Source organism: Rhineura floridana, chromosome 7, assembly GCF_030035675.1.
Source record: "Rhineura floridana isolate rRhiFlo1 chromosome 7, rRhiFlo1.hap2, whole genome shotgun sequence".
In the NCBI taxonomy this organism is placed as follows: Eukaryota; Metazoa; Chordata; class Lepidosauria; order Squamata; family Rhineuridae; genus Rhineura; species Rhineura floridana.
The window spans coordinates 30,308,941-30,885,656 of NC_084486.1; the positions used below are offsets into that span (position 1 = coordinate 30,308,941).

A 576,716-nucleotide genomic window follows, 5' to 3' on the forward strand; every position below is an offset into this window, starting at 1 on the left:
GTGTTAATCAATTAATTAGCTCCAGGTATTACTGCAAAGTCAGAGAAAGCTATAGCAATTCCAGAAGGGCAGAAGAACCCATGCTGATAGTATGAGTGGTTATAAACGATGGCAACAACAATATCCGTGGCCAAGCCAAATAGGAGATTTAGAGGAGGGGGATTTTTGTTATGTCTGCAGTGCACTGCAGTAATCTCCCTCCCTGTGCGCCATGTTCCCAATCCTAATCCCCCACCCCCTGACCTGTGACTGCTATTTTAAAAGTTTTAAAAAACCCAATCGTGCAAGGCCAAACTATGTGTGTTAACATAACAAGACAATATTGAAGAGGACCATAGTGAGGCCTTGAGCCTGTAGTGGGTTTTGAACTGGTGACCAGGAATTCATCCTGTGAACCAGGTCTAGCTTAAGTCTGCATCTGTATTGGAATTGTTGTTGAGGTGTTTTAAAGATGTTTCTATAGTTTCAGTGCTTCTTGTTTGCTGCCCTGGTCTCTTTTGGAAGGAAGGGCAGGATATAGATTTAAATGATGATTATGATGATGGTGGTGGTGGTGGTGATGGGGCTTGGTGGGAGTTAGAGGGAGACCAGCCAAGGAAGGTGTCTTGAATTAGTAAGCCGCAGCTGGCCAGGAAACACCCCCTGACCCCTGTAAAAACGTCTAGGTGAAGCTTCTTTGCTGGTCTGAGTAAGGAGGAGACCTACTGTTCTTGGATGCAGACAGCCTTTTAGCTTCCTTTTCCCACACCTTGGCCTTGCTCCGCCATATCCACAGCAACAGATATGTTTTCCCCTCCCCCCCTCCAGATGACTTCTCTAAAATCGCTGTTTCAGTCTTCATCAATCAACCATGCCTCTCTCTGTACAACATTCCCCTGTGAAACAGAAGATCTTAAAAAAAATCCCTATTTCTGGTTTTTGAAATGTTATCACCTGACCCAGTGGCAAGGGATACATTTGGATGGAAGACATTGTCTGGCCCCTCTCAGTTCTGGAGACCACAGCATATTACGACCACCTGTACTCTACCGCCACCCAAGGCCAAACTAGACATGTAGGGCAAACATGGATATGTTAAACACATATTTGCTCTGTTCACATAAACTATGTATGTGTGTGTGTGTGGTTACTCTTTACGTAACATGGAGCATATCTGAAAGGGCAGCAAAACCCATCTATATTTCACTGGAGTTTTTAAGCATTAAAAGTCAGCTGGACATGGAGAGAATTGTTTAAAGCTCTGGAGCGTAGCAAGGAAAGACAGGCCAGGGCCACTCTCCTCCCCTGTGTGCTCCATTTTTTATAAAGAGTAGACACCCTGCTCTATATATGAATGGGGAAGACGTATGTATAGCATACACAATTGCCCCAAACATTGAGTTTGGCTTTCAGCATAAATTAGAAAGAAAAGCAACATTGCTTTTTTCTAATATCTTGGGCTCTTTTCTACTCTCCCTAAAGCTAAATTGCTTTGGAATGTCTCTTGGTTCATAGGCCTGTTAACACATACTTTTCTGAATGGAATTCTAAAGCAGGTTATGTCAGCCTAGGGATAGGCAAGAAATTCAGTTCAGTTTGCATTTGAAGCCGAATCTATCAAATGTGTTTCCGAAACAATATGAGAACTGAAATAAAGCCATCCTTCGAATTTCATACTTCATTGAATTTTGCAAACAGTATTTCCAAAAATGCATATGTAAGGCAAAAGTGTGCATATAAATGTATGAGTGAAAATAACATACAAAAATGCATTATATGTTTTTAAATTGTTTTTTAATTTTTTTTTAAGTTTTTTAAAAATTTGTATATTTGTATATTTGTTTTTAATGTTTTTAATTGTTGTAAACTGTCCAGAGAGCTTCGGCTATGGGGCAGTATACATATGTTGTTGTTGATGTTAATAATAATAATAATAATAACAATAATATGACAAAAATTGCTTGCAAATATGTGTACATTAGTCAAAACTGCCTATAAAAATGTGTTTATTAAGAGAAAATTGCAATAAAATGCTGATGAATTTCCATGAAGATTTTTTTTAAAATCACAAATTGCTGCACAAATGTAGAAAACTGAATTTAAGATTGGAAAAACAAGAACCAGAACCAGAATTGACACATTTTTCCATTCAGCCAATCCAGAGCTACTGGCAGAAAAACAGAAACCCCTGACATCTCCAGTTAGAGCTGGGAAAGACCTGAGCCTGAAACCCTGGAGAGCCACTACCAATCAGTGTGGACTATACTGAGCTAGATGGACCAATGGACTAACTCCGTAGAAGGCAGCTTCCTCTGTGGCTAAAATACTGCCCAGGGGAAAACTACATGACAACAAACACTATACCTGCAGAAAATGGCAGCCCTGCGTTGAGTTCTCCCCTTCCCCCAGCCCTCTGTAACATGTAGCATAATTTACCCATGATGTCAGGACATGAGGTAAGTGATGTTTCCCCACCTGCCCCGGCCAGTCCATAGAGAGCCATGGATAGAAAAAAACACAGCAGAAAGACAACAACTTTGTCCTAAGTTCAACTGCATAGTAAGGGGGGGTTGATGTGGGGCTGCTGCTGTTAGCTGCAGTCCCGTGTTTCTTATAATGTGTGCTTGTTTTGATGAATCAAGTCATGCACTGTGAGTCCCTTTTTAAAAATAAAATAAAAAGTGTGTTCATTTGTTTTAATTTGAGATTTAGAGAGGCATGCATAAAACATTTGCTATTCCACCTAAAACAAAACACACACGCAAAATGATCCATTAACTCTGACAATCTTCCTGGTACATATTTTGTTACAAAGGCATTAAGATATGGCATGAATCATTCTGGCATTATGTGAGCTAACCGTATACTTCATATTTTTCAAGATTATTAATATTTAGTGTCTTTCAGCAAATTAAGGCTCAAACTTAACTAAGGTTAAAATATCTGATGATACAATACACAGAAGACTGTAAATGTATATTAATGAAGCTCGGTAGAATTGGCTTCAGTTCTCCCCTCCCCCCCTTAGTCATCACTCACAGAACTATGCCAAACATATATCAAGCTCTCAGCTTCTTTTTCACCCAGCCTTCCGACATTTCATTAATAAGGTTACTTGATTAATGGCTGCAATAATATATGTGGCGTATGATATGATATGTTCACATTAAATTTTAATCAAAAATTACTAAATTCAGAAAACATTAAGTAAATCATGACTGATGAGGTAATATTGCCATGCGGTTGTATTGATGGTTTGAGAAGAAAACTCACCAGGGAGCGTTACAGATGGAGGAAGAGCACTACCAGGGAAAAAGAACTCTCTCAACTTCAGCTGTTTGGTCGTCTTTCCAGCCCAAAGCTGAATGGCAGATCCATCAGATGTGTTGTGCCGACGCTAATTGTTAGAACAGGTTTTCTTCATTTCATGTCATCTCCTGTTTTCAAACTGCAGGGCGGGGGGGAGGACAAAAGACATTACAAGGGCTTCTGTCATGAGCATTCTGTCTACCATTACCACCTACCCCCCCCCACCATTTATTAAGCATTGACATTGTGCTTGGTGCTGTGCGAATAAACACATTTTTTTTCCTGAGATTAGAAGTGTAATCGGTTAGGCTGTAATCTTACACATGCTCATCCTGGGAGGAATTCCTACTGAACTCACTAGAACCTACTTCTGTGTAGCCATTTGCAGAGTACTGCTATACTGTAAAGCCTCTCATCGCTACGTCTCAGGCTGACATTATATTGGCTGCCTGCCAATCATAGAACCAGCTTCAGGAAGGAGTGTTGTCTTCCCAGAGCAAATCTGTCACTAGTGGCCATTAAGTGGCTGATCAGCACTGATGTTAACTACAGGTAAGGCTAACCATGGTCTCCTTTATCACAAGATCTAGAATTTATTTAATACACAGCTTCAGAACTTGGTTTAACGGAAACCCAGTTAGGCCTTAATCGCTATTAACAGTTGAACTGCTGAACCATGGTAAACAAGTGACGGGAGTGCATTGGAAAGAGCACACTGTCCCAAGGCTGGTTCTGATTTATTTATTTATTTATTGCACTTGTATACTGCCCCATAGCTGAAGCTCTCTTGGTTAGCAGGGATCTATTGTTATATCCCTAGCGGCTTATGGACTAGGAGTTTAAACACACCCACAAACACACACCATGAAGTGTGAGCTTCCAGGATTCCTCCCAAGAATCTCTGTGCTCTCCTAGACATAATTTTATAACAAGTGGGACTTCTACATAAACAGCTACAATATATTCCCAAATTTAAGGGCAGCTGATTTGCATATGTATTTCAAGGTTTTTCCTCTAAGTAATTTAGAACTCACATTCATGCTGTTTCTTTTTGTAAGTTATTTCAAGCTTGTCTCCCAACTTAGTACTGGTTTTAACACACTCCTAGGAAAACGACTGCAGGGAGAACTGTAACTTTTAAAAGAATTAAACATGCAAGTTCTACTCTCTGTTTTGCATTTTAAATTTGTGAACTTTCAAACATCATTATGAAATCAGTCCTAAACTGGCCAGCAACAAAGACCCCAAGAGCTAGTTTTGTAGGACAGGAACTTAGTGAACATGGAGTCAGACAGTAAGTCAGTGGATACAGAATAACTGGCTTCTATTTGGGGTAAAGCTGAAACAGATTTTTCTGAATACTCTGATTTTGACTAGCTGCTGAGGACTAGGTTAGATGTAAAGGGGCTGACAGATATATATATTCAAATGTCTGCCCCACTCAAATATAAAGCAAAAGATGGGTTGCTGATGTTTTACACTTTCACAGCTAGTGGAGCTCGTGGGTAGAAGGAGAAACTCTCACACCCTTATCTCGCTGCCCTCTTATTGCATCAAGTAATTTTCTCTTGGCACAGTTAACTTCTAGCATCATACAAATAAAATGCATATGGCCGCCCTATAATGTCTAATTTGGCCTAGAGTCATTAAGCAACAAGGCAAAACACTCACAAAAAAGATCTTGGATGGAACAAAAATTCTAAGAGCATCTGTATACCACAGATTTAAACAACTTTAACAGTCGTTCTCTCTCTACAGGGAACTGTGAGAAGAGCTTGGGAATCCCTTAACAAATGAGTCTCAACTCCTAGGATATTTTGGCGCCTTGACAGTTGAAGTGGTATTAAAAAAAAGGTTAGGTGTGTGGATATATCTAAAGACAGTGGCTTCCAAACTTTTTTCCCCACAGACCACTAGAAAATTGCTGATAGTCTTGGCGGACCGCTTAATTATTGTTTTTACCTGTTGTAGCAATTGTAATGCACTATACTAGATGCCGTATGATTTTTAATTGTACTTTTATTGCTTATATTGTATATTAATGTATTACAATTTGTGTGCCATAGAATTCAAACTGTAATACAATAAGATGCAATTTAAGAAATAAAAGAAGCAATAAAAATACAATTAAAAATCACAATAAATATTTAATGTGGACATAGCATGGACCACCTGAATGAAGCCCATGGACCACATTTCCACTTATTTATATAAATGTTATATATTCCATTTATGAATCTCTCCCCCACCTTGGGTCTCTTTTTAGGGTACTTCTAGACTGCCACTATTTTGCAGGAGGGATTCAAGCACACATGGGACTTTAGGTTTGCATAGTGTTTAAGTAGACTAAAGGGCTTTTAGAAAGCACTAGCCTTTTTGCAATTGGAAAGTGATGGGGAAATGCATTGAAAGGTGTGGGATGAATAAATGACTAAGGGAAACACTATATACACCCTGCAAGCAAATCAGGATGAATACTCAATATAATCTAACTCCACATATGCTTTTTGCAAGCAAATCAGGATAGATAATTTCATAAACAAATCATCTGGAGGGGCCCTTACAGAACATTTTTTTACTTTACTCCCAAAAGATAAAGGGCATAATTAATATATGTTTAGTGATTGGCTCTGTAGGATAGTCTCAAAGGCCCCTTTTAAATATAGACTGGAGTCCTGAAATTTGGTCACCCTGAAGACTTTCAAAATCCAGCTGGACACACCAGCATGATAGCTGCCCGTGTGTGGCAAGAAAGACGAGGAGTTCCATCAGCACATAGGGAAATCCCTTTTGTTTGAAAAGTACTTCTTCAAAGAAAAAGGCATCCCCATTTGCTCTTTCAGGAAGACACTGTGTGGGAGGTTATGTGGGCTTTTCTACAATGCCACAACTGAGGAGCTTGCCTTCAGCTGGTGCTTAACAGAAAATGCACAGTCCAGGCAAAATTGAAAGGCACAAAGAGTCAATAAAGAAGTAGTCAACGCCAGGCAAAGTGTGGGCTGAAGAATTCTGATTCTTAAGGAGGCAACAGTCAAATGGAGCTGGCTCATCATGTATGTCAAAAGATGCTTTCGACAGGTAAAATAGCAGCTAAACACTTTCCTCCTACTCAAAAATTCCACCCTGACAGCACTGGGGATGCAGGAAGTTCCTAAATGACAGAGACTGCTGGTCAATGATTGGCCTTTAATAGGCCAGTTTGAGGAAAACTGACACTTTTTACTAACATGGTTATGAAGCTTTCAATAGAACTCTTGTGAAGAGTAACAAATCTGAAGTGAACAAATATTTCCTTGTTTTTAAAAGGCCTATCAGCAAATTAAAGAATGCCTGTTGATTAACCATCTGCCTTTGAACTGATGGATCAATTGAATTTAAATAATTGTGCATGTACTCAAAATCGAATATGTGTCTTTTTGAGATACTGCAAAAAGTGTGAGATTAACTTGCAATTTAATAAACAAAAGCTTTCATCCATTGTTAGGATAGCTCTCATCACCAGTGTTTTCTTTTCATTTTCTTTTATGGAAATCTAAATTGAAATGGTCTGCAAAATATTTTTAGTAAGCCTGCCTTTACCATGCAGCCCTAAAAATTATTTTTTTTCTAATAGTCTAAAATTAGCATACCGCTAGCTTACAACCCTATTTCTTTTATTTGTCATATAACTAAAAAGGACTTCATAGGACAGTCTTGTATATGTCTACTTAGAAGTAAGTCGCATTAAATTCAGTGGTGCTTACTTCCAGGTAAGTGGGTACAGAATTACCTCTCAGAATTTATATAAATTCTCAAGTGAGAAACACCTGCAATTGTGTCTGCTATATTTTTATTTTCTCTGCATTGCACATTTAAAGTCCCCCCCCCATTTAGGAAGGTGGCACACTGTATTAAATCAACTCCAACTTCATCATTGAATGGACACACCATTCCCACACATCTAAAAGTTAACCCTTGGGTCTCTCTACTAAAATCTTGTTTCAAACTTCCTGTTTCGGAAATAAAAATGTAACAGTTCTCTACAGGCAAAGTATGTAAATAAAGAGTATTTGATATCATAGCAAGATCCATAAGCTGGATCTGCCATTGGGGTTGGGCTCAGGCCAGAGAGGGTGCCCTTGAGCTCCTGGGCCCTTGGCCAGTGCTGGAGCCAGGCCTGTTTCTGCCTGGCTGGAATGTGTTCTTGAACTCTGATAGTGGCTCTTACTTGCCAAGACTTAGGATACAGGGGAGTGTGTGACAGTATGTTTGAACTAAAGACCAGCCTACTGCACAAAGGTAAATATTTAAATTCATTGCTCTGACCACTTTTGCCTGTGGCCACACACATCACTGGCATGTGTCCCCTGGAAGGTTGCCCAGATGGAAATGCTGCCCCTTGTACCCCACCCTGCGATCATCTCATAGGAAAATTCATACTGAGGGTACTTCCAGACTGATATTATTATTGCGTGGGATTCAATCACCTACCAGCAAATTCAGGTTGCACAATTATAGTTGTTTTTGTAGGTCTTGCGCAACAAACTGACTTCTCCAAAAGACTGGAACTTTTTGTGGCAGGGAAATGCACTGGAAAGTGTGGAATAACACTTTGACACAATGCAACTGAATCTCCCCACAAGCAAACAAATCATGACTACTCATTGCATATCCAACTTTGCCTATCTCCCTGCAAACAAATCAGGATGAGTGCCCTGAGAGCAGTCCAATATGTGTTTGATTCTTGGGCCTACATACCCAGCAAGCCTAAAAGAGGACTTGCCAAGAGTACAATGGTAGAGGGGCCCAAGTAACAGTCATAGAATCATAGAGCTGGAATGCACCTATAAGGCCATCAAGTCCAACCCCCTGCTCAATGCAGGAATCCAAATTAAAGTATTCCCGACAGATGGCTGTCCAGCTGCCTCTTGAATGCCTCCAGTGTTCGAGAGTCCACCACCTCCCAAGGTAATTGGTTCCATTGTCATACCGCTCTAACAGTTAGGAAGTTTTTCCTGATGTTCAGTTGAAATCCGGCTTCCTACAACTTGAGCTCATAATTCCATGTTCTGCACTCTGGGAGAATTGAGAAGTGATCCTGGCCCTCCTCTGTGTGGCAACCTTTCAAGAAGAGTGCTATCATATCTCCACTCAGTCTTCTCTTCTCAAGAATAAACATGCCCAGTTGTTTCAATCTCTCCTCATAGGGCTTTGATAACAGTCCCCTGAACATCCTTATTGCCCTCCTCTGAACCTGTTCCAGTTTTTCTGCATCCTTCTTAAAGTGTGGTGTCCAGAACTAGACACAGTTCTCAAGTTGAGGCCTAACCAGCGCCGAATAGAGGGGAACTATTACTTCACATGATTTGGAAACTATACTTCTGTTAATGCAGCTTGAAAAAGCATTTGCCTTTTTTTCAGCCACATTGCCCTACTGGTTCACATTCAGCTTGTCATCAACAATTCCAAGATCCTTCTTGAATGTAGTATTGCTGTGCCAAGTATCTCCCATTTTATAACTGTGCATTTGGTTTCTTTTTCCTAGGTATAGAATGTGGTAGGCCCCTATAAATAAGTATATCCTATATGTCTACATAATTATATAAGTTAGAGTATGCTAGAGTGTGTTGTTGAAGTTGCCCCCCCCCCCAGAATGTAATGAAATGTTTTGTGTTTTAAAAGGCAAGTGGCTTGTCTATCCACTCTCCCCCTCTGGGAAATCTGGGAGATCAGCTAGACTGTAGCTCATCCTGTCAACAAGCCAGAGCCAAAAAGTCAGAGCCACTATATGTAGCTGATCTGGGTGAAGGAGTTCCAGGATGGAGATATGATCATGTGCACTTATCCTTGTTAAATCTCATTGTGTTGTTTTGAGCCCAATGCCCAAACCTATCGAGATCCCTTTCATTTTGTTTGTCTTCCAGGGTATTAGCTATCCCTCCCAATTTTGTATCTGAAAATTTGATAAGCATTCCCCGTACCTCCTCATCCAAAAATGTCCTCATTAATAAAAATGTTGAAGAGCACTGGTCCCAGAACCAAGCCCTTCAGTACCCCACTTGTTACCTCCCCCCATTTTGAGAAGGAACCACTGAGAAGCACTCTTTGAATATGATTCTGTACCCAGCTGTGGATCTACCTGATAGCAGTTCCATCCAGCCCACATTCAGTTAGCTTGCTAATCAGAATATCATGGGGCACTTTGTCAAAAGCTTTGCTGAAGTCAAGATATATTATGTCCACAGCATTCCCACAGTCTACCAGAGAGGTTACCCAATCAAAAAATGAGATAAAGTTAGTCTGGCAGGACTTGGCTTCTAGTAATCACTACATTTTTTAAAGGGGTTACAGGCTGATCACTTTATAATCTGCTCCAGAATTTTCACAGTGATTGATGTCAGGCTGATTGGTCTGTAGTTCCCAGGTTCCTCCCCTTTGCCCTTTTTGAAGGTAGGGACAATATTAGCCCTCCTCCAGTCATCTGGCACTTTACCCATCCTCCACGATTTTGCAAATAGACAGGGGTTCCGAGAGATCTTTAGCCAGTTTCTTCAATACTCTAGGATGCAGTTCATTGGGCCCTGCAGATTTGAACTCATTCAAAGTGATTAGGTATTCCTTGAGCATTCCTGCAATCCTGCCCCTTGAATTTCACATTTCCCAGGAGGTCACAAACCCTCTTTTGTGAGAAGATTGAGCCAAAGTAGGAATTGAGCACTTCTGCCTTTTCTTTGTCATCTGTTATCATTTTGCCATCCTCATTGAGTAGCTGTAACACCATTTCTTTTCTCTGTTTTTTACTATGGATGTACCTGACGAAAGCTTTTTTGTTGCTTTTGGCATCTCTCGCTAACCTCAGCTCATTCTCAGCTTCAGCCTTCCTGACGCCATCCCTGCAATTCTGTGCTACCTGTCTGTACTCTTCCTTTGTGGCCTGGCCTTCCTTTCACTTACTGTATGTGTCTTTTTTGTTGTCAGGTCGTCTTTAAGCTTTTTGTGAAACCACATTGTCTTCTTCTGCTGTCTTCCCTCTTTTTTCCTTGATGGAATTGTTTGCCATTGTGCCTTTAGAATTTCCTTTTTTAGAAACTCCAACCCATCTTAGACTCTTTTTCTCATTTGAGTTGCTTGCCATGGAACCAGAGCTTGGAAGGTTACTTTTAAAAAGTAATAAGTTACAGTTACAGTTACATGGCCCCAAAAAGTAGTAATTACCGTTACAATTACAATTGCTCTGAAAGTAACTGATTACTTTACTTTTCCTCCAAAGTAATCACTACAATTACATTTCAGTTACTTTTTAAAAAGCCTACAATGTGCTGGCCTTGGCTGCTGCACATCTAAGTAGCCTAAAACAACAGTAAAAATAAACACACTCATACAGAGGTAGTAGAATAATTATTTTTATTCATAAGATAGCAATGGTGGTCTCTCCGCTCGTAAGGGTGGTGGGGAGGGAGGCTGAGGCCACTACTCAGATCTTTGCACGCCAAACCAAGTGCAATCCCCCCCCACTCAGCCAGCCAGCATAATCTCTCTCACTTAACCACCTCCCAGACCCTGCCCTGCCACCAACTAAGGAACACTCACTCAAGCAAATATTTTCCCCTGAGATGCAAAAAAGTTAAAATACTGCAAATGCAGCACAGTAGCCAGAGAGGGTGGTGGAGGCCAGTTTGTGTGCCAAGTGCAAACACAGTATTCTCTCTCTCTCTCTCTCTCTCTCTCTCTCTCTCTCTCTCACACACACACACACACACACACACACACACACACACACACACACACACTATCATCTTTCACCTCCACAGTTCTTTATCTCCATTCTGCTGCTGCCTCCTCCTCCTCCTTTATCCATGTTCTTGACCTCCGGATCCTTTTTCCCTCCACTCCATTCTTCACCACCACTATCAATTTTGTAAAATAATTGTTTTCTCCACTCCACCCCGTCTCACTCTCCGCCGCCTCCTGCATCGCCTCCTACTCATCCACAGAGCATGAGGAAAGAGCAATACTGCACAGAAGCCCAATTTGAGACACATGATTTTCATCCACAAATCAGAGGGGCAGAAGACTTCCCCTGCCCCCCCCTCAAGTAATGCCCAAAAGTAATTCTGGAAACGTTACAATTACTCCACAAAAGTAGTAAAATTACTCCTAGTTCTATTACAATCAAAATGTAAAGGAATTACCCACTCGTTACTCAAAAATGTAATGAATTACAAGTAATTCGTTACTTGTAACTAGTTACTTCCAAGCTCTGCATGGAACCCTGCCACTGAGCAGGGTTTGCTTCTCTCCCGATTAGAAGTGGCTATTTTAATACATGAGGATTTTAAAATGTCTCACCATGCATGTCCCTATGCATGTCTACTCAGAGGCAAGAGCTACTGGCTTCGATGGGACTGACTCCTAGGCCTGATGAAGGTGTCAGGAGCAACAGCAGCCCCAGTTCAGCCACGGCCAGTTCGGGTGGGAGCACTGGCGGCACTGGAGGGGGGCTGGTGGCAGGCAGGAAGATGGAGACAGTGCTCGAGGGCTCTCTGCGCAAATACACCAACCTCATCCAAGACTGGCAACGCAGGTACTTCATACTGCTTGAAGAGGAAAACAAAAGGTCTCTTGTCTCTAAGTTACAAAATGGAGGACGGCGTTTTTGGGAGTCACAAAGATCAGGTCTTGAAAAAGCTGAAGAGCCAATTTGTGTCCTTTCAAATTGAGAGCAGAGCATATCTAGTATAAAAAACCTTGCTCAATGCTGTTCTCTTATCGTGACACATTTAAATGTTTTTTCTTTTCTTTTAATAATGTTATTTAATTTTGAGAATTGCATTATTGTATTGATGTATTATGATGTGTTGTTATATTCATGTTTTTGTAAGCTGCTTTGAGGGCCTTTTGGCCATAAGGCGGGGTATAAATTTAATAAATAAATAAATAATAAATAACCGTACTTACCATTGTTGTGAGTTTATTAAAATCATTGGACCTAAACCTTATTGTTCTCCAGAAAAAATAACTGTAGCCACTATAGAAGGGTTTCAGAGACTCTGGATTAAACCAGCTGAACCAGCAAAAATGATTATTGTGACTTTTGAGAATGCTGGTCTGTTTTCATCACTTTTCAATAAATTTGAAAAATTGAAGCCTCGGAGCCACTTCACACAGCATATATCTGAGGAGTGCAGCTAAGATGTTTGAAATGTACACATAAAAATGTTAAGTATGAATGCAGCCATCAGTAAATGTTCCTCAGGGAGCCACAACTGGCTATAACTTGAGTCCACAATAAGCACACATACTGTGGCAAACCTGGATATCCTTCTGTGTAATATCCAAGATGGCCCCTGCAAAAGTGTGTACCATGGTCAAAACTGCATACAAAAATGTGTTTATTAGGAGAAATTTGCAATAAAATGTTGAAGAATTTTCAAGAGGATTTTTAAAAGAAAAATTCACAAATTTCTTCAGAAATGTGGAGAGCTGAATTTAAGATTGGAAAAATTAAAAGAACCAAACTTGACAGATTCTTCCACCCCTATTTCTAGTGCACCCCTCAGCATATATGGAATGTGCTGTGTGTGTCACTTATCCAAAACTTCCACATACACATGGATCAGACTATAAGTTTTCAAAATCACTTAAAATGTAGTGGGCTCTAGTCCACATATTTATGTCGCATTAAACTGTCTTTAAAATGCTGCAAGTCGCTGTTGTTCTTGATGCAACAGGTTACCTCTCTGAAATTTCTTAGATCTACTGTCTACCCCCAATTCTTGTACAAGTTAAAGAAGAACAGGAAAAATCCAAAAGGGCATATGTGTAATTTCTATAAAATTTACCCCTATTAATATAGTAACTTGTTTTCAGATGTACTGTTTTGTCTATTGCAAACCCAGCTACATCTTGTCATCAATCAATATACTTTTGGACTGCAACAAGGTCATCCGTTTATTCTAGAACAAACTCAGATCTGTAGTACAGTCAGCAAAGACTGGAAGGGAGCTAATAAAGCTGACAGAAATGTAAGCAGCTTGATAGTAGCAATTTGACTGCCATTGTATCTAACAGCCCAACCTACGTAGGATTTAACTCGAATTCATCAGTCTGCAGCTGGATGAGTAAATGCATCATGGCTATGGATAATCAAAATATTCTGCTTAATTAGTAGAGTGGGTCAGATCTCAAGCCATAAAATATATGGCAGCAGCGGCGTCACTAGCGGGAGTGCTGGGGTGTGTGGACCTTTGGCGCACGCGTGCACGCACACACTCCAGGATGGTGGTGGAAGGCCTGTCCCGGCTTCACCGCCAGCGAGCAGGCACCTGCTTTCCGTATTGCCTGCCTCCGAGGAGGAGGAGTTGGCTGCGCCGACCCGGAGTGCTTCTCGGCTCCTTTGCTGGGCAACGGCGCAGGGCGGGGCGGCTCTGGGTGTCACCCCCCTCAGGGTGTCACCCGGGTGCGGTCCGCACCCTCCACACCCTGGTAGTGATGCCCCTGTATGGCAGTATTAGTAAAATGCAGCTGTTTAGCAAAGAATACCCCCGGTCAATGCACCTTAGGAAACACTGACGAACATCACCATGTTAAGAAAACAATATGCAGAGGCCAATATAGGCTTCAAGTTATATGCTGAAGATAACACAGAAAAATATGTAATAACTTGTTAGGAGTTTGTAGAGGAAACGCAGGAGGGCTTCAAGCAAGGAAATTACATGGGCTGTGTGATGTCCCTGTATATATATGGCTGTAAATATGGTAAGTGTGGGTTTATTAGAGTGTATATGGTAAGTGGACTGAGTGAGAGGGGGGAGTACATGGGCTGGAATGCTGGAGAATGTTGTATTATGATTGGCTGAGCGTTTGAGTGTCTGAAGGTATAAATGAGAGGATGACAGTTGAGAGTGAGTTCTGTCGGTGGGAGTTCTGAGGGATGCTGTTGGTTGGTTTTGTGGGTTGGATTGGATTAGGCTGGTAGTGAGGCAGGTTTTTGACGACTAGTATCATAAAGAGTAACGCATCTGATGAAACCATACACTTCTTAAACTATATCTTTAAGTAATCTTGTTATTCCTGTGTATATAAATAAATATTTCTTGGTTTACCTAACGCCTGATCCTTGGCTGGGTTTACACAGACCAGAAGGGTGGGCAGGGCATATACCAAGGTTGGGAAACAGTATCAGTGGTGGCAGCGGTGAAGAGATAGTGTAACGTCATCAGGTATCCAGAGCAACCCAGGGCTGTATGCTTTATAGGCACAAAGATACAGGGGGGTTGTTGCCTGCAAGTGCACCCAGACACAAAGTATCAATAGGCCTGGAGGAGACTAAGGCACAGTCTCAAGGCAATATTGAATTACTGGGAGTGACTGATGGTGCTGCCTAGCAGTGGGATCTTGAGAGATCTTTGCTAGAGCCTGTGAGAGAACCATTTAAAAACCAGGAACTTGAGGTGGGACCGTTACAAGGCGGTAGCCACAGGCGGGATCCTAGCAGGTGGTGGCCTGAGGTGGGATCCTGACAGGAAGGGACCTGACAGGCTGCAATACACACACACACACACTTTATTTAAAGTGCTGAGGCTTTCACTGAGGGATGAAATAAATTCTGGTGAGAATTTAAAATTCAGCAGATTTCTCACATTCACAAGAATCAATTTTTGTTTTGAATGTTTGCAAGCAACCAGAAATCTCGTAAGACTCAAGTTCTGGGTGCAAAAACAAATTCTAAGACTTCAAACCCATTGTTCACTTCAAAATTTGAATGTGGGCATGAATTTTTTTTCCAGGCACACAATATCTTACATGCACACATAATATCTTACACACAGGGCCAACAGAAGCCATCTGTCGTGTGGGAAGGAAGAAGAACAGGAGGGAGGGAGGCAAAGACAACATCAGGGTCTCCCCCATTTAGACTCCTCCACCACATATAAAACTTTACATTTTATTTCATTTATCATCATCATTTGTTAAGATATACTAGCTGCTTGTTACCAAGGTCTCCAAGTGACTTACAACACTGTTAAAAACAAAAAACATCATACTGTAAGAACCAAACAATAAAACAACAACACCCCCATACAGCCACAGGACGCTTTGGCAGCATACTAATAACAGACAACATCATCTCAGTGTATTAAAGCCTGGGGGGAAAGGTAAGTGTTTACCTTGTGCTGGAAAGTTGTCAAGGAAGGCGCCAGGCTGACCTCACAAATAGGGAGCCATAGCTGAAAAGGCCCTCTTTCTTGCCACCACTGTCCAAGCCAACCTCAGACGGGGGACCTGGAGAAGGGCCTCTGAAGAAGGGTCCAGGTAGGTTCATACTGGAAGACGCGTTCCAGAAGATATTGGGGCCCTGAGCCATAAAGAGTTTTATAGGTCAAAACCAGCACTTTGAACAGGGCTTGGAAGCATACTGACAGCCAGTATAACTGGAACAGGATTGGTGTTATATGTTCGCTTTGAACCCAACAGCAATTGGGCAGCCTCATTCTGCGCATTGCAATAGTACAACCTTGAGGTTACCAGAGCATAGATTACGGTAGCCAGGGTATCCCTGTCCAGAGATGGTTGTAATTGGGCCACCAGCCTAAGCTGATGGAAGGCACACCATGCCACTGAGGCCGTTTGAGCCTCAAGCAACAGCAGTGGATCCAGGAGAACCCCCAAACTATGAACCCGCTCTTCAGAGGGAGTGTGACCGCATCTAAAGCAGGCCACACACCACTCAGCTGGTCAGAGGAACCACCCGCCATCATTTCAGTCTTGTCTGGATTAAGCTTCAGTTTGTTGGCCTTTATCCAGTCCATTAGCGCAACGAAGCCCTGATTCAGCACATCCATTGCCTCACCTACAGAAGATGAAAAGGAGAAATAGAGCTGTGTGTCATCAGCATACTGATGACAACACACTTCAACACTCTATGGCCCCATTCAGCAGTTTCATAGAATCATAGAATCATAGAATAGTAGAGTTGGAAGGGGCCTATAAGGCCATCAAGTCCAACCCCCTGCTCAATGCAGGAATCCAAATCAAAGCATTCCCAAGATGGCTGTCCAGCTGCCTATTGAATGCCTCCAGTGTCGGAGAGCTCACTATCTCTCTAGGTAATTGGTTCCATTGTTGTATGGCTCTAACAGTTAGGAAGTTTTTCCTGATGTCCAGTAGAAATCTGGCTTCCTGCAACTGGAGCCCATTATTCCGTGTCCACTCTGGGACAATCAAGAAGAGATCCCAGCCCTCCTCTGTGTGACAACCTTTCATGTACTTGAAGAGTGCTATCATATCTCCCCTCAGTCTTCTCTTCTCCAGGCTAAACATGCCCAGATCTTTCAGTCTCTCCTCATAGGACTTTGTTTCCAGTCCCCTGATCATCCTTGTTGCCCTCCTCTGAACCTGTTCCAGTTTGTCTGCATCCTTCTTAAAGTGCGGTGACCAGAACTGGACGTAGTACTCAAGATGAGGCCTAACCAGTGCTGAATAGAGGGGAACTAATACTTCATGCGATTTGGAAACTATCCTTCTGTTAATGCAGCCTAATATAGCATTTGTCTTTTGTGCAGCCATATCACACTGTTGGCTCATATTCAGCTTGTGATCAACGACAATTCCAAGATCCTTCTCACATGTTGTACTGCTGAGCCAAGTATCCCCCATCTTATAACTGTGCATTGGGTTTCTTTTTCCTAAGTGTAGAACTTTGCATTTATCCCTGTTGAATTTCATTCTGTTGTTTTCAGCCCAATGCTCCAGCCTATCAAGGTCCCTACGAATTTTGTTTCTGTCTCCCATGGTATTAGCTATGCCCCCCAATTTTGTATCATCTGCAAATTTGATAAGCATGCTCTGCACCTCCTCATCCAAGTCGTTAATAAAAATGTTGAAGAGCACTGGGCCCAGGACTGAGCCCTGTGGTACCCCACTTGTTACTTCTGCCCAGTTTGAGAAGGAACCATTGATAAGCACTCTTTGAGTATGATTCTGGAGCCAACTGTGGATCCACCTGATAGTTGTTCCATCCAGCCCACATTTAGCTAGCTTGCTAATCAGGATATCATGGGGCACTTTGTCAAAAGCTTTGCTGAAGTCGAGATATATTATGTCCACAGCATTCCCACAGTCTACCAAGGAGGTTACCCGATCAAAAAATGAGATGATTAGTTTGGCAGGATTTGTTCTTCATAAATCCATGTTGCCTCCTAGTAATCACTGCATTGTTTTCAAGGTGCTTACAGATTGACTGCTTCATAATCTGCTCCAGAGTTTTTCCAGGGATTGATGTTAGGCTGACTGGTCTGTAGTTCCCCGGTTCCTCCTTTTTCCCTTTTTTGAAGATAGGGACAACATTAGTGTTGGAATTTCTCTATTGAGATGCGTAGCAGAGTTGCGTAGTGCTGCGGAACGGAGAGTATTGAGCGAGCTTAGTGTGTGTGTGTTTGAATCTTTCCTAAGATTCTACCTTCCCTGCAAATTAGTCAGACAGAGACTTTAAGCTTTAAAATAAGAAACAACTACTTTATTCTGGAACTACATGCTTGATAGGAAAGAGTTCTATATCTAGCTAACTGGCTATGCTGGAGCAGCCTGCACTGGTCCCAGTGCTGGCCCTCATCCTGGTTGAGAGGAGAGACAAAGAGAAGATGACTGCACCCCTCTTGAGAGAAAAAGAACACAGAGAGAGGCGGGAAGGAACTGGGATCAAACATCCTGTTGCTTATCAGTCTAGCAGGAAGGGAAGAGACAGCAGGATCAGGTATAGCCTCAACCAACAAGAGGTCTAGTTCTCTAGCTACCCTTATTAACCCCATGCAGCCTCAACCCACCAAGTTGGAGTTGAACCTCATACATTCCAACAATTAGCTCTCCTCTAGTCATCCGGCACTTCACCAGTCCTCCATGATTTCGCAAAGATAATAGACAGCGGTTCTGAGACTTCTTCAGCCAGTTCCTTCAATACTCTAGGATACAGTTTATCGGGCCCTGCTGATTTGAACTCATTCAAAGTGATTAGGTATTCCTTGACCATTTGTCTATAACATGTAGATGTTAAAACAATATGGGGACAGAACTGACCCCTGCAGGACCCCATACTGGAGAACCAATGAAGCCAAGCAATAGTCCGCAAGCACCACCTTCTGAAGCCATCCATCCAAGTAAGAATGGAACCACTGCAATGTGGGGCCCTCAACATTCCACTCAGACAGTCACCCCAGTGTCAGTCTCTGCCAGCTGCACCGAGGTGATATATGGTACTGCAAAACAATTAGCCGGCAGCTGCCTATGCAGGGGCTTGGTTGTAAAGCAGATAAGCATGGGAGAGGGTCAAGGGGTCTTCCAAAAGGCAAAGTCAGTGAACAAAGCAAGGTTCGATATTCTAACGAAGGTAACCCGGGTTTCAAGGCACGGCTGGCTAGAGTCTGATGCTGGCATCTTGACAATGCTTCTAGCAAAGGGCAAATGGTGTCTTACTGCCTTTTAAGCTCCCCTCCCTGGTTCAGGTGCTAGCAATCAGCCCTCCAGGAGCTTGTAGCCTTAAATGACCAGAATGTCTGTGTTGCTCTGCTACTCACAGGCATCTTCGCTCTGCAGGGAGCGGAGAGGCCTCCTGTTCACTCCCTGAGTCTGACTTAAGGGCCCCCACTGTATCCTGAACATCTTCCAGTGGTGGTGGGTCTGAGCTGCTTCTGGGATGGGCCTGCTTGTTCCCTCTCCTGGTCTGCTGTGCCAATCCCCTGCTCCTCATCCTCCACTGTAGACTCATCCGATGGAGGCATGACACTCAGAAGGATACCATGGTCAATGGAATCGCTCATAAAAGATCAAGGATATCTGTCAGGTATGTTTTAAGTTGGATTCCTGCATACAGCAGGGGGTTAGACTTGATGGCCTTATAGGCTCCTTCCAACTCTACTATTCTGCAGAGTCACACTCCTCATGTCATCGTATAGGACAACCAAGGCAGTTTCTGTAGCAAATCCAGGCCTGAATCCCTATTGAAACGGATCTAGAAAATCTGTCTCTTACAAGAATACCTGGATCTGGTTAGCAACCATCATCTCAAGAACCTTGCCCAGAAAGGGGAAATTTACCTCTGCTCTAAATTTATTAGGATCTTCCAGGCCCAGGGAAGGTTTCTTCACCAATAATCTTACTATCCTCTCCTTCAGGCAGTCTGGGACCATTCCATCTTTGAGAGAAGCATTAATAATTTCCCTGGCCCATTTATATGTTCCCTCCCTACCATATTTTATTAGCCATGAAGGGCAAGGGTCCACGACACAAGTGGTTGCACAAACATGACCAGTGCCTTGTCCACATCCTCAGGTTGTAGCAACTGAAACTCATCCAACAACATCAGACAGAAAAGCACTCTAGACACCTCGATCATCAGCATCAACAATGGAATCAAGATCCAGGCATATGAAAGTGATTTGATGCTTAAAATGTTTAGCAAACATTTCACAGCAGGCTTTAGATGGCTCTAGAACTATATAAAAGAGATGCAAGGATGACAGATTCATTCACGGAGGAACCGTATGATGAAGAACCAGAAATTTTAGAATGCGAGGTGGAAGCTGCTCTTAAATACTTGGAAGAAACAAAGCACCAGGACGAGATGGCATACCAACAAAGTTGCTACAAACTACTGAGACTGAATCTGTCCACATTTTGACAAAAAAATTGTCAACAAATATGGAAAATAAAACAATGGCCCACAGACTTGAAGAGTTTAATATACATCCCAATTCCAAAGAAAGGGGATCCCAGGGAATGCAGTAATTATCAAACTATTGCCTTAATATCCCATGCAAACAAAGTAATGCTCAAGATTCTACAACAAAGGCTCTTACCGTATATGGAACGAGAAATGCCAGATGTCCAAGCTGGATTTAGAAAGGGAAGAGGTACCAGAGATCATATCACAAACATAAGTTGGATAATGGAACGGACCAAGGAATTTCAGAAGGAAATCACCCTGTGCTTTATAGATCACAGCAAAGCCTTTGACTGTGTAGATCATGAAAAACTATGGAATGCTTTAAAAGAAATGGGGGTGCCACAGCATCTGAATGTTCCGATGCGCAACCTATACTCTGGACGAGAGGCTACTGTAAGGACAGAATATGGAGAAACTGATTGGTTTCCCATCGGAAAGGATGTGAGACAGGGGTGTATTTTATCACCCTATTTGTTTAATCTATATGCAGAATTATACAGCCACAAGAGTGGCTGTATGCTATAGCCAGCATGGATTTTTCACATTCCGCAGTGTTAAATTGAAAATATCCCCCATGCCATTCTGATGCTTCCCATAAGCTCATTTCAAAACAAAACCTTACAAAACGTATAGTCCTGAACTCAGAAATGCTTGCTTAACAACCCTGTAAATTTTCATGGTGATACAATCAATCAATTTTATTGCGTTTAGCCATAGGCCATTGCAAGGTACAAAGTTTAACAATTAAAACATCAAACAGATTAAAATAGACCAAGATGCAATAGATAAGGAAAAACATTCAAGAGATATTGTAGTTTTGAATGTGGGTCACACGCAGCTTCTTAGCGGCCAGCGCAAAGTTGGCTACAGATATTGTCACGTTTAAAATTATCGCTTAATAGCTCCACTATCAGCTCCTGAGAGCATTTGTCTGGAGAAGAGTAAATATATTGGGCCAGGAATTTCCTTCTGGGATCTTCATACAATGGGCAATATAACAGATAGTGAGTAATATCTTCTATGGAATTGCACCCAAAGATACATCTCCGTTTTTCCAATGGGATTCCCAGATATCTCCCATCTAAGAAGGCAGAGGGCATCAATTGGAACCTGAGTTCCGAGAAAGCTCTGCAAAGAAGGGCATGTGTCAGGACCTCAAAATACTCTGGTTTGGCGTGGTTAGCTTTAAATTGGGGATACCAGGTGGAAAAAGGAGCTATTATGATGTATATCCGGTCTTGACACGCATCGTGGTCAAAGACCCAGTTCTTAAGGGCTTGTGAGCTTGAGCTTAGATATTCCCCCATGGGGAGATTGTACAACTCTAGCTTTACTTGGCATCTGTGGGCCCATTCCCCGTTCGTAAGCTGCTCCGACCAGCAAAGTTTAGTGAGGGAGTGGTCAGCCATCCTATATAGTCTACGCCAATATCTGAGGTAGGCTAGGCCGATTCTGGCTGCAAGTGAGGGTAGACCAAGCTCCGCTCTGAGGTGGGCTGCTGGGGTTCCAGGAGGGAGCCCTAGAGTCTGCCTCATAAACTTGTTTTGCAGGACTTCTATCTCCCGCTTTGCAGTTTCTCCCCATAGTTCTGCCCCATAGAGTGTAGGGGCTAAGGTTTTGGCAGTGAAGACCTTAAGCATGGGGTTGACTAGTTGGCCCCCTCTGGCATAAAAGAACCTTCTAAGATGTGCTGTGGATCTAGCACTTGCAAGTTTAGTTGTCTTTATGTGAGGCTTCCATGTAAAGTTCTCACTAAAACAAATGCCCAGATATTTAAATAGATGAACCTGTTCCAGAGGGTGTCTGTTGAGGACCCAGTTTGAATTTGCCCTCTTCTTTCCGAAGATCATGATCTTAGTTTTGGCATAATTAATTGCCAAGTGGTGCTCCGTGCAGTAAGTGCCAAGGTGGGTTAACATCCTTTTGAGGCCGATTTTATTTAAGGATAACAGGACCAGATCATTGGCGTAAAGCAGTAGTAGAGTCTTACGATTACTGACTGAAGGGGGGGGAAGGAAGGGGAGGCCATTGCAGGGATAATATCATTAATAAAGAAGTTGAATAAGAAGGGGGCCAAGATACAGCCCTGCTTCACTCCTCTTTCGATCCGAATCGCTCGGGAGAGAGTGCCTTGCAGGCCCAAGAGCACCTGTAAAGTATTGACCTGGTGGAGGGACCGAATGAGGCAGAGCAGTCTCTTGTCGATATTGGTCTGGGCCAATTTTTGCCATAATAGGTCCCTATCTATAAGGTTGAAAGCAGAAGTGAAATCTACAAAGGCCACGTACAAAGATTTATTTGGGCCCCTGGTAGTTTTATATATTAAATGCTGCAAAATGAACGCCTGGTTGACAGTACTCCTACCCTTTCTAAACCCTGCTTGCTGCTTGTGGAGGATAGAGTTGCTAGTCTCCCATGCGAGGAGCTTGTTTAGGAGGTAGAGTTTGGAGGTTATATCTAAAAGACTGATGGGTCTATAGTTCCGCGGATCTGAGGCGTCACCTTTCTTAAAGATAGGTACGATGATACTAGACCACCAACCTGAGGGGATATCACCAGTTAAGTTGATATGCATAAAAAGAGTACCTAATACTGGTGCCCACCAGTTGGCATCTAAAATGAAGACCTCTGGGGGAATCATGTCTTCTCCTGGGGCCTTACCGGGGTGAAGCAGTGAAATTAAATCCAGTATTTCCGAGGTGGTTACGGGTGGCCAGGATGGAAGGATAGAGATATTCTCAGTTGAAACAGGAGGTGGGCTTACATAACCTCCAAAAATATTAGAAAAGTGAGAGACCCAGGTTTCCAGGGAAATTGGTGGAGCTACCTGAAAGTCGTTGTGTGAGAGCCCTCCCTGGATCAATTCCCAGAATTTGGGCTCGTTCCTTTCGCTTAGGGCAAGGCCCAGGGCTTTCCAATTTTCAACATAAAAGGCCCTTTTTTCCGTTTGAGTATAATTTTATACTCTCTCCGGCAATGTTGTAAGAGGGAGGTGACCTCCTCAGAACCATCACGCAATGACACTCTAGTTAGTTGACGGAGTTCCTTTTTCTTGTCTCTACATTCCAAACGTAATTGTGGAATAATGACACTGACTTCTGCAGAATAGTCTCCAGTGGACTGCAGAAGTGTCTCAATTTGCACAAGATAAAACAGTGGGAGGTGAAATATATTCTAGCAAAATTCTAGGTGTGCTCTATGTTTTTAACTGACCGTGCCCACCTTGCCTTAAATGAAGTGGTTTAAACATAGCAGGCTCAAAAGATGCATCCTCTTTTTTCCAACAGCTAGAGTCATTGCTGAAGTAGCAACATATTGTAATCAGTCTGATTTTACATCAAACTGCAGTTTCAGATTCAACTGTTAATGCACCCAAGATAGAAATAGAACATAACCTTCAATTTGAAACACAAAAGGCTGCCTTCACCATCATATGACACTGACCAATAAAAAGGCTTTGAAATTAATATAAATAAATTTGACACAGATTTCTAGGATGAATAATGAGGGAAATAAAATTTTCTAGTTTAGATTCTCTGTAGAAACGTTAGTAACACAGGAAAGAAGCAAAGTAAGAAGAACACCAACAAACAAACAAAAATATAATTCTCCATCTTTGGAGATTGATATTTCAATTATCAATATTTCCTTTCAAAATATCAACATTTCCCTTTAAATTATTGATATTTCCTTTCAAAATATCGATATCAACATGAATGTTTTTCGAAGGAAAAAACCGATCAGTAAAACCAACAGCTAGTGGACAAAGAACAAACTTGAATTGATATCAGCCTGTTAGGAATGGAATGCTTTTGAACCAGCACTAGTCAACAGACTCCATCCCTACTATCATCTGATTTTTGTTGGATGAGAACAAGGGGGAAATTGAAATATTTGCAGGATGAATCACAAATGTATATCATAATGCTGTTGGAACAAGATTTAGGAGCTGATGACTAGGAAGAAATGCCCCTCCATTTCAGAAAAACTGGACTGATTTTACCAGTAAGGTATCAGTTTATTATACAGCCACGAGAGTGGCTATGTACTGTAGTCAACATGGATTTTTTGCATTCTGCAATGTTAAATTGAAAATACCCCCATGCCATTCTGATCCTCCCCATAAGCTCATTTCAAAACAAAACCTTACAAATCTTAGTCCTGAACTCAGAAACACTTGCTTAACAACCCTCTCAGTTTTCATGGCGATACACAAAACAGTCAGAGAGAATCGAGAGTTCAAAGAGTAAAAAGAGGGGGGGGGGAAACAGACCCCTTTGGGAGTTTTTTCTGTCAGAGTTCTCATAATCTCTTGAAATTAATTAAAAATCAGCCATGTTCACAGAGTACCTGTAATCCTATTACCAACTTTGCCCCATACCCTGACCTTCATCTTCTTCAGTTTAAAAGTTAAAAAAATGTCTGGCTGATCTTTAATTAAGAAATTTAGCATTGAACTCAATGATGTCAGGCATGCTCAGTAAGAACCAACTGTCAGTGTTCTAAAAGACAGACTCACAGCTGCTGGACTTGCCTAATCAGGTGGCCACACCCACACCAGATGTTTACTTCACTTGAGACAGTCATGGCTTCCCCCAGGGAATCCTGGGAAGTGTAGTTTGTGAATGGTGCTGAGAGGAGACTCCTATTCCCCTGACAGAGCTCCACTGGCCAGAGTGGTTTAACAGTCAGCCGCTCTGATTGAAGCTCTGTGAGTAGAACAGGGCATCTCCTAGCAACTCTCAGAACCCTTCACTAACTACACTTCCCAGAATTCTTTGGGAGAAGCCATGACTGCCTAAAGTGAAATAACAGTCTCATATGGATGTGGCCAGGGACAGCTTTGGTTTAAATTTGGGTGGGAGGCTTCATGTGCCTGCTGTAGAATAAAAAGGTGGGGAAACAGTGAAAAAGAATGATACTGTTCACAATATTTTCCTTTTGGAAAGGAAAGGGGCTTCCTCTCTGCCCAGTGCCCACCCACCTAATCTCCTCCCCTCCCCCTCCCTGCCCTTCTCCTCCCCCTCCACCAGTTCAGTTTCACTTATCCTAAGCATGATTGCACAGGAGTAAATCCCACTGAACTCAAAAAGTATGCAAATGATCAAACCTGCCCTCCCCTCCTCCTCCCTCTTGCCCCCTTCCCCTTCCAATTCCCTCCTTCCCTCCCCTTCCCCCGCTCTCCCCCTCCTCCATGTTCAGTTTTACCTATTCTAGGACTACGACCTGGGAGACCACGGTTCAAATCTCCACACAGCCATGAAGCTCACTGAGTGACCTTGGGCCAGTCATTGCCTCTCAGCCTCAGAGGAAGGCAATGGTAAACCACCTCTGAATACCACTTACCATGAAAACCCTATTCATAGGGTCGCCATAAGTCGGAATCGACTTGAAGGCAGTCCATTTCATTTTCAAGCATGATTGCATGGGAGTAAATCCCATCGAACTCAATGAGTATGCAAATGATGAAACCTGTCCTCTCCTCCTCCTTCCTCCCATCACCTCCCTTTTGCCCCTTCCCTCACCGTCCTTCACCCCTCTCTCCTCCCCTTCCAATCCTATCCTTCTCCCTCCCCCTCCTTCTGCTCCTCTCTTCCCCTTCTTCCTTCTACTCTCCCCTCCCCCTCTACTTCCCCTATGGTCAGTTTTACCTATCCTAGCCAAGATTGCACAGGAGTAAATCCCACTGAACTCAATAAGCATGCAAATTATCAGACCTGCCTTTCCTGTCCTTCCCCAATCTTCTCCCTTCTTCCACTCCTCCCCTTTTCATTCTTCCTCCTCCCCTGCCCACTCCAGGCTTCCCTCCCTCCCCTCAATCAGTTTTACCCATCCTAAGCATGCTTGCACAGGAGTAAATCCCACTGAACTCAATAAACATGCAAAGGATCAAACCTACCCTCCCCCTCCCCCCTGCTCCCCTCCCCTCCCCCTCCTCCCCTCCCCATCCCTGTGGTCAGTTTCACGTATCCTAAACATGATTGCAGCGGAATAAATCCCACTGAACTCAATAAGCATGCAAATGATCAATCCATTCTCAGCAAACTTGCACAGGATCTAATTTCTTACCCCCCGGACTAAAAAGCGGGGAAATTCACTAAAAGGGGAAAAAAACCTTGCGGCTTAAGAATGTACCTATAGCCAACAGATATTTCTATCAAACTTTAAAAAGCAGGGAAAATGGGCAGCTATAGTGAATGCACCAGGGGAGGAGACCTGACCTCCTCTCTGAGGTATTTAGAAATGCAACTAAATAAATAAATAAATAAATTGTACTGACCGACACAGTTGTAAAAATGCAAACAAAATTTGGCTTGGTCTTTCACAGTCCAATCCACTTCCTGTGTAACTTGGAGGAATTTGGTAACATTTGGTTTAATGCTTTGTACACTAGTCTATCCATGCATTTAAATAAATAAATTGAGAGTAAGTACTATCCCAACTACAATAGTGTGTACTCTACTAAGCTGGGAATCATTCCAATGAGCTCCTTACTGAAAAAAAGTGATTGCAAGTAACTCAATTAGCATTTATATATGGAAGCTCTTAATTCATCTGCATTGTTGTGGTCTCAGTTTTAGAGCTTTTAACCAGAAAACTTTTTTCATGCCAATAGCATTATAGCAGTTACGGTAGAGTCATTCTTTCATGAAATCCTTTTCTCTTCTAAGGAATGCTGGTCCCTGAAGACACCTAGAGGATAAGATTACAAACTACACAAGTTGAAACACCAGTGATAACGTCAACACTAAACACAACACTTAATTGGGAATTCCCAAACACTTCTTAGGTTATCACCTTCCTGCTTCTCCCATGTGTATGCAATAGAGGATGGCAAAAAAGATGTGTCCTATTATCAAAATGGTTAAGGCAAAGTGGTTAAGGCAATTATTTATTGGTTGAACCTGTCTGTAAGAAGATGCTGTCACAGAACCTGTACCTTTTCTGCCCATTGGGAGAAAAGTAGTTCAGGAACTGTTTGCTTTTTAGAGGGGAAAATAATAGACCTTCCAGCTCCTTTTGGGTAAAAGATAAAACAAAACATGGGGAAAGCTGCGTACAATTGCATGTCACATGCAGTTTACTGATTAGATCTGCCCCAATCTTTCCTATTCTCTGTGGCATATACAGAATACAGTCCCAGAGTATTTTTCTTGCATATTTTAAAACTAACTCTTGACAACCTCATTCAAGAGGCAGCTGGACAGCCATCTGTCGGGAATGCTTTGATTTGGATTCCTGCAATGAGCAGGGGGTTGGACTCAATGGCCTTATAGGCCCCTTCCAACTCTACTGTTCTGTGATTCTATGAACCTATTAAAGAATGTTTTGCTGACTAGTCATCTATCTTGAAACCAACTGGCCAGTTTAACAGATTTGCATTTATTTACCAGTCCAGTATTTTTTTTTAAAAAAAGGAGAAAAGAAGTATAACATATGGTAATTTCCAGAGGGGTCACCATGTTGGTTTGGCTTTTTACACAATTTGGTTATTTTACATGGGTGGTATTCAACACCAGTCCTAATCAATGTAGATTCATTGAAGTTAATAGACATGACTAACATGTTCATTAATTTTAATGGGTCTACCCAGAGTAGGAGTTGAATACAACCCCATATCTTTTTTTGTCACAGACAGTATTTTGTGTATTCCATTTCCATCTGACCTCACAGTTTAAATGTATTACCCCATTCCCATATTTGTGTGTATGACATAAGAGCCTGCTGGATCAGACCAGTGGCCCATCTAGTCCAGCAACCTGTTCTCACAGTGGTCAACCAGAAGCCTATAGGAAGCCCACAAACAGAACCTGAGTGAAACAGCACTCTCCCCCCCTGTGGTTTCCAGCAACTTATATTCAGAAGCATACTGCTTCCAGTAGTGGAAGCGTGTATCTCACACACATAGACCTGTCAGCTGAGATGTCATGCATCCCATAAGTGGAATCTAGCTTATAAAGGTTTATACCATAATAAATTTGTTTGTCTTTAAGGTTCCATTGGACTCTTTGTTGATATAATTTATGATGCAACAATCAAGTTACCAGCCGCTGTCTAAAGGAAAGGCTATATATTGCCTTTGTTCAATTTCATTCATGTTGCAACACCAGAAACAAAACAGCCTCATAATCAGCTCACTGCCTAAACCTGTAGTCAATGAACAGCCCAAGCACGGGTAAGCAAGCTGTGATCCTTCAGATGGTGCTGGACTCCAAGTCCTATCAGCCCCAATCACCGTGACTGGAATGATGGGAGTTGTAGTCCAATAACATCTGGAGAGCTACCGGTTCCCACCACCTCTGACACAGAGCAAAATAATTGTTACCCCAGTGAACTCACAAGTTTTAATGCAAAGCACTGTTATCTCAAAAAGTGACTATGAGTTGCATGTCCATGTGTACATATTGCTTGAAGATCTTTAAAAACTCATCAAAGCCAACCACAGTTCTTGCTTCATAGGAGCATAGGAAGCTGCCTTATACATCTTCAGACCATTGGTCCATCTAGCTCAGTGTTGACTAAACTGACTGGCAGCGGCTCTTCAGGATTTTAGGCTGACCTTAAAATCTGTTCCTCTAAGGCAGCTTTTCCCAACCAGTGTGCCTCCAGATGTTGTTGGACCACAACTCCCATCAGCCTCAGCCAGCATTGCCAATGGTCAGGAAAGATGGGAATTATGGTCAAACAAGATCTGGAGACACACTGGTTGGGAAAGGCTGCTCTAAGGCATGGGGCCCTGGCAACCAGATGAAAAGGAGACAAGTGGTAAACTACATTAAAGAATTTGCTCCACTCTAACAAAGTTGGTTTGGGCAACACTTTTTAGCTCTAGGCACATCAAAGGCCTGGGGAGTGGCAATAATTTCCTCAGCCTCTTCCTTTAAATGTGCTAAATTAAAAAGGGACATGAAAGGGAAGTAGCTATTCTTAATTGGGACTTTGGAGGGAACAGAGTATACCATCGGTACAGTGTATGCTCCTAACAATAACCAAGAAGATTTTGTGCAAACAAAGAAAAGAAAAAAAGAGTAAACTACATAGAGAAAATTATCCTTGGGTGAGACTTTAATTGGCTTCCAAATGAAAGATGGGACAAACAGGCAAGTATAAGGAACCAAAGGAATTCCTTTTACCAAAAGGTTAGGAGACAAGGGCAGTTAGACTAGCAGGCGAACATGGGCAAAATATCATTGATGGGCGTCTGAAGAACTTTGAATGGAAAAAACAAAATTCAGATAGGCGCTGTATTTATACCCACATAGATCATTTTTTAAGATCTGACTCTGTTGTCTCAGTAAGGTGAGGTTTGGCATAATACGGGAGTCTCATTACACACCAGTCTTCTTCTTCTTCTTACCAAATGTAACTCAACCACATACAAAGCGATGGAGGTTAGATCTTCTCATTCTTCATAGACAGATTAGCAATGACCAATTACAGGATGCTCTAATTAATTATTTTAATGAAAATCAAGACCCAGCTATTGCGTTACCAATGCAATAAAGGCAATTTTCCAAAGTTTCATTATCTGGCTACGGTTTTTCAGAATGGAATTTATCATGAATAAAACAACCAGAAGTGTAGCAGGCAAAATGACTCAGAATTTCTCTATTCCCCCCACCCCCCACAAACTTCAGTTAAAGACTAAGAAAATCAACAATGACCCTTTTTTATCGTGATAGTTTTACTTGCTCATGTAGTAACCTAAGAAGAAACTTTATATTAGGAACAGAATCAGATTAGCTGAGGACAATGTTGGATGAATGTTGGTCACAAAAACACATACTCCAGCCCCCCCCCCATTAAAAGAAAAATCTTTAATTTTTAACTTTGTTCTCTACTGTGAGGTTGCTAGCACTAAGAAAATGTGATGAGATATTACCTGAAGTGTGTTTTACATGCAACAGTTCTTGTAACAAACATAATACCCCAATGTGCAAATTACATAGCATAAATGTGTTGCCATGTATGTCATTAATATCCCTTTTTAGGATTGTCATAATTCTTTCCCTGAGAATGTATATTATTAGGTCTGTTATTTGTATTATACCGTCAATAAAGGGCATCTTACAGAATTTTATAGAAAGAGAAAGGCCCCTGCCCTCAAGAAGCTTACAATCTGAAAGAAGTCAGATAAGGTTTTTACATTAATTATCAGTAAACTTCAACCTGGTTGTGAAGTAGAAAAGTGTAGAATTGATATTTACTAGGCTCCCATCCCATTTATTGAAGCATGTATGATTTCCTACCAGCTTTCCCTCAGATGTATCAAGGAGGCAGGCCCATCCTGACCCTGTTGTTGTTGTTATGTACCTTCAAGTTGACTATGACTTATGGCGACCCTATGAATCAGCAACCTCCAAGAGCATCTGTCGTGAACCACCCTGTTCAGATCTTGTAAGGCTAAATAGGTGGGGTCATCCAGAGATGCAATAATTCACCTCAGGAAGTGAAGATCTCTTGCCTTGTGTCAGGGAACTGTACAACCCTGTAAAAAATTGAAAGCAGTCTTGAACACAAATTAATTTTTCATATAATTTAAAATAAACACCATAAATACAGAGAATAATGCCCTTATGGGAAATGTGATTATCCTGAAAGCACAGAAGTGGAAACATCCACTGAAGTACTGACGTCAGTTGGCAACTTTATTATTGTGGAGCTGGAGACAGGGAAATTGAAAATGTATTCATGAAAATTTGTCATGCAAGTTTGTTTGATGATCATTAATACTAAATCCTCTTCTTAAAATGTACAGGATGCCATTCTAATATGTTCATTTTTATACACATTTCCCCATGGCATTTGTCTTCCCTGCAAATGGTGATAAAATGTTTGGTTGAAAAGAAACAAATCATTAGTGTGTTGTCATGTCTAAGTGCAAATTCCCATGGGCATTACAATTTCACATGCCTGATGCTGACTTGCAACCTGTGAATGCATAGTAATGTGTCATATGCACAGGGTCTTTGGAGGCAATTCTTTGTGGGTGTCTGTCAATGAATTGTCACGTGTTATGTTGGTCACAGGTCATTTGGCAGAAACCCTTTTTTCTACAGTTTCCAACACTTGTCCGTGACACATTAGTTCTTTACATATACTGCTGTAGCTGGATATTTTTTTCATTCATACTTTTAGAGAATATAATAATCCAAGTTACAGATAAATTATTGAAGTTGCAAAACTGTTATGTTGGCCACATCTTTAAAACCACAATAAAAAGAAAGCATTTCAACTACCTCTGGCATACTTCTTGATTATTTTTGTAGGAAGATCAATCCAGTTAACAAATAGTGTAATTTTAACTAGTTCAAATATTAGCTAAAACACAAAATATTATTATGTAAAGAAGCTTACAAATATTATGTTGGTCACTACGGAATCACCCAATTATATCCCTCTAATGTTTTGTTTTTAAGGTGTTTTTAGTACTTTATCATCTGTTTGAACTTAGAAGATCTGAACACGGCAGTTCACGACAGATGCTGTTGGAAGTTGCTGATTCATAGGGTTGCCATTAGTTGTAATCAATCTGAAGGCACATAACAACAACAAATCATCTGTTTGCCACCCTGGGCTCCCTTTGGAAGGAAAGGCAGGTTATAAATTTAATTAACTGATAACAGCAATAATAAAGAATATGTGGAAGGACATTATGGGCTGGAAGAATTTAAATTTATCAGCCTTGGGCACACAGACAACTTTGAAATGCGCTTCTTCAAGAGGAAGAACAAACAAACAAATAAAATGTGTAGGCTGCCAAGGCTGCTGTTCTTTTCCCAGGTTTTACCTATCCATGTTCCAAAGAACACTTTGCAGCTTTGGCATACTAAATTTGAAGCTTTTATTTTTAATGCTAAGAAAAATTTTATATGTATAGACTGGTCTGTAGGGGTGGTTGAGTACCCAGTCTAAATTTATTTTGAAGCTAGCCAATTATCCCATGTTTTACCAAAAAAAAGTCTCAAAACCATGTCCCCAGATTGAAAACACTTCCTTTCAAGGTATACCATCAGATATCTTCCTGAATAAGTGTCTTTAAAGTCTGGGTTGGATAGTTAAGAATTTGTAAAGACCAGAAACAATCTTTAGCTCTTGCTCAATCCCTTCTCGCTCCCCCACTTTTCCACCCTCAATTTTATAATAAAAATCGGCTGTGATACTTTAACGGCTGGGAGGGGAGGAGGTTGTACAGTCTCATTTATACAAAGGTTCGTCAAAAAAAGGCTTGTTTTAACTAATTAGCCAACTGCAGCGCCGCCTGGGTTACAGCACGTCGCCCGACCACAGCTAACTTCATAATGAAACATAAAACAGCGATAGAACCACGTCACACAGGTATCACAACCAAGGAAATAGCTGCTGACTGCAGACAAGCGTAACTCCACCTATACTAGTAACCGGAGGGGCGGGTTCGGAAAAATAAGGGACACCACCCCTTCACATAAAGGACAAAAGGACGGGGGTTGTAACGAGACGGACAAGTAAAGCCTCCTATTAGAAGGAGCGGGCGGACTCAACTGCTTAGCGACACGAACAATTCTTCGCTTTACGACTGTTGCTGTGGGAACTGCCTTTATACCCCCGCGGTTACCAAGGAGACACAAGTGTTCTCGCGGGGTGTGGCGATGTGAACTTCTAGTTATAGGGAGAAGGCGAAGGCGGAAGTGGTGGTGGTGCGTGGAAAACTGTGGCTCCGCCTCGCCTGTCGGCGTGGAGCGGGATGACGTCACTAAGGGAGTGCGCGCGCAGGGCGGAAGCGCCTTGGTGTTGTGGTGTTTACAGCAGCTGTTGGGGCCAGGCTGAGCTAAGAGGGCTCGGGCCAGAGCGGCGAAGAGGCCGCCCCAGCGCCCATGTGCCCTCAGCCGCCCATGGAGGTGATGGAGGGACCGCTCAACCTGGTAAGTTGCGAGTAGAAGAGTTGGGCTCCGCGTTTACGAGGTGACGTGGCCGCCCGGATTCCTTCTGGCAGGCCTGATAGCCAAGCGATAGATAAGGAGGGGGGCTGGAGGAAGATTGGACAATAATTTATGTATATTATCTTGTTGGAAAACTCGCCACAATCTTGTTTGTTAGACTATTAATGCCCCCTTCCCCAAGGAAAAATATTTCGGCCACCTAATGAGGTTCTGACAAGCGAGCCTGACGCTGAGGGCTTCGTGATACGTAGTTCAGCCCGCTAGCCGTTGTATGCGTAAAACCACTCCCGAGAGGTCCCAGAGTGTATCCAGCGGGACTTTCACTTGTTTCTGCCTTCCCAGCCTCACATCTCTTTGCTTCAAAGTTAATTTGTTCTTCTAAACAGGTGGCTGATTCATAGGGTCGCCATAACAGGAGATAGGGAACTTGTGGCCCTTCAGATACTGGTGGACTGTATCACCAGTCCCAGCTAACATGGCCAGTGGTCAGGGATTAATGGAGTCCAACAACATCTGGAGAGCAGGGATGTAGTTGTACAGGTTTCTCAGGGGGTCTTAGATCCTTTACTTTTTTGGGATCATGGTCCCTATGTCTCCAGCATCCTACAAGCCAATCAGCATGAAAGGGAAGTGTGTTAGCCACAGAGGAGAGTTTTCTAACATGCTTCCTTGTCCTTTCCTGCGGATTGGAGCCAATGGAAGGAGGTGAGTCAACCACTGAGAACACTCTTCTCAGTAACTAACTGCCCTCTTTCATGCTTATTGATTCTTGGGCATTATCGAGGATCTCATTCTCAACCCCACAGCAAAAAAGGGAGGGGGAAGGGGCATGGCTGTGATTAACATGAAGGGACCCTTCACTTCTGAATTTGCCACTACACTACTGCTGGAGAGCCACAGGTTCCTATCCCTCCTCTATATTAACATTGAGTTGTAGGAAAACTAGATTTCTTTTGGTCAGTGAGCTAATTTAGCCTTCACAGTTACACCTCTGAATACTACTAGATGGTGTGAGCAAATTGTGGGGAAGTGTTCGTTGTCCTGCTTGTTGGTTTTCTGGAGCCAACTGCTACATTAGAGGCACTCTTCCTCTGATCCAGCTGGGCCAGATTATTTTCCAGCTTTGTTCCAATTTTACTAGAGGACCAGATTAAGAAGGATATATAATAGGCCAAAATCCTATCTCTCCACCTCCCAAGGTTGCCTGCCAATGGGTTTTACTGCCACATACACTATTGCTGCCACATCACACTTCCTTGTTGGTTGGAAACTGGGTGGAGGCAATACTTTCAGAGGCCCAGATTTGGCTCAGGGGCATCTTAGCATACACCATCTGTCGATTATTGCATGTATATGCAAATACTTAAGTGGTGTTTTTGTACATTCAAAGTGCCCTACGTATATTATCTTGGCAGTCTTTGCAACAACCCTTTAAGGTAGGTCAATGCAATGTAGTGGTTACAGTGTCGGACTGTGACCGAGACCAGGGTTCAAATCCCTGCTCAGGCATGAATCTCACTATCTCTTAGCCTAATCTCCCTCACAGGGTTGTTGTGAGGATAAAGTTGGGAGGGGGAGAACCATGTTTGTATGCCACCTTGAGCTCCTTGGAGGAAAGGTGGGATATAATAATAATAATAATTTTGTCATCCCCATATTGTAGAGGTGAAGAGATAGTCAGCATTATTTATTATTTATAAACCACTTTGTGCGCACTACACAAATAGAATAGAAATAGAAAACATTATTACAAGACAGAAAGGTTTGTTTTTAAATCCACTGCTTAATTGGACCCTAGTGTATGTATCACACAGCAATATAGGTATGATTCATGTGGCAGAAGTATATGCTGATATATTCCCTGTGTAAAAAACAAAATAGATGTGAATGAACTCTTGAGTTTGAGCAGTTTGCTATGTGGTTGGTATTTGATCAGCCTTGATGAAAAGGCAGTGTAGTCTGTTTGGATATTCTGTACCATGTCCATTTTCGAATCTGCATGATTTTTATGGAGCAGGCATGGTAGTGGCTATAAGTGAAAAGTTTCTAGTTCAAATCGTGTCTTGCCCACATACCAATTCACAGGGCTTAAGTAAGCTGTTATGTCTTGTGGTTAAATAGATGTGTACAATCTTCACACATTATGTACATACACATGTTTTTCTTGCATTAGTATAAATGTGTGTAATGCAGCCCTTGGGGTCAGTGCCCAGGGAAAACAACTAGAAGTAACAGAATATCTGGATACTAGATGCCCACTGGTACTGAGTAGTTTTGTTTGACCTACAGCAAAATGCTCATGGCTTGGAGAGTCGTTAAACTGTCAGCAGATCTGAATGTATGGCTAGGAATGTAAAGCACGATTACTTTATAGGTGAACCTGCTGTGATAGATGGAGCCAGTTACCATCTAGAGCCAATCTGAGTATGCTTGCTTCAGAAGCTTCACAAAATACTTGGGCTTCAGGCCAGCTACAACTTTGGCTGTATACTAGCAAAGCAATGCATAATTTGCAGAGTTCACTTTCTCTTCCTAGGTTTAAGAAGATAAGAACTATGCAGTAATTTGCCAAAGAAAAGTAGTGATAATGTACAAGGGCAGTAGAACTGCTTCGCTCCATCCAGTTTCATGATAATCAAAACAAGTACAGTAGGGCCCCGCTTTACAGTGATTCGCTAATACAGCGGTCTCAGTTAGATGCAATTAGACTAAAGCCCCACTCATACAGAGCTTGTTCCGCTTTTATGGCGGTTTTCGGGAACGTAACCCGCTGTATGAGTGGGGCCCTACTGTACTGGTATTTCTCTTTGTTTTCCAAGATTAAAGAGAAGCATAAATATTTAACCAGGGTCTGTATGGATAATCAGAATAGTGGGAGTTACAGAAAAACTGCATGATCACAAGTTTTGAATCATGCAGAATGAGGGAATCTATCTAAGGGCAAAATCAAGAGGCAGGTTAAAGTGCAAACCATTGTCCAAATCATGAGGAGTTTGCGATCTAAACAAAATCAAGAAATGATTGTGGAATGAGGGCAACAGTACATGATACATGGAAAGAAGCATGTAATAACACACAAACAAGTTGGCAAAAACAAAGCATAAGTGGCTCACCTGCTAAGCAGGTGGCAAAAGTAGCAAAGGCAGAGTTTGTAGTTTACCTGGATAAGTTTGGGAGTCAGCAGGTAGGACACAGTTTTAAGCCAGCCTGCCTATCTAGCTTGGTGGACTGGAGGCAGAATCACTGCATGCTTCCCAATATTGATTCAAACAAATCCCCTATTTGATTCTGGGCCTAAATGCTTTAAGAAGGCATAAAAAGACAAGCATGTGCAAAAATAGGCAATAGGGATCTCAATTGCTAAAACTGGAATTGAACAGAAGATGTAATCAACAGAGTGAGACATGTTGCATCTCATGGAAGTTATCAAATAAAAGTACTTCAGTAGGAAGCAGTCCTGTGAACATATGAAACTACCTTATACTGAATTGGATCATTTAGCCCAGTATAGTTAGATAGTATTGTAGTAGATCTCCAAGGCTGAGTTAACCTTAACTGTTGAGGTTTTCTCCAGTTCTGCTACTTGAATGCTGGTGGTGAGACCTGGATGCAAAGCCTGTGCTCTACTCGGTTGTGATCTCTCCTGTATGACATACTGCAGTCTTGAATGGAAATATTGCACCTGGATAGATTTGGTAGTATCCAACATAGCGCAATATGAACATTCCATCAGCTCAAGGATTTCTGCTTGTGCAGTGGAACCTTTTCTCCCTTTCCTTCTCCTGGCAATGTGATGAATCTGTTCTAGGTGCTCCCCCAACCCTCTGGAGCAAATTTGGGGAGGGTGCAGAAGGAGGAGGGGTAAGTTCCATTGGGAAATCCTTGCGTTGATGGGATGCGTTAGTTAAATACTGCCTTTTGTAGTGGGATTGCTGAAGGGGATTACATTAAATTACACCTGTATAATATTGTTATTGTTATGAGCATGGGGGGTTGGAATGGATGATTTCTATGGGTCACCTTTCCAGCCGAAGCTCTGCTCACGCCCAGAGTTCGATTCCAACAGAAGGAGGAAGTCGAATCTCCGGTAAAAGGGGTCGAGGTCTACTCAGCCTTCCATCCATCCACGGTTGGTAAAATGAGTACCCGGCATACGCTGGGGGGTAAAGAAAGGCCGGGGAAGGAACTGGCAAAAACACCCCATATATACAGTCTGCCTAGTAAACATCGCAAGATGTCACCCTAGGAGTCGGAAACGACTCGCACTATAAGTGGGGGGACACCTTTACCTTTTTACCTTGGAATGAGGAACTGGCTCGATGAGTCCTTTGTTTTGATAATAAGAGTGGCCAGGTAGTTAATGGGCCTATTTAGTTGCCCCAGCAACTGGTGAAATGGGCCAGGAAGATCCTTTTGTTATTGAAACTCTTCAGGAGAGCATCCCCCCCCCTTCCTGGAGCCAAGGAGAGTTTTGTGCTGGTAGTTTTGGAGTGTGTTCTGGAGAATGGCTGGGGCTGCAGGCACGCAGAGAGGCTATCCCCTTGCATCATGGCTATAGGATGCCCCTGCACCCAGATGGAAAGCTGAATATTGGACTGCTGATGCATTGAACCCCTCCATCCCTGAGCTCAGGTTGGAATGTGTGGACCAGTTGAGGTTTCCAAGTCGTCTTCAAGGGTAGCCCCACATAGAGTGCATTGCAGTAATCCAATGTGGAAGTTGTCGGAGCATGGAGTACTGTGGCCATGTTATCTCTGCCCAAAAGGAGGTGAAGGTTTGAGTTTATTATCTGTTTGCTGCCCTGTACTCCCTTTAGGAGGAAGATAGGACTATACATTGTTGTTAATAATAATTGCTCATAAAAGGGGAAGTATAAGTTTCTCTCTTGCTGCTTCTTTTGTTACATGCATGTAAACCATGGAGAACTACCTGTACATCTTACCTTTTAACTACAGCTCTTATCTGCCCAGACTAAAGATGTTCCTAAAGGTAACTGCTGGCCATCTCTTTAAATTAGTAATCTGTATCCAAGTTGCACACCAATTATTTCTGTTACGTTTGTGTGCTTGTTAGCTAGTATTCAATAAGTAAGGAAGCTGTCAGTAAAGTTTTTGCTTCCTTTGGAGAAGGCTCAAGTCCTGATACAACATGGTATGTCTGTACTGCTTATTTTAGGTATTTTCTGAATAGGAGTGAATACTGTACACTTGGATGAGGATTATGTGATCACTTGGCCTCTACATTTGATGTAGGTGTCACGTTTTCTACAAAGGGAAAAAATATAATTATTAAAAATATACTACTGTTGGCCTATTTCAAATGAACTCTATATTGTTAGTCTATCTGTTAACTAAGGAAATCGCCATGGTCTCTCTTGGGTATGTGTATTTTTCATCTACAGTTGCATACTGGTACTAAATAGTGCCCAGTATCTCACATTCATTTTATCTCTGTTATAAATCTGTCTTCTTGCCTCCCCCTCTCAAACTGTGCAGTTCTTATCAGTGTAGTGTTTCAAAGGAAATCATCGGGGTTTTTTCTTAACAAGATGTCTGTCAGTTCCCTTGCTAGTCTCTTCTTTAGGTCCACTTATTCCTGTTGCAGGGCAGCTGTCTTTGACTAGGAGGGCTGCTTGGTTGTGAAGGAGAACCAGGTAACTTCTGCTACTGGAATCTGCCAACATCCCTGTGTTTGCTGCCAGGAATTCCCTAACTCCCTATGTGGCAAAGATGAGGACAAAATAGCTGCACAAATTGGATTCATGACTTGCCTTTCAAAAACAAAACTAAACTAAACTGCTTAAGAAAAAAGTTTCTCTTCTGACAAAAGTTATATGCTGATGGTTTTCTGTTCCTGTAGCAGTCTGTCTTTCTTGGGACCCAAATTGATCTTTTTAGCTGCTGTAACATTAGGAGGGGCATCTTGCAAAAGTTCTTAGCATTAGCTCATGGACAAATGTGTCCAGTTGTATTGCACCATTTTTTCCCACAGGACAGGGAAAGGCTGTAGTAACAATGAAGGGGTTTTTTTGTTATTAAAGTATGTTTATGACTGATTCTGCACACTTTTTGTAATTTTCACAAGCAGAAATGGATGTTATGATTAAATCTACCTTCAGTTTGAATTGGCTGTAAAGAGGTCAGTGGAAGGCGTTTTTCCTTTATAACTGCGCTATTTGGTTGCTACTGGAGAAACAGATGGTGTACGAATGGTCAGGGAGCTGCATTCCTCAGAGTTGCTCAGTACGCTTCCCTTTCCAATCAACGTGGTGCCTTTTATTTTACCCACTGGGGGATTATTAATTCTTAGTTTAGAAATGTGAAAGAGGAAGAATCAGATGGAGGAAGAACAAGCTCCAGCATCAGACAGTTGCTAATAAATCATTTCCAGGGCTCAAATGGCATGTGACAGTCAGATGTAAAAAAAACCCATTTCTGAACAGAGCTGGAGTCGCCAGGCAGCAGAAGCTGAAGGAAGCACCACTTTCCTTTGTCCACTGTCTTCCTTTTTTTAAATAAATGCATTGCAGTCCAAAGTATGCGTGAGTGTGCACGCTATTGCTGTTTTACTTCACATATGAAAATACCGAAGGCCTAGTGTAGCTCCTAAAGATTTGTGCTTTAGAAGGCTTTACTGTTTTCCAGGGGGAAAGAGTAGCTGGGCTAATTCACCACAAAGGAAGATGTCTGGTGGCACAGAATGTTTATGCCATATGATCTGGGAAGTAGGGCAATTGTGATTCACTGATTGGGGGTAGATGGGAATAAAAGGAAATTAGATGAAAAATTAATGTGAGGCTATGCTCTAAGCCCATTGTAAGTAAAAAAGTTCTTTTGGCAAAAACAAGAGGGAGATCAGCTATCTTGGAGGCAAACTTGCCCTAAGCAATCAGCTTTATAATTCTGTATTGAGGTGCCAAACTATCTGACGCACAACCTGAAATAGCTGTAGTTTCTGTTGCATTGTGTGCCTTTTGCATATCTGCATGTCAGTTTCATGTAAAAGTTTGAAGTAACCAGAGATGCTTAAATAATAACAAAGCATTCCAATAAGAAAAAAGTTTGGTTTTCTTTTTGAAGGCTCATCAGCAGAGCAGAAAAGCTGACCGTTTGCTGACAGCGGGGAAGTATGAAGAAGCAATTTCTTGTCACAAAAAGGCAGCAGGTGCGTAGTTAACGAGACCATTATATGGCTTGTGTGAGAACACTAGTCTCCAAGTATGTCTGAGTAGTAATCATCTATTCAGAGGCAAAAGTATGTTAACCAACTTTTGCGCCAGCCCTAGTTTATCTTAGGTGTTAAAATAAGCCTTCCATAGAAGAAAAGTTATTTACCAGTCTGTATCTGGGGAAGTAAAATACATAAAAGATCAAGGTGGTTGTCGAGAATCAGTAGCCAAAGATAAATACAATTATAACTCCTGAAGATCCCACATGGGAGCAGTGAGGCCCTCTTACAAGGTGGCTGAGTGGCTGCCAAACTGGTCCTTGGTTACCAAACTCCAGTTCAGTGTCAGGTTGAAGAGGCCTGTTTGCAAGAAAGTGCTTCTCCAGTCACTTAGCCGAAACTCTTGGAGAGTGGGGGCTCTCTAACCTCTTTAAAGTGAAAAAACCCTGTCTTCATCAGTATTGCAGTAGATTCGCAAGAGATTGCAGTGTGCCTATCTGGATTAGGTCTGTGAATTCATCACTGTATGTATAGAATTCCAGCCAAATTCAGTGAGGCTTTTCTGTGGCCTAAACATTTCTCATTTTGTGTTTTTCAGCATATCTTTTGGAGGCCATGAGGCTGACACAATCGAATCAGGTGAGATTACTCTTTAAATTTCAGTGAGTGAGTCATCTCTAGAAGCAAAAAATCAATTGGGGTGAGATAAAGAAGCCAGCACATAGAGATGTGCCATATGAGGATGGAGGTGTTTCACTTCTGAAATCTTTACTGGCCAAGTTTCCAGAAAGTAGATGGGAAATGGGGGGCATTGCTTAGTGTTAAAAATGATTTCTGGATTTTTTTCTTCTGTTTAAAAGTCAAATTTAGTAAAATATTTTTAAAAAATAAGGGCAACTGCTATCAGGCTGTAATCGCTTAGCCTTTAATAAACATACTGTATGTGTTGGGGAAAATAGTTGATTGCATTATGTGTCTATCTTCAAGAATCTGAATCTATATACAGGCGGGCCTTGCTTATACGGCAGGTTCTGTTCTGGACTGCTGCCGTAAAGCGGAAATCACTGTAAAGCGGAACCCATTGAGTATATTGGAGCGCGTTGAGTGAAAATGCCGCAAAAGCACAAAAACGGCTTTAAAACGGGAAATTTCCCCTAATTGAGTCGCCATGTTAGCGGAACGCTGGAATGTGAAGCGCCGGTAAGCGGGGCCCTACTGTAATGCCAAAATTTAACTTTTTTTTTTTAAAAAAAGTTTTTATTTGTATTTCCAAGACAGACAATATATGACAAAAATACGAACAAACAACAACTGTAGCAAACATAATTTGTCTGGTAGGACAACTGGAATTTCTTTTCCTTGACATGGGCTGCATGAAGCTTACCACCACCTCCTCTTTAATCCATCCAGTAACTGGGTCAGCAGATCAAAACGGCTTTGTACCAAAGCTGTTCTTATTTCTCCACTGGAAGATCCTAGCCACTGATCCCACATCAAAAGACTTTTTCAGGAGAAGATAAACTTGCTCCTTCCATTGAGGATAGCTTCTTTTTGCAAATCTGTTTGCCAAATCTCTTTTCTTAAATGAGTCAAGTACTGATTTTCAGGTGAAACTTCAAACTTTAGTCCAGAGGTTAAATGATTTGGAATGGAGAACTTAGTTAGAAACTATTCGTCCTGGACATCAAACAGTAGTTGTTGCAGAAGTAACAAAATTAAACAGCAGTGGTAACAGTAGATTGCAGTTACCAACATGCTCATTGTAGAAAATGCCAAGCTTCAGAATAGGCTTATGTGTTCTTTTGCTTTACGCAAGATGGGAATATCTTGTGGGGAGAAAAAAAATGTTGAGAGGTATAACAGTAGTCTCCACCACAAAAAGATATGCAAATTGCGTCCAAATAGTGCTTGTGTTGTACTAATATAAGTTTTCAGCCATATACAAAAATAACAGTAAATACTATGGATCACCAGTAAAACATCTGTTTCAAGAAATCTTTTATCTGTTGGTATTAGAAAAAGGACATTCCTTCGGGGTGGGGGAAAGATTAATCAGATTACAGCTTGAGTGGTGAAATGCACAAGTCTTTCTAGAATAGTTGTGCATTGTAATTCTTCCAGTTTGATTAATCTGTTTATTTGAAAAATACTTCCTACAAGATACACTTTTTTGCTATATACTATATGACGTTAAAATCCCAAAACATAGTTGTACATATACTGGCTTCCAACTGTCCTTTAGTATACAAGAAATGCTGGAAGTGATAGAACAATACCATGGACCCAAGAAAAGAATCGCACCAAAGATTTTTCTGCAATTTAAATTGGCAACCTTCACCCTCCCCCTTAAAGGGACAATGTCAAATTTGTGCCATGCAAGTTTTAAATAACAAATACCCATCAAAATATATCCAAAGTGGAAACAAGCATTGTAAAATTAACATTACTATCAAAATGCTGTGAAATCAAAGCTCTCATTTAAACCATTGGGAGTGACTAATGCATACATCCAGTATACTTCCCACTGAGAAAGTAAAATATAACAATCCTGCCCTTTCTGAGTTGTATAATTGTATTCCAAGAAATACGAAGTTAATGGAGTTTCAAGTGTTCTAGTTATGATCTTACTCTTTTATTCACAGATAAGTGGTTTTAAAGCTCTACTTGTTTGCTCAATGTATACATATGGACAAGGACATAAAGTCACATAAACTACATTTGTTGGACTAGCATGTAGGGAAATAATTTAAAACAAAACTTTTATCGTCCTTAGGATTAGTACATCATTTTGTTTGTAAAGAATGTGTAAATGTTCCTGTTTACATTTAAAATGTCTTAGTAAATGGGGCTCTCCTCTTGTAAGCTATATCTGAATGTACTATTTTGTCCTTCATATTAGAAGATGTCCAGTATCCCATAAAATGGGTGGGAAACATCAGGCCTGGGAGCCAAATGTAGCCCACTGGGCCTGTCTCTTTGGTTCTTGGGACTTCCCCACAGGCCACACCCTCCTTAAGTGCTTTTGCCTGACTGGAATGTGTCCTTGAACTGTAAATGCCTCTTGTTAGCCTGAAAGGAGGTTGGAGGGATGTCTCCATGTTGGAATATAACCAGCCATACAAAGGTTAGATCCATTCCTCTGCCCACTTTGACTGATGGCTACACCCCCTTTTCATTGCCTTTGGACCTTCTCTGAAGCCATTTATATACCCAGTCGATCACTACCCTCTGCAGATACCATCTTATCAGAAGGTCCGTTCCGCACAACATAGGAAGCGGACCTTTAGTATAGTGGTACCTACCCTTTGGAATTCCCTCCCCTTAAATATTAAACAGGCATCATTTCTGTTATCTTTTTGGCACCTACTGAATACCTTCTTTCAACAAGCCTTTTAAGTAGAGACCTTATCCAAGTCTGCATTTGTGTTGGAATTGCTTTTTAAGGTGTTTTTAAAGCTTTTTCAAAGCATAATTATAGGCTTTAGACTAGAGTATATGCCGAGGAGATGAACTGTTTAGTGAACTTAATGTTGATAGAAACCTTACTTGACACTTAAATTCTATAATATTTATAGTCATTAAGCTTTTTTAAAAATAGTTTAATTATTTAACTGATTTGTTTTTGTAATTAGCAAAAGCATCTGCTCTTGATTATTAATATCTCAGAAAGTTATAACTACTATAAATGAAGTTGTTTCTCTAATGAAGTTAATGCTTTAAAAATACTTTATAATTATTGGGAAATAGTTGACCAAATTTATTTCTCTGTTGCATCTAAAACTAACAAAGGGTGGCTCTAATATTGTGAAATATGCAAGAGAAATTCAGCCCATTTTCATCTTTGCACAGGCCCAGTTATCATTGGAATTACAAAAGGAGAGTCATCTGAAACAGATGCTCCTTATTCAGGAGCGGTGGAAAAGAGCAAAAAGAGAAGAGCGGCTAAAAACACAGCAGGCTGTGGACAAGGATGGTGCTTCGTCTAAATCATCCGCAGAGGAATTTGATGACCAAAATGTGACAGCTCCTGCTAGTTTGAAGTACAGCCCCTCTTCAGAGAAGGACATGCAGGCAATCCACGGTGTCTTGGACAGGGACCCAGATACTCTGCTGTTTCTGTTTCAGAAAAGGAAGGAGCCATTGGAAGTTTGTGTCGGAAGCAAAACTCCAAAGGATGACAAGACAAAAATAGAGGAGCAAGCCACCAAAATTGCAGTTCTAGAACGGCATGTGGACATTCTGTTAGCTGAAAATGAGAGATTAAGGCAAGAGAACAAGCAGCTAAAAGCTGAGAGGGCCAGACTCCTAAAATCTCCCCTAGAAAAGGAGCTAGATGTTGATGCTGACTTTGTAGAGAAGTCAGAGTTGTGGGGTCTGCAGCAGCATTCAGAAACTGCTGCTACATCAGCCTCAACTTGGCAGAAATTTACAACAACTGCTGGGAAGGCCAAGGACATTCCAATACCCAGCCTTCCCCCTCTGGACATTCCATCCCCTGAGCTCCCTCTCTTGGAGCTCTCAGAAGATATACTGAAGGGACTCATGAATAGCTAAGTGAAGACCACAGTGTATGCGCATATGTAGTTCAGCAAAATCCAAAAAGGGAAACCCACCAGTATAGCTGTGATTCATGGGCAGAAACATCAACTACAACCCTAGTAAGGGAGAATATCTTAGTGATTTTGTCACTGTGAAAAATATGCATGATATTGGATTGGTTGACCAGAGCTTACAATTTACCATCGTTGGTAAAAGCTAAGCACTCTTTTGTTTCTTTCCTTGAAGCCAAATGACTGACAGGAAGCTTTCAAGTAACACAATCCTGCAGGGGTCTTGGGTATGCTATATGTAACAGGTCTCCCTAATGTCATAAAATAATGCAAAACCTAAGTGGTGTGGGCAAGAGGGTGACAAGTTTGGCACTGGAAGATGTTTATCATGCATTTGATTATTATTTGATTTAATTATGCACAAACCAGGTCAATAGATTAGATGTTGCTTCTGTTCCTCCACAGTAAGGATCTACGTGCCACACTTCTGCACTCCTGACTTTGAAAATGTAATGTTGGCCAATCAGGAGAGATGCTAAATTTCCAATTTTTTTAAGGAACCAAATTTAGTTTTATTGAAATGTTAATTTGTTTACGTAATCAGGGTGCTTCATAATGTTTGTGTTCTGTATATGAAACCAGAAGGCATTGTTTAAAAAAATACATAAGAACAATCCTTGGTGTATGAATGGAAGTAATAACAATTGCCAGAACTTGACTGAAAATAAAAGTTTTGGGTCTGTTTAAAACCTTTTACTTGTTCGTTTGAACATACCAAGCTGACAAATACTGAGTTGGAACACTGGTCCTGGTCTATTTAACCAAGTATGACTGGAAGTAGAGGTCCAAGGCCTTGGGCAGAAATCTCTTGGTCCTGCTGTTTGATTTCCTTTTAATCAAAGATGCTAGGGAATGAACTGGTGACTGTCTATTTTCCCTTTGAGATTTGGTCCCTTTTCCAACACCAACTCTTGACAGTATTAAGTCCAGAAGGGGGGCGCCTGTGACTCTCCAGCTGGTGATGGACCCTCCCCCACATCAGCATGGCCACTGGTCAGGCATGATGGGAATTTTAGTCCAGGAACATTTGATGGACTTTCGGTTTCACATCTCTGCATTAAGTAGGGAAGAGCATCACTGTTACAGTTGCTCTCCTTGAGTAAGGGAAGCAATTTGTGTGTATTTCTTGTGTGCTTATTCTTTCATTTCTTTTCAGCTACAGTTGTTGTTGTTGTTATGTGCCTTCAAGTCGATTACGACTTATGGCGACCCTATGAATCAGCGACCTCCAAGAGCATCTGTCATGAACCACCCTGCTCAGATCTTGTAAGTTCAGGTCTGTGGCTTCCTTTATGGAATCAATCCATCTCTTGTTTGGCCTTCCTCTTTTTCTACTCCCTGCTGTTTTTCCCAGCTACAGTAACTAAGATCTATTTCCTATAATTCTTCAGTGATGGTTTGGCTGAGGGAGGCAGTTAGTGTGTGTATCCTCTACTATATAACTAAAGGAATGTGACATGCTGTGCAATGGTCTCAGTATGCCATGAATGGAGGGGCTAAACCTATGAGGTAGGTGCTCTGTAGCAAGGTCAATATGTTCTCTTTGGTATGGTACAAAGGAAGACAGCATACCTATTCTACCCTGTGACCTGCATCTCTGCCCAGCGGAACTATGCATTGGCTTTTAGTATTGTTGATTGTTCTCAGAATTGGTTAAGAATACATAGTGCTCTAGCAAATGAGATATCCTGGCTCACTTTCAGTGGTAGCTGCAAAGCAATTCAAAGGCAGACCATCATGGAGAAAAACACCAATGCTTTTTGGCCTCAGCTAGGAATCCAGCTGTCTTGAATGATTGGGTTTACGAGCCATTGCTAGACCTATAAAAATTCTCATTCTGTACCAAGACCCCAGCTAGAGTTCAGCATTCTGCCTTCAACAGGGACCAGCCAGTATCTCTTAAGCAATGCTAGAGAGCTCTCCTGTTATTATTTTGCTCCCAGCATCTGGTTACTCAAGGTATGCTCTCCTTGAAGGTAGAGGTTCCATTTTTAATTATCCTAGCTAATAACTACTGACAAATCTTAACATGACTTTTATAGCCCAGTCATTTAAGCTAGTGGTAATAAATGCCTCTTGTTCACTTTGCTCCTGAAACGCACTAGTCAGCTTCTCTCCACCCAGAGTTCAGCATTTTAAGTTCTTGGCTAAAGTTACTTAAGTAGACAATTATCCTGTTTCTTACAGTAATGAATCCCATGTGTTTTGCCCAATTGAATCTAAATACTTTTCATTGGATCAGTTTTTATAAGTCTCATCTCTTTTTCTGGCTCACTTATAAAACTAATCTCTAGCTTTAGTGGAATATCTGTTTAATTGTGCAAAACTAAATGAAGCTACAGGTATAACTTCTAGCCCTACACAACTCTGTTTTTCTTAGCAGTTAGGCCCTCCTGCAACTAATTGTTGATACTCTTCCTTTTCTCATCAGTTATTTTGACAGTTCAGGTTACTCAATATGCAATACTTGTAACTGTAGTTATTGTTACCATTCTTTTTTATATACTTTCCCACTTCATGGTTGCATTTAGAGGTATATATGTAAGATGAGTTTCTAAATCGCTGAAAGCAATAGTCTAATCAGTTTCTAAATGTGATAAAGACGAGAACCACCACCAAATATGTGAAAGGTACTGGGGAATGAATTGCAAGCCAGGGGCCTTAGATCAGCTCAATCCTATTCCACATCACCCCAATTATCTTTTAAGTCTGAAGCTCAAAAGAAGCAGAGGGAAAGGGAACTTCCAGTCTTAGTTGGCTGAAGGTTCATATTTAGGTACGCTTGTCAGGGATATTGCCTTTTTGGCAGGGGTGTATGCATGTGCACACATGCATGTGTTAACAACACATCACTTCCTTGCTCCAAGGGTAGAGAATAAAGATTCTTTAGACACGGCCACACCAATTCAATACATAGCAAACAATGCTTTCAAGCTATATGTTCAGGTTGCGCAAAGAGAGACTTAAGATCCTGGCAAATGTAGAAATACATGTTTTAATGTCTAGGCTGGAGGACTGCCCAATTACCTTGGATGTTGGCACATATCCAGCTATTTGGTATTTTTATAGAAAGAGTGCCATCTGCTGGACAATGCTCTTTTCTAGAACACTTACAAAAGTGTTCAAGAAAAATGCCGGGAGCAGAATCGACCTTTATATATGGCGTTTATTGATCTGACTAAGGCCTTTGATACGGTGAATCAAACCGCTTTCTGCACCATCGTTCTGAAAACTGGATGCCCTGATAAATTTGTGAATATTTTGCGATTCCTTCATGACAACATGACAGCGACAATTTTGGATAACAATGGCTTTCAGAGTGGTCCATTCAGTCAGATCAGGTGTAAAACAGGGATGTGTCATTGCTCCTACCTTATTTGCTATTGTTATTGCTATGATTCTACACCTTACTGAGGGGAAACTTCCTACTGGTGAAGAAATCCTATATCGAATGCTCTTTAATCTCAGTAGGCTGAAAACAAAAAGTAAGGTAATGTCAACCTCTGTTGTAGAACTTCAATATGCCAATGATAATGTAGTCTCTGCACATTCAGAGAAAGATCTTCAAACTATCCTAAACGTCTTTGCAGAAGCATATGGAAAACTTGGGCTCTCACTTAATATTAAAAAACCCAAAGTGCTTCATCAATAGGTGTGAACTAGTCCTTCTGTAGCACCATGAATCTAGCTTAATGGTGTGACGTTGGAGAACGTTGATCACTTCCCCTATCGCTGCAGCCATCTCTCTGTAAAAGCTGACATCGATGCTGAAATTCAACATCGTCTGAGCTCTGCGAGTGCCGCATTCTCCCGAATGAAGCTTAAGAGTGTTCGAGGATCGGGATATTTGCAGGGAGACCGAAATACCTATTTACAAAGCCATTGTACTACCGACTGTACTGTATGCCTGTGAAACATGGACCATTTATAAACACCACTCCCAACTTCTTGAAAGACTCCACCAACGCTGCCTCTGGAAAATTCTGCAAATTACTTGGGAAGACAGATGGAGTAATGTTAGCGTTTTGTTGGGAGTACAATCCCTATCATCCCTCACCATGGTCCTTGGCTAGGGCTGATGGGAGTCTAACAACATGGGGGAGCCACAGGGTCCCTATCCCTGTACTAGAGTAATGCATCTCAAGTGGGAACAACTGCATTCCCATTAAACTAAACAATTGAACATCCATCCTTGCTGCTATTGGCTTGGGGTGGGAAGGACACACCCAGTCAGTACACAAAAACCACAGATTTCTTCACTTTTATTGATGGGCAGCTCTTCCTTCTGCCCAGGTGGTATGTGTGTGCAAGAGGGAGGGAGGAGGTCATCTTGTCCAGGACTCGTTTGTCTAGGTCTAACACCTGGGCAGCGGCAGCATGGCCGGATGAGGAGTTGACCCAGGTGGTTGCGATTGGGGGCTGGTCAGTGTCAGTGCAGAAGACTGGAAAGGGCGGTACATTAAGGCAATTGGAGTGTGACCATGTATACCACACCCTGGATGGAGGAACCGAGACATCTCACCACAGAAGCCCAGGGAGCAGACAGTTTTTGGACCTCATTTTCCCTGATCGCATTAGCGCTGTTGATGGGTGTTAAATCCCCATCGCCTGGTTTATCAGAGCTCAGAGTATCATTTGCAAAAACATTCTTCCTGAGGCCTATGCAAGGAATTCCAGTGTTTGAATTTTTTGCGCTTGGGTCCCTTGTGGCTATTGTATATGGACATTATTCATGTATTTTGCTTTGTAAATTGATATTTTTATTGTACTTTGTGTATTCTGTTGTAAACTGCTTTGAGATCTGTCAGATAATAAGCAGTCTATAAATGGAAATATAAATAAATAAACCAGCCTGCCCCAACCTGGTGCCCTCCAGCTGATGTTGGACTCTTACTTTCATTACCTCTTACAAATGCTTAGGGATTATAGAAGTTGTAGTCCAGCACATCTGGTGGGCCACAGGTTCCCCACCTCTGTCCTGTGTAATTCTAGAAAAGGATATTTGTTGTGTCCCTTCAAGTTATGGCGACACTATGAATCAGTGACCTCTAATAGTATTTGTTATAAACTACCCTGTTCAGTTCTTGTTAAGTTCATGTCTGTGGCTTCCTTTATGGAATCAGTCACTTGTTTGGCCTTCCTCTTTTTCTACTCCCTTCTGTTTTCCCCAGTATTATTGTCTTTTCTAGTGAATCAGGTCTTCTCATGATGTGTCCAAAGTATGATAACCTCAGTTTTATCATTTTAGCTTCTAGCTGAGACACCAGACTAAGATGCATCCAAACTCAGAGGAAGGCAATGGTAAACCACCTCTGAATAGCTCTTACCATGAACACCCTATGAACAGAAAAGCATGTAGTTAACAGCAGTTGAGCTGAATTTGAGTTTGCAGTAGATTATAGCTCCTGACGATGAACACTAGGAGTGGCCTGATGAATGCCATGAAGTTAGCCCCCCCCAAACTTGCCTTGCAGTGCTATCCTCCACACTACCGCTGCCCCAACATAGCAATTACAACTCAGATTTGGGACTGGCAGCCAACTCTTACCCTTTAACAAGGGAAGGCCCCAAGATTCAGAGTGGAGCAAATAAAAACATCTAGAAGCCCCTAGGTGCTAGGGATACATTGCAACATTTTGTTGGAGGGCCTTGTGTGTACGTTGATAGTATCTTGGATGTACCCAGTTTGTTGCATGACTGGATATAGTGAAAGGCAGCCTGTACCTTTATCAACATTCAGTTCTGTGTTTTCCCTTATTTCTATCTTGAGGAAGTCCTGCAGTCTGCTGAGTTAAAGTACATTATAGGACCCAAGCCCAGTTCATAAAGGGGCCCCTACTCGGGCCTCTTGGCTCTCAAGGTCATTCTGTGAGAACCGAGTGTGCTTCCTAATAACTATACAGTAGATGTACATAGTAGAATGTTTCATCATGCTCTCTCAGGGAAGTTGTTCTTCAATCACTAATCTGCCTAAGGTGAATCTAAGGAAGCCCATGGTTCCCTGGAACAATTTAAAAAATAGGGCTGTTTTCTTTGTTCTCAGCTCACCAGATTAAATACATACTCCAAACACAAGACACATTTCAGTGTTGGGGAAGTGATATGGCTGCAGTAATTATTACTTGTTTCTCAAATGTATTACACACACCCTATGGAAGAGTTTCAAGGCAGTTAATAAAATGCCAAACATACCGAGATGCAGCCCAACATAACAACATAGTCACAACAGCCATTAATCTATAGACAGCTGCTGCCTCTAAGTTTGAAACAGGTAAAAACCCTCTGGGACAAGACCTTTAAAAAACACACCCAAAAACATTTTCTTAAAAAGAACTGGCTAGATGAAAATTTAAACAAATTTCTGTCTCGGGATTTGGAGCTGGGAGTTGATTCCATGTTTAAAAACTACCAAACATATAAACTCGGGGTTAGATCTTATTTTGCTGCTTTTGAGTTGCAAATCTATATGGAGGACCAATGTATGATTTTAAAGTCTCTGCAACTATCCAATTTAAATGGGACCAGACATTCATTTCTGTTCAGACTGTTTGCTTCACCACAGCAGCCATTTGTCTCATTTGAGTCACAGGAATAACTTCTATGAGTGTAGTAAACATACTTTGCCAAAATATGAGTCATGGTATCCAAGCAAACAGGAAACAAAATTGATGGTACCTGTACTTCCTTGGGAAATGAACAAATACATGTTCACGGGAACAAATTTGGTTTCAATCTAATAACTGCAACACAATCTACATCATTATAATGCAGAAACAGCCTTGAACTATTTCTGTTCCTTCTGAAACATGAGGATTTGAAAAGAGATTGCTAAGAGTGAAGTGTGTTTTGTTTAAAGGATATGGGAGATGTGGTTTACTAAGTCCATGTGCCACATGTCTGCACTACACCCGTTTTACTCCAGCTGGAAAGTCACAGAATTGACTGGCTAGACCTCTTATGCCTTAAATTCAACAGAAGCAACTGGCATAGTCTGCTAGTGCTCATTTCACCATGAGTGTGCTGCCACAGTTTTTCATTACTATCACCTGGCTTTAAAGAAGAAATAGAAAGAAGTTGATCACAGCCCAAGAAATGGAATGCTGGTGAAGTCCAAGAATACTTTGAATAAGAGGATATGGAAACCCATAGTATTATCTTCCTCTCCTGATAAATTTACAGAACACTCACTTTTCTTTTAGCCCAAAGTCCAGAATTAGCTAGTGACTGGATTCCACACTGTCCAACTAATATCCATGCTTATTCATAAAATAATCACTACCAATATTTGTATGAAGGACTCAAAATGCAACCCCCACGACGACGACCCATTTTATGTTGATCCAGTCCTATGCAACTCAGGATTGATACCTGAAATTCACAGCAAATTAATCCCCCTCCCGTCAGTCACACCTTCCCATTGCAAAGGGTGCAACCGGTGGAAGGGATCCCAGCTTACTAGCTGACAGCCTGGTATGCCTGCTGGTTGAAATGTTTCTGGGTGTTTTCTTCCATCATTGGCTACCTTCTTTCACTTGTGAAGGTAAGGTTTTCTTTGTTAAGAAAGGAGGAGAAGTAGCAGGAAGGAGAGGTTAGCAAAACCATCTAGGTTTTGTTAGCATTCCTTGCAAATTCTTTGTATTGGCAAGGAATGATCACAAAATCCAAGTGGTTTTCAAGTGATGTTTGGGCAGCTTTAATAATTGCTTTGTTAGTCCAGTCCTTGGAGGAATTTGCAACATCCTGCAAAGATATGCCTGTTAATAAACCAGGAGATCGTTAAAAACAACAGCGACAAAAATAATCCTTTTAAACATACTATATGATCATCAATAGGCCAAGAAGTTATTTTCAGGCACAGGATGCAATTGAGCAAAAGCCAGGTGCTTTTATAAATCCCTTTGATTTCAATAGAAGAGTGCTGTAAGGTGCTTAAATGGTCTTTAAATCATCTCAGATACAGATGTGCCAATACTTTATATGAGGCCTGGGCTGACTACAGAATCATGGGATCTATGTTTGAGGTTTTTTTGCTACAAGCTGGAGGACCACCAACTGGAGTCTGGTGCAAGTATGGCACAGGAGCTACAGATCAGGGATTCCAGTAGCATATATTTGGGGACGGGAGAGTTGACCCTTTTTAGTGTTAGAACTCCTTGGAGACAGAATCCCATACTGATACCACAAATTGTCCAGTAATTTAGTAATGGATCACAGTCTGTCATCTGCTCACCTTTTACATTAGGGCTGGCTAACCAGTTGCCTTCAGATGTTGTAGGACTACTCCCATTATCCTTAACCATTGATGCCATGCTGGCTGGGAATGTTGGAGCTGGGAGTCTAACATCTGGAGGGCCACAGGTCAGTGTTTGTGTGGTTTTTCACCTAGTGACCTTCATTTTTTAAAATTATATCCCGCACTTCCTCCTAGAAGGAGGCCTTTGCAACTGCCTAGGTAACTAACACATCTGCAAAAACAGGAGCAATGCAACCACCAGCAGGGAAATTTCTAGCATCTGGTTCTATCATGTAATGATATTTGCCATATTATGTTCATTTGTGGTTGTACTTTTCTAGTTAAAATGCATTAGTTACTATGGAAACATTGGCATTGCTAATAGGATGAGCATAGTGACATGGTTAACAAACTATAAATGCATGAGCTCAGTGCAATGTCTACACAAATATATTAACCACATCCTGGAGTGCATCACTGCACAAAAAACTTCAATTTACAGCAACAATGACTCACATGGTTTCATTCTGTGCACTCCTTCCACTAGCAAAGTGTGTGTCCAGTGTGTACACACACTGGGCATCCAAATGGCAGGAGGGAGAGAGTGAGCCCTGTCTAAATGAGCCTCACCCCTAGGATCAAAAGCTGTAGCCTGTGTCCTACATACTGAAAATTAAAGACGTAGGATTCCAGGGTAGATGGTATCTGCTCTTTTCAGAAAACAGATCATCCTTAAGCATAGTCCCTTCTTTGTCAGGTACTTCCTTTGCACTCTAACTGAAGTGCCCAAAGATGAAGATGGGACACCCATGGCTGAACCAGTCAGTGGAAAGAGTTTCAACCCATCCAACACACACCAACATCTTACGTGTATTATTGCGGACTTCTGACATCCCTAGGGATGTGCGGTGGAAGAGGTAAATTTCCTCGAGTCTCATCTTCCATACCCTTCTAAAAATGGTAATCTTCTCATTTTTTTAAAGGCACTGTATGCCAAGGTAAGATTTTGCTGCCTGCAAAGGAACAGCAGATCTAACAAGAAAGGCACAAGAATTCCTTGGTAGCTGAAGGAACAAATGTCATAACTATCAGCCAAGTGGAAGGCATTTGCAGTCTCTCTCCACTTTCTACCCTTCCCCCCGCAAAACTATAAATCTAAAGTGAAGATTCTCATTCCTTTCGCTATTGACTATAAGGGCTGAAGTACATGTTGTGTGTATCATCATGGATTACCCACATAATGTATGTTTAGCTGCTAAGTAACTACAACATATTTTATGCAGGAAATGAGAAATTAAGAAGAAATGGGGTTGCTTTAATAGTGAGAAGTGATGTAGCAAAAGCAATTAGGAACTACAACGCAAGGTCTGAGCGAGTTATATCAATAAGATTAAATGGGAAACCTATCAACATAACCATCATCCAAGTCTATGCTCCAACAGCAAACGCAGAAGAGGAATTGGAGATTTTACGCAGAAGTATAGGAAGAAATTGATCGCACACCGAAACAAGATGTGCTGATAATCATGGGGAATTGGAATGCAAAAGTAGGGAAGAAAGAAGAATTAGCAATTGTGGGGAAATGGGGCCTAGGAGACAGAAATGAAGCAGGAGAAAGACTTATTAAATTCTGTGAAGCCAATAATTTGTTTCTTGCAAACACATTTTTTGAGCAACCGAAAAGACTACTGTACACGTAGACATCACCAAATGGTCAATATAGGAATCAAATTGATTATATAATTGGTAGCAGAAGATGGAGAAGTTCCATACTTTCTGAGAAAACAAGACCAGGAGCAGATTGTGGTACAGACCATGAACTGGTTGTATCGAAAATCACAGTAAAGCTAAAGAAGACCAACAAAGCAATCGTAATGCCAAAATACAATTTAAATAACATCCCAGAAGCATATAAAGATCAAATAAGGAACAGGTTTGAGGCTTTAAAATTAGTTGACAGAGAACCAGAAGAACTATGAAGTCAGAGACGTTATCAGGGAAGAATGCAAAAAGACAATACCTCTCAAAAAGAAAGACCTCAATGGATGACTGAAGAAACTCTTAAAATCGTTAAAAAGAAAGCAAAAGCAAATGGAAATTGAAACAGTCAGAACCCTACATGCAACAATACGGCGACTAGTACGTAGGGACAAAGAGAACTATTACAATAGTTACTGTGTAGAAATAGAAGAGGACAACAAAAAGGGTAGAACAAGAGCCCTGTTCCAAAAGATTAGAGAAATGAAAGGGAAATTTAAACCAAGAGTAGGGATGTTCACACTGACTGACCGAGATGAAATAAAAGGAAGATGGAAGCAATACACTGAAGAACTCTATAGAAAAGATGCCCGGCTGACAGATTCATTCACGGAGGAACCGTATGATGTAGAACCAGAAATTTTAGAATGCGAGGTGGAAGCTGCTCTTAAAATACTTGGAAGAAACAAATCACCAGGAGTAGATGGCATACCAACAGAGTTGCTACAAGCTACTGAGACTGAATCTCTCCAAATTTTGACAAAAATCTGTCAAGAAATATGGAAAAGAAAACAATGGCCCACAGACTGGAAGTGTTCCATATACATCCCAATTCCAAAGAAAGGGGATCCCAGGGAATGCAGTAATTATTGAACTATTGCCTTAATATCCCATGCAAGTAAAGTAATGCTCAAGAATCTACAACAAAGGCTCTTACCATATATGGAGCGAGAAATGCCAGACGTCAAAGCTGGATTTAGAAAGGGAAGAGGCACCAGAGATCATATCGCAAACATACATCGGATAATGGAATGGAGCAAGGAATTTCAGAAGAAAATCACCCTGTGCTTTATAGATTACAGCAAAGCTTTTGACTGTGTAGATCATGAAAAACTGTGGAATGCTTTAAAAGAAATGGGGGTGCCCCAGCATCTGATTGTCCTGATGTGCAACCTATACTCTGCACAACAGGCTACTGTAAGGACAGAATATGGAGAAACCGATTGGTTCCCCATCGGAAAGGGTGTGAGACAGGGGTGTATTTTATCACCCTATTTATTTAATCTATATGCAGAACATATCATACGGAAAGCAGGATTGGACCAAGATGAAGGAGGTGTGAAAACTGGAGGGAGAAATATCAATAATTTAAGATATGCAGACGATACCATACTACTAGCAGAAACCAGTAATGATTTGAAACGAATGCTGATGAAAGTGAAAGAGGAAAGCACAAAAGCAGGACTACAGCTGAATGTCAAAAAGACGAAAGTAATGACAACAGAATATTTATGTAACTTTACAGTTGACAATGAGGACATTGAACTTGTCAAGGATTATCGGCACAGTCATTAACCCAAATAGAGACAACAGTCAAGAAATGAGAAGAAGGCTAGGACTGGGGAGGGCAGATATGAGAGAACTAGAAAAGGTCCTCAAATGCAAAGATGTATCACTGAACATTAAAGTCAGGATCATTCAGATCATGGTATTTCTGATCTCTATGTATGGATGTGAAAGTTGGACAATGAAAAAAGCTGGTAAGAGAAAAATCAACATTTGAAATGTGGTGTTGGAGGAGAGCTTTGAGGATACCATGGACTGCAAAAAAGACCAATAATTGGGTGCGAGGACAAATTAAACCAGAACGATCACTAGAAGCTAAAATGATGAAACTGAGGTTATCATACTTTGGACACATAATGAGAAGACATGATTCATTAGAAAAGATAATAATGCTGGGAAGAACAGAAGGGAGTAGAAAAAGACGACTTGGAGGCACATAACAACAAACTGATGCAATTATCCAAGAAAAGTAAAATCTTATCCAAAGCTTAGTTAAAAGAAGTCATGTCACATTTACAGATCAGGTTTAAAGAACATCATTTAAAAGTAATTAGATAACAAATATTAATACAGATTGAGATTCCAATTATGTTGAATATACATCATGTGGGTACTTAGAGCCCAAACGTTATAGTATGTGTTGTACTTCTACAGCACAGTATCCCAATGACTGTATTTGGAAGTTGATAGTAACAGTCTTACTCTATCATCGGCAGGGGAAAAAAGCACATGAAGACTTCAACTTAAATTGTATTTGCAAATGTGAGCTTCCATAAAACTATAATTTTGTAGCACAAAAGGTTATAATTTATCATTTTATTGTGACTGCCAAATGCAATCTTCCTGATTATAAAAAGTCCAGACTTTTTTATCATAATTTGGTCATGTTTTTAAGAACTGTAATTAAAGACAATACATAACAAGCAATGATTTAATTTTTTTATTCTTCATTAGATAAACTTTCTTTGGCTCAGCCAGTTGAACTGTGCTCTAGCACAAGTGAGCAGTTTCATATGAAACCTGGAGAGGGCAGAAAGATCCACACTAATTAAACACACATCAATTTTGTCTTTTACAATAGTCAACATTACAGAGACATCTGCAACCACTGTGAATGAATGAATGACTCAGACATGTGCATCTTAAACAAATGTGCTACAAAACATGAAAAACACACACAATGAGACATTTGATAAAGTCCTTTTAATGGAAAATGTAAAACCCCTTTCAACTTTTAATGTACAAAGCATGTTTAACACTTGCACTTTTAACAAATTAAAGCAAGCCAATGTTTTAAAAAAATACATCATTGAATGTATATATGTATATATTTACATAGCATATTAAGTTTAATATTTAGCTTTAAAAGTTCACATAAATTTTACCAAAATGAGACAATTTTAAATAAATTACACCTTTTTGAAAATGTTTTAATTGTACACTGAATAGCTTCAATAAAATACTGAAGTGTCTGTAATAGCTATTTTATACACTTTATATTGTACAAAGTTTACAGTTATTTGGCAGTAATTTTCAGATCATGACATGACTGCTGTGCGGATTCAGCAACATCCCAAATGCAGGCAATAGCTGGTGTTTGTGTCCTACTCTCACAGTAACTGTCTCCATGTAGTGAAAAATATCCAAGTTATTTTAGCCAAACTGTACAAAATCACATTTACATTTGATCAACAATAGAGCATAGAATTCTGTGTTTTTTCCCAAAAAAATAAATACATCTTAAATCTTTGACATTTTGAAAATTTCATTTACATTATAGTACACAACAGCAGAGTGCTGCTTAGGTTTCTCATTTCTTAAAAAAACTCTCAAGTTTAAATCACAACAGCTGTAATGAGAAGCTATTCTGTTGCAGTGTCAGTAGCAAGTAAAATACAACAAACATATTTTCTTGGCACTGATGGTTCGTGCAGCTTAGATATGTGAGTAGATTCTTTACCGTAAAGAAAAATATGATAGAATATGTTCTTCTGACCCAAAAAGGAGAGAGCGCGTGTACACTTAATTTTCTTCCATATCTTCTATTTCATGTTCATGAATCTTCAAAGCTCTCACCATTTCCTTAACTGTATGATATAAGATATTTTTAATCTGTAAAAATAAATTCAGGGAGATTGGTGATGAGCAGAGAACATGACAATGTAAAGGAAGGCATAAGAAGGAAAAACACTGAAGAAGAAAAAGACATTGGCATGAATTTTTTTTTTTTAACCACAAAGAGGTTATATTTACAGTCAAGTAGGATATAAACTCTGTGAAATAAATACAGTATGAGCACATCTATAACTGGAATAAGATGCATTTAGGCCTTGGACTCATATGCGATCTATGCCTGTTTTTTTTAAAGAACAGAGTAATATATGAACACAATAATGGGGTTTATCTCTACTGAAAGGGTGTGGGGGACACAGCAAGTTCAGGAGATTCCACTAGGTTGGCTTATATAAGACTTTCTTCCCTGGGGAAAGTGGGACAGGAAAAGGAGGAAGAGCACATACAAACCCAAGATGTGCACCTCTCATATAAAATATAGAAATACTCAGACAAGCCAATGTGAAACAATCACAACTGAAAGTAATACTACTGTCACATATTCAATGCACTCATTCCAAGTGAACTTTAGAGAGGGATGTTGTTTCATCAGAAATGGAATCATGACAAGAACTCATTTGTTACCTGCAGCTTATCATCATAATTGATTTCCTCCTTTGACAGCCTCAGTTCTTGTGTTAAGTGAAATGACTGTATAAGGTGTTCTGGAGACGCAAAGTCTTCAGTTACTTGAATACAGCTATGAAAATTCTGTACCTGAGCAAAACAAAACCAAAGAAATGCAAAACCATTCTGAATTGTTCTTGGACAGATGAGGAAAATGTTAAGCAAAAGCCAGTGTGATCACAGTCCTTCAAGTCACTGAAACACACTGGTATGTAGACAGAAACCTGCAGAGCTACATACAGACTTGCCAGCTGACTGGATAGGGCAATGCAATTTGAACAACACAGACAAACAGATTTGTGGAAGTACAAGCTTTAAATTTATGCCACAATAAATCTCTTACTCTTTTCCAGTACCACAAGGAGTATTCCACAAGACTATTGTTTTTGCTACAAAGAGTAACATGACCAACTCTCTGGAAGTTGTTGCCTTGGAAGGCAACCAAAATTGGTATCTAAAATCTGTGCTCATTGATGTGTCCAAAATTCAGAGTTCAGTTTTATTTGAGAGCATTCCTGCCCATCAATTCTCAGAAAACACCACATAATGAGAAAATAATCATAAATCAAAAGAGCAAGTAATCCTTGGCTCTAATAATTTTTTTCTTGTTTTTGGTCACAGACTCACCTCCTGTATTGCTCAAACTCTATAAAGATAACTTGCCTCAAGGTGAGATCATATCCTATTGTGTGGTGGTGGTAATTTTTATCAGCTTGAGGGCTGAGGGTCACGTGCCAGCAATGGCTGTGGCCAAGGTGAAAGTAGCTACAATCACTCTCTCTTTCATCTGTGTATGTGTGCGCGCATGTGTATGCACTCTACTACCTTCACACATCCTCCTTGGGCTGCTCCACTTCAGGACACCAAATATTACAAGAGCCTGTTTGTCCTTTGTTTTTTCTACAATCAGTAGATAATCACTCAATGTCAGTGACCACATCAACTTTTCTTTTTTAAATAAGTGGTAAACAACTGTGACTATAAGGATGACAGATTCATTCATGGAGGAATCACATGATGAAGAACCAGAAATTTTAGAATGTGAGCTGAAAGCTGCTCTTAAAATACTTGGAAGAAACAAATCACCAATAGATGACATACCAACAGAGTTGCTACAAGCTACTGAATCTCTCCAAATGTTGAAAAAAATCTGTCTAGAAATATAGAAATCTAAACAATGGCCCACAGACTGGAAGTGTTCCATATACATCCCAATTCCAAAGAAAGGGGATCCCAGGGAATGCAGTAATTATTGAACTATTGCCTTAATTAATTAATTAATTAATTATACTTGTATACCGCCCCATAGCCGAAGCTCTCTGGGCGGTTTGCAGTAACTAAAAACAAATACAATTTAAGATACATCTTTTAAAAAACAATTTAAAACACAATTTAAAAATTTAAAACAATATAAAACACATGCTAAAATGCCTGGGAGAAGAGGAAAGTCTTGACCTGGCGCTGAAAAGATAACAGTGTTGGCGCCAGGCGCACCTCGTCAAGAACATCATTCCATAATTTGGGGGCCACCACTGAGAAGGCCCTCTCCCTTGTTGCCATTCTCCGAGCTTCCCTCCGAGTAGGCACCCGGAGGAGGGCCTTTGATCTTGAACGTAGTGTACAGGTGGGTTCGTATAGGGAGAGGCGTTCCATCAGGTATTGTGGTCCCAAGCCGTTTAAGGCTTTATAGGTCAAAACCAGCACCTTGAATTGAGCTCGGAAACATAAAGGCAGCCAGTGCAAGTGGGCCAGAATCGGTTTTATATGTTTGGACCATCTGGTCCCTGTTACCAATCTGGCCGCTGAATTTTGCACAAGCTCCAGTTTCTGAACCGTCTTCAAAGGCAGTCCCACGTAGAGTGCATTGCAGTAATCTAATTTAGAGGTTACCAGAGCATGGACAACTGAAGCCAGGTTATCCCTGTCTGAAGTTGGTAGAAGGCACTCCGTGCCACTGAGGCTACCTGAGCCTCAAGTGACAGAGATGATTCTAGGAGAACCCCCAAGCTACGAACCTGCTCCTTCAGGGGGAGTGCAACCCCATCCAGGACAGGTTGGACATCCACCATCCGGTCAGAAGAACCACCCACTAGCAGCATCTCAGTGTTGTCTGGATTGAGCCTCAGTTTATTAGCCCTCATCCAGTCCATTGTTGCAGCCAGGCACCAGGTCAGCACATTGACAGCCTCACCTGAAGAAGATGAAAAGGAGAAATAGAGCTGCGTGCCATCAGCATACTGATGGCAACACACTCCAAAGCTCCGGATGACCACACCCAACGGTTTCATGTAGATGTTGAACAGCATGTGGGACAGAACTGACCCCTGCGGAACCCCATACTGGAGAGTCCACGGTGCCGAGCAATGTTCCCCAAGCACCACCTTCTGGAGGCGACCTGCCTAGTAGGAGTGGAACCACTGCAATGCAGTACCTCCCACTCTCCAATAAAAGTAAAGTAATGTTCAAGATTCTACAACAAAGGCTCTTACCATATATGGAGTGAGAAATGCCAGACGTCAAAGCTGGATTTAGAAAGGGAAGAGGCACCAGAGATCATATCGCAAACATACATTGGATAATGGAACGGACCCAGGATTTTCAGAAGAAAATCACCCTGTGCTTTATAGATTACAGCAAAGCCTTTGACTGTGCAGATCATGAAAAACTATGCAATGCTTTAAAAGAAATGGGGGTGCCCCAGCATCTGATTGTCCTGATGCGCAACCTATACTCTGCACAAGAGGCTACTGTAAGGACAGAATATGGAGAAACCGATTGGTTCCCCATCCGACAGGGTGTGAGACAGGGGTGTATTTTATCACCCTATTTATTTAATCTATACACAGAACATATCATACGGAAAGCAGGATTGGACCAAGATGAAGGAGGTGTGAAATTGGAGGGAGAAATATCAATAATTTAAGATATGCAGACGATACCATACTACTAGCAGAAACCAGTAATGATTTGAAACAAATGCTGATGAAAGTGAAAGAGGAAAGCACAAAAGCAGGACTACAGCTGAATGTCAAAAAGATGAAAGTAATGACAACAGATTTATGTAACTTTACAGTTGACAATGAGGACATTGAACTTGTCAAGGATTATCAATACTTTGGCACAGTTATTTTAACCAAAGTGGAGACAATAGTCAAGAAATCAGAAGAAGGTGAGGACTGGGGAGGGCAGCTGTGAGAGAACTTGAAAAGTTCCTCAAATGCAAAGATGTATCACTGAACACTAAAGTCAGGATCATTCAGACCATGGTATTCCTGATCTCTATGTATGGATTTGAAAGCTGGACAGTGAAAAAGGCGGTAAGAGAAAAATCAACTCATTTGAAATGTGGTGCTGGAGGAGAGCTTTGTGCATACCGTGGACTGCGAAAGAGACAAATAATTGGGTGTTAGAACAAATTAATCCAGAACCATCACTAGAAGCTAAAATGATGAAACTGAGGTTATCTTTCTTTGGACACATAATGAGAAGATATGATTCATTAGAAAAGATAATAATGCTGGGAAAAACAGCAGGGAGTAAAAAAAGAGGAAGGCCAAACAAGAGATGGATTGATTCCATAAAGGAAGCCACAGATCTGAACTTACAAGATCTGAACAAGGTGGTTCATGACAGATGCTCTTGGAGGTCACTGATTCAGAGGGTCGTCATAAGTCGTGGTCGACTTGGAGGCACATAATAACAATATAAACAACTTTCATTTGTCCAAAAATATGCTCCACTGCACAAAAGGATGAAGACACCATATAGCAAGAGTGGCTCTCCTGATGTTGTTGGCTTCCAATGGATAGGGATTAAAGGACCTGGAAGCTAATAACATCTGAAGGGTTTACCATCCCTACTCTGGGGGGGTTGAGTGGAGGGGCAAGACTATGAAACCATGTATATGACTTCTGAACATATTGAGGAGTCTCTGGGTCACATTTTTTATCAGTAAAGGAATGAAGTACAGGAAGACATGATTCATGAGGTTTTTTTAAAAAAAACTTTTTTGATAGAGGTTTAGTAGACATTCAACATCAAAGAAACTTGCATATCTGAGAGTGAAGAGTACTGTTTGCTCTCAAAGGCCATTGTACTGATTTTTAGCCCATTAAACCAGCTTTGCCATTTATTCAGAGCAAGTAACAATTCTTTTTCAGGCAAGTTGCTTGCTGCAACCATGTTTTAAATAATCAGACACAGAAGTTATATTGTTGTTATTGTTGATGTTACTAGCAGCAGCAAAAAATTCTTTACCACCAATATTAAGAAAACATCATACTTGTGAACAGCATATGATCAACAATAAAATTACATTCATAAAACAAACACAATATACATCACAAGTCAACTTAATACATCAAACATAGCCGGATCACTCCTCAGAGAAAGCCTGGGTGAACAGAATAGTTATAGGTAGATGTCTAAATAGCAATACTGCAAGTATCTGCCAGATATGGAGAATAGTTTGTTTGCTGAGGAACCTCAACCCTGGGAGCTAAATGCAGTCTGCCAGGCATCTCTGTCCAGTGTTTGAGACTCTCTGTAGGTCCTGCCCCTTTCTTAGGCCACACCCCTCATTGGCCCTGCCCTGTCCCCTTCTCAAGTGCTTTTGCCTGGCTGGAAAGAATTCTTGAGGTGTACTGCTTCTTGCTTGCCTGAGAGAGGATGGAGAAATGTGTAGTCAGGTATATATAAATCTCTGACCTTTGTATGGCTAGGAATGTGATCTACTGTACACAGGCAAGAGACGGTTATTGGCCACATCCACTTTTGGTCTCTGGCCCTGCCCTCTACTGGCACGTGACCCCTGGAAGGTTCCACATAAAAGAATGGTCCTCAGACTGAAAAAAGTTTCCCACCCTGGTTCTAAAAGGTAAAGATGTCCCCGCACTTATAGTGCAAGTCGTTTCCGACTCTTAGGGTGATGTCTTGCGACGTTTACTAGGCAGACCATATATATGGGGTGGGATTGCCAGTTCCGTCCCCGGCCTTTCTTTACCCCCCAGCATATGCCGGGTACTCATTTTACCGGCCACGGATGGATGGAAGGCTGAGTGGACCTCGACCCCTTTTACTGGAGATTCCACTTCCTCCTTCCATTGCAATCGAACTCCGGCCGTGAGCAGAGCTTCGGCTGCATTACCGCCGCTTACCACTCTGTGCCACGGAGAGTGCACCCTGGTTCTACTCTATACTAAATTATATATTTTATATAAAAATGGGGTTTAGGACTACCTCTGTAATATTACTTTTACAGCTGAGTTGTCCATTACAAGACAGGTACGTGTTACACAGGGCTGTGGAGTCGGAGTCGTGAGCAATTTTGGGTGGAGTCTGAGTCGGTAGAAATGTTCCGACGCCTTCATAAATGGCAACTGTATATTAACTAGTAATAACAAATTTACTGTAGTAAAATGGTAGCACAAGGCATTTCATCACCACCACGTGAATCCAGAGCTTGGAAAAGTTACTTTTTTAAACTATAACTCCCATCAGCCCCAGGGATTGGGCTCGTGGGAGTTGTAGTTCAAAAAAGTAAGTTTTCCAAGCTCTGGATTCACGTGGTGGTGATGAAATGCCTGTGCTACCATTTTACTACAGTAAATTTGTTATTACTAGTTAATATACAGTTGCCATTTATGAAGGAGTCGGACAGTAGAAAAATAGAGGAGTCGGAGTCGAAGGTCTGGTGTACTGACTCCACAGCCTTGGTGTTACAACATTAATTAGTAAAAAAAGCCTTGCTGAAACATTCATTTATATACATCTTTCAGAAAGATGTTTTTTTACCTGGTGAAGTGCTCCTCCTGGTAAAACAATGGCATCACCAAGGAACTGGATCAAAGTACAGGCTTTTACTCCATATTCTTCAAAAAGTCTTTGACGGAGTTTTTTGTTTACATACCAACTCTGGTCACGTATTGGATCATGTTCTGGTAAAACATCTAAACCTTGTTCTTTTGCTATCTGTAATATGTTAAATAATAATAATAATAATAAATTTAATTTTTGAGTCGCCTATCTGGCCGAAACCACTCTAGGCGACGTACAACATTAAATTCAACAATACATAATAATACAATACATAATAAAATACAGCGCAGTCAACAAATGTAAAAGGAAACAATGTGTGGCTAGTTATAAGTACTATCTATGTGCACAAATCCTTTGATTTTAACATTCTATTTTACACAAATATCATTAAAATTCAGAACTCTCATATGCAGCTTCAAAAGCTTCAGGAAAAAGTAAAAAATGACTACCTCCCCCGACTGGTACAGACAAGACTGCTTGGGCCCTATCTCAGGGACCTTATTAAAATATTTATATCCTAACTTCCTACAAGCTGGCTCACAAACTAAAATAACTTTACTTATAGACATAAAGCAAAAAAGAAATAGGAAAAGCAAAAAAGAAAAAAATAGAGCTGGAAAAATAACGGTATAAATGGAGTTCCACAGCTTTGCTGCTTCTCAGACAAAGAAGCTCTGTCTCAAGTAGTTCTCCACCAGATTACCCTTGGTAGAGGAATTAGAGCAAAGCTTCCAAGGAAAATCTTAAGGCACACTTTTGCAACCTTGTGCTCTTCAGAGGTTTGGGACTACAATTCCAACCTTACCTTACATTAGTCATGCTGGTTTGGGCTAATGAGAATTGTAATCCCAAACATCTGGAGAGTGATGTGGGGTAGTTTCATATGGAAGAAGGTGATCCTTAAGGTATCCTGGGCTCAGACCATTCAGGGCTTCAAAGGTTATCACCAGCATTTTTAATTAGGTCCAGAAACCAACTAGGAAACAAATGTAGTTGTTTCAAAAGAGGCACCATATTTTCTCTGGCAGCTTCATTCTGAATAAACTGCAGTTTTCAGTAATTCTTCAAAAGGCAGCCACTCAGAGTATGTTACATTAATTTAATATGAATGTCACAAAGGCATGAATTGCTGTGGCTATATCACTTAGTTCATATTATATGCCCCAGAGTAAAGGAACAATGTTTCCCATCCAGTATACAACCTATACAAAGTTACTTTGCTAAGCTTTTGGAATGTAGCAGGAACACTAGCATATAAAAAGTGAATAAATTCTCCCAACTATAACCAGATTAAATAGACTATCATGGGACAAGAAATTTGGATGCAAGAAACATTTATTACCCGCCCTTCACCCAAAGGTCCCAGGGATGGGTCTATTTATTTATTTATTACATTTATATACCGCCCCATAGCTGAAGCTCTCTGGGTGGGTTACAACAATTTAAAAATAAATAATTAAAAACAACCTAAAATGACAAAATAAGGTGGCTCTTAAAATATGTACATCTCTGGTGTCAAAGGCCAAGTTAAAGAGGTACATTTTCAGCATTTGCCTAAAACTATATAGCGATGTTGCCAGACACACCTTGGTGAGGAGTTCCACAATCTGGGGCCACCAGAGAGAATGCCCTCTCCCGTGCCACCCCCCAAAGCTTCTGAGGGTGGTAGAACAACCAAAAGGGACCCCTCTGCTGATCTTAACACTCAAGAGTGTCTGTAGGGAAGGTGACGGTCTTTCAGATATTTGGAACGTAAGTCATTTAGGGTTTTAAACACCAGAGTGAACATCTTCAATTCAGCCTGAAAACGAACTGGTAACTAATGCAGCTATTTTAAAATGGGTTATATGAAATCTAAAGGGAACCCCAGCCAGTCATCTGATTACTGTATTTTGGACCAGTTGAAGTTTCCGAGTAGTCTTCAAGGGCAGCTTCACGTAGAGCGCATTGCAATCATCTAATCCAGCCTTTCCCAACTGGTGTGCCTCCAGATGTTGGACCACAACTCCCATCAGCCTCAGCCATTGGCAATGCTGGCTGAAGCTGATGGGAGTTGTGGTCCAACAAAATTTGGAGGCACACTGGTTGGGAAAGGCTGATCTAATCTGTAAATTACCAGAGCAGAGAGTACTGTGGCAAATCATCTCTGTCCAAAAGAGGCCAAAGCTGGTGAACCAGCTGGAGCTGGAAAAATGCACTCCTAGCCACTGAGGCCACCTGTTGGATCCAGGAGTACCCCCAAGCAGTGGACCTGTTCCATCCAGAACAGGCCGTTTCCTCACCTCCTGGACATGAGAAATCTGGACAAACGAAAATTTAAGACAAAATGTTGGATGTATTCTAGGCCACACACTTAATTCAAGCAGGAACACTAAGGCATAAAATATTTGGTCTGTGTCTCATGCAAACTGACTTACAGGGGTTCTCCAGTGAGTGGTTTGGAAAAGGCTTCCTGGAAGGTGTAAATTTGAAAAACACTGTTATCCTCTGATATAATTCTTCTCCTAGTGAGATCCTGCACACTTAATATTCCTCAGGTCACTTGTGTGAATTTTTCAATGACTTCATCTGAAAACTGGAAGGGGGGGGAGGAATTCCCACAAATAAACCTGAGAACAAAAGGTGCTTGTTCGTACGTTTCCAGAATCTGTTTCCCTAAATATAACTTCACATTCAACTGACTATGAGAAGCACCAAAACTGAGGCATCCAGCCAAATGTATATGCGGCAAAATATGTAAATATATGACTACTGATATATATCTATATCTATATATGATAGGGCATACACAGTTTCCTAGAAGGGACCAATTTCTATAGCATTGTCATTTTTGGTTTACAGTTATTACCTAGATCTTGAGTTTTGAAGTAAAATGCACACTTAAGAAGATGAGTTCTAGAAATCAAACCATTCAGTTTTAAATGAATGGTTCAAGTCTTCCATGCTTACATAGCCAAAACTGCACTACTGCTGCAGAGGGGAGAATTATTGACAGACTGGGGGTGACCCTGGGTATGCACAAGTATAAAAAAATGAGGTAGGGGGCACAAAACAGCTCCATAATAACTCAGTGGCACAGAATGCTAAGACATGGGTGTGCGTATGGACAACTGTGTGGGAAGGAGGAATAGAATGGAGAGACTTGAACAATGTAACTAAAAGAAAGAAATATCTCATTGTCTGAACAAGCCACTTCCTGGGAGTGGGCACAAGTGTATTCATCCTACCCACCTCCCAAAAAACCAAAATGGAAGGACCCCTACCCCAGTAACCTAATGGGGACTGAGCATACTCGGTGGTCACAGAATACTGACTGACTGTTAGGGGGAAGGAAGGAAATCCAGGGGGGAAGGGTGGTGGAATGGCGTGGTTGGAACCCTGAACAGAAGCACTCATCCATTACAGATATAACATGTAATAATATAAATATACATTCATTATAAGTCTAACCTTCTGTAGAAACTCCCTTATCTTGTCAGCATCCTTACTGGCATAAATGTGCCACAAAGCACCAGGCAATTCACTCGAATCCTTCAGTCTTTTTCTTAGAAGATCATCTAAATCTTCTTCTTCAAACTTCTTTAATACCACTAAGAATTCAGAAATGCAATTACTTTCCAGAGCTGGAGACGTCTTGCTTTATATATAACATTATACCATAACCCCCCCTGTCCCTGTTTTGTGTTTAACCAAAAGAGGTAGGGTGCAGTTAATCTGTATTCACTGAAGAAAAAGATTAAAATGGAACACATCTAAGACATTTAAGCTGGAACATCTGAGTACCAGGGAAAGGTTCCTAAACACCTTTGCTACATACAGTGCCTCCTGCATCTGCATGGAAAGTGCCTAAATTTTGGGCGATTCACTCTCCCCCAGTGCCACAGCCCAACCTATTCAGGAGGAGAGTCAACCTTGAGGAGGGGGGCTTTGGGAGCATCTCAGGAGGTGCAGAGAGGAAAAGGTTCTCTTTTGTCAACCCCTCTCCAGGAGCACTTCTTAAAATTCAAGCCATTAAGCCCAACAATTCTGTGAAAATTGGAAAGATGCACATTAATGTTGGTAAGCACAAAGGGATGGTTAAAATTTCAAGTGGGATTGATTTAGGTTTCATTTACAAGGTCTACTACAACTGTTAATAAAGTTGTCTCAATTTTTCTCTGTTTAATGAAGATTTTAGTATTTTTTACCTGATTTTGAAGGAACTCCATTCCCTTTTGCTATGCCAACACTGACAAGGATGTTCACAACATCAGATACTTCGATATGAAGATTTGTAGTTCCTATATCATGATCTTTAGCAGCAACTACACCTTTTGCAAAGATAATACATAGAATATATTAAAGGGCATTTAAGGTATTCACAAATTTTCATAAATAGACCTGTAAAATGTTTTCTTGTTAAATTGTTCTCTTTAAAAATATTGCTTTTATATAAACACAACATTAGGACAAACAGTCACTGAAATCACCCACTTTTATATCAGATAAAATAAAAATGATACAAGACACACAACACACTTATTTGGGAACAAAACATGCAAAAAGGGTTAAGTAGTAATTTTCTGTAAACTGGATTGAGTTGTTTTCACAATTAACCTGCAATTTAACTGCTGAAAAGATTCATGAGAGACAACTTTGCCCCGAAATATAACCACCACCAATTAAGTTTTTAAAAACTGAATTTCAGCAAGTGCTTATTAGTAACAGCTAAAATTTAAGTACCTAGGCTGCAATCCTATACACAGTTACCTGGGACTAAATCCCATTGAACTCAGAGAGATTTACTTCTGAGTATACATGTGCTTTTATGTCTGTGGTTCTTTTAACTACTTAAAGGCTAGAAGGTGTTTTATAACGAGGACACAATCCCTTAGCTTGATAAAAGCATTACTGTCAGTTACTTACCGTATGCACTGCATAATCTGGGCCCTAAATCTGGGCGTACAAAAAAACCTGGCAAGTATGAAGCCAAATTAAGTTTTCCTTCTGGGTTGCAATACTCAGGCAGTGGTAAATTTTTTAATAAGTCTTCGTATCTGACAAAATAAGGGTGAAAGTAACAATGTAAATAATTTTTGAATGAATTTAAAAAATCCCAAGCCCATGAATTGATGATCTTAACAAAAATATATACCTTGCAGGCATCATAGTCTTGAAATCTTCACCTGAAGGCAAGTCTTTCAACTTAAGTATAACTGTTTCTCCATTTTTATATTTTTGCCGCTCTACAAACACAGAGATCAATGAATGTGCTAAGTAATAAATATTACCAGGTGGAAAAAAATCCAGGTATTTTTATAATGGCTTCAACAACGATGTAGACGATATTTCATCTTTTTGATCCTGTTATACCAGGGTTGATAAGATAACCAGCCCCGGGGGGAAAACTGATGCTCCAAATTTTTGGGTCTAATATCTGATTTTAAAACTGTCCTACCAGTTAATAAACATACTGCAGTTTTGTTCAGTTTTATGTTCAGATTGTGAATGCATAACACATACACTTTTTTAGAGGTGTACAGAATATAAAGCAGAATAGAAGAAATTCTAATGTATATATTTTACTCTTAAATGCTTTGCAAGTCTGTCAATTTGGATTTAAAACCAACATTAAAATATATTGTGATACAGCAAAATTCAAGCTATTGTTGCCACCGGAAGTCATTGGTGGCTCTGATATCAATTTTTTGTCAAGGCAGCAGCAGACAGGTTCAAGTTGAGTTTTTTTAATCAAAATAAACAACATATAAACTTATTCCTGAGGGTTATTTGGAATTAGTGTATTATTTAGAGGCATGATCCAGCCAATCTAAGCACTTTTAAAATGAATTCAATGGGAAAGAATTAAGCACATAATCAATTCTTGCACAATTACCAGCATCCTGTCTATCACTAAATTTTCTGGGGAAGTTGCTGACCTTGGCAAATAATGAAATATGAAGGGTCCACACGTTGATATCCCATTTTTCAAGATTACAATATATATAGGTGTTTTATTGGGGACTGTGACAGTCCTATACAAAGTACAACATACTTGAAACTTCTTCAAAACCATCCCAGAATTCCTTGACATTGCCACTTGAAGTAATGCTGTCTTTGCAATTCAAGAGATCAGCTTTGAGGTCACAAAAATCTGAACTAATAAAGTCTGCCTTCCATAAGTTGGCATTCAGTTTCTTGTGAATTCCAGACACTAATACAGGCTGAAAAACAAAATAAAAAAGTGAAAATAAGCAACTTAAAAAAAATACACTCAGGCATATTTACATATTTACACTCAGGCATATTTGAAATGATTTAATGTCTTGACTGTACAGGCGTTTACAATATGAATACACATTATGACATCTTCATTTAGATATGTGAACTGTCTTGAACCAAGCATGGTTTTCACAGCCTGAATGCTTAATTTGTCTCACAAGTTCTTTCTACTATTTATCTTCTCATTTTATTAAAAGCTGATTTGCAAGATTGCAAGATTGTACTACCAAGAGCTTAAATTTAGCCTAAATATTAGTAGTATGCTCTTCCCTAAGAAGGGTTCTTAAGCAATTCAAATCTAAGCCATAAAAACAAAAAGGGGAAATGCTTAAGACTAAAAGAAAAAAAAAACTTTACCTGCAATAAACTGCATAACTAGACCTCGTACAAAAACAATTGCTAGGAGTGGAAATATATGGCGAGACCCAATGTAGCATGCACTGGTATCATGTTGCGCAATGGAGCTTTCTTCCCCTTCCCCCCCCTGCAGATCCCCTAAATCTGCTCAAGAGGGTTGGTGTACCCTCCAGAGCAGTTTTTTGGGGGGCAGGGGGAGAAGAGAAACTAGAAGTCCTGTTGTACCAGTGGGAAAACATTATTGGTTGTCATCTGCTGATTGACCTCAACAGAATTTGACTAAAACTTAAGGATCTTGAGTATTTTTTTCCTAACTGGGATTGCAAAAGCAGTTGTTAGGTTGATCTCTGTTAGGTTGATCTCTGTACATATGTACAGGGATAAAATTGCATAATAAAACATTTTAATAGTGATCACTTTAATTGCTCCATAATTCTTACTATTTGATATGTTCTCAGTCTTAACTCGTGTTTAAATTTTTATTAATGAAACAGATTTTGATTTTAACTTCGAGATGTTAATTGCTTCTATGTGGAGCTGTGACTGGTCACTATTGTCAATGCAAACCAAGGTCTCACTCCGATAGTAATTCCCTGTTACTATTGTTGGTATAATTTCCCCCCTCTCCAACATAGCTAAAACACTGATCTGAAGACTATTTCATGCTAAGGAAGTAATACGTTGCAAAATTTACATGAGCTGCTGTGTAGGTGACATTGTGTAATCCTGATTTCCTTCCTTTACCCCTTTCAAGACAAAAATGGAACTTCTGTGTTTCAAGTCATACGTAATGATGCAAGTGGCAGCTAGTGGGGGACCCTGCACAGAGTGTCAGGAAATGGTAATCTTTATACAGTACCACATTTGGCTGTTGGCTTGCCATCCACTGATAAATTGATTCCCTTCATTTAAACACAACAACATATCTGAAAGTAAGGTGCAAGCAGGGAACATAAGAAGCTGCCTTATACTGAGTTAGATCCCTGGTCCATGTCGCTCAGTATTGTCTACATGGCCTGGCAGGGTTTCAGGCAGGAGTCTCTCCCAGCTCTACCTGGAGATGCCAGGAATAGAACCTGGGACCTTCTGCATGCAAGGCAGATGCTCTACCACTGAGCTATGGCCCTTCCCCATCCACGCTGTCTCATCAGCCTCTTTTAAGAATCTGGAGGGCATTTTAATACATACCTTTCCTTGCTTCCAACAATCTTTGAAAAGTTTCCAGTTGTTGCTGTTTTTATGATCACTGAGCCACAAAACACATTTATCACAGATCCATGAATGTGGAACATCACTGAACAATGTGCTGCAATTATCTGTAGTAAATTTTCTGTCATCCTTTGACTCATCCTTCAGTTCAGATTTTACATTTATCTTTGCTGTTTTATTTGGTGGAATCTTGTTTTCTACAACTGAAGCAATTATGTCATCAAGAATGTTTGGCATAGTCCTTCCACCTTTGCTACTCTATTGGAAAAATAAAATGAGGACTTAAGCAAGTTTTTAATTTTTCAGTAGGAAATTCATTATCAAACCACAGAAGAGATATTACACTAATAATCAACAGTGCAATCAAACTGACAACTACAATACTGCAATATCACATTCTCAGTAATTAAACAAATGATTTGCTGATCACTTAAACTGCTATAACCCCTCTGATTTCTATACAAACAATAAAGGACAATGAAATCACGAGAATTTAACTCTCCAGTGAACCACCCATGTAATATTTACATGGATACAGCTTCTTAAAATTCTGTTAGTAAGTTGGAACTGTAACTAGATCATAACAGTTAAACCTTTTCTAGGAAATCACTGTTCTCTGCATTATATATTTAGACCAAGATCCAGAGAACCGCTTAACTCACTCCACACGTACATATTGGACTCATGTTACTTGAACAGCAGCCTTCTTGTGCTGAACTGAAGAAAATTTCAAGAACGCTTAGTGATAATTCCAAAAAAATCCACTGGGCATGCTCAAGCCCTTGGGTGCACAATCTTTTTCTATGACAAATATCAAACTATGAAAGTTGTTACACTGAGTCACTGCTCTCTAAAGTATGGAGTTATCAGGCCCTTTTCACTCAAGTACATTTGGAGCAAGGCATCTAACATACTCACTGCAGTTCCTGAAGAATAAACTGGAGCAAAAGCAATGCCAGCATCTGTAGAGCCCAAACGTAGCTTGCCAGCAGTAGTGGTCAGCAAGTCTCGTAATGTTGAGCCCTGCTCATTATTTTGAGACAAAGGAGTTGACATCTTATAGTTCAGAGATTCTGAACTGTCTTGGTCCTGCTCTTCCTTTGTATGCTTCCCAAGAGGACAGTCCTTGTTTTCTAGAATGAAAGGGGTTAATCTTACATAACTGTGCATGATACAACATGAATAACTAGCTGCCTGCAATGAGTAATGGTAACTATCTACTTTTAGTGCTTATTGCTTTATTTCCCTGAATACACACCAGAGGATGAATTAGATCATTCAAGTTAGACCCTATGTGACCATGGAAAGGGCATTCTCAATACATCAGACATGGATCTGAATGTCTTGTCATAAATGAGATGTGCTAGCCGAGAGACTAGAAAAGGGTAAATTTTATTTACCCTGAATTGCTATGTGCAGACTGCAGTGGAGGACATGCAGTTGACAGGGATGATCCTCCCTCTGGGAGTGACAAGCAATCTTCTGCCTCCTCTCCAGGGGCAGAGCCATCTCTCTCACCAGACCAACTGGCAGAGTGAGATGACTCCTCAAAGCCTACCAAGCAACACAAGGCACACAGGGAACCCAATAACAAAACCAAGAACCAAGCCTAAGCAGAACTCAGAAGCAGACCAGCCACAAACCAGTCCAACATTGTGGAACTACACAGCACACCACCCACTAAGCAGAGGAAGTGAGAGGCTGGTTCAAGTGTCCTCCATTCCAGTATGTAAATAACAACTCACAGTAAGTAACATTTCCATTTTTGCCAGACTGGAATGGAGGACACTCTGCTGACAGGGATGTAACAGAGCAGTCCCATCTAAGGGCGGGCTTCCTCTGCAACATGCCCAATGGGGAACAACCCTTTGCAACACCCTCCTTCCAAAAGCAGTATTGAAAAAAAAAAACATCCACGTGTTTATGAATGTGTGCACAGAGGCCTGGGTAGCCACCCCACAGATGGCTATGATGGGAGACCCTTCTTAGTATGTGGCCACTCCCCTCAGCAAGTCAGCTTGTACCCCTGCTGAAGATTGCTTACTTAGGGCCTCGTAAGCCATCCAAATAACCTCTTTCAGCCACCTAGCAATACAAGAGGTGGAAACTTTACTGTCAGCTGAAAACCCTGCAAAAGAGATGAACGGGAATTCTGATTTACAGATTTCCTGTGTTTTATCCACTTCCTTTCCTGCAGACAGGAAGGATTAGGACAGAAAGAGGGCATGCCACCTCCTGGGAACAGTGGAAGACAGCATCACCTTATTGGAATGAAAAATGCAGGTGAGCACTAGAAGACAGGGCACCCAGTTCTAAAACACACCTAGCCAAGGCCATAGCCATCAGAAACACCATCTTGAGACTCAGCAACTTAAGACAGCAGATTGCAAAAGATGGACCCATAAGAGCAGCAAGAACTGAGGAGCCTTTTGGACCAGGACACCTTCCGTGTGTCCACCCCCCCCCCAAGTGCCACTGCACAGAAACTAGGAGATGAATATCACTTGTGTATTTTCTGCAGTGGTGGACAGGTTTATAACTGGGTGCCCCAACTGGTCTGTCACCTGGGCAAAGACCTGAGGGTGCAACTGCCACTCTGACACCCTGATGGAGATCTTGTTGAGCCAGTCCGCCATCAGGTTGTTCAGCCCAGCGAGATGTTCAGCTCGGAGAGACAGGAGGCAGCATTTGGCTCAACGCAGAAGTCTGTTGGCCTCTGAAATAAGAGTCCTTGATCAAGTCCCTCCCTCCAGTTCACATAGGCTTTGACCAAAGGATTGCTGGTGTGAACCAAGAGGTGGTCCCTTGGACATCTACCTGAAAAGACTTCAGTCCAAGCTGAATGGCCCTCAACTCCAGGCAGTTGATACTCATTTGCACCTCCTGGATGTTCCAAACACCCTTCACCACCTTGTTTCTCAGATGTGCACTCCAGCTATATAGATTGGCATCAGTACTCAGTAACAACCGCTGAAGATCCTCCAGACCCATGCCGTCAAGATGACATGGGGTCTGCCACCACTGCAGTTCCCTCTGCAGCCTGGAAGACTGCTTTCAACTTCGTTTTTTCCATGATTTAGTTCTGAAAGAGCAGAAGCTGCTGAAGTAACTGAGAACGATAGAGCCCACCTCATACTGGACCGTAACAGGACACCTTCATACTCTGAAGCTGTGCCATGGTCATGAGATCCAATGACTGTGACACAACCACCAGCTCCACCCAGACCAGAATGTCACCCAGACAGAGATAACGCCAGATTCTTCTGATGTGCTGGTGAGAAACAAAGGCTATCAACACTTTGGTGAACACCCTTGGAGCTGAGGACAGGCTGAATGCAAGGGCCCGATACTGGAAGTGTGTTTTGTCATTCAAGAATAAAAGAAATTTGTGGTGACTTAGCCAAATTGGAATGTGCAGGTATGCCTTGGAAAGATCTGAGGAGGTTGTCCAATCCCCCCTAGTGCCATATCATTGACCAAAGGGTTTCCATCTTGAATCTCTTTTTGGCCACACTTTTGCTGAGCAACTTGAGGTCCAAGACGGCCTTGATGTTGCCATTATTCTTGGGCACAAAGAAAAATATTGAATAAACTCCACATCTCTCCTGTGATACAGGCACCAGTACTATTGTACAATTGGTTGAGAGATGGTCATTGGCCTTCCTGTAGTTCCTGTGCTTGTTGCATTTCCAGGATCTTTGGGTGGTAAGTATCCTGTCATGCAAAGTCTGGGAGAATTCCGTTCTGGTCGCCTCATCTCAGAAAGGATATTATAGAGTTGGAAAAGGTTCAGAAGAGGGCAACCAGAATGATCAAGGGGATGGAGCGACTCCTTTACGAGGAAAGGTTGCAGCATTTGGGGCTTTTTAGTTTAGAGAAAAGGCGGGTCAGAGGAGACATGATAGAAGTGTATAAAATTATGCATGGCATTGAGAAAGTGGATAGAGAAAAGTTCTTCTCCCTCTCTCATAATACTAGAACTCGTGGACATTCAAAGAAGCTGAATGTTGGAAGATTCAGGACAGACAAAAGGAAGTACTTCTTTACTCAGCGCATAGTTAAACTATGGAATTTGCTCCCACAAGATGCAGTAATGGCCACCAGCTTGGATGGCTTTAAAAGAAGATTAGACAAATTCATGGAGGACAGGGCTATCAATGGCTACTAGCCATGATGGCTGTGCTGTGCCACCCTAGTCAGAGGCAGCATGCTTCTGAAAACCAGTTGCCGGAAGCCTCAGGAGGGGAGAGTGTTCTTGCACTTGGGTCCTGCTTGTGGGCTTCCCCCAGGCACCTGGTTGGCCACTGTGAGAACAGGATGCTGGACTAGATGGGCCACTGGCCTGATCCAGCAGGCTCTTCTTATGTTCTTAGATCTTCCTCTGAGGCCCTTCTCCAGCTCCCTCCTCTGAGAGAGGCTCAGAGGCTGGTGACAAGGGAGATGGCCTTTTCAGTTGTGGCTCCCCATCTTTGGAATATACTCCCCAGTAAGATCTGCCTGGCACCTTCATTGTCATATTTTCGACGCCACGTAAAGACATTACCTTTTCTTCCAGACATTTGATAAGAGATATTTTGTTTTAATATGCTGCCAAACCTTCCTGTGGATGTGTGGGGGTGGTATTGCTATTATTTTATTTTTTATTGTTATGTTTTATAGTGTTTTATTTGTTTGTGTTGGATGTCAAGTGACTAATAAATCTAATAAATAATAATAGCTGGCTGTGATGGTGTTCAGCACCAACCTGTCCAAGGAGATGTTGTGCCACTCGCCTGCAAAGTGCAGAATCCGAGCCCCCACCAGAAGCTGACCCAGACTCCTGGTCGTGTCAAGTGGAAGCAGGCTTCTTTGCACTCTTGGAGAAGCTGGAAGAAGAGGAGGAGGGGCCACCAGCCTGTTCAGAAGTGACTGTCCTCCTCTTCCACCAGATCTCCCACAGCAGGCTTTGGAGTGAGTATACCCTCTGGGCTTCACAAAAAGTTTGGTATTACGGAAGGAACTATCCTGATGCCCCTTCTGGTCATCCCTTTTGATGGAAGGGAGTGTGTCTTTCTTGTCCTTTGTCTCAACCAAATGCTTTTTCAGACTCTCCCAAAAGCAGAGAGCCAGAGAATGGGAGAGTGACCAACCAACTTCTTTTGAGAGGCCTGATCTACCTCCCACTGCCAAGCCCAATGTTTCTCCTGACTACCCTGGTGTTTGCCATCGACCATGCAGAAAACTAAAGTGCATTCAGTGAAGCATCCGCAGAGAGGGATGAAGCAGGAGAAATATTCAAGGCATCCTTAAGAGACTTGGGAACGTCCTCCAACACTTCCAACTCTTCAGCCCACATGAAAAGTGCCCTAGCAAAGATAGAGGAAGTTGTTGCTGCCCTGAAAGCCACATGGTCTGCCTCAAAGCTATGCTAAAGGGCCTTCTCCACATGCTTATCACAAGGGTCTTTTGTTCCCCCTTCCCCTTCAGAGGAAATGTCAGTATTAGATGCCAAAGCAACCACGGGCTGATCTACTGAAGGAAATTTGAGGTGCTGCATTACCTTCTCAGAAAGGGAATAACGCTTATGCTTAAACTTGTTGGGATACACCCATTCCACATCCTGTTAATCTGGTCTGTATATGGTCTACATATGGCAGTCTGATTAAAATGGATTGCACAGACTAGAGCAATGGTGAAGCCATGATGAACCAAGATAACACTTTTGTGCTATGCATTTCACTTTTGTTAGAAAACTGCTTGGATGTTTGCAAAGCATTGTCACTTTCTGCTGCTGTCTTGAAGAACCTTCTGATAAGAAGCTGGTACAGAGCTGCCTGATAGACAAAACAATAACTGCAAGAATCAACATAGATGTGGGCTGACATGACATTATACAAAAGGGCCTTGCATGGAAAATCACTAATGCAGGGGTCTCAGATGCTCTTCTTTGTCCCCCTCCAATATGGATTACGATAATTTAGTCTATGAATGGACTATGTATTATGAGGGTCCATCCATAATTATTAATATTAAATTTATTGGATAATTCCAAATTCCTGATCCAGTTTGCTGGTTAGTATAAAAGATATATTCAGATATTGGTGAGGCAGAAGTTCTTTGGGAGGCTCGCCTTTGGATTACTTTTTCTTCTTTTCTTGCTGCTATCTCCTCTGCCCTGCCTTCACATGATTTGCCCAAGCTGAAGGCTTCAGGCTTACCCACTTGTAGGTAACAATGACTTTCTTTAATCTAATATTCTAGGAAACTTAGAGCTAAAATATATAGATAGTCAGGGTGGAGGGAGTTCGGAGGAAAATATATTATTTATTCTGTTACTTCATATTTTTATTGTTTTAATTAATAGCTCATGCTAATTAATATACATATTGCTTTAAGATATTTTCCAAGTTATTTTAAATTGCCGTAATGTCAAAGTAGTATGTTTGTTTTATTATTTATCAACCACATAATACAGTTAAGCTTTGTACATCAATATAACTGTATTTGTTTCAGTTACATTTCTGAGTTTGTGGTTTTGAGTCATGGAATGTTTTCTTCCCTGGGTTGCTGCTGAGCAAATTGAACCATGGCAAAGAATCCAATGAAGGTTGAAACACAGGCCAAAGTTTTGGCAGGTTATGCATGGGCCCTGATTGGACCCACTAATTAACATTTAGCAGCAAATTAACACATCCCAGCATCCTGAAATGACTGGTAGAAGGACACCATGGCTGGCTTTGTGGCTGGAAGGGAAGATCCTGCTGGCCCCCGAGACCAGAGTAGTCTTGGCACCATCAGTTGAGGCCTCCTCCTCAGAAAGTTGCAGGACCCTGTGTGCCTTCTCCAAAAGAGGCAAGAAAACGTCAGAGAGTGCTGCTATGGGGTGACCGCCTCAAGTTCTTCATCAGAAGGAGCCTCCCTCACCCACCCCTCTATCCTTATGAGCAAACTCTTGACACCTAGGGAGCCTCCTTCCCTGGCACAGATTGCTCCCTCCAGAAAAAGTGTCTACCACCTGCCCCAGTTCATCATGGGTCTTCATGGCCCTGGCCCTCTTCCAGGGGGAGGGGGGAATAAGAGGAAGATGAGGATGAGGACAGGGTGGAAGAAGACCTCCTTGAGCCCCCCGAGAACTAGGACCACAGGATCTCTTCTACTTGTGGGACATGGATCTGTGTTTTTTATGTTTCCTGTGCTTTTGACGAGAGGAGGAGTGCCCCCTCTCAACAGTCACATGGGATGGAGCAGGAAGTGGTATGGACTCCCTGAGTTCCTGAGATATGCAGTTGCATGGCTACGAAAAAACAATAACTGGGGAACTCTCCAGCAGGTGGAAGCCTCCCCTTTTGGTCATCAGAAACCACAACCCTGACAGACCTTGGATAGGCAGCCATAACCTAGCAGCATCTGAGGTGCTATACCTTGAACCAGACTCATTAGAATCTGACATTCCGTCCACCCCCAGCAGCAAGGCTTGAGGATCCCATTGCCCCACGCCAAAAAACCACAAGGGGTAGGAAAAGGGCCCAAGTAATGGAGCAACACAGATAAAAACACCCTCATACAACCCCTATAGGAGGACAGGGGCAAATGAAAGCAGGCAGCCACTGAGAATGAACATCCTTGGGAACAAGAAGGCCAATCAACCCTAAGAGGTAATCACTGCACCCAGCAGAGACAGAGGGAGAGTTGTTCCTGTCTATTAGCCTCTTGACAGGATGCAGTCCCTAATAGCCAATCTCTCCACAGCAGCAAACAGGCCAACCCCTCCTATCAGCCTATTGGCTGGTATTGCCTGCTGCTGCTTAACTGCTCCAATACACCTCAAAGGAAGGGGGGAGAAAGGTGTGATCAGACCGGAACCCCCCCCCCTAAAATCCATGCCCCCCAGGCAACTGCATGCAGTGGGTCTGCTCCTGGAGGAGGAGAAAACAAGTACCCTGCGATGAAGCCTTTCCAAAGACTCAAAACCCCAGGGGAAAGGGAAAACTTCAACTTAAATAGGAAACATCTTCCCAAAATGATGCTCCAACTCAAATACGTCAGTCTAGGTCAAGGAGGAGTAAAAAACAAAATGGCGCTCCTGCCCAAAAGGCCCAGAGCAGGAAGCACAGTCCCACAATGGTGCTACCACCAAAACTGCAGCAGCAGCAATGAGGTCAAAGAGAATGGTGGGGAGCAAGAGAGCTCTCAACCGGTCAGCACTGCCCCTTACCACAATCTACTTGGTCTCATTGGCAGTGAAGAAAAAAACATACAAAAAACTCCCCCCAACAACTGCCCTCACCCCCTTCCTCCCCAGCTCCAGAAAAAGAAAGGGGACAAAAAGGGATGGATGGATCAGAGTAAACCCCAGGAGACGCAGACACACAAAGGAAAGGGGGAAAGGCTCACACTCACATGCTGACAAACAGGAGAGGAGGACTCACAAAGTCAAACTGCACTACACAGGGGAAAGGGCTGCAGAGCAAGCCTAAACCAGAACCTGTCTTACGAACAGACAGGATCAATCTGGTGAGAGGGATGACTTCTTCCCCTGGAGAGGAGGCAGAAGATTGGAAACGACTCTGCCTGTCACTCCCAGAGGGAGGATCATCCCAGTCAATAGAGTATCTGGAGTCTCTACTCAAGTCTGGCAAACACTAATGCATTACACATGCCTTCTGCACGTAGTTTCTCTTTCATATACAAGAAATTACTTCTTAATAATTTGATGCCACCAGAACAAGATGCCAACACAGGCTATGGTCTGAAGTCACATGAGGCCAGTACCCTGCTGAAGCTACGCAGGGTCAGGTCTAGTCAGTGCCTGGATAGGAGACAGCCTGGGAACCATAAGTAAGCCGCCTTGGGTTTCTATCATGAAAAGAAAGGCAGGGTACAAATGTAATAAATAAATAAGAAATAAGAAATTTCCATTGCTGTATATTTTATGGGAAACGGTAAACTGTGAATGATGCTGTGAATGATGCAATATATCAATCAGTCCCAGGACCAGTTCAGATATAATAGGAACCCAAGGTTTCCTGCAATGTGAATCAGTTGTGGCAAGCTTTGGTCTCATGCACCTTCCCCTCCCTTCTCCTTTATGCATGTCAGAGCAGATGGCCAGAAACACTCACTTCTGGTTTTAAACTAATTACAGTCCCCCATGATGTTTGAACTCAGAAAATTGTGGTATGCTTAACTATAATATGAGAACAAGCCAGTGTCTGAAACCACAGGATGATCCTAGCCTATTCTCACTAACCAATTTTGCAAACAGTTCCCTGAGTTCATACATCATAAGGAACTGTGGTTAGTTTAAAATTGGAAGTGAAAATTCCCAGTCTCCTCCTCACATGTATGAAAATGGAAGGAGCCATTTACAGTGGGAAAACATGGTTTCTGTGACATACAAACCTGGCCCGAGTAGCCAGTAGGAAATATGGACAATTTCTCCCCCTGAATTTTCATGGTTCATTAGAAAAATTATATGGTCTGGTAAATGCGAAAAACCATTAAAGAAATAATTTTTTCTGTAATTTTCTGGTAAACTGTTTGGTCCAATCTCTTAGCATGAAAATAATATTGAACCTCATGACCATAATACAACCCAGAGTTGAGGACTCTTCCAACCACTGATTTCAATGGATGTAAATGTGCCTCTGTGGTGATTGCAGCTCAAGTATATAAAAATGTGCTGAAAGAATTGAATGAACTTTGATTTCTCTTTGTATTCACCACAGCCCCTTCTCATGCCCCTAGGCATCCTTTTGTATTTAACATTTTCTGGTTACAAATGGCATCTCCTGCTCACAGATCAGAACACAGAGTGCACTGAACTAGCACTGAAAAAAAGAGGCATATGATGTGGCTAGGTTTTCCTGGGACAGTCTTGCACAGGGGATTATCCACTACCCATTTTTGTTTGAAAAGCAGCATGAGATATTTTGAAGGGAGCACTGACAATCTATTGCTGTAATCCCTTCCTCCCCCAGGTCTCTGTACTGAGAAAACAGCTCCTACTGGCTTTGATAAGAAATAGCATTGTGTTACTATTGCTAATATTTATTTATTTAATTAATTAAACAATATGTATTGATTTAAACAGAACCTTTAAGCAGTTTACATGTTACAGCCTCTTTAAGCAACAAGCAGTAAAGAGAGATATAAAAAGGTGACTGAAGCTGGATGCCTGTTTAGGCCTTTGCAGATCTATATAGTAAATACTTTGGGTGGTATTCAACTAAATAATCATTTATCTGCACATGAGTTAGCACCAGTGCAACAGGACATCCCCCCTCCTTCTCCAATCAACAGAATTCTCTGGAAGAGGGGATGACTGCTAAACCACTCTGAACACTGGAGCTCTGTCAGGGGAATAGGAGTCTCCTAACAGCTCTCAGCACCCTTCACAAACTACACTTCCCAGGATTCCTTGGGAGAAACCACGACTGTTTAAAGTGGAATAAATGCCTGGCATGGGTGTGGCCCCGATTAGCCAAGCCAAACAGCTGTTAGTCTAGCTTTTAGAACACTGACAGATGGTTCTTACTGAGCATGCCTGTGTCTATCATAGACTCCAATTTTAATTTTCTTAAATTAATTAAAAATTAGCCATGCATTTTTTTTAACTTTTAAACTGCAGAAGATGAAGGTCAAAGTACAGGCAAGGTCAGTAATAGGATTACAGGTACTCTGTGAACATGGCTGATTTTAATTAATTTCCACAAAGTATGAGACCACAGACAGAAAAATGTCCAACAGGGGGTCTGGATTTTTTTACTCTTTTCTGACTTTAAACTCTGGTTCTCTCTGAGTGTTTTGTGTATCACCATGAAAACATAAGAGGGTTGTTAAGCAAGCATTTCTGAGTTCAGGACTACAAGTTTTGTAAGATTTTGTTTTGAAATGAGCTTATGGGAAGCAGCAGAATGGCACGGGGATATTTTCAATTTAGCACGGCGGAATGTGAAAAATACATGTTGGCTATAGTATACAGCCACTCTTGTGGCTGCATAAACTGAGTAATTCTGCAGAACACTTCTGTTTGTGAAATTAATGAATAAAGGAATAATCTTCTGTGGCAGCCTGCTCATGCAACAGTCATTCTTCTAGCATAGCAATGGGGAATCTTTGGCCCTACAGATGTTTTTGAAGTACAGCTCTCATAATCCCTGATCACTGGCCACACTTGTTGGGGTTGATGGGAACTGGAGTCCAACAACATCTGGAGGGCCATAGGTTCTCCACTCCTATGCTAACAGGAGCTTTGCTCTTAGGGCAGTGCAACAGTAGAATCCAATGGGGGTGTCTTATGCTTGTGATGTTACAAAAGCCCTATTATTGTTATAGTTGTTGAAAGTTAAGCTTGTGCACTATTGCTTGTGCAACATTAACTTTCAAACTTTTTGTGCTAATGTTACGTTGGATCTCATCTGCAATTTGCTTTCTAACCAACATATCCCATTTACCTTTTTTTTCTTCTCTGGCCTTTTGTTCTGCTAGATCTGCCAACCAATGCAGTGGCGATTGGGATTCAGGTGGAGTTAACTTTCCGTCTGTGCTTACATCACTCTCTGGGCTTGTATTACCATTTGTTTCAGATTTCTGAGATGTCTTCTGCTGTTGCAACTCAGATATGCACAGAGAAATTTTATTACTGTGATTAAGGACATTCTGCAAAATCTGTAGGGCACAACAATTCAATTAATCAGTCTGCATATGATAAAAACAGTATTTATTTATTAAATTTATATCCTGCCCTTCTTTCCAGAAGGAGCCCAGGGTGGCAAACAAGTGACAAAACACTAAAAACATTGTTAAAAACACTAAAAACATCGTTAAAAAACTTAAAAACAAAACATCTTTAAAATATTTTAAATCACATCTTAAAAAACAATTCTAATAAAGATGCTGACTGGGAGAAGGTGTCTACTTAAAAGGCTTGTTGAAGGAAGAAGGCATTCAGTAGGTGCCAAAATGAAAACACCTTTCTAATATTTAAGGGCAGTGAAGTCTAAACGGTAAATGCCACAACACTAAAGGCCCGCTTCCTATGTTGTGTGGGATGGACCTCCTGATGACGTGGTATCTGCAGGAGGCCCTCACCTACAAAGCGCAGTGATCAATGAGTATATAATTACTTTGAGACGAAGTCAGCATCTGTAAACTATGTTTCAGTAATGCATATTAAGCACACCTATGCAGCACTGAAAATCAACACTATATAAAAGTGTGCACCATACTGTGTCATAAAATATATTAACAAAATTGTATTTGATCACTAAGTTCTGGCCTTACCTGAGACACCCCATTCATTGAAGCGAACTTGCCAGCCTGTAAATTCTGTTTGCTGGCACACTGGCAATGTGATTGAATCTCATGTTTCTCTCTAAGAGTATGCATTGCTTCAAGAAGTTCCATTAAAACTATAAAATATATATAAAAAATGAATCATTTTTCCATGCGCAGTGCAAACACATTGTACAAACGTGAAGCTAACTACCTGAAATTATATCTACCTTAATACATCAAATAAAATTAATACTAAATCCTTAGGATCAGTTTCACTTTTGCCAACACATTTTTGAATTTCCCCATTAAATATAGAGTAAAATTCTGACATAAGCTATGTTCAATGTGAATTTGTCAGAGATGTCAATCCATGAGGTTTATCCGGATCCCCCAGTTTCCAGTTACATGGTCAGATGCCACTTTAATTATACAGGTCTGGGTACAGAATTTGAGGAACTCAACTAAAAGGTCACATAACAGGGAAAGGCAGAGAAGAATAGGACATATGAATTGACAGACAGCAGATGCAAGACCATCATTAAAATAACATTTCCTCTACACTGTTTTCAAACTTTAAAAACAATGGCGACCTGCTCCTTCATGTTTTTTCTGTGCTCCTTTCCCACTCTAGCAGGCCTAGATTTTGTGGCAAGCCAGAGGGCAGCTACACAGTTTACACAGCAAAGACAACTGCAGCAGGTACATTGCTGGCTTGCATAAATAATCAATTTAAACACACAATAAAATTAAAATGCCTTCAAAATTGCACTAAGAACCACCGGCTAATCAAAACAGTCAAAACCAGGTACTGGTACAAATTTCCAGTTAGACACATTAAAAAAAGAAGTACTCTAAGTGTTTGGACTATGCCATAAACTCTGATGAAATGACATGTCTCTATCCCTTTTCTAAAAGGCTACGAAGAGTTTTGAAATATATCCATATTTTACACATTTGCCATGTGGAACACTGAACACTGGTGTAAAAGCAGCAACCATTTGCTGCATATGCAATGGAGCTACCCAGTCCTGTGGTTCCCTTTGTTACTATTCAGTTAACTAGTTGGTCACCTGATAACACAGTACATATATATGCATTAATCCAAGTGTCCTAAATATTGCAGAATTTCTGCTATCTTCTATTATACATTGCTGTTCACAATTACAGCTGTATCTAAAACTGTTGTTTTTGCTTTACGTTGTGTTCTGTATATGGTTTATTTCATCCCTCAGCTCAGACACAGTGAAATATCTTATCTCTGAAGAGAGAGAACACAAGTGCCTCTGAGTCTGTAGGTCTAGCTAGGAATCCTCAAATGTCATTTTGAAGTCTGCAATACCAATATTAATTGATGCAAAAGTTAAAAATTTGTGAGTTTTACTTTAAAAGGTAAATAAACTACATCTTTGACCTTTATCGGAATCTTACCAGATCCAGGAATAATTTGGGTTGGCATTAAATGTTTGTGATCATGAGGCTGTCCTTTCACACATTTCATCCAAGCATACAGTTCTTTGTCTGTGAAGATATTAAGAATCCACATCACTTGTGATTTTATAAACTTCAATTATATATAGTAATTTTAGGTAAGCTTTCCAAAAGTACAGCCTACAGGCATACTTCTGAGGTTTTTTATATTTATTGTAACACACATTTTGTTTTCATATTAAATACAAGCGTAAGAGAATTAGAGTTTGTTTAACAGGACAAAGCTGAATAAAGTTGCAATTTTAGTTTGTATCTAGTTTTTGTAATTTGAATAGAAACCAACCTAAACCTTGAAGTAAGCAGTTCTAAAATGTTAACTATTATCTTGGTTCTTAATAAAGTGCACTGACCTCTAGAACTCTTCCTTTCCTTAGCCTTATAGCAATCTAAGCAGACCACAAATCCACATTTTTGGCAGACCCAGTGAATGTTAAACAGGGTGGCTTCACATGCGTCACACATTTCACGGACTCCTCTGACTGCTCTCTTCCAAGCTATTTTGGCTGAAATACAAAGACCAAGTTCTGAAATTTAAAGGCAAACATCTGGAAAATTATAGCACACAAATGAAATTTCAACTGAACAGACAAGTCATTATTTCCTTTTAAGAAACTGGAAAAAATCTGACAAACGTGAGGTTTTTTTTTAATGTCACAGGCGAATTATCAAGTATCTAACCAATCCTACAGACTATTAGAAAGTCTGAAACCACAGAGGGTAATAGAGCTTATTTCTAAGATTTAGTTTTATCATACTATGGAACAACCTCCATTTCTCCAGCTTTGTGCATACATGGGCAGCTCTTCCCTTGGTTCAGAATGTCTGAGCAGAGTTTATTAATTTTATTATTATTATATTTTAATTTAAAAGTAATGACACATATCTGGTATTACTTTTGTAGGAGATTTTTAAAACTCCAAATCTAAACTTGACATGGCAAGTCACTGTTGTCCCCTAAGAGAATTTCACCATTTTTTTCTAGTAACTACTGTTATAATGATTGCATGAAAATAGAACCTGTCAACATTTCCCTCCCTTGTCATTCAAAGACATGGGCTAACATCTTAAATGGAGAAACTTGCTCACCAAACTCCACAAGGAAGGCCAACAAATTTTTTTTTAAAGAAATTAGTTGCCCTTTTTGACACATACTGAATGGACTCCAATCACATTAGGCCTGACATATTTGAAATATGACTTATGTACTAGTCTGATTCAATTTTAAGTCAGGATACTTTCCTATTTACCGGTATATCTCACTGTAAACAGATTATGAGCGACTTACTAAAATAACAAGACTATTTTGCATACTGAGAGGTACACAAAAGTTTTGCATTGCATTTCTTTTACTGCCTTTTTGCTTTGGACCTTTTAAACTTGTACTACAACTCCCACCATCCATGGCCATTGACCATGCTGGCTGGGATTGATGGGAGTTGGGGGTCCAAAACATCTGGAGGCTACCAGGTTGGGGAAGACTGATTTAGAAAGTATATTTGCCCTACACTTTCTTTTTGTATAGTTTTGTATTTTTAAATAAAAACATGCTGATTCTCAAAGATCCAATAACTTATGTTGTTGTTATATGCCTTCAAGTTGATTACGACTTATGGCGACCCTATGAATCAGTGACCTCCATTACCATCTGTTATAAACCACCCTGTTCAGATCTGTGGCTTCCTTTATGGAATCAATCCATCTCTTGTTTGGCCCTCCTCTTTTTCTACTCCCTTCTGTTTTTCCCAGCATTATTGTCTTTTCGAGTGAATCATGTCTTCTCATTATGTGTCCAAAGTATAACCTCAGTTTCATCATTTTAGCTTCTAATAATAGTTCTAGTTTAAGTTGTTCTAAAACCCAATTATTTGTCTTTTTCACGGTCCATGGTATGTGCAAAGCTCTCATCCAACACCACATTTCAAATGAGTTGATTTTTCTCTTATCCGCTTTTTTCACTGTCCAACTTTCACATCCATACATAGAGATAGGGAATACCATGGTCTGAATGATCCTGCCTTTGGTGTTCAGTGATACATCTTTGCATATGAGTATCTTTTCTAGTTCTCTCATAGCTGCCCTCACCAGTCCTAGCCTTCTTCTGATTTCTTGACGATTGTCTCCATTTTGGTTAATGACTGTGCCAAGGAATTGATAATCCTTGACAAGTTCAATGTCCTCGTTGTCATCTTTAAAGTCACATAATTTTTCTGTTATTACTTTAGTCTTCTTGACTTTCAGCTATAGTCCTGCTTATTTATTTATTTATTTATTATTTGATTTATATCCCGCCCTTCCTCCCAGCAGGAGCCCAGGGGGCTTTCCTCTTTTTTTGTGTGCTTTCCTCTTTAACTTTCAACAGCATTCGTTTCAAATCATTACTTGTTTCTGCTAGTAGCATTGTATCATCTGCATATCTTAAATTATTGATATTTCTCCCGCCAATTTTCGCACCTTCTTCATCTTGGTCCAATCCCCCTTCCTATGATATGTTCTGCATATAGATTAAACAAATAAGGCGATAAAATACACCCGTTTCACACCCTTTCCGATGGGGAACCAGTTGGTTCCTCCATATTCTGTCCTTACAGTAGCCTCTTGTCAAGAGTATAGGTTGCCATCAGGATAATCAGATGCTGTGGCACCCCCATGTCTTTTAAAGCATTCCATAGTTTTTCATGATCTACACAATCAAAGGCTTTGCTGTAATCTATAAAGCACAGGGTGATTTCCTTCAGAAATTCCTTGGTCCGTACCATTATCAAACATACGTTTGCAATATGATCTCTGGTATCTCCTTCCTTTCTAAATCCAGCTTCGACGTCTGGCATTTCTCGCTCCATATTTATTTATTTATTTGATTTATATCCCTTCCCCCCAGCAGGAGCCCAGGGTAGCATATACGGTAAGAGTCGATGATGTAGAATCTTGAGCATTACTTTACTTTCATGGGATATTAAGGCAATAATTCGATAATTACTACATTCTCTGGGATCCCCTTTTGTTGGAATTGGGATATATATTGAATGCTTCCAGTCTGTGGGCCATTTTTTTATTTTCCATATTTATTGACAATTTTTTTTCCAAAATTTGGAGAGATTCAGTCTTAGTAACTTGTAACAACTCTACTGGTATGCCATCAGTTCCTGGTGATTTGTTTCTTCCAAGTATTTTAAGAGCAACTTTCACCTCACATTCTAAAATTTCTGGTTCTTCATCATACGGTTCCTCCATGAATGAATCTGTCATCCTGGCATCTCTTTTATAGAGTTCTTCAGTCTTCCATCTTCCTTTTATTTAATCCCAGTCAGTCAGTGTGTTCCCCTGTTGATTATTCAACATCCCTACTCTTGGTTTAAATTTCCCTTTCATTTCTCTTGTTCTTCCCTTTTTGTTGTCCTCTTCTATTTCCATACAATAACTACTGTAATAGTTCTCTTTGTCCCTAGGTACTAGTCGCTGTATTGTTGCATTTAGGGTTCTGATGGTGTTTCTATCTCCTTTTGCTTTTGCTTCCCTTCTCGCTTTAACCATTTTAAGAGTTTTGTCAGTCATCCATTGAGGTCTTTCTCTCTTTTTAACGAGAGGTATTGTCTTTTTTGCATTCTTCCCTAATAACATCTGACTTTACTCCACAGATCTGGTTCTCTGTCAATTAAGTTTAAAGCCTCAAATCTGTTCCTTATTTCATCTTTATATTCTTCTGGGATGTTATTTAAATTATATTTTGGCATGATGATTGCTTTCTTGGTCTTCTTTAACTTTACTCTGATTTTCAATACAACCAGTTCATGATCTGTACCACAGTCTGCTCTTGGTCTTGTTTTCTCAGAAAGTATGGAACTTCTCCATCTTCTGCTACCAATTACACAATCAATTTCATTCTTATATTGATGATTTGGTGATGTACATGTGTACAGTCTTTTTGGTTGCTCAAAAATGTGTTTGCAAGAAACAAATGATTGGCTTCACAGAATTCAATAAGTCTTTCTCCTACTTCATTTTTATCTCCTAAGCCCCATTTTCCCACAATTGCTAGTTCTCCTCTGTTCCCTACTTTTGCATTCCAGTCCCCCATAATTATCAGCACATCTTGTTTTGGTGTGTGATCAATTTATTTCTGTACTTCTATGTAAAATCTTTCCAATTTCTCTTCTTTTGTGTTTGCCGTTGGAGCATAGACTTGGATGATGGTTATGTTAATTCGTTTCCCGTTAAATCTCATTGATATAACTCGCTCAGACCGTGCGTTACAGCTCCTAATTGCTTTTGCTACATCACTTCTCGCGATTAAAGCAACCCTGTTTCTTCTTAATTTCTCATTTCCTGCATAAAATATTTTGTAGTTGGCAGATTGAAAATGTCCCATTCCTGTTCATTTTAATTCACTCACGCCAGTTATTGTAATGTTGATACATTCCATTTCTTGTTTGACAATTTCAATAATTTAAGACAACCTATAATTACAACCTATAATTACCAAATATTATTTTAAATAATTTTAACAAAAATGTTGTGACCAAACAAAACATGCTAGTAAGAGACTGTTGCTGTTGTATTAGAGGAGAATGCAAACTAATTTAATTGCTCATGCCTTCTACAGTTTATTCCAGTGCATTCTTGTATCCACATTTGTGACTCAAAAGTGCAATGAAATAACATTTCAATGCAATATGGAGATTCCCAAGGAAGAACATGAAACCTGAGCCATATTAAAAAGCATCAGTTAACTTTTGAACAGAGTTATTCAAAAAAAACTTACCATCCTTTTTGACCCAGGACATGGCTGTTTTCTCAGATGTCACTAACTGACAAAATTTGTCACCTATGTGGTCTAAGATGTATTTACATGTTTCTAAGTCCATTTCATCATCATCGTAATTTTCATGTGTCCATAAACTCATTGCTTCATCATCGTACTGATCAGGAGAAGAAAAGCCATCAATCCTAACCACTCCATTCTTACTAAAAGAAAGCCTGCAACACAAAACACACAGATAAGTGCCAAAATAATAATTAAGCTGCATTTCACTGTTAACTCTGTGCTCATTGTTATGCTTATCTAACGTCCAATGTTTCTGAAAAGCAGCATGAGAATGTGTCTGTCGAGGTTCTCTTCTTGAGCCACTTTGTTGGCACAGATAGAAAAGGTAATGTTGGAAAGCTAAGAGGAACAAGGTGGTATTAGGGTACAGCTGGGGAATCTATAGCTGAAATTTAGATGTATCAGTTCTTGGGGACAGGTAACTTTCACTTTTGCTTATGTTACTTCGTAAAGCATAACACATGGGGATGCCACTATATAAAACAATAATAATTTCGTAGAACTGTTTTATTAACTATCATCCTAATTTGAACCATGAGAGTTTTTTATACTTTGCTTAGCTCACTGGGTGACCTTGGGCCAGTCAGTGCCTCTCAGCCTCAGAGGAAGGCAATGGTAAACCCCCTCTGAATACAGCTTACCATGAAAACCCTATTCATAGGGTTGCCACAAGTCGGAATTGACTTGAAGGCAGTCCATTTCCATTTTTCCATAATAGCACAGGAAAACAGGAGCAACTCATACTCATGTTGTCCTATATCACTTCAAAAGGTGTGATGTAAATATGATATAGATTTTCCAGCTCATGACACTGAATGAGCGAACACATCTTTACTCAATCACATCTATTTTGGTTTTTCTGGAAACGTAAGGTTCCTGTATAATTGCCAAGAATTTCTAGAGGTAAAAGGGCATTAATACAAATTCAGGATAGATAGCAGCAAAATGCAACAATGTCTAACTGGTATCATGTCCTTTTGTCAACACAGAACTACTTTGTATTTTGCCTCTCCAGGCATATTGAAGCATCTTCTGTGCATCAAGATATATACAAAGAAATGGCACTTGAACCAAACCAATATATTAATAACATGTACGCAGACTATAATACAGCAGTTACAATAAAACCCAAGTATAAAGGAGAAGACACTTCTGAAGTGCTTTACTTAAATCATTTATAACTAGGGCTGAACTGAAGATGCCCCCAAAATTAGGTGTCCCATTCAAAGTACATGAATTTTGAAGACATTTTGGCAATTCAGAGGTGTGGTTGAAATTTGGAAGGACTTACCTTTGTGGCAGCAGAATAGGTTCTTTCCCAATTTTTTTTACAATAAAAGCTTTAAAATAAGTGACTGGTGGCAGTGGAGGTCTCCTTGCCAGCTGCCTTGTGCAGCCACCAGTTTTCCCTCAGAATGCCCAATTGTAGCACTGTTCCACTTCAATTTGAAAACAAATAGGCAGCCCCCACTAGCATGCATTAATTATTAAAATAAAAATCTGAGGTCTGATTATATCAGGGGCACATTTTTTAACAATTCTTTTTATAAGAATTCTTTTTTTAAAAAAGGAATTGATTAATCAATTAAAAGTTACAGCCCAAAAAACATGTAGGAGAATAACCAATCCTGAAGGCTCAGAATAATTACAATACCACAATGTAACCAAAACAAAAACTAATCTCCTCCCTACTTTATATCAAGCTCTTTATATCAATACTCTTTCATTATTTAATTTGCTGTGTCAGCATGAATGCACATAATCAGCATGGTATGACTGCTAAAAAGAGCACAAAGAAAAACTTTTATACATTTCTATTAGCTGGGTCCTCCTCTAGGATGCACACCTTAACGTGGTGAGCAGGTTTGAGAGTGTCAAAGAAGCTGAGAGCAATGCCATCAGGAGTCTAGGCCAAGAGGCTAGACTCCTAGCAGGGTCACCCAAGGCGGATAGGGTTGCCATAACTCGAAATCAACTTGAAGGCACATAACAACAACAATTAGTTGGGTATGTCTTAGACATAGAAAGAAAGAATATAAATACCAAAATAAACTCTGCAGGGATTGATGTACTAGTTGCTTCCCATCCTGCTGTTCTTCTCATCATTTGGTACCACAGTCCCTGGCCACTACCTTATATCCACTCTTAGCTCAGACTACTGCCTCCTTCTTCTCTTCCCTTCAGTTCTAGCTCATCCCTGTTGCTGTGATAAGTAGTGCCTTTATGACATCAGAAGCCATTATTGCAGTCCCTATCCATATCTCAGACCTCTTTGCCTCTTTCCTCAGGTGTAGTTGCTGGGCAAGCATATCTGTTCTGGAGATTGGCTGCAGGTGTCACAAAGGCCTTGCTTTTTTCCCTAGAGCAGGGCGAATCAGTCCTATTCCTCTTTGTAGTTCCTACTGAGAAATTTACTTTTCAAAGGTTCTTGCCAAGGTGAAAAGCTGCAAGTTTTCCAGAGTCTCTTACCTTCCCCCTTATACAGTATTACTCCCACCTCCACTAGCAAAACATCTGACTTTTATGTGGCTGGAATGTAGCCTACTGCACAAAGGTAAGAGTCTTATCATTGCTCCATCCATTTTTGCACCTGGCTCCAACCACGGTTTTTGCTTCTGGCCACACCTACTACTGGCATGTGGTCCTTGGAAAAGTTGACCATGAAGAAATGCGGCCCTGAAGATGAAAAATGCCCCCCCCATACAGATATCCATATATTCTTAAAAAAATAAAAGGTCTGAGAAATGAAGTGAGTTACATAACTCAAAATCACAAACCAGTTAAGCCAAATAACTTAGGCCTAAGGACTCAAGAAAAAAAAAACACCACATCAAAACTGCTCTTTTGTGCAGAAGTCCTGAGTTTACACAAACTACTCTTTACCTCAAAAGAGAAATGGGGAGCCAATATGGTGTCCTCCAGATGCTGTTGGACTCCAACTCCCATCAGCCTTAACTGTTGACTATGTGGCTGGGGCTGATAGGAACTGGAGTCTAACAACATCTGGAGCCATGTTGGTTGGCTACACCTGCTTTATACAAATGTGCAAGAGAGTCAAGAGGCACTGCTTTGAGAATCTAACAGCTCTGTAACACCAGGCTTTGGTGAAAGAAGAAATGAGGAAGCAGAGCCCACTTCATCAGTTTGGCTGAGGGATCAACTCCATTTGGTTCCTGCTCTCCCTGAGCTATCTCCAGTCAAGCAGGCCATTGTTAAGAACATTCAAACTTTTAAGAACTGGTGCCTGAGTCCCTTTCCCCCATTCCCTCCTCTTCTTTGTGTCATCTATTTTAGATTGCAATCCTGTGGGCAGGTACTGTCTTGTTTGTAATTGATCTTATGTAAGCTACTTTGCAAGCTTTTTGGCTGAAGAATGGGGTAAAAAAAGTCCAAAAAGTGACTATCCACAATTTCAAAAACGTCCTAGCTTGTAAGTAAGTATCATTATAAATAACGTGCTTCAAACTGCACCTCTTCAAATCATAAGGCATTGCTATGATAAAGATGTAGGAATAAAACTTGGCTTCTAAAAAAAAGTTTCACTTACCGGCGAAAGTAGTAGAATCTACAAAACACTGGTGAGTGAGCTGATTCTTCACCTTTCTTACTTCTTACAAGTCTACATTCTCTGCATTTTTGCAAATTTGGCCCTATTTCATAGCAAGAGTCATCCTGCAGAAAGGATTCTCCAGTCTGCTTCAACTTCTTTACTTTACGCCAGTCTTTTAATACTGAACGAGGTATGCCAGCTGCAAAAACGACAATGTTTTTAAGCAAGAGCATGAAAATATAAAATGTATACAATATCTAGACCTCAGCAGAAACTGTAGTGGGAGCTAGCAATTTTGAAAGTAAACTTAAATTATACATAAGCGTTTGAATAAAACAACACTTGAAAACTGGAGAGGGGGGGTCCCATTTTTTAATTTAAAACATTTTTGTTTTGTTATCAACTTGCCCTGTGATTTACAGGAGAAAGGATGATAGCCCAAGTTCATTTTGTCAACGACAACCATTCTCCCAGGCATTTTAGCATGTGTTTTTAATTTTTTTATATATAAAAAATGTGTTTTTAAATTTGCATATTTGTTTTTAATGTTTTTAATTGCTGTAACCGCCCAGAGAGCTTCAGCTATGGGGCAGTATATAAATGTAATAAATAAATAAATAAATATAAAAGCAGAATAATTCCAAGCACATCTTACCAGTGACTCTGCCTCTATGACCTATTATGGTTAACTACACAATGAATTTACATACTGAAGGTAGAGACTGACACTGATTTTATGCCTTCTACGTTAAATTTTACCTTTGTAGTCCCTTTAGTACCACCCCCTATATATATATGTATGTGTGTGTGTGTACATATATATATAGTATTTTATGTATTTTAATTTATTGCAATGTTTTTGTGATTTTACTGTTTACAATTTTATTAAGTACGTGTTTGATTTTATTTTTGTAAGCTGCCCTGAGTACCCTATTATAGGGTAGAAGGGTGGGATAGAAATATTTTAAATAAATAAATTAAATAATAAATATGTACAGTATCTCACTGTAAGTACAAGAGAAAAAAACAGCAATCAAAAAAGTGAAAGTATTTGCAAAAGAACAAAGTAAATCTTTTACATTAAACCTTTGGAGAGAGGATTCAGACAAAATGGGATTGTAGACATTTAATACATTTATTGGCCTCAATGCAGCAATATTTCCTATGGATTGCATATGGACAGTAATGCACAATTCAAATGAAACATTTTAATATATTTTATTTATTTTCTTAAATTTATATCCCTTCTTTCTTCCATCATGGAACTCAAGGTGGTCTACCTGTGGTTCTGAGGCAGTCACCCATCCAGGCAAAAGGCCAGATTCAGAACCAGTTTAGCTTCAAACAAGGTAGTGGTCTTATTTATTTATTTATAATTTGATTTATATCCTGCCCTTCCTCCCAGCAGGAGCCCAGAGCAGCATATAAGCCCAGTCTTATGTGCCTTATACCCCAGCTACAATTTCAGTCCACTAAAACAGAGCCCACAAAAGACTTGTCACAATCATCCTAAAAAAAAAAAAAAAAAAAGTTAGAGCCCAGCAGCAAGCACAGTTTATAGAATCTTGATACACTTTACATTTTCAAGTGTATATGGCCTGGTTTGCACTAATGGAAAGCCATGGTTGGTTTAGCCGAAGTATGGTTTGTCAGAACATCTGAATCAAGCCCAGCAGATGCCAAAGCGATCTGCAAAGGCAGTCTACAGAGGAAAAATGTCCGTTTGCAGGTGTGGTTTGAATCCAAACCACGTTTGCAAATGGACAACTTCAAAGGGGCTTACTGTCAGCACTGATCAATGAGCCCCGCATGCCAAGGAACAATCAGGTGCGCACTTTAAGTTCCTGATTGCTTCCTTGCAGCTGCATCTTTCCTGTCCCACACTTGTAGTAACATATGACACTAGGTGTTGGGCAGGTGGGTATGGTTTTGGGGAAAACAGGTGAGCCAAATTGGGCTCCATGCCAGCCTAATTAGACCCACAGGCCAGAGGTTTCCCACCACTGCCTTAACACTAACACATATAGTGATCATTACAATTATATTTGTCCAGTTCACGTTGTGATTTGTGTCAATGAGTTTTCTTCACATGATTGTATTCAGAAACAACCTTGCCTGACTTTGGATATAGAAAGTTCTATGCAGAGTAGTGCCTCATGGTTATACATTGCAGTGATTTCTGTTGCCGAGCCAGAACTTTATGAAGTTGCTGTGATTATAAATTCCTGCAATGTGTAACCTGTTTTCTACTGGTATAGTTTCCTGGTGTAATTATGTATCAGAGGGAAATTTGTATGAAAATACGGTTTAGGATTACCATGTGAACCAGCTCACAGACACAAGTGGAAGCATGCATTTGTTCATCTGATGACACCTAAAAGCAAGGGTACAGTGCAAAATATTCTTTCTAGAATTGCGACAGAAACAGTGTGGTCCATATCACACACCCAATCCAAAATTCTTACTGACTGAAATAATCAATGATAACCAGTTTGACTGAAGTGTAGGTGCACAATCCACAGAGTGAGAAGGAAAAACACAGGAGGGATAGCTTGTTATGGCAATAGGAATGGCACAAGGAGATGGAAAGGCTTTAGATGGGGAAACAATTGGCAGCAATAAGGATAGGAAGAGCAGAGAGATACAGTATGTGAGCTTCTGGAAGTATTAAATTGGGCATAAACATTCAAAAAGTAGCTTCAGAGAGTGGAACTGTGTAGCAAATACTGATCAGCAAAAAAGAATAAATATTTTAAAATGACAGTTCTGAGCACGGGAGAATATACAACAGCTTACAAAAACAGTTGTATAATTTGCATAATTGTCTTACAAGGAATGCTCAGCTGACACTCAGGGACAAAGAATGTGAGGCAAACTGAAGTGTCTTTTTTATAGCAGTTATACAATTTGAGAACTTTTTTGTTGCAGTTCTAAAATTACTTTAGAATGAATATCTGAAGGCAGCTTTAAAAAGTAGGTATGTGCAACATGCGCCTGAAGACTTTACATAGGTCCCAGAATCTAGCTTTTTCTGATACGCTTTAAGGTTAAAAAAAGGGGGGGTGTAGAGAAGAGACACAACCCTGACAACAACAACAAAAAATATGTTCTAATTTGTATGTTAACTTAATACTTACAATTACTACTTGTGTTCTGTAACTTCAGCTTGCTCTTTTCTTTGGCACTTCTGCTAAGAACACCATTTGGTTTTATTTCTTCCTCTGCATCACCCTTTTTCTTTTGCAAATCATTCTGTTTCTTTTTGTAAGTTGGCTTAGGCTGCCGTTTAGTCCTTTGCTCCGATTTGCTCTCACTTTCATCAGAATCTCCACTTTCGGAACCAGATTCAAATGTTCTTTTTGCTTTTCTTGTTGCATGTTTCTCTTCCTTCACAAGCTTTCCCCCCAGCATTTTACAATCTATGTTATTTTGGAAATCATTTGATGTAGAAGCTATTAAATTAACAGTACATGGCTTAATAATTTCTGATACACTGTTCCCTGAATTCTCTTTTTTATTAGTGTTTTTATCTTCTTCCGAATGTCTCGTGAGCCAAGCTTTTTTCAGCTTTGTGTGGTAGTTTGCTTGACTTGTCTGGGATACTTGCCCACTGCCTACAGTATTTGCTTTGTTTATTGTACTAGAGATGACAGTACCGTCTAGGGAAATGGAGGGTGGAAATATTGGATTTTTCACAGCAGTCAACTCTGTATCACTGGCACTGCTACTTTTAAACTGAGCAGCAGCCAGTGCTGCCTTGTGCTTTTTCAAATGAATAAAATCAGATGGTCCAGAGAATCCAGAGCTACCCTGAAGAATACTTTCTGTTTTGCCACAAGCTAATGTAACTGGAGCTGTGGTGCTGACACCACATTCTTGTATGTGTGCCACTCCCTGGTTTATGGCTGTAGAAGCAGTACTCTCTATTGATGTGCAGGCTAAGGCTGCATTTGACAAACAGTAAGTCATTTCTGAACTGCCCATGCTTGGAACGCCAGTAGTAGCCACAGATGTGGTTACATCCATTTTGGTGCTGCATAGCATAGTTGTAGTAGGCATGACAGAACTGGGAACACTGCCCTGGGAAGCAGCTGGAAAGTTCTTTTCATACTGTGTATGAATCGTGTCCGAGTTCAAACTTGACAGAACTATTCTTCCAGTCTCTCTGACTTCCGATGGTTTCAGACAATCTGTTTGGTTTATCCCTATCAGTGATCTTTCAATAACTCGTTCTTTTGGAGTTGACTGCACAACAGATACAGTATCATACTTTGTACTTGAAGGTGGACGTACAATGACAGAAGCTGTGGCAGAAGGCAGTTTTACAGTAGTTCTCTCAAAGTGCCATTCCATTTTATCATTATTCGAAATATTATTACTTTTCCACATATCTGAAAATTTTTGCTCTAAAGCGCTCTTGTAAATATTTTGTGCTTCCTTTGGCTCAGGTACTAAAGTTGGTGGCTTTTGTAATTCATGGATTTTGCTACCAGCACTAACAGGTTGCACTGGGGTTAGTGTTGGAGGAGAAAGACTATTGTAGCTTCCCTCTTTTCTCTCCAGACTATGATGGACTGGAGGGTGAAAGACCGGTGCTCTGTGTAAAGCAGGCATTGTTCGGAGTGTACTTGAGGATGAAACCGACAACTGAGTAGGACTTTTAGAGTCGTTTCTAAAAGAACTTACTGAATGAGAAGTCACTTGCTGTGAAAACTGATCTGTTATCTTGCCTATTGAGCTTTCAGCCTCTGGTGGGTGCTTAATCAAAGGTGGTGGTTTTGAAAGAGATGAAGTGAAAGAAGTGAGTGACTGAGGAGAAGCTGTTGAAGGACAACTACTCTGTTTATCAGCACACATACCTGAAACGTCTTTGGATGAGTATGTTCGTGGTGGTTCATTGACTACACTGTTAGACAAAGTGGTAAAATAGTTACTTTGTGGCAAACTCTGTGGTACTGAATGCTTCATTTTGTAGAGTTCTGAATCCTTGTCATGTTTTACTCCATGGCTTTTGGGGCTAGATGATGATAATGGCATTATTCTGGAATAAGTCTCCCTTTCACCCTCTAGTGCCTTGATTTTAGCTGTAAAAGGAGCAACCTCAATACTTTCTTGAAGTATCCGCCTGTGCTCTTCTTTATACTTGCTTAGCCTCTCTCCTGTCTCTTGAAGTGACCTTTGCAGTGGGTCTACAAAATGTCTTTGCAAATGGCCCTCTTTTGCAGTCTGTGATCTGTTATGCTCTATGTCTGACTTTGCTGGAGTAGCTGCAGCTGAACGTAAAGATTCAAAAATTCCTTTCCTTTCCAATTCTCTGCACAAAGACATAAAAAACAGCACTGTATTAATTTTGTTTTAAATTAATGAAATTACACACTATGTTAAGAAACATACCCTACAAACGTTAACATGAAATATATAGTACCAGTATCTTCATTAATATGCTTTTCATATTCCTGTCGGCCATATATTGTGTGTGGTATGTGATGCACTGATTCCAGTGACTTAAAAGTAAAATACAAAATAGTTAGTTTTCTAACCTCAACCTTCCAGTATGATCTTACCTCTTTGTATTTGTAGATTAAAACAATGGAAACTTACTCTTTATGATGATCCACTATATTTTTTGTCAATGGAGGACTAGAGTGTGTCGTCAGTTTAAGTGGCCGATGCGGCTCTGCACTGGATGGTCTTACAGGTATGTGACTCAGTAACCCAAGACTGTCAGCTGAGGTCACAGGGGTAGGCTGGTGTAACCAAGGACTAGGAGTATTCTGTTAACGGCAACAAAATCAGACTTTATAGTTATTACTGCAACCTAAACATAAAACCTTTTAAGCAAAACCCTAGGATGGCAAACTGTTTTTTGTTCTTGTATTGATTAAGATATAAGTGACACAATTAAATTCCGGCAGCTCATAATAAGGATTAAAAATAAATATATGAAAAAATAAGCAGTTTATTCTGAAGCAAGGTAATGTTACATTTAACCAAACAGAAAACATACAAAGTCTGCATAAGTGTCTTTAAAAGTAAACTGGTATTTCAACCCTAGCCCCATTTTTGGAACACAATTCCCAGCCAAAGTTAAATATTCTTACATGTCACACATACCATAAGATACAGTATGAAACCACTTCAGTAGCAATAAGTTCTATAATGAGTTAGTTAAATTGCTAGTCAGGGCTGGTGCAGATGCAATGTTAGTGATCTCGTGATCGTGATTAGGAGACTGGAAGCTTGCCATGTTCTCTCCCAGTCCCCTTTCTTTGGTCAGTGGTAGTACAGTGCAGCATTTAGTTTGCACTGGTGCTAAGAAGGGTCTGAAAACAAACATCCGACCCTGGTTTAAAAACCAATCATTAGTTACTTCTGGTACAAATGTAACACTGCACCGTAGTTAACACTAAAAAGGGAAAGGAGGAAGAATACATGAACCTGCGTCATGCTCCCCATCTCCTAATCATGGTTAGAAGACTGCCAGTATTGCATCTGTATTGGACCTCCAACCTGTTATAGAATATTGCATTCTACTGCTACAATACTTCAGTAACTGCTGAAAGAAATCTTTCTACAAAGCTAAGGGCATTTGAGTTGTTGAATTTCAGTTTTAAAATATTCAGCATTCTGTACGCTTCTGCCATAATGGTCAAACCTTTGTGTTTAAAAAGAAAAGTGAAAACTTTATAAATCCATATATTTCTTTAAAAAATCAACTCATGGAATACCTCTCAACCACTTACCTGTAAGCTAAATTTAAGCTTAAATATGAAGTATTGCACTCAGCCACACCACTCTGTTAATGCACAAGTAATAACACAATGCTGTGACGTGCGTTCAGCTCCCCACTCCCCCAAGAAGAACCTGATTATACATCTACCATTATTTAAATTTGCTTAGCTGGGTGAATTACTGTCATATAACTTTGCTAAAAGTAATTTTAAAGCACTATAAACAGATTGCATCCCCGTCAAGCTAATAATATAATATTATCTCAATGTAAAATAAATTGGGGATTCAGCATGACTTACTCTTCTCAGAGGAGTCTCAGTATTAACAGAAGCTTCAGAATGGACCCATTTAGATGAAGGTATTCCAAGTCCTGAGTATGCATGTGTTCCATTTGGATACTGCCAAATAATTGGATAAAGTCCTAGGTGATTATATGAAGCAGAAGGATGAGCTTGCCCAAGAAGATGTGGTGACTGGTGCTGTAGCATCTGTTGCTGTTGCTGGTGTGCTAATGCCAAATGGCTTAAGCTGCTAGCATGAGCAGTCTCTAGTCGTGGGTGGCCTCCCAACAAAGAGGCTGTAGGCACTCCAGGTAACACTGCAGGAAGTAGATGTGGGTGATGAACAGAATGGTGAGATGTACTACTAAGAGGATGAGTATTAATAGCAGACAAAGGAGTTTGGTTTGAGGATCCGGCTAATAAATGTGATGCACCAGTTAATGCAGAATGATGGGTGTTTGGATTTAAACAAGTTCTATGGGAAGTGGAATGAGGAGGATAGTTATGCTGATGTAAATATGGTGATAAATGGTTAGTTCCCGTTTCTTGTCCAATAAGAGCGGGATCTCTGTAAACTGTGAAATGTTCATTTTTGTCAATGATAAGAGGACTTTTAGTAGCTTCTAATGAACTAATTCTAGCTGGAACTGGATGAAAGCTAGACCTAGGCAAATCATGCTCAGTTTTAATTGCTGACCTTGTTACTGCAGTAACATGGCTGTTCTGGTAATTAATCTTAGACTTCACAGTATCAGGAGATTGGGCGTGTTTATATTTAACTTCAGGTGAAGAATTTGACTTGATTTTAGGAGTTTCAATGAGTGGTCCAGGTTTAGGCTTCATCACATCAGGGACTGGACTTTGTTTACGTACTCTGCCCTCTTCTGCTATAGAAATTACAGTTAAAGATGAGACAGAGCCAAATAGCATTTTTTCAGTGTTAAGATGCTCATTTGCTGACGAACTTTTCACAACTTTTGGTTGTATCAAATCCATTTTGCTGACATTGTTAATCCAGTTTTCCTCAGTTTCCAATTTTCTTACTTCCACAAAGGTTGAATTTGTAAACTGATGTTTTGTATCACTACCCGGAGGCTCCATTTTCTGACAGGTTTGCAAACCAAAAGCATTTGAGATATTTTCCTGGCTCTCATTAACTGAACTGTTTTCAGTATTAATATCAATACAACCTTTTGGTGTAGGACAGTTGGGCACAAACTGCTCATTCCGTAAGAGCTCCCTGGGCTGCTGCTTTTCTATACTGCATACATCATTGGCATTCCGATCATAAACTGTTGGCTGTTCAGCACGATGGAGCAAAATTTCTTGCAGCTCCAAGTCAGCTGACTCTGTTCTATCTGCTTCTTGATGTATTTTATGTTCCTGTATTTCATGCCAGGGAGACTGGCTGTCTATTAGCGTTTGCTCCTCTATACCACCACTCCTCTGGGATTTTCCTTCCTTCCCATTTATCTTTGAAATGTTCTTGCTTTTCAATTCATTCTCTGAGTTTTGCTCCGATGAAGAATCTGTCGATCTTTTGTTTGAAGTTTCTGAGTCACTGCACTCAGAATAGTCTGAGCTGTTGTCTGTCCTCTGCCTCTTCAAATTCAGTTTCTTTTCATCATCATCAGGTTTTCTTCTTTTAGAAATAAACTGTTTGTTTTTATTTTTGGAATTTTCTGCAAAGAAAAAGTATTTTTATTTTAGTACAATTCTGAAGGAGAAGAATTGTCCCACCCCTTTTAACAATGCTTATACCTCCTCCTTGAGCAACATAGTCATATTTTTCTTCTTTCATCTTTTCTTCATCAGGCACACTGCTATCAGAGCCTTTTCTTTTATTGGGACGAGCATTCCGTTGCTGCTGGTGTGAATTTTGTTTTGGTGCTGCACTCTGGGAATTCATTGATGGCCTGGGACTATTTGCCTGAGCCCGAGTATAGTGGCCCTAAATAAAAACATTAATACATTTATAATCTATCGATACAATGCAATTAACAGAGTAAATGGCAATATAATGTATAATCAAAATATATCTACGTGGGCTGTGTTGCTGTTCTGGCTGGAACGAGACCTGCGCCGTGATGTAATACCAATATTTTCACCTTTCAGCAAAGAGTGAACAACATCATCTAGAAAGGTCATCTGAACCATAGAGGGATCGACATTTTGTGGTTCTAAAACCTGTTTTATTAGAAAAAAGTAAATCAGTAATCAATTCCCACTTATATTTTCCATATGAATGCCAATTGTCAACAGAATTTATGTTCCAACTTAAAAGGACAGTTTGACAAAAGACTTTTCAAAGGAATGCAAAAATGGCATCCTTTCATTTTCAAACCAACGTGTTGACATGGTTTATCAGAACACTACCAGGGTTCTATCTTTTGTCCCAAATTGAAAACCCTTCAATATTTGTTAAACTGGCCAAACAAGAATAAGGTGTACTGAACGTGGGATTTTAAAAATCTTTAGAGTGCAAGGAGGTGTGATTAATGATACCTATACACCAACGATAAATGGATATAATACAATGAAATCTTATGTTGGCCTTTACTTCTAGCCCAACATTTAATTATTTTGGGGGGGGGGCTCAAGTAATAGATCTAGAAAATACCTAGAGTTAGAGCTATTTTAATAATTATTAATTTCTGCAGTATTGTTATATGTTTATACTCCTGAATTATTATTATTTTTGGACTTATTATTTCAATACGTCTCCTGCGTTTCTCTCTTTTGGTGTGCATTCAAAAAGCCTGGCTGGCTGTTGCATAATAAACTGAACTGATCTAAAAAACATATCTTCTGAATATTGAGCAAAGGCCTCAAAATCCCCCCCCATTTTATTTCTCCATGTATGTCATGAAAATATTAAGGAACACTGTAATATGCATTCACGTTTCCTTTGTTGAAAGTAGGAATTTATTAGCCACCTAATCACTTGATTGCTAAAGTTCTATCAGTAGTACATTTTTTTTTTAAAAAAAAACAATCCTTACAGACAGGATTCCCTTCAGGTTTACTCATTTTACTGGTCAGATTACAACCAAATAAGTACATTTAAGTTTTAAAAACTGGAAACAAATGCTTAAGCATAAGCTATTAAATATTAAGATTAAGTAATATTTTAAAAGCTAAAATGTATATATGCAAATAATTTTAGGTCAATTGTATCAAAGTCATGATAAAAGTTTTAACACATACTTATCTTTAAGACAAAAATAGAAGAAGCAGTTACCTGATCATTCATAACAATCATAGTGCGAGTGAATAGATCATGATGAGTTATTATACCAGTGAACCACTGGGTGGCAGAGTCCTGTCTGTATACTCTCACCCTATAGCCATTTAAGGAATATGGACCTTTAAAAAAAAAAAAGCTTTTGAGGATTATTGCAAAAATATTTCAATCCATGGCTTGGTTTTGAATATGCATGCAGCACATATGTTATACTACATTGTAAAAACACACACAGAAAGACCAAAAATCCAATATCCATTATGCTTTAATACTGCATATTTTTATTTGGATTCACCACGGCATTTTTATAGTACAAGGGTATTATCTGATAGAGTTTGACAGGTAGGTAAGACTAGAATTTTCAAAAGAATGTTTAATATTTGCATTCTACAATGCTAAAGGGTGGGGTAAAAAAAGTCAAACTATAAAACACTACACTGAAAAGGAAGTCAAATTCCTTCAACAGAACCTCTCCAGCAGCTGTTTGCATGCCCAGATGCTTTTGCAGTAGAAACAATTTACTTCTTGAAGTTTTGGGTTTCACAGCTGCCCAGAGTTTTCCACAACTGACCACAGAACTCTGCAACCTCTGCAGTAACTTCAAGAAAATCAAAATAATTCAGGAGCCTTTTTTCTCCTTCCCACTGCTACTGTGTAATAGCAAGAAATCATTTACAAAACGAAGCAGATGTAGTGTATATTTTATATCACATATTCACCACAAAATAGCCATTTTGTATTTTAAAATGTTATGTAGAAAATGGGGGCTTTCAAAATAAATTAATTTAGTCTGGAAGGAGATTTAAATTCATGCATTACATTGAATAATAAATTACGCTTTTTATTATGTAGAACTATTCTCACTTATTTTTCTTCTGTAAGGGCCTGATTTGAGTCGTCAGGATTGCTTTTCAGTGTGCAATTGCTTGCCCAAATTATTTTTTACTTCAGTTTCTTATCTTGATATTTTTATATATTCCTGTGGAACACTAATCTTCATAGCTTTGGGCAAATAAGGAGCTGAGAAGAAGTTTGAAACCCAAGATGTTGGTTTTGAAAATATAGGATCATATGTCTCAGGGACACTTTCACATGAATAAAAATGACAATTTCTCCCACATCAAGCATCTCCCTTCCTTAGCTGTTTTATGAAATACAATCTGTTCTTCCCCTAGCTTTGTCATTCAAACACTACTTATTCACACCTTTCTGACTTGCACCTTGCTTCAACTCTAGTTTGAATTAATCTGTCCAAGAATGCAGAAATAACCAGTGCTTCAGATCCAGTTATAATCAAGTACAATTTAAGTTACAACTATTTTATTGGTATCTGCCACATATTGTATAAGGAGACTTTAATCAGTGTACTGAATTGCATGTACTATATCTTGGCAAACATTTCTGATCTGTGCATTGTGATTGTCTTATATAGGTAACAGAGAGTACTATTCCAGAGTACTCAATGGGTACTTCCAGATGTCTGCTTCCTGCTGCTCCTGCAACTGTAGTGCTTTTTCAGGAGATCAACATGATATGCTGGCAGCTTATTAGATACCTAGGGTATTAACTGTGACAATCTGTTACCAACAATCTCTTACTGACCATTGCTAGTGCAAACATTAGCAGGATCAGCATCAGAAAGAAGACAGAGAACCTACAAAATCACTAGCTCCAAATCCCTCTGTTGTCAAGTGCCTCCTCTTGAAATACTTCAATTCACTTCATGTTACCATTACTGAGGGACCTGATGTCTGGAGGTTCATTTAGAGTAAGTAAAAACAGAAAGAGGGATAGCACAACAGCAGATGGAAAACAATTACCACCATACCCTACAGGCATAATCTAGTCAAAGGTAAACTCCCACACTAGAGTCCTTCAGAGCTGCTGAAGCACTGCTTTCCTGTAGTTACCTGGAGATGGATTTAAAATAGAGGTTCCAGACATATAACACTATATTAGCTATCTGTGCCCTTCCTTAGGATAAAAGTTCTTCTATAATTTCTATTCACAAATACCCATTCTTTGGAAAGGTCCCTGCCAACTTCAAATAAAAGTTTATTGCTTGCAGATTCAGCTTGTTGCATATCTTCCTATATCTATATTTGTATAAGACTGTCATCACACTGCAGTTTGCTTGGCCACTGACAGATGGTGCTGCGAACTACAGCATGACAGATTTCTGAGAGCTGGTGGTTCATCACTGGAGAGCGAGGAGGAAGGAGTGAAGAGAAACTATACACTCCCATGTGACAGGGGACAATGGTTGGTAGACAGAAGACAAAATGAAAGAATAGGAATTCTGATTATTTAAAAACAAACTTGTTAAAAATTAAGCTATCACTACATTTCCGTGAGCTACATAAAAATAATAATCCTAAAACTGCATATTGGTTATAATGAAAACTGGTTGGGAAAAACCATGGATATTACAACCAAGGCATAATTCATCAATTCCTTTTTTGAAGGAAATCTAAATCTGTTATATATAAGACTTTAGAAATTTCTCCATGAGTTTCATTCCCATGCTTCCAGTTTACGGTTTTGGTATAGACCTATAAGTCTGGGAGAAGTCCTGTGGAAAAAACCTACCATACTGACATTGCATCTCAGGTGGCAGGAACAAACTAGGGGGAAAAAAGATCAGTGCAGAGCCAGTATGGGTGCACTGTGAATTGCAGCTAGAATGACACTGCCTTCATGCCTCACTTGTGGGCTTTTGAGAAGCATATGGCTAACCACTGTGGGAAACAGGATGGACTAGATAGATGTTGGATCTGATCCAGCAGGGCTCCTTCTTATATTCTTATTGTGGGAATCAGATCTACTGAAAAAGCATTTCCAGCCCCTACAGAATATCCCTTGCTGACACCCTTTGTTTGCTTGGAAACTGTGCAGTCACTTAAAATATAAAATATTGCATGTATTTATATGTGTAAAATATTACATGTAAAATATTACACTTATTTATACATAAACCTCATCAATCATTCAAAGGTAGTCAGTATTTTTCTTTTTCATCATGTCAGCTCCAAGCACTGCAAACTCACTACTCATAAGTGGTTCAAGTGACAGGCAATAATTCATAATCCATGCAATTACACCTAATATTTGAAAGTATTGCTTCTAAACTAAAAAACACTGTCAATGGAACTGCTGAACTATTGATCTATTCACCATCTACTAAACCACATTCAGAAATATGAACATACTTCCATTTAATAGATTTGGAAAACAAATCCACATTTCTACTTACAGTATAATCTTACATTCAATCATTCTTTAGTATTAATTTTCATGGGACCTAATTAGATGAAAGCAAGAAATATTTCTCAAAATTACCTTGCATAAAAATCTCTTGCACCTTTTGTTCCTTTACCCAGATTTTTACTTCCTCCTGAAGCTGTGGGTTGTCCCTGAGAACTGGGCTTAAACTGTCTACGTCGTCCTAAACAGAAATTAAGAAGAACCCTGTTATTCACATTTAGAATGAAGTTTATTTCCTCAAATTCAACAATTTGTTGAATACTATAATCTGAAAAACACAATTTCAGACAAGTGACATTCCAAATATTTGATTCCCCCTCTCCTTAAGCATGAAGTATCCAGACCCAATATGTTGCCAAATAAATGCATGGGCTCAACTACTTCTCTATTCTATGCATCTTTCCAATAGCACCAAATCACTCTACTTCAGAATAGCAAGATGCTTTTTAAATCCAAGAGCCTCTAGATTAAGACTACTGTAAAATACCACCTCTATAAAACTAATGCCAAAATCTGTATTAGGACAAGCTTTTGCGTTCTCCAGAACTCTTCATCAGGCTACAGGGTTAACAGAGCAAGGGGGGGAGGGGAGAGAGACTGCCATTGAAGTTGAAGCCATGGAGCCTACAGTCTTGAGACAGAATGGGGGACAAGGTAGCAGACATTCAAATGAGACTCTCTTAAGTACCATGCAGGTACTGAATTGTACCAAGGGCTGATCAGAGCAAGAAGCATAACAATGGCTGTTTTGCTGTCTCTGAAAACACATGCACTGGATGTTACCAAAAGAACTCTCTCCATTCTTACATGAAACACGTAGGTTTCCACACCTAAAGATGAATGTCTTTCAGAGATGGGGAATCAGCCATTATTATGTTTCTTATTCCCAGCAGACTTTGGAGCAACTGAATATCTGCATAGCACTTAAACAACCTCATTTGAATGTTGGCTATCACCTCCCCCATTCTGTTTTAAGACTGTGACCAGATGCAGACTCTGTGGTTTCAACATCAGCAAAATAATGAATAAGTATCTCATTTCCTCCACCTGCCCCCCAATGCTGCTAGCTTTCTAGCCAGATGAATAATTCTTGAGAAATCAAAAGCTTGCACACCATTTTGTGATATTTTGGTTGATTTAATAAAGGTATTGCCCTAATATGGACTTTGCAATTCTTGTGTGCCAATATGGCTGCCTTTCCTTATTGTGTGACTAATAAAACTCATGCTGCATTATAAACTAGCATATTGAACTATTTGCTTCTGCAAAATTATGAAATGTATTAGAATCCCAGAATTTCTAATACATTTTTGTTTACACACCACAGGACAAGGAATGTTCTAAAATCCCAAATTCCATTACCCCCCCAAATAATAATAAAAAATTCAAATCCAATATTGTCCAATCTGAACAATTACATTCATATGTTGTGCAATATATATTGTGTGGGTAAACTGAGGGTTTTTTTGTTTGTTTGTAAGTCTGTGTCATAGATTGGAAAAGAGGGGCTGGGTGTCTGATTTTTAGAATTTACAGACAGGTTTTGTTGGTTTTCAAATCAGGATTTAGGAACACCCTTAACCATAATAACTATGGTCAAATGCAATGCTGAACCATAGTGAAGTAGAAACGAATTTGAGCATGAGAAGAAAAGAACAGGGAAGAGAGCACAAGATCCAGGATACCCACTCCCAGTCGCCAAACCATGGTTAGCATTTGTGGAACATTATGTCTGCACCGGACCTTAGAAGAAAAACTGTGAGCACTGCATGTTTTCAAGTATTTTATATTCACAATTTAATTTTAAAAATGTATAAAATAAATATCAGTGTATACAAATGTCTATATGGATATCCACTCTATGAGGATATGTTCATTTCATATTTGTCTATACTCTATATTATTGTCTGCCCTATCCCACAACTCAAGGTGCATAATTATACATTAAGAAGTCTAATCCCTGCCACTATAAGGTTCATGGTCTAATTTGCAATCAACAAGAGGGAGGGACTGTAACATTATGACAGGGAGTCAGTCGTCGCATGTTAAAACATTTAAAAATCACAAGGGATACGGATGTGTCTGGTTAAGCTATTTAATACTAAGACAAACTCGCTGATTGCTTCTGTCACTTTTTAAATTTAGATTTTCTTTTAAAGAATTGACATAACGAGATTTATTATCTTAAACCACAATTAAATAATGTTGTTCTCATCTGCAAATTTCAAATACAATTAAAAATCTATACTGGGTGAGCAATGCCAATGATTAGGATGCATTATAGTCAGGAAACAAAGAAAAAATAAATATGGCAGTTTATTGCATACAAGAAAACTCTTTATTGAAGTAAAACAAAGTATCATTGCCATGAAGGACAATGATGGACCTGTTAGCTAATTTCTCAGGGGTCACCAACTTGGCACCCGTGAAGGCCTTCCCTGGTGCCTCCAGGATTAACTGTAACCCCCAGATCCCCACCTTTCTTTCTTTTTAAAAAATCTATAGCATTTTTAGAACCTATGAGGCAACACCCTTTACTTTGCCCTCTCATCAGAAAAATTCCTGTGGCCACCCGTGTGTGAGAGAAAGGGAGGAAGGGAGAGTGTGTGTATGTACGTATGCATGTATGTATAGTCTGTGAGAGAGCAGGAGGAAGGCACTTGGGAGAGACAGAGGGAGAGATGTATGTGTGAACTGTGTGTATATGAGTAAAAGAGAGATGTATGTGTTTCTGTGGTCTCTGTGTGTGGCGAGTGTGTGCAAGTGTGTGAGTATGGTGTGGTCACCTTGCATATTTTTTCCTGGTACTGAGGAATGCTTCCTATTGTTATTAGGCATGGCAGCCATGTTGTGACTGTTGCCCAGAGCACTTCTTCAAAATGCAAAATGTACCCCTGATCCAAAAAAGTTGGTGACTCCTGCTCTATCAACTTGCATTATAGATTAAAAGACACTATAGTCAAATAAATTCTTTTCTGATCTGCTACTCAGCCATATTTTCCTAGAAAAAACACAATATCTCTTAAAGGCATTCTAGACAACAGAGAAATCAAATATTTATTCTTGTCCAAGTCAGTGAAGTGGAAGGTCAAACTAAACATTGTGGGCTGCTATATAAATTAACACTACATGGCTGCACTGTCCACTTATAAAGTTATGTGGGTGTTTTGTGTTTATTCTCTTAAGAAAACATGCAGGGGAGGGAAGTACTGTAACATCCTACTTTTCTGTGCTCTACTTCAATACTGCAAATAAGCCTGGTCGCGAGAACATTGCTTACAGCAATGGAGCACAATGAGATCAGGCAGAGAGGGATTTCTTATAAAGAAAAGAGATCTGCCCTTATTTTATGTGAATGGAGCACATATGCAGACATGTGCCCCATCAAATCTAGTTTGGCTCTCAGATGGAAAACAAACCTGTTCCCATTTGATTTCAGTTCTGCAGCTTCAAACAAAAATGTGTCTGCCATGCTACTGACACTCTTTATTAAGCTCTAGAGTTCAAATAAATAGGTATGTCTGTCTGAGCCAATCACAAAAAGCATGTGGGATTATCCTGTGCCCGACAGAGGCTGCTGAAACATTTTCTACATCAAGGAGTAATATTCAATAAACATGCCAAAAAAGGTGTTTTTAAAATTATGTGCTGAGAAAATAAAGCAATAGAACTTAAATAAATGAAAAAACCCCACCTCTCTTTGCCTTTTGAAAGTATGGAAGATTTACCCTCCTGGCAAATATCAACAAAAATTATGGAAAGAGGTAGTGTCAGGGATTTATGGGCTTCATAATGCTTTCATCCAGATGATCCATAGTATCTCGTCTGCCTTCACTGAGGATTAGAAGAGGCGAACAGCCTACTCCACTAAGCTGCCAATTAAATTTGGGTGCTCTCAGATTCTGTGTACCAACTGGATGCTAGAATTGAAAATTTACTGACCATATTCCATTTCTTAAATGTTTAATACATACAAACACACAAAACCAGACAAAGCAAGTTAAAATATCCATAGCTTTCCTATAGAAAGAAACAGTGAATCTCTTTGTAACTACAAAATGAAATTACCATGCAATGCCAATGATCAAACAGAGAAGAAAATGCACACAAAACTGAAAAGGAAGCCATGGTACGTACACAATTTAAGTTTAAACCTGCTCTGTTAAATTTATCAAATGGCAGGAAAACCTTTAGGTCTGTTTATGTTTGTTGACGGTAGCATCCAAATGAGGAAACTGGAAAGAAGTCATAAGTGACAAAATACTAAAATGTCATTCAAGAAGAATTCCTCTAGTTAAGCACCTCCAGGAGGATGAAGGAAGATGACTGCTTTAAGGAACGTATTTATACAAGCTGACCTGTCTCAAATTATCAAAAGTGTTCAGATGGAGGATCAAACTACAGGTGATACCAAACATCTCTCAACTTTTTTGGGCGAGGTAGGAAGGGAGGAATTGGCTTGGGGCAGTAACACTGAAGAAGGGGTGTTTAAGTCTTTCCCATACTGTTCACCCTTAGCTTTTAATAGTTTAGCTGAGGGAAAAACAGACACATTCACCCTCTTCCTCCTTGGGGTAATAGCAATTTGAGGAGATGATTTTAGTCAAGGCAATAGGATGGAGATTAGGGTTAAGCACCACCTGCCCAAGCAATTTTGGGGTAGAGGTGTCCATACGAATCTTCTGGGTCACATGTTGCTTGTCCTCGATAACCCACTATCGTTTGCCCATATTTCTTTATTAATTTACTAATACATATACCCCTTTCATACAAATCAAAGCGGCTAACAATAAAAATAAATCTTTAGAACAAACACACCACAAATGATAAAAGAAAAGCAAAATCAGCAGCAACAAAAATATCCATAGCAGGTTCTGCTGTGATTTTTAAAAAAGGCACAAACCGTCATAACAGCAAGAAAGCAGAGGGAAACATGTCTACATTCAGCCACCATCAAAGGCTAAAAAGTCACATTTTAAAGAGGTGACTGAAATGAGACCTGAGAGACTTCATTCAATAGGGCACTGTAAAGGATGGGTGCCACAACTGAAAAGGTCATCTCGCATGATCACAAGCTGCATTCTATTGGCAGGACAGCATGCAGCAGGATCTTAAATGCTGAGCAGAGTACAGGGAGGGATATAAAGGATGAGGTACCCAAGTCATTTACAACTTTAAAGCACCACCCTTGCTATACAGACAAGAACCAGAACTTTGAATTGAGCCTGGAAACAAACAGGTTCCCAGTGCAGATCCAACACACCCAGAGTTGGATGCTCCATCCGACCCATCCCAGATAACATTTTAGTGGTGACATTTTATGCTAAATGAAATGTCCAGCTGCCTTTCAACGGAAGCTCCAAGTAGGATGAATTACAGAATTTGGAAGTTAATAAAGCATAAACGGTCATGGGCAGGTCCTTCTCTTCCAAGAAAGAGCAGCCCTCCATACCAGCCACAGCTACTAAAGACATTCTTAAATCAACATAAGCGGTGTGAAGGAGCACCTGAAAGCCACAAGCCTGGCTCTTCAGAGGACTGCAACTCCATATGGTGCAAACTATACACCTATAATTGGATTAACTGATTCCTCTACAAACAGTATTTGCGTCTTATCTGGTATTCCCTCCTTATCATGAGCAACTTTGGCTGTGAAAACACTCTTCCCACATACTCCATGCACCACAGTGCTTATGGTAACTAGACGTCAGTTAATGAACTCATGAGGAAAGACAGTCCTAAGGTATAAAGATTCCAGGTTATATTTATAACTATGGTTACTAATTACAATGATCCAAAGAACTGTCAATCTGGTTCTATGAGCCCAAGGGTCTTTAGGACTTGTGGTTCTTAAACAGTAGCTCCTCATGCTACATAGAAAACTGCTTTTGAAACCAAAGAGAATTTCAAGAGTACCTTGTGATATGTTATGGAGGTCACCTGTTTAAAGGAATCAAAAATTCTACTAGCACAAAGCATGAGCCTAAACAGCTCTTTGGATCCCAGTCAATGTCCCTTTGGTATGTGGATGCACCTGAAATAGGTTGAACACTAGTAGTAAACTACAACGGTTGCAATTACTGTATATACATTCGAGTATAATGTCTACACTATTTAAGAGGCTGCTATGAAAGTAGAGAACTTAATGAGAGCTTGGAACACAGAGTTTTGTCTAGGACAAGGGTCAGGCTCATTGTAAAGATGCCAAATTATGGATGAGTCACTTTAGACATATGTCATTGTCTTATTTGGATGCAGTTTAAAACCTGAACCCTACTAAATAGCAAGTATTAAAACTGATGAGACCATAATATTTTCCCCAGCTCCACAAACTTGAGAATACAAAACAAACTGCTCTTCAGTTAAGTTCTGCAGTCTTCTGGAAGGTCAGGCTCCTACTTTGACTTTACTGAAATGTATACTCCTTTTAGAAGTTTTTAGTGTCTTGACACTCTCAATCAGAAATATAAAGCAGTAATTAAAACTACAAGTACTTGAAGTAAATAAATTCAAACAGAATACATACGAGAGTGGCAGTATACTATAGCGAGCATGGATTTCTGCAATGTTAAATTGAAAATACCCCCATGCCATTCTGATCTTTCCCATAACCACATCTTAAAACAAAACGTTACAAAACCTATAGTCCTGCACTCAGAAACGCTTGCTTAACAACCCTTTACATTTTCATGGCGATACACACAACAGTCAGAGAGAATCAAGTTCAAAGTGTAAAAAGAGAGAGAGAGAAACCAGACCCCTTTTGGACTTTTTTTCTGTTAGAGTTCTCATAATTTGTTGAAATTAATTAAAAATCAGCCATGTTCACAGAGTACCTGTAATCCTATTACTGACCTTGCTCCATACTCTGACTTTCATCTTCTGCAGTTTAAAAGTTTAAAAAATGCCCAGCTAAGTTTTAATTTTTTAGTGTTTCGCATGCTACAGCTGGTGCCGCTGTATTAGCAGAACACAGAAAGCGAAGCCCTACTGTAATCAGTCTGATTTTACATCAAACTGCAGTTTCAGATTCAACTGTTAATGCACCCAAAATAGAAACAGACCTCCAGTTTGAAACACAAAAGGCTGTCTTCACTATCATATGACAATGATCAATAAAAAGGCTTTGAAATTAATAAAAAATAAATTTGACAGATTTCTAGGATAAATGAGAGAAATAGAATTTTCTAGGTTAGATTTTCTGTAGAAACACAGGAAAGAAGCAAAGAAAGAACACTACCAACAAACATACAAAAATGTAATTCTCCATCTTTGGAGACTGCAGGTGTTGCCACCACTTACCATATGCTCAGAGGCACGTTACCAAATTCTTCCAAGCTACACAGCAAGTGGACTGGACTGTGAAAGACCAACCCAAATTGTGTTTGCATTTTGACGAATTTGTAGGGCAGTACAATATCTCAGAGAGGAGGTCAGGTCTCCTGCTCCCCTGGTGCATTCACTAGAGCTGCCCAATTTCCCTCCTTTTTAAAGTTTGATAGAAATATCTGTGGGCTATAGGTACATTCTTAAACCGCAAGGTTTTCTACCTATTAGAGAATTTTGTTTTATGTTCTATATTGACCAATTACATTGTTTAAAAAAAATAAGGAAGCAACACACAATGTTCTGAGATAAAGAGATCAGTTTAATATCATAACCCATCCATTATATTTTAGCTTTGCTGCAATTATATATATATAAAAAGAACACAGGAAATGTATCTTGAAACCCATGTATTTTAGTTGAAGCCCACTAAGACTAGTACTAGCATTATTTGATAAACTCTTAACTCAGTCCCAAGGAATTCAACGGGGCTATGTCATGTTACAATAGTCTATAACATCAATACATAAACATGGAATCTATTTTCTGGCACTGAATGTGTGTAACTGACTAGTTGGTGAAGGCTGCAATAAAAGGTTGTGGCTAAATATCTCACTCTTTCAAATATGTTGGCCATAAAACCTTATACTGTCACAACATTTCCTCTCTTCTCTACAGATTTCCTTGTTATGTGTACATTTGAAGTTCTTTGAAAACCTAAATCTTAGATGCACATATACACCAAATAAATGAAAAATAAATGGACAAAATTTATTCTAGAACAAATGTTGATTTGTTTTGTGCAGTATACATACAGACTACATGCCAGCAAACTAACTTATGTGAAACAGAATTAAGAGTTGGGATTCAAACAAAGTATTAAAAAAATGAGATACAGGCCAGCCACATATTTTTATAAACCCCATAAACTGCTAGCTTATAGCTATGCAATTGGTTTCAATGCATACAGGATATGCATTTTAAGCATTAATTTGAGCTGCATTTTTTTCTGAAAAATAAAGATAAGAACATTTCACACTTCTCATGGAGGTCAGCAACACTTGCCCTTGCCATCTGTGGCCTAATCAGCTACTGTACAGCTTCTACTAGATACTTAAAGATGGATGATCTAAAATAAGTAATGAAATGTGAACTACTACAAATGATAAAATTCCTTAAAATGCCTCCAAATTCTACTGGAACTGCTTCTTTAACATATAACAGCTGAGGCATACAAGTTAGATATAAAAAAACGACAACAAGCTATAACAACCTAAATTCACCAATTCAGCCCTAATTTTAATAGCAATATATTAAATATTTCAAATCAGAGATGGTTTTGTGCCACTATTTGAGACATTTGATACAACTGATCTCAGACTGACTCTCAATCAACATATTTGTTAAGCTTTCATGATGCAATCTTCACAACACAGCACAAAATTAAAGCAAAAACCTAGAATGATTTGAAGAAAATGTCCCTATCTGGGAGCATGCCATACTACCAGTCACTCCACTGTCTTCAAACAGTCCAAGAACCCAGATTATTTAGGAATGTGTGTATGTCTTTGGGGTGGGTGGGGTGGAGGGAGAGATAATTATGATTTGTGGAGCAGAGCAAATCCTGCAGACATGCTGCATTTTCAGGGGGATTCCGGCTCTTGGGCATATTAATCAGTTTGCCTGAGAGTTTGATGGTTAAGTAGTGGCTTAGTCTTCTTGTATGCTATATAAAAGAAAAAAAAAGTGTTATTTCTGTTCTTGGGAAGTATTCGGTATAGTGGGATGGGAGCAAGGAACCATTCTGTTTTACCCATGCTACTGTATGTAGATCTGCCCTACGTAAATATTTAAATCTCCCAATTTTTGGTTTTTGAAGATATGGTTGTGCCATGTATATAGGAACAATTTATTATTTCCCCCACTATTTAAATACATTATTTAGGACTTTCTTCAACAACAACAACAAAATGAGAACAAAATGTCAGTCTCTTTGAAAATGCTCTTCCTTCAAACTAACTATTCCAGCCTCACATTTTTTCCAACAGAAATTCTGGACAGTGGATGAGAAAGGAGAAGAATGAACAAGATTAAAGATGATATGATCTGAAGCAGAGTCTATACTGCAAATGGCATCTAGCAACTCCAGGCTCACTAAGGTCAGGATAGAAAACAGTTAACTGAGATGCACTTGCTTACAAAATTTCTAAAGTTACTTTACTTCTTTTCTTTTTTTGCATGGAAAGATAAATGGGTAACCAAAACTCATTCTGCGCTTCTCTGAGCATATCTTCAATATTCTTTTAGCTTCTAATGTCTGTCTTTCTGTCTGCCTATTTATCTATCTCCATTTAACATGCAGTTTTGTCTATTCATAAATCACCTTTTATACCACTTTCATTGTTTGCTGGGGTTCCTGTGAACTCGCCTGTTGTTCTGATACTTTTGGAGACCTTCTCCTTTGTTTTGGTTGGTTTCAGAGAAGGCAGCATGCAAAATGCTTCCACGTGTCTGGGATAAAGGGCAAGACCACCAATCTTCATGAGAGTTGCCGCTAGAAGAGGGAAGTTTCTGTAGGTCAAAGGTTGCCAACTCAGTCTTGCATGCTAGCCACAAATTGCACAATCACCTCCTGCCCAGAACTGCTGAATCAGCATCATCACATGGTTCCCTACTGAGAAATATTCTAAGCCCACTATAGTTTTACATTTTTGAGTTTTCAGCTTTTCAAATCTTCAAAATAAAAAACAGAGGATAGACTTAAGAATATGTGGACTTGATATGTAAGCTGCTGTGAGAAAAATGCAAATTGCCCAGGTATTTTGTATAAAGACTTCTCAAACTCTATTTACCAGGGTCTCCAAGCTATCTCCATTTTCAACTTTCAAGCTCAAGTCCTTAAACCAGGAGTAGGGAATCTTTTTCAGCCAGAGGGCCGCATTACCATCATTGACTGATGATGTCTGTGGGCCGCATGCCAGTAGAGCCACATGCAAAAATGGGTAGAGTAATGGATGTGATCTTATCTTTGTGCAGTAACTACATTCCATCCTGAAGGTTTCTACATTTTATTTAACAAAATTTATATACTGCTTGAATGTAAAGAACTCTAAGCGACTTACAAAAAACATTAAAATTCTCAACAAAAGTAATTAAAACCACATTTACAACAAAACAACTAGTAACTAAAAAGATTAAAACACATCAATATCTATGTGTCTTGAAAGGCTTGCCTAAACACAAAAGTTTAAGTAGGTGCTGAAAGGAATACTTTCACACACATCTCTCCATTCCCTGTCTAAGCAAGCAAGTCAAGGGCCTGTCCAAACTCACCCGGATAATCCACATTTTCCCTATTCGCTTTGTGCTTGGATAGTCCGCACTTCGGCTGTTTGTTCGCTTTTTTTTCAAGGTAAAGAAATCCGCTGTTTTTGCACCCACACATTAAAGACATCATTTTCGGTTTTCCCCAAAGCCCCACCCCACTCCACCCGTGAGGCAATTGGTCCGCAAAATATGACGTGCTCTCCCCCCCCCCTTGCACCAAAGCACACTAACGTGCAGGCGCTTGGATGCAAGAGCGCAACATTTTGCTGTTGGTTGCAGTTGGGGCAGACTGACACGCAGCAAGCCCATGCTCATGTTGCCCACCCCGGCAGGGCTGCGGATGGAGCGGGCCACCAGCAGGTTGCCCTGGACTGCTGGGGAATGCAGATGCCTCTCACACCATCCAACACCACGATTTCCCACCCATTGAGCCTCCAGCAAAGCCCAGGGCATCCCCGTGGAAGCTGCTGACAGCGTGTGCAGCTCGCGCCTTCCTTGCCGCTCGCCACTCCGGAGCGGGCCAGCTCGGGAAGGGGGGATCTCCAGGTGCCCCTGACCATCCAGGGAGATTGTGGGCGGTGCAAGGGATCAGCACTTGTAATCACCAGGCGAATCCCCCCCATATTCCCTGTGCTCATTCACTGTAGGGTTCAGCCCCAGAGCATAGTGTGGCTTGGCTGCAGGAATGCTGCCCCCGAGGGAAGCAAACAGTCCTCCGGCGGGTGGCTCTGGGCTCGGGCAGGGAATGCTGGCAAACAGCCACGCGCTGCTGTGTCAATCTGCGCTGAAGTGCCAGCACAGGCTTTGCAGTGTTCCCTCTGATAAAAGAAACATGCCAACAGTTCCTGTATTTTTGTTTGCTTGTATTTGCAATATTTTGCAAAAGCGAATGTATGTGGTTTTGCCTTTATGCATATTCAACTTTCTGGAGATACACACGGCTGGCAATTCCACTTATTTCTCCAGAACTGCAAGTAAGGACATGTCATGTCTATGGAGGTAGACCACCAGTCTCTATGGTTGTGGGTGGCCGAGACGCTCTAGCAAACCACTTATATGCCAATTAATTCCTGTATTGTTGTTTGCTTGTATTTGTGATATTTCGCTAAACCAAATATATGTGTTTTTGCCTTTATGCATATTATACTTTCTGGAGATACACACAGCTGGCAATTCCAAATATTTCTCCAGAACTGGACGTGTCATATCTAGGAAGGTAGACCACCAGTCTCTATGGTTGTGGGTGGCTGAGACGCTGTAGCAAAAAACGTGCGGTTTGTCAATAGGACGCCGAGCACTTCTCCCTCCCAGCAAGAGAGGAAAACCGTCCCAAAATTGTTCTTGGTGAAGCTGCACCAGCAACAAAAATAGTTGCTGGCTCTGGCAAGGAGCTTCCTTTCTCTGAAGAAGAGGGATGTGCCTGAACAGGGACTTTGGTGCGTTTAATTCTGGGCTGTTTGCTAAAGAGGGAAACAATGCCTTACAGTGGCGTGCGTAAGGGGAGGCATTGGCACACTGAGGAGCTGCTACTACTTGCTTCTTTTGTGAAGAATGGCAGGAAAGCTGAGCATTTAATGGGGAGCACCCCCCTTCTTACAGCACCAACTTTTCCTGGGGTGGCACGGCAGCTTTGTGACTCTGGGTATTTGCACACACCAGCCCGGGTGCGTTCTCGATTCAAACGACTAAAAGCTGATTTCTTCTAAGCTATCCTTGTACCTTTGATTCCTCCCCCCCAACATGTCCAATACATCGAATACCACACAGGAATGCCAGCTAGGACCTCTGGCTCCACTGCAAGGTTCCTGACCCCCAACATCCGGAGAGACAAGCCCCTGCTGTTCCATCCTCTGTTTCTTGAATTGGCTTTCCCCGTCTCTCTGTCCCGAAGGAGGCTCACCGGGGTGGACACAAGGCTGGTTGCCGCTCTCCCACTTGCCATCAATGGCAGAGGGTAAATGCTGAGCTTTTCTCTCTCGCTCTCGCTCTGCCTGCCTCTTGCTCTCCGCGTATCGTGCACAGGCGGCTCTGCTGCAGGAGCAGTGGCGGTGGCAGCGGCACCATCAAGGAAGAGCCGCACTCCCCAGCAGCTTCCCAATCACTTCGGGCAAAACTTGATGCTCCGTTGCCTTCACCCCCTCCTTCTCCCTTTCCTTCCCGTGGCCCTTTGCAAAGCGCCAGGCTCTCACTTTTCTCCACCGTGTGTGCCTGTGTGTGTCTGTCTGTCTCCGAGTGAGAAGGAAAGAGCAAAGCGAGCTCCCTGCACCAACCAGCCGCACTTGAGCGAGACCAGTCAGGAAAAGGGGGGCTTCACAAACAACCACAATTGCAGATCTCACCTGGAGCTGCCGTCCACAGTTCGCAGGCTGGCTAAAAATAAACAGCTGTAGCTGCTTCTATGCAAATGCACATGTTTGCATCTGTGCAGTAGAAGTTACACAGCCCCCCCCCAACACCACCCCATTGCTCTGATTGGTTCAGTTTTCCCGGGCTTTCCCCGGACATTCGCACACATGCGCAAAAGTGGAAATACATGATTGGCTGGGAACGAGGGAAGGGGTATGGGGAAACGCCCATTGACTGTCCACAGCATTAAAGTCCGCTGTATTGCATCTGAGCACCTTAAGGTACAGTGGATGATTCCCGATTTAAAAAAGCATATCACATTTTTCACGGTACTGCAACTGCAGATTTAACTGCGCAAAAATGTGCAAAAATGGACGACGTTGTATGGACCACCGAAAATTAATGAATACACAAAGTGATCATATCACACATTATGCAGTTGTTTGGACGAGCCCCAAATCATCACAGTTCAAGGAAACATTCCAGCCAGACAAAAGCACTTCAGGAGGGCATGGAGCAGTGCCAGTGAGGCGTGTGGCTGAGGGAAAGGGATGGGGCATAAACACTGAGCCCTGGACAGAGAAACCTGGAGGGCTGCATTTTACCCCGAGACCTGAGGTTCCCCTCCCTTATCTAAACTAGCACTCTTCGAGTAAGCCTTCAAATGCCCCGGCTAAAAACTCTCGCTTCCAGACATTTTCAATAAAATTACTTGTCTTGTACAATGAGAAGCAGTTGTTTTGCCGAACAATTCCCAAACACAAATATTAAAGATGAATAAATGCAGAATGCTTGTACTAACTATTAAGATGCACTTCCTCCTCTTTCCTCTCTGCCATGTACCTTTTGCTTTGTACAACTTGAATGGCAAGCAGTGGTCCAAGTCTGTCATCACCTCTTTGATTATGAGAAAGTGCATAATTCAATCCTGTACATGTTTTGGAGCCACACTTGTGTACCACATAAAATATACAATGTTCTGGAATCTCAACAAAAGGTGTGGATGCATCCTGAGATGCCAGTAATGCAACAGATATTTGGCAGAAATGTCTGCATGACTCACTCCCCTTCTTCCAAACACTTGCCTCTCCCGACACTGACCTCATTACCTTAAACTAAGATATTAACATAAAAATGCTGTTTGAATTTAGTCATCTATATCCTACTTTAACACCTTTCATTATTTCTATTTTAAAAGCATTCAAAATTATTAAGAGTCAAGCGTTCAAATGCTTTAACAATTCCAGAATCAATTATGACACATCCTACATAATGTTGGTAAGCATGACTAACTGATGTAACAGGCAGTGTGGAAACATAACTGAAGTTCAGACTTCAAACATACTTGACTTTTTTTCTTGCTGAAACACACACATCTTGTATCAATCAAATAGTCTATTATTCTATTGTATGGCCAGAGACTTACTGGAACTGACCTGACAAATTTCTACGCCAAATACGCTGGCAGCCTGGGGGGGGGGGGGAGTAGAGTCAGATCTCAGCTTTGCTGGTAACTATTTTCATCTGTGTTTTTGCAGTCTTTTTGTGATTTCATAGAAACCAAATGTTAATATTCTTCCAGATCCAGATAATACAGATTATGTCCTGCTGCTATATAGCAAATCAAAGCTTTATTCTCAGTGGTACTAGCACCTACAGGCCTGGGGATGGGGGGTGGGAGTCATAACAAGTTTATCATCATTTGAAATAATATTATTAAAGAAAGACGTGATTGTGAATATTTATTGGTCAAAAGGGATGGAGTTATTTAGGGTGTCCCCTTCCATAATTAATGTCAGGAATAAATTAATGGTGCCTTGAGGGTTATCCAGTATTATTTTATTTAGAGTACTGTGATTTTACTGTTTTATTATCTTAACTTGTATACTGCCTTGAGACAGATTGTAATTGGTGGTATATAAATACTTTTTTATATTATTAATTTATTTTATTTGGCATATTATATTTTTGTAAGCATCACTCTACCTGTGAATGCTTCTGTGCAGGCGAGTACCTGTGTTGAAGCGTTCACAGGTAGCATGACACTTACAGGCAAGGAGAGGTAAACCTTGGCTGTGATGGCAGTGATGAGGAGGAGAAGCCAGCGACAATGTCAAGAGGGGCAGTGGGGGGGCCTAGTGGGTGAAGCCTAGCAAGCGAGCGAGGCAGCAGCAAGGCCATAAGGTAAGTGAGGAGTGGGGGGGTGAAGGTTTGAAGTTCTGTCCTTGGAGGGAAAGGGGGAGGAGGTTTGGAGACCTTTGGAGGGGGAGAAGGCCTGGAGACCCTCAGAAGGGAAGGGGGAGGAGGCCTGGAGACCCCCAGAGGTGGAGAAAGAGCTTCTTTAAATAAAAAAAAAAGCTTTAAAAACATCTTAAAAAGCAATTCCAACACAGACACAGACTGGGATAAGGTCTTTACTTAAAAGGTTTGTTGAGAGTAGGCAGACTTCAGTAGGTGCCAAAAAAAAATAGCGGAGATGGTGCCTGTCTAATATTTAAGGGGAGGGGATTCCAAAGGGTAGGTGCAACAACACTAAAGGTCCGCTTCCTATGTTGTGCAGAATGGACCTCCTGATAAGATGGTATCTGCAGGAGGCCCTCGCCTACTGAGCACAGTGATTGACTGGGTATGTAAAGGATAAGATGTTTTTTCACATATCCTGGTTCCAAGCTGTATAGGGCTTTGTACAGAATCTTGAACATGGGCTGGTACCTTATGGGCAGCCAGTGCAATTCTTTCAGCAGCAGGTTGACATGTTGGCAACACTCTAACCCAGTGAGCAGTCATGCCACCACTTTTTGCACCAGCTGCAGCATCTGGATCAACCTCAAGGGCAGCCCAACATACAGCGAACCTGGAGGTTACCAGTGCATGGACAACAGTGGTCAGGCTATTCCAGTCCGGAAACGGCCACAGCTATCTTACCAGCTGAATCTGGTAAAAGGCACTCCTAGCCACGGAGGTCACCTGGGCCTCTAGCAACAAAGATGGATCTAGGAGCACCCCTAGACTATGAACCTGCTCTTTTAGAGGGAGTACAGCCCCATCCAAAGCAGGCAACTGACCAATTACCCAAATTCAGGAACCACCAACCCACAGCATCTCCATCATGCTAGGATCAGACTCAGTTTATTGGCCGTCATCGAGTCCAGGCATTGGGTCCAGGGCTTGCACGGCCGCTCCCAATTCAGATGTTCTAGAGAAATAGAGCTGGGTATTGTCAGCGTACTGCTGACATTTTGCCCCAAAGCTCCTGATGACTGCTCCCAAGGGCTTCATATAGATGTTAAACAGCATTGGGAACAAGATGGTACCCTGTGGCATCCCACAGCACAACTGCCAGGGGGCTGAAAGACAATCACCCAATGCCATTCTCTGAAAACGTCCCTGGAGGTAAGATCAGAAGCACTGTAAAATAGTACCTCTGATACCCATCTCACCAAGTCAGCTCAGAAGGATACAATGTTCAATAGTACCGAAAGCCACTAAGAGATCAAGTAAGAATAACAGGGTCACACTCCCTATATGTCTTTCTACCAATAAATATCATCCTATAGGGTGACCAAGCCCAATTGAGTCCCATAACAAGTCTGAACCCAGACTGGAATGGGTCAAGATAACTGTTTCATCCTAGAATATTTGCAATTGTGACCGAGTTGTAGTTGTCACAAACCAACGGGTCCAGGGTGGGCTTTTTCCGGAGCAGTCAGACCACCACCTCTTTCAGGGCAGCTGGAACCACTCCCTCCTGCAAAGATGCACTGACCACATCCTGGATCCACTCAGGCATATCCCCTCAGCAAGTTTTAATAAGCTAAGAAGGACAAGGGTTGAGACAACATGTTGCTGGGTGTATTGTCACAAGCACCTTGACCACATCATCAGGCTGCATCAGGCTACATTATCAGACTACAACAATCATGAACCCCAGCCAGTTTAGCCAACGGCCAAGGATGATGAGAGTTGTAGTCCAACATCATCTGGGGACCCAAGGTTGAAGAACAGTGTATTACAATAATCCAAATTGATGTTACCAAGGCATGGTTTTGTTTTATGGGAAGCTATGCCATTTCAATACTTCTTTATGCTCCCCCAGGTTCTAACAACTTGAGCAGTATTATGTATTCCACAAGTTTGAGCTTGGAGGAGGGGGAAGACTTGATAAACGTTCACATTACAATGGTGGAAAAATCACACCTCTACAGTTAGTCCTGCTGGAAATTTTTCAGTTAGAGATTATGCAATAGTCTTCAACCATACAAGATAAAAAGAGTAACTATCCTTGCCTGCTTCCTTCTACACCCAAGTCCCAACTATTTTAAACAGTGGAAATAGTATCAATGTCACAGAAATGCTTTTACCAAGTTAACAGTGAATATAGTAACAGAAGAAATAACCAACTGTGTATATCCCTGGTCAGCAACTACTTTTACTGGAGGCTTTTTGTTGTTGTTCACTGAAAGATTTTTGAGATTTTTACAGTGAAAAAAATCCCCACACCAAGTTATATAGCTGGCGATACAGGGCATTTATTGATAAACCTCCATTTCCTATGGTTTCCTCTCCTCCTTTGTAAAGCTACATACTGAAAAATTCACAGTGGTAGTTTATAGTGACGTATATGTATTATGGTAATATATGAAAAAATGAAGCAACGTGGAAAAGGAAAAAAGGAGAAAGTAAATCAAAACACCAGAAGACATCTAAGTAACAGAGGTGGAGAGGGCTGAATGGTGAAAAGTGAAGGAATCCATCTTCTACTCCACAGCCTGTTTAGCATGAGTGGAGAATCTTTCTGGCTCCACAGGCCAGATCCTTAACAGGATTGGCCTTGTGGGCCAAATGTAATAAGTGGGTGGGGCTGCCCACCTGTCAAAATCCCTCACACAGTTCCCAAATGCTGGCAGCCAGCTAGCTTGGGAATGCAGAGTACAAGGGGCACAGTTGCAGGTAGCACAAGAAAGAAGCATGCATTTTCAAATGCAGGATTATCTCTTGTGCATTCTGCAGTAGCAGTGGGGGGATTGATGGGAGAAAGAAGCTTATTTCTTCCCTCTCTCCACTGCTGCAGGAGCACAAGAAAGAAGCCTAGATTTTACAGGCTCTCTTTGGCTCTGCACCTTTTCCCTGAGCAGAATTTAACCCCCATTTATCAGCTGGCAAACAGGAGGTAAATTCTGTTATGTTGGTTGCAGGTACCTGTTCCATCATGGGAACAGGAAGCCATAGCCAATGCAGAATTGAAATCTGCTTTCCCACCAATCAGCTGACATCACAAGTAATGTCAGCTGATTGATAGGTATGTATAGTTTGCAGAAAATGGTCTCATGGGCCAAATTGGACCCCCTGGTAGGCCAAGACTGGCCCACAATCTGGAGGTTCTTACCCTTGCTGCCTCCCTCTTTTTATGTAAAGCAGCAGTGGGGAAGGTCTGGCCCATAGGCCTATTTACTTATTTATAAAGTTTTCTTGCCCTCCCTTCACCATAGGGTCCCAGGGAGACTTGCAGCAATAAAAACAAGTAAAACAATTCCAAGCAAAAGCAGCACAGTATAGATTAAACACAAAAGAGGTGGAGCCCACAAAAAAACCCTTAACTGTCGAAGATTGAAATGTCTGCAAGCCATTTAAATGTGCACAACAAACTGTACATAATGCTATGTTCCTCTGAGTTAGTCCAAAAGTAATGGAATTTAAGTAAAAACTGTACAATCAATATAAGTGTGTTTCCTCAAACATCCCAGTCATGAACATTACGTGAACCAGGTGGAAATAACTGTTCCCCAAGAATATCCTAGCTCCCCAGTCCACCCTTTCTAATCTCTTTCACAACTACTTTAAACTCTAAATTTAAGAAAAACAGTAGCTCTTGCCAGTAGAACACTCCCGTCTCCAACCCAAAGTATTGCTTTAGCAAATGTTAAAGAAAGCACATCAGCTTCACAGAATATATCTCCAAACACTGTGGAAGACATGAAGAATGGGGAGGGGGGAAATTCTCAAACATAAAAAGCAACTGGCCCACAACATTAAATTGAAACCCAACTTTTTTCTCCACCATCTTCTTGTTGGAAGAGACTCCTGATGAATACAGCAAAAAGATCCAGGAAGTTCACAGCAAAGGTAGGACAATGAATGTATGTATGTATGTATGTATGTATGTATGTATGTATGTATGTATGTATGTATGTATTTAATTTGTATCCCGCCCTTCCTCCCAGCAGTATGTAAATACCAAAATGCAAGGAAGCAATGGTAGATGGCTGCAGCAGAGGGAGAGATGGTAAAGTAGCATTTGGTTCTTTTCCCTCAACCGGTGTCTAGTAGCAATTATTCTACTCTTGCTTCTGTGTCACTGTTTTTAATCCTGCTTCCCCTTTTTTATTTATTAAAATTCATACTCCTTCTTTCAAGCACATTATTGAGGCAACTTACAATAAAACATTGAATCCACATCAAAATCCATAAATATCTGTCATCTGTCCCACATGCTCTTCTCCTTCCTGTTAGAGGCAAATCCTCTCGAGTTCACTGAGACCTAGTCTCACATGCACAGCAGTTCCACTCTTAATTTTATGCTTCTTGTTCTGTATTTTCCTCACTTCCCCAAACCAATCAAATTTAATGAGTTTTCTTCTCAGAGTTTTGCTCCTAGTGTAATGTTATTTTCTTTCACCACTCAATAAGCAGATATTGCGCCCAGACAAGGATTCTTTTTGTTATGGCCATCAAATGCTGAGGGAAAGGGAGTCTGTATTTGCTTAGGTGTAATGCCGCGTGCTTATTTGTATGCAAAATATAATGTTCTCTGATACAGCAATCTTATGCATGTCTACTTGGAAGTAAGTCCTACTGAGTTCAGAGGGGATTACGTGAATTTACAGGATTGGGAAACATTGGCCTATACCAGTAACAGGATTCAACGGTATTCAGGGAATCGGGAACAGAGTTCAAAAATCATCTCCTGTGGACCGCTCAAAGCAGATGAACACATCAGATGTTGGAAGCACCTTTTAGATCATGAAATATAAATTGGGCTAATACCCTGATACAGTCATTTAATGGGTTCTTGATAGTATCTTACTTCTGTGTTTAAGTCAGATGTAATTTGATCTTTCAAATCTTATGTGCAGGCTCTGACCTCACTAAGTGAATTCTGGCTTATCTGTAGACATGAAATATTTCCTTCCAAGAAACTATGGCTATCACCACCTTTTGAGTATCTTGATTAATACAAAAACACAGCTTTTGCCATAGTAAACACCAAAGAATTGCTAGAAAGTGGTTTTGAACATCATAGACATCATTGATTGTGATTCAGAAAGACACAAAAACCTTTTTGAAAGTTAAGACAACCTCATTTCCCAAGGTTTAGAGACAGAACAGTGTTTTTAGTGCTTTTGTTTGCCGCCCTGGGCTCCTAAAGGCAGGAAGGGTAGGATATAAATCAAATAACACACAAGCAAACAGATATACACACTTACACACACACTTAAATGTATTCTATTTCACATCACATCAAAATAAGAAGACTTTCTAGAATACAAGTGGTGTTCCTAATACAAACGCCAAATAAATTGTAGCATAGATCTTCATTATACATTTAAAATAAAAAACCTTTATATAAATATAGCATAGATCTTTTTAGGTGCTTTTTCACACAACAAATTAATTTGTGCTGTAATACTGCTTGCTCCTGCCGATGATTTATCATCATCATCACCACCACCACCACCACCACTACTGTAGACGTTGCTCTGGAGGAAAACTTAGAGAGGAAGGCTGCTCTGGCACCTGCCCTGCTATGAATCTGCTTTTTTTAAAAAAACTGAAGTGTGAGCACAGCAGTACTCAGGCAGCAATGAGTCTTCATGGCTAGGCTCTTTGCTCTTCACACTATCCTCTGGCAGCACGTTGAAGATTTAGAGGGCCAAAAGCAGTAAAGTCAGCAGGCAAAAGTGGTTCAAGATAGGCTTGAGGTGGGTGGGAGAATGTGAATTTCATTAGCAATGATTTAGCAATGATACACTGAAGCAAAGAACAAAAAACAATGGTATGCAGGTAGATCTGAAGCTGCAAGCCTGCTTCACCACTTTGTCCAAAAAGGCAAGGTTGAAATGGAGCAGGAGCAGTTTGGGAAATAAATATCACCAACATCAATTTTTACTTTTTCTAGATAGAAATCATGGGTGCATAAACTAGGCCATTTGGCACCCTACCACCCCTGCTCCAGTATATTGATTACCCCCTCAGCAAAGAGCTAAGTTTTATCAACTGACTTTCATCAGCTAGCATGGGCATACATCCAGCTTGTAATTTGCCACCACAGGTTACAAACATATTGAAGCTGTTAAAGAAACCAGAATAAGACTGAGCAAGCATTGTAAGATAGGGCTTCCCAGTAAAACAAAACACGAGCCACTTTGTCTGTAATATAGTTGGTAAATTGATCACAGCAGGCAAAATATGACACAATCTTTATTTTGGTAAATCCTTGCCAGACCATTCACCGTCTGGAACAGCTCTGTTAGTTGACACTATGCTGATGCATTGGCTGCTCAGGGAGCATAACTCCCACTACCATGATGTAATGTTGTAAGAGCTTTTTAACGTAATCATTTTGGGCACTTCAGGTGTTGCAAAGGATGTTGTCCATTCTCCATCCTTCCCCCATGTTCACATCATTTTGTGAACCTCTTAAAAACAACCACAATAAATTATCGGCAGCCATGTTGACTGGAAGCTCTTGGTGGTAACTACAAGTTCAGGCATACCAGGCAACTACTTTTAAAGACAAGGAGAAAGGATGAGGGCTTGCTGTTGGTGGATGACATGAATAGTACTGCACTGATCTCTGATCAACAGCATTACTCACTGGCACAGAGGCACTCACCATCTCTTTTCCCCAAATTTATCCAATCTATGAAATACTTTTGTGGGGGATCATCCAAACACAGCCACCATCTACAAAGCCAGCAATATGTATGGCAGGGATTATCTTCATACGCTGCCACACTACTAACTTGCTTCCTCAAATTAATGCTCCAAGGCTTTCTTGTAAGGCCTTCCTTAACAACTACCCATAAAACTGATGAAACCATATAATGCTCAAGTGACTGCCAAACTGCTTGCAGAATGTTGCAGCAAATGCTACAAATTCTCTCATATATGCACTTCTGAATTTCCAGGAATATTTGTTTTTGTTTTTCCAAAATCAAGTAAGTAGGAGGAAAGTTTTCTTCTTCTAGACCAACAAGCATTGAAATGGTGAGAAATTACACATATCTCATACAAAGATTTAACCCCATTCAAATATGCAAGCAACTGAGTGAATGGCCACTTGAAACACAGCCAAATGAAGATTGTTGCACATGGCAAAGTATTTGTGGAGTCTCCTAAGCAGTTCCAGCCAGTTTCACCCCACAGTCTTTTTTTTCCCTCCAAAAAGGAATTTTGTGCTAACACAGTGAAAATTCCAGTACTGCATGCGAAGTTGCAACCTGGATGTCTAGTCATGCGCAGTAACTCCATGAAGCTGCATTTCAACCACTCACTGTTCTGTACATAAATGGGTACCAAGGCACTGGAAGAATATGCTGTCTCATATTAACATTCTAGATTAAAGTATCAACTCTAACAAACGTCAAGGAGCTGAGCTTAAGTAACTCTTTCAGTAAACAATTGTCCAATATAAAATCTGAAGGCAATTTTTTAAAATAGGAATGATACATCAATCTCACAGAAATCATGTATCACCATGAAATGACTTACAATTCACAAATGCAGTTCAAAATACTTTTATAGGACTCTGCTTGGGGAAGATTGCACTCACACACAAGCATATGTTTGAGTTTTTACTTTAAAAAAACATTTCCTGTGAAAGTGGGGGATTGACATCTTAGCACTAACCCTGCAGAGCAGATAACCAGCAGCATGTACTCTGCCTCGTTTCAACTGCCATCACTCACTCCTGGTCAACTTAAGCAAGTCAGCTTCCCATGGCTTACTTTAACCAAAGTAAGGTGGTCTGCAGTGTGTCTGAACTCAGGAGGTGGCACATCCATTGCATTAAATATTCATATTGATTTTTAATTGTATTTTTATTGCTTACATTATATTTCTATTATATTACAGTTTCTATGGATTCTAAGGAACAAAAGAAGCAATAAAAAAGCAATTAAAAACCATACAGCATCTAGCACAGTGCATTACAATGTCTACAACAGGCAGAAAAATAATGTAAGTGGTCTGCCAAGACCCTCAGCAATTTTCAAGTGCTCCATGGGGGAAAAAATTGGGAACTACTGTTCTAGAGTATCTAATTAGGAGGGTCATAAGCGACAACTGGGCCCTGTGTGAAAAAGTTTGAATGGGTATGACTGTTCCCAATTCTTGCAGAGGCCTTCTGGGATAATTGGTTCCAGTAGGCTTTGTTGGTGGGCTCGTGTTGGGTCCATATCAGGTGTTTAGGAGGAATCTTACTATGGAGGAACATGGGTGATGCCACCCCAATTTCAGTGATCACGGGTAGAGGGAAATATAGCCATAGGAATGTGGTGAATTACCATAGAAGACGAGGGCAAGGCTATCTGCGCCTTGTTCCTTGCTGCCACTCCTCTCATGGATGGGTTCCTCGTTGCTTATCTGCTCTGCCCACTGGCCTGTGTGTGTTGTTGCTTAACGCCAGATCAGTATACAGTAAGACCACTCTCATCCATGACTTGATTGTGGATGAAGGTGCCAATTTCGTGTGCATTACTCAGACCTGGATGGATGAGCTGGGAGGAGTTGATCTGACCCAGCTTTGCCCACCTGGATACTCGGTGCAACACCAGCACAGGTTGCAGAGATGGGGAGGAGGAGTTGCTGTGGTCTACAGAACTTCCATCTCTGTCACCAGGAAACCACTCTGTCTTGGAGCTGGCTGTGAGGGCCTGTACCTGGTGTTGGGCTGAAGAGACAGTAAGCTAGGGTTGCTGATGGTGTATTATCCACCCTGCTGCCCGGCAGCTTCTCTGACTGAGGAGGCGGAGGCCATCTTGGCTGTCGTGTTGGAGGAGCCCAGAATGATAGTGCTGGGTGATTTCAATGTCCATGCTGAGGCTGCCTCTAGTGTCCCGGCCCAGGACTTCATGGGCTCCATGATGACCATGAGGTTGTCTCAAGTTGTCAATGGCCTGACGCACAGGGCAGGGCACACCCTTAACTTGGTTTTTGCTCCATATGGAGGAAGGGGTGGTCTGGAGATGGGGGGATGTCACCCCACTGTCATAGTCAGACCACTTCTTGGTGAAGTTTAGACTTATGGCTCTGACCCTTCAATGCAGAGGTGGTGGACAGATTAAGATGGTCCACCCCTGGAGCCTAATGGAATCCACTGGATTCCTGAATGCCCTGGGGGAGTTCCCAGTAGATAGAGCAGGTGACACTGTTGAAGCCCTTGTCACGCTGTGGAACAGCAAGGTTCATTGGGCTTTTGACATGGTTGCCCCCGAGCGCCCTCTCCGGACTTGTGGAGCCTGGTTTGCACCTTGGCACACCAGTGAGCTAAGGGCAATGAAACAGGCTGGACGACAGCTAGAGCGCAAGTGGTGAAAGACGTGCTGTGAGGCTGATCGGGAGCGACTAAATCATCATTACTGTGCCTACTGTGTGGTGGTGAGGGCGGAGAAGGTCCACTTCTCTGCCTCCATCACATCCTCAAGTAGCCATCCAGTGGAGCTTTTCTGCATTGTCAGGGGTCTGTTGCCATCAACGCCAGGAAATGGAGTTTTAGACCCTTCGGAGGCCCACTGTGAATTGTTTGCAAGGCACTTTGAGGGTAAAGTTGCTCGCCTCCGTAGCAGTCTTGATGCCCCATCCGCAAGTACTGTAGTCCCCAGTGAGGTGTCCAGTGCAACGTCTGCTACAATGTCTTGGGAACGATTTCAGTTGATGCGGCCTGATGACGTAGACAAGGTGCTTGCAATGATGCAGCCAGCAATGTGTCCTCTCGACCCTTGCCCTTCTTGGCTTCTTAAAGGGTGTGGTCGATGCATCATGGCGGGAGGGAGTAGTTCCAGCCGCCTTGAAAGAGGCGGTGATCCAACCACTCCCGAAAAAGCCCACCCTGGACCCATTGGTTTGTGACAACTACCGACCGGTTGCAAGCACCCTCTTTTTAGGGAAGGTGATTGAGAGGGTTGTGGCACAACAGTTGCAGGTACTCTTGGATGAAACAGATTATCTTGACCCATCCCAGTCTGGGTTCAGGCCTGGTTATGGGACTGAATCGGCCTTGGTTGCCCTGATGGACGACCTTTATCGGGAGAAGGACAGGGGGAGTGCGACCTTGTTATTCTTACTTGATCTCTCAGCGGCTTTTGATACCATTGACCATGGTATCCTTCTGGGCCGACTTGGTGAGATGGGTATTGGAGGAACTGTTTTACAGTGGTCCCAATCATATCTCCAAGGTCGCTCTCTGAGAATAGCATGTCTTTCGGCCCCCTGGTAGTTGTGCTATGGTGTGCCACAGGGTACCATCTTGTTCCCAATGCTGTTTAACATCTATATGAAGCCCTTGGGAGCGGTCATTAGGAGATTTGGGGCAAAATGTCAGCAGTATGCTGATGATACCCAGCTCTATTTCTCTGTAACATCTGCATCGGGAGAGGCCGTGCAAATTCTGGACCAGTGCCTAGACTCGGTGGTGGGCTGGATGAGGGCAAATAAACTGAGTCTGAATCCTAGCAAGACGAAGGCACTGTGGGTTGGTGGTTCCCGAGTTCGGATGATTGGTCGGTTGCCTGCTTTGGATGGGGTTGTGCTTCCTCTGAAAGAGCAGGTTTGCAGTCTGGGGGTGCTTCTGAATCTATCTTTGTCACTAGAGGCCCAAGTGACCTCCGTGGCAAGGAGTGCCTTTTACCAGCTTCGGCTGATAAGACAGCTGCAGCAGTTTCTGGACCGGGATAGCCTGACCACTGTTGTCCATGCACTTGGAATCTCCAGGCTGGATTACTGTAATGCGGTCTATGTGGGGCAGCCCTGGAGGTTGGTCTGGAAGTTGCAGCTGGTGCAAAATGCAGCAGCGAGACTGCTCACTGGGGCAGGGTATCGCCAACATGTCACCCCACTGCTGAAAGAATTGCACTGGCTGCCCATTTGCTACCAGGCCAAGTTCAAGATTCTGTACAAAGCCCGATACACCTTGGGACCAGGATACCTGAAAGACCATCTTACCCCTTATACACCCAGTTGATCACTGCGCTCTGCAGGTGAGGGCCTCCTGCAGATACCATCATATCAGGAGGTCCGTTCTGCACAACATGGGAAATGGACATTTAGTGTGGTGGCACCTACACTGTGGAATTCACTCCCTTTAAATATTGGGCAGGCACCATCTCTGTTATCTTTTTGGCGTCTATTGAAGACTTTCCTCTTTCAACAAGCCTTTTAAGTTAAGACGTATCCCAGTTTGCTCCTGTGTTGGAATTTTAATATTTTTTTAAAAAAACTTTTTTTCTCTCTAAACAATATGTTTTTTAACCCTTTTTATTTAAGATGTTTTTAAAGCTTTTTTAAAGAATGTTTTTAAAGTTGTTTTGTTTTAATGTATTTTAGGTCTGTTTTTATAATGTTTTAAAATGTTTTTTTACTGCTTTTGTTTGCCACCCTGGGCTCCTGCTGGGAGGAAGGGAGGGATATAAATTAAATAATAAACTAACTAACTAACTAACTAGCAATGGAGGTTGGCTGTCTGGAGCTAGGTGTAGTGTGCAAATAGGTAAGTGAAGGCTAAGAAAAAAGCTGATTAACACCAGGAATCACTCTGAGAAGAAGACATGTAGTTAATCTTTCCCTATGAGGCAAGCATGTGGATTTAAAAGAGGCTTCTTAGTATGTGCCATGGAGAGTTTCACAAGTTTGATTTAGTTTTTTTAAAACACTTGTAAGTTGCTTTTCTTAGGAAAACTCTTATGGCAACTTATATAATAACAACTTAAAATTATAGTTTCAACAATAATAGAATAAAAATACAATATAATTTCTACTAAACACCCACATTAAGAAGCTAGCAATACTAAAAAACAAAACCACTACATCAATCCCACAAGACACAATTTCGGCAAAGCCATCAGCTAAAAGCACAACCATAACAAAAATAAATGATCTTAGTGTCTTATTTAGATGAAAAGATCACCTGAAAACAAATAGGTCTTTAAAGCCATGCTAAAGGACCAGAGTGTGGTACCTTCCTGGAGCCATGGGGTTAACCAATAAAATTATTCTCCTTCATGCCCACCAATTTCACTGACTGTGGCAGTGAGCAAATGAGGAGGACCTCCTCATAGATCTTAATTTGCAGGCAGGTTGATATTGGGGTATGGTCAAATAACTCAGACCCAAACCATTCAAGGCTTTAAAGTTCAAAACAAGCACTTTAAATTGGGCTCAAAAGCCCACCAGTAACCAGCATAGCTGGTATAATAGTTGTGTCACATGAAGTGGCCTTGTGAGCTTCATCTGAACCAGCTGAAGGTTCCAAGCATCTAAATGTATCTATTTATCTATTTATTTATTTAATTAATATCCCACCCTTTCTCCCAGAAGGAGTCAAAGGCGGCAGCCACACATAATGTGCATTACAGTAATCAAGTCTAGATGTGACTAGAGCATAAATTATTGTGGGCTAGAGCAGGCCAGATAGGGCCACAGTTGGCACACCAGCTGAAGCTGGTAAAACATACTCATTGCAACTGCCATCATCTGTGCCTCCCCAGTTGGTGCAGGGTTCAAGAGACCAAGTCTTTCAGGGGCAGTGTAACCCCACCTCAGAGCTTGGAAAAGTTACTTTTTTGAACTACAACTCCCATCAGCCCCAGCCAGTATGGCCACTGGATTGGGCTGATGGGAGTTGTAGTTCAAAAAAAGTAACTTTTCCAAGCTCTGCCCCACCTAAGACCAACTGAAAACCACTTTCCAGAAGAGGCTTCTAGCAATTTCAGCCAGGCTTTCTAGATTTATGTCACAATTCCTCTTAAATTCCCTAAGGATTCTTTCACCAAAAATCTGGTCGTTTTGCTTTCAAGTAGACAAAAATCGCAGGTAATTAGTGTAATGATTAATACAACTGGAATACTGCAGTTGCAAAAGAATCAGAAATCCACATCACCCATTCTGCTGTCCTTAAATCTTGGGCAAGGTGATTGAGCGAGTGGTGGCCAAACAGTTACAGACACACTGGGATGAAGCAGATTATTTAGATCCATTCCAATCGGGTTTCAGGACTGGACATGGAACTGAAACAGCCTTGGTCGCTCTGGTGGATGATATGAGGAGGGCATTGGATAGGGGAGTAGTAGTAGTAATTTTATTAACGACCCAAAGATCCATAACGGATAGGGGAGAATATACCTTCCTTGTCCTCCTGGATCTCTCAGCGGCTTTCGATACCATTGACCACGGTATCCTCTTAAATCGCCTGGAGGGATTAGGAATAGGGGGCACTGTTTTACGGTGGTTCCGTTCCTATCTCTCAGACAGGCATCAACGGGTGGCATTGGGGGATGAGGTTTCAGACCCTTGGCCTCTCAATTGCGGAGTGCCACAGGGTTCTATCCTCTCCCCCATGCTATTCAACATCTATGTGAAACCGCTGGGAGCCATCATCAGGAGTTTTGGGCTGCAGTGTCACCAATATGCGGATGACACTCAGCTCTATCTCTCATTTAAGTCCTCACCAGAGTTGGCTGTGAATACCTTGTTCAAGTGCCTGGAGTCCGTAAGTGGATGGATGGGAGAGAACAGGCTGAAGCTAAACCCCGACAAGACCGAGGTGTTGCTTGTGGGTGACAAGAGAAGGTTGGGAGATATAGACTTGGTGCTTAATGGGGTGAGATTACCCCTGAAGGACCAGGTCCGCAGCCTAGGGGTCATTCTTGACTCCCAGCTGTCCATGGAGGCTCAGGTCTCGGCAGTGAGCCGGGCAGCTTGGTATCAATTACATCTGATACAGAGGCTGCGACCCTACCTTCCTGTGCATCTGCTCCCACGAGTGATACATGCCCTGGTCTCCTCTCGCTTAGACTACTGTAATGCGCTCTACGTGGGGTTACCCTTGAAAACGGTCCAGAAATTGCAACTGGTACAGAATGCGGCGGCACGCTTGATTAAGCATAGCCGCCGCCGGGATCATATTACTCCAGTGTTGGTAGACCTACACTGGTTACCAGTTGTTTACCGGGCCCAATTCAAGGTGTTGGTGTTGACCTTTAAAACCCTATATGGTTTCGGCCCAGTTTATCTGAAGGAACGCCTCCAGTATCACCAATTATGCCTCCAGACAAGATCAGCCTCACAAGACCTTCTCTCGGTCCCACCAGTCAAAACAGCTAGGCTGGTGAGGACCAGAGAGAGGGCATTTTCGATTGTGGCCCCCACCCTCTGGAACTTGCTTCCTTTTGATCTTCGACATGCCTCCTCCCTGATGGGTTTTCGCCAAGCCTTAAAGACCTGGCTATTCAGGCAGGCCTACAGGATTTCTGGGGGGGATTAGTTTTTATGATTTATTAATTGAAGGATGTTTTAGATGAATGGATGATTGTGGTTTTTAACTTGTATATGTATTTTATATTGTTGTACGTCGCCTAGAGTGTCCGTTAGCTCGGACAGATAGGCGACTCAGAAATAAAATTTATTATTATTATTATATTATTATTATTAAATGGGGTAATTCTAAAATAGTTTCTAGACTGCAGTCTCAGTCAACTGACATCACTGTGATTTACAGAGATAATAAGTTTAATTTATTCCGAAGAATGATCACAGATAAAGTCAAATGTATCTTATAAAGTTAAGACTCTGTGACCAAAATATAGCTATAGAATACTAAACCAAATTATTCCAAATACAGTTGACTAAACTACTGACTGCTTTTCAGGACATCACTGAAATATTTCCCAGATGTGCCATCAGCTCCTAAGAGAAGATACTTCTGCTCTCTCTGAATGATCACAGATAGCTGCTCTTCATCAAACCAGAAGATAAACTATATGCATTTCAATTTATGCAGGTACATTAGATTGAGTAACATCTGTATTTCTTACCTGATAGGGCTGAAAGGCACTATCTTCTGTTACAAAATCCAGCTGTTTGTCCACAAGAAATTCAACTGCAGTGATAGAATCGTACAAACTTTTCCCAACCAAAGGTTTGAAAGTCTGAGGACAAAATAAAAGTATTTAATCATTATGCTTTCTAAAGATCAGAGCATTTTTATATATTCTGTTCAATATAAAAGTAATATTAGCTTTAGGATACCACTTCATATCTGAATAATGTCTTGTTTAGATCAATAATTACATACCCCATTTTTTTAAAAAAGGAAGCAGAGTAATATATTAATTCATTCTTTATTTTGAAAGGATAAGTTCAATCTCTTCCCAAAAACGGGATAAATTAACATACCAGAATGATATCGCTAATGACAGGCAATGGTAATAATTGAAGACAAGCCTCTGCTCCCCCTATCAGTGCTTTTCCCACCATATAATTTCTTTCCCTCCCCTCAAGATGTGCTTCTACTACTACTTCTACCAACATGCCCTCTCCAAAATTCGGTGCCACAGTACATTGTCCCTATGCCAACAAATAGCTAGATTTGATAAGTTCTGAATTTTAGGTACATAGAAACAGTGAAAACAAACCAAAAAGAGAACACATGCACAAGAGGCTGAAGTAATACAAATAAGCTTTTCCTGCCAAAATAAATTCCTTCATCTGCCAACAATAGATGGGACACACTAACTACATTTAGGACAGGATGAATAGGAAGGCAGCAATTTCTTAATGACAAAACAGGAACCAAGACTAACTACTGTGAAATATGCTGGACCAAAGTTTGTGGAATGATAAAGAAATAAATAATGATTTTCATTAGTCACGATGAGAAACTTGAGGCATGGGCACATCAGCCCTTTGAAATTCACTCAGCATCTCAATGGCCCCATCCTGATTTTGATTTAGCACAGGGTTTTTTTTTCTGGCTGGGGGGTGAAGGGTCATGTTTCTAAAAAAAAAAAAACCAATAGACAGTGTCTCCCAAATGGGTTTCCCAGGAAGGAGCATAGTGATAAACTGAGCTTGGCTACAGAGGTAAACACAGATTGCTTTTGGACTGGTGCCACCTACAGATGGTTCACTAATAGGCAAAAAACCTTGTGGTTTAAGAACGTATCTATAGCCAACAGATATTTCAATCAAACTTTAAAAATCAGGGAAATTGGACAGCTATAGTGAATGCACCAGGGGAGCAGGAGATCTGACCTCCTCTCTGAGATATTGGACTGCCCTACAAATATGTCAAAATGCAAACACAATTTGGGTTGGTCTTTCACAGTCCAATCCACTTCCTGTGTAGCTTGGGAGAATTTGGTAACATGTGCCTCTGAGCATATGGTGAGTGGTGGCAACACCTGCAATCAGCCCAAATAACAGAAAGAAGACGTACTGCGCTGATCTTATTTTAGCAGGGAGGAAGCAACATTATTAAGACAGTTGATATAGTTCAGATGGTCACTTTAAATATGTCTGATCTACTTTGCAATTTTAGTGAAGTTTCCTATAGGAAATCATTTTCTTCTGTTTCTGTTTCTGTGAGTATGTGAAGTACAGCAACACTGCAAAATTTACACTAAAAAAACTCCAAACGTAATTGTGGAATAATGACACTGACTTCTGCAGAATAGTCTCCAGTGGACCTCAGAAGTGTCTCAATTTGCACAAGATAAAACAGTGGGAGGCGAAATATATTCTAGCAATATTCTAGGTGTGCTCTATGTTTTTAATTGACCATGCCCACCTTGCCTTAAATAAAGTGGTTTAAACATAGCTGGCTCAAAACATGCATCCTCTTTTTTGCAACAACTAGAGTCATTGCTAAAGTAGCAGCATATTGTAATCAGTCTGATTTTACATTAAACTGCAGTTTCAGATTCAACTGTTAACATAACTTCCAATTTGAACCACAAAAGGCTGTCTTCACCATCATATGGCATTGACCAATAAAAAGGCGTGGAAATTAATAAAAATAAATTTGACACAGATTTCTAGGATGAATAATGAGGGAAATAAAATTTTCTAGTTTAGATTCTCTGTAGAAACATTAGTAACACAGGTAAGAAGCAAAGTAAGAAGAACACCAACACACGCACACACAAATGTAATTCTCTATCTGTGGAGATGTTTTTTTAATCCGGGAGGTAAGAAATGGGATCCTGTCCAAGTTTGCTGAGAATGGATTGATCATTTGCATGCTTATTGAGTTCAGTGGAATTTACTCCCCTGCAATCATGCTTAGGATAGGGGAAACTGACCACGGGGGATGAGGAGAGGAGGAGGAGAGGAAATGCAGAGCGGGGGACTGGGATGGGAGCAGGCTGGATGGGGAGGGGAGGAGAAGGACAGGTTTGATCATTTGCATGTTCATTGAATTCAGTGCGATTTACTCCCGTGCAATCATGCTTAGGATAGGTAAAACTGACTGGGGGGAGGGGGGAGGGCTGGAGTGGGCAAGGGAGGAGAAAGAAGGAAGAGGGGAGGAGAGAGGAAGAGGGGAGGGGAAGGGGGAGGAGAGGGGAGGGGAAGGGGGAGGAGAGGGGAGGGGAAGGGGGAGGAGAGGGGAGGGGAAGGGGGAGGAGAGGGGAAGGAGGGGAAAAGCAGGTCTGATCATTTACATGCTTATTGAGTTCAATGGGATTTACTCCTATGCAATCATGCTTAGGATAGGAAAAACTGACCATGGGGGAGGGAAGGACAGGTTTGATCATTTGCATGCTTACAGAGTTCAGTGGTATTTACTTCCATGCAATCATGCTTAAGATAGGTAAAACTGACCATGGGGAGGAGGAAGTGGAGGGGGAAGGAGGATATTGGAAAGGGATGGGGAGGGAGGGGCAAAAGAATGGGGAGGGAGGGGGCAAGAGGGAGGGGGATAGGAGGGAGGAGAAGGGAGGATGGGTTTGATTGTTTGAATACTTTTTGAGTTCAATGAGATTTATTTCTGTGCAATCATGTTTGAAAATGGAAATGGACTGCCTTCAAGTCGATTCCGACTTATATTGACCCTATGAATAGGGTTTTCATGGTAAACAGTATTCAGAGGTGGTTTTACCATTGCCTTCCTCTGAGGCTGAGAGGCAGTGACTGGCCCAAGGTCACCCAGGGAGCTTCATGGCCGTGTGGGGATTCCCAGGTCATAGTCCAACACTGACCCAGGGGAGGGGCAGGGAGGGGAGGGGAGACAATTGGGTGGGTGGGCACTGGGCAGAAGGGAAGCCTCTTTACTTTCCAAAAGGAAAACATTGTGAACAGTATCATTGCTTTTCAGCGTTTCCCCAACCTTTTTTTTTCTACAGCAGGCACATGTAGCTTCCCACCCAAATTTAAACCAAAGCTGTCCCTGGGCACATCCACACCTGTCCTTTATTTCACTTTGGACAGTCATGGCTTCTCTCAAAGATCCTGGGAAGTGTAGTTAGTGAAGGGTGCTGAGAGTTGCTAGGAGACGCCTTGTTCCCCTCACAGACCTTCAGTCAAACTACACTTCCCAGGATTCTCTGAGGGAAGCCATGACTGTCTAAAGTGAAATCAAAGTCTGGTGTGGGTGTGGCCCCGATTAGGCAAGCCCAGCAGCTGTGAGGCTTTTAGAACACTGACAGTTGGTTCTTACTGAACATGCCCCGCGTTATCATAGGTTGCCAGCCAAAATTTCTTAAATTAATTAAAAATGAGCCAGGCATTTTTTTAACTTTTAAACTGCAGAAGATGAAGGTCAGAGTATGGGGCAAGGTCAGTATTAGGATTACAGGTACTCTGTGAACATGGCTGATTTTTAATGAATTTTAACAGATTATGAGAACTCAGAGAGAAACACATCCCAAAGGGCTCTGGGTTTTTTTCCTCTCTTTTTAGACTTTGAACTCTTGATTCTCTCTGTTTTATGTATCGCCATGAAAATTGAGAGTGTTGTTAAGCAAGCGTTTCTGAGTTCAGGACTATAAGATTTGTAAGGTTTTGTTTTGAAATGAGCTTATAGGAATCATCAAAATGGCTTGGGGGTATTTTCAATTTAACATTGTGGAATGTGAAAAATCCACGTTGGCAATAGTATACAGCCACTCTCGTGGCTGTATAATAGAGTGTTCTAAGCAACAGGAGATGTTGAAGCTAATACAAGACAGTAAGCAAACAAATAGAGATGATTTGGTGGATGAAGTGGCAGTTACGGGAACTCTGGGGGAAAGTGACCACACCATACCTGAATTGTTGATTTTAACAGAAGCAAAAGCTGAGAGTGGCCATAAGCGCACCCTGGACTTCAGGAAAGTTGATTTTAATAAACACAGAACAATTGTAAGTACAGTTCCATGGCAAGAGACCCTAATTTATTTATTTATTTATTATACTTGTATACCGCCCCACAGCCGAAGCTCTCTGGGCAGTTTACAGTAACTAAAAACATATACAATTTAAAAATACATCTTTTAAAAAAACAATTTAAAACACAATTTTATTTAAATGAGAAAAGGAGTCCAAGATGGGTGGGAGTTTCTAAAAAAGGAAATTCTAAAAGCTTAATGGCAAGCAATTCCAACAAGGAAAAAAAAAGGGGGGGGGACAACAGAAGAAGCCAATGTGGCTTCACAAAAAGCTTAGAGATGACCTGAAAACAAAAAAGGAAACAAACAGGAAGTGGAAAGAAGGCCAGGCCACAAAGGAAGAGTACAGGCAGGTATCACAGAATTGCAGGGATGGTGTCAGGAAGGCTAAAGCTGAGGATAGCGAGGGATGCTAAAAGCAACAAAAAAGCTTTCTTCAGGTATGTCCATAGTAAAAGACAGAGAAAAGTAATGGTGGCACAGCTACTCAATGAGGATGGCAAAATGATAACAGATGACAAAGAAAAGGCAGAAGTGCTCAATTCCTACTTTGGCTCATGTTTCCTCCCAGGAAACATAATGTAGAAGGGGCAGGATTGGAGCTTGAGACTGATAGACAAATGGTCAAGGAATACCTAATCACTTTGAACGAGTTCAAATCTCCAGGGCCCGATAAACTGCATCCTAGAGTATTGAAGGAACTGGCTGAATAACTCTCAGAACCGCTGTCTATTATCTTTGCAAAATCATGGAGGACTGGTGAAGTGCCGGATGACTGGAGGAGAGCTAATGTTGTCCCTATCTTCAAAAAGGGCAAGAAGGAGGAACCGGGGAACTACAGACCAGTCAGCCTAACATCAATCCCTGGAAAAATTCTGGAGCACCTTGAAAGCAATGCAGTGATTACTAGGAGCCAACATGGAGTAAGCTAGTAAATGTGGGCTGGATGAAACAACTATCAGATGGATCCACAGTTGGCTCCAGAATCGTACTCTAAGTGCTTATCAATGGATCCTTCTCAAACTGGGTGGAAGTAATGAGTGGGGTACCACAGGGCTCAGTCTTGGGCCCAGTGCTCTTTAACATTTTTATTAACGACTTGGATGAGGAGGTACAAAGCATGCTTATCAAATTTGCAGATGATACAAAACTGGGGGGCATAGCTAATACCATGGAAGACAGAAAGAAAATTCAAAGGGACCCTGATAGGCTGGAGCATTGGGCTGAAAACAACAGAATGAAATTCAACAGGGAGAAATGCAAAGTTCTACACTTAGGAAAAAGAAACCAAATGCACAGTTATAAGATGAGGGATACTTGGCTCAGCAGTACGACATGTGAGAAGGATCTTGGAATTGTTGTTGATCACAAGCTGAATATGAGCCAACAGTGTGATGTGGCTGCAAAAAAGACAAATGCTATATTAGGCTGCATTAACAGAAGTATATTTTCCAAACTGCGTGAAGTATTAGTTCCCCTCTATTCAGCACTGGTTAGGCCTCATCTTGAATACTGCGTCCAGTTCTGGTCTCCGCACTTCAAGAAGGATGCAGACAAACTGGAATGGGTTCAGAGGAGGGCAACAAAGATGATAAGGGGACTGGAAATAAAGCCATATGAGGAGAGACTGAAAGAACTGGGCAGAAGACTGAGGGGAGATATGACAGCACTCTTCAAGTACATGAAAGGTTGTCACATAGAGATCTCTGCTCGATCGTCCTAGAGTGCAGGACGCAGAATAATGGGCTCAAGGTGCAGGAAGCCAGATTTCGACTGGACATCAGGAAAAACTTCCTAACTGTTAGTGCCATACAACAATGGAACCAATTACCTAGAGAGGTAGTGGGCTCTCCGACACTGGAGGCATTCAAGGGGCAGCTGGACAGCCATCTGTCATGAATGCTTTGATTTGGATTCCTGCATTGAGCAGGGGGTTGGACTCGATGGCCTTATAGGCCCCTTCCAACTCTACTATTCTGTGAGAAGCAGCAAGAGAAGGTCTTTCTTGTTTTCCATGGTGTTTTTCCTGCCTGAGGCAAGGAATAAAAAATTTCATTGCTGCCTAGGTTTCCCCCCTTGGCTTCAAATAGTACTAGCTAGATAAAGCTTTGAAGATAATGCACAAACCTCCCATCAGCTCCCAACTTTCATTAAAAAAAGAAAGCCTATAAGAGATACACATGTACATGTACTGGAAATGTAAGGGATGTGAGATGTACAAAAGCTAGCAACAAAGGAAGTAAAAATAAAAGGACTAGAACAAGGGGATCTGATTCCCCATAATGTTCAAGATAACATATACAATTGGCTTATGATATATTTACACTGTGGCCTTCAAAAGTCGATCACTGCGCTCTGCAGGTGAGGGCTGTGATGTTCCTGTATGTGAATGTAATGTAAATATGGTAAGTGCAGGTTTATTATAGGAAATATGGTAAGTGGAGTGAGTGAGAAGGGGGAGTACATGGGCTGTAGAATGCTGGATGAAGATTGGCTGTGTGTTTGAATGGCTGAAGGTATAAATGAGAGGATGACAGTTGAGTCGGGGTGGGGGTTGGACAGGGTGGTTGTGGACAGGGAGGCTGATGTGGAGAGTAAGAGGTGGCTGTTGAGATATTGGATTGGGAGTTCTGAGGCAAATAGTAGGAATTAGGAACATAAGAGGAACATATATGAAACCATATGCTTGTCAATGAAATCTGTAAGTAATCTTGTTATTCTTAGTGTTATCAATAAATATTTTCTTGGTTTACTTAAAGCCTGATTCCTCAGCTGGGGGAGCACAGACCAGGGGGGAGGCAGAGTAACCAAGGCTGAAGAAGAAATAGTATCAAATGGTGGCAGCGGTGAAGGAAGAGATATTGTATCAACATCCAGTACCACAGAGCAACCCAGAGCTGTGAGCTTCATAGGCAAGAGGCTTCAGGGGGGTTGGGAATTACCTATACACACAGACACAAGGTATCAACATAACCAGGAAGAGACTAAGGCACAGTCTTGAGGTTATATTGGATACACAGAGTGTTGGGTAGTGTGGCCTAGCAGGGAGATCTTTTGAGATCTGTGTTAGAGCGCAGAGAGGTAAAAATAAACACGACGATCCTGACTGCTGGTAGCCACGAGTGAGAGCGACACAGGTGGTGCCAGGGAAGGACATCACAAGGGCCTCCTGCAGATACCAACTTATCAGGAGGTTCGTTCTGCACAATATAGGAAATGGACCTTTAGTGTGGTGGCACCTACCCTGGGGAATTCCCTCCCCTTGAATATTAGGTAGGCTATCTTTTCAGTGCCTTTTGAAGACTTATTCCAGTTTGCGTCTGTGTAAGAATTGCTTGTTAATATGTTTTTAATAATGTTTTAACCCCTTTTTAAAAGATGTTTTTAAAGCTTTTTACAAAAATGTTTTTAACATTGTTTGCTTTAATGTATTTTAAGGTCTGTTTTTATGGTGTTTTAAAGTGTTTTTAGCACTTCTGTTTGCCACCCTGGGCTCCTGCTGGGAGGAAGGGTGGGATATAAACCAAATAAATAAATAAATAAATAAATAAACAAATAAATGCTCCCCATTTCAGCCAATGTATCATTTCTTTGTTAATGTAAGAGGATTTCTGTTTTAGAAAGAAAGAAAAAACATACTGATTTTGAGTAACAAAAGAGAGACAAAAGGTCTGTCATCAGTAAGAGACAAACTAAAATAGACTTTGGGAGCGTATTTGCTTCATCAGTTTATTTTCCAGGTTTCCCACTGTGCCACCTTGAGTAAGGCTATGTACACATCATGCATTTAAAGCACATTCAAAACACATTATTTTCCCCAAAGAATACTGGGCACTGCAGTTTGTTAAGGGTGTTGGGAATTGTAGCTCTGTGAAAGGTAAACTACAGTTCCCAGGATTCTTTGGGGCAAATAAGTGCCCTAATTGCATGGTGTGTATGCAGCCTAATTGTATGCAGAATCACTAGCCCTTACTAGGTACATGTACAACTGCTTTCCAGAAACATTGTCAGCCTTTAGCAGTATGCACCACCCATTTTGCACAATACTATGTCATAATTATGTTACATATCACTACATCACACCAAATGGCTCCAAGTGTAAAATGGTGTGAGTGATGAGAAGATAATGTAGACTTACAGGAACACAACAGCAAGCTGCACATGACTTGACAAGTGCAGGTATTTCTTGCAGGCCAGTGAGTTAAAAAAAAGACTTTCCAGGCAGCATGGAGGCACTATACAACACCCCCCAATAAACACAGCCTTTTGTTAACCTTGTACAGTGCTACATGGAAGATCCCAAGTAATGGACCAACTGTATGAACATGCCAATCATGCTGCATATGCATTTTTAAATATGTGTTTTTCCATAGAACAGTAATGTTGTTATGTGCCTTTAAGTCGATTATGACTTATGGCGACCCTATGAATCAGTGACCTCCAAGAGCATTTGTCATGAACCACCCTGTTCAGATCTTGTAAGTTCAGGTCTGTGGCTTCCTTTATGGAATCAATCCATCTCGTTTGGCCTTCCTCTTTTTCTACTCCCTTCGAACAGTAATCTAGTAGCGGCTAATTTGATTACCTTTAGTTGGCATCTGCCAGCAGACTGCCAATGTATAAATATTCTAACAACAAAGGAAGGTTGTAAGCATTTGTCTTAATTTCTTAGTGGGCTTTATGTACTTACTTTAAGATACAGCAAGCAGTTTCAAACGACAACACTTCTTTAAACAACACACACACAACATCAATCAATATTATATTAATTTAAGGAGTGAGAGCAGGACTCCAGTTTGGCAAGTAAATTGTCAGAAATAAAGTAACTAGCAGTGCCAATGAACCTGGTAGGTAAAAATATCCCCCTGCTCAGCTGTTTTTCCCCAGCTCAAACACCACAACAATTTACATTCAGCTTCAGAGACAGAGAATGGATGCAAAGATAAACAACAGTAACAATTTAGAAATGTTACCATGGAAACCACCACAAGGACACAAATTCTGCAGGCTGCAAGCCAAACAAACTTAATGCTGCTCTTGGTAAGACATTCCACTCTCAGTAGATGGCCCTATAAAGGTAGAACAGTCCAGCCTGATGCAAACAAAGCAGGAAAGAACAAACATTTCCAGCTAACAAGTCCTTGTTACAACACTATTACAAGGACTTCCATTCCTACAATATTAAACAGTAGCCTGACCCCAACTTTTCACTTAATTGTTTACTGAACTGGTATCCAGATACTGGAACGGAAGGATGCTGAGAAGAAATAGGCACATTAAACAACATTTTCGTTCATTCTAGCACATTTGTTGTTAAAAAAAAAGACTCGTCGATTATGGACTATTAGGTGAAAGCTTTTCAATTAGACACTCGAGAACTTAGCCATTTCCCTTGGCTGACTGGGGAAATAGGCAACTCTCCGGAAGTAATTTCAACATAAATGTCAAATATAAGATTTTGGTTAGTATGCGGCACGTGATAAATAAAATCTGTACTACCACTATTTTATCTTACTTTAAGTACATACTGAACTCAATTTCCTGAGACTGACTTCATTTCAAAGGTATTTGCCTTATATGGTGTACTTGCTTTATTCATATACCCTTTTTGCCTGGAATAACTTGGCAACCTTCTTAAAACATTTTATTAATGGAAAGTTTGTGTGCCAATTAAAAAACTAGAAGCCCAGCAAAAAAGATCCAGCTAGTTAATTCAAGTCAGTATGCAATATTCAAGCCACCTCCAATACCAGTACAGCCTGAGGACATGGACAAGGTGCTTGGATCAATGAGGGTGACTACATGTGTTCTGGACACCTGCTTCTTGTGGCTTATTAAAACTAGCAAGAAGAGGATAGCCAGCTGAGCCAGGGAGATGATTAATGCCTCTTTATGAGAGGGAGTGGTCCCTGCATGCCTAAAGATAGCACTGTTAAGGCCATTCCCTAAGAAATCCTCCCTGGATCCAGAAAATTTAAAATAACTATTGTTCGTTCAAGGATATCCCTTCCCTGGGCAAGGCTCTTGAGCAGGGCTGTGGAGTCAGTACATCAAACCTTCGACTCTGACTCCTTTATTTTTCTACTGTCTGACTCCGACTCCTCTATTTTTCTACTATCTGACGCCTTCATAAATGGCAAATGTATCATTTATATTAAAATATTAATATTAAAATATTAATTTTATTTTGAAGCTGGAGTCAGTACATTTCTACCGACTCCGACTCAAAATTGCTTATGACTCCAACTCCACGACTCCGACTCCACAGCCCTGCTCTTGAGTGGGTGATCACTAACCAGCTCTAGGCTCTCTTGGACAAGTCTGATTTTTCTAGATTTTTTTTTTTATTTCATTTTTAAACCGCCCATAGCTAGTAGCTCGCTGGGCGGTGTACAAAACAGAGTTAAAATACCATGTCACAATAAAATCCGATTCAAATAACAGGAAAATTTAAAACATTAAGATGAACAATTAACATTAAACATTAAAACATTAAAATGCCTGGGAGTATAGCCAGGTCTTAACCTGGCGCCTAAAAGAAAATAACGTAAGCACCAGGCGTATTTCCTCTGGTAAGCTGTTCCACAATTCGGGGGCCACCACAGAAAAGGCCCTAGATCTACTAGTAATCCTCCGGGCATCTTGATGAGTTGGTACCCGGAGGAGGGCCTTAGATACTGAACGAAGTGGACGGGTAGGTTCATAGCAGGAGAGGCGTTCCACAAGGTACTGCGGTCCCACACCGTGTAAGGCTTTATAGGTCAAAACCAGCACCTTGAATCTGGCTCGGAAACAAATAGGGAGCCAGTGCAAACGGGCCAGGACAGGTGTTATATGCGCGGACCGATTGGTCCTTGTCAACAGCCTGGCTGCCGCGTTTTGCACTAGCTGTAGTTTCTGAACTGTCTTCAAGGGCAGCCCTACGTAGAGCGCATTACAGTAATCCAGTCTAGAGGTTACCAGAGCGTGAACAACTGAGGCGAAATCGTCGCTGTCCAGGTAGGGGCATAGTTGGGCGACTAAGCGAAGATGGTAAAACGCATTCCGTGCCAACGAGGCCACTAGAGCCTCCAGTGACAAGGAAGGGTCAAAAAGGACACCCAAACTACGAACCTGTTCCTTCAAGGGGAGTGTAACCCCATCTAGAACAGGTCGAACATCCACCATCTGGGCAGAGAAAGAGTTCACCAACAGTGTCTCGGTCTTGTCTGGATTGAGTTTCATTGAGATCCATTTCAACTGGAGTTTTGGCCTGGTTTTGGCATAGAAACTACCTCGGTTGCCTGTGTGATGTACTCTGCTGGGAGAGAGATGGGAGAATGCCCTGTTGATTCTCCTTGATCTCTCAGCAGCTTTCAATACCATCACCCATGGTATCCTGCTGGAGTGGCTGTCTGAATTTGAACTGGGTGGCACAGCTTTGTGGTGGATCCAGTCTTATTTGGAAGGTCATCTCCAGAAAATGGTGCTTGGGAGAATGCTGCTCAACTCTATGCAGCCTTCAACATAGGGTTCCACAAGGGTCGATCTTATCCCCTATGCTGATTATGATTATGCTATGGTTATTTAGCAATTTGGAGTGCTCTGTCATCTGTTGATGAAGCGAAGCGCTATTTCTCCTGTATGCCTGCAGGTATGGCAGTAGATGTGCTGGATTGGTGTCTGGTTTTGGTAATGGACTGGATGAGAGCCAATACACTAAGCTCAGTCCACATAAGACTTTGGCACCGTTAATGGATGATTCTCTAGACCAGGTGGGTGGGGGTTCAACTTGTTCTGTGAGGAACTGCACTGCCTTTAAAGAGTACTTTTGGATCCACTTCTGTTGTTGGAGGACAAGTGGCCTTGGTGGCACCAAGTGCCTTCCATCAGCTGGTGGCCCAACTGCAACTTATCTGGACAGGGATAACATAGCTTCAGTTGTTAATGCTCTGGTAACCATTAGGTTAAGTTACTGCAATACATTTTTTTGGGGGGGGCTGCCTTTGAAGACAGTTTGGAAGCTACAGCTAGTGCAAAATTCAGCAGCCAGATTATTGACTGGGACCAGAAAGTCTGAGCATATTACACTGATTCTAGCCCGATTACACTGACTGCTGATTAGTTTCTGGACTCAATTCTAAGTGCTGGTGTTGACCTATAAAGCCTTATGATGCTCAGGACCACCATACCTCAAAGACTGCCTTTCCCCAAATGAACCAACACAGACCCTGTAGGCCCTCCATATACACCACCCAAAGAAGTGTGCTTTCCCTGGGGGAAATGAACCTGGCATCAGACCTTTCAGACATCAGGCTAAGACCTTTTTATTTACTCAGGTCTTTGGTAATTAAGTTGGCCCCTACAGCAGTGCTCATCTTTCAGTGGGGTTAATAGGACTTGTCCTTATTAATGTTACTGGATGAACATTTCATGTATTTGTGTCTTTATTGTTTTAATTTTTTTGGTTTTAATTATTTTATCTTTGGTATTTTCTCTTGTTAAGTTGCTTTGAGACTTTTTCTTTTGTATAAAGCAACTAATCAATGTTAATAATAAAAATACCACCACCACCTAACCTATCTGGCCTCCCTTTCCTAGATTCCAGGCCTTAATGTCCCACAGCCTCCGAAGTTACTTTGCCTGTCCATTCCCTTTCTATCAACTCCTATCCCTAGAACATGTTTAAGATTTTCCTCACAAACTGACCATTCACAATCACAATCCTCACAAAATTTCATTGTCTTTCAATGCTCTGTTCCAACTTCTCCCCCCCCCCCACTCAGCTATTTCATGACATCAAAGATGCTCAACCAATTATGGGAGGGAGTGTTTCTTCATTTACATGTAAACATTAGAGTTTAAAAAATATGTCATTTGGAAGATGTTTAAATTCTTGTTATTTGTTATAGTTTTTAAAATATTTCAGGTGAGGTGCCTCAAATATCCTATAATTAATAATTAAACCTTTAAGTAGTATTTTTAGGGGTATTTACCCTTATCCTGGAAATAGGAGGTGAACAAGGAATAAAACTGAAAGGAAATTCATTCAGTTCATTTTAATAACATAATATTATTCAAGCAAAATCAAGTGGTTTGTGTTTCCCATGAGAGTTAAGTCATTTTCTAATGTGAAAAACACATTCTTTTGGAGACATGACCTCCCTCACCCTTATTTCTCTGCACAGGTCAAAGGGTTCTGAGAGTAATGTTAAACAACTGGTAGTGCTGGGTAAAGTAGAAATTAAAATTATGGGATGTTTAGACATACTTAGGAAAATTATTATGCAAAAATCTGTTCCCTATTGCACTAGTTTTTAAGACATGTTTCAGAAATTGTCCATAACTAGAAACTAGAACAGAACAGTTCACCAATAAATTCAGCAGCTACAAAATAACAATTTGAAAACATATGTGGGGAACTGTAGTTTTTAATGCACAGGTTTAAACATAAAAAATATAAATCAATTAAACATATATATTACTTTGTATAATATGTTATGACATACTATTAATAACATGGATTTTATGCAGTATCTGCACCCAGCAAGATTTCCCCCCTTCGATTTAGGAACATCATAATTAGCAACAATCAAAGTTACATGTTTTAAGAAGCACTAAATGCTACATTAAATGAAGCAGAGCCCTTTCAATGCCTATAAGTTTTTAAATATTGGCCTATAATTTTTTTAATATTGGGCAAAAGCCACCATAGGTTTATATTTTGGCTTCTTCTGTCCCTGGATTTTAATCAATACAATGATATTAATAAAGACTACATACCTATAATTCTGCAAGTTACTTCTATGGCCTTACAAAGCTGTTGTCAAAGTTACTGCAAGCCAGAATGGGCTGCAGATTAATTTTAGTCCTACAGCAAAATGCCATGTTAAAATCAAAGGATAATTTAGAATCAACAATCGATTAAAAAAAACAGACAGGGAGGAAAAATTCTGCACACCAATCACACAGATTCAAACAAATGCTAGGAGGATGAAGATGTCTACATTACTATTATGGCCTTCTGTTTATACTAATACTCAGAACTGTGTCTTCTTTGGGTCGCCATGCACCACTAAATTCCATTCACATGAGGAAAAAAAAACCCCAGACTAGACCAGATGATCGTTCCCTGAAAGGCTCAGAAAAATAGCAAGAGTTCCTATTCCTAACACAGAGTTCAGCTGCTCAATCCCTATGCCCCCCATTACACACACAATGCCAGCAATATACCATCTCAATTTCCTGTCTGTAACAGGAAATATATTTACTTTATTGAAGGAGGCATCATATCATTCCAAGTTGCTTACCAATCCTTTCAGTAATATCATTAGAACTATCATTAATTTTTTGTGATGTATTTTGTAAGTCAAGTAGATATTTAATACAGAGTTTGTATAAATTCTTTACTTGTTCAAAATGGCTAGAGTCCAATATAAGAATCATTTAGGAACTTGAGAAAGCTAGTAAACAGGATTTAGATCTTAGATGTGTATGCTATCAAACATTGAAGCCAACAGAAACACATTACAAGCTTTTCAAAAATTAGGAAATAACTCCAATTACTCAAAGGGAAACAAGGTCTGACATGTTCTTACTATATTCTACTTTAAATGTCCAATCAAAGGCATTTAAACAGAATGCATACTGCTGCATTGACAACAGAACTTTTAAGTAGCTTTTCTCAATACAACGCATATATTTTTCTTAATATTATTTTACTTCAAAGTGCCTTCCATTAATTTTTAAAATTTTCACAAGCCAGTAATACATTTCTAATTTTCCTTCCAGCTACATTTCCAAACACAAAGATATGCATAGGGAACAAAATCTAGCCTTTAACCTAACGATTACACAAATCAGAGTCTCCCTCCCTCCCTCTCGCACCCCCCCCAAACAACCCAGACTCTGCTGAGCACATTACAGCTCTCTTTGTGATCAGCAAGGACTATGAAATCCTGCAACTGAAGCACTTACTGCGGTTCCCAGATCTGGGTCATGATAATTTCTGCCAAGGTCGCTTACATAACAAAGCAGTCTTCAAAAATACAAAGGAGCCATCAGCTAGCAGTCCTTACGAGTGAAAATGTCTGGAACAATACTTTTTGTCCACACATATACTGCTTTACAGCACAGCAGATACCAAAATGAGAAGCTATCCCTCAGCTTACGACATGTTGAAAGAAGGGAAGAGGCGGTGCTCTGTGAACGGTAACTAATCCCCCGTCACAGGTGGTGATGGAGTCACTTCCAGCACGAGTCACATTACTGATTACTCATTTGGCTGGGCTGGCCAGAGAGCATGGGTAATAACTTTAACTACAGACAAAGGCAGACTAAAGGAGAGACTGGCAGCTCAGTTTTAATACCCTTGTACAGAAAATGCAGGTATCAGGTTTCCACTTTCCTAAATTACTTACAGATGATTCTCTGTCTGTTTACTCAGAAGTAAGTCCCATGGATTTTCATGACACTTATTCAGAGGAATATTCACAAGGGATTGCACCTATTCCTCACAATACATGAAAATAGAAATTCTAAAACCCAAATAATATTTCCACAAAGCTTGAGCTCCTGTTGTTGTTATCTGCCTCCAAGTCGACTACGACTTATGGCGACCCTATGAATCAGTGACCTCCAAGAGCATCTGTCATGAACCACCCTGTTCAGATCTTGTAAGTTCAGGTCTGTGGCTTCCTTTATGGAATCAATCCATCTCTTGTTTGGCCCTCCTCTTTTTCTACTTCCTTCTGTTCTTCCCAGCATTATTATCTTTTCTAATGAATCATGTCTTCTCATTATGTGTCCAAAGTATGATAACCTCAGTTTCATCATTTTAGCTTCTAGTGATGGTTCTGGTTTAATTTGTTCTAACACCCAGTTATTGGTCTTTTTTGCAGCAGTCCATGGTATATGCAAAGCTCTCCTCCAACACCACATTTCAAATGAGTTAATTTTTCTCTTATCAGCTTTTTTCACTGTCTAACTTTCACATACATACATAGAGATCGGAAATACCATGGTCTGAATGATCCTGACTTTAGTGTTCAGTGATACATCTTTGCATTTGAGGACCTTTTCTAGTTCTCTCACAGCTGCCCTCCCCAGTCCTAGCCTTCTTCTAATTTCTTGACTATTGTCTCCATTTTGGTTAATGATTGTGCCAAGGTATTGATAATCCTTGACAAGTTCAACGTTCTCATTGTCAACTGTAAAGTTGCATAAATCTTCTGTTGTCATTACTTTGGTCTTTTTGATGTTCAGCTGTAGTCCTGCTTTTGTGATTTCTTCTTTAACTTTCATCAGCATTCGTTTTAAATCATTACTGGTTTCTGCTAGTATTATGGTATCATCTGCGTATCTTAAATTACTGATATTTCTCCCTCCAATTTTCACACCTCCTTCATCTTGGTCCAATCCTGCTTTCTGTATGATATATTCTGCGTACAGATTAAATAAACAGGGTGATAAAATACAGCCCTGTCTCACACCCTTTCCGATTGGAAACCAATTGGTTTCTCCATATTCTGTCCTTACAATAGCCTCTTGCGCAGAGTATAGGTTGCACATTAGGACAATCAGATGCTGTGGCACCCCCATTTCTTTTAAAGCATTCCATAGTTTTTCATGATCTACACAGTCAAAGGCTTTGCTGTAATCTATAAAGCACAGGGTGATTTTCTTCTGAAATTCCTTGGTCCGTTCCATTATCCAACGTATGTTTGCGATATGATCTCTGGTACCTCTTCCCTTTCTAAATCCAGCTTGGACGTCTGGCATTTCTCGCTCCATATATGGCAAGAGCCTTTGCTGAGCTCCTAGTAGAGTGTAATTTGCTAAACTGTGTGATCTGTCAACCCCTTCATGTCTCATTATGAGCAGCCAAATTCCATTTTACACCACATTACAGCCAACTGGTGATCTGAATTCCTTGAAGGGAAAGGATATAATTTTGAGAAATAATTGGACTGGATTATTATGCAGCTGTTCTACCTACAACTAGGTAATGGTCTGTTTAAATATAGCTTAGTAGGAACTAGCAGATACCACGGAGCCAAGGATGACAAAGTCAATTATTCAACTCGTGTGTGTGAGTGAGAGAGACAGAGAGAGAGAGAAAGAGAAAAAGAAAGACATTTTCAATTATATAGACAATTTTAAATTTATCTCCTGAAATACTGCAAGTTTTTTTCGTCTTTATAATGTAATGTTGGTATTGGGGGAGGGGTAATATAAAATAAATTGTTAAATACAAGCACAACATTCCCAAATAGCCAGTGACTGGCCCAAGGTCACCCAGTGAGCTTCATGGCTATGTGGGGATTCGAACCCTGGTCTCCCAGGTCATAGCCCAACACCTTAACCACTACACCACACTGGCTCTCTCCCAAATAGTAGAGTATTCTTTATCCCAGAAAAACAAGACTTGTCATTGGTCAAACTGATTTTGCCTTGTTTTCATTTATCTATTTGCAAATTTAACAAAGGACAAAAAAAGAAAAAGAAAATGATTAAAAGAAGAAATACCTATAATGCTGATGATAAAAATCACCATCAGCTCACAATAACCATTATTACATCCTTCTAAGGTTAAACATATAAGTTAATATAAGCCTTCCAGATGTCTATATAGGTATTTGCATGAAACTGATGTCTATATATGTTTAAACGTTGCCAGGACAGTGAGATCTTCAGACCACTGTGTGATAGTGGGTGATTATCCTTCCAGGATGAAACTATAACTCTCTCAACAACTATGGTTTTTTGCATTCTGCAACGTCAAATCCAAAATGTCATTCCAGTGCTTGCCCATGCAATTTCCTCCCCTCCCCTCCCCTCCCCTCCGCCTTCCTACCTACCCCTCCTCTTCCCCCTCCTCCACCAGGTCAGTTTCACCTATCTTAAGCATATGATAGCACAGGAGTAAATCCCACTGACTAAAAAAGCATGCAAACCTGCCCTTCTCTCCTCCCTCCTATCCCCTCCCTTTTGCCCCTTCCCACCCCTCCTTCGCCCCTCCCACCTCTCCCCTTCCAATCCCCTCCTCCTCACTTCCTCCTTCCCTCTCCTGCCCCCTCCCTCCTCCTCCTACATGGTCAGCTTTCCTTATTCTAAGCATGATTTCATGGGAGTAAATCCCATTGAACTCAATAGGCATGCAAATGATCAGACTTGCCTTTCCCTTCCCCGTCTCCTCTCCCTTCCTCCTCCCTTATTCCTCCCTCCCCACTTCAGCCCCCCCCTTCTCCATGGTCAGTTACCTATCCAAAGCATGATTGCATGGGAGTCCCACTGAACTCAGTAAGCATGCAAGTTATCAAACTTGCCCTCCCCCTCCTGCCTGCTCCCATCCCCCTCATCCTGCCTGCCCTTCCTCTTCCTTCCCTCCCCATCACCCCATGGTCAGTTTCACTTATCCTAAGCATGATTGCAGGGGAGTAAATCTCATTGAACTCAGTAAGGATGCAAATGATCAATCCATTCTCAGCAAACTTGGACAGGAACCCATTTCTTACCTCCAGGGTTAAAAAGCAGAGAAATTCACTAATAGGCAAAAAACCTTGCCGTTTAAGAACGTATCTATAGCCAACAGATATTTCATTCGAACTTTAAAAAGCAGGAAAATTGGGCAGCTACAGTGAATATAAACTAATGTCTGGAAAATTAAAACCTCCTTCTGATATTGGCAGCTGTATCCTTGTAAGTGAAAAATGAGGTAGAGAATTATCCCAAATAAACTTCCTAACTATGCCATTCATCTTTTGAAAATACAGTGAATGCACCAGGGGAGCAGGAGACCTGACCTCCTCTCTGCCTTACAAATTGGTCAAAATGCAAACACAATTTGGGTTGGTCTTTCACAGTCCAATCCACTTGCTGTGCAGCTTGGAAGAATTTTGTAACATGTGCCTCTCAGCATAGGGTGAGTGGTGAAAACACCTTCAATCAGCCTAAATAACAGAAACATGACATGTGCTGTGCTGATCTTGTTTTAGCAGGGAAGAAGCAACAATATTAACGCAGTTGGTATTGTTCAGATAATCACTTTAAATATGTTGGATTTACTTTGCAATTTTAGTGAAGTTTCCTATAGTAAATCATTTTCTTTTGCTTCTGTTTCCATGAATATGTGAAGTATATTAATAAATAAATTAATAAAAATAAATTTGACACAGATTTCTAGGATGAATAATGAGAGAAATATAATCTTCTAGGTTAGATTCTCTGTAGAAACAGTCGTAACACAGGAAAGAAGAAAAATAAGAACACCAACAAACATACAAAAATGTAATTCTCCATCTTTGGAGATGGCAGGTGTTGCCATCACATTATATACTCAGAGGTGTATGTTACCAAATTCTTTCAAGCTACACAGGAAGTGGATTGGACTGTGAAAGAACAACCCAAATTGTGTTTGCATTTTGACAAATTTGTAGGGCAGTACAATATCTCAGAGAGAAGGTGAGGTTTCCTGCTCCCCGGGTGCATTCACTATACCTGCCCAATTTCCCTGCTTTTAAAGTTTGATAGAAATATCAGTTGGCTATAACAGATTAAACAGATTTACGTTCCTAAACTGCAAGGGTTTTTTTGCCTATTAGTGAACATAATTTAAAATACTCAAGCATATGCAAATATCAAGGATTTTACCAATGCAAAATTGATTCAGATACCATCTTCAGATCAAAAGCAATATATCACTGAACAAGACCACATCATATGTTTCAATAAGGCATTTTCAGCATTACCTCTCCAACATCTATTGGTACTGGACGATGCAGTCCAATATACCCGTTGTGGAGTCCAATATACCTCAAATATTAATTTTTGCTGGATCAGTCTCAATTTCAAATCAAGAGAAATGTTCTGTATAGTTTCTGAAGTGCAGGCAGGCCCCGCTTGTACAGCAGGTTCCATTCCGGACTGCCGCTGTAAAGCGGAAATTGCTGTAAAGCGGAACCCATTGAGTATAATGGGGCGCGTCACGCGAAAATGCTGCAAAAGTGCAAAATCGGCTTTAAAATGGGGAATTTCCCCTAATTGAAAGCCGCTGCATTAGCGGAACACCAGAAAGCGAAGCGCCCGTAAGTGGGGCCCTACTGTAGTTTTCCATTGTTTTGGCTCTATGATACATTCTAAATCCCTCTTCCATACCTCTCTAAGTTCATTAACTTCTACCTTAGAAAAATCTATTTCGCATTTATAAATAAGAGTTATGAATTTAAGTTTCTGTAAGGATCCAACAATTCCCTCTAAGAATTTAGGAGATGCCGAAGCACTCAAAGCAAATGGACCATAAATAGACACCAACAAGTGTTGTAATTGAAGATATTGTCATTCAGCACTCACTGGTAAATTATCTTTAAATTGTAAAATAAGAAATGACAAAAATTTTCCATCTGAACCTATCAGCTGACCTAATGTATATATCCTGTATTCAAACTCATTTCTACCACAAAAAAGCTGCCTCTCTATCTTCAAGTCTGGATGATCCCATAAAATCAATTTAGCATGAGCATATGGGTCAAATTGTAACTGATGAGCCCACATAATCCTTGTCTCTAGTTGCTAAAACTGAAGGTGGTATATATTTTTATTATATGTAGACACCAATACTAGCCATCCAAAGAGAGCCATCTCTAAAATTACCCATGCTAGCATATTCATAGATGGGGAAATGTGCCAATCATGTTTACGTGCTAAAAGATATGCCATGATATAAACTAATGTCTGGAAAATTAAAACCTCCTTCTGATATTGGCAGCTGTATCCTTGTAAGTGAAAAATGAGGTGGAGAATTATCCCAAATAAACTTCCTAACTATGCCATTCATCTTTTGAAAATACACTTGAGAAATAAATAGTGAAATACAATTAAGTAAGTATAGCATCTGTTGCAGAATATTTGATTTGTATTATCTTCAAGATAAGCACTGTGCTGTGATACTCTAGGGCTCCAAAATCCATGCGGTCTAAGAGTCATTGCGACATTATCAAATGTTGCAAATCAACAAAATCAAAAGGATGTCATATGTTGGTTAGCATTTTATCTGCCAATTTTTTTTAAAAAAAGTTTTTAAGGATACTGGATTACTGCTACTCTCCCTTTTGTAACTATGAATGCACATTTTGAGGAGCATACAGCTGCACAGGGTTATTATTAGACCACAGTACATTTATTCTTTTTGTATTGGTACACAAATATTTAAAATAGCATGGAAAATAAACAGGGTCAATTGGCTATCTTGGTACACAGTGAGAATTATGGCCTAAGATATGGTAGGACATGGGTAGAACACATCTCGAAATATACAGGCTGCGCGCTGCCAAAAAGAAAGTGAAAATTGCTATATATACACCTCTGCCAAAGATATTTGCAAGTAGTTCAAAGTCAGGAGAGATCAGGAGATGATTCTGTTGAATTTATCTCCATTCAGACTAAATACAAGGCGATATAATAGTGGGTGTCTGCTGTTAGCCTCCACATTGGGAGCAGGAGAAGAGATACTGGTAAAGCCTTATTTTACCCTTTTCCAGTAAACTGTCCTCCATATGTTGTTGGACTACTGACTACTGGCCAGGCTGGCTAAGCCTGATGGAAGATTGACTCCAAAACATCTGGAAGGCACCACTAGTTAGGGAAGGCTGCCTTATCTGTTCAATCTGAGGAGACACACAAAAAATAAGATATGGCGATTTTTCAGTTACCAAAGTATCTGCTCAGAAAACACTAAGGCTAAACAAAAATTGATAGGCGCATTCCTAGCATATTTTAGAGGATAATTCGTTGAACCAAGCAGTGGCAACTAACTGTAAAGGAAGCTATTTTAGACGTGGTTTTCAAACAGCTAAGGAAAATAGTGCAAAAATGGAAGGACACCAAAGTGAAAGCAATCATGTCATGACAAAGTCAAGAATAGTCTAAAAGAATGGACAATGGACTAAAAGTTTGTAAACCCTGGAAACCAGTAAGGAAGATCCAAAGGGAACCTTGAACAAAAGGTCCAGGGAGAGTTGCCTTTTCTAAACAGACTATTTAACACACTGGAGAGTAGCTATTACAAAAAGCAGGAAGCTCAAGGAAACCAAAGTGGTTCACATCAAGACATGTTAATAATAATAATAATAATAATAATAATAATTTAATTTATGTGTCGCCTGTCTGGCCAATGGCCACTCTAGGCGACGTACAAATCAGTTGCAGTAAATGCAGCACAATAAAATACACATAAAATACAATATAACAAGGAAACTATAAATAGGAATGATAACAGTTCAGAGTAATAGGCAGTTAGTCCTGAAAATTAACCCTCCCCGGAAGTCCCAAAGGCCTGTCTGAAAAGCCAGGTCTTCAAGGCTTTGCGGAATACATTCAGGGAAGGGGCATGCCGAAGATCGTACGGGAGGGAGTTCCAGAGAGTGGGGGCCGCCACTGAAAATGCCCTCTCTCTAGTCCCCACCAACCTAGCTGTTTTAGTTGGTGGGACTGAGAGAAGGCCCTGAGTGGCTGATCTTGTTGGGCGGCATAATTGGTGACGCTGGAGGCGCTCCATCAGGTAAACTGGTCCGAAACCATGTAGGGATTTAAAGGTTAGTACCAACACCTTGAATTGAGCCCGGAAAATAACTGGAAGCCAGTGTAGATCGAATAACACTGGAGTGATGTGTTCCCGGCGGCAACAATTTGTAAGTAGTCGAGCCGCAGCATTTTGTATAAGTTGTAATTTCCGTACCGTTTTCAAGGGTAACCCCACGTAGAGCACATTGCAGTAGTCTAAACGAGAGGTGACCAGGGCATGTACTACCAGTGGGAGCTGATGAACAGGGAGGTAGGGTTGCAGCCTACGAATGAGGTGTAATTGATACCAGGCTGCCCGGCTCACTGCCGAAATCTGAGCCTCCATGGACAGCCTGGAATCAAGAACAACCCCAAGGCTGCGGACCTGGTCCTTTACGGGCAATTTTACCCCACTGAACATCAGGTCAACATCTCCCAACCTTCCCTTGTCTCCCACAAGCAGCACCTCAGTCTTATCGGGATTCAACTTCAACCTGTTCCTTCCCATCCATCCACTCACGGATTCCAGGCACTTGGACATGGTCTCCACAGCCAACTCTGGCGAAGATTTAAACGAGAGATAGAGCTGAGTGTCATCCGCATATTGGTGACACTGCAGCCCAAATCTCCTAATGATTGTCCCCAGCGGCTTCATATAGATATTAAATAGCATGGGAGAGAGGATAGAGCTGTATGCAAAATACAGTTTGGATGTGGTATACCCCAGGTAATCCTATCCTGTGCAGAATGATCCTACTTTATTCGTAGCTTAGGAGTGGGGAACCTCTGGCTTGCATGCCAAATTTGTTTCAGCACAGATTCCAATTTGGCCCACAAGACCATTTCTCCTGAGCCAAGCCTACCTGCCCCAGACCTGATGTCATATGTCAGGCTGGATCAGCTGCGTGGCTGACTTTTCCAAAGGCACTCATTCGCACAGCAGAACCCTGCAGAAAGCAGCTCTGCCAGCCCTATGCTTGGTGCTTCCTAAGCGGAAGCATGGGGGTGGTAAAGCCCCTTACACTGCAGTTCTCAACAACCATTTGGAAGTAAGGGGCTGAAAACAATGTCTAGGATTATTGCTTAAGACTTATTTTCAAGAGTTTCACCCTGTAAGATATTATGACATTTTAGATGTCGATATTCCATTTTTGCATTCATCACTCTGCACTCAGATATAACTTGTATATTTTGTAATAGAAGGAATTACTGAGCTGGTATATTTTTTTTATTCTAATAACATCAGGAAGCAAATGCATGGATTAGCTTTGAAGTGTATGTGTATATCAAATGAGCAAGTACAGTAGGGCCCTGCTTATACGGCAGGTTAGGGACCAGACCCCCACCGTAAAGCGAAAATCGCCGTAAAGCGGAACATTGATCAGCTGTAGTGCGGAGAGCTCCCCCCACAACAGCTGATCAATGTCCCGCTTTTCTCCGCCGCCTCCCTCACTTGCCTGTTTGCCGCCTGATCGATGAACAACTCGCTAGCCCTCCGCCGCCTCCCTTGCTTGTACCCCCCACCAATCACCCTCCCTCCTGCCCGTTCGCTCGCTTTTCTCCACCACCTCTCTCACTTGTCCCCTGTGATGTTCCTCTATTAGTGTATATATGGTAAGTGCTGTTTGTATAGGAGATACATGGTAAGTGGAATGAAAGAGGAAGGGGGAGTGAATGGGCAGTAGAATGCTGGATGATTGGCTGAATGTTTAAAATGGCTGACAGTATAAATGGAAGAATGACAGGTAAATCTGGGTGGTGGTGAATGTTAGTGGGTTGTTTTGGTGGGTTTTGAGAGGAGATTGTGTGGAGAGTTGGTGGATGTGAGGAGAGGGTGGAGTTCGGATTAATACTAAGACCAGTACCTCAGGAATAGATGTAACCATATGCTTAAGTGCCTTTTAAAGAAATCTTGTTATCTTTGTTATATTTAATAAATACTTTTGGTTTACCAAAGGCCTGATCCTTGGCTGGGATTTCACAGACCAGAAGCGAGGGTAAGGTAAATACCAAGGCTGAACTGTAGCAAATGGTGGCAGCGGGTGAAGGGAAGAATATAACACCACAAGTATTCAGAGCAAACCAGAATTATAAGCAGTCTGAGTAAATCAAAGGGATTGGGACAGCTTAAGCACACAGTCACAGAGGTAACCTAATTGAGGGAGACTCAGGCAGAGTCTCTGGGAATACTGGTTATAGGACATGACTGGTGGTGCTGCCTAGCAGGGGGATCTGTTGAGATCTATGCTAGAGCGGAGAGGGAAACCATAAAAAAGGACAGCCCGGACTGGTGGAGTCCCTGGTGGTGCCTAGTGACAGGCAGTAGCCACGAGCAGGTAGGAACCTGACAGGGAGAGCCAGGGAAGGGCGTCACATCCCCCCCTCCCACCCATCGCACTTACACCCCACTGTAATATAATACAGTACAGTACGTATAGTACTGTAATCTTAACCTTTGAATGTTTGGGAAATTGCCAGAACAGAGATGTTGAATCCGCAAATGCTGAATCAGAGTGCACCGACAATATTGTATACAAAATAGTGCCCGACACTCAGAGCTTGGAAACATTCCTTGCTTCAACTACAACTCCCATCAGCCCAACTGTGGGAGGAACATTTTCAAGCTCTGATGACGTGCTCAGAGCGTCGGGCGCCATCAATTGCGTCTTTGCGGTATGACAGAAAATTGCCACAAAAATGAAACAAGCGCCACAAATATGGGACAGGGTCATAATTCAAAACCGCCGCATAAATGAAGTGCTGTAAAGCGAATCGCCGTAAAGCGGGGCCCTACTGTATAGTAATAGGCTACTCCCAAAGTTACAAAATATACAGCATGTATACAGTATATACTTGTTCTGAACCATATACAGGAAAATGATACAATTCATTCATAATCTTTCAAGTGAGTAGGCTCAGCAATGTTCACACTCTAAACATACCCCTTGTCTCTGAGCAGGTTTTCTTTGTCTTTCATTGCTCTCTAGTTTACTGTAACAAAATTTAAACATTGCTGAGCCTGCTCACCTTACCTCACCAACTTCATTCATCTTTTGCTTTGAGGTTAGATTCCATGAGGTTAAACTTTTATTTTGTTAGAATCACCATTGTGCATGACTTTAAAATACATAAAATAGCAACTGTTGTAACCCAGGGGTTAAAAAGCACAGCTGTAAGTCCCAAACTCAGTCATGATTTCACTGGGTAGCCCCACACTCTTAGCTCCTCATCTGGAATATAGAAACAGAATTTGCCTACCTTACAAGGCTGATGCAAATGTAACACATTCCAATCACTTTAAAAAGTTTTATATAAATACGAATTGATAAGGAAAAACAATCCTACTACTTTAAATATGTTTATTAATTTCTTTCCCTGCTCAGCACATCTAAACTGGGCTGCTAATACAGTTCTTTTAAATAACCATAATAAGCCACTCTATGTTGGCACTTCAACCTTACCACTTCACAAAATGCCTGTGTACAACGTTTGATCTCTTTAATGCCAAGACAAATTCATGTTAAAATGTTAATAATCAAGACTGATGGGAGAACAGGCAGTCTGTGTATACAGAGTGCTTTATTAACAGCATTCAGCCAAAAAATATCACTAGGTGTTGCAATAGTAGTTCTGTTAAAAATATAGGTCTTGTTTAGAGCTTGAGGGACTTGTTCATGTGATTAAAGCCAGAGAGTCATTTTTTCCCTTTGAATCGAACATCCAAGCAGGAAATTCTCAGACATCTTAGCCACATTCCCTTTCTTACAACCTCAAAACAATTTCATCACTGTTTGTGGCAGTTAGCCTTGAATTCCATCCACTGCCCATACTCAGAAAGAAACTCAAGAGCCCCTCATCATCCATAGGATTTTCTTCATTTTTGTTTACTACTAATACTGATTAACTGCTTGGTTTGTAACCTACAGTGACTTTACAGGTTGCAACAGATTAATTACCTGAACAGGCAACAGCCCTTCAGTAATTCAAATATTTTAATTCTTGGAGAAAAACTATGATACAAGGCTTGTGCAGATGAAAGACTGCTTGCCTCTTAACTATGATTAAGGGATTGGGGCAGGCTGCTGGGTTGTGCTCTCTTCTCATGTGCAAAATTTCTTTGCTGCCCAAATGATGGTTAAAAGGTTATATCCCCACTAATCAGGATTCTTTCATAGCCAGGATATGAAACAAGGGGTATGTTAGTTTTCACCGATAGGCATTAAACAAACAAACAAGGAAAAGCATGGTTCTCCCTACCTTCAGCCTGAAGTTAATACAGTACATTATTACATTCTACCACACAGGATTCTATCATCTCATTCTGTTGCATATGTAGATCAGACCTAAGAAAATACCAGATCTGTTTGAATATAAACACAAAGCTAGCTTACCTAGTTAAAACCCAAAGATGTATGCTACTGAAACAGAACTGAATTATGGCAGTTGCATTCTAATACCTCACAGCTACAGTTATACAGTTTTTTAAAAAACTGATTATAGCAAGAAAATACAAGCAAAACTGAGCAATTATTTAAAGGTAGAGTGAGACTTGCTGCATAAGGTACACCTCTGACTTATTCCTGAAAGTAGCATTACAAAGTATTGAGGAATACAAAGTTCATACTTGACAAATTTCATTTACACTTACAGAATTTATTAAGCCACCATTTGTTTCATCTCACAATCAGGCATTAACTGTCAAGGAATCCATACCATAACCGTTTTAAAAAATACAGACAAGAACTCTCTTTGTTTCTTAGCACTGCCAGTTCCCCCTATGGACCAAAACAGCACACAGAACTGCACTTAGCAAACAATCCATGACCTTCAATTACTGTCTTGGCTTATAGCCATGGTACTAGTGTATTTCTAACAGTGTGCCCTACTTAAGAGAAAAATTATTCAGTATGGCTCAAACACAAGCCCAGCTTTCATTTATGAAAGAAAAAAAAAAGACCTAACAATTTGTGACCTCAACATATCAAAGAAAGGTTAGTGGCTGTTGTACATGCATGTTAAGATCCTCACATCTGAGTATGCAGAACAATGGTCAAAGTCCTCAAGTGAGAGTATAAATCATCAGGCAAGATGATAAAAAAGGGTTTTTTGTTTGGTAAGCATTAATAGTTCCTAAGATCGGAGAAAGGCTGAGTAAGATGGAAACATTTGTCCTGTCTCATAGAACTCTTATGAACTTTATCAAGAAATGTTACTTGCATTTGCTATCATTTGTTCATTAGCCTCTACAGAAATTGTGAAAAATATTTATATATAACTCTGCTAGAGGAGCTGCTCTGTACTGCCAACAGCAATGCTTCACTGCAGCTCCTTTGCTGAAGTGCAGAGCAAGATGGATAGCCAGCTGGAGGGCTTTTATCTGCAAGTTGGATGATAGCCAGCACTGAAAATGTGAGTCACTTCTGGAAGGCTAATAGCATAACAGATCCAGAGAACACCAGGAGAAAGGGAAAATTAAGAAGGCACACTTCCTTCCAAAATGTATTCTAGTCCAGCATTACTTTTATTTATTTAAAAGTTAAGGATATCAACACCTATAAACACCAAACCTTTTGTAAAAATCTAGTCAATTATTAATATTATTAAAATTCTCCTGAAAGAGGCCCCAAATATCTGAAAGACCACCTCTTTCCCTAAAGACCCTCTTGGTAGTTCTGTCATCCTCAGACGCTCCGAAGTGGTGGTGGCCCAGGAGAGGGCATTCTCTGTGACAGCCCCTATGTTGTGGAATTTCCTCCCCACAGAGATGCATCTGACACCTTCATGATACAATTTTTACTGTATGCTGAATATGCACCTTTTTACCCTGGCCTTTGACACTTGAGAAATATATTTTTTGCACTGTGATTGTAATTTGTTTTAAACTGTTTTAAAGTTATATTTTAAATTGTGATCTGCACTTGGAACCTCATGGCATAGCATGGATAAAAAAATCATTTTTTTATTATTATTATCATTAGTAGTAGTAGTAATTTTAAGTTAATTCAGGAAAAAGTATACTTTAGGGCAGTGATTCCCAAACGTTCCCCCCCATGGACCACTTGAAAATTGTTGATGGTCTTTGCAGACCACTTAACGACTTTTCTGCCTGTTGTAGCAATTGTAATGCACTATGCTAGATGATGTACGATTTTTATTTCTATTTGTATCGCTTCTTTTATTTCAAATAACACATTTTATTGTACTACAATTTCTATTTCATAGAATTCACATTTAATACAATATAGTACAATATAAGAAATAAAATAATAACAATACAATTAAAAATCAGTATGAATATTTAACGTGACATGCCTCACACAACCTGAATGAATGAAGCTCATAGACCACTGGTGGTCCAGAGACCACAGTTTGGGAATCCCTGCCTTATGGAAACTAGTCTTGCATGTAATTTGTTCACTCAGTTTCCATTATTGCTAGAGTAAACATTTATAGCAATATATCAAAGAGATGATAGGTCAAATTCCCCTACATGATAGCTACGAAAAACTGAGACTGCTCAGCTATAGTTGACTGTATTTCTTAGCAGTTGTACACGAAAAAACAAGCCGGCTGGTGACTTTATGAGAAGCAGAGCAGGCCAAATCAGAATGTAAAAATTGTTTGACAGAGAAGTCTCTGAGCAAAACCTCTGCCAATAATTTCCTTTATTGGGCTAAGCTACACTATCCTCTGCAAAAGACTGTTGTAATGTCTCAATTTAAGAGATGGCCAAAAGATTGGAAAATCAGCTATACACACAGTATTTTCCAGCTCAGGTCTTGCTGATGCTATAAAGTTCATTACAGCTCCTGGTTTGTCTGAGCAGAGCTTAATCATGAGACCAGATTTGGATGACAGGCTAAATCAAAACATGGCTTAGTTTAGCACTGCTCCAAAAGGAACCAGGGAGGAGCAAAGTACTTTTGAGCAACTCTCAGGGAGTCCATACAGTCATACTAAGTCAAGATTTGGCTAAAATGACATGTGAACCAGGCCAATCTTAGGAAATATTTGTACTTTTGGTTTTTGCAGTTAGCCTATGATCCACAGAACTGGTTGAAAGGAACAAAAATATTAATCCCAGGCATTTGAGAGAATAGGATCATCATGCTCACTGCTCTGTGTTGTACTGGGGGGGCGGACTGTTTTATTGTTAAACTTGATGGCTTTTTAAAAAAATGTGTATGTTAGCATCCCTAACCATTGACCATGCTGTCTGGGGATAACGGGAGTTGTAGTCCAACAACATCTGCAGACTCAAGGTTGAAGTACACGTATCTAGAGACATTTTGTCTTAGGTGAGAAATCAATCAAATAGTAAATTTTGCAAATATTAATTGGTCTGCCTCCTATAACATTGAGAACAACATGATTTGTTCATCAGCTAGTGGCTCCTGCCATTTATGCCGTTGCACTGAGATACAGTCAGGGAAGGGGACCATTTAAATGATCTAAATGTCCTTTTACAAGCTACAGCATGTGCATTCTCCTGTGTGGCCAAGTAGAACCACTCAAAAGAGATGCACATACTGCTTTAACCTTATACCACCCCATAAAGTGTTCCTACACGTTTTGGGGAAATAGTACTTTTCTTCAGATAAAACTGTACATTTAAAAAAGGGAGGACAATGAGAATTCTATTAGTTTTTCCAAAGGGTACATATTATTGATTCAACATCACATATTAGTGCTTTCTGTGACATTTAAACTACAATATATCTTCTGCTTTATATAAGCCAAAGAAAAGTGTTATACTTCCAGACAATTAGCAATAAATCAATGAAGAGATTACAAAGTGAAAACAGTCACTTTGTTTACAAGATTTGATTAAGAAAGCTTATCAGGCTAGACCGATAAAATTAAAGGCCTTTTCATATGAGAAAACAAGAGGGTAGCAGTAGTGGTGAGGGAAATGCTATATTAGCACTAATCTTAATTCAATAATAGAATCACAAATACATAATCCTCAAACAATGGCTATGGACTGATAAAGCCTTTTAACAGGGAGAATAGCCCTGCTGCAATGTCTCAATGTCTGCAATTTTCTGATGCCCTAGAGAGTGATCTAATTTAGTATGTTTATTTTACTGAATTTAGTTAACAAAGTTAAAAACCTTGAAACTACCAGGCTTGCCTAATATTGTTCTTGCACTTGGCATCAGTTCATTGTTATTTATGAACTTATGGAATATTTTTTTTTCTTCTTTAAAATAAAGAACTGGAAAAGTTTTGGACTCACACCATTGCTACCAAACAATTTCTCCTTCAAAGATAATGAATGTCCTGGGCTCAAACAGCTGCATAAGCCTGACCCCTTCCCTATATGCCCATTCTTGTACTTATATAAACTTGCTTTTCCCACTGCCATTTCCTGCACTTGCACACTTTATATACCTTGTTCCTGCCACCCTCTTTCACCATTAACTCTTTCCTTTACCCTCAGTACCACCAACTCTCCTACCTACTCCTTCCCACCTATTCTGCTTTGATTGCTTTTCTGGAAATGATCTCAGCTTGGCTTCTTTACTATAGAACCATTTTGCTCTAAGTCAGTGGTTTCCAACCTGGGGGCTGTGACCCCAAGGGGGGTCGCAAAGTAATGGAGAGGGGGCCAAAAACAGTTAAGAAATGAATAATTTATTACTTCCCTGGACACTGTCTGCTCCCCATTGCCGCTGCAGACGACATCTCCCCCTTGCTCCAAATAAGAGGGGAGGACTTTGCTGAAGTGCGAGAGCATCTTTCAGGTGCGCTGAGGGCAGGCAACTGCCTATACCGCATATGGCAGATGCCAAAGGAGGCTAAAGGAGTGTCCCGTCCAGAGCTGGAACCACGAGACAGAAACGCGGGTGCAATTAAATCTTAATTTATTAGAGTAATGGACACATCTAGGACATTGCGCTTCCTATAGAAACCTGCCTTACTCACTAGAAACCCCTAACTACACTCTAGAAATGCTCTGCGGCGCGTGAAGGAAGTTGACTCAGCGAGTCCCCTCTTTGAGAGGCCAGCTTATGTAGGGAACGTTTTCGATCGTAATCTCTGACTCCTTCATAAGTCCTGTTTCTGCCCTGTCCGTTTCTCACGGCGGTGGGTGCAAAGCGAGGGGGGGCGTATTTCCAACGGCTCGTCGGAAGACACCTGCTCTTGGGCTGCAGGCTCGAGGTCAGGAGGTGGCGTCACGCTGGAAGCGTCCTGGGAACTGCTTGGCAAGGGAGGAGTTGGTACAACCTCTGGGGCGTCCCCTGACGGGCCCTCGGGAAAGACTGGGGGTGGCACACTCTCCTCTACGGAGCTCACGCCACCCGTGGGAATTGGCTGGAGTTCAAGTTCACTGCCCCCCCCCCGAGCAGACTCAACAACTCCTGGGTTTTCCGTGCCTTCTGGCAGCTGAGGCGCCTGAAACTCATGCCTCTCCCCTCCCTGCTCCTTCAGGGAGAGCCGAGGCTCAACAAGGAGGTGCTACCAGAAAGAAGAGGGGGTTACTATTCCAACTCCCATCTCCTTGCACTGCCACTGCTGACAATGCCCTTAGTCAGAATAAGAGGAGAGGTCTTTTCGTGAAGCAAAAAGAAGCAAGGCTGCAAAGAAAGGCTGCTTTCCCCCTTCCCTCCTGGCAGCCAGCCTGCCTGGCTTTCTTGACTTCTGCTTTGCTGCCACCTCCTTAACAAAAATATTTTTGTTTGCAAGGCTGCAAAGAACTCAAATGTGAAATTGCTGATCTGCTAACTAAAATATGTAACTTGTGCCTCGGGTCCTCCTCCGTGCCTGAGGACTGGAAAGTGGCAAATGTAACACCAATCTTCAAAAAGGGATCCAGGGGGGATCCCGGATATTACAGGCCAGTTAGCTTAACTTCTGTCCCTGGAAAACTGGTAGAAAGTATTATTAAAGCTAGATTAACTAAGCACATAGAAGAACAAGCCTTGCTGAAGCACAGCCAGCATGGCTTCTGCAAGGGAAAGTCCTGTCTCAGTAACCTATTAGAACTCTTTGAGAGTGTCAACAAGCATATAGATAGAGGTGATCTAGTGGACATAGTGTACTTAGACTTTCAAAAAGCGTTTGACAAGGTACCTCACCAAAGACTTCTGAGGAAGCTTAGCAGTCATGGAATAAGAGGAGAGGTCTTCTTGTGGATAAGGAATTGGTTAAGAAGCAGAAAGCAGAGAGTAGGAATAAACGGACAGTTCTCCCAATGGAGGGCTGTAGAAAGTGGAGTCCCTCAAGGATCGGTAATGGGACCTGTACTTTTCAACTTGTTCATTAATGACCTAGAATTAGGAGTGAGCAGCTAAGTGGCCAAGTTTGCTGACGACACTAAATTGTTCAGGGTTGTTAAAACAAAAAGGGATTGCGAAGAGCTCCAAAAAGACCTCTCCAAACTGAGTGAATGGGCGGAAAAATGGCAAATGCAATTCAATATAAACAAGTGTAAAATTATGCATATTGGAGCAAAAAATCTTAATTTCACATATATGATCATGGGGTCTGAACTGGCGGTGACCAACCAGGAGAGAGACCTCGGGGTTGTAGTGTACAGCACAATGAAAATGTCGACCCGGTGTGCGGCAGCTGTGAAAAAGGCAAATTCCATGCTAGGGATAATTAGGAAAGGTATTGAAAATAAAACAGCCAATATCATAACGCCGTTGTATAAATCTATGGTGTGGCTGCATTTGGAATACTGTGAACAGTACTGGTCGCCTCATCTCAAAAAGGATATTATAGAGTTGGAAAGGTTCAGAAGAGGGCAACCAGAATGATCAAGGGGATGGAGCAACTCCTTTACGAGGAAAGGTTGCAGCATTTGGGGCTTTTTAGTTCAGAGAAAAGGCGGGTCAGAGGAGACAAGATAGAAGTGTATAAAATTATGCATGGCATTGAGAAAGTGGATAGAGAAAAGTTCTTCTCCCTCTCTCATAATACTAGAACTTGTGGACATTTACTCAGCGCATAGTTAAACTGTAGAATTTGCTCCCACAAGATGCAGTAATGGCCACCAGCTTGGATGGCTTTTAAAGAAGATTAGACAAATTCATGGAGGGCTATCAATGGCTACTAGCCATGATGGCTGTGCTGTGCCACCGTAGTCAGAGGCAGCATGCTTCTGAAAACCAGTTGCCGGAAGCCTCACGAGGGGAGAGTGTTCTTGCACTCGGGTCCTGCTTGCGGGCATCCCCCAGGCATCTGGTTGCCCACTGTGAGAACAGGATGCTGGACTAGATGGGCCACTGGCCTGATCCAGCAGGCTGTTTGTATGTTCTTATCTTGCCTTCAGCACAGATGGAGCCAAGGAGCAATGAGGAACCTCAGGACCTCCCTGCCCCCATCTCTGAGGCTGTGTGTGTGTGTGTGTGTGTGTCAGTGCCCACCTCTTTATTCTACCTACATTCAGTCCCCCCAATCTGTCTCTCCAAGATACTGCAGCAGTTGAGGGTTTACCCCTCCCTCGTGCCTGAATGTATGCACGCTTGCAGATGCTTGTAGGAGGGGCAGGTGTGTTTGTGTGCGTGCGTGCATGAGTGCGTTGATCTGTCTTCTGCTCCCCAAGTGCACGTTCACCAAGTCATCAGTTCTGATGATCATCCCAAGGCCTAAAAGCACTAACCTCCCTCCTCAATCTAGCCACACTTTTGTCTTCACTATCTAGCATCCCCACCACTACCACATTGCTGCTTCTTGATGAGGATGATTGTTTTTAAAAAAGCTCAGAAGGTTGGCGGAGGCTGGGGGTCCACATAATGCAGCTGAAATGTATTTATTTATTTAATTATTATTGCATTTATATCCCACCTTTTCTCCAAGTTGGTTAAGGTGGTGCACATGGCTTCCCACCCCTTTCCATTTTATCCTTACACCAACCCTATACTGTGTCGGGTCCAAGGTCACCCAGTGGGTTTCATGGCTGGGTGAGGATTTGAACATGGTTCTTAGTCCCTGTAACCCACTGGTGTTGGGAGACAGGAATGTACATCTTCAGACTGTGTGTGTGTGTGGAGGGGACAGGAATACCAATTTGATGAACCTTTGCATTAAGAAAAGAAAGCAACACCTCCCTGTCTGCAGGGAACTTTTTATGGAAAGGGATATTTGGAGATGTGATTTTGCCATGCACCATTTTTTTCAATTAACAGGGGCTAAAATTACAATTAGTGTGGGGGGTGGGTGTCATGAAATTTTTTGAGCTTACAAAGGGGATCCCATACTCATAAAGGTTGGGAACCACCGTGTTAAGTTAAGCACCTTGGCTTAGCACTCTTACTTGGGAACTGCTTGATCATGCAAAAACCCTAATTTTGCAAGGAGACACCAGCCCTCTCCACAGAAAGGCAGTGGAGACAGAGACTTCTTTACTTCAGTAAGCAATGTGACAGTGCAATGCAAAGAGTGAAAACAGCAGTAGATTCAGAGTATGGCTGATGCTGAGCCCAGTTAGGGTAGAACAGATGGCATCCAGTGGCGTGTGATTGCATTGTTATTCCTACCTTTCATCCCATTAGCCCCTAGAGCTTTTGAACACCTAGCTGGCCTCCTGCTTTGGACATATTTATGGTGAGGGCTCTCACAGCACCACTATTCCAGGGTTAACAGTTCACCTATTCTTCTCCCCTCATGGGTTGGATGTAACTCTAGCTGCTGGAGACACTGCTGTTATTGCTGCTGCCCAGCATAAAAGGAAAGGAGAGAAACGCCACTCTGAGGTGGCTATTCTATTGTTTGTTCTCTGTGGTAGCTGTAGACTACCCACTGAATTTGTTATTTAACCAATAATGTCCCTGCCAGACAGACCCAGTATACAACACTGTGTCAACTATGCATTTTTAAAAAGGAGAACACAAGTGCAAGGAGTTCTGGTTTCTCATTAGTGGTATCATAGGCACTAGTCAATTGTGGTATGATATTCACATGGACACATTGCATATTGTACACACTACAGATGTGCTAGCTTTGAAGGCAAAGCATCTTAATTTTCCTACAACAGAAGTACCACTTTTGAAAAGACTCCCTTTGACAACTCCACATTCCCAAGTGCAAAAAGAAAAAGACCACACATACCCAACATGGAAAGAAGGATGTCTGCTCACACAACAAGACTTACATCCCCAATATTTGATCTGGAACAGACTTTGAGAGTGCATAGGGGGCTGCAGAGGGGAGAGAGGAAAGTGAGGTGGTGATATGGTGCTAGCAGAAGTCCAGTCACATAAATCTGAGTTTATGTATGGCCTTTTTTTTCCTAAAAGAGAGACAGCAGGGAAAATATATTTGCAGACTATTATATAAAATAGCTCACATACTTGTATTATAGCACAGTACTGGGGGCCAGGACTAGGAAGTCATCACAAGTGCTAAAATCCATATGGTGCCATCCTGTACCTCAACAAGTCTATATGGATGTTATGGCACTCCTATTTTATGTTCAAGTAACCTGAACTCCACAATGTGTTCCATTCTGAAATTATTAAAATTTATGACTCTGCCAAACTGATGGTATAGGGTTTACTGACCTTTTTGGGCCCACAGGCACATCTGCAAACTGGAGAAACTGTCATGGGCACCACACACACCTCGGTCAAGCACCACCACAGCTTATTCAAGTGGCTACAGCATTCATTTCAAATCATTACTGGTTTCCATACTACTAGCAAAAACCAGTACAGTAGGGCCCGCTTTCTGGCACTTCGCTTCTTGGCGCTTCGCTAATTTGGCAGTTTTGAATTGTATCCATGTTCCATACGTTCAGCGCTTGCTCCGTTTCTGCGGCAGAAAATTGCCAGAATACAGAGAGACAGTGAGTGCACAAATTGATGGCGCCTGACACCCTTCAGACTCAGCTACTGAGTGCGTCGTCAGAACTTGGAAACATTCCTTTTTTAAACTACAGTTGGGCTGGTGGGAGTTGTAGTTCAAAAAAGCTCTAACGATGCGCTCAGCAGCTGAGTCCGAGAAGGGCATCCAGCGCCATCTTATTGTTGAGGGAGGTGGCGGAGGGCGAGCGTGTAAGCGAACAGGCAGGGGGGAGAGAGAGCGGGCAAGGGGGGACGAGCGAGGGGGTGGCAGAGGGCAAGTGAGCATGTGAGTGAACAGGTAGAGGGAGAGTGAGTGGGCAAGGGGGGACAAGCAAGGGAGGTGGCGGAGGGTGAGTGAACAAGTGAACAGGCAGGGAGGAGGGCGAACAGGCAACGGGGGATGAGCGAGGGAGGCAGCAGAGGTCGAGCAAGTAAGCGAACAGGCAGGGGGGAGGGTGAATGGGAAATGGGGGGACGTGTGAGGGAGGCAGCAGAGGTTGAGCGAGCGAGTGAACAGGCAGGGGAAAGGCAAGCGGGCAGGGGGGATGAGTGAGGGAAGCAGCAGAGGTCAAGTGAGCGAACAGGCAGGGGGAACAGGCAGGGGGGATGAGCGAGGGAGGTGGTGGTCGAGCGAGCGAACAGGAGGGGGGAGAGTGAGTGAACAGGTGGGGGAGGGAGAGCGGGCAAGGGGGGATGAGTGAGGGAGGTGGGGGAGGGAGAGCGGGCAAGCGAACAGGCAGGGGGAGGGGGAGCGGGCAATGGGGGACATGTGAGGGAGGCAGCGGAGGTCGAGTGAGTGAACAGGCAGGGGGAAGGCGAGCGGGCAGGGGGGATGAGCGAGGGAGGCGGTGGAGGTCAAGCAAGTGAACAGGCGGGGGAGGGAGAGCAGGCAAGGGGGGATGAGCGAGGGAGGCGGGGGAGGGCAAGTGAGCATGTGAGTGAACAGGTAAGCGGAGGGCGAGCAGGGAAGGGGGGATGAGCGAGGGAGGCAGCAGAGGGCGAGTGAGCGAGCGAGGGAGGCAGCAGAGGGCGAGTGAGCGAGCGAGGGAGGCAGCAGAGGGCGAGTGAGCGAGCGAGGGAGGCAGCAGAGGGCGAGTGAGCGAGCGAGGGAGGCAGCAGAGGGCGAGTGAGCGAGCGAGGGAGGCAGCAGAGGGCGAGTGAGCGAGCGAGGGAGGCAGCAGAGGGCGAGTGAGCGAGCGAGGGAGGCAGCAGAGGGCGAGTGAGCGAGCGAGGGAGGCAGCAGAGGGCGAGTGAGCGAGTGAACAGGCAGGGGGGAGGGTGAGCAGGCAATGGGGGGACCTGTGAGGGAGGCAGTGGAGGGTGAGCGAGCGAACAGGCAGGGGGAGATGAGCGGACAGGGGGGACGAGCAAGGGAGGCAGTGGAGGTCAAGCGAGCGCACAGGCAGGGGGAGGCGAGCGCACAGGCAGGGGGAGGCGAGCGCACAGGGGGGACGAGCAAGGGAGGCAGTGGAGGTCAAGCGAGCGCACAGGCAGGGGGAGCGGGCGGGCGATGAGTGAGGGAGGCAGTGGAGGTCGAGGCAGCGAACAAGCGGGGGAGGGAGAGTGGGCAAGGGGGGAGAGTGGGCAAGGGGGGGAGAGTGGGCAAGGGGGGGAGAGTGGGCAAGGGGGGGAGAGTGGGCAAGGGGGGGAGAGTGGGCAAGGGGGGGAGAGTGGGCAAGGGGGGGAGAGTGGGCAAGGGGGGGAGAGTGGGCAAGGGGGGGAGAGTGAGAGAGGCGGCGGAGGGCAAATGAGCATACGAGTGAACAGGTAGGGGGAGAGCAAGCAGGCAAGGGGGGACAAGCAAGGGAGGTGGTGGAGGATGAGTGAGCAAGTGAACAGGCAGGGGAGGGCGAGCAGGCAAGGGGGGATGAGTGAAGGAGGCAGCAGAGGGCGAGCGATTGAGCGAACAGGCAGGGGGGAGGGTGAGCAGGCAATGGGGGAACGTGTGAGGGAGGCAGTGGAGGTCGAGTGAGCAAGCAAACAGGCAGGGGGAGGGCGAGCCGGCAGGGAGGACGAGTGAGGGAGGCGGCGGAGGTCGAGCGAGCGAGCAGATGGGGGAGGGAGAGCGGGCAAAGGGGGGATGAGGGAGGGAGGCGGCGGAGGGCAAGAGAGCAGGCTGGCAGCTCCCTCCCTGCGATCCATGGCAGGGAGCCTGACGCAGAAGGGGAGCACTACTCCCCCATCATAATGAGGGCAAGTGAGTGAGCGAGCGGGGGAGAGAGGGCGATGCACGTAAAAGCGGAACATCGATCAGCTGTTGCACGGGGAGCTTCAGGGGCCAAGCGCTGTCAGCTGGAGCTCCCTGCACTACAGCTGATCGATGTTCCGCGTTTTGTCGAGGAACCTGCCGTATAAATGGGGCCCTACTGTAATGATTTGAAACAAATGCTGTTGAAAATTAAAGGGGGAAGCACAAAAGCAGGACTACAGCTGAACATCAAGAAAACTAAAGTAATGTCAACAGAAGATTTATGCAATTTTAAAGTTGACAATGAGGACACTGAACTTGTCAAAGATTATGAATACCTTGGCACAGTTATTAACCAAAATGGAGACAATAGTCAAGAAATCAGAAGAAGGCTAGGACTGGGGAGGGCAGCTATGAGAGAACTAGAAAAGGTCCTCAAATGCAAAGATGTATCACTGAACACTAAAGTCAGGATCATTCAGACCATCGGCATTCCCGATCTCTAGGTATGGATGTGAAAGTTGGACAGTGAAAAAAGCAGATAAGAGAAAAATCAACTGTTCTTTAATGTGGTGTTGGAGGAGAGCTTTGCAGATACCATGGACTGCGAAAACTACAAATAATTGGATGTTAGAACAAATTAAACCAGAACTATTACTAGAAGCTAAAATGATGAAACTGAGGTTATCATACTTTGGACACATTATGTGAAGACGTGATTCACTAGAAAAGACAATAATGCTGGGAAAAACAGAAGGGAGTAGAAAAAGAGGAAGACCAAACAAGAGATGGATTGATTCCATAAAGGAAGCCACAGACCTGAACTTACAAGATCTGAACAGGGTGGTTCATGACAGATGCTCTTGGAGGTCACTGATTCATAGGGTCACCATAAGTCATAATTGACTTGAAGGTACATAACAAACAACAGAATACTTCTCTCAAGCCTACTTTCAGCAGGTGGTGGAGGGGACCCTATAGGCGCCAGAGAAGGCCTTTGCTATTGCATGTGCACCTGCATATTCACATTTCTCTTCTATAAGTAATTCTTATTTTTGCCCAGTAACTGCCATCCCTTGCTTCTCAAAAATTTTGGACACATGCTACAACCCATTATACATGTTTACTCAAAAGTAAGTTCTGCTTCACTCAATGAGTCTTGTTTCCAACAAGTGTGCATGGGACTGAAGCCTTAGCTGCAAGTAATTATCTTACTAAGCATCCTTGCATATGAACATACCCATCAATCCCATCAACAGAAAAGTTCTACACCTAAATCTACACCAGCTAAACCTCCAATAGCTTTCCATTTACTTATGTCCACAACACTGCTAATCCTAAACAGTGGGATCCACAGTGAAAACATCCACAACCTCATTGGGACTTGGTGAGGGAGGAAGAGAGAGTTCATCAGCATATTGATGACACTGTAACCCACATTTCTAGATGATCTCACCCAGTTATTTTCATATCAATGTTAAATCGCTCAGAAGATGAACCCCACAGGCCATGAAGCAGGGACCATGAAGGACTATAACTGCCACAACACAGTCTGCTTCAGCAAGAGACAATGATTGATTGTACTGAATGCTGCCAAGAGGTCTAGGCGAATCAATACAGTTGCACTCTCCATTTTTATCTCCTTATGCAGGTCATATACAAGGGTGACCAAGGTAGTCCATTCTCAAAAATAGATTGGAAACCAGATTTAAGGATCCAGAAAATCAGTTTCCTCCAGGAATCCCTGAGCTGGACAGCATCTTGTCTGGGAATGGCAGTTTCAAGATTGGCCGATAGCTGCTTAAGTAAGTGTGATTTAATACAACCCCTCCCAAACTGTCTTAAAACAGCCTCTTTCAACACAGCAGGTACCACCCTCTCCCTCAAAGAGGCATATATCACCTCTCCTATTCAACGTATCAGTCTCAACAATTTTATCATGCAACATAGGTATAACTTCACACACAAAAAAACAAGGGCTGCTACTGCTGCTGCTACTAAATTTGTTAGTTGCTTGTCACCCAAAGGCCTCCAAGTGACTTATAACACATTAACAACATATATATGAATACATAATAGCATAAAACCATAAAAAAGAACTAACAATCCCCATATCAGCCACAGGAAACTTGGTAGTACACTAACATCTTCATCAACATCATCATCAAAAATAAGCCACAACTGACAAGGCCGGGGGGGGGGGGGCTGGAGAAGGGCCTCAGAAGAAGATGTAAGGGTCTGCGTATGTCCAGATTGGGAGAGGCATTCTAGAAGACTCTAAATTAAATGTAAATGTTCAACATTTAGCTATTACTAATCCACTGGTCTTCAAGTGGTGAATTGCACCCTGATCTTATGGGAAGTCAGCAAAGTTTCATAGCAGTTGCACAATAAATAGTCTGTTAAGGCCACTGGTGAAGGTGAGAAAGATAAACATTTGTTTACTTCTAGCATACAAAGATATCTCTGAGTGGGAACTCAGGATGCCAAGTCCTTAAACATGAACGGAGAACAAAGGGGAGAGCGATCTGGTGAAGAAGGAGGAAGAGGTGGAAAAAAAAAAAGCAAGGTAGCTTCCTAAGCTGTTAAAGAGTGAGGCAGTAAGAGATAAACAATAATTACTTTTTCTGTCTACCACCCCCCACTGGTTTCAGTAACTAACTGCAAGTGTTGTTGTCTGCCATTCCAACAGATCTAAGGTGGGCCACAGCAGCGGTGCCCAGTATTGAAAAATAAGTTATAAAATAATTTTGCAACGAGAGCAAAAAGGAGAAAAACAGAGCACCAAGTGCTAACCTTCCCCTCGTCAACTGATTCACTGTTTATATAGCTGTGAAGAAGGAACTTCAACAACTGTTCTACAAATAATACTGCATTTCTGTCTGGTCATTCTAGTTTTTAATTAAGGTGAAAGATCAATCTGTATAGTGAAAAAAATAAAAGTGGTTCTCATGTTGTAGACTGAGGTTAAGCATGTGTCTGAAAGAGCTGGACACAAATGTACTCATCAACTGACAATCAGTAACAATGAAATTGTAATACCTTTCTTTTCAATATATTCTCCCAAGGTAAATATTATACTCCTTATATACCAAGATGTGATGAGGAAGTTAAAAAGTCAGTGAGCCATCATGGCCCTCTTATATGACTTTTAGTGTTTGCTGGGACTACTGAAATGCAGACTGCTCACTCAACCACTCATTTCCATTTAAACAAACAGCATTTCCTCTCTAGCATTACATCTAGGCCAACTGCAGTAAGCTGTCAGAATCTACACAGGAGACAAACCCAGAAGGGATCCCATGCCTTATTTCTTGAATGCCAAGGTCAAGCTGTTTTGTATACAGCAAACATGCTCAACAGCAGTGAAAATGTTTTTAATGTTTCATGAAGTTTAGCAAATTCTGTGCTTTCTATAAAACTTACAACAGAAGAACCTTTTTTGACAATGTGCTTCAAGGCAACTTTCAGATATCGCAGTAAAATACTCTTCAGTGTGGCAGTGAACATGTAGAGTTCTTTGTGGCAATGAATTTCACAGAAAACCTTTAGTGTGTGAAATCCATCCTGTCTTTATAATGGGGAAATACGTCAACTGCATCACGTCTGACAAAAATGTCACAGCAATATTTTATTCTCCCTCTGACAGTAAAACAGTAACGTAATATCAGCCTTGTTAATAAGCTTGAGGAAACATGACAGCACACACACACACACACACACACACACACACACACACACACACACACACACACACAAGCAATAGCAAACATAATGACACAGCACAGAAAACCCTATGATAAGATGATGTTTAAGGCAATTATATTTATGAGTGGTTTTCCCAATTCCTATATCTGTGTTTTTAATCTATTCCAACCGTGTATAAGCATATGTCAGTAAGCACACAATATAAATTAACCTAACATTCTGAAAATGTAATTCAACCAAAGCAATGTTCCTCACAAGAGTGATACAGAAGGCTGCAAACCTCAAATGAAAATCACTCTTCGTTTGCTATAGAAATCAGATGTGCCTGCCAGGATGCACTGTATCAAGAGGTGGTGCCTTTTCTGCAGCTTAAACTAGCAACACTAACTTGTAGGCACCTGTTGTCTTTGTAATTAGAATATGAATGTTTCAATCTACATTTATGAAGGTAATGTTTTAATGTTGCAAGATGGGATTCACATCTTATATTGGGAGTAGACAAGGTTCCTAAAACTCAAATCAAAATCTTAATATAAGACACAGGCCCCTCCTAGTTGATATGCTTAAAATCATGGCTTCTTTTCTTTCTCATCACCATCCATAAAGCAAACCTCCTGAGAGCAGCAACTCCCACTCTTTGTCCCTTAACATATACTTTAATTCTACCCCAGATATATTGCTCATCTTTCTTACTAAAACTGTTCGATGAGACCTAAGAAAATTCAAACTGGAGGCCCAGAGCAGCACAGAACAGCAGTGCACAACAATTCTGGAAGGGGGAATATATCCACTCAACCAAAGGCTGGGGTAAAGAAGTGTACCTTGACCAATCACAAAAAAGCACTGGTTATACTTGTTGTACCTTACCTAAAGATATTATAGTCTCAGATTTAATCTTCCGAGACCTTCAAGCCTTTCACTTAAGAAGCTTAAGCTTTACAAGAATTCTTTTTTTTAAAGTAATCATTGGATTCCAGTCTAATTTCCTCTTCAATTTAATGTGTGCAACAGATAAATTATCTTTGTTCTGATAAAATTAAACTGCTTAAATATAAAAATACCTCCAGTCCAATAAAAAGAAGGAATCTATAAAACTGCAAAACATTAAGGCTGCAATCCAATGCACATGTATCTGGGAGTAAGTCCTATAGAATCCAGTGGAGTTTCTGAGTAGACATGTATTGGATTGCAGCCTAAGTCTATAATTAATATTACTCTGTATTAAGGAAGCTGAACAAGTTGTGCTAGCATGATCTGGGAGGAAATATGCTAAACATGTATGATGGTGGTCCAGCTCATACAGGAATGAGATGTGTGCTTCTCTCGTTTGCTTGGCATAAACCAACCTTTCTTGGTTTCCAAAAACACTGTTTCCTATAATATCAAAACTGCTAAGGACTCTACAAATCATGAGAAAAACATGATTTGATAACCTGATTTATAGGAAGCCCTTACACCACAGCTTCCTGGCTTGGATGCCACATGAGACTAGTTGAAGAAACCAAAAAAGGCTCATCAAAACAAGAGACAAGGAGAGCACACAGGCATACAACTTGTTCCTGATCCAAGCCAAGTGTTATTGAACAGGGATCACCACATTTGATCTGGCCCAATGAGTAACCATATTGTTTCAGAAGAGACCTACCTTCCCCAATACAGTAAGATCATATTGAACTGGCCAAGTTCAAGGCGTTACACTACTGATATATCAATCCCTTAACAGCCTGGGATGAGTTTACTTGAAAAATTGTCTTCACCACATATGCCCATTTAACCATTTTGATCTATGAACTAGAATTTTACAAGTGCCACATGATGTTTGTAGTGCACTAGAAAGGAACTGTTAGCAGTACTGACATCCTTCATCTCCCAACCCATTGATATTAGGCATGTGCCTTTGCTGTATTTGCTTTTGCCATCTGCTAAAAACTTTTTGTTTAGGCAATACTGCCCAGATTTGTAATTTTGGCATGTATTTTAACAGGTATAATTTTTAATGGCTTTTATATTTTGACAAATTTGAGATCAATTTGTTTAACATCTGATTTTTCAATATTTTTAATTTATATTATATGTAAACTGCTTAGATTTTGATGATTAAGCCATATATAAAATAAACACACCTTAAACTGCTGCTCGAGCCAATAGGATATCCCAAAGTATACAGGTTGTAGACTGCACTTACTCTTTTTGCTGCTATAGAGCAACATAGTTACCAAGACATTTTCATGTGTCTCAATTTTTAGGAACAAAACTGTCAATTTAAACATCTACTGTCATGAAATAAACAGTTTGTGTTCTCAATGCTAATAAACTGTGTACATATGAGTTAATTTAAGGTGGTAAAGAAAAACCCACTTGAAGAAGCAAAATGTGATATCTGTACTGAGGCTACCAATTCCAGAACAGCAAAGGTAACAGTCTTTGTGGCAATTTTAGCATAAGCTTCATTACCTATAAAGGCAAACTGTCTTCATCTTTTTCCAATTATTATAGTGGATTTAATCCATGTATTTTATGGAAGAAACACAGACAGCCAGTTACTTGGCAGACTTATGAGTACATGATTTATTTTACCTACGTAACCAGGACATTTGTTAAAGTTGTAAGAATCCCATCCTTCTTTTAAATACATAAAAAATGGACAACACACACGTTTGAATTCTTATGGCTGAAGACATAAAAATGTGAGATTGTCTCTTCAGGCTAAAAAATATTTTGCAGACATTATGGACCACATCACATTAGCTTTAACTTAAATAACTTTGAATTATTGTGCTTTAAAAAACCCCAAACACACATAACATAGGCACGCAAACCAGCTTTTAGACCATGTGCAACTACCAAGGGACTATTTTTAAGAAAGGCTTGTATTCTCCCAGTTGAATTTGTTAGGACAAAGCAGAGCCAGAGCATGAGAGGGATTTTCCTCCTAGGTCGAGAGGAGGACATGCTAGACTCGCCTCAGGCACCTAAGAAGTCAGGTAAGCAAATAAAAAGCCCTGCACCCCACTAATGAGAACTTCACTGAATTTTTCTCTCCCCATTTCAAATACAATTTCTTTTTTCATTAACTGAAGTAGAATTGTTGGGGGGGAAATCAGGAGAATTTTTCAGCACAGCACTATTAAAAACTGGATGAACATGATCACTAACCCAGCCATACAGGTAGTGAAGACTCTGGCATCTTGTTCCATCATTTTCTGCCATTCTAACCACACACTCTCCACCCAGTTCTCCTATAATTCCTTACTCTTCTATTACCCGTAGGGGTGTCCCCCCATTCTGGAAAGATCACTGTAGGAATCCTGACACATTGCTGTTCTTCTGGAAGAAATTGGTGATTCTTCTTGGGCTGCCCAGCAGGTGACACATCCTTGTTTGCTGGGAAATTCCCATCTTTCCTGGGGAAATTCCCATCATTTATACTAACAATTCCTTGCTCTGGCTATGTCAGCACACACCTAGGGTACTTTGGAGAAGTCATGTTAATAGAGTCCCTTTACAGATCTTGTTGCTGCATGCCATATGTGACATCTCCATGCCACACTGCTACTTAGCATCTCTGCCATTCATGCATTTGTATGCTCATCCTATGCCTCTTCAACAATCTTCTTGTCTTCCTGGCATTTTTTCTACATTTCACCAATGGCCTGCACCGTGCTGCCTTCCCGGGTGCCCAAACTACAAAGGGAAGACATAATGAAGTGTTGTCATGGAACATTTTCAGATTAGGAAGTGTGGGCAGTCAGGTAAACTGCAAAGTGCTGAAGAAGTGAATACTTGAAAGAAAAATACACATAGCACCCTCAAGCCACCTTGCAATGATAAGATAAACTCAAAACCCACACGCACTAGGCTTCTAAAGATATTCTACAGTGCCGCAAGGAAGAGGCAGAAAAAATGGAAGCCTTCTTCACAGGGTAAGAAAACCTTTGAGAAACTGGACAATGTATTTTGGTGCAGAACTAGTTGGCATGGCTCTTTTAAAAGGACACACAGAGCAATTACGTATACTTTTACCAAATGAAATAAAGTAAACTCTAAACTCTTACTTTTCCTTTCATAATATTGTATTCAAGATTAAAAGTAACTTTTGCCCTCTTCTGACAGATATGGTTCCCTACTTAAAATCTGGATGGTTGAATATAATATCAAATATTTCTCTGTAAACAAGGTATCTTCGTTTGGTGTTTTATGCAATATATGAACCTTTTGGACTTGCAATGTATTTTTATATTTATTTATGATATACGTAGATGTACGCAATATTTATTATTAGCACTATTATTATGTATAATTTTTATATAATAAATATCCATGAGTTGGGGGAATTTGTTCTAAAGGCTGGCCACTGTACAACACAACTGTTCAAGTCGCTCTCCATCATTGAGGCCAATTATGCAATGGACCAAGAAGGGCCAGGCAAGCTTTTCTAGATCCAATCCTACCTACTGAAAATCTGTGATGGTCAAGAATATGAAAATAAGTTGAGGGGTGAACTCAGGGAGGTAGGATAAGCAATGACAAAAGAACAGTGGTAGCTTCATGCCAAAAAATACATGTGCGTGCGTGCATGCATGCACGCACTCTCAGACATCATATATATATATATGCCAGTTACTGAGTTTTGTCTCTCTGGCTTCAGAGAGGAGCTATGTATAGGTCTAGGAAGCACAGGTCTCTTACTGCACACCTGAGCAACCCATGGAGGTAACCCAAGTAACAGCCCAAGGGTCAGGATGGTCCCCTACCAGGCAGGAAGGGCAGCAGTAGTATGTAGTGAAACTGAGATACTCCAAACACCCCAGATTGAGCTGGCTCATCTTTCTCTCTACATGGCAAATAAAAGCAGTCTACTAAAAACTATGCTTTTGGCCAGCTCTTCCTTTTCTTGAACAAAGTGGACCTGGTCATAGTCAATCATGCTGTAGTAGCTTCCATGCTGATCTAGTAGCATTTATTCCACTTGGGGCTGCATTTGAAAAGCATGCAAGAACTTCAGTTGGTGCAAAATGTCTGGAAAATCCACCAAGAACCATTGTTAAGAGCCTTCCTGCCTGGACAAAACAAACAGGACTTTTAGTGAAATCAGTGTTTGAGGAGTGTGTTAATTAGCTGGGATACAAATTATTAATGGAAAAGGAGTTGCCAACATACTCAAACCTCTGATAATCCTAAGGCAGAAATAAAATATGCCATTTACAAAAAAGGAAGTAGAGACCCAAAACAACAAAAACCCTATTATTATTCTTATTAGTAACTACTACTGCTACTATTTTTACCGTACTGCTTTGCTGGAGATCTGGAAAAAAATACAAACACCATTTTATACACTACAAACTATAAAAGCACTGTAAAATTATATTCACCCTCAAGATGGTTACAGATGGTACGGGAATTCCACTCCATATCTGTGTTTGCTAAGCAGGAAACCGAAGCTGCTAGTCTAAACATGTTTATTTGGGACTCACTTCCAAGTAAAGATAGTTAAATCTGAATTGCAAAGAATCTGTCCTAGTTCACCAGAATGGCAATTCTGAGATTTGTGTTGGGTTCTGTAAATGGAATGGAGCAGAAGTGGCATTAGGGTGGAATTCTAACTCAAGAGGGTAGGAACACTGTGCCTCCCACAGGTGATATGAGACTGCACTATCAATCTACCATAATCCATAGTACTATTTTCCACAAACACAAAAACAGAACTAGAAATATGTGCACAGTCAATAACTCACATGGTCTCATCCACAGACTACACATCAACTCAGAAAACAAATAACGTGCACATGTAACATTATAATGTGTTGAGCCAAGCAGAGCTGTGGAGTCAGTAAGCCAAACCTTCGACTCCAACTCCTATTTTTCTACTGTCTGATTCCGACTCCGACTCCTTCATAAATGGCAAATGTATATTAACTAGTAATAACAAATTTACTGCAGTAAAATGGTAGCACAAGGCATTTCATCACTACCACATGAATAATCAGGCTAGATTGATAGAACATAAAATATATTTATTTGATTGAACAAAAAAACTTTCCTAAATTCCTATGAATAATTTTATTTTGAAGCCAGAGTCGGTACATTTCTACCGACTCCACCCAAAATTGCTTCCGACTCCAACACCACGACTCCGACACCACAACTCCGACTCCACAGCCCTGGAGCCAAGGAGCTACAAGCCACACATCAACTTCACACATGTCAAGGAATTAAGCAAATAAATTCAGAGGCAGAATTGTTACAGCTTAGTGAACATGTGAATGCTTTTCATTTCATTGCCTAAATGTATTAACTGATGCTCCACTCACTAATTTTGCCTCCCTTTTAGAAAAACTAGCACTGAACTGCAATACTTACGTAACAATAATGTAGCCATGAGTGATTTAAAATGCAAACAAGTGATTTATGAAGGAAATAATGAGGAAGATCCACACGAACTAGGGAAGCAAAAGTTAATGTTTTTAAAACTATCTGATATGATTCTAAATCTGTCCTGATGCTGTTAGTTTAGTAGAGCAGGTGGACTTCCTGCCCTCTGCCCCATTGGCCCTCCACACCTTGGTGATTTTACAAAAAGGAATAAGCCTACCTGGGATCAAAGTTTCAAACTTTCAATCCAGGCTTTTAAAGCTGTAACTAGAGAGTCCAAATGAGCTATAGACTTCCATGAGTCAAAGCCTTCTTCCATCTAGGCCCTTGGCCCTCTATTTTGTTCTCCAGCCAATCTTCCAACCCCAAGGCAGAACAGCCCAGCAAGGGCAATGATGGGAAATTGACTTCTTCGCTCACCATTCTCTTACATTTCCCTTCTAACCTCTAGACAATTATTATTGTAAAAATACTCAAAAATCATATTCTCCCTCCCCCCAAGTATTCCCTGCTCATCCAACACATAAAGTGCATTTGAAAAGAATTTCTCCCAGGGAAGAGGGAATCCATAGACAGAGAAGGGAATAGACTTTGCCCCCAGAGTCAGGCCTTTATTTATTTATTTGATTTATATCCCACCCTTCCTCCCAGTAGAAGCCCAAGTCTATGTACTGAGCATGGTCATCTACCTCGTAATCTCATCCCTCTGGGCTAGGCCAGCCTGCAAAGAGCTCGGAACAGAACTTACCTCAGCCAAGTAACTTCTAAGCCAGGTGTTTTACAATCTAAGAATTGGCTGGCATATCTTTTGATTAAAAGAAAATAAATAAAATTTAATCTACTAAAATTTTATATTGTTTTCTGCTAACCAAAGGGATAAATACTGCAAGATTGTTGAGACTCCAAGGTAACAATGAAGTAGGCTGCTTCCTTGAGCCTTCCCCCACCCCAAATGGAATAGCTTAGCCATGCATGCATGCTGATGTCACTTCCCTAACCATGCTAGGAATGGTTAGGTCACTTTTCACTTATTTGGTTTGGGGACTAAGGAAGAGCAGTAAGATTTCAGGGCACAATAAGGCAGAGAGCGGGGGGGGGCAAGACTCACTAAACTTAGGTAATATAAACCCTCAAGCCCTCAGCCATGCAGGAGCCCAGGGCAGTTTGCCCCCTTTGTACCACAGTTAAAAATAATTTAATATCTTACCAATGCAGGCCACTGAATATGTTTGGTCTTTGAACCCTGAGTCTGGCTAGGATCCTTTCTTTTTGCCCAGACCAGCTGGTACTCCACCAGGAAGGCTGCAAAATCTTCATAAACTTTAACCCATTCTCGTTTTTCCCATTCAAGGTCATCAAATTCCACATACACCTGTGGAAAGAAATTAGTTGGATAAATATTATTGCAATGATACGTATACCTTATCAGCAAGACTAGTAGACCATTTTATTTCATTGATTTTAGATTGCTACCAAGCAAAATAATAATCCTAGTGAAGTAATACCCCATTTTATTGATGAATCCATCAAATCAGTTTACAAATAGTATGAAGTACTATGAAATTCAACACAAATATATTCTTTTTAAAAAATCACAACTTGATAAAACAGGAACATACCAAAAAACTATACCAAAAAGGACAGACGATTAAATCCCCCTTCCAGTCCAGCAAACACTTTCGTGAAAAATCTTTACCAGGCATTTGAGACTATAACAGGGCTTGTTTGACACACCTTTCTGAGATCTACCACATTAGTAGCATCACTACTCACAAAAGGCCCTCATTTTTGTGCCTTCTCACACAGAGTAATTACTGTTTATTAAAAAATGTGTAATTTCATGCATTCACATTAATCTGAGCAGCTTTACAATGACTAAAACACCACAATCCATAATAAAACATCACTAAAACAACCTCAGCAGATAAAAAGTCCTAAACAGTTTCACCATATAAAACCCATCTAACTGGCACAACAAAAGCTTACCAGAACAGGAAGGTTTTCACAAATGATGATCAAACACACACCATGGCATTCTATAACCTTGGTGCAGTGACTGAGAAAGTCCCTTCTCTCATCACAGCTGTGCCTCCACCACAGTGGAAAACAAAGAAGGGCCTCCTCACCAGATCCTCGGGATTGGGCAGGCTGGTCAATTAAAGATGGTCAACAACCTTTTGAATTGTTCTGAGAAACTAACTGGTAGCCAGTGATATGGTCCCCATGGGTGAGTGCCCACTAATATACCTGCTGCCATGTTCTGGATCCACTGAAACTTCCAAGTTTCTTCCAAGATAGCCCCATGTAGAGTGCATTGAAATAATCAAACTGAATATAACCAAGGTGTGTGTTACCATGGCCAAGTATAATCTTCTCAAGACTGAGCATAGCTGGTGCACCAGCATAAGCTGGGAAAAGGCACTCCTTGCCATAGTTGCCAACTCAGCATCCAGATGCAAAGACGAATACAGGACAACCCCTAAACTGAGAACCTGGTTCTTCAAAAGGACTGCTACCCCATCCAAAACAGGTTGTATTCCTATTCTAGAGTATCTCCTTACCAGGAGCAGTTCTATCTTGTCTAGGTTAAGTTACACTTTATTAGCCCTCATGCAGACCATCAACAGCCTCCCAGTACTAGATCAATGAAAGTAAGATAGCTGTATATTATCTACATATTAGTGGCAATGAATCCAAAATCCCTAGACAACCTACTCCCAGAGGTCCATGTAGATGGGGGACAAAACTTATCATTCTTATGTAAAAACACATTATAAGTGACACTACACACCAGGATCCTCCATGGCGCAGAGTGGTAAGCAGCGGTAATGCAGCCGAAGCTCTGCTCACAGCCGGAGTTTGATTCCAACGGAAGGAGGAAGTCAAATCTCCGGTAAAAGGGGTCGAGGTCCACTCAGCCTTCCATCCATCCGTGGTCGGTAAAATCAGTACCCGGCATACGCTGGGGGGTAAAGAAAGGCCGGGGAAGGAACTGGCAATCCCACCCCATATATACGGTCTGCCTTGTAAGCGTCGCAAGATGTTACCCTAAGAGTCGGAAATGACTGGCACTATAAGTGCGGGGACACCTTTACCTTTACACACCAAGAATTGCCAACATGGCAGGCTCCACTTGTCTGCAAGCACTCCCTTTGGCACTTGCAAAACTACCCATTTACCACCTTTGAAGGTCTCCAATAACCACCTTTGAAAACCTGGCTAGAAACCTGGCTTGAGCCACATGTGGGCTGAGCACTTCCCCTCTCCATGTGTGATGTGCAAATGCAGCCACTGGCCCAGTCTACACACAACACTAACCTAAACTATCATTTAGTGAGAATGAACAAGCATGTGGGAACCTAGAGTGAAGCATGTCCACTTCACTTTTCCCCTGATCCTGCTGCTACCACACTACCCAGAGTGAAGCCATAGTTTGGCTTAGCATTACCTACGGACCAGGACTCATGGTTTGTCTCACTCCCAACAAGCCATGAGCTGTAAACCAAGGTTTGTTCTTTGTTTAGCACTTGTGGATTAAGTATAGAGGGAGGCAAACCATGAGTGCAGGTTCACTCACAATGCTAAGCCAAACATGGCTTAGCTCTGAACAGGGCAGCAAGACTTGGCGAGGAGCAGAGCAGCTATGATTTTCACTCTAGGTACCTGTATGATTACTTGCTCTCACTAAGCCATGATTTCACTTAGTGTTGGGTGCAAATGAGGCCATTGATAGAAGGAAACTAGTGCCTCCACACAAATGGATATAAGTATTTATGATTTTAACCCTTTTTTCACAGCAAGAGGATGAAAATTAAAAATGTGAAAGTAATCTTAACAGCTTACAATTGCAGCTTTACAAAAATGAGAATAAATGTTGCACATGAAAGGGGAATTTTTCACACTATCAAAATTCCAAAGTTCAATAATTAGCAAAATGCTAAAGAAAATATCAGGGTGGTATCATCTCAGGTAAAAAGAACTACTGCTCAGCTCCCATAGTAACCTGGAAAGAAAAGCCCATGAAGAGCTCCTGCTTTGTTCCAATTATGTTTTGACTGAGAGATGTTTGAATGGACTGGGATATTAATCCAACTCTGGCTTTTAAAGAGTAATAGATCAACTCTTTAAAAGCCAGAATTGGATTAATATCTCAGTCCACAAATTCTGGCATGCAGCAGTAGGCCAGAAAGATACATAACTGTGTGCATGTAAGGATCTCCACATACTTGTCCATAGAAAAGATGGTCAGTGCTGCATTGGGAGGCCCAAATCTTATAGTGAGTTTTTATATAATGTTGTTCAGTATTGCCCTTTCAACACTTCTGCATGTACAGTTTATACAACAGCCTACACATAAAACTGCGTACTGGTAGCTATAACTAAGCATTTTAAATACAGTTAAAATGTATCTTATGACAGCTTTTCTGTGTGTACTTGGCCAGAGAATCTCATACCCTATTGCAAATGGATTAAATCTTCTGCGCTCACAGTTTGGAATTTTTTCTTGCTTCCTATGCACTCTCCCATCTGGCTTAGTTCACATTTGCCACTCCCTTTTGCAGTTCCTTCACATTCACAGAACTTCTCTGGCTGTATCATCCATGCCACATCGTTACCAGTCTAAGGTAACAGTGCTACTAAGGGATTTGAAATCACATTCCTCCCTTTCAGCAATCCCTTTCCACTCATTTCACAATACAGAAGCAAATCCCAACTGTTTCTAGTTCAGTAAACTCACAAGGCTGGTTGCCCCATTCTCCAGTTTGAAAAACCCTCAAAACTCTATGCACTACCCTACAGTGGCAATTTTAAACACTCATGAACTGGCACATATGCACATATCAGCAACTAAGGTTTACAGTAAAAATACCTGATTCCCAACTGAGGAGTTAGATCTTTGCAAAAATGAACTGGTTAAAATAGAGTACGGGGGGGGGGAGTTCGAGCACAAGGCTCATTGTCTAGCATTACATGAAAACCAACTCAGATCTCAAGCAGGCTTCTCTCCTAAACCCATCCTGGACAACTGCTTTCCTTGACAGCCAGCTTCTTGGCACTTTTGGAATGCCACTACAACCTGAAAAACCAGACGCCAGACCCCACAGTAGAGAAAAGGGGTTCCTTCTGCCTTTCTTTCACATTATCGTTGATCCAGCAACAAACTTTGCCCTTGGATTGAGATCCATCAACCCAGCATAATTCCATTTACTTCAACAGCAGCACATATTTGGAGCCTGTCATCACCTCAAATCTGGCCACAATACATAATGTTGTGTAGAACTTTTTAAAAAAGGATTCTTAAATTTGTATTCTACATGAAATGAAGAAGAAAGCTTCAAGTGTTAGTCAATATGAAGAGCTGTAAAGCCATCATTGTCACTGGCCCCAAGGACAATGCTTAGCAGGATTGGGAGAATGGAGAGGGTTTATAAATGTTACAGACAGCGCTGTGGAAATCATGGGGAAGTGCTTCCAGAAACCTCTGGCAGCTCTGTGCCTAGTGAGTCTACTAATGTCAGCAACCTCCCCCACTTCGCCTGTGACAAAGCGAGAGGAATCCTCACTGATACCTAACCCAGACTTAGATAGACTCTAATGAACTGACCGAACTCTTCCAGATATATAAATCTGGTATATAAATTAAATTCAATTAAATAAATAAAAATAAATAAATAAGATATATAAAGAATGAGGATTGTTTGTCAGAGCCTAAACTAACAATTTCTCCAAGATTGTACAAACTGGAGAAAAGACTGCTTCTACTAAAACAATTCACATCTCTTCCCAGGATTAGTCTCTGCCTCACTTCTAAGACTGGAAAGTGCCAAATTTACCTTGGGCAAGTAAACGTCCGCCCACCTCTCTTTTATTTAGTGTCTGGGCATGCTTCCATGCCTAGTTTGCACCTGTTCTACAGCCTGATATGCCTCATATGTTTTGATGCTTCACCCCTGTGCTGACTTTCTGGAATAAAATCTTATGCAAAACCCAGTCTTCAAGTCCTGAGTCTGCTTCTCTTGGCCGGGAGCCAAGACAACCATGCTTTTTTTCTTTTTAAGAACGTATATCTAATAAAAGATCACAAATAGGACAGGAAATAGGGAGTTGGAAGTATCTGGAGTCAATTGTATATCACAATTAGCAAGTGGGAGCCGCATTAAGGCATGGGCAGGTGTCTGTCTCCACCAAACAACTGCAAGAAACCTTCATCCAGCATTACAATTTTTTAATCTAAGGGTATCAGTCTTCAGCAACTAGACCTGAACAGCAGAGTCTTAGTCCATAAAGATACCATGTATTGAAACAGAGATAAACTAATGTCATTCAGCTGCATGAGTAGGTCAGAACCAGTGTTCATGGATTGGGATAGTTTTCAACTATTGTTCCATACAGGAACTCTACTGTTATAAGAACCTAGAGTCAAAGTAAACTCAATTACATGCATGTATTTATCTACTTATTTATAACGTAACAAAGTTATGTTACCCATAACAAAGTTTTGTGGGTAGCTTTCAAAATAAGTGTAAAAACAATTGAAACACAAAATAAAACATAACTAAAAAATCAAAAACAGCATAAATACAAGAAAACAAAACTTACTGCAACCCCAAAGGTTAAAACATGTGTTTAAAACAAAGAGACCCAGATTACATGAGTTATTTAAAAGGCCTGGGTGATCAAAAGGTTTTCATTTGGTGCTAAAAAGATATAAGGATGGTGCTAGGCAATATGTATGCATATAAAACAAATCCTATGAAGCTCAGATTTTAGGGAGGGGAGAGTTGTCAGCAATTCTAAGAAAGATTCTCTAAACTGCTCATGGAAATAAAGCTGTGTCTTGAGTATTCAGAACCCACAGAATCAGAAAATTATCAAGATTATATTCTAGGGCAGTCAACCTTGGGTGGTATTCAATCCTAGTCCTATTTAGAATAGACCTACTGCAATTAATAGATACAACTATTTTAGGGTCATTAATTTCAATGGGTCTACTCTGAGTAGTACCCAGCTGAATACCACCTCAAAATAAATTTTAACAATCTTTTCCTAACCAATTCATCAAATATAATTTTGTGCATTTTAAAAACCTCAGTGTAAGAGCCTTTCTGAAATATTTAAAGTGTGAGATCTTACAATTTAACTAACACCACTGGTCAACATTAGAATTTTATTTATTTAACAAAACTCATATACTGCTTAACTGTAAAAACCTTTAAGCAGTTTACAAAAGACATTTTATAATTTAGTACTCCAGTCTCTAATTCTGACTCCTAAAGAGTTTAACGGTTCACTTTTGGTCACTTGATCAAGTCAAATGGCACTAAAGTATTATAAGTTAAGCTGGATAAAGCCCCTTAAAATCAAAGCATAGTTTCAGACTCAGTAGATTTTGAAATAAAATCTATTCTATATAGCCTGCAAAAATTTTCTTGAAGTGGGTAATTGTCTAAGTCTTTTCTATATAGAAAAACTGGGGTTCAAATTAAAGCAACTAGCTTGAACAATAGGCTGTGAAAACTTAGACAAGGTTTCTCAGTGGTAAGCTACCTCCATGGGTATAATGAAGGTTTATAAAACCATGGTTAGAGCACCCTAAAATTTAAGTGTGAGTGATGAATTGTGTCATGGCAACCACATATAGAACACTGCCAGACTTCTCCCAGCAGCATGATACTCTAATTTGGGTTGATTCACAGGAGTGTATAGATAGATGAAGGGTGGCCAAATGGATTCTCCTTTGACATTTAATGTCATGAAACAGCAATTAGGAGCAGAATGTATCTATGTGACACCTGGTCTCTTGTTAAAGGAGTCAAGTCAAGTCAGTGGTGGCCAGTTTAAGAAATATTTACACAATCCACATTAACACTAGCATTACAATACACTTTACCTCCCATATGCCCCTTTGAACCCCATCAGAGGTTTTTGTTTCAAACAACAAAAAAGAAAAAAAAAGCAGTACAATGCTTTATATGTATTTGGTGGTATCAACTGCATGTCAGAGAGTAGACTCAATGAAATTGTTTAAGTCCACTGATTTCAATGGGTCTACTCAGAGTATGACTAATGTTGGATATCACCCATTGTACATCTGAGACAGAAATATTATCATTGTAATTCCATTTTAATGTTAATGTTTTTTTAAAAAAAACAAATTCTGTACACTCAAAACCATTTGTAAAGCTCTCAGGAATATGAGCACCTGCAGCAAAAGATCCAGTCTAGGAGATGGTGGTATTGTCAAAGTATTCATCTGATAAGTCACATTTTCCTGAAGCCTAACTGGTAGAATTTAAAATGAACAATGTGAGCTCTGTTTTCTTAAACTCGCACAGCTAAGCAGCTGCATCTTCCTCTTAAATACTGATAGAAAAGCTGCCTTCATAGAGAGCCATACAACATCCTGTTCTTAGCCAATAGCTCCAGATGGGCTGTGTTTTGATTTGTAAAAAAAAAGGCATTTCATACACACACGCTCAACCTCCAGAAAAGATATATCAAAATTCTATAATTGTCAAAGAGAGTAACAAATCCAAACATTTGAATTTCATTTTTTGTCTTTTACTACGAAATGTACTTATTTCACAACATGTGCTAAAAAGGTGCATACAAGAGAGATGTTAATACAGCAACTGTAAATATTTTTAAACAGTACTGAAAATAAGTTCACACTATCTTGTAAACATTAAAACACTTATATCTTGCAGTTTCTAGAAGTACCTAGAAACTAGGAGCATTTATAAAACAAAACAAAAACCTTTGAAATTGCAATGCTACTAATATAATGTAGGTTTTTTGCCAACGTGAGAGGGGGAAAAACTGTCTAGTCTACTGATCACACTGAGTACTGGCAGTTTCTCAAACATCTGCTAAAGGTCAGGTTTCTCCTGCATGGAGCCAATCAATAGAGCTACACAACTCTTAACACTGAAAGAAAGATAATTTCTTTACATAACAACCTCCCTACATTATTAATTATTAACACCATCTCTCACCACCGTTATAAAACACCTACATACTTGGCAATTCAGAATTATTTTAGCCTCATTTTTACTGTACGTCGTATTGTTGTGAATATTTGACACTGCTCCAACTGTAAATTGCCACCTCGTCAGTTGGCTCAATTCTAATATGAAGACAAACTCTTTAACAAGAACACATTTCTAAATTGTCATCTTTTTACTTAAATAAACACAAGTTTTACTTTATAGTATACACGAAACCATTATGGAAAACAGTTTGGACAGTAATGTTACTGTAGTTCAACAACAGATTACTGCCAACTTTCCAAAACAATCTCAACAAATATCTTGAGAAATGTCATTTAAATTGTAAAACTCCCCTTGGATTTGTGTGCACCAGTGAAATTGTTTTGCTTCTACGTCAGAGGCTGGAAATAAAAGATGGGTCCAAAACCACAGAAAGATTTCACTGGTAACTCCCATTGGCGCTTAAAAAAATTTATCAGGATTTGTATACCACTTACTCAAACCTTCTAAGTGGTTTACTTAAAATATACATTAAAATACAATTCAGATTAATCAGATATTAAAAACAAGATGACCAAAATATAAATAAAATCAGCTGTTTTACATTTTACTACAAGAGATTATAAAACTACTTCAAAATACTTTCTGGGAAAAACAAGTGCTTTGATTCTCTTCTTGTGACTGTTCTCTCTTCAGAAAAGGTGCTAGGCACTTGCTTCCATAAAATATTTTCCAGTACTTCTGCAAACAAATAGGACCAATATCTACAAAGAATCCCAACAGAGATCACATTTACAACACTTATTTTTCCTTTCTGGTTTGTCATTCACTGCAAACAGCTTATAGTTAGATTTTTGCCATGCTAGTAAAAGGTACCAAAGATGTAGACTAATTGGATATAAACCACTGTCTTTATTAGTTAACATTTTTATCTGTGCTACATTAGAAATGTTCTGTTTTAGGTCAGCATCATTACTATTTCCACTAAGTAGAAAAAATCCATTACTAGTTCTATTTATACAAAGACAACACTAGAGAAGGCAATTGTCATGGACATACAGACCTCAAAATGCTTCCAAAAATTTAGCATTGCAACACAGATTGCTTTCCAATGCTTACAACACAACACGCATTACAACAGGGATTGCCAAACTTTTGGGGCCCATGGGCACATTTGCAAACAGGGAAAACATTAGTGGGCACCTCATATACACTGCATCTCTCCCCATAATGCCCCCCTACAACTGTGGTCAATTAGGCTTGGGACAAAGCCTGCTATTGGTTTAAGAAGGGTTCTTTCAGTGGATGGAGTGGAAGGGAGATGGGACCTTGCAGGTGCCAGGGAAGTCCTCTGTTATTGAATGTGCAGCTGCAGACGCCATGCTGGCGATTCATGATTTCAACAATGCCTGAAAAGCAAAACGTATTTCAATGAAAATAGCTTTTTAAGACTAGGTGAATCCCTTCACTTTTCATAAACTCAGTTATTTGGTTTAAAAATGTGTACATTACTATTTGAAAGCATGTTATAAAATACATACTGTACTATAAAAAAAGGACACTATGTGAACACTGCAAAATCATGATTATAATCAAGTTCCTACTTACACAGGTATATATCAAAGAAGCAACTCAACATTTCTTTAAAAGTAGGCAGGTTGGCCAAACCCATGGCACTACTACAGTGAGCGTATGATACACCAGTGAAATGTAAGTGTGATATTATGCTCTTCTAGCAGCAAAGTAAAAAGCACATGAATAGCAGTAGAAACAACAGCTAAGGCAAACCAATGCCATTCCCACAACATAACCGTCAATGCCATCAGTCAACAATGACAACAGTACTTGCCAACAATACCCATACATTAGCAACACATAAAAGGTATCAAATAAGCTCATGGCAACAGTCAGAATACCAGGATGATGTAAGGAACTCATTTCATACTCCTCCCACACATAACATGTAAGTGAACTACCTGGAACAGTCTATGAGAATATCCCATGGCCCACTTGGCAGAAGACCTGCTTATAGAACCCACTGGTGATAGGCCCTCAAGGAGAAAGACTTGGATCTTGCTATACTACAAACAAATCCACACAGACAATGTTTAGAATGTGGCACACAGCACATATGTATTGGGGTTTGTGTGAGGGGAACAAGAGAAGGTGAAGGAGGAGGTAGGCAAAGAAGGTATCATATGCCTACTCCTGGTCTACCTGTGCTCATTTTGCTTTGTTGTAAGTGCATGGGTCTAAATGTATATGCTGCGTTTTATCAATATTGTGTGCTTCTTTAAGGACTTCAGTCAAAAAGCAGGATACCACTAAATAAATAAAATTTAAAAAAGCTTTTTGCTAGAGAGAGAAACTGGGTGTATGGACCAGGAAGAATACATACTACAAGAACAAAGGCACAAAACAATGAGATCTGATTGCAAATCATTGAGAAAGAAGACATGGAGAATCAAGTCCCATGCCTGGGACTTGTACATCTTACCACCACTAGGAGAAGTCTATATTTGGGGTGTTGTACCAGCAACACTTTTGGGTGCAAGAAGTGAAAGTAGTGGGGCTAGAACTCAAAACTTAATAAATTAATTTAAATTAATAAATTAAAAAATTAAAAAATCAATAAATCGAATAAATAAAACTTCCACTCCAAGGAGCGACACCTATGTCACACAGCTAGAGGAGCAAACAACAGACTCATGGTGGGACCTTGGTAGTTTCCAAGGAGGTAAGATTTTTCCACACTTCTTCATGTGCATAGAACTTAGATCTCCCAGTTATATAAAACAGTATGAAAGGACCCTAAGTGGAGTCATAACCCAAAAGAACACAAATGCTTTGACATATAAGAGGTCCCAGTTTTGATCTCCAAGTAAGGAGAGAAGGGCTGGAAAGAGCCAGTTGCATACAACTAAGACAGTGCAGTCAATCTAAACCGGTCTAGCAGTTAATTGCCATACCAACTAGCTATGCTTCCCTCACTTTCATTTATTTGAATAATGTCTTCTGAGAAAAAGACCAGCAGATACTACCCAGCAGTAATTGGGTGGGGGGAACAGGACAGGAGAACTTTTAGCTGTTGTGAGATGGCCCTAAGTAAGTTATGGGTAACATGCACCCCTCAATTCTCTTGAGATGTGATAGAAAACCCACTGTCCCCTCCATTTTGAAGATAAGTGAAGTAATTTACACAGGGAGAGTCTGTCTGATAGCCAGTATCAGAACAGACACACAAAATCAATGATGGAGTGAGTTCTGATAGCATCATACCGGAATGCAGCTTGCTAGTTTCTTGGTCTGTGGAGCCCTTGGGCTTTTAAGTCCCACCTGAGATAGAAAAGTAACAAGTGCAGCTTTCCCCTTCATGGCATCTTTATGCTGAATACAGCTACCCCTGTTACATTATCATCTGTCAAATAATTTCTAAAGCTACAGATGTCCAGTGGCTGGGAATGACGACAACTCATGAAAAACAGTTCATCTTCCATTGGTCACTACTGTTCCTAGTCCTGCTTTTGGTCTGCATGACACAGTGTTGGGGAACAGCCTTGCCTCTATGCTTGGAGGATGGCAGACTATGTAGAGAAACAGAGATAATGTCATAATGGATAGCAGTTGCAACAGATAACATCCTTGTTTGGACATGACACTAAATCAACTTCAAACTTAGTTTATAATCCTGCCTTGTTCAGAAAAAACACAGATGAAGCTGGCTGCAGTTTCCAGTTCAGTTATAATGATAAACAATGGTTACCTTAAAACGGGAAGCTAACACTTCTGATCTCTTCCTTGCACGGGAAAACATACGAGCCCAAGCTTTGACCAAGTGCTAAGTAACAGTTTGTAGTTATGTCCAAAAGAGGCTATTATGTGTCTGGGCATCCACTGAAAAAGGGTGCTTCCAGCTACAACCTTTTCAATACTGCATGCCCAATTAGGGTCCTCGTTTCTTACTAGATGAGTAACACTTGTTCTACATTCAGGGATACACTAGTTCAGGGAACTTTGTATTGACATTAAGGCTACGCATCATCCATCCAATGTATGCCAATTTTTTATTACATTCTATTTATGAATTGCTTCCTATGAAAAGTTAACAATAAAAATATCAATATATTTCCACCCACCCACCCATTGTCATATATAAAAAACCCTTCAAATCAGAGTATTTTAGTTAAACCACCATATTTGGAGATACTATTTTACATTATATGGACTGATTTCTCAGCAAGCGGAAGATAGAAGTTCTACTCCTCTCCTCCAGCCTTCCAACTCTGTCTATTTTCACCCGCTGTGTTGGCAGTGTCTTATGTACCAGCACAACCTGAGGATAGGATTATGCCGAATTAGAATTTTAAAAGGAAATAATTCCCATCTGAAAAGACTAAAGATAGGACTATGCATTGTCTTTCATCTCAGAGCTTGGTGGTTCCAACTCCCTTTGATTCATTTTCCTGATTGTGTGTCACAGCTTGAACAGATATTGTGCTCTGTGATATAAATGCTGGCTCCAAAACAAAAGGTTACAGAAGATGACTTACCAATTCAAATCTCTGTTTTAATAGGCCACTTTACATACAAAGCACTACTGTAAACAGGTTGAAGAACCCACCCAGCCCCACCACAATCACTTAAAGACTTGTCAGTCAGCCTATAACCACTGTATCCTCACTTTGAGAAAGCACTACAGTGTTAAAAATAAATTAACTTCTACACAGCTTTCCCCCTCCAGTTTCCACCTCTGTCAAGCTATTACATTAACACTCCACCACTTCCCAGCCCAGTACTAACAAGAGCACAAATGCTTTGAGATATAAAATAAAACAAATTGGCCCTGTGACATTATCAAAGTACTTACTGCTATAATTCACTAATAGGCAAAAAAACCTTGCGGTTTAAGAATGTACCTATAGACAACAGATATTTCTATCAAACTTTAAAAAGCAGGGAAATTGGGCAGCTACAGTGAATGCACCAAGGAAGCAGAAGACCTGACCTCTTCTCTGAGATATTGTACTGTCCTACAAATCCACTTCCTGTGTAGCTTGGAAGAATTTGGTAACATACGCCTCTGAGTATATGGTGAGTGGTGGCATCTCCAAAGATGGAGAATTACATTTTTGTATGTTTGTTGGTGTTCTTACTTTGCTTCTTTCCTATGTTATGACTGTTTCTACCGAGAATCTAATCTAGAAGATTATATTTCATTATTCATCCTAGAAATCTGTATCAAATTTATTTTTATTAATTTCAAAGCCTTTTTATTGGTCAATGTCATATAATGGTGAAGACAGCCTTTTGCGTTTCAAACTAGAGGTTATGCTTTATTTCTATTTTGGGTGCATTAATGGTTCAATCTGAAACTGCAGTTTGATGTAAAATCAGACTGAGTACAATATGTTGCTAATTAAGCAATACTTTAGCTGTTGGAAAAAACAAACTTGACCTGCCCAAGATGCCTGTTTTCAGCCTGCTATGCTTAAACCACTCCACTTAAGGAAAGGTAGACATGGTCAATTAAAAACATAGAGCACATCTAGCATTTTGCTAGAATATATTTCACCTCGCACTGTTTTATTTTGTGTAAACTGAGACACTCCTCATGTCCACTGGAAACTATTCTGCAGAACAGTCAGTGCCAATATTCCTCAATTGTTTTTGGAGCTTTTTTTACTGTTGCAAAGTGTTGCTGTAGTTCACATGTTCACAGAAACAGAAGCAAAAGAAAATGATTTACTGTAGGAAACTTCACTAAAATTGCAAAATAAATCAAACATATTTAAAGTGACTGTCTGAACTATATCAACTGTTTTAATATTGTTGCTTCCTCCCTGGTAAAACAAGATCAGCACAGCACATGTCATGTTTCTGTTATTTGGGCTGATTGCAGGTGTTGCCACCACTCACCATATGCTCAGAGGCACATGTCACCAAATTCTTCCAAGCTACACAGCAAGTGGATTGGACTGTGAATGACCAACCCAAATTGTGTTTGCAGATTTACAAATTTGTAGGGCAGAACAGTATCTCAGAGAGGAGGGTGAGGTCTCCTGCTCCCCTGGTGCATTCACTATAGCTTCCCAATTTCCCCGTTTTTAAAAGTTTGATAGAAATATCTGTTGGCTTAGAGGTACGTTCTTAAACAGCAAGGGTTTTTTTGCCTATTAGTGAATTTATCTGCTTTTTAATTCTGGAGGTAAGAAATGGGATCCTGTGCAAGTTTGCTGTGAATGGATTGATCATTTTTATGCTTATTGAGTTCAGTGGGATTTACTCCCCTACCATCATTCTTAGGATAGGTAAATCTGACCACAGGGGGATGGGGAGAGGAATGGAAGCAGGCAGGAGGGGGGCAGGTTTGATCATTTGCATGTTTATTGAGTTCTGTGGCACTTACTCCCATGCAATCATGCTTAGGATAGTTAAAACTGATCATGGGGGGAGGAGAGAAGGAGGGCTGAAGGGGAGGGGAAAGGCAGGTCTGATCATTTGCATGCTTATTGAGTTCAAAACTCCTGTGCAATCATGATTAGGATAGGTAAACTGATCATGGGAGAGGAAGAGGGAAGAGGGGAGAGGGGAGAGGAGAGAGGAAGAAGGGAGAGGAGAGAGGAGAGAGGAAGAGGGGGAGGGGAGAGGAGAGAGGAAGAGGGGGAGGGGAGAGGAGAGAGGAAGAGGGGGAGGGGAGAGGAGAGAGGAAGAGGGGGAGGGGAGAGGAGAGAGGAAGAGGGGGAGGGGAGAGGAGAGAGGAAGAGGGGGAGGGGAGAGGAGAGAGGAAGAGGGGGAGGGGAGAGGAGAGAGGAAGAGGGGGAGGGGAGAGGAGAGAGGAAGAGGAAGAGGGGGAGGGGAGAGGAGAGAGGAAGAGGAAGAGGGGGAGGGGAGAGGAGAGAGGAAGAGGAAGAGGAAGAGGGGGAGGGGAGAGGAGAGAGGAAGAGGAAGAGGGGGAGGGGAGAGGAAGAGGGGGAGGGGAGAGGAAGAGGGGAGAGGAGAGAGGAAGAGGGGAGAGGAGAGAGGAAGAGGGGAGAGGAGAGAGGAAGAGGGGAGAGGAGAGAGGAAGAGGGGAGAGGAGAGAGGAAAGGAAGACGGGAGAGGAGAGAGGAGAGAGGAAGAGGGGAGAGGAGAGAGGAAGAGGGGGAGGGGAGAGGAGAGAGGAAGAGGGGGAGGGGGAGGGGAGAGGAGAGAGGAAGAGGGGGAGGGGAGAGGAGAGGGAAAGAGGACTGGAGAGGAAAGGGAAGGAGGGGATTGGAAGGGAAGGGGGAGGGATAAAGGAAGGGGGAGGGAAGGGGCAACAGGGATGGGATAGGGAGGAGGGGTGGGCAGGTTTGATCATTTGCATGCTTATTGAGTTCAGTGGGATTTACTCCCGTGCTTAATGTTTTCTAATAATGTTTTTAACCCTTTTAAAAAGGTTTTTAAAATGTATTTAACACTGTTTTGTCTTAATATATTTTAAGATTTGTTTTTATGATGTTTTAAAATGTTTTTAGTGCCTTGTTTGCCGCCCTGGGCTCCTGTTGGGAGAAGGGCGGGACACAAATTAAATAAATAATAATAATCATGCTTAAGATAGGTGAAACTTACCTGGGGGACAGGCAGGAGGACAGGAAGGAGAGGGGAGGGAGAGGAGGAGATTGGGTGGATGGGGACTGGGTAGAGGGGAAGCCCCTTTCCTTTCCAAAAGGAAAACACTGAATAGTATAATTGTTTTTCAGCGTTTCCCTCACCTTTTTATTCTAGTCTCCCATTCAAATTTAAACCAAAGTTGTCACTGGCCACATCTACACCAGACCTTTATTTCACTTTAGACAGTCTTGGCTTCCCCCAAAGAATCCTGGAAACTATAGTCAGTAAAGGGTGCTGAGAGTAACTAGGAGACGTCATGTTCCCTGCACAGAGCTTCAATCAGAGTGACTGACTGTTGAACCACTCTGGCCACTGGAGCTCTGTCAGGGGAATAGGAGTCTCCTCTCAGCACCCTTCACAAACTACACTTCCCAGGTTTCTTTGGGGGAAGCCACAACTGTCTAAAGTGAAATAAAGGTCTGTGAGTCTGGCTTTTAGAGCACTGACAGTTTGTTCTTACTGAGCATGCCCAGGCTTATCATTGAGTTTGTTAATTTTTTAAAATTACATTTAAGAATCAGCTACGCATTTTTTTAATTTTTAAACTACAGAAGATGAAGATCAGAGTATGGGGCAAGGTCAGTAATAGGATTATAGGTACTCTGTGAACATGGCTGGTTTTTAATTAATTTCAACAAATTATGGGACCACTGTCAAAAAAAAGTCCAAAAGGGGTCTGGTTTTCCCCCCTCTCTTTTTACACTTTGAACTCTTGATTCTCTCTGTTTTGTGTATCACCATGAAAATTTAGAGGGTTGTTAAGTAAGCATTTCTGAGTTCAGGAATATACGTTTTGTAAGGTTTTGTTTTGAAATGATCTTATGGGAAGCATCAGAATGGCATGGGGGTATTTATCATTTCAGAATGTGAAAATCCATGCTGGCTATAGTATACAGCCACTTTTGTGGCTGTATAATGAGTTCAACTGTCACATTTTTATGACATTGAGTCTCTTAAACCATTGAAACTACAAAACATTCTCATTTTGAAGTCACAAAACCAAAAGCACAAACCAATGTCTTTCATGCAACACCTCCCCCATACACATTCAGAATACACAAATTTCCCACTCAAGATCATTGAATGCATTGTAGAAATTAGGTATTTTATAGCATACTTAATGTACCCACCAAGGTCTTCATCAAATGTCAGTCATACTGATAATTTTTTTGACTGCATGTCCATCCTGTGGGGAACCAAGACCAAGTGCAGCTCTCCATAGTATGGACACACAACATACATGTGGTTAAAGATGTAAGATAATGGCTCTTGTACATTGTGGAAACATTACAAACATATGCAGATTCACATAACATGTGAAGGTAGCCTCAAAATTGTAGTAACATTAAAACACTGTCTATGCAATCTCTCTTCATGGCTTTATATTTTAAAACAGCTACAGTAGCAGAATGAAAACATTCTGAAAGAAGATATTCCAATTTCTTAGATAGTAGGATGCTTCCTGTTCTCTAACAAGACTTAAATAATTTACTTCTTTGCTGTTATTAGTTTGGAATTCTATAGAAAAATATGTTTTATATATTATATTTAACAAAGAAAATCCATAGTGTGCTATGACTAAAATACTTGCATGATACGCAAGGTAGATGCAGTTTTAAAAGAGAAGAATTATTGATATAACTGCCAAAAATCAGCTGTGAACCAGGAAGCCCTTGGATCAAACTTCACAGGATGCCATTAAGAAGCAAACTACTGTCTTGGCCTTAATCTCCTCTACTACCATTTCAAATACAGGGAATACTACTGAAGCACACACAAGACACTGCTATACAAACTGGTGTTTTTTTATAGTATTGTTAGTGAATGAAAGTTTTCATCTGTAAAAACAATCAAAACAAAACTTTACGTAATATTTGAATTTACATGGAAATATTGTATCATTAACATGGTATCATTAATGAGCTAAAAACATTAACATACTGCAGTAAGACAGATTACAAAAACAGTCACCTTTACATGGTAGTAACCTCCTGGGACACCTGCCTCTCATTTAATCAAATGATAGGATTCCAGCTGTTACTTCTATATGAAAAGTTAACCAGGGATACATCCTGTTAAAACTCACATATAGTTAAACAACAGAAACTGCTATAATCTATATAAATGTTGTTACCAATTTAAACCTTACAATATCAAAACTATTAAACACAGCAATCTTTTCTGAGCAAACATACCTAAATTATAAAGGCACCCCAATACTCTACTGGTGACCTGCTTTGCAGTTATTTTAAGTGTTAATGAGAATGTATATGACATGCTTTGAGCATTCATGAAGTACTATAAAATGTAAATGTACTGCCTTCAAGTCAATTCCGACTTATGGTGACCCTATAAATAGGGTTTTCATGAGACTAAGAGGCGGTGACTGGCCCAAGGTCACCCAGTGAGCTTCATGGCTATGTGGGAATTCAAACCCTGGTCTCCCAGGTCGTAGTCCAACACCTTAACCACTACACCACACTGTACTATAGTTCTGCCATTAAATTAATCAAACCATCTGCAGTACTCATTTTTCATTGTCATAAATTTACACTAGCTATGGAATTTCTTTAATGATTCTAGTACTGACTAGCTCTGGGTATAGTAAGTATCTACATGGTATATCAGTTTTTCCTTTATTCTTGGTGGGCTATTGCAGCTTTAAGGTATGATGAGTTATTTCTACTGCTGCAGTTCTAAGATCTCTGCATACTTCTATACACAAGTTAGAAATCTTAAGGTACATAGCTACAGAGAAAGGTGCTTCTATATAAAAATGATGTAACAATGTGATGAACAAGATTGTGAATGATGAAAATGTAGGCAATACTTTTATCATAGTTACACAATCTCAAAGATTAAAAAGCATATGAAGAAATGTCTAGCCTCCCTCTGAGGCTAGTCCTCCCCAGCTGGCTAGGGTCTACTCAATTTGCCACAGCTGCACTAGTCAGCCCCTTCCTTGTCTGCAACTGCCCGCTGGGGGGTGGCTCCTTGGGACTATGCAGCTTGCCCACGGCTGCACAGGTGGCAGGGCACATAACCCCTGAGCCACTCACTGTGGGGGTGATCCTTAGCTGATCCTTTACACCCAGGAGACATGAGTGGGGATTTGAACTCAGACTCTGGACTCCCAGCCAGGCTCCCCACTGTGCTATACCAGCTGTCATTACTTTGACCTTTATTAATTGTCATCTACTACGAGATAACTATTTTGGTCAAATATGCTATCTTGAAGGGTACAAAGTTTCATTCTACATAACTCTCCTCATTCTACATAACTCAACAAGGATGATCCAAGCAAAACTCCCAAGATTTCTAGAAGATCTTTCTCTAAATAAATATTGCTTGTCAGATCACAGGCATTCCCTGACTTATTACGGCCTGAAAATGCTGCAAAAGAATAATTATCCTCAGGTGTAAATGTCACACAGTATATATCAGCTGCCATGCACTGTGAATTTCAGAAACATTGATGCAAATATGCAATTTATTTATTTATTTATTATATTTCTATACCGCCCAATAGCCGTAGCTCTCTGGGCGGTGCACAACATAAAAACATCCAATATACAAGTAAAAACATATATCAACAACTTAAAAACAATATACCAAAAGTAGTAGAACATAATTAAACATATAAACAACTACAACACAAGCCTAAAAATATTAAAAACGTATTAAATCAGTTAAAAGTATTAAGATGTTAAGATGTTAAGTAATTAAAATTGCTAAAATATTAAGAGTGTAAGTGCAAATGTAGGTATTACAATAGATGTTAAAAATGTTGTTAAAATGTTATTAAAAAGCCTGGGAGAACAAAAAGGTTTTTACCTGGCGCCGGAAGGACAGCAATGTTGGCGCCAGGCGTACCTCATCAGGGAGAGAATTCCATAATTCGGGGGCCACCACAGAGAAAGCCCGTTTTCTTGTTGTCACCTTTCGGGCTTCTCTCTGGGTGGGCCCCCAAAGGAGGCCCTTCGATGTTGAACGCAGAGTACAGGTAGGTTCATATCGGGAGAGGCGTTCCACCAGGTATTGTGGTCCCAAGCCATGTAAGGCTTTATAAGTCAAAACCAGCACTTTGAATTGAGCCCGGAAGCATATAGGCAGCCAGTGCAAGCGAGCCAGAATCGGAGTTATATGTTCACATCTCCGAGTCCCTGTTAGCAATCGGGCCGCTGCGTTTTGCACGAGCTGCAGCTTCCAAACTGTCTTCAAAGGCAGCCCCACGTAGAGTGCTTTGCAGTAGTCCAATTTTGAGGTTACCACTGCATGGACAACTGAAGCAAGGTTTCCCTATCCAGATAGGGGCGTAGTTGGGCCACCAACCGAAGTTGATAGAAATCATTCCGTGCCACCGAGGCTACTTGTGCCTCCAGTGACAGGGAGGGTTCTAAAAGAACTCCCAAACTACGAACCTGCTCCTTCAGGAGGAGTGCAACCCCGTCCAGAGCAGGTTGAGCCTCTCCCATCTGGTCAGGGGAACCACCCACTAACAGCATCTCAGTCTTATCTGGATTGAGCTTCAATTTATTCGCTCTCATCCAGTCCATCACCGCAGCCAGGCATCGGTTCAGCACCATGACAGCCTCACCTGAAAAGGATGAACAGGAGAAGTAGAGCTGCGTGTCATCAGCATACTGGTGGCAACGCACTCCAAAACTCCTGATGACCGCACCCAGCGGCTTCATGTAGATGTTAAAAAGCATGGGGAATAGTACTGACCCCTGTGGAACTCCGTATTGGAGGACCCAGGGTGCCGAGCAAGACTCCCCCAGCACTACCTTCTGGAGACGACCCGCTAAATAGGAGCAGAACCACTGCCATACAGTACCTCCAACTCCCAAATCAGCGAGTCTCCCCAGAAGGATACCATGGTCGATGGTATCAAAAGCCGCTGAGAGATCAAGGAGAATCAACAAGGTTACACTCCCCGTCTTTCTCCCGACAGAGGTCATCATACAGGGCGACCAAGGCCGTCTCAGTGCCAAAACCGGGCCTGAACCCCGATTGAAATGGATCTAGATAATCGGTCTCATCCAAGAATGCCTGGAGCTGGTCCGCGACCACTCTTTCTAGAACCTTGCCCAGGAATGGAACGTTTGCTACCGGCCTGTAATTGTTAAAAATTACTGGGTCCAAGGAAGATTTTCTCAGAAGTGGTCTCACCACCGCCTCCTTCATGCAACCAGGGACCACTCCCTCTCGTAATGAGGCATTAATCACCTCCGTGGCCCAGCCGGCGGTTCCAACCCTGCTAGCTTTTATCAGCCAAGAGGGGCAAGGATCCAGTATAGAAGTGGTCGCATGCACCTGTCCAAGCACCTTGTCAATGTCCTCGAGCTGTACCAATTGAAACTCATCCAACAAAACATGACCAGACTGTGTTCCGGATGCAATGGTGTAATCATGTTATTATTTACCTGAGAATTATTATTATCATTATTATTTAAGCCATTTCTATACCGCTTAATATATATAAAAATCTCTAAGTGGTGTACAGAAGATAAAACAGCAAATATAAAAATATACAATAAAACCACAATACAAATGCACACAATACAAATTAACAAATAAATATTAAAACAATTGCCTTGCACTTCTCCACTCAACATCTCTCAACCTCCTGGCTCTCACCCAGGACTCGACCCATCCACCTTGGCCCTCACCTACTAGGGTCCAACACACAAAAATTGCCCCCAAAGTCTCACAAGCTTCCCAGGGGATCCCCAAAATTGTGAACTGAAGGATGCAGGGGCAGCTGGAGGCCCTACGCTGGAATAATAATAATAATAATAATTTAATTTGTGGGTCGCCTATCTGGCCAATGGCCACTCTAGGCGACGTACAATTTAACAACAATACATTACATCATAATAAAATACATCATAAAATACAATATAACAATAAAACAATAAAACAGTTCCAGTACAGAGTAGTAGGCTATTCGTCGTAAAAATTTAACCCTCCCCGTAAGTCCCAAAGGCCTGTCTGAAGAGCCAGGTCTTCACAGCTTGGCGGAATACATTCAGGGAAGGGGCATGTCGAAGGTCATACGGGAGGGAGTTCCAGAGAGTGGGGGCCGCCACTGAAAATGCCCTCTCTCTTGTCCCCGCCAACCTAGCTGTTTTAGTTGGCGGGATTGAGAGAAGGTCCTGTGTGGCTGATCTTGTTGGGCGGCATGGTTGGTGGCGCTGGAGGCGCTCCATTAGATAAACTGGGCCGAGACCGTATAGGGATTTAAAGGTTAATACCAACACCTTGAATTGGGCCCGGAAAATAACTGGAAGCCAGTGTAGGTAGAACAACACTGGGGTGATGTGTTCCCGGCAGCGACAGTTTGTAAGTAGTCGAGCCGCAGCATTTTGTATAAGTTGTAATTTCCGGACCGTTTTCAAGGGTAACCCCAAGTACAGCGCATTACAGTAATCCAACCGAGAGGTGACCAGGGCATGTACCTCCAGTGGGAGCTGATGAGCAGGAAGGTAGGGCTGCAGTCTACGAATGAGCTGTAATTGATACCAAGCTGCCCGGCTCACTGCTGAAATCTGAGCCTCCATGGACAGCTTGGAATCAAGAACAACCCCAAGGCTGCGGACCTGGTCCTTCAGGGGCAATTTCACCCCGTCGAACACCAGGTCAACATCTCCCAGCCTTCCCTTGTCTCCCACGAGTAGCACCTCAGTCTTATCAGGATTCAACTTCAGCCTGTTCCTTCCCATCCATCCACTCACGGATTCCAGGCACTTGGACATGGTCTCCACAGCAGACTCTGGTGAAGATTTAAACGAGAGATAGAGCTGAGTGTCATCCGCATATTGGTGACACTGCAGCCCAAATCTCCTGATGATTGTCCCCAGCGGCTTCATATAGATATTAAATAGCATGGGAGAGAGGACAGAGCCCTGTGGCACACCACAATTGAGAGGCCAAGGGTCTGAAACCTCCTCCCCCAATGCTACCTGTTGATGCCTGTCGGAAAGAAAGGAATGGAACCACCGTAGTACAGTGCCTCCTATTCCCGATTCCTCCAGGCGATGTAAAAGGATACTGTGGTCGACAGTATCAAAAGCCGCTGAGAGATCGAGGAGGACAAGAAAGGTGAATTCTCCCCTATCTAATGCCCTCCTCATATCATCAACCAGAGCGACCAATGCTGTTTCAGTTCCATGTCCAGTCCTGAAACCCGATTGGTATGGATCCAAATAATCCGTTTCATCCAAGTGTGTCGACAACTGATTAGCCACCACTCGCTGTCAACAAGGATGCCGTTCTTGTCGAGGCAGCGTAGGTAGAAGTGTGGGGCGCGGAAGCCGAACTCCAGGTGGTGGCACAAGATGAAGCTGTAGTAGCCCATGTTGAAGTCCACCGAGTCCTGCAACATCACCACATCTGTCCTGTACTTCTTCATCTGAGTGGCTCCTACTCAGGCTACTTCTTCCCTCAAGAACATAGCATATTATGATGGATAGTAGAAGTAAATGAGTAATATGCAATGAAAGATAGAGCGAATGCAATGCTGAAAGCTGTATTAGCCTTGCTATTAGTCAATCCCATATGGAGGTGGGGGTGGTAAAGAGTAAATGATTGTTGAGGCCGGAATTGGATATATTATTGATATGTTTGTTTTTTGATATTCAATAAAGATAATTAAAAATAAATAAATAAAAGTCCATTGAGCACCCACAGATCAACAACCACAAACTAAAAGCTCATCTACAAAGTCCCCTCGCAAACAGAATTAAGATTGTATGCATTATAAGGGAATCAAACCCAATTTGGGCTAGAGAACTCTTCTTACCTTATTCAGGTCACAACATGACTGAACAAATGAATAAAACTCAAACAAGCAAAAAGGTATACCATATTAAATTACTTTAACACAGATAATATATGAAGATGGCCAGGTATGTGGATGGGGTGAAGCTATTTGTTTGTGTGTAAGAGAGAGATCTATAAATAAGGAAAATGATGCAGTACCAAAGTTGGGCCTCCTGCATTTTTTTTTATCTTCATCTACACATTACGCCTGTTTTCCTGTTGCATGCTTGGGTCGTGGCTAGCAATGTCACCAACAAGACAGATCCATGTGCCCTGAACTTCTTCACTGGAAACCTCAACATGCTAATGATGATGAAGTCAGATGTAGAGGCCATGTTCCCTAAGCAAGGAAGGATTATTGGCTGATCCACGCATGAGAGCTTTGTCTTCATGCAGTACATATATCAGCTCAAAGCTTGTGCTGCTATGGCGGGAAAGGGTGGTTGAAGTAGGATAAAACTGGAATGAAGAGTTCAGTCACAGAGATGTATGGGTCAGCAGCCACACTATCATATCCAGTGTGCCACCTCCCATTGCCAGGGCCATGTTACCCTTGAAATGCCATGGAGTTTCTGGCAATACCTCCCATGGGGCAGCAGGGATTATTCCTAAGTTTGGAAAGTTGATAGGAGATGATCTACAGAGCATTAAGAAGGAGCTGACCCAGGCTAAGCAAAATGTGGATTCCTGCTAGAAAGCCTAGAGAAGAATTAAAAAACTGAAGAACAACAAGGTGGAGGAGCAAAGCAGCAGCTATGCAAAGAAAGAAGAGAGCAATGCCAAGCTGGATGCTGAGGCAGCCAACTCTGCTGAGGAAGGGGACCTGCTGGACACTGACAGCAATGAAGATTGGGGAGACAACCAGTTGGAGTCCATCAAAAGTGACAAGGTGCCTGAAGAAGGCAATGTCTCTTTTTCCTTCACCAAAGAAGGACTCCTAACAGTCCAACACACTTCTCCTATCTTCCCTGGCAAATATGACGTTTTTCTGATACTAAGCCTCTCACCAGTCCCTTGTTGGTTGCTTCCTCACTACCTCCCTCTGCCCTGTGTTCATGAGCTTATATTGGTTAGATCCCCTCCTTTCTACATCTCTTCCAATAGTTCAGTTCTGTATGATTTCCTTTTAATTTTGATATCTCTTTATTGATTTAATTAAACAAGGGCATACTGTTTGTTAAATAAAAATTCCACAGAGATTCTACTAGGCAGAGTCACGCTATATTTATTATCTGTATTACAGTGTAGCTGTAAAGGAATAGGTGTTATATGATCAGTTTGCATTGCACTTGTCAACAGTTGGACAGCCACATTCTGCACTAATTGAAGCTTCTGAACTTTTCAAAGGCAGCCCCAAGTAAAGTGCACTGCAGTGTTAATATTGAGCTTACCTGACTTAGATTACTGTAGCCAAGTTATCGCTGTCTAGATAGGATTGTAGTTGAGCCATCAACCTAAGCTGGTGGAAGGTACACTGCACAACCAAGGCTATCTGCATCTCAAGTGACAGCAATGGATCCAGGAGAACTCCTGAACTATGAGCCCACTCCTTAAGTGGGTAGAAGATGGGTTTAGGAAGGGTTAAAAGCAATTTCAACTGAAACTCTGCACGTCTAATTAAAAAAACCGCAGCAAAATCTAGAGTTCTAGGTAGCCTAGTTCACTGCAGTACAATGGTTCACAGTTTGGGCTTTAAGATATTCTTCATAATCAAGGAAAGATGAAGAAGCACTTCAGAGACAAAACAATTACAGATGGCATTCCCAGGATTTATCACATATTGTTCCCAACACTTCCCATTAAGATGGCCTAGAACACTCACTTCCAAAACAAATTCAGTCTTCCTTCTTCCTCAACCAAAATTTCAATCCAATACATCCCATTACATCCCTGCAGTAAACTTGCTTGTTGCTACAAAAACAGTCGTAACTAGACAGAGGATATCTGCATGTGTGCCAATGATAATAGGATGGTTAAGGAATTGGTTTCACATTCCTGAAATGGAAAAGTTAATAGAAGTGGTAAGAAAGAAATTCTCTCTCTCTAATTACTATGTAAACAAAACTGTCCTCCTTTATTGATACTGGAATTGTCAATGTAAAGAAATGCCTTTGGAAAGACCCCTTTGTAAACATTTGAAGAAAACTAATAAATAGCTATGACATCTCTCCAAAAAGAATATTTGACTTGAAAAATTACTCTACCTTCTATCTAATGACATGCTACATACTTCCTCATATTCACTTCTTAGCATCATACTGTTTCCTGTAGTTTCACTGTAACTTTATAAATACAAAAAAGCAAACCATTCAAAGTGAAGGTCTCCGTATACTAGAAACTCTTTTAAGATGAATTCCAATTAATACACATATAGCAGTGTGTCAAGGCGGTTCATGACAGATGCTATTGGAGGTCACTGATTCATAAGGTCATCATAAGTCGTAATCGACTTGAAGGCACATAACAGCAGCAGCAATGTGTGCAGTTCTGTGGTATAAAATATTTACAATTACTGCATTAAACACTATTACTACTAAACTTTTAGCTCTACACTCTAGGTGGAAGTATAACTTTATTCATTCATTTGTCCTTAAATCAAAATGTTGTAACAAACCCACAAAAGTAAAATGCTAAATAGGTACACATGAAGGTTATGTGACTTTATTGCAAGATCTCCCAAGACGCTTTCTTCTATTTTAGACACGCTTGCATTGCCTGAGTAAGTGAAAAAGATCAGAAAGGATGCTACAGAAGAGAGAGATAAGAGGCAATGGTTTCCAGTTCCTTTTTAGCAAAGTCAGAGCTTGAGGGCCTTTATCAGGCTCCTGTGGAATCACCAATAACACAGTCAACAACAACAACAAAAAATATCCCCAGATCTAAGAAGCAAGGAGAGAGAAGGCGGCAGGCAAATACACCATTACATACCTGTTCTGGCATCAGTCGGACGGTCTCTTTCACAACCAGAGTGGCACATGAAGAGAGAAAGAAGACAGGCAATGGTACTGTCACACACATGCTTCCTGGTCCTAAGTAGCCTCTCCCAGTATTCCTCTCCCCCATAGTTAGAAGAACTAATTGGTCACCATCATTCTTTTTAAATTACTGCCAAGTAATTTAAGTAAGTAATTCTTGTACTGCCAAGAATTGTGGTGAAGTGGGGTAAAGCACAGTAGAATGTAGGCTTTAGTATGACTCTCCAGATTAGGAAAGAAGGATGTCCATGTATGGGCATTCAAATAGCCTAAAGCAGGGATGAGGAAATGGAGTTGGCTGGCAGGCCAGATCATTATTTCCCTACTCCCTGTGGGCCAAGTTTGACAGGCAAGTGGGGCTTCCCATCTGTCGATGTCACAATTATATCAGGTGACCCAGTTTTGCCTTCATGGTCTGACACTTAAATATGCAGACAAAGGCACAACCTGCAAAAATACTGATCAGCTGATGATCAGGTCTTGCTAAGCACTCTGCACTGGGCTTTGAAAGACCCAACCATCAGCTGATCATCTGAGCTTGAAAAGTCCCTTGCATAGCACTCTGCAAGATCCTACTATTACATGATCATAAGTGGTTAAGCCATGTGCACAGGGTTTTGCAGGCAAATCCTACAAACTCTTTCACTGGAGTCAGGCTTTATAATGTCCACACGGTTTGTAGGGCAGGTGGGTGTGGCTTGGCAGAAATGGCATTGCAGAACTTGGGAGGCCAGGTGGGCCTAATCAGGCTGGAAGTTCTCCACCACTGGCCTAAAGGGAAAGGAGAGAAGATGATCACTTCCAAAAGTAAAAAAAATAACAGGGGGTTGGACAACCTTCCATTTCTTCCCAAACGCACAAAATTGGATCTAGCTACAGGTTCTGCATGCATATGTCCCTCACACCATGCAGAAGCACCCATAGCAGAATTTGGCAACACACAAAAAAAATGGTTTGACTGTGGGGAGACAATACAACTCACTTCCCGCTCAGTCAATACAATGTAGTCAAGCAAGAAGACCCTGTACAGTAGGGCCCCACTCATACGGCGGGTTACGTTCCAGAACCCTGCCAAAAAGCAAAATCCGCCAAGAAGCGGAACTCATTCAATAGAATGGTGCCCAACACCTGAAAAACACTGTAAAAGCAGAACAAGCGCCATATGAGTGGGGCCTTACTCTAATTGAAAGCCACCATATTAGTGGAATGCCGAAAAGCGGGCCGCCGAAAAGCAGGGCCCTACTGTAAATGCAAAATTCTTTGAATGGATTAAACTTAACTGAATCGCCAGGAATGATCTTGAATTTTCAGATCCCCATTTGTTTACCTGTATCTGAAGCCCAGGGAAAAAGTTGTGGAATGGGCACTGGTGGTGTTAAGGGCTAAGACTTGGGACACAAAAAGGTGTGCTGGCAGGAATAGCAAGGGGAAGGTTTTCAAATAAGTCAGACATTTTGAGAACTGTTAAAGAGTTGGGAGTTGCAGGAGTATTAAATCAGCCATCACAAACTCATTTTCCTGGGAGTGGTATAGTACAGAAAGAGTTCCTGTCATAATTTTAAAATCACAGTTAAAAGAATTCTTGCACTATTCAGGACCAGCATTGTAAAGCCAAGTTTTGGAAGAATAAAAAGAATACGAATCATCTACTGAATATTCTAAAGGAAAAACTGAAAAGTTACCTTTCTAGTTTCTTCTCTGCAAAACCACTCCCAAATGCCTTCTTGCAAATTTCACAAAGATATTTCAACAATGGTAAAAAATTGTGGATATACAATTTTTGTACTAGGAGAAAAACTGATTTGTTTTCCCATTAGACAGTATTTGGCTTTGCTCTTCAATCTTATTTCAAAACCTCAATGGGATTCTTACTTACATAACATGTTACCCAGGAAAAGCATAACATTGTTTCAAACAGCACATTATTAGGGTTTGTTAACCTACAATCACATCTTTGGAGGCAAGTACTCATATGACATCTACTTATTTTATGCTGCAAGATCAATTGTAAATGGCAATACCTTGCAGAAATTGAACCTGACCAAATTAGGCAGTCACCTCCCATCATTCAGGATAATTTAAACACTATGCAAAATAGAGTTTTCCAAGGCATACTACCATACAACAAAGTACCCCAAGGCAGTTTTTATTCATGAATGCAAGTTTCTCTCAAAATATAGAGGATGCATGATATATATATTTTATTAAGTTAATATTCTGTAAGCATGAGGTAATATTACAAAATGTTATGCAGAAAGGATGCTGAATGAGGATTGTTTCACAATATGTTCTATCTTTATATGCTAATTTCTTCCCCTGCCCAAAAAATGCATAGAACCAGTTGACATCAGAACAAACTGACAGTTATCCATGGAAACCCCGTCCCAAACGAATTTATTTTTTATACTATAAAAAATTCAATTTAGATTTCTCTAGTGTTTTTGATTTATTACCCACAAATAATCCTTCCAATTTCAACCTAAAGGGTACCAGCTGAATCATGCATATCTATATGCAAACAACCCCATCATGCACTTGACTCTAAATCTTAAATGTGACCATTTATTTCTCTAATAATTTGAAAATGAAAACCCACTGGATGCCAGGGGATGTGCCTTTTTAGCATGATGTACCCCATTCTGAAAAGGAATACCATTCTGAAAAGGAATACCATATATACCATTCAACACTTATTTCTCCAAAATTGTATTCAAAGTCCATTCTCAAGTGACATTGTCCTCCTCCAGTATTGTGCTACACTTGCACACAAACATACTTTTTAAAACAAGAAATGGAAAAAAATTAAGTTGCCTGTAGTGGAAAAAAATCACTATGGCAGTTAGCTCATGTACCTGACTTTCTGAATACACAAAATTCCCCAAATAAATGAATAGAAAAAAGAAATCAATCACATTGTTTAAAACCAGAGATGAAAACTGGCCAATGGGCATCTTTGGAATGGGAATGGCCTAGATGGTGGACACGGTTGTTCCTGGGCAGTTCTTTTACTGAGTAGATCCAAGTCCGTCCCCTAGTATACCAAAGAGATTAGATCAATGAAACAGCAGAGCTAACAACACCAGTGGAGAAAGACTTGGAAAGTATAGACTAAAACCCACTGCAGAGCCTACTGCAAGGTTGTGATGGCCAAGAAATTTTATTTTTTCACTACTATTACATCTGACCAATTCCAGGAGGCAGGGGATCTGCTTTATGTACGTCTCTAGGATGGTAAGAATAAATCCTTGGCATCCTGCTAAGCCTTGTTTGCGAAGTGCTTCGCAGAAATATTACTTACATCTGCTCCAACCTGGATGCCACTTTGGACACAGTAAAAATTGGCAGATACACCCAGGTACTTGTCTTGCCACAATTGCTGTGATTAGTTCTAAACAGGTACGTGCAACCTGAGAATGCTGACAGGGTGCCTGGAAATGGGGACAACCACTGGCTTTCTTGGTGTATCATTAGCTTATAATGTATTGCTGAAGGAGAATGGACAATTGGGTCAAAAAGGAAATAGATGCCTCATTGAAATAAGGGGGAAATTGTAGCCCGCTTGAACTAGGCAGAGATAGACAGATTCTAAAGAAACCTTTGGATCCATATGATTGTGCCAGCCTTTCTGGTAAAGATGCTTGAGCACATGATAGTGGTTGAATTCAACATTACTGAATGTCACTTATTATGGTTCTACAAAGAGGATCAACAGGATTGCATTCCCATTATCTTTCTAACAATGTAACTCTCCCACCAATGCAACCAAGGCGGTTTCAACTCCAAAATCAGGCCAGAAGCCAGGTAGACAGGAATAGATTTTTCAGTCTTGCTTCTGGCCTTGTTTTAGAATGGAGACTGCCTTAGTTGCAGTCACAGATGATCTGTGTTGGTAGAAATACAAAGGAAGCACAAACCCCAGCAGCTTTCAACAGTATCAGCCATGATACCCTTCTGGACTGCTTGTATGGAATGCAACAGGCACCACACCCCAGTGGGTCAAACCATACCTGATAGGCAAGTTGCAGAAGGTAGTGCTAGGGACTTTTTGCTCTGTTCCATGAGTGTTGTCATCTGGAGATTTGGGATGAGGTGACATCAACCATATCCATTTCTCCATTCATCCAAATTAGATGTGATATTGGATATTCTCTGAAGTTTTACTCGCTTTCAGAAATATTTAATCTTAGAACCCCTCCCCCCATTCATGAGGTGGAAGGGATCCTGGACCTGGTTTTATACAGTAAATTGAACAACGTACTGGATGAGGTTATAGACTCGGGGTTATGAGACCACTTTTTGGTGTCTTGCTAAGGTGAAGGTAGCATTCCCTCCCTCCCCCTCCCACACCTGATTTGAGGCAATGCTGGAATTTGCCAGGGGTCTCTTTGGATTCTTTTCCCCAAGCTCTTAGTTCAGTATTAGACCATTCTTCAAGAAAGGCATCAGGCCCAAGGATGGTTGAATTGGGGGATAGGCCACGGATTAATGAGAGGGAGATTGCAGGTAAGTAAGAGAGCCAGAATTCGGTGGACAGTGTATTAGATTCTGACAGCTGGGTTTGTCAGTTTAACACCATAACTACAGCTGCCTTGGAAATGGTGGCACCTTCTAGGACCTGACTGGTATTAAATCATCATCATCATCATCATCATTATTATTATTATTATTACTATTATACTATTTACATTTGTATACCGCCCCATAGCCGAAGCTCTCTGGGCGGTTTACAATTAAAAACATTAAAAACAAATATACAAATATAAAAACACTTTTAAAAAACAATTTAAAAACACATTCCAAAGTGCCTGGGAGAAGAGGAAAGTCTTGACCTGGTGCTGAAAAGATAACAGTGTTGGCGCCAGGCGCACCTTGTCACTAACATAATTCCATAATTTGGGGGCCACCACTGAGAAAGCCCTCTCCCTTGTTGCCAGCTTCCCAGCTTCCCTCGAAGTAAGCACCCAGGGGAGGACCTTTGATGTTGAGCATAGTGTATGGGTGGGTTCGTGTCGGGAGAGGCGTTTCATCAGGTATTGTGGTCCCAAGCCGTGTAAGGCTTTATACGTTAAAACCAGTACCTTGAATCGAGCTCGGAAACATACAGGCAGCCAATGCAAGCGGGCCAGAATTGGTTTTAGATGTTTGAACCATCTGGTCCCTGTTACCAATCTGGCCGCTGCATTTTGCACAAGCTGCATTTTCCGAACCATCTTCAAAGGCAGCCCCACGTAGAGTGCATTGCAGTAACTTGGAGGTTACCAGAGCATGGACAACTGCAGCAAAGTTATCTCTGTCCAGACAGGAGTGCAGCTGGGCCACCAACCGAAGTTGGTAGAAGGCACTCCATGCCACCGAGGCTACCTGAGCCTCAAGTGACAGAAATGGTTCTAGGAGAACCCCCAAGCTACGAACCTGCTCCTTCAAGGGGAGTGCAACCCTATCCAGGACAGGTTGGACATCCACCATCTGGTCAGAACAACCACCCACTAGCAGCATCTCAGTGTTGTCTGGATTGAGCCTCAGTTTATTCGCCCTCATCCTTGGCTGCAGAGTTGTGTCTGGAATGGACCGCTGTACACCAGTTGGAGAGGTGGTGGAAGCAGAATCCATCACCCAAATTGCATCAGTCCCTGAGGGCTGCTCTTAATAGGCTTATTACCATCATTTGGGCATATCTTAGCAGTCCTGTTTGCAGAAGATTCAGTTTCAAGTTCATATGCCATGTCAGTTATTTGTCACCTTTAAGATCTTATTGAGTCCAGTGGCTGATCAGGATGAGAGCCCTTTAGCTCAAAGCCTTTCAGCAAGTAACCTGGCTTCTTTTTTCTCCCAGAAGATGACCGCTATTGTTAATTCATTTTTGGTGGAAGGGTCTTTGCCACCACTACCACCAGTCAACTTGCCAGGTCCACTGGCCCAGGCTATGAATTTGTTGCCATGGATAGGGTTTGACTTCTCTCCTCTTACTGATGACTGTGGGACAGACTATTCTGTCTTCTTCTCCTACCTCCTGTCCTGACGATCCTTTCCCCTCATTACTGTACTCATCTTTTTTGCCCCTTTTCCTGTCCTATATAAGTTATTTGGTGAATTGTTCATTCTCCACTGGTGTTTTCCCAGACTGTTTTAAGCATGCCCTTCTTTGTCCTCTACTAAAGAAATCCTCCTTGGATCCCTCAGTGTGTGCTAGTTACCGTCCTGTGTCTATTCTCCTATTTCTTTCTAAAGTTTTGGAGAGAGTAGCCCTCTCTCAATTGATGCCTTATTTAACTGCCCATGATCTCTTTGATTCATTTAAATTTGGATTTTGGCCAAGTCACTCTACGGAGATGGCTCTGGTGCATGTTATGAATGATATTTTGGTGGCTAAAGCTCAGCGACAGACATCTGTATTGATTTTATTGCATTCATCCGCAGCATTCAATACCCTTGACAATCAATTATTGCTGCTGTGGTTGGAATCTTTGGGAATTGGGGCGATGCTTTCTCTTTATATGGTTCTTTATCTAATTGGTTCCTTTTCTGTTTCACTTCAGGGCTCAATTTCCAAGGCTTTTCCACTGATAACAGGTGTTCTGCAAGATTCAGTTTTGGGTCCTCTGCTGTTCTCTCTATATACCCTCCCTCTTGGTTTTCAATGCATTTATGCAGATAACAATTAGATTTTCCGAGGTTTTAAATTTATTAATGCTGATGTGTGGAAATCCATGACAGACTGCCTCTTAGATGTTTCCTTGTGGATGACTGCACACCATCTGAAATTCAACATAGAAAAAACTGAGATTCTTGTGTTTCAAACCAATCATCCTTCTGTTTCTCTTCCTTGTCCGTTGTGTCTCCAGGGCTGTACGGTGGCCCCTGTCCTGGCTGCCAGGCACCTTGGAGTTCTGCTGGATGATCGTTTGTCTCTACACAACTTTATTGGGGTTACAGCGGAGGCATGCAATTTTCACCTCTTGAATATACACAGGTTCCTGACTACCGAGACTACACATTTCCTTGTTCGAGCTTTGGTTACCTCATGTGTAGATTATTGTAATAGTCTTTCAGCGGGTTTGTCCTCTTCCTCTCTCTGTCCTTTGGCTTTGATCCAGAACAGCTCTGTTCGGGTTGTCCTGGACCTTCCCCGCTATTCCCATACCACATTTTCTTGCAGGGCCCTTCACTGGCTGCCCGTCCAGGCTAGGACCAGGTACAAACTTCTGGTCCTTGCCTTTAGGGTCCTGCGTTCCAATCCCCTCCATTATCTGCGGGCCAGGGCTTACTTGTTGTTCCGCTGATGTGAACTGCCCTGTTAAAGTTGAAAACCTTTCAGGATTTGGTTCCATGTCTGTGAAATAGCCTTCCTGTGGTGCTTCAGGTGGAGGAGGATTTCACCCATTTCCGGAAGGGTTTGAAAACCTTCCTTTTTTATTTGTCGGAGTAAACGAATGGGCTAATTAATTGTGCTTGAGGGGGCTTGGGGTGGGGACTTGGTTTGTAGGAGAATACATGATTTGGTTTTGATGGTGTTATGTGCCTTTTACGATGACTGATATTAGGAGTTATGTTAATTTATGTATTATTGTTGTTTTAATTGTATATGTTTGGTGTGCTGCCCTTTGGTGGAAGGGGCGTTATAAACGTGATGATGATGCCTGGAGTCAGTATTAGGCTGAAAAAAAACTAAAGTTCTATTAAGAAAAAGGAGGTGCTGTTGGTATGTAATTTATCTAACCTGGATGTCAGGCCTATTCTGGATGGGACATTTCCTTTTAAAGAAAAGGCTTACAGTGCCAGGATGCTATTAGATCTAGTACTGCCTGGTTCAGAATACAGCAGGCAGAACGAACATATCTCAGCAGTGTTATGAGATTTTTACTAGTTCCTAGTTTGCTTCTGGGGTGCAATTCAAAGTGCTGGTTTTGACCTATAAAATTCTAAATGGTTTGAAACGACAATATTCAAAGTCCACCTTCTCTCATATGAATTTGCCCATTCACTGAGATCACTGCCCAATGTCTGCTTTTGTATTACAATAGGGCCCCACTCATACAGCGGGGTTACATTCCAGACCCCCGCCAAACAGCGGAACTCCTTCAATAAAATGGCACCCGATGCCCGAAAAACGCCATAAAAGTGGAACAAGCACTGTATGAGTGGGGCCTTACTCTCATTTTAGCCGCCAGATTAGCAGGCCACCGAAAAGCGGGGCCCTACTGTACTGCATTTGGAGGTTAGGTTGAAGGTAACAGAGGACCTCTTCTTCTCTGTGGTGGTGTCTAATACTATTTCTCAGAAATATTCTTTTGGTATCCATTCTTATCTTTTAGGTGCTGGGTAAGAATTGTTTTGGTTTTCTCAACAATACTGTGATTTATTTTATTTTACTAGTGCTGCTGATAATGGCTGTTTTAGTTTGCATTGGATGATTTTAGATTAATTGTTTTTAAGAGTGTATTTCAGTTTAGATTATTAACCACCCTGGAGGCCTTGTTGTAGAAAGGTGGGATACAAAATGTTTTACATACAGTAGGGCCCCACTCATACAGCAGGTTGCGTTCCAGATCCCCGCCTAAAAGTGAAACCTGCTGAAAAGCGGAACTCCGTCAATAAAATGGTGTCCGATACCCAAAAAACACCATAAAAGTGGAACAAGCGCCATATGAGTGGGGCCTTACTCTAACTGAAAGCCGCTGTATTAGCGGGCCGCTGAAAAGCGGGGCCCTACTGTATATGAATAAATATCTGAACCACATGCACTTTAGTTATGTCTCATTACAATACATGGAGAAGCATTTCTTCCTCAGTCAAGTTTATCTTTTTAAGAGACATGCAGCACACATTTGTATTCTGACAACATACCAGACAACAAAACCAAACTCGAATTTGAATATCCTACTGATAAAGCAAGAAGCTGTGGTATTCTTTTTTCAACTCAAAGTCTCTGGTCATCATTAGAATTTGTAAATTAATTCCAAAATGTTACCTTAAAATAAAAATATAAGACGATGCTACAAGTTTAACGCTAAGAAATAAACAGATCTGTCCATTCTTCCTGCATTGGTAGGCAAGCATGAAATCATAGGCAAAACTTTAACACAGCTAGTCCCTCCCACATTAATAGCTACCAAGACATGTATTAAGTCTGAGATAAAAGACTGTTCTTTTTATAAGGTGTTGCTTCTTATCACATTTTTTGCTCCAAAACGTAAATGGGGTTTATTTACTTCTTTTCTGAAAATTACTCTTAAAATACACCTGCATTTCTTCTAAACTGCTTTAACTTTGCTCTTTTCAGTATAATTGTTACTGCTCATCTGATTAGAAGAATTGGAAGGGGGAGTGATATAGGGAGCTATTTCCCAGGGGTATTAATAATTGCAGCAGATGAGAAGAGCAATCCACCAAATACTGTTTGTGTAGAAGCCCCACTCATATTAAAAAGAGTAGTGCTTCATAAGATGGGCCACTATCTATTTGAATTAAGGCCTCCAGCTCTTCTCACACAGTGGTTGTGTTTGCACATAACGTTACATTAAGGGTGAGTAACTTGAACTCTCCAGATTTTGTTGGACAACTCCTATAATTCCTCACCATTGGCCATATTGGCTTTGTCTGATGGGAGACATCCCATCTGAAGAACCACAGGCTAGCCACCCTGAGCTAAGCAATGGTTTATTTTAACCACAGTTTGTTCAACAACCCACATGTTGTCTCATGGACAGGCATACAAGATACTGCTTGTTTCTCCAAAACTTGGTATGTTTTCCAAATGCTCTTGACTCATGCCTATAGCTTGATGAGCATCCTAGGTGGGATGACCAAACAAACCATGGTAAAAACAAGGTGGTGGCATTTAAACATAATACCAAACCATAATTAAAACAAGACATGGTTCACAGGATGGTTTTACGTTGTAGTTTGTACCACAAACACTTCAGATCAAAAGGGATACGGACTATTGCCATGAACATATTTCCTTCTCAACAGAGAAAGAATGATGCTACAAACTTTTAATCACATTAACCTCCACAGTATCCATGTGAAATCCAGGCTCTTCCACTCCAGACTGCCTCTTCAGCACTTCTAACCTACAGTTCTCTAGCCTCCAAAGTTCCCTTAATATTCCTCCTGCCAACAGTACCGCATTTCCATTCTTAAAATTTTGTCCCTAGTCCTTTCTCTATTCTATATCTTTTTCACTTCTCTTCCCCTCAGGAATCTGTTTTCAACAGTCCTTTGTTTATTACAATTGCGTTGCATATTACAAGAATAGCAAGTACATGTCTGTATTATGTATGCCCGAAGTATTCCCTGCAATTTTCTGGAACTACGCATACACACCAAGGACCCAAGACCAATTATGGTTTTAGGTCCAATAATTTCAATAGCCATTATTCCATTATCCCTATTAGTTCCATCATTCCATCTTCAATAGTCCTGTTAAGTCCAGTAATTTCAGTGTCCAATCTTCCATTATCAGTATTCCATAATAATCTTGCTGTTGTAGCCATAGTCATATAATAAGAGTCTGATGGGAATTTCCTCTATCCCAAATATTTTCTTGCCATCCATTCTGAATAAGTTGCTGAAATACTGTTGTAAAGTCATATCTGTGTTCTTCTTTTTTACAAAATGCACTGGCTCATCTCTTAAGAGTTTTTCCATTGTCACATGGCTGCAGTTAATTCCATAGATTTTCTCTATATCAAGCTCCATCACATCATTCCAGTCCAGAAGATTATCCAAGCCATTGATAACTTTATCTCTAATATCTTCATTAATTTCTTCAGAGATAACGTTAAATTCCAAACAGTAGATTTTATTTCTAAAATCCATAAACTCCAGATCTTTTTCCAATTCCACATTTGTTCCAATCTCCAGGGCTTGTATCTTCCCTTTATTTTTTCTTTTCTCATCTCTGATCTCATTCTCCTCTCTCACAGGATCCCCTATTTCTTTAAGCTCCTGCGTCATTTTGCTCAGTTCAATTTTCAGCTCCTTACTACCCTGTCGCAGGGTTTGTTTCGTTATCTCAATCTCATCCATTATTTTCTGACACATAGTTACTTCCAGATTCTCAGCCACTTTCTTGATTGCCATTTTTAAAACCACGAAAACAAAGCAAAACAAAAATAAAGAAGAACCACTTCTTATTTCAGCAACAATTGGGTTAATATTCCAGGCTTGATGACATCACAGTATAAACAGAGCAACCTGCCTTATCTCTCTATGTTCAAGAATGCAAAACAAATGTAGTTCCCAGCATCAAAACAGTTAGTGGCGTCGTGAAGAAGCAGATTCGTCAAAATAAAATAGACCAAAAAGAGAATAGTCCCAGACAATATAATATTCCTCGGAATAGAAATCAGGAATAGAAATCCCTCTTCTGTTTATATCTTTAGAATGCACTTCCAGGACAGCTTTTTGCGACAGAAACAGAGATAAGCTGTTAATTTCGTGAATAACAGAGAAGAGTTATAGCTCACCCAGAAGTTGTCCAAAGCCGATCAATCTGACAAATCTCCTTTTGCTGCAACAATTTAAACCAAATAAAAAAAATAATAGAAAGAAGGGTGCTTGCCTGTTAGTCCGTTCTCTCTTTAAAGAAAAGATAAACGTATCGCTTAAACAGATAGAGCTTGTTCGGAAGTCCGCCTGGCATTGTTGGCTGGACCTTATCTCATAAATTAATGAAATCCAGTCCTCCCAACAAAAACAGGCTTTTGAGGTTGATCTCTACGTTTCTCCCTGCCCGGGAGAAATTTCATCAGTCAAAAAAAAAAATGTTCTGACTGATTTATATCTGAATAAGCTTCTTTTGAGGCAGGAGCCCGTCCCAAAAGCAGGCACAAGCGAAGTCACCCTTCCCGGAAGTCCCAAAACTTGGTATGTTTTCCAAATGCTCTTGACTCACGCCTATAGCTTGATGAGCATCCTAGGTGGGATGACCAAACAAACCATGGTAAAAACAAGGTGGTGGCATTTAAACATAATACCAAACCATAATTAAAACAAGACATGGTTCACAGGATGGTTTTACGTTGTAGTTTGTACCACAAAACAAAACACGGTTAGTCTGCTGGGCTGAGTTCAGATGTCCAGACACATCACTTGAACAAACATAGTTAAACCACAGCTTAGCATTATGTGCATACCAAGACAGTAGGTCAATAAGCATATCCACCCAAGGATATTACACTCCTGTTTGTTTGCTTTTAAATGCAATGTTGCTATCTGGGATGTATTTATAGTCCAATCAGAAAAAATATATTCTAGCAGGGAACCACCAATAGGGTCTGAAAAGTATAAAAGTCAAAGCAAATCTAAAAAACATTTTTCACTATTTACTACCACTGGACTTGTGAAGCCTTTCCTTTCTTATCAGATTTACCACAGCCCTGATCCTGAACAACAGGCTCTACTCTCTGGCCTGCCTGTCTGGCCCTGCTCAGCAAGACAGCGGTTTGCTGTTTTTTTAAAAAAAATTAACAACCTATTGAATATTACAAGTAACACTAGCAGCATTACCACCTGGATGGCGACAGCTACAAAATTGGAAAGTACTGAGGCACCTTCCTTGTACTTTCCAAGTTGAGATTCCTACTAAAAATACCTACCTCGCCTAATACAAATGAGAGACAGATAGCCATATATCAAAATGCTGAAAGGGCACATTATTCACCTCATTTCACTGATACTCTTTGATTCACAAAGTGGTCAAAATACTCCAAAAATATGAGACAACTTCTTCTATTCAAGATCATACAATGGGATGGTTCAGACCTGTGTCACATCTGAAAGATCCCAAAACTGTGGACTGCAGCAGCATCTTTATCTCAGGCTTGCATGTTTATCAACTGCTTTAGAAAATCAACTATCACAGTGGCTTTCAAACTGTGTTCCAGGGAATCCCAGGATAGTTCTTTATTGTAGAATCTTCTATAATGCTGAATGGAAGGCATTTCCTGCAGATAAATGTGCAATTGAAAACTCTATTCATGCTCTGCTTTATAGTCCTTCAGTCCTACTTTAGTCAATATCATCTGGAATAAAATATAAACAATACTTTGTGATGGCAAATATATGAAGAGTAAATTTGGAGGGCTATTGCCGTCTTGAGCTTCTATTGGAAGGAAGGGCAGGATATAAATTATTATTATTATTATTATACATTATACATAACATTAGACTTAACATTTACCACCATAGAAATAACTGCCAATGACAGAGTGATCTCAGCAATATATTCCAACAGTTACTCGTAAAAAACATACATCTTCAGAAAACATTATTATATATAATGAAAATATGCTTCAACCTCAGTTGATTTGGTCATGGGAGCAATGAAGTCATTTGAGTTATTTCCTCACAAGTTAGAGCTCTGAAATGTGTTATATACCTGGTCCAAAGCACACTGAGATTATTAGAAAAATCTGATGGGGAGACATTTGTATATGTCCCCTCAAAACAGGTGATGCAAAGTATGTCTAATTCCTAATGTGCAGGTCTCACACACTAGCTAAATAGCTGAAATATGGCACTGGGAAAGTCTGAAAATAGGATACATCTCTACCTCAAATGACAGGCATTTTATCCTGAATTGTTTAGGACATGTCAACATCACCAACAAATCTGAAATTTTGCATACAAAATATCCCTAGCTCAGTGGGGAACTTTTGTAAAGTTTTCTATAGAAACAACAGCAAAAAACCCTTAAAAGATTATGTACTTCCAGGACAACCCAAAATGTGGTACACACATAATCCACAATATATGATTAATTGATAGGTGTATAAATGTTCCATTTCTCACGTAACAGTAAAGACCTAGGATAGGTTTACTGCATAATAAAGGCCAACATTCCAGCAAAAAAACAAGGTAAGCCAAGCTGGGGTGGTGGCAAGAGTTCTATGGGCATGCTTGAATTTATTTATGATTGATAACCTGCTTTTCAATACACAAAGCCTATCAGGGTGGCTTACAAGTACCATTACATTTATAAAAGCTACAATAATATCAACATATACAATATCAACAGGATCCTTCTGGTGGGTTGACCTGGGGGCGGGAGACGAAAAGTTTAGTTGGCCCAGGCTTCAAGATGGTCTTCACGTACATCCCTCTGTCTCCTAGTATCCTTCCTACACGATAGTGGATGGCAGATAGCCATATAGAAGGGAAGGGGAGGCCAGCTGGATCAAGCTGTGAGAAAGTCAGCAATACTGGTAAGTTAAATAGCTGATGTATTTGAGTGGGGTGGCACGTCCAGTAGCAGTCAGGAACGTGGATCTATGCTGACAGAATACATTCCTCATTTACTAGTATTAAATATTTTTCTCTGATGGTTAATGTGTTGAATGTATTTTTCCAGAAAATAGAAAATAAAATGTTAAAGAAATATATTTATCTCCAAGCCTTTTTACCTTAAAGAAACACTGGGTTGGTATCTGATTGACAGCTGTCAGCCAAGATGACAAGACTTTCTACCTTGCAGAATATACAAAATGCAATTCTTACAAAAACTAGTAAACATAATATATTTAATTCAAAGCAATCTTTACACATTACCCCAGACTGCAGGTATTTTATGGGAGGGACTCGTGCATACTGGAAATTTAGGTTTGCGCATTTAAAGTGGATTGAAGTGCAGTGGCGTACCAAGGGCGGCACGGTGGGAGCAGTCCGCCCCGGTTGCAGGCAATAAGGGGGTGCATTGTCTGCCCCCGCGATGACCTTGGCAGGATGAAGCCCTTCTCCACCTGCACCGGTTTTCCATCCAGCCTTCTGGGGCTGAGTGCCGCTGTGTGCCCCTCTCTAGCCTCACGCCCCAGAGGCGCACCTTGAGGCTCGTGGCTGCCTCTCACCCACCCAGGTGCCTTCTCGAACTTGGTGCCTTGCAAAGGCAGACAATTTGCCCCCCCCCACCTCTCCCTGGGAGAAATGGTCCCCTTGTGTCTCCTCTTGGGGACCGTGGGGGGGGAGGATAATGCACACTGGGGCTGCTGCCGCCTTCCCCAGCCGGCCTTTCCTCCAACCCCCACCCTCACTTGAGCATCTCTGCTGTGCAATGCCCCCTCCTCCGGCTCTCTGCAGGGGGGGGAGCTGCGAGCAAGGCTGGGGGAGTTTCGCTCTGCTGCGCCACCATGGTTGCCGTGAGAGCTGGAGGCCGCGGAGAAGAGGAAAGGGATGAGAGACAGGCAGGGATGAGCTGTGAGGGAGGGAAGAAACAGGGGCAAAGCTGGCAGCCCCGACACCCTCCCCTGCTCAGTTGCCCCTCCAGCTGGAAATGCAGCTGGGTGCCCATCTGGGCACGGGGCACCATTGGTGCCCAGAACTCCCTGCTTCGTGCTCCTGGGTTTCCACAAGCAGGGAGGCCGGGACGCAGCTTCGCCTGGGCTGGGCAGGCTCTCCTGGGGGTGTAAATGCCCCCTCTGTTCTTTTGCTTCTCTCTCCGCCCTGTGCGCTTCTCTTCCCCATGCAGCTGCCTCAATACCAGCTGCAAGGACTGTGGATGCCTTGGGATCCTTGGGCTTCTTCCCCTGCCGTCTCCCTCCCCAGCCAAGGTTGTGATACTAGCCACGGTCTGCCTGCAAATGAGCGCGCTCTCTTCCCCCCCCCCAGACTTGTTTTGGTGCCGGAATGGAGGTGCCTCCGCTCTGGACCACAAGGCCGATGGATTCTGTACCCTGCCGCCACTGGCAGAGATATTTGGGGGCTGGGTGCAGCCCTGGGGGTCCTCAGAGGGAGAGAGACCCCACGGGCACTATCTGCAGGGGGGCCTGCATGCGGAGGGGCAAGGCTGCTGCTGCATGGGGGTGCATAGATCTGTTGCCTCTTAGTGGAGCCCAGGGACCCCGGATGCAAAGAAGCCCTCCTCTCTCTGCCCTCCCACCCCGCTCCTTGGACTCCTTGAGGAGGGGGGGTGTTAAAAATGATCTGCTCCAGGTGTCAAATATGCTAGGTACACCACTGTTGAAGTGGAATTTTTGCGGTCTGGAAAGTGACAGGAAAATGCACTGAAAAATGTGGGATGAACAAATAATTAACAAGATGACCTGTAAACACCTCACAAACAAATCAGGGTGGTCATATAACCACACCAGAAACAAATCATGACGATTACTCAAGACCAGACATAGTCTAACCATTGTGTAAGCTTTATAGAAGCAGAAAGATGAATGAACAGGTTATCTGAAGGAGCCCACAAAACACTTCAGATCAAAAGGGATACGGACTATTGCCATGAACATATTTCCTTCTCAACAGAGAAAGAATGATGCTACAAACTTTTAATCACATTAACCTCCACAGTATCCATGTGAAATCCAGGCTCTTCCACTCCAGACTGCCTCTTCAGCGCTTCTAACCTACAGTTCTCTAGCCTCCAAAGTTCCCTTAATATTCCTCCTGCCAACAGTACCGCATTTCCATTCTTAAAATTTTGTCCCTAGTCCTTTCTCTATTCTATATCTTTTTCACTTCTCTTCCCCTCAGGAATCTGTTTTCAACAGTCCTTTGTTTATTACAATTGCGTTGCATATTACAAGAATAGCAAGTACATGTCTGTATTATGTATGCCCGAAGTATTCCCTGCAATTTTCTGGAACTACGCATACACACCAAGGACCCAAGACCAATTATGGTTTTCAGCAACATATATAAACGACTCACGTTGTCAACAGCATATCTTATGCCCTGTGTGCAATTTTCTTCAAGCACCTCTCTTCTATCAGCATCTCCCCAGCGCTACCCTCCATCCTTCAGGCCTTTGTCTCATCCACTTGGTTTATCCTTCTACTCCAGGGTATTTTGTTCTTCATTGTACTTTTTAATTTATTTTAAGGATTTATATCCTGCTCTTGAACAGAGTCATCAAAGCAGCTTACAAAATCAGAATATCAAAACATGTATCACCTCAATCCATCTTATACTTTGATGAACTAGTCTTTTGCTTTAGAACTGATTTGTTGCAGCATGAAGTTTCTTGAGCACCATAACAATTTGTCTTCTAAAATGCTATAGTTCATACAGCAGGGGTTCCCCAATATCTTCCTGGATTACAACTCCCATCACCACTGACCATTGGCCATGCTGGCTAAGGCTGATTCCCATAGGAGTTCAACAACATCTGTAGAGCACCATGTTGGCTAATTCTGACACAGATATGAAGATGTCATCTTTAAACATGTCTTCATAAAGAAGTTTACTGCACCTTGTGGACCATTTTATCCACCTACCTTGCCTGCCCTGAATCCAAGTCAAAATATAGGAACAGGCTCCACATCTTTAGGATGTGATTGCAACACATTATGAGATCATCTTGGAAATCACTCAGCTAACACTAATAATGGCTTCTCGAGTTAGCTGCCAGAAGCAGAAGCGGTAGTAGTTTTAACTTAGCTAAGATTATTGTGTTAGTTACATAAAATGCTGTCCTTAGTATCCAGTCTTTTTTTTTTTTAAGTGCCACTTTTTGTGGACAACATTGTTACACATCAGGTCTGTTTGTTCATCACTGCTTACTCATAATACAGTGGAAACTGGAATTATCCATTCAGCTGCCAAAGAGGGTGGCAGTAAAGTAGCTGGTTGTCAAGCAGTAGAATCTATTAGATGAAAGTTAGCCAGCAGCCAGCCAGCACCTGCTTTCCTTTAAAAACACACAACTATTTTTATATCCCTTCCTGATGTATTTGTAGCCCTCAGTCTAGCAATGTAAGAAACTTGTTACAAGCTATATGTGCTGCAGAAGGGGCCTAAAGAGTGGGTGCTTGTCTGTTTTCCAGGTTCAACTTCTGACAACAAGAACATGTGCTTGTGTCCTCTGAAGGATTAGATGCAAGCATGCATACATTAAGTAGGCTGCTAGAAATTAACGTATCAACAAGATGAGATTTACTGACATCAGAACACAACAGAGGTATTATTAAAGAGGTGGTTCCTCTGTCTGGATGAGAGGTTTTCAACCTATTCTGAAAGTGACTGCACTCACCTTAAAGAATCAGGTTCAGAGTTTGGGAATGTTTTGCATCTATCACTGTCATGGGAGAAACTAGTGGCCTCAGTGGCCATTGCTGGCATCCAGACTATGACTATCTAGAAGCAGATAACCTGGTTCTGGGGATCTATACTCTGGTGCCATCCAATGTTTTAGACTACAAATCTCAACAGTCATTGCTAGCATATGTGGTCCCACTGTAAAGGATTATGGGAGTTCTAGTGAAAAATATCTGGAGGCCACCAGGTTGGGGAGGGCTGCTCTAATGTATTATATTTGGACTGCTTCTGAACATGATCCAGAAATTTCAGCTGCTACAGAAAACCTCCACAAGAATATGAACTGGGATGAGGTATTATGAACATATTACACCGGTCCTTTCTCACCTTCATAGGCTTTCTTTTTCTTTCTGGGCACTATTTAAAGTGCTGCTTTTTAACTACGAAGCTCTATATTATTTGGGACCTAATGGAACATCCCTTCCCATATGTATCTACCTGTGCCCTAAGACAGTGGTTCCTACCTTTATGAGTACGGAACCCACTTTGTAACATCAAAACTTTTAATGATCCCCACAAGCTAACTGTTGAAATGTTAATCTCTGTTAATTGGAAAAAATACATATGTACTGCCTTCAAGTCAATTCCGAATTATGGCGACCCTATGAACAGGGTTTTTGTGGTAACTGGTATTTAGAGGTGGTTTACCATTGCCTTCCTCTGAGGCTGAGAGGCAGTAACTGGCCCAAGGTCACCCAGTGAGCTTCATGGCTGTGTGGGGATTCGAACCCTGGTCTCCCAGATTGTAGTCCAACACTCTAACCACTAAGTACATAATGAAGTGTTAAATAATGTCACATTTTATTCATCATAAAAACAAATAGAATGATGATATTTATTACCTGCCCTTCAGCAGAAGATTCCAAGACAGGTTATAGCAATAACTTTTAACAAATTCTTAAGGAAATGACAGAAAGGAGATAAAAGTAAACCACCCAGAATGTTGAACAGAGTCTGGTGAATGCCAGGGTATTTGGACTCTGGTTTTAAGCACTTGGCTCAGGAAGCTGGCTCAGGAAGCTCCATATGACATTGTCTAACAGACAGAATGTCAACAGGTGAAGTTTGTCCCATAATTTTATTTCCATACTGGAAAAGACTAAATTTAATTTTTGTTTAATTTCTGCTGCCACACAACTGATAAAGGCACAAGAGCCCTGCTTTCCCCCAATACCAACCCTAAACCATGCAAAGAACTCAAGTTAAGAGTAAAATCAACAAAATTTGGGCAGCTTAACATATTAAAAAATAAAAATATGTATTTAAAATGAACATATGCAACTGTATAAAAACACACTCAAAGCCTTGATAAACAGCAACAAACCCAACCTTTTTTGCTCACTTACTGCCTTGGGTCAGCCACTAACTCTCAGCCTAACCTACCGCATATGGCTGTTGCTCCATTCAATTCTTAGGACTTACTTCTGAGTAGACCTTGTCAGGATTGCCACTTAAGTCCTTGTATTATAGACGTAAACTTTTACTTCCTTTAACCAGAATGATGCATCTTTGTACTATAAAGCCCCATGTCCCCTCCAAAAAAAGGACAGCTTCAAAACTTCAGCGGAATCTTAATCTGGTCTGATTACTGCAATTTGATTTACTTGAGAGAAAGCCTCATTAAATATGGAGAAACTTACTTCTGAGTAGACATGTATATATTGTACTATAAGCAAATTTTTAATGAGTGCCCTCGTGTGTATTCACGCGGGGACGCTCTGGGACTCCGTCCCATCACTTTTTTTGCAGGCAGCCCCCTCCCGGGGTCCCTCTGTCTACAGCCAGAGGCAATCAGCTCAATCTTTCCTTACTGCTGTTGACAAAAGAGAGGGTTGAGGGGAGAGGCTCTAGAGCTTAAATAAGCCCAGCTGGCCTCTTCTCTTGATGCACTTGCTTGAGTGCTGCGCTGCTTAGCTCTCTGCATGGTGGGAACTGACTGTGCTGGCCAGAAGAAGGGGAGGTGGAGGCACCTGCATGCACATGCACTGCAGGCTCACAAGTGGATGGCGCACAGGCCAGCCATTACTTAATTTAAAAAAATTAATTATTCTTCTCTTGGCTCTTTGCAACCTCCCTGGAATCCCAACCTCCAGGTTGGGAACCATTGCCCTAAGGAGGCCCTTCTCCAAGTGCCCCCTTAATCTAAAGCACAGAGCATTGCTGCAAGGGTGAGATCATTCTTGGCAGTGCTCCCCCTCCTCCCAGCAGTGGAACAGTATCCCTAAAGAAGCTTGCCTAGCGTCCACATTAATGCATTTTCAGCACCAGGCAAAGTCTTTTTTCCCCTCCTCAGACCTTTTAATATCATTTCAACATCATTTAATATTAGCCTCTGCTGACTGATAGCAACTATTTCATTTTTAGCTCTTGTGTGATAGTTTGTTTTTTTTGTGCATTGTATGATACGCTTGTTTGTAGCTGGTATTTGTTTTACATCCTTATGCTGGTTTGGATTTTAGTGCTGTCTGATGCATTTTGTTGTGTTTTTAATCTTGTTTTATAGTGAATGTTTGTATGCCACCTAGAGAATTCATTTTATAACATATAAGTAATTGGGAAATAATAAATGAACCTGGAAGGGGGTAGGGATGGAGAAATACAAAACATCAAGGTATCATATAAATATGAAGTAGAAAGAAAGAAAAACCAATTGTAGCTCAAGATATTAAACCAGTGATTCTCAAATGGTGCGCCCAGGCACACTGGTGCGGCCTAAGAGGTGGCTAGGTGTGCCTCAAATATTATGAAAGTATATTTTAAAATGAGAAGAAACCCATTTGTATAGGGTAAGTAATAGTTTTCTATAGTTTAAGTTATTTTTATTCATAGTTTAAAATATATTATTTTTAATTTTGTACACTAAGTGCGCCAGAAAATTTTTATATGTTTTACAGTGCGCCGCGAACCAAAAACGTTTGAGAACCACTGTATTAAACTTTCTCCAGAATTAGCCCTCCCTTCCCTAATCTGAGGTGGGTGGGTAAGAGAAAGTGATTATAGAGGAATAACTCCCTTCTGTAGCCCACTCCCTAGGGCCTGATCCACCACTTTAGGAAAAAGAAGTTATACATGAAACTGAGAGACTGGAGCAGATCTGTCTACCCATCCACAACTAACTCAACTAGTTACACATATATACATGTGATTTGAGCTGGATTGAGGAATACCTGAGCAAAGTATAATGTGCAATAAGCATAACAAAATTGTGACGCCTGTAACTGGTATTTTAGGACTTCTTACACACATATATTTGCTACTGACTGGAAGTTCATCTAGTCTCACCTCCAGCACCAATTCAAGATCTTTCTAATCCAAAAGAATATGAGTTTTCACTATGTGAATGGAAATAAAGTGTGGTACTGTTTTGGATTAACTGACACTTGATCCAATGTCTAAGTTACAGATAACAGAGAAGAACACTTGCTACAGAGTTTAAATTCTCAGTCCACATGATCCAACACTCAGTTGTTATCCCATGGAATAAATGGAATTCTGGTAATTTAAGTTCTACAAACACAAGGTTTCTCTTTTCCTCCATGATCAGCTGAAAAGTAGTTAGCCTACCCAAAACAATTCCAAGAAAAAAGGTAGTCTCTTGATAGTTAGCTGAATTCACCTAACCTCATACAAATTATTTCATATTATATTAAGTGAAACATACAACGGATAGTCTTTCAGAATAAAATATAAAGAGCCTAATGGTACCTGTCCAGAATTAGGATTTATTGTTTGTTACTGTTGGCTAGAAACCAAAGGATACATTTTTTTACATGGTATCATGCTGCTGAGTAAAAGTAGCACTGTCTACAGTTTGTCCAGTCCCCTCCTCTTTCTCCTGGATGATGGAATATTTTTGATTCCCTTAGTTACTGAATTCCAGTTATTTATTTATTATTTGATTTATATCCCGCCCTTCCTCCCAGCAGGAGCTGGGCTATATATATACAGAAAACTTTCCTTCAGATTCAAGGATAGCAGTAGAAGGCTGACACGTGGGACAGAATGCTAAGTTATGCTGTTCAACAAAATGTTACAGCATGACGTGCTTCAGTTTAGGATTCCAGTCACTCTATTCCACCACCACCCAGTTTTCCTCCCCTGCCCAACAGCAAATCAGCATTCCAAGCCCGCTCAGCATGCTCAGTCCTCACTGGACTATCTTGGTGTTTTTTGTCCTCCATTTGGATTGGAGGTGGTAGTTGAACACTAGGGGTATGCATTGGCCCCCAAGATTCACCTTGATCTTTATTCCAATCAGTTTCTGAATCACTTATGCTTTCTCTGCTTTGATATATGTTTCAGGTTATAAACTGGTCTGTATCAAATGAAGCTCCTTCTAAGCTCCCTCTGCCCATTCACTGTAATGGGGAATCTAAATATTTCTATAGTTTTTTTCCACTTTTTGCCAAGGTGGATGAAATTTACTGGCACAAGAAACCCTCCAGAGCTGATTAAGCCTGCCAAATTGCAGACAAATCAGTCCAGGCAAAAGTAAAGAGGGATTCATTTTCCTCCATCATTCCTTATGAGGGGAGGAATGGGGGTTTGTCTCTCTCTTATCTAAAAATAATTCAGAGAGAACCAAGCATTAACTATTCTTGCTTGTTCATTTTTTAAAAAACTTGCAGCTTCACACCAGCCTCTCTTTCTGATTGTTGCTTATGTCCAATAGGCCTTTACATCCCTCCCAAAAGGTGTTACAAGTTGAGGCTGCCTAGAAAGCGGTCTATGGAATTCTAGAAAACGGAGTTTTTTGTTGTTAAAACTGAGCAACATAGGATTTTTTAAAAAATAAATGAAACTATTAGCTTAAAAAAAATCCTCCGCTGCTCTGCTTTAAACAACAATCCAGAGGTCTTTAGTGCTCCACAGGAAATATTTTGGACAGCTTCGTTTCTTCCAAAGCCATGGATCTTAGAGAAACATACTACAGGAAAATACACAGCAGTATGTGGCACAGAAAAGCATAGAAACATAGATGTAAGGCTTTGTGGTGGCCCCAATCCAACTTGGGGGGTACTGACATTGCACTTCAACTCAGAAGGGGGAGACCCCCAAATCACCTTTTTAGCGCATTATTTTGCTCCCACAAAGCAAACACACACCCAGTGCCCACATATCAAATCCCAGCTACATTATTTAATTTTGCTACTGAACATCATGGGCAGTTCCCCAGGGACATTTAACAATAGGTTCTCTGTGTGAAACAGAAAGTGAGCTATCGAGGCAATCAGATGGTTATTTCTACCATACATCTACAACGTTTCTCTGTCCTCCTGGCTCAAGCCACTCAATCTATTTCTACATACACATACTTTTGATTTCCCCCCTTCCCTCTCAGTTTTTCATCATTCTGTGCCATTAAGTTATTATGAGGCTGTTTGGGGGATTTGGATTTGCCCATAAAATTATCATGTTTAGTACATTTAAAATACTATTTATACAGCCAATAATGATGAATTGAAATTACTTTTTAAATTTTTTGTTACAAACTGAGCTACAAACTTACTGAACTGCAAGAAACCTAGCATCTCTTTGGTTTTGCCACTTTATGAAAAGCAAACAAAAACAATAAAAACAGAAGAGACCATTAACATTATATTTATTTACTTATTAAATTTATATCTCACCATTTCTCCCACGGGAGCTCATGATGGCAGGCATACATGCAATGAAATATATAAAAAATCTTATACAACTTTAAATAAAGAAAATTATGTATTATGAAAATTATTATGCCTCCTCCAGTCCTCCACACTGTCAAGCAGATATAAAGTACTCATTTCCATAGAAAGAGCTGAGAAAAAGAAGGGGCAGGAGAACCAAGACGCAACGAACACTGCATGAAATTTAATCAGTCTCATTTTATCTATAGTTTTCTGCTTCTTTGTGTTGCTCTGTACCTTCTCCTATTTTCCAGTCCTTTGAGGCATAGTCAAGAGGACAGAAACAGATTCACCAACTATGTCAACAAGAGGAAGACCAGGGGCAAAGAAGGCACTGACTCTTTCTCTTGTGTTAATGCCAGCGCATCCTAGTGGCAGAAATGCATCTTGCTTTTGTCTTTGAGAGTTGTGCTTCCGGTGCACAACTCGGGACTCACTTATCCTCAGTGTACAGGAATTGTAATGATCTAATACTCTACACAGGTTTACTTAAAAATCTTCTGTTACTTGGCTTTTGAAATATTTTGGGGGGAGTAAACATACCTTGTTTTAAATGTTTTATTCATCACTCTGAAAGAAAATATTTCATGATCCAAAGTTTTCCCATTTTCCAGTCTTTCAGAAAAAAAAACAAGGCTTCAGAAAAGGGGAGGAAATTGTCTTTTTTGAAATTTTTCTGTTCTCCCCCTCCCAGGCCTTTATATTTCTATTTCTAACACAAAACTAAAAACATTCTGGTTTTTATTTGAAAGGACAGGTGGGTCTTGTATATATTTCAAGTAAAATGCTCTTGCACCTAAAGCATGTTATCTGGACATTGGCTCAAACTTCTGTTTATAAGTAACAGAGGATAAACAGGAATCTCTCATTTGTTGACACTTGTGAGGTTTGAGTTTCAGCTGTTAACTTGTCAGTTCAGCATATTATGCAATATGTTTTGACTGAGTAAAAGCAAAAATGTAATTTCTTGGGTTAATATTACTAATCGTGGATCAAAAGGTTTGCCTAATATTAACAAACGACACTTTTTTTAAAAAAGCATTCATAATCATTGATGCTGAACACAAAAGTAATTATAGCAGGTAACTCTGTAGGGTCTTCATACTGTCCCCATTCCCAGTTCCATAGCCATTTTATTATCTGTGCTGAATGTATGCTATATTAGGCCAGGCTCACAAAAAAACCACACACCTGGCTACTTGTGATATGGAGGAGAAAATGATACAAAGAGGGACCATAGCTCTAAATTTAGGAGACAGAAGTATCTATTTTAAATGGCATAACATAAGGCTTGGATGACAGGACTGGATGACCACCCCTGGTTTGTTTATTTTACAACTAAATATTATGCTATGTTTTACACCACGGTAGACAACTTCAGGCTGCATCTGGCCACCAAATTTTATTCTTGCATATTTTTTTCCATAATCCCCATCTTCCAGGAGGGATGGGGAAGGGCCACAGAGGACAGGCTTAAATTAGTCTGAAAGGCTCTCTGAACTGAATTTCTGGCACAAACTTAATATCCCCTCCTGAGATTCATAGAGTATGTCTGCATTTAGGTAGCTATGCATTATACATGCATACTATGCTTGTATCAAGTTTCTAGAACCATTTATAATGCAAGCTGAAGTACAACTGAAGCTAACCAAGGATTCCAAATTTTGAATCAGAGAAAGCTGTGTGCAATACAAAGACAACATGCTCATTTTCCAGACAGCGGATGCCAGCAGTAAAATAATCACTGCCAGCTGGTTTGGCCATCCTTCTTGTTACACCACTTCAGTGTTCCACTGACAACAAGAAAATGAAGCAAAAAATATTTTAAAAATAAAAAGGGGAAAACTTATATAGTTATTCCTACTCTGAATTTACAGTACTCCACAATACATTTCAAGTGGCCTCTTGAAACTAACATTAAAAATATGGTCCTCTATAAAGCAAAAGAGTGGTCTATAACAAAAAGTTTTAGAAAAATAGTCACAGCTGGTTTTAATGCTTTTGATTTGAGGTACCTTAAGTCTAGCATGGTGAAATTTACAAGACTGGGCAGTTTTTAAAAGTACTGTCTGAATACTGTATAGAAGAACTAAACCACTCCCTCACCTCACACAAAAAAGATTTCTATTTCACTCTACTGAGTACCAACAGACTTTAGAACTATTCATAGAAACAACCTAAGAATGGAAGCCTAGAAGGATTAACAAAGATGCTCCACCCATGACAGCAGTCAAATAGTAGAGAAGCCAGCAATGACCGAGGAACTCCCTTCTACATTCCAGTAATTGGAACAGAGCTCTTTCATGAGCATTAACTCTGTCTATAAGATTTGCAATTGTAATCTCTACTCCGAAGCCCAAATACAGTAACATCCAACCATTCTTTTAAGGTTTATGCACTGAAAAGACACAGAACTTTGGACTGTAGGTGTTTCTCTACCTTGTACCTTATCACATTGATATGAGAACAGTAGCAATTTGGGCTACTGGTTTCTCAAAAATAAGTCTCAAGCAGCACAATAGGTGTGTACTCACAGGTAACTATATACAGGATTCCAGCCTCATTTGCTGCAAAGCAACTAGGTATCTTCCCTCAAGGTAACACTTCTGTTGTGGGGATGCTGTATTTTCTAAGTGTTGTTGCTAGGATCATAATATTCTTTGCCCAGCTAACACATCCACTGCAATTGTAACAAATGTGTGATCAGTTGTATGAGTGTCATGGGTTCCGAGTCAACAGCATCTGTGACAACACCCACCACCACCACCATCCTGCCTGCAATGTTGTTAGTTACGACTTATTCTCCCACCCCCCTCCCCATACTTTAGAAGATCCACCACCGCTCAAGCATGGGAATGCTCAAGTTATTTTAACAAGACTTAAATGATGAACACCAGCAAGGCCACCCTTCCCCCTTCCTACAGCAGCATCCTAGAATTATCATTTCCTTTTTAATGCATTTATTTCATTCTTTGAAAGTGCTGTGCTCACAGTTTCCAATGCACCCAATTTGTTTTAAATAATTGAACAGATATATTCTGGCAGCAAGTCTAAGCTCTACCCATCAATTTGCTGGGGGTAGGAAGTTGCACAACTTATGAGGGAATGACGTCTGTATGAGCATACACCAAGAAAAGTGCGGGTTTTTTGGAAATTATATGACAGGACTGAGCTCCTTGAGCAAAGATCCTCTGTATTTTTTCTACCTTTGTCCCTAGATTAACTGCTAGGTAGAGGACTAGTAAACGGAAGGGCGATAGTCATTTTTCCTAGCTTTAATTTTATAAAGGTAAATTCGCTACTTCTTAATTTAAATCCTTTTACTTTATGTGCATGTATTACATACATTTACACTGAAGAATAAAAATTAAAAGGTTAGCATTTTACAGCAACATCAAAAGGGAAAATAACTATCTTTTAAAAAGTATCCTTTTGAAGCACATTCCCCTCCCCCCATCCCTGTACTTTGTTCAGGGTGCTGGGAATTGTAGCTCTGTGAAGGGTAAACTATGGTTTCTCAGATTCTTGGGGAGAGGGGGAGGATGTGCTTTAAACATATGGAGTGTATGCAGCCACAGAGTCACACAACACTGGAGTTCTAAAAACAAGAACAGCACACTGGCAGCAGTGAAGCAAATGTTAATATCTAAAAGTAACAGCCATTTTTTCCCATTTAATTTGTTAAGGAAAAATTCTTGAACAATTTGTTACTAATGGTACTTGGGATGGTACAGTGCAATCAGGAAGCCAATTTAAGAACCACTGGGAGAACAGAGAAACCAAGTTTTCTAAGCACTGCTGCATGCAAAATACATAAATTGTACAACTGTATTAACAACATATCGCATACCTCAAGGGAGTATTAAAAATAAAAGTTAAATCTTTAAAAGAATTGTAAATGGAATTTGAGCATTATGTATTTACAACACTGAGCAAACAAATCCTGGCTGCTTTTTCCTCCCCTTTCCACCACACCACAGAATATATCCTGACTCCCTCCCTCCCTTCACATTCCTACACCCATTAGGAAAACACTAGCAGGAGAACATTAGTTTAGAAGACCAATGGCTTCTTAAATCATGTACAAAAATTCCACAAAAGATGTTCAGTTTGACTGTAACTATTCAACTTATGGCACTCAAAAAACAAAGGCCCACCCACCAGATTTACCAGAAGACAGTGCCTGTTTTGCAGAGTGATATTTAAAAGAAATAAAAGGGCCAAACTGGCACCTACATTTTCCATAAGAAGAAAATGAATCAAATCCAATGCCTTATAACCGCTTTCCTCATCACATATGCTAGGCACATACACAATTCCACCACATTAATACTGAGAGGCGAATCAGCAGCAGGAGTGTGTGTATGCGTGAGGAAGGAGGGAGTGAGTGAGAGAGAAACCCCTCTTTCCTAAAAGCTCCCATCTGCAAATCACCAACAGTTGGCGGCGGCGGCGGCTGTACTCACGATATTTTTTTTACATTCAGTGATCCACGTCAACCTGGTTCTACACCAGACACACACACACACACAGAGTGCGCCCAAAAACAAAACAAAAAAAACAATGAAGAGACGAGCAATAGGCGCTTCCCTTCATTACAGAGAAGACTGGGTGGGAAGGAGAAAGAAAGATTTTCTCCTGCTGCTTACCACTGTTACCCCCTTCTCTGTTCGGGGCCTAGAAAAGGGGAAATGAGAGCGGATGTGTCATGTTTAAACTCCCTCGTCGCCTCCCCTCCTTGCTTCTCTCCAGGAGTAGAGGGGGGAGTGTCCTGTTACTACCTCCACTCCTCTCACTCCCCCCCAAGAAATACACCCACGGACTGGCCCCATATATGGGGGGAGGGGAGAAAAGGAGGAATAAACATTCACTTCACCCCTTTTCTGCTCTAGCCCTCACAAGGGCCCTAAAGGAAAGAAACTATTACACTCCTCAGAAAGGGGCGGGGGATCCTCCTTGTTTTACCCCTCCTTCTCGGCTACTGGGGCGCCCGACCCCGATCTTCGGGGGGGGGAAACCCCCAAGGGACAGACACACAGCCAGACAAATCACAGTGTCTTACCGACAACTCGGGGCTATGCGAGTCCCGGTGAGATACGGTGCGGATAACGCCGGCTCTCCAACGCCCGCTCTCCGGCGGCTCGTCTCCTCCGACGCCGACACACAAGAACCGCTTCCCTACCACCTCCGGCCGCGACTCCACAACCGCCGCCATGGCGGCCACGGCCGCTGCCGAAGCGCAGACCGACCAGCCAACCGCACCAGCAGCCAAGCTCGCGTCTCTCTACGGGTCGCCCATACCCAGAGGAGCCCGGCGGCAGTGAGCCGAAGCGAGGAGAGGAAAGGGAGGCTCCACAGCCTCCACCGCGAGGCCGTGTCGGTTGTTCGTGCGTGGGGTCTGCTTCTCTCTTGCCTTCTGTCGCCCGCCGCTCCGAGCCGGGTGCCCCGGGCAGCAGCTCAGCCGCCGCCGCGACCAGCCTGACACAAACACACGGAAGGGAGGGGGAAGCGAAGGGGGCGGGGGAGCCGCTCAACTCAGAGCCGCGCTGCGGCCCCGACCACTCCGCCCACACAAGCCCACTGCCATGGAGACCGGCACAACGCGCCGTCTCCCTCCGCCAGACACAAACGCGATGGTCGGCGGGGAGAAAGAGAGAGGAATGGAGAGGGCGCGCGCAGGGGAGACACCACGGCAAGGGAGAGTGCGACCGTGGTCGCGCGCGACGTTCATGCCCCAGGGAGGAGGAGAAGCGGAAGGCAGGCAGGCAGCCAGAAACAGAGCAAGCAACTGTCTGGGGTTTGTAGCTGGAAAACTTCAGCTACCGCCGCCTCAGCAACAGCGGCAGTAAAAGACCCTTGCTACTCCCATGCTGTACCGTAGGGAGGGAGGGAGGGAGGGAAGGAGGGGTGGCGGCAGAGTGGAGAAACTGCAAAGGAGAATACCAAGGAAAAGCATGGATGACATGGAGACACAGTATTACTTCAGAGAACAAGCAGATCAGCTCCCAAAAACAAAAATAAGGAGCTATGCGGGCGCGGGGGGGGGGAGGATAGACCATGAAGCCTCCCAAGCCCCGTTTCTGACTTGATGTTTTTATTAACATTCCCCTCCCCCGCGCGCCTTGAGCCCCTCTGGCGCCACTGGAAGCTAGCAGTTGGAATACCTCGGAACTGACAGGGGGGTGCTGTTAAGAGGAAAGGCCAAACGCAACTAACCAGTTTTGGTTTTTAGGGCTAGGGGGAGAGCGAGTAGAGCAAAAACAATGGTAGTCAGCTGTGAATGTACAATGGCAAGAGCTGAGCAGCAATATAAGCTAATGTGGGGGGATGTTGTTTTTTGGTTGGTCGGCTGTTTTCTTACCCGAATTAGGACAGCAGCAACAACCCACCCACCGTGCCCTTGCCTCTCTGTTCTCCCTTGGTCTTCATTCCAGACACTGCCTGTTCCTATATTATCCATACAGAGGTTACTCTGGATTTTGTTTTGTTTTTCTTCACTGCTTTTCCCTCTCATCTCTGCAGGATGACTCACAGAGGCTGAGGTCACCTCTTTCTCTTGCTGAATGGAACACCCACCCGGGAAAATTCTACCTATCCGGAGTAATGTTTTTGCACTGAACATAGTCTTGCCATGGTTACTGTGCTGTAGCGATGCTGGTGTTGCTACTGCAACTGGAAGGACTGCATTAATCTGAGAAAAGCATACTGAAGAATCGAGCTTGTTAGCATTGCTGATTTGGAAAGAACTGTGATACTAAAATATTTCAGCCTGCCCTGACAGGTTGCATTTTCGGTTCCAGATGCAGTGGCATTCCATGATTCCTTTTGCTACACCTTGGGGAAAAATGGGGGAGAGGGGAACACAGCCATTACTAACAAACTGCTTCTCAATTAGCACAGGCTGAAGACTGTACTGTTACACTGGATGCCTGTAAAGTTCCAGTTCAATCAGAAAAGGAAGCAAGTTTAACATGCAGCTGTGGCTAAGCAGTCATTGTGGGCTAGTGGATGGAGTGCTTGATGTAGCCTTTCCACATAAGCAAACAATGAGTGCCGCATTTTATCCTTCATGCGTAAGCACAATACTCTAGCCAGCCCCCAACTCAGCACCAATAGAATAATATTCTGTAATGCAGAAGTACTTTGCAAGGTTACTATGCTGCTTCTTGTCCCTTTTTTATTGTATAAATAAGGTTAATGAAGTTGTGGGGCTAGGGTTGCCAGGTGGGATTCTGGAAATTTACTCTATCCCTTTAAAGCTAGTGATTATGCAGGAATGGCAGCAGCTACAAGTCCCATCAATTTGTCCCCAGGTGCCTTTGTCTACCCCTTGTCACCTACTTAGTGAACAGGACTCCAGGTGTGCTACACAATAGGTTGGACAATGGGGCAGACAAAACAGACAGGAACAAGCAGGCAGAAGAAGCCACAGCTGATGTGCTTCCCACAATTAGAGGAACAGAGTAAATCTGAGTGTGATCCGGCAACCCTATGAGCACTCTACCATTTCACCATTTCATACCAACACCCATTCCCTGCTGATTTTTTTTATCACAAAGGTTCAGATGGTGAAACAGCTGGTTAGCACAGTGGGGAGTAGAGCCTGGCTGGGAGTCCAGATTTTGAGAGTTCAAATCCCCGCTCGTGTTTCCTGGGTGTCAAGGGCCAACTAAAGATCACCCCACAGTGAGTGGCTGAAGGGTTACGTGCCCTGCCACCTGTGCAGCCATGGGCAAGTTGCATAGTCCCAAGGAGTCCATTTGCCCCCCAGCTGGCAGTTGTGGACAAGGAAGGGGCTGGTTTGTGCAGCTGTGACAAGCTGAGCAGGCCCTAGCCAGCTGGGGAGGACTAGCCTCTGAAGGAGGCAATGGTAAACCCCCTCCGAATACAGTTTACCATGAAAACTCTATTCATAGGGTAGCCATAAGTCAGGATCGACTTGAAGGCAGTCCATTTCCTTTTGCAGATGGTGAAAGCTACACTAGTCATAATACAATTTCCAAGAAACAATTGAATCCCATGTGGTAATCATAAGAGCAATGGGTGCAATATAAGGCGGAGCCACTGCATTTTGCCAGCTATGAAGTACTGCAATTTGAGGATTAGGAAAAATGTGATAGCTCTGCAACAGAGATGCAGTCTTGAGAGAAGATATAGACTATACATTACAAATTAGTAACATACATATATTGTTCAGGGCAATTGTACAGAAAATATTTAATATTTGGCAGACAGAGATTTAAATTCCAGTTCAGCCATGGACTTAATAGGGCATCCTTGGGCAAATCAGTAAACCACAGTTGCCTGTTATAATAATGGGGAATAATAATGATCTGCCTTATAAGGTTATTATGAAGATGAGGACGATCTTATAATTCAGTAATATAATTGTGTTTGTAAGCCAGTCCTAGATTCTGCATAGCAGAAACAAGTATTTCAATCTAAATTAACAACAACAAAAAATCAACATTGGGATCCTATTAAAATTATATATAGATATAACTATTATTTCTTAAGTGCCCAAAAAAGCAAGGTATTGTGCATTATACAACAATGAATGAGAATAACTAGGGATCACCTGCAGCCTTACAGTCTAAACATATGCATATCTTTTAGGCTGGTCATTGGAGGCTGAATTTTTATTTATTTATTATTTGATTTATATCCCCAGCAGGAGCCCAGGGCGGCAAACAAAAGCACCAAAAACACTTTAAAACATCATAAAAACAGACCTTAAAATACATTAAAACAAAACAACTTAAAAAATTTTTTTTAAAGCTTTAAAAACATCTTAAATAAAAAGGGTTAAAAGCATTGTTTAGAAAAAAAAGGTCTAAAAAACATATAAAAAAGTTATTCCAACAGACACAGAATTTTTATTTTCATCCTCCAAATCCCTCAGTCGTGATAGAGCACAAGTAAAAGCAGTATTCATTAAATTGTCTCTGGGTAGGGGGAGTGTATCTAAATACAGTTAACTGGCACAGGGGCAGATGGAAGTCTCAAAATCCTATAGTGTGAAATGCCTGTCTCTTTGACTTGCCACTAGGGCCTCCTGTGTGTCAACAATAAATACAGTTTTGTGGATAGTAGAGATCAGAGTTCACACCAGTTCATAGGCCATTCTACACTAGAGTCAAATCAGACTACTCAACACGTATGCTACTTTTCTGCAAGAAAGGAGCATACTCAGATTGTAAGGATGCTTTCAAGTATTCACTTCCCTAGATGCCACTGCGCAACATATGTATGCCCATGGGGAAGCATATTGTCGCCTGATGGTTCACTTCCCTCCCTACCTCACCTTTATGTCCAATTGGTTGTCAATCAACAGCAATGCCAAGCATCTAAAAGTTACATCTAGGGGAAGAAATTACAAAATGGGAGTATCCAGGCAGCAGCTAGACTAAAGTTTTTGAAATATAGATGGCAGAGATCCTATATCTTTAGAATATTTTTTATACTTTGTGGAGCTATTGACTTTTTTATTGGCCCATAAAGAGATCAAGGCTTTCAAATGTTGCTTGCTTTCATTGTGCCAAATGGTTTTATAACTCTTGAACTGTAATTGATTAATTGATCAAATCACAGTGTGATCATTCCTGTCACATCACTCAATAGTTTTCAACAGCATGACTTTGTAAAGTTCAAAAAGATAAACACCAATGAAAGCAGATTAACCACTGAATCACAGGAACTGGAAGAGATCTAAGCTACCCTGTTATCCTAAAGCAGGTTCCTTCCTTCATTAAACTTATATGTATGCTGTATATTAGTCATTCTGTGCTATATCACACAAAATTGTCCCTTGTCTTCAAAATATTATCAATTACTAAAGCAGATTAGAATTCTCATATCATCAATAAAAACTCATTAAAAAGCAAGGGAAATTTCTACACTTTTACTAACAGTAAAACAGAGTGGCTGAAATGTATTAAATAATCTTGAGTGCACACCATTAAAGGGTACCCCATCTCATTCTCATAATATTGTCACCCCACTGCTAAAGAATTGCACTGGCTGCCTATTAACTACCAGGCCTAGTTCAAGGTTCTGGTTTTTGGTGTACAAAACCCTGTACAGCTTGGGACCAGGATACCTGAAAGATGGTCTTGCCCCTTATATACCCAGATGATTGCTGCACTCTGCAGGTGAGGGCCTCCTGCACATACCATCTCATCAGGAGGTCTGTACAACATAGGAAGCTGACCTTTAGTGTTGGGGCACCTGGTTCCCTCCCCTTAAACAGTAGACAGGCTCTGTTATCTTTTCAGCATCTACTGAAGACCTTCCTATTTCAACAAGCCTTTTAAGTAGAGACCTTAGTCCCAGTTTGTGTTGGAATTGCATTTTAAAGTCTGTTTTAAATATATTTTAGAGTGTGTTTTTTTGTGTTGTTTGCAGTCTTGGGCTCCTTCTGGGAGGAAGGGCAGGATATAAATTTAATAAATAAATAAGAGAAAAGACATAGCAGGATACCGTACAGTAGTGGTTACATTAACTCTATGCCCCGATCCAGCTACAGAGTCATGATTCAAACTACAATCCTATACAAACTTATTTGTAAGTAAACTCCATTGAAATAAATGGGATTTACTCATGAATAAACATGAGATTGCCTTACTGAAACCAAAATAATAAGTTACTAATGGCTAATGACCAAACTCCCATAGCTTTCAATGGGATTTAGTAATTACTAACTTTATGTGGTTTAGAACCATAATCTTCAAAATCCGTTTGCCACATTTCCCCCTTTGTTTTCTCCTTGGATACATTTCAAACAGATCAGTATAAAGGTAACCACTGAGGAAGAAAACAGAAAGAAGCAGCAGGGACTTATACAGAGTACAACTATGGAGGTAGGGAAAAGGCTTAGGCGGAACCATATATAAAACAGGTCTATTAATATTATGCATTCAGTTCAGGTTTAGATTATTGACAAGTTTTACTTAAATAATTTCTGGGAGGCTAAAAACTACATGTATCAGATTAAATGCCTCATTATTAAACCTTTATCTACTGAGAGATGTAATAAATTACACACTGCTCTTCACATTCTTACCAGTGAGTTAATATTCGTGAGGACAGGGTTTTCTGATGTTACTATTTATATGAATGGAGTACATTAGCCATAATTAGAGTGGAACAGTCAGGTCAGATTAGTTGTATGAGATTACTTACATAAACAATTATTGAGTTAATAGTGACATAGTTTATTTACATAAAGCTTTGTATAAAAAATTGCCATCTCCTGAAGGCTAAGGATGGCTTATAGTATTTTTAAACTATACCCCACCAAAAAAAAAATGCATATTAGTACTGCAGAGTGTTCAGAGCACTTCAGGTATGTCATATGTATCATGCTTTGCTGTGAACCACTTTGAGTGGGATGTATACAGAAAAGTAACATACAAATAAAATGGCCATGTCCTCAATAATCTTTACAATTCTGCTAGGTAGGAAGGGCAGCCCTCAGCCAGCCCTCAGATCTTCGGATGCTGCTCCTAAATGCCAGATCGGTGCACAATAAGATCTCCCTCATCCACGATTTAATTGTGGATGAGACAGCCGATCTGGCATGTATAACTGAGACCTGGGTGGGTGAGCAGGGAGGAGTTAGTCTCTCCCAGCTGTGCCCACAGGGGTATCTGGTTCAGCATCAGGGTAGATCTGAGGGTCGGGGAGGGGGGGTGGCTGTGTATAGGAGTTCCATCTCCCTCTCCAAGCACCCTGTCCATGTGGTCACTGGTCTGGAGTGTCTGCATCTTATGTTGGGCCATTGAGACAGATTGGGGATTCTGTTGGTGTACCGCCCACCCAGCTGCCCAACGGACTCCCTAACTGAGCAGAGGTGGTCTCAGATGTACTGCTGAGATCCCCCAGACTGTTGGTGCTGGGGGATGTCAACATTCATGCTGAGGCCGCCTTATCTGGGGCGGCTCAGGACTTCATGGTTTCCATGACAACCATGGGGCTGTCACAATATGCTGTTGGTCCAACACATATAGCAGGACATACTCTAGATTTAATTTTCGCCACTGGACAGGGAGATGGTGATCTGAATATAGGGAGTTTTACATCAGTCCCTTTGTCATGGACAGATCACCGCTTGCTGAGGTTTAGACTTACAGAGACTTTTCCCCTCTGCAAGGGTGGGGGATCCATTAAGATGGTCCGCCCCCGAAGACTAATGACTTCTGATGATTTTCAAAGGGCTCTGGGGAGTTTTCCGGCTGATAGGGCTGGCGCTCCTGTCGAAGCCCTGGTGGAACTGTGGAATGTAGAAATGACCCGGGCAGTTGACATGATCGCCCCTGTGCACCCTCTCCTGTGTAGAGCTCATGCAGCTCCATGGTATACTTTGGAGCTGAGAGCGATCAAACAATATAGGAGACGGCTTGAGTGCAGATGGAGGCGAACTCCTGATGGATGCAATAATGCACTGGTAAGTGCCTATACTAAGTTGTATTTAAGGGCAGTGAGGGCAGCAAAAAAGCAACATTTTGCTGCCACCATTAAATCATCTATCTGCCGCCCAGTGCAGCTATTTAAAATTGTCCGAGGGCTATTACATTCTGGCCCTACGGACATGGTGGAGTCATCTGAGGCACGCTGTCATGAATTTGCTAGGCACTTCCAGGATAAAATCTCGTGCATCCGCCAGGACTTGGACTCCAATGTTATAGCAGCTGAATCGAATGAGGTGTCCAGAACACAGCCTTGTCCTGATTTCCTGGATGAGTTTCAGTTGGTACAGCTTGAGGACGTTGACAAGGTGCTTGGACTGGTGCGTGCAACCACTTCTAGGTTGGATCCTTGCCCTTCTTGGCTAATAAAAGCTAGCAGGACTGGAACAGCCGGTTGGGCCAGGGAAGTGATTAATGCCTCACTGCGAGAGGGAGTGGTCCCTGGCCACCTGAAAGAGGCGGCAGTAAGACCACTTCTGAAGAAACCGTCCCTGGACCCAGAAAATTTTAACAATTATAGGCCGGTAGCTAATGTCCCATTCCTGGGCAAGGTCCTGGAACAAGTGGTTGCCAGCCAGCTCCAGACACGGATGAAACTGATTATCTGGATCCATTCCAGTCGGGCTTTAGACCCGGTTTTGGCACGGAGACAGCCTTGGTCGCCCTGTACGATGACCTTTGTCGGGAGACAGACGGGGAGTGTGACCCTGCTGATCCTCCTTGACCTCTCAGCGGCTTTTGATACCATCGACCATGGTATCCTTCTGGGGCGGCTCACTGATCTGGGATAGGCGGTACTGCTTGGCAGTGGTTCCGCTCCTATTTGGAGTTCCGCAGGGGTCAGTTCTGTCCCCCATGCTTTTTAATATCTATATGAAGCTGCTGGGTGCGGTCATCAGGAGCTTCGGAGTGCGTTGCCATCAGTATGCTGATGACACGCAGCTCTATTTCTCCTTTTCATCTTTTTCAGGTGAGGCTGTTGACGTGCTGAACCGATGCCTGGCTGCAACACTGGACTGGATGACAGCTAACAAACTGAGGCTTAATCCAGACAAGACTGAGATGCTGCTGGTGGGTGGTTCTCCTGACCGGATGGCGGATGTTCGACCTGTTCTGGATGGGGTTGCACTCCCCCTGAAAGAGCAGGTTCATAGCTTGGGAGTCCTTTTAGAACCATCCCTGTCACTTGAGGCTCAGGTAGTCTTGGTGGCACGGAATGCTTTTTACCAACTTCGGCTGGTGGCCCAGCTATGCCCCTATCTGGACAGAGAGAACCTCACTTCAGTAGTTCATGCCCTGGTAACCTCTAAACTAGACTACTGCAATGCGCTCTACGTGGGGCTGCCTTTGAAGACGGTTCGGAAACTGCAGCTCGTGCGGAATGCAGCGGCCAGACTGTTAACGGGGACCAGACGGTCCGAACATATAACACCGATTCTGGTCCGCTTGCATTGGCTGCCTATATGTTTCTGGGCCCGGTTCAAAGTGCTAGTTCTAACCTACAAAGCCTTACACGGCACAGGACCACAATACCTGATGGAACGCCTCCCCCGATATGAACCTACCCGTACACTACGCTCAACATTGAAGACCCTCCTCCGAGTGCCTACTCATAGGGAAGCTCGAAGGGTGGCAACAAGAAAAAGGGCTTTTTCAGTGGTGGCCCCTGACTTATGGAACAATCTCCCTGAGGAGATACGCCTGGCGCCAACACTTTTATCTTTCCGGCGCCAGGTTAAAACTTTCCTCTTTGCCCAGGCATTTTAATGTTTTAGTATGTGTTGGAATTGTCTTATCTCTTAAAAGAATTTTTAAATCTTTTAATGTGTTTTAAATTGTTAATATGTGTTTATTGTATTTTGATGTTGGTCTTGTGCACCGCCCAGAGAGCTTCGGCTATGGGGTGGTATATAAGTTTAATAAATAAATAAATAAATATTCCTAGATTGCTGTATGCTGTTGCAGCTGTGGCCCCTTGCTCCAATTACTCCACAACTCTGCCATCCTGTGTCTTCCCTGCTCCAGGTATATAAAGAAGAGGGGCTGCCTGAAGCTGGGTGTGTGTGGAAGAATGCTGTGTTTGAGAGACTCTGTATGCTGTTGTAGCTGTGGCCACTTGCTCCAGTTACTCCACAACTCTGCCATCCTGTGTCTTCCCTGCTCCAGGTATATAAAGAAGAGGGGCTGCCTGAGGCAGTGCCTTGGAGGTGCGCAAAGTGCGACGCTAAATGCGACTTAGCGTCACACTTGGAGTTGCCTTGAGGTCACCTGCAGAAGAAGATCATGGAAGATTCCTTGTTCTTATTGTTTTGTTTGTTGTATTCTGTTATTTTTAATACTGGTTAGGTGTTATTTCATTGTTGAGTTTTTTAGATCTGTTGTTTTTGTATCATTTTGCTTTGTACATCGCCTAGAGTGGCTGGATGGACAGCCAGATAGGCGATTGACAAATTCAATAAATAAATAGATTGCAGATGAGATGGGGCTGAGCGTGAGATAACAGTGGCTTGCTAAAGCTGGCCTGCAGCTGTATCCTGTATTAAATGACAATATGAGATTTGACCCTGGAATTTCTTGTCACATCTCAGTTGCTTGGCCACTACACTATACTAGCTCTCATGTGGGAGCCACTTTCCCCCAAGCTACAGCCTAGTCCAGTCCAGATTCAACCACCATATTTTCTCTTCCATTATCACTAGCCTAGCCACTTTGATTCTAAATTCACTTCCTCCAAGCTAAATACCATTCCATCCCCAATGCATTCTGTGCTACCCTTTGGAATACAGTATCTGCTAACAGCAGATAATTGATTAATTGGGGTAACGTGGGAGGGAAACAGATTCAAAGCAACAAGATTAATGACAGGCAAATCTTTGCCATAGGGGCCTGGTTCTTCTCTTTTGCAAGGTCTATATCCCTTGATAAAGCTTCCTGTGAGGAGGAAGAGACAGTCCCTAATAAAAGCATCAGTCCTGATGGCAGCTGAGTTTGCTGTAGAGAAAATACTGAATGGACATTAGGTTTGTGCCAGAGAAAAAGAGAAAGAAAACATTCCTGTACTGTTAAAATGTCCAATCTTTCTTTAACATTGTGTATTGATTTTCTATGTCAAATACTGAGGTGACTGAATGTCAAGTTTTAGTAAATACTCTGTTTAAGGTCAAAATTAAAAGGATTTGCATTGATACTGCAGGAGTTATATCATAAATGGAATTCTTATATTGGTCCTGTCCATATATGCATGCTCATCCTGTCATGATTAGAACACCATGGTGGTTTTTGATAGCACCTAAACTACAATAGTTTTCAGCAGAAGGTATTCACATATTCATTTGTCACTTACATGCACGTATGCACTAGCCTGTTACCACATAATGCAAAATAGATGGGAGTTTGAGACACCTGAACTTGGAACTGTGGAGACATAGTGAGGACCACAGGGAAGAATTATACCAGATGTGCTCAGTTAAGGGAACAATGGAATAGGGCTCAACGGGCTATTTGTAATGACAGTGCTGAAGAAACAATATTTATTAATTATTTGATTTATTTCTTTGTCAACATCATACCTGTGTAGTGCTATCTAGTAGAGCTTTGCAAAGTGTTTCAAGGCCTTCAGCCTAGTTCAATGGTTCCCAGCCTTTATGAGTACAGGACCCCGTTCATAAACTCAAAAACTTTTGTGACACCCCCCCCCCACTAATTGTAATTTTAGCCTCTGTTAATTGAAAAAATGCAGCATGAAAAAATCACATCTGCAAATATCCCTTTCCATAAAAAGCTCCCTGCAGACAGGGAGGTGTTGCTTTCTTTTCTTAATGCAAAGGTTTGTCAAACTGGTATCCCCCTTCCCCCCACAGTCTGAAGATGTACAGTCTTGTCTCCCAACACCAGTGGGCTACAGAGTTGGACTAAGAACCAGGTTCAAATCCCCACCCAACCATAAAGCCCACTGGGTGACCTTGGGCCAGACACAGTCTCTCAGCTTCACCTATCTCACAGGTTTGGTATAATGATAAAATGGAAAGGGGGGGGACCATGTGCACCACCTTGAGCAACTTGGAGGAAAGGTGAGATATAAATGCAATAATAATTAAATACATTTCAGCTGCATTATGTGGACCCCAGCCTCAGCTAACCTGCTAAGTCTTTTAATGGCAACAATAACAAGAATAATAAAGAAGCAGCAATGTGATAGTGGTGGGGATGCTAGATTGTGAAGACAAAAGGGTGGACAGATTGAGGGGGGCGTTACTGCTTTTAAGTCTTGGGATGAATGGAGCAGAAGACAGATCACGCACATGCACACAAACACACCTGCCCCTCCTGCCAGCATCTGCAGGCACACATGCATTTGGGCAGGGGGGAGGGGGGACGCCCTGAACTGCTCCAGCATCTTGGAGAGAGAGACGGGGGGAAGGGGTGTAGGTGGAAGAAAGGGGGATTCTGGCACACACACTTAGCCTCAGAGATGGGGGGGGGGTGAGCAAATCCTGAACTTCCTCACTGTTCCTTGGTTCCGTCTGGGCCAAAGGCGAGATCTGGGGGACCTCACAAATAAGAATAACCTTTAAAAGGAGATTGCAGTGAATCAAGAGGCAGGAAAGGCAGGCAGGCTGGCTGCCAGGACAGAAGGGGGAAAAACAGCCTTTTCTTGCAGCCTTGCTTCTTTTTGCTTCACGAAAAGCCCTCTCCTCTCGTTCTGAGTAAGGGTGTCGTTAGCTGCAGCAGTGCAAGGAGACGAGAGTCAGTGATAGTAATCCCCTCTTCTTCCTGGTAGCTCCACCCTCTGCCTCCTTTGGCATCTGCCACGTTTTATAGGTAGATGCCTGCCCTCAGTGCACCTGAAAGACACTCTGATGCTTCAGCAAAAGTCCTCCCCTCACGTTTGGAGCAAGGGGGAGTTGTCGACTGCAGCAGCCAGGCCCTCCCTTAGCATGTGCGAGGCCCAGGGCAAAAGCATAGTTGGAGGCCCCCACATTTGCTCCAGGTCAACGTCTTGGTCTTAGCCGAGCCACCGTAGGTGCGCAGGCACCAATCCTGGAACTGCCAGCCCAGCTCGCTGTCCCTGGGGCGGCTACCACTCGCTGACCACAGCAGGAGCGGCGGTCGAGGCAGCGGCTTCGGCATGGCGGGCACGCGAGCAAGCCCCCGTCCCAGGCGGAGAGAAAGAGAGCGAGCGCTGCGCCCTGCCTGGCATGGCGAAGGCGAGCAGGCAGGGAGGGAGGAGCCAGCTGGTGAGCAGATCACCAAGCGCAGGGGGCCCCCAAAGTGCGGGGCCTGGGGCAACTGCCCCGCTTCCCTGTGCCTAGTGGCGGCTCTGGCAGCAGCAGTGGGGAGCAGACAGTGTACAGGGAGTGAAGACTTCTTTTAAAAAAATAACAAATTCATTTCTTTACTGTTCATGGCCCCCTCTGGATTACTTCACGGGCCCCCTGAGAGCATGGCCCCTAGGTTGGGAACCACTGGCCCAGTTTACATCATTGTATTTTAAAACCCTCAGTGACCTGCTGTGACCCATTTGCTAAGTCCTTTTTGTGGGTAAAGTCATTTGTATCTGCCATGACCTGGATGCCACAAATTCATCAATTAAATGAATGAATATGCTTAGGGCACAGCCTGATCCTGTTTCATTGATGAATTTTACTTTTGTAATCTGAAAATGTGGACAAGGTGCATGGTAGTTTGCAGCCTACCACCTGTTTGCTCAACATTTTTCCCTGTTGGCTTATCACCTTAAGTAAAGTGTTAGCTTATAACATCTACCAATGACCAGCTGAGTTTATATCTCACTCTTCCTCCAAGGAGCTCACAGCAGAATTTCATTGCCCACCTATGCCCACTGAAACTTATAGACAGGGGTGTAGTTGTCCAGGGTCTCAGGGGGGGTCTTAGACCCCTTACTTTATTGGGAGCAGGGTCCCTGTGTCTGCAGCATCCTATGAGCCAATCAGCATGAAGGGGGAAGAGTCTCAGCCTCTGAGAAGAGTCTTCTAACATGCTTCCTTGTCCTTTCCTGCAGATTGGAGCCCATCAGAGTGAAAGGAGGTGCATCAGCCACTGAGAAGGCTCCTCTCAGTAGCTAACACATTCCCCTTTCATGTTCATAGAAGGTTGTATAACCTTAGAAGGGGGTGTGGCTATGAGGGGGCATGGGTGTGACTATCATAAAGGGACCCTGCACGTCTGAATCTGCCACTACACTACTGCTTATAGACTTTTGCACCTAACTTTGCACAGAATTGCAGTCTTTGCCTCACATCATCCTTGCAAAGTGGGTGGGCTGAGAGATGGTAGCTTGCCAAGGTCACATAGCACACTTCATAACTGGGAATTTTAACCCACGTTTCCTTCACTGAAGCCCAGCATTCTAACTGTTGGACCAGGTTTGTTCTCTAGAGCTAATAAGCTAGCAAATTCACTGTCACCTGGAAAGTAACAAGGACAAAAGCAATTCCATGTATCCAATAAGACCAGCTTGACTGACACCTCTGCAGTTTTTGTGTGTGCCTAGGAAATTTGGATTACATTAATTACTACCAGAGTATTTAATTCATTTCTTTTTCTTCTGTAACCAAATCTGCCCCATCTATTAATGGCACTGGAACTTTCCTCTTCAGTCTTTACAGTCATGAGGAGGTGCTCCTGGTCTCATGCTGGGGGCAGGGATGAGATGGAGAAAAATGGAAAGCCTAAAACATTCCCAAACCATAAAACTACATTGAGAAGAGCCCCTAACAAAGCAGTAATCTTAACAGGCTGTCAACACAGAGGAAAGGAGAGAAGTGTTTCCGTTTTCTATAGTCCCCATTCATAGGGGCTACATTTTTTTCTGGGCTCCAATAACACCAAATGGAAGCAATAAACCAGTATAGCTTTAAGACTCTGCTGCCATAGCTACAGACCTGAAACTGAGCCATGCTGAACTCTCCCCTTCCTTTCTGGATCATGTTTCCTTTAGAAGTAGGAACTCAGGAAGCTTTTTCTTCCAGCTCTGCTTATAAGGAAGAAAGGTACTTAACTCCCTCGCCACCTTAGTATAGAGAAAACCCTTGAAAATAAATGATGATGATCTAGATTTAGGCAATGATAGGATTTAAATAATATTGGATGATGCTTTCTTTGAAAAAAAATTATGGTTTTATCTCTCCCCTCCCTCTCCCCGGGGAAGGCAAGGCAACAGGATGAGGCTCGGTCTAAAAAGAAACTCCCTGCATTTAACTGGGATGCTATCAAATTAGTCGAGTATGGGGTTAATTAAAATGTTTCCATTTGGAACTGCAATCCCAGATGCTTTAGACTGTTATGGGTGGGTATTTTTTAGCAAAATGTTAAGATTAAATAAATCAGATGGACAGAGAAGAGAAATTATTGCAAAATGCTGGGGGTTGAAAGATCTTATTGTCTGCTGTCTCTGCCACAAAGTTCTTGACAGACTCTGGGCAAGTTAGTAAAAAAAGAAAGAAAAGAAAGACATTTACTAATCTGTGTACAGTGAACCCAACAGGAGCCATTTCTGTGTAACTGAGTTCTATGCCACACCAGTTGTCTTTAAACAAAAAAATGATATGATTACTTCCCGTGCCAGTGTCACTAGCAGCCCCATGTGATCATGTAATTGCAGTATCCAAACATAACTAGTGTGGTGTGAGACCAGATGGATCACACATTAATGAAGGCTATAGGCTGGTTATAGATTGAATACCCCTATGTGGGGTCAAATTGTACAGAGCAGAAACATTGAGATATCAAGAGTAGAGCAACTTCCCTATCTGCCTCCAGTGTACATTGTGCTCCTACTGTGCAACTAGCTTTCAGCTGGATTGTGTATCACATGGTTTTCTACTTATCTCTATGGTAGGGCCCAATCACGATGAAGTGACTGCCATGTTATAATGGTTTATATAAATTGACACATATATTCACATCAAGGTATGCAACTACGTTTGTGCCCAAAGGCGGCAGGGACACGCAATAGAGGACTCAACAGCACACTGCCTTGGCCCACACACAGTTGTAATGGCTAACCACAATCCTAGTCATATTTATTTGGAAATAAGTTCAACTGTGTTCACTGCAGCGAACTCCCTACAAAGTATGTTAAGGATTGCATCCCATTGCATTCACAAAGGAAACACCTGTAAAAGAAAATAAACAGTGTTGCTAAAGGAAGTGAAATGTGAATGTATTGGTGTAGGGGTGGATAACCTGTGACCCTCCAGGTGTTGTTGGACTCCAGCTCCCATTACCCTGTGAAGCATGGACAACAATCAGGATGATGAGAGTTGTACTCCAGCAACAAATGGAGAAGCATAGGTTCCCTGCCCCTGATATAGGAGGCTACAGAACTTCCTTCCAATGGAGACGTGCCTGGCGCCCACTTTGTTATGTCTTAGGTTTCAGGTGAAGACATTTTTATTCTCACTTCAGGCATTTTCTTGGTTTATACTTTTAAACAATATTAGGAGGATGCTATATTTTAAAACATTGGAATTGGAGTTGTTTGTTTACTTTTTCATTGCTAATAATGCCATTTGTCTATTACTTTTAATTGGATTATTATATTTTATTATTACTTTGTTTTAAATTACATTGTAACCACTGTAGAATAAATATGATGAAGGATAGTATATAGACACTCTAGTCTAAACAAACCAACAAATATCCTCTTGTCACATGCCTCAAAATGTGCAAACTTTGAAGTATACAGTAGTTTGTTGTCATGTTAATTGTATTTTTGCTTGTTTGTTTGCAAAGAAGAAAATAATAAAAACTGAATGATTTTTTTAAAAAAAACAAAAGAGCTTTGCAGTAAAAGCAGTTTCATGTAAGAGGCTCAATATTCATCAAGCATTTGTAGGTGCAGGAATAAGTATAAAGAATTAAAGGCCAGAGTTCTGCTAGATTTACAATGTGTGAGAGCCTCAAAGCTCACTGAGAAACTCTGAGCCTTGCTTGTTGACAAGCCTAGTACCAGTAAGGCATATATAACTGTTTGCACAGCCCCTGCTGATGTTCCCTCCCTGGAGTGGGCAGTTGCCCTCTAGCTTGAGAAATTATAACATATTGTCATTTCTAATCTTCAAAAATAGCATTTTGTAGAAAATAATTTCAGATTGAAAATGGCTAGAGGTCTACATTTATTACAGTTTAAGCCTAGAGTAACAAATGGCAAATTCTTTTTGGAGAGATAAATTTATTTATTTATTTATTATTTCAATTTATATACCGCCCTTAGCGAAATAGCTCTCAGGGCGGTGAACAAACAAAATTAATTACTGTCCTGTTTTTCAAATTCCAGATAGTCTTTGATTCCCTCTCCCGAGATTAATTGCAGTTGCATTTCTATGTTTTCAGTCTTCTGTTTGATAAACTAGCTTTTGCTGTACTCTCTGTACTAAAACCTGAATTCTATAAAATATGACAGACTCTTAGTAACAAAAATGACACCTAATTGGTATTTGTGTTTACATTTATAAGTGTCTCTTTAAATGTAAATGCAGCTTTCCACTAAGGATTCTGTTACCATAGCAATGAAGGCAAAAGCTGTTTCTTGTGGGCTTTTTCCCCCCATAAAGGGCAGCCCTTTGATATAAGAATTGTCTAGAGGAAACTGACTGCGTGAAGATGCAAGATATAATCTATGGAACTAGTAAATTGTATTTATGTTACAAAATAAGCCTAACTTAAAACTTGTTTGAGCAGTCCATAATTGTTTAACACACCTCCTTTCTTGAGTAGAGGGAAATACACCCCCCCTTTAAAAGCATCAGTTTCTATTGGGATAGTGAGCAAGTACTGGATATTTTATGTTTTCTTAGTAAAAGTGATTAACACTAATAATAATGTAATAATCAGGTAGAGCAAGTGTTACGGAGGCAATGAAACATGACAAGTCAAGTTTCATAGCAGAATTGGTCCCAAAGCCTACCACACATTGGCATCAGGAAATGTGTATACTGTAAATCCAATAAGGCAGAGCTGGGAAAGGTGCAAATAAGGGCAACCAAAATGATCAGTGGGCTGCAGCAACTTAAAATGTTTGAGGCTTTTTAGTTGAGAAAAAGGTAACTGAGGACATGATAGAACTGTATAAAATTAGGCATGGTATGGAAAAAGTAGATAAGAAGACGTTTTTCTCCTTCTCTCATAATACTAGAACGCAGGACCATTCAATGAAGGTGAACGGTTGGAAATTCAGGACAGACAAAAAGTGCTTCTTCACATAGCATATACGTAATCGATGGAATTTGCTACAACTAGATGTAATGATGGCCACCAACTTGGATGGCTTTAAAAGTGAAGTAAGGCTCTCAACGACTAATAGTCATGATAGCTATTACATGCCGAATTATAAGCCGTATGCCACTGAGTAACTATTGCTGGGGAACATGAGTAGGAAGAGGGCTATTGCACTTATATCCTGCCTGGCAGCATCCCATAGGCATCTGGTTGGCCACTGTGGGAACAGAATGGCCTTATCTGGCAGGGCTCTTCTTATAGTCACTAAACAACCTTGAAAGCCAACTTGACTTAGCTGTTCCTTCAACCACCCTGCCCTCTCATCTCCCCTGCCCCATTGCTACAGATACCTTCTCTCATCACGAATCCTTGTCTGAGCTTCGCTCCCACGAATCCAGCTGGATTTGCCATTTCCCTTGGAGCAGCTGCATTTTCTAGCTGTTTACATATGTACTCCAATATCCACCCATATATGGGCAGAGGCTGGAGCAAGCCAATGCTCTGCCTGTTGCCAAAGTGCACAGTTAGAACAGAGCGCCCTGTTATATCCACTCTAGGGTATATTTCTTATAAGCAAGCATCCCTAGAGTGCCATGGATTCTGGTTCATTTCACCACTTTCTGTTAAAGTTAGGGCTTTAACATTTGCAGTCAAATACTTCTTATCTCAGTTACACAGCCAGTCTTCTGCCCTCTCACACTGATTTAAGATGGCAGACTCAAATCTAAACCTCAGGCAATTTGCTGTCTCATTCAGGCCTTATGCTGTGACACTGTTGTTAGTGATATTGCAACTTATGCAGGTATTGCACATAGAACCAGAAATCACTCTGAATGTTATGAACCCTTTCACCGCCTGTGGCAAAGTATTTGCAATCCAAATTAGCTGGTCAAGGGAAGACAAATTTGCCCCCACAGGATGTAGTGATGGCTTCATATGAAACCACATAATATTTGCTTTTCATGCAGTTTTACCTTACAGGTGGAACACTCCAGCACAGAACATGCCAAATCACACACTGGATGACCTCTGGAAAGTTCTGTTGGCTCCCTAGTCCCTTGACTAGGTGGAGGATTGGTGGAGAGAGGGCAATTTACACAATAACCATGCTTGCAAAATTCATTTCTAAGAATCATAGTTCACACATTCCATTACAATGTTTTCTGCTAAGTTTCAAATCTGGGTTGTAAAAAAGTATACATCTAACAATTGGAAATTTTTCATGAGTTATTAAAATTGAGATATGATTGGCCCTGGGAGAAGCAAGGAAGGCAGAGCAGGCATACTTGGAATTGGGCTACGTAGGTATCTGATCAGAAATATGGACAGTGGCAAAACAGTCTGTTTTGCTGCAGCAGACTAAAACAGCCACCTGCAAGTTCTGCAAATATTCTGCAAATAATAGTGCAGGATTTCACATGTCCTGAAGATGCTTAGGAGGAAGAGCAAAAGAGCCATTCCTTATATTGGTGGGGTATCCCGCTCTTCATTGCCTGTCAGACAGACAGATCTGTCATTCTCATTTATTTCAACCATTTACAGCACACATTATCAGTAGGATCATAAAACTGAGTAAAAGGGAAGAGGGAGCAGAATATAGTACAAGGTTATATTTGAGGAGAATGCATTTGTGCAAGAATTGCCAGCATGTGGAATTTGTATATATTAATATATTGCTCCTACTAATTTCAGATAGCTACATCATCAACTGATTTAGTGCTGTCTTTTGGCCTCTGCTTGCTTCCAGCAATAGTTAGATTTTCTATTTTTCCTTCCATCCATCCATTTTTCCATCTATGTCCCTAATGCCTTCCTGACACTTTCCTCACAAATTATGCGCAAATCCTGGGGTAAACATATGTGCCCTACATATTTGATTGTTTAAAATTATTTATTAGAAAGAAAACAGCTGGTCGTTCCAGAATACCTTCACCATTTTAATTTAGCAGGGATGAGCAGAAGGTACCACAGAATTTACTGGTATGATTTGCAGTACATCACCAAGGGCTTCTGATTCCCCATTGTTTAACAACGGCAACATTAAAGGCCTCTGTACAGTGGGAAAGCACTCGACGCAAGATAGACACACGGGTCAATACCGTGAGCATAATATGTCTAAGTGGCCTTTCCAGGACTTCCCTATTTTCCAGTTCCACCTCTCTGTCCTCTAAAATATCGGCTTTTCCCTCCCCCAATTTTCAAGGGGAAAAACAAGTGTCATTGATGAGATTGGTAAAGGAAATCCTCCAGGAGAAAGAAGTATTGTGCAAAAACTAAGGCGATGCTTTCTCCATCTTTAACAACGCGATCTTTTGCATATCAGTATCAATACAAGCTGTTTTAAAAGCAGTGACAGAAAGGCGGTATACAAATGTAGCATTCAAAGAAATCATAATAAAAACGACAAAGAGTTTTGTGGCACCTTAAAGACTAAGGTATCTGTTGTGGCGTACGCTACGGTTCACTTTACATATGCTTATGCCACAATAAATTTGTTAGCCTTTAAAGTGCTAATTTTCTCCCTTGTTTTTGCTGCAACAGACTAACACACCTACCCTTCTGCAAATAACAATAAATAACTCTGCGTATGACCCTACAGGAAAGGATTTAGTATATTAACTACCACCGTACAGCCAGCAAGGGAAAAAGACTGCGCCGGCGCGTAGTTGCGGCTTCTTACATACCCATCCGCTCCTCACCGTCCAAAACGAGACGCATGCGCGTTGCAGCACAACTTGACGGCAGACAGCGGAGGAATGAAGCTGGTCGGTATAAACCAATCCGTTTATGGAGGGGTGTGGTTTGCGCCTATTGTGATGTTTGTGGTGAGAGGAGGTGGAGCTATACAGTTTTCGGTGAAGCGGCTGGAGACATTCCGAGCCCGGCTCGGTGAGGAGTCACTAGCGGAGGAACCTGGCCTTTGTTATCTTGGGGCAGTGGCAGGATAAAAAGAATCGCGATACCAGCAAAACCAGAACGACAATATGGTGTCGTGTATCATCTCCCGAGCCGTTGTGTAAGTGGAGGAATGGGGAGGGGTTTTTAGAGGCACCGAAACCGACTGTCTTTCCATTTAACCCCCACCCCTTCCGCGGACTTCTCGCTCACAGGGGCTCCACATCTTGGCTCTTGGCTCTCTCGCCTGAGAGGCTTGCGAGAGGGGAAGGCGGTGCTACTGCGCTTGCGCATAAAGCAAATTGATTGAAGTCCCAGTCGGAGCTTCCTGGTGTTTTTTACCTGGCATAGACGCCGGCAGTCCTCCCCCTCCTCTCCCTTCGTTACTTTGTCGTAATAGCCCTGGGTTTTTTTCTGTTTTTTCCCCTACAGGCTCCTACATGTTTCTGGCTGGTGTCTTCCTTCTGGGCCTTGTCACACGTCATGTTTGTAGGTGTGCCCCTAAAGTGGTTTTCCGTGTATACCGGAGAGCGCATATCATTCGTGCAGCAAACACGAGGATTTTCAAACTATGTACCTCAGGGAGACGCCCGCTTGGCTGCCCCTCCTCGCCCAGTACACTCTCGGTGTTATTTAAGGGTTGCCTCGCCTAATGCGTGAAACGGTCTTGGGTGTCTGTAGGGTGTTGTAAAGAAAGAAGATGCGCTGGAGCTGGACAGAGTGTTTACAGTTCTTAACGGATGAGAGGTTTTGGGGGCTCAGGCGACCGGCTCAAGCAAAGTTCAGTCTTGGAGGCTCTTCACCTTAGCTTTAGATAAGTGCATACGTATAGGGCTTATTGTGGTCGTTCAGTGGTGACACTGAGGACACAGCCACCTTTATTGCTCCAGAGTTTAGCCCTGTCATTGAAAACAGGTTCTGGGACTGAGCTGTGTTGAGCAGCAACTCAAAACTAAGCTTTTTGTTATTGGCTCTTTTATGATTTCTGGCTCATAGGTTTGATTTACGTTACTGTGAAACTCAGTCAATGAGAAGCTCTTAATATTTGTGTAGATTGCCAACTTTCTAAAAATTAAAGGGTTTTATTTTTATTAGTATGATACCGATGGGTCTAATGATGACCCAACAGAAGCAAGTCATCCTCTGAATGCTGAAGTTTTGCTGGTAACTTCGGTTGTAGGTTTTCTTAAATTCCTACACAATGTCATGGAGAATCTCACTGGGAAAATAGATGAGATAGGCTGCATATAAAGGTGCTTGAGTGGAGTGGTGGTTTTTATTGGTCTTGGAAGATACTATTTTGTCTTTTTTATGAATACTTTTGCCAGCGTTGGAGGGGGAATGTTGTTGAAAGATTGGAGTATTTTTTGTCATTGAGCAAAGTGTAGAAAGAAGGTAAGCTTCTCAAGGAGCTAAGATTACTGTTCAAAATGCCCCATTCATTCAACGTTAAAGTGATTGAAGAAAGGCTGGTAAATGTATGCTGCAGGGATTTTAACTTGCATTAGTGATAATAAGTATAGAACTTGATGGTAGCTGCCTCTCATAGCTATAAGAATACAATCTGGTAAATATGTGGTTCTATTCCTAAATGACGCTCTTGTTGACACCCTAAATACAAATTTGGCAACCCCATATAATTTCTAAGTGCAAAGTGCATTTTAAAAAAAAGTGGCTGTTCTTTTGAGGGCTGACTCATTCTTTTTAAAATCGTGGTATGAAAAACGCGTATGTTTGAATGGCAAATTATGTGGTCCTGTCAACTATATAAATTAACATACACATGCTATGATTTCAGAAACATTAGGTCCTTGTTTCTCTGTTTGTTGCAGAGAAATCTGGTCACATACTCACCTTTCACAAATGACATCAAACAAACATTTTTCTTCTAAACCATTTTTCTTCTGCCAAGTTCAAAGGGCAAAGTGTGACGTGGCCCTAAGGGGCCTACACTTAAAGTGAAGAAACTTATTATAGTGTAACCAAGGCATTCTGAGCATCTGTGCCACATGAGCAGGCAATTTAATGCTCAAGATCTATTCCTTAAAAGCATGTAGTCAAGCAGTAGGCATGTTTCAGATATTTGAAATTCTGTGATGATGACTATCAGGTGGAAATTGCACAGCTGTCCATGAAACAGTCATCTCATATGAAAACGTTTCTGAGCAGGCAGTGCTGCTTAAAATTATATACATGTACTGTTTGGTCTGTGACCATATTAAACTATACTACTGCTATTATAAATGTACACACACACAACGAGTTTTGAAGGTACGTATTAGCCACGTGTTTGGGAAAGTACCTTTATGCATCATAGTGTGTTCAGCAATGGCATTGGTGTCCTGTTGGTGCATGTGCACAACAACTTTACATGTTACAGCAGATTTATGAGTCTACAGAAAAGTTTACCCACCCATCTCCACATCCATAGCGACAAGGCAATGAGTGATGGGTGTGGCAATTCATTTGCCCAAGGCAAGCAACCATTCCTTTTTGCTGATTAGGGTTATGTATGCCTGTTGTAGCTTCTTAAATATTTGCACAATAGAAGCAAAAACTAATAATGCAACATACTAATGTATATAATTAATTTGATTTAGAACAACATACTCATTCCATTAAAAGTAAGCATAATGTGCATTCTTCAGCTTGAGACTTTACTACTGCTCTGTGTGTGAGAATATTCCTGTCATGCATTTTTCTTCACTTAATTCTCTAGTCAAGTTTTAGGATGTATCTTGGCTTAGGATAAAGGGGTTTAATGCATTATAGAAACTAGCTATGTTTAAACTATTAAGCTTTTATTGCATTTTCTGCAAAGTGCCTAAGAAGTGGGTAACTTAAAATAATGCTGGCAAAAAGTTAGCTACTCAGTTGTATGTCTACTCGGAAGTAACCCTGCTAAGTTCAATTTGTTTTACAAATGTATATGCAGTTGCAGCTTTTGAAAAGTAGTTGCTTGTGTGAGGGTATATATGACCTGCTGTATTTAAACATGTGGTTTTGAACCATTCTAAGACCAAATGCATTGGGCTTTACTGAAGTAAATTTCAAATACTATTTTGTGAGCTTGAATACTTTCTTCCCCCAAAGGTCAACCTCACACAGAACCTTACTGAACATTTAGGGCAACAAAGAGAATTCTCTCCTGTTGGTTTTGGCTGTTGGTTTACATCTTCTTCTGGTTTACATCTTCTTCTAGGAGATGTAGAGAACTAACCTATGAGATGACAGTGCAGGGATGGGTGACCTTATCTATGTAGAGGGCAGCGTTCTCTCAGGGATGCATTGCTGATGATGGTCAGGGGCACAGCTGCCCCCATCATGCAAACATCAATCCACTCATCCCCTATCAGTCCATTCATTAATCCACTGCACGTATTCCCCATCGTCCATGTGGGCTTGCTTTCATTTGCACACAGGTACTTGGACCTTTGGACAACAAGGGAGTGCTGAAGAAGGAAAATGTGATTGCAGAGAAGCTGTGTTAATTCTTTGTATCTGTCTTCACAGGAGATACAAAACAGATCCCTGTGCCTGAACTAACTTTAATGGGAAGGGGATCTGAGGAACTGAGGCAAATGGTGATGGCAAGAGACAACGTTCTAGGCCTTACTGACAAATCACCAGGTCAGAATGGCATCTCAGAAATTAAGGGCATGAGCATGTATAGAGTACATCTCCCTTGCCAATAAAGGATCTATATGTTTTAAAAAATTATTCCACAATACAACAGGATTACTGATTTTTGTTTTATGAATCCTAGTAATAATAATAATAATAAAATTTTATTTTTGAGTCGCCTATCTGGCCGAATAAACGGCCACTCTAGGCGACGTACAATATCATGATAAAATACAATATAACCAAAAATATAATAATTAAAATTAAACAGCATTAAACAACATTAGAAACTGACCCATCCCCAGAGACCCCATAGGCCTGCCTGAATAGCCAGGTCTTTAAGGCCCGGCGGAAACCTGTCAGGGAGGGGGTGTGGCGAAGATCGAAAGGAAGGGAGTTCCAGAGGGTGGGGGCCACAATTGAAAATGCCCTCTCTGTGGTCCGCACCAGCCTAGCTGTTTTAACTGGTGGGACCGAGAGAAGGTCTTGTGTGGCTGATCTTGTCATGCGGCATAATTGGTGATGCTGGAGGCGCTCCTTCAGATAAACTGGGCCGGAACCGTATAGGGTTTTAAAGGTCAATACCAACACCTTGAATTGGGCCCGGTAAACAACTGGTAACCAGTGTAGATCCACTAACACCGGGGTGATATGATCATGGCGACGGCTGTTCTTAATCAAGCGCGCCGCCGCATTCTGTACCAGCTGTAATTTCCGGACCGTTTTCAAGGGTAACCCCACGTAGAGCGCATTACAGTAGTCTAAGCGAGAGGAGGCCAGGGCATGTATCACCCGTGGGAGCAGATGTACAGGAAGGCAGGGTTGTAGCCTCTGTATCAGATGTAATTGATACCAAGCTGCCCGGCTCACTGCCAAGACCTGAGCCTCCATAGACAGCTGGGAGTCAAGAATGACCCCAAGGCTACGGACCTGGTCGTTTAATGGGGTAAGATTACCCCTGAAAATCAGGTCTATATCCCCCAACCTTCTCTTGTCCCCCACGAGCAACACCTCGGTCGTGTTGGGGTTCAGTTTCAGCCTATTCCTTCCCATCCATTCACTTACGGAATCCAGGCACTTGGACATGGTATCCACAGCCAACTCTGGTGAGGACTTAAACGAGAGATAGAGCTGAGTGTCATCTGCATATTGGTGACACTGCAGCCCAAATCTCCTATGATGGCTCCCAGCGGCTTTACATAGATGTTGAATAGCATGGGGGAGAGGATAGATCCCTGTGGCACCCCGCAATTAAGAGGCCAAGGGTCTGAAACCTCATCCCTTGAGAATGGTTGAGAATAAATGTTGGTTATATATTGATCTTTCTTGACTTTAAATTACATTCCTAAGAATTAGGTTGGGATTGATGACTTCTTTATAAGCTCATCGAGAGCTCAGTGACCTTGGATGTTTGGGAAACTGTGGTCTAGGAAATGAACACGGAAGAGCAGATTTTCTGGAAATAGTTATTATTTAGTCCTGGCAGTAGTTGGTCCAATTCAGTGGCGTTTTACACTAGCATTTCCCCCACCCCAGACAGTTAGAGAAAGCACCCTTAACAAGAGGCCACATTTCGAACATCTACTTGATTCATTTTATCTTTGGCTGAAATAGTTCTGTGTAAAGAACAATTTTTTTTCATTCAGTGTGCAACTTTGTTTTGGCAAACTAGAGGTCTTACTATGGCACCTGCAACTGCCAATTTATGTATGTCTGGCTTTGAGGCACATGCCTTATTTCACAACCAACCCTTTTTCTTACAACCATGTTATCTTGGTGGAGTTATACAAATGATTTTTTAATATGATATGAGATGTTGATGGAATTTGTGAATTCATACAACAGAAAGGCCATTAATATATTTTTGAACACACTACTTATTATTATGTCAGTGTTCTGTTCAAAAAAGAATGTGGACCTTGCTACTTCTGTTTACAAGAAAACAGATAGGAACATATATTTAAGGTTAAACAGTTCTCACCCTTGACATACATATTTTGATTTAGGTACACCTTTACATCTGTGCAGAAACTGTTCTAATTCACTAATAGGCAAAAAACCTTGCGGTTTAAGAATGTACCTATAGCCCACAGATATTTTTATCAAACTTTAAAAAGCTGGGAAATTGGGCAGCTACAGTGAATGCACCAGGGGAGCAGGAGACTCCTCACTGGATCGTCACCTTGTAGTGATGAGTGGGCTTGCGTGTTCCAATAAACCCTATGAGTGATGCTGTTGCGAGTCATGTACTCCCAACAGGGTCACCCATGGCGGTAAGGTCAAGGGAGAGGAACCAGACAAAGAACGATCCAAGAGAGTCCTCAATGGCAAAACAGGCGAAGGATAACAATGTGTATGTTACAATAGCTGTGAAGGTGGATGAAGGCTGCAGCAGATAAAAGACTTCCAATGTCATGGTATTCCCATGCCATTGGATCAAAGCCTTTTTCTGTCAAGATTGTGTGTTGATCGTGGTGCGCCAATCTCCCCACATAAAACAAATCCACGCACAGACATCTTCCAAGCAAACCAAACCAAAAGTCTCATGGCGATCAGCGAGTGGCAATGGGGGCAGGACTGTGAAATCCGGAAGCCCCTAGACATGAACCAGCACAAGGGCGGTGGATACAGACTCAGTCGTCCTGGCTCAAGGACCGAGGCAGTTGAGTAGTTTGGCAGCTATATCCATAACTGAGCAGTTCTATTCAGGATCCACTCTGCTCACCCCATATGGGGAGGGGGCTAGAAAAGGTGCCCTAAACATAGTCTGCCTCATCTCTCTCCCTGACTGGATTACCACATCCAGTGGGGTCACCACTTAGCGGTCGCAAAAGACGATTGAATTTTGGAACATGGAATGTATGGACATTGCTAGACAATACAGATAGTGAATGACCTGAATGCAAGACTGCCATCATCGCGAGGGAGTTGAGACGTTTTAATATTGACATAGCAGCACTCCAAGAAACTCGAAGAGTAGGAGGACAACTGAAGGAAGACAAAGGAGGTTATACCTTCTTCTGGAAAGGACTGCTTGAACAAGAACAACGAATACATGGAGTAGGCTTTGCTATTAACAATAATATTGTGAAGTTCTTGTCAGAAGTTCCTATGGCATTAATGAATGACTCTCAACTCTCCGGTTGAAACTTTCCAAAAAACAGCAGGCAACTATTGTAATTGCTTATGCACCAACATTAGATGCTGATGAAGACATCAAGGAAACTTTTTATAACCAGCTGGACACCATCTTATCAGAGATACCTAAGGAGGATAAAATTATCTTCTTGGGTGATTTCAATGCAAGAGTTGGGCGTGATTTCGATTTATCGCCAGAAGCCATTGGGAAAGGAGTTGGCAATAGCAACCTGAATGGCATTCTACTTCTGATTCTGACTAAATGTGCAGAGCATAATCTTGTAATAACAAACACACTCTTTCATCAGAAAAATAAATTTAAAACATCGTGGAAGCACCCTTGGCCAGTGGACTTCCCGGAAGGATTGCTCCGCCTGTGGCTGCCTCTGAGATGAGCTCTGTCTCAGAGGAAGCTTTTTTCAGTTTAAAATCAGTCAAAAGGGAACTTTGACTGGTATAAATGTTCTCCCAGGCAAGGGTGAACTGAAGAGATTATCCACAGAAACTTTGTTGGGCTGTCGGTGGCTGGAATTGATCAGGAATTCCCTGGGAAAAGAAGGCATACCTAGCAGCCGAGGACGGAGTTAGGACTTCCAGCAAGCTGGACTGGAAAAAAGCGAGACGTTTTTCTTTTAAACGATCTACAACAGGCGAGCTTTCTTCTGTCTAATCCTATCGTTTGGCTTAAATTACTACAGCAAAAGAGATTTGTTTAAGAATCAGCAATCAAGATACCTGGGTGAGTTACACTTCTCTCTTTTATACAAGGAATTGAGGAGGAAAGAAAATTTTTTAAAAAAACTTACCTTAATTTTTTATGGCAAAAAGCCGGCCTGAATTTGGAAACTATAAAGATTAAAACGGATGAGGGGCAACTTACCCGAAGAGAAAATCTGATTTAGATGATTATTTGATTGATATATGTCGGGGACTATTTTTTCTTGGACTACTTTCTTTAGACGAATCTGCTGTTCGTGTATGTTACTAATTGTTCGGCGCTGTGAACCAAATTTGTTTTGCATTCTTGGACGTGCGGGAGATAAGAACTGTGCTGGCCAGATGATGCCAACAGGCATGGAATATTAACTCTTTTGTTGTTGGAAAAAAGCCTTTATGTTTGGGAGTAGTAGTTAATATCAGAAATTAAAGGCTTCTTTTGGAATATTAACTCCTTTGTTGCTGGAAAAAGAAATAAATTGCTCTTTGCTTGGGAATAGTGGCTATATTGGAAATTGAAGGGGTTTTTTTCTCTCGGTCTTAAGAATGACAATCAAGAAAGTGGCTGAGACCCTGGATGTACAGGAAGGGATCCTCTCTCTAAATATGTTTCAGAAAATAATGGATGAGATTGAGATGGCGAAACGGGAGCTGAGACAGGGTAGACAAGAGATGAAAATTGAATTTGGCAAAATGAAGCAGGAGCTGAAAGAAATAGGGGATTCTATAAGAGAGGAGGTAGATGAGATCAAATATAACTGGACAAGCAATAGAAGATGAAAGAAAAATTAAAGGGAGGATGCAAGTCCTGGAGATTGGAACAGATATATCAAGTGTGGAACTGGAAAAATATTTGGAGTTTGTGGACCCTGGAGATAAAGATTACTGTTTGGAATTCGGCGTTGTCCCTGGAGAAATTGATGAAGATATCAGAGATAAAGCTATCAATGTTTCGATGGAATTTCTGGACTGGAATGATTTGATGGAACTTGAAATAGAGAAAATTTATAGAATTAATTCCAGATATGTGACAATGGAAAAACTCTCAAGAGATGTGCTAGTGCATTTCGTAAAAAAGAGGAACAGAGATATGACTTTACAACAATATTTCAGCAACACATTCAGGATTGATGGCAAGGAAATATTTGTGATGAAGGAAATTCCCATCAGACTCTTACTATATGACTATGACTATGACAGCAAGATTATTATGGGTGCAAGGATGGAAGTTGGAAGATGGAATTAACACTGATAATGGAAAAATGGCTATTGAAATTACTAGACCTAGCAGACTTGATGAGATGGATTAGTTGACATGTTTATTTGGAGAAAAATCGATGGATATATTTCTCAAGGAGTGGAAACCTCTCTTTGACTTTTTGCGGAAAGAATAAAGTGATGTTAATGAGATTTGATGATTAATTAAGATAACTACTGGACGAAAGTGATTTTGTAATATATTAAGAGACAGGTTTGTTATATATTATAGACCTATAACTGATCTGCGACAAATCGGAAGTCAACATTTTATTTTATTGTTTAATTTGTTTCTTTTTTGTTTTGTTTTGTGTTTGAAAATTTGAATAAAATTAATGATAAAAAAAAGGAAGCACCCTTGGCCAAAACACTGGCATCTCCTTGATTATGTAATTGTCCGTGCCAGAGATCGTCGTGATGTACTCCTCACTAGGGCCATGACGAGTGCTGATGACTGCTGGACAGATCACCGATTAATTGGATCCACTATGGCCATTAATATTGTTCCTCAATGTAGGCTCCAAGGAAGAAAACCAAGGTGTAAAATGAACATCCATGCCCTTCAAGATCCTATTAAGCGAGCCTGCTTTCAAACAACTCTCAAGAAACATCTACCGATGGAACTTCCTGAAAATGTCAAGGAACACTGGATTAAACTGAAGACATCCATTATTGCAGCATGTGAACAAACTATTGGATACTAAACTAAGAAACATCAGGATTGGTTTGATGAGAATAATAGTGAGATTGGATATATCATCGACAAGAAAAGGAAAGCCTTCCAGATATGGCAGAAAGACATTAACTGTGCTGCTAAGAAACAAATTTATGCCAGTGCAAAGGCTGAGGTCCAAAGAAGAACTAGAGAACTTAAGAACGCCTGGTGGATAAACAAAGCTCAAGAAATCCAGCACTTTGCAGATGCTCACGATACAAGGGGCTTTTTTAATGCCACACAGGCCATTTATGGACCAACAAATTACAGTACAAATCCCTTACGTTCAGTGGATGATAGCAAACTTCTTAAGGATAAAGAGTCTATTGCACTGTGCTGGAAAGAGCATTACCACGACCTCCTTAATCGTAACTCTGTTGTGGCTGATGAGGTCTTCTTGCAAATTCCGCAACAAACTAGAGACGAGCTTGCAGTATCCCCTAATTTGGATGAAGTCAGTAAAGCCATCAATCAAATGAAGAGCAACAAAGCTAGTGCACCTGATGGGATCTTATACAAGCTTTTGCCCACGAAGAACAATGCTCTGGCCCACATACAAGAACTAAAGACATAAAAGATTGCTGATCCAGAGAAACAGATTTCTTCAAAAGCATCCCATTTTTCAACCACTCACAAGTTCATTTCCCTTCTTCCCTTATGGCAATTATGTATTCTGCAGAGTACCTATCAAGAGCGTATTTTGTAAATCCATTTGAGCAAAGTGTAGGTTCAAACTATATGTCACATTAATCATTAATAAAATTCTCAGTGGTGTACCTTGAGCAGGTCACTTCACAGCTTTACCTAATAAATCATATTTTGAGCAGGCAAGATTCCTGGTACACCTCACAATAGTTTAATGTGAATAAGCAGAGGATCAACAATTAAGGATCAACAATGTCACACTGGTTGGTCTGAAAGAAAGGATGTACCTTGTATTCATCAGGTTCATGTAATACTGTGATATAGAAATAATATTCCTGGTTTGAGATTTGTGTGTTCTGTGCATACAAATATGCTTATGTCTATACTCTTCCTAATTTTGGTCAGGTTTTTTTTTTAAAAAAAACACATACAAAAACATAAAAACAATTGTTTGCCTTTCTGAAAAGGTACTAGAGATCATATCACAAATTTACATTGGATAATAATGGAACGGACCAAGGAATTTCAGAAGAAAATCACCCTGTGCTTTATAGATTACAGCAAAACCTTTGTGTAGATCATAAAAAACTATGGAATGCTTTAAAAGAAATGGGGGTGCCACAGCATCTGATTGTCCTGATGCTCAACCTGTGTGGACAAGAGGCTACTGTAAGGACAGATTATGGAGAAACCAACTGGTTCCCCACCGGAAAGGGTGTCAGCTCTACACTGCATCAGCAGTGTCAGGGGGGGCTGGAAATTCCTGGGTCTTTGGCAGGGAAGGAAAGTCCTTAGCCAGCAGTCAGGTTGTAAATCTGCCAGGCCTATCCGAAGCGTACTTGCCGAGTCAGAAGTCCAGAAGCGAGGTCAGTGGAGGTCCAGGATCAATTGCCAAGGAGGTCAGTCAAAGAGATGCTGCAGGGAAACTAGGTCTACACAAAGCCACGCCTGACATTGCAGTCAGCAACAAGCTGCAGCCAAGGTGTGCCTTATAAAGAGCAGGATGGACAGCAGGTGTGAGCCCTCAGTGTTTGGGCCTTAAGGAGACAGGCCTGCCTCTCTTCTGCCTGACCTTCTGCTGTCTACGTTCTGCAGGTGAGGGGGAAGTATCCTGTTCACTGTCTGTGTCTGGCTGCAGGGCCTCTGCTGTATCTGGGGTGCTCTGCAGCTGAGGGGGAGAAGGAGCTGGATTCTCAGGAGGCTCCTCCGTGTCTCCTTCTGAGTCTGCTGCTCCTGGGTCTGCTGCTGTTACTCCCGAGTTGTCCTCATCTGAGGAGTCCTCTGACGGGGCCATGACACCGGGTGTGAGACGGGTGTACTTTATCACCCTATTTGTTTAATCTATATGCAGAACATATCATACGGAAAGCAGAATTGGACCAAGATGAAGGATGTGTGAAAATTGGAGGGAGAAATATCAATAATTTAAGATATGCAGATAATACCATACTTTTAGCAGAAACCAGTAATGATTTAAAAGGAATGCTGATTAAAGTTAAAGAGGAAAGCACAAAAGCAGAACTACAGCTGAACGTCAAGAAAACTAAAGTAATGACGAGAGAAGATTTATGTAACTTTAAAGTTGACACTGAGGACATTGATCTTGTCAAGGATTATCAATAGCTTGGCACAGTCATTAACCAAAATGGAGACAATACTCAAGAAGTCAGAAGAAGGCTAGGACTGGGTAGGGCAGCTATGAGAGAACTAGGAAAGGTCCTCAAATGCAAAGGGGTATCACTGAACACTAAAGTCGGGATCATTCAGACCAGCTTTCACATCCATACAAAGATGGACATTCAGACCATGGTATTTAGCAAGCTAGCTAAATGTGGGCTGGATGAAACAACTATCAGATGGATCCACAGTTGGCTCCAGAATCGTACTCAAAGAGTGCTTATCAATGGTTCCTTCAAACTGGGCGGATGTAATGAGTGAGGTACCACAGGGCTCAGTCCTGGGCCCAGGGGTCTTTAACATTTTTATTAATGACTTGGATGAGGAGGTACAAAGCATGCTTATCAAGTTTGCAGATGATACAAAGTTGGGGGGCATAGCTAATACCGTGGAAGACAGAAAGAAAATTCAAAGGGACCTTGATGGGCTGGAGCATTGGGCTGAAAACAACAGAATAAAATTCAACAGGGATAAATGTAAAGTTCTACACTTAGGAAAAAGAAACCAAATGCACAGTTATAAGATGAGGGATACTTGGCTCAGCAGTACGACATGTGAAAAGGATCTTGGAATTGTCATTGATCACAAGCTGAATATGAGCCAACAGTGTGATGTGGCTGCAAAAAAGGCAAATGCTATATTAGGCTGCATTAACAGAAGTATAGTTTCCAAATCGCGTGAAGTACTAGTTCCCCACTATTCAGCACTGGTTAGGCCTCGTCTTGAATACTGCATCCAGTTCTGGTCTCTGCACTTCAAGAAGGATGCAGACAAACTGGAATGGGTTCAGAGGAGGGCAACAAAGATGATCAGGGGACTGGAAACAAAGCCCTATGAGGAGAGACTGAAAATACTGGGCATGTTTAGCCTGGAGAAGAGAAGACTGAGCAGAGATATGATAGCACTCTTCAAGTACATGAAAGGTTGTCACATAGAGGAGGGCCGAGATCTCTTCTCGATCGTCCCAGAGTGCAGGACATGGAACAATGGGCTCAAGTTGCAGGAAGCCAGATTTCGACTGGACATCAGGAAAAACTTCCTAACTGTTAGAGCCATACGACAGTGGAACCAATTACCTAGAGAGGTAGTGGGCTCTCTGACACTGGAGGCCTTCAAGAGGCAGCTGGACAGCCATCTGTTGGGAATGCTTTGATTTGGATTCCTGCATTGAGCAGGGGGTTGGAATCGATGCCCTTATAGGCGCCTTCCAACTCTACTATTCTATGATTCTATTTCCGATCTCTATGTATGGATGTGAAAGCTGGACAGTGAAAAAAGCAGTTAAGAGAAGAATCAACTCATTTGAAATGTGGTGTTGGAGGAGAGCTTTGCAGATACTATGGACTGCGAAAAAGGCACATAATTGGGTGTTAGAACAAATTAAACCAGAGCTACCATTAGAAGCTAAAATGATGAAACTGAGGGTATCATACTTTGGACACATAATGAGAAGACATGGTTCACTAGAAAAGACAATAATGCTGGGAAAAACAGAAGGGAGTAGAAAAAGAGGAAGAGCAAACAAGAGATGGATTGATTCCATAAAGGAAGCCATAGACCTGAACTTACAAGATCTGAACAGGGTGGTTTACAACAGATACTGTTGGAGGTTGTCGATTCAAAGGGTTGCCATAAGTTGTAATCGACTTGAAGGCACAGAACAACAACCAGCAAATTCAGAGAGGACATACTCTCCATCTTTTAACAAGTTATATTCCTTGTATGTACAAAAAGCTTTGAATTGCAATCATATATTCAAATTTATTCATATATATATATATATATATATATATATATATATATATATATATACATACACTAAGAGGAGGCTAACTAGATTAGATCTTTGTTACTAGCTGATTTCCATTATAGGCTGCCAATTTTAAGAGGGGCATCTAGAGCAGGATGTTAGGGAAGTAGATACTTTGAGTTTTGAAAGTACACACAGTACCTTTCAAAATTAAACCTGGAAATGAACAGGTAACCGTAGTGAAACAATATGCTTGGATTAACCCAGTCCCTGCCAGCAATATGTACCAGTTGAGGTCCAGTCACTGTTAAAGCGCAATCTTGTGTACGTGTGTAGTCAGCCTCAATTCTGGAGGTTACTAAAACATGCATGATTGTGGCCAGGCCCAACCTTTAGAAGAAAGGGTGCAGCTGGTATACTAGGTAAAAGACATTCCCTAATCACTTCTGCACCTAAAAAGCATATTCAGATGGAGGAAGAGCTGGAAAAAGAGACATAGGAGGAAAACTCTACCCAAGGCTTATGGCAGAGCTTTATATTTTTGGGTTGGCCTTGCTGGACAATCCCAAAATTATAGTTGCTAGCTCCTCTGCCTGCCGAGTCTTTCACCTCTTCTTCAGACAAGCCCTGTTGGTGTTTGTTGAGGGAAAGGTTGATAGGAAGTATGTGCTGTTAGGTGCCACTTGTTGAAGGTACCTAGCCTAAGTGCCTTCAGACAGTGGTGTATAGCCCTCATCCACCCCTGTGTTTTCTGCTCCAGGTGGGTTTTTTCCCAAGTTGCCCTTACATGGCTTAGATTCTTTCAGTGCCAAACAACCACCAGCCATCCACCCAACTTGGGAGTTGGGGCGGTAGTGGGGATTACTATAACTGACTGGACAATCCTCACCCACCTTTGCAGGCTCAAAGGTGGGAGGAAGGCTGGGTGGTTGTAAACTTCTCCAGAGGGCATGGTAAAGTTGATTTTTTGAAATGTGCTCAGAGGTAGAAGTGAGTAAAGAGGTGGTTCAGTGGAGGAGCTGGTAAAATGAGCAACAAAGAGACAGTATAATTAATAACCAGATGGATCTTTGCATGTTTCAGTGGTGGGAGTAGCATTACGTAACTACAGACAGGTTAGATTAAAGGCACATTTATGTGTTCTGTATTTCAAATGGTGTAATGTTTTAAAGATGTGTTCCTTGGCAATAAAAGGGTACAGTAAGGCCCCTTTTTATGGCACTTCGCTTTATGGCGCTTCACTAATGTGGCGGTCTCAGTTAGATGCAATTAGACTAAAGCCCCACTCATACAGCGCTTGTTCCACTTTTAGGGTGGTTTTCAGGCGTTGTGTGCCATTCTAGTCAATGAGTTCCACTTTTCAGCGGTTTTTGCTTTTCGGCAGGGGTCCGCAATGTAACCCACCATATGAGTGGGGACCTACTGTATTTCAGCACAAAAAGTCACTCTTGCACATCCAGCTTTCTAATATTCTGTTTAAAGAAGGAATGTGTTAGAATAGCCCTTAACATAATAATAAAACAACTTTTTGCACCTCTAGTTAATGCAAAGTGAACTGTCAGCATGTGCGTATAATATGCATTTTGTAGCATGAAGAATTGAAACAAAAGCAGCATTTAAAAAGTAGCTAGTTTTTTTAAAATCCTAGTAGGTAATTTCATAGAGGGAAATTGTTCCTTAAAAACAGTCTTCAATTTTAACATTTTAAAAGTAGTCCCATCTGTTATTGCCAAGGCAAATATGCCACTGAACCATTAAAAATATTCCAACACTTGGTTGGTGAATGATTTATTATAGATTGGCAGTGTCTTGTGTTGTGTACCTGGAATTTCAAAGGATACGGTGAATAAAATTCTTGGCAACAAAACATGCTAGTGAACTGCTGCTGAGAGATGCAACTGGTTGCCCTGCTCTTGTTATTTAGCCATGAGTTTTACTTGGAAGCACAGGGCTCATGGGATATTTGCACTTCAATGTGAGATGTCTGTTATTTATTTTGTTCTGGTGCAACAGCAGATGGTGGGGATCGGTGTGCATGTGTATGAAATTTGTTCCACAGTTATTTACAGCATTCTTGGATTCCAGGCAGTTGAATAATTGTACTGTGTGCTGAGGGGTGCTGGTTCTTTTTCCAACCAGTGAAGGTGCATTCTGTTGCTCTGCTAAATGCTCAAAATTTTGTGATGTATCTCAAGGAGGGTTTGTTAAACATGCTGCTGAATTCTGCCTCTCATCAACCGTATTTGGAAGATGTTTTTCTTTCTGAAGCTGTAAAGGCTATGAAGTTTGTACATAGTCCTGACAATATCTGCTTTGACCCTGCTTAGCTTCTGAGATCAGACGAGATCGAGTGTGTTCAGGGTAGTATGGCCATATGAATAATTCATAAATGAAGAAAATATATTCATGGACTTTGTGCTATGTACATTGGCCATCCTTATTTAAAGCAAAAAAATACATGTAATAAATAGAGTTAGGGGCACCTGTTTATAGTAAACCACTTAAATAGCAGAGATGTACAAAAATGCTAGTTCTGTTTGATTAGGGGTGGGGAACCTCCAGACCGTGGGCCAGTCTTAGGCCACCAAAGATCCAGTTTGGACCATGAGGCCTTCCCCCAAACCATGCTCACCCACTGATGGGCGAGTTAAATTCTGCTGTGTTCAGCAGATTCCGTACAGGATTCAGGAAGGTGTTTCCATCAGAATTCCCAGCTAAAATGAAGGAAACAATCACTTATTTTAGCAGTGCCTTGCAAGGTGCTTTGAAGTCCTGACTTCGGGACATCAAAGCACCTTGCACCTGGCATTACTGTGACAGGTGTGTGCCCCACTGACCTGTCAAATTTGGCCTTTGAAGCCAGTCCTGATATAGATCTGACCCATGAAGTCAAAAAGGTTCCCCATCCCTGTGCTTGATGTATTGAATGCATTCTCTGTTATACGTCAAGCACAGTGATGGGGAAAACAGAGAATGTTCAACCTTCAGTATGAGAAAGGGTTCTGAATATTAATGGAATCTTCTTCATTACTTAAATTGAAACGTATCTGGAAGGAACAGTAAAATGCTGTTTGTGCCATCACATCTTTTTACTTGCTGAACTTTGATTTGCTGCTTCCAGAATAACTGAGGCTGTCTAGACACCAGGGCTCTCATTCTTCTGCAGTTCTGTCCTCAGTTGCCTCCTCTTGTACAATATAATGTGTTTGTGGTTCAGTTGCTTTTCACAGCTCTGTTGCCTTATAAAACACAGAGATAATAAAAAGCTTTCGGAGCTCTCCTTGTTCTTGAGATGAGCCCAGTTTATAATGAGAATGTGCTTCAATGTACTGGTGTACAGGTGTGGAGAGGGGAGAGGGAGATAGAAAAACCTTCCAGCTATCAAACATGCTGGAGTTATGAAAGGTGCCAAGTTTCAAGATGACAAAACTTGCACCCATTGTATCTTGTTACCAGCTTTATGCATAGCATCTCGAACTATGTCATTTCTGAAACAGTTGCTTATCAAAGGTAATGATTATTTGTCTGAACACTGTCTAAGATACAGTAGGGGCCCGCTTGTCAGCATTCTGCTAATACAGCATTGCCAGCGGGGCGATCAGCTGTAGCGTGGGGAGCTCCAGCCACTGCGTTCCAGCTGACAGCGATCAGCTGGAGTGCACGAGCTCCCTGAGCTCTAGGTGATCGCGTGCTCCAGCTCCACATGCTATAGCTGATCGCACGCTCCAACTGATCGGCTGGAGCGTGCAATCAGCTGGAGTGCAGGGAGCTCGCGCGCTGCAGCTGAGTAGGGCCCCACTTTCCAGCAGTTTTTGCTTTTCAGCGGGGGCCTGGAATAGAACCTGCTGTATGAGTGAGGCCCTACTGTAATTTAGTTATACTGGCTTTTTAGGGCTTGATCTGCCACTGAATGTGGCGCCTGCTACTACAGTACTTGTTCCTGATCAGTGGTAGTGGTTTCTAGAAGATCCAACCAATAGTTTACTGCAGTTATCTCCAAGGTTGCTTGAAAAAGGGAGTGTGGTCAGTAGAGTGTAACTATGTATGCCATCATAGGTAGATATAACTGGTGCCCTTTTCCTTAATATTCCCTCACCTTATTCAATGCAAGATAATATGGAATATTCGCTCCTTCCCTTGTCAGCCTGTGAGAAGGCAAAGAAGAGCAGCCATATACTCTACAGCAGTGGTGGGGAACCTCTGGCCCACAGGCTTAGGTTGGCCTGCTAGCCCTCCCCATTTGGCCTGCCGGACCATCTTGGGGAAGCTACGCCCACCTGCCCTACACCTGAAGGCATACATGATGTCGGTGGGTAGGGGCAGGGTTTCAAATGCACAATTGAATTCCTGATTGTTCCTTTACTGGAGCAAGGCATGCTTCCACCTGCCCATCAGTTTGATGGATGCTGGTGTGTGCCTTGTTCAAGGAGGGGAGGTGGTTCCTGTCCAGTGGAAACCACTTCTCCCTCTCAGGACTGCTCTTCAAACCTTCAAAAACAGAAGGTTGAAAGAGTAGCATAGGGTTGTTAGAAAGCCTTTTTCCAAACAGCCCTGCATTCCTCCTTAAGCTTTCACTTTTCAGAGGTTTAAGGAGCAGCACTGGGCTGCTTGCAAAAGGCTTTCAGACAGCCCTGTGCTGTGCTTTGAAGTCCCAGCAATCAGGGCTTCAGAGTGCAGCATCACCTGAAAGATGATTGACAGGTGGGTGGCTTTGCCTACTTGTCAGATTTGGACCGCCGGGGTTGGGGGCATAAAGATGTGGCCCATCAGCCAGAAAAAGTTTCCTTCTCCACTGTATGGATAAGTACCTTTCTGGGAAGTTAATGTGGAAGTGAACTAGTGCTATTCTGAAAACTTAGATGCCACTGTTTTTGAGAGGCACGTGTATGTGAATTAATGGCTTTTTGGCAGCTTTTTTTGTGTGCAGTTGAGTTAAGAAGATAGTCTGTGTGGTGTTCTGAACATTTGAAGAGGGCATTTTCTTTTCCACACTAAGAATAGTACAATTTTTGATTGACTTGAGGGGATTTATGCTTTCTTAAAGTCTCTAGTGTTGGAGAGCTAGTAAAGGAGCTTGGAGAAAACTTGGAATTGAACCATGTGTTTGTAATGAAGCTTTAGTCAGTTGGCTCATTATTACTTTTTCTTCTTGTTTTGAGAATAACTGTACAATTTAAAGCCTTTATTTTCTTCATTTTCCATTACTGAGGTAAAGCTGGAACATGAAGAAAGTAAAATATAAGTGCAAGTTCTTTGGCTATATGAAACAGTAAGTGGATTAAGAGTATCTGATGGGGATAACACACAAGGAATAACATCTTGCCTTGCTACTTCTGTTGGATTTCCCCCCATTTTCCTGTGTATAACTATTCCTGGGGAAAAGGGTGGCTTAGAGTGGCACAAAGTAGCAAGGAACAGTAGTGTTTGTATGCACTTGTGCCTAATATTTATCTTTTTGCTATCAAGATGTTTACAATTACACTTTGTTGTTGGTGTCCATTAGATAATGGTTTTGGCTGCTTGTCAAACAATTGTTTAATAGTGTCAGGCAGAGAATGTTGCATGTACAATCACAAATCTGCCTTTTTATGCTCTCTTAAAATTTGGGGTGGGGGTGCAAATTGCTATTTAAAACCTTAATGCAAAAACAGGGAATAAAAACCAGACCTGTCACTCCAAGGTGCAGAAGGTGGTATCTCCTAAATTGCAGGGGAGAGGCTGCATTGTATCTTGTGGAACGAGGAAATATGCTGGTGTTGTGATCTGCAAAATATTCAGTGCTTCTGCTGAACCCATGTCAAACTCGTAAAAACTGTGGCATTATTTCCATGGGTAGGTAAAGATTTTGATGTGAATGCTGTTATATTAAGAGAGGAATCTATATGCCCTTTCCCGCAATCATCTGTGGATGTTTTTGCCAGTATGTTGCCACTTAGAATGCAGTCTTCATTGGGTTCTTTATCCTTCCTATACGAGAGGCTATTTCCATACTCTCTGAGAACTTGCCTCTCTTTCAGATGTTCTGGAGATGATCTTTGCATGTGCAAGTCAAGGTCCATTTCCTAGAGAAGCTTTCAAAACAGGAACTTTCTCAGTGTTCCTTCACTGTACAGTAGGGCCCCGCTTTACAGCACTTCACTTTACAGCGATTCGCTAATACAGCTGTCTCAATTAGACTAAAGCCCCACTCATATGGTGCTTGTTCTGCTTTTACGGTGGTTTTCGGCCATTGCATGCCATTCTATTCAATGGATTCCGCTTTACAGCAGTTTTCGCTTTACAGCGGGGATCCAGAACATAACCCACCGTATGAGTGAGGCCCTACTGTGTACACATATTGTCAAAAGGAAATTGGTAACTTCATGGAACCTATCAAAAGTGTTGTCTTTGATTTGGAGGATGATGCCAGTAACTAGTGGTAGTCCAATGGATGCTTGTCCAATATGACTTAAACAGGAAACAATTCATTTAAGAGCAAGAAAATTCTTAGAGAGCAGAGAGGTATAGCTTGTTCAGTCCTTTAAATATGTGATTCCACTCTTGCAATAATTTGGATTCACAGATGACATGAACTATGCAAAAGCTCTATTTTTAAACCAGATTTTGTGTGGAGTAGAGCTCCTCTCATGGTGTGCTTGAACCATTCAGACTCACCTCATTATTCATTCTGCTTTCCTCCCCATTGTTAATGGGATGGAGATGAATGGTGTGAAACAGTAAGACTGGAGACAAATATTTTCAGCCTTGTCCATGGCAGTTGCTCACCATTCTTTGTGTTTTAACATCTGTATCCTATAATGCTTACAGGCTCAGTAAAAAGTGGACGTTTTGCCAGTGTTGCCATGTTGGATCAATTCATTCATCATAAATTATTGTGGCACAACTGAGCAAATGTGGTAAACATTTAATGATAACATCTTGCAACTGATGTTGATTTTTGGATATCCACAATAGCTCTTAATAACTCTTAAAAACAAAAACAAAAAATGATGTCTCAGTCTGGAAATCTGACCTTTGCCCTAAGTATCCCATTTCTAGGTTCTGAGAAAAGATTTATTCTGCTTCCAATGTAAACAGCAGTAGAAATAATACTATCCTAAATGTTAAGAAATGGGTGACTGAAACTAAGGGCAGTATTTCAAATGAAGCCTCACCAGTTTGTACTTTAATAGTTGCTTATCCCTACTGAAGTTTATGGTAGAAGTTAACAACTGAATCACACTTATGGCTTGGTCACATTGTGAATTACCAATATCCTCGTTTGTCATTCCCTGCTGATTCCAAAAAGCTGACTCTAGCCTTTGTACTGTTGCGTTAGCTGCTAAGAAGGAAATACCTGACTAATGCAGGTAAACAAAAGCAGTAATCAGCAGTAAGTGTTCCAGCCTCTAGGCCCTGACCTGGCTGTATCTAATTCAAAGCCTAGTGTGTATTCTGACCAGAGAAGGGCAGAGGGCAAATCTCCTTGTGCATATGAACTACTTGACCAGTTCAGAGACTTCATCCCATGGATGCCATTCTTTTATTCTTTTCTGTGCTTGGAGAGAATTCTGAGGTGGGAATTCATTCAGTCCAAGGTAATATGCTATGGTTGGTCACTGCCCCTCGAGAGCCAGTGTGGCGTAGTGGTTAGTGTGTTGGACTATGACCTGGGAGACCAGGGTTCGAATCCCCACACAGCCATGAAACTCACTGGGTGACCTTGGGCCAGTCACTGCCTCTCATCCTCAGAGGAAGGCAGTGATAAACCCCTCTGAATTCCGCTTACCATGAAAACCCTATTTATAGGGTTGCCATAAGTCGGAATCGACTTGAAGGCAGTACATTTACATTTAGGTCACTGCCCCAACCCATGAGATTCTTGATTCAAGCCCCAGATCACTGCCAGTAGGTTACAGAAACCAACATATACCCAACTGATCTCTGCCTCCACCGTAACAATGGATATTGCAGGTTATGCCTTTAGTTTCAGAATACATTATTAAAATCAAAGTAAGTAATTAGGTAGGTGTAAGATAATTTCCCATAATTACCCATTAATACATTTGTTTAATAAAATTCCTAAAGGCTCAATGAGCGACAAGCAAGAGACTTAAATAACAGCTCTTCAAATAATGTTCAGGCTTTCCTGGCAACTAATTGGAGTTCACAATATCTCCAGTTTATTTAATTTTTAACTAGGCTCCAGACAATATCAAAAGGATCTGAAACTTTGTTCTGCTTGTATTAGCCAAATAAAAGCTAATGACCACAGATGCTGTAAAAATACAAGATGATATCCTGTCTGATTAGAAACACAGAAACATAGTTGTATAATTTAGTTAACTCAGTGGTTCTCAAACCTTTTTGGTTCGTGGCGCATTGTAAAACATATAAAAATTTCCTGGAGCACTTCGTGTACAAAATTAAAAATATATTAATATATTTTAAACTATGAATAAAAATAATAATATGCTTTCATAATGTTCACGGCATACCTAGCCACCTCTTGCGGTGCACCAGTGTGCCCCAGCGCACCGTTTGAAAATCACTGAGTTGACTATAGGATGCCAGAGAGCCAGTGTGGTGTAGTGGTTAGTGTGCTGGACTATGACCTGGGAGACCAGGGTTCGAATCCCCACACAGCCATGAAGCTCACTGGGTGACCTTGGGCCAGTCAGTGGCTCTCAGCCTCAGAGGAAGGCAATAGTAAACCCCCTCTCAATACCACTTACTATGAAAACCCTGTTCATAGGGTCACCATAAGTCGGAATTGACTTGAAGGCAGTCCATTTCCTTAGGACGCCAAACTGTAATTGGTTTAATTGGTCAATCAATTTCAGTGGGACTTACTCCCAGGTAAATGGGCTTAGGGTTGCAGTCTAAAGCATAGATCACCAACCTTTTTGGGGCCATGGGCACACTTGCAAACTGGTGAAACTGTTGTGGGAACGAAGTGCACTCTGCAGCCTACGCTGTTGTCTACAATATAATACTTCATTCAAACCTAATTTTGGGGGGAGGGGTGCTCCTGTAGACACTAGGCAAGGCCTCTGCAAGTACACGTGCACTATATTAACAATTTCTGAACTAAAGCTTTGGCCATTAAATTGGCCCACATCAATTACAGTAATTGATGATGATATTTAATTGGTGGGACTGCAAATTAAGAATGCTCTGCTCTAGTTTTTGAAGCTATTTTATGTCTGGAATGTTACTGTAAAATAGTGGTGGGGAACCTGTGGTTCTCCAAATGTTGCTGGACTCCAGTTCTCATACATCTTATTAGCGATGGTGGCTGGGGCTGATGGGAGTTGGAGTCGAAAGGCATCTGGAGGGTCATGGGTTCCTTACATGTGCTGTAAAAGAAGGAAAGTCCATCTGTCATACTTCGTCTTTCTAATAATTAATGTTACCATGTGGCTCTCAATATCATCAGGCATCTATATTGAGCTTTGATAATGTGCATATTTAAATATGAATTAAAAGATGGATACATGGCCAGTTAAAATGTTTTAATGTGTTGTCAGCTGTACTAAATTTGTCCTGCCTTGTGATGTGTGTGTGAAGGGAGAGAATAGATTTATACAATTGCCATGAACTTGGTTTGATTATAAACTGAATCACAAAGTTGATTTTGTTAACACAAGCCAATGCATCTTTCTGAGAGCCTGGCATTTTCTTATGTAGGAGGTCAGTGTTTGTCTTAAAAGTTCTAGCTGGTCCAGGTTGACCAGAGGCAAAACGTGTATGTAGTCTCTTAACATGGTATAAGGTGTATGGAATCTTTGAACTCACTAGCAGTACTTCTAAGTGGCTAGTGTGGGTGGGGCCAGTTATCAGAACATGTTTGGGAAGACTGTAATAGATTCTGCATATACTGCATTATGTGCAATCTACCTCTAGTGAATTATTGCATATGTTTGCTATAAACCTGTTCTCTACAAACATGGAGGCCTTAGCAAATAGTTGAAAGAACTGGAGTGCTGCCAGTACCTGCTGTGAACAGCTATCTGGTGATTTCAAGCATGGTTCAGCAGACTGCCATGGCAACCAAGTATTAAATAGTATCTAGCTATTTGAGTTTAGAAAAACATCCTAATTGAAAGAATGTGATTCCATAATCCTGAATGGTCTGATGAAGTGCACAAACTATAATATTACTAGTGAGATGGTTTTTCTGTTTTGGAGAGTTGCATGCAACATGTACTACAGTAGATTGCTGTCTGAATATTTTTTTTTCTGCCAGGATAACAGTGCACATTTCCTTATGGGCATTTTTGTCTTCCCTACATACCCTTAGTTGCTTTAATGCTGCGTTTTAGTCAAAATAGCTTTGTTCAATAGGATTATAGACCTCTTCTTCAAGCAGGAGGTTCATGGCTTCACCCAGTGAGCTTCATGGCTATGTAGGAATTCAAACCCTGGTCTCCCAGGTCATAGTCCAACTCCTTAATCACTACACCACACTGGGTCTGTTGCTAGCCTACCAAAATTTGTTACTACTGGCCCTGTCACACGTTTGTGTGTGTATCCCATTTTTGATGTCAGGCAAAGCTGTGGAGTATCTCCAAAGCTCAGTGTGGCTGTAGAGGTGAGCACCCTTACCTTCTCCCAAATTCTAGGCTAAGGAGAAGAGAGGGCTTGCCACTGCAGTTGCACTGAGCTATGAAAATAATTGCACCCTCCTCATTCCTGAATTTCAGTCTAGGGTCATGATCAGACATTTGGCTTTGATTGTTGCTTCTTACTGTTTCTGAAGGTCCGCCCCAAGGTCAAAATGATCCTCTGCCACTTAATTTGGGCTAGGGCAGGCAGACACCAGAATATACATGAAGTGTTTGCACACACACTTGTAATTGTCTGCCTATATAGTAGTCCCAGCCTAGAGGGTCAGGGAGGAGGAGTTGCTTTCTTCTTTCTTCTCCAGGTTTCCTGTTCAATTGAATGCTTGTTCAAAGTGATTATGCCTGGCATTGGGCAAACAGGATGGATTAAGGACTTTGTTGGGTAGTGAGGTAGGTGACAAACTAACAGTCTCCCTGCCTGAGCTGATGGAGGTGGCTTTGAACTTAGTGTCGAGATTCCCCAGAGTGTTGGTCCTGGGAGATTCAACATCTGTGCCAAGCTATCAGTTCCAGTTAGCTCAGGGGGCTATCCAAACATGTGCTGGCCATACCCTGGACCTTGTTTACTCAGTTCATGCAGGAGGAATGTGATCTGAAGGAGGGAGAGAACTTAGCATTATTACCTTGCCATGGCCAGATCACCTCCTGTTGAGCTTTAGACTGTCGGTGCCATTTCACCCTGCAGAAGCAGGGGACCTGTTGGAATGGTCCACCCTCAGAGAGTAGATGGATCTAGTGGCTTTGGGGTCTTTTCTGGCTGACACACCTAGGAACCCTGTCAAAGCTCTGGTCTGTCTCTGGAACAAGGAAATGACTGGGTGGTTGACATAGTCTTGCACTTCCACCTTCTTCCACTTTTCTGAGCCTGGGTGGCACTGTGGTATACCCAGAGCTGAGGGCAATGAGGTAGGTTGAACAATTGTTAGAATGCAGATAGAGGGAAGACTCCAAATAAGTACAGTTGAACGCAAATGCCTACTTATTACTTTGTGGTAGTGAAGAAGAGTTATTTCTCTGCCTCCCTTGTAGTCCTTAGTGTCTTTTCCAATGGAGCTTTATAGGATGTTATGGGCCCTTTTTCCTTCTGGACCAAAGGAGGTGGTGGAACACTCAGGAGCCTGCTGTGGTTTATTTGCAAGCCCTTATGACAGCCTTTCCCAACCAGTGTGCCTGCAGATGTTGTTGGGACCACAACTCCCATCAGCCTCAGCCATTGGAAATGGTGGCTGAGGATGATGGGAGTTGTGGTCCAACAACATCTGCAGGCACACTGGTTGGGAAAGGCTGCCTTATGAGAATAAAATCACTTGGATTTGTGGTAGACAGTAATAAACTACTATCGTAGAAGGTGTCTCTCCAAAGTGTCCAGAGTGCTGTCTCGTCAGGAATAAATGGATGAGTTTTAGTTGGTAAGACTCAAGGATGTGGACAAGGTTCTTGGACAGGTGTGGGCAACCACTTGCATTCTTGATCCCATCCCTTGTGGCTAATAACATCCAATAAGGAGGGAACTTCTGGCTAGCTGAAGGAGATAATTCATGTGTCTCTCAGATAGAGTGGGCCTAGGCTGTCTGGAAAAAGGTGGTAGTGAGATGACTACTCCTTAAGAAACCCTGCTTGGACCCAGAAGACTTGAAGACTACATGCAAATGTCCCTTTCCTAGGCAAGGCTCTTGAGCAAGTAGTTGCTGGCCATCTCTAGGCACTCTTGGATGAGACTTATTTTCTAGGTCCACTTCAGTCGGGGTTCAGGCACGGTTTTGGCACTGAGACCAACCTTGGTCACCCTGTATGATGACCTATATCAGGAGAGGGATGTGGGAGTATGTGTCCATTGATTCTCCTTTATCTTTTGGTGGCTTTTGATATCAGCAATCATAGTGTCCTTCTGGGGACACTATCTGAGTAGGGAGTAGAGGCCAGGGCTGTGGAGTCGGTATGCCAAACCTTCGACTCCGACTCCTCTATTTTTCTACTTTCCGACTCCACCCAAAATTGCTTCCAACTCCACAGCCCTGGAAAAGGCTGTAAATGTCTTTTTAAATTGGAAGCTCTCATAGGAGCATTTTTATCGCTGCCTGAATATGTGCTGATCTTGGCATCACAGCATTTGTCTTCATCTGGGTCCTGTGTCATACACTGACACACAAAATGTTTTCCATCTTGAGTTATGGTGAAATGCTCAACTACAGCTGACTTCATGGGAAGCTTCTTTGACATTTTGAATTTATATTTTAAAAAATTTGTCAATCAAAATTTATTTTGAAGCCGGAGTCGGTACATTTCTACCGACTCCACCCAAAATTGCTTCCGACTCCACAACTCCGACTCCACAGCCCTGGTAGAGGCCATTGTTTTTCAGTGGTTTTTCTCCTACTTGGATTGTTGTCTCCAAAAGGTGGTGCTTGTGGGATGTTGTTCAGTCACACAAGTTTCCTCAGAGTTTGATTTTATATCCCCCATGCTGTTTAACGTCTACATGAGACTTCTGAGTAGGGATATCTGGAGTTTTGGAGTGTGCCATCAGCATACTGATGAAAACACACAACTCTACTTCTCCTTTACAGCTCAAGCAGGTATAGTGGTGGATGTGCTGGATTGCTGCCTGGCATCTGACTAGATGACAGTAAAACAAAAACAAAATCCCTGAAGCTCAATCCAAAGAAGGCTGAGACACTGTTAGTAGGTGGTTCCACTGTCCAGATAAGTGAAATGCATCCTGTTCTGGATGAGGTTAAACTCCCCATGAAATAACAGGTACACAGCTTGGGGGTACTCATGCATCCAATGTGCTGGATCCAAAAGTGGCCTAAGTGGCATGGAGTGCCTTCTACCAGCTTTGCCCTTATCTCAGCAGGGATAACCTGGCTTTGGGTGTCTATACTCTGTAACCTCCAAGTTAGATTACTGCAATAATGGCATGTCGGGTTGCCTTTGAAGGTGTTTTGGAAACTATAACTAGTGCAGAACATGGCTGCTAAGACTGGATCAAGAAGGTATGAAAACATAGTGCGAGTTCTGGCCTGCCTGTGCTGAATATCAATCTGTTTCTGGGCCTAATTCAAAGTGCTGTTTCTGTTCTTTAAAGCCTTTAGTGGCTTGGGACCACTATATGTAAAGTGGTCCTTTGTCCTGCATGAATCTGCCCAGACACTGAAATCTTCAAACCCCTTCTCTGTGTGTATCATCCAAGGGAGGTATGGAGGGAGGCAACTCAAGAATGGCCCTGCTTTGTTGTAGCGCCCCCCCCATTTATGGAATGCTTTCCCAATGTAGGCCCATCTGACATCAAGCTTGTCCTTCATCATTTTGGCCCCAGGCAAAGGCATTTAAATGAGACCTATGATAGGATATTGTATTTGTAAATGTGTCTTTTAAAAGTTTATGCAATTTTACTGTATTTTTTACTTTGTTGTACATCACTTTGGTACCTTTGTAGAGGGAAGCGATGTATAAATTCAGTATAAAGCTGGAGAACTGAAATGATCATGAACTCAAATATCACTCATACATTTGTAAGCAAGTCTATTCATTAAAAAAAGTGTGGAGTATAATAAATTGGAGTCAGCTGAAACCAGTTTGAATGAAAACATTTTTTTTACTTCATGCCAGCTGAAATTCAAAGCAGTGGCTTACATACAAAACTCAAGTGACTTTTTTCCTTTGATGTTGTGTTAATCAAACAATGATGTAGCTTATTTTATAGTGTTGTTGACCCAAGTATGTTTTGAAAATCATTCCGTAGCCCTTTTCTACAATGCACACAATGGTTAATATCAGTATTTATGCATACAAAAGTACTAAACTATCCAAACAGCATGGGTACCCAAAGTCTTGCGATAAATGGATGATATTTCATAGGTCTTCATTTGCAATATGGTTAACAAAGGAGTACAATAAACTATGAAGATAAGCATCTGATATCTGTGTGAATAATTGGGCGGTGCATACACTGCTGTAATGAACTAGAATTTCCTACCATAGATATCTTAAAGATATACAGGAAAAGAAAATAAATTGCTTGGAGCCAAATCTTGCTTTTCCAAATATGTTAAGTGATAAATGAACAGATTTGTTTATCTTCATGAATTTCTATTTGTAGTCATAGCACATTTATGAAGCAATTTGTGACTAAGTTAAAAGGAACAAGATTTTTGTTAGTGAAGTTGTGTTCTATCTAGATTGAAAGCAGCTACTTTGTTTTCCATCTGCAGGTGTTCTGTGTAATAGGTAAAGCTTTTATAGTCTTGTGGTATCCATCAAGTTCTACCTTGAGCCTGTGAAGGTCATATAAACCTCTTGCAGTAGCACAGTGGGCAGCAGCCCATTTAATGGTTTAACTCCCAATACCAAAGTCTCTGGGGAAATTCAAATTTAACAAAGCTTCTGTAGGAATATCTAATATACAAGTCTTACTGTAGTCTGTATAATAGGGACAATCTATATTAAACCTCTAAATAAAATTATTTTGGCCAATATTTTCAGGTTTTTTTATAAACTCTGCTAGATAGTCTTAACTATACAGAACAAGAAATGTGAACATTACTTAATTTTAAATACTTCCCTTCTTTTAAAAAAAGCAACCTTAAAGGTATGCATCAAAGACAAACCCTCATGGGCTACTTTTTTGACCTGAGAAATAATATTCAAGGAGTGTTTCATGTTGAGGTTAAGAAGGGGAAGTTATAGAAGCTCAGTCCAATGCACTGTCCATCAGCAGGATTGTGTTGGATTATAACTATTGTTAGGGTTGAAATACAACTTTACATGGACTTCAGATGTGATGGCTTTCTGGTACTATTACTGAAACAGTGGCTGGAAAAACCAGTTTACCCCATTTCTTTCCCATGCAGTTTAACCATTCGTTATTATTTATTTATTATGCACCTCTTGTCAAATCTAAATACTTCTGTTTTTCAACAGGCTGGTCTTTGGAATGCTGTATCCTGCTTATTATTCATACAAAGCTGTAAAGACAAAAAACGTGAAGGAATATGTAAGTTTTGTTCAACTACTTTTGTGTTATTGAGTTGTATTCAGATTTGTAATGTGCTGTATATAACACAGCTTCATCAAACGTCAAATGGACTCTAGTGAATTAGAGGCATGTGTGGTAACGTGGAGCCAGCCTTCTGATGCCAGTGTAGTTGTTGCTTACCTGAGTAAGGTTGAGACATGAGGCTGGAATTTTGTGGTTGCACCAGCAGAAGCGCTGGATTGATGGTGGCAATCCTGCTGGTGCAACCACATGGTCCCAACTTGCTGCCTCTTTGCCCCAGTCCTGCTGAGGTAGGTAGGAGTGACACCAATGCTGGGAGGGTGGCTCCTCCTCACCACATGTGCTGCTACTGCTCAAGTTGGTCAACAGAAGTCAATAATTATTTAAACATGTTATCCTAATTAATACTTCAGTGAGTCAGTGTAGATGTAACAGTGACTCCCTTCTTAAATCCGGGTAATAAATTGGGAGCTAATTTTAGAAACATATACTTCTTAGCTGCAGCTCTTCCCTAATCTGATGCATATTTCTTCCTTTCTACCTTAATTGTGGTTCCATGGCATGGTGGGACAGTCCCTTTTTAACCATGATTGAGTATCTAGATGAGCTGGCATGTGGTGCTTCTTTGCTCTCCTTCCAACTTTTCATGAGTGCACTTTCTCTGTGCAGCCAACCCATCTCATTAGGGAAGGAGCCATGCTGCATATTATGTTGTGCATTGACCTAGATGTGCATTCTTTCATGCTCCCATCTGGTGTGGAGAGGACGACTCATCCCTTCCCAAGGTCTGAACAGAACAGAAAGGGAAGGTGGGAAGATAAGATTTCCCCTCCCTAGCCTACTTCTTTTTAGCTTTTTACCCAAGCCATTATTATGAGGGGGCAATATGAGGGATCATGTGTAGTGGCCTCTTGCATCATTCACATCACCATGACAATGGCAGGAGGTTGAGGGCCTAACAATGGGAGAGTGCTCTTTTATGTCCTCCTTTACAGCACCCCCTCTGCCACCAAGCCTGTATCAGTGCAGTATTACCCATTTCTCCCTCCCCTTTGGAGTGAGTGCTGCCTCAGGTAGCAGGATGTTTTCAGTTGTGGTACATTGTCTTTGAAACTGTCTCCCCAGGAAGGCTTGACTAGTGCTTGTGCTGTTCTTTTGGCACCAAATGAAGACCTTTGTGTTCTCTGATACTTTTTTAAAAATTAGATTTTTTAACGGGGTTTGCTGTTTTTATTGTGTTTTTGTTTTACTTATGCACTTTCTTTTTTCTATAAAATACTTCTGTACCACCTTTCACCAAAATTTAGTCTGAAGCAGTTTGCACAATTAAAGTAACAACAGAAGCACATAATAAAAACAGCTGACAGCTAAAACAGAACCACTGGCAAAATTTCAAAATGCCTGAACTCTAAAAGCCTGAGAAAATAATGATTTTGTTCTGATACATTAGAAGAGCCCTGCTGGATCCGTCCAAAGTTTCATCTAGTCCAGCATGATTTTCTTACAATGGCTATTCAGATGCCTGTGAGTGGCCCACAAGCAGGACATGAACACAACACTCTTCTCACTTCTGTTCCCCAGCAAATGGTATTTCAAGGCATACCACTTCCAACAGTGGAGGTAGAACATAACCATCGTGGGTATCAGTCATTCATCCTCTGTGAATTTCCTTAATCCTCTTTTAAAGCCATCCAAGTTGGTGGCTGTCATTAATCTTGTGGGAATGAATTCCATAGTTTAACTATACTCTGTGTGAAGAAATACTTCCTTTTGTCTGTCCTGAATCATCCAACATTCAATTTCATTAGATGATCCTGGGCTCTGGTATTACGAGAGAGGGAGAAAACCTCCTCTCTATCCAGTTTCCCCATGCTGTGCATAATGTTACACATCTCTATCATGTCCTTCCTTCTTTTTGAACTAAAAAGCCCCCAAGGTAACATTTCCTCACAGAGGAGTTGTTCCAGCCCTGTGATAATTTTGGTTGCCCTTCTGAACTTTCTCCAGCTGTACAATATCCTTTTTGAGGTGCAGAGACCAGAACTGTACACAACATTCAAAGTGTGGTCTCACCATAGATTGGTATAACAGCATTATGATATTGGTAATCTTATTTTCAACCTTTTCTACTATGGAATTCACCTTTTTCACAGCTGCCACACATTACATCAACATTTTCATTAAACCATCCACTCTGACACCATTTAAGATTAAAAGTCCAGGATAGCCTCCCTCAGGTTGGTTCCATGATTAACAGTTGTAAGGCAGAGTCATTTACAGAGCAATCCAACTTGCTGGAGGCCATCAGGAATGAAACCAGCGGAGGTGGAGCTGGTGGAAGGGCCGCCACATCCAGTTAATGCTGCCAGAAGGAAACAAAATACGTGTTTCCTTCTGCAACCCCTTTTCCTGGCCTACCAGCCACTACAACAGAGGGTCATGGGAGGGAGCCGAATGAGACCTGGATATTCGGTAAGTACTTCCCATCAGTCCCTCCTCTGACATGCCCCCGGAACGCCCCTTTTGCATGTGTTCTGCTGGCTTTCCTTCTGCCGGGTTGGGTTTCTCTGGATGAGCCAGCACTGAGCCTGGAGGTCCTCCATATGCAATTTCCCTCAGCCTGGGGTAAATGCTAGTTGGATTGCACCCTTAGGGTATCTAGAAATTCTACCTCTTCATCATGAATAGAACACAAATTTACCCAATATGTGAGCATAATTGAAACACCCATTACTAGAACCCTTCCTCCTCAGTTTCATTCTCCACCTCAGGATTACCGTGGGCAGTTTGGTCATGAGGGGCAATAGCATGTTCCCAGCAGTAATTTGCTCTTGGGGCACAGTGTTGCCACCCACACTGATTCTCCTGGGGGAGTCTCCCCCTTTTGGGAATTCCAGCTTGTTGGACTCTGTCTGTCCTCTTTGACGTACAGAGCAACATCGCCTCCAGTACTCCTTTTGCTATCTGTCCTTGCTCCCTGAAGGTCAAGAGCTTATTGCATTGAGCACACACCCACAACTTGCTGTCCAGGGCTCCTTTTGGGAGGAAGTGCAGAATATAAACTTAATAAATAACTTCTGTCAAGCAGGGAAATAGTTGTACATATGACTTAATTATAAAATACAATGGATAGTCTCAGCACCCCTACAATGGATAGCCCCAGCACCCCTGCTGGCTTTACTAGCATTCCTGTTTGTTGAGTTAATTTACTTAGGAGCTTGGGGTTTGTTTGGTGAAATAGCAGGGTGCGGGAAGAGTAGTCTGCCATGGCTTGCTTGCACAGCTACCTAACCCAACTTGATGCTTTGTTATTGGGGCTCCCCTCTTGCTTGTAAAGTGGGCTCCCTTGTTAGGTTACCCTAAATTTGTAGCCCTGTCTAGTTTCCTCCAGCTGCTCCTGCAGACAGTTGGATCAGGGGGGCCTTATTTAAAAACACAAGGTGGTGTGGCTCAGTTAGAAATTTGAAAAGGGGATTTAGGTCAGTTTAGCCCCATGGCTATGGGAACTTTTTGTCTGGGGAGTGGACATGGGTGGTGATTAAGTGGGAGTTAAGGGGAGGATGTGGGCAGTTGAAGCACCTCTAAAAATGCATGGATGTGAGTCCTTGTGGAAATTTTAAAATTGAAATACTTTTTAACTGATTTTAAAACAACCAAACACTGAGCTTTTAACTTGTACTGAGGCCTACCATTGTGCTGTAGTTTGTATGTTGCACTTAATAACATTAAACCAAGTATACACTGAACTCAAAACAAGATAGTAACTCACACTTTTGAAAAACCTCTGTTCAAGTTGCACTCTATTTTTGAGGACTGAACTGAATGCTGAAATTTGGACGGTCTACCCATATATGCTGCCCTTTATAACCAAAAACCAAATCCTCTACTGAGCTTCAGCTACAAGCTCCCTTCAGCTAAAACAACTCCCTTGTTACCTTGACAGCTTGTCAGTGACTGAGATGCTTCATCAGCTTGGTCTCCCCTCTTGCTGTACTTAGCTAAAAAGAGAGCAATGTTGGTGTCAGGAGACCCTCTCTAGGGAGGGCATTCCACAGAAAAGCAAATCTTTATTGTTGAACCAAAGGCCATCACAGGGTGTTCTGTAAATAGGGTGCAACAACAAAAAAGGCCCCCTCTCTAACTGAAACTCAGTTCACCTTTGACAAGAAGGGCTTCCGGTGATGATCCAAGACTGCAGGCAGGAAAGAATGGGAGAAGGCACTCCTTCAGATATTTGAGGGCAAATCATTTAGGGTTTTAAAAGTCATTTATCATACAGTAGCATTTAGGCAGCCAGCAGAACACACATAACATTGGCAAGATGTAATCTGAATACATTAAAGTTATCAAAATCCTGGCAGCTATACTGTGTACTAAGTGAAACTTTCAGACCCTCTTCCAAGGCAGCCCCACATACAATAGATTATAATAATCCAGTTAGGAGGTTATTAGGGCATGGATAAGTTGTGGCCAGAGTGTTTCTGGTTTGCCAGCTGCAGCCTCTTCTTGACAAAGCTCATAGAAGAACTCTGTGTAAATCATCCTAAAAACCAATAGTAAATAGTGGTATAGAAGATAGATTTATTGTGTTTTTGTTGTGCAAATTCAGGAAAGGGCTGTAGCTCAGTGATAGAGCAACTGCTTTGTATGCAGAAAGTTCCAAGTTCAATCCAGGACAGACTGGATAGACTGAAAGAACTTGGCATGTTTAGCCTTGAGAAGACTGACGGGAGATATGAAAGCACTGTTCAAGTACTTGAAAGGTTGTCGCACAGAGGAGGGCCAGGATCTCTTTGCGATCATCCCAGAGTGCAGGACATGGAATTATGAGCTCAAATTACAAGAAGCCATATTTCAGCTGAACATAAGGAAAAACTTCCTAACTGTTAGAGCAGTACGGCAATGGAGCTAATTACCTAGAGAGGTGATGGGCTCTCCAACCCTGGAGGCATTCAAGAGGCAACTGGACAGCTACTTGTCAGGTATGCTTTAATTTGGATTCCTCTATTGAGCAGAGGGTTGGACTTGGTGGCCTTATAGGCCCCTTCCAACTCTACTATGATTCCATGAACCCAGCATCTTCAGGTAGGACTGACAAAGTTCCCTGTCTGAAAGAAGCCCTAGAGAGCCACTGCCTGTCTTTGAGATGGATGGACTAATGGTCTGACATAAGATAGCTTCCTAAAGACAAATCGAAGGAGGCAGGAAAGGAAGAATCTGTCACAGTAGAACTGCCAGGGTAGAAGGTGATGGGTAAATAGAAGCCTTTCCCTACATGTCCCTTTTGCTTTCTCTTCCATCAGATTGCTATTTAGTGGCAGCTTGGTATGACTTCAGTGGTGGAATTTCCCTTGCTGATATAGAAAAAGGGCCCATGGGATGCCCTCCCGGGATCATAGAGTTGCACTCTTAGACCTTTATAACTTAATTTTATATAAATTCTTTTGTAGAATGTGCTCTTTAGAATACTCAGATATTCATTACACTCTTGTTTAGGTCCTTGTCTGCCAGCTTTTGGATCAAAATATGTAGTTGTACCTAGTTTATTTCCTTTTATAATAGAATTCTGGATGGTAAAAGACATGAATAGGTGCATTGTACAATCAGTGGAAGTAAAACTCAAAACATATAGTGCAATTCTATCCATTGCATCTCTGCTCAAAAGTAAGCACCACTGAATTCAACAGGATTTACTCCTGGATAAGTGTATGTAGGATTGCAGCCTTAGGGTATAATTGAACTTTTTAAAAAAGAGATCTTTGTTTGCCTCCTTAAGCAGAAGTTTTTCATGCCTCCTGTGTAAGAAAAAATAAGATAAAATCTATGTTCTGATGAATTAAACTTGAAAGAGAAGGGAAAGGTCACTGTTTTCAATGTGTGCCTTAGCTGAAATTAGAACCCTGAAAGCATGCAGTTTCTAATTGCTTTATGTGTGATTTGATGACTGTCTTTAATATGTAGGAAGTATAATGAATAGGAATCTGTGATGTTCTACTCCAGAGGTAGTTCTATTTTCTGTTCTGCATATTTGGGTTTGTGTGTTTTGCATGTGTATGTTCCTTTAAACACAGCTGCCTATTGCTCTCAGGAAACCCAGCTTTCCAGTTTGAACAGGCATCTAAGGCTCATCCTTCAAACAAAGGGAGTCATAATTGTCGCATTGGTTGAATCACATTGAGAACAAATTTCCTCATAGCCTTCACGAAACATTAAGCTTTGACAAGTTAAGTTAGAGCAGATTGTGTGTCCTTGAAGGTGTGATTACACAGGAACTATTCTGGAGGTGCCCTTTTCATCCCTTGGATGTTGTCTACAAGAAAATAAACATATGGTTAGCCTTACCGCAAGATAGCAGAGAGCTGACAAATCTTCTTCAATCCATGAAGATTAAAGGTCTCTGGTTCTTGTGACTTGTACCAGGTGGTTTTTAAAGTTAAAACATAACATGTTGTAGAGTATTTTATATTCTTGCTTAAAAAACTAAACAAAATGCTCTTTGCTTTGCATTTTAGTTTCCCCATAATGTGACTGTGGCTTAAGTTCTCAAAAGGCAGGCACAAACTGCATTTTCAAAATACACACACACATACACAGACAGAGATTTATCATCTGTTAATTACTAGCAGAACTACATCTATTTGCAGATTAGACAAGAATCTGGGAGACAAGGTGAGCAAAACATCACACTAAACTTTCATTCCTTGCTTAATAGTACAAGTGGGGTGCACCTACACAGAGCCCCTTTCCTCCCGCTTCAGTTCTCCCTTCACATGAGTGGCAAAACAAGCCAGGATACAACACAAACACAGCTTTTAGTTATATCTGAATTGGGAATTACAGTGAAGTGCCTCCAAACAATCCAGGACCATTAGCCAGGTTTAAATCAGGGTTTAAAACTGGCATAAAAACTCTGGCTTCTGTTTGGAAGTACTTAACCATGGTTCTCTGTTAGGACACTGTGTAAATACTGTGTGTTCCCATCGTTTGAACTGCTGTTGTATATCGGGGATGGCAAAACTGTGGCTGTCCAGATTTTGTTTGACTACAGCTCAGATAATTGCTGACGATTGATCGTGCTGGCTGGGTTTGATGGAAGTTGGTGTCCAACATCATTTGGAGGGCCACAGATTCCCATCCCTGCTATATATGATTGTATCAACATGGCTAATGAGATCATAGGATCAGAGAGTTGGAAGGGGCCTATAAGGCCATCGAGTCCAACCTCCTGCTCAACTCAGGAATCCAAATTAAAGCATATCTGACAGGTGGCTGTGCAGCTGCCTCTTAAATGTCTCCAGTGTTGGAGAGCCCACTACCTCCCTAGGTAATTGGTTACATTGTAATACCACTCTAACAGTTAGGAAGTTTTTCTTCCTGTTCAGCCAGAAATCTGGCTTCCTGTAACTTGAGCCCATTATTCCATGTCCTGCACTTTGGGACAAATGAGAAGAGATCCTGGCCCTCTGTGTGACAACTTTTCAAGTACTTGAACAGTGCTATCATACCTCCCCTCAATCTTCTCTTCTCAAGACTAAACATGCCCAGTTCTCTCAGTCTCTCCTCATAGGGCTTTGTTTCCAGTCCCCTGATGATCCTCGTTGTCCTCCTCTGAACCAGGTCCAGTTTGTCTGAATCCTTGGTACAGTGTGGTGTCCAGAACTGGACACAGTCCTCAAGATGAGGCACAACCAGTATTGCACACGATTTGGAAACTATACTTCTGTTAATGCGGCCTAAAATAGCATTTGCCGTTTTTGGAGCCGCATGACACTGTTGGCTCATATTCAGCTTGGATCAGCAGCAATCCCAAGATCCTTCTTGCATGTAGTATTGCTGAGCCAAGTATCCCACATCTTATAACTGTGCATTTGGTTTCTTTTTTCTAGACGTAGAGCTTTCCACTTACCCCTGTTATATTTCATTCTGTTTTCAGCCCAATGCTCCAGCCTATCAAGGTCCCTTCGAAGTTTGTTTCTGTCTTCCAGGGTATTAGCTGTCCCTCCCAATTTTGTATCATCTGAAAATTTGATAAGCATGTACCTCCTCATCCAAGTCATTAATAAAAATGTTGAAGAGCACTAGGCCCAGGACCTAGCCTTGCGGTACCCTGCTCATTACCTCCCCCCAATTTGAGAAGAAACCAGTGATAAGTGCTCTTTGAGTATGATTCTGTAGCCAACTGTGGATCCACCTGATAGTTGTCCCATCCAGCCCACATTCAGCTAGCTTGCTAGTCAGAATATCATGGGGCTCTTCGTCAAAAGCTTGGCTGAAGTCGAGATATATTATATCCACAGCATTTCCACAGTCTACCAAGGAGGTTAACTGATCAACAAATGAGATAAGGTTAGTCTGGCAGGATTTGTTCTTGGTAAATCCATGTTGGCTTCTAGTAATCACTGCATTGTTTTCAAGGTGCTTACAGACTGACTGCTTTATCATCTGCTCCAAAATTTTCCCAGGGATTGATGTCAGACTGACTGTTCTGTCTTCCAGCCATCTGGCACTTCACCCATCCTCCACAATTTCATAAAGATAATAGACAGTGCTTCCAAGAGATTTTTGGCAAGATCCTTCAATACTCTAGGATTCAGTTCAACAGGTCCTGCAGATTTAAAATTGTTCAAAGTGCTTAGGTATTCCTTGATCATTTGTCTATCAGTCTCAAGCTGCAATCCTGTCCCCTCAATTTTACATTTCCCAGAAGGGTTATAGACCCTCTTTTGGGAGAAGACTGTGCCAAAGTAGGAATGGAGCACCTCTGCCTTTTCTTTGTCATCTGTTATCATTTTGTCTTCCTCATTGAGTAGCTGTACCACCATTTCTTTTCTGTCTTGTAGTATGGATGTACCTGAAGAAAGCTTTTTTCTTGCTTTTGGCATGTCTCGCTAACTTCAGCTCATTCTCAGCTTTAGCCTTCCTGACACCATCCCTGCAATTCTGTGCTACCTGTCTGTATTCTTCTTTTGTGGATTGGCCTTCCTTCCACTTTCTGTATGTGTCCTTTTTTGTTTTCAGGTCATCTCGAAGCTTTCTGTAAAGCCATATTAGCTTCTTCTGTGATCTTCCCCCTTCTTTCCTTGATGGAATTTTTTTCCAAACAGGCTCTCTTCCAGAAAACCCCTTTTCTCTAGTAGTTGTGCTCAAATAATTATTGGCAGTATCTTAAATATGATTAAAAATGTTAGAGTATCATCACATAACCCCCATTGGAGGATTTTTAGTGCCTCTTCACAATCCTGGATTTGCATGAAGCCAGAGTGAGGTTGTGAGCAAAAGAGAAAGCAGGTTGCACAACAGCAGGGGCCATGGCATGGGAGTAAGAAGGGAGGCACCCTGATAGAGGAAAAGTGGTTTAAAATTGGAGAGATCTGGATAGATTGGGAAGTGAAGGAACACTGGAGTTTTTTTACTTTTAAGAAGGAGAAATAGCAGAGATGGGGACTACACTGAAGCTAACACAACAGAGCCTTTCCCAGTTTCCTTCTTGCTCTACTCAAACCTCTGCCATTGTTTAAAACCACCATTTCTTCAGTGTCCCCCAATCCCTGCTTTACTTAAACAACTGTTGTTTAAAACTGTCAGGTTTTTTTTCTCAGTATCCCTCCTTTCTTGTACTCAAACTTCTTCTTCCATTCCTCACCTGTCTCATGTGTGAGAAATAGAGCATTGTTCTTCAACCTTGGGTCCCCAAATTTTGTTGGATTACAACTCCCATCATCCTTGGCCATTGGCTAAGCAGGCTGGGATTGATGGTAGTTGTAGTCTGACAACATCACTCCTGGTACCAGGCATTGTCTTCAGTATGATGTTCCAGATTCAGTGTAGTAATTTAGAACAGGCATTTTATTAACAAGCAAACACCCATATATATACAACATCCATCATCTGAACTTAATCTTCAGGGTTACTTACTCTTAAGATTCTGTTCAAGATACAGTAACATAATCACTGTGTGTGTGTGCAAAGAGGGCTTCATAATAGGAGGGAGGAGGAGGCATGGAAAAGGGTGTGGTCTGTGTGCAAGGGGGAGGAGAAAAGGGAGGAGGAGGGAAGAAAAAGCGGTGAGGGTCAAAATGGGAGTGCAAAGGGGGTTGCAAAAAAAAGGAGGAAAGAGGCATGGGAATGGGAGTGAAGATGAAAGCGGGTACAAAAGGGGCTGTAGAATAGAAGAGGATGGTGGCTTCATCATTGGTGGAAGGTGAAAAGAGTGCTTAGTAGTAGCAATATGTGGGAGGAAGAAGATGCAGGAAGTTACCATGGGGGTGATTTGTGTGCAAGAGGGAGTTCCACAAAATGAGGAGGGGAGAGGAGGAGAAGGGAGGCATGGACATAGGGGGTGAAGGTATAAATGGGGGCATAGCGGGGCAGCAGTATAGAAGTTGCTTCAGAAATGGGGTTGGGAAGGTGAAAAGGGAGCTTAGTAGTTGCATGGTGTGTGAAGAGGAAGCTTTAGGGGGTTAATGGGGGGAGAATGGCAGATGGATGGTGAGAGAACAGGGATGCAGCCCCTACTTTGAACATATTAATGTATTCAAATAACTTCTCAAACATTATTCTCAACCCCTGCCATTTGAGACTTTTTATGAACACATTACGTTTTTGTTAGATTTTCAGAGTGCATTTTTCTTTTAGAAACTATTAAATGGAATAAATTATGTGCAGAGAATAGTGACTAAAATCATAATTCTTTAGTTTTGTGAATGCAGTTGGGTAGGAATCTTGATAGTGTTACTTCTTTTACAAGATGTATCAACTAGGTGGACCCTTTCCTAGATATTTTCATTTGTTCTCTGCTCGTTTGCGATTTTTCTCATTTGGTGTTTTCTCTTTCTAAAATAGCTTCTCGTGTAAAAGGTTTGGGAATGGGGCTGGCAGTATAGATAATAGCTTCTTGTGTAAAAGGTTTGGGAATGGGGCTGGCAGTATAGATAATTTTAAATGGGCCATTGGGGAGAAATCTCTAAAATAAACCTGTTGATGGTGTGATTTCTGAATGTAGATGTTGAACTTCATCAATGAAGTCAATGAAAAGTATATACCAACATTTGGAGTGATCCTTGCTTGAGCTTTAATTATGTCAGCTGTCCCTGAGTTAATTTAATGATGTTGAAGTCTCAGCTGGAGCGAATTTCCTCCAGAACCCAAGGTGCCGACATCCTGAAAACATATAAGTTTCTTCTTTATAAATTACATTGTAAGGCTAAGGTAGTGGAACCCTACTGAAGCCACTTGTTTCTGATCACTTTCTTTCCTCACAGTGTTTGAATTACAGTAGTTCAACGTATCCAAAATGGATCGAATCAACATGTTCAGAGTGCATGTTCAGCATACACGCAATGTTTTTTGTTAAAGCCTGAAATGAATTTTGATAATGGGCTACATATTTCTGCTATGACATCTGTGTAATCTTGGTGAAGAGTATCCAATTTTTTCCATGGTTTATTTTTAAGTAACTTTATATCTTTGGAGTAGATAAGAATATTAATCAGAACAACCTTACCATTATATTGCTTGTTTCCAATATTGACAAACTTTAAACTATATCTTACAAAACTGGCCTGTTTTCGCTAATAATAGTTTAAACTGGTTATTCAGGTTTGGTCATAACACTGCCATTAATCTAATCTAATCTGGAAGCAGAAGCATCCAGTCTTGAGGTAGCACTGGAGGGAGTGATGGGAGCATGGGAAGGCTAGGCACATTTGTGTAACACTAAACTTTGGCTTAGTTTTGTGTCCAAACACACAAAAATGGAATCTTGCTGTCCACATTAAATCTTGCACTGTGCACCCTGCTGTAACATAATTTGTTTTGCTCATGTTGAAATTCTAATACTGATCTGGTAAAGGAGGCAGAAGATTGAACTATGATTTCCTGACAAAATCGTGAAGTTGGTGTTCATCAGGTGAAGATTACATACCTAGACTTTATCAGTTTGCTTGTGTCATTTTGTGGTAAGTGGAGTACCTTTTGGTTGGCTTGCTTGCAGACTGCTGTGGATGCAAATAAGCAGTTGGATTCTATCCACTTTTCAGAACATGAATTTTAAGTACACTTGGGAGAAAGAAACCAGTGAACTATATAAGTTGCAACAAACCTGATCACATTTTCATAATGGTGTCCTGTGCACTTCATTGAATAACCTCCTTTCTTTTTGTGATACTAAATAAATTTAAATGTGTCCTGTTAGTAGTATTATGTTAAGTGGATGCAATTTCTGAATGTACACTTACGTAATTTGAAAAATAAAATTATAAAAGCAGTTCTCTGTGCAGAACCTTGGAAATATGCATGCAACTGTAGTATGGAAGAAAACAGCTTCACATGGAAGGGCACAGGTTAGCCACTCATGTCATAGATTAGATGTAGAGCAATTGTCATTGCTATGTTGGTGATTTAAATATAAACATTTTCTTAGATCTATACTCTGCCTTTTTTTTCAGTCATAGAACCATAAGCAGTGTGTGTGTGGTTCAGTCCTGGAGCCTGGGGGGGGGAGGGGGATGCTGCCCCCCAGAGCTGTGCTTTGTGTCCCCCCCTCAGTTTCAGGGGGAAACTTGTCTTTTTAATTTGTGACATAACAGACAATGACAACCCCTCCATTTAAAGAATGATAGCTTGTTTTAAGAACAGGAGCAATTTAAGAATAGGACCTGTGATGCCCCTGTATTTATAATACTGTAAATATGGTAAGTGTGTGTTTATTAGAGTATATATGATAAGTAGACTGAGTGAGGGGGGGAGTACATAGGCTGGAATGCTGGAGAATGTTGTATTATGATTGGCTGAGCGTTTGAGTGTCTGAAGGTATAAATGAGAGGATGACAGTTGAGAGGGAGTTCTGTTGGTTGAGGCGGTTGGTTGATGAGGGACGCTTTTGTGGGTTGGATTTAGACGGGTAGTGAGGCAGGTTATTGACGGCTAGAAACATAAAGAGTAACGCATCTGATGAAACCATAAGCTTGTTAAACTATACCTTTAAGTAATCTTGTTATTCCTGTATATATAAATAAATATTTCTTGGTTTACCTAATGTCTGATCCTTGGCTGGGTTACACAGACCAGAAGGGTGGGCAGGGCATATACCAAGGTGGAGAAACAGTATCAGTGGTGGCAGCGGTGAAGAGATAGTGTAACATCATCAAGTACCCAGAGCAACCCAGGGCTGTATTCTTTGTAGCCACAAAGATACAGGGGGGTTGTGGCCTGCAAGTGCACCCAGACACAAAGTAGCAATAAGCCAAGAGGAGACTAAGGCACAGTCTCAAGGCAATATTGTTTTACAGGAAGGTCTGGTGGTGCTGCCTAGCAGTGGGATCTTGAGAGATCTTTGCTAGAGCTGGTGAGAGAACCATTTTAAGAGCAGAACCGTGAGGTGGGACCGTGTCAAGGCGGTAGCCACAAGCGGGATCCTAGCAGGTGGTGGCCTGAGGTGGAATCCTGATTGGTAGGGGCCTGACAAAGTGGTGAAAGCAGGTGTGAGCCTGACAGGACCCTCTGAAAAATTCAGTGAATAAGGCAGGGTGAATGCACAACAAACATCTGGAAGAGCCCACAAAAGTCTGACTGAGGGTGGATTTTTCATGATCACAATCACCTTCTAATTACTTAAGTGATCCTGAAAAAAACAGCCTGTATAGTATGACCCTTGAAGAGTTAAATATTAAAACTTTGTAGTATGGGCTAGAGTTAGACTCCACCCCTCAGACTTTCCTTTGCTCTGCTTTTCATTTTCAGTTGTGCTGTCTATCCAACCAGCAATAAATAAGTATGTTTGCCTGCAGTAAGAAGTAAGAGTTTGTTTTAAGTTCTTAGAATGAATAGAGCAGGATTGGTTGCTTATTGCTAAAGGGGGAAATAAAGAGATAATTTAAAGTGATCTGAAAAATGGCTACTCTTTTAAAGTACTCGTTATATATCCACAATCATAGTGACTATTTTTTGTTCTTTTTTCTTGATTACTTGATGACAAAGGATGAAAACAGCCCTAGAGGAATAGAAATATTGCTGTGTACACTACAGCTAGCTAGTTGGCTGGCTAGACACCTAAACTGTAACTTAGCCCTAATTTCTTATTTTCCCAATGTGTGCAGCTCAATGTGAGGCCTTTTCAGGGTTTCTGGACAGAACAATCAACCCAACAACCAGTAAAAAGAAAATCAAATTGCTTTCCACAATTATTTTGAATTACTTAGTTTGCCCTGCCTTCAAGGGTCCTATAACAGTCAGTTAAAAAGTTTTCACTTGATTGTCCAACAGGAAGGAAAAGCTAAACACCAGGAACAAGACTAGAAGGAGGAACTCTCAAGGAGGAGTTAACAAACACACCCAATAGTTTTTGTTTTCTCTTTGCCCTTGCAGTATGAATAAACTTGTAGTGTGATGAAATCTAAAACAGAGATGCCTAATGCAGCTTCAAAGCCAAGCTCAGAAGCTCACTGTCTTTACCAAAGTAGTTCAGTTCATGAAGAATCAGAACACAGGGACAGACCACAGGTGAAAGGAAACTGTAGCTATAGGCAAAGTCAAACTTTTGAGTCGGGTGAGACAGTTCAACAGATTAAACTTCATTCATGTACGTCAACATACTCTCTAGATTAGGGATGCGCTAGAATTCTGCCCAATTCAGATTTGGTACCAAATTTTCTATTAATTTGCTTATTGTCAATTGCTGAGGATCAGATTTTAATGTAGTGAATTTCCGCTGCTATTTTTGAAAATGGATTTTTTTAGAAAAATCCGCCTCTAAAATATGAATTGTAAGAATGATAATTTATCAATATTTCCTTCAAAATACTGATATTTTAAAAGTATAAATATTTCCAAAATATCAATCTTTCCTTGGAAAATGTCAATATTAATATCAATATTTTTTCCAAGTGAAAAAAACCAGATGGGAAAAGCAGCGACCTGCAGATATATAACAAACTCAAATTGATGCCAGCCAGTTAGGCTGACGGAATGTTTTCAAACTGTCACCGGCCAACAGATCCCATCCCTACTCTGGATGGAGAAGGAGTGATGGGGAAGGTCACTGCCTTTCTCTTCCCCTGGCCTGGCTCTCATATCAACTCCACCAGTGAGGTGGGGGATTGGCTGGTACTATGCACCTCCCCCCCCCACAGTGTCCCACCTAGAAATGTGGCTGCCCCACCTAACAAGGAAGGCTGGCTACAAGGCTGACATGGCTCCTATGTGGTCACTTATCTAGGCATTGATCAAATCCAGACCTGCTTAGCTTCAGGAAGGTGGTGGCATCATTTACCTTCAGACCACACTCTAGGACTTGTTGACATACAACTATCCTTGAGCTAAATGTCCTTGAGATGAACATCCATCCCAGTTTTTAAGTTCAGAAGTCATGCAACTTTGTCTTCCATCAGAATGCAAACTCTTAACGTCACAAAAAAAGATGTTTATGCTGTACGTACGTCTTTTAAAAAATCAAATTTTATTCCTTTAGGAGATTATCTTAAATTCTTGATATGGTCCTTTTTATGGATAACATGTCACTATCCGTTAATGAATGAATTTCTATTGACCAGATAATATCCTTTTAGCCCTTTCATATTAAAGCATAGTAACTTCAGTTCTGCAAAGCATGTTTTAGAATGAATAATTTTGGTTTTAAAATTTGTAGCTCACTAAACAGGGTTTCATAGCGATTAAAATGCAAATGAATTATGTTTTAAAGCTAAGCTATTTTTCCCCATTTCTGTGTCATTAAAGCATTCTGTTGAGTCCATAAAAATTCACATGAAGCTCATTTTTTTTCAGATGAAGACAGCCCATCAGTGTATAACTTCAGCTGGCATGTACACTAATTTAACTGTGTTCACTCATGCTTAAAATGTCCTCTAATTCCTTTGGGAATTAATTTTAGGACATCATCACATGACTAGCTCTCTGTTCAATCTGAAATGCTAAGAAATCTGTCTGAAACTGAGGACTTTTTTTAAAAAAAACAAGTTAGGTTTGTCTCAAGACAAGATACATCTGTGAATTCCATTGACGCAATATTAGAATTGATTAAATAAGTTAGGCTGTCAACTAACTAAAAAAATTTTAGTTGATTAATCATATGCATATTAACTGCTCAGTTAGGTAAGTAAATTTAGATATCACCAAATTAAAACATGCCCTCACTGATTAAAATTGGTCCTGGCAATTAATTGTCTAAAGATTTGATTTATTTACAATTACATCTTGTAGCTTTTAAAGTTTTGCTTTGAAAGCGGTTTTAAATTCGGTGGTTCCATATCTGATTTTATTTTTGATCTTTTAGTATGGTGGCATTTTGATATGGTCTGCATTGTCGTAATAAGAGAACTGGGATTAGAAGTGTCTAGCTAATAAAATGGTGAAAAGTGTTTTTGTCTAAAAATTTCTACTTCATGCATCTGGAAGCGGAATAACCTCACAATCTGACTTGGAAAATTCTTTTTTTTAAAGCTAGAACAGTAACTTTTCCAAGCTCTGGATTCACGTGGTGGTGATGAATGCCTTGTGCTACCATTTTACTACAGTAAATTTGTTATTACTAGTTAATATACATTTCCCATTTATAAAGGAGTCGGAGTCGGTACATTTCTACTGACTCCGACTCCACGACTCCACCCAAAATTGCTTCCGACTCCACGACTCCGACTCCACAGCCCTGCTGATGAGCCTCTGTGTAGGAAGCTGGAGGTTTCAAACTAAAAACTGGCAATAGGACCTTATCATGACACTGTAATCTCTGCAATGATCTGATGGCTTGCTAAAGGCTGGAACTGCTAGACTGATTTCTGCTGTTGTTCAACAGCATCCCTGTAGATAGCTGTAATATCATCCTCTGGCAATCAGCTCAGCAAGGCCCTGTGACATGAGATGAGTAGGGTTGCATCTGCCTCTCTAACATAGAATTCTCAATGCTCTCACAAAAGTAAATTAGTTTAAAATTTAATTTTGGTGGAGACATATCCTAAGAATGCCCGTACCTTTTACTGCTACTGTCAAAACTAGCTTAAGTGGAAATTATCACCTTTTGCAGCTCAATTAACTAGTGAGGATTAAATTTAGAAGAGGATCTCAGTGGCGGTACTTCTCAGTTTTGGCCGCATTAAAAGCTGGATTATCTGGTTTGTAAAAGTGGTGGGGAGGTTTGCAAACACTAGTGCCCATTTTAAGGAACATGATGGGATGGATGGGATTTTCTGCTTATTGTATGACTCAACTAGTGGTAGTGCAACAATAGCTGCTTAATATGAATATGCCTTCTTACTCATTTTCTAGCAGAAGTTGGTCAGACTATCAGAGCTGCTTTGATGTAAGCTAGCATAAACGGGCTGTTCAGAAGGCTTCTCTTTCAGCTGATGTCCACTACTTAACAGTTTTCTACTTTCTAAAGCACGTAAATACAAACTGCATAGTTTAATTTGTTACAAAATGTGTTGTGTGTATTTTATCTTCCTGTCATAGATATATTGGAAGTTAAAAATGAAAATGACTGTCTAAACATTCACATCTTTCATTTTCAGGTGCGGTGGATGATGTACTGGATTGTGTTTGCACTTTACACTGTAACTGAAACAATAGCAGACCTCATGATCTCTTGGTAAGATCTGTGTGGGTTCAAAGCATAACATTAGTCAGGGAGCTTAGCATTTTATTTTACTTTTCCCTTTTTATTTACCTGGTTTAAGTTTCTAATCTAATTTAGTGTTGTTACTTAGTTTTTTAAGATTGTCCTGTGCTGCTCCCTCTTTTCTGGAGTTTGCGGAGTTCTTGGAGTTTGTAGTTTGTAAAGGCATTTGTTGCCCTTGGAAGGTTTACTCCCTTTTCTCTGCACCTGTTAACGCCAAATTTATTATGAAAGGGAGCTCCTTCGGCTGCTTAACTGTGGCTTCCTGAGAAAAGTTTTTCAACAGAAGAGACGACGAAAAGATTCTATTTTGTAAGTGCCTCTCTCTACAAACAGCTTATAAGCTTTTTGAACTCTATGAACGGCTGAGTATGGTTCTCACAAGGAGAAAGGGCTCTCTCCATCTAAAGATATAAACAACCACTCTTTTCCTTCTATCCAACCTAAAATCACCTCCTTTTTTTCTCGGGAGGGGGGAGGAATCAAAGAAAGGCTGTGTCCCCTTTAATTCACCTGGCAAGAGCATGATCCTACTGGGGAAGTCAGTTCCCCCCCCCCCCCCCGGCTGAGCAGGAGGCTTTGGATTGGTCTGTAGACCTGAGAGGCAACTTAGCCTGGGAATTGGATCAACAGGACTTAGGATCTTTAGCCCAGGAACTGGGAGCCCTCCTTCAGTCCAGAGAGCCCTCTGGTGGCTTGGTTCAAACTCTTAACTATAAACGAACCTTCAACCACAGTGCTGCCGCTTACTGACGCCTCGCGAAGGGAGGCTACTCAATCCTCTTTGTCCTGCTGCCGAGGTGAAGAATGTTGTCGCAACTACAGACAGCTAGAATCCCTTCTGTCATCTACCCTGTGGGAAATCTCGTGTATTAAGGCTTTTATAAAAGAGGCTAATAGCCTGCTTACCACGCTGACGGAGGGATAACATTACAATTGTGTTTTGATACATTGTAGAATATAGTATGAGTTGCCAACCTATCGCCCATGGGCACTAAGGCACCCGCAAAGGCCTTCATTGGCATCCCCAGGCGGGGGGCCCAGACTCTTTCATTTTAAGAAAAAAGTAAGTCTCTAGCCCTCTTAGAAAGAAAAGTATGAAGCAAAATGTGCAGGTAGTTTTCTAAGCGATTTCTGTGAAATGAGGCAGCCTGGCTGCTCCTGCCTGTCAGTGTTTTAACCAATGAGTGAAATCAGAGTTGTGATTAATAAGTGAATTGTTTAGACACCATGCAATATCCCTAGGGTCCTAAAGAGCTGCTTTTCTCCCCTCTCCTTTAATGCAATTTTGTGCTTCTGTCTTATTTTCCAGTAGTCCTTGGAATTGCTGTAGTTTGCCCTTTTTTACCTAGCAAGTAGGATGCATCTTTCATGTGGTGGGTTCATTCATGATCAGGTATTCCCTAGAAGTTATTTTCCAGACACACTACTACACAATTAAGTGTAGGAGAATGTTACAGAATTGCTTCTCCAAATGGCAAATGCAAAATGTGAAAACGTTGCAAAAAAGCTTAGGCATGCCTTCTGCTGTGCAGGAGCCAATAGCCAGGCACTCATTAAAATTCACTGTATAGTTTATTTTATTTATTAAACAAATCTTTAAACTTTACAGCATAAAGCCATTGAAGCAGTGTACAACATAAAAACTGCATAAAACACAAACTCTAAAAACAAACAAAAAATCAATTCAACAAGCTCTTAAACAACAAAAAAATTTTAATCAGGTATAAAAACCTGATAATTCCATAAATTACTGGGTTACCCCTCAGGGAAAGGCTTCCTAAACAGAAATGTCTTCAGTAGGCACCTAAACACTATTACGTTAGGCACCTGCCTGATTTTGGCTGGTAATTGATTCCAGAGAGCTGGAGCTGCAACACTAAAAGCCTGGTTACCAGCACAGGCTAAGTGCATATCTGGGTCATTTGGTACTCTCAACAGTGTGTCATCTGAGGAGCATAGTTGCTGGGCAGGGATTTAGTTGATGAGGCGGTCCCTTAGATATCCTGGTCCCAAGTTGTTTAGGGCTTTAAATGCTAAAAGCAAAACCTTGAACTGTAGCATATTGGCAGCCCATGCAGCTCCTTCAGCAGAAGTGTTATTTGATGCCAATGGCATGCCCCAGTCAACAACCTAGCTGCTGCATTCTGCTTCCAGGTTAAGTCCAAGGGAAGACCCACACAGAGCACATTGCAATAATCTAGTCTAGAGGTTACTAGCAGTGACAGTACTCTCTCTAGTTTTGTGTTAAGCCATGCCCTCAAAAGTTTGGTGACCCCTAGTACATAGTGTCGAAAGTGCCTTAGCCAAATTTTCAATGCTGGTTCTGAAACAGGTGGAGCTGTAAAATAGCAGTTATGTCTATAAAGTGAACATCTGTAAAACTAGATTAAGGATTATAGAGAATTAAACAAAAGTTTTTTTGTTTTAAATGTGGTGTTAGTCAATGCCATTCAAAGCTATATGAATGAAGGAATGTGCCTATTTCTAAAACCATAGTACCCAATTTTGGATTCTAATTTGTTTTGCAGGTTTCCACTCTACTATGAGCTGAAGATTGCATTTGTTATTTGGTTGCTCTCTCCATATACTAGAGGAGCAAGTTTAATATATAGGAAGTTTCTTCATCCTCTTCTTTCTTCAAGAGAAAGGGTGAGACTTTCCCCATCTGTGGTTTTAAAACGTATTCCATTATTTATACAATTTAAATGGTGGGGGGAGTAACTTGCATTAGTACTTAGTGTAAAAAACAAAGAAATGAGAACATTATGCCAAATTAGATTAATGTAAGTGTGTTTTTTCCCCTAAGGAAATTGATGAATATATTGTGCAAGCCAAAGAGCGTGGTTATGAAACGATGGTTAACTTTGGTAAACAAGGCTTAAATTTAGCTGCTACTGCCGCAGTGACTGCAGCTGTGAAGGTAAATATATTGCTTAACAATTCAGTATAAAAATATTGTGTGTATTAAGCTGAATAACTTCTTTTCTCTAACAGTATGTTCTGAAAGTATGTGCTTTTAAACACTGGCTACATTATTTTTAATGGGTTTTTTTAAAGTGAAGATGACCTTTTCTTTCTCTCGTGTTGCCTTTTCTTGCTGGTAATCACACCCTATAGGATTTCTGGCCTCTTTCTGCTGTTTTCAGTCAAGTTGAGGTAATTGCTCATGGAAAATTAAAGCATGAAATAGTGCTATGCTACATATGAATTGGGAAATGAGTATGAATCCCCACTGAATTCTCTCCACCTTTTTAGAATAAAGTATTAATTCACTACATGAAACTGAACCATAACTATTCTTGCTCAGTTGGGTGATATTAAAAAACATTAATTTAATTGGGTTGTTGCATTTGGATTCAGTAGGTACTCATGACTTTCTATGACCAGTCTTAAGTAATAAGCCTCTTGGCTCTTGCTATAATTGAGGCACGTAGCTAATGGGCACTAATGAAATCATCATTTGTAACAATAGCAACAGAGAAAAAGAATCTATACACCTTTAATCAAAGGTGTTCTCAGAATAGATGAAGCAAGATAAACTGAACAAGATGAACATTGTCTGCAGTAAATTAGGATGCAAATACACACTTTTGTTGGCATCCCGGAGGCTGGCTGAAGATGTGACTACAATGGGGGTGGGGGATGTCATTCTTGCTCTCTTCACCCTGTCTTAGATATTGCTAGGAAAGTACAAGTATGTCCTTCCGAATAATTGTAACAATGTTTCAAATACTGTTTCGGTGTCCTCTTGATTCTCAATCCCTTTTCACTGCCAATCAATGGTTCATGTATTGTATGCCCTCTTGAATCAAGAAGGTAATGGAAATGAGTAAAAATGTATTGAAAGCTAACAGTGGCCCTGCTTGTCAACTTGCAGATTTGGCTAACATTAAAGAGATACCTTCCAAGCAATGTCCTGTCCAATTATGGGATGTGAGGGTTCCTACCAGGTCAGATGTATTTCAACCAGCATGGGAATGAGATGTGAGGGTTCATACTGAAGTCAAACATATTTCTCTGAGCATTGAAACTTAGACTTTGTGTGAACTTAAGATAACATTTGGCTGTCAAACTGAGAGCTATCTCATTAGGACCCCCACTGTTTGTTTGCTTGTTTGAAAAACACTTGTTTCACTTTTCTCGAAATGAAGGCAAGCTGCTCACAGTAAGAAATGTGAACCTAACTATTTAATTGTTCATATTATATATTATAAAAGCAGGAGAAACTAAAACAAAGCAATAGAGCAGGAAAAACCAGATTGTGGTGAGATACAGAAGTATCAGAGCAGTGAGGCCCAAAGACCTTCTTAAAAAGCAAGATTAACCTGGTACCAGAAGGGACCAGAGTGTTGGGACCCAGTAGGCCTCCCTAGGGAGAGTATTCTCTAGAAGTGGCACCGCAGTCCAGAAGGCCTTACTCCTACTGCAGTAGATACCTGTTAAGGTTCAGCAGAACATGGATCAAAGCCTTAGATCTTGAACAGAGTGCACAAGGAGACTATATAACAGTACATGGGTATTGTTGACCATGGGTAGAGGGAGGTATAGCCATGGGGAAGTGATGAGTTACCATAGAAGATGAAGGCAAGGCTATCTACGCCTTGTTCCTCACTCCCACTCCTCCCATAGACAAATTCCTCATTGCTCATCAGCTGTGCCCACTGGCCTGTGTATGCTGTTGCTTAATGCCAGATTGGTATACAATAAGACCACACTCATGCATGATTTGATCATGGATGAGGGTGCCGATTTTGTGTGCATTACTGAGACCTGAGTGGGTGAGCTGGGAGGAGTTGATCTGACCCAGCTTTGCCCACCTGGATACTTGGTGCAACACCAGCACAGGCTGCAGAAACGGGGGGTAGGGGTTGCTGTGGTCTACAGAACTTCCATCTCTTTCACCAGGAAACCACTCTGTCTTGGAACTAGCTGTGAGGGCCTGTACCTGGTGTCCGGCCATGGAGAAAGTAAACTAAGGTTACTGCTTGTGTACTGTCTACCCTGTTGTCCGGCAGCTTCTCTGACTGAGCTGGTGGAGGCTGTCTCGGCTGTGGTATTGGAGGAGCCCAGAATGATAGTCCTGGATGATTTCAATGTCCATGCTAAGGCTGCCTCTAGTGTTCTGGCTCCGGACTTCACAGCCTCCTTGACGACCATGGGGCTGTCTCAAATTGTCACTGGCCCAACACATAGCACAGGGCACACTCCCTTGACTAGGTTTTTGTTCCAGATGAAGGAAGGGGTGTTCTGGACATAGGGGTGTGGATGTCACCCCATTGTCATGGTCACACCACTTCCTGGTGAAGTTTAGGCTTATGGCTCCGATTCTCCCCTGCTTGAGTGGTGGACAGATTAAGATGGTCTGCCCCCAGAGACTAATGGCATCCATTGGATTCCTGAATGCCCTGGGGGAGTTTCCAATATATAGAGCAAGTGACCCTGTTGAAGTCCTTGTTGTTGCGCTGTGTGTAGTTGTGTTGCTTAATTTCATTTAAAAGCAGCACCACAGCAGCAGAGAGTAACAGCAGATGTTGAAATGTGAGTGTGCCGGCGTGTGCATGCGTTTGCCTAAGAAAGCAGGCTTTTACCCTGCATCAGCATCACTGAGACTTGAGACTTAGTAAAATAAGAAAAGCTACTTTATTTATAGAAATACATAGTAGATAGAAAAGGCATACCTAGTTCTAACTAACTAGCTAAGTTGGAGGCATAACTCCCAGGTGTAGGAGTCAGCCCCATGCTCGGAGAGAGAGAGACAAAGGGAGTCTCCTCTCTCCTGGACAGACGGAGGACAAAGAAATGGAAAGGGCAGAAGGAGGAGGGGCAGGTAAGCTTCTCTAAAGGCATCAAAGTCTAGCGACAGAAGGAAGTCAGTCAGAGCATCACAGGTAAAAAGTAAACAAAGCCTATCCATCTGAAGGACCCTAGCCCTATCTTCCCTCTGAAGCTTAAACAAAAGAACAAAACAGGAGTTGCTCTTGCCCCACTTCCAACACTTGTCACGCTGTGGAACAATGAAGCATGTCAGGTTCTTGACGCAGTTGCCCCTGAGCACCCTCTCCAGCATTGTAGAGCCTAGTTTGCACCTTAGTACACCAGTAGACTAAGGGCAATGAAACAGACTGGATGACGGCTAGAGCACAAGTGGTGAAAGACATGCTGTGAGGATGATTGGGCACAAGTAAAACATCATAACCATGCTTGTGTGGTGGTGAGGGCAACGAAGAAGGCCCACCTCTGCCTCCATTGCATCCTCAAGTAGCCTTCCAGCGGTGCTTTTCTGTATTATCAAGGATCTGATGACATCAGCTCCAGGAAATAGAGTTTTAGACCCTTCGGAGGCCCACTGTGAATTGTTTGCAAGGCACTTTGAGGGTAAAGTTGCTATCCTCTGCAGTGATCTTGATGTCCCATCTACATCTAACTGTAGTCCCAAGTGAGGTGTCCAGTGCAATGTCAGCAGCAACTTCTTGGGATCAGTTTCAGTTGATGCGGCCTGATGATGTGAACAAGGTGCTTGTGATGATGCGGCCAGCAACATGTCTTCTCAACCCTTGTGCTTCTTGGCTTATTAAAGCTTGCTGAGGGAGTTGGAACAAGTGGATTCAGGATATGGTCAACCCGTCATTGCAGGAGGGAGTGGTTCCAGCCACCCTAAAAGAGGTGGTGATCCAACTACTGCTGAAAAAGCCCACCCTGGACCCATTGGTTTGTGACAACTACCGCCCAGTCGCAAATACCCCTTTTTAGGGAAGGTGATTGAGAGGGTTGTAGCACAGCAATTGCAATTGCAAGTTGGATGAAACAGATTATCTTGACCTATTCCAATCTGGGTTCAGGCCTGGTTATGGGACTGAATTGGCCTTGGTCAATGATCTGGATGATCTTTATCGGGAGAAGGACAGTCAGAGTGTGACCCTGTTATTCTTACTTGATCTCTCAGGGGCTTTTGATACCATTGACCATGGTATCCTTCTGGGCTGACTTGATGAGATGGGTATTGGAGGCTCTGTTTTACAGTGGTTCTGGTCCTATCTCCAGGGACGTTTGCAGGGAATAATATTGGGCAATTCTCTTTCGGCCCCCTGGCAGTTGTGCCCCCAATGCTGTTTATTATCTATATGAAGCCCTTGGGAGTGGTCATAAGGAGATTTGGGGTGAGATGTCAGTAGTATGCTGATGATACCCAGCTCTATTTCTCTGTAATACCTAAATTGGGAGAGGCCGTGCAAGCCCTAGATCGGTGCCTGGACTCGGTGGTGGGCTGGATGAGGGCCTGTACATTGACTATGAATCCTGAAGAAAACCATAATGCAAGGCCATATGAAGCTCAACATCCGTGCGATGTAACTTAAAAGTTTATGGCTTCCATTATTGCTGTGCCTGCCATTCTCAGGATTTCATTTCCACAACTTCAAACACTGCAAACCCTAGATGGTATGCAGCCAAAGCAGCTTTTCATTTTGCTTTCTTACATAGCATTTTAAATTTGGTAATGCTTTGCCTATTTACCTTATTCTTACCATTGGAGCTGTTAGTAAAGGCCATTATATTTCCAAATACATAATGTATTGTTTTGAGATGTTTCCTCTGCTAGTTTATCTGCAGAGGATCATAATAGTCTTTAACTAATGTTAATATGTAGCTTTTTGCTCAAAGACAAAGATTTGTTTGAGTGTTTCTGATCAAGCTTACCATGTTTCAGATCTATGTTTGGTTAGGTTATTATATATCATGCAACCTCTAAGAACTATTGTGTTGACAGCTAAAAACAAGAAAATGAAAGGCCTGAGCTGTCCTTTGTTAACCACATTTGGGGAGACATTTGATTTAAGAGGATAGCTGTTAGTGAATTAATTAATGAAGGCAGAATATGAGACATTCAAACTTTACAGCAAGGAAATTAAAATTTACATGCTTAAAATAAATCAGGCAAATGCAACTTGCATAAGCATCAGCTTGCATGTTTCATAGTTGTGTTTTAATAGAATTTGGAACTTTATGGCCAGGAATCAGGTTGTATCAGATGGAATGGGTATATGGGGCACACTTAGGTCCTATATAACAGGAGGACACAAAGGCAATATAGGATAGGAAGCTAGTTGGGTCAAAGATGCTGTGGAGGCCTATAAAAAGAGATCTGTAAAAATTGTCAAGATAAGTGCACATTATGAGACTAGAAACATTCTTATTTTTATTGGAAAGTTGAGGTTCATTCATATAGAAATTCTGTGCCAGATAACAAGTAGAATTTCAGAAAAACTACTACTCTGGGGTGTGTATTTAAGCTGTCAATTGAAGATTTAGGGAATTACTTCTGGAATCTAGTTCTGTTGATTTCAGAGCATTCAAACCAGCCTAAAATGGATCATACAGAAGACCAATCTAGTCCAGAATCATGTTTCTAATAATGATCAGTTAAATGCTTTCAGGAAGTCTGCAAGCAAGGCTTGAAAGAAACAGCATCTCACATTTAGAGGTATAATGGCTCTGAACATGAGGGTTCCACTTCGCTGTGGTGGCTAATATCCATTGATAGACCAATCCTCCATAAATTTGTTTAATCTTTCTTTTAAAGATGTAAGTGCATTCTGTGGCAGTGAATTCCATAAACTGAATGTTGTGTGGGCACTGTACTTTCATTTCTTCTGTACCTACAAAGTAGCTACATGGGAGGGGCTCTTTGCACAAAGCATACAACCCTACCTACTGTCCACTAGGCAGGTGATACATGTGGCACTCAATCACTGTGTTTCTGCTGGCTTTTGCCTTACATTTTAAATGCTGTTTTTCTTGCATTACATTATTAGTGCAGTATGTCACTTTGGCTTCCTGACTCAAGAACGGCTCTTATGAATAACCTCTCTATAACAGTGGCTGCATTTGAATATTCCAATCTGGAATATTGGTGGGAACGAGCCTGTCAACAATTGTACATCTTCCAGCGCAGCTGCAAAAAGGATAGCGGATGCTTTTGTTTATCTTAACTGCAGTTTAGTATTACCTCTAAACCTTAAACTGTGGTTAATCATAAACTGTGGCTGCTTTGAAACAAGCCAGCTTCATAATCCTTAGTTTCAAATTGTCTTCTTTCAAACCAACCACAGCTGAAATTAAACACTGTCAGGTTTGGACCATGCTAGCAGCATTACATCTAAAAAAGAAGTGAAAGCTTCCAAACTCCTTGTGGTGGTTGTTAAATTTAGTACCTGCCCTTCACCAGTAGTCCTAGGGATTACAATTTAAAATTCAATATTAAAAAGTTAAAACAAATTAGTCACAGGAATAGGGTAGGTTCTTAAAATGCATATCGCAGGTTCCAAAAGCCAAGGTTAAGAGCATTCATCAAAAACTGTATAATGAAGATGCTAGACATACCTCTGTGGGGAGGGAATTCCACAAGTTAGGGGTTGCAACAGAGAATGCTGCATCCTGGGCCATAACCACCCCTGAATTTCTGAGGAGGGTGGAACTACCAAAAGTACAATTTACTTAACACCTAAGGGGGGGTCTGTGGGGAAGGAGGCAGACTCTAAGATATTTGGGGCTGAAATCATTTAAGACTTTAAATATGAATGTGAGCACCTTCAGTTGGGTCTGGAGGTAAATTGCCAACCAATGCAGCTGTTTTAGAACAGGGGTTATACGAGTTGTAAAGGCAAATCCAACTAGTAATCTGGCTGCTGCATTTTGGACTACTAGTTGAAGTTTCAAAGTTTTCTTAAGTGCAGCCCCATGTAGAGCACATTGCAATAATCCAATCTAGAAGTTACCAGAGCGTGGAGTACTGTGGCCAGGTTATCTCTGTCCAAAAGCAGCCATAGCTGGCAGACATCCATAGCCGGAAATAGGCACTCCCAGCCACACTTGGGCCTCAAGTGACAATGTTGGATCCAGGACAACCCCCAACCTACAAACCTGCTTCTTCTAGGGGAGTGCAACCCTGTCCTTAATAGTTTGTTTCCTAACCTTCTGGGCTTAAGAACTTGGAACACCTAACACCTGTCACTTTTCAGTATTCAGCTTCAATGTTTTGGCCCATATCAAGCACATCACTACCTTCAGGCCCACCCTTAGCATGTGCAGGGCCCGGGGCAAAAGCATAGTTGGGCTCCCCCCACATTCCTTCTCTCTATATATTTATATTTATATGGAGAGAGAGAGAGAAAGAGATTTTATTTATGAATATATGTAATTATAGCCTAGCACCATCGCCTTCATCCTGGCCCAAACACACCTGCAGCCATAGGGAGGCTCACAAAGGCTCCAGTAGATCCTGCCTCCGGGTGCCCCTTTGTGTGTCTTGTGCCCACTAAGGCCATGCCATCCAGCTGCAGAGGGCGGCAGGGCCCCCAGAAACAAACAGCAGGCCCGCGGGGGGGGCTGCCTCCCCAGGTCACAGAACCACAGGTCCTGCCAGCATTCCGTTCCCAGCAGCTGACCGAGAGGGTTCTGTGCACAGTGGCCTCTGCTAGCCACCATTCACCCACATGTCTGCACCTCCACAAAGAGAGCTCCCGCCGTGCTGCCTCCAAGACCGGAGAAGACGCAGCCCCCAGTTGGAAAATGAGGCGCGATGACTGCAGCTAGGGAGGACCACCGCTCAGGCCCATTGTCGGGGGCCCCCTCTCTGCAGGCACAAAAGAAGCGCATCAGGGAGGGAAGCTGTGCTCAGCCCCCTCCCCGAGATTCTGCCCCTCTGCCATGGAAGGCGATGCACAAAGTGGCACGGTGCACCATCCCGTTGCATTCTGTGGGAAAGGAGGAGGGGCGGCGGCAGGACGGGGGTGAGGTGCCCAGCTCCCCTGCCGGGCCCTTAGGCTTGATGTCCGCGGACGCGCCTTTGCCGGCCTGTGCCAGCCTGTGCATAGGCAACTCCCCTGCTCCACAGCCCCGGCCCAATCCACGCGCAGCAGAAACCCGTGCCACCTGTGTTGCCCCCACCCCAGTGTCAGCTGGAGTGACATCTATTTACATTGAATTGCCAAGCGTGGCGTGTGGGGGGGGGCAAGGTGTGGGGCCGGGGGCAACTGCCCCACTTCCTGGTGCCTAGGGGCAGCTCTGACTACCTCCAAACACCTGTGTAGTAGCTGCCTTTCCTGATGCAGATGGAGCAGAGAGATAGAGCTGGGTGTAATCCACATAGTGTTGACACTTCCCTGCAGAACTCCTGATGACCACTCTCTATTATGCAAATGTTAAATAGCATGGGGGACAAGATGGAACCCTGTGGGGATCCCACAAGAAAGCTCCTATGGCATCAAACAGTAGATTCTCATAACTACTTTCTAGAAATGGCCGTAGAGGTAGGAGCAGAATTACTGAAGTACAGTGCCTCCATTCCCCATCTCCCTCAATGCTCCCGAAGGATACTACAGTCAATGGTATCAAAAGCCACCAAAAGATCAATAAGAATGAGCCAGGGTCACACTCTCCCCCACATCTCTCACCCAACAAATGACATCAACCAAGGCAGTTTCAGTGCCATTACTGGGGATAAAACCATATTGCACTGGATCCAAATATTCAGTCTCTTCCAAACATGCCTGAAGTTGGACTGCCACCACCTTCTAAACCACCTTGCTCAAAGGGGATATTTGTCACTGGGCAACAGTTGTTTAACACTTCTGGGTCCAGGGAGGTGGTCTAAAGGAGAAGACCTTCAAGGCAGATAGTCATCCACCCTCCTCCAGTGAAGCATTTATTACTCCCTGGACCCACCCAATCACCCTCTACGGCTAGCTCCAAGAAGCCAAGATGGGCAAGGGACAAGGGGGCAAGTGTTTGGCCGCACTTCTTCAAGTAGCTTGTCCACGTCTGTAGGCCACAATAATTGAAACTGAGCCAGAGTTATGCCAGAGGAAGATGGGGAGGGAGAAATGCAAGAGCATTACAATAGCGCAGGAGTCACCAACCCTTTTGGGCCCATTGATGCATTTGGAAACTCTAGAAACTGTCATGGGCAATGCATGCACACGCACACACTGTAGTCCTGTCCCACGCATGTGCATACATTCACTCCTGCCCTAGCAATTAGCAACTTGACATATAGCCATATTCAAAGTGTGGCTTTTGATTAAACATTCAGCCCCTTTTAAAACTTTGTGGAGTTTATTAACACCTTTGTTTAAAGGAACAAAATCCTTCCTCTCTGGACTAAATATATAGCTAATCTACATTTTTTTAAAAAAACAAACAAAACTGTAGCCTTCCTTCCTAAATTATTATTAGTTTTAAGTGCTCTCACATTAATCACTAGGTCGAGGGTCCCTCTCATTAAAACTGTCAATGCCATCCAAATCAGTGCACTCTGTTGTGGCTCTTGAGTTGCATTTCTGCGGCTTTCTATGTAACTTATTGGGATTGGGATATAATTTAGCTTAGCATTTAGAAGTATTGATAGATAAGGAATAATATTTATTCTAGTCAAAACTGTCAGCTTGCCCAGGACATTTTCAAAACCCTCATAATTATTAGAGGTTGACAAGAGATAGAGGTTTTCCAAGTGCACTTTTTTGCAGCTCCATTTCTTTAGGGGCACTTACAGATGATATATTGCAGTATTTATAGCACAATCCTGTATGTTTATTCAGGAATAAATCTCACTGATTACAATGGGAATTGTCCACAGTTGGGAGTGAAACTGTATAATCCACTATGTGTAATTTAACACTGTGATGCAAAATTAGGAAATTTCTGTTAGATAGGTTTTTTGCAGAGCATAACTCTTACATATGGTTAAGATCTAATGTGATTTTTAAAGTGAAAATGACTGGTTTTATAAATTGGTTTACTAATGTAAATTTCTTTTGTATGACACAAGCTGAAGTTTATGGCTGAGCAAAGTGCTGCCTAAAAGAACACAATATGTTGGAAGCAAATGTAAACACTGCATGTAAATGCCTTATAATAGTATGACCCTGTCTTTGAACCATTACAGATCAGCTTTGAAGAAAAGAATCTAAGTTCATTTCTCCTCTTGAAACATTTTTCTCCCTCCCCATTTTTCAGGGTCAAGGGGCAATAACTGAAAAGTTGCGGAGTTTTAGTATGCATGACTTAACAGCTATACAAGGAGATGAACCAGTGGGACAAAGACGCTACCAAACGTTACCTGATACAAAAAAGAGAGGCAAAAGCACCACCACCAATGAAGCTTTAGGTTTGTATATTTTACTAGGGGTTGTGCCCCTGCTTGCTTCACTCACTAACCCTGTACAGTGAGAAGGGAGGTGGGAAAGACTTTGTTGTGTTAACTTCTGTGGTGTATCAATCTCTGCTATTTCCCTTGTTAAGACTTTTAAAAAAAAACCCTCAATGTTCTTCCCTTCCCAATCTATTCAGACCTCTCCCATTGTTTTAACCCACCACCTTTCCTCTGTCAGCGTCCTTCTTGCTCTCATTTCAGTTACTGCTGTTGTGCAGCCTGCCTTCTCTTTGGCCCTACCCTGCCCTGACTTCATGCAAATCTAGGATTGTGATGTGGCACTACAAATCCTCCAATGGGGGTTGCATGATGACACATTTATATTTTTATTATATGTAAGAAAAGAACTGGGTTGTTTCTCTTTTTGCTACATTAAGTGATGTCTGACTTAAGTCATACTCTGAGTAGGCCCACTGAAATCAGTGAACATTAAGCTCATTGATTTCAGTGGGTCTGTTCTTAGTATAATTCACATTGGATATTGCCCATTAAATTTTGTGAAAAGCAAACAGCAACATAAAGATCACCACTTTTTTTTTTGGTAATTGAAGAAACCTTATTTCTGCAAACTTGATCAGGATACCCCAGCTTTGTCTAGACTCATGCTATCTAATGTTTCATAAAATCACAGGTTTAAGAACTTTAATTTTCTGTTTTTTTTAAGGTAGAGAACTGTAATTCATTGGTATAAATTAATAAATTATTTTGAACGTATAATCTAAGGTTACAGTATTCCATTAAAAAAAGATTCTGAAGATGATAAGACAGATGAGGAGAGGGAAGGGACCTATTCAGAAGATGAGATATTTGTTCAGAGAGGTCTCCGGCGAACGCAAAGTATGAAATCAGTAAAAACGATCAGAGGCCGCAAAGAGGCAAGTAAATCTCTGTTTGGCAATATAAAGTTCTTTGGAAAGATAACTAGCATGTCTCTTAGTATATCAACATCATTTATGCTACAGATGAACATTTTTCATTGAGAGCAACCAAAAATGGAGATAGTTTTTTTTTAATCTGGTGTCTGCAAGATAGCAAAGTATAGGGTGATAAATATTTCTTCAATGTCCCTTTTTTGAGATACTATCTAACGTAATCTTTCTATAAATGTGGGACTTATGATTACTTTGATCAAATCAAAGATGTTAAAATCTTCCTTTACATTGTTAGTCTGTCTGGCTTTGTGATGATCTCCCATTGAGGAGGATTATATTCTGCTTCTTAAGAAAAAGGATGGTCAGTCAGTGATCACTTGCACCTTTTCCTAAGATAAAAAGAAGCAAGAGACTGATATAATGCATGCATAGTTTGATGCAATAGAATTCATAGCCCAAAGGCTTTTAAATGTTTAACTGTTGTCTGATAATACTACCATAGTTGGGTGATCAAATTGTTGTCGCTTAGTTCCAAGGGCACATCTGCCAGTCTCTGCCTTTTTAAGGCGATGCACTAGTTCCCTCTTAACAATAATTAAGCAGCCTTCCCCAACCTGATGCCCCCTAGATGTTGCTGGACTTTGGGCCCAATAACATCTGGAGGACACCAGTTTGGGAAAGCCTGGGTTAAGCAATCAGGAGCCAGCTGCTCATTCCTTCTATTCCCTCCTTTCTCATGAGTGTATTCCTCCTCTTTTCCACCTTAGTTTAGCCATAGTTTAGGGAAAGTAGGAATTGACTGAAACATTTGGGTTCAGAGCTTTTTAAAAATGGTATGAAATCCCTCTAAATTATGCTGAAGATGGGAGAGGACGAAATGTGTTCCTAAGGGTTTTGGGGGAGGATGTTCCAGTAGTTGGCTTCTGATCTCTTAATTGTGGTTTAAGTGGAAGTCAGACAGTGCTAATTTGTTCTAGCCTTCAAATTTATTTGCTTTTATCTGTTTGTTCGTGATGTCCTGCTTTGCCAGGTTTGTCTCTGTGTTATTTTTCGGTTCATTATTTTGTCAAATTATGGAGAACTTGCATGAGTTAAAGGGAACAAAAAATGGGGAGAGAGTACAGTAGCTCTTGATGACTGTGCTAATTATTTTGCGTCAACCTTGCAGCCACTTGTGTGTTTAGTAGTGGCCATTTGGGGGTAAATGTAGAACAGGGGCAGCCAGCATGATGTAGTTTTTGGACTACAACTTCCATCAGCCCCAGCTGGCTTTGTCGGGGATGATGGGAATTGTAGTCGAACAACATCTGAAGGGGACCCCACTACCTCTGTGCATAGAATGACAATTTTTAAAGATTGCTAATTGTCTGAAGCTGCTTTTATTGTGGATAATAACTTTCATTCCCGTCCCTGTGCTATTCTTACATATGTCCTTCCCTGACAGAAAACAAACAACCCATTTTGCAACTTTTGCATCAGATTTTGCTATACATATCTAAATCTTCCACATTTGTTCTTTCAGGTGCGGTATGGCTCATTAAAGTACAAAGTGAAGAGAAGACCACAAGTGTACTTCTAAGTGATCTTCACAAATCAGCTTGTCAAACTGCTATATTAGTTGCTTCCTGCAGGTCCACAATAGGCCTGATCCTGTGCAGGACTTCCACTTTTTCTGAACATGTGTGGATTCCCATTACCAGTGTAGAGCACTTCCCAGATTATTGAAGAGAAAGAGGAAAATCTGCATGCAAAGAGTTCTGCGTGCATATCTGAGTTACTGGCCACTGTGTTTAAGATGTATACATAACAAACATTCAATCATAGTGGTAAGAATATATTGCTTTAAAGAGTGGAGTTTTGTTTAATCTCAGTTTCTTAAAGCTAATTGCTAATACGTTTAGGTTAGCATGTTAGGCTTCTGTACTTCATAAATGAAATAATTTAATGACTGGCTCTTAGAGGCTTTTAATTGTGGCTTTTATGGATGAGCATTAAGTAGCTGCTTAATGTCCAGCACTTATTGAAGATCTCAGCACCGAACTTCCTTTCTACACTTTGAAAACTTATACTTGAATACATTATTATTCCAAAAAAAAAAAAGTTAAAATCCAGTGTAAGAGAAATGAGTGTAAAGCTAGAGTCTCTTGCAATGAATCCTCTTAATGGCTTGGATCCAAAGAACTACTTAGGGTCATACAAGGGGTTTCTGCTACTAGTGGAGATCACTTTCTTAAAGTGTGAGAAATTGCTTTTGAAACTTTCCTCATGGGGAGATTGCTGTTCAGTCTAAAATTTATTTTAGTTGAAATTCTGTACATGGCATAGATATATTTTTATATAAGTTTTGCAGTATAGAAATGAATTAATAATAAATAATAAAGACCCCTTGGGCTCACATAATTTGTTTTGTATATATATCTGTATATTGCTTTACTGTAACCAGTAATGTGAGGGTATTCTGTGCTTACAACCTAGTTGATCACTCAAAAGATTATCTCTCCAGAGAAGTAGCTGTTAGTCTACTGCCGCAAAAACGACAAAGAGTCTTAAGGCACCTTAATGAGCAAAGAAATGGTAATGGTTTAAGCTTCCATGGGCTACAGTCCACTTCATCAGATGCATGAAGTATTATCCTGTATAGGTACATATGGACATGGGGAGGGGAAGAGGAGATTATAGAAAGTGAGGTCACTTCCTTTTCACAGGCCTTGGGTAGCATTCCTACACTTGTTTTACACAAAGCCCCTCCCTCTGCCACAATCTAAAATACCTACTCACCAGCAACAGCAAGTGACACAACAGACGCAGGGACCAGACCCTGTGGCAGGCTGAACTGCCAACTTTGTTTACATACTTACTCTGGCGACACTGTTACAGGACCTAATAATGTCATCCATAGCATCAGGGGGTCATTCATCTGCTCATATTCAAATGTGATATATGCCATATTCCTCCAGCAATGCCCTTCTGCATACTACATGTGACAAACACCTCAGTCTCTGCAAAATAATCAGATATCAGAAATGGCAATATTCCAAAGCTAGTTAGGGAGCATTCCAACATTCCAGGATGCTCTGTAAATGACCTTAAAGTAACCATCCTGAAACATGAAACTGCTGAATTACAATGCATCAAGAGGTTAAATCGTATCATTGTGGATTAAACCAAGACAAAGACTCTTTAGCATAGGAACATAGGAAGCTGCCTTATACCAAGTCAGACCTTTAGCCCATCTTGCTCATTGTTGTCTACACTGACTGGTGCCTGCTCTCCAGAGTTACTTCCCAGCCCTGCCTGCAGCTGCTGCAGTTTGGATGTAAGACCTTCTGCATGCAAAGCAAATGCTGTACCACAGGACTATGGCCTTTAATGTGTTAGCTGGCTTATTTATTTTATTTAAAATATTTCTATCCCGCCTATCTACTCTACAATAAGGCACTCAGGGCGGCTCACAATAAAATCACAAAAACATTAAAACAGATAAAAATACATAAAATACAATTAAGAAATAAAAGGGAGTGATATTAAAAGGGACTAAAAGGGGGGGATAAAATCAATTACAGGCTGTACCTTCAGTTCCTCCCAAAGGTTCTCCAGAACAAGATAGTTTTCTGAAGTCTCCAGAAAACCATCAGGGAGGAAGCAGACCAGGCTTCTTGGGGTAGGGTATTCCAGAGCTTGGGGGCCATGGCTGAAAAGGCTCTCTCCTGTGTGCCTGCCAGTCTGACATCTTTCATTCCAGGCACGCAGAGGAGTCCCTTTCACCAGGTAGTGTTAAACATGGAATTATCACAGCCTATGCATACTTTTTTCACATTTCATTTCTCTCTTGACCTCACTTCTTGTGATCCAACCACTCCCCCCCCCAAAAAAGGGGGTTGTATATACGTCTGTAACTGGATAACTGATGAAGTGGACTGTAGTCCATGGAAGCTTACGCCCTACTAAGTTTGTTAGTCTTTCATGTGGCACAAGACCCTTTGTTATCTGTTTCTCGACACATGCATTGATTTGTATTGTCATTCTAATGAGTTTTTTCAGTGTAAAGATGACCAAGGAATATAGAAACCTGCTTTAGAATCAGACCATTGGTCCATCTAGTCCAATACTGTCTGCAGTAATAGCATCTCTCCGATGTTTCATGCAGTAATCTCCCCCAGAAACACCTCGGGATGTTAGGGATTGAACTTGGCTCCTGCTGCATGCAAAGCATGTGCTCTTATCAATTAATGTTACCTTTGTATTTATTTTGCTCTTATGAGTACACCGCTACATGCGAGAGAATGCAGCTAAGTAAGATGACCTTTTCTTTTGGTTAGAATGTATATAAAGGAACTTAACTACAAGTTGAAAACCAAAAGATCTGAAATCTTTCCACCAGATACTAGCAGTCATAGTGCACCGTGTACTAGACCAGCCTTTCCCAACCAGTGTGCCTCCAGATGTTGTTGGACCACAACTCCCATCAGCCTCAGCCAGCGTTGCCAATGGTCAGGAAAGATGAGAGTTGTGGTCCAACAACATCTGGAGGCACACTGGTTGGGAAAGGCTGTACTAGACACTTCAAACTTAAGAAACAGAAAAACATACAGACCTGAAAGTTAGTTGTTTCTCCTATTATATTAGAGTCCTGTGTTTGTAATGTTGGTTTTTAAAATCATCTTGTATATGTTTTATTTTTTCGTTGTGGTTGTGTGTTACCATTTTTCTTGTACAACATTGAAGGCTTTACGTTGGGGCACTGCTCAGAACTGAAAGCCATTTTAGGAATACAGAGAGCAGTATCCAGTGAAGTAGTTCTGTTAGCACAAGGTTTTCCATTTGCGCAATGGAACTTCCCCTCCCTCTCTTCTCCCCAAGTGCCATCCCCAACTCTGCTCCAGAGGGTTGGAGGAACCCCAGAACAGATTTAGGGGGCACACAATGAGAAGGAGGGAAAGTTCTGTTGCGCAAATGGAAATCCTTACGCTAACAGAACTACTTCTTTGGATCTTGCTCAGAGTAATTGGATAGTTGGGTTTATGTCTTTATTTTAGGTAAAGGTAAAGGTAAAGGTGTCCCCGCACTTGTAGTGTGAGTCGTTTCCGACTCTTAGGGTGACACCTTGCGATGTTTACTAGGCAGACCGTATATATGGGGTGGTTTTGCCAGTTCCTTCCCCGGCCTTTCTTTACCCCCCAGCATATGCCAGGTACTCATTTTACTGACCACGGATGGATGGAAGGCTGAGTGGACCTCGACCCCTTTTACCAGAGATTCGACTTCCTCCTTCTGTTGGAATCGAACTCCAGCCGTGAGCAGAGCTTCGGCTGCGTTACCGCCTCTTACCACTCTGTGCCACGGAGGGTCTTATGTAAATTTTATGTAAAACAAGCATAATCAGTAGAGTTATGTTGATACATTTCTGTGATGTCCTTTGTGCCATTTCAAAGTAGCATGTGGAATGTTTTAAATCCTGATACCTGTAAGTGTTCACTACTTAAGTGCTGGCTCACAAAACACTTGCTATGTTTTGCTAGATTCCTGAGGGGTGGCTTGCCCTTTCTGGTCAGGTGAATTGTCCAAATCTGTTAGGATAACCAGGCATGTTAATATTGCTTCTGGATGCAAGAATTATGTCACGTCCTCAGTTATTAAATAGTATTTAAGATGGAATAAAATGACAGTCACATTTTATCATTGACCTTCACAGCTGTGATTGCTGGAACCTTTTTAACTGAACACTTGAAAAAAATTGCTGCTGTTATATCCGTTGGTACTAGGCTTTAACTTGGAGTAAATTGATTCCAAAGGAAGATAGGTTTCTTGCAGCGAAGAAACTTTCTCAGACAAAATATGTAAATGTTTTCCATTTTTTATTTCATGCCATGTAGGAGTGTCTCTTCTCCAGAGACAAATTAACTATTTATGCTGAATACTGGCAGCTTGCCCGAAATGAAGAACTAAACCACTGTTTTCTTTTCAGCTTTAGAAATGGGCTTTAACACATAGGAAACAGCATCTGCCTTTACATTTTGGGTTCAAACTATCAACACAATTAGCAGTTGTGTGGATTGCTTTTTAAAAGTAAGTTACAGGCAGTGAGGTGGAGCTGATTGGCATAGAGCAAATAGAAACGTTTTTCCCATTGCAAATGGGGTGAGGCAAGGCAGATTGGGGGCTTCTACTCCCACACTAAGTTTTCAGTCTGGATTGGATCCCCTGGTATTACAATTTACTTAAGCCACCCACACAACTGCTAATAGGTGAATGTCATCTTGTCTAGTTTGGCCCTCAAGTAGCTACTAATGTGGCTACAGTGAGGGTAGGAAGAATGAAGTGTGGTATCTAAATTAGAGGTGTGTGGTCATAACCCACCTTCTCTTTCAGAAGTCTTTCTGTTCAATAAACCCTCTGTTAACAAAATTTAAATCAGAGGGTTTTTAAACTAATTCTATATACTACCAGAATGCAGTTTTAAACAAACAAACAAAAACCTGTTTTCAAGCTGCATATTAGTGCTTATTTAGCTGTTAAAATAACTTGTTACTTGTTATATAACATGCATCACACTGGGTCAGACAAAACCGTCCCCCCAACTTGTATCTGTCTTCCCCCAACTGATCAAACCAGATAACTAAAACAAAATTGTATAGACAGCAATTTCAGCTATTTTTTTGGTGTGTACTTATATCATGCACACTTTTTAGTGCATACTCAAAAGTTGCACGAGGTGCTTAAACACATTTGGTATTGGTGTGATTCTCAGGAAGCTGTTGGTTGGCGAACTCTTCCTGGCATAATTGCTTGTATTGGAAAACTCAAGGCTGCTTCATGGAAGCTACATTTGGCTCATTGCTCAGACACTCACTCAATGGGGTCCATCAGTGAAATGAATTAACAGCTGTTTTTTTCTCCTAGCCTTGTCCATTTTTAGCTTCTTGGATTCAAACAGCTTTCTGAATTCGAATTATGGCAAAGTAAATGCTACAAATTAAATGTAACGGTTATACTATGTCAAAAACAAGATACTTTAATGAAAGATAATAGGGCTTCCACTAGATCAATGTATATGAAGTATTTATTTTGCAAAAGAAATGTGTGCAAAGCGAACATTTAAAACTATTTTCAAGGACTGCTGCTTCTACTTACCAGTTCTTACAAAATGCAATTTCTACTTTTTGACTAATGGTAGCTTTGAAAACTTTAACTTTCTTATCTGTAATAATTAACTGTCAACTTGTTTACATATTTGTACCAAGAGGAATCTTTCTAGCATTTTGTACTGATACTGCTTTACTTTTGTAAATGCTATTTTTGAAGATGCAATGACTGTTAATGACCTTTTTTACAACTCAATAAAATGAATACTCTCAATGCCTTTGTCTTGTCTATTCAAATGTAGTGCAGCTTAATATTCGGGGGAAGGAAAATGAAAACAGCGGTCTCAAGTGTAAATCAGCTGGAATTCTACCAACTTGCAAATTGCCATTTTGTATTGCATTGGACTAGGGAAACTGCAAAAACATTAAACATTATTTCAGTCTATTCTGTCCACATGTAGAGTGCATTTATAAATACTAGTTGTCTTCAAAAACCTTTTAAACTGGTATGCAAATATGTCCATTTTGACCTAAAATAGAGTATTTTTGGTTGGCCTACTGAAACAATTTGCAGTATAGTTTTCAAAATGTGACAGCTTTCAGAGGAATAGCTGTGTTAATCTGTTGCAACAAAAAACATGAAATTTGTGGCATCTTTAAAGACTAAGGTTGCAGTCCTGTGGTCATTTACCTGGGAATAAGCTCCTTTCAACTTCAGAGTAAACATGCATAGGATTATTCATCAGCTAGAATTATAAGCTTTCTAATTTATTGGTATTTAACATACGCAAAAGCCTAATTAAATCCCCAGAATGTTATATCTTACACAAGCAGATACCCTTATTCATCTATTAATAAGGGAGAATCGTGGTAGCAATGGTTACATTTTATGAAAGAGTAAGATCCCCAAGCTACTACTTAAAGCCTGTAGTACATCCTCAGACTTGCCCTCTGAATTGCAATTATCATGTCTTCCCAAACTTGATGAAACAATCTTGCATTGTTAAACAAAACTAAAGCATAATTATGTGATTTCATCATCCTTACAAAAACAATGGTTTTGATTTTTCTTTTCTGCTGATCATTTTGGGTAGGAATTTTTTATTGGAAACACTTGTGTGAGTGAGCAAGCTATATGTGCCATTTTAGCTTCTTTTCTAAACTGGGATGGGAAATGTGCAATTTTGCTGAAGACTAAATGTCTTGGAGTCAACTAAGTGGGTTGGCTGCTCACTAGACCCCTGAATTATCCAAGTGCAACACTTTTAATTTTTTTATTAGATTGTCCATGTATCTTATCAGAGACAAGTAAATTTTATGATTCTATTGATTCATGTCTTGCCTTACTGTGAAAAAACATTTGACACTGGAAAATTCTAATTTTGTTTTATTTTTTTGCTTAAGGTGTTTGCAGGCTAATATGTTAAATCCACATGAAATGAACTATACTAGACTAGAATTTTGTTGTTACACAGAGAATGAAGTGGAGTATTGGAACTGCTGAGCCTCCTGGAGGCAGAATCACCTCGAAAGATGGAAGCACAGGCTATATATTTCTGAATGTGGGAATATTTCTGTGCTTCCTTGTTGAATGTGGCCAATTCTCTTGTAGGGAAGTTAGATAGCAGTAAGATACTGGATTCTAGCAAGCTCTGAGCTGTCATCACCTAGATTGGGGTCCAATTTGGGCTGAATATGTGAGAAAAAAATGTAGTTTAAGTAGGTTCCATTCAATTAGCTGTTGGGTGTACTATTTGTCCAGAGAAGAGTAAATTGTATTGTTAAGATTTGCAACTATGGTTCCTAACTTAAAGTTGACGGTGGAGGACATTCTCTTGTAGGGATGACGCCTCCCACTGGACTGACAGGCAGGGTCCAGAATCCTTTGCCGCCGCTTCCAGGGGGAGGAGACATCGTGCCCTCCAGTTTGACCCTGCCTGTGGTCGTGAACAGTAGGGTCCTTAAGATGTCTAAATTCCTCTTAGACTTTCCTTTGCCGGTTGTGAGTTTGCTTCCCCTTCTTTTCTCTTGTTAGTGTGTGTGTGACTGCTTCTTGTTTTACATTTATGTTCTTAAATTTTCTTGGTAGAGTGTAGTGCCTGTGCAGGAGATTGTGAGGGGAGATGGGAGCAGTTGCTGGGGTCTGCCCCATGCCTACCTAGTCATTTTCTGCATTTGCCTGTGGGGTCTTTGCTGCTGCGGAGCTGCCAATTCCCTTCTCCCACGGCAGAGTCATCTGCCTAATCTGATGCCTGTCAAGGTCTGCCCTGCGTTCCATGGCCAAGCGGTCTATCACTCTGAGATCGAATGCTGGGAAGGCTTCACAAAGAGCATTTGCTCTGGCGGGTCCAGCCGTGTATAGGTAGCCTTCCGAACTACTTCTCTGCATTCCCCTCCCAACAACAAACATATGAAACTATAGACCTGATTGCAAATGCAATTCAGCTGGCTTTGAGGAGACTGGAATTTAACACAGAAAATGCAGTTACTTGTACCATAGATAAAGTCACCATTAAGAGCTATTATATGTATTGTTATTTAATTTTTGCAGATTATATTTTGTATTGTTTTATTGATGCATTCTTATATTGTATTTTATATTTGTGTTTTTTGTAAGCCGCCTTGAGAGCCTTTGGCCAAAAGGCGTGGTATAAATAAACTAATAATAATAATAATTTGTTTAAATGTTTTTAAGAGCAGAGGGAGGCAAAAATTAGCCTCCTCAGGAAAAGGCGGGAGTGCCATTTTGATTTTGCAGTTATGCGTGCTGGTAACCCTCTAGCAATGGCGGTGGCTGCTCTTTTTCCTCAGTCTAGCCAGTTTATAGCGGGGACAGATTTTTCCTCACCTTATGGGAACTCAGCGGATTCATCTGCCTGCCCATTTCTCCTTAGCTCTTTAAGAACATAAGAAGAGCCTGCTGGATCAGGCCAGTGGCCCATCTAGTCCAGCATCCTGTTCTCACAGTGGCCAACCAGGTGCCTGGGGGAAGCCCGCAAGCAGGACCCGAGTGCAAGAACACTCTCCCCAGTCTCCTCAGTCTGGCCATTTTATAGCGGGGACAGATTTTTCCTCACCTTATGGGAACTCAGCGGATTCATCTGCCTGCCCATTTCTCCTTAGCTCTTTCTCCTCAGTCTGGCCATTTTATAGTGTGGACAGATTTTTCTGCACCCTACAGGAATCCAGCGGATTCATCTGCCTGCCCATTTTCCCCCTGTAGTTTCTCTGTTTTTCTTGGCACAAACAGGGTACATGAATAAGTAATCAAGTATTCTATTTCAACACTAGCAAGAGAGGTAAAAAGTTCAGGCTCTGTTTTACAGAGAGTACTTGCTCTGGCGATTCCGGCCACTTCTAGGCAGCGTTCAGAACATTTTTTTCTTTCGGTCTGTTTACTGCAGAGCAGACCTCTATTATTCCCCACAGAAAAAGGTGGGAGTGCCATTTTGCATTTAGCAGCCTGAACACCCTCCAGCAGCTGGGACCCTTTTTTCTCATTAGACTGGCCAGTGGGGGGACAGGTTTTCCACACCCTCTGGGAACCCAGTGGATTCATCTGTTTCCCCGGTTTCCCCCCTTTTTTCATTGGCTTGGTGCCCAGAGGGTAAATAAGCAAATAAAATAAAGAGCAGACTCCCTCATTGTTCTTGACTGGAGCATGCTCATTGTTCCCCCGTCTTCAGGGGTAATTAAAAAAAAGACATACTCCTCCTTGCTCTTGAGTGGAGCATACCTTTCCCTCTTGATTGTTGCAAGCACTGGCTTTGATTATGATTTCTCCAGCCAGTACCTCTGCACACCAGCATGGTGGCCACAGGGAAGGGGAAGTTTCAGATTCCAGTCTCTCCCCAGTGTTGTTGGTCAGCATAGTGTGGTTTCTCCCTCACTAGGTCAGCACAGTGAGGGGGCCAGCACTACTTGTGAATATTTGCCACTATTTTCCTTTCCTTCTGAGAGGGAGTTTCCTAGGTTCTTGTCATGGGTGCATTCCTGCATCTCTTCAGAGATTCAAGGCTCCTTGTTGGCAGCTGGCACTGCTAAGCCCCAGAGGTCTGTGCACAAAAGGAGCCATAGGTCCAAGGGCAGGCACAAAATCGGCTCCAAGCGTCACAGGAGGAGTTCCTGGCTTAAGGTGCTTAAATAAAATAAAAATGTTCCCTTTTGCTCCTGCCAAACAGCCTACAGTGCTTTTTATTTTTCTTATAACCCTTCAATACTGTTTGAGTTCTTTCCATGAAGTTTTTGGTCTAGTTTTCCCTTGGTTCTGCCTTGATGGCTGATGTGGGGTCCCTTTACCCAGAGTTTGTCAGCCGGAGCAAAGGGTGCTGATCAAGATTTGGGGAGATTGTGTTAATCACTCAAGTTTGTGATGCCTAAAGTTAGAACCCACTATAGATGGCAATGTATCCCTTCTTCCTTCTGTTCTAGCCCTGATGCCAAGGGTTTAGGTCAAGGCATGGGGCTGTAGTGTACTCACTGGAGAAGGGTCATATATCATGTCATTGTAGTTATATGAAGGCCCAGTGTGTTTACTCTCTGCGGAGGGGTAACACAAAACCATTCCCTCAAACCTTGTCAGCCTTCAGGTTGGCCGTGTTTGTTCCCTTCTCCTTCAGAAACAAAAAGGGTGAGATATCTGGGGAGGAGTCTTATATGTGTTCCAGGTTTGTTTCAGTGTAAAGGTTAGCCCTTTTCTCCTCAGAACAGACAGGGATATGAGTAATCTGGGCAGAGAAATGGGGGTAGGCCCTAGCTGAGGAGTTTTCCTGCCTTGTTCCCTGAAGGTGCTAGAAAATTGTTTCCCATTATTATTATTTATATTTATTGCCTGACCTTCACCAATAGGTCACAGGGCAGGTTGCAAAATGTAAATGTACTGCTTTCAAGTCACAAAATCAAAAATACAATATAATATATATATATATATATATATATATATGAATGTAACTGTGATTAACAAAACAGAGGTTTTTATTGTATTAACAAAACGTTTCAGCTTCCGCCTTCATCAGCTGCTAACATACAAATGCTGTTGCCAAGGTGGCAGTTATAGAGCTTTGAGGATGGAATGCTCAGAGGGGCTTCATTTGCAGAAGCTAAGTAGTGGTGGTACTGTCTCCAGGTTCAGGCCATGTGGTGCCAATGTGTCCAGAGAGTAAATCCAAAAGTTCTCCCTTTTAGTCAATACTGCTGGATCTGCTGGCATCTCTATCGCTGTAATGGAAACGTCCAACAGGCTGTGACCCTCGATGTTAAAATGCTTTGCAACTGGTTGCTCCACTTTTTTTGTCAAAATTGCCGACTTGTGGTTCTTGAAGCGCGTGCGTCAGTTGTGGTCTTTCCTACGTATTGGATATGACATCCTGGTCTTTTGCATTCGATGATGTAAACTATATTGCAGGACCTGCAGGTGATGTTCTGTTCAATGTAATATGTCCTGCCTGTCCTAGTGCTTGTAAAAGTGGCTGTCTCCCTGAGGTACACACAGATGATGCAGCGTTTGGAGTGACAAGGATGAGACCCTGGATTGGTGATAGGTGGCTTAATCACAGCTCTCACCAACAGTCTGCGCAAATTAGGAGGTTGGCAAAATGCTATAACAGGAGGCCTGCTGATGGCTCTAGTAAGATGTTCAGAGTTTGCCAGCAATGGGTACCTCTCCCTGATTGCTCGGTGATAGGAGATGCTGGATGGAAATCTACCACAAATGGAATCCGTTGCTCTCTGCTCTTTGACACCTCAGTATGATGGAGGAGGTTTTCTCTGGACAGAGTGGAGGCTAGGTGGATGTTGCAACTGATATGTGGAGAATATCCTCTTAGAATAAGGTGTTCTTTAAGTTCACTGATCCTTCTCTGGTATTTATCTTCAGTGTTGCAAATAAGTTTGATTCTAAGAGCTAAGCTATATACAATGTTTTTCTTTATATGCTTAGGATGGCAGGATTTCCAGTTTAAATAGGTGTAGGCATCAGTGGATTTGCTGTAGAGATCAGTGGCTATTTTGTTGTTTTCAATGGTGAGAAGGACATCCAGAAAAGGGATCTGCAGATTGTAATTTGTACTATTAAATGTAAACTTTATAGATGGATGGATAGAGTTGATGTAATTTTTAAATTGTTCTAATTTTAAATTGCTCTCTTTACCATTTGTCCAGACCATAAAGATATAATCAATGTATTGCCACCATATAAGTGGTTTGTTGATGGCCTTTTTGAGGATCTCCTATTCCAGTTTACCCATGAAGAGATTCACATATGATGGAGCCATGCGAGTCCCCATAGCTGTGCCTTGTAGTTGCAGGTAGTGTTCTCCATTAAATGTAAAGTTGTTGCAAGTCAGAACTAGTGTAGCTAAAGTTGTGAGAACCTCTGTTAGAGGATTGTTCGTATCTCTGGTGTTAAGGAACTCATCTAAAGCCTGAATCCCGTCATTATGTGGTATATTGGTGTAAAGAGATGTTACATCTAAAGTAGCTAGTATAGTATTGTTGTTGAATTGATACTGCTTGTTTAAAGACTCAATTTTAAGCAAGAAGTCCTTGTGTCTTTGATATATGATGGGAGGTTTTGCACCATGTTTTGTAACTTTAAGTCAATGTACACAGAAATCCTTTCAGTAGCTGTGTTGTTACCTGAGACAATTGGGCGACCAGGATTGTTGGCTTTGTGGATTTTAGGCAGCATGTAAAACCTTCCAGGGGTGGGATTTGGATTAACAAGGAGATCAGCAGTCTCCTCTTTAAGAAGTTTCCTACTAGCAAAGTTTTGTATAGATGTAATGATACGAGTATTGAGATCTGTGGTGATGTCTTTGTCAAGAAGTCTATATGTTGTTTCATCCTTTAGTTGTCTTTGACCTTCTGCTATATAGTCTGTAGTGTTAAGTACCACAACAGCACCACCCTTATCTGCAGGCTTGATGACAACATCCCTTCTCATCTGAAGGTTCCTTAGGGCTATTCTTTCTTCTTTTGAAAGGTTCTCGTGAGTAGGAGTTGGTGTGTGGTTGTTGATGATTCTGTTTACTGATAAGAGAAAGGTTTCTAGGACTGGATTCCTGTTAATGTTTGGTGTCCAAGTTTTAGGTGGCAGAAACTGTAGCAGGGGATCTCTATTGTAGAGGTCTATGTTGTTCTTAGAGTCATCATAAAAAAATTCAGCCAATCTGCATCTCCTTTCAAATGCTTTGATGTCACATTTCATCTGTGCTATATTGTGCTCTCTAGGTGTTGGGCAGAAGTTGAGGCTTTTTGACAGAAGCCTAGACATTTTGCCTGCAGTGAGATCTATTATTGTTGTGGAGTAATTTCTGTAAGTTATGTCAGGTGATCTCGTTATACATGTGGAAGTTTTTGGCGTAACTCTTTTGAATCTCCTGTTTTTCTTTTTCTTGTGGTTAGCTTTTGCTCTTGTAGTACATGAAAATATTTCTTTATAAATGGAACCCTGTGTTATTGAATTGGATGGAATAAGAGGAAGATGCTATCTTAGAATATCCTTTTTGAGTTTTTTCTTTTTGGTGGCAAGGACATAGATAAAAGTTGTCTGTTCTGTTTTATGGAGCAGATACAGGAGACGTTCATAGTCGTATGGTGTTAGAATGTTTCTTTGAAACATTAATTCCTGCTGTAGTGCTTGTTTCAAGGCCTTGATTTTCAAAAGATTCTGCTTTATAATCATAGAAATAAGGTATATGCTCAGCTGATGTTTCTCTATGTGCCAATTTAGACATAAAGGGATACTTTCTAGAATATAAATTGGTTTATAGATCTCAAGGCCTCGTGGGATAATGTTTAAGGTCTTATATACTTTAAGATGCTCTATAGTAAGTTGGCATTTTGTAATTTCTCTTGTAAACACATTGCATACCTTGGGTTGTTGTTGTGCATGATGGAGAACTTGAATGCAAAAGACTGGATCCTCGTTGGATGCGAGTTGCTTTGGTATAAAGATGGACAGTTTTGAAAGCAACATACAGAACATCACTCAAGCTTGCTCTGGATCCCTATAAGGATTCCATTATTCACATAACAATATATGAACGGAATTGTGATTAACAAAACAGAGGTTTTTATCGTATTAACAAAACGTTTCAGCTTCCGCCTTCATCAGCTGCTAACATACAAATGCTGTTACCAAGGTGGCAGTTACAGAGCTTTGAGGATGGAATGTTCAGAGGGGCTTCATTTGCAGAAGCTAAGTAGCGGTGGTACTGGCCTCCAGGTTCAGGCCATGTGGTGCCAATTAGGGTTGCCAGATCTCCGGTTTTCAGCCGGAGTCTCCGGCATGAGGGGGTCCTCTCCGGCATGAGGGGGTCCTCTCCGGCCTCCGGCCATATTTACGCTAAATAGGTAGATCTCCGGTTCTCAAGCGCCTCCCCCAGCCACGCATGCGTGATTCATGCATGCGTGATTCATGCATGCGTATGCTGCTGAAGGCTCTTCCCGCCCGCCCGCCTTTTCCCAGGCAGGCGCAGGTGCAGGAGGAGGAAGCAGCATCTTCCCGCCTGCCCGCTTTTTCCCAGTGAGGCGCAGGAGCAGAAGGAGGAAGCAGCGTCTGCAGTTGCCTCAAGAAGACAGAGGACGACAATGATGTTCCTCCACCTGACCCAAGCGAGGCCTTCGGACCGCCACCAAGCCCGTCCAGCCACCACCCCCACAGGGACCCCCCAGCAGCAGCCCCTGCCCGCTGCCGAGCAGACAGCCGCAGCAGCCACCCCGCCAACCACAAAGCCGCAGGTGGGGGTCCTGGAGCGGAGCCTGCAGCCGCCTGGCCTGGGGGCCTCTGGGCAGTGGCGTCACTGGGGCGGTGCTGGGGGGGTGCAGACCTGAGCTATCCCCCCAGGCAGAGACACTGCGGCCACCGCCACCACTGCTGAGCCCCATCGCGTCCACTCCTGCCCAGAGGCACCCACAGCATGAGGGGTGAAGCGGGCGTCCTTTCCGGAGCAGGGGAACCGGCTGCGGGGCCGAGAAGGAGCCGGCCCGGCCTGGCCTCCACTGCCACCGCCTCTTCATGGCTCCTGCTGAGGCTGCCAGGCCGCTCAGACGCCATCTCCTAGCAACCGCTCCCGAGACAGCGTCTGAGCGGCCTGGCAGCCTCAGCAGCAGCCGTGAAGAGGCGGTGGCAGTGGAGGCCAGGCTGGGCCATCTCCTTCTTAGCCCCGGAGCCGGTTCCCCTGCTCAGGAAAGGACGCCCGCTTCACTCCTCATGCTGTGGGCACCGCTGGGCAGGAGCGGCCATGATGGAGCTCAACAGTGGCGGTGGCGGCCGCAGCGTCTCTGCCTGGGGGGGCCCATCCTGGCCGCTCCCACCCAGCGGCGCCCACAGCATGAGGGGTGAAGCAGGCGTCCTTTCAGGAGCAGGGGAACCGGCTCCGGGGCCAAGAAGGAGCTGGCCCGGCCTGGCCTGGCCTCCACTGCCACCACCTCTTCACGGCTCCTGCTGAGGCTGCCAGGCTGCTCGGACACCGTCTCCTAGCAACCGCTCCCGAGACAGTGTCCGAGCGGCCTGGCAGCCTCAGCAGGAGCCGTGAAGAGGCAGTGGCAGTGGAGGCCAGGCTGGGCCGGCTCCTTCTTAGCCCCGGAGCCAGTTTCCCTGCTCCGGAAAGGACGCCCGCTTCACTCCTCATGCTGTGGGCGCCGCTGGGCAGGAACGGCCGCGATGGGGCCCCTTAGGCAGAGACGCTGCGGTCGCCGCCACCACTGCTGAGTATAAACAATGCAAAGTGTGGAATTCCCGCTTCAAATGCTATGGGTCTTACAAACTTTAAAATTGCCAGGACTGCCATCTCAACCAGATGAAGTGCAGGTAGAGGAGAAACATGTACAACCAAAGGTATGTTGGATGATTACTTCCAACTGATTACCTAGTAGGACATGCCACTTTTCTATTTAAAATTACTTTGCTTGTTATGCTGGGTGATCAGCTACAGTAAAACTAAGGGGGGAACTCCTCTAGCTGCACACATGCTCCCTCTACACACACAGGTGCACACACTGTGGGAAGATTGCTGGTCAAAAGTAGAAGAATCTTGGCTTTTTTTGAGTTTCGGGTACTCATAGTTAAAAGTGAAAAAGATGAGCTTACACTGCACTGCATTGCTTAAAAAGTAAAATTAAGTAGTGATTAAACCAGACAATTGAGAATGGAATTTAAACCTAGGCCTCTAAAATTTGAAACAAGTCAGAATATACTGTGTAGTTTATTCCCAACTGCACTATGTAAATACTCATTTATGTAAGTACAAGGAAGGACTCTCCACTCATAATAATGGTAATTGTTTTGAAAAGCACTTGAGGTAGCAAACATCAAGGGGAATCGATGTTAGCCATACTACCACTTAAATAATTTTCTTCTGAAGATTCAACAAAAGTCAACCAGATTTTAACTCCCATTTATGAAAAGCTGAGATTCTTTGATTGTCATCTAGCCCCTGGATCTCTTCCAAGTTTAAAAGCACAAAAAATCTTTTAATGGAAGTGTGCATTCTAAGCAGACATTGTGCTCTCATACAATGAGAAGTGGCAGGGTTCAACATCCTTGAAAGTTTTTCCTTACTAATCTAGGAGGCAGCTAGCTAGTTTCACTGTGGTTAAAAAGGGCACTCTGTACAGGAATGTTCATCTTTACTATCACTGTGTGTTGCCGGGGAAGGCAAAGGATTTCCCCACCTGAATTAAGCCCCGATACTAGTTAGTAAGACATGTCTTATCTCCTCTGGACCCAATAAACAAAAATGTGACAGGTGGAATAATTTGTAGATGTAGCTTGCTCAGTTCCGATAAGTTGAATTTGAGCTTTGGGAAGGGACACTTTCTGTAATTTTTACCACCACACACATTTTAATTATTGCTGCATCGCAGCCTCCACATGGTGCCAATAGTTCGAGAAACAGCCCTAAGACATTGATTGGCTGCCAGACCATTTGGGCGCTGTCTCGGGAGTGGTTGCTAGGAGACAGCATCCGAGCGGCCTGGCAGCCTCAGCAGGAGCCGTGAAGAGGCGGTGGCAGTGGAGGCCAGGCCGGACCGGGCCGGCTCCTTCTCAGCCCCGGAGCCGGTTCCGCTGCTCCAGAAAGGACACCCGCTTCACCCCTCATGCTGTGGGCGCCACTGGGCGGGAGCGGCCTCAATGGGGCTCAGCAGTGGCGGCGGCAGCCGCAGCGTCTCTGCCTGAGGGGCCCCATCGCGGCCGCTGCTGCCCAGCGTCACCCACAGCATGAAGGGTGAAGCGGGCGTCCTTTCAGGAGCAGGGGAATCGGCTCCGGGGCTAAGAAGGAGCCAGCCCAGCCTGGCCTCCACTGCCACCACCTCTTCACGGCTCCTGCTGAGGCTGCCAGGCTGCTCGGATGCCATCTCCTAGCAACCGCAAATAGTGGCAAATTCAAAAGTGCAGGGTCTCTTCATAATAGTGACTCCATGCCCTCTCACAGCTATGCCCACTTTCCACCTTCTCTCATCTTCCTTGTTCTCCTTGTCATCTCCAAGTCCGCACTTCACTACAATAGATGTCACTTGGAGCTAATAAGGGGGGTTGCATGTTAGCCATTGAGAAGAGTCTTCTCCGGGCCTGGCTCACTTTCTTTCACTCTGTTGGCTCCAATCATCATAAAAGGACAATGACTCGACTCAGTGGCTAGTGTGCCCCCCTTTCATGCTGATTGACACATATATAGGAATCTGGCTGGGACCCTGGTCCCAAAAAAGTAAGGGGTCTATGACCCCCCCACAACCCCGGATGACTACATCTCTGGTTAGAAGTAGAAAGAAAATAAAGTGTCTTTTTGTACAACATGCAATCAAGTTAAAGAATTCAGGGCTGGATGGCCACTAATTTGGATGGCTTAAAAAAAAAAGATGCATCTATGAAGGATTATGTGTATCAAGCACATGATAGCTAAATGGAATCTACATTCAGAGGCTGTATACTTCTGGTTGGCACATCCTGATTTGCTTATGGGCATTTGAAGTAATTTGTTTGGCTGCTGTTGAAGACAGAGTAGTTATGTTCAGATGTAATGCTAAACCATGGTGGCATATTGTGTGAATGAACAGCTATAGGTCACATACTCTCTTGTCCCATGCAATCAGAAGCAAGGGACACATTTGGGAGATATTTGGGAGCTATTTGTTGTTGTTATGTGTCTCCAAGTTGACTACGACTTATGGTGACCCTACGAATCAGTGACCTCCAAGAGCATCTGTCATGAACCACCCTGTTCAGATCTTGTAAGTTCAGGTCTGTGGCTTCCTTTATGGAATCAATCCATCTCTTGTTTGGCCTTCCTCTTTTTCTACTTCCTTCTGTTTTTCCCAGCATTATTATCTTTTCTAGTGAATCCTGTCTTCTCATTATGTGTCCAAAGTATGTTAACCTCAGTTTCATCATTTTAGCTTCTAGTGATAGTTCTGGTTTAATTTGTTCTGACACCCAATTATTCTGTTTTGCAGACCATGGTATCCGCAAAGCTCTCCTGCAACACCACATTTCAAATGAGTTGATTTTTCTTGGGGGGGGGAGGGCAGAGAGGTGCCCCGGGGCTGAAGCGGCCCAGAGATCACCAAGGTTGCCTGGCCCAGAAGGCCCTGGCGTCGAGGCTGGGTGGGGCGGCTTCAGGGGGAAACGGAGGCAGGCGCTCTGCACAGTGCACATGCTTATTGCTTAGGAGGAGGCGCTCTCTTCCTTTATTTTTATTTTTGTTCTTTTTCTTTTTCTGGTCCTCCCCTCTCTCCTGCTACCTGTCAGTCCTATATAAGGCCTCGTAAAGTAGAAAGGCAATTGCTGCCTACACTCACCCTGCTTGTATGGCCATAAATATTAGGAGACACCCACTGCAGTAGCCAGCCAACACATAAAGTTGCAGTGCCTTATGGATAACTTTGTGGATGATCCCCAGTCAAGTCTTAGCAACAGCACAATCCTGACAGGCAGTTGCCGCTTGCCTAGAATGCCCTCCCTTGTCCTTAACATGGCTGTAACCATATCTACTCAGAAGTAAGTCCTATTGAGTTCTATGGGGCTTAGTTCCTTAATAAGCATGTTTACAGTTGCTGCCTTCAGGGGCATCCATCTGTGCTCCCATCTAACATCTCTGCAACACTAAGCTCCTTTCTTCCAATAATGGCCTGGCCTGAGGGCATGTAAGCCCTTCTTGCCAGAAGCAAGTAAGCTAGATTAAATGTTCCCTAAAGGTGTTGAACTGTGACCTGGCAGACCAGGGTTTGAATCTCCACACAGCCATGAAGCTCACTGGGTGACCTTGGGCCAGTCACTGCCTCTCAGACTCAGAGGAAGGCAATAGTAAACCACCTCTATCTGAATACTGCTTACCATGAAGACCCTATCTGGGATCAACTTGAAGGCAGTCCATTTCCATTTTGCATCCATGCTCCCTAAGCTTGTGAGAAGGAATGACCTTGTCACTTCAGATGGACCTGGGAACACCCTATTTTAGGTAAGATTTCTATTTTAATCTCCAGAGAATTTTTTTTTGAATGGTATGCTCCAAGCAACTGTGGTTAATACTTAATGTATCATGCTTAATGATGTCACTAGGGCCCGCCCTGTGATGTCATTAGGGCCTGTCCCGTGACGTCAATAGGGCCCGCCCCCATTTTCTCAGGTTTTTGGATGGTTCCGACCTGGCAACCCTAGTGCCAATGTGTCCAGAGAGTATATCCAAAAGTTCTCCCTTTTGGTTAATGCTGCTGGATCTGCTGGCATCTCTATCGCTGTTATGGAAAAGTCCAACAGGCTGTGACCCTCAATGTTAAAATGCTTTGCAACTGGTTGCTCCAAAATTCAATACATTTTAGAGAGCTGACTCTTTCTCCTCGAGGCCTAAAAGGTCAGGGCCCAGGAAGTGTTTCCAGGGCAACAGCAGAAGAGCCTGTTGGTTCCTCTAGGGACCACCGTCTGTAAGTATATTCACTAATAGGCAAAAAACCTTGCGGTTTAAGAATGTACCTATAGCCCACAGATATTTCTATCAAACTTTAAAAAGCAGGGCAATTGGACAGCTATAGTGAATGCACCAGGGGAGCAGGAGACCTGAACTCCTCTCTGAGGTATTGGACTGCCCTACAAATTGGTCAAAATGCAAACACAATTTGGGTTGGTCTTTCACAGTCCAATCCACTTGCTGTGTAGCTTGGAAGAATTTGGTAACATGTGCCTCTGAGCATATGGTGAGTGGTGGCAACACCTGCCATCTCCAAAGATAATTATATTTTTGTATGTTTGTTGGTGTTCTTCTTACTTTGCTTCTTTTCTGTGTTACTACTGTTTCTACAGAGAATCTAAACGAGAAAATTTTATTTTCCTCATTATTCATCCTAGAAATCTGTGTCAAATTTCTTTTTATTAATTTCAAAGCCTTTTTATTGGTCAGTGTCATATTTGTGTTTCAAATTGGAGGTTATGTTCTATTTCTATTTTGGGTGCATTAGCAGTAGAATCTGAAACTGTAGTTTGATGTAAAATCAGACTGATTCCAATATGTTGCTCCTTCAGCAATGACTCTAGCTGTTGGGAAAAAGAGGATGCATGTTTTCAGCCTGCTATGTTTAAACCACTTCACTTAAGGCAAGGTGGGCACAGTCAATTAAAAACATAGAGCACACCTAGCATTTTGCTAGAATATGTTTCACCTCCCACTGTTTCATCTTGTGCAAATGACACACTCCTGAGGTCCACTGGAGACTATTCTGCAGAAGTCAGTGCCATTATTATGTTTGGTGTTTTTTTAGTGTAAATTTTGCAAAGTGTTGCTGTACTTCACATATTCACAGAAATAGAAACAAAAGAAAATGATTTCCTATACGAAACTTCACTAAAATTGCAAAGGAAATCAGACATATTCAAAGTGACCATCTGAACTATATCAACTGTCTTAATAATGTTGCTTCCTCCCTGCTAAAACAAGATCAGCACAGCACATGTCTTCTTTCTATTCTTTGGGCTGATTGCAGGTGTTGCCACCACTCACCATATGCTCAGAGGCACATGTTACCAAATTCTTTCAAGCTACACAGCAAGTGGATTGAACTGTGAAAGACCAACCCAAATTGTGTTTGCATTTTGACCAATTTGTAGGGCAGTACAATATCTCAGAGAGGAGTTCAGGTCTCCTGCTCCCCTCATGCATTCACTATAGCTGCCCAATTTCCCTGCTTTTTAAAGTTTGATAGAAATATCTGTGGGCTATAGGTACATTCTTAAACGGCAAGGTTTTTTGCCTATTAGTGAATTTCCCTGCTTTTTAATCCGGGAGGTAAGAGATGGGATCCTGTGCAAGTTAGCACCAGCAGTAACAGAAATAGTTCAGCAGTGTATTTTAAATGTTATATTACCATCAAGAATGCCTTTACTTTTACAAGAGGGTCATGGCTTAGTGGCGGAGAACATGCTTTGCATGCAAAAGTTCCCACATTCAATACCCAGCATCTCCAGTTAGGGCTGGGACAGATGCTTATCTGAAACCTTGTCAGTCAGTACTGAGCTAGCAATGTCTATTGTTATAGGTGAAGGCATTAAAAAGGATCTTATTCTCAACCCAGCAGCAAAAAAAGGAGGGGCATGGCTGTGACTATCATGAAGAGACCCTACACTTTTTAATTTGCTACTGCACTACTGGTCACAAACAGAAAAACCACTTGGCCACCTCATTAGTGTAATATGGTATTACACTAACTGGAAATGTTTGATGCCCCTGCAAATGTTTGATGAAGACCTTCTGTTCTCTGCAAAAGATGAAGAGGAAAATGCCTCTTCCCTGTACAGCAAAGGCTTTCACAAAAGTGGGAGGCAGTGGCCAACACAGCACTAATTTCATATGAGGGCTTCAACACAGGACTAATTTCAGAGAGTGAGTGAGTGAGTGAGATTTAAGATTAAACAACCAAGAGCAAAATTCAAGATTAAAGTGTTAAAAACAAAGAGTCACATCAAATCTCAAAATAACTACAGCAATGTTATGAGCACAGGTCAAACAGCCACACACACTTCAAACAAAAAGTATTTGAGCGTTTGTCATTTATAAATCCATTTAAGGATGGGGTGGGGGTGGCAGGGCAATCGATCCAGCGGAAAGAGCAGGCTGCGGGAAACAGCGGGGGTGGGAACACAAACACACACACATCACCATCACTCACCTCCATTCTGCTGCTGCCTTCTCTGTCATCCTTGCCCTGTGGCTTTCTCCCTCCACCGTCCATCTCTCTCTCTCTCTCTCTCTCTCTCTCTCTCCTAACTGTCTGGCTGTCCATTTCCTCCCTTGTGCTTCCTTACACAGAGCACGAGGGAAGAGCAACACTGACCAGAAGGCCAGTGTGAGTCACATGTCTGTAGCCCACCAATCACAGGAGCAGAATACTTCCCCTGCTTCCTCCAAGTAACTGGAAGGGGAGGGGGAGGAGGAGTGAAACGAAAGAACTCCTGGTTTCTACTGCGCCTGTGTGACATTATCACCCACGGTAATGCATTTTTAATGTATTAATTAAACACAAACCATGCCTTTTTTTTACTTTAAACCTACTGAAGATGAAGGTCTATGTTTGGGGCAAGCTCAGGGATTTGATTAGAGATACCTTACAGTCATCTCTGAGTTTTAATGAACGACAACAGATTATGAGAACTTCTCAAGAAAAAAGTCCAAACAGCTTCTTGTTTTTCTCTCTCCCGTTTTTCACTTTAACCTGTGGATTCTCCGTGGGGTGTGTGTGTGTATCACCAAGAAAACTTTCAGAGTTGTAGAGCAAGCAATTCTGAATCCAACAGTATAAGACTTGTAAGTTTTTGTTTTGAAGTGGGACTATACAAAGCACCAGAAAGGTGTGTGTGTGGGTATTTTCATTTAACATGGTAGAACGCAAAAAATCCCTACTGACTATAGTATACGGCCACTCTTGTGGTTGTATAATAAATGGAAATCCCTCAAGTTTTTTCTTGAAGATTCAGAAGGTTATTACCCCCACTCCAGCAGAAGGCTCTGCAATACTTATATGTGGTATTATTAATAAGAGCAGTTGGCTCTCAATAGCTACAGTTTGGAGTAAATTCAGATGATTACCTTATAGGAGCTTGAGTGCCTCCTCTAGAGGATGGTGGTTAGTTATCCTGGTGGATGAAACTGAAATATGAGCTTGTCCTTTTTTATAGTTTCAGGAGGCTCTATCCTGAGCCATTGAAAAGGCATATTTGCCTCTATTTTGTAAGGTTTTCAGTATATTGGTTTAAGGTATACACAGCTTCAGAAGAGTTCAGTTTTCCATACCACTTGGCTTGCACATAATGGTCCATTCAACCTCAGATGCTATTCTGTTTTTCCTGCCTAAACCTTGGCAGTTTGTGTTACATTGATCAGGGTAAGACCAAGGATAAAATAGAGCTTCTTCATTTAATAATTCTTAAACAGTAAAATATTTGAACTTGTTCTAGGCTAGGTCTCACCCAGCACACACAACACTGACACAACTCCAATAACTAAATCAGTCTAGCTCCCCCTAGGGTATGTAATACCCTCTAGAGAAAGTTAACTCTTCCTTTGCTGAGCATCTAACATAACACATTTCACTACATTTCCCTTTCTTTGAGTTCTAAATTATTTTGTGTGGGTTTTTTTCTATCAGCCAATATTGTGTAGAATAACATTTAGTCTCTATAATGTTCTGGTTTTCGAATTACTCTTCCTCTGGATGTCACTCTCTTTGGACTCTCAAGAGTTAGGCTATCTTTGGCAGATGATGCTTGCTCACAAGAATTAGTTCCTTGTTCTCAGTCTTGAGATTGTTCTGGCAATAAATTCTGCTCTTCTGGTATTTCTGCCTCTGAATTCCCACTTTGTTGTGAAATTGATTGTGGTTTGGGAACTAACTGTAGATGTGTTCCGTTCCTTTGGAATGTCCATTGTTGGTAGTGACAACATAAGATCTTGGAGTTTGACTTTGGCTCTGGACTGTTGCTGGTTCAGACATTCTTTCTGGTTGTCCAGTTTCAATCTTACTTGTGAACCAGGTTGTAATTTTGGAAGTATCTTCACTCTATAACATATGTTGTAGTAATATTTGTAGTTTCTTTTAGCCATGTTGTCTGTGACACTGACTTTTCCCAAATCAGGCCACTTAGGATACAAATTTGCTTCTAAGGTTGGAATTAGTGTTCTTATTTGTCTTCCCGTTATCAGTTGTGCAGGACTTCACTTCGCTGTGTTGATAGGTGTTGCTCTGTAGCTTAGCAGTGCTAGGAAGGGATCTTCCCGACATAATATTCGCTTTGCTGTTTGTACTGCTCTCTCTGCTTTCCCATTGGCTTGTGGGTAATGGGGACTGGCTGTAATGTGACAAAAGTAATATTTCTTTGCAAACAAAGTAAACTCTTTCCCTGCAAATTGCGGTCCATGATCTGTTACTAGTTCATTTGGGCATCCTCATCTACCAAAGATATTCTCCAGATAACTGATAACAGTAGAGCTTGTTGAATCAGGCATGTATGCAATCTCTATGTATCTGGAGAAATAGTCTATTGTGACTAAGTATTTTTGTCCTTGTAACTCACAGATGTCTGGTCCCACTCTCTCCCATGGTCTATCTGGCAATGGAGTGTAATGAGTGGTTCCTTCCGTTGTGAAGGTTTATTTGTCTAGCACAATTCACAGTTTGCTATTAATGCCTTGAGGTCTTGCCCTATTTGTGACCACCAAACAGCCATTCTTGCATGTTCTCTGCACTTATTGATTCCTTTATTACCTTCATGGAGTTTCCCCAACATTTCCTGTCGCATTGTAGCAGGAATGACAATTCTATCACCAAACAGGACTGTTCCTTCCAACTCTGTAAGACTTCCCTTTTCTGCAAAGAAAGTTTTAAAATTAGTTGTCACTTCAGACATGTACAATAGCCAACCAGTTCTGACAAATTTCAGCATCACTGAAAGGTGTGGGTCAGTGCTGGTAGCTGCTTGAATGCGTTGAAAGAGTGTGGTAGATATTGGTTTAGAAGCTTATTTATTTATTATTTGGTTTAGATCCCGCCTTTCCTCCAAGCAGGAGCCCAGGGCGGCAAACATAAGCTCTAAAACACTTTAAAACATCATAAAAACAGACATTAAAATACATTAAAACACAACAACTTTAAAAACATTTTTTAAAAGCTTTGAAGACTTTTTTTTTAAAAAAAGGTTAAAAAACATATTGTTTTAAAATAAGGTTTAAAAACATATTAGAAAGCAATTCCAACACAGAAGCAGAAGCTTGTAGAAGATTTACACACACTTTTAGTTCCTCAACTAACTAACTGGGTTGTTTTAGGGTCTGGAGTTTCCAGTGGATTTCTTGACAGTGTGTCTGCTACAACAAGAGTCTTGCCTTATCTGTATTCTGCTTGAGGATTATACCTCATCATGTGTAAAAGGAGTCACTGACATTGTATTGGTACTCGATCCAGGTATTTGCAATTTATCAGCGGTACCAAGGGTATATGGTCTGTTCAGAGTGTAAATGATTCTCGCCCATAGAGATATTTTGAGAATTTTTCCCAAGCCCAAGCAGCAGCTAGACATTCCTTTTGTTTGTTTGTTTGTTTGTTTGTTAAATTTATATCGCACCCTTCCTCCCAGAAGGAACCCAGGGCAAAAACAAAAACACTGAAAGCTCTCTAAAAAGCAAAAGACTTTAAAACATATAAAAGCAAAACATCTTTTAAAAAAAACAACTTTAAGGACATCTTGACAAGAGAGGTTTTTTCCCTTGGCTCCTGCTTTGAGGCAGGCAGAGCGAGGCGCTCCTTTTCTGTCTGAGTGTATCGGGTCTCAGCTTCTGTGAGCGTTCTTGGGCAGTAGGCCACTGGTTTCAACTCTCCATCATGATTTTGGAGTAGTACTCCTCCCAGGCCATAACTGCTGGCATCAGCACTCACTATGGTCTGCAGATTAACTTCATAGTAAGCAAGTACTGGAGCCTCTGTTAAGAGTTTTTTTCACTGTTGAGAAGGCCTTTTCTTGGCTTGGACCCCAGTACCATGTGCTGTCTGCTTTCAAAAGTGTATTTAATGGGTGTAGTTTCTCTGCCAAATTTGGCAAGAAGCATCCTAAATAATGTACCATGCCCAAAAATCTTTTCAGTCCTGTGATGGAGTCTAGAGATTTGATTGCAGAAATGGCTTCTACTTCTTAGGATCTGGACTCACACCATGCTCATTTATGCAGTGTCCAAGATATGGAAGGTCTTTCTGGTGTAAGATGCATTTGCTGTTGTTGAGTTTTAACCCTGCTGCCTTTACTGTTTGTTGCTAAGTCTTTGGCCAATCTTTCATCATGTTCTGCCATTGTGGCACCATAAACCAACATATCGTCCATGAACACTGAAACACCTTCCAAGTGTTGCAACAGCTCCGACATTTCTCTCTGGAACAGTTCAGGTGCATTTGAAATTCCAAATGGCAATCTCTAGAAGAAGTATCTCCCAAACGGAGTGGTGAATTTAGCAGTGTCGGCAGGTAGGCGGATCTGCCAGAATCCACTTGCAGCATCAAGCAATGAAAATACGAGGGCACCAGCTAACTGTGGCAGGATATCATCCATAGTAGGAAGAATGTACTTTTCCTGCTTGACAGCTTTATTTAGTTGTTTTAGATCCACAAATGCGTACTGTTCCATCCTTTTTTGGTATTGGAACCATTGGCACACACCAATCAGTAGGTTCTGTGATAGGTTCTATGACTCCACAGTGAACCATTCTATCCAGTTCTGCCTTTATTTTGGGTAGCAGTGGAACTGATATTGTTCTGGCAGTGTGAATAGCATATGGTACAGCCCCTTCTTTGAGCCTTATCTGTACTGGTGGTGTCTTCAAAGTTCCAACTGTGTCAGGAATTTCTGTGGAAAGCTCATCTAAACCTTGCATCAACCCCACCATAGTTGCAACATCTCAGCTTAGGAGGTTATTAGCCTTTGCACAGATCACATAGATCTGGAGATAGCTTGGCCTCCAGGCCTACTTTATGCCTTTCCTCCTGTCAGGACCCTTCCTGTCAGGATCCCACTTCAGGCGCCATCTGCTAGGATCCTGCCTGTGGTCACAGCCTTGTCACGGTCCCACCTCAGGGTCCTGGTCTTTAAATTGTTCTCACCGGCTCTAGCACAGATCTCTCAAGATCCCACTGCTAGGCAGCAGCACCAGACACTCCCTGTAAAACAATATTGCCTTGAGACTGTGCCTTAGTCTCCTCCTGGCTTATTGCTACTTTGTGTCTGGGTGCACTTGCAGGCCACAACCCTCCTGTATCTTTGTGCCTATAAAGAATACAGCCCTGGGTTGCTCTGGATACGTGATGATGTTACACAATCTCTTCAGCGCTGCCACCATTGATAATGTTTCCCAGTCTTGGTATATGCCCTGCCCACCCTTCTGGTCTATGTAAACCCAGCCAAGGATTAGGTGTCTGGTAAACCAAGAAATATTTATTTATATACACAGGGAATAATAAGATTACTTAAAGGTACTGTCAACAAGCGTGTGGTTTCATAAGTTGCGTTACTCTTTATGTTTCTAGCCGTCAGTAACCTGCCTCACTACCCGCCTAATCCAATCCAACCCACAAAACCAACTCCAACCTCCCTCAGAACTCCCACCAACAGAACTCTCAACAGCTCTGTCATCCTCTCATTTATACCTTCAGACACTCAAACGCTCAGCCAATCATAATACAACATTCTCCAGCCTTCCAGCCCATGTACTCCCCCCTCTCACTCAGTCTACTTACCACATATACTCTAATAAACCCGCACTTACCATATTTACAGTAATATATATACAGGAACATCACACCTCCCTTCAAGATGATTCAATGAACCCTGCAGAGGGTCACTCAGAATGGGATGAGGGTGGTTCTGGTGGCCCCATATTGGCCTTGGAGGCCATGGTTCCCTGAACTTCTCCATTTGTCAGAGGGAGAACCGTGGCATCTGCCAGGATGCCCAGATCTCCTTTCAGGCCCAGTCGCGCATCCAAAGCCGGATCCCTTCCGGTTGACAGCCTGGCTGCTGAAAGCCTATGGCTAACCCTGCTGGGGTTCTCTGGTAAGGTTCTGGAAACACTACTCTCCTCCAGGCGGGCATCCATGAACAGGGTGCATTGTTCCACCTGGAGAGCATTTCTGGCATGGTGTTACAGCGAACAAGTTGACCCCTTGTCTCAGGAGATGTCTGACTTACTTGGTTTTTCGGCAAGTCGAGGTAGACAACGGCCTGAGCACGAGTACTGTCAAGAGGTAGGCGGCTGCACTGAGTACTATCTTCTTCAGTCTGGGGAGAAATATTCTTTCATCCTCTTTATAAACAGTTCATCAAGGGTGTAGCACTTCTTCCCTCTCAGGTGGCCCATTGCATTCCCACCTGGAACCTTGGCTGGGTTCTGTTGACTATCACTGGGGGCCCATTTGAACCTATGGCTACATGTTTATTTTTATTCTCCCAGACATTTTAAAATGTATTTTAATAATTGTTTTTATAGTGTATTTTAAACAGTATCCTATTATTGTTATATTTTGATGTTGCTTGGTTTTTGTTGCTTGTTGTTTTGATTTTTGATTCTGTTATATTTACTGTATTTATATATCTTGCTTGTTCTATCTTTTATGTACACCGCCCACAGAGCCTTTTTGGCTTAGGGCGGTATATAAATAAAATAAAATAAATAAATAAATAAATAAATAAATGTCCATTGAGCATACTTACCTTCAAGACTGTTTTTCTGGTTACGGTTACCTCTGCTAGGCGGGTTTTGGAGCTGGGGGCTTTATCAGTTGATCCACAACTGTGAGTCTTCCACCAAGACAAGGTGTTGCTGCTGCATTCGGACCCATCCTTCTTGCCCAAAGTAAACTCAGTCTTTCACAGGTCACAAGAAGTAGTCCTTCCCTCTTTTTGTCCAAGTTCTTCCTGCTCTCAGGATAGATGGTGGCATTCCTTGGACATAAAAGACTCTGAGATTATATTTGGATTGCAATGTTTAATTTCTTCATTCAGAATCTTTGTTCGTGGCTTTTTTGGGGCCATCTGAGGGAAAGAAGGTCACTACCTCTTCTATTTCACGGTGGCTGCAGTCAGCAATTTCCCAAGTGCATTGTGCAAAGAACCTCCTGGTGGTCTTATGGCACATTCAGTTAGGGTGGTGGCAGATCCTGCTGCATTTAAGGGCAATTTCCTTATATTGGACATTTGTAGGGCTGTTACTTGGGCTACACCACATACTTTCGTGAAACACTATAAAATAGATATTTTCATCAGCTGATGTGGCATTTGGTTGGAAGGTTCTTCAGAGGATCGTTCAGCAGTAGATGGGGGCAGAGGAAGCCCACCCAGGGGTGAGGGGGCTGCTCTGATACATAGCTACAAGAGAATGTCCTCCACTGCCAACAGGTAAAAATTGAAGTTTTTCATACCTTAAACTTCTGTTTGATGTTGGCAGTGGAGGACATTCTCCCCACCTCACCTTCCTCTACTGATATATCACTGATCCTCTGCTGGTTTCTGGGAAGGGGTAGTACTAAGGCGTCTGCCTCCGTCCTACATTGTTAGTATGTTTAGCCTGTTTTGTCATGTTTTCCACAGTACATGTTCATGTTGGATTGGATGTTTCGCTTATTTCTTCTCTGGCATAAGTTTCCCTGTTTTTAGGCTCCCCAAGTTGGTAGAGCAGGAAGGATATGTTCTGTGCCGATATGGGGTGGAGGAGTGGTTCTTGCTCTGTCAGTTGAACTGGGCAGTGGGACAACTCCTCCCCCTGGAAGAGAAGGCAAAGGATTCTGGACCCTGCCTGTCAGTCCAGTGGGAGGTGTCATCCCTACAAGAGAATGTCCTCCACTGCCTACATCTAACAGAAGTTTACGGTAAGAAAAACCTCCATTTTTTGCACATTTTGAACAGTTTCACATGTGAGATACTGATCTGCAAAGAGGGGTCAATCTTAATTAGTATCTGTTCCATTGATTTCCCTTAATCAGAAACGCTGCCTGTTTTCCTCCTTGAATAAATCATTGGATATGCTGCCTTTGAAATCAGAAATAAAAGATTTTCAAACTTTTTAAGAAATGTAAGACTGCACTGAGGAGGTACATTGCAGTGCACCAAACTGCTTACACCTCTACCAAGCAGTTTCTCTAGTCTGCCACAATATATTGCAGGCTTAAAGCAACAAGTTTCTGTCCTGTTTGTTGCTTCCCAACTCTTGGAGAGGGCACAGTGCAGAAGCCCTTGAATGCTTTTGTAACTTGTTTCCAGTTGTACAATATTAGTGGGTATTATGGCAATATAAGCTCAGATAACCTTGCAGCAGCAACAATCAAGCCCCACAACTTAACACTCCCTAAAGTCTCATCTGCTGTGAGCAGATGGAGAAAATTCCTTTTGGATTGTTTTAGCCATTAAAAGTACAATCCAACATTTTTCAACACACGCACCTATATCTTTCATTCTTTGAAGGTGAAAGTCACTTCCCCAGCAGTATTCCAAGTATATTCTAGGCAAGACTGGCAATAAGAGTGCTTCTAAGAAAATGGCCCACTACATGCTCTTGAACTGCTGTCATTCTTTGTTGCGATGCCCTAACAGGAAATCCAAGGAAAAAGCCCCATAGCTGCATCTCTTTTTAGTGCACTAAAATCACCAAACTACAGTTATCAGCGCTATTTGCACACTAGGAAGAGAAAGGCACATTGTTTATTTTTGCCTGTTGGCTGTTCCAACACCCTGTGTGCTTTGTGTCAACACCTATGACCAATACCTGTTGAAAGCATGTATTTGTCATACATACACCTTATGCCTTTAGATCTACATGAAACAGGAGAGCAACTTGCGGCCCAAGGCCTAATTTCATGCAGGTGGAGGACAGAATAGGAGGGGGGGAACGGGGGAGGGGTTGAAACAGATGAAGCAGATGGAAGGGTAGAGGGAAAGCACCTTGCAAACAATCAGTTAAGTCTTCTGCATGGAGGGGGAACAGAAAGATCTCTGCAAGTGATCAAATCTTTAGCAAGAGTCCATCACTCCCCAGGCAACCTACTAGGTGGGGAGGAAGCAGGGAGAGATGTCAGGGTAAAGGGATGGCCCTGCCCACTTTTTGGATTCCAACCTACCTACTGCTAGCATGTGAGCCCTTGACAAGATGACCCCTTGAGAATTCAACACTTGACAGGAAAAGGTTCCCCACCGCACCTTGAAATGTAACAATGACCCTTCATGACTCAACTTCTTCATACATCAGTTATCTGTTTCTTTCAGCATGTCATTGACTTTTTGTTTTAAACTCTTGCTTAGCAAATAGTTTTCAGGGCCACTTTAAAGGAGTAAGGCGGGGAGGGCCAAGGCTCCAAACTCTACCCCCCCCCAACCTGATATGATGAAGGGCAGTATAAAAAGGTGTTAAATATGTCCTGCTGGCAAACCTTGTTGCCACAGGTACCAGTTTCTCTTGCATCCCTCTTTTGTCATTTGGCTGGAAACGTGGGGGCTGGATTTGGGCCAAGGGCCTCTGGTTGTTGGTCTCTACTTTTAGATGGAACATCTTTTCCTGTTTCATTTTTGACCATGTAGACAGAAAATGAAAAATGGAAATGGACTGCCTTCTAGTCGGTTCCAACTTATGGCGACCCTATGAATAGTATTTTCATGGTAAGCGGTATTCAGAGGTGGTTTACCATTGCCTTCCTCTGAGGCTGAGAGGCAGTGACTGGCCCAAGGTCACCCAGTGAGCTTCATGGTTATGTGGAGATTCGAACCCTGGTCTCCCAGGTCGTAGTCCAAGACTCTAACCACTGCGCCACACTGACTCTCAGAAGATGAACCACCTCAATGGAAAGCTCTGGCTCATGCTTTATCCCAGACCATATTCCATCACTAGAGGCCAAACTGTTTTTGAGAATGTAACTTAATGGCTGGTCTACCAAGAAGATATTCTAGCAATTTATTCCTTAAGGATAAATCGTGTTTGTTTTGGCACACACATTCTTAGCATGAATTTCCTCTTAGGAGTGGGTGCCAAAAGAAAGTCATGTAGTTCTTATTCTCTGTGTGCATATTGTTGGAATGTTTTTGTGAAGACCCACATAGCAAAACACATGAGAACTTCCAACCAAAGCAGCCAATAAAGGACAACAATCCAAATTCTTGTTTTTTGAAGCAGGGACACCCTGATGGAAATATTTCCTCAGATCCTGTTTTGCAAAAGCCAAGAAAAACAGTAGAAATCATATACATAAACTAAGTGTCTATTAAAATGAAATCCATTTCTTTACAGCAAGAACTATTTTTATTTAGAGTTTCACCACACCCAGTCTCAAAGACTTAAGACACAATGTATTTAATATAGCATATAAAAATAAAATTTATCTATCTTAAACAGGAATGAGGAATATGTGGCCCTTTAAGATGTTCAACTCCCAAGTCCCATAAACTCCAGTCAGCATGGTTAGATGGGGATCATGGGGGCTGTAGACCAACAACATCTGGAGGGTGATGGGTTCCCCATCCATGATCTAAAAATTAAAATAGAATGCACAAATCCAACAAGTTCAAAATATTCCAAACAAAAGTGTCCCTTGCTGCCATTTGAACCCCATCCACTATGGCAGGGGTGGCTAACATATGTGTCTCAAATGTTGCTAGGCTACAGCTTTTATCATCTCTGACCACTGACTGTACTAGCTGGTGCTGACAGGAGTTTAATCTAATAACATCTAGAGGACACCAGATTAGCCACCTCTGCACTAAGGCTTGTGTAATATTATAATGATTACACAATTTCTACATGGACAATTCGTCCATGTAGGGATTGGTGTACAGGTTGCATGTACACCCATCACTTGTGACACATGCAGATGGGTGTATTGTCCTGTGTGTACACACAGCAAAATGAGTGTTGACTGCTGTATGTTGCTATCAACTTATGGGTTGTATGCCAATTTCTCCAATACTTCCAATGCCAAAACTGTGTATTATTTATTTGTTATTTATTTATTACATTTATATTCCACCTTTCCTCCAAGGAGCTCAAGGTGGCATACAGACATGGTTCTCCCCCTCCCAATTTTATCCTCACAACAACCCTATGAGGTAGGTTAGGCTAAGGGACAGTGACTGGCCCAAGGCTCCCCAGTGAGCTTCATGGCTGAGTGGGGATTTGAACCCTGGTATCCCAGGCCATAGCTCAGCACTTTAACCACCACACCACACTGTAGCACCTGAAGGAGCCATAAAAGCTGTAAGGCCCAGCTTTCACACTTCCTTTTGTGGTGTAATTGTAGCTAGAATGCTGAATCATGGGATTCAAACCACAGAACTGCATGCATTCATGTGTTGTGTGAGAAAACAGCTTCCGCATGTGGCAAGCTGATTTAACTACATCAGAATTAGATGGTTGCACTGTTGCGGCTAAAATCACACCTCATATAGAAGTCATTTCACATGCATGCACATACAGAGCTTTCACTCGTTTTGACTTCACATGATTTGGCACAGTGGCAGCACCCATACTGCAAAGGCAACAACTGGGTGGGCTGAAAGGACTTACAGTATCTCCAGAAAGTGCTTGGCGCCTTCCAAGGGGGAGGAAGTACACAGTTATAGAATGTGCAAAGGGTTCTAGAACTATTTTACACATTGCATTTTTAGGTGTATGCCTGTGTTAAGTATACAACTTAAGTGTGAGTAGTGTTTGTAACCATGAATTGTTATACTTAATCAAGGGACTGGCAGCAGACACCTATACAAATGTTAAGTGTGTTTTTCCATACTTCATTTGCTAGACAATTCTATTTGTTCAGGTGTTTCTAACTTAATTTCCTTTTATAAATGAACAATCAATAGTAATTTTTCTTCTGTATTGTATTTATTTTTTTTATTTGGGGGGATTAATTTTGGTAGCATTGTTGAAGTTGAAGATGTCAGTGATTCATTGAGTTTCATTCCCAAAGCACTGTCAGATCAGCAAGAGAACTGAATTGCCCTCATAACTCTATAATGCCTTCTATTTATTTATGTTACTAGAGGATGAGAGTGGAAATATGAGATGCCCAGAAGCTGTTTCAGAAAAATCCGTCAGATCAGAAATCCAAGTAAAGATTCACTGTTAAGTGTGTCTGGTGTAATGTCTAAGCTCTTAATCAATAGTGCACCTCAAGGAGGTTGTCCAAAGAATAAGGGAACTGGGGTCATTTCAAGGGCTTATGAATGCTTTATCTATGTTCTAAAATTTCAAACATTGATAAACATTTGATCATATTAAAGAAAATAATATATACAGGAATTTGCTGAAACCTTTGCTATTAATACCTAAGCACCACCAGCTGGTTTTGTGCTAGCTTGGCCTGTTATCTGGCAAGCCAGATGATACAGAAAGATACTGTTTTCCTGCCATATGTGCATTGAGACACAGGCATGCTAGGCTAAATTAAAAACAGCTTTAGTGCTATCCAGCCATTTCCTGACTTTTGTTAGTATAAGCCAGACATTTGCCACAGTCAGTTATTTACTGGTGGGTATGTCTACATGAGCTATTGTGTATGTATGTTGTCCCCACTCATCTTCCCATGCAATCCTGCCTATATTAGGTATGAAACAGTAACGTTTACGTGAAGAAAACATGCTCTTTCATAAATGATTATAGACAATTTCCATTAAAAGGTATTTCTGAGCTGGGAAAGCTGTGCAAATTTGCTTAGCCTAATTATACACCAATGCTATTCAGTCAGATGGGATACTTGGCTTCTTCTTTTATAGCTGTTTTTCTCTCTCTCCCATAATGCACAATCCTGATTCATGATCAGAACTTATGTGTAAAAATAACAACAAAATCTGCAACAGTGCCTCTAAAGAGGATTATTGGGAAGCGATCAAACAATAATCTTCAAAGGCATATACTCCAACAGAGAGAATGTTCAGTCTCCTTATTTATGTTAACAGCATAATATATTGTGAATTCTGAGAGGGCCCATTATTTGCCTTTTTGGTCTTAATTAATCAGATCAATTTTTCTGATACATAAATGAAAAATTCAAGAATGAGATGTTCATGTTTAATTTTTTTTAAAGCTCCAATAAATGATTCAATTTAAAATGATATTTTAAATATTTGTATCTGTAGTTACTAGTTTTGAGTTAATGAAAAGGACTTATTTGGGTTCCAAAGCCTACAACAGATATCTGTTTGAATCGAAGTGTAATTAAATCTTAGGAATTTTGAACTCAAATGCATTGCATATTTGTAAACATTTGTGATACAAATGTACATAAAATTTTACAAAGACTTTTTCTGTCCTTAGTGGCTTATAATTTTAAGATTAAATGAGAAGAAACAAATGGAGAAATTAACAAATTTAATATTATAAGACAAATGAGAGCCTATGAGAAACCTGAGGCAGAAGTGGATGGGAGAGCTTTGGTACAACAAGAGGGAATTTTCTCTTTCCTTCCCCCCTCCCTCTCTGCAGGTTCCTTTACTATAGTGGGCAAAGGGACCCTGTGGACTCAAAGGCTTGCCTTGAGAGTCTTCCCCACTAGTCCTCCTTCCCTATGCCAATATGGGGCTCAGGTGATGAACATTGCAACCCTCCAACTTCTTTCTCCCCCCACATCTATACACATGAAATGGAGGTTAGAAATAGTATAGTGTATATGAAAGCAGTTGTATGTTAAATTGCCTTAATTGCTATCCTAAGCACACTTACTAGCCAAATGGTTACACTGAAATATTGTTTCACGCCAGTGTGTGTGTGTGCACATGTGCAGTAGGGAAATGGGACTGTGGCCTAATACGTGATACCCTCTTTCTTTAACAGCTGTTGCTTCTTACTGATTCTGCAGCACCTTTTGGGTTTGAGAATATCTGCTCTGAGTTGGCAGTCTTCTCCAAGCAAATCACCTAATTTTGGGAACTAAAAATTAAAGGGTATGTTCTCCAAAGCAGCCAATGGATGTGTACACCCATATGGACTGAGATATAGCAGAGGACAAACCAAAACGGGACTCAAATACAAAACCAGTCTAGTCCTCTGTATTTGAGAACTGTGCCTCCACTTACAAGTGGGGTTAGTGATCAATTAGAAAATAATTTGTGTCCCTAAGTACACTAACTATAGTTTTAAGTGTGTTCAGGATTCACGTGCAAGTGTAGTAGTCAGCATATATTAGAGTTCACCCTTACTCAAAAGGAAATTGGACACTATTACAGAAACCTGTGTACATTCCCCATTCTTTTCAGCCATTTAAAATGCTGTCTCCCTAGCTGCTACCTGCTGTCAACTGTCTTTGCAATGTTTTTTTCTTGATAGTAGCAGCCACTACAACACCTATACCTTTTGCTTTCCACTTGTCAGGAGAGGAAGCAGCCACAATTCCTAAGCTATATCAACAACACAGGCCACTTCTCTTGTGCTGAGAAGTAGAAGAGAGGAAAAACCTAACAGCAACTGCAGAAAGTGGAAAGGGAGGAGAAAGTGGTAACCAGCACACATAGGCATTGTGTAGTCCACTTCTCAATACCAGCCTTATTTATTTATTTATTTGGTTGCATTTATATACCTCCCTTAGCAAATAGCTCTCAGGGCGGTAAACAGCATAGGGTAAAATACATATATGGCAATAATAAAATCACAAAAACATATATGACATAAAAACAAATACAGTTAAACAGAAAATAAAAATAAAGACTTAGTATACAAGATTAAAAAGCTAAAAAGATTAGAGTGATTAAAATGCCTGGGAGCATAAAAAGGTCTTTACCTGGCACCGAAAAGATAATAGTGTAGGCGCCAGGCGTACCTCTTCGGGGAGGCTATTCCACAACTCGGGGGCCACCACAGAAAAGGCCCTAGATCTAGTAACCACCCTCCGGGCTTCACAATGAGTTATTGGATTTAAATCTTCCTTTGATTTGTGCTGAGAAATAGCAGAGGCTTTTCTTTCTCCCTGGGTGCTAGTATTGACGTCCACTCTGTCTGGACCATAGGCAGAGGTATGATTATTCTCAGAGCTTGGAAAAGTTACTTTTTTAAACTACAACTCCCATCAGCCCCAGCCAGCATGGCCACTGGATTGGGCTGATGGGAGCTGTAGTTCAAAAAAGTAACTTGAGCTTGGAAGTGCTGGTCAGAAACAGCAGATGGGGGTGGACACCTGATATATTTATGTAACTTGCAGAAGCAGCCCATGTTTTTGTCTTCCAGACTAAAATGCAGCCATTGGAATAAGCAGTAGCAGGTTAATCCTAGGTATACATAGAAGGATGTTCTGTTCTTGTAACTTTCAACTATAGATGCAGTCCTAAGCACACAATAATGATTTTTGTTGAACTCAGTGAGCCTTATTGAGTAAACCAGAGATGGGGAACCCGTGGCCCTCCAAATATTGTTACAGTCCAGCTCCCATGAGGCCCAACCAGCATGGCTAAGGGCCAGGGATGAGTCCAGCAACATCTGAAGGACCACAGGTTGCTCATCCCTAGGGTAAACAAGTGCTGTAAGTGTACATAGGATTGTAGCCATGTTGTTTGGCCTCATTCTTGTTTTCTCAAAAATGCCCCATCAGTGTAATCCTAAACATGTCTACTCAAAAGTACTATTGAATTCAATGGGACTTATTCCCAGATAAATGAGATTAGGATTGTAGCCTTAGTCTCAAGTATAAACCTGTATACTATTGTAGCATTAGGCTATAATCCGATACATGTCTGTTCAGAAGTAAGCTGCATTGGGTTCAATGGGACCTACTCCCAGGTAAGCGTGTATTGGATTGCAGCCTTAGTCTGTAAGAGCCGAGTCCCCACAACCCCTAGCGAAACACTTTTAAGGCTTTCAAGGGGATGAGTTTGTGCTTTATTTATTATTTATTTATTTATTGGATTTCTTAGTCGCCCATCTGGCTGGCTAACCAGTCACTCTGGGTGACATACGAAATAAGCAAAATAGCACAAAATGACACATCAATACAATAACATTAAAATCTAAAAACAATGATGTTAAAATCTTTAGGCTTAAGCCTGCACTCCTAACTAATTTACTAATCAGTTAAATAGGGTGCCAACTTTTACAGAGGACAATCCTCTTGAAAGGCTGTCTAGTCCAAATCCAGTTTAAAGATACTGAATCATCTTCAGGAGAGAATGTACCTTGATATTGCCAATGATCATTTAACCCTTGGACAGCAGCCTGAGCAAGAACACAGATCCCGATTCCAGTCTTCACTTTAGGGTGAGATATACTGCATTTAAAATTATTATAATTATTTCTAACATGTCGCTATACATAGGAACTAGCACATATAAATTTTAGCCTTCTTTTGTGGCGATGTGCGTTTTGTTCCAGAAACCTTTGCGCGTCGAGCCCAGCCCAGTTTCTGTTTAGTTTGATCCTTGCAGCTGAGACGGAAAAAAAAGGTGTGTGTGTCGGGGGTAGATTTGAGTGGCAGCATTGTAGCTCCGCCCCCCAACGGCTTGCCGTTTGTTCTGTCGGCAGCAGCAGCCGCCAGAGGTCGCTTCGGGAGCTCCTCCCCCCTTCGGCCACCTCAGCACCACCACAAGGCTACGACAAGCCAGCTGAGCGCGGAAGGCCCCGCTGCTCGCTGACGGGGATGCTGCGGAGAGGCCCGGGGGAGCCATGGACCTGGACGAAGCCTTTGAGTTGGTGGGGGAATTCGGCCCCAGGCAGAAGCGACTCACCGCGTTCCTAGTGCTGCTGCAGGTGGGGGGCGGTGGGGGACCCGCCCAGCTCCTCCCCTTCCCGGCTAGGTTGCTGTCCCCTATTTCCGTTGTCTCCCCCTTCCCTCCCCCATTAGTCACGAGCCAGGCAAAGCTCGTGCGGAAAGAGAGGGAGGGAGAAGAAAGTAATGTAGAGGCCCGTTGTCAGGGCAACAGCTAGGGAACTACGTGGACCAGGGCGCAGGTTAGCCTGCCCTCTAGTGAACGGGCGTGCAGGAAGGAAATGGTTGCGCCTCCTCGTGGAGGTTCTTAGTGCCTTCTGCGTGGGAGGGAAAGGGAAGACTTTGGAAAGAGGGGCTGGGAGGGAAGGAGGTGACTGGTTCGTGAGCTTTGGGGTTGCAGTCCTATGCACGTTTGCCAGGAAGGGGACCTCGCTGAGATCAGTGGGGGCTTAGTAAGTGGTCTTTGGGTCGCAGCCTAGATGTGAGATCGCAGCCTGGGAGCAGTTCAGAGGCTGACGAGAGGACGGAGTAGAGCTTATTCCTGCAATGCAACTATTTTCTGATGGGATGTCACCTCATTTGGAAGGACCGCAGGGTTCCTGACAAGCAGACATTCTGCAGTGAAGATTCACCTCTCCCTACATTATGAAGTGTGGGTAGAAAACTATACCTGTGGAATATCTGCTTGTAAGATATAGAAGCCTACCAGAAAAAGGCGATGGAACCTCTTAGAATATGCAACACCCTTCAGTTATTCTGACTTTTATATTTTGTCCTTCCTCCAAGGAGTTCAGGAATGTCTATGTAGGGCACTTCTTTTATTGCTGTCATCTGATTAGAGAAATGTTAGTTGATCAATACTATGTGATTAAATTGATTGAACATTGGCACACGAATAAAACAAAAACTCAGACTTTTTTTCACTTTAGAAAGTAAGGAGAGGGAAATGTTTTTAACATTATTTAGGGTATCATACATGCATATGGTACTTTACACAGAGCAGGACTGACAGGTCTCTACCCTAACAGATAAAAGGAAATTTCTAAGGTGGTGCCTGCCACCCACGTTTTTTAAATATACACCCATTAGAGGAGGGAGAGGTGGGGCCATGTTTCCTCCCTGTATCAATGTTCCTGTCAGCTCCACCCCAAACCTTCTTCACCTTTCAGACTGTGGGCAAGCATGCAGAGGCCTGTGGAGGAAGGGGGGAAGCCAACAAGAACCAATATATACCCACACCCTGCATTCTCATGGAAGATATTTGTCAGCAGCACTGCTGTAGCCTAGGGAGTTTCTGACCCAGTTTCGGAAACCTACGTTATTAACACAGAAGCAGGTTGTAGAAATGGCATTTGTGATAAGAACATAAGAGCCTGCTGGATCAGGCCAGTGGCCCATCTAGTCCAGCATCCTGTTCACATAGTGGCTAACCAGATGCCTCTGGGAAGCCTTCAACCTGAACAGGAGCACAAGAGCACTTGCCCTCTCCATCTGCGCTTTCCAGCAACTGGTATTCAGAAGCATACCACCGCTGTAGTATGGAGTAGAGCGTAACCATCATGGCTAGTAGCCATTGATAACCTTATCCTCGATGAATTTTTCTAATCTTTTAAAGGCATCCAAGTTGGTGGCCATTACTGCATCTTGTGGGAGCAAATTCCACAGTTTAACTGTGCGCTGAGTAAAGAAGTACTTCCTTTTGTCTGTCCTGAATCTTCCAACATTCAGCTTCTTTGAATGTCCACGAGTTCTAGTATTATGAGAGAGGGAGAAGAACTTTTCTCTATCCACTTTCTCAATGCCATGCATAATTTTATACACTTCTATCATGTCTCCTCTGACCCGCTTTTTCTTTAAACTAAAAAGCCCCAAATGCTGCAACTTTTCCTCATAGGGAGTTGCTCCATCCCCCTGATCATTTTGGTTGCCCTTTTCTGAACCTTTTCCAACTCTACAATATCCTTTGTGAGGAGAGGCTTAGGAGGTGATTTTGGGAATGGGGGGGGGGTCAAACTCATTTCTCAAAATGGCTTCAGAGAGATAATGCAGATAAGTATGATTATTTAGAAGGTTGGAGAAATCAGAGTACGTAATGTAGTTGCCCTGATGTCTAAAATTTAATGGTGCAGGTGGTAAGATGTTTCTTTTTTTTAACCGCATTATTTCTGTGTGGTCTTCCTATTCTCCCATTTTTTAAGATATAACGGATGCAGTGTAGGAACAGTTCTTCTAGATGACACTGTAAAGTGTAGCGGTCAGCCTCAGATTTTTAAAGAATATGACTGATGAACACAGTAATACACCTAAATGGGAGAAAGAGTTCTTATTTCCCTTCTGTTTACCCTAGACTTTGTGGGATATGCTGTCACTATGTTTAGGTTGTTAATGTTTTTGGCTGCTGAGGCGGTAGCTAGAAACCCAGTGGCCTAGTTCAGAGATCCACTCCAACAAATTACAGCTGTTGGAGTGGGGATGAAATGCAAGTGTTTCTCCTCCCCCTTCCCTTCCCTTCCTTTGTTGTAAGTGCTTTTTGCAAGCCATGGTTTGAACCAAGTTTACAGTCTGGTTTGTATAGAGTGCTTAAACCTCAGTTTCTCACTTTGGATATCAGGAAATACTGGTTTTAATCAGGAGGAGTTCTCTGAAAACATCCTCTGCACAAGAAGAGAAAGGAAGAGGAGTGCTCAGACTTGTCACTAGTCCTTGGTGCAACAGTTTGCTGGGCGGAGAATGTTATTTCAGTAGCCTTCAAAACTTTGAATTACATATAAATCAGTTTGTGCAATATTAAATATAGTTCCATATGGCAAAAACACCAGGAAAAGACTTGTAGGTCATCACATGTGATGGTCAGAGACATATCTGTTGCTCTGCATATAGTTGCTCTGGAAAACTGCATGCCGTTATGGCTTCCCAACATATGTACACAGAGCGGTCACTCTGGGACACTTGGGACCAAGTGATCCTCCCTTGCCTTTCACTCTTCACTTCATGTGCTGGGTTTGGCACAGAGATCTTGGCTTTTATTAAGCCAGAATTCCCTTTTACGATCAACCTGAGGTTTAATGTCCCTTAACAAACCAGGATACTGAGCCAGGAGAAATGGATGCATAGGAGCATTGCTTTCTACTTTATATCATTCAGATTATTTGTCTATCTAATCCAGTATGGTCTATTCTGATTGGCAGCAGCTTTCCAGAGTATTGGCAGATTTTTTCCCCATCACTTTCTACTTGATGCTTCTAACTGGAATTGCCAAGGTTTGAACCAAGGACTTTCTGCGTGCAAAGCATGTGCTTTACCACTGAACAATTGTCCTTTCAAGAAGCAGTGGCTTCACCATGGGGAATCAAACTCCCATGCTACTACGGTAAAGCACAAATCAGGCTGCAGTAACATACGTTTAGTCTTTTTAGTTTAATGGCACGGGTTTGTGGGTCCAAACCCTCTCTCCCCCATCAAATCAAACTGAAACCACTCCAAACCCGTTAACAAAATAATACGCATCACTGTTTTCTTTTGGCTTTCTAAATAGTATAAACAGGCTGGACCCATTTAGTCATAAATTACAGTAACATCGTCTGAGTGGTGTGCATGCACAGACCCTCAGTACAATAGAGGGAATAATATTTTTATGCAAGGTAAGTTAAGACTATGAAACTGCATTTTTAAAATCACACAGTGCACAAAAAAATCTAATACTGAGGAGCCAGTACTGAGAATCTTAAAAAAAGATACAGATTCTGTGTATCTCTGAAGGGGAGGAAACAAAAATGATTTTTTTTTACATCTTGTAATTGTTAATTGGACATTGCATTTTTTGCCTCTTGTATTGTAGCTTTTATTGCAAGTCACTCTGAGGGCCTGTTTTGGGCTGCGCAGAGTGGTATACATTTTAATAATTTACTAATACTAATTAACCAACTCTTTTAATAGTGTTGTTCAACACTTTGAAGTCAGTTGGCATTAACAAAGGCAAATCTCTTTGGAACTAACATTTCACATTTCTAATGTTTCTTTTACAAGTTGTATGTCTGTTCAAGGTAATATTAATAACTTGTTAAATAAGCAGGCACAAACATTCAGGCTGCAATCTGTGGATGCACACTAGGATACTCTACATATAATTATTTTGATTTCCACTGTTGAAGGCCACAGAAATTAATTCTGGGAAATGAGGTGTGGTCTTTTAATGGGAGTTAAGGCATAACTACGACATTGCTGTCCTGACCTTGGAAAACTGCATTAATATTTCCATAACTGGGGTCTTTTTTAGTTAATAAATTTAGCTTAGCTGCTATAGCAGTAGACAAAGTGAGATTAAATCTTGGGTACTTGTTGTTATGTGCCTTCAGGTTGTTGTTTTAGCACCAGTTGGATTGTAAACAAAAGGTCACATTATTGAATATATTAGAAAATACAGACCTGAGGGTTTTAAAGGTCCCAGAATGCCACCTACTCTACAGTTTTAAAACTGCCAAACATTTCCTAATTGTCAAACAGTGTGATCCTAAGCATGAACTAAGTCCTACCAAGCTTACTTGTAAATGTGCTTGGGGCTGCAGATTTTACTTGATGGCAGTAGAAAATTGTTACCCCCCCCTTTTTTTTTTTGTTGGAATATCTTTGTAGGAATATTTGAAAGATGCTCATCATTATGACAAGCAGTTGAAGAAGAGGTTTAGTGCAGGTGGGTTGTGGACAGCAACAAAATGCAACCCATTGCAGGATTCTTGTCAGTGAGAGCAGGTCCAGCAAGCATCAGGTAGAGGACATACTAGCCCATACTGAAGCAGTGACCTCAAATACTGTGCTTTGCTTTGTTCCGTAAGAATGAAATTGCAATCAGTTATCTGTATGGGAGACAGTAAAGGGACCTAGACATTATACGTATAGGGCTAAACGCCTTCCTGGCTCCTGATCACCACACTAACCTATTAAGAATCAAGCCTCCACCTATCTGCACAACTCCATCCTGGGTTTTGTTTCTTAGTCACACTAAAGCGTGATAAAATGTTGGCACCTGACATGGATATTTATCTGACTGATTGCTCTAAATAAACTCTACTTGTTTTACTTCTAAGGTGTTTGTGGCCTTTCAATCTATGCTTATTGTGCTAGTGGGAGCCGTGCCAGAATATCATCTTGATCTGGAGGAGATTCCAGCTAGTAGAGAAGTTCTTGCAAAACATGTCAGGTTTGCCAGTAACTTCACATCCATAGCAACAGAGGCAAGTCCATTTTGCTGCTGTTACTTTAACATTTTTCTGCTTTTCAGGTTTCTTATTTCACCAATGCGGCTTCAGTATAGGATGCTGCCTCTGGAAACATGGGAGGAAAAAATATGTTGGACTTGAGTGTATATTTTACAGTTCTTCTTTAAATGATGTCATGGAGTTTGCTGATAAAGAAAATGTCACTTGAACAAGTACTCTAAGTCTAGGAAGATGCATCATAGTTCTAACATTTCTCCTTTTACAAAACATGTTGTTCAAAATGTAAATACTGTTTCCCCTGACTTTCACTAAAATGAATTCGTTGTTTCTAATTCTGTCAGTCATAGAAGTTACCTCAGTATTATTTGAACCCTTCAATAATCAAACTGCTATACCGTAATTTACTTCACATATTTAAATTTTTATACTTTAAAATCAAGCCAGGGAAGCCTGTTTCATGTATGTAGTCAGATACCACTGTTGGCATTTTGTGCCTATTTTGCTGTTCATCTGCTCTTGGAACTCTGTTCTCTTTCTTAGTCTCTATTTTCAGGATCCAAAGAATTATTTTCTTTCATGTGTCCCAGGATACTTTGAGTTTATAGTTTAAGAACAGCAGCCCCCCCATCCCAGGCTGCTGGCAAATTTGCTTTTGCAATTGATGTCAGTTTCAGAAGTAGCTTTTGATATATCTGGCTACTGTGTCTCGGTAACTTCTCATTTGAAGTGCTGCAATGCAGTTTACATGGGATTGTCATTGAAGACAGTTAATTGAGAACACAATGGCTAGACTTCAGTTAATCGACAACACTATGGCTGGACCAGACATCACAATAATGAACCAGAGGGCACAGTTCAAATTTTTAGAGAGTGCTGGGGGCACCAATCAAAAAATGGCTGTCATGGGGACGTGACGTAACACAAAATTAGAGAGTAGACATGGTGAAGCTTTTCCCATAATTGTATTTCCATACTAAAGAAAGCTTGACCTGTTGAATTTGTGCCTGCCAGACAACTATTAAAAACACAAGAACCCTGTTTTTCCCCAATGCAACCCTAAACCAAGGCCTAGGCTGCCATCTTGTACCCACGTACCTGGAGTAAGCCCCATTAAACACAAAGAGACTTACCTCTGAGTAGACCTGTGTACTATTGTACAGTAAGTTAACTGTACAGCGAATTCCCTGATCTTTAGCTCCTGTAAAGCAGGAGATATGGCTAAGCCTCTTTGCAAAGTTTTCACATTTGCCTTTTGTGGAAGGGTAATTCACCCACTCTTACCATGTAGTAGTAATTGCAGAAAAATAATTTCTAGGCACTACCGGATCTCACTGTCACTGTTTTGAAGGCAAATGCAGTAAGGATTGTTAAGTACTTTAGAGATTTACGAAAAAAGCAGTTCAAAACTGTAGCTAGGTGGTAGAGCACATACTCTGCATGGAGAAGATCACAGATTCAATCCTTGGCATCTCCAGGTTGGACTGTAAAGACCCTGTCAGAAACCCTAGAGAGCCACTGCCAGTTCAGAGCTACTTGGACTAAAGGTCTGACTGTGTTCTTTTTGTGTCCCAGGGTATGGTCCGAAAGGGCAAAAGGCCACAACCTTGCTGAAGCTAAGCAGGTCTAGGTCTGGTCAGTGCCTGGATGCGTGATCATCTCAGATCACATGTTCACCAGGATAGAAGAAAGGCAGAAAAGAAACTATAGAGTAGGTGTGGGGGAACTTTTGGCCTTCCAGATGTTGCTGAACTACAACTCCCATCAGCATGCATGGCCAATGGAGAGGGATGATAGGAGTTGTAGTTCAGCAACATCTGGAGGGCCAGTGGTTCTCCATACCTGCTCTAGAGGTTGTATTTTTGTCATCTCAAAACTGTGTCTGAGAAAAATAATGTTGCCAGGTAGTGGCATGTACTGCCTTCAAGTTAACTGGTTCCCACACTTGGGTTTAGGACCATTGGTCTAGAGGCACAAAGAGATCTTGAGATAGACCAGCTTACAGACAGAAAGGTATATATTATTTAGCAGGTTTCTTTTCTTAAGAAGCTCTCTTTGGGTCTTAATGCTTTCTAGTGCATTTTTAGATTTTTTTTAATCCCTTTTTGGCTGTGCTCCTCTACTTCTATGTGCATCTCAGACATTGTTCCTGGCTGTGTTTTGGTACTTGAAAGGGCTTATTTTAAATATGGTATTGGGTGTGTGCAAAACATTTACTCATGAAGCGTTCCATGCGACTAGCCTGATTTCAGTTTTTAAGAACCCTTTAAATCTGTTTTCTAGCCCTTACACATTTGGTGCTCCTCAGGACCCCTCCCATGGTCACCGCCTTGTCACGGCCCCACCTCAGGGTCCTGGTCTCTTAACGGTTCTCTCACCGGCTCTAGCAAAGATCTCTCAAGATCCCACTGCTAGGCAGCACCACCAGACACTCCCTGTAAACAATATTGCCTTGAGACTGTTCCTTCATCTCCTCCTAGCTTATTGCTATGTTGTGTCTGGGTGCACTTACAGGCCTCAACCCCCCTGTATCTTTGTGCCTATAAAGATTACAGCCCTGGGTTGCTCTGGATACCTGATGTTACGCTATCTCTTCACCGCTGCCACCATTGATACGGTTTCCCAACCTTGGTATATGCCCTGCCCACCCTTCTGGTCTGTGTAAACCCAGCCAAGGATCAGGCGTTTTGGTAAACCAAGAGATATTTATTTATATACACAGGGAATAACAAGATTACTTAAAGGTTTAGTCAAGAAGTGTGTGGTTTCTTAGTCACCAATATCCTGCCTCACTACCCGCCTAATCCAATCCACCCAACAACCCTCTCCAAAACCAGCCAACCCTCCAGAACCCTCCTAACAAACCAACAGAACCCCCTCTCAACTGTCATCTTCTCATTTATACCTTCAGACACTCAAACGCTCAGCCAGTCATCATACAACATTCATCAACATTCCAGCCCATGTACTCCCCCCTCTCACTCAGTCTACTTACCACATATACTCTAATAAACCCCCACTTACCATATTTACAGTATTATATATATACAGGGACATCACAGTGCTCACAAACCAATGTTCTGTGCATTGCAGGGAAGATGTACAAATATGCAGGTCAGGTGCATAGGTTAGGAATCCTTTAAACATGAAACTAGGCTGCTTGAAATCCTTTTTTTTATTTATTTATTGCATTTATACTCCACCTTTCTTTTCATGATAGAAACCCAAGGCCGCTTACATATGGTTCCCAAGCTGTCTCCCATCCAAGCACTGACCAGACCTGACCCTGCTTAGCTTCAGCAGGGTGCTGGCCTCATGTGCCTTCAGACCATAGCCTGGGACTATGACTGTTTTCTGGGTGGCCAGTATTTTATTTAAATTTCAAAGCTAGCATTGAAAGAGTTGTTATACAACTAATATCTTTCTAGCATCCTTGTATCTGTGTTCTTAGTATTTAAATTGAATTGTAAGCAGATGCAAAAATGGATGTATTTTCTACTTTCCTTCCTACTTTACGCAACTGGTATCACTGTAATTTGTTTATGTTCTTTAGGCTTAATATATATTTAGCATACACTCTACGTTAGGAGTAGCCTACATGGTGCCCTCCAGATGTTGCTGGACTCCAGGTCCCATCGGCCCCAGCCAGCATGTCCAATGATCAGAGATGCTGAGAATTGCAATCTAACAATAGCTAGAGGGCACCATGCTATGTGGTATTATACTCTGGAGAACTGAAATGGTGGGAGTGAGAAGTTGCTCAGTGATTTATAGCATAAAATTTCTGCTTCTGCAGATGTATGCATGCAAGTGATTATGATTATTTGGAATGTTGTACCTCTGAGTTCTGGTTAACATCCATGCTGGAAAAATAATATAATGTTCTGTACATGAACCCTGATAGTTAAATAGTCATTATTCATAAAGTAGATGTTCATGGTCACGTCAAAATTTTTGTTACATCCTTATTCAATAATTGCTAAAGGCCTGAAGGTATAAAGAGCTCACAAAAGTATTAAAATTATGTTGTGAGTTGGTTTCCTTTACATTGCTAGTATGTTTTTCTCATCTCAAAACTGTTATAAAAATCAGTATGATAAAACTTGTTGAATTTAATGCTATTTTATTTTTCTGTTTTTGTAAGCTGGCTCTTGTATTCCTGTGGCAAATGTGTTTATACCAAAGTGGGGTTTTCATGCCAAGACCTCTACTCGAATGTTTCTCATTTAGAAACTGAATGTAGATAAGAACTGCAGACCTAAGAAGAAGAAAATGTAAGCTGTAGAAACCAAACTTGTAAGACATGCAAATGCAAAATGCTGGGTTGAATATATTCTTAGCATCACTCATAAATTCAATATTTTATTCATCTGCATTTTCATTTCTTACAAGTGTCGTTTCCATAGCTCATCCCATTCCCCTTCTTGGATTAGCACTCTGTTGTATAGCATTGTTTGTGTTTGTACTTATATTGAACACTAACCTACATATCAAGGACTTCATCAGAAGCTCCAAATTTGTAGCTTCCTAGAATTACAATGATTATGAGGGCCAGCTGTTTAAACAAGGAGTTGTTATGAATTCAGCTTGATATTTTGCTAGTTACCATAGTAAGCAATGTCAGATTGCAGTTCTTACCTACGCAAAACTCCAAAATGTATTCTAGACCAGGGAGTTTTTCTATGTCACTGGTGGTCTGAGATAGGAGCACAGAAGCATATCTTTCTTGAGACGACTTCTGATCTTACGGGTTGTAGAAGCTCCTTTGTGTGATTTTAGGATGGTCCATTATCATTCACAGCCAGGCTTTGTGCAGGTCTGTATGCCATGTGGGTCTTAAGTGGACTATTATAGGAAACCAAAATGGTTCTAGCAGGGCAGGCATAGCATAGGAAATCCATTGTAATGAGATGCTTGAGAAATCATAGCGCATTAACAATTTACTTTACATTTTAAGTCTTAAAAATTGTGATGTAGTGAGGGGGCAGAAGTTGATGTTATGGTAGCACATCCCATCTGTCAGAATATCGGCCATGCCTGTTGCCTGTAAAGGTGGAGGCAGTTTTCAAAGTGCAGTACGGGTAGGCAGGAGGGGGAAGGAGGCTGGAGCCTTCCCTATCCCTGCCACTTTCATCTGGTAGGTGTTACTTAGAGCCCCACTGAGAGAAAAGTAGATGGGGAACAGCAGTTTCAGGACTGTGTGTAAAAAGCGCAAGTAGAGAAAGAGTTCAGCAGGCCCTTCCCACCCATTCCTGGCTTCATGGGAAATGGCAAGCATCTTGTTGGCAGGCCTGTTGCCATCATGTCTAGTTTGCCACTCAAGCTGTTGGGATTTGACAACTTATCACTAATTTGTCACTGTACTTTAACTGAAAAGACTCCTTTTTCTTGTTTTCAACAGTGGTATTTAATCAAACATGATGCGTATAAGGTGAGCCTGGCAGCATCCTTGTACTTTGCTGGGTTGCTTATTGGAAATATAATGTTTGGTCCATTGTCTGATAAACTGGGCAGGAAGCCTGTGTATCTAACAGGTAAGATTACAGTATATGGAAGACTGTGTCTGTGGCACGATATTTGCTTGTTTCCAATTTGGGAAGTAATATTAATTACTAGTGGCTTTTTAGCATTAAAGCCATCCAATCAATGTTCATACTAATTTTGTGTGTGTGTATACAAACACATTATATTCCAGAATTATCCTTCATAATTCCTAAATTGCTCCACAAAATTATTAAGTTACAAAATAAAATTTGGCTGTAATCCTAAATACACTTAATTAGGGAATGAGCCCCATTGGACACAGTGGGACTTAACCTCTGAGGAAATATGCAAAGGATTGCACTGTCAAGCCATTACCTTGTAGAAGGAGCATTCACAGATTTCCATTTGGATACGATTAATGTTAGAGAAATTACTAACACATTTTCCAGTATTTGTGTCCATACCAGTATAACCTAGTAGGAAGACCTTGGGGTTGAGTGGTAATCATAAACATAATTATTTAATCATTTCTAGCCAGTAAAACTTAATTTGGGGTGCTGCTGCCATGTATGTATGGCGCCCATTTCCTCTTGTCCGCATCACCATTTTACTGAATTCACTTTGTACATCCTTTTTTCCTTTTTAAAATAAATAAATAGTAACAGGGTTACTCACACAGTTATGTGTGAGGGCTTTATGCCTAGGTTGTTTGTTAAGTGATTCTGAACATAATTTGTCTCTTTATGTTTTAACATACTAAAAGTACAGTATGCTACTTCAGTGGAACTAAAGTTTTACCTAAGGTGAAATAAACTAATATTATTTCTTTCTTCCACCATACTTTTTCTTTATTAAATACTGCACTCCTGTACATACTCAATGTGGGACTTGTTTCTGAGTGGTCTTATGTGGGATTGCACTATAAAACTCATTATTTTTACACATCATATGTGTTTTGTGCAGGTATTTTCTTTGATGTGATTTTTGGGTATGTCTCAGCATTTGCTCCAAACTATGAAATTTTTGCAATATCACGTTTTTTTGTTGGGATTACAAATGGTGGTATGTCTTTAGTGTCTTTTGTTTTGACACAAGAATACGTAGGAAAATCCTTCTGGGCATTGACAGGTAAGATAAGAGAACTGGACTCCTTTTTTAAAAATAATGCAGTTCGTATGTTTAGTAGATGTTTCTGAATTCTACGGGAAATTTGACTATGTAGTGCAGTAGTAGAACCAGTATATTAGCTGACAGCAGCAAACATTTGTGCCTTTGGAGGTTTCTGAGGGTTGTATCCAATGTTAGTCCTACTCAGAATAAACATACTGGAAATAACGAACATGACTAACTTAGGTCCATTGATTTCAATGGGTCTTCTCTGAATACTGTATGCCTTAGGTAGATACAACCTAATTGGATTTCAGTCAATTGTTTTTGTGACATTTTTTACCCCCTTGTTCCTAAAACCCACTCTTAGTTCTATTGTTTAAATACTGGCAGAATCACATTCCCATTCCCACACGCAGAAAACATTTCTACCGTAGGTTTTTCTTCTTTCTCCCCTGCTTATAGTCTTCCCATTTAAAGTAACTGTTCTCGTATTTGAAGGAGCCTTCCCTCCCCCCCAGACTGCACAAAATATTGCTTTTCTGCCTTGTGGGAGAACAATTCTGCTTTCCCCCTGAGATTTTGGCTTTCAGCAGGAACCTCAGAGCATGCAGGAAGCCTATATGATGTCTTCATTTTTTTTGCTTTGAATGTTGTTTTGTCGATGACAGCTAGGCACTGCATAGAATTATTTTAAAAGGTTAGCCTCAGGGTCATAATCTAAACTCTTGTCTCCAGGGCCAGATTAAGACATGCTGAAGCCCCAAGCCATATCAAGATTCAGAGTCCTCATATGTAAAAAATAAAGAGAAAAAAATAGCTGGAAAGTGGCAAGGAGGGGATTAACAGAGATGGTGCCTAGTGTGGAATGCAATCTTAGAGTGTGTTGGTAGGCTAGCTCCCATTGTCTCCTCCTGAGGCCTGAGGTGACGTTGGGCAACCTGTGGATGATGCAAGTAGTCCATCAGCCCTAGAGAAGGATGGGATTAGGTATGGATTGGGATGGAGAGGTCAGGGCTCAAAAGTTTGGTGATGGATTTTATATGACAGGTTATTTAAGCCAAAGCAATTTTAGTTATAATAAATATTTTATTGTTATCTCCAACAAGGCCCCTCATAGTGTGAGGCCCTAAGCCATCGCATACATGTCTTGCTCCTAAATCCAGCACTGTTTGACCCCTAAATATCAGAGGGACAGTTCATCACTAGATAACTGTCAGAACATGTGACAATTTACACATGTGAAGAATGAGCCATCATAGATCAAACATTGCAGATAGAACTTTAATGCTTTTCAGTGGAATTTGTTCAACACTCAAGCCCCATACAGGCATTCTGCCCTTGTCCCATTACTGTTGTGTGGAGAGAAGAGCATTCACTAGCCCTGCACACGCTGTTACATCCTCAACCCTCATCAACTTGGGAGGAATCTGAAGGGGGGGGGATCCTGCTCTACATGTATAATTGTTCTTGTGATTTAGAACTCTTCATGATCAGGATTCTAAATGGTGCAAGGAGCCTACATGTGTAGAGGCTTCCCTCTTCATTCTTCCTTGCCACCCCAGTGAGTGGATGGCAGCAGGGCTGGTCAGTGAAGATACTACCAGTGAACACAGTCCTGCTCTTCCCTTACACAACATTAATCACATGAGGGCAGAGCAATTCACTTTAGTTACGCACCATCATGTGCTGAGGAATCAAGATGGCAGTGCATACATCAGCCAGTTACTCCCAGGGAGACTTGATAACTTGTTTTCTTAATTTTAGGTAAAGGTAAAGGTGTTCCCGCACTTATAGCGCAAGTCGTTTCCGACTCTTAGGGTGACGTCTTGTAACGTTTACTAGGCAGACCGTATATATGGGGTGGGATTGCCAGTTCCTTCCCCAGCCTTTCTTTACCCCCCAGCATATGCCGGGTACTCATTTTACCGACCACAGGTGGATGGAAGGCTGAGTGGACCTCAACCCCTTTTACCGGAGATTCGACTTCCTCCTTCTGTTGGAATCGAACTCCGGCCGTGAGCAGAGCTTTTAGGAACTTTCAGTTATTTCACTGTAGATGAACTGCATACTAAAGTGATGTTTTAAAATTATTTCTCCCTTTCTGTGCTATTCACTTTCCAACCCCAACCCTATTGTTGTGGTGTTCTCACCTTTTAATAAATATATTGAGTAATAAATGTTCTCATTGTCTTGTTGATTTTTCTTCTTCTCCCATATGGTTCTTCCCATTTGCCCGTTCCTGCGTCCCCAATTTGCTACTCTCTGGCTACTTTCCCTTTATGGTTTCTCCCTCCTGGTCTCTCTTGGCTCACCTACCATTTCCTGGCAGAACTGGCCCTTGAGAGGTTGAAGAGGTGCTCCCTCCTGCCTGCCATTTCAGGTGCTGTGTTGTTTAGTGTATCTCAGCCATTGAGCAGGCTGAGACAGTTGATTAAAACTTGTCAGGGAGAGGGAGCCATTGATCATTGCTCTTCACAATAGTGTTGATGATGTGTGTGTTGTCATGACAGCAGTGTCTGAAGCTCTGTAAGCTACAGTTTTTGAACTGCAGTTTGTAAAGTGCCCTTACAGCATCTAGCATAATTTATTATACATAGAATAGGTGGCCAAGCGTTTCGTTCTTCCACAATTCCCTTGATTATGTTTAGAAAATTTTGAAAGCCCAAATAACATGATTAAGGTTCCAGTCCTATAAATATGGATATTTACTGCATAATCTTAAGCATGTTTAGAGGGGTTTACCCTCATATAAGGGTGCATAGGATTTCAGCCTTAGAGTAAATTGTGTTAAAATTAGTGGGATCCCCACAAATGCCTTTGAAAACTGCTTTCTGCCTAGTGCCTACCTTAGTTCAGTAGTTCCCATCAATCTGGATCGAATTTTAGATTATGCAGAGATACAACATCACTTGGTATGTTAGCTATCCTAAGATTCAAGAAGGTACAGGAACAGTTAGTATAGTATATGATTAAGGTACAATAAAACTTATTTTTTTGCCAATTGGCAAAGTTCACAAAGATGTTTCACATCTTTTTTTTTTTTTTTTTCCAATAATTTTTATTCAGATTTTCATAAAACATACAAGACAAAATCATAAAACATTCAAAGACAAAAAACAAAATCAGAAATAGTTAAACAAAAAGAAAAAAAGAGAAAAAAAAAACAAAAATAAAAAATAAAGAGTAAAATATTGACTTCCCATTTGTCAAAGATCAAATCAGTTATAAGTCTATAATATATAACAATCCTGTCTCTTAAGTCATATTATAAAATCACTTTCCTCCAGTAGTTATCTTACTTAATCATCAAATCTCATAAACATTACTTTATTCTTTCCACAAAAAGTCAAAGAGAGGTTTCAATTCTTTAAGAAATATATCTATCAATTTTTTTTTCCAGATAAGCATATCGATTAATCCATCTCATTACTAATTATGATAATCTTATTGTCATAACCATAGTCAAAATAAACATTTCAATTAATCCATCACATCAGAATCTGTTAGGTTCAATAATTTCAGTAGCCATTGTTCTATTATCTCTATTAGTTCCATTTTCCATCTTCCATCTTCAGTAGTCTTGTTAAGTCCAGTAATTTCAATATCCAATCTTCCATTATCAGTATTCCATAATAATCTTGCTGTCAAAGCCATAGTCATATAGTAAGAGTCTGATGGGGATTACCTCTATCCCAAATATTTTCTTGCCATCCATTCTGAATAGGTTGCTGAAATACTGCTGTAAAATCATATCTCTGTTCTTTTTTTCAAAATACACTGGGTCATCTCTTAAAAGTTTTTCCATTGTCACATGGCTGCAGTTAATTCCATAGATTTTCTCTATATTGGGCTCCATCACATCATTCCAGTCCAGAAGATTATCCATGCCATTGATAACTTTATCTCTAGAATCTTCATTCATTTCTTCAGAGATAACATTGAGTTCCAAACAATAGATTTTATTTCTAAAGTCCATAGACTCCAAATCTTGTTCCTGTTCCACGTTGGTTCCAATCTCCGGGATCTCCTCTCTCACAGGGACCCCTATTCCAGTCTCCAGGGTCACCTCTCTCACAGGGACCCCTGTTCCAATCTCTGGGGTCTCCTCTCTCACAGGGACCCCTTCCAGGGTCACCTCTCTCACAGGGACCCTTATATCTTTAATCTCCTGCTTCATTTTACTCAATTCAATTTTCATTATCTCAATCTCATCCATTATTTTCTGAAACATAGTTATTTCCAGATTTTCAGCCACTTTCTTAATTGCCATTTTAAAAGAAAAATATAGGAAAACCACTTCTTATTTCAGCAACAATTGGGTTAATACTCCAAACTTGGTGACATCACAGTATAAACAGAGCAGACAGCCTTATCTCTCCAATAGTTAAGTAAACAAAATGCAGTTCCCAGGATCGAAACAATTAATGGCAATCGTCAAGAAACAGATTCGTCAAAATAAAATAGACCAAAAAGAGAGTAGTCTCAAAACAGTATAATATTTTTCAAAATAAAAATCTGGAATAGAAATCCCTCTTCTGTGTATATCTTTAGAATGCAAATCCAGGACAGCTTTTTGCAACAAAAACAGAGATAAGCTATTAATTAGTGCGTAGCAGAGAGAAGTTATGGCTCCCCAGTGAGATGTCAAAAACTGATCAATCTGGCAAATCTCTTTTAAACAGCAACAATTTAAGTCAAGTAAAAGAAAAATATAGAAAGAAGGGTGCTTGCCTGTAAGTGCGTTCTCTCTTAGAAGATAAGGTGAACGTTCGCTTTATCAGATAGAGCTTGCTGTTAAAAATCCGTCCCACCTTCGTCGGCTGGACCTCGTCCCATAAATTAATGAGATCTGGTCGTCCCAACAAAAATAGGCTTTGAGGTTAATCTCTTCGTTTCTCCCTACCCGGGAGAAGTTTAATCAGTCAAAAAAAAAAGAAAAAACTGACTGATATATCTGAATAAGCTTCTTTTGAGGCAGGAGCCCGTCTCAAAAGCAGGCACAGGCTAAGTCACCCTTCCCGGAAGTCAGATGTTTCACATCTTTTAAAACCCTTAGAAGCTTATAAACTCAGCCATGCACGAAATATCTAACTACTGCTTGTAAGGGGTTTTAGAATTATGATCTTTATGTATACTGCTATGAGAAGTTCAGATACATGAGAGACTTACACCAGTATTTAATGAAATCCCTTGTTTTTTGTTCCATTTTCAGGCTCGTTAACAAATTTGACATTTGCAGTTGGTATAGCAATTTATGCCTTATTGGGTTATTACATAAGAGAGTGGCGTTTTCTTGCCTTCATCTCAAATTCCCCAGGACTTTTCTTTTTTCTTCTCTCTTTGTAAGTCATGTTTTTTGCATGTATTATGTAACTGTAAAACCTTTTACCAGAAATACAGTTATCACTGGAAGGCTTAGTAATGAAGGTAGAAATCTGAAATGACTTGTGTACCAAGTAAATCAAGTTAGAGGAACCTGAGTGCAGGATTTTTTGTTTGCTGTAATCCAAGGCTTATGTATTGCACTGCCTATCTGAAGAACAAATGCAAACTAACTTTAAACTCTGCAAACCTAACCATGGTTAATGTTAAAACCTCTGGTGTAAAGTTTTCACTGACCTGGTTCATACATAATGCTAGCCCATGGTTAACATTAACTATAGTTAATAAACCATAATTAAAGCTGAGGCATCTGGCAGACAGTCACTTAACTTTGGTTTGTTACATCACAGAATAGTTAAAAGCACCAATGGGAGCAGCCAAGCCTTGAGAGTGTTTTGAATTGTTTGCCACTCTTTACTCACAGTTTTGCAGCTTTTGGGTGTGAAAGCTTCGTAACCATAGGTATGGAGGAGGTCTGCATTTGCACACAACCCTAAGCTATAGTTAATGCTAACTAAAGGTTTCTAAACCAACTACAAACTTGGTTAACAAGCAATCTTTAACCATAGTTAACAAACCATAGTTAACCTGCTGGGCTGGGTTCACGCATAATGCTAAGTCACGGTTTCATGTTATGTGTGAATCAGCCTGTGGTTGAATGCTGGAAAAGGTGGGAGGGGACAGGGTTGTGTGATTCTGTGGTCTGCTCCTGATCTCTAAAGCACTTTGTCTGCACATGGCCATACAATTCAAGAAGGAAGTCAATATTCTTTCTCATAACTGAAAGCCATGTTTAAAATGCCTGGTGTGTAAGAGACTAGCAGTTGGAAGAATGACAAATGAGTTTTTTCAGATATGTCTGTGGAGAAAAAAATAAGTGAATCAAATAGATATTTTCGCTCTTGCATTCACTGTGCATCTATGGTGTTGTATTACGTGCAATAATACAACTGTAATAGTTAAGCTGGTACTAAGCAATTATGATGTGTCACTTTCTGTAGGTTTGTCCTTCTCTTGTCATATTGAAAGAAACAGCTTGCTTAGTCTGTCTTTCACACCAGCTAATGGTAATTTAAAATGAATTTTGTTGGATCCCTCATTTGCCATTTGGTGCAAGTGTGATATGCTCTAGATAACTTCTTACACACACCACAGTGATAATAAGGAACAGTGTAAGAAGAAGAAAAATGCACTTGGACATGATCCAACCCCCTTTTTAACTGCAGAGAAAGCAGAGTCAGAAGTTTTTGCACACACAATATAGCTTTATTGGAATGAAATGAAAGAACAGTTTATTTTGTGTAGCTTTATAGTGTTGTGAAAATAAATTATGAAGAGATGATGAATGATTTATGTATATAGAATATGGCCATAAGGGGTGGATATGTAAACAGTATAGATTTGTTGCTTTGCTAATTTAGAAGCCAGAGAGCTGGAAATAATCTTGTTTGTAGTCACTGAGCTCTGGCCTTTCTGTACCAGGAATGTTTAAAGTGTTTTGATAAATTTGAATAATCTTCTCACCATACTTTGTGGGTTAATGCTTCTAAAGGGCGACAGATCTCTAGGATATTCTCTATATTTTACCTACTTTCTGATTGCTTTTGTCAAGTTTTGAAAAACTATTAATATGTGATGATCTAATGAAAAGACAGTTGTGTGAACATACAGATTTTTAAAAGTGAAGATAGAACAGTTGGGTAGGCATGAGTGTCTCCGTGTAATTTTTCTCTTTTCAGTATGCTTCCAGAATCACCAAGATGGTTATACTCCCAAGGCAGAACAGCAGAAGCAGAGAATGTGCTACAATATATAGCCCTTGGTAATGGAAAAGAAAGGCTGTCTGTGAAACTGAAGCAGTGCATAGGAGCAGTAAAAAAGGATGATTCAGAATCTGGTGTCCTAAGCCTGGTTAAACACCCAGTCCTTCGGTGGCGCACTGTCATCTTGATGTATATCTGGTAATTAATAAAAAGAGATTCTCAGGATATATGAATTAATCACACACAAAAATAGCAAACGCTGGCTGATAATTCTAGGCTGTTTGAAAAATGTTCCAATAAAGCATCAGCATAACAAGTTTAACATTACTTAGTATTTCAAAAAGTACACAAATATTTGGAAAGAGCTCTGTTTTTTCTGAGTCATGAGACATCATTTTCTGGATCTGCCTCCCCTGCATGCAGAACAAGGAGCAAAGGATTGAAGGGGGTTTTTTGTTTCTTTTTTAAAGCTTCAGTATCTTCTGTGTTATGAAGCTAAAATAGATAATAATTGTAAGAAATATAATAACAATTCTTTTATTGCCTCCGTTTAGAATTTTGTAGGTTTTCCATTCTGAAGGAATGAGTGTCTAGGGGAACTTGGAGTGTATAAATAAGAGCCAGAGCAATTTCATTTTTGTAACAATATCACTCCACAAAGAAGGTTGTAACTGAAATAGCTATTACACAATACTTTCCATATTTCTTGATGAACTGTATAATATCATTTGGTTTTGTTTAATGATTATAGATTATTTGTTTTCCCAAAATCTTTTGTACTAAAGATTCTGCTGGAGGTTGTTTCACACTGTTGTTTCTCTGACTGCCCTTTCTTCTCCACTGGGGGAGAAGAAGCTGAACTATCCTGCAGGGGACTTATCTTAAGGATGTACTATCTTCCCCTCCATGATGTTATCTCATGGAAGGGAAGGCAGAAGTACACCAATAATGCTGGGAACCCTGTAGCAAGAGTTGGCAGACTTCACATTTGCAGGACCTGCTTTGTTTTTTACTAGAGTCCAAAGGTCCACCAGTCAGAGCCAGGTGCCAAACAATGGCTTGGGGTGGACTTCAACAGAAATTAAGGAACCAGATGGCTTCTGAGCACAATGTCAGGCCAGGAATTTGTTTTCAGTGTCAGAGCTGCGTCCACAGTCCTTACTTACAAAAACCCACTCCTTGTTTTCTCCCTCAGCAGCCTATTTTTGGGGATGCTTTTTGTAGTTGCTATTGTTAAACAATCTGGATTGAGAAACCTTTGCTAGAATTCTTCAAAACACCCAATGCTTTCCTAGTGAATCCTGCTCTACTTTCTTCCTATCTTTATCACCCGTTTCTTTCCTTCCTGGGGACAGGTGAGAGAAGCCTGATCATATTCTCCTCAGGGGGCACAATAGAGTGTTTTTCTTCTCCAGCTCCTTTAGCGTTCAGAAAAGAGAAGGGGTTGGGCTATTTATATTCTAGTTTGATTCTGAACTTTCTGTATCTAGTTAGCTGGTGTGCTTGTGATTTTGATGGTTTCAACAGAATATTTACTGGATGTCTGTTGTTTATGATACAGTTGCCATATCAGTATATTTGAAATATACTCAACAGGAATTGCACTACAAATGAAAGGGGTGGTGTTATGGCTGAATTTTTTTTTGTCCATTAAAAGTAAGTAATCTGGTGACTAGCAAAATCTGAGGTAGTGTTCTCTTTGGTCCTTGCTAGTATAAAGTGCATTTATAATGTTGTTGTTGTCTAGTAAGTATTCATTATGTAATTCAAAGGTAAAGGTTAATGTTGCATAAACCCCTGGCTTGTAACGATCAGCATTAGCTGATCAAACTTTCATTGATATATTTAGGTATGTGTGCAGCCTTGTCTATTATGGTTTAACGCTGAATGCTGGTGAATTAGGAGGAAACCTGTATCTAAATGTGGCTCTTTCTGGCCTTGTAGAAGTTCCAGCATTTCCACTCTGTATATTCTTCATTGAGAAATCTTGGTAAGACTGATAACTTCTATGTGTCAGTTTTTGGATCACATGACCACTGAAAATTTTGTTAAGCTGTTTAGGCCTATAAGAAATATGAAATGTGCCTTGAGGTTGAATTTTCCCCAGAATAGCACATTTCTGGTGGCTGTAACACCATATTTGAGATGTGCTTGGTCTCAGCAGTTATCTGAACAGCACTTCTTATGCATAATGCAGACAGATTTGCTTCATACAAAGCTTTAGTGCAATTGAGCAAATGTCAGTTCCCAGATCGCAGCCGTAGTGCTCCTTCCTCGGTCATGCTGCCATCACGCTACCTGGGATTAAGCCATGGTTTGTCTTAGTGTTGTGTGTGGCTATGGGTTCATGTCTTGTCTTGCTCCAGATAAACCACGATCTGCAACCAAGGTTTGTTCTTGGTATACCACTTGTAGTTTGTCTGATGAAGACACCATGAACCCAGTTTTGGACGTAACACTAAGCCAAATCATGGCTTAGCCCTGGGTAATATGGCAGCAGCAGAACCAGGGGAGGGGCACTGCAACTGATTTTCACTCCAGGAACCCATATGTTTGTTCATTCATGCTTAGTCATGGTTTGGCTTAGCATTACATGCAAACTGGGCCATAAGACTGGTGGTGTCGTCTTAATTTAACTCATGGGATATTAATATTTTGATTACCATTGATTGTCTCTTCTCTTGAAACACAGAAAGAAGTGGGATATGTAGCACTTACCACCTTTGTGCTCTTGATGAATTTTCTCCCACTGTGCATGTGTGGCTCTCCTTTACTTGTATAGTTGACCCTTGACAGACAAATATAAGACCATGTCAAATAATAAAATAACAACATGCATTCTAGCAGAGGTTCCTGTCTGAGATGGTGTCATGTTTCCTCTTTAGGTCAGGAAGACGTAAAAGTACAACTGCTTTTTTGATATTTGCAGGCATTGCCTGTATATTTACTATGTGCTTACCAGAAAATAGAGGGGGTGAGTATATGTTCTTTTCTAAGTAAACACTGCTTTTGTTATTGTATATAAAACTGATTTTACTGGAAGACAAGATAGCAAGTGCATGCACCTTTTTAGTGCCAGACAAGAACATTATTAAAACAATTTCCAAAGCAAACTATGAATCTTGAACTGAAACACAAATTTACTTGAAACAGTGGAATTTCCTCCAAATAAGAGTGTTGCCAAATCAGAACTTGGCCTTTGTGCATAATTTTACTTAATTGGGAAAAAGTGGGGCTGATAATGGTAAAGAAAGGTCGGGGAAGGAACTGGCAATCCCACCCCATATAAACGGTCTGCCTAGTAAACGTCGCAAGACGTCACCCTAAGAGTCGGAAACGACTCACACTATAAGTGCAGGGACACCTTTACCTTTTACTTCTTTTAAATTCTGTTTTAGGATTTTTCTTCAGTCCCAGCATCTTAGCTTTATGTGGGAAATTGACTGTAAGTGCTGCCTTCAACATCATATATATTTACACTTCCGAGCTCTATCCAACAGTAGTGAGGTAAATGAAAATTGAAATTGTATTTTTTATGTCTTTCAAATCCCATACAATTCTCAAATGCTAGCAGCAACAATGCAGAACGCAAATAAGCCAAATTAAGCCTCATCAGTAATTACATTCGAACTACAGTCTTCATAAGCCTTCATGCTGCTGAGATGCATGTTTAGAGGCTTGAATATTTAAATCATAGAGAGTTTTTCTCATCTCAAGTCTTTCTAGAACAAAAGTATCCATATATATTGATTTTCAAGGAAGAGGATCTTGGAGAAAAAAATACTTTCCATGCATGATCAGCTAATCCCATTTGAAATAATATTGCATGCTTGAACATATTTTAAGAATACATTTATTTGATTAAATGTTATCATATAGTGAAATTTTATTTAAAAAACTCAAGAAATTTGAGAATAGTGTTTTATCACCACCTAGTGGTAGATGTCATTTTCTAAAAATCCCTTTGCTGTCTTATGAGTACGGGATCCCCTGTGAAAGCTCACAAAATTTCGTGACCCCCCTCCCCCCACACTAATTGTAATTTTAGCTTGTTAATTGAAAAAATGGTGTGTGGCAAAATCACATCTCCAAATACCCCTTTCCATAAAAAGTTCCCTGCAGACAAGGGGATGTTAACTTCTTGTCTTAATGCAGGGGCCCAATCAAATTGGTATCCCCTTACCCACCCTCACACATAGTCTGAAGATGTACAGTGCTGTCTCCCAACACCAGTGGGTTACAGTGTTGGACTAAGATCCAGGTTCAAATCCCCACCCAGTTATGACGCCCACTAGGTGACCTTGAGCCACACACAGTCTCTCAGCCTAACCTATCTTACAGGGTTGGTGTAAGGATAAAAATCGGGGGGGGGGGGACCATGTGCACCAACTTGAGCAACTTGAAGGAAAGGTGGAATATAAATGCAATAATAATTAAATAAATAAATACATTTCAGCTGCAGAATGTGGACCCAGCCTCAGCCAACCTACCGAGCTTTTATTATTGTTTAATAATAATAACAATAACAACAACAGCACAACAACAACAACAACAATAATAATAAAGCAATGTTGTAGTGGTGGGGATGCTAGATTGTGAAGACAAAAGGGTGGATAGATTGAGTAGGGGGGTTAGTGCTTTTAGGCCTGGGGATGATCATCAGAACTGATGACTTGGTTAGTGTGCACTTGGGGAATGAGAGTGGAGCAGAAGATAGATTAGTTGTATGCGGTATATAAATTTAATAAATAATAATAATAATAAACACACCTGCCCCTCCTGCAAGCAGGCATGCATGCATTGGCTCCATCTGGGCCAAAGGCGAGATCTGGGCAGCCTCACAAATAAGAACAATTTTTAAAAGGAGATGGCAGTGAATTAGGAGCCAAGAAAGGCAGGCAGGCTGGCTGCCAGGACAGAAGGGGGAGAGCAGCCTTTTCTTGCAGCCTTGCTTCTTTTTGATTCACAGAAAGCCCTCCCCTCTCGTTCTGAGTAAGGGCAGTAGCAGCAGTGGCAGTGCGAGGAGAAAGGAGCTGGCTATAGTAATCCCCTCTTCTTCCTGGTAGCTCCACTCTCAGCCTCCTTTGGTGTCTGCCACATCCTCCGTGGCGCAGAGTGGTAAGCGGTGGTAACGCAGCCGAAGCTCTGCTCACGGCCGGAGTTCGATTCCAACAGAAGGAGGAAGTCGAATCTCCGGTAAAAGGGGTCAAGGTCCACTCAGCCTTCCATCCATCTGTGGTCGGTAAAATGAGTACCCGGCATATGCTGGGGGGTAAAGAAAGGCCGGGGAAGGAATTGGCAATCCCAACCCATATATACGGTCTGCCTAGTAAATGTTGCAAGACGTCACCCTAAGAGTTGGAAACGACTCACACTATAAGTGCAGGGACACCTTTACCTTTTTTACACGTTTTATAGGCAGATGCTGCCCTCGGTGCACCTGAAAGACTCTCTGGTGCTTCAGCAAAGTCCTCCTCTCTTGTTAGGAGCAAGGGGAACGTGTCATCTGCAGCAGCAGTGGGAAGCAGACAGTGTCCAGGGAGTGAAGACTTAAAAAAAAAAATCATTTCTTTACTGTTCGCGGCCCCCTTAGGGGTCACGGCCCCCAGGTTGGGAACCACTGTTATAATACATTGTATTTGTTTTTTGTTAACCTTATGAATATTTCAGCATGAGGTAGTTAGCTTTAGGTAGAAACAACCAAATTGACCATCAAAACTAAACACTGGCACAAACATTTTATTTATTACATTATTATCTAGCCCCTCCACCAAGGAGTTCAAAGTGACATACAAGGTTCTCTACCACATTTTATCCTTGCTACAACTCTATTAGGCTGTGTGTGAGAGAGGCTAAACCTCCACCCATTGAGCTTTGTGGCTAAGAAGCTATTGTTCCCTAATTGCACATTCCATAACAAAATAAATTTTTATGGTAGAATGGGATTCTCCTTAAACTAGGAATATTGTTTATTTAATTCAAGATAATGATTATAGCACTAAATCAGAATCCTCCCATCTGAATGTGCTCTCTATTTTAAAAACACCCTCACATACTTGACAACTGTTGTCTATTTTAAAAGTATTAGTCTTTATTATTACGCACTTGGAATATTAAATGAAGAAGCAGGTCATGTATCCTGTAATTTTTTTTCAATCCAGATATGCTTCTCAACTGGAGATATTTCAAAGTTCCATAATTCAGTTTGTAAGTTAAGACATGCAACAAAATATTGCAGTGCAGAACACTACTGTTCAGGGTTCTAGCCAGCTAGCTGTGCCCTTTTCCAGGATACTAATTCATCCCCCCCTCCGCAAACAGTCAGGTCAGCATTCTGTTTCCACTGAGCATGCTCAGTTCTCATTTGGCTGGTTTTTAAGGGTTTTTAAAGATTAGGTACAGATACACAGACACAGTGTTTTCCAAATAGTGGTTTAGTCTCAAATGCTGGGAACATTGTGAATGAGTTGCCAGATTTCTAAAAAGGAGTGATGGAGTATGTACCTCTGGTGGCATCCAAATCAGGAGATGAGACTGGTGGGCTCACAACTAATTCTATTGAGAAACAGAAGTGTACTCAGGTGTTTGCTTTTAAAATCGAAACTGTATTACACATTAATTTTTAAACATAAAATTAAAAGCGTTCAGTGTTGATCTTCCTCCTCTCAGGCAAATATTTTGCAGGTATCTAAAACTTTTTTTTTTTAAACAGAAATGCTGGCTTAGGTGTATGTTCAATGACTTGCAGATTTGGTGGTATTTTGGCTCCATTTGTCCCTTCTCTAGTAAGTAGTACTCCTCCACCTTTTTTAACTAGTGTATAGCATTTTTTAGAAAATATCTAATAATATTTAACCATTTATCTGTAGTGATACTACAATTGCCTTTAAATTGTATGAAGCAGGGATACATATGTTACAGCTCTCCATGACACTATCTGATGTGACTATACTGTTGCACGTGCCTAGTAAAAGGTGGGTTGCCTTTTATGGACAGAAAATATGTTAACACAATCTATTTTCTTCTGCAGAAGTAGAATATAATTATTGTAGTCTATTCTTTGGGAGAAGTAGAAAAGCAAGTTTGAATAAACAATCTAATAATATTTAGAAAAAGACATAAAGTAGGTAGCATTTTAAATTTCATGTAACTTTGGTGAGGACACACACTCCTTTCCAGGCATTGGAGAGCCACATGGGTAGTTAGTTCAGTGGGAAAAGACTGTATACACCTCACACCTCTATTCAGAAACCTAGTGAGTCATGGCTTATGTATGTATAAACACAAATAACTTAATCAGAAGCAGTATCAATAATAATAAGCTCTTTTATATAGGACTGCCTGTTGGAAGTGGGGCAAGAGCAACTCCTGTTTTGTTCTTTTGTTTGTACTCCAGAAGGGAGATAGAGCTAGGGTCCTCCAGATGGATAGGCTTGTTTACCTTTACCTGTGATGCTCTGACTGATTTCCTTCTGTCACTAGACTGTTACGTCTTTAGGGAAGCTTACCTGCCCCTCCTCCTTCCGCCCTTTCCACTCCTTTCCTCCTCCGACTGTCCGGGAGAGAGGAGACATTCCTTTGTCTCTTCTCTCTCCAAGCAGTGAGGCTAACCCCTACACCTGGGCATTATGCCTCCAACTTAGTTAGGTAGAACTAGATTTGCGTTTCTATCTACTATGTATTTCTATAAATAAAGTAGCTTTTCTTATTTTACTAAGTCTCAAGCCTCAGTGATGCTGATGCAGGGTAAAAGCCTGCTTTCTTAGGTAAACGCACGCACACGCTGGCACACTCGCATTTCAGCATCTGCTGTTACTCTGCTACTGTGATGTTGCTTTAAATGAAATTAAGCACACAGTTACACACAGCGCAACACTGCCAAGTTGGCAACTTGGAGGCTGCTCTTCCCTTTTAAGTCACCAATACTGCTAGTAAGACTTGCCCACTGCGGCAGAGGAGCTGAAGGCAGGACATGCCCTTAGATAGCTGACACAGAAGGTGTTAGCATCTTGCAATTTAGATAGGAAAAATAGTATTGGGGAAAGGGTTAAATGGACTCTCACCCAGCACTGCTGGTCCATCATACTCTGAGCCTCCCATTGGCCACGTCTAAGTAAAGATGAACATATGAGGAGATCCAATAACATACTTTTTATATCACGTGTAGTTTGGCCCCAAGAGAGGAGCTGGAGCCTGGGAGCTGGTTGTGGGAGGCTGTTAAGGATGCATATTTATTCCCCACTACCACCACCACATTGATCAAGACCCTGAATTTGCATGCAGCAGAATTACACACACAGAGAAAACATTTCTTTTTTCATCAGTGCTGAATTAGCAAACTTCTTTTCAATTCTCTGTGTATGTCTAAAAACAAGTGGTTTGCTGAACCACATGGGTGCTTATTCTAAGAAATATTAAGAAAACCCAGGGATAGGGGTGGAGGGTGTGTCTGGTATGTACCCACCTACCAGACCAGCTAGTGTCTTCAACAACAGTCCTTTATCACATTAACAACTCACTGATAGGGCAACAAATGGAGCTGTCATGGAATAGTCATATCATTATTATTTTTTACCTCCATATCCTTTTGGGCACTCATTCTATGTATGCACATATATATATACATTGGTAGATGTTTGCTGAACATCCATACTAATTGAGTGGGTAAGAGATTTGGTAGTATTTGTTCTTCAATAACGTGTATGGGTATTAATTATGAATTTGTTATTGATTTGTTGTAGAAAACCCTTGGTCCATCTGTACCATTTGTGGTCTTTGGAATCAGTGGATTATCAGCTGGTTTCCTGACTCTTCTACTTCCAGAAACTCTGAATAAACCAATTGCAGAGACCATTGAAGACTTGCAGACATCTACTTATCAAATGCTTAAAAACAAAAAGGCAAAGTAAAAATGATTTTTTATTTTTTCAAAGCAATTTCTATACCTATTGGAATATAGGAAAGTTTTCTCATTTACTTGAAATCTTGCAATACATTTTTCTCATATATATGTACTTTATATTTTTTTCTCAGAAGTGTCTAAGAAGAAAGAATTCTCCAAATGTTGAATGAAGCCTGTTTTTTATTTGTACATAGGAAATGATGTTCTTTGCAGAGTTCTTGTCTTATCTGATTCACTCTTCACCTTGCTTGCTTTTACTTAGTCAAGCTGTTGCTGACAGCTATTTAATGTATGGTTATCAGGAAGAGCTCTTGGTTTCATATTTCTCATTCCGTCGTCTTAGAAGCCATCTGAAAGATTTTCCTATAGCAGCAGATGTATGGCAAATAAAACTTCTGGAATTGTGTGTTTTAATGGTCATTGTGGTTAAATTTCAGCAAATTCATCATTTTAAAAAGAAATTTAATTATGATCCCATAATTGCAGTGGTATTTGGAAACTACATTTGTTCAGTGTAAACTCTTGTGATATTCTGGAGGATATTTCAAAGTATTCAGCCCAAATATCAGGTGAAAAAAAGTTTATAGTTTTTCCTAAAGAATGGAAGGGAATTAACATTTTTGTGAAGACAGAATCATTTGGCTGTTATAAAATATAGTCACTATTTTTTAAATAATGTGTTCATTGTAAAAATGTGGAAATAAATTATTTGTATGAGTTGTGTGTAGCTAAATATATTAGCTATGGCAAAATCTGTCAGGTGTCTTATAAATATTTAAATGTTAATTTAATTAAAGCACTTGAAATAGACTCAATGGAAATGAGCATTTAAGATATTTTTATAGCTATTTTTCAAAACATAAGTAAAAACCACTTTCCCATACCCTGTAGAAACTAGCCGTCAGAGAAATAAGTTGTTTATAAATTGTTACTCTGCTCCAACTGCCAGTTCCTCTAGGACTGAATAACCAAAGAGAAGTGTGCTTTGGGGAGCAATCCAACTTGAGTTTACACCGGGCTGGGGGAAGTTGGATGTGGCAAACCCCCATCTGAGCTGGCAGGCTCCCAGCAGAAGCCCCCCATCCTGGCTGAGCTGCAGTGGCACCAGGAGCCTGCTGAGGGTCCACTGGTGATAGCCAGCCGAGCAGACAAAGAGCTGTTGGTAGTGCCAAAAATGAGGAGTTCTGGAGGCGCAGCAGAGAAGGAACTGCAGGGGGGAACTTATGCAGCATCCAAGTCCCCCTTGGACTCCCGATCCAGCCCTAAGTTCCACCAGCTAAAAGGCTGGTGCAGTAAAATTATTCCAGTGGTGGTTTATGGGGAGTGCTGACTCCCCAGTAGACCTGTTCATGGGGGTTGGCTCTTCTCTTCCTGCTCCAGTGCACAGCTCCCAATGGAGCCTGCGTTCAGCCAGGCCAGCAGCTCCCAAGTGGCAAGTGGATGCCGTGGAGCTTTCTGCTGGCTCTTCCTCTGCCATCCTCCCCTCCTGCCAGCTACTCCTGAGTTGGATTGCTCTGTTGGTCCCTGCCACCTACCAGTCAGAAAGCTAAGGGCTATGGATTGTGGATATATGAGTACTTAAAAGCAGGGAGACCCACCAGATTAGAAAATATTGCTGGGATTATGAAATTTCAAGAATTGGAACCAGAATTTACTTGTTTCCCTCTTCCCTCCCCATTACTATTTCCTTTTGTGTTGTGTCTTGTTAGTCTTCTCTTTTAATCTCTGTACAGCATTTAGAAAGCATTAGAAATTTTATAATCAATAATAGTAGTAAAAATAAACATTCTAATAATTCATTTTCCATCTGCTTAACAGGTAAATCAGTTAGAAGAAAACAGTTAGTATTGCAAAAACCAAATATTGGTCGAAATGACAACGGTGCTTCCATTGTTGAGATGTGGTGCCATCAAGATTCAAGTCAAAAAGTATTTTGGGATTTCCAGTATGCTCAATAATGTGAACATAAATTGTGAAGGGGGAAGTGGGCTATATAAACTCATAAAGACAGAGGTGAATTATTTATCTTAAACTGCCACACTTTAAATGTTCTTTCAGAATTACTGGGTGATTTATATTTTTAGTAACAAAAGGAATAATCCTATACTGATAAGATGGCTACCTGTGAAGTGTTAAAATTATTGTGGAGGTTGACTGTAATCCTAAACACAAGGGCAAGAAGGAAGTATTGGTGCATCTGTGTTTTTGCTTATTTAAATGGGCTCAGGATATTGTTACACGCTGCTTCTTAAGGTATCTTCAGATTCGAGGACTACAGGCCAGCCTGCAATATTCAGGCATGCATGAGTTACTTTTTACAGACGGCATGATGCCAATATTTTTATATTAACATTATAAGATGAATGTTTCCCATTATTTAGAAAGACTTTTGTTACTCTTTCGGTTGCTGTAATGAGACTTATCTGACATATTGTTTAAATATGCAGCAGTACAGATCTGCTATAGGAAACAAGTAAGTACTGAATTACCAAAACAGATTTTGTGTGAAGCAGGTATCAGTGGCTATATGTGTAGGATGGCAAAAAAAGTGTTGTATAAGATTGGATACAAATGTGCTTTTCTATCTAGAGGAAGTGTCTTCCATTCAGAAGGGCTGTTGTATAGCTCAAAACTCTAATACAAGGTGGAAAAGTGCAGGAAAATCCAAAACTGTTATTCTGTTTGCGCAAGAGTTTTACCCCCTCTTGCTCAAACAGAAGCATGGAAAATACAGTAGGGCCCCACTCACACAGCAGGTTACGTTCCAGGCCCCTGTCGAAAAGTGAAAACCACTAGAAAGTGGGGCCCTACTGTATTCCAGCCGCCGTGCTCCAGCTGATAGCAATCAAATGGAGCGTGCAAGCTCCCCACGCTCCAGCTGACAGCGATCAGCTGGAGCGCACGAGCTCCCCGCACTACAGCTGATCGCACCATCAGCTGGAGTGTGGGGAGCTCCAGCCACCATGCTCCACCTGACAGTGATCAGCTGGAGTGTGCAAGCTCCCCGCACCCGCTGGCACCACCATATTAGCGGAATGCCAAAAAGCGGGGTCCTACTGTAATATAGACACTGTCTATAGCATTGCATGAACTCTTGTACAAGCTCTTTGCAGAATTGCATTGATGCCTGTTTTCCTTCTACTAATGTTTTTTTTTAATCCAACCCTAAAAGTATTTTGCATGTTATGACATCATAACAAGGGAATGTTTTCATTTGACCCTTTATTTATAGGAGAACACCAAGGGTTAAAATGGTATTTTGATAGCCTGTTGAAATCTAGGCCAACAGTCGGCAGTTTGTAGTATTCAAGCAGACTGCTGTCAACCTGTCAAATCACATTGGTGGCTGACAAAGACTCAACTGACAGATCTACATTTACAGTATGTTTTCAGGGTCAACTTTTAAAGGTCATTCTAAGTTTAGCACAACAGTAACAACTAACCCAACTCCTAACATATCTTGCTTACTATTGCTTAAATATCTATTTATTCAAATGCCCTGTTTTAGCACTTGGATAGTAAAGTGGAGAAACTATTACGGTTTTGTGGGATTTTTGTTTTTCATACATTTCTTTCTGTCTGTCTTTTTTTTTTTTTAGTTCTGGAACACAGTTGACCAAACTGTTCCTACATGTTATTGGGTATTTCATTCATTTCTGTTAGTGTTCCTGTCCAAACAGGAGAAAAAAGATGGTAGACCAATTTTTATATGGAATATTGCTTATAATGGAAAGCTTTACAAGTCTATATTTTTGTAAGAAAAAATAATGCTCCTATGGAAGCAAAAGTGAGTTGCTAAGATAATTCAGATAATATTATTAATATTAAGGTAATATTACTGCCACATAATGAAATTGTTCTCATGTCAAATACATTATAGATCTATATTTAACGGGACTGTTTTGCCCACCTTTTGTTCCAATTATGTTGGAAATGGCTAATAAAAATGCATTTAATGCTGTGGTTTCTATTATTTACTGCTCAAACAATTCTTGCATGCTTATGTTAGAAGTTTGTAAATATATCTGAAGAAGCCTGTAGACAATAGAGAAGAATCATTAAGCTAACTTACCCTGCAAACTGAAATATGTGCTTCACCAAGGTTAAAAACATTCTGCTAAATTGAATGACCCTGTGATTCTGACTGAGGCGTCTCGTTGTAGTTGTCAACCACCTGTGCTGTGGGAACCCCAGAACAGATGTAGGGGTTGGGTGGGGAGAGGAGTAGATAGGGAAGTTCCATTACATAGCTAAAAGCCCTTGTGGGTAGCACAGCTGATTAGTTGGTTGCTATCCAATGAGACCTTCATGTGGTTTGAATTCTTGCAGTATTGTTTTCCCATCTGAGATGCACATTCTTGCAATTACTTAGAGTTGTATTCAATGTAGCGCTAATGCCATAATTTCATCAGTGCAAGGATTTCTTTGACCAGTGGAACAATCTCCTCCTCTCTTCCTCCTGTGTGCCCCCTAAACCTGTTCTGGGTTTTTTCCCAGCCCTCCAGAGCAGATGTGGGGTTGTTGCGGGGTGCACATGGGGAGACGAGATGGGGAAACCCCATTGTGCTCATGCTAACTCTAGTGCTAGCACAAAAAGTTGAATATTCCCCTCAAAGTTCAACAACATGGTCAATCATCTTCGGTCTCCCATGGTTTAGACACACCTGTGGGTTTGCAGAATTCTTTGGTGTAATCCCAGTATTCTTCCATTTCCTTGACATTAACGTTCATTTTAAACGCTAAACCAGGGATGGCTAATCCATGGGTCATATACGTCCCCCTCAAAAGTGTTGTTGTGGCCCCTCATTTGTCATTTAAGAAAAGCATTTATTTTTAGTTGTTTTTAAATTAATGATTGTTCTTCTACAATGACTGCAATACTATGATAGTACCACAAGTCCCCTCTCCCAAATTTGCCTGTTTTAATAAAAATACATTAACTTGATTTTTTTTACTGAATTTAATAATGAATATAATTTAGACTTACAACAGAGCTAAATAGCTGATGGAAAAGCCTTTTGAAGGCAGCCTGCACTTCTATACTTCCGCCACATCTGCTCTGATATATGCAGCCCCTGGAGGGTTGACCATAGATCAATGTGGTTCTTGGCTAAAAACATTTAGCCATTCCTTCAATAAACTGTTGGGTTGAAGCTATGTAAGCTCTGACACAACATGCAGTTGGAATAAGAGTGATTAACTTATGTAACAGCCTGGTCTCTATCCTGATTACAGGTGGCATCTCAGATTTTCATGAGTGTAGTTAGTATCATCACTGGAATCTCTTGTTCGGGCTGTCATTATCCGAAACAACTATGTTCTATTCAAAAGGTGAAATCATGTAGTCTGCCATCAAAGAAGTACTTACATAATTGATTAAACAATATTTAACTTATTTATTACAATTAATACTATTCCAATACTGAATTTAAAAACCCCAAACTTTAAAAACCATGCTTGTATCAGCTCAGCCTTCTTTTCCAAGTATCATCTCCAAATGTCAGAATTATTGTTTGAGAAACCCACAGTATTAAAGATCTAATTGAGGAAGTCACCTTTTTCCTTCCAGGTTTTTGTCCTGGATCCCAACCCAGAGAAGCACACTCAGGACTCAGTGTCTAGGTTTTACACAAAGATTTATTCCAGAAGTCAGTACAGGCACGCAGCACCAGGCATTCTTCAGGCATGATTCAGGATACATAATAGGAGCAGACTAGACAGTTCAGAAACATGCTAGGCATCCCTCATAAACAGGCTAGGCATATCTCTGGATACAAACTAGGCAGGTGAAAGCAACAACAGACTATGTATCTCAAGATACAAACTATGGAGGCAATAGCAGACAGTTGTCAGTATGCCCTAATCTCATTCACCCATCCTACATAGAGAAATGGGCAGGCACATGCTTGTCTGAGCATTCTCTGGTATTTTCTTGCTTTTGCTGCAAGGCAAGAGCTTTTCCTAGAAGCAGAGAACATTTTCTTCTCTAATCTATGTGGCCTTGATGAGAGGATACACTGAGGCTCAGAAAAACTATACTCATCAATGTTTCCTCTAGCTGTTGCTAGAGTCTGTCTTTTCCAAGGCTAGGTCTGGGCTGGGTGCCAGTGAGAGAACCTCATCAGTCTTCACTGATGGGTGGGCAGGCTAGATTAACTTCACTAAACTCAGTTACCAGAGGCTGCTGGAAGTGCCTCAGCCAGGATTTCCCTAGGCCCTTCCCCAACATCTGCAACCCACTCTCTACCGAATCTTGCCAAAGTTTTTCCTTGGGGCCCATGACATCATCCCCCTCCCCAGGAAATTTTCTCTCCCCTCAAATCTCAAGTGTGGGGGAGTATAAAGTCTCACAAGTGCTGGTATATATATATCTTCAGCTTCCCAGAAACAGTTCTCCAGTCCATACTCTTGCTGACGTTGCCGGCAGCCATGATGTCAGCAAGAATCCAAAAATCTATTCATCTCCATGCTCCCCTTGCCCCTGGATGATTTCAGCTCCTGGGGGGTGGCTCTTTCCTCCAGTAAGGGTGAGCAGCAGTCTCTGGAGAACAGTGGAAAACTGGATGTACTTTCATGGAAGTTGGCAGCTTCAATTTAAATGCCACAGGGTTGATTTGGGCCTTTACTACAAAATGATGCATCAAGCATCCAACTCCTACGTGGTGTAGAGGTGGGCAGGTAATGGATAGACAGACAAACCCTTGTTGCCCACTTTGATATCACCTCCCTCCTGTCGATGCTGGTTAGCTGCATGCTTGCATGCAGTCTTGGGTCTCTCCAGCTGCTCCTTCAACAGCTGCTGTATGGCTTGTGGTTCATGAATGAAATCTGTAGCTGCGGGGACTGACAGGGTGGCTGCAGGGTTCATGAATGATTGCAGGTGGTAACCATAATTGGCAAAGAAGGGGGTTGCTGGGAAAGGAATGAATGGAGTTGTTATAAGCAAACTCGGCCAGTGGAAGCAGGTTCGGCCAGTGGTTTTGTTGATAATTCACGTAACAGCGCAAGTACTGTTCCAGGGTTACATGGCTGAGGATAGACCCACACATGGAATGAAGTAGGCCTTCTTACTGAAAGTGTCCACAATTACTAGAATAGTATTGCATTTTTGTTAGATCAGCAAGTCAGTTATAAAGTCCAAAGTTAACTTCCTCCATGGTCCGGTGGGAGTTGGAAGTGGTTCCTGGAACCCAGGCAGGGAACCTGGGGCAGCTTTAGCTCTAGTACAGATAGGACATGACTGCATGTAATGTTCCACATCACTCTGTACTCTAGGCCACCAAAACTCATATCACAACCCGGATAGTTTTAAAATGCCCAAAGCACCCTGCTGTGGGAGAGTCATGATGCTGCTTCAGAATCCAGGTGCGCAGCTTTCTGGGCAATACGTATGTATAGGAGCCCACCTCTTGACTGAAACACTGCAGGCTCATCTTAGGGCTCATCTTGGCGACCTCCCCTAATACAGTTTTTCAAGAACAAAATAATCTATTGGGCCTTACAGAGGTCCTCAAGCCAGGAATCTGTACAAGTCCCTACTGTGATGCACTCATGTGGTGTAATGTCAGCAGGAGCTGGGGCTGAGCAGGCTTCCAGGAACTCAGGCTTTTGAGAAGAGGCATCAGTTCTCAGGTTCTGGGCACTAGGAATGTAGGTGATCTGGTTCCAGGGTTGATAGTTGTTACTGGAACACAGTTCTCCAGAGTTTTCTTGATGAATGCTGCAGGTGCCTCAGCAGGCGACTTGGAAGAAGGAGTAGAATCATGGTTCAGATTGGCATCATGAAGCTCATGCAATGCTACCATGCCTGGTTCAGAGAAGAAGCAGACACAGTTGATCGGGGTCTTGGTCTCGGGAACTAGGTCACTGACACATAGTACTGATGAGGAGGCAGCTGATCTGCCTTCTTGTTGAACACATCTTTGATGTGCCAGTACTCAGTCTCTAGGCCTTCCATGGTAATTTGGGCAGCAGTGATGGTTAGTAGTGGGGCAGGATGTTGGCAGTGTCTTTGGCAATGTTCAGAATAAAACCTGACATACTTTTCTGACCAAGAAATGCATGCTGCACCAGCCAAGGTATTCCCAAAATGATAGGAAACCACTTGAGCTTGGTGACATAAAATGTAGTGCTTGCTTGATGTCCTGAGAGTGCCAGTATCATCGCCCTGGTAACTCTGTTTATGGCTCCTGAGACCAGCTCCTGTAGGTCTATAGTCTCTATCTTGAGTGGGTAGGTCAAGGGTGAAGTGGGTGTTTTGTGCTGCAACACAAAGTCCACATCCATGAAGTTGGTGGAAGCCCTAGAGTCCAACATAAAGGTAGCCTGTACTTTCCTTCCATCAGGCAATGACACAGTGGCAGGCAAGGTAAGGGCTGGTTTGGGTGTCGGAGGTTCATCAGGAAGTCCCCTCTTTACAATTGCTCCCAGCTCTTGGGCCTCTAGGAGAGCTGGGAACTGGAGTTTCTCCAGTGGCCACCAGGACACCCTTCAGTGAATATTGTCTTCCTCTCCTGTTGCTTGGGCAGGAAAGAGTTAACACTCTAACAGACTCTCACCTTAGGTCCTCCCGCAGAGTGACAGTTCATCTTCCTGCCTGGCTTGAGCAGTACTGTTTTCGCCTTGCTCTTCAGTCTGGCTGGCTTATATCCTTTCTTAGAATCTCAAACCTTTACCTACTGTTGTTGATTTGTTGTGTCTGAATTCCTTTCTGAGTGGTTTGTGTCATTTCCAGTTTTTCCAAATGAATTGTGTGCATGTCTGAGTGACTGTTAAGTGTCCATTATGTCCGTACTTTCTTTTCCTTGGCAGGACAGGCCTGGGTAAAATGGTCTGATTGCCCACAATACAGACACACTCCAGCCTTTCGGCGCCTGTTCCTTTCATCCTCCTTCCGACGCAGCCGAACTCCCCCAATCTGCATTGGCTCTGCATTGGCTGGCGAATGTCCTGAACTGGAGGGGAACTTGAAGCGAGGCAGTGGAACCAGTGTAGGGGTTTGGAGACTTACTCCTTCTGCACCTGGCGCCTACCCTCTAGCCAACTGTCAAACTGGAGCCATAACTGTATCATTTCATCCAAACTGTCTGGGGCTTGAACCCTTGCCAGCTCATCCAAGACATCCTCATTGACTCTCAACTGGTACTGAGCCAGCAAGACATGGTTGGTGATCATTCGTGACTGAGTAAGATTGTCTTCCAAGATAATTTGGTTGGAAGATGCCTGTGCATGAATTTGTTTTATGTGGGGAGATCGGTGCACGACGATCAATGCACAATCTTGACAGAAATAGGCTTTGATCCAATGGCATAGATACCACGACAATTGGAAGTCTTTTATCTGCTGCAGCCTTCATCCGCCTTCACAGCCATTGTAACGTACACATTGTTATCCTCCGCCTATTCTGCCGTTGAGGACTTTCTTGGATCGTTCTTTGTCTGGTTCCTCTCCCTTGACCTTACCGCCATGGGTGACCCTGCTGGGAGTACATGACTCCCGACGGCATTGCTCACAGGGTTCATTGGAACACGCAAGCCCACTCACCACTGCAAGGTGACGATCCAGTGAGGGAAAGCAAGACATAGTCATTCCTGGTCAGGTACTGTGAATCAACTGGAACAAAGTGGTATACATGGCCATGGAGCGCTTTCCTTGGCAAAGGCTCTGCAAGTGATGAGTAGCATTTTGCACACCCTGGGGATCCCTGAACATGCAAGTCAGGTTTGCCACAAAGAAGACTAGAAGGAGGGACTCTCAAGGAGGAGTTAACAAACACACAGTATATAGTATTTATTTTCTGTCTGCCCTTTCCTAAACTTGTAGCATGGACAAGGTTGTTTTTCGGGTGGAATCTAAAAGAGATACCTAATGCAGTATCAAAGCCTAACTGAGAAGCTCACCGTCAGTACCAAAATAGTTCAGTTAATGAAGAATCAGAACAAAGAGACAACCACAGGTGAAAGGGCCTGTAGATCTAGGCAAAGTCAAGCTTTTGAGTCTGGTATTTCCAGGGATCTCTTAAAAAAGGATGAGACAGTTTCTCTGGATGGAGGAGGAGTGAGGGGGAATGTCACTACCTTTCCCTTCACCTGGCCCGGCCCTCATGTCCTCTCCACTATTGGGGGAGGGGATTGGCTGCCTCTATGCACCTGCCCCTCAATGCCCCACCTAGAAATGTGGTTGCCCCACCTAACAAGGAAAGCTGGCTACCAGGCAGGTGCCAACTCTCTCTGGGTAACAATCCAGTCACACACTCATACCCAACTATAGAGAATGGATCCCTCTGCTGCACCCACCTATAGGAAAACTGATTGCTCAGACCCACTTTTATGCACTAGATTAGCCATCATTACATTTTATATTCCAGGGTTCATGGAACTCGCTGCCGCAATAACTCAGAGTTCCTTAATGGGACCATTTTTCTACTGACACAATTCTCTTAGAATGCTTTTAAATCCTCTTCATAGTTTGGTATAAGTAGCTTAGGCATGAGATGGATACCATCTATTTATGAACTATTTAAGATTGTTTGTTCAAGGGGTATTTTATATATAAGGAGATAATGATATTTACACATCTTGTATGTAGTTGATGACCGATTCTAAGGGCATGAATCACTGCTGCTGACACCAGTCTCTAAAAGGTTTTAAGTCAGGCCAATTCCCTAAACCTCCATCCCAGCCAAATTCACTCACAACTTGGTCCAGAAACTGGGTATAATCTGCCTCTTGCTCCAGAGCTCCTCCAGCAGTGCATCTGACTGCTTGGACAATTTAGCTAGTAATGATCTTCTTCTGGTAAGAGCTTTACACAGGGCAGCTTCTTAGCTTAATACAGCCCACTGGTTCTCTTCTAATCTTCACTAGCAAAAGACTGTTAACACATAAAGTATACAGACATATACACAGCATTTTTCCACATTCATTTGCATCTATGTAGACAGTGCAGTCTGCAGCAACTGATTCCCATAGTCTGTAATAATCACCCCCTACCTCTGTGACTTTCCTTGAGAACAGAGTCCTCCACAGAAGCATTGCTTAAAAATTACAAGGGTGTGCTGACATTGAGCAGATTTGGGAATTAATGTGTTAAGTGATAGAAATAAAATGTAATCTCTCCCTATCTGAAGGATCAACCTGCCTAATTCTAAGGAATAAAGTGTCATGTTCATGCTGGACACAGAATAGATAAGGCAAACCCAGAGTTGGCCTGTCCTAAACCAGGAAGCATTACTAAAGCAAGTTATGCCATTGTATCTATGTCATAGTCATTTTTTAAAAAAATAGCAGTGTCTTTTATTAAGGTTCTTCAAACTGGAGTTGGCAGAAACTATGCTTCATTGAGTCCATGCCATATTGAATCCAGAATTCTGATTTCTGGCACAACTACTGCGTTTTGTTATGATGTTCTGCATCATATACGATACAACCCAGCAGGTGGCTGCTGCTTTTGAATCTTTTTGATTCTCTCAATAAAGTTGGAACAATTACACACCCATTTAATCTTGTTTATTTAGTGACCTCTTGGGGTGCCAGTGTACGGAAAGTGGTAAGGACTTTCCAAAAGATCCAAGGAATGTCTTTTATTGACAGTTTTAATGTTTGTTTTATTTTTTGTTAATTGCTTAGAGGTTCTATTTACAATCAAGTGGTATATAAATTTTGTTAAATAAAATAAAGCATGCATTCTACCAAGTGATGACAGTTAACTGTCGTTGTGATGACCGTCATCTTAGATGGATTTAAAGAGGGATTATACAAATTCATGGAGGATAAAACTATCAGTGGGTACTAGTAATAATGTCTATATACTACAGGTTCAAAGTTAGTATATTACTTGCTGGGCAATAGCAGCAGGAGAAGGATATTGTTCTGATGATCTGCTTGTGAGCTTCTCAGAGGCATCAGGTTAACCACTATGGGAAACAGGAAGCTGGACAAATAGACCCCCCCCCAAAAAAACCCCACATATCTGCAATCCCTGATCCTTGAATACTCCTTTGGACAGAATGGTCATGTGCTGTTTCTAACTTTTAAAAGGAAGCTCTAAGATTGGAGTGGCCACCAACCATGTTTCTTTGCCTATACTTATTGGTGCTGGTCCATCCATGGCACTACTCTTGCATATCTCCAGGACAATATAAAAGGACAACTCTTTTACCTATACTAGTACAGTGTAGTGGTTAGACTGTTGGACTAGGACTTGGGAGCAGGTTCAAATCCCTGCTCGACCAGGAAACTCACTGGGTAACCTTGGGCCAGTCACAGTCCCTCAGCCTTACCTACCTCACAGGTTGTTGTAAGGATAAAATGGGGAGGAAGCAAACCATGTATACCACCTTGAGCTCCTTGGAGGAAAAGTGGGATAGAAATGTAATCAATAATATTTGCATCCGCTTTTAGGAATGTAGTTAATATACATCCCTATAAGCATACTTTTAAATTATCAAACATATTAGCAATCAGCCAAGAAGGAAATTATACAGCCACAAGAGTGGCTGTATACTATAGTCAGTGGGGATTTTTCACATTCCGCAATGTTAAATGGAAAATATCCCCCCATGCTATTCTGAGGCTTCCCATAAGCTCATTTCAAAACAAAACCTTACAAAACTTATAGTTCTGAACTCAGAAACGCTTGCTTAACAACCCTGTCAATTTTCATGGCGATACACAAAACAGAGAGAATCGAGAGTTCAAAGTCTAAAAAGAGAGAAAAAAAACTCAGAGCCCTTTTGGACTTTTTTCTGCGAGTTCTCATAATCTGTTGAAATTCATTAAAAATCAGCCATGTTCACAGAGTACCTGTAATCCTAATACTGACCTTGCCCCATACTCTGACCTTCATCTACTGCAGTTTAAAAGTTAAAAAAATGCCTGGTTGATTTTTAATTAATTTAAGAAATTTTGGCTGTAAGCCTATTATAACGCGGGGCATGCTCAGTAAGGACCAACTGTCAGTGTTCTAAAAGCCTCACAGCTGCTGGGCTTGGCTAATCAGAGGGCCACACCCGCACCAGACTTGATTTCACTTGAGACAGTCATGGCTTCCCTCAAAGAATCCTGGGAAGTGTAGTTTGTGAACGGTGCTGAGAGAAGACTTCAGTTCCCCTGAGAGAATGGTTTAACAGCCAGCCACTCTGATTGAAGGTCTGTGAGAGAAACAGGGCATCTCCTAGCAACTCTCAGCACCCTTCACTAACTACACTTCCCAGGATTCTTTGAGAGAAGCCATGATTGGCTTTCAGCCATGGCTTTGAGAGAAGCCATGATAAATTCTTTTCAATTGTTTTTAAAAGATGTGTTTTTAAATTTGTATATTTGTTTTTAATGTTTTTAGTTATTGTAAACTGCCCCGAGAGCTTCGGCTATGGGGCGGTATATAAATACACTAAATAAATGGATAAATAAATAATGATTGTCCAAAGTGTAATAGAGGCCTGGTGTGGATGTGGCCAGGGACAGCTTTGTTTTAAATTTGGGTGGGAGGTAGGGTTGCCAGGTTCAGGGCCTGAGACTGATCCTGTATCTTTAGGAGAAGAGAAAGTCAGCCAAGTGCCGGTGTTCTTGCAACATTGTAATGGGAAAAACCACAAGGTAGAATTGTCCCTTCCCCCTGCCCAACTGTGAAAGATACAGAAGACGTCTTGGTTGCCAGGCCCAGCCTAGTCAGTTTTACCTATCCTAATCATGATTGCATAGGAGTATATTCGATTCAACTCAATAATCATACAAATGATCAGACCTGCCTTTTCCCTCCTTCCCCTTTCCTCTCCCTTTCTCCTCCCCTCTTCCTTCTTCCACCTTCCCTGCCCACTCCAGCCCTCCGTCCCTCCCCCCCAGTCAGTTTTACCTATCCTAAGCATGATTGCACGGGAGTAAATCCCACTGAACTCAATAAACATGCAAACAACCACATCTGTCCTCCCCTCCCCCTCCTGCCTGCTCCTATCCCAGTCCTCCCCTCTGCCTTTCCACCCCTCCCTCCTCCCCCTCCTCCCTTCCCCATCCCCTGTGGTCAGTTTCACCTATCCTAAGCATGATTGCCTGGTGTGTGTGTGTAAATCCCACTTAACTCAATAAGCATGCAAATGATCAATCCATTCTCAGCAAACTTGCACAGGATCCCATTTCTTACCTCCTGGATTAAAAAGCAGGGAAATTCACTAATAGGCAAAAAACCCTTGCGGTTTAAGAACGTACCTATAGCCCACAGATATTTCTACCAAACTTTAAAAAGCAGGGAAATTGGGCAGCTATAGTGAATGCACCAGGGGAGCAGGAGACCTGAACTCCTCTCTGAGATATTGGACTGCCCTACAAAGTTGTCAAAATGCAAACACAATTTGGGTTGGTCTTTCACAGTCCAATCCACTTGCTGTGTAGCTTGGAAGAATTTGGTAACATGTGCCTCTGAGCATATAGGGAGTGGTGGCAACACCTGTAATCAGCCCAAATAATAGAAAGAAGATACGTCCTGTGCTGATCTTGTTTTAGCTGGGAGGAAGCAACATTATTAAGACAGATGATGTAGTTCAGATGGTCACTTTAAATATGTCTGATTTACTTTGCAATTTTAGTGAAGTTTTCTATACAAAATCATTTTCTTTTGCTTTTGTTTCTATGAATATGTGAAGTTCACTTTGCAAAATTTATACTAAAAAATCTCCAAACATAATTGTGGAATAATGGCACTGACTTCTGCAAAATAGTCTCCAGTGGACCGCAGAAGTGTCTCAATTTGCACAAGATAAAACAGTGGGAGGTGAAATATATTCTAGCAAAATTCTAGGTGTGCTCTATGTTTTTAATTGATCGTGAACACCTTGCCTTAAATAAAGTGGTTTAAACATAGCAGGCTGGAAACATGCATCCTCTTTTTTCCAACAACTAGAGTCATTGCTAAAGTAGCAGCATATTGTAATCAGTCTGATTTTACATCAAACTGCAGTTTCAGGTCCAACTGTTAATGCACCCAAAATAGAAATAGACCATAACCTCCAGTTTGAAACAAAAAAGGCTGTCTTCACCATCATATGACATTGACCAATTAAAAGGCTTTGAAATTAATAAAAATAAATTTGACACAGATTTCTAGGATGAATAAGGAGGGAAATAAAATTTTCTAGTTTAGATTCTCTGTAGAAACATTAGTAACACAGGAAAGAAGCAAAGTAAGGAGAACACCAACAAACATACAAAAATATAATTCTCCACCTTTGGAGATGGCAGGTGTTGCCACCACTCCCTATATGCTCAGAGGCACATGTTACCAAATTCTTCCAAGCTACACAGCAAGTGGATTGGACTGTGAAAGACCAACCCAAATTGTGTTTGCATTTTGACAACTTTGTAGGGCAGTCCAATATCTCAGAGAGGAGTTCAGGTCTCCTGCTCCCCTGGTGCATTCACTATAGCTGCCCAATTTCCCTGCTTTTTAAAGTTTGGTAGAAATATCTGTGGGCTATAGGTACATTCTTAAACCGCAAGGTTTTTTGCCTATTAGTGAATTATATATATAGCTGACTGCTAATACGTAGAGTGTGTGTGTGTAAGTAATATAAATATATATATGTAGTTAACTAAGTTTGGTATTGGAAGAACTAATTACACATTGCAGGTGTGCTTAATCAATTTGCTAGGACAGCATTCAACTATCAAAATTACAGTTACAAAGAATCTAATTAAATGTAATTAAATAATGTTGAATTTACAAACAGATGACTATAAGTATTTATTCTTCATCAACTTATAGACTGTACATCATCAAGTATATATAATTTTAAAATTACTTCCCAAGTGACTAAACTACATTTTATTTATAACAATGTACCAGTAGGAAGCCAAGTGTTTTTGCAGTTAATTAAGTTTGTAGAATTTACAAATTATAATCCTGGACTAGATGAATCCAGGAAGCATGAAAACTGATATATCATAACAGAAAATGCAATGAAGCTAATTACTTGTGTAATTGATTAAGCTATTCTGAAAGCTATAAATTGGTTGCTGGTTACTTAGGAAAATGGAATCCCATTCTAAACCTGACAGTAAATTGATAGCAAATTATAAACTGTATGAGTAATTTTTATAACTTGAATTAAAACAGTATTTTAGATAGCTCACATTTCTAAAATATTAAGCTAAATAATTGAAATGAGGAGGATGCCACCTTTTAAAATTGGTGTAAGTGCAGTCATTCAGAGTTAGTAAGAACATCTAGCATTTATTTCTTTATTCCATTTAATTTTAACCCCATCCTTTCTCCAAGGAGCTATGGGTAGCGCTGAATTGAATCCTGCTGGCACCACACCTCAACAATGAAACCACTGTTGTCATTTGCAACTGAGGTACTTTTTTTTGCCCTGCTTCCTTTTATCCTCACAACAATCCCTTAATGTAGGAGGAAGCTAAAAGATCATGACAACCCAAAGTCACTCAGTGAGCTTTAAAGCTGAGTGATGTTAATCTAGATGTCTGGCATGCATTTCACTAAATAAGACCTCAGTACTGTGTTAAATGGAGTAGGTTTAATATTGAACATCTTGACATTTTAATCACAGTGTGTTATGTAAGCCACACTGAGCATCTTATAAGGCAAGATATAAATTCATTAATAGACAAAAAACCGTATGGTTTAAGAACATACCTGTAGCCAACAGATATTTCTATCAAACTTTAAAAAGCAGCAAAATGTTGTGTAAATTTGTATAGATATTAGCAGAGATTGTCAACGGTCTGAGATGCTGTGTGCCAGTGTGTGTGTTTACCTAAGAACGTAGGCTTTTACCCTGCATTGAGATAACTGAGATTTAAGACTTAGTAAAATAAGAAAAGCTACTAGAAATGCATAGTAGATAGGCATGCCTAGTTCTAAATTGGAGGTGCAACACCCAGGTTTGGGAGCTGCCCTCATGGCTCAGGAGAGAGAGCAGAGAGAAAGGTGTCTCCTCTCTCTCTCGGACAGTGGAAGAAGAGAAGAGAGGAAAGGGCAGAAGTAGGAGGGGCAGATAAGCTTCCCTAAGCATATCAGTCTAATGACAGAAGGAAGTCAGTCAGAGCATCACAGGTAAAGGTAGTCAAGCCTAGCCATTTGGAGGACCCTAACTCTATCTCCCTTCTGGAACATAAACAAAAGAACAAAACAGGAGTTGTTCTTGCCCCACTTCCAGAACGAAATCGGGCAGCTCTAGTGAATGTACCAGGGGAGCAAGAGACATGAACTCCTCTCTGAGATACTGTACTGCCCTTCAAATTTGTCAAAATGCAAACACAATTTGGGTTGGTATTTCACATTCCAATCCATTGCCTGTGTAGCTTGGATGAATTTGGTGACATGTGCCTCTCTGCATATGGTGAGTGGTGGCAACACCTGCCATCTCCGAAGAGGGAGAATTACATTTTTGTATGTTTGTTGATGTTCTTCTTTGCTTCTTTTCTGTGTTCCTACTGTTTCTACAGAGAATCTAATCTAGAAAATTATATTTCTCTCATTATTCATCTTGGAAATCTGTGTCAAATTTATTTTTATTAATTTCAAAGCCATTTTATTGGTCAGTGTCATATGATGGTGAAGACATCCTTTCGTATTTCAAACTGGAGGTTATGCTCTATTTCTATTTTGGGTGCATTAACACTTGAATCTGAAACTGTGTTTGATGTAAAATCAGATTGATTACAATATGTTGCTACTTAAGCAGTGACTTTAGCTGTTGGAAAAAAACAAACTTGGCCTGCCCAAGATGCATGTTTTTAGCCTGCTAAGCTCAAACTATTCCACTTAAGGCAAGGTGGGCATGGTCAATTAAAAACATAGAGCACACCTAGAATTTTACTGGAATATATTTCACCTCACACTGTTTTATCTTGTGCAAACAGAGACACTCCTCATGTCCATTGGAAATTATTCTGCAGAACAGACAGTGCCATTATTCCACAATTGTTTCTGGAGCTTTTTTTTTTAGTGTTGCAAAGTGTTGCTGTACTTCACATATTCACAGAAACAGAAACAAAAGAAAATTATTTACTATAGGAAACTTCACTACTATCTTGTAAACTGCCCAGACAGCTTTGGCTATGGGGCGGTATACAAATGAAATAAATAAATAAAATTCCATTTTAAATCAAACATATTTAAAGTGACTATCTGAACTACATCAACTGTTTTAATATTGTTGCTTCCCCCCTGCTAAAACAAGATCAGCACAGCAGATAACTTGTTTCTGTTATTTGGGCTGATTGCAGGCGTTGCCACCACTCACCATATGCTCAGAGACACATTACCAAATTCTTCCAAGCTACACAGGAAGTAGATTGGACTGTCAAAGACCAACCCAAATTGTGTTTGTATTTTGACAAATTTGTAGGGCAGTACAATATTTCAAAGAGGAGGTCAGGTCTCATGCTCCCTTGATGCATTCACTATAGCTGCAAATTTCCCTGCTTTTTAAAATTTGATAGAAATACCTGTTGGCTATAGGTAGTTTCTTAAACCCCAAGGTGTTTTTTTTTTTTTGCCTGTTGGTGAATTTCTCTTGGTTTTTAATTCTGGAGGTAAGAAATGGGATCCTGTGGAAGTTTGCTGAGAATGGATTGATCATTTGCATGCTTATTGAGTTCAATGAGATTTACTCCCCTGCAATCATGCTTAGATGAAACTGACCATGGAGTAAGAGGAGGGGAAGGGGATTGGAAAGGGATGGGGAGGGAGGAGCAAAAGAAGGGGGAGGGAAGCGGCAAAAGGGAGGAGGAGGGGAGAGCAGGTTTGATCATTTGCATGCTTTTTGAGTTCAATGGGATTTACTCCCATGCAATCATGCTTAGGATAGGTGAAACTGACCAGGGGGAGGGGAGGAGGAGGGCAGGAGGGGGAAGGGAGAAGATTGGATGGGTGAGCACTGGGCAGAGGGAAAGCCTCTTCCCTTTCCAAAAGGAAAACATTGTGAACATTATCATTCTTTTTCAGGGTTTCCCCCACCTTTTTATTCTATTGCAGGCACATGTAACCTCCCACCCAAATTTAAACCAAAGCTGTTCCTGGCCACATCCACACCAGACTGTTGTTTCACTTTAGGCAGTCAAGGCTTCTCTCAAAGAATCCTGGGAAGTGTAGTTAGTGAAGGGTCCTGAGAGTTGCTATGTGTTCCCCTCACAGAGATTCAATCAGAGTGGCTGACTGTTAAACTACTCTGGCCACTGGAGCTCTAGGAATCTCCTCTTAGTACCCTTCACAAACTACACTTCCCAGGATTCTTTTGGGGAAGCCATGACTGTCTAAAGCAGCCTTTCCCAACCGGTGTCCCTCCAGATGTTGTTGGACCACAACTCCCATCAGCCTCAGCCACATGCTGGCTGAGGCTGATGGGAGTTGTGGTCCGGCAACATCTGGAGGCACACTGGTTGGGAAAGGCTGGTCTAAAGTGAAATAAAGGCCTGGTGTGGGTGTGGCCCCCTGATTAGGCAAGCCCAGCAGCTGTGAGTCTGGCTTTTGGTTGGTTCTTACTAAGCATGCCTGAAGGTCAGAGTATGGGGCAAGGTCAGTAATAGGATTACAGGTACTCTGTGAACATGGCTGATTTTTAATTAATTTCAGTAAATTATGGGAACTCTGACAGAAAGAAGTCCAAAAGGGGTCTGTTTTTTTCCTGTCTCTTTTTTACACTTTGAACTCTCCATTTCCGCTGACTGTTTTGTATATTGCCATGAAAATTTAGAGGGTTGTTAAGCATTTCTGAGTTCAGGACTATAAGTTTTGTAAGATTTTGTTTTGAAATGAGCTTATGGGAAGCATCAGGATGACATGGGGGATATTTTCAATTTAACATTGCAGAATGTGAAAAATCTATGCTGGCTATAGTATACAGCCACTCTCCTGGCTATATAATATATAGGCTGAGGTCTAAAAATCTATGAGTGGAAAGCAAGTCCATACACATACAGGGAGATTATCAGTTTTCCCACCTCTTATCAGTTCTTGGGCAGCAACCCTACAAGCAAAGCCTAGCTGTTTACCAGCTGCAGGCGCTCTGTTTGCCCAAAAGGGATGTGAACTGGCCCTGCGCTCCACAGAAAGACACTCTGTCAACCCACCCAGCCCAGCCCATGCTTCTTCTCATGCCGCATCAAATGGCACTCTGACTTGCAGGAGTGACTTCAGGGAGTACAAGGAGCTGAAATAGGTATGCCCTCTCATACAAAAACCCTGGGCTGGTGCACATGTGGAGTAATGAGCCATGGTCCTTTGACTCCTGGCCATAAAGGTGTTTTTTTTTTTAAATCATTGCTGTCTATTAGGCAGTAAAATGGCAAATGTAATTCAATAGACGCAAGTGTGAAGTGATGCACAGTGGGACAAAAAATATATCTAAATTTCACATATACATTCATGGGGTCTGAAGTGAGAGTAACTGACCAGGAATGAGACCTTGAGGTTGTATTGGATGGCTCAATGAAGATGTCAACCTACTGTGCAGCAGTTGTGAAAAAGGCCAATTCCATGCCAGGAATCACTAGGAAGGAACATAAAACTGCAAATATCATAATGCCATTATGGAAATATATGGTGTGGCCATGCTTGGAATACTGTTTACAGTTCTGCTGGTTCGCTTCAAAAACGATATTGTGGAGCTGGAAAAGGTTCAGAAAAGGGTAACCAAGATGATCAAGGGGATGGAGCAACTCCCGTATGATGAATGGTTAAAACATTTGGGGATTTTTAGTTTAGAGAAAAGGTAAGCAAGACAAGACATGAAAAAGACTATTGCCTGGAATCCTGAAGAGCCAATGCCAGTCTGTGTCATCAGTACTGAGCTAGATGGTACCAAATGGCCTGACTCGGTATAAGGTAGATTCCTTTGTACCTAAAAGAGGAAAGAGACCCAAGGGCCACATTGACTCCGAAATTTATTTATGTATTTTATTTACAACATTTATATACTGCTTTATTGTAAAAAACCTAAAAGTGGATTATAGAAGCAATTAAAACAATAACACTATTGGCAAAAACAATTACAGACAACATTTAAAACATTTAAAATAATAAAACCAACAATGAGTTAAAAACAGATTAAAAACATAATCGTTCTTACATGCCTAGGTAGGCTTGCTAAACAAAACATGTTTTTAGCAGGTGTCGAAAAGTACAGTGAAAGAGCCTGCCCAGTGTCAATAGGCAGAAAGTTTCAAAGCGTAGGTACTGCCACACTAAAGGACTGATTTCTTACAAGAGCAGAACAAGTACTATGTGGCACCAGTAAAATGGAAAGCACACCTTGAACTTGGCCTGGTAGCAAATCAGCAACCAGTACAGATTTCAGAGCAGAAGTATTATGTGCTGATAGGGTCTCACTCATGTCAACAATCGTGACATGTCATTCTGCACTAACTGAAGCCCCTGGGTCAGGTTGTGCTGTATGGGGATTTCTGTGACTTTGGCTGAATGGCTGCCAGGATTTTTTTTAGTTTTGATTAGGAACCTTGACTGGTTGTGGGATGTTGAGTTTTCTGCCTTACTCATAGGAATTTTGTTGTGGTTGGTATGGTATTGCATTTAGGAAATCATCACTGTCCTTTTTCTATTTGCATTTCATTTACTTCTGACCTCACACCCTTACATCCATAGAAGCAACAACAGTGGTTCCATGCACTCAACTCAACCCCCTTAAATCCACTGATGATGCATCTTGTTGTTTGCATGACGGTTTGTTTCTTTCCCAACAGTGGTAAAACAGAATTCACATACTGGGAAGTGTGGCTTCAATTGCTGTTGTTTCCAAGCTACTGCCTGTAAAGGTAGACCAAACCATATGTGTTTTCTCTCTGTCAGTTGTTACTCAGTGGAATTGGGTTGGCTGTCAAAGTGAGTTTATAGCAGCCCACAGGTTAGGCAGGAAAGGGTAGAGAATCTTCTTAACTCTTACTCATTTCTCAAACCTCTCTCTGCAGTGAAGGGTTAAGTCTGCAAAGAAGTTTAGAGCAGCCACGACATTCTAGGCAGGGAGGTGCCAACCCTGCTTCTATATAGATATGTTTGCAGAGGATCACTAGTCAAGCCTTACCAATAGCACAATCCTAACCATATCTACTCAGAAGTAAGTCCTGTTGAGTTCTATGGGGCTTGGTGAGTGTGTTTAGAATTGCAGCCTTCAGAGGAATTCATCTTTACTACTGACTGCTGCCATCTAACATCTCCACAACATTAAGCTCCCTTTTTTCTACAGTGGCCTTCTCCTGACTGGGCTGGCCTGAGGGCACTTAAACTCTTCTTGCCAGAAGCAAGTAGGCTAGATGAAATGTTCACTAACCAGGCTTGCTAAGCAGGTGAGAAGGAATGATCCTGTCACTTCAGCTGGACCTGGAAACACCCTCATTTAGCTAAGATTTCTATATTAATTTCCAGTCAGATAATTGTTTTTGTTTGAGTGGCATGCTCCAAGCAACTGTGATTGATGCTTAATGTATCATGCTTAATGAATCACTAGGGATTGCCCCCAAGACATCCCTAGGGCCCACCCCTGAAATCTCAGGGTTTGGGATGCTTCTGACCTGGTAACCCTAAATGAAACATCAATTTTTTGCTGGATCAGGCTCAGTTTCAAAATTAGAGAAATGTTCTGAATAGATTTTAAAGCAATTTTCCATTTTTAGGTTGTTATTTAAAGTTTATAAATGGTCCCTATTTGACTGTATCTAAATCAGGAGTGGGGAACCTGTGGCCCTCCAGATGTTGTTGGGCTCCAGCTACCAATACCCCATTCTGCATGGTCAAAGGATGATGGGAGTTGTAGTCCAGCAGTGTCTGGTGGGCCACAGGTTGCCCACTTCTGATTGCTTTGGTGGGTCTAGGCTTTCTAGGAGAATGTTCTGGTTCCCCACCTTTGATTTATATCAAGTTTTTTGTGTGTGTGGAATAGCTCACATTCAGCTTACTATGTACATTAAACAATCCATTTGCTTTGCTTGCATGATTTCATGTAGATATCCTTTGTTAAACCTAAGAGTTGTTTAAAAAGGGATAACTTTTTTTCTTTTTGCAACAGGGTAAATCACGTAACTTGCAGATTTTGGCTGCCCAGTTATGGATTGTTTTTTAAGCAATAAAACTATAGATGGTTTCTCAAAGGATGCAATCTTATATTTATTGATTTGATCTATTTATTAGGGATTGTATCCAGTGCTGCTCCTACTCAGAGCAGACCCATTGAAATTAATATACATGGATAACTTAGTTTCATTGATTTCAGTTGGTTACTCAGTTGGATACCATCCTAGATTTCTACCCTGCCCTCCCTCCCATAGGAGCCCGGGGACAGCAATCATAACAAAAAGGTTAAAATATATTTCAAAGAGTGGGACTATTATTATTATTATTATTATTATTATTATTATTTGATTTATATCCTGCCCTTCCTCCCAGCAGGATCCCAGGGCGGCAAACAAAAGCACTAAAAACATTAAAACACCATAAAAACAGACTTTAAAACACATTGAAACAAAACATCTTCAAAAATGTTACTTTAAAAAAGCTTTCAAAACATCTTTTAAGATTAAAAGCATTTTTAAAAAGTTTTAAGAATATATTAAAAAGCAATTCCAACACAGATGCAGACTGAGATAGGTCTCAACTTAGAAGGCTTGTTGAAAGAGGAAAGTCTTCAATAGGTGCTGAAAAGATAGCAGAGATGGTGCCTGCCTAATATTTAAGGAGAGGGACGTCCACAGGGTAGGTGCCACCACGCTAAAGGTCCGTTTCCTATGTTGTACAGAACAGACCTCCTGATAAGATGGTATCTTCAGGAGGCCCTCACCTGCAGAGCGCAGTGATCAACTGGGTATATAAGGGGTAAAACGGTCTTTCAGGTATCCTGGTCCCAAGCTGTATAGGGCTTTATACACCAAAACTAGAACCTTGAACTTGGCCCGGTAGCAAATGGGCAGCCAGTGCAATTCTTTCAGCAGGGTGACATGTTGGTGATACCCTGCTCCAGTGAGCAGTCTCGCTGCCGCATTTTGCACTAGCTGCAACTTCTGGACCAACCTCAAGGGCAGCCCCAAATAGAGCGCATTACAGTAATCCAGCCTGGAGATTCCAAGTGCATGGACAACAGCGGTCAGGCTATCCCGGTCCAGAAATGGCCACAGGTGTCTTACCAGGCAAAGCTGGTAAAAGGCACTCCTAGCCATGGAGGTCACCTGCGCCTCTAGTGACAAAGATGGATCCAGGAGCACCCCCAGACTACGGACCTGCTCTTTCAGAGGGAGTACCACCCCATCCAAAGCAGGCAACTGACCATTTATCCAAATGCGGGAACCAACAACCCACAGTGCCTCCATCGTGCTAGGATTCAGACTCAGTTTATTGGCCCTCATCCAGCCCACCACCGAGTCCAAGCAGTGGTCAAGGGCTTGCATGGCCTCTCCTGATTCAGATGTTACAGAGAAATAGAGCTGGGTATCATCAGCATACTGCTGACATCTCGCCCCAAATCACCTGATGACTGCTCCCAAGGACTTCATATAGACGTTTAACAGCATGAGGGACAAGAGAGTACCCTGCAGCACCCCACAGCACAACTGCCAGGGGGGCAAAAAACAGTCATCCAATGCTATTCTCTGAGAATGACCATGGAGATAGGATCAGAACCACTATAAAACAGTGCCTCCAATACCCATCTCACTAAGTCGTCCCAGAACGATACCATGGTCAATGGTATCAAAAGCTGCTGAGAGATCAAGTAAGAATAACAGGGTTGCACTCCTCCATCCTTCTCCCGATAAAAGTCATCCATCAGGGCCACCAAGGCCAATTCAGTCCCATAACCAGGCCTGAACCCAGACTGGGATGGGTCAAGATAATCTGTTTCATCCAAGAGTATTTGCAATTGCTGTGCCACAACCCTCTCAATCATCTTCCCTAAAAAGGGGTATTTGCAACCGGTCAGTAGTTGTCACAAACCAATGGGTCCGGGGTGAGCTTTTTCAGGAGTGGTCAGATCATCTCCACTTTCAAGGCGGCTGGAACCACTCCCTCCCGCAATGATGCACTGACCACACCATGGATCCACTCAGTCAACCCCCTCAGCAAGCTTTAATAAGCCAAGAAGGGCAAGGATCGAGAGGACACATTGCTGGCCACATCAATGTAAGTGCCTTGTCAATGTCACCAGGCCGGATCAACTGAAACTGTTCCCAAGACGTTGCAGCAGACATTGCACTGGACACCTCATTGGGGACTACAGTAGTTGTGGATGGGGCATCAAGACTGCTACGGAAAGACTGCTACCAGGAAATTGTCTGACCATGATAATGGGGTGACATCCACCCCCCATCTCCAGATCACCCCTTCCTCCATATGGAGCAAAAACCAAGTCGAGGGTGTGCCCTGCCCTATGCGTCGGGCTAGTGACAACTTGAGACAGCCCTATGGTCGTCATGGAGGCCATGAAGTCCCGAGCCGGAACACTAGAGGCAGCCTCCGCATGGACATTGAAATCACCTAGCACTATCGTTCTGGGCTCCTCCAACACCATAGTTGAGATGGCCTCTGCCAGCTCAGTCAGAGAAGCTGCCGGGCAGCAGGATGGATGGTACACCAGCAGCAACCCTAGTTTACTGTCTCCTCGGCCTGACACCAAGTGCAGGCCCTCACAGCCAGATCCAAGACAGAGTGGTTTTCTGGTGACAGAGATGGAAGTTCTGTAGACCACAGCAACTCCTCCCCCTGTCCCTGCAGCCTGTGCTGATGTTGCACTGAGTATCCAGATGGGCAAAGCTGGGTCAGATCAACTCCTCCCAGCTCACCCACCCAGGTCTCGGTAATGCACACCAAACCGGCACCTTCATCCACAATCAAAACATGGATGAGAGTGGTCTTATTGTGTACCGACCTGGCGTTAAACAACAACACACACAGGCCAGTGGGCAGAGCAGATGAGCAACAAGGAACCCATCCATGAGAGGAGAGGCAGCAAGGAACAAGGCACAGATAACCTTGACTATCTCTTGTCATTCTTCCCCCCCTTGAAGTCTTTCCTTTTTTAAAGCCAAAAGAGACTCTGCCACCCTCCAGAATAGTGTTTCTTTGTAAGGATATTCTATGTTAGGACTGTGCACAGCCCTCCCTATCCACCTCGTGGCCCTGATCTGTTGGCCCCAAGGAGGGTTAATCTGCCATCCACCTGCCCCAGATCCATCCCTGCACTCTTTGAGGGTGGGGCTATTTTACATTTAAAATATGGTTGGGTGGAAGAAAGAAACACTAAGTCTCCTTCACCCCTGCCCCCCCCAACTGACAGAAGGAGGATACAACCAGGGCAGGATGGAATAGTTTACCATCTGGTAAGGAAGACAATTCCATCCTGAGCATTGCCGGTTGCTGCTGCTTTGCAAGCAGCTTCTTTGCATGCAAGGAAGCCACCCGCAACTGAGCAATGACTGGCACAACGTGGGATGAATCTTTTTGTTTATCAGCAAGAGGATTCCCTGTTGTGAGGTGCTGCTTCTTTGCAAGAGGCTTCCCTGATGTATGCAGGGAAACCACCCACAAAGGGGATTTGGTGTGCTGGGTTTGAAGACTCTTAACATGATCTAATGCTCTGAAGAAGTTTCTTGCTCAACTTAACTCCAACGTAATGTATGCTGTTTCACGCAACAACGCACACACGTCAACAGGCACTTACCTTCTCCTGCGAAGAGCTGCCTTACCTGCCTGGCCTTGTCCTTCCTGCTCATGCCTGCCTCTTCTTCCTGCCTCACGTCCCACTCCCTGATAGCCCTGGATAGCTCTGGGCCCTCATACCTGACCTATAGCAATCCGGGGCTATCTCAACCCAACTCGGCAGAAACCCAGATGCCTCTGAAGAGGCCTGATTCAGCTCAGGGCTCGACCAAATATGGAGTACAGCCCTATTCTATATTAGGTTCATTTTCCCAACCTGGTTTTCACAGACAAAACATGAACCAACACGACCCCTATGTTTGTCATCTGAGACCCTTCTCCAAGTGCCCCCTCTGAGGGAGGCGTGGAGGGTGGCGACATGAGGAAGAGCCTTTTCAGTGGTGGTTCCTCACTTGTGGAATGCTCTCCCAGTCAGGCACGCCTGGTGCTATTACTCTCTGTTAGCAGACATGTTTCTTTTCACTGAGGCTTTTGGTGCTTTAATTTGGAGGGTATTAGGTATACTTATGGCCTCTTTTTTGTCTTTTAGTCGTGGGATGAGTTGTGTTAGACCTGCCTTTTTATATGAATGAATGAATGAATGGTTTTAATCTTATTGTCAGTTGGTTCGGGTTGCTTTGCAAGGAAAGGAACTAAATAATAATAATTATAAATTAACAACAACAACAATATTGAGATAAACTGTATCATAGACAGGAATTCTAGAGATTATCATTTTGCATTTAAGATGTTTCAGTGGAGACCTATGAGCACATTTATATTAGATGCCGATTTCAGCTTCCATCAGAAAATGGAGTCAGGCATAGTAGAGCCTTTTAATGACTGCAATATTTATGCATTGGAATCTTTCAAACAGATATGGCAGCTTTGCATCAGGGGAGCAATATTGGCACATCCTTTGAAGGCAAACTCGATTAGCATCATCTGAAAACTGGTGCTGTTTGGGGAATGTTATTACCAGGCATCTTCAGATCAGAAAAGACTGAGCAGGATTCAAAGCAAACAACAACAGGTTTGGAAAGGAATATGCCAAAGAGACCAGACAAGACAAAGAGAAAGAGAAGTAAGCAATGCAGGTTGGTTCAGGAAGAAGAGGACAGCTGCTGTGGTGAAGTAGTTCACTAATCAGAATTGCTGGCTATGGTGGCTAGGCAATTGGTGGTGGAGGAGGAGAGGAATTCCCTCTTGCAAACACCAAGAAGGGGCACCGGAGGCAGATTATGCAAGTCCACAGTTGTTGACTGGATCTGTGAATGTGCCATAAGTGGGGCTGCTCATGTTACTAATGGTGCCTATCCAGTTAATCACATGGTCGTATGGTGCTGAGTGAGTAGCTGCTTTCTGGTGCTTCCAGCATTTGTACATATGGATGAACATTCCCCTTCTTGCTTGATCGTCTGAGTGTACCTGCAAGTATTCCTGCTAGCTAAGTGTTGCATGGCTTTGTATCTCCAAATACAAGCTGTTGACTGGTATAGCCCTTTTCATGTGTCATATCTGTGGCTAAGACCACATTGATAGGGAATTGTACCCACTGGTTCTCACCTCTGCACATGCAGTTGAAGATTTCAACAGAAACTAAGTGTGTACAGCTCTCTGTGTATAGAAAGGGTTCCCAACTGCATATAGAATTTATGCATAATGGTTCTGTTCAGATCTTTGTCTGAAGAAATTTATTAATACAAAAATAGTTTGTACTGATAACTTCAGCACTTATGTTAGGCACATGAGTATCAGATAGAATTTTAAGAATGGAGCTCCTCTTCCATACATTAATAACTTCATCAAAATGTTGAACAAAGGAAAGAGAGGACCTATTTTGCTGGTCACTGGAATTGATTCTCTATTAAATAACATATGGCTTCCATGAACCTGCAGACATTACTCAAGGGGCTGTTCTTTATTAGTTAAGTTCACGAGTCACCTCTACAATTATAGTTATCTACATCGTCTTAGGATGGATGGATGTTCTCTTAAATTTCCATAGAAGTTATTATATAGGGCTAAGACAAGCCCCATTCTTCATCTTATGTCTGCTTCTCTGTAATTCAGAGAGCTATGAGATCTCAGAGCTGAGATAAATTTCTCAGAAATTGTCAAAAATAGTGTTCATTTTATACAAACTGATTGCCCATCAGCTTGATGGGTAGTGTGGCGGTGGTGTGGAGACAGAGATTCTGTGTTTGATAACTGATAAGCCAAGCCCATACCAGATTCTTTCCAGAGATGAGCCCACTCCACTTCCTTGGCTTAAGATGTTATGCCAGAAGGAAGAAGCACCAGCATCTCAGTCCCATCATTGTTTCCCTGCATTTTCCAGTGGCAGTGATTCTGGGTTTCTCTAGTGCTAGCTGATGACCAGAAATAGGGTGCTATGGAAATCCCTGGGTGGTATTGTCCATTCATGATGTCAGAGTACAATTATGGGCAGCAGCACAAGTTCTAGTGATGCTCTGTGTGAGCTCTCCCTAGGTTATAAAGAGACGAGAAGGGAACTCCTTTTCCCCAGTATGGACCAATTTGTCCTTTTTTGTTTGTTTGATTTACTTCTAAGAAGTAAGCTGACCATGAAGGGATGTAGCAGCCAAGTAGGAGACCTCACTCCCTAATGTGGGTTAGTCTGGACTGAAATTGCCACCACTGAAGCCACTGCTGCTAAGTGAGGAGCAGGGCCAGACCTGAAGAGGCACCCACCCCTGATCCTTTTTCACTTCTTAGAGGTGGTAGAGAGCACCCACTGGAGAGTGGGAGAAGACATCTAGCTGAAATAAGTGTAAGCATGTAATAATTTTTGCCTTTGTAAGTGAAGAAATATAGTGGAACTAAAAGTTAAACCAGATGAGCAGAAGGCCCATGCCTGTTACTGATCTACACTATTTGCAACTGAAAGCAGACAGAACTCCCATGTAAAACACTCCACATACACACACACCTTTCATTTTGGGACAAAGGTTCTAGAAGTCATTAGAATAATTTGGGGGGCTGTCATAAGAATGACTTAAATCTTGGTTCATGTTTTGTTTGACAATGGGGAAAAAGGTACAGTGAAGTTGATAGCATTGGTCTTTATTTAAACAATCTTGATAGTTCATTTGAGCGCTCCAGAAAGTTATTTTCTGTCATTCTGTTTTATTAGGACTTGGAAGGCTGTGGAAATGACAAGTGGTTGTGATGCATTCATTTACTCTTGTCTTTGTGAGATCTGTATGATATGCAGGGCTGCCATCCCAGGCATTCCTCCTTGTATATTTAATTGAATGCCTCTGATTTCTTTGAGGCAGGGATGGCCAATTTCTGAGTCCCGAAGGCCACTATATTCTGCAAATGCAAGTCCAGAGGCTGGAACAAGCTGTCCTGTCAGGTTGTCAGGTGCTATAAGAATTTTATTTATTATTTGATTTATATCCTGCCCTTCCTCCCAGCAGGAGAATGTTGGTATTCCCTGTTAGTAAGAAGTGCAGAGATATGGGCAAAGGTGCTCAGATTATATGGGGTGATGTTGAGGGGTGAAGATCAGGGAGGAGAATACATTTGTTTCCTTCAAGATCCTTTCAAGGGGCAAGTTGGCAGTCATATATAGTTGCAGACCCATCTTTCCTTATAAGTGAAACGGAGCAATTTTTAGAATTAAAATTTGGATCCTGGGGGCCCAGTAAAGTGGTTTTGAAGGTCACCAGTGAAGGTCACCAGTTGCCCATTCCTGCATTATACTGTGCAAGGACATTCATTCATGCTATTGTGTGGGACCGCAATACCTTGTGGAATGCCTCTCCCGCTATGAACCTACCTGTTCACTTCGTTCAGAATCTAAGGCCCTCCTCCGGGTACCAACTCATCAGGAAGCCCGGAGGACTGTTGTTAGATCTAGGGCCTTTTCTGTGGTGGCCCCCGAACTCTGGAACAGCTTACCTGAGGAGATACGCCTGGCGCCTACGGTACTTTCTTTTAGGCACCAGGTTAAGACCTGGCTATACTCCCAGGCATTTTAATGTTTTTACGTTTAATTTTGTTAGTTAACTTGCTGCTATGTGTTGTTGATTTTATTATATTATTGTATTTTAATCCAGTTTTGTACACCGCCCAGAGAGCTACTAGCTATGGGCAGTCTAGAAATGAAACGAAATAAATAAATAAATAAATATATGAGACTAATAAAGACTGGCAAACCTTAAGTTCCGCCTTTCATTGATTGCTTGAAGACGTTTCTTAGGCAAGAGTGCAGAAAAAATGGCAACAGTTCTCCTCACTCTCACTTTGTTCACCACTAAAACACATTCCTCTACAGTCCTTCCCCCCCTCTCTTCACATGCAGCAGGGTGATTTTTCTGCAGCTAGTCTGAATTTTCTCACTTCCTTTATGTGAAGAGGATTTGGCTGTTTCTATTGCTGACTGTTATCCAGTTAATAAATTAAGAAACTTGCTTCCAATAATCTTGTATCTTTAGAAAGAAAAGTTGGAGCTACCATCATGAAACTGAAGGTGGTATACATGGGGTTCCCTGTTGATTTTCCATCCCTCTGATCTGACCAAAACCAACTCAGCTTCAGAGAGGGTTGTATCATGTGTCCCTAAATCATGGCCTGGCCGTACCCTTTCCAGCACATAATGTTTTGGTCCAGAAAGATCCTCAGTCTTGATTTTTGCTTTCAGCAAAAAAAACCCTCACCCTCACCCCCAAGATGAAATTGTGCACAATCTCTTCAATGACAATTCCGGGTTAGCAGCCATACCTGCTGTGCAGCAGAGTAGTAATAGCTTGCTGACTCCTTCATGTGAACCATTTTTTATTGTACTTTTCATCACAATAATAATGGTCCATGATTCCCCCTTTCTCTCCTCCCTTTATAGGAAGCCACTTTAATCTTGGAAATACTTCTGCTGTTTGTGAGATGCATTCTATAATTCAGTGTTGGTATGAATTTGAAACAGTGGTAGCCAGTAGTGTAGTGGCAAATTCAGAAGTGCAGGGTCCCTTTGTTTGTTTTTTATCACAGCCTCCCTGTTTTTTTTACTGTGGGGTTGAGAATAAGAACCTTGATAATGCCTGGGAACCAATAAGCATGAAAGAAGAGAGTGTTAGCTACCAAGAATAATCTTCTCAGTGTTTGACTCGCCTCCTTTCACCCTGATTGGCCCCAGTCACAGGAAAGGACAAGCAAGCATGTTAAAAGACTATTTTCAGTGGCTAGCACACTCCCCTTTCATGTTGATTGGCTTGTAAGATGATGGAGACATAGGGACCCTGTTCCCAAAAAAGTAGAGTCTAAGACCCCCTGAGACCCTGCACAACTTCACCACTGGTGGGAGCACAAGGCACAATGAAGCCTTGCTGTGTGACACCTGCCAATAGACTAGGAATGATTGTAGGAACCACAGCCTGGAAATTTGTTAAACAATTGAACACTCATGATGGGCAAACTCTCATCTGTGCAATTCAGAATCAGCTTAGTATTCACAAGCCTTCTCATAAAGGGTTTGGAAAAATTCTCCATTTTTTTCTGAGAACTGTTTTCTGTCTTGCCTTGCAATGTTGGCACATGCATGTGAATGTACTGCATTTATATCATCATTTTCTCTGCTAGGAATTGTAGTTTCAGTTCATCTGTCCCTCACACCTTTCTGTACACTAGCCACAGAGGAGAGTCTTTTGGAAATTCATCTCCCTCCCCCACAAAATGCACTTGGGAACAACAGAAGGTTTTAGATGTGGATAGGGGACAACAATCATATAAAACATTTATAATGCACAATTGAGACAATAGAAAATATGCATATAAAACAAAGGTAGCTTGTACATGTGGTCTTTTAATGTAGAAGTTTTCTTTTTAAAAATTATGTAGCACCCTTAAGCCAAAAATTATTAAGGTGGTGTATAACATAATACTTCACAGCAATCTACAGAAGTTTCACTGAGAATAAGGGAATAACGTTAAACAACCTATATGTTTCTACTTTAAAAGCAACTAACTTTGAGCACCAGGTCTGCTGAACTGTGTACAGTCTCATTTAACATTCTGATCCAGAGAAGAATTTCTGGGAGAAATGGGACTTGATTCATAATGCAACCAAGCATTATCAGCTGGACATATTCCTATATCAAACAAGGTCACTCTGAACTTCATCAAGGCCACTACCAGAAACCAGTGAAGTACATTCTGAATACTAAGCAACAGACATGAAATAATTATCTTCTAATTCTGTGCCCACCATATTCAATGGCATTGAAGTGATGTTCAGTGGAGAACGAATAGAAAATTCATCATAATTGCTACTTAGTTCTCAATGTAGTTTGAAAAAAATGTTACAGTGTTGTAAAGAGTTCTTCAAAATTATTTCAGAAATTGTCCTTTCTGTAGTTTTATCTACTTTCCTTCTATTTTAAAAGGGAATTGCTTGGTAACCTAACTGGGCACAGTTCAACCAAAGGTGAGCGCCTTTCAAATGTACTTAATTTTTGCTGGATTGCTCTCATGCTTTTAAAATATATATAATATGCCATTATTAAGATTTTCTCTTTATAGAAAATGGTCAGGACACAATGAAAGTTTTACAGAAATTTGTGCATTGGTTTGACTATGGCAAATATTAAAGAGATTCAGCATTCCTTCCTATATTTCTGCTCTAGAAACATGAAAATATTTTTCTCTGCTACATTGACATCTCTTTTTTTTTTGCAAATGGAGAGCTTAAATAATACCAGAGGCAGCTGCTTTCCCCCCATTTGTAAGCACATTTTGCTGTAATAAAGTCTTTATTCTAAATTCCTCATCTAAAGGGCATTCACTACAAAACCCATAGACATCACTCATTTGATTTTTGGGCGAGCTTGATGCTTTGATTCGAAAATGCATGATTCTATCAGAATTTATCAGAACATATTCCCCTCTTTTTTCCTTCTTTGAAAAGCAATTCCAACACAGACACAGACTGGGATAAGGTATCTACTTAAATGGCTTGTTGAAAGAGGAAGGTCTTCAGTAAGTGCCAAAAAGATAACAGATATGGTGTCTTGGTAATATTTAAGGGGAGGGAATTCCAAAGAGTAGGTGCCACAACACTAAAGATTAGCTTCCTCTGTTGTGCGGAATGGACCTTCTGATAAGATTATATCTGCAGGAGGCCCCCACCTGCAGAGCACAGTGATCAGCTGGGCATATAAAGGGTAAAATGATCTTTCAGGCTTGGTCCCAAGCTGTATAGGGCTTTGTACATCAAAACCAGGACCTTGAACTTGGCCCAGTAGTTAATGCACAGCCAGTGCAATTCTTTCAGCAGCAGTGACATGTTGGTGAAACCCTACCCCAGAAAGCAGTTACATCACTGCATTTTGCAGCTGCAGCTTCTGGACCACCTCAAGGGCAGTCCCACACAGAACGTATTACAGTAATCCAGCCTGGAGATTACATAGACAACAGTGATCGGCTATCCCAGTCCAGAAATGACTGCAGCTGTCTTTCCAGCCGAAGATGGTAATAGGCACTCTTAGCCACTGAGGTCACCTAGGCTTCTAGTGACAAAGATGGACCCAGGAGCACCCCAGACTACAAACCTGCTCTTTCAGAGGTAGTGTGACCCCATCCAGTTATTCAAACTTGGGAACTACCAACCCACAGCACCTCTGTCTTACTAGGATTCAGGTTCAGTTTACTGGCCCTCATCAAGACCACCACTGAGTCCAGGAACTGGTCCAGGGCTTGCATAGCCTCTCCAGAATCAGATGTTACAAAGGAACAGAGCTGGGTATCATCAGCATACTGCTGGCACCTCGCCCCAAATGTTCTAATGACCACTCCCAAGGGCTTCATATAGATGTTAGACAGCATGGGGGACAAGATTCTACCCTGCAGCACTCCACAGCACAACTGCCAGGGGGCCAAAAGACAATCACCCAATGCTATTATCTGAAAATGACCCTGGAAGTAGGATTGGAACAACTGTAAAACAGTGCCTTCAATACCCATCTCACCAAGTCAGCCCAGGATACCATGTTCAATGGTATCAAAAGTCACTGAGAGATCAGGTAAGAATAACATGATCACACTCCCTCTGTCCTTCTCCCATAAAGGTCATCCATCAGGGAGACCAAGGCTGATTCAGTCCTATAAACAGGCCTGAACTCAGATTGGAATGGGTCAAGATAACCTGTTTTATCCAAAAGTACTTGCAATTGCTGCTCCACAACCATCACAATCACCTTCCCTAAAAAGGGGGTATTTGTGACCGGGCGGTAGCTGTCACAAACCAATGGGTTCAGGGTTGGCTTTTTCAGGAGTGGTTGGATCACTACCTCTTTCAGGGTGGTTGGAACCACTCCCTTCTGGAACAATGCATTGACCACACCCAGGATCCACTAGGTCATACCCCCTTGGCAAGCTCTAGTAAGCCAAGAAGGGCAAGAGTCAAGAGGACATATTGGTGGCTGCATTGTTGCAAGCACCTTGTCCATGTCATCAGGCTGCATCAACTGAAACCTATCCCAAGACATTGCAGCAGACGTTGCACTGGACACCTCACTGGGGACTACAGTAAATGTGGATGGGACATCAAGATTGCTACGGAGACGAGCAACTTTACCCTCTCAAAGTGCCTTGCAAACAATTCACAGTCTCCGAAGGGTCTAAAACTCCATTTCCTGGAGTTGATGTCAACAGACTCCTGACAATATGGAAAAGCTCCACTGGACAGCTACTTGAGGATGCAATGGAGGCATCACCACCCTCTTTGCCACCCTCACTGCAACACAGTAGGCATGTTTATGATGTTTTACTCATGCCTGATACAGCCTCGCAGCACATCTTTCACCTATTGCATTCTGGTATGTGTTTTTCTGTCCCACCCTGTCTTATTCCTCCCCCATCTTCCACTATCGTTTTCCATTCTGGGCATTTTTGCATCTAAGCACATGGACCAAAAAAAAAAAAAATGCAGAAAGTGCATAAGAGCAAATGTTATCACCCTTAATTACATGTTTCACAATGGCCAAAATGGAGGTCTGTTTTTTGTGTGAAGGCAATATCCATTTCCATCCCTCCTTTTTTTTTTTAATATTGAGGTCTTGCACAAGAGTGATATTTATCTGACTTGCATAAGGTTTGTGCAAGTATGATAAAGAGGTCTCGTGTAAGACCCCTGTAAGACCTGTCTATGCAAGGACAATGGGACTTCTTCTCTCCCTCTCCCCATGAGCTCATCTCCCCATCTCTCTCCATCTCCCAGATCTGCTTCAGAGGGTTGGGGGAAAGCCCAGAACAGATGGGGGGGGCAGGGGGCACATGAGAGGAAAGGAAGAGAAAGTCCCATGGTGCAAGTGAAGTCCTTGTGTACTTTGATGGATACAAATCACAATCTGTGAGGTAATCTGTCACATGTACTTTGTGGAGACACTTCCTCCAAACTGGGTTGCTTAAATTCTGGCTGTAAACACATTAGTCACCAGATCAAAGCGTTTCCATGAGCCACACCTGGACAGGGAACAGGTTGATCTGCTGATCAGCTGCAAAATCTCTTTGAAGGTGAATTTAAAAAACAACAACACTCAAGCTGCTCCCACCAGGTTTTACAGCAAAAAGGGGCATGGTTTGACCAGCATCATGTGCCCCTGTTTTCAGAAGAGAGAGATGGAGATGCACTGGAACCGGCAGAACAGTGAGTGTGTTTCTACCCGTAGACTTGCCTACAGCATGTGGCGATAAGTGGAAATAGGCACACTCATATTGTTTGGGTCACTAGAAACAATAAGTCTAGCCTGTGCTCAGGTAAGGAGAAAATGGAAGTAGAGGTGTGATGATAGAGACTAACCACCAAAAGTCACACACATGACAAAACAACTCACACACACACAAAAAGTACTAACAAGCTTTTACCCCAGTAGTGATTGTGGGTGTATAATAGGTTCTTTACCTATTGGAATTTTTCATGTTAAGGGAAAATCTAGATTTAATGTTTAAAAAGTATAGGATGACTTTTTGATGCCAATTATATCAGGTGGATGCTGTGAAAAACATGCAAGCATGAGCTGCACTGATTCCACAATAAACTCTCATTTTGAAGCACCTTTAGTAATCAGGACATCAAATACAGTACTTCTTGGGAAAGAGCTGTCCACTCAAGTAACATCTCCTAATGAATATATATGTAATGTCAATTTCAATGCTCTAGATGGCAGAAAACAGCTAAAAACCCACTAGCAACTTGCAAAATTAACTTTACTGATAGAAGCTGTAAAATAAATATATACTGTGTAAAAATCTAAAAGCTCTGCTGCTAGGTCCAACTGTCTTCTGCTGCTGTTTTGCGGGTTGAGCTCCAGTTATTTGAATTCCATGACTGCTGTTACCTTAAGTGAATTGATGCCTGTGCTGTAATAATATTTGTCTGTCAGTTTTTGAAAATTTCATATCCTACAGTTACCGCACAAGGGAAATATTGGCCACTGTTTGTGTATGTGTTTTAAAAACCATCTAGCCACTTGCAATGAAAGTACTGAATATTAAGTGTGATCCAGAGAGTGCTCTGCTCAACTGGAGATGGCAACCTTTCTCTGGCAATGACTTCATCTCCTCTTGCAACTACATCTCTCCCCCCTCCCCTGCATTACTGTTGGACAACTCTAAGGCGATCTGTTGTTGATAGGAGGAACTCGTATAAAGGATGCTGCATAACAAAACAGGCCACTGAAGAAAGCGCATCAACCAAAATGCATTTGGCATTTGTAGTCATTCAGAGAACTGTATTGCAGCAAGAGCATCCTCTATGACATTTTAGCCTTTTTAAAAAAATCTGAGTGGAGAATTATAAGAATATTTCATGTGGTACACAGAAATTTCTAAAGATATTTATTAGAGTTTTAATACGTTGTGGTTATATTTATGTGATATATATTTATTTTTGAATGTATTTATCTCAGTTGTACTACAGAGTTTGATCACTGTCTTTCTGGATTTGCGTTAACCTGTTTTTATTTCTTCTTTTTATGTTAATAGATGGACCTCCATTTTTATGTAATAATGTTTTGTAACACATTTAGTGGTATTCTAGATCTTTGGTGTTATGTATATATAGATGGTTTATATTTATCTAAGTTTGTTATCCTTTACTTTTTTGCTGTACAAGCAAAAGGCAAGACATAAAGCCATTATATAAATTGGCTCAGTTTATCTGAAGATTACAGCACACAATGATGCAAAATAACAAGACTAGAATCAGGCCCAAGAAATTTAAATCTATGCTGTCCAATTCTTCAGCATAGACTGAAGGAAGCACATCAAACAATGCCATTGTTTGGCAGAAAATTGCATGAACATTTACATGGGGAGGGCTTATCATGTAACGGAATGTAAAACTGTTGGGTAATAGAGAATAGTTATTCACTGTGGGACTGACAATGGTGTTGTTGGCTGTAGGCAAGATATAAGACATTCTTGAAGTGGAGAGTTTGTGCTAAGTGAATGATGGTGTTACACATCTGAGACTGTTTCTTGAGTGGTCTTGTAGGGCAATGATTTCCCAGCCTAACACCACAGAAACTCAGTAAGACTTATGGCTACAGACCACTGGGAAGCTTTCTTGAAGAAGCTCCATTGAAATTCTTCTTTTGAGGTTTCTGCAGAAGAACTTTCCAGCTCACTGTGACCCATTGCCTTTGTTTTGGGATGCTTCCATTAGCCTCCCCTTTTAAAAACCTTTGCAATGCTCATGTAGCTAACAATAGTGACGACCCCCCCTCCCCATCCCACTCCTCCAAAAAGAATTATGTGAGGCACTAGAAGGCTAAATAAAAATGCTTTAAAATGTTTGAATAAAGCCTGCAGATGGCAGTAAAAGATACAATATGGGAAATGTTCTCAATGCAATTCTGGCTTTTTCTGGATGGGCTTCCAGTTTGCAAAATTTGTAATTACTGCATGCAACTTTCTTTTAGCCTAACATCAATGTTTGTTTGTTTTTAAAGGACTTGGCATCTCTTGTTAGGAACTGAGTGACATGTTTCCAATAATTTAAATGACTTCCCAATGCTGTTTACTTATGCAGTGAGTTTTCTCTAAGGCTTTTAATTTTCATCAGCATTATACTTTTAGCATTATTTGTCAACAGTATTTATTGTTTATGATCACTTCATAATATTACCACTGGGTAGATGCAAATGTATTTTGGAAGATAATCTCAATTGAAATCATTATCATGGTCATCTGAATGTTGTATTAATATGCTGAGCAACTTAAAAGATTGGGCATTTGACTATGTACACTTTATGAAAAATACTGAACTAGATTTACAACCCAGTAATGTGCAAATCTCCTCAGAAGTAAGTCCCATGACTCCCAGGTAAGATGGAACACACTGGACCTTCCTTCTGAGTAAACATATTAGATGATGACACTCTTGCCATATAATCTTATAAATATCATATCAGGGTTGCCAGGTTCATGGCCTGAGACTGAAAGTCAGCCAAGTGCAGGTATTCTTGCAACACTGTAATGAGAAAAACCACAAGTTGGAATTCTTCCTTCCCCCTTCACAACTTTGAAAGATACATAAGACCTCTTGGAGGCTGGGCCTGGCAACCAAGAGGTCTTCTGTATCTTTAAAATAACTAAAATATGTAACTTGTCCCTCGGGTCCTCCTCCGGGCCTGAGGACTGGAAAGTGGCAAATGTAACACCAATATTCAAAAAGGGATCCAGAGGGGATCCCGGAAATTACAGGCCAGTTAGCTTAATTTCTGTCCCTGGAAAACTGGTAGAAAGTATTATTAAAGCTAGATTAACTAAGCACATAGAAGAACAAGCCTTGCTGAAGCACAGCCAGCATGGCTTCTGCAAAGGAAAGTCCTGTCTCAGTAACCTATTAGAATTCTTTGAGAGTGTCAACAAGTATATAGATAGAGGTGATCCAGTGGACATAGTGTACTTAGACTTTCAAAAAGCATTTGACAAGGTACCTCACCAAAGACTTCTGAGGAAGTTTAGCAGTCATGGAATAAGAGGAGAGGTCCTCTTGTGGATAAGGAACTGGTTAAGAAGCAGAAAGCAGAGAGTAGGAATCAACGGACAGTTCTCCCAATGGAGGGCTGTAGAAAATGGAGTCCCTCAAGGATCAGTATTGGGACCTGTACTTTTCAACTTGTTCATTAATGACCTAGAATTAGGAGTGAGCAGTGAAGTGGCCAAGTTTGCTGATGACACTAAATTGTTCAAGGTTGTTAAAACAAAAAAGGATTGCGAAGAGCTCCAAAAAGACCTCTCCAAACTGAGTGAATGGGCGGAAAAATGGCAAATGCAATTCAATATAAACAAGTGTAAAATTATGCATATTGGAGCAAAAAATCTGAATTTCACATATACGCTCATGGGGTCTGAACTGGCGGTGACCGACCAGGAGAGAGACCTCGGGGTTGTAGTGGACAGCATGATGAAAATGTCGACCCAGTTTGCGAAAGCTGTGAAAAAGGCAAATTCCATGCTAGTGATAATTAGGAAAGGTATTGAAAATAAAACAGCCGATATCATAATGCCATTGTATAAACCTATGGTGCGGCCGCATTTGGAATACTGTGTACGGTTCTGGTCGCTTCATCTCAAAAAGGATATTCTAGAGTTGGAAAAGGTTCAGAAGAGGGCAACCAGAATGATCAAGGGGATGGAGCGACTCCCTTATGAGGAAAGGTTGCAGCATTTGGGGCTTTTTAGTTTAGAGAAAAGGCGGGTCAGAGGAGACATGATAGAAGTGTATAAAATTATGCATGGCATTGAGAAAGTGGATAGAGAAAAGTTCTTCTCCCTCTCTCATAATACTAGAACTCGTGGACATTCAAAGAAGCTGAATGTTGGAAGATTCAGGACAGACAAAAGGAAGTACTTCTTTACTCAGCGCATAGTTAAACTGTGGAATTTGCTCCCACAAGATGCAGTAATGGCCACCAGCTTGGATGGCTTTAAAAGAAGATTAGACAAATTCATGGAGGACAGGGCTATCAATGGCTACTAGCCATGATGGCTGTGCTGTGCCACCCTAGTCAGAGGCAGCATGCTTCTGAAAAACAGTTGCTGGAAGCCTCAGGAGGGGAGAGTGTTCTTGCACTCAGGTCCTGCTTGCGGGCTTCCTCCAGGCACCTGGTTGGCCACTGTGAGAACAGGATGCTGGACTAGATGGGCCACTGGCCTGATCCAGCGGGCTCTTCTTATGTTCTTATGTTGTGCAGGGGGAAGGGAGAATTCCACCTTGTGGTTTTTCCCATTACAGGGTTGCAAGAACACCTGCACTTGGCTGACTTTCTCTTCTCCTAAAGATACGGGATCAGTCTCAGGCCCTGAACCTGGCAACCCTACATCCTATACATGAGTTCAGAGAGCCAGTGTGGCGTAGAGTGTTGGACTATGACCTGGGAGACCAGGGTTCGAATCCCCACACAGCCATAAAGCTCACTGGATGACCTTGAGCCAGTCACTGCCTCTCAGCCTCAGAGGAAGGCAATGGTAAACCACTTCTGAATACCACTTATAATGAAAACCCTATTCATAGGGTCACCATAAGTCGGAATTGACTTGAAGGCAGACCATACGTGAGTTCAGTGGGATTTACTTCCTGGTAAGTGCCCATAGGATTGCAGCCTTAGAGAGAGAGATATTTACATTGTTATGATTAACAAAACATTCTATTATAGATTGATGCTAGGACTCTTATCAAAGACCTAGGTAAAAGAAAGAACAATGCAATTATTAAAACAGCACAGGAAAGACCTGATAACGAGTAGTTAAAATCAGGATGTAGGAAGAATTATGTGCATTTTACAGTCTGTGTAAAGGAAGGATTGTTTTACAGTCTGAATAAAGGAAGGCATCCCTTTGTATTAAATACAATAGAATGTCATGATGTGAAATACACCCAGAGGCTGTATCATTCATTGCTATCACACCTTTGTATTACTGAAGATGTGATATGTTTCTCAGTAACGCTACCTGTGGCTGTCTGTGTTGCACTGCGGGATTTGAACATTATTAACTGCTGGAGTTTTCTGCTCTAACTAGGATTGCACAAATAAATGGAGCCCAAAAGTACTACGTGCTCAGGGACAAGACAGGAGATGTAGGTCAGATTAAGGCTGCAACATCCTATACCCACTTACTCGGGAGTAAGCCCCCACTGAACTTTGTGGGGCTTACATTTGAGTAGACATGTTGGATTGTGCTGTAAAGCTCCTTGCCGTTTGCTGTATCCTTCTAAGATGCTACATACTGTGGTTCTTAATGCCCTAACATTCTAAGCAATGCACAGGCATGAGGCACATACTCTCCCTCACCCTGCATGGCTGTTAAAATATTTTTGCATTAGAGAGGATACAAGTTGGGTCTGCAACCTGTATAGTGTAAGGGAGGGGTTTTTCAAAACTCACAGAACACCCCCCCTAACCCGCATCCCCTAACCCTAATGCCTTTTTCTGGAAATTTCCTATAAGCTGTCAAAGGGTTGAGCAGGTCAGATCTCTGTTCTCTGTATTCCTTGAGGGTTGCTTTCGACTGACATGAACGTTCCATTCTCAACTGCTCTTAACTATAGTAAGATATTTGATAGACTGTGTGATAGCCTGAACTTTGGGCTGCGTACACACCATACATGTATAGCACAAAGAATCCTGGGAACTGTCATTTGTTAACCGTGTAGGGAATTGTAGTTCTGTGAGGGTTAAACTACAGTTTCCAGGATTCTTTGGGGGAAACCATATGCTTTAAATGTATGGTGTGTAAGCAGCCCTGGTTTCTTTAGACTCTTTTCTTTATAGGCTCAACTGCCATAAGCATTCTGTAGACCCACAGGTTCTTGTCAGGCAGGTTTTGTTTATTTTTTAAAAAAGTTTTCTTTTAATTTACAAACGTCTATACTTCTACAGATGGAGGGAGTCCCACATGCATAAACAGACTAGTTACTACCTTACAGGAATGGCCAATGTGTGGGGGGGTGAGGTGTTGTGTAGCTCTAGATTCCCAAGATATGCCCACGTTCCATAGTACTTGAATGCCCACGAACAAAGAGAATAAAGACGGACAACAAGCGAGTCGTGTAAAGTATGGATCTTTACTGATCCCTTAGGCAAAGTAAATCAATGATACTGTTCTAGTCCACTTACTAACACCCCCCACACCTTGCGGTTTCTTTCCCAAGGCTTTTATACACAGGGTTTGCTCTGTGCCAGCTGCAGCCTCTCCTTCGAGCTGTCCTTGAGCTGCTGCACACGTTAACCCTTTACAGTCTTTCTGGAAACTTTCTCAACACTACGTTTTACAGAAGCCTACAGTTCCCACCTTTCCATAAAGACATTTATACATACATTTTACAATTAATGCATTTGATTTGGTTTCATACAGGTGAAATACACAGTTCCTTCTGTAAGGTGCTGCTCATCCTCATCCTTTTCTGGTGTCCCTTCGACTCCCTTTCTGGTTTGAGCTTGTAGCGCATTAATACGAAACCTTTCTGGTGGTTTCCCCAAGTTTGCCCTTTCAGATCTCCTAAGTGTTATTTCAGGTTGTGTATCTGGTGTGCTACTCGTGTTAGGGCTTGCAAGGGTTTGTTCCTCTTCCTCTTGCTTTATTCCTGTCTCTATTTCATTTTCGGTATTTGCGCTATAAGAGTGTCCTAGATCAACATACACAGTCTCATCCCATTCTTGTTCCTCAGCTTTGACACTTCTGCTAAGCACAACCCTTCTTTGCTTTGGTATCCAGACCCGATAATATGCATTTTGGAACCCTAGCATATATCCTTTCTCTACTCTTTGAGCTAGTTTCCCATTTCTTTTACCGTTGGGAATATGCACCCAACACTCGGCTCCAAACCTCACAATATGTTGTAGTCTGTGTTTTCTTCCATGAAGCCGTTCATATGGTGACATGTTTATTATTCTGTGAAATAACCTATTTTGTATGTGATTTGCGTATAACACACAGTCTCCCCAAAATGCGTTTTGTAGGTCAGAATCTCTCAAGATGGCTTTCATGGCATCCTGCAGAGTCCTATTTTTTCTCTCTGCTATTCCGTTTTGAAACGGAGAAAACGGGGCCGTCAACGCATGTTCTATCCCTTTCTGTAACAGATACTGCTCGAATGATTTGCTGGTGAATTCCCCACCTTGGTCTGATGAGATTTGACGGATGTATGTGCCATGTTGCACCTCAATTTTCTTTATAAACTGTTTTAATTTCCCTTCTGCTTCATCTTTAGAGGTCAACAAATATAGAGTACAAAACCTGGTGTAATCATCTACTATTACTAGATAATATTTGGCTCCACCCTGTGACCTTTGAAATGGTCCAGCTAGGTCAACATGTATGGTTTGATACGGTCCGGTTGTGTCACTCTTAGCCTCTCTATGTATAGGAGCTACTGTGGCCTTAGTTTGATTGCATATTTCACAATCTATATGCTTGTTGCACTCCTTGAACTTTATATCCTCACTATTCTCTGGTGTCTTTCTGATTGCACCTATCATGAGGCTTCTCGTTTGCAATCATTGTTATATGTTCTGTCGGGCTCTGTGTTACATAAAACAGTGAATTCTTTAGCTTTCCTTGTAAACAAACTCTGTCTCCTTTTCTTATCTTACACATGCCATGACCAAACATTACTTCATAACCCATGGAATTCAATTTCGTGACAAATAAGATATTACTTTCCAATCCTGGTACATATAATACATTAGTCATTACAGTATTAAGTACATTCAATCTTACAGTTCCCCTTCCCAGTACCTGTCTGTGCATACCATCAGCAAGTACCACATCCTCTTTCATGGGAATCATAGTTTTGAACAACGTTTCATCTGTAATCATACTGTGAGTAGCCCCTGAGTCAACTATCCACTCAATAATGTCTCTGTTGCTGCAGCTTTTAGATTTACTTTTGTCGGTACGTACAAGCTGCACTTGTGATACCTTCTTTCCTCGTCCTTTTCGTCTCGATTCACAGTCCTTTTGTAGATGTGTGTGTGAACCACAGATATAACAGGCCTTAATTCCGAAAATCCTCGTACTCGTATCAGTTCTTTCAGTTCTTCTTTCTCTCCTTTCTCGTGTTTCGGCTTGTCTCTCTCTTTCCTCCACTTCCTTTTGCTTTTCCCATTCCTGAATCAGCTTTCCCGACACATACTGAACAGTCAGCCCTTCGTCTGGCATGGCTTCCAATGAACATACCACCGGGTCCCAGGAAGTGTTTAATGAAGAGAGAATGATATACACTTGTTGCAATTGCGTGTGAACCACATTCCTTTCTTGCAATTCAGCAAACAGTTTCTTTATCTCTAAAAATGTGTGGACATTTTTACTTCATCAGTCAGCTTCATTTGATAGGGTTTTCGTGCTAAATGAATTTTACTGCTGGCTGTCTTCCTTACGTGCACCTCGTTAAAAGCAGTCCATATAAGCCTTGCTGTTGGCTTATCTTGTATATGCAGCAACTGGGAATCATCTACTGCCAATATGAGAAACGACCTTGCTCTTTCATCCAGTCGAATCCACTGCTCCGGTGGTGGGATGGATGGGGGTTCGTGTGCCACTACTTGCCATACATCCTCCTTTGTCAAAAATGCTTGCATCCTCAAACGCCAACTCGAGTAGTTTGTTTCTGTCAGCCGTTCAAGAGGCATTCCAGCCGAAAGCGAAACTGCCATCCTGGCACGCTTTACTACAGATTTCGTATGCCTGTCAGCTTTCGTATTTCCGCACTCACTGTTCTTTCTTGTTCACTGGCACTCTTGTAAGCTGGGTAATCTGGGTCTCTAGTCTGGGCCCATAACCCTTGTTGTGTAGCTCTAGATTCCCAAGATATGCCCACGTTCCATAGTACTTGAATGCCCACAAACAAAGAGAATAAAAACGGACAACAAGCGAGTCGTGTAAAGTATGGATCTTTACTGATCCCTTAGGCAAAGTAAATCAATGATACAGTTCTAGTCCACTTACTAACACCCCCCACACCTTGCAGTTTCTTTCCCAAGGCTTTTATACACAGGGTTTGCTCTGTGCCAGCTGCAGCCTCTCCTTCGAGCTGTCCTTGAGCTGCTGCACATGTTAACCCTTTACAGTCTTTCTGGAAACTTTCTCAACACTACGTTTTACAGAAGCCTACATGAGGATATAGAGTTACCCTCCCAAAAGCAGCATTGCTGCTACTCACTGGGATGGTGCGAGTATGGGGTAGGCTGATAGTGAAGTTGAGGTTGCATGAGCATTGATTGGACTTCATCAGTGTGCCCATGCAGCCCTGATCTTGCTGACACCCTGCCCCTTCCCCATCTTCGTAATCAGCAGTGACACTATTGTTGGGATGGCAAATCCACCTGCCTGCCCCACTCACTCCGTCCTACTCCACTCCAGTCTGCTGTGCCAGCCACTCCTACCTTTTTGGATGGTCCTGTTTTGCTTCCAAACTGATAGGCCCTTGACCTCTTAAGTTTGTTAGAAGGAACATGTGGGATCTACAACAAAAATGTTTGCTGTTTATCCTCTGTCCTAAAAGAAGTGTTTCTGTTCAAGGTTCCAGCCAGCCATTCCTTCCAACAGGGCATTCCACTTTTCCTCTCCCACAGGGCTGGATCAGCCTGCCTCAGGCCCACAGCGCCATATGGCTCAACACCCCCTCCTGATGCAGGTGGCTCAGGGCTTAAATAAACCCGCCTGCCCCACCTGCCTCCCATGTCAGCCCACACACACACCTGCCACCACCAACGATGGCGGCTGGGACGTCAACCCCTCAGAGACACTTAATCTTTATACCACTACAACAAATTGAGGTTAACATAACTGGTTGAATTGAGACATCTGTACTAAATTAGAGGCTTACAGGCAAAGATCTAGCTGGTGTTTTCAGATGAATGAAATAATTTCAGCCACCTTTGCCTCTGCAGCTCCTGGGCCCTGGGCCCTCTTTGTTCTTTCTGGCTATTCTTTCTCCTTGTGACTGCCCCCTCTGGCCTTAATTCTTTTCTATTATATTTTTGGACTCCTTGGTCACAACAATCCACCTTTTTTTAGCTTGTTGCTTCGTGTTCCCTTTCCCTGATAGGGTTTGAACCAGTCAGCCCATGGCAGCCAATGGGCTTCCCTTAGGTATGAGTAGCTCTGAGCAAAAGGCTACATCCCATCACAAAATCCTTTAGCACACAGTTGCTCAATTTAACTCTTTATTCAGAGATCTAACCCAGTTTTGTTTCTTGCTCTCAGGGTTCCCCCTGACTGTGTTGCCTTGTGTGACTGAAACACAGCAGGACATGTCCTAAAAGGAAGGCTCTGTCAGTGTCTAAAATGGAAATATAATAAAATAGCGTTCCCAGATGTGGTCGCAATTCCAATCAACCAGGGTAGAGAATTTTTCTTAGTCTGAGTGCTGTATTCCCTCATGGCATGGGCAACCCTCTGGGGGTCGCGTGCCAGAGGCAGGCAGGGCCAGAGGCAAAAGCGGGTGAAGCAACGGACATGACCCTTTGTACAGTAGGTTATATTCTAATCACACAAAAGTCAACATTTCTACACACACATTCATACCCACATCTCCTCATCCTCTATCCAGGCAGGCAAGTGGCATTATCGCAGTCCAAGGACACATTCCAGCCAGGCAAAAGCACCCAAAGAAGGCACAGAGCAGAGCCTGTGCGAGTGTGGCCTGGGAAGTGGATGTGGCCCGAGGAGAGTCCCAAGGACCAGACAGAAAGGTCTGGAGGGCTGCATTTGGTCCCTGAGGTTCCTCACCCCTGCAATAAACTCTGTTGGATTACGGAGAATGAGGTCACTCTATACGTTTTCACAAACCTCCTTCAGAAGAGCAGCAGTAGCCAGTCAGCCTAGTGACCCAAGTGGCAACTAAGTGTATTGCAACAGTAGGAATGGTTTCTCAACTGCTGGCTGTCAGGGGCAAAGAACATTAAAGAAGACAAGATGCTCTTGCCCTCAGCAGAGGAGGCCTTCAAAAATGCTCATCTTATGTCTTTATTAGGCAGCATTCGGCATTTTTAGAACACATTTGGAAAATGTAGAGTATGGCGGAAAAGTCAGTAGACTTTCCAGTTGGTAAAGGGTTGAGAAAAGCCAATTAAGCCAATGCTGTTTCTAAGAAAACTGCCATCAGTTTTACACTATAGAAATGATCCCTAAAAGCATAGTCTTGTATTCATTCTTTATCACTGATATTTCATATATGCAATATTAAGGTGTCTGTACATCCTAACGTACTCCTTTTTCCCTTTAATGTATTTTGACCACAATTTTTCTTCCATTTATGTATTTTTAAAAATTAAATGAATAAACATTTTGCATATAAAAAGAAAAATGAAAACTATTATCAGGTGTTTTTTTAAGACAATCTCCATTACTAACTTCCACTTTGCAACTTTCTGGCTTAATAACACAGAACTAATGCAATTTGTTTTAAATTCACTGGATACTGGAGCAAATCTCTTACTGTTAATTGTGACCTTACGTTGAGCATTTTAAAACTATATATAATATTAACTCGTTTTTTACTTTGCTTTTGTTAATTATCTGGGTCAGGTTAGAGCTGGGATTCAGGATGGGGTTAATTGTCAGGAGTGCACCATTTTCTTGAGTTATTGTAATGTTGAGTATTTTGAATCAGCTAAAGAACAAGGAAGGTTTTTCAAATGAAAAGGGTTGAGATGTGACAGTTGAGCAGTCAGATGCAGGGTGTATGTGTTGGATTTTTTATATATATTGCAGCAGAGGGCAGCAATGAGTCAGTTAAGGCTGGTAGTTGAAAGAATAAAGAAACTTAAGGTTTATTACTACAAAGAAATAAAAATCATACATGAGGTTGCAGCTGTTGGGAAGCTGTGAGGCACTATCTCTGACTGATTAGACAGGAAGAGAGTGGAGGAAGGGGAGGAACAAAGCCTGATCAGATGAACAAGCAGCCCCTTTTTAAAGGAGGAATCAGCAGAGGGAAGACTAGGTGGCCTTTCTGTCTATTCCGCCCCCCACCTGCTTCCCTGGTTCAGGTTACTTGCTACATATGTTGGCGCTTTACTCCCAACAGGATGGAGTGAGAGAAAAAGTATAGATATCTGTGGACTTGGAAGCTGGAGACACTAAAATCCATGGCTTTTCCTGGGGATATAGTTTCAAGGTAACTTATTGAAAATGCTTCTCTGGCTTTATTTATTTATTTATTTTATTTCATTTCTAAACCGCCCATAGCGAGTAGCTCTCTGGGCGGTGAACAAAACAAGATTAAAATACAATATTACAATAAAATTACAATAAAATCAGCAACAAGTTAAACAAAAAACATTAAATGAAACACATTGAACATTAAAATGCCTGGGAGTATAGCCAGGTCTTAACCTGGCGCCTAAAAGAAAGTACCGAAGGCGCCAGGCGTATCTCCTCAGGTAGGCTGTTCCACAGTTTGGGGGCCACCACAGAAAAGGCCCTAGATCTAATAACAATCCTCCAGGCATCCTGATGAGTTGGTACCCGGAGGAGGGCCTTGGATACTGAACGAAGTGAATGGGTAGGTTCATAGCGGGAGAGGCGTTCCACAAGGTATTGTGGTCCCACACCGTATAAGGCTTTATAGGTCAAAACCAGCACCTTGAATCTGGCTTGGAAACAAATAGGCAGCCAGTGCAGGCGGGCCAGGACAGGTGTTATATGCACAGACCAGCGGGTCCTCGTCAACAACCTGGCTGCCGCATTTTGAACTAGCTGAAGTTTCCGAACGGTCTTCAAGGGCAGTCCTACGTAGAGCGCATTACAGTAATCCAGTCTAGAGGTTACCAGAGCGTGAACAACTGAGGCGAGATCGTCACTGTCCAGATAGGGGCATAGTTGGGCTACTAAGCAAAGATGGTAAAACGCATTCCGTGCCACCGAGGCCACTTGAGCCTCAAGCGACAAGGAAGGGTCAAAAAGGACCCCCAAACTACGAACCTGTTCCTTCAAGGGGAGTGTAACCCCATCTAGAACAGGATGAACCTCCACCATCTGGGCAGGTAAAGAGCTCACCAACAGTGTCTCAGTCTTGTCTGGATTAAGTTTCAGTTTATTAGCTCTCATCCAGTCCATTATCGCGGTCAGGCAACGGTTCAGCACATCAACAGCCTCACCTGAAGAAGGTGAAAAGGAGAAGTAGAGTTGTGTGTCATCAGTGTACTGATGGCAACGCACTCCAAAACTCCTGATGACCGCACCCAGAGGCTGCATGTAGATGTTAAAGAGCATGGGGGACAAGACCCTGTTGGCTTGTGCGTTGTTGTGTGAAACAGCATACATTACGTTGGAGTTAAGTTGAGCAAGAAACTTCTTCAGAGCATGTTAAGAGTCTTTATTGAAAGACATTAAGGCCAGAGGCTTAAGAGTAAATACATGTAGAGATCCTTCAGTCACCCCCCTTCTGGGTACATCTCTCTCCATAGATAAAACACAAAAAACAGCCTCTCAGCTCAGAGGCATAATTCAGAAGAAGAACAACACATAGACTCTGTTAGAACTTTCCCAGTCGCTATCAGATGGCTACCATAGCAACGACCCTGGCAGTCCGTTCCCAGACAGAGCATAGACATAACTCCCCCTTAACCACAGTTACGTCTTCACACTTGCAGGCTTCATAGAAAACTACTAGAGACAGTAATGCCTACTGGTCACCAGCCCAACAGACCGACCCCTGAGGGACTCCACAATGGAGAGTCCAGGGTGTCGAGCAATGTTCCCCAAGCACTACCTTCTGGCGACGATCCGTTAAGTAGGAGCAGAGCCACTGCCAAGCAGTGCCCCCAACTCCCAACTCCGCGAGCCTCCCCAGAAGGATACCATGGTCGATGGTATCAAACGCCGCTGAGAGATCAAGGAGAATCAACAGAGTCACACTCCCCCTGTCCCTCTCCCGACAAAGGTCATCATACAGGGCGACCAAGGCTGTTTCAGTGCCAAAACCGGGCCTAAAACTGGATTGAAACGGATCCAGATAATCGGTTTCATCCAAGAGCGCCTGGAGCTGGCCGGCGACCACCCGCTCCAAGACCTTGCCCAAAAAAGGGACATTCGCCACCGGTCTATAGTTGTTCAAAATATCTGGGTCCAAAGAAGGTTTCTTTAAAAGAGGTCTCACTACTGCCTCCTTGAGACTACCAGGGACTACTCCCTCTCTCAAGGAGGCATTTATCACCTCTTTGGCCCAGCCGGTGGTTACAGCCCTGCCGGCCTTCACCAGCCAAGATGGGCAAGGATCAAGGACAGACGTGGTCGCCCGCACCATTCCAAGCACCTTGTCCACTTCCTCGAGCTGCACCAACTGAAACTCATCCAACAATGAAGGACAAGACCGCGCTCTGGACACTTCAACGGAGTCATCTGTCATAACATCAGAGTCTAAGTCCCGACGGATGCAAGCAATCTTGCCCTGGAAGTGCTCCGCAAATTCGTTGCAGCGGGCTTCCGATGTTTCCTTAGTATCAGGAGGGCCAGAATGTAAAAGCCCTCGTACCACCCTAAAAAGCTCCGCTGGGCGGCAAAGAGATGATCTGATGGTGGCAGCAAAATATGACTTTTTTGCCGCCCTAACCGCTTTTACATACAACTTAGTGGAAGCACTCACCAAAGAATGACTACATCCGTCAGGAGTTCGCCTCCACCTGCACTCTAGCCTCCTTCTCTCTTGCTTCATCACTCTCAGCTCCGGGGTATACCACGGTGCTGTTTGAGTTCTGCACTGAAGGGGGCGTGCGGGAGCGATCATGTCAATGGCCCGGGTCATCTCCGCATTCCACAGATCGACCATGGCCTCGACAGGAGCGCCAGTGCTATCAGCCGGAAAAACTCCCAGAGTGCTCTGGAAAGCAACAGGATCCATAAGCCTCCGGGAGCAGACCAACTTAATAGGTCCCCCACCTCTGCAGAGGGAAAGGGCTGTCGTGAGTCTAAAGCTCAGCAAGCGGTGATCTGTCCATGACAATGGAGTAGATGAAAAATACCCCACCCTCAGATCACCATCTCCATGACCAGTGGCGAAGATCAAATCAAGAGTATGTCCTGATACATGCATCGGGCCAGTAGCAACTTGAGACAGCCCCATGGTTGTCATGGAGGCCATGAAGTCCTGAGCTGCCCCGAACAAGACAGCCTCGGCATGAATGTTGACATCCCCCAGTACCACAAGTCTGGGGGATCTCAACAATACCTCCGAGACTATCTCCGTCAGCTCAGCTAGGGAAGCCATTGGGCAGCAAGGTGGGCGGTACACCAATAGTATTCCCAATCTGTCTCCTTGGCCCAGCACAAGATGAAGACACTCCAAACCAGTCGCCGTCTGGACAGGGTGCTTGGTGACAGAGAAAGAACTCCGGTAGACCACAGCAACCCCGCCTCCCCGGCCCTCAGATCTACCACAGTGCTGCACCGAATACCCAGGTGGGCAAAGCTGGGAAAGAGCAACTCCTCCCTGCTCACCCACCCAGGTTTTGGTAATGCACGCAAGGTCGGCACCCTTCTCCACAATCAAATCGTGGATAAGGGGAGTTTTATTAACGACCGACCTAGCATTTAAAAGCACCACCTGGAGATCTGAGAGCTGGCTGACAGTACAACCAACAGTCCTGTGGATACGAGGAGAACCGGAACAAGGCACAGACACAACTTGTCTGGGACGAGTTCCCCTTACCTGGCACGTTCTCCTCCCAACGCCATACTTCCCATTACCCGTCACAACGTTAATTGGGGCCCCCGAAAATCTCCTTGCGAGGCCCAAGGCATGTTCTCCCAGGCACATCTTAAAATAAATCTAACACAGCAAAACACTTAAACAGCATAAGCACAAACACACACACACATTCACTCAATCTCATTCACACAACAACAGACAGACAAACAAACAAATTAAAATACAGCCAAACAACAACAATAGCAGCCAGCATTAAAAACCCTCCTCCATAGTTTACTTGAACTCAGAAAGTAATTAATGCTGTTCACTGATGATTTGCGTCTTTCTTCCCATTTTGTAACTTTTAAATAACATCTGCTACTCAGGTTGCCTTGGAAAGCTCCATGCACCAGCCTCATCTGCAACTCGATGACACAAATGTGGAATTATTTATTTTATTCATTTATTATTTGATTTATATCCTGCCCTTCCTCCCAGCAGTAGCCCAGTAGGAATAACACTTGATTGATGCAATGTCATCTAATCTCCCCACAGACAAATCAGGATCAATGTTAATTAAACAGGTCAAATGAGTGGCTGAGTGGATGTATGAAATGCTTTGTTGACAAGGTAAGAACAGAAGGCCAGGCTCCTCATGTTCATACCAGACCTGGCCAGTCCAGAGGCTTCATATTGCATGTTGGTGTATACTCATATTTCCTTCTGAGCCTAAGAAGCCCAGAAAGGGATCTAAGGACAAACAGTACCAATTAGTTTACAAGTCCAAATTAGTTCCCAGACTAAAAGGTTCTTACTTCAAGCCTCTGAGTCCCCGATGTTCCCCTTCAAAAGAGGGACAAAACAGGTTCCATAAAATTTGGGCCTCTAGTTGGTCTAATGTGGATTATAAACTCATATTATCACTTCATTGATCTATTAAGAATCTACCCTCTGTTAGCATAACGATACAGAGCATTATTTGTTGATGTAAAAAAATATATTAGGAAGGATTATAGCTCAGTGACAGAGCAGTTGTCTTGCATGCAGAAGATCCCAACTCCAATCCCTGGGATCCTCAGCTAGGGCTGGAGTCTCTTGTCTGAAACTCTGGAGAGCTGCTGCCAGTTAGTGTAGACAATACTGAGCTACAGGGACCAATGGTCTGACTCGGTAGAAGTATGCCCTATGTCCTTATCTATATTTTTTTCAACATGAATAAGAATTAATGAGAAGGCGAGTTCCATAAAACTTAGAGTAACAGCAGGCAAGTTGGGAAAATAATAACAAAGCTACATAAAATAACAAAACAATCAACCATGAAGCCATGCAGTTTGTTTAAATGGCCAGATGCAACAGAAATGTCTTTCCCAATGTCTTAAAAATTCTCAAAGGCTAGGCCCAGTGGACCTCTTTAGGGAAGTAGCTTCACAAGCATTTCGCCTCTAGTATTGGTACTGTGCAGGGCCGGCTCCAGGAATGCTGGGGCCCTTGGGCATCAGCTTGCCCTGGGCCCCAGCGTGTGTGTGTGTGTGGCAGCCCCCCACCTACCTTTCTGCTGTCTTTTACCATTGCCCTTAATGAAGATGGCAGCCGCGGTTTCTCTAAGGGAATGACGTCTCCGCCGCCATTGTCATTGACGGCACGCATGCGTGCTAGACGCGTGCATCTCTGCCATCAGCAAAGATGGCGGCAGGGGCTTCAGTCCCTTAGGGAAACCGCAGCCGCCATCTTCGTTAAGGGCAATGGTAAAAGACAGCAGACAGGTAAGTGGGGGGGCGTGGGGGGGTGTGGATCGCAGAAGGGGAGCAGAAGGGTGGCTGAGGGGGCCCCTTTAGCTCCAGGAGCCGTTGGGTCAGTCCCCCACCTGGCTGCCCTTTAGAACCGGCCCTGGTACTGTGCGGCTAGAAACGCCAAAATTAACAGGCCTTTTGTTTTGAAATATATTGATTTGATGGTTGCAAGTTCCTGGAAGCTTCCGAGAAAGTTGTGAGCAAAGACAGTATTTTAAAAAAATGGGAATGGCCTTTCAAAACCAAGTGCACTGCAAAGAACAGTAAACTGAAGTAAATCTGTATCATCTTGTCTGTAAATTATAGTGTTTGCATAGTTTTGCCTTTGTTATTTGGTTCATTAGCATTGGGGACAAGTGCTTGTCATACACTATTTAAATAAGTTGGCATTTATTTGTTCAAACACTTTTACTGGCATAATTAGGTGTCAGATGAAGTGTGATGCTCACTGACCTTTACAGCAAAAAACAAAAGTCTACATTCCCAAGCAAAACTTTAATTTCTTAGCCAAAATGACATACAAAGAAGGCTGCAAAGTGATAACAATAATTTGTTTTATTGGACCAGCTTCTGTTGATTATTGCACACAGTCTTGTTTGAATGTGTTCAGGGTTGGATGGTTGTTGTTTCTGGGCACCTTGCTAAGTTACATTTTGTGGCAATCTTAACTACTTTCTGCCTAACCAACAGTTCAGTACAGTCAGAGGGCTTGGACCTCAACCAATCTGCTTTTCTTGTCAATTCTATTACTTTAGCTAAATCTTAATATTCAATTAGGTTATAATCCCTTCTGCAAGAGAACAAACTCTGTGTGTGGAGGGGACAAACTGTGCGTGTGCGTGTGTGTGTGTGGGGTTACAGCTTCACTGTGTCCCTCCTGTTCCCTCTCTTTGCGGAGAGATTTCTGTTTCTTCAGTCTGTGGCTTCCCTCTGAGTTACTGTTTACTTCTCTAACCCTCTTTATTCCTCTTATATTGAAAGAGAATTAGACTTGATTGTGCTTTATTCTCTAGAACCATCTTGGTAGTAATAGTCTACAGTTTAGCAGGCAGTCTATATTCCAGATTATCATCATCATCATCGTCATCATGATTGGTATAGCACTTAAACTGAGCATTCAGACATCATAATCATAATCAAAACCACATGCCAGCTTGAAGGCTTACCATCAAGACGTTAACAAGACCTGCTCTGAGATCACAAAAGTGATGAAGAGTGGGATATAAAGTCCTGGAGAGAGAGAGTGCTGAGCTATTCACTCAGGCAACATTTTATGGTGCTGGCTATCAGTCTGCAGTTCTGATGTGGGTCAATGCATTATCTCTTATAGTCTTAACCTATGCCTCCAACCAATGCTCAATCTGTATATTTGTAAATAAACTTTAAATATTAAAAAAGCGCTGTAAGCCTTCAGTGATCTCCTTTCACTGAATAAGTGGAAATAAGTGTTACATCTCTGGAAGTTCTCACTGCTCAGGGAAGTAGGGTGAGCACAACAGAGTTAAGGAAAACTATTTTCACTGTTTTTTAACATCCAAGAGAACAATCCTTGAGAAAAGGTTAGGTCTGTGTTGGATTTTTGATATGCATCTGATATATATTGCAGCAGAGTGCAGAAATAACTGGTTGAAAGATTAAAGAAACCTAAGTTTACTACAAAGAAGTAAAAATAATACATGCTGTTGCAGCCGCTGTGGAGCTACAAGACTTGCACTCACAGACGCTATCTCTGAATAACTAGACAGGAAGAGAACCGAAGAAGGGGAGGAGCAAAGCCTTCTTAAACAACAAAAAGTCCCTTTTTAAAGGGGGAATCAGCAGAGGAGGAATATATTGGCTTTCTGTCTATTCCCCCCCCCAGGTTCAGGTTATATGTTGCATGCATTGGTGCTTTACCGCCAATATTAAGGGGTATTGTAAAAGATGAAAGTGCAGGAAAAAAAGAATCCCAATAAGGGGGTAAAGTGAAGGAGAGCAAGAAACAAACAACTCAGGTGACCATAGAAAGGCAAGCAATGAAAACAGAACAATAGATAGCAACAACTGACAATAAAATGCCAACTCCTGGACTCTGTGACGGAGGGGCAATATCAAAAGTTACAGATGGCCTCAAGTGGAATGGTGGCAGCTGAATGGTGGGAGAAAGCTTTGCCTTCCAGGCCTCTCTGTGTGATGGCCAAATCAGGGAGCAACCTGTATTGTCTATTCTGGAACCAGATTTGTTCTTTGGAACCTTTCCCTTCAACCTGTCTGCCCTCTTCCTTGCCTCTCCTCCAGCAGGCTTAAATTAGAGCTGAGGAATGTTTTTCAGGCCAAGGGCTGTGTTGCCTCTCTGGAAAGCTTTGTATATGCATAGGTGCATTCCAGTGGTAGGTGGGGCCAGTGCCACACTCAAAGTGGGCAGGGTCAGACCCATTATTATTATTATTATTATTATTATTATTAACTTTATTTATACCCCGCCATTTTTCCAAATTGGAACTCACAGCGGCTTCCCATAAGTGAGTATTATCACATAAACTTAATGCACACCCACTTCATACATGTGCTCATACACCACGCACACACAGAGCAAGGCTCGAGTCTGAGATGAGAGAAAGAGTAAGGGTTAAGGTGTGTCTGTGTGTCTGTGTGTGTGAGTGAGGGTTTCTATGCTGTGTGGTGACTGATGAGAATAGGTGCCCCTTTCTCACTGCAGAGCGCAGGGGCTATTTGCCCATGGAGAATAAGAGTGATTTTTCTCAAACTGCTAAGAAGGAAGGGCAGGGCCAAGAAGAGAATGAGAGACTAGCAGGCCAGTTGTGAAGGCTTCACAAACTGGGGCTGACCCACAGGTAACTTGTTGCCTACCCTTGGCTTAAATGGAGGAAGGTGAATCTATCTGAGTGCAGGCTCCAGTTCAGAGAAAGTTAAAAGAAAAAAGACATGGAGACATTGGGAATCACTGAATTGTTGAGACTGGCATTCTCCATTCTTGGAGAAAAATGTGGGGTGTGGTAACAAGGGCCGTGTGAGAGGATTGCGGCAAAGTGTAGAGAGGGTTGGACCACCCTGTTGCAGAGCATTTCAAAATTACCAGGAAAGAGGTTGTGAATAATTAGTAGCCTCTTCAAGGACATGCTCAAGCATTGCATTGACATATTGATGCTTTGCTGTTCGAATATTCAAATGAACATGATAAATAGTTACCCGTTTGGGGGACTGGGGCCTCAGGAAAACTCTTATCTGAAATGGTAGCAGGCTGCCAGATGTCGCTGTAAGCAGGGTTGTTTTGTCCTTGTCATCTCATCCGTTTAATGGGGGCAATTTTGGTGCACTCCCTAGAGTGCCTCATGTATACGTCAAAAATAGTTTGCATGTGTTGGAATGAAATTAATTGAGTTGATTAGTTGGAGCATATTTCTTGTGTAAGGTTTCTTCAGTAATAAGAGAAGTTATCCATAATAGCAGGTACAAATCTCTGCTTCATGGCCACAGGCCAGAACATGGATGGCCGAGTGGCAGTGAGTAGGCTGTATCTGGCTTTGTTTGCAAGGAATTTTTTTTTCCATGTTGTTGTAAGACCTACAGATAGGTCTTGGGTTCTGGATATAATGTATCAATACATGTATTTGTGTATAATTTTATGCTAGAGTACATAACTGGGAAACCTTTACTACCAAATGGTGCCATTTTTATTAGGGAGTCTGCCTATTTGGGAGGGAGTCACTTGGTTGGACAAAACACCTTTTGAGTTCCCAGACCACTGTCTAAAAATAGGATGGCCTCTGAAAACACAAATTGTCCCTCAGCTAAAACAACATCACTGTGAGTTTTGAAACATGTGCACCTAGAATGTTTTCAGTTTACAGACTTATGTGTGCATGTAGCAAATAGGGGCATAATACAAATAAACTTGACGAAGAGCATCTGATTGTGAATGAGTCCTCATTGAGCATGTGTGCAGTGGCAGTTTGCCTCTGTGTAATGTGTACATTGGCTGTCTATGGGGGGGAGACAGGTTTGTGCACAAATGAGTATCAGTGGCAATGCTAGCTATTGTGTATTTAAAAACCTTCTTGCAGACCCAGCAAAAAAATCATACTGGCTGACAGTGGGGTATATTTGGATCCCAACGAGATTTCCAATGGAAAGATGGAGTAACTGTGTCCCCCAGAGACCATTTTTGTCTGTTTTGTCAGCACAAGTGTGCTTGACAATGCCAAAGCAGCTTTAGCCAAAACCCACCCCCCTTATTCAGAGGAGGTAGAATTTTTCTGAGCAGTATATTCAGTATTGGGGACATTCTATCATCCCTCTAATCAAAATGCTCAGGGAGATCTTGAGATGAAAAATGGAATTGAGGAAGCATCCAAACTAGGTAATGTTGTAGTAATGGGTGACTTCAGCTATTCTGACATAGACTGGCTACATATGTGTTCCGGTCATGACAAAGAAGCAAAATTTCTAGGTACCCTAAATGACTGTGCCTTAGAACAGTTGGTCATGGAACTGACCAGAGGGCTGGCAACCCTGGACTTAATCTTAAGTGGCACCCAGGACCTAGTGTGAGATGCAAGTGTTGTTGAACTGACTGGGAACAGTGACCATAGTGCTATTAAATTAAGTATGCATGTAAATAGCCAATTGCCAAGAAAATCCAACACAGTCACATTTGACTTCAAAAGAGGAAACTTCACCAAAACAAGGCGATTGGTAAAAAGAAAGTTGAAAGACAAAGGCCAGAGGATCAAATCACTCCAAAAATGCTTGGGAGTTGTTTAAAAACACAGTAATAGAAGCTCAACTGTAGTTAATAAGCAGAGTCAAAGAAGCTATTAGAGGCAAGAAGGCTTCCTTCAAAAAATAGAATTTTCTGAATGAGGAAAATAAAAAGGAACATAAACTCTGGCAAAAGAAATGAAAGAAGACAATAAAGGATGCTAAAAAAGAATTTGAGGAGCACATTGCTAAGAACATAAAAAAACATAAAAACCAACAACAAGAAATTATTTAAATACATTCAAAGCAGGAGACCATTGAGGGTGGTGTTTAAGGGAGTCAAAGGTGCTGAAAAGCTAAATGATTTTTTTGCATCTGTCTTCACACTAGAGGAATATAGGGCAGTTCCCTGAACCTGAACTAACATTTGCAGCAAGGGAGTCTGAGGAACTGAGGCAAATAGTGCTGACAAGAGATGAAATGCTAGGTTTAATAGACAAAATAAAAACTGAAAAATCGCCAGCTCTGGATCACATAATAACTCATATGTGAAATTGCTGATCCTCTAACAAAAATATGTAACTTGTCCCTCAGATCCATCCATACCTGAGGACTGGAAAGTAGCCAGTGTAATGCTAATCTTTAAAAGGAGTCTGGGTGTCTAGAAACAGAAAACTGGTAGAAAGTATTATTAAAGATAAATTAACCAAGCATATAGAAGAACAAGCCTTGCTGAAGTAGAGTCAGCATGGCTTCTGCAAGGAAAAGTCCCATCTCACTAACCTATTAGAATTCTTTTTTCATTTATTATTTATTTAGTAAATTTATATCCCACCCTTCCTCCCACTAGGAGCCCAGGGCAGCAAACAAAACACTAAAAACACTCTAAAACAGTGTTTTCACTGTTTCACTCTAAAATCATAAGAACAGACTTTAAAATATATTAAAACACAACATCTTTAAAAACACCTTTTAAAAAACACTATAAAACATCTTAAAAAGTAATTCCAGCACAAATGCAGACTGGGATAAGGTCTCTACTTAAAGGTTTGTTGAAAGAGGAAGGTCTTCAGTAGGCACCGAGAAGATAACAGAGATGGCGCCTGTCTAATATTTAAAGGGATGGAATTCTAAAGTATAGGTGCCATTACACCAAAGCTTTTAAACTGACTGAGGGGGGAAACCTGACAGGAGCTGAGGAAGGTCAGGTTCAGAATAAACCTCCCCCCTGGGATAAAGACCAAAGAAATGATGAAATTTTAAAAGGGGTAGGCCTAAAAGTAGGCATTGTGAGAGCAGGGGCACAGGATATCAATTCAGAAGGGCAAAATTACCACAGGCCTAACCACAAGTGCCAAAGACACTTGAAGAGAGACACTGCTTACAAGTGCCTGTATGCTAATGCTAGGAGCCTCCGAACCAAGATGGGAGAACTGGAGTGCTTGGTCTTAGAGAAGAATATTGATATAGTGAGCATAACGGAGACCTGGTGGAATGGAGAAAACCAGTGGGATACGGTTATCCCTGGATATAAACTATATCGGAAGGACAGGGAAGGACATATTGGTGGCGGTGTCGCTCTATACGTGAAAGAAGACATTGAATCCAGCAAGCTCGAAACCCCAAAAGAGGCACACTCCTCCACAGAATCGTTGTGGGTGGTGATACCATGCCCCAGGAGGGATTTAATACTGGGAACGAGCTATCGTCCCCCTGATCAAAATGCTCAGGGAGACCTTGAGATGACATATGAAATTGAGGAAGCATCCAAACTAGGAAATGTGGCAGTAATGGGTGACTTCAACTACCCGGACATAGACTGGCCACATATGTGTTCCAGTCATGACGAAGAAGCAAAATTTCTAGATATTCTAAATGACTATTCCCTAGAACAGTTGGTCATGGAACCGACCAGAGAGACGGCAACCCTGGACTTAATCCTCAGTGGGGACCGAGACCTGGTGCGAGATGTAAGTGTTGTTGAACCGATTGGGAGCAGTGACCATAGTGCTATTAAATTAAACATACATGTAACTGGCCAATTGCCAAGAAAATCCAACACAGTCACATTTGACTTCAAAAGAGGAAACTTGACAAAAATTTGGGGATTGGTAAAAAGAAAGCTGAAAAACAAAGTCCAGAGGGTCACATCACTCGAAAATGCTTGGAAGTTGTTTAAAAACACTATATTAGAAGCTCAACTGGAGTGCATACCGCAGATCAGAAAAGGTACCGCCAGGGCCAAGAAGATGCCAGCATGGTTAACGAGCAAAGTCAAGGAAGCTCTTAGAGGCAAAAAGTCTTCCTTCAGAAAATGGAAGTCTTGTCCGAATGAAGAAAATAAAAAAGAACACAAACTCTGGCAAAAGAAATGCAAGAAGACAATAAGGGATGCTAAAAAAGAATTTGAGGAGCACATTGCTAAGAACATAAAAACCAACAACAAAAAATTCTATAAATACTTTCAAAGCAGGAGACCATCTAGGGAGGCGAATGGACCCTTGGATGATAAGGGAGTCAAAGGTGTACTAAAGAACGATAAGGAGATTGCAGAGAAGCTAAATGAATTCTTTGCATCTGTCTTCACAGTGGAAGATATAGGGCAGATCCCTGAACCTGAACTAACATTTGCAGGAAGGGATTCTGAGGAACTGAGACAAATAGTGGTAACGAGAGAGGAAGTTCTAGGCTTAATGGACAATATAAAAACAGACAAATCACCGGGCCCGGATGGCATCCACCCGAGAGTTTTCAAAGAACTCAAATGTGAAATTGCTGATCTGCTAACTAAAATATGTAACTTGTCCCTTGGGTCCTCCTCCATGCCTGAGGACTGGAAAGTGGCAAATGTAACGCCAATCTTCAAAAAGGGATCCAGGGGGGATCCTGGAAATTACAGGCCAGTTAGCTTAATTTCTGTCCCTGGAAAACTGGTAGAAAGTATTATTAAAGCTAGATTAACTAAGCACATAGAAGAACAAGCCTTGCTGAAGCAAAGCCAGCATGGCTTCTGCAAGGGAAAGTCCTGTCTCAGTAACCTATTAGAATTCTTTGAGAGTGTCAACAAGCATATAGATAGAAGTGATCCAGTGGTCATAGTGTACTTAGACTTTCAAAAAGCGTTTGACAAGGTACCTCACCAAAGACTTCTGAGGAAGCTTAGCAGTCGTGGAATAAGAAGAGAGGTCCTCTTGTGGATAAGGAACTGGTTAAGAAGCAGAAAGCAGAGAGTAGGAATAAATGGACAGTTCTCCCAATGGAGGGCTGTAGCAAGTGGAGTCCCTCAAGGATCGGTAATGGGACCTGTACTTTTCAACTTGTTCATTAATGACCTAGAATTAGGAGTGAGCAGTGAAGTGGCCAAGTTTGCTGATGACACTAAATTGTTCAGGGTTGTTAAAACAAAAAGGGATTGCAAAGAGCTCCAAAAAGACCTCTCCAAACTGAGTGAATGGGCGGAAAAATGGCAAATGCAATTCAATATAAACAAGTGTAAAATTATGCATATTGGAGCAAAAAATCTTAATTTCACATATACACTCATGGGGTCTGAACTGGCGGTGACCGACCAGGAGAGAGACCTCGGGGTTGTAGTGGACAGCATGATGAAAATGTCGACCCAGTGTGCGGCAGCTGTGAAAAAGGCAAATTCCATGCTAGGAATAATTAGGAAAGGTATTGAAAATAAAACAGCCGATATCATAATGCCGTTGTATAAATCTATGGTGTGGCCGCATTTGGAATACTGTGTACGGTTCTGGTTGCCTCATCTCAAAAAGGATATTCTAGAGTTGGAAAAGGTTCAGAACAGGGCAACCAGAATGATCAAGGGGATGGAGCGACTCCCTTACGAGGAAAGGTTGCAGCATTTGGGGCTTTTTAGTTTAGAGAAAAGACGGGTCAGAGGAGACATGATAGAAGTGTATAAAATTATGCATGGCATTGAGAAAGTGGATAGAGAAAAGTTCTTCTCCCTCTCTCATAATACTAGAACTCGTGGACATTCAAAGAAGCTGAATGTTGGAAGATTCAGGACAGACAAAAGGAAGTACTTCTTTACTCAGCGCATAGTTAAACTGTGGAATTTGCTCCCACAAGATGCAGTAATGGCCACCAGCTTGGATGGCTTTAAAAGAAGATTAGACAAATTCATGGAGGACAGGGCTATCAATGGCTACTAGCCATGATGGCTGTGCTGTGCCACCCTAGTCAGAGGCAGCATGCTTCTGAAAACCAGTTGCCGGAAGCCTCAGGAGGGGAGAGTGTCTTGCACTCGGGTCCTGCTTGCGGGCTTCCTCCAGGCACCTGGTTGGCCACTGTGAGAACAGGATGCTGGACTAGATGGGCCACTGGCTTGATCCAGCAGGCTCTTCTTATGTTCTTATGTTCTTAGGTCCGCTTCTGATGTTGTGCGGAATGGACCTCCTGATTAGATGGTATCTGCAGGAGGCCCTCACCTGCAGAGAGCAGTGATCGACTGGGTATATAAGGGGTAAGATGATCTTTCAGGTATCCTGGTCCCAAGCTGTATAGGGCTTTGTACACCAAAACCAGAACCTTGAACTTAGCCCGGTAGCAAATGAACAGCCAGTGTAATTCTTTCAGCAGTGGGGGTGACATGGCAGTATCCTGCCCAGTGAGCAGTTGTGCTGCTGCATTTTGCACCAGCTGCAGCTTCCGGACCAACCTCAAGAGCAGGCCCACATAGAGCTCATTAGAGTAATTCTTTGAGAGTGTCAACAAGCATATAGATAGAAGTGATCCACTGGACATAGTGTATTTAGACTTTCAAAAAGCATTTAACAAGGCACCTCACCAAAGACCCCTGAGTAAATTAGCAGTCATGGACTGTGAGGAGAGGTCCTTTTCTAGATCAGGAACTGGTTAAGTAGCAGAAAGCAGAGAGTAGGAATAAATGGACAGTTCTCCCAGTGGAGGGCTGTAGAAAGTGGAGTCCCCCAAAGATCGGTAGTGGGACCTGTGCTTTTTAACTTGTTCATAAATGACCTAGAATTAGGGGTGAGCAGCATGGTGGCCAAATTTGCTGATGATACAAAATTGTTCAGGGTTGTTAAAACAAAAAGGGATTGTGAAGAGCTTCAAAAGGACTTCTCCAAACTGAGTGAGCGAGCAGTAAAATGGCAAATGCAATTCAATATAAACAAATATAAAGTTATGCATATTAGAGCAAAAAGATCTTATTTTCACATATAGGCTCATGGGGTCTGAACTGACAGTGACTGGGCAGGAACGAGACCTTGGGGTCGTACTGGATAGCTTGATGAAGATGTTGATCCAGTATGCAGCAACTGTGAAAAAAGGCAAATTCCATGATAGGGATCATTAGGAAAGATATTAAAATAAAACTGCTGATATCATAATGCCGTTGTATATAAATCTATGTTGCGCCCACATTTGGAATATTTTCTATAGTTCTCACCACTTCACCTCAAAAAGGAGATTATGGAGTTGGAAAAGGTTCAGAAACGGACAACCAGAAAGATCAAGGGGATGGAGGTAAGGCTGCAGCATTTGGGGCTTTTTAGAGAAAAGGTGAGTCAGAGGTAACATGATAGAAGTGTATAAAATTATGCATGGCATGGAGAAAGTGGATAAGTAGATAAACATTTTTCTCCCTCTCTCATAACACTAGAATGTGGGGACATTTAATGAATCTGAATGTCTGAAGATTCAGGACAGACAAAAGAAAGTACTTCTTCACACAGTGCATAGTTAAACAATGGAATTCAGAACAGGCAGTGACGGCCACCAAAAAGGATTAGACAAATTCATGGAGGATAAGGTTTTCAATGGCTACTAGCCATGATGGCTGTGCTGTGCTATCATAATCACTTTCAGAGGCAGCATGCCTTTGAATGCCAGTTGCTGGGAATCCCAAGTGGGAAGATTGCTGTTGTACTCAGGTCCATGGGCTTCCCATGGGCATCTGGTTGGCCACTGTGAGAACAGGATGCTGGACTAGACGGGCCACTGGCCTGATCCAGCAGGCTGTTCTTGTGTTTTTGTATTCTTATACGGTGGCCCCTTCTCCATGCATATTGAGTAAACAACATGATTTCTGGACTATTTTTGGACCCCAGTGTTTGTTTGTTTTTTGGTTTCCAGAAGGAAATTGTTAAGCGATAACTGGCTAAAAAATGGGGATGGTGTACAGGTGACAGTTTGTGACAATACTGTAGAAGTACAACCCTGTAGGTCTACTCATGTGTAAATTACACAATAAAGGGCAGAAACGTGCCCCCAAGGCTTTTTGCTGGGGTATTTCTCACCCCCCCCAGTGTTTTTTTGTTTCTAGAAGGAAAACAATAAGGAGTAACTGGCTGAAACTTGGGGATGTTTTACAGATTAAAATTTGTGACAGTGTCCTAGGAGGACACCCCAGGAAGTCTACTGATGTGTAAATTACACAATTAAAAGTATACCTGGGGTCCAAAAGTACCCACAAGTCTGCAAGAAGGTTAAACAATAATTTAATTAACTAGAGTAAAAATGACAAACTGACAATTTCCACTAAAAAAAGAGTTAACTATAGGACAAAGTTTCACAATAAAATATAACTCACAATAAATGCAACTCAAGATGGTACAAATAATGCATTTGCCTCTGGAACAAAATGAAAAGACTGCAGATACACATTTTCTTTTTGTTATATATATTTATCTGTGTGTGTGAAATCTGTATGCGTCACCACTTTAGCTATGTTTTCTAATTTATGTAGCCATTATCAAGGGCAATATAATAGACTTCAACTGAGCAACAACGTTGTGAATATAAGCATTTTTTCTATTAGTTATTTCCCCCAATGGAATCTTTTGTGTGACCTAACAGAATTGCAGCTTCATCCAATGTTCCATTATAATTTTCCTTTTATATTTGGTAAATTTTAATAGCTATTACATTTGCTCCACCAAACAAAACCTATTAAGATCCTCTGCTGAGGAAGCAGAGGATATGAGGTTTTAATATTTGTTGGGGACTGGCACTGAAAGTGTTTTGTAAACAAAGATTCAAAGAACTTCATAACTAGTTCCATGTACCCAAGGGGAGCTTGAATTGACATTTGTCAAACAGCAGACCTGATATCAAGAGATACGCTCTGAGGGATCTTACTCCATTGGAAGTTCTGTTGTAGTCTTTAGAAAGTATAGGCAAGGGTCTGGTATCACACATTTATGCACTTCTTGCATATATCATCATCATCATGGTTTGTATGGTGCCTTTCCATAGTAATCTATGCTCAAGGCAGCTCACAATGTTTATTTGCTTATTTATTAAATTTATATCCTGCCCTTCCTCCCAGAAGTTACATAATTCACTGTTACAAAACAAAATTCAAATGTTCAAACAATAAGTTAATGAAAACATCTTAAGAAATATACAATACCATTATAATTCATGATAAGGTCCAAGAATAAAATTCAAAAACATAATCTCAATAACAGCAAAAATAATTGACCAGAAAAATCCAATTTTGGCCCAAACGGAAGCCCTGAAAGAGCACCCCACAGTCAAGATTGTCTCCGGCATCTTCAGGTAGTAGCAGCTTTTATAGCTACTGCTTGTCAGTCAGGGCCCCACCTTCCCAGGCGAGGTGGAAAGAGGCCAGCAAGTAAGGAGAGGGTCTTGCAGCACTCACAGTCAAAGTGGTCTCTAGCACAGTCAAGGTCTGTGTCTGAGATATAGGCTCACCAGATAGTCTAAGAAGATTGTGGGAAATGGAGTGAGATATAAAGATAGAAGATGCAGTATGGATATCTATGTGGACCAAATTTCCATGCCTCTCAGTATTGGTGGCCACAAAGGAACTAATGCTCAAAGTAGTGCAAAAAATGATATCTCACCCCTATCAAGTTATATATTAGTACAACTATCTCCCGCCCACTGGAGGGAGTGTTCAGAGATGGGCTCTTTCCCCCACATGTGGTGGATGTGTGGCAAGGTTGCCAAATTCTGGGATTTGGTGTTTACAGAACTAGAAAAAAATACAAAACAGGTGTTTCATAAAACTCCAGAATCAGCTTTATTAAATTTATTTTTGAATGAAAATCAGGCCCTTAAAGATACAACAGGTAATTGGTTTCTTATTAGTTGCAGCTTGGGCACTAATTGCATGATTTTGGAAAGATCTGAAAGGTATTTCCATCTCTCTGTGGTATAGCAAAGTGTGACAATTAGCATCAATGGAAAAACTGACTCAAAAATTGAAGAGTGTAAGGGCAAAAATGTAAAAATGCATTTATTGAGGAAAGGTGGAGCTTCATCACATATGCTAATGAGGCAGATAATAAAATAAGGTTCCCAAGGCCTTTCAAAACTGCTGGATTTCATAAATGTGACCAAATAAAAGCAATGGATCATTTGTTTATGTGCTCATGGGCAGAGAAAGTTATATTGCATATGATGTATACCCCTCAAAGCAGCTGCCCAAGCTGCATCACCTGAAGTAGCTCTTTTGATCTCATATATTTTAGTATTTAAGAGTCAGTATGGCTGAACAGAATTGGGCCTCTGAGGTATCTCTGTTCAGCTATGACTCTGTGTTCTCCAGTTTGAATGTTCAGTCCCTAAACTGGTACCTACTTCAGAAAGTTGTCATAGTGAACATGATGATCTTAAACTAGTCTGAACACTAAACATCTGTTCAACTGCTAATATATCTGATAGCAAATCTGCCCACATTGTTTGAATAGTGAAACATTTAAAAATGACTTCTCTAAGCTAAGGAGAGCATAATATGGAGGGGTGCTCAGCTTTAACAGTCCATCAGATCTTGTTCCCCAAAGCCTGTAGCTTTGGGGGTTCAGACACAGAGAGAAATCTTCTCTGAGTGTCTTTCCAGCTTCACCCCAAGATTCACTACTTCCTTGTTGTTGGGGAGGCCTTTCTCCTGAAAGGGTTTTTATGGCTCACATTGCTCTCCTGGCTGATTCTTACTCATGTTAATGAGGTCGCTTGATAGACTTGGCTGAATCCATTAACTTATGAATGGAACTAGTCTGACCAGTAGAGCGGGTTTCTTCCTTTGCAGATCCCAAATCAGAGGCTGGAATGGGGATTCATAGAAATCATCCATCTCAACCCTCAAATCCCATAATAATGTAATTACTGGAGGCTAGTTAATTGCACATTTCCTGTTGCCAGGAAATGAATACAGTGCACAGAATCAAGGTTCAATTAGCATCTTGCATAGAAAGGAATGGCAGCTACATCATAAATGGACTGATCTTTAATTATGGAAATATAATTCCAAGATCTGATAATGCAGTGGCATGAAACTGTCTTAAAGGCATAGGCTAAAACATATGATGAGTGAGATTTTATCCTTGGGCTTTGTCTTTGAAAGGTTTTTTTTCTTGATTACTAAAAGGGTTGGTCCCTCTAAGAACCAAGAAAACACATCTGGGATTTTAATATTTTTTGCTGCTGCCAAGTCCCACACATAATGACTCCTGAAGTAGACAGACAGTCCTGTCTCCTGTGTATTTATTAATTTGAAGAGGAAAAATGTCAGTGGGAAAGATTTATATTTAAGTCAAGGAGATTAAATTTTATATAAACTATTGGGCATGACCATGCCTAATTTAAAACATTTTCAGTCTGATTAATTTCAAAGAGCAAGGCATAACACTCCATCTATTTAAAAAACAATGTAATTTTACCAATCCATTATTGGAGTCAAATGTACTCCAAGAAACCCATACAAATCAAATACCTGCTGGAAGTTATGAAGCACAACACTATTAATAAATTAAAAACCATGTCTTCACTAGAAAAGGGAAGTCTCAATAAATCAGTATAGTTGAACATAAGTAATTGGGGTTTACAACCACAGTATAAAGTACAGGATTCCAAAACAAGCCTGAAAAGGTGAACTGCAGGTCAAGATTCTGAAAAATGCCAGACAACTTGAACCGTGGGTCAGAAATCTGGGAAACACTCAGAAACATTACCCACAGGTCAGTTCCCCCCCAAATACAAGAAAATGTGATCTGTGGCTCAGCAGTCTGAAAAAGCCCAATATTGTGACCCACAGGTTAGGATTCCAAAAAAATACCCACAAATATAAACTGTGGGTAAAATTCTGAAAAGAGGCCTGAAAAGGTGAACTGCACATCAGGATTCCTGATAAAGTGCAAAAACATAAAACGCTGCTCAGGATTCTGAAGAAGGCCATAAAATATGAATGACAAGTAAGTTTCTGGAAAAAAGCCAGAGTACATGACCCATCTATCAGGAGTCCGAAAAATGCCTGAAACCGTGGATTGCTGGTCAGGATTCTGAAAAACAACAACAACAAAAATGAATCGCTAGTTGATTCCAATTTTTTTTTAAAAAAGCCCCCAAACCTGAATAATAGGTCAGAATTATCAAAAATGTCAAAATATGTGACTCATCAGTCAGGATTCCAAAAAAATACTGCAAAACATGAATTGCCAGTAAGGATTCAAAAAAAAGTTGAAAACCAAAAATCAAATAGCTCAAGAATCAAAAGCAAATAAACAAAAAAATGCCGAAAAATGACCCAGGATTGTGAACATAGCCCCAAAAAGTGACCCGTGGGGCAGGATTTGAAAAATATCCCAAAATGTGATTTCAGGATTCTGAAAGACATCAAAAAATGTTAATTGCCAGTCAAGACCATGAAAAGCATCCAAAATGATGACTCATTGTTCAAAAATGCCCAAATATGTGAATTGCTGGTCAGGATTTTTTTTTTTTTTTTTTTTTAAAGAGAGCCCCAAACTGTGACTCTCCAGTCAGGATTAGGAAAACGGTCAAAAAACAGTGCAACTCCAGGATTGTTTTTTAAAAAGCCCTAAACATGAATCACAGGTCAAGATTCCTAAAGATGTCAAAAATATGAAACCTGTGAGGATTCTGAAAAATATCCAGAAATGTTACTTGCTGTTCAGCATTTGGAATAGCACACAAAAAACTGACCTGCTGGTCACCTTCCTGAAACACACACACATACTATGAATTGCTGATCAGGATTCCAAAGAACATCTAAAAATGTGACTTACTCATAAGGATTCTGAAAAAACACTAAAAAATGTGACTTACAAGTCAGAATTCTGAAAAATGTACAAACATATGAAACCATAGTCAGAATTCCTAAAAATGCCCAAAACATAAATCACCAATTAAAGTTCCAAGAAAACTGTGACTTGGTGGACAGAATTCCAAAAAATGCCCTCAAATGGGAAAAATGTGACTTCCTGGTCAAGATTCTGGAAAATATTAAAAAGAGTAAGTCCAGGTCAGAATGGCAAAAAATGGTCCAAAAATGTGAACTGCATTGTCAGAATTCCAAAAAATGTTAAAAATTTCATAAGTGCCCTACACTGGCCTAACATGCTGCTCAAAAGCTAATTTTCCTGAAAAAGAGGGGGGTGATTTCTTGGTTAAAATTCCAATTAAAACCAGGTTTGCATTTCAAAAAAAGGTAAAACTATGTGACAGGTGGGTGAGGATTCCCAAAAATATGAAACATTTCAAACATACCAAAAATACCCCAAAATGCTGCTCAACAACCAATTTTGTGGCAAAAGTGGTAAAAAAAGTGACTCCCTAGTCAAAATTCCAAAATATATTGAAAATAGTGAGTCCTGGTCAGAATGACAAAAATTGGTCAAAAATATGACCCACAGGTCTGGATTCCGAAAAATGAGAAAAATTTCAAAAGTGCCTGTAACAGTCCTAAAATGCTACTGAACACTCAATTTGGTGGTAAAACTGCACAAATTTCACTCCCTGGTTAAGATTCCGAACAATATTGAAAATAGAAAATGTAGGTCAGAGTGGCAAAAAATGGTGTATAAATGTGACTCGCAGGGCAGGATTCCAAAAATTGTGAAAAATTTCCAAAGTGCTAAAAACAGTCCCAAAATCCTGTTCAACAGCCAATTTGGCGGGAAAAGATTCTGAAACATTTTCACTTCAGTCCTGGGCAATAGACTTAGCCTCATTATGCCCACAATCATTAATCCAGATCAAATTGGCTTTATTAATGGTAGACAAATTTCAGACCCTGTCAGATGTCTATTAAACATCATTTGGCAAAGCAGAAAATATCACAAACCATTAACCATCTTCAAGTCGGATCCTTTGAAAGCATTTGATTCGCTGCATTGGAACTTTCTTTTTCAGGTTTTGCAACATCATGGATTTGGAGATGCCTTTATTAAAATTATTCAAGACTACCTGGTGAAGATTCAAAAAAATATTGAAAATAGACAGTCCGTGCCAGAACAGCAAAAAGAGTAAAAACATGTGACGCGTGGGTCAGGATTCTGAAGAATGTGAAAACTTTCCAGAGTGCCAAAAACAGCCCCCAAATCCAGCTCAACAGCCAATTTGGTGGTAACTGTGAAAAAAATGTGACTCCCTGCTTAAGATTCCAAAAAATATTGAAAATAGTGTGTCCAGATCAGAATGGCAAAAATTCTACAAAAGATGTGACCCAAGGAATCAGGATTTCCAAAAATATGAATAATTACCAAAAATGGTTCTATAAACCTGCTCAAGAACCAATTTGGTGGGGAAAGTGTTTATAACATGACTCCCCAGTCAAGATCCTCAAAAATATTGAAAATAGTGAGTCCAGGTCAGACTTGCAGAAAAAGGTCAGAAAATCTGAAAATGGCTGAAAATGGATTTAAAATGCTGCTCAACAGCCAATTTGATGGCAAAAATTGAGAAAAATGTGACCCCCCCAGATAAGATCCTGAAAAATATTGAACATAATGAGTCCGATCAGAATGGCAAAAACTGTGACCCACAGGTCAGGATTCTGAAAAATGTTAAAAATTTCAAAAGTCTCCAAATGGTTCTAAAATGCTGCTCAGTAACAAATTTAGCAGGAAAAGTGTGAAAAATGTGACTCCCTGGTCAAGATTCTGAAAACTATTGAAAATAGTGAGTCCAATTTAGAATGGAAAAATAATTAAAAATTGACCCGTGGGTCATGATTCAGAAAAATGTGAAACATCAGAAAAGTGCAAAAAGCTGTTTTAAAATGCTGCCCAGCAACCAGTTTGGCAGAAAAACTGCAAAAAATGAGACGACTCAGTCAAGATTCTGAAAAATATTTAAAATAGCAAGTTCAGGTCAGAATGGCAAAAAGTGGTAAAAAAAATGTGACCTGCGGGTTAAGATTCTGGAAAACGTGAAACATTTGAAAAGTGCCAAAAACAATTTTACAATGCTGCTCAACATTGGATCTGTTAAGAAAAGTGTGAAAAATGTGACTCCCTGGTCCAGATTCCAAAAAATATTGAAAATAGTGAGTCCAGGTCAGAATGGGGGGGGGGGAAATGGTCAAAACCTGTAACCCACAAGTTAGGATACTGAAAAATGAGGAAAATTTCCAAAGTGCCAAAAACAGTCCTAAATTGCTGCTCAATAGCCAATTTTCCCAAAAAAGTGGGGAAAATGTGGCTTCTTGGTTAAGATTCCAAAAAATATTGAAAATAGACTGTCCAGTCAGAATGACAAAAAATGGTCAAAAGTATCACTCACGGGTCTGGATTCTGAAAAATTTCAAAGTGCCAAAAACTGTCCTGCAAGCATGCTGCTCGACAGCCAACTTGGCATGAAAAGTATGAAAAACGTGACTCCCCAGCCAACAGTGTGAAAAATATTGAAAGTAGTGAGTATGGATCAGAATGGCAAAAAAATGGTCAAAAACTGTGACCTGCATGTCAGGATTCCAAAGTAGGTGAAAAATTTCATAAGTACCACAAACTGTCCTAAATTGCTGCCCAAAAGCCAATTTGGTGGAGAAAGTGCAAAAAACAGGACTCCCTGGTGAAGATTCAAAAAATATTGAGAAGGGTGTGTCTGGTTCAGGATGGCAAAAAAGGGAAAGAAAACCTTTTAAAAAATCAAAAGTGTCAAAAATGGTCATAAAATGTCTCTTAGCATAAGGTTTCTGATAAAAGTGGGGGGAAAGTGACTCCTTGGTCAAAATTCCAAAAAATAGCAAAAAAAGGACTCCATGTCAGGATTCTGATAAATGTCTGTAAATGTAACCTGCGAGTCAGGATTTGAAAAAATGTGGAAAAAATCAAAAGTGTTAAAAACTGTTCTAAAAAGTCCCTCAATAGGGACAACCAGCAGAGATTCCCCCAAAGATTTTAGTGATCAGGCCAGGATATAAGCAACCAGGTCGTCCTTAAGATATCCTGGACCCAAGTTGTTAAGGGCCTTTTATATTCATACCAGACCCTTGAACCTGGTCCAGTAACATATAGGCAGCCACTGCGAGCTTTTAAGCACTGTAGGTATGTGCTAGTGTTATTCTGTCCCCATCAAAAGTCTAGCTATAAGCATTCTATGCCAGCTGGAGCTTCTAGACCAGGCACAAGGGTAGCCCCACACAGAGAGCATTTCAATAATTAAGTTACCAGTGCATGAATCACCAGAGCCAGGCTATCCCTGTCCAAGAATGGCTATAGGTGGCACACTAGCTGTAACTGGTAAAAGGCACATTTGGGGCAGGAAGAAGTCCACCTTCTCCCTGCCTGCCTAGACAACTCCCCTCACACAGACGATACTTTAAGGAGACAACAGGCTCATATACAATGAAGTAAATGTGCTGTGTGAAAACATCCTAAGGAACACAGCATGGCTGTTTTCATTACATGCACACATATTGTCAAATCATTGCTGGTTTAGCCTCAAAAGTTGACATCTTTGTCTTGATTTAGAATCCTAGATGGCCGGCTCAAGGCAACTCTTATTGCTTGATGGAGACAATGGTTGTTCCCTGAAAGTTAAAAAGCTTTTTACAGTGCAACTCTGGATGTGCCTATTCAGAAGTAAGCCCCACTGAGTTCAATGAGACTTACAGGTAAATGAGATAGGACTGCAGCTGTATAATAGTTTAAGTGTTCAACAGCACAAAGAAAAAAGTAACCTTGTGGAACAGATTGCTTATATAAGTACTGTGAATATACACATTATAATGAAATGAATTGCTTATAAAGCAGAGCTTGGAAAAGTTACTTTTTTGAACTACAACTCCCATCAGCCCCAGCCAGCATGGCGCTGGCTGGGGCTGATGGGAGTTGTAGTTCAAAAAAGTAACTTTTCCAAACTCTGTTAAAGCAAGCATGCCAATTGTCTTTATAATCTTGGAAATAATCAATAAAGTAGACCAGCCAGGTCAATTTGGATTTGCAGGATACTAGTAATGAACTCAAACTCTGAGGTCAATGGTTGAGGAAGGGGTGGGGTATTTAGCATCACTTGTTTCTGTTTTAAAGGCTATTTCAAGTTTCTTTTCTCCCAAAGGAAAAGAAATGCCAAGGAGCTGATCTTGTCTGGAACATCAGCAGTTGAGCCATTTGTACATATGGGCTGTCAGTATAAATGTCAAGCTGAATGAAGCGGTCCCTGGACTCAGACAGTCTCGTTAGAGCACCTTTAGCAGGCAGCCCACTGAAATCAGTATGAACAGGTAATGGATACTGGGTGTGTATTGTTTTAAAACAGACTTTGGCGACATAGAATACCTGCAGAACAGAAATGTGTTGCAAGGAGACCTATTGTTCGAGCAGCTGTAGAAAAATTAGTGTGGCTTAGATTTCTCTTTGCCTACTCTGAAACATGTTTACTCATAAGTAAGTCACATTGTTTTCTGGTTAAATCTGCTTAGGACAGTAGCAGAGATAATATAAAAAGTTAGTTGCATTGTAGCTCATTTTCAATGGCCTGAGATTTAAAGACAGACCACTGCCACTAGGGATGGAAGAGACATTTGTCCAGCTTGCAAACCTACCAGATCGGCACTTTCCAAACCAATATGCAGGCAAAACACAGCTCTTCTTTGAAATTAACATTGCTCTGAATTTTGAGATGCAGTTCCCCAATCACATGCAAAAATATGTATATTAATGAAAAGTGAAAGTGAAAAGTGTATGCAAAAATATGTATATTAATGAAAAGTGAAAGTGAAAAGTGTATGCAAAAATGTGTATATTAATGATAGTTATTGTACATACAAAATGCTTTCTATTACAGAAAAAATTGCTTGCAAAGATGCATAAACGAGACAAAATTGCATACAAAAATACATTAGGAGAAATGCACCCAAAATTGCATGTAAATGCAGCGCAGCATCCATTTTATTGTAGAATACCCTTGCATACACTAACAGTGACCTCAGTTCTCTGAGTGCCAGTCCTTATCTATCCAAAACATCAGTGCCACAGGAAGCTATCATAAGACTTGGAATAGTCCCTAGGTTTGCATAAGCAGAAAAATCTTTAGGAAAACAAAACAAAACAAAACAAAAAACCCGGGGGGAGCATTCCAAAACAGCCCAATGAGTATTGAGCATGTTCAGTGGGCATGGAAGGCTGACTGATTTGGTGTGTTTGTGTATAATATTGGGAGGGAAGGGGAGAAGAAAGGTATTCTGAACAGGAGAACTCAAATAACACAACATTTTGTTGCAGGTTCCTCTTATACAGTTTATAATCTTGCTGGCAATTTTTATAGTCATCAGTCCACTTGGCTCCCATTGTTCATCACATCTACATGCAATCAGAAGAAACTTATAATAATGAATAAATAGCCCTGTTTGGGTTCCAATTTTGTTAGTATTCACTGTCTGAATTCATTATTCAAATGAGTGATTCTTGTGTAATTCTGAGATTTTCTTAAAGACATTCATTGGCCTGGTTCATACATCATGTTAAATCAAACCATGGTTTAGTGCAAATGCACAAGTATGCAGGCTCCCAAGGAGACGATTATAAACTGCATCGCTCCTCCCCAGCAGTTTTGTTGCTGTGCTGTACTGAGCTAAGCCATGGCTTGATTTAGATTGCTATCGAAACCCAGTCTCATGGTTTAGATCTCTCCAGACTAACCATGAGCTGTAACCAAGATCTGTTTGACTTAGCATGCTGTGTGAATCAAGCCACTGTGTCACACTTCATAAAAGCAGTTCTAGAAATTTCATAGCGGGTACTAATTTGGTGGTAAAGTCAATAACATCTTAGCACCTGTCCTATGTTTTATAGAATCGCATGTCATTTTGCAATTCCCAGGAAAGATTTCTAGTTGTCTAACAATTCCAGTTTCGGAGGCAGAGAGAAAGAAATGTTTTTGGAGATACTACTTTTGCATAATTGACTAAAGTAATTTTAACTATGAGGCTTTGATGAGCACATCTGCATTTTTAAAAAAGTGATAACCAGAATCTGCTGTGTCAACTGTAATGCAATTCACTAATAAGCAAAAACCCCTTGTGGTTTGAGAATGCACCTATAGCCAACAAATATTTCTATTAACTTTTAAAAAGCAGGGAAATTGGGCAGCTATAGTGAAGGCACCAGGACAGCAGGAGAACTGACCTCCTCTCTGAGATATTGTACTGCCCTACAAATTAGTAAAAGTGCAAACACAAATTGGGTTGGTTTTTCATAGTCCAATCCACTTCCTGTGCAACTTGGAAGAATTTGGTAATATGTGCCTCTGAGCATATTGCAGGCTTATTGAGTTCAATGGGATTTACTCCCCTGCAATCATGCTTAGGATAGATGAAACTCACCATGGGGGAGAAGGAGGGAGGGGGAGGGAAGGCAGAGGGGAGAAGGGAGGAGGGAGATAGGAGCAGGCAAGAGGGGGAGGGGGCAGAAGGGCAGGTTTGATAATTTGCATGCTTATTGAGTTCAATGGGATTTACTCCCATGCAATCATGCTTAGGATAGGCAAAACTGACCACAGGGGAAGGAGGGCTGGAGTGGTAAGGGGAGGAAGAAGGGAGGAGGAGGAGAGGGGGAGAGGACAGGGGAAAGGGAGGGGAGGTGAAGGGGAGAGGCGAGAGGGAGAAGGAGGGAGGGGAAAGGCAGGTTTGATAATTTGCATGCTTATTGAGTTCAATGGGATTTACTCCCGTGCAATCATTCTTAGGATAGGCAAGACTGACTATGGGGGGGGGAAGGAGGAGATTGGGTGGGTGGGCACTGGACAGAGGGAAAGCCCCTTTCCTTTCCTTTCCAAAAGGAAAATATTGCTAACAATATAATTTTTGGGGGTTTTCCCCACCTTTTTATTCTACAGCAGACACGTGTAGACTGTCACCCAAATTTAAAGCAAAGCTGGGCCTGACCACATCTACACCAGACATTTATTCCACTTTAAACAGTCATGGCTTCCCCCCCAAATATCCTGTAAAGTGTAGTTTGTGAAGGGTGCTGAGAGTTACTCGGAGATGCCCCATTTCCCACACAGAGCTACCGTCACCAGAATTCTCTGGGAAGAGGGGCTGACTGTTAAACCACTCTGGCCACAGTCCTGTCAGGGGAATAGGAGTCTCCCAACAACTGTCAGCAGTCTAGGATTGCCAGGTTCATTGCCTGAGACTGATCCTGTATCTTTAGGAGCAGAGAAAGTCAGCCAAGTGCAGGTGTTCTTGCAACCCTGTAATAGGAAAAACCACAAGGTGGAATTCTCCGTTCCCCTGCACAACTTTTAAAGATACAGAAGACCTCTTGGAGGCCAGACTTGGCAGCCAAGAGGTCTTCTGTACCTTTAAAGGTGGGGAAGGGAGAATTCCACCTTGTGGTTTTTCTCATTAGTGTTGCAAGAACACCTGCACTTAGCTGACTTTCTCTTCTCCTAAAGATACAGGATCAGTCTCAGGCCATGAACCTGGCAACCCTATTGCCAATGACCCCATTGTGATATTGAGTGATATTGTAGCTCTGTGAGGGGAATAGGTTTTCTCCTAGCAACTCTCAGCACCCTTCACAAACTACACTTCCCAGGATTCTTTGGGGGAAGCCATGACTGTCTAAAGTGGAATAAATGTCTGGTATGGTTGTGGCCTCCTGATTATTTATTTATTTATTTATTTATTTATTAAATTTCTATACCGCCCCATAGCCGAAGCTCTCTGGGCGGTTCACAACAAACAAGCAAAACATCAAAATACAATTAAAACCAATATTAAACAATTTAAACACATTAAAAATACCAATATACTAGCATACTAAATAGTAGAATGTAATAGGATGTTAAATGTTAAAATGTTTTTTTTTTTTTTATATAGTTTTTATTCAAATTTTTCCAAAAAACAAACAAAACAAAGTAAGAAAAAACATAACAATACTACAACAAAAAATAAAAATAAAATGGTTGACTTCCGATTTGTCACAGATCAGCTATAAGTATATAATATACATCAAACCTGTCCCTTAATATGTACATACAGAATCCCTTTTCTCCATAAGCTGTCTTAATTAATCATCAAATCCCAGTATCATCATTTTATTTTGATCTTTCGACAAAAAGTCTAAGAGAGGCTTCCAATCCTTAAGGAATGTATCTGTCGATTTTTCTCTAAGTAAACACGTCAATTTATCCATTTCTACTAAGTCCATTAATTTCAGTAGCCATTCTTCCATTGTTGGTATTGATTCCATTTTCCACTTTTGTGCATATAATAATCTTGCTGCCGTAATCATATATAATAATATTCTTCCATATTTCTTTTCTATTTGTTTATCCATAAAACCCAGTAAAAAAAATTCTGGTTTTGACTGAATATTTATCTTTAAAATTTTTTGCATCTTCCTACCTATCTGTGCCCAGAATAATTTCGCCTTTTTACATGACCACCACATATGATAAAAAGATCCTTCTTGTTGTTTACATTTCCAACAAACATTAGAGACATTACTATACATTTTTGACAGCTTTTCTGGAGTCATGTACCAACGGTACATCATTTTATAAAAATTTTCTTTAAGATTATAACATAATGTAAATTTCAAGCCTTTTTTCCACATATTTTCCCATTGATCCATTTGTATGTTATGACCAAAATTTTTTGCCCACTTTACCATGCACTCTTTTACTTGCTCTTCCTCCATATCCATTTTCAATAAAAGTTTATACATTTTTGCAATTATGTTTTCATCATTTGTATACAAACCTATTTCAAAATCAGATTTACTTATTTCAAACCCATACATTTTCTTGTCCATTTTATATCTTTCTAACAATTGTAAATAGGCAAACCAATGAAAACTATATCCTTCCTTTATCAATTGTTCTCTCTCTTTCATTGTGTATTCTCCATGTACATTTTCTAATAGTTCTTGATAAGTTAACCATTTCTCTTTTCCAGACATTTCTCTTCTATAAAACGCTTCTTGACTTGAGACACATAATGGTATTTTCGAATAAAACCTTGGTTTGTATCTATTCCATATTTTCAACAGAGAACGTCTTATAAAATGATTGTTAAAGTCTACGTTTACTTTTACTTTGTCATACCATAGATATCCATGCCATCCCCACTTCAGATTGTGGCCCTCCAAATCCAATAGTCTTTTATTCCTCAATAAAATCCATTCCTTTATCCAGACTAAACAGCAGGCAGCAAAATAAAGTCTCAAATTTGGTAATCCCAGTCCTCCTCTTTCTTTAGCGTCTTGAAGTAATTTAAATTTAACTCTTGGTTTTTTTCCTTGCCATACAAATTTAGAAATATCTTTTTGCCATTGTTTAAAAGGTAAATCAGAGGATATTACAGGTATTGTTTGAAACAAAAACATCATTCTCGGTAATACATTCATTTTTATCACAGATATTCTACCCATTAATGACAGTTGTAGTTTATCCCATCTTAGCAAGTCTTTCTTAATCTCTGTCCATAATTTTTCGTAATTATTATGAAACAGCTTTGAGTTTTTATTTGTCATGATGATGCCTAGATATTTCAACTTTTTTTCTATTGTAAAATCTGTCTTGTCCATTAACTCTTTCTGTTCCCTTAAAGTTAAATTTTTCACCAACATCTTTGTTTTTTGATTGTTGATCTTAAATCCTGCTAACGGTCCAAATTCTTTTAATTTGTCCATCAATATATGAATTCCTTCCAAAGGGTTTTCTAGTACAATTATCAAATCATCAGCAAATGCTCTCAATTTATATTCTTCTTTTTTTATTTTTAATCCCGAAATCCTTTTATCTTGCCTTATATCTCTAAGCAGCACTTCTAAAACCAGAATAAATAAAAGGGGAGATAATGGACATCCCTGTCTTGTACCCTTTTGTATTTCACATGAATCCGTTAAGTCTCCATTAACAATTATCTGGGCCTTCTGTGATGTATAAATCGATCTGATCCATTTTATAAAGTTGTCTCCAAAATCCATTTGCTCCAAAACCTGGAACATAAATTTCCAATTCAAATTATCAAATGCTTTTTCAGCATCTAAAAAAATCAAAGCTGCTTGTTTATCATTTCGTTGTTCTAAATATTCCAACACATTCAAAACATTCCTGACGTTGTCACGTAATTGTCTTTTAGGTAAAAACCCTGATTGATCTTCCTGAATAAATTGTTGCAATATTATTTTCAATCTTTCAGCCAAAATCATTGTAAAAATTTTATAGTCATTATTCAGTAGAGATATTGGCCGATAATTTTTTGTTTTAGTTAAATCTTGGTCCTCTTTAGGTATTAATGTTATATTAGCATTTTTCCAACTATCCGGTATCTTTCCCTCTTGCAAAATAGAATTCATTGTAGACTGTAAGGGTAGCAAGAGTTCTTCCTCCAAACATTTATAATACATTGCAGATAGCCCATCTGGTCCTGGCGCCTTTCCTAATTTAATTTTATTTATAGCTTCAGATATCTCTCTTGACGTAATAGGGCCATTAATAACTTGTCTCTGAAAATCTGTAATTTTCGGCAAATTCTGTTTAGATAAATACTCTTCTATTTTTTCAGATGGAATTTCTTGACACTTATACAATGTTGAGTAATATTGATGAAAAATCTTTTTGATTTTTACATTATCTGTCAGCGTCTCATCTCCTTCTTGTATCTTTAAAATAATATTTTTTGACGTTCTTTTCTTAATTTATATGCTAACCATTTCCCAGGTTTATTTGCAAATTCAAAAGTCCTTTGTTTAGCAAAATTTAATTTCCTTTCAATTTCTCTAACTGTCAACATTGATACTTGCTTCTGTAACATTTTAATTTGATTTACAATAGAAACTTTAGCTGGATTCTTTTTCAATTCTTCCTCTTTTTGTTTTATTTCTTCCAAAATTAATTGCATTTTCTGTTGTTTCTTTTTTTTTAATTCAGAATTACATTTAATAAAGTATCCCCTCATAAATGCCTTACTAGTATCCCAAACAATATTTCCACTTGTTCCTTTATATAAATTATATTCAAAGAACTCCTTTAATTTCTTCTTACATTCTTGTACTACTTTATCATTCTGTAATAAAGATTCATTTAGTCTCCATCTAAATCCAAGATTTTTTTTTTTTAAAGTTAATATCACAGGATTGTGGTCCGAAAAAGTTTTTGGTAATATATCCATTTTAAAAATATCCTTCGCTAAAATTTTTGACATCCAAATCATATCAATCCTCGAAAATGTTTTATGTCTTTCTGAAAAATAAGTAAATTCCTTTGCATTATCATTTATATATCTCCAGGTATCCACCAATTCTAAATGTTCCATGAGTTCAAAACAAATCTTCGGTAATTTACCTTGTGTCTCTTTGATATTTTTTTCAGAAAGCCTATCAATTTTTGGTGAGATTACCCCATTCCAGTCACCCATGACACACCAATGCTCATATGAAAACTCTGACAATTTTTCCATAAGTCCTGTATAAAACCTTGTTTTATCTTCATTGGGGGCATAAATACCCACTATCAAAATGTTTGTACCTTGTAAAGTAATTTCAACCCCCACAAATCTACCACTATCGTCCAATAATACCAATTTAGGAAGCAATTGTGGGTTAATATAGAGAACAACTCCATTTTTTTTTTTTGGTCCAGCTGAAATAAATTCTTCACCCAAATTTTTACAAATCAAATATTTGGAATCTTTCTTCTGAATATGAGTTTCTTGTAGACAAATTATATCCAATTTTAATTTTTTCAAATAATGAAACACTTTCTTTCTCTTCTGCGCCGTGTTGGCTCCATTTATATTCCAAGTTAGGTATTTGTAATCCATCATTAAGCGTGTATTTTAAAATTTGCCTGATGCTCCTTTTGATCCATCATCTTCCTTCCCCTCCTCTGCATATCCTTGTTGACTTTGTTTCCCAGGAACTATATCCATATCTTTGAGTTTATCTTCTTCCATATCTTTTGAAGCTTTTCTCAAGAAGTCCCTTGCTTTTTGAACAGTATTCAGTCTGTATTTCTGTTGTCTGAATGTAAAAATCACTCCTTCTGGGACGCCCCACCTAAATTGAATTTTGCATTGCTTAAGTTTTTCTGTAAGGAAAGCATATTCTTTTCTCTTACGTAAAAGTCTAATAGGAATTTCCTTCATCACCAGTATTTCCTTACCATCAATTTTAAAGGTATATTTAAAGTGTTGCTGTAAAACCATATCTCTGGTCGTCTTCTTTACGAAATGAACAAGCACATCTCTTGGAATTTTTTTCATTGTTGCATATCTGGAGTTAATTCTATAAACTTTGTCTATTTCAAATTCCATCCTATCTTCATTCAAGTCCAGAAATTTTACTAAAGCATTAACAATTTTATCTCTAATGTCTTCACCTGTTTCCTCAGGGATTGCACGGAATCTCAAACAATGCTCTTTATTTCTCATTTCAGTCACAGCTAAATAGTCCAAATTTTTTTCTAGTTCCAGATTTAGTATATCTGTTCTATTCTCCAAGGTTTGTACCTTTTCTTTAGTATTTTTTGCATCTTCCTTTATTTGCCCAATTGTCCCTTTAATCTCATCCACTTGTGTTTTAATATAGTCTTTTATATCTGTCAATTCAGTTTTCATTTCCTGTTTCATTTCCTGTTTTATAGCATTAATCCCTTCCATTATTTTTTGAAACATTTCTGGGGGTATATCCTCTTCCTGTGTATCAATAGAACCTCTTCGCCCCTGGGCCTTGGTTGTTTTTTTAGTTGTCATTTTCAAAAAGAGGCCTTTAATTTCTAATATTAATCACTGTTTCAGAACCTAAGGGCAGTCTATTTCTTTTCTTTTTTTCCCTCCACCAAAAAGAAGAGTTAATATTCCAGGCCTATTATTGAAATCCAGCCAGCACAACACAGTCCTTATCTGCTTCCAAGAATGCAAAACAATTCTGGTTGCCAAGACTAAACAATTAGTAGCATATACGAGCAGCGGATTCATCCAACAAGAAATAGTCCAAAGAGAAAAATAGTCCAAAATATAATAATTACCTCTCATCCGTTTTTAAACTTTAAAAGTCCAAATTCAAGCCAGCTTTTTGTCGTAAAAAAAGTATATAAGTTGTTTATATTTTCTTTCTTCCTTAATTATATTTAAAAGAGAAAAAGTATGACTCACCCAGGTTTCTCAATTGCTGATTCATAAACAAATCCCTTTTATTGCAGTAATTTAAGCCGAATGATAAGGTTTAGGCAGAAGTGGGCTCGCTGGTTAAGAACGTTTTTTTTTTAGAGAAGAAAAAACGCTTCGCTTTATTCCAGTTCAGCTTGCGTGGAATTCCTGACTCCGTCTTCAGCCGATCGGCTTGCCTTCTTATCTCAGGAATTTCCTGATCAATTCCAGCCGCCGACAGCTCAACGAAGTCTTGTGGAAGATCTGATCGGTTCTCCTATACCTTGGAGAACATTTAAGCCAGTCCAAGATTCCTCTTGGCTGGCTTTTAACCTGAAAAAAGCTTCCTCTGAGGCAGAGCTCCCTCAGAGACAACCACCAGCCAGCACCACTTCCCGGAAGTCCTCAAATGTTAAAATGTTAAAATGCTTAAAATGCCTGGGAGAAGAGGAATGTTTTAATCTGGCGCCGGAAAGATAATAATGTTGGCACCAGGCGTGCCTCAGCAGGGAGATCGTTCCATAATTCGGGGGCCACCACTGAGAAAGCCCTTTTTCTTGTTACCATCCTCCGAGCTTCTCTCTGTGTAGGTACCCGGAGGAGGGCCTTCGATGCTGAACGAAGTGTACGGGTAGGTTCATATCGGGAGAGGCGTTCCATCAGGTATTGCGGTCCTGGGCCGTGTAAGGCTTTATAGGTTAAAACCAGCACCTTGAATCGAGCTCGGAAACATACAGGCAGCCAGTGCAAGTGGGCCAGAATCGGTGTTATATGTTCGGACCGCCTGGTCCCTGTTAACAATCTGGCCGCTGCATTTTGCACAAGCTGCAGTTTCCGAACCGTCTTCAAAGGCAGCCCCACGTAGAGCGCATTACAGTAATCTAATTTAGAGGTTACCAGAGCATGCACAACTGAAGCGAGATTGTCTCTGTCCAGATAGGGGCGTAGCTGGGCTACCAACCAAAGTTGGTAGAAAGCGTTCCGTGCCACCGAGGCTACCTGAGCCTCAAGTGACAAGGATGGTTTTAAAAGAACGCCCAAGCTACGAACCTGCTCCTTCAGGGGGAGTGCAACCCCATCCAGGACAGGTTGAACATCCACCATCAGTTTATTAGCTCTCATCCAGTCCATTATCGCGATCAGGCACCGGTTCAGCACATTGACAGCCTCACCTGAGAGAGATGAAAAGGAGAAATAGAGCTGCGTGTCATCAGCATACTGATGACAGCGCACTCCAAAGCTCCTGATGACTGCACCCAGTGGCTTCATGTAGATGTTGAAAAGCATGGGGGATAGAACTGACCCCTGCGGAACTCCATACTGGAGAGCCCAGGGTGTCGAGCAATACTCTCCATGCACTACCTTCTGGAGCTGATCTGCCAAGCCAAACAGCTGTTAGTCTGGTTTTTAGAACTCTGTCAGTTGGTTCTCACTGAGCATGCCTGCACTATCATACTCCAATGTTAAATTTCTTAAATTAATTAAAAATTAGCCAGGCATTTTTAAAAACTTTTAAACTGCAGAAGGTGAAGGTCAGAGTATGGGCAAGGTCAGTAATAGGATTACATATACTCTGTGAACATGGCTGATTGCTATGAGACTACCGAAAGAAAAAAGACCAACAGGAGTCTGGATTATTTTATTCTTGTTTTAGATTTTAAACTCTCCATTCTCTCCTAGTGTTTTGCGTATCACCATGAAAACTTAGAGGGTTGTTAAGCAAGTGTTTCTGAGTTCAGGACTATAAGTTTTGTAAGAATTTGGTTTGAAATGAGTTTATGGGAAGCATCAGAATGGCATGTGAGGTATTTTTAATTTAATATGGCGGAATGTGAAAAATCCATGCTGGCTGTAGTATACACTCTCGTAGCTGTATAATACACCTGATGGTCATGTTGTGCCGCAGCCTAGATGTACTGGCATTACGTCTTCCAGGTATCTCTGAAAAGACTCTTAGCATCTGTTCTAAATTGCTTTTATGTTTCTCAACATAACTGCATGATTTTCTTGACCTTGTGCTGAAAATATTTTATTATTTCTTTAAGAGTTCCTTGTGCCCTACTGTGGGACATAGCTAATAATTTCACATTACTTTGTTGTTGTTGAATTTGTCATGATCTTTAAATGAACTTGCCAACTAGGGCAAGGACCATATGCTTCCACTTACATATGTGAGATGCTATGTTTTTACAGCTGGCCTCTCTCTCCCTCTTTATACTACCCATTTTATTCATATGGTTGAATGGTAAATTGTAAAACCTTGGCAATTTACACTAGTAGAGTGATGCATGACTTGTTTCCAAATCAAAGTTGTTTGTGTGTTGTTTCAGAAGAATAAATGCAGCTGGAGGTTGGCAATTTTAAATTCTGAATGTGTAAATAGTTTGGATATGTAAATAGCAGGAGAAGCAGCTCGAGCTTCTCTAATATGCAGCTTAGCCTGGAACAACCTAAGGCTGTGTTTCATTTGTCTGGCACGTACCCATGAGGCCCAACAGCATGGTGGGCAAAGTGGTAAGGCCACTGGTTGCATCACGAAGGACAGTGCCTAGTGAGCAACTTGCTCCAACAAAGACTGGAGGTGAACTGAGGCCTTACGAGCTTCTGCTACTTCAAGCTCTCTGCTGGAAAGATAGTGATCCTTAAAGGAACAGGACTCTGGCTTGCAGATGGGCATATCTCTCTCTGTGGCCTCTTGCCTGGCATGCCTTCTGTGCCTTTTGGCAAGTGATCCCTTGGACTCAGAGGAAGGTGCTTGTGAGGGTCCTGTCTCTGGTTTTGCCCATCAGCTGCAGGGTCTGTGGCCTCACACTCTATGTCAGGAGCCCAGTATGGGTCCCCAGGCAGTGGCACAGAAGCTCTGAACTTCTCTGACTCTGAGCCCAAGGCCAGAGCAATGACAGGATGCAGTTCAGTGCATAACTGGGAGCAAGTCCCGTTGAACTCAGTACTTCCAAGTAAGCATTCATAAGACTGACATTAGGTACACAACCATATAAATGTTGAAGCATTTACTAGATTTATTTGTGTGCCAATAATATAAGAATCTGGTTTAGTGCTTTGAGGGAACCCTGGGAACTTCAGTTCTCTTGTGGGACAGAGATAACACTTGATGTAGTAAAGCTATTCCTGACTAGGGGTGGAGTTAGTCTTAAAAAGGGAGAGCTCTAAAAGATGGACATTTTAACATTTTGATTCACCCAAATCCCAATACCTTTGGAGTTCAGGCCTAGTTTTATGTGGCTTATAAAGGCCCTGCAGCTGTGGCCTTTCCACTTTTTTGAACTTAATTTACCTGGTGACAGTAGCAATGGCTAATAGGAGTTCTCTGTTAGCTGAATGTTGGAAGATTCAGGACAGACAAAAGAAAGTACTTCTTCACACAGCACATAGTTAAATTATGGAATTCACTCCCACAGGAGGCCGTGATGGCCACCAAGTTGGATGGCTTTAAAAGAGGATTAGGCAAATTCATGGAGGGATAAGGCTATCAAAGGCTACTAATGGCTATGTTCTGTCTCCACTGTTGAAGGCAGTATGCTTCTGGATTCCAGTTGCTGGAAACTGCAGGAGGCTTCCCATTAGCATCTGGTTGGCCACTATGAGAACAGGATGCTGGACTAGATGGGCTACTGGCCTGATCCAGCAGGCTCTTCTTATGTTCTTAGATGTTAAGCCCTAGATAACACACAAGGAACATCTAGGATTGCTAGGATGTTAGAAATGTCATTCCCATGGTTCCTGAAGATAGGGACTAATAGAAGCCTTGCTTTGAGTTCTCCCTGCTTCTATCATCACCAGCTAATATGGTCCCTGCAGACAATATGCAATAGGTATGAGTCCTCTGGGTCTCTTTATGATTTCAATGTTGTAATAAGGGGTACAACAGGGTCAAAACTTGGAAACTGCCTTAAGCAAAAAAGTGATTTATTAAAAATACAGTGTATGTGTTTTATTCATGCAATGTGTGTGTTGCCCATTCCTATTGGATGTGCTGGTTCCAGTGTGTCTCCACCTGTTTTCTATAAACTGGGACACGCAACACTAGTCAAACTCTGCCGCTTTTTACTCTAAAACCTGGTTGGATCAGCTTGAGTGTTGTTTTTTTAATTCAGCTTCAGACAGATTTCACAACTAATGGGTGGGTCAACCCATTGCCACTCCAGATGTGGCCAATGGAAATGCCTTGCTGTAGGGTCATGCAGAGGCAGTGACTGGCCCAGCACTTTGCTATGGGTGGCCCTGAAAGGTCTGACATCAGCAGTGGGGAAGGGAGGTGTGGCCAGCAGAGGGCAGAGTGGTTTCAAAACACAGTTAGAAAAACCATTCTTGCACTTTTGAAGTGACGAGTGTGTCCACAGCATAAATGTCACAATTTTTTCTTTGTTTTTGAAATGTTAAAAAAATCATTCACCATGCTTAATATTTTCTGGAGTAGTGCGCACACCTAATTCTGTTCCAGTAATTTATAAGGAAACCAGAGTTTTTGCACATATCACTTGCAATAGCAAGCAAATGCCTTGATCATGCTGTTTTTCTTAAACAATCTCTGCATTGTACAGGTTTATCTTGTTTTCCAGGGAACCCTTGTCTTGGGCTTTAAAGTTCATCATGTTCTTCCATCAGTATCTAAACTGGCCTGAACCTGGCTATTTCCCAGATGGATACTAAGAATCCCATTTACCTCACTCCCACCTCCATGGAGAAAGCTCAGGACAAAGAACGAATACAATTACAGTGCAATCCAATGTATGTCTGCTCAGAAGTAAGTCCTACTGAGTTCAGTGAGACTCCCAGAGAAGTGCATATAGTATTGCAAGGTTGCAATCCTCTGTACGCTCATCTAAGAACAAGTTCTGTTGTGCTTATGTCTTAGTAGACCTGTATAGGATTGTACTGCACATGTACAATATTTCTGACACAATGGATCAGTTTGTTAGATCAATTACATGATTTCTCTGCTGCCTGTCATATTGTTGGTTTTGCTACACTGAGACTTTGAATTTGAGTTTCTTACCTTTTTAGTTGTTAAGGAATCTAGTCAACTTCACAGCCTTTAATCTACCCAAAACACACTACCTAAGAAGAGATTCACATTTCATTTAAAATGCATGCTTTTAATTCATGCTTCCTTTTTCATTTTATCTGACCTCTGGAGTCTTACATTTGATTGAAACCCTATTTTAAGTTTACTACATTTGTTAATAATAGACTAGAGGTCAGCAATCTTGTAGTTCTGTGGTAGTGACACCCAGAATATATTTAACCATTCATTTTAAATGTGTTTGCATTTTCAGATGGTACATTCTGAAAATGGAGAATATTCTTCTCCCACATCTGTAGCAAGATCTTAGCTTTAACGGCTTTTGCTTTATAGGAAACAGTCTTAAGATAAATTGCAGCAATTTTCCTCAAGGTCATCAGTCGAGTAGCAATGACTGTTAGCAGAAGTTTTCTGGGGATTGATGAGTGTGTAGGAGGAGTTGGAGGCTCAATCTACATCTCATTATGAATATCCAAAAATGTTAAAGTACGCTTTTTTGTAAACAAAAATCTACAGACAAATGAATAGGTAGATCAGACTTGTAGAATTTTAACCCACCATGCAAAATGCAACCTATGAGCTATGTATAGCCATCTATCAGAGGCTCAATAAAACTCCCTTGTTTGTTTAAAGGCCTTTTCCTGCACTGTTTTTAAAAAGGATGGGGGACTTGTGGGCCCTCCAGATCTTGCTGAACTCCAACTTCCATCAACCCCAATCAACATTGCCAATGGTCTAAGATGATGGGAGTTGTAGTCCAGCAACATCAGCCAAGGCCCTTTTATTCAAACTGTTTTTTCTTGTGTGTGCAACCACTTTAATAAAAGGGTCCTGTGTTAGTTCATAAGGGAAAAACCAACCAACCAACCAACCACAGTATTGTAATAATGCCTTTATTAGGTTCAACCAAAATCTCACAAATTTATGAGACAGCTTTTGAGTTCTAGAACTCTGCATCTGGCAAGATGTTGACTAAAACAAAATGAGAAGGGGGAGAGAAAAAGTGGGGAATGGTGTTTTTAAAAACCCCAAGTCCTGCAGGTCTTAAGAGGGAGTGTAGGAGAAATCATTCAGGCATAAAAGGATTAGCCTCAGTTCAAGGTAAGTGTGACTGTGACAAGCAGGTGTTTGAAAACATGTGTATCAGGTATGCTTGCCAGGGAGCTGGGTTTGTCTGCAGCTGCTTGTTGAGTGTAACCTTGGTGGTAATCCTGTGCGTGTTTGTTTGTGTATGAGAGAGTGTGTGACTCAGTCCAGACCTTGCAAAAATGGGGGTGGATGGGGCAGACTGGAAGCAGAAGCAGCTGGGATGGCAAAGTCAGGCTCAGGCTGGTGAGGGGCCCTTCTTAGCTCCTGGGCCTTCAGCCAGTGCCTGACCTGGTTGACTGCTGGTTCCAGCCCTTTTCACAAATGTGGGCTGAGAGGCTGTGTACAAAAGTTACAGCTTCTGGCCAAGGCAAACAACTGAGATAGCTTGGCCATCAACCTACTATATAACTTCTTTTTTTCTCAGAATTCTAGTTATTCCAGTCAGCTTTTGCTGCCCACTCTCTTATTCACTATCTTGTTTTTGAGACACTATTGATTGCTGAGTAGTTAAAAGTTCTGTAAAGATTTGCCCTGTCTCTGCTACCTCGGCTAAGATCTGTCAGCTTTTGCTAATTAAACTTGGAAGACTCTGAAGAACTTTTACAGATAGAGAAGGATTTTCACAGCTGAATAGATTCACATGTCTAGGGCTATATTTTTGGCTGGGCATAGTCCTTCAGGTTTTGTTTGATGTTGCCTATTATTTTTTTCCTCAGTGGTATTTACATTACTGTCATTGTTGGCCAGGGTAACATGACCTAAACCAACCGAGGCCTCAACAGAGAAGCTCACATTCAACAATGTACCACTTTACTTGAACCTTTTGTTCATCCACTGCATTGGCACAAGAAAATATCTAGTTTTTATGAGAATAAGATTGTAATCCTATGATCTCTGGAGCTGCAGGACAGAGTGTATCTTTCCCTCTGCCTGCAGAAAGGGAGGTCTGTGTGGGTGAAGAAAGACATCCCTCGCAAGCATTCCTGCTGATCCTCACAGCTGCTGTTTTACTCCCAAAAACGAAAACCATCACTCATATTTTTTATTTAGTGAATAACCTAACATGTAGTTTAGCCCTAAGTAATGGCAGTTACACTGGAGTTCCATATTCATTGTAAAGCTGATGAGGGAACCTGTAGCCCTCTAGATGTTGTTGGACTCCAACTCTTGTTAGCTCCAACGAGCCTGCCCAATGGTCAGGGATGAGCTGCCAGGGATCAAACCAGGGCCTTTGCCATGCAAAACATGTTGTCTGCCACTGAGCTGCTGTCCTTCTGACTACTATTGGAAACAGAATGCTGGGCTAGATGGTCATTGGTCTGATCCAGCAAGGCTCTGTGCCAAATGTAAGCAGACTGGAATTTCAGGCTGCACAGCAAGGCAGAAAATGAGAGGCTAAGCTTGAGGATCCAGTGAATGAAATGCCCTTGCAAACACACATTTGGAACCTTGCAGTCTGTGTCTCTCTTGCTGAAAGGAGTAAGTAGAGAAGTGGTGGGCTCAGAAAGAGTTAGTCCCCCATTTTCCAGCCACTTCTCTGCTCTAAATAACTTCTTTTGGAAGCAATTTTTTAAAACAGCAACAAAATGAGAGGTGGCTCTTTTACATACATTTCTGTATAATATATGGTTGGTCCCAGAGAACCCCACTGAACTAAGAAATCTGTGGTGTGTATCTAGGCTAGGGCAACTGTGTAGTTTGGACTTCTCCATCCTGTTAGAATAGGTTCTAAAGCCTATGTTGGTTAGTAAGTTACACTCTTTCTTTGTCCTGTATTGTTTGCTAGCTATTTGACTGTTTTACAGTGAACATCTTGCACCCCTGTTTCCTTGCTTACCATCTAGAATCTCATCTGAAATTCCCCCGGGTAGACGATGCTGGTAGCAGATTTCCGGCAGAGGATTGCAATGTAAGCTAGTGGAAGAATACTGCCGGAGTAAAGGTCTGCTTGTTGCTACTGTCCCCTCTGATGATGATGATGATGAGCAGAGCATGTGACTTGCATCATAATCTCTCATGACAACTGAAAGAGAGAGAGAGTGAGAGTGAAATAGCTAATGCTTTTGCCATTATGTGTGATCATTTTTCAGCTCCTCATCCAATGCTTATATAAGTCCCACTCCTTTATGTTATCTGAAGTGTCCACACATTGCTTTATTTTTCTGTAGGTGTATAGCAGGAAAGTAGATTTGAAAGGATTGGAGCCAAACAAGAAACCATCTGGCTGTGAAGAGATGGGGAATTTGTGACCTTCCAGATGTTGGTGGACCAAATCCCATCAAGCCCAACCAGGATGATCAATGGTCAGGGATGATGGGCATTGTAGTTTGATAACATTTGGAACACCACAGGTTTCCACCCCCTAGGCTATGATAAAGGAGGCACCAGGGCCCCAATACAGTACACCTTAAGATCATGAAACTCAGGAATGTGATGCTGGCACTAGTACCAACCTAAAGGGAATGTTGAAAGGAGTGTAAGCAGCAGAGTATGATATTTAGTCCAGGGTTCAAATCACCAATTAGCCATGAGGTTAACTGAGTGATCTTGGGCTAGTTGCTGTCTCTCAGCCTAATCTATCTCACAGGGTTGTGGTGAGGATAATATGGGGATGGGAGAACAATGCGTGCCATCTTGAGCTCCTTGAATGAAGGGTGGAACATAAATGTAATCAATAAATGAATAAATCTTGAGAGTACATTTGATTCTGGCTTGAAGAAATGCCATTTACTTTTGTAAGATGCTTTCTTTCTATTTTGCATTAATCTGCATGTTGCAGTCTAATGGCTAAAAAATTATAGGATTTCCTAGCCTCTCCTTTACTCAGCCCATCCTTAGTATTTGTTATCAAGCTCTTTCTCTGTAACAGTATGCTTACTTTTACATTTCCTTCCACCCTTATTTCAAATGTCTTCCAGTTACAGTTGTGACAACTCCGAATGACTTCTCTGCTAGGCAGTCATTGCTTGGAGCCCTGTCTTGACCTTTCCTCTTTGTCCTTTTTGTCTAATCTCCTCTAGGACGTGAGGGCAGGGACAATTTAACTTCACTGTCCAGTGCAATAGCTAGCAACGATAGTATTGTTGATGTGAACTCAGGAGTTTTGACTAACTAATCAGATGCCTAGATGCTGTAAACATCTAGACATTAGGAAGTTTAATTTAGAAATACCAGAGTGTTGCAATCCTTTCCCGAAGTGATTAAATTTCATCATATAAATATGTTTCCAGCTCTAATACATGTTGTTTATTTTGCACTCCTATTGTAAGGGATCCAAAACATTAGATTCTTATTACATTAAAGGGGCCACTCTTTTAAAGCAGAACACCAGTGCCTCTGAAAATCCTGATACAATCTACATCCTGAACACTTGAGAGGAAGAGTACAGGAGACATGAGGTAATATAAAACTGGGGGCGGGGGGAAATGGACAGAGAAATTTAGATGAAGTATTGTTTTATTACTTTCCGTCACCACTGTTACAGAACAGAGGCATTGTCATATAGCCAAAGCTACTCCAGTTAAATAGTTATCTCCCTCCTTCAAATCACAGTTCTGAGATAATAGGAACTGGATCATGTTCATCATATCAAACACTGGTACCTCACATTTAAGAGTAAATGCTGCTACCACCTTAACACATTTAACTCTAGTTAGAGTAGCTAGGGAATTCTTAGCAACAATCAAACCAGAGCAATCTGTTGTAAAGTTTAAATGATCCATTTATTTCCTGCCTCATGTCCCACACTGCTTTAGAGTGGAAGTTGCCAATGTGGCACCCGTGGGCACACATGTGCCTGCAGAGGGTTTCCCTGATGCCTGTGCCCCTCCTGAAATTAGGCTTGAAAGAAGCATTCGTTTGTACTCAATATAATAGGTGGTGGTGTGTGCTTGGTTGTAGGGTGTGTGTGTGTGGTTCCCATGACAGTTTCTTTGGTTTCCAAATGTGCTCATGAGCCCCTAAAGGTTCACAACACTTGTCCTGTGCCCTAAGAACATAGAAAGAGCCTGCTGGATCAGGCCAATGGCACATCTAGTCCAGCATCCTGTTCTCACAGTGGCCAACCAGATGTTTATTAGACGCCTGCAAACAGGACCAGAGTGCAAGAGCACTCTCCCCTCTTCTGAGTTTCAGCAGGGAAAAGCCATAGCTCAGTGGTGGAGCATCTGCCTTGTATGCAGAAGGCCCCAGGTTGAATCCCTGGCAATTACAGGTAGTGCTAGGAATGTTCCCCAACTGAAATCTTGGAGAGCCACTGTCAGTCAGTGTAGACAGTATTGAGCAAGATGGAACAATGGTCTGACTCAGTATAAGGCAAAGGCAGTTTCCCATGTTCTTAACTGGTATTGAGAGACATACTGCCTCTGACAGTGGAGGTAGAACATTGCCATATGGCTAGTAGGCATTGATAGCTTTCTCCCTGAATTTGTCTAACCCTTTTGTAAATCCATCTAAGTTGGTGGCCATCACTGCCTCTTGTTGGAGCAAATTCCACCGTTTAACTATGTGCTCAGTGAAGAAGTACTTTGTTTTGGCCTGTCCTGAATCTTCCAACGTTTGGCTTCCTTGGATGCCCACAAGTTCTAGTGTTATGAGAGAGAGAGAGAAAAAAACTTCTCTCCATCCATTTTCTCCATGACGTGCATAATTGTATACATCATCTCTTACCTACCTTTTCTCTAAACTAAAAAGCCTCAAACGCTGCATCCTTTCCTCCTAGGAGAATGTCAGTGTCATTATTTTCTCAAATGGTGGGGGAATAAACTCCCAGATAGGAACATAGAAGTGTGTTTTACTTTAGGCCAGACCATCTAGCTCAGTATTGTTCACTGGTGGACAATGCCTCTCCACAGTTTCAGAAATAAGTCTTTCTCATCCATACCTAGAGAAGCAAAGGATTAAATCTGGGATTCACGGTATGCAACCCACGTATTCTGACTATCACTGAGCTGCAGCCCGTTCCTTAATGAGACAAACAGATGTTTGGAATCTTTTCAAACATCATCTATATTTGACATCAGAATTTGATACAACAGCGTGTTAAGATGTGATGTTTTGAAAAAAGCCAACAACTACAGCACTTTCTGCATCTGGGATCTTCTTTTCATGTTTCATCATCTAATATAAACATCAAAGAGCATGTTTACACATAATGACAACTTCTATTCAGGTCACTGTAGATGTTGTGACATCTTCCTTTCCCTTTTTTCTTGGCAATAATATCGTATTGATTGAACATTTTCTTTCATCTACTCTTTGGTGATTACTAATGATGGTTTCTAACATAAATAGATTTGAGGTGTTATGGTTGCAGTCTTCGGGTGTGTTTAGTACATTTTATTAGCCCTGGCTCTGACAATTTCAAACACTGAAAATTAGTAATATGTCAGTGTTGATGTGGCCTCCTCCACACATCAGGCTGGGGTACTTGCTCCCTTGCTCCTAATCTTGCCCTAATTCATGAAACCTTGTTCTCTGGTCTGAAGCTATTGGGCATTATTACTATACTTCGCTTCAGACCAAATGTCAGATAATTATGAGTCACTGGCAAGATTTAGAACAATCTAGAATTCTGCTATATTCAATAAAAGGGAAACAGAAGAAGGTGCTGTTTATTTTAATCTCAACTAGGGATAAAAGGATCTGTCAATATATTTTTGATAAAAAAAACCCTCATGAATATTGTTCATAATTTTAGTGTTAATTTCTCTAAATAGACACATTTTTATATGCAGGTTTTGACTAATGTACCCATTTTTGCAAGCAACTTCTCTTAATGTAATACATTTTTATTGTCACTGATATATTCATTTTAATGTACACTTTCCCCTATATATGCATTTTAGTAAACATTGGTTGAGGAACTGCATCACAAAATTCAAAGAAGTGCAAATTTTTTAAAATGTGAACTGAATTAAATTTTTTCCTCATCCCTCCCTAATCTCAACACTTCCCAATGTAATTTTTTAGATTCAAAAGGGATATAAGTTATAATTTATGTAAAAAGCAACTTTGCTGATTGAAATTTAGGACCTCATGTGTCTATCAGCCTTTCCAATGGGCACCAAAACATGTTATTTATTTATTTATTAGATTTATATCCTGCCATTCCTCCCAGTAGGTGCCCAGGGAGGCATATAACACTGTCAGAAGTGTGACTCTGTCTTTAAGTAGTTTTCAGTTTATTTATACTGCTCAAGCTTTTGCAGAACACCTCTGAATGATGAGAGATACCAGCAAAGGCTTTAGCATTCAAAGTCCATTGCCCAGGTATATGGTTAATTTCTCCAAACTCTTAAGTCATTACCTTTTCAAGGTTCTGGAGAGTTAGTGAAAGGCATGACTGATTACAAAAAGCAACTAACAATTGATCTTAATTTAAAACGGTGTTCACTTTTGTTTAGCATTTGCATAAAAGACTGCAGAATGTACATTTTATGTCCCCAGACAATGTGAATACAATCTGAGAAACGGGTTCTGCAACAAAATGTTGCTCTGTGGAGTGTTCCTTTTCAGAATTCCAGGCAATCCATTCCATTTCTCTGCCCTGCCTGTTTTTCTACCCACCAGGCTCTGATGATGCTCTGTCCCCACAGGGCTATTTTTAAAATTTGAACTCTTGTAACCTTGGGGTTTCCCCCAAACCTGGTGACATCTCTATCTTGTGTGTAGATGGCATCACATTGATTACATAAACAATGGCACTTGGATAACTGAGGTTGCTATATTATGATTCCAGTTTTCAGGATCTCTGGTGTATATTCTACTGGCTACTTCTGACCTATGTGATATCCTCCAGATGTTGTTGAACTACAGTTCACATCATCCCTGACCATTGATCATGCTGGCTGGGGCTTATGGGAGTTGGAGTCCAACAACATCTGGAGGGCACCATATTGCAATACAAGAAATAAAGATGTTAGCATTAACCTGTAAAAAATAATTTATCTGTCATTTCTTTTCCAAATGTAAAGGGAAGAAATGTGCTAAATGAATACATATCTGAGGCTGGAAACACCCTAGTCACCAGATCAAAGTGTTTCCATTAGCCACAACTGGCAGGGGAGCAGGTTGATCTGCTGATCAGTTGCGAAATCTCTTTGAAGCTGATTTTTTTTTTAAAAAAAATGCACTAAAGCTGCTCTCCCCTGGTTTTACAGTAAAAAGGGGCAAAGTTTGACTAGTGTCGTGTGCCCCTCTTTTCAGAAGAGAAAGGTGAAGACACACTGGAACCGGTAGAACAGTAAGTGTGTTTCTACCCTAAGTGACAAGCATAGCCTCTGTGGGTTGAGTAAAACCTATAATTCGAAATTATCCTGCCTGCCCACCGTTGTTGACATAGAACAAAGGAAGGGGGCCTGCACCGAGTCTGACCATTGACCCATCGAGCTCCATATTGTCAAAACTTACTGGCAGGTGCTCTCCATGGATAGGGGACACTCCCAGCCTGACCTGGAAATGCTGGAGATTGAACCTGGGACCATCTGCAGAGAAAGCAGATGCTCTACTACTGCGCTGTGGCCCTTCCCTCTCAAAGTATTATTAAAAATGTGCATGGAAATCTGATAGTAACAACAACAACAAAAACCCAAACAAACCCAACAATAGTAGACAAATAACAGAGCTTCAAGTGTCCCCTCCATCTATCCAAAGGCCTTTTGTAAGCAAAGGGACTCTAGTACCGAAATGTCTAAACACTGGGGGAGGGGGAGCATAAACATATATTGTGGGAAAGATTGTTCCATAGAACTAGGGTGACTGCTCAGAAGGCCCTGCTCCTTACAGATAATAATGTTGTAATCTAATTTGACGAAGAAAGGAATTCTGGAGCCCACCCCCTTAAAGTGTGCCTTAAGGCACATGGGCATATATGGGAAGGGGTGCTTTCTAAGATATGAGAGCCATTTTATTCATCTGCACAACAACAAAGATCAACAAGCTTGTGACAGACTTGAAGTGCATCACATCTGCCTTTAAAAATGCAACTTATAATTGATCCTGATTTTGTGCATTCATTGCCTAGGAAAATGTATAGAAAAGTTAAATGACAGCTGTTCACACTACTGAGTTTGATACTTTCTTTGAGATCTACAATCGGAACATCAGGCCTGTTATTCTCTTTAACACATGTTTCACTGTGTACTTAGGAGTATGATTAAACATCTATTTGTAAATCATTTGAAACAGGTTTTCATTAGGCACTGGGGGGATTTCTAGAACTTATTCACACATATTCTGTTCTCTTCGTGTACTTGCCAGAACATACCTGTCACCATTTGGAAATCCAAGCAAACCAAATTGAGGCTTTTCCTTTGACTTGAAAATCTCTCAGCCCATCATTCATAATTTCCTCTGCTATCTGGAATTATGCTCTGGAATCCAGCAAAACACATACACAATTGGGTCTGATATTGAATATTTGCATTTCTTCCAACTGTATCCCTAAGAATGTGTTCAAGTTTATTCATCTAATTTAGTCATTTAATTCTTCTGATGCAGGTCATGGGTTAAGTTGAAAGAGTGTGACTGAAAAGTGTTGAGCATAAGGTTCTCTTCAGTTTTCCTTAGGGGACAATTTATGTATTCTGATGTCACACACTCTGTTTTCACTGATTCAGTTCTCTGATAGTTTTACTGAAGCCTTTCAGAAATCTTATAAGCCAGATTTAACTCTTTCATTTCAGTGAGTTTACACCTGAGTAGAACACTGGTCTACTCAGAAGCACAGGAGAGGGAGGAAGTCAACCGAGTGAGGGATTGAGAAAGGAGTTGAAACTGAAGGTAAAAGTGCCTATAATTCTACTGTTGTTGTTGTTGTTATGTGCCTTCAAGTCAATTATGACTTATGGGTGACCCTATGAATCAGTGACCTCCAAAAGCATCTGTCACGAGCCACCCTGTTCAGATCTTGTACGTTCAGGTCTGTGGCTTCCTTTATGGAATCAATCCATCTCTTGTTTGGCCTTCCTCTTTTTCTACTCCCCTCTGTTTTTCCCAGCATTATTGTCTTTTCGAGTGAATCATGTCTTCTCATGATGTGTCCAAAGTAGGATAACCTCAGTTTCATCATTTTAGGTTCTAGTGATAGTTCTGGTTTAATTTGTTCTAACACCCAATTATTTGTCTTTTTCACAATCCATGGTATGTGCAAAGCTCTCCTCCAACACCACATTTTAAATGAGTTTATTTTTCTCTTATCTGCTTTTTTCACTGTCCAACTTTCACATCCATATATAGAGATTGGGAATACCATGGTCTGAATGATCCTGACTTCAGTGTTCAGTGATACATCTTTGCATTTGAGGACCTTTTCTAGTTCTCTCATAGCTGCCCTCCCCAGTCCTAGCCTTCTTCTGATTTCTTGACTATTGTCTCCATTTTGGTTAATGACTGTGCCAAGGTATTGATAATCCTTGACAAGTTCAATGTGCTCGTTATCAACTTTAAAGTTACATAAATCTTCTGTTGTCGTTACTTTAGTCTTTTTGACGTTCAGCTGTAGTCCTGCTTTTGTGTTTTCCTCTTTAATTTTCATTAGCATTCATTTCAAATCATTACTGGTTTCTGCTAGTAGTATGGTATCATCTGCTTATCTTAAATTATTGATATTTCTCCCTCCAATTTTCACACCTCCTTCATCTTGGTCCAGTCCTGCTTTCCGTATGATATGTTCTGCGTATAGATTAAACCAATAGGGTGATAAAATACAGCCCTGTCTCACACCCTTTCCGATGGGGAACCAGTCGGTTTCTCCATATTCTGTCCTTACAGCAACCTCTTGTGCAGAGTATAGGTTGTGCATCAGGACAATCAGATGCTGTGGCACCCCCATTTCTTTTAACGCATTCCATAGTTTTTCATGATCTACACCAGTGGTTCCCAACCTTTATGAGCACGGGGGCCCCTTTATAAGCTGAAAACAATTTTTGACCCCCTCCCCCCAGGGAGGCAGGCTGGCTGCCTGGAAGGAAGGGGGAAAGCAGCCTTTATTTGCAGGCTTGCTTCTTTTTGCTTCACAAAAAGCCCTCTCCTCTCATTCTAAGCAAGGGCGTTGCCAGTAGCGGCAGTCCAAGGAGATGGGAATCAGTGATAGTAATCCCCTCTTCCTGGTAGCCCCACCCTCAGCCTCCTTTGGCATCTGCCATGTATTTTATAGGCAGATGCCTGCCCTTAGTGCACCTGAAAGATGCTCTGGCGCTTCAGCAAAAGGCCTCCCCTCTCGTTTGGAGCAAGGGGGAGGTGTCATCTGCAGCGTCAGTGGAAAGCAGACAGTGTCGAGGGAGTGAAGACTTTTTTTAAAAAAATTAATAAATAATTCATTTCTTTACTGTTCATGGCCCCCTCTGGATTACTTCGCAGCCTCCCTGGGGGTCCTGGCCCCCAGGTTAGGAACCACTGATCTACACAGTCAAAGGCTTTGCTGTAATCTATAAAGCACAGGGTGATTTTCTTCTGAAATTTCTTGCTCCGTTCCATTATCCAACATATGTTTGCAATATGATCTCTGGTGCCTCTTCCCTTTCTAAATCCAGCTTGGATGTCTGGCATTTCTCGCTCCATATATGGTAAGAGCCTTTGTTGTAGAGTCTTGAGCGTTACTTTACTTGCATGGGATATTAAGGCAATAGTTCGATAATTGCTGCATTCCCTGGGATCCCCTTTCTTTGGAATTGGGATGTATATGGAACGCTTCCAGTCTGTAGGCCATTGTTTAGTTTTCCATATTTCTTGACAATTTTTTGTTAAAATTTGGACAGATTCTGTCTCAGTAGCTTGTAGCAGCTCTATTGGTACGCCATCTATTCCTGGTGATTTGTTTCTTCCAAGTATTTTAAGAGCAGCTTTTACCTCACATTCTAACATTTCTGGTTCTTCATCATATGGTTCCTCCATGAATGAATCTGTCATTCTGGCATCTCTTCTATAGAGTTCTTCAGTGTATTGCTTCCATCTTCCTTTTATTTCATCTCGGTCAGTCAGTGTGTTCCCCTGTTGATTATTCAACATCCCTACTCATGGTTTAAATTCCCTTTAATTTCTCTAATCTTTTGGAATAGGGCTCTTGTTCTTCCCCTTTTGTTGTCCTCTTCTATTTCTAGACAATTATTGTAATATTTCTCTTTGTCCCTACGTACTAGTCACTGTACTGTTGCATTTAGGGTTCTGACTGTGTTTCTATCTCCTCCTGCTTTTGGTTTCCTTCTCTTTTGAACCATTTTCAGAGTTTTGTCAGTCATCCATTGAGGTCTTTCTCTCTTTTTAACTAGAGGTATTGTCTTTTTGCATTCTTCCCTGATAACATCTCTGACTTCGGTCCATAGTTCTTCTGGTTATCTGTCAACTAAGTTGAAAGCCTCAAATCTGTTCTTTATTTGATCTTTATATTCTTCTGGGATGTTATTTAAATTGTATTTTGGCATTATGATTGCTTTGTTGTTCTTCTTTAGCTTTATTCTGATTTTCGATACAACCAGTTCATGATCTGTTCCGCAGTCTGCTCCTGGTCTTGTTTTCACAGAAAGTATGGAAGTTCTCCATCTTCTGCTACCAATTATATAATCAATTTGATTCCTATATTGACCATTTGGTGATGTCCACCAAATGTACAGTCATCTTTTCGGTTGCTCAAAAAGTGTGTTTGCAAGAAACAAATCATTGGCTTCACAGAATTCAATAAGCCTCCTGCTTCATTTCTATCTCCTAAGCCCCATTTCCCCACAATTCCTAATTCTTCTCTGTTCCCTACTTTTATTTATTTATTTATTATTTTTTTATTTAAAATATTTATACCCCGCCCTTTTTCCGAGGAACTCAGGGCGGCTTACATTAAAACATTAAAACAGCAATAATTAATAAACATGATATTCAGTTTAAGCAATTTAAAATGGAATTAAATAAACATAGGTTAAAACTAACTACATTGGTTAAAAGCCCGTCTAAATAGAACAGTCTTCACCTGTGCACGAAAATTTGATAATGAGGAAGCCAACCGGACCTCAATAGGGAGAGAGTTCCACAGTCTAGGGGCGGCCACCGAAAAAGCCCTATTCTGTGTCTCTGCAAGATGAACTTGCAGGAAGGAAGGGGTAATAAGTAGAGTCTCGCTGGAGGATCTTAAAGTCCGAGCAGGTTCATAGAGGGAGAGGCGCTCTGACAGATAGCCTGGACCTAAGCCGTATAAGGCTTTATAGGTCAAAACCAGCACCTTGAATTGTGCCCGGAAACAAATGGGCAACCAGTGGAGCTGATACAACAGCGGGGTTGTATGTTCTCTATATCCCGCCCCAGTTAACATCCTGGCTGCAGCTCTTTGTACCAATTTCAGTTTCCGAGCAGTCTTCAGGGGCAGCCCCACGTAGAGCGCGTTACAGTAGTCTAATCTGGATGTAACTAAGGCATGTGTCACCGTGGTCAAGTCTGACTGGTCAAGGAACGGGCACAGTTGGCGCACCAATCTTAATTGAGCGAAAGCACTCCTAGCCACAGCCGAGACCTGTGCCTCCAGAGTCAGAGCCGAGTCCAGGAGCACTCCTAAACTGCGAACCTGTGATTTCAGGGGGAGTGTAACCCTATCCAGCACAAGTTGAATCCCTATTCCCTGCTCCGCCTTCCGACTGACGAGGAGCACCTCTGTTTTGTCAGGATTTAATTTCAGCTTGTTCGCTCCCATCCAGTCCATCACTGATACCAGGCATCGGTTGAGAACCTGGACGGCTTCCTTGGTTTCATCAGGTGGAAAGGAGAGATAGAGTTGGGTGTCATATGCATATTGGTGGCACCAAACCCCAAAACTCTGGATAACCTCTCCCAGCGGTTTCATGTAGATATTAAATAACATGGGGGACAAAACTGAACCCTGTGGGACCCCATAGGTCAATGGCCAGGTGGTTGAACAGGAGTCCCCCATAACCACCTTCTGGGTTCGTTCCTCCAGGAAGGACTGGAGCCACCATATTACCGTGCCTCCAAGTCCCATCCCAGCGAGGCGGTCCAGAAGGATACCATGGTCGATGGTATCGAAAGCAGCTGAGAGATCCAGTAAAACCAACAGGGACACACTCCCCCTGTCCAGCTCTCTGCAAAGGTCATCCACCAAGGCGACCAAGGCCGTCTGAGTTCCACAACCTGGCCTGAAACCAGACTGAGCTGGATCTAGATAGTCCGTCTCATCCAAAAATCCCTGGAGTTGAGCAGTCACCACCCGCTCTATTATCTTGCCAAGAAAAGGAATATTAGATACTGGGTGGTAATTACCTAATAATAGGGGGTCCAAGGAAGGTTTTTTCAGTAAAGGTCTTATTACTGCCTCCTTTAGACAGGACCGTATGCTGCCCTGTCCCAAAGAGGCATTAATCACTTCCATGACCCACTTAACCAGTCCCTCTCTGGCAGTTTTTATAAGCCAGGAAGGGCAAGGATCTAACATGCACGTGGTGGGACGTACTTCTCCAAGGATTCTGTCCACATCCTCGGGTTGAACAAGCTGAAAAGAATCCATTCTAATTAAGCAAGCAGGAGCCGAAGTTACATCCATAGAGACTGTATTAATCTTGGCGTCTAAGTCAGAATGAATCTGAGCGACTTTGTTTGCAAAATAACATGCAAACTCATGACAACGGGTTATAGAGTGGTCAACATATTCATGAGGGTCAGAATTTAAAAGACCCTTGACAACTCGAAACAATTCCGCCGGACGAGATTCAGCGGATGCAATAGAGGCGGAGCAGAAGAGTTTCTTCTGGGTCCTCACTGCTATGGAATAGGTTTTTAAGTAGGTTCTAGCCTATGTTCGATCAGATTCGTTCAGAGTTTTCCACCAACGTCGCTCTAGTCTCCGTCTTTCGCGTTTCATCATCACCAGTTCTCCAGTAAACCAAGGAGCCGATTTGGTTCCAATCCGCGAAAGGAGGCGCTTAGGGGCGATTGTGTCCACCGCCCTGGTCATTTCTTCATTCCAAAGGTCGACCAAGGCTTCGACAGAATCACCTGCCGAGGTGACCGGAAAATCCCCAAGGGCCATCAGAAAACCATCCGGATCCATCAGTCTCCTGGGGCGGACCATTCTAATTGGTCCCCCACCCCTGCGGAGGTTCTGAGTCGCAGTGAGTCGAAAACTAACCAGGTAGTGATCTGTCCATGACAACGGAACTAATGAAAGTTCCTCCACACCAAGATCACAAACATCTCGTCTAGCACAGAAGACAAGGTCCAAAGTATGACCAGCAGCCTGAGTGGGGCCAGATATTATTTGGGACAAACCCATGGTTGTCATGGAGGCCATGAACTCCTGAGCCACTCCAGAAAGGGCAACATCGGTGTGGACATTGAAGTCGCCCAGTACCACAAGCCTGGTAGACTCCAATATCAACCCCGAGATTACCTCAGTTAGCTCAGGAAGGGAGACAGTTGGGCAGCGGGGTGGGCGGTACACCAACAGAATCCCTATTTTGTCCCGAGCACCCAGCTTCAAAAAAACGCATTCGAACCCTGAGGACTGTGGAAGAGGGTACCTGGTCAGGTAGATGGTATTTCGAAAGATCACTGCGACTCCACCTCCCTGTCCCCCAGGTCTAGCCTGATGGTGTACAAAGAAACCAGGGGGACAAAGCTGAGAGAGATTAACTCCCCCAGCCTCATCCAACCAGGTCTCTGTAATACACGCCAGGTCAGCGCACTCATCCAGAATCAATTCCTGGATAGCACTAGATTTACCATTCACTGACCTGGCGTTCACGAGCAGCATTTTCAACCCGGGGGAATAGTCACCACGGCTATCCAGGGTATCTGAATGAGAGAGCAATTTAGGGATTACCAACATTCTGTTGGATTCTTCCCTAGTTCGATTAGATAAGTGTCTCCCAAGGGCGTATCTCCCTCGGTCCTTCAAAACTTCGATGGCCGTCCCATGGGTCTCTTCCAGTATTCCCTCTTTCACACATATAAAAAATCGGCTTCCATCATTCTCAGGGACTGTTTCTAGTCTTTCCCAGAGCGATCAATAGTTGCTTTAATCTGGTGGTTAGTTCAGTCTGCTCATCTGCAGTAAAATCTTTGTAGGAATCGAGGAGGAAAAGCTCCTCAGGTAAATTATCATATTTCCTTTGATTAACGACGTTGTTGATTGGTGTGTGAACTAAATTCTCCGGCAGACGCAAATAAGTCTTTACTTTCTGTACATTTGTTTGCTCCTCAGGTAAGTTGTCGTATTTCCTTTGGTTGGCAGCGTTGTTGGTTGGTCTATAAATTAAATTCTCCGACAAACGAGAACACGTCTTTGTTTTCTGTAAATTTGTTTGAGAGGTGTTCTCTGGTTTTCCAACTTTCTTTGTCAAAATTTGTCGAATAGATGTCTTTGAATAAGGTAGAAAAAAAGGCTTTTGCTTTCCAGTCTCCCATGATCATCAGCACATCTTGTTTTGGTGTGTGATCAATTTCTTCCTGTACTTCTGCGTAAAATCTCTCCAAGTCCTCTTCTTCTGCGTTTGCTGTTGGAACATAGACTTGGATGATGGTTTTGTTGATAGGTTTCCCGTTTAATCTCATTGATATAACTTGCTCAGACCTTGCGTTGTAGCTCCTAATTGCTTTTGCTACATCACTTCTCACTATTAAAGCAACCCCATTTCTTCTTAATTTCTCATTTCTTGCATAAAATATTTTGTAATTGCCAGACTGAAAATGTGCCATTCCTGTCCATTTTAAATCACTCATGGCAAGTATTGTAATGTTGATATGTTCCATTTCTTGCTTGACAATTTCTAACTTTCCCTGGTTCATGCTTCTCACATTCCATGTTCCTGTTGTTTACATCATACAGCCCCGGACTCTCCTTTTGCATCTGTGTGCATCAGCCTCTGGGCTTCCTTTCAGCTCTGACCTAGCTGCATCATTAGTCACAGCGCTACTTGTACTTGTCCTTTGTTCCTCCCTAGTAGCTCGTTGAGTGCCTTCTGACCTGGGGGTCTCATCTTCCAGCACTGTCTTGTGTTGCATTTTGGATACTCTGTTCATAGGGTATTCTTGGTAAGAGATATTCAGAGGTGGTTTACCATTGCCTTCCTCTGAGTTTGGATGCATCTTAGTCTGGTGTCTCAGCTTTGACCATTCCGCTGTGGGTGCCCCTGCTAGGAGTCTAGCGTCTTGGTCTAGACTCCTGACAGCATTGCTCTCAGCTTCTTCAACACTCTCAAACCTCCTCACCACGTTAAGGTGTGCATCCTAGAGGGGGAATTCTACTGTACAATTCTCATATTTCCTGCCCAGTGTTCTATGCATTTTGAGAGAAGGGGTTAGATTCTTGCTCATCTTCCCTTTATAATTATACAATTGAGTGTGCCCCTTAAGGAGTCTGAAGGGTGAGGGCGCTACCCCTTCTATTTTAAAGAAAACCTAGAGGAAATTGGTACAGGGGAGGACGTAAAGCACATGTGTAGTTCCTGTGGAGGGTGGGAGCCTGTGTAGTGAACTGAATGAGAGGAGAAAGTCACCAGATGCCTTTGGAGTGAGAGTCTGCAACTGGCAGAAGGCTGGCTGTCCCTGGGTGTGAGACAGGAGGGGAGTAGCCCTGTGTAAAATATATTGAGTGGGTCTGACTGTTCTCAATTCTCTGAGGCCTACTGGGATAACTGGTTCAGGTAGGTTTTGTTGGTGGGTTCTTGTGTCCATATCAGGGGTTTAGGAGAAGTCATAGTAAGGAGGAACATGGGTGATGCCACCCCAATATCAGTGATCATGGGTAGAGGGAGGTATAACCATGGGGAGGTGATGAGCTACTATAGAAGATGAAGGCCAAGTTATCAACACCTTGTTCCTCACTCCCACTCCTCCCATGGACAGGTTCCTCATTGCTCACCTGCTGTGCCCACTGTCCTTTGCGTGCTGTTGTTTAATGCCTGATGGGTACACAATGAAACCACACTCATCCATGATTTGATCATGGATAATGGTGCCTATTTGGTGCGCATTACTGAGACCTAGGTAGGTGAGCTGGGAGGAGTTGATCTGACCTATCTTTACCCACCTGGATACTTGGTGCAACACCAGCACAGGCTGCAGGGACTGGGGGGAGGGGTTGCTGTGGTCTGCAGAACTTCTATCTCTGTCACCAGGAAACCACTCTGTCTTGGAGCTGGCTGTGAGGGCCTGTACCTGGTGTCAGGCCAAGGAGACAGTAACTTAGGGTTGCTGCTAGTGTACCGTCCACCCTGCTGCCCTGCAGCTTCTCTGACTGAGCTGGCGGAGGCCATCTCGGTTGTGGTATTGGAGGAGCCCGGAATGATAGTCCTGGGTGACTTCTTTGTTCATGCTGAGACTGCCTCTAGTGTTCCGGCTCTGGACTTCATGGCCTTCATGAAGACCATGGGGCTGTCTTAAGCTGTCACTGGTCCGACGCATAGGGCAGAGCACACCCTCAACCTGGTTTTTGTTCCAGATGGAGGAAGGGGTGGTCTGGAGATGGGGGGTGAATGTCACCCCATTGTCATGGTCTGACCACTTCCTGGTGAAGTTTATACTTATGTCTTTGATCCTCCCCCGCCGTGGTGGTGGACAGATTAAGATGGTCCATCCCTGGAGAGTGATGGAATCTCCTGGATTCCTGAATGCCGTGGGGGAGTTCCCAGTAGATAGAGCAGGTGACCCTGTTGAAGCCTTTGTCATGCTGTGGAACAGCAAGGCATTTTGGGCTCTTGGTTGCCCCTGAGTGCCCTCTCCAGCATTGTGGAGCCTGGTTTGCATCTTGATACAACCTAGGGGCAATGAAACAGGCTGAACAACAGCTAGAGCACAAGTTGCGAAAGACATGCTGTGTGGCTGATCAGGCATGAACAAAACATCATAACCATGCCTACTGCATGGTGGTGACAGCAGCAAAGAAGGCCCACTTCTCTGCCTCCATTGCATCCTCAAGTAGCCGTCCAGTGGAGCTTTTCTGTATTGTCAGGGATCTTTTGACATCAACTCCAGGAAATTGAGTTTTAGACCCTTCAGAGGCCCCCTGTGAATTGTTTGCAAGGCATTTTGAAGGTAAAGTTGCTCACCTCCATAGCAATCTTGATCCCCCATCCACATCTACTGTAGTCCCCAGTGAGGTGACCAGTGCCAACGTCTGCTGTAACTTCTTGGGATCAATTTCAGTTGATGCAGCCTGATGACATGGACAAGGTGCTTGTGATGATGCGGCCAGCAACGTGTCCTCTTGACCCTTGCCCTTCTTGACTTATTAAAGCTTGCCAGGGGTGTTGGACCCAGGGTGTGGTCAACCCATCGTTGAGGGAGGGAGTGGTTCCAGCTACCCTAAAAGAGGCAGTGATCTGACCACTCCTGAAAAAGCCCACCCTGGACCCATTAGTTTATGACTACTGCCTGGTCTCAAATACCCATTTTGGGGGGAAGGTGATTGAGAGGGTTGTGGCATAGCAATTGCAAATACTCTTGGATGAAACAGATTATCTTGACCTATTCCAATCTGGATTCAGGCCTAGTTATGGAACTGAATCGACCTTGGTCGCCCTGATGGATGACCTTTATCGGGAGAAGGACAGTCAGAGTGCAACCCTGTTATTCTTACTTGATCTCTCGGCTGTGTTTGATACTATTGACCATGGTATTCTTCTGGTGTCATGTTTGGCTCTAGATTTTTGTGGCTCTGACTGCTTGAGTTGGGTGGGCTTTTTAGGCAGACAGAGGGAGTTGAAAGCATTTTTTTAATGGAGTGGGAAGAGACTGGGGCAGAGTTTGGATGCTGCAATCAGGAGTGTGATGGGATGGGGGGGTCTAGCTGTAGGAGGTTAGACATTTGATGTCTTGCTTTCTGGCTTTACTCCTAGCCCAGGATAACCTGGTTGCCATAGCCAATGGTATCTCTCTGTCTAGATATTTTGCTGCTTAGTGCTGGATTGCTTAATGATAAGGTTATTGCCATGCAGGGCTTTTCCACGGGCTAGACCACAAAAGATGAAGTTGCACTGATTTATCATAAATTGATTCCTCAGTCTAGCCCTTGTCTGAAAACTGGAGGTTCATGTGTTACAAATAAGTTGGGAAAGGCAGAATCTGCTTGAATATCAACACGAGAGAGAAATTATTTGTTGTAATTTACCCTGCAAATCTTGAATAATAAAATTCACTGATCTGTCAACTGCTACCAACAAATTTTGTCAGCAGGAGAAAGTGGTAAATTCATCAATTGAATTATTCACTATAAATTTATTTTACACAGTTCTGTTAAATATATAGCTTCCCACCCCTCCACTTTTATTAACTTCTTTATGGCTGCCGTGTTCTAAACGCCAGCATCTGGCACACTATAAATATTAATGGTCCATAAATTAAGGCATTACTCTTCCTGACATCCCACCATTTCTTCAAGGTCCAGTGGAAAAGACACAGGATGCTGCTTATCAAATGAGAAAGATCAAACTCCAAAAAGGAAAGAAAGGGGGGGGGAGAGAAGCATTTAAAAATGGTTTATGTATCAATATTTAAGAATTATGAATGTGAAATAACATGCACATGTACCATATTTCCACAAATGCTAAAAGGAAAAGCATGCACCATTTAAATATATGGCTTCCTTTACAGGATATACATTTATCAGTCAAAATCCATGAATCAGTATAGCAATTGAAGTGAAAATGGCTATGTGGAATTATTTAGACTGGCATAGGATGGCACAGCACAAATTTTTCAGTTCAAGAACTAAACCAAAAACCAGAGACATTAAACAATAAGCTGCATCAGCGCTAATTCAATTTTTGAAGTTCAAGGGATGATCTTTGAATGACTTCTCATGTTATCTTGGCTTCATCCTAAGTTGCTGCAACCCCGCTCCTTATTGCACCATCTGGATAACACAAGAATCTCCGGGTCACATGGGATGAACCCACAGTGCAGCTCCTTCCCCAGCCAGAGTCATCTCAGGTTCCTGAGGGGTGAAGTTACCATGGGGAAGAGCTGCAGTATGGACTCTTTCCATGTGCCCTGGGGCACGTGTTATCCTAGTGGTGCAGGAAGGAGGGGCACTGCCATGGCTTTCAAGTATATGCCAAGAGTCCAGTCTAAGAATGTTACATATTGAATAAATATTGCAATAAAATCACTAACTTGTTTGGTACCATTACCTAGAGGTATACTTAGAGGTAGCTTTAGTTTCTTTGGGCCCGAAGAAGAATAAGTGGGAAAAACAAGGACCCAATATTCACAGTTAAGGTCAAGCATTCTAATTGAAATTGCTTGCAGTGGCGGCTGGTGGCTCCATGTCAGTGGGGCAGTGGAATCTATTTCAGGTTTTAGTCTGAACTTTAAGAAGCTGTCCAAGAAGTGCTTCTGCAAGTTTAACAACCACAGCAATGCAGCCCAAGTACTTCCGTATATGATGTATGGCATGCCAGTAAAATGAGAGAGAGATTGAAAGAGGGAGTCAGAGTATGTAAATTAGTGTTTGCGCGCAAACCAGACCACTTATTTATTATCTATTCATTGTTTATTATGCAGCCACAAGAGTGGCTGTATACTATAGCCAGCATGGATTTTTCGCATTCCACAATATTAAATTGAAAATAGCCCCCATGCCATTCTGATGCTTCCCATAAGCTCATTTCAAAACAAAACACAGTCACTTCCAACACTTACAGTCCTGAACTCAGAAATGCTTGCTTAACAACCTTCTAGGTTTTCATGGCAATACATGAAACATTTAGAGAGAATTGAGAGTTCAAAGTCTAAAAGAAAAGAAAAAAATCCCCGACCCCTGTTGGCCTTTTTTCTGTTGGTGGTCTCATAATTTGTTGAAAATAATTAAAAATCAGCCATATCCACAGAGTACCTGTAATCCTATTACTGACCTTGCCCCACACTCTGACCTTCATCTTCTGCAGTTTAAAAGTTAAAAAAATGCCTAGCTGATTTTTAATTAATTTAAGAAATTTATCATTGAAGTCTATCATAATGTCTATCACTGAAGTCTATCATTGAAGTCTATCATTAAAATGGAACTTGGCTACAAAGTTTACTGAATGACCATGGGCTTTTCACCATTTCTCAGCCTAATCTGTCCCTCAGGGTGAAAACAGCAGAGGGGGACCGTGACCACTGCAAGGAAGAAGGGCACACTTAAAATGTAGAGGAAATAATGTACAACCATAGTGTGAAATCAGATACTTATCAGGACATATTATCTTCCCATATAATATTTTTGTAAGTGTCATGCTACCATGTTTCTGTGCAGGTGCAAGCCTGCACAGAAATATTTATGCACAGCATGATGCTGTGAGGTGAGGTGGAGTGGTGGTGGTGCTGCTGCTCACTTGAGGTGCCCAGCAGCAGGAGCAAGTCACATGGATCGTTCAGCAGGGTCGCATGAATTTCATGGGTCACTGGGCAAGATTCTGTGGGTTGGCTGGTGGGGTCATGCAGGGTTGCCCAGCAGTGGTGTTCAAGGCACCCAGCAGCAGCAGCAGCAGTGGCGAAGACCCCTGTGGCAAGTGGTGAGTGAGCAAGTGGGATGGCAGCAGGGGTGAGTGAAGTTCCCAGTTGTGGCTGGCCCAGGCCAGGCCTGGTCCTTGGTGGGTCTGGTTAGGGTGGGGGAAGACCTGTGTGGGGAAAGGGAGACCCATTGGGGAGGGGGAAGGGAGGGGGAAGGGAGGGGGAAGGGAGGGGGAAGGGAGGGGGAAGGGAGGGGGATGGAGGACCCATGGGGACTGAAGGAGAGAGGGAGGGCTGGTGATCTATGGGAGGAGGGAAAGCTGGTGACCTGTGGGGGGGCAGGGAAGGCTGTTGACCCATGGGGAGGAAGCAGGTAGGGCTTGTGACCTGTGGGGGGAAGAGAGGGAGCATTGGTGACCCATAGAGGGAGGGAGGGGAGTGCTGGTCACCCATGTCAGAGGGAGGAGGAGCACTGGAAGCCAATGGGGGAGGGAGGGGAGTGCTGGTGTCCCATGGGGAGGGAGAGGGGAGAGCTGGTGACACATGGGGGAGAGAGATGGGAGTGCTGGTGACCCATGTGCAGGGGGAGGGAGGGGGAGCACTGATGACATATGGAGGATGCACTGGCAACACATGCGGAGTGCACTGGCAACCCATGGGTGTGTGTGCTGGCTACAGTAGGTGGGTTTTATGAGAGAAGCGAGCAGGGGTGGAGCCACAGTGAAGAAATATTTATATAAGCATACCTCACAAAGATTTTTATTATTTCCACAACCTGTAAAGATATTTATCATGCAATCCTTTGCACATTTACTCAGAAGCAAGTCCCAATGTATTTAGTGGGGCTTACTCAAACAGGGAAATATGCACAGGACTGCAACCTCAAGTGATAAGAAACTTCATTCACTCAGCCCAAAAGTTAGATTCCTATCACTTTAAGCAGGTTTGCAACTGTTTTATACTTGTTTTATGGTTATTGGATTTTAAATGGATTTATTTCTTGTTGTGAGCTGCCTTAGTTTCCAGTCGGCAACCCTACCTCACAGGGTTGTTGGACAGACTCTATATACACACACTGGACATGGAAAAATACATACAACCCATATAAAAGTTGATTGTCAAAACCAGCTGGTATTAGTTTCCTACTAAATACAAGCAGTGACACCTAAGCAAGCCCTGCCTAATTGCTTTAAAAATTAGGATTGGAGGGGAGGGAAAGATTTACAACACAATCCTTTGCTATGTTCACTCAACAGTCCCAGTGATTTACAGCACAATCCTAACCATGTCTATTCAAAAGTAAGTTCTGTTGAATTCAATTGAGAGTTACTCCCAGGTATGTGGGATTAGCATTGCAACTTTACTCCCAAAACAGTGAGTATAGGATTAAAGCTTCATATTGGGAAGGTTTTCAAAACCTTATGAATTAGACAAATAAATTCCCCTGTTCAACAGCCCAGGAAATTTAAACTTGTTTGACTCATTATAGTTAGAAAAGTAGAACACATTTTAATGGCAACATAAGCTGCATGTTTACTTTTTAAAATTTCTGTTCAAAAATTATTTGAAAGATAAAATGTATGATAGCAAGTACTTAAAAACCCCTGCATGTATGCTTTTATTATAATCATAACTGAAATGGTTTACTGTGCATGCCTACCAAGATCCTGCTGTGATCTTCTGTTCTACATCTGCTAGATTACACAAAGAGTAAGGCACTCTTGTTGCTGTTGAAAGCTGTAAACTTACTCAAATCCTGATGTGCAGGAAAAGGCAGCTGATTTCTGGACTTGCAATGGGTTCTAGCTATTGCCTGGATGTCAACAAATCCTTTGTCAATCACAACCCTGACTTCACTTATTGGCTAAAAACTTTAAGGGGCAGGGATAAGAGAAGCTGACTACTAGCTCATTTAACAGAAGTTGTGGGGGGGGAGGGCTGACATTTTGGTGTATATCTCTTGAACCAGACCATCTAGGAACTTTTAAAAAAAATGAAAGCTAAGAATCCAGAGATTGGGGTAACTCACTCGGAGATCCAGGGAGGACCTCCCAAAAATGGAATCTCCAGGTGAAAACCAGAGAACTGGCAAGTGTACGGCAGCTCTGCCTAAATGTGAGATCTTTCAATATTTTAAGCTAATTGGTTCAATACCATTTTACTTACTCAGTGTAGACAAAATTAAAATTATTTGTTGTATTCATTGACAACTGGTGTGCCAATTTTTAATGAAATTGTTTTTGTCACGTGAAGAGGCCAAGGAAGAGAGGACAAATTTCTGTGTGTCCACAGTAGGAAGCAGTAAGCATAGGCCAGTGCTATAGTTTTGAGTTATGAGAAAAGATGAACATTAATAAATGAGGTACAGGTCAAGGCGCCCAATGTACAAGGTATATTTCTATTCTGCCAGCATTTGTCACCAGATGCTAGCCCTCAAATAAATCTTGCTTTGAGAAATGCTTTTTAAGACTTGCTTAAATCTGACAGCTGTAAAAGTCCCTTGTGAACTATGAAAAAGCAATTTCAATCCAGCTGTTAGTGTTTACGGCAACACAAAATGAAAAGTGCTGTAAATGACACAATCTTTTTTTTTTTTGCCTAATAGAGTTGATAAACAGCAGGGCTGAGCAGACAAATGATGGGGGCTTTTTTGTTATTGACCTGCCAGTAGCAAGTGTTTTTTTCCCCTTGATGTAAGTTAGACACAAAATTAACAGTGGTGGCATGGGATATGGTAAGTAGATAAGTAATTATGCATACTTTGCCAAAATTCTTAATTTTCTTTCTTAGGGCACCTACAGACTGTCAGAATTTTGCAGGAGGGATTTAAGTGCCTCCCGGGAAATTTAGGTTTGCACAATTAAAGTGGATTGAAGCATTCTTTCACCCTAGTGCAACAAATCAACTTTGCACAAGAAATGGACTTCTTGCATTTAGGAAAGTGATGAGGAAATGCAGTGAGATTGTGGAATAAACAAATGATTAATGGGAAGACGAATAAACTCTGTGCAAGGAAATCAGGATGAATACAAGATGAATGCTCATTGTGCTTCATAAAGACTCGATATAATCTAACCTCTGCATAAGTGATGTATAAGCAGATCAAGATGAATGCTCAGTAAACTGGTCATCTGGAGGAGTCCTTAGTAGTCAATGAATGCAGAAGGAGAACTTAGCTGGAGATGGAATTTCTTCTTCTTCTTCTTCTTCTTCTTCTTCTTCTTCTTCTCCTTCTTCTCCTTCTTCTCCTTCTTCTTCTCCTTCTTCTCCTTCTTCTCCTTCTTCTCCTTCTCCTTCTCCTTCTCCTTCTCCTTCTCCTTCTCCTCCTTCTCCTCCTTCTCCTCCAAATTAATAAAGTGTCTACTCAAGAAAGAAAGACTTATGGGAGTTAAATACACTATACTCTGTTTCTCAGCTAGGATTCAGAATATAAATCTGAAAGTGCTCTAAGATGTCATGTTTTCCCTGTAAAAGGTAAAGGTAAAGGTGACCCCGCACTTATAGTGCGAGTTGTTTCTGACTGTTAGGGTGATGTCTTGCGACGTTTACTAGGCAGACCGTATATATGGGGTGGGATTGCCAGTTCCTTCCCCGGTCTTTCTTTACCCCCCAGCATATGCCGGGTATTCATTTTACCGACCATGGATGGATGGAAGGCTGAGTGGACCTCGACCCCTTTTACTGGAGATTCGACTCCCTCCTTCTACTGGAATCGAACTCCGGCCGTGAGCGGAGCTTCGGCTGCGTTACCGCCGCTTAAATTTTGTCATCACTCCATAGTGTGGCATCTCACCCTGAAAAGGTGGGTTCTGCAAATGTTTTTCAAATTGTTTTTCTTATATCTTTAGGCTGCAATCCGATACCCATTTACCTGGGAGTAAACCCCATTGTACTAAATAGAACTGAGCAGATTGCGCCAGGGTTGCACTATTTCCCCATTGGAATATCTGAAGCCCTGCTCAGAGGTGGCATGCCAATAGTAGCTTTTCCCCATAAGGCAAATTGCAGTGTGTCTAATTTTCATTAGCATCACAGTTGGGGAGGTAAGGGTTAAACCTTCTCTCTCCCCACACTGTAGTCAATATGGAAATCTCTCCTCCACCCCTGCACCTAGGATTACATTTTAAAAAATCTTCTGATGTCACCTCAAGTAATGCAATTAATGTAACATGTAGATAGTTACATTAGTGCCTTTATTGGCTAGTCCAGATAGATGCTGGTGATGTAGTGCTGAAATACCCCTTTGAGGCATATAATGTGAGTGTGTCTTGTGGTGACTTTTTTTCTGGTTAGAAATTGTTGTTCATATTAACTTGGTTTTGAAAAAATCCTTGATATTTGTGGATGTTCCCGCACATTTAAATTATATTTTAATTATATTACATTTAAATTATATTCGTGTGATGAGGGAACTCGCAGATGAACAACAAAAGTGGATCCTGTGCTCTTATGGCTGCAAAGAGACATACTTCAAGGCTGGAAGGATAAACACCCACCATCCACTATTTAGTGGTCTGAAGATCTGACTGCTGTTTCTATGTTTGAACATGTATCTTACAATCATAAATCTCATTTGGATATCAGGTTGGACAAATGGGTAGCTCAGAATTAATGGATTTTTTTATTGTTAATGTGAGCTGACCACATTTTTTTCCCTTTTTGTTATACTTTATATAGATTATATATATATATATATATATATATATATATATGTAAGTAACATATAGTTAAGCATGTTAGAGCACATCTTTGAAAAGACAGAGCTTCTTGTGGACATTTCCCTGAAAATACGTTCAATATAAAACTTTCTTTGTCTTTTTTTTTTAATTAATTTTTATTCAAATTTTCAAAACCAAAACAATACAAAAAGAAAAAAAAACACAAATCAATAACTAATACAATAAAAAAAGAAAAGAAAAAAATATAAAAATATTGACTTCCGATTTGTCATAGTTCAGCTATAAATCTATAATATATAACAAACCTATCTCTTAATAGATTATAAAATCGCCTTCCTCCAGCGGTTATCTTAATTGGTTTCAAATCTCATTAACATCATATCATTTTAATCTTGCACAAAAAGTCAAAGAGAAGTTTCCAATCCTTGAAATATATGTCAATCAATTCTTTTTTTTTCTAAATAAACTTGTCAATTAATCCAACTCATCAAGTCTACTAAGTCCAGTAATTTCAAATTGCTCTTCTGTCTTTATCCATATTAGGTCCATCTTCCATCTTCCATCTCCACGCATCCAAAAATCTTGCTGTCAAAGTCATATAATAAAAGTCTGATAGGAATTTCCTCCATCACAGATATTTTCTTGCCATCAAATCCGAACGTATCACTGAAGTATTGCTGCAAAGCCGCATCTCTGTTCCTCTTTTCCACATGATACACTAGTACATCTCTTGAAGATTTTTCCATTGACACAAAACAGGGATTAATTCTGTTAACTTTCTCCATTTCAAGTTTCATCAAATCCTTCCAGTCCAGGAATTTTTTTGAACTGATAATATCTTTATCTCCAATCTCTTCAATTCCTTCAGGGACAGCGCTGAGTTCCAAACTGTAATATTTGTCTCCAGGATCCGTCATGGCCAGGAAATCCAAATCTTTTTTCATGTCCATATTTAATCCAATTTCCAAAGTTTGAACCTTGCCTTTAATTTCTCTTTCATCTTTTTTTGGTTTTCCAGATCTATCTTTATTCTCCTTTCTCATAGAATCCTGAATGTCTTTCAGCTCCTGTCTCATTTCGTGAAATTCAATTTTCCATGCTTGTCTATTATTTCTCAGTTCTTGTTTTATTGACTTAATCTCATTCATTATTTTCTGAAACATGTCTAAAGATAAAGTCCCTTCTTGTACATCCATGATCTTCTTAATTGTCATTCTTAAAGCCAAAGGAACAAAACTCCTTCAATTTTCAATGTCCCAAGCAAAGAGCAGTTTATTTCTTTATCCAGTTACAAAGGAGTTAATCTTTCCAACCAACTGACGTCACACGCTAGACAGCCCTTATCTCTTATATGCCCAGAAGTGCAAAAACAGCTTTAGTTCACAGCGTCCAAATAACTAGTAGCAGAGAGAATGAGCAGATTCGTCAAAAAAAAAAAAGTAGATCAGGAAAAATAGTCCCATGCATATATTACACAAAAACCTTATAAATTAAAAAGATTCCAATCAGAAATCCCTCATCCATTGTAATCTTTAAAATGCTGTTTTCCATATCAGCTTTTTGCAATAAAAGAAAGATAGGCTATTTTTATTTTCTTCCCCCTTAGTTCCGTGAGTAAAGAAGGAAAGTCTTAACTCACCTAGGTTATCTAAATTGCTGTTACTTTGACAAATCTCTTTAGCTGTATAGATAAGAAAAAGATAAGCATAGACAGGAGGCTTGCCTGTTTGTCCGTTGTTCTTTAAAGAAAAAAAAACGGGTCACTTATTCAGCTGAGCTAGCATAGAAATCCTCGCTCCGTCTGGGCAGCTGGAAGCCTTTCTTTCGCAGACAATTCTGACGAATTCCAGACTCCAACTATCACGACAAAGCTATGTGGGAAATCTCACGTTTCTTCCTTATCCGGAAGAAATTATCTCCAGTCAGAAAAGACCCTTCTGACTGAATTAAAAGCTGAAAAAGTTTCATCTAAGACGGGAGCCCGTCTCAGAGCTGCACAGGTGGAGGGATCCTCCTGGGAAAGTCCAAAACTTTCTTTGTCTTAAAGGCCAGAAGAATGTTATTGTTGCATCAGCCTGAGGGAATTGTCTTCTCAGTTGGAAGGACAATCATTTAGAAGAGTCCAATGGCAACTTATTAATTTTCCTTTTTCTTAGCCAAACTGTTCCTCTCAGCTAGAATCATTGAGAGTGTGGTAAGTAAGGTGGGATACAAGCAGGGATTCAATTGTGTTTGATTTCACGTGGTTTGCTATTTTCACACATTTTTGATCTTACCAGTCTCAGTTGAAAAGAACTACTTATGGATGTTAAATGCTATTTCTCAGATTTTGCTTGAAAAGTGATATTGCTGAATAGTGTGCTTCGATCAAATTAACCCTCCACTGTCCCTTTCATTCTCTTAACTTTCTGGTTTAGTGTAAAGAAAAAGCCAGTACAAACCAATTTGCTAATTTTCATTTTCCTAACTCTTATCCAAAACTGCATGGGGAGGCTTATATGTTGCAGGAGTACACTGAGAATTTGAACCCCGTATTTGGACACCCCCATTAGATAAGGTGTTTGCATTTTAGCTGTTGTGAATACACCTGTATTCATAGGCCACAAAAAAGGGAGCCTTTTCTGCCATTTTTGGAAGGGGGAGGAGAAACATGAAGTGTGTGGGATCATAGCCCTAGACAGGAATCCTTCAGGAATCCTTTCTTAATGCACAGAAAGTGCATGAGTAAGTACTTTGCTCCAGCACAATCTACACTTACTGACAGTGGCTCTTTAGGGTTTGAGTCAGGAGCCTTGCTTAACTCTACCTGGAGATGTCAGGGATTGACTCTAGGATGTTCTGCTTGCCAAGCATTTCCTGTACGACTGAGCTGTGTGACCCTACATAATCATGGAGCTGATTCTGAAGGCTTCATCAAGTTACAACCAAAACACTTCCGTTTGACTAACATCTTTAGCTGTCTCATCAGTGAAGATTGCATTTGCTATGCATATCTACCATATGGCAATAGGTTGCTACCTGGAGCTAAAATTCATATTATGGATCTCCTGACATCTATTTTTCCATGAAAAACAGCAGCTTCAGGACCTGTGGCTGTGGTGGTTGGAGTTCAACCTTTCACCTTCGATTGAATTTTCCCTACTTAAATTGCCCACTTAAGTTGAGGGTGGGGAGAAAAATTAGCATCCATATTTTAGAATGAGAAGAGAGTGAAGTGAGAGGAGAGTGAATTATTATAGCTTGAAAATTGTCCTTCGAGGCTTAACAACACTTGCTGAATCTGGGTGGCATATGTAATTCCTTTTAGGGAAGATATCCCAGCTATGCATGAAGTTTCATAAGAAATGTCCACATTATTCTGTGGCTTTCAGAAAAAAAGCAAAAGAGAATTTGAATGCTGTTATCCTCCCCACTCAACCCTAATCCTGCAATGACCTCCATTGCTTGGTTTTCATGTTCTAGAGCTTCATCAGAACCAAGTGCGCAGTAGAAAATCTCTGACATGTTAACAAGCCAATTTCTTTAAAAAAAATCTGTCTGAAACATTATGATCAGATATTTATGCACCTCTTTTTTTCAGCCAGGGACCAGGCAATCAATGAAGAATAGTTGTTTAACTCTAAAGCAAAAAGATGTTTCACAAAATCTCCAAGTGGTATGAGTGGCAAATTCCAATGATCAGCCTTCTTTGATCTCATAGAGTGAAGATGCCCTTTTTCATGTGTTGTCACACCATTACAAATGTTGGTTTGGTTGTTCATTCTTCCTCACTGTATTGCTTGATTCAATCTGTAATATTGTGACTATCCACAATGTTGAAATCAGAGAATGCCAATTTATGATGAACCTATAGTTTCAGCTCCTTAAGATTAAATGGTTCAAACTGGTTGTACATAATCTGCACATGTCAAGGAGAAGAAAACTGATGGATCACCATTATTCGGTCCACATTTTCCTTTGTGGATAGTTAGATTGTAAACTGGTGGGCAAGGCCTCATTTATTGTTAAATGATTATATATAACCTTGTTCCCCCTCTAGGATGCACACCTTAATGTGGTGAGGGGGTTGGAGAGTGTCAAAGAAGCTGACAGCAATGCCATCAGGAGGCTAGACCAAGATGCTAGACTCCTAGCAGGGTCACTCAAGGTGGAATGATCAAAGCTGAGACACCAGACTAAGATGCATCCAAATCAGAGAAAGGCAATGGTAAACCACCTCTGAATACCTCTCACCACGAAAACCCTATGAACAAAGTATCCAAAATACAACACGAGACAGTGCTGGAAGATGAGATCTCCAGGTCAGATGGCACTCCACGAGCTACTGAGGAAGAACAAAGAACAAATACAAGTAGAGCTGTGATTAATGACGCAGCTGGGTCAAAGCCGAAAGGAAGCCCAGAGGCTGTTGCACACAGATGCGAAAGGAGAGTCCAGAGTTATATGACACACACAATAGGAGCATGGAATGTGAGAAGCGTGAACCAGGGAAAGTTAGAAATCATCAAGCAAGAAATGGAACGTATCAACATTACAATACTTGGCGTGAGTGAATTAAAATGGACGGGAATGGGACATTTTCAATCAGGCTACAAAATATTTTATGCAGGAAATGAGAAATTAAGAAGAAATTGGGTTGCTTTAATAGTGAGAAGTGATGTAGCAAAAGCAATGAGAAGCTACAACGCAAGCTCTGAGCGAGTGATATCAATGAGATTAAACAGGAAACCTATTAACATAACCATCATCCAGTCTATGCTCCAACAGCAAATGCAGAAGAAGAGGAATTGGAGAGATTTTATGCAGAAGTACAGGAAGAAATTGATCACACACCAAAACAAGATGTGCTGATAATCATGGGGGACTGGAATGCAAAAGTAGGGAGCAGAGAAGAATTGTGGGGAAATGGGGCTTAGGAGACAGAAATGAAGCAGAAGACTAATTGAATTTGGTGAAGCCAATGATTTGTTTCTTGCAAACACATTTTTTGAGCAACCAAAAAGATGACTGTACATTTGGTGGACATCACCAAATGGTCAATATAGGAATCAAATTGATTATATAATTGGTAGCAGAAGGTGGAGAAGTTCCATACTTTCTGTGAAAACAAGACCAGGAGCAGACTGTGGTACAGAGCATGAACTGGTCATATCATAAATCAGAGTAAAGCTAAAGAAGAAGAACAAAGCAATCATAATGCCAAAATACAATTTAAATAACATCCCAGAAGAATATAAAGATCAAATAAGGAACAGATTCGAGGCTTTAAACTTAGTTGACAGAGAAGTATAATATATCTCGACTTCAGCAAAGCTTTTGACAAAGTGCCCCATGATATTCTGATTAGCAAGCTAGCTAAATGTGGGCTGGATGAAACAACTATCAGATGGATCCACAGTTGGCTCCAGAATCATACTCAAAGAGTGCTTATCAATGGTTCCTTCTCTAACGGAAGTAACGAGTGGGGTACCACAGGGCTCGGTCCTGGGCCCAGTGCTCTTCAACATTTTTTTTAACAACTTGGATGAGGAGGTATGAAGCATGCTTATCACATTTGCAGATGATACAAAGTTGGGGGGCATAGCTAATACCGTGGAAGACAGAAAGAAAATTAAAAGGGACCTTGATGGGCTGGAGCATTGGGCTAAAAACAACAGAATGAAATTCAACAGGGATAAATGCAAAGTTCTACACTTAGGAAAAAGAAACCAAATGCACAGTTATAAGATGGGGGATACTTGGCTCAGCAATACGACATGTGAGAAGGATCTTGGAATTGTCGTTGATCACAAGCTGAATATGAGCCAACAGTGTGATGTGGCTGCAAAAAAGGCAAATGCTATATTAGGCTGCATTAACAGAAGTATAGTTTCCAAATCGCGTGAAGTACTAGTTCCCCTCTATTCAGCACTGGTTAGGCATCATCTTGAATACTGCATCCAGTTCTGGTCTCCGCACTTCAAGAAGGATGCAGACAAACTGGAACGGGTTCAGAGGAGGGCAACAAAGATGATCAGGGGACTGGAAACAAAGCCCTATGAGGAGAGACTGAAAGAACTGGGCATGTTTAGCCTGGAGAAGAGAAGACTAAGGGGAGATATGATAGCACTCTTCAAGTACATGAAAGATTGTCACATAGAGGAGGGCCGGGATCTCTTCTCAATCGTCCCAGAGTGCAGGACATGGAACAATGGGCTCAAGTTGCAGGAAGCCAGATTTCGACTGGACATCAGGAAAAACTTCCTAACTGTTAGAGTCATACGACAATGGAACCAATTACCTAGAGAGGTAGTGGGCTCTCCGACAAGAGGCAGATGGACAGCCATCTGTCGTGAATGCTTTGATTTGGATTCCTGCATTGAGCAGGGGGTTGGACTCGATGGCCTTATAGGCCCCTTCCAACTCTACTATTCTGTGATTCAATGATTCTGTGATTCTATGATTCTATGAACCAGAAGATCTATGGAGTGAAGTCAGAGACATTATCAGGGAAGAATGCCAAAAGACAATACCCCTAGTTAAAAAGAGAGAAAGACCTCAATGGATGACTGAAGAAACTGTTAAAATGGTTAAACAGAGAAGGAAAGCAAAAGTAAGAGGAGATAGAAACGTGGTTAGAACCCTAAATGCAACTATACAGCGACTAGGGACAAAGAGAACTATTACAATGATTACGGTATAGAAATAGAAGACGACAACAAAAAGGGAAGAACAGCCCTATTCCAAAAGATTAGAGAAATTAAAGGGAAATTTAAACCAAGCATAGGGATGTTGAATAATCAATAAGAACATAAGAACATAAGAAGAGCCTGCTGGATCAGGCCAGTGGCCCATCTAGTCCAGCATCCTGTTCTCACAGTGGCCAACCAGGTGCCTGGGGGAAGCCCACAAGCAGGACCCAAGTGCAAGAACACTCTCCCCTCCTGAGGCTTCCGGCAACTGGTTTTCAGAAGCATGCTGCCTCTGACTAGGGTGGCAGAGCACAGCCATCATGGCTAGTAGCCATTGATAGCCCTGTCCTCCATGAATTTGTCTAATCTTCTTTTAAAGCCATCCAAGCTGGTGGCCATTACTGCATCTTGTGGGAGCAAATTCCACAGTTTAACTATGCGCTGAGTAAAGAAGTACTTCCTTTTGTCTGTCCTGAATCTTCCAACATTCAGCTTCTTTGAATGTCCACGAGTTCTAGTATTATGAGAGAGGGAGAAGAACTTTTCTCTATCCACTTTCTCAATGCCATGCATAATTTTATACACTTCTATCATGTCTCCTCTGACCCGCCTTTTCTCTAAACTAAAAAGCCCCAAATGCTGCAACCTTTCCTCATAAGGGAGTCGCTCCATCCCCTTGATCATTCTGGTTGCCCTCTTCTGAACCTTTTCCAACTCTATAATATCCTTTTTGAGATGAGGCGACCAGAACCGTACACAGTATTCCAAATGCGGCCGCACCGTAGATTTATACAACGGCATTATGATATCGGCTGTTTTATTTTCAATACCTTTCCTAATTATTGCTAGCATGGAATTTGCCTTTTTCACAGCTGCCGCACACTGGGTCGACATTTTCATCGTGCTGTCCACTACAACCCCGAGGTCTCTCTCCTGGTCGGTCACCGCCAGTTCAGACCCCATGAGCGTATATGTGAAATTCAGATTTTTTGCTCCAATATGCATAATTTTACACTTGTTTATATTGAATTGCATTTGCCATTTTTCCGCCCATTCACTCAGTTTGGAGAGGTCTTTTTGGAGCTCTTCGCAATCCCTTTTTGTTTTAACAACCCTGAACAATTTAGTGTCATCAGCAAACTTGGCCACTTCACTGCTCACTCCTAATTCTAGGTCATTAATGAACATTTCAGAGAAAGCCACCTTGGAGGTCCTGGCTTTCAGCATCCTACCTAGCAACCTAAATTTTGCTTTCAGGACCTCACGGCTGCATTTCCCCATGTCGTTGGTGCCAACGTGCACCACGACCACTGACTCCTTCCCAGCACTGTCTACCAAACTATCTAAACGACGGGCGATATCCGCAACCTTCGCACCAGGCAGGCAAAACACCTTGCGGTCTACACGCCCATCACACACCCCACTGTCTATGTTCCTAATGATCGAATCACCCACTACAAGGATCCCTCCACCCCCTGGAGATATATCCTCGGCACGAGAGGATAGCTGCTCATCCCCCAAGGAATGGGTCCCTTCTAAGGGATCGTTTCCCTCTTCCTCAGCTGGATGCTCTCCTTCCCCGAGACCATCGTTGTCCATGATACCAGGAGAGCTATCATCGTTGGAGTGGGACACAGCTATAACGTCCCTGAAGGCCTCCTCCACACACCTCTCTGCCTCTCTCAGCTTTTCCAGGTCCGCCACCTTGGCCTCAAGGAAATGAAGTTGTTCCCGGAGAGCCAGGAGCTCATTGCACCGAGAGCACACCCACGACTTTTGTCCAACAGGCAGATAGTCGTACATGCTGCAGGCGGTGCAATAGGGGAGCACAGTGACTGACCGAGATAAAATAAAAGGAAGATGGAAGCAAAACACTGAAGAACTGTATAAAAGAGATGCCAGGATGACAGATTCATTCATGGAGGAACTGTATGATGAAGAACCAAAAATTTTAGAATGTGAGGTGAAAGCTGCTCTTAAAATACTTGGAAGAAACAAATCACCAGGAGCAGATGGCATAGCAATAGAGTTGCTACAAGCTACTGAGACAGAATCTGTCCAAATGTTGACAAAAAGTTGTCAACAAATATGGAAAACTAAACAATGGCCCACAGACTGGAACCGTTTAATATACATTCCAATTCCAAAGAAGGGAATCCCGGGGAATGCAGTAATTATCAAACTATTGCCTTAATATCCCATGCAAGTAAAGTAATGCTCAAGATTCTACAACAAAGGCTCTTACCATATATGGAGCAAGAAATGACAGATTTCCAAGTTGGACTTAGAAAGGGAAGAGGTACTAGAGATCATATTGCAAACATACTTTGAACGGACCAAGGAATTTCAGAAGAAAATCACTGTGTACTTTATAGATTACAGCAAAGCCTTTGACTGTGTAGATCATGAAAGACTATGGAATGTGTTAAAAGAAATGGGGGTGCCACAGCATCTGATTGTCCTGATGCGCAACCTATACTCTGGACAAGAGGCTTCTGTAAGGACAGAATATGGAGAAATCGATTGGTTCCCCATCGGAAAGGGTGTGAGACAGGGCTGTATTTTATCACCCTATTTATTTAATCTAGATGCAGAACATATCATATGGAAAGTGGGATTGGACCAAGATGGAGGAGGTGTGAAAACTGGAGGGAGAAATATCAATAATTTAAGATATGCAGACGATACCATACTACTAGCAGAAGCCAGTAATGATTTGAAACGTATGCTGATGAAAGTTAAAGAGGAAAGCACAAAAGCAGGACTGCAGCTGAACATCAAGAAGACTAAAGTAATGACAACAGAAGATTTATGTAACTTTAAAGTTGACAATGAGGACATTGACCTTGTCAAGGATTATCCATACCTTGGCACAGTCATTAGCCAAAACGGAGACAATAGTCAAGAAATCATCAGAAGGCGAAGACTGTGGAGGGCAGCTATGAGAGAACTAGAAAAGGTCCTCAAATGCAAAGATGTATCACTGAACACTAAAGTCAGGATCATTCAGACCATGGTATTCCCTAGGGAGTAGAAAAAGAGGAAGGCCAAACAAGAGATGGATTGATTCCATAAAGGAAGCCACAGACCTGAACTTACAAGATCTGAACAGGGTGGTTCATGACAGATGCTCTTGGAGGTCACTGATTCATAGGTTCGCCATAAGTTGTAGTCGACTTGGAGGCACATAATAACAACAAATGTATGGATGTGAAAGTTGGACAGTGAAAAAAGTGGATAAGAGAAAAATCAACTCATTTGAAATGTGGTGTTGGAGGAGAGCTTTGTGCATACCATGGACTGCGAAAAAGACAAATAATTGGATGTTAGAACACATTAAACCAGAACTATCACAAGAAGCTAAAATGATGAAACTTAAGTTATCATACTTTGGACACATGATGAGAAGACATGATTCACTAGAAAAGACGATAATGCTGGGGAAAATAGAAGGGAGTAGAAAAAGAGGAATCATAGACTCATAGAATAGTAGAGTTGGAAGGGGCCTACAAGGCCATCGAGTCCAACCCCCTGCTCAATGCAGGAATCCAAATCAAAGGCCAAACAAGAGATGGATTGATTCCATAAAGGGAGCCACAGACCTGAATTTACAAGATCTGAACAGGGTGGTTTATAACAGATGTTATTGGAGGTTGCTGATTCATAGAGTCGCCATAAGTCATAATTGACTTGAATGCAAATAACAACAACCACCTTGTTACCTTAAGCACTAGAGAAGTAAAATGTCTTAAAGAAGGAGTGTGGGGAAGGAAGATAATTACAGAAAATATGGAAGAAGTGAGACCTGCAGCCAAACATCATCATCATCATTAAATTTATTATTTTTATTTCACCCTGAGGTCCTAGGCTGGGTTGCAATAATTTAAAATACACCCTTAACAACAATGTAAAACAACCTATAGTCACAAAAATATGGTGGATCCTAAAAATATATATCCCAGGTTTCAAAGGCCAAGATAAAGCCAAAAGCTGTACAGTGAAGTAGCTAGACACATGTCTGTAGGGAGGGAGTTCCATAATTTAGGGGCTGCCACAGAGATTGTCCTCTCTTGGGCCACCCCCTGAGCTTCTGAGGATGGCAGAACTACCAAGAGAGCCCCCTCTCCTGATCTTAACACCTGAGAGGGTCTGTAGGGAAGGAGGGAGCCTAAGTTGTTTAAGACTTTAAACTTTAGTGTGAGTTCCTTCAGATAAACCAGCAACCAATGCTGCTGTTTTAACATGGGTAATATGAGATTTAAATGGAACTCCAGCCAGTAATCTGGTGGCTTCATTTTGGACCTGTTGAAGTTTTTGAGTTGTCTTCAAAGGCAGCCTCATGAAGAGTACATTGCAGGTATCGACTTCCGGGAAGGGTTGCTTTGCCTGTGCTGCCTCTGAGTCTGAGCTCTCATCTCAGAAGAAGCTTTTTCAGCTTAAAAATCAGTCACAATGCTCTTTTTGACTGGTAAAGATTTTCTCCCGGTCAGGGAAAAACGTAGAGATTAACCACAAAGCCTGTTTTTGTGGGGAGGACTGGATTTCATTTATTTATGAGAGAAGGTTCAAACTGCAATGCCGGACGGACTTTCATCAAGCTCTAGCTGATTACAGCGACACGTTTATCTTTTCTTTAAAGAAAAACGGACTTCAACAGGCAGATAAGCATCCTTCTTTCTATTTTCTTTTTTCACTTGGTTTAAATTGGTGTAGCAAAAAAGAGATTTGTCAATGAATCAGCTGTGAAGAACTTCTAGGTGAGTTATGGCTTTTCTCTTTCACTAACGAAATTAAGGAGGAAAGAAATCGAAAAAGCTTATCTTTGTTTTTATCGCAAAAAGCTGTCCTGGAGGTGCATTCTAAAGATACTAACGGAAGAGGGATTTCTATTTCGAGGAGGGGAAAAAATTATTTTTTTTGATCTATTTCATTTTGACGAATCTGCTTGTTCACGACGCCACTAATTGTTTTGATGTTGGGAACTAAGTTTGTTTTGTATTCCTGAATACATAGAGATAAGGCAGGCTGTACTGTCTACACTGATATAAGAGCCTGGAATATTAACCCAATTGTGGCTGAAATAATTTTTGTCTTTGTGGCTTTAAGAATGACAACCAGGAAAGTGATTGAGACCATGGAAGAAATTATGTTTCAGAAAATAATGGGTGAGATTGAGATAACGAAACAAACCCTGAGACAGGGTAGATAGGAGATGAAAATTGAATTTAATAAAATGGCGCAGGAGTTTAAAGAAATAGTGGATTCTGTGAGAGAGGAGTTTGATGGGATAGGGAAGCTACAAGACCTGGAGAGTGGAACAAATGTGAAATTGGAAAAAGATTTGGAGTTTATGGATGTTAGAAATAAAGTTTACTGTTTGGAATTCAATGTTGCCTCTGAAGAAATTAATAAAGATTTTGGTGGTAAAGTTATCAATGTCTTGGATAATTTTCTGGATTGGAATGATGTGATGGAGTCTGACATAGAAAAAATCTATGGAGTTGGTTACAGATATGTGACAGTGGAGAAACTCTTAAGAGATGAGCCAGTGCATTTTGTAAAAAACAAGAACAGAGATATGACTTTGCAGCAATATTTCAGCAACATATTCAGATTTCTTGACTGGAATGATGTGATGGGGCTTGACATAGAAAAAATTTATGGAATTAACTACAAATATGTGACAGAGCAGAGATGCACCCAGAGCAGAGATGTGACTTTAAAACAATATTTCAACAACATATTCAGAATTGATGGCAAGGACATATTTGTGATGGGGGAAATTCCCATCAGACTCTTGTTATATGACTATGGCTATGACAGCAAGATCATCATGGGATACTGATAATGGATGAATGGATACTGAAACCACTGGATTTAACAGGACTATTGAAGATGGAAGATGGAATTAATATTGATAATGGAAGATTATTGGACTTAACAGATTTGACGAGATGGATTAATTGATTTGTTTACTTGGACTATGGCTATGACAACAAGATTATTATGGGATACTGACAATGGAAGAATGGCTATTGAAATTACTGGACTTAACAGGATTATTGAAGATGGAAGATGGAATTAACATAGATAATGGAAGAATGGCTATTGAAATTATTGGGCCCAACAGATTTGAATCAGATGGATTAAGCGACATGTTTATTTGGAGAAAAATTGAAAGATATATCTCTCAAGGAATTGAAACCTCTCTTTGACTTTTTGTGGAAAGAATAAAATAATGTTTATGAGATTTGATGATTAATTAAGATAACTACTGGAGGAAAGTGATTTTATAATATAATTTTAGAGATAGGATTGTTATATATTGTAGACCTATAACTGATCTGCGACAAATCGGAAGTCAACATTTTATTTTATTGTTTAATTGTTTTTGTTTTGTTTTGTTTCTTGTCTTTGAAAATTTGAATAAAAATTAATGATTAAAAAAAATGAGTACATTGCAGTAATCCAGTCTGGGAGTTACCACTAAGTACAGTGCCCGAGTCATTTCTGTGAAAAATGGGGCATAGCTGGTGAACCAGCCCTTCCTGGAAAAAGGCACTCCTAGCCACTGAGGCCACCTGGGCCTCCAGTGACAATGTTGAGTACAGGGGCATCCCCAAGCTGTGGACCTGCTCCTTCTAGGAGGGTGCAACCCAGAACAGGCTGTCTCCCCACCTTCCAGATGTGAGAACTTGGAACACATAGCACCTCCATCTTTTCAGGATTCAGCCTCAATTTATTGGCCCACATTCAGCCCATCACTGCCTCCAAGCATCAGTGTAATGCCTCAACCACCACTGCTAATTCAGATTATTTTTATTATGATATATTGTATTTTATCTTGTTTGTTCACCGCCCTGAGAGCTATTCTGCTAAGGGCGGTATATAAATTGAAATAATAAAAATAAATAATAAATAAACAGAGAGCTAGAGCTAGATGTCATCTGCTTGTAGATAACACTTCACCCCAAATCTCTTGATGACACCTCTCAGAGGTTTCATATAGAGGTTTCATATAGCATGTGAGCAAAGATGGAACCAGAGAGACACTACAGGACAGCTGCCATGATGCCAAACAGTAGCCTTTCATAATTGCTTTATGGAAGTGACTCTGGAGGTAGGAGTGGATCCATTGAAGCACAATGCCTCCAACCACTTCCCTGAGAGGAGAGCTTGTCACTTCTACCATTATGTAAACTACAAAAAAGTTATTTTTGACACCCGTGACCTAAATTTCTACATAGTGGTTCAATAATTCTATGACTTTCTTAACATAGCAGTTATTTCATATATACAATTAGAGAAGTGCACATCGTTTGAGTTAATACAGCAACAATCATGAAATGAGTCAATGGGAAAATAAATGGCACAAGCAATCCAGATAAAATGGAGCTATTATTAATTGGTGGTTAAATGGCAGCCCTGGCAGACTCTGTCACCCTCTTATATCTAGGGGGTTGTTAATGTTCCTATGCTCACCACCACTATTTCTACCTCCCTTTAGTGCCAGGTGACCCTAGAGTACTCACTGTAAGTAGATGACCTTCAACAGCTGGGTTGGTGGTCCTTGCCAATTCTTCTCCTTGTGTTGCCTGCTGCTTTTCTACCCACACCTTGCTCCTCACCTCAAAAACAGACAGACTGGGTTTACATGTCCCTGTACATGCCCAACTAAATAAGAGATAGTGTACGCATGCCTCTTCTGCCTTTCTGAGTGAGGGTGGGTGCAGAGAAAGTGTGCCTACATGCTGCTGCTGCTGCATGCTTTGATGACACAGTCAGACAGAGGCACCATTGTTACATCATGCAGATGCTGCCTGCCTGAAGAAGCAAGGTTGGCCCATGTGACTTTGTGCTGAGGCTGCTTGCTTGAGGGGGAGAGATTTTGGCCCCCTGTGTTATCTGAAATGGATCCCCTTGCATTATTGACAAATCATTTTGGATCCCCTTGTGTTATTGACACATCATTTTGGGGTAGTTTGAGACACTTTGAGCATTTTTCATATTTTTTGGAACTCTTGACCCGCGGGTCACGTTTTTTGCCTTTTTTTTTGTCTCCTGAGCTGCACTCAGGTTTGTCCAGATTGTTCAGAATCTAGAGCTTGGAGACAGGTTCCTCCCACTTTATCTGCCATTTTGGATACTGCACATCATTTTGGGGTCATCTGAGACACTTTGAACATTTTTTATATTTTTGGGACTCCTAACCCGTGGGTCACGTTTTTTTGCCTTTTTTTGTCTCCTGAGCTGCACTAAGGTTTGTCCAGATTGTTCAGAATCTAGAGCTTGGAGACAGGTTCCTCCCACTTTTTCTGCCATTTCGGATCCTGCACATCATTTTAAGGTAGTCTGAGACACGTTGAACATTTTTCATGGTTTTTGGGATCTTGACCCGCGGGTCACATTTTTTTACTTCTTTTGGACTCTTGAGCTGTCAAGATTTCTCAGAATCTAGAGTTTGGAGGCAGGTTTCTCCCACTTTTTTGGCCAAATCGGATCCTGAGCAGCATTTGAAAGCACTTTGGGGCACTTTGAAAATTTTTCCTATTTTTGGAACTCCTGACCCACAGGTCACATTTTTTGACGTTTTATGGACTCTTGAGCTGCACTCAGGATTGTCAAGATTTCTCAGAATCTAGAGCTTGGAGGCAGGTTTCCCCCACTTTTCTGGCCAAATCAGATCCTGAGCAGCATTTTAAGACACTTTGGGGCACTTTGAAGATTTTTCCCATTTTTGGAACTCCTGACCCGTGGGTCACATTTTTTGCCTTTTTTTGGACTCTTGAGCTGCACTCAGGTTTGTCAAGATATCTCAGATTTTAGAGCTTGGAGATAGGTTCCTCCCACTTTTTCTGCCATTTTGGATCCTGTGCATCATTTTAGGGTCGTCTGAGACACTTTGACCATTTTTCATATTTTTTGGAATCCGCGGGTCACGTTTTTTGCCCCCTGAGCTGCACTCAGGTTTGTCCAGTTTTTTCAGAATCTAGAGCTTGGAGACCAATTCCTCCCACTTTTTCTGCCATTTCAGATCCTGCACATCATTTTAGGGTAGTCTAAGACACTTTGAACATTTTTCATATTTTTTGGAGGTCACGTTTTTTGTCTATTTTTGTCTCCAGAGCTGCACTCAGGTTTGTCCAGATTTTTCAATATCTAGAGCTTGGAAACAGGTTCCTCCCACTTTTTCTGCCATTTTGGATCCTGCGCATCATTTTAGAGTAGTCTAAGACACTTTGAACATTTTTCATATTTTTTGGGACTCCTGACCGGCAGGTCACTCTTTTGCCTTTTTTTGTCCAGTTTTGTCCAGTCCTGCACTCAGGTTTGCAGGTTTGTCCAGTTTTTTCAGAATCTAGAGCTTGGAGAAAAGTTCATCCCACTTTTTCTGCCATTTCGGATCCTGTGCATTATTTTAGGGTAGTCTGAGACATATTGAACATTTTTCATATTTTTGGGAATTCTGACCCCCGGGTCACGTTTTTTGCTTTTTTTGTCTCCTGAGCTGCACTCAGGTTTGTCCAGTTTTATCAGAATCTAGAGCTTGGAGACAGGTTCCTCCCACTTTTTCTGCCATTTCGGATCCTGTGCACCATTTTAGGGTAGTCTGAGACATATTGAACATTTTTCATATGTTTTGGAATTGTGACCCCTGGGTCACGTTTTTTGCCGTTTTTTGTCTCATGAACTGCACTCAGGTTTGTCCAGATTGTTCAGAATCTAGAGCTTGGAGACAGGTTCCTCCCACTTTTTACTGCCATTTCGGATCCTGCACATCATTTTAGGGTAAGCTTCTCAAATGCAAGCTCTTCACCTCTTCTCAGGAGAGCACCACCATCCATCAAAGCTGTTTAGGATATGGGATGATTGCTCTCCGACTCCTGTTGTCATCCATTGTCTCTCTATGTTATACCTGCTTCTTGTTTATCAGTCATTTCTCTAATGAATAGGAGCCCATGAAAAGTTTGCAGCTATGGATTCTGGGGAGAAAGCTTTAGAGACCCAATCTGGAAAGGTTTGCGGTTATTCCCATAAAGAATAATTGAAAACAAAAAGGAAATTTAAAAAGGAAACTAAATTAAAAAAAAAAAAACACCACAGCCAAACCAAAAGCTAAAATTGTATGTTTCCTCCAGTATAATATAGTACAATATTTTTTTATCTTTATTAAAGTTGATTTTATACTTCTCCTGAATATACTTATGCAAAATTGCTGTAGGTGTTTAATGTTCAGTATTGCTATGTTCATGAGACCATGATACTTACCATGATATGATTGTCATGAATTTACTTGTAATGGAATTTAATTGGCCTGGTTGACCTGATAGATGATCTTTATCAAGAGAGGGATAAGGGGAGTGCAATCCTGTTACTCAATCTCTCAACAACTTTTGACACCATTGATGGTGGTTAGGGATGGGTGAGGATTTTGATGAAATTGGAATTGGCATCCAACTCCCTGATAATTTGCAGATCCACTGTCATTGTGGACCAGTCCTGAAACCTGTGAACTTCTGTTGCTTTTCCTGACACTGTATTTTTACCACATTGAATATAAATTACTGATCGGCCAGCTTCGCTTAATAACTAAAATTAACTAGAAGAGCGGGAGAACATGTCTGAAACTGATCAGACTGTCTTTGCTTGCTAATTCCCTCCATCCTGGTGCCATGTGTGTGAGTGAAAGTGTCTGGGAGTATGTGTGAACATGTGTGTGAACTGCATTTGGCAGGGAGGGGGCACAACAACTGGTTGGAAGCAGCGAGTGGCTGCATCACAGGTGGTGGAGGCACACACTGGGCCAGTCAGGACTAGCTGTGGAGGGAGGGGAAGGGAAGGGGAAGCAGGCTTGGTGGGAGGATGGAGGGACAGGCAGGTGGAAGGAGAGGATAGAAGCATGATTGTTGGATGGATGGACCAATGGGCAGACATAACAGTGAGGAATGGGGGGCACTCAAAGCTGCTTTCCTCCTTTCCTTTCCAAAATAAAAACAGCTGGTCTCTGTTTGCAAATGTGAAAACTGACCAGCCTTAGTCACAGATGAGGCAAAGGCACTTTCCTTTCAAAATATTGATATTGATATTAATTTTTATTTTTATTTTTTATTTATTTGTTTCATTTATAAACCGCCGATAGCGAGTGGCTCTCTGGGCGGTGTACAAAAGGTTAAATATTGATATTTTTGGAAGAAAAATGGATCAGTAAAAGCAATAGATAGTGGACAAAGAACAAACTTGAACTGATACCACTTGTTAGGTCAACAGAATCTTTTGAAGCAGCACCAGCTAATGGATCCCATCCCTAATGATGGTATCCTCCTGGATTGGCTCTTTGAAATGGGAATTGGGGCATTGTTCTTCAGTGGTTCTGTTCCTACCTGTAGGTTGTTTCTGATAGTAGCATTGGGGGATTACCTGTTGCACCCCCCTGACAACTATGCTGTTGAGTCCCCCATATACCATCTTGTTCCGCATGCTGTCTAACATCTATATGAGGCTGTTTGGCATGGTCATTATGACATTTGGAGTTCTTTTTCTCTGTGACATTTGAAACAGGTGTGGCCCAAAGCCAGAGCTTTGGCACAGTGGTGGGCTAAATGAGGACCAGAAGGAGGCCCTGTGGGTATGTGGTTCTCCTATCTGGGATACAGGTCAGTTACCTCTTCTGGATGAGGTTGCATTCCCTCTGAAGGTACAGATACATAGCCTAGGAGTACTCTATGATTTACTATTGTCACAGAGGCTCTTGGTGATGCACTAGCTGTGGCTGTTTCTGGACAGGGATAGCCTGGCTACAATGGTCCATGCATTGGTAACCTCACAACTTGATTATTGCAATGCACTCTATGTGGGGCTGCCCTTATGATTGGTCTGGAAGCTAGTGCAGCTAGTGCAGAATGTGGTGGCATGGCTTGTGACTGGGGTTCCTGTCCATCAACAAATAACACCAGTGCTGGGGAAACTGCGCTGGCTGCCAGTATGCTACCGGGCCAGATTTAAGATTTACTGTTAAACATCTTGGGATCAAGATATCTGAGAGATGGATTTACCCCCAATGTAGCTACCCATTTACTGTAGTCTTCTACAGGGGGCCTTCTTGCGGTGCCACATTTCATGGCAGTTTGCACCAGGTCCTTCAACACAGTGGCACCTGCCTTGTGGAACTCACCACCCATTGAAGTTAGAAAGAGTCCTACATTGTACCCATTTTCTTGGATGTGAAAAGATTTCCTATTTCCACAGGCTTTCCTTTAAAAAAAGACTAGCTGACTCATGGGTAGTATCAGATTTCATTCTGGAGAACTGTGTATCAGTTTGTAGTTGTATTTTTATTGTTATTATACATAATTATGGAATTTTGTAATAGTTGGTGGTTTGTAAATATTCTAAATCAAGAATGTTTCCCAGCTGGAGGACCAGATAGCCACACTGTAGAGAGCAAAATGCCATAAAATGTCTAATTCTGTAGATTTCTCTCAACATTTATTTATTTATTTATTTTTAAAACTTATATACCACCCGACTAGCAATAGTTCTCTGGGCGGTGAACATAGATACAATAAAATACAATATGGTACAAAAGACATCACAGTCTAAAATCAAATATCAGTCTAAAACAGCAAAGGCTCAGAATCAAGTTTCAGACATTACAATACATTAACAAAAATAAAATTAAAAATTAAAATTAAAATTAAAATGCCTGGGAATAAAGAAAGGTTTTAACCTGGCGCTGAAAGGATGACAGTGTCGGCGCCAGGCGGACCTCCTCAGGGAGACTATTCCACAGTTCGGGGGCCACCACTGAGAAGGCCCTTGATCTTGTCACCACCCTCCGGGCCTCCCTATGAGTCGGAACCCGGAGGAGGGCCTTCGTAGCAGACCGTAGTGTATGAGCCAGTTCATAGCGGGAGAGGCGTTCCGACAGATATCGAGGTCCCGTGCCGTATAAGGCTTTATAGGTTAGTACCAACACTTTGAATTTGGCCCGGAAGCATATTGGGAGCCAGTGCAAGCGGGCCAAGACAGGTGTTATATGGTCAGACCGCTTCGTTCTTGTTAGCAGTCTGGCCACCGCATTTTGCACCAGCTGTAGCTTCCCAACCGTCTTCAGAGGTAGCCCTACGTAGAACGCATTACAGTAATCCAAACGTGAGGTTACCAGAGCATGTACTACTGATGTAAGGTCCTCCCTACTCAGATAGGGACGTAGCTGGGCTACCAATTGAAGTTGGTAGAACGCATTCCGTGCCACCGCGGCTACATGAGCCTCGAGTGACAGGGAAGAGTCTAGAACGACTCCCAGACTACGAACCTGTTCCTTCTGGGGGAGTGTAACCCCATCCAGGACAGGATATGTATCCACCACCTGATTGGAAAATCCATCCACCAACAGCATCTCAGTCTTATCAGGATTGAGTCTCAGTTTGTTAGTTCTCATCCAGTCCATTGTCGCGTCCAGGCAACGGTTTAGCACATCGACCGCCTCACCTGCAGAAGATGAAAAGGAGAAGTAGAGTTGCGTGTCATCAGCGTACTGGTGACAACGCACTCCAAAACTCCTGATGATCGCACCCAACGGCTTCATATAGATGTTGAAAAGCATGGGAGACAAAACCGAGCCCTGCGGGACCCCACATTGGAGTACCCACGGCGTCGAGCAGTGTTCCCCAAGCACTATCTTCTGGAGACGGCCCGCCAAGTAGGAGCAGAACCACTGCCACGCAGTGCCTCCAACTCCCAACTCCGCAAGCCTCTCCAGAAGGATACCATGGTCGATGGTATCAAAAGCCGCTGAGAGATCAAGTAGAATCAACAGAGTTACACTCCCTCTGTCTCTCTCCCGACATAGATCATCAAACAGGGCGACCAAGGCCGTCTCAGTGCCAAAGCCGGGCCTGAAACCCGATTGAAATGGATCTAGATAATCGGTTTCATCCAATAGCGCCTGGAGCTGGTCAGCAACCACTCGTTCCAAGATCTTGCCCAAAAATGGAACATTTGCCACTTGTCTGTAGCTGCTGAAATTATCTGGGTCCAGGGAAGACTTTTTCAGGAGTGGTCTCACTGCTGCCTCCTTCAGACAGCCAGGGACCACTCCCTCTCGTAAAGAGGCATTTATCACTTCCCTGGCCCAGCCAACTGTTCCCTCCTTACCTGTTTTTATAAGCCAGGAGGGGCAAGGATCCAGTACCGAAGTGGTTGCACGTACCAGTCCAAGGACCTTGTCCATGTCCTTGAACTGAACCGACTGAAACTCATCCAACAAAACATGATAAGACTGTGCGCCAGACACCTCACTAGGATTATCTGCTATAAAATGAGAGTCTAGGTCCCGACGAATGCATAAGATCTTATGTTGGAAGTGCTCAACGAATTCATTGCAGTGGGCCACTGAAGTATCTGCAGTGTCCTGAGGGCTAAGAAAAAGAAGCCCTCGGACAACTCTAAACAGCTCTGCTGGGCGGGAGAGAGATGCCTTAATAGTAGCGGCGAAATATTATTTTTTCGCCGCCCTCACCGCTCCTACATACTGCTTGGTGAAAGCACAAACCAGCGTATAATTGCATTCATTGGGAGTTCGTCTCCATCTCCGCTCAAGCGGCCTCCTTGCTTCATCGCCCTCAGCTCTGGAGTGTACCAAGGAGCTGAATGAGCTCTGCAAAGGAGAGGGCGCGCAGGAGCGATCGTGTCAACAGCCCGGGCCATCTCCATATTCCACAGATTAACCAGGGCTTCGACAGGAGCGCCGGTCCTATCAGCCGGAAAATCCCCCAGAGCCCTTTGAAAACCTTCTGGATTCATTAGTCTCCGGGGGCGGACCAATTTAATAGGTCCCACCCTTGCGGAGGGAAGAGGCCGCTGTAAGTCTAAACTTCAGCAAGCAGTGATCTGACCATGACAAAGGGAGAGATGTAAGACTCCCCACATCCAGATCACTATCCCCATGTCCAGTAATAAAAATAAGGTCGAGTGTATGCCCCGATATATGTGTTGGACCACTAACATATTGGGACAGCCCCATGGTTGTCATGGAGTCCATGAAGTCCTGAGCCGCCCCAGACAAAGTAGCCTCGGTATGAATGTTGACATCCCCCAGTACTAATAGTCTAGGGGATCTCAACAATACCTCCGAGACCACTTCCGTCAGCTCAGTTAAGGAAGCCATTGGGCAGCAAGGTGGGCGGTACACCAAAAGGATTCCTAGTCTGTCCCTCTGGTCCAACACAAGGTGCAAACACTCCAGACCAGTAGTTGTATGGAGATGGTGCTTGGTGAGTGAGATGGAACTCTTATAGACCACAGCAACCCCACCTCCCCGACCCTAAGATCTACCATGATGCTGGACCGAGTACCCCGGTGGGCAGATCTGGGAGAGACTAACTCCTCCCTGTTCGCCCACCCAGGTCTCGGTTATGCATGCCAGATCGGCTGCCTCGTCCATAATCAAGTCATGGACGAGGGGAGTTTTATTATGGACCGATCTGGCATTAAAAAGCAGCAGCTGGAGATCTGAGAGTTGGCTGATAGGACAACCAACAACCCTGCGGGTATGAGAAGGACCGGAACAAGGCACAGCCACAACATGTCTGGGCTGCGTTCCCCTTACCTGGCACGTCCTTCTCATAACGCCATACCTCCCTCTGCCCATCACTACGGCAATTGGGGCCCCCTCATGTCTCCCCGCTAGATGAAACAAACTCTTCCCCAGGCATATTATCAACTAAAAATACACAAGAAAAGGAAAAGAAAAAAGGAAAAGAAAAAGAAAAAATATACAAAAAACTCAAATACATAAAATACACACTCACACACAGCATACATTCAAATAGACACCCACACATCCAGTTAAAATTCACACATCATACATAATCCCGCACTCTGCACATGGACGGCAGTTCTAGATCTCTTCACAAGCACCACCCTCGGAAGTTGAGATGAAATTCAAATGAGGATCAGATGACAACGATGCCGAAGAGGCGTGAGCTGCCAAGTCTAGAAGCACTCTACAATGATGAAGATAAAAATCCTCAGCGATAAAAATAGAGGCACACCAGCGACAAACAGAACGCCAATTGAAGCAGCAGCAGATCCCAGGCCACAGCGAAAAACGCGGCAGCAGCACCAGCATCAGCGGCACCAAACACAGCCACACCCACTGCAGGAAACGCCAGCCGCAGCAACAGCCGCAAAAAGGGAGCCACCGCCCGACAAGCGACGAGGCAAGCCAGGCCACAGAGAAGGAGAGCGGGGCCCGGCAGTCGCAAAAGACAAGGCCACAGGAACTGCGACGAAGGAAGCAGCAGCAGGGACACAGCGACGGCGATGGACAAAAACGCTGCGATGGCAACATCAAAGGCTGCAGCAAAACACAGCGATGCAAGCAACGGGGACGATCCGGGCCACCCCAGTAGGCGGCACGCAGCACGCAGCGGCAGCAGCCCAAAAGGACCACACAAGCCACGATGAACAGCAGCCGCAGAAAACACACTGCGCAGCACACACCAGCCGACAAAGGTAGGAAGGCCTTAAGGATGCCTCCCTTATCTTTCTATTACAAACATGCCTAAATGACATTTTGCTGCATTTTGACAGTAGATGGGATGGGAGGGCTGGTGGAGTGCTTGATGAACACTCTATGGACAACCACGGCTGTGATGAAATTGCATGAGAATATTTTGATCCCATCCTAACTTTCCTAGTACCTGCAAGTGATCAGATGACCCAAGATCTTGTCCATTTTAATAACAGAATCACTTGTTGATTTCTGGAGAACTGAGGAGGAGTTTGTCCTCCTCCCAACACTGTTTTAGCTTGGAAGGGACAACAAAAGGAATGCTACATAAAAGGAGCAGAATCCTTTCAGTGTGGAATCCTTTCAGTGTGGAATTTACTTCTGCTGGACCAGCAGTCAATTTGTTATCTGAGACTGTTTTTAGTGAAACTGAGATTTTATGAATTAATGGATTGTAAGATGAAGACACATGAAACAAGTAATTGAACTGAGCAGTAATACAGAATGGGCTGGGTCACCAGAGCACTTCCAGCCATTATGCCAGGCAGAGCTGCAGTTTAATACAGAAGAGAGGAGAAAATATATGCTGTCTTGCTACAGTTATATTTCTACAGTTTAGAAATATAAAAGGTTTCTATCCTTTAATGAATTTTTCTACATATGCATGCCTACACACAAATGATACATTGGTTTTAGGCTTGCTTTAGACAGCATAATTTTGGTGCAAAGTATTTCTGTAATTAGAAAAGTATTATTTGAAATATAAAAAAAAACCCTCATTTTTTTTTACCTGAAATCAAATTTTCATATTAAGCCGAGTGTTTCTAATGCGAGGATCAGATGAAAATCAGAATTTTTGTATAGTAGCATGGGGGGATTGTAGCCTATGTTGGTTGGAGTCTACTGCTGACCACACAACCAAGGGGAAGATGAGGGTGAAATTTTTGAATATCATATTGCAAATGTTTCAGGTATGATGTAGTCATAATGGGAGACTGCAATTACCCCAATATGTATTGGGAGACAAATTCTGCCAAACACGGCCCCTCCGATAAATTCCTGACTTGTGTTGAAGATAACTGTCTCCTACAGAAAGTGAAGGAAGCAACTTACTAGAGGATCAGCTATCCTTGACTTGATTCTAACGTATAGAGGTGACTTAGTGGATGAAGTGACAGTTACAAGAACTCTTGGGGAAAGTGACCATGTTATACTTTAGTTCTTGATTTTAAAGGAAGCAAAAGCTGAGAGTAGCCACATGCATACCCTGGACATCAGGAAAGCTGATTTTAATAAACTCAGAACAATGAGTAATGAATAAACTCAGAACAAGGTTCCATGGCAAGCAACCCTAATGAGAAAAGGAGTCCAAGATGCGTGGCAGTTTCTAAAAAGGGAAGAGTGGTAAGCAGCGGTAATGCAGCCAAAGCTCTGCTCACGGCCTGAGTTTGATTCCAACAGAAGGAGGAAGTCGAATCTCCAGTAAAAGGGGTCGAGGTCCACTCAGCTTTCCATCCATCCGTGGTTGGTAAAATGAGTACCTGGCATATGCTGGGGGGTAAAGAAAGGCCAGGGAAGGAACTGGCAATCCCACCCCATATATACGGTCTGCCTAGTAAACTTTGCAAGACGTCACCCTAAGAGTTGGAAACGACTTGCACTATAAGTGCGGGGTCACCTTTACCTTTAAATGCAAAATAGCAAACACTTTCAACAAGAAAAAAAGGGGAAAGACAGCAGAAGAAGCTAATGTGGCTTCAGAGAAAGCTTAAAGATGATTTGAAAACACAAAAGGACACATACAGGAAGTGGAAAGAAGGCGAGGCCACAAAAGAAGAGTACAGACAGAGTACAGATGGTGTGATGAAGGCCAAAGCTGAGAATGAGCTGAGGTTAGCGAGGGATGCTAAAAACAACAAAAAAGCTTTCTTCAGGTACATTCATAGTAAAAAACAGAGAAAAGAAATGGTGGGAGAGCTACTCAATGAGGATGGCAAAATGATCAGATGACAAAGAAAAGGCAGAAGTGCTCAATTCCTACTTTGGCTCAGTCTTCTCCCAAAAGAGGATCTTTGACCTTCCTTGGAAATGAGAAGTTGAAGGGGCAGCGTGAGATTGATAGACAAATGGTCAAGGAATACCTAATCATTTTGAATGAGTTAAAATCTACAGGACTTCAGTCCTAGAGTATTAAAGGAACTGGCTGAAGAACTCGCAGGACCACTCTCTATTATCTTTGTGAAATTGTGGAGGATGGGTGAAGTGCCGGATGACTGGAGGAGGGCTAATGTCCATATCTCCAAAAAGGGCAAAAAGGAGGAACCCTGGAAACTATAGACCAGTCAGCCTGATATCAATCCCTTGAAAATTCTAGAGCAGATTATAAAGCTGTCAATTTTTAAGCACCTGGAAAACAATGCAGTGATTACTAGAAGCCAACCTGGATTTATCAAGAGCAAATCCTATCAGACTAATTTTATCTCATTAGTTGATCAGTTAACCTCTTTGGTAGGCTGTGGGAATGCTGTGGACATAACATATCTCGACAACAGCAAAGCTTTTGATAAAGTGCCCCATGATATTCTGATTATCAAACTAGCTAAATGTGGCCTGGATGGGACAACTATCAGGTGGATCCACAGTTGGCTCCAGAATCATACCCAAAGAGCACTTATCAATGGTTCCTTCTCAAACTGGCTGGAGGTAATGAGCGGCGTACCCCAAAGCTTGATCCTGGGCCCAGTGCTCTTCAACATTTTTATTAATGACTTGGATGTGGAGGTACAGGTACATGCTTATCAAATTTGCAGATGATACAAAATTGGGAGGGATAGCTAATACCCTGGAAGACAGAAACAAAATTCAAAGGGATCTTGATAGGCTGCAGCATTGGGCTGAAAACAACAGAATGAAATTTAACAGGGATAAGTGCAAAGTTCTACACCTAGGAAAAAGAAATCAAGTGCACAGATAAGATGTGGGATACATGGCCAGCAATACTACATGCGAGAAGGATCTTGAAATTGTTGTTGGTCACAAGCTAAATATAAGCCAACAGTGTGATGTGTCTGTAAAAAGGCAAATGCTATTTTAGGCTGCATTAACAGAAGTATAGCTTCCAGATCGCATGAAGTACTAGTTCCCTTCTGTTCAGCACTGGTTAGGCCTTATCTTGAGTACTGCATCCAGTTCTGGACACCACACTTTAAGAAGGATGCAGACAAACTGGAACAGGTTCAGAGAGCAACAAGAATAACTAAGGGACTGGAAACAAAGCCCTATGAGGAGAGACTGCAAGAACTGGGCATGTTTGTGCTTGGAGAAGACTGAGGGGAGATATGGTAGCACTCTTCAAGTGCTTGAAAGGTTGCCACACAGAGGAGAGCCAGGATCTCTTCTTGATCATCCCAGAGTGCAGGACACGGAATAAAGTGCTCACGTTACAGAAAACCAGATTTCAACTGAACATGAGGAAAAAATTCCTAACTGTTAGAGCAGTATGACAATGGAACTAATTACCTAAAGGTGGTGGGCTTTCTAACACTGGAGGCCTTCAAGAGGCAGCTGGACAGCCACCTGTTGGGTATGCTTTAAGTCAGATTTCTGCTCTGAGCAGGGAGTTGGACTGGATGACCTTATACGACCCTTCCAATTCTACTATTCTATGATTCTGCTAATCAAATCTTCACCCTTATGCCGATTATTTGAACACATGATGATGTCTTATACTAGCAGATCATTGCTCCATCTAGTCCTGGGCTGGGTAGCAGCAGCTCTCTCAGGTCTTTCCCAGTATTGCTTGTTTAGATCCTTTTAAACTGGAGTTACCAGAGACTGAACAGGAACCTTCTATATACAAATCAAGTGTTCTGTAACTGAGATATGCCTCCACCCTTCATACTTTCACTTTTAAGACAACCAGGTTGTGACACATAATGAAAAAACATAAACTAATAGGTGGGGGGGGGAATGCTACCATCTGTGGGTATAAAGCAAATGCATGTGTGTAGGTGGCATGAGCTGTGAAAGAGCAAAGAAGGCTAATTTAGCACTGACATATATTATGGAAGCAATCCCATCAATATCAAAGACAGGCTGCTGATTTGCTGAAAGTTTAAATTCCTGAATTAGGAATGCAAAACTGCACTCTTGTGTCTGTGTGCTGATGGCGCCTATCTCCTAGACAGAGAACCAGAAAATAATAGTTTTTTTTAAAGGCAACACTTTGCATTCCATTAACACTTTTACAATATCTTTTCTGAACCAAGAAATGTGACCTGTATTAGTCCCCAAATCTGTCCTGTCTATGATGAACTAAACAAAAAAAAACCTTTATGGGAACATTTAAATATATGATTCTAGAATGAGCAAACACGATCTGCAGCAGTCTGTAATGGATGTAATGTCCACCCCCACGAAAAAGCAGATATGATTTTAGCTTTTAACAATGTCATGAAAATTTCACACATTCTTCTTTGCTTGCCCTCTCAACCTAGGCTTTCATTTCTCAGTGGCTCCAGATTGAGAGCAGAACTTGTCTCCATAATCTATTTCTCCATTTTGCAGTTTTGCACAGTAAATTCCTCAAGCGCTCTTGTACACTCTGAGCAATTTACTGAGAGCTCAATAATGATTTATTTTCTTCAGTTTGAGTGATCAGTGAGAAGCAATGAAGTGTACTTTGAACTTTATCAGGCAAAGAATAGCCATTTGTAATGGGGAAAACAATTGGAAGAAGGAGGCATGGCAGTTTGATTAAATATTTCAGCAGTGGGACAATTCATTTCACTCAAAGTGAAGAGACAGAAAAAAAATAAGTCTAACAAAATTAGAAAGAGAGGAGTCTGAATGAGTACTGTCATTATTTTTTCTGGCTGTCTTCTAAGACATTAGTCTTCAACTGGTAGGTTGGGGCATTTACAAGTAGATCAAATCCAGTTGCCCTTGATTCAACCAGCTGATTATGCCTATAGCAACACAACCATTCAGTTTATTAAGGATTTTTAAAGAGAAATATTAGGGGAGAAAGAGAAAGAAGGTCAACCACACAAGAGAGCCATAACTGTATGGTCTGAAGGGACATGAGGCCACCACCTTGCTGAAGCTAAGTAGGTCTGGATCTGGTCAGTGTCTGGAATAGATGACCACTTTGGAACATGTGGTTCCATGATGAAAGAAAGACATGGTATTGATTTAAGTAAGGCTGTAATCCTAACTCCACTTCACCTGGAAGTAAGCCTCGTTCAATTCATTAAGACATACTGCTGAGTAGACATAGTTAGGATTGCAGTTTAGGGAAGTAAATATAGTGTAAAAAATTAAGTGGGTTGTAGATTTGTTTTAAAAATGGGTCCAATGCCTGAAAAGTTTAAAAATTCCAATATGAAATATAATGCTCCAAGTCCCTGGATGCTTCTGCAAATACTGCACTCATGGACCTGTCCAAGGTCCTGATAACAATTGCAAAAACAATAGCTAAAGGGTAAAAATAGGTTTAGAAAGTGTAATGGAAAAGGTGAAAAGAGAATTGGCTCAGCCATAGCTTATTTAATTTTTCAAGAAATCAAACAAGTACTGTGAGATCTTAAATTAAAGGAAAACATATTGTTAGTCTCCACAGTGTCTTGAGATGGCATACATAATTCAGTAGAAAGCATTTTTTTAAAAAAGTTATCCCCCACTTTAGAAATAAGAAAAAGTTAACCACTTTGTTGCTGCTGTCCGATTTACTAGCAGCCTTTTGTTTAAATTGAGAATGTTGTATTGAATGGCTCTTTAAAATGTGAAGTGAATTTTAAGATTTATTTTAGCAATAAATAGCAGCAGCATGTAAGAAGACTATTGATTAATAAATTTAATGGAGAAAAATGGTTGTGGAAGCAAATAAAATTAAAAGAAAAGTGCTAAAATAACATATAGTTAATATCCACATATGTTTAAAATCTCTTCTGACTAGTTTACAATATTTCCATAAGCCATTTAGGTTTTTATTGTAGTATTGCATATACAGGATATATTGGGAAAAAGCTAAATATTGGTTGGATAGATACATGTAGATAATCAATGCATGTGAACACATTAAGAATGCAGAATAAATAATGCAGCATTTTGAAGCAAAGAAAAGGATTTTTCCACCTGCATAAAGGTGTTAAAGGTACTGGAATTAATGAAAGCGTGACAGAGAAAGTGGGAAAAGATAGGACTGAAAGCAGAACTTGGTGGATGTTAATTAAAATGTCTTGAATTTCATTGTGTGGAAGGACAATGATGGTCAAAATAGGCAAGACACTGGGAGATCTATGAGTGTATCTCACTTTTTTTGTTCAAACCTACTATGTGGTACTGGGGGATGGGCAATCAGATCAGGACATTGGTGTTGTGGAGAAGGTGCTTAATCTGTGTGTTCTTGTCCACATGTGTTGGGGGAATACACATGTACAGGATCATGCTTTTGGGTTTTTAGCCAAGAGTCATAGCATGCCATAGGACTTAATTTTGGTCTGTCATCTTGTAGCTTATTCCCTCCTTGGATAATTGTAATTTATATATCCAAGGAGGAAATAAGCAACAAGATGACAGGCCAAAATTAAGAAGCATATGCAGTTTGTTAGAAGAAAGATAAATTAATGACAAAGACACATTCAGCATTGGATTGGCAATCTGAAAAAAATTGAATGACCGATCAGTGTAAGACTGTCTTATGCTAGGCAAGCACAACGGGCTCAAATAAATAAAAACCACACAGAATAGAAATAAGTGTCACCTGAAGCAATGTATGATTACAGAAAATAAACAGCAGTCACGGTAGCCTGCCTAGCTGTGCCTAGGGGCCAGTTAGCTGCATTCTTATTACAGGGAAAGAGGTAAGCATTTTGTTTGATGTACCTATTGGGGAAATTGATCTCAGCAGCTTTCAGAATTCAGATGAATATTATGCTATTGTTACAGAAGCAGTAGCGAGCAAATTAAATTATAGAGAACATAAGAAAACCCCTGCTGGATCAGGCCAAAGGCTCATCTAGTCTGGCATCATGTTCTCACTGTGGCCAACCAGATGCCTTTGGGATGACCACAGGCAGGACCGAGTGCAACAACAGTCTCTCCATCAGAACATAGATATCCTTCCTATTTCTTTTCCAAATTTTGCAATGCAATTCTTGGCTCACAAAGGTACCCAAATGCATATTTTAGGATAAAGTATGTTTAGAAATGTGTATTTTGAAAGAAAATACTTGTGAAATGTACATTTCTAATTCAAAGTCTATAGAGCTAGAGTAGTGTATAGCACTAGAGATTTCATCTTAGCCAATAACTATTTATAGTTATGGGGTTGATATTCCTGGCTTATCTTACTGGGTGTGTTTAAGTATTACTTAGCTCAGTCTTCCCCAAACTGTTGCTACCCAGATATTTGGACTACAGATTCCATCATCTCTGGCTCTTGGCTATGCTGACTGGGGTTGATGGCATTAAGAATCCAAAACATCTGGAGGGCACAAGTTGGGGAAGGCTGAAGTAGTAGAAGGCAAACGTAGATGTGCTTTTTGTTTTTCCATCACTCACTCAACCATAAACGTGTTAGTTTTTTTTTTTAGCACAGATTGTCTCTTCATTTCCAGTGAATGTTGGAAAATATATTGAACGTCACACTATAACTCTGGGCTCCTGGACATTTGAGTTTGTGTCTGTTCATGCAGATACTGTATGACTGGCCTTATCAGAGGTGAGAAGAAAGGAAGTACAGTGCTCATTGTTCCTTTCTGTCACTATTACTTGCCAATAGTGGCCTGTATAACAAATTCTAAGTGACAGTAATCTTGTTCCTATTTTGTGAGAGAAATGCTACCTGGGAGGATAAAACACATGCCTGTAATCTTTCAGTAGTAAAGACCCTGAAAATCATCTCTGTTAAAACTAAGCCATAGGGTCAGCCATTATTCTGGAATTTCAGGTGCTGTCTCATGATTTGCCTAAGTGAAAAATAGTGCAGGCAGCCACAAAGAGCCACACTGGAGGCCATTTACCATTTGTACAATGAGCCTGCTGAATCTTGTCACATTCACTAGCAAGACCTAGGACAGCCTTTCCCAACTAGTGGGCCACCAGGTGTTGTTGGACCACAACTCCCATCAGACTCAGCCAGCATTGCCAATGGTCAGGAAAGATGGGAATTGTGGTGCAACAACATCTGGTGGCCCACTAGTTGGGAAAGGCTGACCTAGGAGGAGGTGCCTGATGTGACCTGGAAGCCATATTCTACCTTGGTGGTGAAATGCTAGCATTTGATCACAGATGTTGTGACTTGCTGCAAAACCTCCCTGATCTGTACTCCGGATATTATGGGGGCAATCCTTTGAAGGATAAGCCTTTCAAGTGTATTGTACAGAAAGCTTAGCAAAGAGCTGACAAAGAAAAGCAAAAACTTTGAAGCTTGAAAGGACAGTGGCAAGCTAGCTTTGTTCTCAACCACATAATTATTTCAGATCGAGATAAAGGGATGCAACTTTTCACTCTAAATTTCACTGTTCTTTATCGGCACTTCAGGGAAATACAAATGTTTGGAATGAAATGTACAGGGTATGTAGAACAATGGGGAGACATCGCTATGCTGAAAGAGGATTAGAGATGAGAACCTCACTTTCTTTGCTGTATCTAGCTTATGTTAATGTGATTGATTTTTACCACATTTGTTTACTCATTTCCTTCTCTCCAGCTTTTCTGCTGAGATGCTACTGCTATTTTGGTTGTCTATTGAATTTGATTCCTTTCTTCTGAGTTGAAAGTGTTGACTCTGTTGAAAGTGTTGACTCTGCATACCATAGCTGCTTAAGTATCAAATAAACAAGTGATCCCATCCAATTTGCATAGAAAAAGAGCAGCAGCAATGAAACATAAATTTCAACCTAATGTTACACTTTAGAATGATTTGCAAATATAAAACAAGGAAGTGAAATGCTCACAATGGGGAAAAAAAGAGAAACAAAGCTGCTTAGGGGTTCCCTGGAGAGGAAGAAAAAGGCACATCTTTCTGGATTGAAAAATATAGTCTTGTAATTCTCTCTTAAAATTGGTGGGATGATTTGTGCATTGAGGCAGGAATGTGTGGTTGCTGCCTGAGGCCAATTCATGGTAGCTCCAGGCAGCCTATTACTAATGATTTCCTGATCTTATGTCTGGTGCCAATGGTCAGCATAGCCAGGAAGCTACTAGGGCCCACAGCTTCCAAGTGCTAATGCTGAAGGGGGATCTGTTTTGCAGTGAGGATGAGAAGGAGTAGTAGCCATCATTGGACTTTGCAGTTCACCACACCCTTCGCTTATGTTCATAAAGTCCAAACCATACCCATGCCAGAGGAAGAGGCACTGCAATTTGGGTCAAGGGGTGAAACACAGACATGTGGGTGCCGATAGGCATGCAACCCAAAGAATTGGGTAAGTAATTGGCCGAGTAAGATTGTCTTCCAAGATAAGGTCTTTAACAATGGGTCTGTAAGTGACTGTGGAGGCCAAGTCTAGATCCACACAGCCTCCCTCAGTGAGGACATAGGTTTCCTGATGGAAGATAGTCACAATGAGGATTTGCTTGATTTGTCTTCCACTTAGCTCGTTTGTCCCTTTCTCCCTGTATTATTATTATTATTATATTATTATTATTATTATTATTACCCCGCCCTTCTTCCACAGCTGGAACAGAGCGGCTTACAAATAAAATGTATAATAAAAACATACAAAAACCTGCATTTAAAATTGAATTAAACTATATAAGACATTAAAACATTTAAACATACACTTAAAATGGTTAAAAACAGTTTAAAGATAGTGTAATTAAGGCAGTAAAACAATACCGTACATCTCTTAAAAGCTATCCTTAAACATCTTCTATTCCAAAAGCCTGTCGGAATAAAAAGGTCTTTACCTGTCGACGAAAGGACAGTAGGGAGGGGGCCATTTTTGCCTCCCTCAGAAGGGGTTCTGAAGCCTGGGGGCAGCCACCAAAAAGGCCCTATCATGCTTCTTCAAAGTCCATAGCACCTTTGATAATAGTCAACCTCCAATTGGGACGCTCATGGGCCAGAGCTTCCCAGGTCTTGATGCTCATGTTACATTTTTGTAGATTAGCTTTAAGAACATCTTTAAAACTCTTTTGCTGTCCACCGATATTCTGTTTTCCATCCTGAAGTTGGGAGTAAAGTAGCTGGTTTGGAAGATAGTGATCAGGCATTCAAACAACATGGCCAGTCCAGTGAAGTTGATGTTGAAGGATCATTGTTTCAATGCTGGTATTCATTGCTTCTCCCAAAACACTAACATTAGTCCATCTGTCTTCCCAAGTAATTTGCAGGATTTTCCGGAGGCAGCATTGGTGGAATCTTTCAAGAAGTTGGGAGTGGTGTTTATAAATGGTCCATGTTTCACAGGTGTACAGTAAGGTCAGTAGTACAATGGCTTTGTAAATGAACATTTTGGTCTCCCTGCGAATATCCCAATCCTCGAACACTGTATGCTTAATTTGGGAGAATGCGGCACTCACAGAGCTCGGACAATGTTGAATTTCAGCGTCGATGTCAGCTTTTACAGAGAGATGGCTTCCAAGATAGGAAAAGTGATCAATGTTCTCCAGCGTCACACCATTAAGCTGGATTGATGGTGCTACAGAGGGACTAGTCCGCACCTGTTGATGAAGCACTTTGGTTTTTTCAATATTAAGCAAGAGCCCAAGCTTTCCATATGATTCTGCAAAGACATTTAGGATAGTTTGAAGATCTTTCTCTGAATGAGCGGAGACTACATCATTATTGGCATATTGAAGTTATATGACAGAGGTTGTAATTACCTTACTTTTTGCTTTCAGCCTACTGAGATTAGAAAGCTTTCCATCTGTTCAATATATGATTTCCACACCAGTAGGAAGTTTCCCTTCAATAAGGTGTAGAATCATAGCAATGAAGATAGCAAATAAGGTCAGAGCAATGACGCATCCCTGTTTTACACCTGATCCGACTCTGAATAGAGCGCTCTGAAAGCCACTGTTATCCAAAGTTGTCACTGTCATGTTGTCATGAAGGAGTCGCAAAATATTCACAAATTTATCAGGGCATCCAGTTTTCAGAAGGATGGTCCAGAGAGTGGTTCGATTCACAGTATCTAAGGCCTTAGTCAGATCAATAAATGCCATATGTAAAGGTCAATTCTGATCCTGGCATTTTTCTTGAAACTGTCATGCAGTGAAGACCACTGTCCCCCTGGAATGGCAGAAACCATTTTGGAATTCGGGGAGGATATCTTCTGAGATAGGTAGGAGATGATTTGCAAGGATCCTTGCAAGAATTTTACCTGAGGTAGCAAGAAAGGAGATGCCTCTATAGTTCCCATAATCTGTTCTATCACCCTTCTTAAAAAGAGTGATAATTATGGCATCCCTAAAGTCTTTCCCCATAACAGGCAGGTGATCTCTAAAGAGCAAGAACCGTCACTGTTATTGCTGTTTCTCCTTCTCATAGGTATACACAAGGGGGAGGGAGTAGTGATCTTCAGCAAACCCAGTTCTGCAGGAGCCACTCTTATGTGCAAAGGTATGAGGAGGCCCACCAGGAGTGTCCTGATCCATAATGATCTCCATTACTGGGAAGAGCAATGGTCCAAATGAGGAGATGATGATGATGTTTATTACCTGCCCTCCATCAGTAGGTCCCTGGGGGGGGGTCACAACAATATAACAACAGTCCCAACATGAAATGGTGGGAGGCAAGCCCAGGATTGCTGGAGTCAGTTTTGCACTGGAGTGAGGTTGGGGTCCTGGACAGGAACAAGGGTGCAGGTCAGAATGCAGGAGCACGAGGTTCAGGACCAGTAGCAACCCTGCAGCTGAGAATAGGAGAGAAAACTGTTAGACCTGGCTTGCTGCAACTTCCTAAGCGTTGTCATCTGGTTTGGAGATTGCCTGCTCTTCTGAGTCTTGCAACTTGCTACTTAAGGGTCAGTGCCCTTTGCTGCAAATGCCAGCTCTTTCTAGGCAGTGGGTGTTGGGGGTGACAGGGACTTCATCAGTGGATCCTCTGCAGGACTTTCCTGATCTTCTGAGGAGCCAGTAGTCAAAGGTACATCCTCATGGTTCAGAAGGCTTAGTGAAGAATCTGGTGCCAGCAGATCTACCTGGAATGGAATGTGGAGTCAATCTTCTCCTTGCACCTACTACTGCTTGGGGTCTCTGAGCCTGAAGACTGGGTCTGAGGCCATGACGGGGGGAGGCATTGGTTGGGGCCTATTTGAAGCCATCTTCCCATGATAACTCCTCTTTTTTCTGTCATTTAAGCTTAGAAGGTTCTCTGGCAGCAAGAGACAAAGCCTTTCAGCAGCTCATTTCTCACCACATCTGGATTCTATTTGGCTTCTCCCTCAGTGTTTTCTAGTTCCTATGGCAACTAGAGTTAGCTGGTAGTCTACCTCTCTCAGAGCTTGGAAAAGTTACTTTTTTGAACTACAACTCCCATCAGCCCTAGGCAACATGGCCACTGGATTAGGCTGATGGGAGCTGTAGTTCAAAAAAGTAACTTTTCCAAGCTCTGACCTCTCTTCCTTCAGTGGCTGCATGGTGGGGCAGTTTTTTATTTTTTTGGAAAGTACCTCTGCTTGGGTGACAGGTAAACCCCTCCCCCAATCATGCTGCTAAGGAGAGGATCTTCTCCTGAGCTCCCAGACTATCCATGCTTGGCACTGCTTGTATCTGAACTGTTTGACACAGTTTGAATTTTACTCTCTTGTGAGAGAGAAAGCAGGATTTTTCTTGCCATAAATGCCCTGTTCTGGAGAGAGTAAGGAGGGCATCCAAAGAGTAAGGAGGAGAGTAAGGGGGCAGGGGGCTTGAAACTTGACTTATGCAGGAGGACACCTATTCCCTGTTCCCAAACTAGGTTCAGCACCTTGGACAGCACCTTGAAAGTTCAAACTAAAACTCTTGAGTGTCTGCCCCACCGACATCAGAGCCACCAGTCTCTGCTGTTTGCAAGCGCTCACATGAAGCACAATTGCTTCCTTGAGGCATCATATCAGTGAGATATGGATGAATTCAATACTGAATTCAAAGATAACAAATTTCTCTGATGTCCCTACTCTGAAGGACCCTCCTCCCAAAGGCTACCTCTGATGTGGAGATATTTGCTTTGCAATGTTGTGCAAATATAGGGACCAAAGCTCTTGTAGCTGCTTCCTTTAGGAGATAATTTTTTGCAACTCCTATCCTAGATAGCTGTGCCCAAACTTGCTTTATTTTCAGTGAGTTGGTTTCATTTGAAATGGGCTGATGAGAGCTGCCCGATAAAACACCTGTGGACATTTATTGATTGTTTCCCATGTGCCACTGAGTAAAGAAGATAATAGAAATGTTTCACAAAATGTCTTGAAGATTTCTTCTGACCCTTTGCCATGTAACAGTTGACCTGCAGTTCATTTATTTTTCCTGTTCCTCTATTATTTTGATGTTACTCTGCATTTTGTTGTTACGCGTATGACGGAATTTTTTGACAGTTTCAGAACGAATTTTTTTCCAGATGGGAAAAGATTTTAGTATAATAGGGCTTGTTTTTGTTTTGTTTTGTTGTTATGGCCAAATAGAGGCTATACTTTTGAGCAACTTTGTTACTAGCCCTTCCTAAAATGTCAACAGCTTTTTCATTTCGCTGTACTTTCTTCCATTCTGTTCATTTTCAACTAGAGCTGTGCTTTCAAAAGGTGACTGCTTTTTGTTTTTGTTTTTTGTTTTTACTTCCAGTAATGAATTGGTTTTAAGATTTGTCAAAGGCATTTCTGGAGACCCATGGAATAATCCGAGTAAGTATAAGATAGGGATGGACAAATATGTCAATTTTGGTTTCTCTGTTTCTCACTTTCTCAAGCAGTTTTCCACATTTCTACATCAGATTGTAATGCATTTTGTCAAAAGTTGTCAAATTAAAAAATAATTGCTCTGATAAATCTGATTTTATAGATTTTTAACTATAGGATGGGTTTTATTTTAAAAAAGCACAATAAAATTGGTATTTAGTATTTAATGAATTTAATGTGTCATGCGGTACTAAATTCATTATTTGCTTCTACTTGTTCATGGGATAACTTGACCAATCAGTTTTTAAGGAGGTCAGGGTGTGTTAATGAAAAATGGAATTAACAAATGTCAGTGTGCTGAGTATCAGACTTCAGTATATTGATCTTGGAAAGTGATTTGAATTTAAAAGACAGAGTTGCCCCCAAGCTCACATGTTAATGGTGTATTATGTGAAATTCTTCTCAATTATTCATTTCAGCTCTAACAGCAACCATAAAGGTAACCGTGTGTGTGTGCGTGTGTGCACATACACATACACACACACATTGTTGTTGGCTGTTGCTAAAGGTAGTTCAATATTGTTACTTTTATATTTTCCTCTTTTGCTGCTAGTTTGATGCAGGTTAGCTATCTTATTGTTCAGCTTCGTAATATGTCCCGCTGAATAAATTGCTTAATGTGAGTAAAATGTTGACATCATTGTCACTGGATATTGTCAACTGACCATGTTTCATGCTCATTTAAACTTTTGACATATTTCAAATGTAATTGTTGAATGGTAAATGGTGTATTATTTTTATGTGTTATCACAATTGTCTTGAATTGTCCATTACGTGAACTGCTTTCAGCCCAATACGTTTGTGGTTAATGCTGTATATGGCCTAGGTCACATTACACACTAAGCCAAACCTTGGCATACTAAGACCTTGTGAATGTGTGGGCTTCTAGAGAACTGTTCATAAGCGCTTTGCTCTTCCTAGTCCTGTTTTGCTGCAGTGCCATCCTTAGTGTGTCATCTAAACTTGGGCTCATGGTTAAAACTCTCTCTTCACTAGGGATAGCAGAGAAATCCGATTCAGTTTGCATTTAAAGGCAAACCTGACTAATTTGCACTTTCTGAAACAATGCACACACTGAAACATGGCCATCCCTCAAAATTCACATTTCTCAGAATTTTGCAATGTAGTTCTTCAGCCAAGTAATGTGTACAAAAATGCATATACTGGGATAAAATGTGCATAGAAAGTGCATATTCATGAAAATGACATACACAAATACATTGTATGTGGGAAATTTGCTTCGCATAAATGTGTAAGGCAAATTTGCATCCAAAATTGGGCATTTTTGGAGAAATTCGCACTAAAATGCTGATTCATTTTCATGTGGACTTTTAAATTTTTTAAATGGTAAACTAGTGAGGAAATGTGGAGAATTGAACTTAAGATTGGAAAAATGGGAAATGGAGAGAATCCAGAATTGACAGATGCGTCCATCCCTGCTTATCACTAACCAACAAAAGTTTTCTCTTGGTTCCATCATGTGGGTAGTGAGGAGGGAGCTTCACCATGAGCCCTGGTTTGAACAACATGCTAAGAAAACCTTGGCTTAGTGAGTGGTGCTACAGCAAAAAAAAAAAAGAAGTTATGAAAGCTGTCTGTTAGGTGTTGTTTGCATTGGTCTGATTCAACACAGATTAGTGAATGTACAACTCTGGCTGCAGGTCTGTTTGTTTTTACCCTGCTCCCCTCATGTGCGGGACCCAATCCAGCATGGAAGGATGTTCCTGCATATGGATCATCCTTGCTAATCAAGATACTAGTTCACAGAATGAAAATAATTTCCTCATAAATTATTGTCTGATAAATTAGAGCTCATCTGCATGTATCCAAAATGAAGTGATTGCGTGATTCTGGACTGTAACACTTTGGACTGCAAGTGGGGGGATGCCATAGTTTTGAATGCCTACCCTTGTAAAAACCAATAACCTGCATGTAGTAAACTAGATTATCAGGGGGAAGGCTAGTTTGTCGACATACAGGGAGGTAGTTTTTGTTTTTACATGGGGAAGAATTCAGTGCTATGATCTCCAACCTGCAGTTTGAAATGGTACAGTCCAGAATCCTGCAGTTTGAAATGTACGGTCCAGATCCCCTCCCTCTCAGCATACTCTGGCTTCTGCTGCATCTAAATCCCCTCCAGCATGGTGCATTGGGGGTTTGGATTGCTCTACTTGTTCTGTAGGTTAATACTGTTTCCACCTTTTGGACCATGTAAATAAAGGTGTTTTTGTGTCAAAGCTCAAGATGTCTACAGTTAATCTCTTTGTAGCTGGCAGCTACAGATTTTTCATGTGTAATTATAATGCGAAGAAGGCCTATTGATTAAAGGTCAATAATCATCTGAGCAGCAAAGAAATCCTGCACAAATCCCAGACCTGTCTGAGATACATTTTGAATTATAATTCTGCTACTTAAATGGAGGAAGAGGAGACAGTAACTCCTTTCCAGAATGACCTGAGAAAAAGATTTTGGAGGCAGAGAAACATGAAAAATAACTCCAATAAAATCCAAGCAATACTCTTGCCAAAACAGCATGAAAAACTCATTTTCTGCAATATATGTCTTTAAATATTGGCTAATGCGGTTGGTGTGATTTCCCCCCTGTTTTCACCCTGGAATGGTACCTTTCATTAACTCAGTATTTAATCAGTGGTCGTTCATATGTAATTAGTGATTAGACAACCACTCTTCTGTCTCATGAACCTTGCCCCCATTTTTTGCACTCTCTTTATATTTTGGTCTCAATTTTAAAGAATGTTCTAAATCTACACACACACACACACACACACACACACACTCATTCATTCACTTTTGACTTTAAGGTTGAGGTAGAAACTCTTAACACTGATTGTCTGTTTTATTGTATTTTAAACATTGTGTAAGCTGCCTTGAGAACTTCAGTTAGGCAACAAGATATATAAATATTTAAAACAAGCAAATTCTGTGCTGTGCACTACTGTCATAAATTCTTGTAAATGCCATTTTAAAGGGTATAGGAAGTTTCATGTATTTTTTGTGTTCTGTGTATGGTTAAATAGTTCTTATACACTAGGAGAAAGAACAGACATACCTTCCACTCTAATCCATTTTCATTGCTACATTATTTGCTTTCTAATACAAACAGATTGCTAGTGTGTTTTGAATATGTCTCCAATACTAAAACTTACAGGCCAACTTTCTCTCTTTACTCTTACCACCTCTTGGCTTCTCTGCTGCATCTGTGAGGAAGAGTTTGGAAGCTTTTGCTTCCATTTTCAACTAGCCTTAGTGCTCATTATTTCTGAACCTGGACAAACTGTGGTTAGTGTTAGCTGTGGTTTACAAGCCAAGCCACAGCTTGTTGTGTTAACAACTATAGTTAATGGTACCCACAGTTTCTTGTTGAACAAATCTTCAGTTAGTTGAAAACAGAAAGAGAATTTCCAATCTATTCCTCGTGTGTGTCAGAGGAGAGAGGACATGTCAGAGGACATGAGTCCAAGGTTTGTGCATATGGTAGTAAACTACAGTTTAGCATTACATGACCAGGGCATTGTCCTGGTTATTAGGATCTTACAACTTTGATTGTAGTGAATGCTTACAGTTCTATTTTATAATGCATAGGAACCTTGCTATTTAAGATTTTGGGAGAGAAGCTGAAGATAAGGATCCTTTGTTTGTGGAGCAGAATCCTTTCTTCAATTTTACCTCTACCATCCCATATATAAAGAAGGTACCCTACCCAACCCAACCCCACAAAACTCAGTGTAATTTTTGGGTTTGCTCATGTTAGAGATCCAGTGCAGCTCCTGTTGTTATGTCCAATAGTCACAAAAATAATTTGTCCTACCATTTAAAGCCAGGTGTATAAAAAAAGTGAAATTAGCAAAGTTACGTAATCTTCACTGACTCAGCTATAGTCAGTAACTTTAAGCAGCCCCAGGTGATGATGGCAGGAAGAATCTCTTCTGTAACAACTGGTGCAATAAAGTGTACAGTTTTGACTGAACTACCCATGAACCAAATGGATATGACAAGGACATACACCCTCTAAAAGCCATACTTGATTGCAAGTTCCTACTGCACAGGGCTGTTCTGAATATAAAAGTTTTGTATAAGTGCCAAGTGGTATTATCAGGATTGAAAATATTTGGTATGCCAAAAAGTGTTTTGTAAATGATTCATTCTATACGTGATCAGAAGGGCACCGAGATGCAATTCATATATTACTGAAATAGCATGGGGCTTGCTTCTTACATACACAAGATGGGTTCCTTCTCATGCTAATATTTATTTAGGCTATTTAGTATGCCACTCTTCACTTCTCAGGGGATTCTTAGCATAGATTACAAAGGGTATTTGTAACACCAATAAACAATGAAATAAGTAACATAATAAATAAATAGTAACAATGAATTTTTTTTAAAAAACAGCAGGGCAGCAGCTATTCAGTATTTGGAATGAAGACTATGGGAAGGACCAATGTCATCTGGCTGATTCATGTGGTCTCTTTGAATAGACACTGTTGAAGTGGTGTGGGACCAGGCTACAGAGAAGCAGCTCCCATTCCACTCCAGTAACACATGAATCAGGTCATGGAGGAAGCTATGTCAAGAACAGCACCACAGTTGGGGTACTTCCTTCCCCTTGGAAACTCACCCAAACATGAGCATCTTTCCATGTGCTGTATGGCTTTTATGTTTGATTTTGTTAAATAGAGGTAGATTGGCACTACTAGTGACTTTTTTTGGTACAGATCTTAATCTTGTGTGTTGATTTTTTAAAAAGAGGGCTTAAGTTTATATATTTATTTTATAATTATATATTATTTGTATGCTGATTTGAGTTATGTTGGGAATAGTTATATGCATACGTGATGTATACAGAAATAGCCGTATCTTCTGCCTTTTAAATGGTTTTGTTTCTGTTTGATATTTCTGTTCAAAACTGCACAGTTTCTTTACATTACCCAAGGCATGTGTACTGTTGTAAATCTGCCAACTGAATATTTTGACTTTTTGCCAAAGTGAACATGCTTGAATGGACCTAATATATGGGATCAAGGGCATGATGGCAAGGAACCTAAAGGCCATGTGGTTGGTTGTTCCTGGGTGGGATTCCAGAAAAAGAGGCTTTCCTTTGAATGACAGATAGCTAGTTTTCTCTTTCTGCAAAGCCTAGCTGTGTCAGACAATCTGACCCAAGGACTTGTCAGCCTAACTTGTAATAGTAAGGGGCTTTTCATTCTATGTTGTCAGTTTTTCATTGCTTTTCATGTCACAAAACTCATTCACACATACTTCAAAGTCTCATGTATTTATGACCTGAGCTGAACCATCTAGAGCTGTATAGTTTTGTTTCTCCTCTCTAGAGGAATGCAACTTGCCTTGAAGTCGCTGTGTAAGGAGGAGACATGTACAGGCGTGCAGTCCGTCAGAAAATGAGAACTGTGATATCAATAATGCAAAAGGCTATGCTCTTATTATGGTGAACAAAGAACTTTAGCAAGCCAAAGAATGTGTGATGTTCCAATGTTATAAGCTGTAATATATGTTGGGTTTGTATTAGGAGAATTATGGACACTAGATAGTGAAGGGAGGGGGTGTAACTGAGTTGGAATGTTTGTGAATGCTGTGTGTTGATTGGCTGAGAGAATGGGGGATGGTGGTTTTTATCTGTGGGGATGACAGTTGACAGATAGGGTTTGGTCTTCAGAAGAGAGGGTTGGAAGGGAGGTAGCAGAGAGTAGAAAGGCAGGTTTTATTCATAGTATTTGGGAAACTTAATGAGTGTAACTTTTAAGAAGAACACTAATCTGTAACCAGATGGTTGAGAACTGCGATAAAAGTATTCTTGTTTATTCATATCGTCTGTTAAATAAATGATTGGTTTAAACAGGCCAGATTCTTGGCCAACTATCACAAAGGAGCATTATTGGGGCAAAAGATAAAAGGTGGAAACAGTACCAAATGGCAGTAGAGTTTACCTTAGAGAGTTACAGTAACAGGTTAAGGGAGCAGCCCATTGCTATGGATTTTAAGGACATAAGATCCACAAGGGGGTGCCTCAACTGGAAAGCCTCATTTCCAGTTGCCTGAACAGTGAAAAGCAGAGGCATTGCTTAGCTGCAATGTGTGTGGTAAAGCATATTTCTTTCTGCTAAAGGCTGAGTGACAGAAGGGGAATACGACAGAATGTCAAGTCCAGAAGATAATCTCTGAGAAGCACAAGCTGGTTATTCTATTTTATTTTTATTTTATTTATCCCACCGTTCCTCCTGGTAGGCCTAATAAGTGCTGATCAAAGATATGACAAGTAAAATCTTGTCAGAGTCTGTGGTTAGAGTCTGGGTTGTGATTTTCCAGCTGGCTACTAAAAAACTCTGGAGTTCCTCAGAGGTTTATCAGGTATTTTGCAATGAGAAGATCAGAAACAGGAAAATGGATTTCCCTGAAGGATAGCTTATTCCATGATCCCCTATCATGCACAGCTGTAACACAGGGACTGGGAACCTGTGGCTCTCCAGATGTTGCTGGTCTACGTGATGCCCCTGTAAATGTAATTACTGTAAATATGGTAAGTATGGGTTTTTTAGAGTATATGTGGTAAGTAGACTGAGTGAGAGGGGGGAGTACATGGGTTGGAATGTTGACGAGTGTTGTATGATGATTGGCTGAGCGTCTGGGTGTCTGAAGGTATAAATGGGAGGATGACAATTGTGAGGGAGGTTGAGCGCTGAGAGGGTTTTTTGGAGAGGGTGGTGGTTGGTTCTGGGATTTGGAGGGGTGGATTGGATTTAGGTGGGTAGTGAGGTAGGTTATTTATGACTAAGAAATATGAAGAGTAATATAATAATAATAATAATAAACTTTATTTCTACCCTGCCCTTTTTCCAGTAGGACTCAGAGCGGCTTACAACTAAAAACAACACCATTAAAACATACAGAGTATATTATTAAAAAAGAATTAAACTATGAGAAAAATTAAAACCATAAAATATAGGTTAAAAACAGCGGACAATTTAAAATAATAAAATCATATAATGTAATCACCAAACCTATGACACTTAATCCTGGTCGTTCTCTATCCCAAATGCCCGTTGAAATAAAACAGTTTTTACTTGTCGCCGGAAAGACGGCAAGGAGGGAGCTGATCGCACCTCACTCAGAAGGGAGTTCCACAGCCTAGGGGCAGCCACCGAAAAGGCCCTATCTCATATCCGCGTCATATGTGCTTGCGAAGGTGTGGGGAACACAAGAAGGGCCTCACCTGAAGATCTCAAATCCCGGACAGGTTCATGTAGGGAGATACGATCTGTCAAATAGTCTGGACCTGAGCCGTATAGGGCTTTGTAGTTCAAAACCAGCACTTTGAATTGTGACCGGAAACAAATTGGCAGCCAGTGGAGCTGTTGTAACAGGGGAGTTGTATGGTCCCTGTAACCAGCCCCAGTTAGCACTCTGGCTGCAGCTCTTTGTACCAATTTAAGTTTCCGAACAGTCTTCAAAGGCAGCCCCACGTAGAGTGCATTACAGTAGTCTAAGCAGGATGTAACCAAGGCATGCATCACCCTAGTCAGATCAGGTAGCTCCAGGAACGGGTGCAGCTGGCGCACCAGTTTTAATTGGGCAAATGCGCTCCTGGATACAGCAGCAATCGGGCCTCCAAATTCAAAGCTGAGTCCAGGAGTACACCCAAACTGTGAACCTGAGACTTCAGGGGGAGTGCGACCCCATCCAGCACCAGTTGAATCCCTATTCCCTGATCTGCCCTCTGGCTGACCAGGAGTACCTCTGTTTTGTCAGGATTTAATCTCAACTTGTTTGCCCTCATCCAGTCAATCACTCATGCCAGACACTGGTTTAGGACCTGTATGGCTTCCTTGGCTTCAGGTGGAAAAGAGAAATAGATTTGAGTGTCATCAGCATACTGATGGCACCGAACCCCAAAACCCCGGACAACCTCTCCCAGTGGTTTCATGTAGATGTTGATTAACATGGGGAACAAAACGGAACCCTGAGGGACCCCATAGGTCAATGGTCAAGGGGTCGAGCAGGAGTCCCCCAGTACCACCTTCTGGGTTTGGTCCTCCAGGAAGGACTGGAGCCACTGTAACACAGTGCCCCCAAGTCCCACCTCGGCAAGGCGGCCCAGAAGGATACCATGATCGATGGTATCGAAAGCTGCTGAGAGGTCCAGTAGAACCAGCAGAGACACACTCCCCCTGTCCAGTTCTCTGCGTAGGTCATCTACCAAGGCGACCAAAGCCGTCACTGTCCCATAGCCAGGCCTAAAACCAGATTGAAATGGATCCAGATAATCCATATCATCCAGGAATCTCTGGAGTAACACATCTTATGAAACCACACGCATGATGACTGAACCTTTAAGTAATCTTGTTATTCCCTGTGTATATAAATAAATAGTTCTTGGTTTACCAAAATGCCTGATCCTTGGCTGGGCTTTCACAGACCAGAAGGGTGGACAGGGCATATACCAAGGTGGAGAAACAGTATCAGTGGTGGCAGCGGTGAAGAGATAGTGTAACATCAGTAGGCATCCAAAACAACCCAGGGCTGTAATCTTTATAGGCACAAAGATGCAGGGGTGTTGTGGCCTGTAAGTGCACCCAGACACAACACAGCAATAGGCCAGGAGGAGACTAAGGCACAGTCTCAAGGCAATATTGTTTACAGAGAGTATCAGGTGGTGCTGCCTAGCAGTGGGATCTTGAGAGATCTGTGCTAGGGCCGGTGAAAGAACCATTTTGAGTGCAGAACCCTGAGGTGGGACCATGATAGGGTGGTGACCACGGGTGGGGGCCTGACAGACTGCAACTCTCATCATCCCTGACCATTGCCCAAAATTTATTCAAATCATAGAATCATAGAATCATAGAGCTGGAAGGGGCCTTGTAGGCCATTGAGTCCAACCCCCTGCTCATAGCACGAAATCCACAGCTAGAGCATCTCCCGCAGATAACTGTCCAGCCTCTGCTTGAAGACATCCAGTGAAGGGGATCCCACCACCTCCCTAGGCAGTCAGTTCCATTGCCGAACTGCCCTTACTGTCAAGAAGTTCCTTCTAATGTCCAATCTGAATCTATGCTCCTGCAACTTAAAACCATTAGACCTAGTCCTACCCTCTGGGGCAGCAGAGAACAAATCTGTACCCTCCTCTATGTGACAGCCCTTCAGGTACTTAAAGAGTTTTTGCAACGCAGTTCGCCAACCAAACCACGTTTACAAACCACGTTTACAAAAATGCATATGTTTGGGGCAAGTACACATAAAAATGAATATATTAGCAAAAATAACTTACAAACACATTATATGATGAGAAATTGCTTGCAAAAATGTGTACATTAGTCAAAACTACCCATATAAATGTGTATATTATGAGACATTCACACTAAAATGCTGGAGAATTTTCATGAGGATTTTTTTTAAAAAAAATTGCAAACTGCTGCAGAAATGTGGAGAACTGAATTTAAGATTGGGAAAAAAATGAGAAACTGCAAGAACTGAAATTGACAGATCTTCTGATCCCTAGCTGGAGCTGATGGAAGTTGGAGTCGAACAACATCTGGAGGGTCACAGATTCCCCTGCCTGGCTGTAAGGGAATGTTGGGTGTGCTCTGTGGTACATTTTTGGTTTATGTGGAATGATGGTGAGGTCCCTGCTACAAAATTCAGTGAAATTCCATTCTGGTCTGTTGCACATCTGTTGTTGGGTTGTGTGTGTGCTTACGTTTGATTATCAGACTAGCAGTTACTTTTATCATAGACATGTTTTGAACTTTGTATTTATTGGAGTCTGGCAGCATCCTTAATGCTTAGGGTAAAATGCTGTGATCTATCTGCTGAAGCTCAGGTCGAGCTATCTTGACATACATTTTGCTTAACATAAGGACTATTGCCACAAATTATTCCAGGCCAAGCTCACACAACAACATGCAGAAGTCTTTATTTCAAAGCCAGAGTCTTTGGAATAGAGTGGGCAACTGATAAAACAAACAGCTTAATAACAGGGTTCTTGTATGGCAGATTGTTGACTTTGTGATGTGAAAATGGCTAAGCATATTCCTAGGTGAGAGGGTACAAGGATTGTGAAGAGGATTATACGTGGCTTTATGTGAGAGAAATTGGAAGCTTCAGAGAAGTGAGAAGAACTGAGACTTTCCTCTTCTCCCAGGCATTTTAGCATGTGCTTTTAAATTGCTTTTTAAAAATGTGATTTTAAATTTGTATATTTATTTTAATGTTTTTAATTGTTGTACACTGCCCAGAGAGCTTTGGCTATGGGGAGGTATACAATTGCAATAAATAAATAAATAGAAAATTTTCAAGAATGACACACACACCTGTGTCTCAATGTATAACACCTAGTGTTCTCAGAGTATCCCTTATCTCCAAGTTCAATAGAACTATTACTTCTTTGTGCACCCCTTGCACATTGGCTAGGATCATGGAACTGACCTTCCATAATGCTTATGGATACAATGGAATGGATGGAAGGGGCAATCAATTTCCTGCCCCTTCCAACAAACGGCTACCAACGTTCCTGATCTTAGTTTCACAAACTTCCATCTATGATAAGTGAAGCATGCAGTGCTATGGGTACCCAGGAGGTTAACAAGGCAATGGGCTGGCACTACTATTGTATGTATGTATGTAGCATTTTCCATATCTAGGTGACATACATAAATCAAAATATGTACAGGTCCTGCTCTCAGGCTCTACAACCTAAACAAAGAATTGAGGGAAACATAATCCTGATCTCACTGAGCATCTGGAGTTGACTTAATGTAGAAACATACTGAAAAAGGTAAAAAGGGCAGAACATTGTAAGACTGATATTTGAAATGAGCTTGATGTGAGCAATTGTGCTGAGAGCTTGGCAGGGAAGGTCAAGCATGGGAGGATGGCAAATGGGCTAGTTCCTTAGCTCCAGGGCAACCTCTCCTAACATTGCCTTATTCCATTTTAATATCCTAGTGAGCAGCTTGGGGAAGGAAAGAGACAGTTGTGGAAGAAGATACTAGCTCTATGTACATGTTGCTCATGTGTGGAATGTGTGTTGTGTCAGGAGCAGGGCCACACTTTTAGCCCCACCCTGACCCCAATGTCATGTCTGCTTCTTGTGTATAAGGAAACCCTCAGTGCACAATTAGTTATGTAGCTCATATGCTAGGGCCTCTTTACACACAATCATGTGCAATGAATGGCTGTTGCAAGAAGCATATGCTCTATTGGAGCCAGCACTAAAAGCACACTTCCACCTCAACATGCTACTGCCTTACATACAAGTAAAGAGCACTACTCTTGGTAATAGGGTTGCTAGGTTCAATCCCTGAGACTGATCCTGTATCTTTAGGAGAAAAGAAAGTCAGCCAAGTGCAGGTGTTCTTGCAACCCTGTAATGTGAAAAACCACAAGGTGGAATTCTCCCTCCCTCCTGCACAACTTTTAAAGATACAAACAACCTCTTGGAGGCTGGGCCTGGCAACCAAGAGGTCTTCTGTATCTTTAAAAGTTGTGCAGGGGGAAGGGAGTATTCCACCTTGTGGTTTTTCCCATTACAGGGTTGCAAGAACACCTGCACTTGGCTGACTTTCTCTTCTCCTAAAGATACAGGATCAGTCTCAGGGATTGAACCTGGCAACCCTACTTGGTAAGGCCACCTCGTTTGAGGCCCTTTTCCAGCAGAGTCATGAGAGGGACTGCCGAAGCCTCTATTTATAATCTGTTGTGGCTAACACTTCAGTGCTTCGTGGCAGTTCAATGGCAGTGTGGCTGGACTAGGTGCATGATGATGGAGCAATGTTTGATTATGAGGGCAGAAAGAAAAGTGCACGTGGTGTGTGCACACATGCCACTCTCTCTGCTCTGTATGTTGTCTGAATTGCTTATCAGAAGTGGCTGGTGCCACAGTGCCACCCCTTCTGATACCAACGTCACTGCAGCTTACCTGTATAGTGCAGGGGGTGGATGGTGGCAATGTCAGGGCTGTGTGTGGGCATACTGCCAGAGCCAATCTGGTACTCCCCATGGCATGCCCATGTAGCTCCAACCTTGCCAACATCCTGCTCCATTGCCGTCTAGGTCAGCTGCAGCCATGCTGATGTCAGGAGGGTGTCTCTGTGGCACTGCCTCACTAGACCAGCCACTCCTGCAACTTATGTCACTGGCCTCATTAAGACAATGAATGTGATAGTGACTAGGTGCCCCCCTCTCCTTCTCCCCCCCTCTCTCTGAAGACAAGGACCTACATGGGGAACTGAAGCTTTTAGCCAGCTTTGTCCACATTTTCAAGTGTACCTTGAATAAGGCTTAAAGCCTTCACCTTTAATTTTTTTTTAAAAAAAAGATGCAATTATGTAGAAACTAAATTCAGTATCCAGTACCACAAGCTATGCTTTTTTCTGCAATCCAGCAGAATCACAGCATGCACACATGACGTTGTCAATCTAAGCAAAGAAAATAATGTGACCCAAATATTCTCTGCGTCTGCTGCATATTTTGGCACCATGTTCATGTAGTCCAGATCCCTAACTTAAAAGCAGCCTATATGGAAAGCAGAGTACTGTATATTTCAGGGTCTCCACATGGAAGAGGCAAAGGGTTGCACCCCTTTTGAGCAGTCTGTTTCTTAGTTCAAGGATGTTTCTTAGCTTCCAAATAAATTTAAGAGACAGTCATGCTAAACCTAATTACGACCCATAGCTACGTATGTTCACAATGCTAAGAGACTCTTCAATAATTCAGCAGTAAACTACAATAAAAGCCTACAATAATTTATTTTTTAACAATACACCTGGTTGAATGCTTCAAGCCCAATACTCTTATATTCTAAGATGTCCCAAAAATTATTGTATTCCAAAAGGGGTGTTTCTGTTGAACCATGCAAGTAACTGCATATCAAAAGTGCAGAAGCCTGTATATAGAGAGCACCTGTGACATGCAGTTATTTATGTATTCATTCATTTTTAAATTTATATCCCACCTTTCCTTCCGAAAGGAGCCCAGGGTGGCAAACAAAAACACAAAAAGCACTTTAAAACACCTTAAAGACTTTAAAACATAATAAAACAAAAGATTTTAAAAAACATATTAAAAACAAACATCTTAAAAACAGTATGATTGCTTTCGTGCAGTTCCTAAATGCTTCATTATTTTAACCACGATAAGAAAACAATGTTAATGTACCGGGGCATGATAAATCTGCGTGCAAATGATAAGAAAGCTGACCATGAGAAAGAGAGAGACTAACCAAAGAGATAATTCAGACAAATCTCTTTGTCTGAAACTTGGTCATCATAATCACATTGTGATTCTTGTGATTTATCGTCCTCCCAATTCACCAAGCCGCTTCTTGTTTGATTTATCCAATCTAATTGCAGGTTTACTATTGGATTCTCCTAAACTCTTAATTTTGGGAGACTTCAATATTCACATAGAATCCTCTGCCTCAAGTAACGCTCTTGACTTTCTATCCTCAATGTCTACATTGGGGTTGCAACAGTTAATTTCAACCCCAACACATATTGCAGGCCATATCTTAGATCTTGTCTTCCTACCAGAAACAGGTACTTCTGATTTCCGAATAGAGAATATAACCTCTACCCCACTATCATGGTCTGACCATTATTTAATTAGCTTTAACCTTCTTGTGTCACCTGTACCCCCCAAAACTAGAACTTCAACTAAATTATATCGCCCTAAGAGATTGTTAGATCCCGACCTATTCGCATCAAAGTTTAAGGAATATTCATGCCCCCCTACTGGAACTCCAATCGACACTTTGATCTCCTCTTGGAACAACATCATGACTGAAATTATGGATTCAATGGCTCCCCTTCGCCCGTTAAAAATTACAAGATCTAAATCAGTCCCCTGGTTCTCCAAAGAATTGCTAGAAATGAAGCGTACCTATCGAAAGTTAGAACGCCGATGGCAAAAAACTAGGAGTCCATCCGACCGAGCTCAAACCAAGGAATTTGTGAAAACCTATACTTTGGCCAGACACGCTGCCCAAAAAGCATACTATTCAACTGCAATCAATTCAGCCGGAAATCAACCAAAACAACTTTTTCAGATAGTTAACAGCCTCCTCCGTCCTAAACAGCCGGTTTCTGATATAGTCCACTCTCAATCCCGTTGCCAGGAGTTTGCTACATTCTTTGAAACTAAGGTAGATCAGATTCGCTGCACCTTGGACTCTATTAAAATGGCAGAACATAATGATATTCCATCAGAAATTGATGTAGCTAAATTGGCAGAATCCAATGACACTCCATCTGAAACTGTTCTTCCATCCCAATTTACAAACTTTCAACCTATCTCACCGGTTGATATTCCCCAACTTCTCACTAGAATGAGACCGACAAATTGCTCACTTGATGTCTGCCCTTCATGGCTTATAAAAACATCAAAAGCTGAACTTGCGAATTGGCTCTGTGTGATAATCAATGCCTCACTTCAACAAGGCCATGTTCCTCAGACATTGAAAGAAGCAATTGTAGTTCCATTATTGAAGAAGCCTTCCCTTGACCCCACACTTCTTACCAATTTCCGTCCAGTATCTAACTTATCTTTTATCAGTAAAGTTATTGAACGAGCTGTAGCCACACAACTGCAAACATTTATAGATACTAATGATTGTTATGACTCCTTCCAATCAGGTTTTTGGCCAAAACATGGGACCGAAACAGTGCTAACAGCACTGGTAGATGATCTACAACTTGAATTGGATAGAGGAAATCTAACTTATTTAATTTTGTTAGATCTGTCAGCCGCATTCGACACTATCGATCATACCATTCTCCTAGACCACCTCTTTAGTATGGGATGCCGAGGAACGGTACTACAATGGCTCCGCTCCTTTTTGGAGGGCAGACTACAAAGAGTTGTCCTTGAAAATTTCTCATCCAAGGTTTGGCCATTATGATACGGTGTCCCCCAAGGCTCCGTATTATCCCCAATGTTATTCAATATTTATATGGAGCCCCTAGGAAGGATTATCCGTGAATTCGGAATACACTACCATCAATACGCAGATGACACCCAACTCTACTACTCTTTCCCTCCAGATGCCGTAGAGGCGGTTCGTCCCTTAAACCAATGCCTGGTTGCCATACAAAACTGGACTAATAGGAATAAACTAAAACTTAATCCAGAAAAGACGGAGGTTCTGTTAATTGGACAAAAACCGTCCCATGAAATCAAAAACCTACTTACCTTAGACGGGGTCTCACTCCCTTTGAAATCCCAAGTTCGGAGTTTGGGCATTATCTTAGATTCCGCTCTGACCCTTGAACCTCAAATTGCAACAGTATCCAGAAGTGCTTTCACTCAATTAAAACTAGTCCGTCAACTCCGTCCTTTTTTAGGAATGTCGGACTTGAAGCAAGTGACACAGGCTCTTGTGACCTCAAGTCTGGACTATTGCAACTCTCTTTATATTGGACTATCTGCAAGATCACTTCGCCCGCTTAAGCTGATACAGAGAGCGACGGCAAGAATGCTGACCAGAGCAGGTCCACAAACACACACCACACCTCTTCTTTATCAACTTCATTGGCTTCCGATCTCATTCCGTCATCAGTTTAAAATTTTAGTATTAACTTTTAAAGCTCTAAATGGTTTAGCACCAATATATTTATCAAATCGTATTCTGGAATTTAAACCTCAGCGACCGACAAGAATACATTTCGAACACTCTCTCATCATCCCATCCACCTTTATAATCCACCGTGCCAATACTAGAAATAAAGCCTTCTCGACCATAGCGCCCATCCTATGGAATAATCTTCCACCAGAGATCCGATGTTCTTCTTCACTCATGGACTTCCGCCGTCAGTTAAAAACTTTTTTGTTTCTTCTAGCTTTTAAACATTTAATAGTTAATTGATTTTTTAATGATTTTATTGTACTCTTATTATTTTATATTAGATTGTATTGGACATTGTTTTTTGTTCGCCGCTCTGAATTCTATGAACTAGGGCGGGGTATAAATTATTAAAATAAATAAAAAAATAAATAATATTTGTTTTAGTTCAGCAGCTAGTCTTCCATGTTAGTCAAATGTGTATGCCTGGGACCTGGGGTGGGTGGAACCAGAGCTTGGAAAAGTTACTTTTTTGGACTACAAGTCCCACTGGATTGGCCACTGGATTGGGCTGATGGGAGTTGTAGTTCAAAAAAGTAACTTTTCCAAGCTCTGGGTGGAACAACAACCAAAATGACTGCTTTAGGTATAGCCTTCTGAAAAGTGTCATGTCCTGCTACTTTCCTGTCATTACCAACCCAGAACTGAACAGGATCTCAGAGGAAAAGGAGGAGCTTACCACTAGCTCTAGGACATATGGGATTTAAGGGGGAGTCAGCAGATAGCATTACCCTGACCACTGCTGGGAAGATACTCTGCTTGAGGAGCCTGCAGGTTCAGGGAAACTGATGTGTTATGACTGATCCCTTATGACTGATCCCTTGTTAAGGTCCGGTGGGTATGCCTTTACCCATCACTGTAATTATCTGGTGGTGAAGCCACATCTGGTGTTGAAGTCTCCCTACTAAAGGAAATAGGAGTGGCTTTTAAAAAAAGAAATGCAGAGCAGATACATCTTCAGAGGGGTACTGCAAAAATGGGCTGGCAAAAGAGATACTCTCCAGCTCTTTACAGATGCAAATGAGGGGCTCTTGGGTATTTGTGACATGTACAACAGGGATGGGGAAACTATGTTGCTAAACTACAATTTCCATCCTTCTTGACCATTGCCTATGCTGGTTGGGTCTGATGGGAATCGCAGTCAATATCTGAAGGGCCACAGGCCCTCACCTCATCTGATGCTTGAGTTAAGACTCACTGAGTTCAGTGTGACTTACTCCTATGTAAATATGGATATGATTGCTTTTGTGTGTTTATTTCTCAGGGTTTTGATCCAACTAAATTTTACTTAGAGTAGACCCATTGAAATTAATGGACCTAAGTTAGTCATGCCCATTAAAATTGGCTTTAAAATGGCTGCCCATTTGCTACCGGGCCAAGTTCAAGGTTCTAGTCTTGGTGTACAAAGCCCTATACAGCTTGGGACCAGGATACCTGAAAGACCATCTTATTCCTTATATACCCAGTCGATCACTGTGCTCTGCAGGTGAGGGCCTTCTGCAGATACCATCTTATCAGGAGGTCCGTTCTGCACAATATAGGAAATGGACCTTTGGTGTAATGGCACCTACCCTTTGGAATTCCATCCCTTTAAATATTAGGCAGGTGCCATCTCTGCTATCTTTTCAGCGCCTATTGAAGACCTTCCTCTTTCAACAAGCCTTTTAAGTTGAGACCTTATCCCAGTCTGTGTCTGGGCTGGAATTACTTTTTAATGTTTTTAAACTTTTTTTTAATAAAACTATGTTTTAACTTTTTAAAAAAAGATGTCTTGAAAGCTTTTTAAAATGTTTTAAAGATGTTTTGTTTTAATGTATTTTAAAGTCTGTTTTTATGAAGTTTTAAAGTGTTGTTAGTACTTTTGTTTGCTGCCCTGGGCTCCTGCTACGAGGAAGGGCAGGATATAAATCAAATAATAAACAAACAAATAAATGTTAATGGGTCTATTCTGAGTACAGTAGGGCCCTGCTTTTCGGCAGCCCACTTTTCGGCGTTCTGCTAATATGGCAGCTTTCAATTAGAGTAAGGCCCCACTCATATGGCGTTTGTTCCACTTTTATGGCATTTTTTGGGTGGCAGGCCACATTTTATTGATGGAGTTCTGCTTTTCGGTGGGTTTCGCTTTTAGGCGGGGGTCTGGAACATAACCCGCCGCATGAGTGGGGCCCTACTGTACACTAATAACTAATAGCGAACACAGCCCCGTGGGTGCTATCCAATTAAGCAGTTTTGCTACTGCAAGGAGTTTAGCTGCACAGTGCAGCTTCCCCTCCCTATTTTCTCCCTATTGCCCGCTGTAAACCTGATCTCGAGGATGTGTGGGGATAGGAGTGGGCAGGAAAGTTCCATTGCACAGGAATATGTTTTGGAGGGCAGCTTAAACAATGTTATTATTTAATAATAATAAAATGGATGAAGAATAAAATGTGTCCATAAATTCAAGTGGCAGAGATAAAAAGAAAAGGTGGAGCAGATGAAAAATCCTGGGGAAAATAAAAAGGTTGCCAAAAAGAAAGGTTGCATGTTGCCAAAATGACATCAAGGTAGGCCCAGAGCTTGGAAAAGTTACTTTTTAAAACTACAACTCCCATCAGCCCCAGCCAGCATGGCTACTGGATTGGGCTGATGGGAGTTGTAGTTCAAAAAAGTAACTTTTCCAAGCTCTGGACCGTAGGCCCAAGGCAAGCTCTCTAGGGAGATCATTGGCGTGCCACCACCGAAAAAGCACCCTCAGCACATAGAGTGGTCACACAGAGTGATCACTTTGCCCATTTAAGAGGGCAAAAGAAGCCACAGGTTTGCATATGCTAATGTATCTGTACAAATGCAAATTTAGAAGCAATGGGTGGTGTTCAGCTAAAAAAGTGCTAGTGCAAGGGTTAGTGCTAGTGCAACAATATTTCCCCCTTGTGTGCCCTGCACTGACCCTAAATCTGCTCCGGAAGGTTGGGAGAACCCCCAGAACAGATTTAGGGGGTCCATGGGAGGAGGGTGGAGATTGTTCTCTTGCCAAAGGAGAAATCCTTACGCTGACGGAATGATCTGCTCAGTACTATGTTGACCCAATGATTATATTTTAAAGAGAAATGCAGTTATCTTACCACAGTTGGGAGGATTGTACTTGAGTAACCTGTGTACCTGCTTAGTCTGCCATCCAGGTGCATCAAGTCTTTATCCTTAAACAAACTTGTACCTTACAACCCTTTGAATAAAGGATGCCTTCAAATAGCATTCTGACATCCCTTCAAGAAAAGGAGTGTCCTCTGAAACATAGGACACATGGCCACCCTAACAGCATGTCACAATGCGATTCCAGATTTACGGTGTAATCCTACAGTGTCTACAAACAGGTATAGCACTGTAGTCTTATGTTCTCACCAAGGAGCAAAATCCAAGCCACCACTCTCCAGAAGACACATTGCAGAAAGCTCTTCTTTCTTTGCTATACAGTGTATTTATTTGCTCTACTGTAGTTTCTCCTGCACTGGCTTCAAAAGGGGATTTTAATAAACTGATCAAAATAGTTTCCCTTTTTAAAAAAAACAAGATTAAGTAGTAGAATGTTTAGTCTCACAAATGATCTCGTTTTGCCTCTTATAGAACAGATGGAACACAAGCACATTAGATTTGCATAAAGATTTCATTTGATGCAGATATTTGGAGTTCATATTATTCAGCTCATGTATGCCACTTGTAATAATATATATATATATTTAAAAGCAGCATTGATGTTGCAGTGCATTTCAAGTATTCAAAGAGGCTGAATATACAAAGCCATCTAGTTGTTGGTCTAGCCCACTATTGGCTACAGGCTACTTGGATTAGAGATGGCCTAAGAAAAAGATTCCTCCTAGCCTTCCTCTCTGATTTGAATATGCCCATGATTGAACCTTGGACCTTTCTGGATGCATTGTTTGCGTGGGCTCTGCCACTCAGCTAAGACTTTGCATACATCATCTCAGTAACCTTTAGACAACCTTACATGGTAGTCTAGTATCATCATCATCATCATCATCATATTGTATGTTGGGGCTGACCCTGCATTATGAGTAGTGTTTCTTTTTAAACAAACTTCAGTATAGATAACTATATCATGGTGAAGTTTGAAATTATTTTCATTTAGATGACTTACTTATATGGATGGCAAGATCAATAGACTTCCAGTCAATGTCAGATTCACATGTGTTCACTTATTAGTCAGTTCCAGCAATCTGTGACTTTTTGGTACTTTTCTGAGCTGAGATCTGTATTGCAAAATTCAGAGAAGGGCAAAAACCAAAGGACAAATGTGTATCAGTGTTTTTGTCTGGGTACTGCAAATAGTGTTGATTTTTCTTTAAAATGTGGAATGAACGAAATCCTTGAGCACTTCTACTCATGCAAAGAACCAAAACTTAATATGGGCTAAGATCTGAGTATTTCTGTGGTACAGTAAAAAATTCATAATCCCAAGCAATGTGCTTCAATAGATGGCTATTTTTGTCCCGCTCTCTCTCTCCCCTCCCTGCAACCACATTGAGTGGTGTCAGCAGAGTGTGCTGGGGAAGTCTTGGCAAGCATCCCACTTGACCAGTTGTGAAATGCAAATTAATATTAACAATCTGTCTGTTTTTCCATGTAATTAAGCAATAATGATCAAAGCTCAATGTTTTCCTGGGGATTAATGACAGCTTGGAGAATTGATGGTCTGAAGTAAAACCGAGGGCCATTAACTGCAACCAGCTGTTAATATCTCAGAAAAAAAATGATTTGGCCTGAGTTATTCTTTCTATACTATGATTATTTAATGGCGTTTTCCCATGCCTGCCTCTTTATTTATTAGGAAATGAATTGGTATTCAGATGACATTCTTTGGAGACTCTTAAAGCTAGTAAAGTGCAGCTTCAAAGGAAGTACCTGGTATGCACTATGAACATTGTTCTTGGGCACCTTGATTGTGGCAGTGCTTTTTAATTTTGTACAAGGATGACAGACGTAGGTAATAGAGGGCTTATAGACACATTCATTGTTACTAATACACCACTTACTTGTGACTGTTGAAGAACTGCACATGAGCAGAGATTTTTATTTCTCTCTACAACAGCAGGGTGTTTCCCCCCCCTCTTCCAATGGGCATATTTCTAAGTTTACTAATACAGGGTCTGGTGCTATAGACACTCATCATTTTCACTGGCTCAGCTTGCCCGAGTGAAATATCACAAGTATAAAGGTGTCAAGCATTGTGTATCTTACGTTGCACAGTGTTACTTCTTGGTTCCTGCTATTTCCTGAGTTTAAAGCTGGCTGTTTTTCTTCCAATTACCCAACAGGAAAAAAGTTTTGAAGAGTTCATTCTCCTTGCCAGTTGTAGAGTGGGTGATGGGGGTGAGCTAAAACTACTTGTTGCTTTTCAGGATCTCTGTTTGTGCAGATATAATTTTATTTGGCTTCAAAATGTATTTCTTGTTAATGTGCTGTGTATGTTGCATTTCCCAGGTGTCTTCTCTCTGCTTCACATCCAAACGAGTGGCAGAAAGTACTTGTAGGTCATCTGCTGGCACAGAATAGGGCATGCAACACAGAAATCTGCATGTGCCCAGAGGTCATATGCAGAAACTATCTTAGGTATGTGCTAATGTTGGGCCATAGACTTTTGAAGCAGTTCTTGACTGAATACTGGGAAGAATAGGGGCTAGTATGGCCCTGAAACTTTGGAAACAGTTTCCAGAAGGCCAAAGTGTCATGCAGTAAGCATATTTTAAAGCAAGGGTGGCTATAGTGCCGTAAACCTTCCTCTTATCTGGCAAATGGTTCTCTTAAACAAATCCAGATAAGCAATGAGAATTAATACCAGTTGTGCCGATCAATGTGGTTTATTCAGCTCAATATTATAATAGATATACTTCAGCTTTTAACATACAGAACAGCAGATATTATATAATCTGATTCAGCTACTGGGAGATTCCCTTCTCTAGGTCTTGTCTGCTGGGTCACACGCTGCTTCCTGCATCTGGTTCTTAGCAGTGGTACATGGAATCTCAATTAAGCAATGGACTGTCAACCCTTTCTATACTTACTGGACTGTCCTCATTTCCCAGGGGCTGGCCTCCCATGCAGCCAGTCAGGATCAATCATGTCACATTCCCCTGACAGCCAGCTGTATGAGTCAGTCTGAAAGCCCATATTTGGGCTTCCTGTCCAGCACTGCTCTAATAGCATGAGTCATTGCCTGGAAGGCAGCCCATCAAGATAAGTACATTTCATTCCTGCTCATGGGCTTTCTGGCACACTCCGTATATGGCTCTTCCTGCCTGGCACTGCCCAGCAAGCCCCAACTTCTCTTGACAGTCTCTGTGACCTGGAGTCCCCAGGCCCTCCCAGTCTATTCTGTCTTTAGCCAACACCTCTTATGACATCAGATGGCATCATCCATTCTTATACAGAATTAACTCTTTACAGGATCAGGCCAATATGGGCTCCCTCCCTAGAGCTGTACTTTGCTCCCCTAGGATTTTTGAGGGAATTCGTCTTCTTTTTAATTTGTGACATAACAGACAATGACAACCTCAATTTAAAGAATGATAGCTTGTTTTAAGAACAGGAGCAATGAAAGAATAGGACCTTCTGAAAAATTCAGTGAATAAGGCAGGGTGAGTGCACTACAAAAGACACCCCAAAGTCTGCTCACTCAAGACTTTCCCTGACTGAGGGTAGATTTTTCATGATCACAATCACCTTACTTAAGTGATCCTGAAAAAAATAGTCTGTATATTAACAAGACCCTTGAAGAGTTAAATATTAGAACTATGTATTATGTTCTAGAGTTAGATTGCACCCCTTGGACTTTCCTTTGCTCTGCATTTCAGTTTCAGTTGTGCTATCTACCAGCCAGCAATAAAGAAGCATGTTTGCCTGCAGAAAGAAGCAATTTTTTAATTCTGTTTGTATTATAATGAGTAGAACAGGATTGGGTGCTTAAAGCTAAAGGGTGAAATAAAGAGATAACATAAAGTGATCTGGAAAAATGGCTATCGTTTACTCTTTTAAAGCACTTGCTATACTCACAATTATAGTGGCTATTTTTTCCTTCTTTTTCTTGGTTACTAGATGGCAAAGGGTGAAAACAACCCTAGAGGAATAGAAATATTGCTGTGTACACTAAGGCTAGCTAGCTGACTGACTGGACACCTAAGCTGTAACTCAGGCCTAACTTCTGATTTTCCTAATATGTGCAGCTTAGCCTTTTCAGGGTTTCTGGACAGAAAAATCAACCCAGCAACCAGTAAAAAAATAATCCAATTGCTTTCCACAATTAGTTTCCAGTTGCTTAGTTTGTCCTTTATATAGCAACCAGTTAAAAGGTTTTCCCTTGATTGTCCAACAGGAATGAAAATATGAAGGCCAGGAACTAGACTAGAAGGAGGGACTCTCAAGGAGGAGTTAACAAACACACCCTATAGTATTTATTTTCTCTCTGCCCTTCCCTAAACTTGTAGTATGGACAAGTTTGTTTTTCAGGTGGAATCTAAAACTGAGATGCCCAGTGCAGCATCAAAGCCAAGCTCAGGAGCTCATGGTCTTTACCAAAGTAGGTCAGTTCATGAAGAATCAGAACACAAGGACAGACTACAGGTGAAAGCAGTGTGTAGCAATAGGCAAAGACAAGGTTTTGAGTCTGGTATTCCCAGGAATCTCTCAAAAAAGGGTGAGACAATTCAACAGATTAAACTTCATTCATGTAAATTGACACACTCTCTGGATGGAAGAGTGACAAAGAAAGTTACTGCCTTCCCCTTCTCCTGGCCTCTCCCTCACATCCTCTCCACCAGTGAAAGGGGGATTGGCTGGCTCTGTGCACCTCTCCCCTCCAATGCCCTTCCTAGAAATGTGGCTGCTCCACCTAAGAAGGAAGGCTGGCTACAAGACTTTACAGGATACAGCTTTAGGGTTTCTACCTATTGCCATGTTATATGCCTATATCATTTTTAAAGCAGTTTCAGGCCCTTATTTAGGCTCCAGATAGGACATTAAAGGGGCAATTGCTGGATTCCACATATCTCAATGAGACCAAATCCATTTGGCATTACAGTATCTAACCATGGGCTTTATCCAATCCCTCAAGAGGTGTTTTTTATGGCCTTTAAAGACACCCCATTTGTCATTTTATATTTTTGAATTTTTAAAAAATTATTGGCTGTCCTATAGGTCTTTCTATTATGGCTCTGATCTCATGATTTAAAAAGGTTTTTCATTGGCTCCCAAGGCTCTTCCAAAAGTTTCCATTTTTTAAAAAATGTATTGTCTGCTTCCATAGGTCTCCCACTGTAATACTCTGATGCAAAAAGATTTTTAATGGCCCTCTAGCCCCCTTTCATCTATTTTTTTAAACTGGCCACTCCTGCAGGTCCCCTGCTATGATGGGCTTCAGGAGCTCACCAATTCTTTTCTAGCACCTTGCCCTTTAAGTAGGCCCTGACCCACACTACGAAGCATCAGTCAGGCAATGGCTCCTGAGAAGACCACATGTGGACACTGCCTGGAAGCTCCACCTGTGCTAGAAGGAGCTGGGTGGGTCCCCCTCATTCCTCTGTTAAAGGGAAGGGAAGGAGTACAGCTGTAGGGAGTCAACCAGAATGAAGGGTGGGAACACCTGGAAAATGAAAAAGCCTCAAAGGAAGGAGGAGCAGTGGATGTCCAGAGGACAGGCTGGAGTGGCTAGGTCCCTAAGGGAGGGTCTAGCACCAAAGGATGAGAGCCTTGGCCCTTACTCTCCTGCCAAGGGTTATGTGCAGGCTCTCTTCCAAAGCCCCATTAGGTGGGGCCAAAGAGAAAATAGTAGCATTTCAAATTTGTCCAACCTTCTTCCTCCACAGGAGAATCCTGGACTTGAGCCTGTCAAGGACAGCAGCATGGAAGCTTGGCACTTCAAGAAAGGAGGCCTACAGAAGGACTGTACTTATTGGTGAAAGTAACCTGGGACATTGTGGAGGCTGCTGTGCAAAGCAACAGACCTACAACAAAGCAGACTGATTGCGAGTCAGTGTTTTCTTGACCCTTTAGTCAGCTGTGGTTCTCTAGGAGTTATGGATCATCCCTCTTTTGATGGGCTCCTTCCCTTGGGGTACAGCACAGCTGCCAAAAGGTTTTTTGTGATCCCCCATTTTCCCCAAAGTTCTTCTTTAAAAAAGCATTTCTAAAACTTTTGGCCACACCCACTTTTATACTTCAACCATATCTGCTTTGACATATCGGCCCCAGAGGGTTGACTTTGGGTCATTGTGATCCTCCACCCAAAAAAACATTAGCTACGCCAGGTCTAAAGCAAGGTAGTCTAAACCAAGGTGACCAGGGAGAAAGCTGAGATATCTCATTAAGAGGTTAGAAGAACAAGCTAGCAGTAAACACAGCAGGAGGAAGGAGAGGAGCAAGTAACTGCAAACTAGCTGATGCCCACATGTAGACTAGGGATGTCAGAGAATTCCACTGAAAACAGAAAAGGGAGCAGAAATTGCCATGAGGTCAGAAATGGAAATCATACAACTGAATATGAGCACTATTCGCCACTATTGGGGGGTTTTTTTTAGTCCATAAATGTTACAGAAATAATTACATTATTTCTGCATTGCTCTTGATGTTTGCATTCCATTGGGAAAGATATGGGCATTTTCAACTAATTATGTGAGTTCTGGCTATAGCAGATAGTGAGATGAATAATGCAGGTTTTCGTAAAAGACGAACTGCAGTGGAATGGAAGCAGCATTGATTGCGACAAACACAGGACAGGATGGAAATTGCTGCCTCCTTACATTCCTAGTGTAGATTCAGGACTAACCAGGAAGCACTTAGAGCTAGGCCAGGGAGGTCCAGTTGACTGAAAGCAGCTAAGGCTATGTTGAAACCCAAGGAGAAGAATATTGCCTCTTTTCCATCCATTATATAGCTGGGAGTGGCTTACATCGTAGGTACAAGCAGAGCTTGGAAAAGTTACTTTTTGGAACTACAACTCCCATCAGCCCCAGCCAGCACATGCTGGCTGGGGCTGATGGGAGTTGTAGTTCCAAAAAGTAACTTTTCCAAGCTCTGGTACAAGTAAGCAGACCAGAAGGTTTCCAGTTCAAGTTCTGTAATCTTGTAGCTACTGACTACAAGGGATAATTACATGAGCAAGCATCGCAGCACAGAAGTGCTGACACTGATTACTGTCAAACGGCTGCAAGCCTTTTCATCACCAGAAACATTCCTGTATTCCTGCCAGTATTTATATGACCAGTGCAACTGGATGAAAGATTTACAAAAGAGTTACTCTGCTGGTGGCTTTAACTATTTATGTATTAATTATTTTTTTATATAGCACTAGTTATGTAGGTTTCTCAAGGTGGTGTTCAGTAAATATTATGAAATATATTATAACCTATGGGATGTAGGCATAGTGTGAGCATTAATGCCTCTCACATACCAGCTTGATCATACTGACAGGAAACCCTATCATTTGCCTCCATTTCTGTGACCCTAACTTGTTCCTTTGAAGGGGTAAATATCCCTGACTGCATTCTCTTTGTCCTTGGACCAGTGACAAGGCATGAGTGGGTCTTTTACACTTGTTAGGGTTGAGTACAAACTGGTAGTTGTCCTTTTTTACTTTGGCAGTAAATTGTAGAAGGTTAATCAGGAAGCCTTGGCCAGATTCCTCTCCTGGGCTTGAAAAGATTTTCGCTTGACTTTTTAAACCCCAGTCTATATGCATTTTAAACACTATTAATTAGGTTGCCTTGTCACTCCTAGGGATGGCTGCTAAGGGCCAAAGCAACCTAGCATATATTTTTTCATCAGTGCTTTCTAGAATGACTGCTCCAGAGAACATTGTGTCATTGCACTACTAATATTCATTTCCCCTCTCAGAAACAAATGTCATCTCTTTGCTCACACATAATGTCTGCTTGTCACAAACAGTGTCTTCTCCTTTCTACATTAGTAATTCTTGTACTTCTTATTTTCTCTCTCTCTGGGAATTGGTCTTCCGGTCGGATGAAATGCTGTAGACTCATCTTGATTCTCTCTCCCCTGTGCACTCATTAGCGCATACATTTGTGAGTGCAAAACACATTTGGGCCTGAGCCAGATACATCATTTTAGCTGCATGAAAGGGCAGAGATCAAAAACATGTTCAAGTAAGTATGCAGATGCCACATGAATTTTGTGAGGAAGATCTGCTAAAAGAACCAAGTGGGGATTTTGTTGATTGGATATAATAATTCCTACTCATCCTGCAATTGGCATACAGGCAGCCTGTCATGGAAGTCTTAGAGGACAAGTCTCTGGTCAGGAAGCCAGACAAGAACTTTGTCTCTCTCAAGCAAGAACACCAGGAAACTTCTGACCCCACTCAGATACAGTTAAGTCCAATGTCACCTAGTGATTAAACTATAGACCCCTTTCTGATATTGCAACACATGACTGAGAGATGAGAGCAGGTCTGTGTCCTTGGTCTCTTCCTTGCATCACCAACACCACTTCCCCAGTCCACCGCATACTGGGGACTGAACTTCTGCAGAGGAGAATCTTTTCTACTTGTGTCAGTTTTCCATGCAATTTAGAACTCTGATTTTCCAGGGTTCTAAATTATGCAGGGAACCTACAAGAGCAGAGCAGACTTCCTGCTGCAGATGTTCAGCCCTCAACATGTGGAGGGATGCAGGAGCAGCAATGGGGGTACAAGGGGATGGAGCCAGGGAGCATACCTCCCCCATGCTCCCTTTTACTGATGATATTTACATGAGGGAAAAACAGATAACTAGAGCAAAATTAATAAGTTTAGGAAAATAAGTTCAGGAGAAAAAAATAAGTTTAGGGAAAAAAGAGTTAAGGATAAATGTAAGACTTTTAATGTATCAAAGAATGAAAGCAAACTTTAAACGCTTATTCCAAAGGCACTTAGATCACCAGTTGATGAGACAAATACATATTTTAAAAAGGCTCCTTTGATGTTTTGGCCAGCTCTTATTCTCCTAGCTGGCCTTGGATCTATCTGGGAAGCAAGTTGTGGCGGCAACAGCAGCTTGAGGCTGTATCCTTCTAATCAACCTCCAGTTTTATCTAGCCCAGACCTGCATAATGTTTGACATCCTAAGTTGAATACTGCCTACCAGCCCTATGTTATGGCTTACCAGATGCTTGATAAGCTCCCCTGTTTTTGCAGTCCCCAGTGGGCAGTAACAACACTGAAAATCTATATTTGAGTTGCATTGTGTGTTGCAATTTTTATCATTATGAGTTTGGGGTTGGAATGGATGATTCCTGTGGGTTCCCTTTCCAGCCTCTGATTTGGAATCCTGTGCCTTGGAATGAGGAACTCTCTGCTGGTCAGATGAGTTTGTTTTGTTAAGCAACTGGTGAATGGGCCAGGAAGATCCTTTTGTCACTGAAACTCTTCAGGAGAGCCTCCCCCCCCCCTCCTGCGGCCTAGGAGAGGCTTGTGTTTTTAGAAGTGTCTAGAGAATCGCTGGGGCTGGGGGCAGGCAGAGACGCTATCACTCTGCACCATGGCTTTAGGATGCCTCTTGCAACCCAGATGGAAAAGCTGGATATTGGACTGCTGATGCCTTGAACCCCTCCATCCTAAGCTCAGGTTGGAATGTGTGTAAATAAATAAACCATATTTCATAAAGACACTACAGTCTCTGCTGACCTTCTTCCCAAAGGAAACCAAACCCTGGATGAGCTCAGGGACCCCAGAAATCTCACTGCTTGGAGATTGGGGAGGCGCACAACAGTATTGTTCTATTTATTGTATTGCTTTGCTTGGTATGCTTTTGTACTGTTATCTTTATTCTGTATATGTTTCTGAGATTTGTTTTCTTTTTTGTAAGTTGCTTTGAGTTTCATTTTGGAAAAAAGTGACTAATATAAATAAATAAATAAATAAATAAACACCAAGTTTATCAGACCATGGTTTCAGCTGCCACATGCCTGTGTTTGACTGGGAGATTCACAAGTAATGCAAACCTATTCTAGCCAATCTGTTTTTCTACTTACCCTGTCTTCTATCTCTTTCTCAGCTTTGGCGAGTGGAGGACACTTACCATGTTGTAGGCATTCAGTTGTCACCCCTCACTTTACAGGAAGTAGGAGATTGGCAAACTTTCATTTGGTGAGGTAGTTAATAAGCTTTGTGTGACTCAGCTGCTTGGATATTAAAGTAATGTTTTATTTAAACAGCAGGCCAGTCCTCTTTAAAAGTGAAGTGACTCCATGTAAACTTTATTTAAAAATGAAGTTTGAAAATACAGCCGCTCTCTTCTAACATCTAGAGCTATTCGAGTAAAAAGAGTAGGTGAAAAGTACTATGGATCCAGGAAAGTCTTTCAAGGGGGGAGGTTCTACTTGCATGCACAATGACATGGTGAAGAAGAAACTTCTATGGGCTTGTGGTTTCTCTTCCATGGTTAGAGAAATGGCAAGATTATCTGTTCATTGGTGTTCCAGGGCTGACTGGAAACTTAGAGCAAAATGGCTGTGAACTGACAGGCAAATCCAACCTTTGGCCATCTTCCATTCATTTCATTGGGGCGCTCACTGGGGAACTTCTCAATGGATTGTGCCTATATGAGCGATGCCTTGAAAGTATGCAGAATACATTGTGGTATGTAGCTCTGTACTAAATTCTCTTTCAGGTGTTCTTATTTATTGGGAAAGAGGCAGAAGGTAGGGTGGCTGAATTGCTTGCCACAGATGGAAACACCATTTGGAGAGGAAGGCAGAGCTGTCCAAAGGCTTTCTGCTTGCTGACTGGGTTTGACTCTGTAGTGTTCTGACTTACGTTGCCTGGTAAGTCACAGGTTATTGCATTAGACAGCTGCTGATTGAATTACACTACAGTCACTTAGTACTATGTATTGATTCCATCCAGTATTTTCAAACCAAATATTGAGAATGCATTAGATATGAAAAGACACCTGTTCTGGGAATGCTTGCAACAGGTTAAAGAATATTAGATAATTTAGATGTTTAAAAGGGTTGCAACTCAAGACAATAGCCAGGTATGGATATGCAAAGAAAAAGTGAAATAATACTGAGTAAACCTTCATGCGGGGTTTCCTGAACATAAAGTAGACTAACAGCCACTCAGATACTCCTCATGTAGCTTTTGAAGTCTGATCTGGCAGTAGTAGTTTTCCTATATATCTCTAAGTTTATCTAGGTACATGGGTTTTGCAAGTGAGGCTGTCCAAAATGTTGCCTACGGAGCACCTAGAGCTCTGGATTATGTTTTATTAAATCACAGCAGCGGAGGAGTTTTCTTTTTAATTAAATGAAGCTTTTAAGTGAAAAAAATATATGTTGCTCTGCTTTAACAACATATAAATTCAGAGCTTTCAGAACTCTGCAGGTAATGTTATTGACAGCCTCATGTAACATCTCTCAGAGACCTCTGAAGGTCTCTTGGGAGGACTGTAAGACTATCAGAGGACATAAACAACCACCAGGGGAAAAAAACCATTGTGAAGCTGCAAAGATTTTAAAAATGTACACACCAAACAAGAAAGGGGCAAACCCCCACTCATATGGGATTATGGAGGAAAGTGAATCCCCTTGACTTCCCCAACAACCCCCCCCGGATCTATTTCTCTGCAATTTGTCAGGCTTAATCCACTTTGGAGTGGCTCCTGTGCCTGTACATTTCATTTCCTTTGACCAAAAGGATGAAAAGTTGCAGCCATTTTAAGAATCCCCATTATAGTAAATGGGGGGAGGGAGAAAGCTTCACTTTATATAAAGTGGTTCAGATAACAGTACAAAAGCATACCAAGCAAAACAATACAATACAGATTACAAACCACAGACTGAAGTCGAGAGAGCACAGAGCAACTCAGAAATGGATCAGATTTTTAAAAAAAACACACATAGAGATATAAGGTGATTCTTGGCAGGGCCGGGACTGCAGTGACGTGACCCAGATGTGGGTGCAAAAATACATTTTCCCCAAAGAGACTTGTTTTTTATTGTTAACGTGTCATATGAATCCTAGAGCAGGAATAATACGTTGCTGTTATTTTAAGGGGGGGGAAATGTGATGTTCCTGCTTATAGTGTAAATATGGTAAGTGCTGGTTATATAGAAGACATATGGTAAGTGGAGTGAAAGAGGAGGGGGGAGTACATGAGCAGTAGAATGCTGGATGATTGGCTGAGCGTTTGAATGGCTGGGAGTATAAATGGAAGAATGACAGTTGAATCTGGGTGGATGTTGGTGGTGTGGAGAAAGAGGTGTTTGAGGGTGGATGTTAAGGTGGAGGTGGTGTAGTTGAGAGTGAGTTGGAGTTCTGAGGCAATTAATAATAAGTCAGGTACAAAACAGAAATAGATGAAACCATACGCTTGTGAAACATTCTAATAGTGATCTTGTTATTTCTAATTCTTAATAAATACTTATTTGGTTTACCAAAGGCCTGATCCTTGGCTGGGGAATATACAGACCAGAAGGGAGGGCAAGGTAATTACCAAGGCTGAACAGAAACAGTATCTAATGGTGGCAGCGGTGAAGGGAGAAATTGTAACAAGTATCCAGAGCAACCCAGAGTTGTATGCTTTATATATAAAGATACAAGGGGGTTGGGAACAGCATAAGCACTCAGTCACAAAAGTAACCAGCTAGAGAGAGACTCAGGCAAAGTCTCTGGGAGTATTGGTTACAGGACGTGACTGGTGGTGTTGCCTAGCAGTGGGATCTAGTGAGATCTGTGCTAGAGCGGAGTGAGAAATCATATAAAGGACGGTCCGGACTGGTGGTGTCCCTGGTGGTGCCTAGTGAAAGGCAGTAGCCACAAGCAGGTGGGAACCTGACAGGGAGAACCAGGGAAGGACGTCACATGTGGTGGTAGCGGTGGGATACGAACAGTAGAGAGTCCCTAAAAATGGTGTGGGAAAAAGAAATAACAAACAAAGATTACTTGTGAGAGTGACTGGCAAAGAGTGTGTGGCAAGGTGTGAGTGAACTCCTAAAACATGGCTGAATATATAAAGATGAAAAGAGAGGAGCTGGTGGAGAAGTGCATAACATTCAATTTACCTCACAAGGGTAAAGGGGTAGATGAATTGCGAGTAGCACTGATAGCATTTGCATCTGTCCAACAAAAACAACCTGTCAGAGAAGA

At 41.4% G+C, this 576,716-nt stretch overlaps 4 protein-coding genes and 1 pseudogene across 18 annotated transcripts; 4 read left to right on the forward strand and 1 right to left on the reverse strand.

The window, feature by feature from the left end:
* Positions 1-32,675: 32,675 nt before the first annotated feature.
* On the forward strand, positions 32,676-45,373 carry NRBF2 (nuclear receptor binding factor 2). Of its 2 annotated transcripts, XM_061635124.1 has the most exons (4): positions 32,741-32,889; positions 39,987-40,071; positions 40,673-40,713; positions 43,924-45,373. In XM_061635124.1, exons 1-4 carry the CDS (start codon positions 32,842-32,844, stop codon positions 44,626-44,628), a joined length of 879 nt encoding a protein of 292 aa, XP_061491108.1. In that variant the 5' UTR covers positions 32,741-32,841; the 3' UTR covers positions 44,629-45,373. The 2 variants fall into 2 exon arrangements, with proteins under 2 accessions (XP_061491107.1, XP_061491108.1); XM_061635123.1 differs by lacking the exon at positions 39,987-40,071 and having other exon boundaries at positions 32,676-32,889.
* An 11,862-nt stretch (positions 45,374-57,235) lies between these two features.
* Positions 57,236-263,977, reverse strand: JMJD1C (jumonji domain containing 1C). 7 transcript variants are annotated; one of them, XM_061635127.1, is made up of 26 exons: positions 263,802-263,977; positions 188,487-188,651; positions 138,350-138,463; positions 108,339-108,444; positions 104,997-105,121; positions 103,799-103,942; positions 103,517-103,706; positions 101,774-103,437; positions 100,344-100,516; positions 97,880-100,056; positions 94,740-94,941; positions 91,130-91,344; positions 86,721-86,873; positions 86,311-86,400; positions 84,889-85,016; positions 84,060-84,273; positions 73,543-73,757; positions 72,604-72,882; positions 70,832-71,000; positions 69,932-70,022; positions 69,703-69,833; positions 68,985-69,107; positions 68,248-68,387; positions 64,774-64,950; positions 58,939-59,070; positions 57,236-58,353 (listed from the first exon to the last, which is right to left on the reverse strand). In XM_061635127.1, exons 4-26 carry the CDS (start codon positions 108,343-108,345, stop codon positions 58,264-58,266), a joined length of 7,029 nt encoding a protein of 2,342 aa, XP_061491111.1. In that variant the 5' UTR covers positions 108,346-108,444; positions 138,350-138,463; positions 188,487-188,651; positions 263,802-263,977; the 3' UTR covers positions 57,236-58,263. The 7 variants fall into 7 exon arrangements, 6 of the variants coding, with proteins under 6 accessions (XP_061491111.1, XP_061491109.1, XP_061491110.1 ...); XM_061635125.1 differs by lacking the exon at positions 263,802-263,977 and adding an exon at positions 243,471-244,175; XM_061635126.1 differs by lacking the exon at positions 263,802-263,977 and adding an exon at positions 242,645-242,682.
* LOC133388591 (heterogeneous nuclear ribonucleoprotein C-like) lies at positions 211,873-212,875 on the forward strand (annotated as a pseudogene).
* Positions 263,906-326,703, forward strand: REEP3 (receptor accessory protein 3). Of its 4 annotated transcripts, none has more exons than XM_061635132.1 (9): positions 263,906-264,133; positions 264,445-264,501; positions 293,066-293,138; positions 310,664-310,740; positions 313,299-313,419; positions 313,577-313,690; positions 323,782-323,932; positions 324,701-324,852; positions 326,372-326,703. In XM_061635132.1, exons 1-9 carry the CDS (start codon positions 264,102-264,104, stop codon positions 326,426-326,428), a joined length of 834 nt encoding a protein of 277 aa, XP_061491116.1. In that variant the 5' UTR covers positions 263,906-264,101; the 3' UTR covers positions 326,429-326,703. The 4 variants fall into 4 exon arrangements, with proteins under 4 accessions (XP_061491116.1, XP_061491117.1, XP_061491118.1 ...); XM_061635133.1 differs by having other exon boundaries at positions 263,907-264,133; positions 264,445-264,505; XM_061635134.1 differs by lacking the exon at positions 264,445-264,501 and having other exon boundaries at positions 263,910-264,133.
* A 37,693-nt stretch (positions 326,704-364,396) lies between these two features.
* On the forward strand, positions 364,397-396,431 carry LOC133388790 (solute carrier family 22 member 15-like). 5 transcript variants are annotated; one of them, XM_061635137.1, is made up of 12 exons: positions 364,399-364,660; positions 369,704-369,850; positions 375,234-375,366; positions 376,280-376,444; positions 381,639-381,768; positions 383,548-383,769; positions 385,421-385,561; positions 386,457-386,545; positions 386,970-387,078; positions 390,284-390,356; positions 392,313-392,476; positions 394,292-396,431. In XM_061635137.1, exons 1-12 carry the CDS (start codon positions 364,577-364,579, stop codon positions 394,293-394,295), a joined length of 1,461 nt encoding a protein of 486 aa, XP_061491121.1. In that variant the 5' UTR covers positions 364,399-364,576; the 3' UTR covers positions 394,296-396,431. The 5 variants fall into 5 exon arrangements, with proteins under 5 accessions (XP_061491122.1, XP_061491124.1, XP_061491121.1 ...); XM_061635136.1 differs by having other exon boundaries at positions 392,313-392,471; XM_061635138.1 differs by lacking the exon at positions 385,421-385,561 and having other exon boundaries at positions 364,397-364,660; positions 392,313-392,471.
* The last annotated feature ends 180,285 nt before the right edge of the window (positions 396,432-576,716 follow it).

Excerpts from the sequence above, each read along its gene's own strand:
- NRBF2 (XM_061635123.1), top strand. The coding sequence starts at position 32,712 with ATGACGTCACTAAGGGAGTGCGCGCGCAGGGCGGAAGCGCCTTGGTGT. Across the intron at positions 32,890-40,672 it reads TGGAGGGACCGCTCAACCTG|CATATCTTTTGGAGGCCATG; the intron begins GTAAGTTGCGAG and ends TGTGTTTTTCAG. Across the intron at positions 40,714-43,923 it reads GGCTGACACAATCGAATCAG|GCCCAGTTATCATTGGAATT; the intron begins GTGAGATTACTC and ends ATCTTTGCACAG.
- JMJD1C (XM_061635125.1), bottom strand. The coding sequence starts at position 243,623 with ATGGCGGCGGTTGTGGAGTCGCGGCCGGAGGTGGTAGGGAAGCGGTTC. Across the intron at positions 138,464-188,486 it reads ATATTCAGTGGCCTGCATTG|ACTTTCAAACCTTTGGTTGG; the intron begins GTAAGATATTAA and ends TTTTGTCCTCAG. Across the intron at positions 86,874-91,129 it reads GTCCTGGGTCAAAAAGGATG|CCAAAATAGCTTGGAAGAGA; the intron begins GTAAGTTTTTTT and ends TTTGTATTTCAG.
- REEP3 (XM_061635132.1), top strand. The coding sequence starts at position 264,102 with ATGGTGTCGTGTATCATCTCCCGAGCCGTTGT. Across the intron at positions 264,502-293,065 it reads CCTTGTCACACGTCATGTTT|GCTGGTCTTTGGAATGCTGT; the intron begins GTAGGTGTGCCC and ends GTTTTTCAACAG. Across the intron at positions 293,139-310,663 it reads CAAAAAACGTGAAGGAATAT|GTGCGGTGGATGATGTACTG; the intron begins GTAAGTTTTGTT and ends TTTCATTTTCAG.
- LOC133388790 (XM_061635136.1), top strand. The coding sequence starts at position 364,577 with ATGGACCTGGACGAAGCCTTTGAGTTGGTGGGGGAATTCGGCCCCAGG. Across the intron at positions 376,445-381,638 it reads ATCCTTCTGGGCATTGACAG|GCTCGTTAACAAATTTGACA; the intron begins GTAAGATAAGAG and ends TTCCATTTTCAG. Across the intron at positions 387,079-390,283 it reads CTCTATCCAACAGTAGTGAG|AAATGCTGGCTTAGGTGTAT; the intron begins GTAAATGAAAAT and ends TTTTTTAAACAG.